The 576,716-nt window shown below is 40.7% G+C and overlaps 19 protein-coding genes and 3 long non-coding RNA genes across 44 annotated transcripts; 10 read left to right on the top strand and 12 right to left on the bottom strand.

The window, feature by feature from the left end:
• Window positions 1-10,117: 10,117 nt before the first annotated feature.
• Window positions 10,118-84,716, bottom strand: TRRAP (transformation/transcription domain associated protein). 7 transcript variants are annotated; one of them, XM_064673034.1, is made up of 73 exons: window positions 84,575-84,662; window positions 83,955-84,029; window positions 83,267-83,411; window positions 82,874-82,923; window positions 81,817-81,927; window positions 81,149-81,253; window positions 80,434-80,517; window positions 79,663-79,719; window positions 78,961-79,086; window positions 78,553-78,630; window positions 78,233-78,321; window positions 77,529-77,625; window positions 77,030-77,168; window positions 76,112-76,190; window positions 74,863-75,097; window positions 73,769-74,096; window positions 73,555-73,652; window positions 72,719-72,913; window positions 71,979-72,170; window positions 70,390-70,555; window positions 68,895-69,151; window positions 68,167-68,367; window positions 67,065-67,243; window positions 65,851-66,050; window positions 64,597-64,814; window positions 64,275-64,472; window positions 63,121-63,381; window positions 61,979-62,140; window positions 61,647-61,743; window positions 61,079-61,200; window positions 59,809-59,979; window positions 59,021-59,089; window positions 56,262-56,282; window positions 55,053-55,172; window positions 54,609-54,728; window positions 54,089-54,253; window positions 53,516-53,697; window positions 53,051-53,249; window positions 52,513-52,641; window positions 51,628-51,894; window positions 50,851-51,057; window positions 49,981-50,139; window positions 49,760-49,894; window positions 49,468-49,578; window positions 48,463-48,609; window positions 47,131-47,344; window positions 46,320-46,445; window positions 44,974-45,120; window positions 43,604-43,806; window positions 42,833-42,954; window positions 41,754-41,967; window positions 41,092-41,271; window positions 40,591-40,737; window positions 39,803-39,922; window positions 39,224-39,511; window positions 38,787-38,924; window positions 38,386-38,498; window positions 37,760-37,895; window positions 34,586-34,777; window positions 32,360-32,555; window positions 31,845-32,110; window positions 31,016-31,116; window positions 28,240-28,441; window positions 26,965-27,129; window positions 25,758-25,848; window positions 24,052-24,251; window positions 23,027-23,288; window positions 16,246-16,471; window positions 15,471-15,688; window positions 13,758-13,942; window positions 13,303-13,506; window positions 12,205-12,399; window positions 10,118-11,450 (listed from the first exon to the last, which is right to left on the bottom strand). In XM_064673034.1, exons 3-73 carry the CDS (start codon window positions 83,364-83,366, stop codon window positions 11,166-11,168), a joined length of 11,562 nt encoding a protein of 3,853 aa, XP_064529104.1. In that variant the 5' UTR covers window positions 83,367-83,411; window positions 83,955-84,029; window positions 84,575-84,662; the 3' UTR covers window positions 10,118-11,165. The 7 variants fall into 7 exon arrangements, with proteins under 7 accessions (XP_064529104.1, XP_064529103.1, XP_064529108.1 ...); XM_064673033.1 differs by lacking the exon at window positions 84,575-84,662 and adding an exon at window positions 84,267-84,352; XM_064673038.1 differs by lacking the exon at window positions 84,575-84,662 and adding an exon at window positions 84,267-84,352 and having other exon boundaries at window positions 67,092-67,243.
• Window positions 84,717-84,930: 214 nt separating this feature from the next.
• On the top strand, window positions 84,931-93,878 carry TMEM130 (transmembrane protein 130). Its single transcript, XM_064673041.1, has 8 exons — window positions 84,931-85,327; window positions 86,797-87,087; window positions 88,350-88,518; window positions 89,594-89,763; window positions 90,407-90,491; window positions 91,460-91,662; window positions 92,666-92,778; window positions 93,518-93,878. The coding sequence occupies exons 1-8, from the start codon at window positions 85,270-85,272 to the stop codon at window positions 93,692-93,694; spliced, it is 1,266 nt and encodes a 421-aa protein (XP_064529111.1). The 5' UTR covers window positions 84,931-85,269; the 3' UTR covers window positions 93,695-93,878.
• Window positions 87,750-91,486, bottom strand: LOC135423122 (uncharacterized). 2 transcript variants are annotated; one of them, XR_010434710.1, is made up of 3 exons: window positions 91,399-91,486; window positions 90,988-91,096; window positions 87,750-88,581 (listed from the first exon to the last, which is right to left on the bottom strand). It is a non-coding gene; the product is annotated as an uncharacterized LOC135423122 (long non-coding RNA). The 2 variants fall into 2 exon arrangements; XR_010434709.1 differs by having other exon boundaries at window positions 90,988-91,463.
• Window positions 93,879-188,669: 94,791 nt separating the features above from the next.
• Window positions 188,670-199,237, bottom strand: NPTX2 (neuronal pentraxin 2). The gene is made up of 5 exons (XM_064673032.1): window positions 198,697-199,237; window positions 197,142-197,358; window positions 193,537-193,781; window positions 191,658-191,837; window positions 188,670-190,305 (listed from the first exon to the last, which is right to left on the bottom strand). Exons 1-5 carry the CDS (start codon window positions 199,141-199,143, stop codon window positions 190,078-190,080), a joined length of 1,317 nt encoding a protein of 438 aa, XP_064529102.1. The 5' UTR covers window positions 199,144-199,237; the 3' UTR covers window positions 188,670-190,077.
• A 43,767-nt stretch (window positions 199,238-243,004) lies between these two features.
• Window positions 243,005-278,265, top strand: BAIAP2L1 (BAR/IMD domain containing adaptor protein 2 like 1). The gene is made up of 14 exons (XM_064673060.1): window positions 243,005-243,291; window positions 251,261-251,336; window positions 254,230-254,316; window positions 269,407-269,468; window positions 269,564-269,635; window positions 269,791-269,928; window positions 271,144-271,296; window positions 271,706-271,873; window positions 272,557-272,707; window positions 273,883-274,090; window positions 274,391-274,465; window positions 274,785-274,938; window positions 277,071-277,111; window positions 277,660-278,265. The coding sequence occupies exons 1-14, from the start codon at window positions 243,241-243,243 to the stop codon at window positions 277,733-277,735; spliced, it is 1,512 nt and encodes a 503-aa protein (XP_064529130.1). The 5' UTR covers window positions 243,005-243,240; the 3' UTR covers window positions 277,736-278,265.
• Window positions 278,266-279,591: 1,326 nt separating this feature from the next.
• Window positions 279,592-291,584, bottom strand: BRI3 (brain protein I3). The gene is made up of 3 exons (XM_064673063.1): window positions 290,802-291,584; window positions 289,207-289,321; window positions 279,592-279,980 (listed from the first exon to the last, which is right to left on the bottom strand). Exons 1-3 carry the CDS (start codon window positions 291,502-291,504, stop codon window positions 279,848-279,850), a joined length of 951 nt encoding a protein of 316 aa, XP_064529133.1. The 5' UTR covers window positions 291,505-291,584; the 3' UTR covers window positions 279,592-279,847.
• Window positions 291,585-294,009: 2,425 nt separating this feature from the next.
• On the top strand, window positions 294,010-317,532 carry TECPR1 (tectonin beta-propeller repeat containing 1). Its single transcript, XM_064673047.1, has 25 exons — window positions 294,010-294,116; window positions 297,120-297,352; window positions 299,063-299,245; window positions 299,742-299,864; window positions 300,504-300,629; window positions 302,142-302,316; window positions 302,413-302,513; window positions 303,965-304,066; window positions 304,463-304,608; window positions 305,449-305,972; window positions 306,682-306,827; window positions 307,723-307,878; window positions 308,404-308,553; window positions 309,172-309,329; window positions 310,009-310,136; window positions 310,397-310,499; window positions 311,181-311,277; window positions 311,661-311,740; window positions 312,043-312,099; window positions 312,763-312,937; window positions 313,409-313,544; window positions 313,857-313,949; window positions 314,626-314,732; window positions 315,161-315,280; window positions 315,949-317,532. The coding sequence occupies exons 2-25, from the start codon at window positions 297,122-297,124 to the stop codon at window positions 316,144-316,146; spliced, it is 3,615 nt and encodes a 1,204-aa protein (XP_064529117.1). The 5' UTR covers window positions 294,010-294,116; window positions 297,120-297,121; the 3' UTR covers window positions 316,147-317,532.
• Window positions 317,533-319,175: 1,643 nt separating this feature from the next.
• BHLHA15 (basic helix-loop-helix family member a15) lies at window positions 319,176-327,846 on the bottom strand. Of its 2 annotated transcripts, XM_064673067.1 has the most exons (4): window positions 327,739-327,846; window positions 322,351-323,840; window positions 320,317-320,390; window positions 319,176-320,211 (listed from the first exon to the last, which is right to left on the bottom strand). In XM_064673067.1, the coding sequence occupies exon 4, from the start codon at window positions 320,173-320,175 to the stop codon at window positions 319,675-319,677; it is 501 nt and encodes a 166-aa protein (XP_064529137.1). In that variant the 5' UTR covers window positions 320,176-320,211; window positions 320,317-320,390; window positions 322,351-323,840; window positions 327,739-327,846; the 3' UTR covers window positions 319,176-319,674. The 2 variants fall into 2 exon arrangements, with proteins under 2 accessions (XP_064529137.1, XP_064529136.1); XM_064673066.1 differs by having other exon boundaries at window positions 319,176-320,390.
• LMTK2 (lemur tyrosine kinase 2) lies at window positions 323,872-366,343 on the bottom strand. Its single transcript, XM_064673042.1, has 14 exons — window positions 366,038-366,343; window positions 351,822-351,946; window positions 350,858-351,002; window positions 349,021-349,094; window positions 348,396-348,514; window positions 347,627-347,714; window positions 339,910-340,043; window positions 336,753-336,837; window positions 335,992-336,113; window positions 334,404-334,553; window positions 331,238-334,151; window positions 329,588-329,723; window positions 328,970-329,218; window positions 323,872-327,864 (listed from the first exon to the last, which is right to left on the bottom strand). The coding sequence occupies exons 1-14, from the start codon at window positions 366,192-366,194 to the stop codon at window positions 327,836-327,838; spliced, it is 4,527 nt and encodes a 1,508-aa protein (XP_064529112.1). The 5' UTR covers window positions 366,195-366,343; the 3' UTR covers window positions 323,872-327,835.
• A 2,379-nt stretch (window positions 366,344-368,722) lies between these two features.
• Window positions 368,723-426,791, bottom strand: LOC135423139 (uncharacterized). Of its 4 annotated transcripts, XR_010434713.1 has the most exons (7): window positions 426,308-426,791; window positions 414,782-415,066; window positions 414,161-414,256; window positions 388,610-388,724; window positions 386,122-386,326; window positions 372,392-378,541; window positions 368,723-371,119 (listed from the first exon to the last, which is right to left on the bottom strand). It is a non-coding gene; the product is annotated as an uncharacterized LOC135423139 (long non-coding RNA). The 4 variants fall into 4 exon arrangements; XR_010434712.1 differs by lacking the exons at window positions 368,723-371,119; window positions 372,392-378,541 and adding an exon at window positions 380,673-381,340; XR_010434714.1 differs by lacking the exons at window positions 368,723-371,119; window positions 372,392-378,541; window positions 388,610-388,724 and adding exons at window positions 380,673-381,067; window positions 381,164-381,340.
• LOC135423135 (parvalbumin, thymic) lies at window positions 399,314-404,423 on the top strand. The gene is made up of 5 exons (XM_064673068.1): window positions 399,314-399,421; window positions 401,184-401,251; window positions 402,031-402,163; window positions 402,381-402,490; window positions 403,774-404,423. Exons 2-5 carry the CDS (start codon window positions 401,191-401,193, stop codon window positions 403,797-403,799), a joined length of 330 nt encoding a protein of 109 aa, XP_064529138.1. The 5' UTR covers window positions 399,314-399,421; window positions 401,184-401,190; the 3' UTR covers window positions 403,800-404,423.
• On the top strand, window positions 405,854-411,812 carry LOC135423136 (parvalbumin beta-like). Of its 2 annotated transcripts, none has more exons than XM_064673070.1 (5): window positions 405,854-409,050; window positions 409,398-409,465; window positions 410,058-410,190; window positions 410,929-411,038; window positions 411,399-411,812. In XM_064673070.1, the coding sequence occupies exons 2-5, from the start codon at window positions 409,405-409,407 to the stop codon at window positions 411,422-411,424; spliced, it is 330 nt and encodes a 109-aa protein (XP_064529140.1). In that variant the 5' UTR covers window positions 405,854-409,050; window positions 409,398-409,404; the 3' UTR covers window positions 411,425-411,812. The 2 variants fall into 2 exon arrangements, with proteins under 2 accessions (XP_064529140.1, XP_064529139.1); XM_064673069.1 differs by having other exon boundaries at window positions 409,395-409,465.
• Window positions 418,328-421,380, top strand: LOC135422844 (parvalbumin, thymic CPV3). Its single transcript, XM_064672343.1, has 4 exons — window positions 418,328-418,587; window positions 418,936-419,068; window positions 419,496-419,605; window positions 421,113-421,380. Exons 1-4 carry the CDS (start codon window positions 418,527-418,529, stop codon window positions 421,136-421,138), a joined length of 330 nt encoding a protein of 109 aa, XP_064528413.1. The 5' UTR covers window positions 418,328-418,526; the 3' UTR covers window positions 421,139-421,380.
• CCZ1 (CCZ1 homolog, vacuolar protein trafficking and biogenesis associated) lies at window positions 426,735-439,980 on the top strand. The gene is made up of 15 exons (XM_064673061.1): window positions 426,735-426,936; window positions 428,506-428,603; window positions 428,731-428,824; window positions 428,922-428,996; window positions 429,608-429,655; window positions 430,185-430,268; window positions 432,009-432,184; window positions 432,801-432,882; window positions 433,063-433,124; window positions 434,030-434,141; window positions 434,744-434,777; window positions 435,113-435,230; window positions 437,193-437,351; window positions 438,363-438,490; window positions 439,633-439,980. Exons 1-15 carry the CDS (start codon window positions 426,835-426,837, stop codon window positions 439,686-439,688), a joined length of 1,428 nt encoding a protein of 475 aa, XP_064529131.1. The 5' UTR covers window positions 426,735-426,834; the 3' UTR covers window positions 439,689-439,980.
• LOC135423126 (radial spoke head 10 homolog B-like) lies at window positions 438,479-454,806 on the bottom strand. 6 transcript variants are annotated; one of them, XM_064673049.1, is made up of 20 exons: window positions 454,530-454,806; window positions 452,632-452,954; window positions 451,868-451,943; window positions 451,527-451,595; window positions 451,151-451,321; window positions 450,528-450,613; window positions 449,799-449,919; window positions 448,836-449,012; window positions 448,038-448,170; window positions 447,432-447,553; window positions 446,782-446,971; window positions 445,974-446,082; window positions 445,810-445,889; window positions 445,562-445,710; window positions 444,651-444,758; window positions 443,444-443,608; window positions 442,884-442,935; window positions 442,267-442,377; window positions 440,939-441,134; window positions 438,479-440,548 (listed from the first exon to the last, which is right to left on the bottom strand). In XM_064673049.1, exons 2-20 carry the CDS (start codon window positions 452,919-452,921, stop codon window positions 440,212-440,214), a joined length of 2,742 nt encoding a protein of 913 aa, XP_064529119.1. In that variant the 5' UTR covers window positions 452,922-452,954; window positions 454,530-454,806; the 3' UTR covers window positions 438,479-440,211. The 6 variants fall into 6 exon arrangements, with proteins under 6 accessions (XP_064529119.1, XP_064529120.1, XP_064529118.1 ...); XM_064673050.1 differs by lacking the exon at window positions 454,530-454,806 and adding an exon at window positions 454,261-454,433; XM_064673048.1 differs by lacking the exon at window positions 454,530-454,806 and adding an exon at window positions 453,590-453,798.
• Window positions 454,807-454,925: 119 nt separating this feature from the next.
• PMS2 (PMS1 homolog 2, mismatch repair system component) lies at window positions 454,926-466,031 on the bottom strand. 3 transcript variants are annotated; one of them, XM_064673054.1, is made up of 15 exons: window positions 465,901-466,031; window positions 465,526-465,665; window positions 464,857-464,943; window positions 464,003-464,105; window positions 463,150-463,333; window positions 462,488-462,655; window positions 461,213-461,310; window positions 460,387-460,486; window positions 460,009-460,093; window positions 459,464-459,616; window positions 457,562-458,456; window positions 456,583-456,750; window positions 455,998-456,098; window positions 455,734-455,903; window positions 454,926-455,349 (listed from the first exon to the last, which is right to left on the bottom strand). In XM_064673054.1, the coding sequence occupies exons 1-15, from the start codon at window positions 465,918-465,920 to the stop codon at window positions 455,206-455,208; spliced, it is 2,616 nt and encodes an 871-aa protein (XP_064529124.1). In that variant the 5' UTR covers window positions 465,921-466,031; the 3' UTR covers window positions 454,926-455,205. The 3 variants fall into 3 exon arrangements, with proteins under 3 accessions (XP_064529124.1, XP_064529125.1, XP_064529127.1); XM_064673055.1 differs by having other exon boundaries at window positions 461,213-461,304; XM_064673057.1 differs by lacking the exon at window positions 456,583-456,750.
• A 143-nt stretch (window positions 466,032-466,174) lies between these two features.
• Window positions 466,175-469,731, top strand: AIMP2 (aminoacyl tRNA synthetase complex interacting multifunctional protein 2). Its single transcript, XM_064673065.1, has 4 exons — window positions 466,175-466,331; window positions 467,827-468,033; window positions 468,526-468,757; window positions 469,210-469,731. The coding sequence occupies exons 1-4, from the start codon at window positions 466,212-466,214 to the stop codon at window positions 469,593-469,595; spliced, it is 945 nt and encodes a 314-aa protein (XP_064529135.1). The 5' UTR covers window positions 466,175-466,211; the 3' UTR covers window positions 469,596-469,731.
• Window positions 469,732-469,945: 214 nt separating this feature from the next.
• Window positions 469,946-483,130, bottom strand: EIF2AK1 (eukaryotic translation initiation factor 2 alpha kinase 1). 2 transcript variants are annotated; one of them, XM_064673058.1, is made up of 15 exons: window positions 482,522-483,110; window positions 481,954-482,112; window positions 480,064-480,200; window positions 479,351-479,382; window positions 478,803-478,902; window positions 477,940-478,020; window positions 477,440-477,537; window positions 475,831-475,884; window positions 474,776-475,145; window positions 474,079-474,190; window positions 472,674-472,780; window positions 471,379-471,502; window positions 471,187-471,266; window positions 470,578-470,811; window positions 469,946-470,133 (listed from the first exon to the last, which is right to left on the bottom strand). In XM_064673058.1, the coding sequence occupies exons 1-15, from the start codon at window positions 483,075-483,077 to the stop codon at window positions 470,011-470,013; spliced, it is 2,367 nt and encodes a 788-aa protein (XP_064529128.1). In that variant the 5' UTR covers window positions 483,078-483,110; the 3' UTR covers window positions 469,946-470,010. The 2 variants fall into 2 exon arrangements, with proteins under 2 accessions (XP_064529128.1, XP_064529129.1); XM_064673059.1 differs by lacking the exon at window positions 469,946-470,133 and having other exon boundaries at window positions 470,641-470,807; window positions 482,522-483,130.
• On the top strand, window positions 482,871-501,941 carry USP42 (ubiquitin specific peptidase 42). 3 transcript variants are annotated; one of them, XM_064673043.1, is made up of 17 exons: window positions 482,871-483,179; window positions 486,626-486,863; window positions 487,603-487,803; window positions 488,864-488,974; window positions 489,137-489,239; window positions 489,402-489,469; window positions 489,620-489,690; window positions 490,230-490,312; window positions 492,311-492,422; window positions 492,799-492,939; window positions 493,142-493,242; window positions 493,692-493,830; window positions 494,483-495,214; window positions 495,589-495,674; window positions 496,302-497,789; window positions 498,277-498,569; window positions 500,842-501,941. In XM_064673043.1, exons 2-17 carry the CDS (start codon window positions 486,635-486,637, stop codon window positions 500,880-500,882), a joined length of 3,999 nt encoding a protein of 1,332 aa, XP_064529113.1. In that variant the 5' UTR covers window positions 482,871-483,179; window positions 486,626-486,634; the 3' UTR covers window positions 500,883-501,941. The 3 variants fall into 3 exon arrangements, with proteins under 3 accessions (XP_064529113.1, XP_064529115.1, XP_064529114.1); XM_064673045.1 differs by lacking the exon at window positions 482,871-483,179 and adding an exon at window positions 483,225-483,912; XM_064673044.1 differs by lacking the exon at window positions 482,871-483,179 and having other exon boundaries at window positions 483,957-486,863.
• A 992-nt stretch (window positions 501,942-502,933) lies between these two features.
• Window positions 502,934-553,448, bottom strand: CYTH3 (cytohesin 3). Its single transcript, XM_064673062.1, has 13 exons — window positions 553,200-553,448; window positions 528,158-528,240; window positions 527,567-527,631; window positions 527,061-527,127; window positions 522,905-523,023; window positions 519,133-519,213; window positions 517,005-517,117; window positions 515,451-515,599; window positions 514,558-514,669; window positions 507,416-507,492; window positions 507,262-507,333; window positions 506,975-507,129; window positions 502,934-506,365 (listed from the first exon to the last, which is right to left on the bottom strand). Exons 1-13 carry the CDS (start codon window positions 553,228-553,230, stop codon window positions 506,293-506,295), a joined length of 1,197 nt encoding a protein of 398 aa, XP_064529132.1. The 5' UTR covers window positions 553,231-553,448; the 3' UTR covers window positions 502,934-506,292.
• Window positions 553,449-553,884: 436 nt separating this feature from the next.
• Window positions 553,885-556,107, top strand: LOC135423138 (uncharacterized). The gene is made up of 2 exons (XR_010434711.1): window positions 553,885-554,261; window positions 554,452-556,107. It is a non-coding gene; the product is annotated as an uncharacterized LOC135423138 (long non-coding RNA).
• Window positions 556,108-567,332: 11,225 nt separating this feature from the next.
• On the bottom strand, window positions 567,333-575,382 carry SMIM10L3 (small integral membrane protein 10 like 3). The gene is made up of 2 exons (XM_064673071.1): window positions 575,140-575,382; window positions 567,333-573,675 (listed from the first exon to the last, which is right to left on the bottom strand). The coding sequence occupies exons 1-2, from the start codon at window positions 575,323-575,325 to the stop codon at window positions 573,655-573,657; spliced, it is 207 nt and encodes a 68-aa protein (XP_064529141.1). The 5' UTR covers window positions 575,326-575,382; the 3' UTR covers window positions 567,333-573,654.
• Between the last annotated feature and the right edge of the window lie 1,334 nt (window positions 575,383-576,716).

Below are 576,716 nucleotides of genomic sequence, written 5' to 3'. Positions count from 1 at the left end.
TGAACTGTACCACTGCAATTAATAAAGAGTAATAAACAAAAGTTCTCAAGGAGCCACACTGCAGACACAAAAGAGAGATGCCAAGAGGAAGTTCTGAAGGACAAACTAAACGCAGCCCTCCCTAACTCCTGCCAATATTTACTCAGGAGATGTTCAAAGGCCTGCCCCATTTAGATCTCAATTAATTTAACTAGATTATTATAATCCATCCTGCTTAAGTTCTCCTTCCCTTTTAAACCACCAGTCCCATCCCTGGACACAGCTCCAGCCCTGGATGGCACCCAGGGGGAGGCAGCTCTGGCACAGAACCCTGGACAGTGTCACCGTCAGTAATTAACAGCCAGCACGGAGAAGCTTAGAATGAAACAGCCCAACTTCCCTCATTTCTAGCATTTTACCCCACAAACACCTCCATAAAGCACAGGAATACAACTAACTCAGTCAATACTAGTTGGTTACTCAAAGCCTCCCTCAGTATGTGCAAGGCTTCATCATTTTATGGATAGATCTGTTCAAATTCTTTGTTAAACACGTCTCAGACCAAAATTGCCCTTTATTTTTTACCTCATGCAAATTCATTCTCTCAAAATAACTCTTTACCTTTAATCACAGTGATCTGCTCCCCCAGCACTGTAGCAGGGTCACAATTACATTAATTAACTGGGGAGCCCCAAGGCAAAGCAGCCCCAAAGCATAACGTAGGCCAGTGCCATGTGGTAAGAACTAGAGGTTCTTAAACTACCAGCTGCAGATCAGCAAATGTAAGTCAACAGTAGCCCAGTAAGAAACAACAACTTTTCTACTTTTTAACATTTAAAAAGGTAAATACAATGTCGGACATTAAATTGGCATGAAATAGAGTGTTTGTGAAGCTGAGAACATCCCAACTGCACCCCACCAAAAAAGCTGCAATTCACTATGTTTCTGGTTGAACTAATAGAAAAATAAATAAGTAAATGGATTCTGACTAATTTTAAACTTTGAAAATAAAATTTTCAATATAAAAAACCTGTTTGAAATAAAAATGTAATCACAATATTTTTTTAAACTGGTTAGAAAAGAACAACCATTCTATTGAAATAATTTCATGAAATTTGAATGAACCAATGAAATGCTTTGATGGTGCTGGCTCTGTATTTCTCATCACTTTCTGCTGACATTTTGACCTGTTTTTACCTTGTGTACCAGAAATACATGGAAGGGGTGAACTCTGGCTTCCCACAGGATGTGGTGGTGGTGTGTTACCACATCTGAAGCCTGACTGAGACAAGGCTGGAATGTGCAGGCCCATGACCTAAAGTGACCACATGGATGTTCACAGAGCGGTTTAGAGAGTGGAGCTTCAGTTAAACACCAAATTATCTCACAGCAATAACAAAACTCTTCTGAAATAACACTGATCATACTGAGAGATCAATGGCAAGAAACTGAGCCCTGGCATATTCCACTAATAACAGTGCCCTTATCCAAAGATTAGTTTGGCTAAAGGACAGGAAGACAGTATATTTATAAGGCTTAATCTGTCAAACCCCCATCAGTCTTTTTCCTATTTAGCCTCCACAACGCAGCAGACTAAAAAATATTCCCCTCTGCTGCTGTAATCAAAGTGATTGTGTTTCAGATCAAAAACATTTATTTACTGAATGGATTAAAGGATTAAATTGTATAGGAGCACTCTGTCCAACATTTTGTGCTTGTGCTGGAATTCAGCTGCCCTTAATCTCCATATCATTGACACAGGACGTTGATAAAATGGTTTTCCCATTATGGCCTGTTTGTTTGGGGTGTACACAGAATTAAACCAAACCAAACTAAGATTCCTGGGTCATTTTCTCCAGCGAGGTTCACTCCTCAGCCAGCTTTATTCACATCCCATGTCCTGCACCCAGCACCTGCATCCACACAGCACAGAGAAGCCTTGGCTGTGCAAAGCCACCTCCATCCTGAAAGCACCGTGGTCAAACTGCCCCGTTGTTTTGCCTCACCTGATGAGCTCTACCCTCCCCCAGGTTGGGCAGATCATCTGTTTGAGAACTTTATGCTGTTTGTGAGTCTGGAAGTGGCTCAGGGATCTCACAGTCGGGGCAAACCAGACGCGCTGTAGTTTACAGACACGGAGGTGGTTCAGCCCAGGGAAAAATGGAAAAACAGGCAAAATCACTGCTGAAAGGGCAAAAGGCCAATGGGATACAAAGTCTGCCATTACAAAAGCCAAAATGTGTCCTTGCCTAGACCAGTGTCTCTAGACTTATACTGCTTCTGATCTCCAAAAGATACACCTGTGGACATAATAAAGTGCTAAACATCTGTTCTCCTCTCTGTACCTGGCTTCAAGGAAGGCTAGTAATTGAAATGTACCTAAAAAGTAAAAATATTAGAGCTATCCTTTCACAGGCAAGAGGAATGAATTTAATTTTGATTATTAACTAACTACAAAAGACATTCTCTCTCTTTATGACAAGAATCCACTGCATGACTCTTGCACTCCTTTCATAAACAGGGACAGAGTTCACAATGCTGACACCCAAAAAAATCCATGACTGACTCTAGTGTCAGCAACCAGCCACTAAAGATGAAGCACTTTTCCCCTCAGCTCTACTGTTTCAGGCTCTCTGCAAATCCAGGTAGACATCACTGCATCAGGTGATATCTATCACACAGTGATAGCTGCTGCAAGAAAATATAGATAAATACTCCTCCTTTTCTTCTCCTCTAATAGGAGGAGGTACCATCCACGTATCTCCCTTTCCCAATAAGTTTCCAGTTCTCTGCAGCTTTTACTACAAGAATTGTTGACTTAGTAAGCAAACAAGGTACACCAATCTAGTGTTACTGCCTAATGATCACGAAAGAGGAAATAAATTAAAAAGTGTCCAGATCACTCTTTTACTCATGTTTTTTCTATTTTACAGGGCACACGTTGGTGTGTTGCTACTGTTGTTTAAGATTATGATGCCTTTAAGGTTTATTTTGTATCTTCAGGCCTCTGCTCTTTTGTGATTAAATGCATAAAAGCAAGCGGAATAATAATTATGTAATTTATGTTCATACACTTCCTCCCACTGGCACGCTGCTTCTTGACTGAAATTTTATTTGATTCATGAACAGCTACCTATTAAAGATGGTGGGAAGAGATACTGCAAATCCCTAAGAGCAATCATGAAAAAATATTTCAGCTACACCACCGATGTCAGGTCCATTTGCACATTTTTATCACTGATTCATGTTCTGTAATCTACCACCTCAACTGACAGCATTCATCCCTGCTGGTTCTGAAAAACATTAAAAGCATGTAGAGAGGTGAATCATAACTGAGGGTGCAGTTCCTACCATTGATTCGGGCAAAATATAATTGTTTACCAAATTTGCAAACACGGGGAGAAAAATGTTGCAACCAAGGCAATTAACTTGTGTGTTTGTGTTGTCTTTTGCTCCAAGAGAAGTGTAGTATCTCAGAAGTGCTAAACTAACACAGATTAATGAAATGGGAAGAATTCTGTTAAAGGTAGAAAAGAAAAGCTGCCTCTTCTATGTCTGCATCCAGTTCCTGGGTGGTGAAACCAACCCCAGCTGAAGAGCAACACATTATTTATACAGGAAGGACATTTACTGTAAGCAAGAGAAACACTGAGAAGTTGAAGGCAATGTATCTCGTTGCAAAGGAAATGCATCAGTCCTTTGTCTTACTGTAATCTGGAATGAGGGGTTATGCCACTAAGTTGTGAGTTGCTCCTTAACAAATTCCTTGAAATCTCTGGTTCTCTTATTTTACAAAAACGGGACTAAAACTTGGTGAAAATCCTCTTCTCAAGCATTGCTTATCATGCTGCAATAAACACACAAGCACAGCCTAACCGAGTATCCAGCCTTATTCAGCAACAGTCTAAAAAGTTGCAGAAAGTTTTCTAAAATAAGTCTTCTTTTTAAGAAGTGGGATTTTAGACACTAAATTAAGTTAGACATTAAATCAGCCCCACTAAAGAACTATTGCATCAAACTACAAACTTATTTCACAAAGAGGGCACGTCCAGGGTTAGAAACAATTACCAAAGCAGAGATCTCCTTCGGGGGAGGTTTTCAGAAGAGTGCTACAAACAAAGCTGAGCACCCTTGTGTGTAACTATTCCTACAGCAAAGCACCATTTTCAGAACTTCATTCAGGTCGCAGAAAAGAACTGATGAATCCCATAGTACACATAACTCCTAAGAAACACACCTGAATGAAAGCTAAACTTGTCTTACTAGATAACTCTCCTTGCCTGACTGACAGCCTGCTCTGAGAGCTGAGCACAGAATTTGTGTCTGTGCTGAACCATCCCACAGCTCTACAGCATCACATCTGTCACAAAAAGAAGGAAACAGCCATTTCTGCCTTTTCAATTGTTACCTCGTTCATAACACACCAGCTCAGTGAAACAGCCAAGGCAGAGACAAGCAAGTCATCATCTCACCCCAAATTAATGTTTATTTTCTTGAAAGGCTTTGAAAGGCTCAGGAGGTTTGAGTCCTTCCCAAATAACCAGATCAAAACCAGGCAGTAGAAGGTCAGAGAAAGGGTCTCCACTGTTCCAGTCTGTTTAATGTCTTCAGGTTTAGATCCATTTCCAGAATACAAATGACCACAATGCATATTTTGACAGGCCTATTAAGATGTTTTGCTGAAAGAGGGGAACTGTCAGAGCTGTAGAAGACTGGACTAGTCTGCATGACAATTTTTGTGCCAGACTGTACTCAATTCACAGGTTTAGGGTTAAATTATTGCCCCATCACAGTCATTTAAGGACCTCTCATGAGCAGGTTTTCTGTTTAGTATCTATAGCTACACTCAGCAATTAAGAACCACATCTTTTCAACAGGGCTGGTTTAAGTTGCTTATTGTCAGATTGCTCCACTGGGATTGGTCAAGTTCATCTGAATACCACATAATCCTGAAGCAGGACTGTGGAATTCTGTGAGTGAAGCTCTGTGCCAGCTGACACCCCAGAAATAGCCAACCTGAACTGCAAGTGCCACCACAAGAGGAGGGTGTGCTTCCTCAGAGGAGAACCTTGATTCTGGGCAACATTCAAATTCAAGTTAAGAGGGTACTAAAAATGAGCTATTTTCATAGAGATGCAGGTAAATCCTTTACCAAGGTATCATTCAGACACTTCTCCAAGCATTCTTGACTGCACAAAAAAACCACTGCAGTTACAAACCACATGAGCAAAATGCAGAAACTGCCCTTTAAAAAGCCAGAATCCCAACACTTCCACCAAGAGCTTATACACCACACTAAAAAAAAAAAAAAAAAAACAAAAAAAAAAAAAAACCCAAACTATTTTCTCTTCAGAAATTCCCAAAGGCTGAAGCAAGAGCAACACATCTCACACAGGGTGCATCTAGCTCCACATCTGGAAACCAGATACAGCCTGCAAGGCAAATTCTTCTGACACGCCTCACTTTTCTTATTGTCACTGTGCCACCTCCTGGGTATCTGTGCATGGCCATACATTTACTCTCTGCTAGTTGTTCCCAACAATATGCAGTGAAAGGGAGAAGAGGTTAAAGGGGCTATGGGAGATCACAGAATTTTGGACACTGCCTCAGAAAAGTTTCTCCAGACTCATTTAATGCCAGACTCATTTAATGCCAACAAAATTGAGTTTGGACCACCCAGACTGCAGCATCTAAACAAGAAAGGCAAGAGGATTATTTTAACTGAGAGCCACTTTTTTTTTACCCCCACCCCCCTAAGTATCAAAAATAACAAAACCTTTCCCCCCCCTTCCTTCATAGTGGGGAGTTTGCATCACTTAGAGTTAGACAAGGAACTCTGAAGCCCTGACCCCCAGCCCTCCACACAATCTCACAAAGACAGGGAGTAGTTCCTTCACATGCTCAAGGTAAAATATTAATGGATAGCATAGTTTACTGCATGAGATGTTAAAAAACAGCCTTTACAACAACACGTGCAGATAATTCACAAAATTTTAATATGAGTCTTTCTCTACTTGATAATTGCTATTTTTTTTTATTATTATTACAGAAAAGACTAGGGGCAGCTACTACACAGAGAAACATTTCAGTGACACCACCAGACCTCAATTAAAAGTTCTGTGCTGCTTAGTATTGCTTCAAGGGATGGTAAAGCAATACTGACCCACTCTAGAGTGGTTTATGAATTGCTACTGATGAGAACTCTTGCTGAATAAGCAGAATAGATTCTTTAATGCCAATTTCTTACAAACAGCAGCAAGGAGCGGAGAGACAGTAATTAATGTGCTAGTATCAAGAGAAACACCGAGCCTGCAAAGGTCTGCCCTTTCCAAGATATCAGACCGAGAAAGCTCCTTTAGTACAGCTGGTACTGTAACAGTTCAGGTGGGCTCACTGAGGGTGAGCAGTGACTGATTGATTAAGGTACAATCCCAACAGCATCTTAGAGCCTGGATAAGCATCCTTTCCCAAAAAAATAAAATCAGGCTGCAGGCAGCAAGTGAAGCCTGGTATCAGGGTGTGGAGCACATGAATTTTACAAACCAAAGCTAATATCACCTCCAAATACAGCACATCTATAACATGTTCAGAAGCACAAGAATCAGGTGGATTGGAAACAAGCTTCGTTATGGGATAGTCACATTTTTCTTCCAAGAAATCCAATCAGCACAGGTTAAATGTTAAGATAAGTGTTCATACAAAGCACTAACGAGGTTTGCATTGCTGAAAACGATGAGAAATAAACTGCTCCTGCCCTGGTCAGTCCAGCAGACCACACTGCCGAAAGAGGGGACAGGGGAGAGGCACCCACACTCCTTATTGTTTCTCCCTTGGAAGCACAGACACAGCAAACTTTGCCACTTCATTTCTTACAAGCATCATAATAGGATCCTCCAGGGCTAGACAAAGTCAGGACAAGTTTTATGGCTCACTCAAGAAAGATTTGCCCAGAGCACATTAACCACATGTAGTGCTCCAGCAGAGTAAGAGGGAAAAACATTACCAAAGGAAAAAAGAAAACCAACAAACAAGCAAACAAAGCATTTTCTAACATCAAAATGTCCCTTAACAAGCTTCCATATCCTCAGAGTCCTGGCCATGCAAGACCCAGCCATCAGAGTAAGTTACCACAGCTAAAAACATTTGCCAAGCTGCTCCCTGTGGTCAGCAGAACAGTCTGGGCTGCAGGCATTCCACTCAATATCTCGACAATTAACATAAACCTCAGTTTTTGAGGGGAAACATAAAAAACAAACAATGAAACAAACCTTAAGGGCAGCTTCTTTCTTCCTGTTTCACGAGGCTCAGCTTCACCTCTGCCACCTCTCCTGCTTCCTTGCCTGAAGTTCCCTTGTTTTTGCAGTGGATTCCACTTGGTTGCTCCCAGCCCCTTGGAGGGGGCAGCACATAATGGTGCCTGTCAGCCCCCCCTTGATCTTTTCTCTTCTCCTCCACAGGGATCACCCAGCAGGATCCCTCCTGGCTGCTGCATTCCCTGGGACACAGGTGGGATGAGTTAGCAAGAACTCCCTGATGAGTTAAGGGTCCCCACCTGTTTCCTTCCACAGCCCCTGTGGCCCAGGCCCAATTTATACCCCCTACACTCCAATGTCATGTGTTTTCTGAGGGGTAATTGAAAGAAAGAAAAGATTTTTCGGTGTAAAGCATGAGTTGATAACAGGGGAGGGAGAAGTTTGAAAGCAGAGAGGGAGTGCTACATGCCTGACACAAATGGTGCTTCCTCAGCGCTGCTCTCGAAGCTCCTGGGGAAAGGCAACGCTCGAGAGAAAGTTAGAGAAAAGGCCACAGTCGAGAGATAAAACTCTAAGTTAAAAATTTCACAGATTATTTTTTTTCCTGTGTTGCCACACCTTGAGCCCTCCTTTAAGAGAGATCCCAGGTAGCACTGCCATTTGACCCATAGTGAGCCTGGAGCAGCTGCACATGGGGCCACAGAGACCCCAACACATCCAAGCCATGACAAATCACATGCAAGACACCCATTGTTTCACATGTGCTCTCTTGAACCTCTTAAATGTGAAATGTACCCACACTGAGCTGATTAAAAGCTCCTGTGAGCGTGAATTCTTCTCTCTGAATAGGTTTCCACACCACAAAAGAACATTTCATACATCATATTTGAAACAGATTGGAGCCTTAAAAGCAACTTTATTCTACTGCCATTATGAAACAGAGCTTTCATTGTCTGCTGCTGAAATGCTTTGAGTCATCTTCTTCCAGTAATAACTAATCTCTCACTCGCTCTCTCTGTATCTGACAATTCATGGACAGCCCAATTACAGGAGAGGAAAGCAGCACACCAGTTTCAGAGAGTGGACTCAAACACTCAACTAATGTTAAATGATTTTGTTTTGGAGCATAGTTCATTTAAGCAAATAAATTCTGATAATCTAATTTGAGAGCAGACTGTAATAATAAAAAGTTAAATTGCAGCAGCATTGTCTAATAAAGACAGAGCCAAATATGATTACAGAAATCAACAGACAAATAATACAGCATAATTTGAGAAACCTGACAACTATTTATTCTCCATGTAATATCCACAGCTTACACTTTTGTCTATAGTTTTTTATGCCAAGTTTTTTTCTTAGTTACCAATATTTCTGTGCCTTGAGTGACTTCCCATAAAACCCACTGCACACCAACACATGTATGTGTGCCAAGGTCTACCAACATGTACATCTCTGCATTTTATACAGACTTAAAACAGGGCTGGCACAACTTTGGTGTCAAGGACTTGTCACTAGTTACCCTCATGAAGATCCAGCTAAATCTGTTCAGGGCTCTACAGCAGTTAAAAAACATAAACACAACAGGAGGGATTTTCAGAATGGCATAATGCCTGTGCACACAACTTCAGAGACAATTTTAAATTTGACCTCTCTTAATTCTCAAGCATTTGATTTTGTGGAGTAATAACATGGGCTTTTTTGGTGTAATATCTAATCTGAGCGAAGATATCTTAAAGGGAATACTTAGAATGAATTGACAATTAGTGTAGTTCACTTTCAAGTACCTGCTCAGCAAGATGCATTCTGAGTGCAGATCTGAACTAACGGGATAGAGGGAACCCTTATCTACAATCATAAAAAATTAAATGCAGCAAAGATAGATGTCACATGTTCGTGAAGGTAATCAGGAACTTCATCTCCTGTACTATGTCAAACCTGCTAATGGGCAGCTGCTGATGAGACAAGATGTGTCAGAGATTTCCTCCAGGCTCTGGAGAATGCTCATGGATAACTAAAAGCTTTCAGATTCAAAGCTTTCAGATGGAGCTGGTGGTAAAACTCTGGGTTAAGATTGTGTAACCCTTCTCCCAAAATGAGGTAAAGCCATAGCATATACTCATGAAAGAAGACAAACAGGTGTTAACATTTGCACATTAACACCATCAGGGACCTCATTAACTGTTTTTCTCTTATTGCCTCTGCTCCCTCCCACCCCATGTTTTCTTTTAGAAATATATTCGACTAAACAAGAGATGTCACAAATCTAAAACCAGCAAAGTTTGTCTCTTTTAACTTGTTCCCATTGTGATTTCTATCACAGAGAGAAAAGTGGCTGAATTATCTGCTCACTTCCTTTCGGGGAATGCTGCAATCTCTCAGAGTCACACATATCTAAGACGTGCAAATGATTAAGAAATGACACTGCAACTCCTCTGACACAGCCTGTGCTGTACTTCACAGCTGCAAACGTTACAATCCTCAATAAAGGGAAGCCAACAATTCCCTTCAAGTCATGAAGGCTCTGAGCTGTGAATGACTGCAGATAGAGCATGTTGTGACACATGCAGGAAGCGCTATGCTTTATAAGAAGAAAGTTCAGATTATTCTTGCCAACATGATTTTGAGCAGGAAGCAAATCTTTGCCCCCCCTTGAAAAGATATGTTTGTTTTCCAAATCCTGTTATAATCCTTAACACTCATTTATTTGAGCTTCCACTTGTACATACTGGCATTCAGCATGACTCTTTCTATCCTACTCACTTCCATACATAAGGAACAGAGGAATCAAGCATGGGAGTGAAGGGGTCATGCTTGATTCATTATACAAAGAAGAACCATACTCTTATTCTGGTATTAATAATGTTCTAAATGAAATGAATACCATACAGAGTTTTACAAAATATTTATTTTGAAAAAATCACTCTGTACAAATTTAACATTCTCAACATCGAAGTTTTATAAAAATGCTAACACAACAGAAAGACAAGTGAAACATTAACTGCTCTTTTCTTAAATTACAAAGGACCAGATTCATTCTAAAGAAGCTACTGTAATTCTAAACAGTAAAGAGAATTTCATAGGATTTCATTTTTTATCTATTACAGCCAAATACATGTATGAAAGGATGGCTTTTTCCATCCTTTTATAAACTTCCCCCCCAAACACTGCCCACAGCTAACCCAAATACTCTAAATGGTTTACACTTTTACTGTACATAGCTTGTGCTCCAGGAAAAGTCAGCACAATTTGATCATCATTTTCTCAGTGCCTAACAAAAACTCACCTCTATAACATTTGGTACAAAATTGTCTGTACAAACTAACATTGCTCATGTAAATTTGAAGCAAACTTAAAGGAAGAGAATTTATTTGTGCCTTCAATTTGGCATAATGAAGAGAGAGTGATTAAGTAAAATTTCACAGAGTAAAATTCAGAAACAGGGAATACTGTATCTTTCTTTTTTAAAATTACTTACTACTGTATAAAAAATTTATATATTGCAGGTTATTAGGAATGGCAGACCCTAAATCTAACAATGCTAGTTTCATAGTCTTCATCATAAAATAAGATTTTTCTGTATATTATTTTTCTCTCCTCACTTTAATCTATTTGTGAAAGCTGCTGTTGCATATTAAAACAAACTTCTTAAACAGAAGGAAACATCTCATGAAATTAAAAAACAGTAAAACCAGCGTACTACTGTAAACACAACAATAAAAACTGACAGAAGGCAGAGTGACAGGTAAGCCACGGGCTGGAAAGCGTTTTTTTTCACATTTTCTTAACACAATGTATGGCTCACACCACAAACAACAGCAAAAAAAAATCAAAACCCAAAACAAACAACAACAAAACAAAAGAAACAAAAACAAAAAAAAATACAAAAAAACCCCAAAACAAACAAACAAAAACTAAACTATTGAAACTTTCAAGTCACAGCCAGGGGTGCCAGGCGGGGTCCATCCGACACAGATTATCCAGGCTGTTTGCAGCTGCTACCAGAGTGTTGACTTTGCTTTCTCCTCCTTCAAACTGAGCCAGGTTGTGCAGTCGAGTCATGATGGCAGTGACAGCCTTTTGGACCAGTGACACCAGCTGCTGGCTGTCCATGTTCTCGGGCTGCCCGGCTGCTGAGAGTGGAGAGGATGTGTCCTCTTGGGTTTTTTTGTGCCATGCAATTATTTCGTCCCTCAGCACAGTTTTTAGGATTCCATCGACCTAAATGAAGAAGAAAAATCAGACTGTTACATTTAATCCAAAGAACCACCAGGTTCTCTCAGATTACAGAATTGTAACTAGATTTTAGTCAACAGCATTTTGACACTTTTGCAATTTCAGTCTTTGCAAGATGAGTGTGGCTTCCAACAGTCTTTTATTATTTCTTCTCAAGGTGTTTCTTTACATAAAAAAGTCGTGTACATTCTATTTTTAAGTGACTCCACTAAATTCAAGACTTTCCCCACACACACTCACAGAAGTCTTGGGCAAAGATCAGGAGTATTTTGCAAAGCTGGGGTTTTTTGCACAGTCATTACACTCTCAGGGAATACTGTTTTCTGCCAAACAGGGCAAGAGCATTGACTACAACATACATACATATGTATCTATTATATATGCATGTGTGTATATTGGCCAGTTCTAGACTTGGATGAAAAAGAAATGCCTGCAACAAATAGTTTCCTGTTTTTTCTCATCACTGAGTTGAGTTATTGATATTAATCCGTCAACTCCAACAGTCTCAAGCTTCTAAAACAAACTTTTAGGTGTCCAGTCTGACTCAAATGTTTTCCTGTAACAACTAAAACATTTCCAAAAAGGTACATTTCCAGCATTTCAGCTGGCCTTTGTGACAACCTCTGGGTAAGATTTCAAAACAAATACACGCCTTTCAGTTTCTACCCTAACCAAAAACGTTTAGTTTATAAATTGCCAAATACCAGCCGGCAAATAATCTTGCAAAAGGTACACAAACCTTGAAGTTTGGCTGTGCAAAGCAGCGAGCTACTGCAATCATGGATGCAGTCAGGGGCCCAGACACCCCGATGGTGGTGAGGAATTCCGAGATGTTCGGTGTGAGCCGGAACGGAACGGGACGATTGGCGTCCAAATCTCCAGTGGCATCGTTAATGTCGAAGCGAAAGTAAGCCACGTTCAGCTTGCCAGTGTCCTGGATTTAAAAGAAACATGCCCAAAAGTAATTAAAGGAACAATTTTCCATTCATAAAACCAAAAGAAGATGGATTTTTGTTTACTGTTAATACTCAGAGTATCAATAGTATTTCAATAGCTTTTCACTCGTTTAGCCAAACGGTTTTTGAGGAAAAAAGTTATAAAAGTATGCAAAAATCAAGTATGTATTTCTCTCAAAACATTGTGTCCAAACCCCTTACTAAATACAGGTTATTGTTATACCAAACTTGAGGAATAGTTTCTTCTGTAGCACAATCTGTAAGGAGTCACTGCCAACAGATCTCTGGGTCAGCGTTCAGTATCAGCAGCTGATTTTATCTGGAGGGATTAAAGAATCTTAATTGCTACACAGACTACAGCCCTCCATGCATTAAAATGACATTGAGACTTTCATAAATACCACCATAGGGTGGCAAGGCTCATTTTAAATGTTGGGTTAAAACAGAAAAAAATCTCTATTAATAGGAGTTGTAGCAATGCTGAAAAGAGAATAGTATTTGAAAAGGGATATGGCCCTTTAAGAAAATAAAGCCCCTAAATTTTATTTTTCTTAAATCTGTTTGACACAGAGGTATCTTCAAAGCAATATATTTGAAGGAGGACTAAAAAGAGAGACTTATCAGTCATTTACATGAAGAATTCCAATATCTAAGAAGGGTTTTACAGACAAAGTTCTAAATTCACAGAAGGCAGAGTTGATGCCCACAGGGACTGCAGTTTAAATTACCACCTACAAGATGTGCAATCACATATAAATGAAAACCTTACTGAAATGCACTGTTAATTATATATGTTGAATTTTTACTCATTTCAGAAGTATAGTCCAAATTTCCACCTGATAAAGGACAACAGCACACACCCAGAACAAAGCACAGCATACCTGGGCAATCTGCAGCATTTCAGGGTTGAGTCTATTTAAGTGAAAGATGAATTCTGCAAAGCCAATCAGGGCCAACTGGATAGTGAACATCTTCCTGAAAGTCCAGTAATCCGTGGCATTGGGGAACGTGTGCAGGGCCCATTCCTTCAACATGCTCCGTGGGACCATGTTACTCTGCACTTCCTTAAGGATGTCTCTGAGAACCTACACAGGAAAAGTATTAGTTGAAAGAGGTCATTTTTAATACACTTCTTAGCAACGGACAAATAGACCAAAAGCAACTACCAAGCTTCTCTTAATTGCTGTATCTCATTTCAGGAAAAGCACCCTGAACTTGAACTCTGAAATGTTTGGTGCTGTTTCTGTCTCACACCTAACGAGAGGTGAAGAGTCGGGCTGGGGCACAGGGACCAGCAGAGTGCTCAAGGAAAGCCCTGGAATCAAATTCGTTCTACCTGATGACTGGCTTGAGTGCCCCGTGCCTGCACCGTGGCCAGCCGGTCGTAGTAGCGGGAAATGGGGTTGTCGTGCTCGATGCCCTTCTTGGCGCAGCGCTGCTTGTAGATCTCCACCAGCGACAGCGACGACGGGTTGTCCTCGACCAGACGCATCTGCGGAGAAACCGCCACGACACGGGGCACTGGCAACGGGACAGAGAGAGCAGAACAACTTAACAGCTCAGCCAGAGCCCAAAGACTGAGACGTCAGCCCTTACAACACTCCTGAAGTGTGTCAAGAGAAAATTTTTATTACTGCACTCGTAACTCACAAGCTCAGTTAAAAAAGTATTACAGCAGTGTGGTGGGGTTTTTTTATCTTAACAGAAATATCAACAGTGTTTTCAAAAAAAACTGAGCACTCATCATTCTTCCTACTTTTCTTTAGCTTTAGGACAAGGGTAATGCTTGGTGCAAACAGGTTCATAATATCTGATTACATTATGTCAAAAAAAATTATTCTGAAGGACAAAACTACTTAGCTTAATAGGGTATTTAGAGTGATTCAGAAAAACTGGAGGAAAAAAATCTGGACACAGTTGAGGAATAGATGTTTAAATGACACTATCTGGAAGTAAAATACTGAAGACAGAGAAAAATATTCAATAATAAGAAAATTTAAGCCACTGAGCTTTTCTTTGATGGGCAGCAAACTTGCAAAAACCCTATTTGTGCTTTTATGGTGCTTAACTGATTTATTATTCTACCAAGTGTTCTGTGCATCCCCACCTACATAAAGACAGACAAGGCCTCTTCCATAGCTGGCTTTTCCAGTGACACTGTTGGCCCTGTTTGACAGCGACCTCCAGTTACCACCAAAACTGTTCTCTCACCATTAACCTCAGAAATATAAGGAAAAGTTGTTTAAATGCATTTAAATTGTTTGATGTAACTTCTTCAATCTCAAAGAAGAAAATGCTTGCTGCAGAAAGGGTGTTAATGAGCTGTTCCTCCTGCTCTGCTTCCATTAACCTCTGGCAGCAGAGAAATGAACGTTCTTTAGGTTCTTTCAAATAGTATCAAACCACAAAACACTATAGTTTAAAAACAGCTCTTTGAAGGAAAACATGCTATCTAATGAAGCTTGTTATATACAGGATTTATTTCTCTATCAGTGGCCACGTTTAGCATATTTTTCAAGGCTCTATCTATTGCATTTCTGTTATTCTTGCCTCAGACTGATGCAAAACCTTAACCCTCTGTTCTTCATTATCCATGTTCCTGATTCTTTTACACTTTAGCATTGTTTACAGGTAATATGCTACACCTGTATGTTTGCTGGTTTACCTCAGTAAAAAGAAATTGGGGGATGGAGGCTGTCAGCAAGATTTCCTTTATTTAATGTAAAGCTTGCCAGCAAGTGTTCTCATTCATGAAGATATCTGTTCAAAGGGAGTGACATTAGACAGTCAAGGCTGACGAAGCCAAAGCTGCCTGAGGATAGACATCCCCAAATTACAGGAAATTCCTCCCAACACACAAAACACCCCTCTTCAGAGAGGTGCTACAGTGCCAGCCAAGACTAATCACCTGGGCATATATGAATTTCCCTTCTGAATAACCAAAACCTTCACAATCAGCGATGAGCAGCGGTCAAAAAAACTTCAGCAAACATAACCTTCAGTATAACACACATTTAAAAAACAATGTAAGCCTCTCTCTTTTCAGTACCTGTAAAAAACAAGTGTCTCTTTGTGGTTTCCTTCCTCTTCTCCAGGCAGGGGTTGAGGAGGCGGAGGAGCTGCAGCACCCGCTCCTCCCTGCGCGACTCGGTCAGACACGCGTCGTTCATCACCAGGTACGGGTAGATCTTCCCGTTGTGGCCTCGGATGTACAACCTTCGGGCTGCAGTGTTGTGCTTCTGAACTATCTCCACCCTTGGCATAAACCTGGCAGGCAGAAAGGGACAATAAAGGCACCTGGGATAATCTCCTCTGATATTATATCGTGATGGAAAAAAAACAAGCAAACCCAAACCAAACAAAAATAGACAAAATAAATAAGGCAGTACAACTGTATTACAAAGTACAATTCTATTATCCAGCTGGCCTGTGGTTTCTATTTTGTAGTTTAAAAAGCTGTCCTGCTGCATTTTATTTGCTTTTAAGAAAACACAGTTCTTGAGCACAACTAATCATTAGATGAGACCTTTACCACTGTTTTGAAGAATAGTATCTCTATTGATTACAACAGAAGCACTAATCTCAACTTACATCACTATACAAGAAAACCAAATATACTCTTCTTCTAAATACACTCGTTTAGTGATGCAATGTAAAATTATTGAAGGATAAAACAAAAAGGGTGTTAAAGTATGACTCTCTATATGTAATTTATATATATAAAATGTACACAACATCTACTTTTGCAGAGTGAATGGATGGGAAGGCTTTAATTTCTCCTCTGTTTTCAGAATTACATCTACCAAAGGGTATTTTTAGGTTACCTTGCTATCTTGATGTAGTAATGTGTTGGCTTTGGCATAAGGAATTCTCCAGGTATCTCTACTTCTGCAGTCTGAGCTGAGAAGTTACTTAGAAAGCGGCACTTTTCCTCTATGAGGAAGAACTTTGGAAGCTGTTTGGTTTTTGCTTCCAGAATTTTGATCCATTTCTTTAGTTTAGAGATAAGGTTGTGAAGTTTCATTGACCCTGGCACACTGAAGTCAAAATCTGAAAAAAAACAAACAAAAACAAGTCACCCAATTCAATAGTGCAAATCAAACACACAATCCCCCCAGAGCTGCACTGCCTTTAAAAGACAGACTCTTGAACATTTCAGTTCTACAGAAAACCTTTCAGCAAAGTCCTAACATTATATATACCTTAAACCTGTCAGAATCTGCTACCTCTTTTCTGTATACAGCTCTAAAATATTCTGTTATTTGGTATATAATGAACCTCCCAACATTTTCCTGGTTTAGTCAAACATTAGAAAAATATATTGTAAAAAATTTAAATACTATTAATGTATTGAATTGTCTCCATACTGCAACCAGATGGCATAGAAAAAAAACCAGTAAAAAACCCAAATTATTAGATCAGACCATTTGTGAAAGAGGAAAAGTAGGCTTATTTTACAGTGTAGCACTATAATTTTCTGCCTGTATCATTACTCATCATTTATTTATTTATTTAAATCAATGGGGACTTTTTGCTTCTAAAAGGGATGAAAGAACCTCAATTGAGGACACAACATGGAATCTGTGAGGACAAGGAGTAAGACTCTTATTACTGTTATTCTCCTATTCTGAGCTGCAAGAAAATTCTTATTCTCTCCTGACTTAGATAACAACTGAAAGTCACTACAGGAAAAACAGATACAAGAGTCTAAGCAAAAATGACAATATTATGTGAACAGCCCAATGTTTCCATTGCAGTATTAACAGTATTACAGTGTGAATTATCTCCTTTAGACCACATGCACATGAGGAAAGAACTTTCTCAAGGTCAGTACATGGTCTTCAGTACATCATGCAAGTAACTCTGTAACAGAAATCACTGCAATACTGATCATTTTCTGGGCCACACCAATACCATCCTCCCAACGTTGCTCTCACTCCAGCTTCAGAACAAAGCAAACAAATAAATAAATAAATGTCTTTGTATTTCCCAAAAGAGGAGAAATGAATAAACATATAAATGAAAGGATGGTTGGGCACTTCAGTACCACTACAAAGAGATTAAACACACTTGGATAAGAAGACAAACTGCTCTCTGCAAACCTCATCAGTTATGGCATCCAAACTGTGCAAGTGAACTAACAGACTTGAATTTTTAAAACTCATTTCCACACCAGTCTGAAAGACGCCATTTTAAGTTCAACATCTCTCAAGTGAAAAGGCAACAGCAAGAAAAAGAGAATGTCAATTTGGTATTTTTGATATTTACAACTAAAGAAGAGCAGAATCTTCATTATGATGCAAATACAGCAGAAAACTAACACAGTCTCAAAAATGAGTTTAACTCTTATTGCAGAACCTTCATTTCAATGTTACATACACTCAATATTTTCCTAAGTTGACAAAAAACCCAAAACAAACATGAGTGCTGCTAAAAGAAGAAATTTTGACCACATAAACATGCTACAAACGTCTATCTGCAAGTGTGCCAAGAGTGAATTAAGCATGTGCACACAGCAATTACTGCATATAAAAGTTTCTTATGACCACAATTAAAACACTCAGAAGTCTGACAAGCTCAGAACATTCATTCTTTTAGCCAGAAGAGCTCATATCATTCCATACATACACTCTTAGTTCTTTTCTTTACATGTAAAGATGCCAATAGCAAAAAGAAACAATGCAGCCCAGGATTCTTTCATTTTGCTATTCTGATACCTAAACAAAATATCAGAGAATCATAACCCAACATATTTCATTGTGTATCCACAACATACCGATATGTTGAAAGCTTTCAGTGAAAGTCCCAAGTCTACTAGTCTAAAACTGAGCAAAAACCCACCACATACAAAATCCTTTCCATTTCTGTAAGAAAAAAAGTCTATAATGAAAAATACAGTTTCATATTTATGGATGAGGGAAATTAGCATAACTCTGTGATATTCCCTTTTCTTTCTCTGCCTGGGCAGTGCATCTATTGCAATACCACTGTAAAACACTCTTATTATAATCCCAAGCCTACCCTCTAGTGAGCAGTGGGAGTAAATCATTTCATCAAAGTGACAAAATTATTGCATCATTTATCTCCTGAATCTCTGAAGTGCAGGACAGTCTCCTCCAACTGCAACTAGTTTTTGTGCTAATGTGAATCCACCGAAGTGGTAAAAATACACATCAATATATATTCCTTACAAAAAAAAAGTCCTTCAGTTCAGCACAAGAGCAGCTCTAGTTTGCTGAATGCCTATTTTGGGATTTTTGTTGTTCTTTTGTTTCCCAGTGGCAGATGGGAAAAACAGAGTTCAATTAGTCTTTCTGCTCGTGTCACAGAGAGCCCATCTGAGAAGAAAAATCACTTCAGTTGGAAGAAGGGGAAATACAAGACCAAACATCATTTGTGTACAAAGTCTCTCTGCTTTGCAGGCATCTTAATCTATATAAACAGGTTTTTTGTTTCAAAAAAATCCATTTTTTCAGTACACAGTACTGAAGAAGAGCTTTCTCAAGCTAACACACTCTAGTCTAAAATACTTTACTACTTGCACCATCTTTTTCTAAACAGGATGGGAAGTTTCCCCCCACCCATCTTTAATGGAGATGTTCCCAGAAGCCCATGACACAGATTGCAGCAGAAGCAGTTTGCTCTCTCTTCTCAAAGCTTCTCAAGTTTCTAGCCACTCCCAGTGCAAAGACAAACAGGGCCCAATCTTCCTCCCAGTGAGACAGACCTAAAAAAATCCTGATGGCTCTTAACACAACTAGATAAAGCTTAACACATTTTGATTGAGAGCTGTACCGTCACTTGTCATGAAGCAACACCAAAAAATACACTTGAGGTAGCAAAATTAGAGTACCAAATCCTCTGTGTCACCCAAATCCTTGACCTACAGAACATTAACACAGCATCAGGAAAACAAAGAAAAGACCTCCAAACTAAGTCTCCAGAACTAAAAAATAAACCCCTCCTGCTATACTGTCAGAAAATAGTTCTGATCAACGAAAAGCAACAGTCTATTAATGCTTTTAGAGCAAGCACCAGTTGACTTGAAGATTTTAAAGATTATTCTGACCATAGGCAAAGCATGTTTACACTTTAAAGTTTCCAACCCAAGGATCTCCAACAAAAAAACCATGACATTCATCATGTAAGATATTACTCAGGACTGAAATACAAGCTTAGCTTTATAGAACAGGTCAAATTTTTTATGCACATGATACTGAAGAAGATCCAAGCATTCTCCAAGAGAGAAGCACTGTCTTGCTTTAGAAGTTACTATTCAAACATTTATATATTCTACAGTTTCCCAAAACTTCTTCCTAATCTCACAAGAACTTTTAGAAAGCACCAACAAAGATGAAAAATCTCAGTGACAGGAAAGCAGAATTATGAAGCAGAACTTCAGGTTTATCACTCCAGAAAACCAAGCCTGCATAGACCAGACACCAAGGTCAAATATGATGCTAACTCCAGTCTCTTGATCTGGATTTCCTGGATAACATCCTGTTATCTAAAAATTGGAAGGGAAGCAAAGAAAGAGCTACTAAAGGGATGCTATGCTCAAACTTGAGGGGGGGGGGGAAGAAGAAATCCTTAAAAAAGCTGAAAACTATTAACAGATCTTTCCCCTGCCCTCTCCCCACAGCTCAGAGCCACACTAGGAGCTTCCTTCTGCCTGCACTTTCCACTCACAGGGAAGAATTCATTGTGCTGGGTGACAAAACTCTCGAGGAAATTATCTTACTCTTTAAAGGTATATTTTGGAATTTTCCATTCGTATTCAGCCTGAGTGGAGAGATGGCTGCAGAAGGAAGCTGATCCAAACTCTAAACTATCATCTGCCCACAAAAGGACAATTGAGGCAGCTTTTCTTCTGCTTTCACTGCTGAGAGAGCTCTCAAAGGGAGCATTTTTCAGCATTTGCCTGTTCTTTGATGTCAAAGGTTTAGCAGAAAAGGAGAGAAGGAACAAAGAACAGATGGTCAAAGAACTATGCATTTGAAGTTACAAGAAAAAAAATTCAAAGTAAAATTTGTTTTTATAATACAACATTAGGATGGATAAAGTGACCTATCACAGCTCCAACAGTCCAGACTGCTGCAAAGTATTTAGAATATAAGAAATGGTGTGAGAGTCCCCAGTGGCTCCAAACAGGAATCAAGATGCAACTCTGATATTGATGGAAATGATTAGGCAACCAAACCCAGTTGAATGTACGTATAGAACACAGCTGTCAGCATTAATCTGGAAATAATTGGAGAAAAGAGTTTACTCCAAGACAGCTCCTCAGTGTAGATACTTGTGAAATGGAAGGCAAGCACTGTAATTATCTGTCCATCACCCAGATGCAACGGGTACTGAGATTCAGAAAAGCAAACGTGAAGGTTCTACTGTGCCAGAAGGACACATTAGGAATGGTCTACAAATGGTTTCTCATAGTGTTAAAACAGCCTTTCCTAACTTCAATACAATAATTACAATCCCCTTCATTTATTTATGTATATTTTACTGCTATTACAAAATCAATAAAAAACTTATTTTCATTTTCCGCATAATGAATTACATTACAAAAATTAGTATGTATGCTGATTGGTCTAATTTCTGCTGTTTTCCCACATTTAAATTGTGAATTAAAACACTGAATGTATTAGATTAGAATAAAATCAATTCCAGCACTAAGCAAAATAATTATTTGTATCCTGCAGACACTTGTATTTCATTATACTTAGAAAATAAAACATGAAACCTTCAACAAAAAACTAATTACCGTTATTAAACATAAGTTTACTGAGAAACACTTTGCATTTGATGACTTTACATGATTTTTATGTCCAGGCCTATGTTGTTGTTCTTCGAGTTTTATTGTTGTTCCATATTATTCTTTATAAATGCTGTGATTAAGAGAGAAAAATCTGAAAACCTTAACTGCCATTTATATATCCCAGATATGCAAAAAATTCACACCAGCATAAAAAAACTGGAAATCCTTCCCCTTTTCTATTTTAATTAAAACTTGTAACTGAATTGTAATTAAACTCTCTTAAATGTTTCTCTAGAAATGTTCTGAAATATTGCTTCAGATATTGCAGACTTGAGTCTGGTGTTGTATTTACATTTCCTTTACACCTTTGAAATCTCAGACCTCTCTGATGCTCACAGGAGAGAAACCAGGAGATACTACAACAGACCAACATTTTTCTTATATTTGAGTTATTTTTGTTGAGTATATATGAGTGGTTATACTACTATTGCAATGCAAAGACATATAAATGATTACTAAAACTGAAAAATAAGTCCAAACTTACATTTAATGTAGAGTATTTCAGCTGGAAGGGATCTACAGCACCCCCAGACCCCTGTCTGCAGGGCTGCTCTCCAGCCACTCCTCTCCCAACTTACACCTGTGCCTGGCATTATTACCCAGCTCTAGGTACAGAATCCAATATTTTGGATGGGTTAAATTTCATCCCATTAATCCTTGCCCAATAATTTTTTTCCTCCCTGTATGCTCCCACTGAAGACACGCAAAATGTTTCTAATTCCATTTCCCTCCCTAGTACACTTCATCCAGTAAAAATTTCATCATATGGTTCAGGACTTTCATTATCTGCTGTCATGCAACTGTTGTGCTCAGAAAGGACATCGTGCAATCCATAGTGTGCACAAGATATGTAGGTCATGCCTGCAACTGAGTTACTTTCACAAGATTCCCATCAGATCACTTATTTTCACAATATTATCAGTAAAATGCTTGAAAAAACATCACAAGTCTACTTGTCAAATGCTCTCAAACGCTTATGTTTGAGGAGGAATTGATGCAAACCTCAAAATCCTGGCAATCCAAAGCGCTGACGCCAATCAGGGTTACCCTCTGCTATGAATGAGCTGTGTGGCCTTCACACCTTTCACCAAACAAATCAAACCCACATGCTCCTGTACACAAGCTTTTCTCAGAATTTTAAATCAACAGCAGATACTCAAATATGTAACCACTGGTTAAGAGAAAACGAATGAAGCAAAGAAGCTACTTCCCTTAAGTATCTTTTTTTATTAGATCTGATTAAAGTTATTGATTCAATTTACCAAATGATGTAAATTTGGGTAATAGGATTTTTATAATCTAGTTATCCAAAACACTAATCTTACTCATCAGAAGTAGACTGTTTTGAAAGACCTCACATAATACTGTCAGTTTGGAGTTCTGCAGTGAAAATTGCATTAAATTCTGTCATGATTGTAAAGCAGAGATCATTATTGTCCCTCAGATCCAGCAGGCAGTTCTATGCAAATAGCAAAATATTATAGTGAAGTAATCTAACTTATCTTTAAACACATCTGTGATCAAACCACAGCTTTAGGTAATAAAAATACAACAATATACTCATTCTCTATGTTGATGTCTGTTTTTCACTTGAATTACCTTTATTACTCCACAGAAGATTGGAACAAACTATTTCAGGTTTGGTGCACGACAGAAAGGTGCTGTTTTCTAAATTTTCTCTCAGGAAAGATATTGGAATAAAAGAGCAGAATGCCTTCACAGCTGAACTGAGGGAGATTTCTCTGGAGATTAAAAGTAACATTTAAGAAAACATCTTAAACATTTACCTGTTGTAAATTGCCCTTTTAATTTCTGGAACACGGGATCTTGAGCTGTTGCCTGTGCTCTCCTAGCTAATGACTCTGAGGCTGCACTAGAAAACATGGTGGACACATTAGAGACGTTCTCAAGACCTACTCCAAAAGTGCTGACTAACTTCTTGACGAAATTTAGTGTATGAGGAGTGATTTTGGCATCCGAAACAGCTCCACTTTTCTCAAAGGCAACCGAATAGCACTTGGCCAGGCCCTGCTGCAGTTGTCTAAGAACCTAAGGATGAAAAATAAAAGAGGCAAAATAGTCAGGAAGATTTAAGCCTTCTGATTTGACACCAAATATTTATTCTTGCACTACGTTTTGTGCAGTAAAATTATCCTCTCAGAAACATCTACTTAAAACTCTGCTCTTAAATTGCATCAGAGGGTCAATCAGAATGACAGCACCGATTCTCACCAGCACTGCAAACAAGCTGAGCAGGGGACATGCTGCAACACAAAGGACACCTTGCTCTTTCAACAGCAGCTAACTTTCAGATTTCATATTTTGTGATATTTGAAAAGATTATGTGATATGAGGAAACCTTCTTCAAATAAACACTGTTCTAGCTAGGCAGAACAGAACAGCCCAACACTTTGAGAGGCAAATCAGAGTCAGAGTGGCAGGTCCATCTGCTCTCTGTTGTAATTCAAACTTCAGGTCATAATCACAACCTGTCACAGAGCACCAGATCCACAGGGAAACTGGTATCTGTGAAACCCAGTGTAAGAATATACAGTTTCAGTTAGTACGAGGAACAGCTTCAATCCTAGATGCATTCATCAAATTAATAGCTTTGGAAAATCTCTGTACTGCTTCCAGAAATAACCAAGACCCTTCAACCCCAATCAGAACAGTCAGTTCTACAGATACATCAGTTTACTAATCCAAACAAATAGTTATGTTTTAATGCTTAAAATTAACTATGGATAAATATTTTGCAGTTAACTTTTCCTGAGACGATACACAGATATGAAGGTGTATTAAAGCCAAATACCTCTTCATGCCAGTTCTCTCTGAACCAGACCATCTGATCCACAATGCCTTCCAGAGAAGACAAAAGTGTTGGATGCAATTCCCGCTGCATGTGCATAATTCTGCTGCACCTCCACATTGGTGCAGTGGCTCGGATTGGCCCAGGGTCTGAGGCAGAGTGGGACTGATTCCCAACTGAACTTGGCTGCTGTTGTCCAGAATCTGGGAAGTGAAAATTAAAAAGAAAATAAGAATTACCCTTCATGAACTTGATAGGTTCCTGTATGAAATAAAATAAATTGTTCCAAGAATTGGCTTTAGATTTACATTAGGTATTAATCACGTTAATTAATCTGAATTTTGAAAAACTTCTGTAAAAATGCTGTTTAATGGTACAGACCTTTCAATACTAAAGCAAAATAAACACTCCTCAAAGCCCCACAGGAGGTGTGTAGCCTTGGCTTTTAAATTACCAATCCATGCTCTTGAAGTAACAGACATTGTTTCATATAGGATCAAACTATTTGAATTATGGGCGTTTCCTTCCCCTCCCTTTTGGGAAGATCTTTCACACGTAACTGAAGAATAAATATGCTGATGCCAACAACAGACAAATTGTCATAGTGTGTATCTTTTAGTACAGAACATTCTTGCATGACAACTTCGTCAGACAGTGATTTAGGACAGAGCTCTGCTTTATCAGATGCCCCCCACTAGCTCACACAACCCACAGACAAAGCATTAGTTTGTGGCAGAGCCTACAGGAAAATATTTTACTGGTTATTATATATGTGCATGGGGCAATATCAAGAATTTTGCACAGAAACTTCTGTTGCTGGATGTGAATGAATTATTAGGGTATGTGGGCACCTCCTCCTTCTGCAAAGGAGTAGCCAAAGAAAAATAAAACATTATTTAATTAGTGTCCTGCAAAATCTCATGCAGAAATTTAGTGAACTAATTCTCAAGTGAAAAAGGCAATTAAATAAACAATGCACTTTGTAATAAAGAACACACAACTGAAGGCAGAGTTCTTCAAGCAGCTCTCCTGGGATTCCAAGGAAATTAGGAGACAAAAGAACAACTAAATTCTGTGGAATCATTTGACATAACTATTCTAAACTTGATTTGTTCTTGGGGAAAAAAGGTGTTGTGCAAGTTGCTGAATGTTCTCTCCACTTCCCAAACATTTCTCAAAGTCAACATTGATTTTATTTTGTCTAAACTTAAGATGCTTATTTTACTTGATAATTCACCATAAGAAGTTAATATGGAGACATTCATTTTACAAGCGTGGATCCTTTGAAAACAAATTGAATGTTGCAAGGTTCATGCTGCCAATGAAAATTAGACCAGAACGTCTTAGAAGGCTGTGATGCTCTCCTGTATTTATAAACCAAGAATTTTCTACTTCTCCACAAATTTATAAAGATAAATATCCATGAGAGAACATTTGATTCTCAATTAAGGTGACAGGAAAATGAAGGAGATGAAAGTCCTCTTGGTGAATATTTTTTACAAGAAAATTCAAGACAGCTTAAGCCATCTGTAGATTTAACTTCACAGAAACAAATCAATGCAAGCAAAGTTTATCAAGAATTTTCTTCCTTAACCTTGCTGATTTGGTACATTTTCTATACAATCTGTTTTCTCAGTAAAATCAGGTGAAACTCAAACTATTAACTGAGTTACAAAGAGGACAAATAATTTCATCAAGATCAAGCTCACCACTTTTGTAGCGCTCTCGCTGCTCTATCTTCAAGGTCAAATAGAGGGTCCTGATAGGAAAGTAAACAGCTTGGGGATAGACTCTTCCCACCTATTTGGAGACACACATATACTCAGTCAAGGAATACTGGCTACAGATCACACCAACATGTACAGATTGTGTGGTAAATAAGTACAATTTGGTAATAATCAGCTCTTTGTATTAAATAACAGTTTATGGAAATTAAAGATTTTTTCAGTAACAGAAACATGAAGAGAATGAAATGGTAACTCCCTACACACACTGTTCAGGCATTACCTAATTAGGGCTTCCAGATCATATTGCCTAATAAACCTGAAAACAGCATAATGTCAGAGCACCAGCTGGGCCAGCTCAAAGATCTTACTCATGTGCATAATGGAAGAAAAACAGACATAATGACAGTGGTTAGTCTTTAAATTAGGCCACAATTCCCAGCAAGCCCCACGATACTTGGTAAGAAAGCCCATTAGAGAGTAACCTTACTCCATCTAATTGTAGCACTTAATGCAAGGGGATACCAATGGCACCCAAAAATAAAAAGGATTTTATGGCTTCCATTAAAAAAAAAAAAAAAAAGCTAAAGAGATGTTGACATCCAGCATCCCCTTTAAAATCTGTAAATCTCAATATCTATTAAAGGAAAGAACCATAAGTCTACTATGATTCACACTACCCATGATAGAGCACTTCTTAAGACATTGTTTGAGGCTTCTCCAGCCACAATTCTATTAAATCATGGATCCCTTCTCCATCCAAATGGATAAGGTAAGAGGCAGAAATTTGGCAAAATGTTCAGTAATATGATATTCATGGCAGCTCACTAACCTGACACACAAATGCTTCACGCTGTAGTTCAAAAAGTTATTTGAAGAGTTTTAAAATAGTAACACAGAAAATTTGGTATGTTTTAGTTTTATATCCCTTCAATGGACCTGAAGTCTAAAGGCAAGATAAACAGGAGTATCTGTGACTTTTATGAGGCTAAGCTCCAACTACAGTACAACTTCCAAGCAAGCAGTCATATCTAAAGATTTTATACAGATCTCAACAAATAAAAAAGCAACTACAACTTTTTGAAATTTGTTTTTTCTGTCAGAAGACAGCTGAGCACACTGGGGTTGCAAGACATCTCATTCTAAAAACAAAGATTACAGCCAGTAGAGAATTAGAGATTATCTTCTGCACCTGACTGATGAGGTTCAGGAGGAGTTTGCCCTCGGAGCCAACCAGGCACGTCAACAGCTGTGGGATCCAGGCCAGCCACTGGATGGGTGGGACACCAATACAATATTTGTCCACTGCATCTGCCAAGGTGTTCTTATCATCATCAAAACTCAGCAGCCAAAGAACCTAGAAGAGAATTTCAGTGCTTAAATTTAAGACACATCAATCATTATGATGCAGAAAAACACAGAGCTATTTTACTGATATGACTGTGGAGTCTTTGTAAGTGTTAAAGTTGCCTCAGACACAAGAACTTACATTCATTATGCTTTGCCAATGTTATTTTTTTCCCTTAGAAATAATATTTAAAGGATGTAAAAATAAATATAAGTGCACTCCTTGCTATGAAACAAGACAGAAAGAAGCAAATGAACATGACTGCATTCCAGGAATTCTTTGGGTTTTGTTTGCAGGTGCAGATAGAAAATAAGGGCATGTTTCTAGAACCTAAAATATGCAATTCGGATAAATGAACCTTGATGCAAGAACTTGATTATTTCTTTGGGTGTTGTTAATTATTTTAACAGTTCACCCTTAATGATACTTTTTCTAGTTTAATTTAAATGTAAATATATTAAGCACTGACTAAAAATCATTAATTGTTATGCAGCCAAACAGGGAGACTAATAAACTTCAGGGTGCTATTGAGGTCACCTTTAATCTCAAAGAGTATTTTCTGTGTTTTTTCATGTTCAGAACAGATTGTCTTCCATGGCCTGCTATGATTTTTTTAATTTTCTTCATGAGAGAGATTAAATATCCCCAAACTGAGCAACATATACCACAAATAGCTTTTTTGGGCAAAATTTTGTTGCATTTCAGAGTAAAAATGCACAGAAAAGGCTTATCTGGAATAAAATGCAATACTGAGGTAAAAGTTAATACTATTTATCCATAGTAACGATTAAAAGAGCTCAAATTATGTTACTTTTTAAAGGACCAAGGGATGCTTTTCTGCAGGTATTTCACTGCATTATGTAGCAAAAAGGCTGGATGTGATTTGTCCTCTTCCTTCTACAAAGAAGTTCCACAACTACAGGAAACCCCAGACTTCTCAATGAAGTAAAAAAACCCCAGATGAGTTACATGCAACCAAGAGCAGCCCCATGAAGACTTTCTACCAAAATTAAAGCTTTCCCTCAGTAATTGTTTCTCTAATGGCACAAATTTGGGCACCGAACATTATCCCAGCCTTTCCTGAAGGCTCCAACTCTTTTTGAAACCTCTAGATCTCACCTTTGCTAAGTATTTCCTTGACTTGCTCTCGTTCTGGTGCCGGCAGGCGTGCAGGTAGCAAGTGATGGCAGAGACCCCCAGGTGGAGCTGCCTTTCCTTCACAAAGATGTTCTCCAGGTAATCCCCCCACATGGCCCAGGCTTTCACCAGCACGTCGTGCATTTGCACGGCTGCAGAAAAAGCTTTGTTTGCTTCTTCAGACCTGCACAGTGACGAGGAAAAATATGAGTTTTATGCTAAGAAACAGTTACTAAATTATAGAAATCAGATTTCTGACAGGGCAGGCAATTACTTTCTTAATACTCAGTGTAAGTTCTCTAGTAAGGTCTCTTATGACTGCTTTGTCATTGCAGTCCTTGATGTTCAGCACCTACAGAAGTAAATGCTTTATAATGGACACAATTATGTAAGTGTTTAAGATTTCCAGATACTCCCTTAAAAAAAAAAAAAAAGAAAAAAGCTTCCAGTGCACTGCAATGGGAACCCAAGCAGTGACACTGGGAGTAAGAAGAGCAAATGATAACACAAGAGGAGCAAGAAGCAAATGCATTTAAGAATGCTGCTCTGCTGAACATAAAAAGGGACTAAAGCAACATTAGAAAGATGTTATAGTAGTTATCTTTCAGAGAATTGCATCTTATTTAACTCCTCTCCCAGCAAAGTCGTGAAAAATTTTACAATCATTTTCTGGAAACAGTCAGGTCCTCATCCCCACAGCTGTAAAAGTTTATTTTTTCAGTGGGAAAAGTGAAGGAATTTAAAGGTTAATCACACAGTTCTGGGTAACCAAAAGGTTATTTGTTTGATACTTCTGAAGTTTTCTCTATGTTTCCTCAAGTGTTCCTTGTCCAAGATGAGGCATGATTCATCCCAATATATATAGCCCTTGAATCTATGTTACTTTTTAGGCACAAAAATAAAGGATGAGAAAACTCCCATAAGTATTACTGAAATTAAGACATTTTTAAAACATTTCAAGCCTCCTTATTAACAGAAAGCTTCATTTCTCCCTTATAGAATAAGCATTGAAATCAACCATACAAAAGTAATGCAATGCTTGTTCGACTCATTTTTGTAAAATTGCCTGTACTTTTATTACAAAAATATTAGCTTGGAGGATAGTACTTAATTAAAATGACCAGCTATTGAGGCAAAACTATGAAAAGGAAAACAGCTTTGTCTGTCATGTATTAGTTTCTAGGCTACATTAATGTTCCTTGCTTTCAGAGGCTTCCTGCACCCCGGATGGAGGTTTTGAAGCGAACTACCCCAGCAGCAGCTGATGGATGACTTTGTATCACTGCTTCCCCTCTATAGAAAGGGAACTTCTCTGTTTTCTTTTCTCCTTCTCTACAATCCATCATCCCTGACACTCAGATGACTTTCTTAAAATGGTTTCTATCACCTTGCCCAGCCACTGGGCAGCACAGGGTGATGCAAGAGCAGAGGTGACCTGTAACTTCAGTTTAGTTGACACACAAGTAATCACAGTCACATTTTCAGGTTCAACACTGCCCTTGGTCCCAGCTGAAACCTTCTTAAATTCCTCACCTCATGGTCATGCCTGCATATTTTTTGGTAAGGTTAAAAAACATCAGAACCATGTTTTAAACAGAAACCTTTATCCATTTTATCCTGAAGGAAGGAATGGAGACAATTTTATCTGGAGCTGCTTTTATCTGCAAGAATTTAAAAAAATTAAAAAGCATGGGGGAGGTACACTTCCTTCTCTTTACACCTCAACTAAAATTAAGCCTGTGACCATATAAAAGCCCACTGCACTCTCCATCAAAGTAATTGCATTCTGCCTATTTAAAATTCTCTCTTGTATCCACAGAAGATATTCATCATTTCCTGACTTAAATTGCTATGTGAGGTTGCAATGCACAGCTTAAAACCTGATGGATTTCATTCCTTAAGTGGCCACAATGTAGTGGTAAAGGAATTATTCCTTCCATATGTAACACATAGCAGTGTTGCCATTAAATCCCAGGGATATTAAAAGCTGTTGAAATTGGAAGGGGGTTTTTTGGCATCGCCAAACAAAATTTGACTGCTGAGATATTTGTTTACTGAATTAAAGAGAGATCTTTCTCAAAACAGTAAAATGCCTGTCAGTATAAAGCAAAACCATCACAAAAGTCGTGTGAAAGCAAGGCTTGAACTTAGGTGTTTAATTGCTGCAGTGCAAGATGTCTCCAACACACACCATATGAGGCTTTTCAATTCAATTATCTGAAATGAATGTTCCATTTCCACATTCCACATACCAGATTTACCTGAGAACTCTGAACTACATCACCACACATTTCCCCATGTCTTGACCAGCTGCAGCTATTAAAGGGACACAGTCAATGACAATGAAACAGAAATGAAACAAAGCAACCTCCATTTGCCAACTACACAAAGACATCAGTTAAACATCAGTTTTTCTGAGCACTCACAGAACAAGAGAAGAAAAAAAAGTATCAATTGGGCAAACCTATTCTCCCTGCCCCTTCCATCTGATCCCATGAAATATAAAACCTGGAAAAAATCCAACTGGCACAATGTTTGCTTTAACCAGATATTTCCTCCAATACTTTGAAATACGACCAAGTGTTACATCTTCAAGCTGCAAAGAAACTCTCACAGATACTTTTACTTTCTTATACAGTTGTGACAAATTTTAGGCTGGTAGAAACATATGGACCAGCTTTTCTGCTCCCTGTGTTGAAATACTTCAGCTGCATTTTTCTCAGCTGTGTGCTGGTGCCTCTTCCAGCCAGATACTCACTTGTTAATCTGTGCCAAGAACATTCCCTTCAGTGCATAAAACTCAGCAGTCATCTCCTTGGTGAAGTACTTCAGATTGGTTGATTCAATAACTTCAAGACCCTGTTAAATAAGTCTTAGTGAGAAAAGCCTTTTAAAATGGAAGAGTTTATTAAGATGAAAGTGCCAAAATATTCTCTTGAAATTTAAATAGCCTGAGTTTCTAGCATTTAATTTTCATTTAAAAAAAAATAGACTGAAAACAATTTTAAGTTTCCACTGGCCTATGCAAAACAAATACGCATAGACAACATTCATCAGGTTATCTTTTTCACTTTAAGTTATAATATTATTTATTTTATGTTATATTTATTACAAGGTCCATTTGCTGATCACGTGCCAGTGGGTTTTGCCTGAAATCACATTTTTCCCCTTTCAACACATACAATTTCACTTCAGTTTGACAGCATCCACCACTCATGAATCAGGCACTTAGCATTGATTTGGAGCTTCAGTTAATCTTGCAGTAGTGGGGCTTCCTCCTATATAAATAATTTAATTTTTCAAGTCACTTCCATTTATCAGTCCTGTAAGATTTCAAAAAATATCCTTCCCATTTACTTTTAGTTCAGCTGATTTTTAATATATTCACAGTTTTCAGTTCAAAGGGGACATTAAATGCTTTGGACTATAACAGCAGTACTTAAAACACCACTCCCTGCAGGGCGTAACATGGCCAAGGAAATTCAGCCCCTGTCCTGGACACAGGGAGCCTGTTTAAATCAATATATCTCATGGTCCCTGTAATCCCACGAGTTCCAAGGACACCTGCAGTGCTAAAGCTGCTGTACCTGCATACATTCATTTTTGCCCATGACTCCAGCCAGCTGCAGATAACATTTCACTTGCTGCCGAATCTTCTGGAAGCAATCCACGATGGGCACGGTCGGAATGGTGTGGATGCGGCTCAGGATGTCCAGCGCCACGTTGACCAGCCCTTGTTTCCGAGCTATCTTTCCATACTGGATAATTGCTGATGCAGAGGCATGAACTCCCAACATGGCATTGTTGGAACTGGGATCATGCTGAGAACTGTTTTCATAGGCAGTCACAATGGCTGGAAATACACCAGGAAATGTTTGTCGTTATAAATAAAATTATACATACAGTGGCACCTTACACAGCAACACATATGAAATGGATGACTTAAGGTAATGAAACACTTAAATGAAAACTGAGTAAAATCAAAAACTTGTCAAAATCAACTCTCCTGTACGTTGAAATAAAAAAAAAACAAACAAGAACTTATTTCAGACAATGTCTGGAACATTCTATGATGAATGCACACTGGACCAGGCAGATTTACCCTGGTAATGATGTTGTCTCCACATGAAAATGCTGCTCCAGTGGGATAAATCATCTGACACAATAGGTAACCTGTTTCTCCAAGTCTTTACAACAGTCTTCATATCATGTAAGCTGTTGTTCCTCCCCAGATTAGTTGGTTGCAATCCTGCATTTATTTGGGCTGCTTCTTGAAGTTCAATTATTTGCTGTGCTGCCTGGAAAACATTAAACAATATAAATATAAATTAAGTATCAATTCTCTGATACTTGATAGATACTGATAGATACTCTGACTTCTTGATAGAAGGCTGAATGTCCAGAGAAACAGTATCTACGTGCCCCTGATATGTTACTTAGATTCTGCACTTTGGGAAGTTACTGAAGTTTAGAACAGGTTTTCACTGACCTCTCCTATCCCCAAATTAAGGAGAGGAACAAACAGAAGATGGCAGTAGTCTCGAACCTACTAAAGGCAGCAGACAGTTTGTTAAAACTTCAATCACCTGAAGAAAAGGCCCACAAACTTTAATGGAATTTAATTACCTGTAGTACAATAAAGCCAATGTAGTATTCTCTAAGCTACCACTTGGCAGATAACAGTTGTATTCATTGTTAATCAACTAAATGAGATAACTATTTGAGAAAAAAAAAGGCAGTTCGAATTTACAGAGTGAAATCTCTTGAAACAAAATAAATTAAAGTAATATTTTCCTACAGTCATCTCAGTATCAGCTCTCACAATAGCTTAACCTTCATCCTACACCCATTCATCACATAAATTTAATTTTCTCATGGGTATTTAATCACATACTATCTGATATTAAAAAAAAGTAATTACTGCAGTGCAAATTCATGCCTGCATTTGTACCTCTGTCAGTCACTGACTAATTTATCATTTCTTCATGAGGGATATATACATACTGGATTGTTTTAAAAGCTTGTTTTAATTGATATCTGAAAGTAGTTTATTTAGCAATACTAATTCTTTCATGCTGCCATTCTTGGTGGGGGAAAAATACTTGAAGTACATGTGAAAACTTAGTAGGAAGGAATTAAATTCATCAAGAAGCCTCCTTCTGAGCTCACAAACTGAACCTATTTACTTGACAACTTTCTCTGAATATGGATAAAACTTCCATATTCATTCACTTTATCTGATGCATTCACTTATAAAAATTCCAAGGTATGAGCTGCTGTGGGAGGTAGTTTTAGTAGAGGTAATTTTAGCAGAGGTACCTTCTTAGATAGCGTAGATTAGTTACTTATGAATCACACCTAGCATGACACACAGGATGAAACTATTCATTTTAAACAGAATTATAGAAGCCACTATATCAAAGAGAACTCAGAAATCAAGGTCCTCTGCACTTCTACAGGTTCATTCATAGTTCTGAGCAATGGCCCTTCAAGAAATGCATCCCTGTTATGAAATTTCAGATAATGTTGCACTCAGATATTCTACAATTGCTCCCCTGGGGATGAAAGGTTTCCTCCACAGGAACAAGATCTAATCTTCATCAGGTATATGTTTATAGGACACTTAAACAGGGACAAAGTCAGCTTAAATGAGAAATGAACAGCATGTTTTGCCCAGATCCCACACAGCCAAGCACAATCCTGCCCCAGCCCCACTTCCACACTGGCTCCAGCTGTACCACACAAGTCAGAGGACACAAGGTTCATTCTCAAGAAGCTGCTGAAAGCAACTCAAGGCCAAATCCAATTTTTTAAAGATGGATTTAGGCACCTACTTCCATTAAGTTCAATTTGGCAATAATATCTACTCTCAAAAATTCTTCTCTTACAGTTGCAAGATGAATTATTTACATAATTAAATCCAAGACAAAACAACAACAACACATTTCAAAAGGAAAAACCAAAGTCCATTTTTGTTATGGCAACATATGAATGAAAGTTACAATGGACACATCCCATACATTTTTCACCATGCAATGCATGTTATTTCATTTCACATAATAATTAAACTGCATATTCCATATAACCAGAATCACGCCAGCAGCTTCCCAAAAGTATTTCTGGAGGTCTTAAAAAAAAAAATGGTCCCAATTTCTCACGAACTCTTAGAAACAAGTACACTGAAAAAAAAAATTAAAACATGCACTCTGCACCCTTTAATCAAAAAAATACCATTCTGAAAAAACTATCGACTAAAATATTTTACACTCATAGTTAATAAAAGTTCTCAAACCTGCTGCTGGAAAACAACTGGCCTTTTCACTCTTACCTGGAGAAGGGGAGTGTGAACGTGGGAGACCACGTGAGGAAGCCTCCGCCATTCCCGGATGGCCAAACTGCTCGCCATCTCCACCAGGCGTTCGATGAAGTTCAGCTGCTGCTCCTCGGGGTGGCAGATTGCCAGGTACCCTCTGTACATGTTCACTTTCCAGGCCATCTCTTTTGGGCAGCTCAACTCCACCTGGTAATAAGATGGTATCTGGTAAAGATCATTCGTACTCAAACAGTTAAATTACTTTTTTAGAAGCCTTCTTAAACAAACAGCTTTAATGTTTATCAATATTATCTTGTTTTCTAAAAATATCAGGTTAAAGCATCAATATTTATGTCACTAGAGGAGTTTCACCTCTCCTAATGTTACTGGCAAGGGCAGGCTAGCAAATAAATTGCCAGTTCGGCCCAAGAGTAGAAGTGCCTGGGTCCAACCTGCTGTTGGGGCGTTTTTACACTGACAACTGTAATGCAGCTCAAGGCAGCTGAGCAGTGAGAGCAGCCCTGCCACAGGAGCAGGAAGCTCACAGCAAACCAATTCACCTTGTAAAAAGCAAAAAAGATGCTTCTCAGCAGATAAAACAACACACACTACCTCTGCAATGCTTCAGGGGCTCCAGAACAAGTAACATCAGCTTCTCACTTAAAAAGATCCTGTCCCTTCCTGTCAGCACATTATGCAGCATTATACTCCCTGCTGTCTGCTCTAGGGCATTGTTTAGTTTATGAAAATAAACAGCTAGTATTTTTTCAAGTAATCTACAACTAACCTTCCCATTTATGTTAATTTCTGAGCACAGGTGCAAAGTCAAGTCATAGTGCTAAAATAATTTAAAAAATAATTTTAAACCACTTTCTTAAATCCTGGAACAGTAGAAATATGGCAGCTAAACTCAGCAAGGCACCTGAATTGTCCAGCACCTAAATTCTGTGAGCATTTTACAATAAACTTGCACTGAGCCAGTGCTCACCAACTGACACTGCAGGTTTTTAATCTACAACTTTTTCACTCCTTTTTCTTCTGCTTTACATCACGCCCTTTATGGTTTGATGTGCAACACAGAAATCCCTCTGCATTACCCTGTTGTTGATATACTGTATGGGAACCACTGCAATTGTTATTTCTGTAATCCTCAGCTGACTTTTACACCTGAGCCAGCAAAGAGAAACTGCCAGGTAGCAACCTTACACTTACACAGTGAAAACAATCTCTTTCTTTATTACATTATCTCCTGCATCATTAAACACAATGGCAATGTGAGCAAATGGAAATGAGTCTGGGGTCCTATCAAAGGCTACTTGCTGTTTTAATAGCTCAACATTAATGGGTAGATTATTAAAAATCTTTCACAAAGATTTATGAAAACTGATAGATATTTGCCATCCTTTCTGGCCTTTCTTGTGAATCAACCATGGAACTTGATAAAGAACAGCCATGTTAAGGAATATCAATAGAATTGGAGTAGTGAGTACAGCAGCATAGAATCAATTATTCTTCCAGATCCTAATATTTATGCAAACGTGTCCTGACACTTTCACAAGAACCTGAGTAGAGCCACAAAAGCTCCATTTATGGCTTCAGCAGCACCTTCTCCTTAGTCATTTAGTAAATGTGTCATTACTGAAAATACCTCATTTAATATAACTGCAGCTAGAGCACATCAGCACTTACTCAAGGTTGGCACTTCCACTCAACTTGCAATTCTCCAAACCCAGAACCTGTCAGACATGATCTATTTTATTCTGTTCGAGCTCAAGGTTTATAACACACTGCACAATACAATTCTTATTTTAGCCTTTAAAAGCTTCTCAAATAAACTTATTTTTATAATTAGCCTCTGAAGCTGCACACTTAAATAACACACAAAATACCAAAAGTTATAAGAACAAAAGAAGTTAATCAAAATGTAAATAGTACCCTAAAGAAAATTTTTGTTGCATATGCAGCTTGGTACTTACAGATTTGGCTTCACATGGGCTGATAAATGATAAAATCCATATTTAGAGACACCTATTTAATTTGAACCATCAGTACTACAAACATAGAAAAATACCATTTCAAATGCAGCAATGGTTGGAACCCCCTTAATTTAGGTTCCATCAAAAGACAACACTACCTTTAATCAATGTAATAACTTATGGTTTTCACAGTTTAGCCTTTAAAGCAAAACATACTGATTGCATCCACTTATTTTCCCCTCTGACAAAAGAAGGTGTCACAGCAGAATAAATATAACTACAATTTTAAAAAAAATGCATAATTCAGCCTGATTTTGAAGGAAGTAAGAGAGACACACAACTCTCATATTTCTCATGTCAGACTAAGCTGTCACAATGAAGCAACTGGCTGGAATATTTTACATATAGAAACTTAACTCTGCAAGATACTGGAATTAAAGGATGCTCAGCATTTTTCATAATCATGTTGTATCTTTTGCAAATTTTATGACACTATACAGCCAACTGTCAATTTGATGTGTAACACTATTAACTGGTAAGTATTGGTTCAAAACTTAAACAGTACTGATGAAATAATAAACTCTATTTAACTGAAGGACTAATTGTTCTGGTTCACTCCCTGCAATATAAGAAAACACAGCCTAAGGCTTTGCTCAGAGCTCTGCCAGTAAAATTGTATGTTAAATATGCAATTCACCCCCTTATTGCAAATTCTGGCATCTTTAGCAGAGTAACTCCAGTAATGTCACAGCAAGCTCCTTTCCACTTGTGATTTAATGCAGTATTCTCACCTTTCAGATTTCAGTTCTACATCTGGTTTATGTTTCTGTATTAACGAAGCACAAATGAACATCTCTACCTACCATGAAAAGAGGATGTATTTCCTTAAAATTAAATTAAAAAAAAAAAAAAAACAAAGCCAAGAAAAAACAAACCAAAACAAAAATCCCCCAACATTATCCATCTTTTATAGAACAGCAACACCACATACAATGTTAAAAAGAATCCCAGACAATCCAGTGGTGACTCCAACACAGAAATCTGTCGTTTGCCACAGGAAGCCCAAGATGGCTGTATGGCCTGGCTTTTTATAGCAGCTTCAAGAACAATAACCACCACTTTATTCACATGGAATGGCTCTTTTAAGAGTTGGGAAGATACCTAAGAGAGGATGAGGAGAAACTAAACACGAGCATTAAAAGCCCCCACTCACCTGCACCAGAGCCTCCTTCATAGCAATCCAGTTTGAGACCCTCCATGCACACTTCAGCACGAGGTAAGGATTTATATGACCTTTTGACTGGCCATACTCTGTCAAAGGCTCCCACTGGTTCAGTTCTTTTGAGCAACTAAGAAAATCAAAAGCAGTGTCAATTTGGTTACAAAAAAACCCCCCAAAATTTCAATAAAACTGACTACAGATGTTGCATATCAGAATGTTATCTGCATATTTGTTTGTCTACAAACAGCTTTGCAAGCACTGCAAAAGTTTTATCCAGATGGGAAGATTTTTTTTTTAATTTATTTATTACCAGTTATAATATAGAAATCTGTGAACAGGGAAAAGCTGCATTTTGTGTGTCTCAGAACAACCATTTTAAATAGGAAAAACAAATTTTAACTCCAGTCTTTTTCCACCAATAACAAATTACATTTTTATAGCAATTCAGGCATATCACTTCTGAGGCTCTGTTAAGGGAATAAAAACCAGCTTATTTAATTCCCTTAAGTTTTCCCTGTATCTGAGCTAAGTCCTGAGATAAGTTTATTCTTTAAATCAGCAGCAGGGTATTTCCCTTCTATTGCAGGGTAAAATACTTGTTCTACATTCAGTCTTACCGAATCCAGTGGTCTTCCCAGAGCTGATACTCAGGAAAGATGGAAGGGGAAGCGTTGTTCCGTTCGTGCTCCTTTTTAGCCTTTTCCATTGCTTTTTCATAAGTTTCTTGTGCCTAAAGAAAATTCAGTCATTCTACTTTTCCATCTGCTGTATACACAATAACTCTTTTCTTTTTAAAAACAAGTGATAAGAAAACCTTTACAAACATCACGAAAAACTGGTGGATGTGCTCAAAAATCTCACCTTACCGAGGTATTACAGGCCTTAAACTACTACCATAGACAGTAGAGAAGCTGTGGTACCTTTTATTTTAGAAGATTAAAGTTAATAATTATTGTTCAGAGTTTTTTCTTGCTGATCAGAATACTCATTCTCATAATTTCTAATATCAAGACTGTACCTGTTCAAAAAAGCCATGCTGTTCATAGGCAATGGCTGTTGCTGTCTCTGGGAATTTACAGCGTTTCTGCCACAGTCCAGCCCACATATCCTCTTCTTGTAACAAGGAGTAGAGCTCAGCAAGGGAGTCCAGTATTTCCTAGAATGTTAAGAATATGTATTTCTCCACAGTCAAGCTGTCCTTATAAAGCACAGCAGATAGCAAACCTTCACATTCTACACTGAGGCAAGCTGAGAAAGACATGATATAGAGATGTCTCTATAATAAAGTCTTTAAAACTCTAGAAGGCAAGCACTTATTAACAACCACGTACTGAGAACACTGCATAACAAAAAAATCCTAAGGCTTGTACACCGATTCTTAACACAGCAGATGAAATCATAGAGTTCAATGAGCCAGCAACTTGGTCTTTAATGTAAAAAACCATAAAACACTACCTGTTGAGGAGGAGTTATGCTTTCCTGCTCATAAAATTCTGTTGTCTGTTTAGGCTTTATCTGTAGACTCAGTCCTTTTTCAAAGGCTTGGTGTTCCAGCATCAGTGTAGAACGAAACCAGAGGTTGTGAGTTTTACCCAAGTATTTCAGGACACATGGTCTGATGGGAATGGGAGGAACACACTGTGACATTGCTTCCACAAAGCAGTTCAGGGCACTGGGCTGGCAGTCTCGCTGCACCTGATGGCTGCCACTGCACAAGAAAGGGCTTATTTCACCTGCTAGAGCCTAGAAGAAAAAACATAATAGTTATCTGATCATTCAGATTGTTCAATTAGAGAATCTAGATTTAAAATCTCTTTAGTTCAGGGAACAACCCTTTGACAAGTATATTTCTCTTTGAAAATTGAAAGGCCCTATTTCTTTCAAAAGATGTGTTGATAGAGGTTACAGCATTCACTAGTCAAAGAATGGCAAACTTCTCCAGGTAAGTGAACAAAGTCATCACAAAAATACATTTTCCTGAAACAGCAGTCATTTACAAAGAGGAATCTGTAAGTGGGAGAGAGAGATTCTCACATGTTGTTGTCTGTCAGACAGGATTTTCCAAAGTCGTGAAAAAAGCTGTATCCAAGTCTTCTCTGCCAAAGGTGTAGAAATGTGACATAACTGAACAAAGGCACTCAGCAAGGCTCCAGTCTGGGAACAAAGAGATTCACATAAATAGGAAAATACAATTAATACTGTGGAAAAACAGTTCAGTTATACTGTACTAATATAGAGTAAGCAGTAATGCAAATGCCTTTTCCACAAAAATAAGCTTCCTTTAGCAATATACACTTGTAAGAATAAATTCATCTTATTTTCATGTTGATAAAGACTCTGATTCATTATTGTAACCATTCTAAAAAAAAGAAGGAAAAAAGAAAGAAGATGACTTGGGTAATAGGAATGATCAGGTTAATTGGACAGAGATGTTACTACTGTGAGAGTTATTTCAACATAGCTTTCAGCTACAATTATTTTCTTAGAAATTATTTAATCATAAGATGCTGATACACATTTTTGATTCTATACCCTGTCTTTGCCATCATTATTTTCTGAACCAAACAGTCAAAACACACTTACAGGTGAAGGAAGATGAAATTCAATTTTGTAGGAAAGGGATACAGTAACAACTATTGACGAAGGCTTAAGAATTTTTTACCATATGCAGATAAGAAATTACATCAGATTATAAAACATGTCTACACAAGAAAATTTAGTTTAAAAAATCAGAAGTGTGAGATGAAAAAAGAAAAATACACCTCAGATCAGTTAGAAGATTTCAGTATTAAAGGGATTTGTCACCAACAAGCTGTACCAACCTTCACTTCTCGAAGAGAGTCAAGAAATTTGTCATGGCGGTTGGTCAACATGTGCAGCTGATTCCCAATGTCCTTCTCCGACAGTTCCTTGGTTTTTGGTGTACTGGTCTGATCTCCTGGAGCCAATTCAATGTCTATTTCAACATCCTGTACAGAGGTAAATAACTTAGTAAGTAAACACAGTTATCTTCTATAACTTTTGCTACAGGTACTTTTGCTTTTTTTTCCCCAATACAAAATACCCTCCTTATCAACTTATTTCAGGTCTCACTATTTCTGCTACTTCTTCAGGTTCAGATATGCAATTGCTGGAGTGCTCTAGTAAAAAAAGGCTCAATGAGCGAATGCAAGTTCTGAGAAACCCACGAAGGCTTAAAACACGAGACACACCAGCAATCTGTACACATCATCCTCAAGACACGTTCTCCAAACTTATGTGCTGAGAAACTAAGAAGATATTCCACCAAAGACATTTTTTCCACACTATTTTCTGTCAGTTACCTCTTCTTTGGATTCACTGTTTTCCCTTTCCCGAGGCTCTTGTTTGACGTGGGTCACCATAGCAAAGGCTGCCCTGTCGTGGCTGTCAGCAAGGTTGATGACATTGGTGATGGAGGGCAGCATGGCCCCCTGGCAGCTTGTGCCAATTGTGGTGTTCCTCTCACACACTGCCAACAGGAGCTGAGACATGGAAGAGCAAGAGGAGCTTTTAAATATACATTTTACTGTAGTATTTCAAAGAAAACATCACTACAGTTTAATTTTTAAAAACAACGGAAAAGTTGCAATAGCGTGTTTAAGGCCTATTTATCACCTTTATTCAATAGAATCTTCTGCACCTAAAGCCTGCATTTTGTACTTTTTAACACATATAATTAGTGCCCTCAATCCACTGATGTATTCAGACTCTCACTGCTACCCTAAAAAGGATGTTCACAGTCCTTAAACTCATGTTTTAATACATACATTGTTAAAATAAAAAGGTTTGGTCCCACCTTGTTTTAAATAAGCAAAGATGCAATTTCATTTCAATGCAAGCCCACCTAACACCTGTCATACCAGCAGACCTGGTATTTTCAGCTTTGATATGGATAATACACACTACAAGCATAGGGAACCAAACATATTTCTAACTGTATTTCTGATACAAATAACTTCCCTACCTCAATGCACTGCTTTATCCAGAAGTGATTTCCCATGGCTTCCCAGTTTTGGGAACAGGTCACATAAAGTAAACGCTCATAAACACGACGTTTCATGGAATTGTCAAAGACCTCAAAAAACTTGGCTCGGATGAGTGGCTGGGCACAGCGCAGACCCGACAGGAACGCTGGCTCCAGCTTAGCTGTAAGTTCACTACCAGAAAGATTCTCATCCCTAAAGTGAGTAAAGGTGAAATAACAGAGACATTAGAAAGAGAAGCCTCCTAAGTTTTGTATATAAAACACTAAAAATCCAGAGGTGATACTCTGTAAAAGCCCCTGTGGTGTGGAACACGTCCAGGTGCAGTGTTTTGAGAGAAACAGCAAAGAAAATATTGCTGTTCCTTAGAAAGCTGCCCTAGAACAAAATCTTATCATACTTGTAAACCACTGAGCCACATGTGTGTTCTGTTTGAAATGACAAATGCTATTCATTGATAAAAACTTCTGAGCACTGTGTCCACACAAAGGCTTTGCACAGGGAACCAGCAAACAGTCCAGCAGCAAACAGGGACTGCAAAATAATGGCAATGAGCAGCACAACATTAAATACCTGGCATTTGTTGATAAGGTGACTATTTAAATTATTTCATCATGATTCAAAACTTGTCAGTCTACCTAGCAGAGTAATTCTCCTGAAAGTCTAATTTATAATAAAGTTTCCAGGAAAAAAAAAAATCTTTATATCCTACAGATGTGAAAATACAGATTTCAGCTGTCACCACAGTGCTGAATATACAACCAGCTATGAGGATGCCCTGGGATCTTGTGAAAGGAAGCAATTGGGGTCATGGAGATATTTTATCAGTGCCAAAACAGAAAAATCCTTTCTAAGGAACTTCTATTTTCAAATTGCCTTCCATAAATATGTACTGTGGTCTCACTGAAATGACTGGATTTTGCATTTTAGAATAAAAAACATGCATTTAAAAAAACTCCTTAATTCAGACCTAAAAAGATTGATGACATGTTATAAAGGTCATATATGGTACAAATTATGAACCAATAAGCTGCAATAAATGATTAATTGCTATAATTACCTATAGACATAGTTAACAAGGTCTAAGAACTGGGCATTTAATTCAAGGTCTTCTGGAAAACGCTTTTCAATGTAAGTCATCATTTTCACCAGTAAAATGGACTTCTCCCGGAGAGTAGGTGTCTGTGTTAAAAGAAGACATGATTAATTTTGTCAATTCATCTTCAAACATGCAGAGGACTAGCACATTCAAAGTACAACTCAGCCATCCTTTATAGGACTCTTGCACTTTTGAAGTATTGAAAAATAGCTTATTAGGTCATAGTTCTTAAAAAGAAAAGTAACTCAAGCATTTATCCTTCTAATATATGTTGGAGAATTTTAAAATTGTGACTTTACCAGGGTTAAGCTGTTCAATGATTACAAAAATCTAACACAGCACTAGATTATTAAGTACTCAGCTCTAACAGAAAACATGGAAATTGAGGAGGTCACAAAATGTTACAGAGTAGCATGATATATACCAGTATTAGTCATCTTCCTCCTGAAGAATCTCTCTATCCAGGTTAACGTGAAACATATTTTAGAACTTCCATTTTAAAACTTTCTCAACAGCACTTGAGATCACACACCGAAAATAAGCCCACAAAATGCCAAGCATCTATAACTCCAGCCATTTTCACAGGGAATGCAAAGTAGTCCAAACCTCATTGAGAGCATCTAAACATTTTTAACAGATCATTACAAACCTCATTGTCAAAACTGATGAATAAGAGTGGCTTATAGTTATTTAGTATTTGAGAGCAATAATGATTATATCTACTCAATTTACCTGATTAGCTGCCATTGGGGAATTGTTTTTCACCCACTCTTCCACTATTTTTACCACTGCACGAAGAATTTTGGCATCAGTAGATTTTTCAATGAGAGATGTTAGAATGGCTTGTATAAAATTTTTCCTCATTTCCATGCTCATCACAGCCAGACGAGTTTTCACAAGATCCAGACTGAGTATTACCAGTTCACTTGTACCTGCTATGGATGCAAAGAAAGGATTAGAATTGTGTACACAAAACACCTTGGAAAAAAACCTTCAAGATAAGCTACTGTAATTTGAATAACAGCAACTTGGAAATACATCCCTAGAAATAATGTTTTCAGAATCACTACTTTTCATTCCTAAACAACTAAGACAGACCCCAAGGCCAGACTAGGTGGGGCTTGGAGCAGCTGCTCTAGTGGGAGGTGTCCCTGCCCATGGCAGGGGGGTTGGAATTAAATGATCTTTAACATTCCCTCAAATCCAAACCATTTTATGATTTTATGATTCTATGATTCCTTCTAAAACCAAATCCATTCAAAAATTCTAAAGGCAAACCCGTGCGATTTCCTTTCAGTAAATCTTTAGTAAAAGGTATTATAGACCCCCAATACTGAAAAAACTGCCATTACCCCTGTGAAAGAAATTCTCTATGATGCGGCACATCTAATTCTGTTCAGCTAATTTTCTGACCTGCTTATCTGTCAATTTTAATAATTTTCCAATTGTTTCTCAGTTTTAATAAAACTTGCAAGCTTCTCATTTATCTAATCAAAATATGGGCTGGAAACCTAACAGCAGCAATTCTTTCATAGTATTTTCTTCAGTAGCTTATTCATTAGTAAATTACAGAGCTCTTTACTAGCACTGAATTTTCTTCTACAACATCTGATTTTTTCAATGACTCATGACCTAATTCATTTGATGATAGAATTGGACAGACTGAAAAAGATGCTATTTTAAGAAAAAAACACCAGCTCCAACAAATTAATTCACACACAGTTGTTCCAATATTATAATACAGGAAGGAGTAAAAAAAAGTGAAAGCACAGAACAATCAAAAAAATTCAGCCCTTCTTCCCTCAACACCATAAAGTCTCAAAGAATTTCACTATCTCTATTTACGCTGCAGCTCAACAAATATTTCACTAACCATCCACTGGAAAGTTTGGGTTATACTGATATTCATATATTAAGCTGGAAAATGGAATTTGTAAGTGTATTTTTAGTCTTCAATACTTCAGTAATGCTTCTCACTAAGTATTTTCTAACATGTAATAATGCACACAAACTCTGAAAAATCATTTAAATCTCTTTGAGGTGAAGATATTTTAATATTTTACAACATTTCTAATCATTAACAGGTGACATAATATTAATACCTGTATTTGCTTCTGCAGTTCCTGCTGTTGCCTGTGGGTTCAAGTGTTCCCTGACCATCTTCTGCAGGGATCTCATGAAAACCGAAATCAGCCTGTCAATGTAGCTGGGATTGTTGCTGCAGGCAGACTTCAGGATCATTAAAGTCCCTAGAGATAAAAATGTGACTTTAGGAATTAAAACCTCTCTTGGATGTGACCTGAGTAAAATACAGATGCCATGAAAGAAGCACAGGACTGCCCAAGTTACAAACACTAGAAATCTAAAAAGATTTCAAGAAGCACACACATCCTGTGTGTGCCCATTAAAAAACATACTCATTAAAAAAACCATTTCTTTTTGTGCTCAGATGGGCACAACATTTAGCCCACAAAGTTCAGCCTCTGGGCCACAGAATTACTGCAATATGCACGACCTGACAGCTGGATTGTGGCGCTGCTTTTAAGGGAGCTCTGGACAAAATGTAACAAACATCTTTCTTGGTTAGTTTGTTGTAAAGCTTGTCCTGACATCTGACAAATAGGCAATTCCCAAGGCGAAATTACAACCATCTACAAAGCTCACAGAATAGAATAGTGAAGGACATTTGCCATTTAAATCAGCAACTTTTCCAACATTGTACAATTTCAAGTCTGTATTACCAACACAACCAGTCCTGGACCACATTCTATTATTCCAATACATCTTTGTCATTCTATTACGTATCTGAGTTCTCTACCAGTTAAGCAAGTACAAAAAAAAAATAAGAAAAAAGAAGAAACATTTCAGCTCTTCAGAATGGTATATGCTAAAAATTCAGATTTTCTCAGTCAAGAAAAAATAGCATTTTTGTACTTTCTTGCTTACTGAGAACTTAAGACCTATGAATACATAAATCTTTCTACACTGTCTAAATCTGATAAATGAGACTTTAAAAAAACTGGAAAAGAAACTATAAGGCAGTAACTGTGTACACAGATTCCTTGAACTATTCTACTGTATCTCAGAGTACTCCGCAGGATTTGGTTTTTTCCATGTAACAAGCTTCCAGTAACTTTCACTTTATTTTTTGGTTAATTTGAATGCTGAATCTTTTTTCCTATGCACTTTGCATACAGAAGGCTTCCATCTATTACAGTTGCAGCTCCAATAATTGCTCCCAAACCAGCTACTGGGAGAAGACAGAACACAATGAATCCCCCTCCAGTCCCTTTCCCCACAGATGAGACACCCCAAGCTCATCTCAAGGTAGCTTGAAATGCTTCCCACAGCTTCCTCTGCATGATATCAGATTGCAACTTCCTCATGGCAAAGACCTGACTCATTAAGAGCATTCCACACCCAGCTCCCAGAGAAGCGGGACACATACCGAAGAGCTGGGAAGGGTTGGCGTTGGTGGCTTTTTCGTAATTAGTCAATCCTTCATAAATAACCTTTCCAACTGCAGCATAAAGGCACTCCAGCTCTTCATACTTTGAAGCTACACTTGAGGTACCTGCGGAGTAGAGAGAGGTGTGTTTGCTTTTGGTAAGATTAGCCACAGAACAGGCAAGGAGCAGTTATACTCTGAACACTCAGTTGATAAAACATCACTGGAGTTTCATCTTGTCAACAAACCAAGGTAACACAAGCAGATCTGTCATTTATATAAATCTCTTTATTATAAAACCAGTATGTATTTTATAATAGTAAACCACTTCTTCTGAGTAACTCAATTTGAGGAGCAGTTTTACATTATAGATTTTTTTTTTCCAAGAGATTACCTAAATTAGTTTCTATTAAGACACAGCATATTACCTATTGCCTTTCTTTTTTACACTTTATCTCCCTTTTTCAGCAAAACAGCAAAGCTTAACAACTAAAAAATTGCACTTCTGAAGCTGAAAAATTCTAATTGCAAAAATACATTAAATTTATAGCATGCATTCCTTGAACTAAAGTTATGACAGCCACAGGTTATTAAGCTTTTATGTCAATGGATAATGATGTATTCCACACGATTACTTATTTCAGCTTTTCCTTTTTAAACAGAGGTTGAAAGTGCAAGCTAAAATGGACCATTAAATGTAGGAATCATAAAACAGAATATTAACACACTCCAAAAAGTGCCTTCACCCCACCCTTAACCACTTCAGTTATTCAGTAATAAAGGACAAAAGGAGGAAGAAAATCCCACTTACTTGGTTCTGTAGGGAAAATCCCCATGAGGCGAGAGAGCAAACTGTGCACTGCTCTCAGCACCTTGGTGTTCCCACAGGTCATACAGGCTGCCACCCCTCGCTGCAGGGGCTTGAAGCTGCTCAGGATAGCAGGGGGCTGCTGCACAGTCAACAGGAAACTTAGGACCTCCAAACCGGTGCAAATGTTGGCAAAGTTGGCCTGGTTGGGTTGTTCCTAAACAGAAACATGCAAAAAGGCAGTGAGTGGGGGATAAAACACCTAAGAATTACACAGATTACCAAGTTCAGCTCAAATCTGTTGAAAGTCTACAATAAAGTTGAGGTTTCTACAATATTGATGCTTCAGATCAATCTTTTGGATAAGTCATGCAGTATAAAACTGTAAAAAAACAAGCACTACAAAATCTTTAACCACAAAAATATCACTTGAGTATGTACGGGTATGTTCCTTCTGGTGTTTGATGTGATGCTCAGGTTTGAAATTTGCCTGCAACCTTGCTGGTTAGAAATGCTGTCAACAGAGAATGGTGTTCCTTGTCAACACCTTTCAGACACAGGCCTTCAGTGAAGAGCTAAACCAGCATACTTTACAATAAGTTATAGTTTAAAGGATAGAAAAGGGAATATTTGGACCCAATGAAAAAAAATTCCTGGATCTATCTTTGTAAATAAATTAAATTATCATTAAGATAGTAAATTATTCATAAATTATCCATTTTAATGGCAATTTTCACTCACTTTGCACACTACTTGGGAAAAGGTAAGCAAAGCAACAAATATGAGCTCCCTGGAGCACAATCAACACTTGTAAACCCAAAACAAATGGAGCCACAATAAAAGCTCTTCCAAGAGGAGAAGGAGAAAAGGATGGAAATAGTTATCTGCCCTTTCAAGGACCATCTAGTAAAGTTACTAGTTTATTAAATATTTGTATCTAGTATTATACAAACAAAATAGTTGTAGAAAAACTTATTATATGGCAGAAAGCACACAAACAGCATAAAAACTATAAATAAAATGTTGTACCATCCATTACAGAGAGCTAGCCTTTCAGTGAACTTCATAGTACCATAATGTAGTCAGAAAACCAGGAATCAATAAAATCAATCCGTAAAACTTCCTATTAAGAAAAAAAAAAATCACAAAAATAAAAAGCCCACCAACCATTAAGTACTGCAGCTCTACAAATTATAACCACTGATGCCATTCACATACTTCACAATTTATCTATTCCACTACAGTGAAGAAAAGATTAGTACTGTAAAAATCAGTATGCAGGTATCTCACGTGCCAGTGAAAGCTAAAGCCCTCCAGGACTAGAACATAACTTACCACAGTCATCAGCAGCTTGTCAAACCACTGCAGCTTCAGCTCTGACTTGGGCCACATGTCTGGCCGTAAGGCTGTTTTCAGCAGGTTGACACAGCGGCGAGACAGCAACTCCGCGGGAGATCCAGCAGTGTTGGAGTTGTCATTTACCTACCAATTCATCAGAATGACACCCTTCGGTAACCAACTCATTCATTTAGTATGGATTCTAAGCAAGCATATCATTTCTTACTTCTGCAACTGATAGGCTTAAGTAGTTTTATCAGTACAGTCACAGAGCCTTTAAATGCATAAAAAGCTGACAACTAATAGTAAACACCAGAATTGGTGTCTAAATTGCCAGCTAATTACCCCAAATCACCCATCAAAGGTGTATTTAAAAAAAAAGTTTCATCCCATACTTTATTGCTACAACTCTGAACATGCTCAAGATGGTTAATCTTTACTGTTTGCAAGGTACCCATAAACATATGCAGCTCTTTACTCAATTCATCTATATACTTAAGAGCCCATCTACTCTGTGCAATAGACTGTGGTGTATAAAATCCCATGCTAATTACCAGCTGAGTCTGCTGCAGGAGCAGAAGCCATAAAACTTCTCAGCTTTGAGCTACACCCAGCTAATTTTCCCCACTCTAGAAAAGTTTGTTCTCTGAAAATTTGGTGAAAAGCTTTAGTTCTACAAGCTGGATGAAAAACAAAAATAATCCCATGTATTGGATCTTGAAAATACAACTACAGTCATTATCCTTACATATGTAATTGATAGTCATTTCCTATTAAACCCCCCAAATATCTAGTTTTGGGGTGAAGTATTCTTGCTCTTTAACCCAGGCAATAGCACAACCATACTTGGCAGCACCACGCAAACACAGAAATGAATCAAGGAAACAAAGTATAGGAACACTAGAACAATCCAAGCATAAAAGGGCCTGTATGAAGAAAGGGGTTTATAGTTTTGGCTACTAATGCCACACTGGTATTTGCATATCAGAACAAACACGCTACCTGGCAAGCGATCCTAATCAAGAAATTCACGACTGTGTCTGTGTGCTGCTTCTCAATGGGCTTGGCAAGGAGGGCATCGGCTCCTGGCAGGGACTGGCTACGTCCAAACACCTGCATGGACACAAAACACAAAACCCATAAGCAAGATTGAAGAAGGAAAACAACAAGAACAGATTTAAAATGTTTTCTAAAGCTAACTTTGAGTTATGGGGGAAAAAAAATTATGCTGAATTGCTTAGTCAGTGCAGGTTGTAATTTCAGAGTCTCTGAACAAACCCTGATTTTTTCTTACAGCACTTATTGCTCCTGTAGCTGTCCTGAATCGTTTAACTTCTTGGCCAGAATCCACAGACAATCCTCTTTTAACACCAGATGAGGCAGAACTTGCTCCTTCTCCACTTGCACTTGAGTCCATATCTGAATCTGGCTGAAATATCAGCAGTGTGCATGTTAAAAAAACTACACTTAACTGCGTAACAGTTCATTCTTTAACCATTTATTTAGACTTCCTACCTGCTGGTCTTTAACTCTTTGCAATTCCCATTTAATAACCACTTCAGCAAGATCCACAGCTAATTTTCTTTGCTCTACTGTAACACTGGGAGTGAAGCCCAGTCTCTGCATGGCACTAACCACATGCTGAACCAAGTGATGTCTCACTGGATAATAAACCTGAAAAAATGGTTTCACAGAAATGTTAGTCATTAACCAATAAAATTCTACAAAAAAACCCAGAAAGTTGAAATAAAGCAAAATGGTAAAATAGTCATCAATCCCAGAGTTTTCTAAATCTGTACCACATTCAAATTTTGCCATCTTGAAAAGTAACTGGTGCTTTGAAATAAAATTTTGGCTACAATTTTCAGTAGGGACTCCTGATTTCATGTACCCAAATGAACGTGTTCTTTTTAAGAGTCACGATTTTTCTCCAGGACCAATCATGCCAATTTTTTGCCAACCCTTTAGAGAGCTTCAACTCACATTTGAACACACTCAGACATTCTTCAAAAAGAGCTGAGGCATCTTTCCTCAAAAGTGCCTTAAATGTGTATTAGCTGTCCCTTTGGATTGCATTTTAATATGCATTTTCAAGTGATCCCATGCTGACATTCTGCAGCATTCCCTCATTTGTTTCGTGTTTGTGCAATGAGTTCATCTCATCTGACACTGAGTTTTAACTTCAGTCATGATAGAGCTTAATAAACTACTTGCTACTAAATAGTTGTTTTCAGTTATAGATAAGTATCTTTAGAGACAGATTATATATTACATATTTTGCAGCTAAACCATATACATCAGAGTATGTTATTTTTCTAATCAAACTGCAGTTTACGTCCTTGATATGGGAGATACAGTGACTACCAGAATCACTGGTACAAGTACCTTGAAATGTAGTATTATCAAGTACAAAATATGCACTAGTTGGGGAACACTATGACCCTCTTCCACAATGATTTTTCGCGTCCAGTGAGTGAGCATCTGATGTCCATCCTCCATCCGAGCAGGCACAGCTGGAGTCAGAATAGCCATGGCCTGCCTGACAATAGCTCGGGCCTCCAAGGCATGAGCCTTCAGAAGACTGTGAAAAACCTAAACACCAAAGTTTCTGATCAACATTAATACTATATGTATTTACAAAAACAAAGCATTTATAAAGAAAGAGAAACTACAACACATGTTTTCTAAAAAAATACACTTTTTCCCTAAAGGCCCGTAATTTGTTAAATGTACAACGATATATCATCATCAGAAGTATACAGCATGTACTTCTGTTTCCTTTACACTCCGTTTTCTTCCTCCCTCTCCACTGTCCAATTCAAAGTTTTCCCTTGGTCCCCATATTCTGTCTCAAATGAAGTGTCTGTCTCTTAAATGAAGAAATATTTCCAATTTTTGTTAATTCAACCAAGGACTTTTCATTGTCTCACTTATCCTCCCTGTTTTCACTTACCTTCAAACTTTCTTCTACACTCTCCTATCCACAAGTAAATCATATTAAATATTTGGCCTGCTCCTTCTGTATTTGTGGTATTTGAATTTAACTGTTCCCTTTATACTAAGTATTCAAACCCACTGTGCAGCTTCTGTCCTGAATCTTAAAATAAAGCACACTGCAGACCTTACCCACATCCCCTAAACAAACGAACACAAGCCCAATACCTGCAGAACTATCTTCTTATGGATGGCAAATTTGGCAATGATGTGTGCCAGAAGCAAATGGCCACTGTATTTGCAGGCTGGGTCCACACAGGCCTTGGACAGGAGGCAGGGCCAGGCAAAGGTCATGAGGCGCCTGAGTTTGCTGTTGCGGTTTTTGTTGTTGTCGTGGATGTGATGCGGGGCGTGCTCGACCAGCAGCGTGGCAAACTGCAGCAGGTGTATCCTCAGGGAATCCAGCATGTCAGCCTGCTTTTCTGGATCAAGTACCTATCAATGAGGAGACAAGGAAAGTGAGGGAGGGAAAAAAAAGAAGAAAAAGAAGATAAAAAACCCAATAAGTTTTATTATTATAAAAGCAAAGTCTTAGCCTTTTGCCTTTTGAGTGGTTTTTAAGAAGACTAAAACCTGTAATTACTTTTTTGACTCAGTTTAGTACCCTCAAAACAAACTCCTAAAGTGTGAACTTTTAAATAATGAGCACATCTGGGAATTTCCAAAGTGCTAGCCCATAAGAATAAATAAATCAAAAACCCCAAGCTTTATCTTCAACATTTTTTTTATAATTGGTTTCATGAAACAGCAGTGAATTAGAAAGGTACTGTGTTCAGTCATGGAAAGCTTTCCTTATAAGACTGGGATTACAGCCATGTAAGGCCCATGTTTAAAGACAGATATTCAAGTTCTGAAGGTATCAAAGTGAAAATTGTAGTCTAGTCCTACTGATGACTGATGGATCTCATGTTCAGTGTTACGAAGCCATTTGATGTAACAGATCATAATATTCAGAATAGCACAACTAATTCAAATTAGGATTGAAAAGCCAAATGAGAGGAACAATTTTTTGTTTTAATTTTCAAACACTTTAGTGTAAACAAGGATTGTTACCTTTGTAATAAAAACACTAGTGATGCTTTCTGGATTATCTCCTTCTGGGTTTGAAGGTCCTAACAGCTGTTCACCTTCTCCCTTTTCAAAACTGTACAGGAAAGCAGGATTCAGGATATGTTGCAGCACCTACAGAATATAAACAAAAAAAGTTAGCCTGAACTACTGCATTCTTGTAATGGCAGCCAACATTCAAATACTTTCATATGCAAACCTGCATGTTGGACACACTCACCGTGTTACAAAAGGAAGCTATAAGTAAAACCCTAAGAAAAAGACACACAGATTTTTTTCCCCCCTCTTCCTCCCTTCCAAGGGCAAAGATTCTTAGAAAGTGTAACCTAGTCAGTAATAAAAGCAAGATGAATTGCTGTCTCTGTTTATTATCACTCTTTTTCAGGTATGATATTTGCACCTAAATGGCTCTGCCAATTATCGAACTTGTTGACATTTAAGTAAGCAAGTTTTGTTGCCCTAGTTCCCAAGAAGAAAATTAAACCTAAATACCAGGCTTCTTTGATTTAATTGCTTTAGTTACCTTGGCTTTGAGCTCATCTCCAAAGTTTGGGTCATTCAAGTCTACAAACCGGAAGAACAAAGCCCGTTTTTGGGGAATACTGTAGTTTTTAGGGATCTCTTCTTCCATATATTCCTTTAAGAAAGTCATATTGCAGAGAAATCGACCCGTAAAAGCTCGTAGCAACTGGAAAAGTAACTCTATATCTCCATAATTCCTTCTGTAAAAACACATAAAATACAAAGCTTCTGTGAAAAAATACACAACTTATTATGCTGATGAAACTAATCTTGGTTTTAAAGGAGCAGAGAGGCAACAGCAGGCAGTACCAAAGGCATGGTTTTAGAGGAGTGGTAGAATTATGAAATATATTACACTTTCCCTTCAATAACTGCAAACCATTTTTAGTAGCCCTACATACCTTTATAGCACTAAAATTTTTAAAACAATTCATGCAAAGTATAGGAAATCAACATTTTTACTTACTTGCAGTAATTCAATAAGCAATAGGCCAACAGCTTTGGTTCCTTCCAGTTTGTTGCAGCCATATTCTCCTTACGGTGTCTCTCCTGGAAAGCTTCACTCACCCACACACGTTTCAGCTGATTCACCAAGGAATGCTGATTTGCTAACCAACATTCATCATTCTTAACAATAATACTTATGATCTGCCCAAAGAAAAACAAGACAAATGCACAGTCAACACACAGCAGGTCTGTCAGTAGAAACGGTGACATAAAAACACTTCTTTAAGGGCAATTAAGAGTTCTAAAATATTCACCAGTAAAAAAAGTGAAATACAAACTAGTTGAGATTAAAAAAAAAATTTCTGTAACAATTGTTTCTGCTGCCGTGTTTTCCTCTTGTATCCTACTTGATAAAAAAGTGTAGTTAATTTGAGTCTCTCTTTCCTTCTCAGAGTGACTCCAACTACAAACACTTCGCATGTTTTTCTGTGAGCTATAATACAGACGCACACTGAAAGCCTGTAATGTAAGAGGTTTGCAGCTGAAGAGGTTTTAACTGTCTAGAGCAAAGATAAACAAGAATAAATGATACCTTGATAGCTTGGAACTGCAGATCCAGACGCATTGTGGTGGTGCTTGGAGACCCAGGTCTCACGGCTGCCTGGGTACCGACGGGTAAGAGCAGAGTGATAAATCGGTTGGGATTAGCTGCCAGGACATCTCGCAGGGGTTTGGCATCTTTATGCTTTAAGAAACTCTGCAAAGGGGGAAGAAATAATTTTAATAACCTTTAAAAGCCAAAATGCCAAAAGGTTATATTATCCTGAAGCTTTTATATCCCTCACTAAAGTTGCAGAGGTCGTATTTCACGTATATAAAAACATCGCCTACAACTTCAGTAACAGCCCTACATGATGTGGAAAGGTATAAAATCAACAGTTCAGGACAAACAAATACAAACCCAAGAATAGGCACCCTACAGTCAGAGTAAGGCCATGATCAAGGACTACAAGGTCATACGGCAAAAAAAGGTGCAAAAGATGAAAAGCTTTTTGTTCACCAGATCTGTGAAGTTGAGGGTTTTTTCCTGTTCCCCTTCCCACACAGCTTACCATAAACATTCTGCTCCACTGGGGATCATTTAAAGTGGCTTCCATCATGAACAGCTCCACAGTCTGGGACGGATGACGTGTCAAAAATTTTATCAGTGGTTCCCTGAATGGACTGCCAGCCTGAAAAATTCACAAAGCTTAAATTAAAAATGCAGAGTATAGAGTATTTTCAACTAATTTACTACCACTCAGAAAAATACATTTGACTTGGCATTCATGCAGATACAAAATGTTCAGAACTTTCATGATGACAATTTATTGACACTTTAAAAACTTAACTTCTAAGAGTGTAAGACAAATGTTAATACCTCCTAAAGGCTTGAAGAGCACATTTTATTACATCAAATATTCCCATGCCACATTTAAAATATTATAATTATTATACACTAATGTTTAAAAATACCATAAAGCAAAAATTTCAGCAATGTTAACTTCCACTTTTACCTCAATTAACATTGCTCGTTCTGTTTTCATAACAACTTCCAGGAGAGGTTTAACCAGAGTCTGTGGGGCAGCTGGGATCAGATGGAACAAATTTATAATTGCTGAACAAATCTTCATTTCCTACAGGTAAAAAGAAACAGGGTTGAATTAAACATTACCAGCTACAATGTATAAAAACAGTATCACACATCTCACTTATTTGTTCCTCTCTGTATTAGCATAGCCAGCAATCAAATGTAAAGGGTTAACATTTATACAGCATCTACTTACCCCAATGTATGAAACAATTGCTCTTGTGGAAGTCTGCCCTGCCCCCCCTGTAACATCATGGTTTAAATTTTATTTTCTTTGTCAGTATAGTGGTGTTTTACAGGTAAGAGCTAAACACTGTGCAACAATACTGTTAATGGGGGAGTTCCACAGTGCTCACTGCACCACACCAAGTGGCTTGTGCATCAGACAGCCAGACCTTCCCATCTAAACAATTTCTCATACACACCCCACACCCCCAGATTACATGTGAGGGAAGAGAGACAGTTTTCCCACAGCACTGCTCAGTCTGTCTTGCAAACAGCTTGTTACTTCAAAGAAAAGTCAGTTCTGTTCTCCCACTAGATATTAAATTCTCCAGAAGTCTAAGATAATTTTGCATCTCTTTTTCATTGTGTGATTTAAATGGAGACTGTATTTCAGTCAGCTAGAGTGTGGATTTCCTTCAGTAAGAAAAGGGAAAGGAAAAAAAACCAAAACATCCACCTTCACCTCTCTAAAACCAAGTTCTAATGTGCAAAATATTATCAAGGGCACTGCATTTTCTCAACTGAATTTAAACACAAAGTATTAGGCCCCACTCCTTTAACATGATCTGCACAGACAGAACCCTACAAAACTACTCTCCTGGATTGAAGTGCAGGACTGAGAACAAGAATAAAAACTTTTGAAACTACTTATGCCTTCAGAGAAACAAATTCCTGCTCTTCTCAGCATGAACATGCTTAACATCCTTAATAGCAATGGCATCAAAACAACTCTGCCACAAACAGGGGACAATTCACAGCACTGCACTCAAAGGCACAATGCACTCTGCCCAAAACACAACAATAAAACTAACAAACCACAGTTTAAAAGAAAAAATAAAAACAAACAACTACAACAAAAAAACCCATGACAACAAAAAAAAAATTCCTGTGCCTCCACTGATTTTCTCACCTCTAGCCCTTCTGCAGCAGGCTGAACCAAAACAGAAGTCACATCATGAAAAGAAAAAGCCCACAAAAATATCAAATAAATGTACAAATTAGTACATGCTATTCTTCAGGCTGCAGTCTAACTTCAGTACAGTTACTTTCTCATCTCAAATGGAAAGAATTGAGACAACGAGTATCTCACATGCTCCAAATTGCCCTCCAAAGAACTAGGATGAAAAGTATCCTTTTTCCTACTTGTACACTGATTAGGCACAGTTTCTCAAATATTTATACTGAATAAAGAGATATTAGAGATTATTAAGTTAGGGGAAACCATATTTTAGCATCTTCAAAGACAAATTTGGCCAGCATCAATTATGAAACCACCAATTATGAAACCATTTTCTGTACTCCAACTGTCAAGCTATAAAGCCCCCTAAAGCTACAAAGTCCTCTTAGGCTGTAATGCAGAATATCCACCATGGAAATTCCACCAAGGAAATTTCCACCCTCTCACAAGAGGGACAGCTGGAGGCAACCATCTAGTCAAAACTTAACTCTTTCAATTAGCAGACATGACCTGAAATCCCATGCCTTTCCTTAGGGAGGTAGGGAAGAGAGGAAGAAGGGTTTAGATCAAGCATTTCACTCACTGGGTCAATGAATTAGATTTTAATCACTAGTTAATATTTTATGTTTTAATTTGTTCATTTCTCTAAACAGCCGGGTCACAGTTCAGGATCACAGTAGGACTGTCATAAATTATTTAGGTGTCAAAAGGCTTAGTTATTCTGGCATCAATGTGGATCTTTATGATAGTCATCAATTATTATGCAGAATTTTTAACTGAAATGTCTGAAGTTTCTAGTTTGTCTACAGTTACCATTTACCTATGAAAACTCATTCCCCAGACTTTTAAACCATTCATGAAGAAGCCTTGCTGACCAGGCACTATCTGCACTCTGCTGGAGAACTGCATGACACCAGCATTGCCATCAAATGGCACCTTGACCCAGTGCTGCTGCAAAGAGATGAAATGATTGTAACAGCCCCCTGTACAGGTAGGGAACACCAGGCTTTCCCAGTCAGTTCTCTCCTCCAATGTGTTTTTACCATCATCGGTATTTAACCACGTGGTCTGAATGATCCAACCCTGATAACACTCCCCAGCACTGCTCCTAAGTGAGTAGCTCAGATTTTGGAATCTCATTATGATCAGGAAAAAACGAGAGTAAGTGAAATGCCAGCTACAACAACTGACCACCAGCCTCACCATTCCACTTTTTCTACTTTTAGAAGATACAATGACAGCAATGCCACCTGCTTGCCACAGCAACTGGCACATGGACCATGCTGTCTGTGTCCTCCTTGAGTTTTTATTTTTTAAGGAAACTTTAGAGCAACAACTAGGGAGCAGAAAAGTAACATTTAATCAGCTCTGCAGTCACGCAGTACTATCTGAAATGATTCCAGAGACTTCTCTCCTCCCTCAAGATGTGACAGTAGATTCTTTCTCAAGTGTCTGGTGTGCACTTCCCCCTCAACATACCACTGTTTTAAACCAACATTAATAAAAAAAAAAAAACACAGATTTAGGAGACTAAACACACAATTACATAGAAAACATTAATAAAAAACATTAAAAGCAGGAGAATTCCCAACTAAATATGATTTAGACACAACTAAAAACTGATCTAGAGGTGCCACATTGTGGTCTAAAAGACTGTTGCTATAAAAAGATATGCAAGATATCTGTAATCATCACTTTTGAAGAGCAAATCCCAAGAGAAGAATATGAAGGCCTTAGAACTACTCTGACCCAAATAAAATGTGTTTAACTGAAAAATGGACAGTGTTTTAGTTAAAAACATAAGAAAAATTCTATTCACCTTCATTAGAGAACATCCAGGACTAATACAAAGAAATTATCAAATTCACATTTAAAAGCTCTCTTTGCAATGACAGGAAAGACAAATGAAAAGTCATTAAGCCATTTCCACATTTTAAGGGAAATAAAAAGCCAATCTAATTTCATCCTAATTTGAAAAACAAAGATATTAATGAAATTCCCCCATTTTTTCCTAGTTCCAATAATAAATCTCAACACTTAATATAAGTGATAAGTAAAACATTAATAGAATTATGGGACTTCTGACAATCCACATAAAACTACACTGAAGCAGGAATTCCCATCAGTGCTGTATTGCTGAGAGCACACAGTATTGACATTACTGTACAATTTTCCATTTATAAGACAACTAATCAGCTTCCCATAGTTAACACTGAGACCATTAGTTTCAATGGGAGAGAGATTTTAATGTGATCTCAAGAAGTAAATACTGAACTAGGTTTTAATAAATGTAATTCACAATTAACTGGGATTATATTATCATTATGTATAATTTTCAAAAGACTATGTTGGGAACATCAAACATATTAGTGAAGAAAAGAGGGATTATGCTGCTGAGCTCATCAGCCATTCCAATGAAGAGCAGATTTCTAAGCAGAAAATCCTGAGGGGGGGAAAAAAAAAAACCTTGAGCTGTTCCCACACCAACCTGTAAGTAAAGTCTTTAAAGTAACCCTTTTAAGCAGATAAGAAGCTTCTCTTACTGAGATTTCTAACAAACATTCAATATAGATACAAGTTCATCAGCTTGTAACAAAGCATCAGTGTGTAATCAGTCATGGCAACATTTACAAGTGAATGAGGTCTGTAATTCTAAAACGTTAATACCACTTATTTCTTCTCTTCTCACATAAAAGCTTTCATGAACTCACATTTCCATCGCTCCGTTGTCCACCTTTGTGTGTAATAACTACAACTTCCATCCATTTACGCAGGTGTTGCTATAAAGAGAGGATAATTAGTATTATTCTTCTAATTAGACTGTTCCATTTTAGCATAAACTAAAAGAAAAGAAGTAGAGGCAGAAATAATTCTTTAAGAAAACAAGGGGAAAAATTATTAGCTATTTTCATTCCCTCAGATTGAAAAGTTTTCTGTTACTAAAAGCCCTCTCCATATTCACCTAAGCGGGGATTATAAGAGTACATACATTACACACCACAAAAACCCTAAGTCTGATAGGTTTACACTCGTTTAATCATTTGCTTGATATGGATGCATTTAAATATCCATGCCAAAAGGATAAAGAGTTCCCATATACAGTTTAAAAACTGCAAATAAACACTGCAATACCTTCCAAAATTTAATAAATCAAGAAAGCACCAACACAGACTTAGTCCATTAGGAAGTAAAACATATTTTCAAGGTACTGGTGGCACCTTGCTTAAAGCTAAATTTGTCCAAGCAGACCTTAGCATAAGTAGGTATGTCTTCACTAAAAAATAACATCTCTTAACTTTTTGGTTTAGCAGCTCTTTCGAAATTAACTCAAAGTGTTTAAAGAAATCACATTTTTATTAATTGTGAAACAAAAATCTTTCAATTCCAATACACACATTGAGTCACTACTGAACTGTTCTTTGACTTTTCACCAATACAAACAGTAGCTAGAAGAAAATTTCTTCGGGAAGAGCTAAAGAAAAAACTTGAATAGGCTTACCATCATCTGATCACAGAATTTATCATTGAAAGAGTTCGGGAAAAGTCTGGTAACTGATGTCAAACGATTCACAACGTTCAGGGTCAGGCTTCGATAGTCTCCCAACATCATCAGCAATGGCCTCATGTGGGTGTGGATTTGATCCACTTCTATGGTAGCTCCTTCTAAGAACTGCAAGAGAGTACATGACTAAGATACAGGTGGAGAGAGAAGCGACTTCTGTGCAAGCATCTCTCTTCAAGAAAGCTGACTTGATTTTTCTTCTTGTATTTTGCACTTTCAGAATGCAACAGCTCAAACAACACTTATTGCTGGAACAGTATCCAGTGACAAGATGGATTTGGGAAGCACTGAAGTATTTCTGACACACGGTAGGATATTCCATAAAATAATCAAGTAGGAGATCTTAATACAGACAGATTGAAAAACTGCTACAGCTATAAATTAAATACACAGCTATGGATGAACTACTTAGACACTGCTTTATTAAGAACTGCCTGTGAATGTGGCCAAAGGCAATAGAGCAAATTTCTGTGTCACAATCTGCATGCATCCTGAGCAACATAAAAGGTCAAAAGAACCTGTCTGCAAGCAGTCAGAGACAATATTTCCTGTCATAACCAAACATCCTGTGGGTGTGAATTTATCACAGGAAAAAAAACCTAGAAAAATCTGATGTATAGGTCAAACAATCCTTATTTGCTCCCTCTTACATCTCAACCCAACTGTATTGTCAACAAGCCACAAATAATAAGTACATTCCCTCTCCTGACCAGAGTGACAGGAAAAGACATCTGACTTTTGGTCAGCCAATGGCATAAACAAATGCAAACAGTTAAATTCCCTGTTACATGTCAGCCAATCTACACAGCATTACTTACAGCATCTTTGTAATTTCATTGCTTTGTTTTCATTTAGAAGAATGGTATTAAAATCTTGCTGAATTGGAACTAGGCACAGTTATTGGATAACAAATCATGATGAACAAATATCTTTTTCCCTGCCCTTCCAGCTGGACAGAAAGACTGAAAAGATTTACCATGGTCCTTATCCAAGAGCTTATAATGCTTAATTTCAAGTTGGATAATTTTTATGGCTAAGTTCAGGCCCCCAGAAGACCACATCTGACAGAAACTTTTATCAGAGTCAGTAACAAAAACTGAACAGAGCAGCCAGTATTCCCTGTAGAGAACTTTCCCAAGAAGTTTTGTACCAAGGAAGTAAAGCAGAGAGAACAATGGTCTCAAAAGGATGTTTTTAACACAGTCACCTTTCTCATGCATGCTTCTCCTGCCTCCTGCAGTTCATTATTTGTTGAATTCAGTGCCTTGAAGAGTGCAGCAATGATCTTCTCTCTTGACTGAGGCAAGTAATTGCAGGCAGCTAGAGCATCTGCAAATATCAAAGGAAATTTGTTCTCTTCATTAACACAGTTTCAAAAGAGAGGGGAAAATAAACCCTAATTCTACACCACTTCTAGTTTCTTTTTATGTCATCTTAAATTACAAACAGCTAAAGCATTACATGCATGCATTGCCAAAAATAAGATACATCATAAAACAGTAAAAGAATGGGAACTCCATTAGTGTTCTGAAGTTTTCCTAATGCTATATAACATAATTAATCTCGAAATGTTTAGGGTTCATTTCAGAAACTAAATTCTAGTCATTAAGAAAGCAGCAATACTTTCCCATTATTCTCTCCATTAAACTGTGACCTCTGGAAAGCAGTCATCAGTCTTCCAGGGCTCAGGTTTTCTGCTGATCCTGGGAAGCAAACTGCCCATTGCTCACAAGGACATTTAACTACACCAAACTTAGTTCAGGAATTTTACTTACTTAAGGCCGCAATTCGAAGAGGTACAAGAGATGGAAGACTTTTGTAACAAGGTAGTTTCATTAAGGCAGAATCTTCAGCCTCACATAAATTCAATAACTAGGAAAAAATAAACAATCCTTTTTAGGCATCGTGACTCACATTTGAAACGGTACCTTTTGAGTCTTGTTTCCTCAGAGCCAAGTTTATGGAAACACATTAATCAACCTTCACATTTCACCTTTGGAAAGTTTTAAAATGCACAAAGAAAAATGCGTATTTTTAACACTGAAAGTACTAACACCATCACTGATAAGTATCTACATTCAAATATAAGAACACAAAGAGAAAGTACCTCTGTGTAGAAAACCTTGTGCTCCACAACATTTAGATCCATTGTAAACAATCGGGGTTGCAGGGTTGTGCAAAAGGTATTTCCCTCCATCAGGCCAATCTGGGCATTTGCAGGTTGATGCCTAAGTAAATGCTTTTTAGGAGGAACCATGTCTTGGAGAACCTACACAACACAATTTAAATGACTGAATTAGTATCCTATTCAAATGACCCCACAGACCCAGGCACTGAGAAGACACCACTAGTCATGGCTGCACATTTCTATCCATTTGCTCCAGACGTATGGCTTGAGAAATCATTAAGTAAGAACAAAAGTATTTCTCTGAACTAATTTAATTCAGCCAATTCACAAAACAATGCAGTATTCTGTAATTAATACATATTTTCTGTTAAATATATCTATTATATTTAATAACTTCACATGGTGGTATAAACAACAAAGAAATTCATAGATTGAAGCATTTCAAACATTCAAGTAAAGAAACAAGAATATATTAAGCTCCCGAAATATCAGAAAAACGAAAAAGTCAGTGTAACTTCTTTCCATTACACCAGCTTCTCACTCTCCTCCATAAACATCCTTAGCAAAACAAGATATCAATTAGGAGGCTTGTCTGTATGTTCCCAAACTACAGTAATGACATCTCTAGTTTGGTATGTTGTCATGGTCCTTAGGGCTCATGTACACTCACTTGTCTTTCAAGAGAATGAATGCTATTAGCATTAGTATCTAGCTAAAAGTTATTTCAACACCAGTTTGGATCTTTATAGTCCCTTTCTGGATAGGGAAAGGCATAGTAATATGCCTCATATTTAGAGAATAACACAAAGTGGACATTCAAAATGCAGTATCTATACAGCCTAGCTTGGTGGTTGGATGAGCAGTCCATAATTTAAGGAAGTAAATGAATCTGAAGACACTATAAATACTGGCCAAGAGTCAGGCACAGCTATATGAATTTCTATAGTGCTCCAGCCACTGGGTACTTTAAAACAATGAAACCCAGCAAATGACAAACATATGCTATCAAAGCACGAAGAACTTCATTTACTAATGTGAAAAAATGTACCCAGGAAAGCATTTCTGCAAATCCAAACTGGAAAACAACTTTAAACTCAGGTTCAGTAGGTATTTCTGCTTACCTCTTTATGTGGCTCCATAATCACTGTGACACTTTTCCCAGTGACCTGTGCAAGCACCTGCAATGAATGCATGGCTTGTTTTCTCACAGTAGAGTTTGGAGAGGTTACTTCTCGAACAAGGTCATGTGTTACATGATGGAAAGACTTTTCCTGTGCTGCCAGGATTTCTTCTGTTTTTTCTTCATCTTTTAAAGGAGTTGCACACCTGATCAAGAGCTGTTCTAACGTGGTCTTTGCCATAGCAACTGCTCCATTGGAAACCTGGGGCATCACAGATTGTTTTTATTAACTAAGTACAGAATAAAGATCTCAAATCTACACACTACTCACCAACAAACTTAGAATTTCATTTTGATGAATCCTGTGCAAATGGTTAAAACCATATAAAAATAAAACTTTAACAGAACACATATTCAAACAGTCTTCCCATCAATCATTCCAAAATTTTGAGCTGCAGTGCAACATAATTTTATAAATGACCTCAAGCACTGGAATCCTTCACAATGTTGTCACCAGGTGATTCACAATGAGAAATGACCAGGCAGATGGTTCTCTAGGTACATATAACTACATACAGTTTTTTGGTAAAACACAAAATGAACAAAAAAATCAGTGGGTTTTGTGCATGTTTTTCAGGAAAAGAGGAAATGTTCTCAAGTTTCACCAAGGGAGGTTTAGATTGGATGCTGGAAAAGAAATTTCTTCAGTGAAAGGATGGTCAAACATTAGAATAGGGTGTTCAGGGAAGCAGTAAGTGTTCAAAAAATATATAGATGTGGCACTTGGGGATATAGTTCAGTGGTGAAGATGGTAGCATTTCATTAATGGCTGGACTTGATAATTATTTCCAACTAAACAGTGATTCTATGACAAGTGACAGTGAATCCATGTTCTTTTGGTGACCTGTACTTTTCTACTCTGAAAGAAACAAGTGTAATCCCAACAACTTCAGCAAAGTTACGTGCAAAATCTGATCTCATTCCTAACTTCAGGTCTTGGTTTAAGTTAAAATGACTAAAATTCACTCCCAACAATTGCAGATACGATGCATTCTGAAGTTCAATAAAATCAAGATTAGCAAGAGTTCAATCTGTGTGAATTTAGGAACAGAAGTTTTTCCCCACGCGATTTGATATAATTCATTCATTACATACCTCTCCAGTCAAATCCATCATAACAAAGAGAAGGGCCTTCAGGAAAGTTTGCTGGTTCTGGAGAACCCAAATTAGTGGCAGCCGTTCCATAAGAAATTTAATGGACACAACACCTCCCAGTTTAGCATACCAGGCTTGTTCATAACAGCAAGCACATAAACGCTCCACAATGTACGAAAACAAGGGAAGTTGACAAGCCTGGAAACAAAGAAATGGGTCAGTTTGCCATTTTCAGCTCATTGGTAGCCTCCAAAATTTTAGAAGCAAAATTGCATTGACTGAAACTACACCATTTAAATGCATTTTAAAAAAAAAACCTCACCCTTTCTTTTGAACCCAAGATGATGCTTGCAACATCAAATATCACTGCTAGAGCCACCTCCCCTATTTTGCAGAGCTCCTTCTCCTCATATGCCATGCAGATTGCTATGGCATCAATAAGCACCAAGGGATCCATGCCTTTTGACCCATTTTCTTCGCTGTGAAACATGGCTGTGCTAGGCTGGCTTCCAACCTGATAGCACTGCAGCAAGAAAGGACCTGCAATTTGTAAAGGGGCAGAAAAGAGAGAGGGGGGAAACAAAGATAAAACAATAGATATTTCAATATGAATAGTCTTTTAATTAAATTTTACTACTCCTCAGACTAGCTAGCGGTGGAACCAGTAAGCCCAGTGCCTATTTGCATATAAATGAATTGTAAAGCATTCTTCACTTTTAGAAGAAAAAAAAAAGATTACATCTACTTGAATATTTTCTTCTATGCACTAGACTGTGCACTGCAAGATTTAATTAAAATGAAGAATCATAAAAATTCAAGTTACATTAATGTGACAATGAAGAGTGATATGTCTACTGTATGTCTTTTCCCCCATTACTTGTCATGCAGCCCAAATCCAAGCAAAAACTTTTCTTCATAGATACAAGACACTGCAGCACTCTAATGTTCAGTTAGTTCCTCCAATGGTCCTTCAAAACCACAAGTGGAAACAACCCAATTAAAGATCAACCACAAAAATTACTGTGAGCATCAAGTTACACAAATGCTCTGGAACTAGCACAGAATCAACAAGGTTGGAAAAGACCTCTGAGATCGAGTCCAACCTTTGACCCAACATCACCTTGTCTACTAGACCATGGCACTGATGCCACATCCAGTCTCTTCTTAAACACCTCCAGGGACGGTGACTCCACCACCTCCCTGGGCAGCCCATTCCAGTGCCCAGTCACTCTCTCTGTAAGGAACTTCTTCCTAATGTTCAATCTAAACCTCCCCTGCTGCAGCTTAAGACTGTGATCTCTTATCCTAAAAACTATATACAGTTCCAAGCTGCAATTATTTCATTGGCTGCAGCATTTTGGAGAGTATTATTAGGTGATTGTTTTTTAAAACCTGCTTAATTTTCACCACTCAAAAGAATTAAGACATAATTCATCCATCAGCAAAAAAACCCAACACAGCTGCACAGAGGTAACTGTAATATCATGGGTTTCTCAAACAAATTACTGTAAGTAAAAGCACAAACCCCTCCACTCCCCTCAGGAGAGGCCACAGGACCTGTGTCCCCTTTACTCACCACACTGCTGAGCCACTGCCACCATGGTGTAGTGGCGGATCAAACTGGCTACAAAGGGCAGGGCACTGGGCCTCAGGTCCTTGATCACGGCGGACATGAACGCCCCTGTGAGCGCCTGCTCAAAGGTTTTCCGAGCCGGAGTGTCCTGTGCTTTGTACCGATGGGAGATGATCACACTGGGAATGGACTTCTCAGTAAAGCTGAAAGACAACAGAACTTCATTATAATCCTAAACTGCAGCACTGGCACCTCATTCAAAACCACTGGAAAGCACCTGATTTAAAGTTTGCTCTTGATATCTAACTCCTTCTCTACCTCCTGTTTTCCACTTATTTTGATAGAGCTAGACCAGTTCAGTTGGTCCATATTAATTTTGTCAACCACTGGTCTCAAACATGATGGATAGCTCAATTTCATCAGGAACATTTAAAGGCAGTGGTTTAGAAGAAGCCACGTATATACAAATAATAGCTATACAGGCATCACGCAGCAACTCAATTACAGAATGTCATTTGCAATATTTTGACATTTTCCCCTTTTTTAAAATGACATTTGATTTTAATCTCGAATGATTGAAACAGTATTTATCAAATCACTGCCCAACAAAACCTATTCATTGCAAAGCCATACTTATGTCAAATTTAAGAAGTCCAAACTGTGAAAGCTATTATGTTCTTCAGCAACATTTACTACACTTCAAGAGTAGAAGTCAGCACACACTTTTTGGGCAGAGATATTAAAGCTGTTTAAAAATAATACACTCATTAAGTATCAATGACTAAAATTGTAGAAGAGATAAAACAGAATTCAATAAAAAGCTCCCACACCAAGACAAATGGAGGTTATATGTGTGACTATGCTATAGCTTAGCAATTAAATGAAAGTGAAATTTGTTTCACTTTAGTAAAAGGTTAAATGTATATACAAAACATCCCAGCCTAAATTAATGTTTAAAATACAATTGAGTATCGGACTATTCCAACTATTTAAATATATGAAACGAAAATTCATTTTAAAAAGAAGTCTGATCATATGTAATAGATTATACATTAGACTGTGATTAGGGGAAGAAAAATAAACTATGAAACATTAACACAAGTCACCGGCATTAAATACTATGCTAACAAAATTCCTTTTTGCCAGCAGTTAAAAATCCCAGGAATTGCATTGCCTCTAAACCAGGTTGTTCTATAGACACTATAAATTTTACATACACATTTAGGTTTAAAGAATTGTCATACTTGGGATGTGCAAGGAGCTGGTATAATGCATGTTTATTGTCATCCAGGCTCATCATAGCCACCAGGAAACACTTGATGACCTCCCACGCCTGCCTGCGGTAATAGGGCTCCGTGTTGGCGCTCTTCAAACAGTCCAGGGCAGTCTCGATTGCCTGGGATGGGAAAGGAGAGAGTAACCAAACACTTCTGCTCTTTGCATTTACAATTAATCAAGGGAATGGTATCATTAATATATATTAAAAGTAACTTTTAAAGTATGTACAATTTGGAGTGCCTACGTTAAGAAACGCAGAGTGCCTGAAAGAGCGGGCTCGAAACCATTATGGTATTTGCTGTGCTTTTATACGTGTTAAGTTTCATGGCAGATACATTTATTTCCACAGTCAGAAAGCATTTCAAGTTATGAGTGAGGCAAACCTTCACTCTCTCTCTCTCCTCTCCCTCAAAAGACATTTTCTTCACCTTCCCTCCAGCAGTAACTGCTGTTCCTAATCCCTACATACTATATGTATACAGTGCATTTATATCCACATGTAAATGTACCAAAAATACTCTGTCTTACAACAGAGTAATTTGTATTTTCCACGCATGATGAAATGTCCCTGTAAGCAACTTCTAAACACAGCTTACTTAATGGAAATAATAGTATTCTTTTGCAAGATTTAATACATTTGAGAATAATTCAAAGAAATTTCTTAAGATATGAAGATGACTAAAAAGGGGGGAGTACATCTCTTTAGGAAATGTCTATGCTTTATATATATATATATTCCTGCTCCTCACCTAAGCAACACACTGAAAGTTGCAAACTTACCCAGTCTGTAATTGTGTGAAACCATTTACTTGTGCCAGTTTAGCTCTCTATTCTATCACTTTGTAAGAGCAGAACAGCATGTCTAAATCCATTACTTTGGGGGTGACATATGACAGTTTATATGGGAAATAAAGAAAGAACTGGCAGACACACCACATATTTTATGGAGGTTTTACAAGCAAACAAACTTAGTAAATTTTCCTTTATTACAGATACTTTTCAAGTTGGTTTCTCAGCACTGAAAGTAAGTGAAGCCCTTACCTTTTCCATTGGGAGCTGAATGGACGCTTTGCAGTCTGAAAATTCAATTGTAATACTGGGTCCTTGGATTTCTGTGACTACATATTGCAGTTTCTGTGATTCCTTCAGCATCTTCCTGTTACTTCCCCCAAACTTGCCCAGCACACGATAAGCCACATGAGAGATGCTGTCTGCGGGGTTGCGCAGAGTGCGCCACAGAGCCTGCGTTCCAAACGGGACATGGGCTGAGCACAATTACTGCAACACTTTTCAAGTTTAATGCAAAAAAATATTTCAAGGATAAAGCATGTGCAAGCACTGTATTAGGGGAAATAGCCACATTTAAAACATTGTTCTGAACTTCAGCCACATCATCCTCATTGCATACATAAGACTTAATGACGTGTTGAAGGTAATTGGCTTTCCTTGTTTTTTGTTTTGTTTTTTAAATGATCCAATTCCAATTATTCTCTCATTAATCACTGATCATTAAATTATTGCTACTGAGTCCCACATCTTAACTTTAACCCTGTAACCAAGTATATAGAAGGAACAATTCATTCACTTCTAATTTTCAGAGTTTTCAGCTTAACAGCACAACAACAACTGTCCTTTTACACACACATCTGGCTGGTATGGTTCTCACGACAGATTTTTCAAGTTTTTATAACCAAAGCTTCATACAAATTTCTAACAATATTTAGCAAATCAATGACCTCTTGTGGTCTAACAGGAAACAACACATTTACCTGCATTAGCTCAGCTCGAACTGGCTGAATATGATCATACAGGAAGTCTGGCTGCAAGTTATCCACACACAATTCCAGAGTTCTTAAGCCTTGGCTAACCAGGGTCTGGGATCCATTTAGAGCTGACACCAAGGGGTCCATCAGCATTGGCAGATAGGGCAGCAATGAGCTCAAACGAACAGGCACAGTGAGGCAGAGCTCTACAAACAAGTCCTTCATGTGTTGTTTATGAAGCCCACTTTGTAACATATTAAGTCCTGAAAATCATGGATAAGTTACACACTCAAAGGAAAAAGATAGTGCCCAGCTTATTGTTACAAATTGCTATTTCCTAAATGCTGAACAACCTGACACTTTTAAATTCTGCAGAGCTTATAGGTCTGTAAATAATGGATTTACAAAATATTACACAATCCATAATTCTAACTTACATCTAAGGATTTCATGCAGAGAATGCTTTTATAGGTACATGCATACAGAAGGGAAGAGTATCTATGCATATTGCAAAGTTTGATACTAGATTCAACAAAGCAGCATTTGAATACAGCAGATAAAAAAAGAAAAAAGATAACTGGACTCAAACTTCAGCCTTGTAACTATAAAAAAAATCCCACACAGAACAAATTGTTTTTAAAATATTGGGAGTCCTGAAAAGAAACATTTAATGAGTTCAAGTACATTCACTGTCCCATACAGCCTAAGCATATTCCCCAAGTTATTTTTCTCCCCATGAAGATTCCACATACTCCATAAACCAAGCAACCTCTTCTACACTGACACGTTCTACATAATGATTTATTGTTAATGGACATACTTCCTAACCACAATAAAAACTGTTCCTACAGCTGTAGATGAGAACCAGTTACAGTCCTGGAATAGTTCCAATTAGCTTGTCCTTAGGTTTAAGTAGTTCTCCACATTTCCTTGTTCACCCTCAATATCTCTGGAACACAGTCCTTGCAAGCACAAATGCTCAATTAATCAAACTGATTGTTATTTCCACTTCTTTCTGCAGACTGGCACTACTTGCATTTCTATTTATAATGCCCTTGCAGGTGCACACACATGCCCTCGACTGCAGAACCACCAGAGCTTTGCTGCAATGCTCTTCCCACAAAATCAGTGATGGCCTGGAAACGTTGCTTCTCCTACGCACTCATCCCTCAATGCTTTATGCCAACAAAGTTACCCACAGCCAAAAAACCAAAAGAAACAAACAAGAAAAGCCCACAAGCCCCACAATAAAAAGCAGAAAAACAAGCAGCAGAAATTGTGAAGCAGCCAAAACTATGGAGCCTGAAGCAGCTGATAGTAAATGAAAATAAGCCACATTCAAGATATTTAATCAACTGCTAAGCTAAAAATCAGAAGCTACTTATCAGGGTTAGGGCTTTAATTTTGGGGGGGGGGGGTTAATTACAGAACATAACTTTATTACTACTATTTACATTAAAAAAATCAGAAGGTGGGGTGGGGAAAGAAGGTATTGTTCTACCTTGCAGTAAGTTTGGTAACAGCGGCAAGAATTCTTGGTATAACAGATCATGACTGCCTCCTCCAATAGATCTGAACAGTGCTCTGAGCAGCAGGAAATAGTTATAGGGCTCTTTGGCAGTCTGTGCAAGTTCCATAGAGCTGTTCACAATCTTGTGCAAATGTGGCTATAAAGAAAATAAAGCTTGAAGATTAATAAAATACCCATTTTATCATCATCGTACTGTACAGGAGTTCAGCAGGAGATTCTGCGAATTTGACACAATGAAAATCTTTGCTCTAGAGAACCCGGGGATGTGGAGCTGAAATCAGGTGTCAGAATGACAAGAGAAGACACTTGACAATATTAATTTACTCCTGATTTAACTTCATCACTAGTTCTTAATTTCATTTTGAAAGCAAATTCTTTTAAATAAAAAAAAAACGTTACAGAAGTGGTGGCCTTTCTAGAGCAGAGGACAATAACAGTTTGAAGGAATCATTAAAGAGTTGATAAATACAAGTATTCTCACAGATCAGGGACAAACAGTAACACAATTCTGGATTTTATTAACATCTAAAAAGCTCTCCACATTGCTATGCAAATGTTGCAAATGGCCTCCATCATTCAATTAAATTGTCTACCCAAGGCCCCTATCATCAATCCTGCAGAAACAAAAAAAGTAACAGAAGCATGAAACTGTGAAGGTAGTAAATTACACTCTTTAAATTTCATCTCCAGCTTATAAAATCCAAATGACCTTGATTCTGATGACAAACTACAAGAACTTAAGCAAGATTACATAAATACTGCTTCATATTACTAATGAATACTGCTTCATATTATTGTTATCTTCCAAAGAACCTGGAAATATTGGTGGGCCCCACTCTGTTCTACACAGTTGCCTGTATCATAAATTTTGTTTGTCATAAGGTAGAAGGAAGAGAAATGAAATGATGAGAGAACAATCAGTGTTCCATTAAAATCTTAAATATCTTTTCTAAGTATAGGCAGCTGTTGCTTTTATGAGAAGTGCACGGTCTTGCTTCAAGCTCAGCATTTCTAAATTCACTGAATAATGAGATGATCTCATCAACATAAATAGATCCCTGGAATACACAGACAATATGTTGTAAATGGAAAAAAGCAGCATTCCCTAAACCCAGACTTTTCAAGTACATAGAAATATCTAACTCAAGAGGTAGATGTCATTGAATATGACAGGAGCAAACAACATTCACCACACACAAAAAAGCGATTTCAATCCAAGCAAAACTTCTATGTTAACATGGAAACAAAGGTGAAAAATATGTTAGATGTGCATCTTCTGACCATGAAGTTACATGGGTTTATGGCAATCACAGAACACAATCATGGGTTGGCTATTTATACTCAGAATTAGTTCACCACTTCAGAGTTCCAAACATGAAGCAAACGTTCACAGAAACCACCTCTTATAAATAAGACAACCTACTTGGCATTTGGAAAAAATGGAGATGTATCATTAGGAGTGCTTCAAACATTAAAAGACTCTCAAATGCTAGACAGCATAAAACTCTTAAGAGCCTTGTTTTTAAAACAGACTTGTTTTTAACACAAATGACCTTTACCTTCAGCATTTGTTCATTTTCAGCTGCAAACAGTGAAACAGAGCCAAAGACTAACTTGAACAGCTTGAGATACAGATTGGAGAGTTCCACATTAGAGCCCATTTCTGGCAGCCGATCCAGGAGATACTCCACCAAAATTGTTGCAAAGAGGGCAGAGGTAGTAGGGTTTGCCAAGAAGGAATTGGCAACAATCTATAAAAGGAAAGCAGAAAGAAGTTAATACTCCTGTAAGAAAAAGAACAAAAGGATAAAAGCACTATCCATTAAAAAAAACCCAAACAAACCCTAAGACTGATTTCCTTCCCCATCTCCACTGCTACCCAAATGATTCAGGTTGTCCTCAATGGAAAACAATCTTATATCTAAGTTAATGTTCAAGTTTAAAGTTTAATTTTAAATGGATATTATAGGATTTGCATTCTGTAAAACAGTAGAACATTAACACAACAACCTGAACAAAATAGCAACTCCACAGTTTTCAATACTGTTCAAGAATAAGTTTCATTCATATCTTCTAAAAGTGCTCATGTTTTTACTGCATCACTTTGTCTGGTAAGGTTTTTGAAAATCCACGTTCACATTATTTTCATAGACTACTTTTTCTATAGACTGCTTCCAGTCCTACATGCTAATTTCAACATTATTAGTTATAATTCCACTTCAGCCATACGTCCCTCAAGGCAGAAGCTATTTCCTACATGCTTTTTATTATCAACTTTAAAAAGTAAACAAAAACATACCTGAAGAGCATAGTTTTTTGAGATTCTCTCCACCATGTAAGGAACAGTAGTTTGAAAGATTTCTTTAAAAGTTAAAGGGTTCATCATTGTAAACACACCAGCAAAATGCTCCAGAACTTCCTTTTCCTCTTTCATCCTGACTGTCTGACAGTTTGCTACTCGAACATATGTCTGTCCATTTCCTGCTATTTGAACCTAAATACAGCAATTGAGAAAACACATATACTAGTTACAGAATTTGAGTAACTTTCCCCCCCCCGTTATTCTTAAAAGTCTTTTGGTAAAAAAACCTTAGATTTAACAGGTTTCACATGCAAGCCCCATACAATTAGAAGTTGGGCAAAAGAGCCAATCATGACAAAAATATTAAAATAGAGCTTTTTCAGCACAGATTTTAAAACTGTGACATTAGGAGTGGAAAAAGATGAGAGCAGGAGATATCAGTGCATTTGTAAAGCTACTTAATACCCAATCACACACATTTACATTTCATCAGTACTGTGTGTAACTGCAGAAGATTAACACAGACATGTGAATGCTTGGACTGATAGCTAAACTATCTGTTTCAAGAAAAGATTTAATCCACTATGTGAAAGAACTATTTTTAGTCTGACCTGCCTGCACAAACACAGACAATAATGGTTGTTAAGAAAACAATCTAGTCCTTGCAAGTGGTACTTTGAAATTCGGAGAATTTCTCAATATCCTTGGTGAAGACTTACTGAAAAAATACTACATGTGAAATTTGTCTTTCAGCTGACAAGTAAATCCTTATTAAAAGATCTAACACAAAATCAACTGTATAAATCAAAGTGTGATGTGGGCAGGTTACATACCTGATAAATATCCAAAGCTTGCATTGCATATTTTACCAGTTTTATATAGATTTGTGTCTCCTTAGGTTGCAACTGTTTATTGGGAATGAATTGTGCTTCTGAAAGAAGAATAAGATAGTAGTTAGCCATTAAAAATACTATTTGCTTTCATGCTAGAGAGTTTTAACTGTAGAATTATGAAAGATAAATATAATTAAATATTAGGCAGCTTTACCCCCAGGAGCTTTGCAGGACGTGATGCCCCACGTGATTGTCTTGACACCACAGACCAAAGTTTTCACCAGGCTCCGGCAATCCGTGACCTGGAATGTCTGTTTATCTTCTTTTTCCTTCTCCCCTGGTTTTTCTAATACAGGTACTGGTGTAGGGGCCACTGGAGTGGCTGGGGCAGGAGATGGAACAGGAACAGGGGCTGCATTTGCTGCTGTTGGTACCCCGGGTAACGCGGCTTCGGCAGCGCCGAGCTCAGACTGGGGCTTGCACTTCTTAAAAATCACAGACAGCTGGTACCGGGCTATAGTGTGGAACTTCAGAACAAAGACCTAAGGCACAAAGAGGAAAAGCAAATGAAAGAGTAAGGGAGAGGGAAGGAAAAAGAAAATGTTTACTCCTCAAAAATCAATCTAAATTTAAAAATACTAATACTGCAAGTCAGCATATCGAGATCAATAAAACAACTATTTCTGAAGTCATTCAAATGAAGCAAACATAAGTAGTTTGCTTAGTTTAAACAAATGGTGCATTCCCCATTTATAAGAAAAAAAAAAAAAAGATCAGTAGGTCTTCAAAGTGAAGATATTTCAAATTTTACACATTTTTTTGTGTAACACATTTGTGTTGTGCTATACCAAGGACCTGTGAGAAAATCCTCTTTCAGGTTTAAAAAAAAAAACAACACACCAAAAAGAACTCACACATAACCGGAAGGTATTAAAAAATACCAGTCTTATATGCTATTAAGCAGGGAAAAAAGGTTACAACTACAATTTAAAATAAAATAATAATAATAAAAAAAAAAACAGCAGTTAAGCTACCATAAAACAGACATTCAGATATTCAGTTTCCTGCTTTGAAACAAGTCACTGGATGAAGCTGATTTCACAAAGTATCTCCACTACACTTGAGATATTATCTGAGCTGCACAGCATTCTAAAAAACCCTTCTCTGAAGCACTTAAGTGAAATACAGTCCACAGGCTGTTTCTACACATCCTCATTTCTGAAGAAAGGAGAAATTAAAATGTGATTGACAAGGTACTATAAAATAGGATATTCAACTTATTATGAAAAGCTTCAAACAAATCAATACCTCCAGCATTCTCATAAGAATATCTCTACCATTTCCATTTTCCTGTTCACTTTTAGACCTGATACAGTCTACCAAATTTAGCAGAAGCTTGCAAGACATGGTCTGGATACTGCTGGGCAAGGACTCATCATCGATGTTCTTGGCAAACAACTGGACAGCAAGAGAGAGGTCATTGAGTGGCAAATGCTGCCGGACATGATGAACCAGGTCTGCCAGAGTGCTGTAAGCCAGGGGTCTGTCAGTAAAAACAGCAAAGGAAGAACACACGTTGAGTACAGTTAAAATTGTTGTTAACTGGACTTAACAGATAGTTCCTGCCTGGAGTTACTTCCAAATTTCTAAATGTAAATTTTCTATTTTCACATGCAAACCCGGAGTTCACAAGGCTTTTTCGGTTACACAAGAGAATTATGACCTGTGCAATCCACCCAAAGATGCAGCAATCTGTCCCACAACACTGCTGTTACCTCTCTGATCTTTCTTCCCCCCCCTGCAGAACATCCCAGTACATATTTTCATACAGTTCAGAGCAAATTAGCACATTTTAAGCCACGTTCTGAGCAGTATTGGTGAGCTGTTTCACAATTAATCACTGTTGATTCATTATTCCCAAAGCAGTTATGAAAACTGTTAAATTTTAAAAATCATTTGCTTTTAACCACCAGGTTAAGCATCTAGTACAGCAAATACTTCAAAATCTAATACATGTTGTCAATAAGGTACACTTGATACTTAAGCAAGAGGAAATAATTCTCCTAGTTCATGTACTTTATTATGGTCAGCAAGCTCACCTAAAATCTAGACTATTGAAGACACAGAAAGTAAGTATTGTGAACTTTTTCAATTGCAAATGAGTAAGTTTTAAGGTACTTATTGATAAAACAGTTTAAATCTCATTCAGATTTTACACTGGACATAAGATTAAAGGTGTTTCATGAAATACTGGCAGATATTGAGTTGATTCCACTGTGACCACTGTTTTGCCTCTGCTCTGCCACTTAAAAAAATGAAATCATTTTCATTCACCCATTTATCTCATTCTGCCCTACACTCACCCTACCATGCTAAAGTATTAAACAACAGCCTCTCTTTACAGCAGCACAAGTCCTGCCAATAAAACAATCTAATAAAATTAGTTCTTTGAAGCAAAGATTTAGGACCCTATACAGACATTCCTGTAAATATTAATAACTTCAAAAGTAACCACCCCTGCCAGGCACTTAAATAGCTTTTCTAAACTCTGTCCTACCTTAGTGTCTCTCTGGCAGTGTATCCAGAGCCAATAAGGAGAGATTCATCAAACAGCTTGTCCATAGATGGAATAAATTCTATCATTTAAAAAACAGAGAGAAAAATGAAAATGCTCTACGTAATGATTGGCAAAGAAAATAATCAAAATAAGATAGTTAAGCATTACACCACTCAACTTAGGTATTCAAACCTAAGTCAGGAAGTGGGTTTATTACAAAATTAATTCCTGAAGCTTATAAAAAGTCATGTTATTAAGGAGAGGCTGAAAAATGTAGAACAAATAAGCCAATTTCTTTAGAAAAATAGCAAAGGAACAGCTTTCCATGTGACCACAATAGTAAATTCCAGGACTAGGAAACAAGCTTAGCTTTTTCTTTTGGCAATCTAACAAGATTTGAGACATTGCACTACCCCAGAACTGCTGTTAGCAGAAGGAAAAGGAAGGGGACCACACAGTCAAGCAAGTACACTCATCTCCAGTTGTGCAATTCTGCCAGAACAGGACATGTCCACCAAACCTAGTTACTTCAGGCAGACCAAAAATGCTAGAGACAAATACTGTGAGCAAACATATGGTATGAGCTTTTGACAGAACTACTTCCATTCAGGTTAACAAATTAGTACTGTAAAATATCCATACAGTTGTAGGCACAGTTACAAACCACCACAAATTTGTATCATCACATGGTGATTATGTGGAAAGCTAGAGAAGCCAGTTGGTCAGTCTGCCACCTTATTCAGATGACTTCATTTTTTAAGGAAAAAGAAAAAAACGCAGAACAAAAATCACACCTACACCCAAAACAATCAGAAGTATGTCACAGCCCAAAACAAATAAGCAATCTGCCTCTTGAATACACAGAAATAGCTGAAATCTTCCCAGTTTACAGGTACATTTATAGGAAGTTCTACATACGGCTCCTCAGGTCTGTTGTCAGGATGTGTTTAGCAGCAATCAGAAGCTCCTTCCGGAGATGGGCTGTTTCAGCTGGACAATTGGAGAGCAACTGCAACATTCCTTTGACCATTTGCTGAGAATATTTAGTCACTAATTCCTACAACAAAAAAATAACACGAGTACAACAACTACTATGACATTCTGTTCTTGTTTTACATTTGCAAAATAACGTGCAAATAAAATTCATTTGTTGCTCTTTAAAAAGTCTACTTCTAAAACCAAAATACAATAGTCATTCCCTAAATGCCCAGGGAGGGGGAATGGAGCATTTTCACTTTGCATTCACATGAGGATGCTTCTGAGAGGATAACCAAGTACAGCCCTACCTTCAAATTTGTTACACAAATGCTCCTCTCTCCAGTCCCTGATGCACTGCAGTCATGCTGGTCACTTGCCTGCCATAAAGCAACTAGAAATCTGTTGCATTAAGTAACAAAGCAATAAAAATTCATCCTACCTGGTAAATTCGGATGATATAAGCCAGAAAAGACAATGTTTTAATCTGAGCAGCGATGAGATCAGCATACAATTCCTTGTTGTAAAGTTTGTGTTGCCTGAAAGTAAATTGAACAGTGGTTACGATTTTGTTCCTCCTCTTTTAATACCTTCACTCAACAAATTCCCCAAAGTTTCTAATTACATCATCTTCTAGTGAGGCTCTTGTTTCATAAGGGAATAAAATCACCACGGGAGAGCCTATTTTCAACAAGCCCTCTGTCATTCACATTCCCAGCAGCACCGTGTGCTCCGAGCAGAAATGCACAGCCCTGAGGTAGCCACACAATTTTCAACTTCCTACAGAAAGCCAAGCCAATACAAAGCATCAAATATTTGGCTCCTTTCCCCTAACTGGGGCAATTTTTTTTCTCCAAGCAATACTCCCTCCCACAGACTTGTCTGTCTCTCTCAAGTTTCAACCACTTATTCACCACGGATTTTATCAGAGGCATATAAGGGAAATATTCAGATTTGCTAATTACTTCTTCTAAAGGACTTGGACTATTTTTAGTCAGATAACTGTTGCTACTTTTGAGATTAAAAGCAGTAAGACTATAAGCAAAAATCACAAAATATAAAACAACAAAATTTCAGGGCCTACTGAATGGCAGGTTTAAGTTGTTTATCCCAAACATCATCAAAATACTTTCAAAATGTTCTTACCTTGCTTGAGCAGAAACTTGTATTATAATAGTGTTCATAATCAAGGGCACAAATTCAGCTACTACATTATGAATGTTCAGCTTGTAGAGCTTAAAAAAAAAATAAAGTATTATTAGAGAAATTTACAAGTCACACTTGCAGTCAACTTATTTGAGAACTAATCAGAAAAAATTAAAACATCTCAGCAGCTTATTTTTAGATGATACTTTAATCTCAAAAATACATTACATTCATTTTTACTAACATGTGAGCCAGCAGAAGTTAGATAAACCATTCAGAAATAGGAAGTATTTACATACAAAATACTGCAGTATACTAACCTGATACATGAGAACAACAATAATAGGTAGCTCAGCCAAGACCTTCAGCGATAAAGATCCTCTGGGAATTATTGAATGCTGGAAGAAAGAATAGATGCTTTATAAACAGCTTAACTATTAATTCAAAAAAGTATTTAAAATACACTTTTACAAAAACTGCTCATTTTAATAGCACTACACTTGGCAATACTAACATTTAAAAAGCACAAAATCATTTGGCATTATATTAAATAAAAATCTTGTCATTACAGCTGCAGAGAAAATACCTGAAAAGTGTCAATCAGCTTCTGAGGATAAATTTTTATAAGAAAAACAAGCAAAAAGAGTCTATTATTTTTACCTGGCCTTCTAATTTGTGGTATTGTGATACAGACAGTCTCCCAGGCAAGGAGCAGTTGGAATACTCACTGTTCTGGTCTCGCTGTCCTCTCGCTCAGGGTTTACTTTCACCACGATGGTTGTGATCATGCCAACCATCTCAGGGGTGGGAACAGTGTTCTCTGGAATCACCTGAGGATTCTCAAAATACCGATTCTACAAGCAAAGAGCAGAAGAAAAACATAATAATGCTACTACTAGTCAAAAGGCCTTTTATCCCCTTAGAACTGCCCCATAGAATTTTTCCCCAGAGCAGTTTTTTCCTCTCCGTGTGTGATGCTCCAGCTGCAGGGTCTGTCAGGGCCGGACACACAACCTGAGACCTCCCCCACCACAGAGAGCAGCGGAAAGGCAACCCCACCCACGGGGGTTCTTTGCTACACAAAAACACCCAAACAGTTACTCTGTATCAGGGAGGAAGCTCAGACATCCACCTCCCTCCCTTCCCCCAGAAAAAGACACATTTGGCTACATGGAAACAACTGTAGCCACAGCACTGGCGCTTTAGTGTCTTACTAAAGTTCGCCTCTATTTTCTCTGTGCTAGAACAGAAGGGTCTCCAAATCAAAAATCTAAATGCCTCCATTTTTAGACATATTTTTCATAAATATAGCCACTAAAACTGCATTTAATTTGGATCACTAGATACAAAAATAATTATGAGATAAAATAAAGAAATAAAAACTAGTTTTCTGACTGTAGCAAGGGCAATTTAAGAAATAAAAAGCTTACCACTACTTTTGGAAGTTCCTTGTAAATCTGTTTCACAAAGTCCAAGAAATGATGGATCTAGGAAGGAAGAAGTCAGTTTACCATAAATAAATTTTAAAAAACCCCCACCATATTAGAACCTCTGTATTTACAGTACAATTACATAAAATCTCTACTCAACAGTACAGCATATTTTTCATGATAATTGAAAATAATCTGAAAGTGTCCTCCTATTTCCTTCTGTTATGTCAATAGTAATTCGAATTTCACTTGGAAAGACTCCAATCCACCTACCATCTCAACATAGTTCCAAACACAGTGTTATTAGAAATAATTACTATGAAACAACTAAGTCTTCACAGGAAAAGACCATGGAAAAAAGGCAACTTTTAAATACTCCTTGACGAGTTACAGGAGAAAAGAAGGGGATAGGGAGAAGACAATCATAACATTCCTGTTCCAGGATTTTCCCTTCACAAACCAAAAAGGTATCAGTTCTCTTCCTTTGTATGGGAATTCTATTCCTTAGTCTGATCATATTGTCCATAAGCCCTTGAAGCAAGGACAACTAGACCTTAAGAGTTTGGTTTTAATCAGGGTTGGTAGCACTATGCAATCCTTTTACAAATTACTTAATGGTTAAAAAAAAAATTAAATACATGGTTTCCATAACAGGTCAGGCAACATAAAAGGACAGCAGGAAAACAAATCAACCAACCCACTAGAAGAAAACAGCAATTCTGAAGAGCATGGCAGTAAGTTCTATAGCACATAAAAAGATTTATGACCTACTTCTTGAGTGACTGGTGGTCGGAACTGTTTGTGCAATTCAATAATTATTCTTAAGCAAATCAGTACATTTTCTTCATTCTCCGTCTGAAAAAAAGAATCTTTAGTGAGTTCACTGCTAAATTCTTCAACTACTCTGTAAGTACTTCAAAACCCTACAAATTATATTCTTCTCAATAATCTAAAGTGCTCCATTAATATGAATTTGCATGAGCAAGATGCCTTTCCTTTGATACCTTGTAGTCCTAGAGTGGCTAAAATTAAATCCAACCCTATGGGAACAAAACCCAGAACTTTCAACCACTCTGTACCATCAGACCTGTTCCTAGTGCCCCTCAGACAGAGAGACCCATGTGGGGTTATTTAAACACCTCTGCCTAGAGTAGGCTCTTTTCTGGGAGCTTCAAATGCCAGTGTTTTCAATTCCAAGAAAGAAAACAAACTCTCTAGAATAAGCTCTCTGCCAAGAAATCTTGTCCAGCATGAGAACAGTTCCCTGCATTTGTAAAATCCACATTTTCAAAGGGCAGAACAGAACATGCAGAAAATCTGTTTGTGTTAAGAGATGACATGGGTGAAGCCTAAATAGAATGCCCTTCCACTCCTGATCCAGTAGCACAACTATTGAAAATTCTACTCCCAGCAAATTTTGGATATGAAGAAAGTAGAGGAAAATACTTCTGAAAATTTGAAACAGTTTTAAAAGGGAAAAAAGTACCTCTAGAAATCTAAACATCACAGACAGGATATTTTTGGTATGAAGACGAAGATGTTCATTTGTTGGTATTCTGTGAATTATTTCAAGCACAAGCTTTCGGAGTTGCTGTAAAAAAAAAAAAAAACAAAGATATGACAGAACTTTTTTAAAAGCCCTCAAAACCCAACAAGGGGTTACAACATCTTTTTCAGCTTAAGACTTCTGCATGTTTAAATAGAAAAAAAAAGCCATTTTATTTCATGTAGATACAGGCTTATATACAAGCACATAATGCTTCCTACACATATGTGAATTAAGGGAAATTTAACAAATTTACAGTTGAAAAATGAAAGTTTTCAAACTTTTTTTAAGGAATGCAATTTAAAGTATTTAATGACAAAGATTCAACTTTTGCCTTTCATTCCTAACCCTCAGTAAAGTCAGTAATTTGTAACATAACAGTGTAGAGTATTTCTGCAAGAAAGCCAATCCTGTCACACCTAATTTTTCCTTATTTTTCATAGAAGCCCAGATTTGCCAAGTTTATCTGTAACTTACTTAGAAACTGGACTTTTTCAATTTCACTCCAAATGACAGATCTATTTTTAACAAGCCTATACATAAATCAGTTCATTAGGTTAATCAAGGACTTCAGTGCAAAAAGACAAGAGATGCTCCAAACAGTCTACCTGTGCTGGCTTCTCCTGCAGAAACTGAACTTCTCCATCCTGTAGAAAGGTGAGAAACCGAGGGATGATGTGTTCCAGGAACGTAGAATATTGAGGGGATGATGTCACATTCTAATTAAGAACAAAAAATTGAGAGGTATATAACAGACATTACACAGATTAGATTTAGTTACATTCTGCTGAGGCACTACAGAGCACTACCAGTGAAGCAAGCAAAGGGGAATACAAATTAATTCCTTTACTCTCTATGAAGAAACCATGAAGAAAAAAAACTCATGCTCAAACAAAAAATTTTTAAGAAACAAGAATCAAATCTATCAAATGTTTTCATCCAGAAATTGGTTTAGAAGAGCCATATGCTCTGCTAGCCCAGAACAACATTCCAACAGCCAGCCCAACTGGCACTGCCACGTAGGTAGTACTGTGGGGAAGCACCTCAGTTTTAAACCTCACCTCAAGAAGTCCTCCAGAATCATCAATCCATGTTCAGTTCTACATCCAAATCAATAATGCACCCAACAGAATTTGAACATGAATTTCAGAATGGCCACATAATAACTAAGTATTCACCTAGAGTATAATTTCTGCTAACACAAGGTTAACTTGAGTCCCACATTTTCTCTGCTGCATCTCTCACTTCTATACTATGGAACTACTCAGAGGAATCACAAGGGCCTCTGTTTCACAAGGGCACAATACACATTTGAACCAAATAAAGGAAAGCATTAAATACAGAGATTTCCATTCAAAAAATGGAAGAAAAATCTCTGACTTCACTTTTATTTAAATGCTTACTGAATAAAGACTAGGGAATGAAAGCTCTGTAAGTTCAAATGTAATTCCTTCAACAACCTGCCTAATTCCTAAATACAAACCTAACATCAATGACCTGTAACTGTTTAAATTATAAGTCACAAGATACTAACATTAATCTTTCAACCACATAAAACCAGAAATCAAGCCAATATACACTAAGCACATGAAAGGCTGCCACTGCAGAAGACTGGGGTTTTTTTGTTGGGGTTTTGTTGTTTGGGCTTTTTTTGTTTTTATTTACCTCAAAATTCTCACTGACTTCTTGCATCATTTTCAATTTGGTTTCATCAGCTGAAAATGGAAATTGAAGCAAAAAAATGTAAATGTAAAACTAGATCATGAAGGAAAACACCAGGCTCATTGATCAAAGAAGCAATCAGATCTTATCAGTTTAGCTATCATCGCCCAATCATAAGGCACACCATTCTCTCAGCCACCACACAACTACACACGCACTCAACTCACTCACTTTGGCTCATGCAAGTATTGCTCATCACTTTGCTTCTTCAAAAATCAAAACTCAAACAAAATTCAAAGTGAATTTGACATTGATCTACTACCTGAACAGTACTGCAACATTTGTGAAACAAACTACTGAAAAACTGTAATTTTCAATAAGAAAAAACTCTCTTACGTGTATTGACATCTGTAAGAGCAGCCACAAACTGAAGGTATTTTTTCATCAAAGTGGTTTGGTCCACCACCGTAGGCCCTTGTGCTGAAACAAATGCCATCTTGAAGGAGGAAAGGTCAGCTTTCAGTACCTAAAATCAACACACCTACAAAAGAATAAAGAAGTATTTGTTAGTTTATATGGCTGGTTAACAGCCCGCTATCAGATCACTACATCCATTTTTCTGACCTATTGAGGGGGACCACCTTTTCCATAAACCACAGCTGTCACGTTTACTTAAGCTTACAAATACAATGCCAAGCATGAACAGCACTCACTGCAACAGGAACGCACTAACAGATGCAAGTGGTTATTGGGCTCTTCCCCAAAGATCCAAGCGTTTTGCTTGGTTCCGTCTCTCCCAGCAGCAGGCTCCAGGCTCGGGAATGCTCCCAACACCGCACACCTGTTATCCTGTCACCCAGGATCCCAAACTTACAGCTCCCCTCGGACACACCTCGGCGGGACTCACTCCCAGCGGTACCCAAAGTTGTCCACGAGCTGCCTTTCTCGCTTGTAAAGAAACCTAAAACCACGTTCATCTTGAGAGACCGGCGGCCTCCCCGCTGCCCTGGGCGGTTTCTGTCCGCGCTCCTCACGGCCTCCATGGCCGGGGGCGCCCCCAAACGCCCCCCGGGACGCCCCTCACCTTCCCCGCCGCAGCGCTGCTCGCACCGGCTCCTCCCCGCGGCCAGGGCGCCATCACGCCGGCCCCATCTCCGCCCTGCGAACAGGGGCACCCGTGAGCGGCCGCGCCGGCGCCTCCCCCGCCCCTCAGCGCTGCCGGTGCCGCGCTCGGCTCGAGGCCTCCGGCGGCGGTGCCGGCGGCGCTCCAGCCGCTTCCTCCTGCCCCCGCCGCGCCGGTCCCGCCCCGCCGGCAGCGCCGCACCGGCCTCGCCCCACACCGCTCCGCTCCACCCCGGCTCGGGCCCCACCGGGGCACTGCCCCCGCTCTCCTCACCCCGCGACTCCCGGGCCCGGCTCGGCCGCGGCGCCCCGGGTCCCTCCTTTGTTGCTGCCGGAGGCTGCCGGCAGCGCATGGGCGCGACGGAAGCGCCCGCGCTCAGTTCCGGCCGCCTCCTCCGGTGCCGCCTCCCGCTCCTCTCGCGGGGCGGAGGCCGGGGCGGAGGCGGGCGCGGAGCTCCGCGGTACCGCCCGGTCCCTTCACTGGCCTGGGTGCCACCCCTGCCTTGAGCCGCCCCAGCCCGGCGCTGCCTGAGGCGAGCCCCGCCCGCCCCCTCGGCCCCGGTAACAGCGGGCGAGAGTTACCGAGGCAGACGCGGCCGCTGCCGGTCCCTCCGGCCTGCACGGCTCGACCCGGCCCGCCGGGGCCCCAGGAGAGCGGCGGCAGGGCCGGAATCCAAGCAAAGGGGGCTGATCCGCCAGGAGAAACAAAACCGCAACCAGGAGTGACAAAGGGCTTCGAATGAGGAGTTTAAAGAAAAAATATTAAATAAATTAATTTTAAAATCCCACAGCCCACTGCGGGTCTCTGGCTCTGGCTCCCTGCGGCAGCGCGCCCGTCACGGGCCCTCCGGGGCGCTGCGGGACCGGTAACCGCAGCCCAGGTGCCGGTAACCGCAGCCGAGCCGTCCCCGCGCCACCGGGGCCTCCGAAACACCGAACCCGTGCGTGTCATCCCCAAAGCACAGCACAAACCCCGTCCGAACCCCGCTCTCCGCAGATGGGCGGCATCTGTGCGCTGTTTTATTGATTATTTGTTTAAACTCCCCGTCGGCTTCGCAGCCCCGTCACGCTGCCAACACGATCCCGCAGGAACTGCCCCCGGGAGAGGCGGGCTGGGCGCTGCCGCGGGGGAGCGGCCCGGGGGCGCGGACGGAGGTGCCGCAGAGCCTCGGGGGCAGCGCCGGCCCCAGCGCGGCCAGAGCCGGTGCTAGACCTGGCCCTAGACCTCGTAACAGACCCGGTCCCGGCACCGGCCCGTGGCCCCCGCGGCCCCCAGCATGGTGCGGCTGACCTGCGTGATGCTGCTGCTCGGCCTCGGTGCCCCCCCGGCGGCAGGTAAGGGGCCGCGGGGCCGCGCTGGCATCGCCGCCGGGGAGCGGGCGAGGGGCTGCGGGGAACGAGGGGTCACACATTAGCCGTGAGCTGCATTACTGCTGCGGGAGGTGGTTCGCTGCCCCAGCTTAATAGCTATGACTGGGGATGGAGGCAGCTCCGGGCACCTTTCCACCACCCCAGAGTTTATTCTCGGGCGCTGCGACCTTGGAGCCTGCAGTGGAGGTGGCGCATCCCGAGCAGCCGGGGTTCTGCTTTGCACATCTGACCTAAAAGTTGCGCTTCTGCTCCCTCCTCTGATCCCTTGCCGCGGGTCACAAGGCACCTGGGCAGCCGCTGTCCCTCGCTGTGGGACTCGCAGAGCTGCATTCTGCAGAGAGAGGTCGGGAAGGTAGAAGAAATCCCTGAACTGGATGGAATGTCTTGCTGTGCCAATCACTCTTTGAGTGACCTTGGGTTTGCCACTGGAACTCCAGCTGCTGCAGCTGTTGGGCCGATATGGCCCTGGTTTGTGCAGCACAACGATAACCTCCAAGGAGAAGTGCTAGATAAGCATGAGGTAACTGGCTATTTTTTTCCTAAGTTCTGCTGAAGTGGAGCATAGCCTGAATATTCTAGAGACATGAAACCTCTCTGTGCCAGATTTCATCAAATCACAAGCATTTCTCTGTTAACTCAAAAAACTGAACTCAGGGCGTTTCTTGTGCTGTGAAATGTGAACAGTGGAGTTCTTGCTCAGGCAGTAATGTTACAGTTCATTTCTCACAGTCCTTTTGCCTCCAGAATTGCTCAGCACCTGTGATGTGTAAAATAAAATGTGGGCACTAAGTAGATGCTTTGGAATCTCTTTCCACCCTATCCCAAGCTGATGGGTGCAGAAAAGCCAGCACAGGAGCTGGGTGACCCCAGTGCTCCCTCCACATTACAGGTCACGGATGAGTGAGAAATGCAAATTCTGAAGCTCAAGGGTTCCTGTCCCAGTTAGCAATCTGGTGGCTGCTGAAAGAGAGAAGGAAAGGCACCAGCATGAGAACCTCCTAGCTCTGCTGCTCTGCCCAGCCCTGCTGGTGAGAGGAGAGCCAGGGAGGGAACATGCTCCATATTGGAGGCAACCAGATCCTGCTCCCAGCTCTGTCCAAGTTCATAGCTATTGGTGGTTGTTGCCTTTCCTTTTGTTTTGAGGTTTTAGGCTTGTTTTTTTGTTAATTTTTAACACATGCAGATCCTTTAATGTTGCTGCACTGCTATTTTCTGGAAAAATTGAATCTATCCTTTCCATAAAACCCAACTTCACTCACACTCCATCCACTGCAGTAGTTGCAAGAGCTGAAGTAAGTAGAGAAGATAAAAGTGAGTCATTCAGAGCAGCAGAGGTGGTTCAACTGACTAGTTAAAATGTGCAAATAAATAAATAACATTAAAAATGCAATACAACAAGGTTTGTTTTGCTTTTTTTCTTCTCATTTCCGCAGAGGCATATGGTCTAGAAATAACCAACAATGGTCCCATCACAACAGGAGCTCAAGCTACTGTTCAGGCCACTCTAAGTGTGCAGAATGAAAGTGTCACATCAGACGTGTATCACTTTAACTGGATTTATGCTCCTCTGATTCTGATAGAGAAATCTGAGCAGGGGTTTAACTCTGTCATTAATGTGACCGGAGAATTTCCTGGGACTTTTCCTGTATCTGTCTGGGTGACTCACAGGAACTGTTGGCTGTGTCGGCCAGTTGCTAGAAATGTCACTGTGCTTCAGATCACAGGTAAGATTTGCCTTTACAACCTCTACACCTTCAGGAATTCAGTATTCAGGGTGCTGGCTGCCTTTCTTAGCACCAGGAAAATGAAAGTCAGTTGTAAATATGGCTCCTGACAACAGAGTTTGATTTGTGTAGCCCTTTGACTGAAGGTGAGTTTAGGTGACATTGTACAATTAGTACAGTTAGAGCCACACTGCAGTCTATCTACATCCAGGAAGTGTGATCCTGCCCATATTTTCCTGCCTCTGTCACTTGGAGAAACTGAACTAGAAACCAGATGCTTCAGCAGCTGCAGTTCACACATCAGCATTGTTCAGAGATATCCAGAGTCCTAAAACAATGCTTCCCAGCATTTCTACTTTTAAAGTTAGGATGACCAGCAGCAGTGACAGTCTGCTGATTTTCCCTGTTGCATGACACAGCAGATCTTAGGCCATCACCACAACAGAGCCTTTACATTTTCTTTTAAACCTCTAAATGAGTGTACTGAAATCAGATATGAAATCATGGCTGCATTTTCAAATGTTCATAAGTGCAATTTCAGCTTATTCGGAATATTCATAACCATATATATGCTTTTTTTTTTTTACAAATTAACCAGTGGGGTGGCATGATTAACCCAATTTTTGGTACAGGAGGTTGACATGAAATCATCAACTGACAGCTTTCCGCTGTGTCATCATAATACCTCTTTATTCACAGATTAGAGAGTTCCTTTTAGATCAGCCTCGTAAACAAATTCCAATATAAAACCTCTCATAGACATCAAACCTTAATCCTTTCTGTATTCACAATATATAGAGCTCTGTTCTTCGTCACAGTCAAATTTTAATTTATGTAGAAATAGCTAAAAACTAAAAAACAAAAACCCAGCAATATAGAAAACCTCCCTAAACAAACAAATAAACCCCAGCACCCCAAACATGAAGGGTGTGTATGGTGGTTTGGTTCTAAATCTAGATACTCATTGTTAATCCCACTTGTTTTTACATCAAGAGTAAAAGTTTATACTGACCTTAATCAGTCCAAGATTTCTTAGTTCTATTAGAAGTTTTATCATGACCCACTGTATAACCCTAAATGAGTATTTTAATTTCACTGCCTCATTAACATATGTAACAACACTGAATAATAGATATAAAATACACTTAACCACTTGGAGTAGGACACAGAAAAACTTAAGCAGTAATGTTTTGATACACACACAAAGTATGTTATGGAAGTGACATATACTGTCATTCTTTTCCCACCTTATTATTCTGCAGAATTTATCACAGGGAATCTCACCATTGCCCAGATAGAAGACAGTGAAGTTGTCACATGGGGTTCTAGTTCCTCCACAGGCACAGTGACCCGGATTTCCTTCTCTCTTCATGACCCAAGTCATTACTTCAAGTCAGCATCATTTGTCTACAACTGGGATTTTGGAGATGGGTAGGTGTGGTTACTTGGTTGGCTTTAAGGAGTATTCAAGATGGGTCTGATTCAGATGCTCATCTAGAGAAAAATCATAGTTAAATCACAAGACAAAGCATACGCCTTTGTGAGTTGGTACATCCTTGGCATGTCACCCTGGTGAATTTTGAAAATCTGAATTCACTGGGTGCTCACAAAATGATGATGTTTTAAAGACCTAGATTTCTTGTTCAGATATATGCTTACATGTATTACCCTGTGTGTGGGATGAGCCAAACTGAGTGAAATGAAATAAGCAGCTTATTGTAAATTATTTTAAAACATCATTGTGCCTGCAGATCTCCATTAGCAGGTGGTTGTTGTGTATGTGAATAATTTGTGCACTTAAAGAGAACGGAAGCAGTGGTTGGGCAACATGGAGCTGTTATCATGACCAGCTATCCATAAATATACAACAGTTTGGTGAGGAGCTTTTGAAAGTGGAGAGTGTCTCAAATAACATGCAGGTGCACTTTACCAGGGGTAGAACAGCACTCAGAACCATTAGAAATAAAACCATGGGTAAAGCCACACGGTAGTAGGGAGGAAAAAACCATTCAGTTATTTATCTTATTTGAAGATATATATGAATATATGTATATATGAATATATATATATATGAATATATGAATATATGAATACATGTATAGGCAAAGAGAGATGTGAGATGTAAGCTTTAGTCTTTGAATACTATTTTGTTTCTTTCTTTCTCCCCCCACCTTAGTTTTAGTTAACTTACAGTCTGCCTGCTATGAAAGTTGTTTTCTTAATATACTGACTATTCCTATTTCACTTTGTGAATTCTTTTAGCATTATCTTTAGTTTCTTTGATTAAAAATGCACAAGTTTACTCCAGATCTTATGGTGATTGTAGTTCTATAGGTAATGCCATAGACATAAATCCTCATTGATAGGGACATAAAGCAGAATTAGAATCACAGTGACTGGAGTCTGTAAAGAAAATATATTAGAGCTTGTCCAATTTTAAACCAGAAATCTGCAAGCACTTGGTAAAAGGCAATTTGGATTCTCAACCTTTTTCTGTTTCACACAGAGTTTACCAGATTACCAAGGAACCCTTTGTCTACTGTAACTGCTCTTCCATGGGGAATCGCACGGTGCACCTGAAAGTCGTAGCTGAATGGGAGCAAATTGGGAGCATCATCCATGAAAGAGAAATTATGCAGAAAACTGGTGATTTTACCACAGCTCTGGAGCTTTTGGGTAATCAAAAAACATTTTGCATATTCAATTCACAACTTGCTATATATGTACAGATAAAATCTAGCTTTAAAGTGGTAACACAACTTCAGCACAGTTTCACATGCAAGAACTGGCCAACATGATTCAATGAAGTGTTTCCATTGCAAAATGGACTTTGTGCTGTTCTAGTGCAGAAAAACAGGGGGAAACATATAAAATCTTTTGTTTCCTTTTAACCTACAACAAAAATTTACTGTCTTTTTGAAAATCTCACATACACTTAAAACAATAAAATGGTGACCATAACTTTTGCTGGATTTGTCAGTTTATACCAGCTAATCCTAAACAATACATAAGTTAAAACAGGCATTAGGAAAGTCTCATTAATTTGGTCAGCTTCAGGAGTAAATAAACATGGAAGGAAAAATGTAAAGAATTAATAAAGTAGTTGATTATATATTAAAAAGAAATCATCAAAAATTCAGAAAACTTACAACACCTCTACTGGTAGGTTTCCTTTTTGGGTATGAGACAAATATTATTATTTGTGTGACTGATGGAGTTCAAATCTGCTAAGACTCTGAAAACAAACCTTCACTGGAAAACCAGTGAGTTTCAAGTTTCCACGTGGAGTGTGACATGCTGCCTTTTTATTTCTTTTCAGATGCTGTTAAAAGCATTAACGTAGTGGGCTCCAGAGAAACTCACGTAATGGAAAACTTGAATTTATCTCTTCATATCAATGGCACGTAAGTAGCAAACAAGACTTCATTCCCCAAAAAGTGAAAACAGCAAAAACCATTACAGGCAAACCTGAGATCACTAAAAGCAGGCTTGGTAACCTCCTAGTCACAGGACTGGGGCTGATGCAATAGGAGTTTAAGAGAGAGAAGCAATGACAAAGGCTTGAGAGATGGGTTATCTAAAACAAAGCTAGAAAATGAGCTAAGCACATAAACATGCTGCTTTCTTTAGCAGAGAACGTCATAAAGAGATAAGAAACAAAAACTAATAAAATGGGGCAAAGAAAAGCTCTATCTGATGTCAGAATCAAAGTCCATAGTGCATAAGGTGAGTCTGGGCAGCATCAGTTGGAACAGAGGCCTGGAAATGTAAGTGAAAAGCATCAATTAGACATGGTGAGAAGCCACATGGACATAAAGTGGGTTGCACTAGATTGCTTGATAACAAACAAAAACCTTTTGTTATTGTAAGGGAATGCTGTGGTCCTTGCAATTAATTTACCTTTTCCAGCTGTTAGCTGATTGTCCAGAGCTCATCTTCCAGTTTCAGCTGCAGGGTTTTTTTAATTAGAAAAGTCTTGGGTGTGCTTCAGTAGCACAGACAATGATTTCTGTGTGAGAAGGACAAAGAACAAACAACATATACTCCCTTGGAAGTGCAGGGAAAAAAGCCTCCTTTTATCTTTTTTGGAGAATGACTGTGGAGTTTTCTACACACAGTGGCCTGCCGGTGACCCACACAGGTATTCAGCTCTCAGCTGAAAGACTTACCTTCACAGGAGCACCACAAAGAACCTTTTCACTTGGCAAATGCTGTAAACCAAACACTTGTGAGGTTAATTACTTTTCTATTTGTATTTAGATTACCTTCATTATTTTTAAAATTATTACATTAGTTTAACCAAGATCTTACCTGAAATTTTCGTGAATTTTTCACTTTTTTCTGCCGTGTCTTTTTGCTCTTTTCCTTTCAGCCCACCACTGGCACTATGCTGGCTTATAAAATCCGAGTGCATTCCACTTGAAGGTGACAAATGCCATCTGGTGGAGATCAGTGGCTCCTGCTACAATCTCAGCCACACCTTCAGAGACGCGGGGCAGTATTGCCTCAGCATCAGAGTGGAGAACGGCGTCACGATGCTGCAAACCTACCACGGGATAAAAGTGTGGCCAACAGGTGAGGAGCAGGGAGAGAGGTTCCCACCTGTCAGGAAACTGACCGTCTCAAACAGGTTAAGGACAATTAAGAATTAACCAGCCTGCTGATGAGGTTTCTGAAAAACTTTGTATAGATTCCTAAAAGGATAGGAATAAGAGAGAGTTTATAATGTGCCTGCTGTAATTGCTCTGAGCTTCTTGCAGTCTGCTAAACCCTTAGTCCCAAGGGTGTCCTGAAGCTAGTAAGTTTTCTGGGAAGGCTATATTACTTAAATTACATATTTTTCAGTTTAAATAGTCCAGTTTTGGTAGTTAGAAAGGATAATTAGGAAAATCTACATCTGTCACACTCACTTAATTAAACAATCTCAATTCTCCTTTTAGTTTAGTTATGGGGGTTTTGAGAGCAGATTTCTCCAGGTCTCCATTTCATTACAGATTTCTGTCCCTCCCGCAAGCGATCCCTGCTGGCTCCCCCATATGTGGTCACATGTGCCCCTTTTGGGTTCCCAAATCATCTGGGAAAGTGGTTAGGTGGCTAGATGAAGAGGACAGAGGGCAACCTTGTGATACAGAACAGTTACCCCATCTAACCATGGGCAGCACTTGTGTACAGACAGGGCAGATCACTCCAGAAGGCACTGATGTGCATTCAGGGCTAAATCCTCTGTCCTGGAGGCTGCTGTGAAAGTGAAATAATCCTATCCTTTCCTATCCTCTTGGAGTACCACAGAGGTACAAACACCCTGTCGAGTCAGGGCTAACACAAGTAACGGGGTGGGGTTTTTTAGGTTGTTCAAGAGAAAAGGCAGGTAAAATGGGAAAGACCTTTTCCCTCTTCTGAGATTTCAGAAAGGCATGGAGTAATCCAGGATGGAAAATTTATTCCCTCTTACACACATCTCCTTTGTTCTATAAATACAAGAGCTTCTCCTAAAACTTCTCCATCTTTTCCTTCTCACTGTTGCCCCTTCTCAGGGTATTGTATCACTCCAGGAATGTGTCCTTGTGCTCTTTCCTAGGGATCCACCCAGCTTTCTTAGTCCTGGTCTGCATCGCTCTGGTTTCAGTGATGTTGCTGCTGGTGCTGTACACGACCTTCCGAAGTAACACACAACAAAAAGATCTTGTGGAGGTATTCAGTTACTCCTACTTTCAGCTGGGACAGTAATTAAGTATCTTTCAGCCATGAAAAGTATTTAGTATGACAGGTTCTGTAATCCCCAGACAAGTGGAGCAGGAGGGAACATTTCCCTGGTATGTATGATCTGTTCCACTGAAAAATCTAAACAGTGTAAGCAAACACTTTTAGCAACAGGCATGTGTCTGGCTTATTGCAGAGAACTCTAAATCAAGTTTCCATGAGCAATTTGTAAATATTCTCAAGCAGATGCTTGCACTGAAATATCTCTCCCAGAGGATCTACCTCAGAGTAGTTACACAAAAGAAAGCAGAGAGATAGTGCAAGAGGATATAGGATAATAAAATAGGAGGGGTACATTGCCTAAAACAGCACTGAATTGTTACCTACCCCTAGTATGTGACCTTCGTCTCTCCAGTTCCCTTCCAGCTTTGATACACCTTTTATTTGCTACAAAATGTGTTTGTAATAAGCATGAGTTCCTAAATCAAAAGTAGCTTTCCTGGTACTTTGCAAAGTACCTAATACCCTTTACGTTGTGCCACAATGGGAATAACTTACCTGTGGAGACTGCCTATGAGCAGCAGGTATGAATCAGAAGTCTATTTGAAGTTGGTGACTGACTGAAAATGGTTAAGGACCAAGTGCCATTTCTGGCCCTATGTATTTTTGCTGGACTCACTTAAGCCAGAAGGAACAAAACTAAAAATGATCTCTTTGATGTTTTTTCCAGGTAGCTGACTTTGACTTTTCTCCACTGTCTGATGAACACCTGTCTAATCATTCAGAGTCAGGCTGTGGCCCACTATGTTGCAGATCATGTTTTCTTCAGTCATCAAAGGAAGCTGCCAGGGAGAGTCATGAACTTCGACATTCTTTTTACAAGCCAGTCAAAATGTACACACAGTGAAGAACTCAACTGCACTTTGGTTGCACCAACTGTCTACCTTTCTCACTTAGGATAAGTTAAAAGCCCAATGTTGCACAAATGGTTTCATTTTGCCAGTGCAATGAGGTTCACCATTTTAAATCCAGCACTTGATTTTTTCATTCTCTGAGCTAAAAAAGAAAAGTAGCTTTGTATTTTTAACTTATACGGGTGTGTACATTTACAGCTGTAAGTGCAGCATTTTATTCTTATGAAAGATTGTTTTATGTGCAAGTTTGCTAAACTCACTACCTCCTATAATTTTTCTGTTCCTTCTGCTGTCTGTTTAAAAGAAGAAAATGCTTAAGATGAACTTACCTCTGTTTCCTATGTTACAACAATATTACTGGAAATGGAAGTCACACAAAATGCTGTTGAATGAGTATTTCTTCTATAAGGGAACTGATGTGTCCAGGTTGAGAACAGATGAGGTGCTTCCAATGAACCAGACCACCTAATTATGTTGTCTTTTTTCCTCCTGTCTTAAAAGACCCTCTTTTTAAGCTAATAGACTTCTGTCAGACTGTAGTGGCTGATGACCTGCTCTTGGAGAGCTACCTGCTAGCAGTATTTTGGTGCTGTACAGGGGTCCACGTCTACCACTTTGTGAAGTGATACAACACTCTAATCTTTTTCAGAAAGTTTTTTTTTTTCCAAGCTGTTCATTCTTCTTTTCTTTCTCATATTACTCCCCAGCTAGTCATTAAAGCTCCTCTTCCAAAAAATGCAACAGCCAGTAACTCAAAGATGCTCAGAAAAACATATTCAATTTGAATTCATACTCAATGTTCAAGGCTGTATGAACTCCATGCCTGTTGCAGACTATCATCTACTATCAGCTTCCTGCTCTGCCCGGCTTTGCCCCTGCTATGAGGCATTTCAGAGTACCCTAGAGGCTTTTAAACAAAAGTGCCTTTGTGGCCATTTCTTTTTTTAAATGTGACACACCTTCCCCACCTCTAATTTAAAGCCTAGGGGTATTGTGGGCTTGGGGTTTTTCATAATTTCTCAAATGCACTGATTGGGAAATAATTGTCTGAATGGGAGGAGACTATTTACTGTGAGGTTTTTGGAGTGCTCATGTCACACATTCAACTTCTGTGTTTCCTCAGAGAAGCCCAGAGCTTCAGTTCCCCTGTGAACAAAATTACAGGACTTCAGAAGGGCTCTGTTAATAAGCATGATACATTTAAAGTAGAATGGGATCATCTAAGATAACAAATTCTATAAACCCCAGTTTTTGTCAAAAAGTACTTTCCAAGGCAGAACTTCTCTTGGCTTTTCTTCTAAAGAGAAACTACATTTCTATGCAAGCTTGTTGATTAGGAGTGGTGTCCTTTGTATTCCTCCTCAGTGCTCTGGTATCAGACTCTTATCTTCAGTCATATTCAGTTACTGTTAAAAATGTGCCTCTCTTTAGCAAACAAGCTACTGTGCCTGAGAGCTTCAGTTTTATTGTCTATTCCTGAGATCCCAGCCCTCTGAGCCACTGCCAAAGGTACAGAGACTCGTTATGGGATGTCAGTGTGGTTGGTAAATGGCTACATGGTCTTTGGGCACTGAAAAGATTTCTGATATGCAAAATGCAGCTGAGAGTGACAAAGCCCTAGACAGACTGCACAGGGGCTTTCTGCAGCCAGAAGTTTAGTTTGAGCTTCTTTTATTACATTTGTGACAGATATGTGGCCCTTACTGTTGTAATACACTTAAAGACAACCCCTTGACATGCTAATGAATGTGTAAAAAGCCCTTTCTTCTCCATAATGCACTCCTAGCAAAGACAGTATCTGTGACAGCGGACTCAGATACATGCAACAGGGGTCACTTGGGTTTGAGAAAGATCATATAAAAGGATTAAGACCTATGCTCTGCCCCTTTCTCCATTAATTTTTTTTCCAGGTGATTCAGAGGGTATCATGGGGTGTTAGGCCACAAACATTGCTGCTTTGGGTTATGTCTGAGCTGAGATACAACTGATCATGTCCCAGTCCAAAAGAGTGAGACACGGAGTTAGTGCTATAAAACATCACTAACAGGCCTAAAAAAATCCCCAATTTCCTATTAAGGAAAGCAGAGCAAATGTCCTTCAGAAGAATATTGCCTCTTACTCTCTTCCTAAAATGAACAAAGGATGACAAAGGAGTCAAATGATTCAGAAGGGTAGAAAAGATAAAGTGCTGCAAAGTGGAAAGTCAACACTATCAAATAGTGGAAGATACTACTCAAGAGCAGATGGAAAAGTATAGAGGTTAGAATGAAAGACTTCTCTGGCAAAAAATAAGCAGTGGAGAAAGTACACTTTAAAGGGCATGTCAAGAAGCAAATTAACCAAGGAAATTTAAACAGCCTTAGCAAATTGAGGTGTAAGTATGAGAAATATTCACACGAACATGTTCTTGAATCCAGTATGAAACTGCTTCCTGCACTAAAGACTGATCTGTGGGTTCGATAAATGCTTCTGAAATTGAAGACAAAAGGTAATTGAGTGGTTCAGGATATAGCAAAGAGATTAGTGGGACGGAACAAGGAGCAGTAGGAGGATTCATTTTGTTAACCTTAGAAATCAATGACCTGAAAAAAGGAATGTTCAGCAAAACGATCAAACTCACTGATTCAAAACAAGAGTCCAGTGAGTGCAAAGCCAAAGAGAGATTAAATTCAGGTGATAAGCAAGAGTGTGGGCAGATAAAAAGTTTAGGCAATGAGAATTAGTTACAAGAAAATGTATTTGAGCACGAAAATGTTCTGGAAATGCATAGTATAAAAACACAGTAAAGCAAAAGAACTTCTTTTATTCTGCAATTTGTCATATAAACAATGGTGTCAGTCTGTGCAGCAGTTATGAGGGCAAATTGGACCTTTATCTTAACAGCAGAGCATGAGGCTCCGTGGCTAAACAGGTCAAGGCTGAATTCTGTCTTTCATCTCTGGAAAGGAGATTACACAGCCCAAGCTGTGACAACAATTTGAAGTCACAAGACCTCTATCGCGTTTGCTGTGTGCTGGAGGAATGGAAATTCTTTCAGCAGAAGGAAGGTGAAGAACTTCATATTTAAATGCTCAGCTTTATTATTAGATAATCAGCCAACACTTCACCTTGATTTTGTAGAGCCAGTGCCAGTTTCCATGGAAACTGAAATGCCATCCTGCAACTGTCACAAAGTTGTTCAAATCCTGCAGATCTCAGCTTTGACAGCACACCGCACACTAGAAATGTGGATTTTTAAATTACAGCCACTAAAGTGGGGAATGCAGAAGTTCCAGAAACTTCTTTCAGCGTGGGAATACTTGTTGCCAGGGCATGTAATTCCTACAGCAGTGTGCACAAAGAGAGCAGTCACAGAAGATCATAGAACCCAAAATATAAAACGGTTTGGGTTGGAAGGGACCTTAAAGATCATCTTGTTCCAACACCCCTGCTATGGGCAGAGACATTTTTCACTATCCCAGGTTGCTCAGAGCCCCATCAGTGGCCTTGAACAATTCCAGGGATGGGGCAGCAGCTTCTCTGGGCAACCTGTGCCAATGCCTCACCACTCTCACAGGAAAGAATTTTTTCCTAGTATCCAATCTAAACCTACTCTCTTTTAGTTTGAAGCCATTCTCCCTTGTCCTGTCACTCCAGACCCTTGTAAATAGTCTCTCTCCATCCTTCTTGCAGGCTCCCTTCAGGTACTGGAAGGCTGTAATTCAGCCACTCCAAAGCCCTCTCCAGGCTGAATAATCCCAATTCTTTCAGCCTTCCCTCACAGCAGAGGTGCTCCATTCCTCTGATCATCTCGGTGGCCTCCTCTGGACTCGCTCCAACAGCTCCATGTCCTTCCCGTGCTGGGCCCCCGGAGCTGGAGGCAGCTCTGCAGGTGAGGTCTCACCTGAGCTGAACCCCCTCCCTTGATCTGCGTGTTTTACAAAACACCACAGTTGTGCAACAACTAACACAACTACAGGAGCCAATTTTACCAGAGCACTAGGAAAAGACTACCCCAGCCAAATAATTTTCTGAAGCGTTTACTCACAGCAGTCCTGGGAGGCAGGGAAGTGATACTATCGCCTCTCGCAGGAGGCAAAAGGGAGCCGTATGGAGATACGGCAGCTGTAAATACCTGCATTAAAAGTCGAGATTATAAAGGTGATGACCATTTGGCTAATGCCGGTCCTTCCCGCGGCCCGTGGTGCGAGGAAAGCCCCATATCCAGGTTTCCTTTCCCACATCCCGGCCCCCTCTCCCGGGCCCGGCCCGGCCATGAGGCGAAGGCGCGGGACGCGCAGCAGGGGGCGCGCGCCGCGCGGGGATGTCCCTCAGGCGCCGCCGCCATGGCCGCGCTCAGCCCCGGCCGGGCCTCGTGTGGGGCGGGGGAAAGCACAGCCGGAGTCGATAAAGCAAACACGTGTTATGCACAATAAAAGTACCGCAGCGCTGGTGCCGCCCCAAGCAGCCGTGAGACATGACTCTGAGTCAGGGCTGCACAGAAACGCCGCCCTGTGTGGGGCGAGCCCCATGTCCCTCACTGGAAAGCAATGGATGGATGGATGGAAGGACAGACTAAACATGTTGTCCAGGCAGTAACGCTCCTGGAAGAGAACTTTCTGCACTTTATTCAGTGCACTTTGCACAACGACACCCCGTCCCACAGTCCCTCACACCAGCGGGACGCACACGGCAGGGTCAGGAACGGGACGGATATGGCCCATTCCCGTGAACCAAAGCAGCATCACTGTCCATGAGGGAGAGTAACTGTGGATCATAGGATCATTTATGTTGGAAATTACTTTTAAGATCATCAAGTCCAACCGTTAACCCAGCACTGCCCAGGCCACCGCTAAACCATGTCCCCAAGTGCCACATCTACACACCTTTTAAACCCCTCCAGGAATGTGACTCCACCACTGCCCTGGGCAGCCTGTGCCAATGTTTAACAACCCTTTTGGTGAAGTTTTCCTAATATCCAATCTAAACCTCCCCTGGTGCAACTTGAGGTCATTTCCTCTTGTCCTATCGCTTGTTACTTGGTAGAAGTAGTGATCTTAGTGAAGTTTCAATCTGCAATGACTTAAATTAAGGAAAATTAAGAAAGCAGCACACAGTATAAAAGACAGCTGAGTGTAAACATTTCTTGAAATCACCTGGAGGTACCTGTCACTTCAGTGTAAGGTCTCAGAAATAGGGAAGCAAAAGAAGCAACAAACAGGCATGTTCTGGTTTAATAATTCTATAAATTCGGTCTTTCCTGATAATATAAATTAGGACTTTGTTATTTAAAGAATCTTTTCTAGCCATAATTTAGATACAAAATGAGAACAGACCTCAGCAATAGAAGTTCTCTTATCTGATCAAAAGCATGTACTTAATAGCAAAAAAATTCATATTATGCCATAGGTTTTTAATGTCTTTTCAGTCTCCTGTCCTTAATCTATTCTTCTTTCATTATATGCAAAGCACTTACAATATTTTGAATAAAATCAAAAAGGAAAAAATAATCTAAAAATCCAAATGCACTTGCTAATTAAATAGCAATGCCCTTACTTTCATTCAGGCAATCTAGATAAATTACAATCTTCCCATACTAATTAACTCCAAGTTTAATGGATTTCTCTCACCACCCCAAGCTATGTAACCAAACACAACATGCTCAACTTTACAAAAACAAGTCAATATTGAAACTGGATGCTTTGCTTCAGCAAAGCACTCAAACGCATGTGTAAGTGCAAACACAGGGTGAGACTTGGAGGAGCAGCTCCTTGGAGTGGTGGAAAGTGTCCAGTGGAAAGGTGAGTAGCCTTACTTCAGGAGAGCCCAGTTCTCAGGACCACATCGAACATCTGCAGCGAGCACCTGCACCTGCAGAGCTGATGTCTAGTGCAAAAAAGCACTTTTTAGCCCACTATTGGATTTTTTTCCACTTGCAAAGAATCCAGAGCATCTTCATGGGCCACAGGGGACAAAACGAGTGGATTATGACAGGCAGCATGGAGTGTTCTCTGCCACCCCAGGCAAATGCCCCATGCAGGAACACTGCAGCCACAAAAGCAGAGAGAGCTGCATTTCTGAACTGAACCCCAACAACACAGAACAGTTCCTGGGAGCCTCTCTATTTGCACGTTAAAGTGTTTTATTGTATTAATTACACCATTAAAGTAAGGTTACTATTCTGTTAGTAAATAATCTGCGTATTGGGCAGTCGATCAAGGTTACAAGAAAGGAAATTTGAGTTAAAATATTTTGAGAAAACATGAGAGCAGTCAACCAAGACAGTAACAGAAAATGAACAGCAGCCCCTGATCCTAGGAGAGAGAAAGGTGGGTCAGTATAGTTTCCCTGAACCACCAGGGAAACACTTGGATTTTTGTAACAGCTTGAGTTGTGAATCTGAAATTACTCCAGGTAGCTCTACATCTTGTATTTTGAGTTCTTTCAGTGATTTTTTTCGCCTTCTGACAGCAGCAAGATAGTAATGCTCTACCCTGTCAAACAACTGCAAGATTCCACTTACAGATAAAATTATTCATACTCAGTAAAACGAGTGTTTCATATCACAGGTCCACCCCTGCAGAAGGAGCAAGGCATCCATTTCCCATGGATACCTCTCCACAGACAGGAGCTGCATTCTGAAGTATCCCTAAGACCAATTCAGAACATACAGTTTGGATGGGGAGGGGGAAAACTTTCAGGGCAAGTGGATTTGCAAATAGCCATTATTTTATTCAGGTACTACTATATTTTCCCTGATTTGTTCTTTCCTTTTCTTTGGCTTGGTAATAAGTAGTGGGGAAAACCTGCTTGCAGACAGGAAGTCACCATATAATTAAAGGTAAAGTATTTTATTTAATTCTGTAGGAACAACATCGATTTTCCAAATACGGTGTGTGAAATGTGAAAAATCAGGTAAGCAGTACATACATTTTTTATGAACAGGAGGACCCTGAGCTGTTACTAATGAAGTACAGAAAGAAAAGACAGGACTCTGTAGGGAAATATCATCCATTAAATATCTCCCTGGGGATCAAATGACACTTACAATTGAGAGACACTAACTACCTCCTACATTTCAATTGGTTACCAGCAGGAAGCCTATTTGTAGAGATTTGTGCTGCCTGTACTCTGTTAGTGTAAGATGCCACATTAATATTTTCTGACCTTTGCAGTAGATATTACCCTTTTTTTTTTTTTTCCACAGACCAGCAGCCTGATTTTACCTTTTAAAACCATTGATCCTGGTGAAGACTGAGCACAAGAGTAACCCTGTGAGTGTGCACAGGCCTGCTGAAGCCAGTGGACCTGCTGAACACGTGTTCTGACTGTTTTCTGATCAGGGCTTTAGTTACCCTTTACAACAAGACTTCCATGGTTCTTTTTGTAAAAGCATACCTGCCTTTTACTAAACACCTATCACCAGAGATCAAAAGGCTTTTGAAATATGTCCCCAAAGAAAAGCAAAAAGTGAGAACTTAGAAATTCATTCATTTCAAAACTGATTAATCAAAGGCAGCTCTTTGATCAGGAAAGGAAGTTGTCGGTTCCAAAACAATGAGCGCTTTAATAGGGAACAATCACACCTCTCTGGGTTTATTGTCCTTGAGGCATGTGTGGGGCTCTCATGGGTGTCACCATCAGGGCTGACCAGAACACTGAGGCACATCTACTTGCAGTGATGCACCACCTGAAAACTAAACAGCTCCATCCCATATACTAACTGCTGTCTCCGTTTGGCTTCCACGGTGTGTTTGCAGCAGAGTTCCTTGTGGTCTTATTTACATATGTATGTGCATGTGTACATATACACACACATACAGGCATATGCATGGATTTCTGCAATATCTACTGCCATTGGAATGAGAAATGTGTGGTGATTCATTCCTGCAGTGGATTTTACATGACTCCTAAAAAAAAAAATAAAATAAAAGCAAAACACAAATAGCAGAGATTAAACAGCGATGTCAAGGTCTGAGAGGAGAGATTACAGATCCCACATCCGCAGATGTTTGCAGCCGCTGACAGAACTGTGATTTAAAGAGCTGTTCTCCCATGTCATTGCAGGACAGGCAAACGTCTGCCACAAATAATCAACAGCTCCTACCCTCAGAGCTTAGTTTGGATCAAAAGGAGCCTGTTCAATACTTGCCATGCCTGTTGCAGAGGTGGTCACAGTTCAGTGGCAGGTGAACTGAAACAGTCCTGCAGTGTCAAGAGCTCTTCAAGATGTAAGGTACAATGAGGACACTTAATAGCTACACTAAACCAGCAGGAATTCACCACTTGCACTTGCTCATTTTGAGTTACCACAAGATGATGAATTGCCAATGACTTCAGGAGCATCATAGGGGCAATTGGAAAGCAATGGATATATGGTTGTTATTAACAACCAGCATTCTGCTAGTTTTCACACCCCAGACTGAACACAGATGTGCAAATTATGTAAAAGCAAAATAGTTCCTGGGGACTGACTGTCATGGAAGGCAAAACAACTCCAAAGCAAGCTTTTAAATAATAAAAAAAAAAATCTGCACTATCAGGGCATTACAAAAGGACTTTCTGTCCAGAAAGAGACAGGAGGCATTGCATCCTTCAGGGAAATATCAAAATGAAGCAAAAAGCATTAAAACTGTGAGGCAATTCTATGACTTTGGAATTCTCTGGGTAACGTCTGTGCTTCTGTAAAACATACTCCTGAGAGTCAATGAGAAAGAAAACGGTAATCAAGGCTGTGTACAACATAACAGGGAGTTTTCAGAAAAGGTGGGTGTCATTCTCTGGCAGTGACACAGCAACCTAATCACCCTCTGAAAACAACAAAGCTAATGCACAGCGAGAGGGGTGTGAATTCACAGCTCCTTAGTTCCTCTGCACTCGTTTTTCAGGTAGATGCTCTTCCACGTGAGGTACCATTAGCCTCGGAGCGCTGCCCTCCTCCCGCTCCAGCTGCGCCTCCGAAGCACTCATTGGCACAGGATCTGCCACACTGAGGAAACCACAGGAGCATTCCCTCATCCACATCAGCCGGTCCCCTGGGGCCAGCTCACACCAAACACACGGCCAGTTTGCGCCAGCTCTGCTCAGGTTGCCTGACCAAAAGCACCCATGCTCGGGCAAACCTGCCAGTAAAGAGGAAGGCCTCTGGAAGAGGAGCACTGAGCAGCACCTGCAGCAGTAACACCTTCTGTCTGCTCAGCTGAACCTGCAAAGGGGCATCTGTCCAAGGCCTCACTGCACTTTCTCAGTGAAGTCAGCTGCTTCACACAGAGGAATTTGGGGGCTAGCTGATGTTCACACCCTGGTTTACTTGTTATTGATTATTTACAAGAGCTTTGAGGCAATTTACCTGTTTTCTTCCCTCTCTCCCTAGAACAGCAAATTTACTGTCAGTAACCCGGCAGTACAGTATCTCCTGGGTACATTGAACATCCAGATGTTCCCCTGCAAACTCTGGATGTGTGGCCACTGTTCTGCTGTTTACTACAGTAACACATTCCAACGTTTGAACCAGCAGAGAAACTTGAAAGAAAAGAGAGCTGAGCAGCCCTGTCAGACTCAGTCAATAAGTGTACAACAGGTTTGTCATTTTACAGAGCTGCATCTCCTGTTACATTCCAGACTCTTAGGGAGACTTTAAATACCCAATCCCTTGCTCATATATGTTGGACTGACTGCACTATGGTCAGCTCTGGTTTACAGCACCCACGAGCCTAAGAAATGTTCAACCTCAAAGTGTTAAACACTCACATGACCACAGAGTCACAGGATTATTCAGGCTGGAGGGCAGCCCAGAAGTCTCCATGTGCAACCGGCTGCTCAAAGCAGTGCCAGCCTTAGGTCAGACCAGGTGGCTCAGAGGTTTGTTCAGTCAGGTCCTAAAACCCTCCAAGGATGGAGACTTCTCAGCCCTTCTAACTGCCTGCTCCACTGCTTGAGGAGTGGGGAAAACATCCTGGGGAAAACAGTTTTCCTTATACTCAGTATGAACCTCTCCTGTACAATTTATGTCTGCCATCTCTGAGCCTCCCACCATGCACACCAGTGAGGAGTCTGGCTCTGTCTTTTGGAGCCTTTACTGTCACAGGGCTTTTTCTTCCCAGGCGAAGACTCTCTATTGGTGCTTATTGAATTTCATATGATTCCTGTTGGCCTTTCAGCCTATGAAGGTCCTTCTGAATGGCTGGTCTCCCCTCAAGCTACAGACAGATAGCACCTGGAAATTGGTGTTACCTGGAAATTGGTGTTACCTGAAAACTTGACAGAAGCATGCTCCATCACCTCCTCCAGGTCACTGGTAAAGGTCACAAACATGACAGGTCCTAGGACAAATGCTGGAGTATTGCACTTGTTACATACCTATGAATGTACCTAGGATCAACAACCTAAACCATGCATTTCTTTTATCCACTGAGTTGTCTGTCCATCCAGAATATGATGTCCCACACTAGCCAGAGGAGTGTCCAGGAGGCTCATAAAGTCTTTCTGAACTAGAGGTAAATGACAGGGAGGTTTCTCACCCACCCACAAGTCCTGTTGGTTGATCACGGAAGGCAAGCAGGTCTGGCAGGCATGTGTGCTCAACCTGTGCTACTGCTCATGAGGACCTTCTCCTCCTTGAGCCCACACGTGTCCCAAGAAGAACAGTTACTTGATGCACAGGCTGTGGAAAATCCAGATACCGTAGGAGATTGCCATTCAACACCAACCACAAACAAGTTTAGAAGTATCTACAGTCAAAGCATTTTTGTTACAAAGATGGCCATTATGCAGCAGATGGGCTGTGGGTTGGCTGGTGCCAGAGAGAGCCCTCTCCAAGCTGAGCAGGACCTACCAGCTAATATGGATCAGTCACAAGACGTGATGAGACACTTCCATCAGAAATTCAGGCTTGGAAATAGTTCATGATTAGCACTAAAAACGTAGCAGTTTTAAGCAGTGAGTGCATTTAATAAACTGCTTCAAGAAGAGACATACAAAATCAGTTTTTTGGAAATATTCTTTCCACCCTAGAAATTGCTGTTTCTTATGCCACATCCCAAATTTTGATGTATACTGTGGCTGGTTCGGAGTGCTGTATAATTTTTAAAACAGATGGGTCTTGTTTAGTTCCAAAGCACTTGAGTATGCCATTTTTAAATACAAATCTGGAAAATTTCCACCTAATTTATGCTGCAAAGATACCCTGATTTCATAGCAGCTGGATCTGTTTCCCTAACTCATATAGTCTCTGCACACAGCCTGTACCTGCATACACACATCAGTCTTCAAGACAGATACAGAGCCACGGAATGCAAATGTTTCCTCGGGGTACTTGTGGGACAGCATTACTACTTGCATGAGATTTTACTTGGGCTTTTAAGGCAAACCTGGCATTAAGGATTCACATTCACCCCTTTATCTATGCAGCACATGCCACACTTGTGAAACTGTTGCACAATTCTTTGAGTCTTTACTTTCTTACTTAAGCAAGACAATTTTTTACATTCCTTTAGCATTATAACCAAGTGCCTCAGTACCATCTGTCGAATTACTCACATGGAGCCATAAAAACATTCTAGAGTAATCTAATATGCCTTTTTTTTGCTGGTGAGTGCCACAATTTAAAATATTTCTAATTCAGTTTTGACATGGCTACTAATCAGTGCTCAATATCAGAGGACAAATCAGTATTTTTTCTTTCCAATGATGTACAGCACTGTAACATTTCAAAAAATACAACATATAAGTTACCAGCCCAGCACTGAATCTTACAAGTCATGAAGTTTTGGAGCATGACATTGCATTGTTCAGATGTGGGAGAGCCTGCAGAGCCACAGCCACAACATTTTAAATGTAATATATTTTGTAGCCCAGAAATGCTGGAGATATATGTGGCTATATATTTTTTAAAATTGCTTCCTTTCCCTTGAAAGGGAAGAAAGATTGTTAAGTGGTTTTATTGTGGCACAGAGGGAACCACATTGGCCCTGAGAGGAAATAACATTGCAATCAAAGAGCTTTCAGGAGAACATCAAGGATCCAGTCAGGTGCACTGAAACAACTCCTTAGTGTCCCTCCATGGATTTGAGGAGGATGAGCTCTGGTGCTCTAGAGAAGTCAAAGACACCACGGTGGAAGGAGGAAAACAAGGGACCTCACATTCCAACACTTTAAATTCAGTTTGCCTGCAAACCCACTAAACATTCTGAAAGCTAAAGCACCAATAGCTACAGCTGGCATTATCCTCCTCTCTCTAATTCCTGAATACAGCATTTAATGCCAGGTTCACTGTCACAGCCTGAAAGACAAATGTCACATAGACAATCTGACAAGAAAACAGAAAAAAAAAAAAGTGGCTTTATTGTAGAGGATTCAGAGGAATGTGCACATAAAATAAAGCATTTCTATCTTTTTTGCAAAATTATGCCAAAAGTGCCAGGACATTTTTAGAAGCCCAGAGAGCAAGTAAGGCCATGGGCACTACTGAAAGCCAACAAAACAGGAGGGGTCCTTCCAGGAACAGCCCTACCTTTGCTTTTCAAAGTTGTCCTTCTACATTCCCTCTTATCAAGATGGCTTTTATGAAGTGAGAAACCCAGGACTGCAGAATTTCACTTATTTTGAATGCATCTATGCAGTTTGTCCTTTTGAGGACTTTTACAACAACTCTGTTATTAAAAATGCTTGTCAGAGTACCATGCTTGCTGTATATTCTCAGGCATTTGGAAACACTGCAAATCTGCCAGTAACTCAGGGCAAACAGCACAGATGCTCTTAAAACACAATGCTCTACAGACACACAGCAAACATATATGTGCATTCAAACATATGATAAAGTCCATGTTCCACCTGTCTCTGAATACTCCACAAGCACCATAGATGAACTCCCCCAGTCTGTGTTCTAACATTCAAAAGAATGCAGAGATTTTTCAGCAACACTGTAAATAATATGGACCTCCACATAAGAATATGAATTTCCAGTTTCCTCTACACTCTGCAAGGTCTCCACTAACAGCAGTCCCCTCAGGTCCCTCTCCCTTGTCCCTGGCAAACTCAGTTATGCCTCTGCCTCAGAAACCTGTGGGAGGGATGGATCCAGACACTGCAGATGGAAATGGAAGCTCAGTAAAACACTTCACTTCAAAACCTACCTCACTGCACAGGAAACTCCTGCACAGACAATCCTTAGTCATCATTGTTTAAACTCCAGTCATGGATTTTCATACACTTCCTCCTCATTCCTTCATATGTACTTTCCTCCAAGGCCCCAAACAAACAACATTCACAGATTTAACACCTAGTCACACAACTGTAGTCATATTGTAGTCACACAATTTCTAAATAGTCTAAATAATGTTTCAGACAAAATTAGATTTTCAGAACTCACACTGATGTCGAAGGACTTCAAGGACAGGAGACTGGTGGTCAGTAAGGTAAACCAGGGGTGGTAAAGAGGATAAAGCTGATATTTTGAACAGCAAGCTGCTGGGCTGGCACAGGAACCACAGCACCCTGGGAGGCACATGTGTTAACAAAAAGTGGTCCCTATCCCCTGGTTCCTTTATCTGTCATTTCATGTGAGCCAGGAACTGCAACATGCTGCCTCTCCAAGGAGAAGATATTAAGACAAGCTGGATGAGCATGTTGAGTTTTGATTGGAACCATCTCCCTTCTATACAAGATTTTCACTAACATGCTTAATGCCCAATTTGCAAAAATATGTATGTGTTCTTAAAGATTGTCCTCAACAGGCTGCCAGCTCTTGTGCTGAGGAATGCAATCCAGAAATCCAGAGTTGCTAGGCTTTTTGTGGCTTGCTCTCTCTCCTTCTCTCTCTCACACAAAAAAGTATTTCACTGCAGAATAGAAGGTTCCTACTGAAACTGTGTTTGTTAATGGAAACCTTCCATCCCTCCTTAGGGTGCTGCCTTGTAGAAAGCCACAGCCTAGTCCTGTGTGTGACCAGGTCACATCCTGCAGGTGTACATGCTCCACATTCAAGGGATGTGGATGCTGCTGCCCTGGAAGAGGGATCTGCCTGTTTTTCAGTCCATGTAAAAGCACTGAGCCCTGGGGCTCTGTGTGTAAAAGGACCTGCCTGTGGTATTTGAGCTACAAGAGGAATCCCAGCAGTTCAAACATGAGAGTGTGTTTTGCCTTTGCTTAAGCAATGACAATGGGCTGGGCTATGGCAACTGGTCTCACACTAGACAGGTATTTCATAAGCCTGATGAAACTGAGTCAACAAGGACAAGTTGTAAAGCCCTCCCTCATTTGTTATCTACAGGCTTCCCACACTAAACAAAGATGAGGATCTCCATTGTTTGAAACCAGTCATAAAGATGTTCCTCCACCCTAAATCTCTGCCTATTTCCAGTACATCACCAACTTTTGAGTTTGGACTTGAAATGTCACGAGTTCTGTTCTCTGGTGAGAACCTAATAAGTGTGACTTTGCAGGGGTTTCAGCCCAGGTTTGAAGACCTGTGACATTCAAATGGATGAGAGAAGCTTCAGAGAAGTGCCTGAACTTCAGGCTACTCTTCTGAACTGCACTCAGATGTCAGCCCCTAAGGAGTCCACCCATCATTTTTAGGACCTTATTAACTGTGTTCAGCAGGGACATTCTGCCATGTGGAGCAATACTCTCTGCATTCATTTCCTTTCCTGCAGCATTTCGGTATTGCACATTATTTAGGCATCAGATCCGAACACAAATAATTGTACAATAAAAAACAGTGACTCAACAGGTTATTGCCACAATAACTCTACACTTCTGCTGTGTGCAGAGTTGGCTTGGTTGCTTACCCTGCTTAGGAAGCAGATGTAGGTAGTCCCATTCCTAGTCACTGAGAGCCACCTGTCATCCCAAAGGCAGAAGCGTATGTTGCTCGGTCAGTATTATTCAGACCACTGAAGGAGGAGAGGTGGAAACCTCTGCTTACAACATTAGCAAATCTTTCATACACCTCTTTCTAATGTTGCTTCTCCCATTCTTTAGTTTGCAATTAGAGCTTAGGCAGGGAGGGTAGAACAGGAGGAAGCATTTCCATCCCGCCATACTCTTCACTCTGGTGTTTTCTCTTTCAATACCCTCTTTTATTTGACATTGTATGCCACAGACAGAGGGATGGGGCATAATTTCCTAGTCTTTCTTACTAATTTCTAGCAGATTCATGAAACTAAACAGGAGAAAAGGAAGAAAGAAACCATGGATTCACTGATATAAACACTCACATTACATCTACAAGTTTGTCACAGCACAGGTAGGAGAACACAGACCCAGACCTCCACAAAGAGATTGTGCTTCTAAAAGTGTGCAGAATTACAGAGCCTCAACCCCCCCAACCCCACCCCAGTTCATGCAACATGATGAAAAATCCCATATCTCTGCATTACAGCTTCAGCCACAGCTACAGCAGACTGGAAAAGACTGCTGTAAGACTAGGAAATAACAAACAGCTTTTCAGTGGAGTACAGACACCTAACTCTCCTCTTTTGTTAGAGAATCAAAGTCTCTGCACTTTACATTTAAAGAAAATGAAAAAAAACCAGTGAGCAAGGGAGGCAGGCAGTATGCAGAGCAAACCTCTATGATGTAGCAATTCTCCCTCTCTCCCTCCCTTTCCAGGCACCTCAGAATTCTCCCTGAATCCCCATGGAATTACACATCTATGAAAAAGGAGCAAGACTGAACGCACCATGTGTACAGGCAGCCCAGAAACCACTGGAATCACCCTGCACAGAGCTGTTCCTGCTCATTTGACTTTTCAGTGCTTGTGACTCCCCTTACAGGAACTCATTCCAGCTCCTGCAGCAGCAGCCGCTCTCCCTGTCACATCTCATCGTGCACCAGAGGAGGCTGCCCTTTCATGTCTCTGTGTTTTTAAGCTAAGCTTTAGCACATCAGGGGGAACATCTTTGAAAGCCTCACTGATTCCCACTGGAAACAGTGCCAAGCGAAAGAATAATTTCCCACAGACATTTTCTTTCCCCAGGGCCACAGGCAGGCTCAGCTCAGCCTGTCCATAACGTCATCTAGAAACAAAACAAGCCCAAACCCCAGCTTTACCTCTCTTCCAAACAACATTTTCTACCTCCGTCCAGAGCCAGAAAACTCTTCCATCCCAGCCCCAGCTGAAAGCACAGTGGTAGCAGAGGGCATCAGCAGAACTCCCAAGGCAGCTCTGACAGCTTTTTGAAGCTCGTTTAGCCTCAGCTTGGACAGTTTAGCAGGAATTCTGTGCCAGAGCTGGTCAGGAGAGGTTTAAGGTTTGGTGTTTGGTGCTGGAGCACCACTGGGGCAGGGCAACAAACAGCACCCCCAGACACGAGTGCAGCTCTGTGCACTGCTCCTCCCTGGGACACACCAGCCCCGGTGCTGGGGCCAGGCTGCCCCACACCCATCACCTTGGTGCGTTTGGTTTTGAAGCAGCATTGGGAAGAAATATTCAGTTCTAGCGAGGAGCCTTGTCTCATTATCTGTGTGGCCTTTTTGATGAATTATAAAGAGCTCCTGCTGCTTGCTAAGCATGTTCCAGATGCCATGCCACAGGCAGATTTTTTTGGGGTTTTTTTTAAGTGAAAGAAATATTTTTCCAGGGGTTTGCTCTAAATTATAGAATGAGCTTTGTGCACTGTGGACTGGGTGCTTTTGCCAGCATGGAAACACTTGTACAACACTCATGCCAGGCATATATTCCAGGATTTATTTTAGGGAATGCATGGTCACTCTATCACATCCACATAGCCTCATAGTCAAACTATTTGGTTTTTTCATAGTCTTTAACTTCTCCACAAAGCACCCCTCTAAGACAAGATATTTTATTAGTCCCTTTTTTCCAAAGTGAAACTTTAAGATTTGTATGGATCACAGAGAGATTTAGGTACTTAAGTAGAAAGTGGAAGCCTAAATCCCACTGAAATGAACCAGAGCTAAGCACTCAACAGGACTGAAATGCTTTAATACTTCACTAAATTTCCACCTAAGTGATTTGCCCAAGGTCATGCAGGATTTCTGGAAAAACAGCTCCCAACTCCACAACTTGCTCAGTAGTTACTCTCCCTTGGAAAGGTGGAAATTTAGGAATTTTTCAAGGTCATTTGGAAAAACAAGACACACCTGTTGTGTCAGCTAAACCCAACAGGCAGCAGGTATCTTTCAACACAATGGATCAATGCAATCATTCTGCTTTCCAGCTTGTTTGGAAATAGCCTGGAAATCTCAGCACAGAAGTGCATTGTATCCAACCAACATCACCAAGAGCAGAGCAGAGACTTGAGGTAAAATCCCAGGAATTCCACCCAGTTCCTCAACCACAAGGGCAGTTCTCCTCACGTCATCCCTCTGCCCTCTGGGGGGTCAGGATGAATGAACGGTGCTTTTTCAAACACCACAGAGAGTGTTTGATGTGGTGGGGCCTGAATTGACTCTTTCAGAGTCCCCAAACCTCTTCCATCCTCATGGAAAAACAAAAATCTTCAGATTTTTTGTTTTAAATTCAGATCTAGTTACTGCTGAGTGCTAGAAGCAGCATGTACACACAGGAAGCTTTATGCCTCCCTGACTGGTGTCAGGCAGAAAGTAAATTATTTATGAAAGCACTCCATGCAATATTTTATTTTGGATTTAAAGGAGCAGGATCGATGGAAAGGATAGTTAAAAAAATTTGCATTCAAACCTAGGGCTTTAGTCTTGTTCAGAAACAACTCCCTGCTAAGACTGGTTGCACAGAAGCATAAATACGATCTCATCTCTATTTACATGACTAATCCCATTCACTTCAGTGGAGTTGCTCCTAATTGCCACAGATTTATAGAGGATAAGAATCAGTATTTTTCAAAAATCTTCTCTGGTGCCAGTGCTTTGGGGCTGAGTGGGTGTTTACAAACACAAACCCACTTTTTCTCCCACTGTCTAATCTAATTGTAGCTTTTAATTTTCCATGTACACAGTTCCTCAATCCATTGCTTAAATTAGCAGTGGCCAGACAACCACAACCAGCCATTGCTACACAAAGCAAAATTACCTGAAATACTGTGCTGCTGCAGAAGGACTGAGATAGCAAATAATGGAGTAAAGCTGACAGTAATATCCCAAAGTTTGCTAAGTGTCATTTAAAATCAAATATTTCTGAGTGATTGTGGCTTAGAACAAAGCTCATCACCTTAACCATCACCAAAAGTTTAACTTATAAAAGCAAACTCAAGGCAGGATTTTGAAAAGGACAGAACAGAAGTAATTCCTTGAGATGAAGACTAACTGTCTGGTACTTGCATATCTAGTAAGTCTGGCTGGATTTTCACAGAGGAGTTAAATGACTAAACATCTCAATAACTTTTTGACATGTCAGGGTCAGGCCACTGGAGCCAAGGCATGAGCTTCACAGGACACATTATATGCAGTCATGCATCAGTTGGCCCAAACACTCCAGGGAACACTCCAGGAGAACACTTCAGGGAGCAGACTCCAGTTTGCCTCTCTCCCCACTGACATGATAAATCTACATCTCAAACCTGGGGTTAGATCCTTAAACTACATGTTTTTGCAGGGGTTTCCCCAAGTCCATGGCTAAGCAGTAGGACTGAGCTCACACTGACTACAGCTACAGCTGCCCTCAGTTCTCATGAGATTGTCACGTCTTTAATAACATCTTCCTGCCATTGTCCTAATCCAAAAATACCAGCCAAATGTAAGGAAAGAAAAGAAGTTGAGCTGTCTTTCATTACACATCCTGCTACACGTGGCAGGCTTTACACTCAGACAGCAGCAGTGCAAGTGATACACAGCCTGGAGACACACTGAGAGGGTTTCATCTGATCCCAAACTCTGGACAAATCCAAGACTGGTAACACCTTGGCAAAGGCTCCTGAGCTGGTATCACCTGCAGTGTTTGGACTGGCCCCACCTTTGAGTTTTAAAACTCAGAGTCTGTGACATTCCACCTGGTTCAGATGCATGACTTTGCATCTTTGGATGGAGGGTTTGTTTGGAGGGTTTCCTGCAACAAAATTAGTATACAATTATTCAAGTGTCCTGGGGAAAACCTAAGAGACTGGCACCTTGTCTTGGTCATGAGCACCAGCATCAGCCACCTCTGCGCTAAAAAGAGCTCCTGCCCTTGACTTGGACTTTTTTCTTTGAGAATGAGCAGTGCAAACCACTGGGCAGAGTTTGCAATGTACCCAGCACAGCAGGGAAATTTTTTCATTACAAACCTTCTCCAATCTCATATGGAAAAACAGCTCTGTATTTCTCAAGCTACTTTGATAACTGAGCAGGTGTTAAATTTTTCCCGAGTCCAGAGGACATACACAAGTGCAGATTCTACCTCACAGCAGATAAATGGAGTAGTGGCTTGTCAAGGTTCATTTCAACCCTACAATAGGATGAGTTGCCAGGGCTGGGGTATCTATACATGATGGACAATCTGGCTGGATGATGAGGACACTGAAAAAAAAGCTGTATTTCCTCCCTATTGACTTCTTTGTGTCCACCTCCACTGTCAATCACTAGTGACTCTTCAATGTGGCCACTGTTTACACCCTAGAACTGAACAAGAAAACCCTTTCCTTCCCCTGAAGAAAGGCTGCAATAAACTTTTATTAACTTCAGTTTTGAGTTTCCACACTTCATGTCCTCTGGTGTCCACTGTGGTAACTCAACTGTGACTTCTACACTCGAAAGGCCCAGAGCTTACTTTCTTGTTGTGTCTTGTGCAGTCATGCAGACATTTACACTTCTGATAATTTAGGGCAATTTATTCCATCAAGAAGGATGTGAAACTTTGTGTCAAATCAATCCCGGGGCAGGCAGGCAGAGCATTCAGCTCTTCCCTCTCTACAGCTTACCCAGCAACCATAGAGCAGATTTGACCCTGTTGGGAGAAAGATGAAAATTCTGCTGTAAAGGCAATTTATTTTGTAACTCAATTGCAGCTAAACCTGTAGAATTGTGATATAAATCCTATATGAAATAATACTTTAATTTAAAAACTCAGTAGCATTTAAATAAGATTCTTCCAGCTGGTGTGTGTAGATTTTTCTTCCCCATTTCATAGTTTATTTCAGTGGGGTGATGTTTATTTCTGCTGCTGAGCTCAGATCCTGAATACAAAGATTTTGACATGTTTGCTCCTTTCCCTTGTTTTAAGCTGCATAAGGAATATGTCATCCTACTGGCAATAGGGCCACAAGATTTCATGTCAGCATAAAAACAAACAAAAGAAAAGTAGAGATAAACTTTTCTGTAACGTTGCAGCAGCTGTTACCATAGTAATAATTCGTTTCACAAAGCCACCAAACATCATTTCAAGGATTTCTCCGAATGCCCACGGAAGAAGTAGCAGCCATCAATAACCTCTTTCAATAGAGCTTCCTAAAATTGTCACAGACCTTTCTCTTATGTTATTTGCTGAAAGCAGAAGCAAAACAATGAAGGCTAGAAATAACATCACAGTTAAGATGGATAGATGAGGGGAGAGGTAGACATGAAAAAAAAAAAAGTGCTGCATCTTTGTGTACCCAAGGCCTAAGTTTCTCAAATAGTCGTTGACACTGACTGTCAGCTTGAGATATGTCAGCACTGAGGCACCCAGGATCCTAAACAGGAAGAGCTTTATAGACCAAAGCCATCTCTTTTAATTGTCTGGAGGGCATCACTCATGGAGAAGTATTTTGTAAAACCAAGCAATGCTATAATAGCATTTTTCACTGCTGGAAGTTTTTGGGTGGGTTTTGGGTCGTGTTGCAAAGCAGAGCACAGGGCAGAAATGGGCTGCTCACCTTGTTTTCTAGTGCTGTAGAGATGCAGATGTAATTGCAAATAGAATCATAGTCCTGGTGGCAGAAGGACTGAGTTCCAGTTAAGCCTTTCACCTACAGCCACAGAAAACTGAACACAGTGGGTTTTTTTCTTAAATTCACTGGGATTGCAGGGTTAGAGAAACAATGGGGTGGCAAGCCAGAGGATCTGCTGCACCTGACAGTGCTTGGGGAATATACAGGAAAAATTCCTTCCCTATTTGAAAGTCACGATTGCTTTATCTTTGCATGTCTGCAAGAATGACCATTTTTCCCAATCTCCTTTCCAGCACACCAAGAAGCATCATTTAAGTTCCAGCATCTCAGTCTGGGTTTCTCAAAACCCTCTAACTCAGTTTCTCTAAGTGCCTCTTGTGATAAAGAATTAAAAAGGGGAGTTCCACCTCCTCAGTTTAAAAAAATGCCATACATGCACACTCAAATACTGGGTTTGTGATGTTCAGAAAAGTTATTTTGCCACAAAAGTTTACTTCGCCTGAGTTCCAACGCAGAGATAATGTAGGGTTAAGTACACTCCTAATACATTCCTCAAATGCACTCTTTTTCTCTCATGTTCCAACACTACCAGCACAACAGGTCGTGGACTACAACTGCAATACATAGCAACTAACAAGATACAAATAACAAACAAAAATATTCAGCAAAGCTCTGACCTTACAAGAACTTAAGCATGCTTAAGGAAAAACACTACTGAATCCAAGCCACACTATGGAACCAATACCCTTCTGACCTCTTGTTAGAAAGTATTTTTTTTTAAGCACTCCTGATATCTCTGGAGTTTGTATTCTGGAACTTGCAGCATTAGTCATTTCTCTACATCATTAGAGGCACAGCTTACAGCAAGCAGTGATCGTCATCTGACTGTCCCAGTCTCCTTTTTCATCACCTCAGGCTCACCCTTCTGCAAGTGTGGGAGTGCAGGGACTCGCAGCCACCAGGATCATACACATGGAGAAGGTCAGCAGTGCAAGCAAATGGCTAATTCCACCATATGTGCCTGGAGTTACCTGCTGGGAATGAGCAATCCCGGAAACCGAGTGCACAATTAGACCTCCTGTTGCACGTCAGCCTCTGCTGAAGGTCTATAATTAAACTGATACAATAATAACGAATAGGAGATTTAAACAGCAGATTCAGGGACTGCAGAAGACATAGAGACATGCTTAATTATATGAGTTTTCCCACTGGGTTTTACAAAGCAGCTTTCACTGGCTCTGTCTAAAATAGTAGAGTTGAGGAGGCTTCCAAATGTGCACGGTGGGGGCTCGTCCTGGCCACAGCCCAGCAGCCTAGTGTGAGACCAGGCTCTGCTGCCTCCCTGCCCTCTGCCTTGCTCTGCACAGACAGGGAAAACAGGCTCCTGTGTGCAGTACAGGAGCTGGTGCAGACACAATAAACTCTGAGCGTTGCCATCATTTTTCTGTTGGATCAGGATTTTACTATTTTCTGTATCTTCACAGTGCTTGCATCATCAAAAACTGAGCATTAAATGGGGTCATGAAAACAGTCAATGAAACAAACTAGCAAAAAAAAATAGACAATTCTATTTTAGTTAGAATAAGTATTTTTGCACTTGATAGTAAAATATGGTTTTTTGCATCTGGGCAGGTTTTGTATTTTTGCAGAAGTGCATTGGCCTAACTTTCTAAAAGGAAGCCTGATTTCAAAGCAGGAAACAAAAAAGTTTCACATAAAACAAAATTACTCAGTTCTCATGTAGCAGGAGCAGGTAGAAGGGTGAATTTCCTTCGAACGAGTCTACAGTCAAACCAAACCTTCATTTTTCTGTCAAACAAATTTTAAGAAAAAATAATTATTGCCCATATAATTAAACTCTGGCAAGGGTCTCTAAAACTGCAAGCACAGAAAACAACAGCCAGGCTGTGATGCTGCAGGCTGGAACAGACTCATGATCTCTGCAGAAAGATGCAGACACAAAACCTAAAATCCATTTCAACCAGGGGGTCACGCAAACATCCAGCACTAAATCGACTGCAGATTAATGATTCACAAGCACTTTGGTGTCCACATAACATTAATACTGTGAGATACCACTGATTTTGTGTTACTTTAAAGATATCACATTAGACAGCAAGGAAAAATACTTGTAAACTTCAAGGCAGTTTGTATGCAATGATATTCTGTCAAAAGATCTTCTTCCATGTCAATCATACAGCTTCAGGATAAGGAATAAGAAAGTGGTTTAGATATTCATTAATTAGTGCTTAGCTTTATTTGAAAAATACATCCTTCAGAATGTGTCATGTTAATATGCCATAGCATTTTGAACATTATTAGTTTTATGCTTATTAGGCATATCCTGCTAGAAGAAAGCATTTTCAATTAGATTAGATCCTATACATGTTTAATGCGGTGTTCTCCCAATTTAAAATGCTACTCTATTAAAATAGCAGAGAGAAAAATTGACTCACAGAATGAGAATGTGAAAAGAATAGATCATGAGTGAAATGAATAATAGATTAACTGAATAATCGTATTACTACCTATATGAGGAGTATAAATCACAGCAATCTAATGCTGTCACAGCAGAAAAAGGGAGAGCAGCCCTTCCAGTGCTTAACTATGTTCATTATCTAATATGGAAAGTAGGAGACAAGTGCGATTGGAGTTAATGAGGGGCCATTTCATTGCAGCTGATGGTGGGTATCAATCCCAGAGCATATTGGACAAGAAGGTTGTTCTGGAGATTTTCTCCAATCTGTGGAAAGTCATTCCACCCTCATTCATCCTTAAACAGCCCAGACTGCCCCTCAGCAAGCCTGGAAGAACAATCACACATTTCACCGCATCACTGACGGACGCTCACTTTCAGGACCATCACTCCGACAGAGCACCCACCAACTTGACAGCCCTGAGATGTTCATGGAGGGACATCCTCTGTATAACTTTTAGTAAAGAAGACAAATCTTTAAGAAGCCAAACCAAAGCCAGTCCAGCTGCTGACAGTTGGACTTGAAGACCTCAAAGATCTTCTCCAACCATAATGATGCTATGACAGCAGCAGAAAGATTCCCAAATATTTAAAAGGGGTTGGTTAAAACTAAGTCTCCATATACATCTGCACATTACAATTTTAAACCACTCTATTAACTATCTTTTATACATACATTTAATTTATTCACTTATATAATTGCTATGAGTGCATATCTGAAGCCATGCCTGCAGCACTAGGTTAGAGATTACTGTGATCATTAGATGAGAAGAGACATCATTCAAGTGCAGGGCTCCTACTTCAGCCTATTATCCAAAATACATCAGGGAGTTCATTTTCCTTACTGTGCAGGATACACAGCTTGAAGGTACTCAGCTGAGTTAAGAGTCCCCAGCAAACTTCAGTGGCCCTTAGACAATGGTGGATTAGTGGAAGATGCTGAAGGTGCAATATAGGAAAACCAGAATTACAGTGTCTGAAATCAGGATTCCTTCACATGGAAAAGGTTTTGCTGTAACAACACAGCTCTGCAGACCAGTTGCAACCTGTTCATAATGCTCTCCATCCATCCATCCATCTATCCACCCATGCATCCTTTCTTTCCTCCCTCCCCCTCCCAATGTCCCCTGATCTGCCACCTCATCCTTTCTTCGTTAAAGAGTGGAGAACAGTCAGGGTCACGTGGAAAATGGGATCCAAATATTAATTGCTATAAAAACTACGAAGAGCTAAAGAATGTGCACAGAGACACACTGACTCTTACACCACTCCCCAATCTGGTATTACCAGCTATTCAAACACAAAGCTTACGGAACAGAGCTGATTAAAATGGCAACTGGCACATACAAAACAGAAGTTGTCACCCAACGGGCTGTCTGTTAATGAGGAAGTAACATTTGTTAGAAGTTTCTAAACTTGACCTTGTCAGCTCCAGACTGAAGGAAGAGGATACAAAACAGGAATAGCTGCTGGCATTAGGAGCTGATTGTCAGCTGAATTCAGCGTCAGAAGGGCTCGCGGTCAATCTGCTCTGTGCTCACTGAGCTCTTGGTAGGATGTGTTTAGATATCCAGGGACACGCATTTGGAGGGAGGGAAAAAAGCAGGGAGAGATATTGCACAAATGCCAAATAGAGGTCAGCATCAGCACAGACAGCTAGGGCCAGATTCTGCCTTTCCAGCTACAGATGCACAGTATGAAAGTGGGAGAAGAAAAGCTCAGTGGCAGCAGATCTTAATCAAGGACAGTCATCAACTCTGGGGCTTCAAGAAATTTTCTGGGAAAGTAAGAGCTCTCCCAGGCATTGAAATCCACATTGGGAGTGTTCTGTAAGCCAGAGCTGGCTGTTGTCAGCCTCTCAGATAAGACTGTTTGTGCTTCAGGATCTCCTCTGGGGAAGTTTATAGCTCATGCAACACAGCACGATGACTTCATTCACATCTTAGGAGCTACCAAGTGTCCTCTGTCACGTGAGAAATCATAATGCCCTCTCAAATCCCAGAGAAGCTGCTCGAGAAAGATACTTCTGGGAGGGGGGGGCTGCTGCACGAAATTATGATTATGGTGTTCAATGTGACCATGCTCAGTCACAGGTGCAGGATAGAGGAAATAAGATTGTCTCTGTGTAGATCAGTTTGACTTAAAAAACCTTCCCAATCAGTCCTGGAGTCCAGGATCACTCACCAGACCTCTGTGCAAGGCCTGATATCTGTTACGTAAAAAAAAGTTTCCATCAGTGAAGTGTCAGTGATTCAGCAATGACAAGGCAAAGTGACTCAGTAAGGCTCTGGCTAGGAATGAGAACTCAAACAGCCATGTTCCTGCAAAACAGTGAATTTTTAGCTTTGCAGCTTGCTGAATAGCTCACTGGACACCCCTGCAATAAGACCAAGATCATTCTGGCAGCTTGAGGTGCCAAATATTACCCAAAGTCACTGCCACAGCAGGAGCAAATTATTTCATAGCAGTTGGTGCAGCAGTGGCTTTGGATGCAGATCTGTGAGCAAATGCTGGATTTATGCAAGCTCTCAGCATCTCACAGCAACAGGTCTCATAACTCAGCACCTCAAACAAGAAGTTTTATCCCTGTGATAGTCCTTCCCCATATAAAAATACCATTGCAGAAGTATATTCCTACTGTCAGGAAACCTTGTTTCATGCAGTCTCATAAAAAGGATTATAACCAAATCCTATTTCCCAACAGTGTGCTGTAGGAATGTAAGGATGCAAGCAAGGTTTGTAGAAGTAGGAATATCCTTTGTTATGCCAATCAATGTGTGTAGAAAAACCCCACAGCTACAGCCTGAAGAACATGGGTACTTATTCAGGGTTGAAATGGAAGAACAAACTGGAAACAAATTGCTTGGAGTCCAACTTCATTGCATTGACTGAGGAAAGGATAGAACAGAAAACAGTCTATCCAAAGGCTCTGGACTATGGAAATATAGGACATGGTTTTCCAAGTGCTATTCGAACATATAGGTGAGACTGTTTTTGACCTGGATAATTGCAGTTTAATATCCTACCATGCAAAACATGACAAAAAAGGTATTAAAAATGAAGACAGAACAGAAAGGAGAAGAGTAAATGTGACATATGCAATTCTATAACTGAATTTCAAAAGAATTCTTGTCCAAAAACCCAAGAACAAAACAATGCCAAAAACTGACTGAAAAAGTAGACGGGATGAGAATGGGGATTCTTGGGGGAAAAAAATCACAAGATGGACAAGAGCCACAATACCACAATTGAAAAAAAAAACCACTTTGGCTAAAAGCACATTTTCATTTGGTGAGAAGTGAAGGAGGAAATTAGGAACAAAAAGCCAATATAAAATGACTGAGAAAGAGAAATCAATAGGAATTGCTGTAAACAAAATTAGAAAAGATAAAATATTTATTAGTAAAACTAACAAGAAGAGAAGAAAAAGTCATCTCAAGGCCTGGCTGAGGGCAGAGTTTACACAGAGCAAAAGAAGCTCAGCAGCTATACAGCTGGCAAAGTTTTCAATAACAATGTAGAAGAGGTAGAATTGTTCAATACATGTTTCTATTCCATATATCTAAAAGGCAGTAGGAAAATTAAATATTTTCTGATTCTTCAGTAACTAAGGAGGATGTTAAAGGTGTATAAATAAACAGTTTAAGCCAGTTAAGGAGAGCCTGCACAGAGGAGCTGGAGCAGAGTTAGATGAGATCTTCTTAATTTTTAATAAACCTTCATGTCTCAGGGAAATCCATTCATATTCACCAGGTTCATTTAAAGCTAGATTTGTGGTTCTGTATCTAGGAACAAAAAGTGTACTTGGGCACAGCTGCAGAATAAGGGACTGCAACCTAGAAAATGATCCTTAGATGCACAAATAACAAAAAGGGATGTAAATATACTTCCATTTGCAGCATTTGTGAGACTGATAATGAAATATTCTATAAACCTCTGGTACCCCAATTTTAAAATATAACATTGAAAACCAGGAAAGGTGCAAACCCACAGAATTTCTTAGAGGACCAGAGAGTGTGCCTGGTTTTGCAAGACTAAGAGCCCCAAACAGAGACCAAGAGCTGCCTGGTTTACACTGTATGGAGACCTCAGAGAAAGGCTGAAGAGGAATAGTTGTTAATAAAAGATTCCTTCATCTACATGAGATGAGGCAAATTCAAAACCATGCCCTGTGAGACATGTAATATAGAGAAGGATTAAATGTTTGAGCAAACACTGGGGAAGCAGTAGATTGTCTCAGGGTGGTAGAATCTCCCTCTCTCCCTCCCTCCCTCCCCTGAGGGAGTCCTGAGACCTGCTGAAGGCTCCAGGTGTCAGTCAGAGAGCAGCACAAATCCTGCAGCTGGGCACAACTGCCATGGCTGGGGGCAGGAGGAAGCAAGACCTGCACAGCTAAAACCAAATGGGCTCCTGGCTGGCTGCCATGAAGGTTGCCTGAGTATGGCAAAGCCTTTGATCGGCCCTTTTCTGATTCAACAGGGCCTCATTTTAACAGTTAAGAAGATTTTGTCAGGGGCAGTACCCAAGTATGATGAAGTCCCTCAATACCTTTATATTTGCAATCAGCAACACGTCTCTGAATAAAACAGAGCCTGGAAACTTCCTGAGCCCTTTGCCTTTTGGGTTTGTGTTTGCAGAACGAGGAATCCAGGCCCCTTATAGTGGCATTGCTACCAAAAATGCCCAAAACAAAAACTAAAGGGAGGAGAATTACAGATATTCTTTAGAAGATGACGAGCCATGTGTCTATCTGAGCATCTCTGTCAAACTCAACCCAAGAACACAGCTGGAGGCAGATGTTTTGAATACAGAAAAACAAATCAAAATGGATCAAAGCCAGAGAAATACCAATTTTCTATCTGCTGAACAATAACTTAGCAGAGCAGGACACAAACAACCCTTCCCTGAATGCTAGCACAGCAGTGTGCTGCTCATTTATTCATTTCCTGGCTCCAGGGCCTCAGCCCTCGTGTAGGTCTGTGCCTCCTGAAGCAGCTCTCTGCTTCTCACCGTCACTGGGCCATAACATTGCTCTTTCTTACAGCTGTGGCACATTGAAACGACTGCATTAAGTCTGGTGCTGCTTTCTGCAAGGCACAGGCAATAAAAAGCCACCTGGGTTACACGAGCTTAACAACGTGTGGAATTGGTTATAGGAAGGCAGAAGACCCAAATCATTTGCCCTGACAAATGGGAAAACAGGTAGGCTTCACTGCCCTCTCGAGTCAGTACGTAAGCCCCTGGTTCAGAGGAGCGGCTGCGCAGCCCAATGACGTGATGGTCGAGCCCAGGTAGCACCACTGAGTGTTGGGCTGCTGTGATGAAACAATAAAAAGCAAGGAGAAAGTATGTCCTTTGTGCATTGAAAATTATATTTCACGTTTCATTATGTATAACAAAACTTCCTGACGTCCTGACAAATCTGCAGGGCATTTCTTTGTGCAGTTTTTTTGGCGTGAGCCGGCAGGGTTGTGCTGTATTAACATTGATGCAATTACCCTTACACGGGCATCTCCCCAACACACTCAGTCCAAGGATGAAAGGCATGTCAGCTTTCAAATCTTCTACCTTGTAAAATTAAAGTTATTAGAAAATGTAATCACCCTCCATCTAGTCTGTGTCTACTGGATATATTTACGCTCCCAAGAGGGGTTAAAACAACATTTTTAGCAGCTGCCTCAAAACGCAAATCAGATCTTTGTGAGATGCTACGCTGATTTGCATAGTATTAAGCATGATCCTTCCCCTCCACTGCAGGTTTACTTCACAGCTTTGCTCCCGTGTGAAGGTTGCCACTGGCTGCACGTGTGACACTGTCCCCCGTGGCTGCCTACGCCGGCAGCGGCGACGGCGGTGCCATGTTAATGAGTCCCAGGGAGACGTGGTGGAGCTGGAGCTGCAGGCTCAGCTTTAGCAGAGAGGGAAAGCATAAAAACGCTCCTGGCAACTTTTGAATCTGCTAGAATTGAGTCAGTTGGAGAGTGTTTACACGATGTTAACGTTGAACCTGGCAACTCCTGGCCCCGACATGTTGGGTTTTTATTTAATCAGTCCTGCTGCATGCAGAGTCTGACAAGGCAATGCAGTGGGCCAGGCTTTGGGCATTCACTAAGTAGGGCATTGGGTGCTTTGTCTGCCTCCTTCTCCCCCTCCCTCCCACCCCTTTGCCATGAAATTCTGCAGTATTTACCCGTCAGGCTCAGATGGGTCTAAATAACACTGGGCACAGCCCTCGGATGTCAGGTTGCAGCTCCGAGGTGGCTGTTGGACAGAGCGCTCACCCTCAGGAGGAGAGGCTTTGGCAAGGACATGTGACAGCAAAGGGTTCCAGCTACAAGCCAGGAGCAGTTTTTCCTCCTGCTAGGAAACTAAGAGCACTGAAGGGAGAACACAAAGGGCTGACAGGCTGCACACAGACTGCTGACAATTCACCAGCATGTGGGTGAAATGAAGGCCAGAGCAGAGGGTGCCCTGACACTGCTTGTGGGGCTGCCACAGCCCAGGTACCAGGTCACACTCCTGGAACAAGCAAAAGCTTCATGTTAAGTGGGAACAAGAGGAGCTGTTGTGCATATCAAAAGCTGAATTCTAGTCTTATACAAATTTGGATTTGGAGGCAAAATCCAAAATAATTCCCTGGCAGACAGACCATGGTGCTACTCCAGTCTATGGAGCGTTTCTATTACCATAGTTAGCTTTCCTGCTGTAATCAGAGCAGAGGTCCCAGCTGTGATGTAGGTCCCAATTTGCTGGCACAAAAAGTCACCAGCAATTGAAGACTCGCTCTCCTGAGCACAAATCTGGCCCTGCACAATGGGCTACCCACCCATCAGGCCTCCTCTCACACCCTGATACCATTCTACAGGAGAGGGAGCCCTGTGCTTCAGCTGAAATGTCTGTCGATAGTATTTACCTGCCTTACAAAGCTGTTGGAAAGCTTAATTTACATTTATACTGCAAAATGCTTCAGGACTGTCAGATCCAGGCACCGCAGAAAGCACCATGTTCCTATCACAGACAGGATGGCTACACATTGGCAAGCAGTGCTGCTGCAGCTGAACATTGACTGGTACAGTTTTGTTGCAAGCACCAAAAATGATAAACATAGTTTATATGCACCTATTACAGGACTATACACTCAATTTTTCTTTGCTTCTTGCAGGCTGCTGCCCCATCCCTTGTACATCTGCAAGTACTTTTATGATAAGGCTTCATAAATGAAATGATGGCTTTCAGCCCCTGCACTCCCTGGCATGAAGCCTCAAGCCTGGTGAATGGTGTGTAGCTGAGCCTTCTGCTGCCTGTAACTCCTGAGACTGTAACAGCAACAAGAGGTAAAAGCTGCTTAACGGAGACTGGGCAGTCACAAAATTGATTCAGAGTTCAAAAATTGTCTAGTTCACCCCCTCCAATGCTGCAGAGGATGGTGTCTGATAGTGAAAAGCACCTCTGGATGCCATTTAAGTGTCCACTATAAACCTCCATGGTAATAATCCCTCAGAGCACAGAAATGGAGACTTCACATAGATTTCTCTTTACTTTTCCATGAAGTTTCCTCTAGCAAAGAGGAGCACTTTTTGGCAGGAGTCCCTTCTATGCCATCACATAACAATTTACCTGATAAAAGCAAGTACTAGCAGAGGCCCAAACCTGGAATCTCTGCAAAGTCTGACATGTTACCACTTCAAACAAAAAGCCAGCTTGAAAACACAGAGATGGATTCTGGTGAATCATCCATCTGTACACAGCACTGACGTGTAAAGTCGAACTTTTTTTCGTGCTGGAGCTTTTTATCATCTTTTTTCCTATCAGTTTTTTGAGGGGAAAGAAATGAGGAGCTGAGAGAGAGAAGTGTGATTCATTTTTACTAGAGTGAAGCAATAAAGCTCTTGTAAAGTGTGGTCACCCCTGTGCTGCGTTCAATAATAGCAATAACATCTAACCTGCTGCTACTGCTGCCGTGCTCTCACCCTTCACATGCTAAGCTGCTTATTTCTAATCACAGGCTCCTATCACATTTATAAGGCCATGGAAATTGTATTATTTCTTTTCTCTCCCTTTTTTTTTTTTTTTTATTTTTTTGATCATTTGCTATGATGAAGTGAAAAGCATCCAGTGAGTCACTGATATATCATCATCTCTTCCATATGCACTAGGAAGCTGCCACTGGGAGATGTACCCCTGCAGGAACAGCAGTCTGTCAGTTCTGCTCTGGAAAGCCTATTGCACGATTCTCTTTTTCCTCCCAGCTTCTCATTTGCAGTACAGAAAAAAGGAAGCATTATAACAGCACAATCCCTAGATAAGTCAGCAATAACGTTGCTTCAGTGCTGCAGGTTCCATACAGAGGTGATAAATAACTGCAGAAGGCCACTGCACCAGGCTCCATCCTGCCTTCCCTGCACCTGAGTCCTTGACCTGACCCAGTTGCCAAAGAAAAGTCAAATAAGTCAAGGGATCTGACCACGGGCTTGCTGCAGGGCAGCCCTTTTCAGCAGAGATCCCTGAGGGAGGGTTAAGTCTCTCTCCACCACAACCAGGCTCCCACAGATCACTTTCACCACAGGGTTTAGCCATGTCTCACCCTAAAAGAGCTGACAGGGACAAGATGTGGGCTCAGAGTCTTTTAAAACACCTTATCTGCTCCACTAACACATACCACAACTGGAAACTGGCCCTAGCAAACCCAAATCACTCCAGATCTCCACCAGTAACTGGCTATTCAACTCTGTTATTCTTGCAGGAAACCACTGACACAACCAAGTCCAATCTCAGCAGCATCACTGAAACTGGGAAAAAGAACACCGAGAATCCACTGCTTGAAACTGGTTTAACCCTTTCTCTTTGCAGTCCTCTACAGTATTCCAGGCAGAGACATCACTTCAGTTTCCAGAGCTGTTTATCAAAGGGTCTGAAGTATTTCTGTGACTCACACTGGTGTTCCAAGGTGCTGTATTTCTCCTCTGGAAAATCCTTCTCTCAGTGTTGCTCAGGCTCATACAGTTTGGTATCACACACTTTGTCAAAGTTGTTGTGCAGAAATATTAATCCTCCAGCTGATTCACTTTGAGCAAGTGCCCAGAGCACAGGCAGTGCTTATAAGAGGGAAAACGGAGTTTCATGTTTAGAAAGCAGTTGTTTTTCAAGCCATGGGGCATCAAACAACCGTTTTCTATTTGTGGTTTCTAGGCCACTGCACTTTTGTTCTGATTCCTCATATGACTTTACAAACTTCTCTATTTTGCTTTTAAGCTCTCTAGAGACAAATATTTATAGTATGAAAAAAATCTCAGGATGGTGAAAATTTTCAATTACATCTTGTTTTATGAGTATTAAACAACAACGATAACACCATGGGATTTCTGGTAATAAATATTAACTTTTGTAAGTCAATTACCATGGTTTTTTATCAGTATCTACTTTGTTTCTGTTGAATTGGCCTGTTGGTTTACAAGCCTGAGAACTCAGTAATTTACATCCTTCTTTGGTAAAACCAGTGGATCATCAAAGTAAAACCAACCCCATCTCTCCCGCAGCCATTCCACATAGGATTTACCCTCTAGACTCTTCACCAGCTTTGTTGCCCTTCTCTGGACTCCCTCCAACACCTCACTGAAGGCCAGGTTCCCCTTTCTTGAAGGAAGGGACTCAGAACTGGGCACATCACTCAAGGCGAGGCCCCACCAGTGCTGAGTACGGAGGGACAATCACTGCCCTGGTCCTGCTGGCCACATTATTTCTGTTACAGGCCAGGTGCCACTGGCCTTCTTGGCCACCTGGGCACACCCTGGCTCATGCTCAGTCACTGCTGACCAGCCCCTGCAGGTCCTTTTCCAGCTTTCCAGCCACTCTGCCCCCAGTCTGTAGCACTGCAGGAGGTTGTTGTGACCTAGTGCAGGACCCAGCACCTGGTCTTGTTGAACCTCATCCCCCTGGTCTCAGCCCATCAGCCCAGCCTGTCCAGATCCCTCTGCAGAGCCTCTTTACCCTCCAGCAGATGAACACTCTCACCCAACTTGGTGTCATCTGAGAATTTGCTGAGGGCACACTTAATCCCCTCATCCAAATCATCAGTAAAGATATTAAACGTGACTGGCCCCAGTTGGATTTATTTACATAATAAATGTAAATGGGCCTGGCCATCCAACCAGTTCTTAATCCAGCAACGAGTGAACCTGTCCAAGCCATGGGCCGCTGGCTTTTCCAGGAGAATGCCATGGGAGACTGTGCCAAAATCTCCTATGACTGAATTAAGAGTTTAGGGAGACCATTAGGAGTTTGGAGTTAACTTCATGGGGTCCTTTGTGAAGACAAAACTGAGAAAGTATCTTTCTTGTTCCTGTTAGTTTATGTTTATATTGCAGTTTCTTCTTCTCTTTTTTTAATCTTAACTAATCAATTTCTTGTATAACTGATATTTATGCATTTTTCAAACAGCTCTAGTTCTGAGTATCCTTTTATCAATTCTACACAATGCTGAGGACATTTCCTCCCCACTGCCACCACCACCTGTCCCCTCCAATTAGTGTCAAATGCAGTGAAAATCTCTGTGATACTGAAACTGTATTGAGACACGTTTACATCTGCTTAGAAAGGCAGATTTTCTTTCTGCAAGGAAAGCAGTCATTTCAAAATTTGGTTGTATTTGGAACTGGAATATAAAATCAAATTTTTTATTTACGTGCAGAATGAGAATTCTGATTAAATAATTTGTTACCGACTATAAATATTTCAAAAGCAACAAAAGTTTATAAAATAACAATACTATTATTAAAGGTTCAAAGTATATACTGTATAATTTAAAATACAGATTGGGATAGAAATGCGTGAAATCAAGAAAATGAAAAATTGATTCATATTTATTCTGGTTTTTCCTTATCAGATTTCTTGGCCAATGTCAACATGTTCTAATTAATATTTAATCCTAATCCCCACCCTTCATGCTATACTTTTTTAGATGAAAAATGGTTCCACTTAAACTACTCCAACTAGCTTTAGTTTGGGTATCCTGTTACAAGGCCTTTGCATTCCCCACTCTCCCTATTACAACCTATAAACCAGACAAGCTGTACTTCATATCTTGCAGAAATATCATGACAACAAAAGGTTAAAATAAAGAAAGGAAGAAAATCATTAGATTCTAGTTATGACCAGTGTGAGTTCGATCCTGTTTCTTTGGACAACCATGAACTAATAATTATCTGAATATCTCCAGAGTTTTTTCTTTTTGTGAAGAGGAGCTGACATGACTCAATTGCTTCTGAATCTGCTTGATGAGATTTTTCTCATCAGTGGGTAGTTTCTTCAGTTCTAAAAGGCTCACTAACCATTGGGATAAGAATGCTTGTTTTTAATTTCATCTCCTCTGAAATGTTCTGAAATGGGTTTCAAAACAGTAATTAAGCTGCTACATAGATCTGAAAGCCAAAGCAAATTAAATACTTCCTTTGTCAGAACTAGCATAGAAGAGGTAGTTAAAATTCTGCTGAAATACTGTATAAAACTCATGTTTCATAGATTTACGATAAAATAGTCACTACAGAGTCTAAGCAACTTCATTCCTCTAGAGTTTATATATAAACTAAAGCAGTTTATATAAAAGCAATTTCATTCACCAATAATTCTCTACAACATCTATAATGCTCCAAGCACTTGAATGCACGTGTGACACATAAGTGGTACCTGTGGCACCTCTTAGTAACTTATTAACCCCCACACAATTTGTGTGAAATGTTAACGAAAAACTGATGAGAGGGTCTTCAGGTAAACTTTTTGGCTGCCTCCATATTAGGTTCAATTCCATTGCTTAGGAATTAATCTTCAAGTTTTGAACTGGCAAATGATGGTGGTCTAAGGAATAGTCATCACAGTGTTTTCAGGTATAAGAAACGTCCCATATCTTAGTTTTCTAAAGAGGAAGAAATTCCACATATCCCACTCTGCATCACCCATTTTCCTAATCACAAATAACTTGCATAAGGAGCAGAGTGGCCATTAATATTTCATCCACTGCATATTGCTGCCTGGATTTTCGATCGACTTCTTAGCACCCAAAATGCAGGTGAATGAATTCTTGTCTGTTGAGATTCATTCCTTCACTCAGAAATTAAAGCCATGTAATTAGAGAAAGTGAGAAAGCTTTTAACAAATGGTTCATTGAAAAGCTACTCACCACCACAAGGAATTGTCTAATTAAATATTATCATGCACAAGACTAAGGAAATCAGTTCATGGTGGCCTACAAAGATACTTTCATCTTTGATAGCTATTCCTGCTGAGAAGGAAGGGACTGCCACCATCATGAATGTGACATGAGACACATAAATCTCTTTTTGAGAGCAGTGAGCATGGGGAAGTTCTGTTCTCACACACAAATTCCTACCCATATACCCCCAGCTGATCTTTGCATTGTGTCCATATCCTGTCAATAGTTTCCTTCATCTCTAAGCAATTAATTTAAGATCTTATTCTCAGTAATACATTTCTTAAGGGCCCTGCAAAGATCCAGTTACTCAGTAATGGGAAATCAAATCAACAGGCTACTTCAGAAATATTTGCAAACCATGCAAATTAATGTAATGTGAAATCTCTTGGTTTCCTTAGTGGTACCAGGGGACACACACATCCTACTGATGTTATTGAGGGCTTGGGTTTTTCTGCTTCTAAGAATCAGGACAAACACAGGAGTAACTTGGAGCCCAGAAACAGAACTGAAATTCTTTTCCTGCCTTTAAAATTTTCATGCATTGCTTAGATTTTTAAAACTCATGTTTCAGAAAGAAGTCTTTTAAGTACTTGCTACTCAATTTAAACTTCCTACTAAAGCTGGAAAAGCTTCTGTTTTGGAAAATGGAAGGATACAAAAACTACTTTATGGCTAATTTGTTTCTTTTTATTTCCTCCTCTTGTTTAAAGTAGATGCTACCTATATGCAGAGCAAGAAATGGCCCACAGCTGGTTTACTAGATGATACATCTATTCATAAGTGTATATCAGAGTGGAAAATTATTAAAATTTTCTGCCAGATACTATATATGTCACATAACTACCTGTTTTCCAGCCCACTTGTTCTTGCCTTCCAAACCTGAGCAAGACCTTTAGCTATGACCAAGGTGGATGTATTCAGCAAACTTCTTTTCCACCACCAAAAACTACTTAGAGTTCTTGATAAGCATTTCAAAGTAGAGTGGAAAACGGAAAAGTATCATCTGTATTAAAAGGAAAGTTAAATTTTTAAAAAAAATTTTAAAAACCTATTTAAACCCTATTAAAAACACGTGAGATGCTTAGATGCTGCCAATTAAGTCTCACTAAGCTCTCCCCACTCCTGCTGATGTCTGCTCAAGCAACACTTGCTTTGTTTTTGTTATTAATTGAGTTTTTCTGAGCTTGGTCCCATCAATAAGCTAAACTACTTATGAATTACAAAACATCTCAGTTCTGAACTCTTCCACTGATTTGTTCAAGATGGTAGAAAATCCAAGAAGACAAGAACTAGGCAAAAGCAGTGCAGGAAGGAGAACACACACAGACCACACAGCTACACTCACACAGCAAAGCACTTAGTTTGCAAAGGATAAATAGAAAAAGAAAGAGAATACCTTGCTGAAAGGAGAATACTTCTGCAGCTGAATAATACACCCCAAATCCCTAGGACTTCATCTCATTATGGATCTCAGGAAATAAGATCAGACCAAAAACAAAAAAAAAAATGAGCTTTTGGGCTGCAACACAGCAGAGACTTGAATCCATGGAGGGGTTTGTAAAGGAGTGACTGGATCCATCAGCTGTCTTGGCCTTCCAGTGCAAACAGAGGCGTTGCTACGTGCGAAGCTTCACTGTGCTGAACCTCAAACACAGGTTGCATCTTTCACATAAGGAATCACCAGTCCTTCATCACCCAGAGATTCCAATTATCACCTGGTGTGCTGCTGCTCGGCAGTGTGACAGGCAGAAATGACTGACCCCTCCACTCTGAAGTGATAGAAAATACTTTTTCTTGGTGCTGATGACTGCAAACCCGCTGTGCAAACTGCTGGAGTGCCCATATTATTCTTGCAGTAGCCAAGAAGTCAAATCTCAGCTGTTACATGAATCTCTGCCAAGTGCTTCCATTTTCTATAGTAATTCATGAATATGCAGTAGCCAAATCCTTTTCCTTTTGACATTATGAGGCAACAGCAAAGGAAGACAAGGTTTTGCTCTTATCATAAGACTCTTCACAGAAAAATAGAGCAAAACTAGAGATGTCCATAGATAGAGCTGGAAATTTTATGAAATTCCATTTCTATTACAATTCATTTACTACTAAAGGAAAAAGAAGGGAAAAATAAGATCCACTTCTGTTGAAATGGAAATCAAAAAAATATTCTACTGTGATGTGTGCAAAGACATCTACAAAAAGAATGATCTTATGTTGAAGGCACTTGAAAACAGAAAACAGAATTAATTCCCTGCCCTGCAGAATAGTACATATATCATGCTGGGTCTGATTCAGAAACTTCTGAGAAGAGAAGGAACCTATACATCTAGCAGGAAAGAAGGTAACTTTGGGCTTCACCATTCCTCTTCTCCATGCCCTGGTGCAAGTTCCTCTATTAGAGGAAATGAAAGCATTAAAATCTTGGAAAAATACACTACAAATAAAATCACAACTTTTTTTTCTGAGTAATTCTAAATAAATGATGAGATCATTCTCACTTGCTAATTGGTTTTAAAAAAATCTAATTACAATGGACTCTCACTAATTCACATGATGTTCAGGATAGCCATTACAAATTACTTGCTAATTTGCAAAATTCAGCAAGGAAACTCACAGAAAAAAAAGTATCAGAAAATGTGCTTCATTTAGACCATCAACTGTAATTTATGGGTTCTTCAATTATTTACAGTGTGATAATACCTCCTATGATACAAACCAATGTATCACATTGCATTTTGCAAGAATAATTAAATCTTAATTCTGAAAGAATTTTCTGCTAGAAAGACACTGTTAATAGGTAAAGTAAAAGGACTTTTGTATCTATCACAGAGTTTATGGGTGACTATCATGTAGCACATCTTCAAATGGGAGCTGGAAGAGCAAATTCAGACCCCAGCACTGCAGCCAAAATTCCAGGTGTCCTTATGCTGAAGAGAGGGCCTTGGCCTCCTTGCACAGCCTTGTCTTCCCTACTTGAACAAAGTAACTAAATGCCAGTGAAGGATATGAGAGTCAACAAAGAGGAATTTTAAGTCATAATACAAGGTTCAAAGATATCTCTTATGAAACATTGAGGATTTTTAATAAGTTTCTGTAAGTGGAATGCATTTGAAGATTCTCATTCTCCAAGACACAGCATGAAATCTGACTTGAACCTGGAAAATTTAATTATTGGGAAGTAAGAAAAGCCCAAGACTCCAGAGAGAGCTGTTAACTTATGAATCTACTCTGGCTGAGAGGCTGGTGGGAGTCTTTTTTCTCTTTTTTTAAACTGTACTCTTAGTACACACAAAAAAATCCCCAAGCACTTCTTGGAAAGACCCAGTGGAGACTAAGTTGTTCATACTCAAGTTGCTTAGAAACTTCATTCATCCTGAGAACTAATTATACAAGTATAGTTGAGACCATCAAGGCAAATTAAATCTCTGAAGGGTCATGGACATATTCCCTTTACAATACCCTCATAAAAACCTGCCAGAGCAAACTCAGTATAAAGAAGCAGTTGTTTCATCTTCAGTTACAGAAATTTATATTTATTTCAGCTGTTCCGCTGTTCTCACACACATTTCATTGGAGACATTTCCTTTACTGTTAACTCCTTGCACCTCTAATCACTTGTTTATCCAGACAGGACTGAACTCAGCATTTTGAAATACCAAAAGAAAACATTTCTATTTTTTCCCCTCTTTTTGTCTGGCAAAATCTACTTCCAAATAACCCAGATCTTGTATTTTGCAAGAAAACCAATATTGGTAGCTGACATTTTACCAAAAAGGCTTCTGAAGTTATTTTTTATTCACCTCCTCTACTAGCATCCTGAGGATGATGAAGATGGGAAAACCAGGCACTTCTTGGCCACCACAGCAGTACAGTGATGGTACAATGACACAGACAGAAAATGTGACTCCGGTCTGCTGTTTCACAAGGGTCAGGGTACAAAAATAAACATTGTGCAAAACAGCAGAACTATATTTCCTTCTTTTTTTCAAGCCTTGTTTTGCATTGAGCAATGAGAGCTTGAGAAATGCCCACAGCAAATGGCTCACTAAGTGCATCTCACCAGTGAGCAACAGTGTGATGGCTCAGTAGGAAAAGACTTAACTGAAAGTTATGGCATAGTAGAATTGTCATTTGCTTCCCTGGAGTAAGAACAGAGAATTTCAGATCTATAGTATTGGAATAAAAATAATAGACCAGACAGAAACACAGTTACAGCTGATTTACTGACAAAAGTGGTGCTATAACAAAGGGACTAGTTTTATCTTATTACTCCAATGCAGTCCAAGATACAGACAGTTATTCTGGAAGACGAGTGGTTAGCTTTTAATTTATATCAGTAAAATATTGCTTTGGTTCAATCTGAATATCAAACCTTTCATCTGAAAAGAAATACAAACAACAACAGAAAACCCTCTGCAACTGCTTTGGTGCAAACGTGTCCAGGCACTAGTGCTGGAGGACTGTGCTGAACCAGAAAGACTCAGCAGCCCCCAGGGAAAACATGGAAATACAGAAGTAGTGGAACATCAAGTCAAATGAATGAGTCTCCTGACCAGCAAGAGCAGATCTGTCAAGTTAAATGCAGCTTCAGCACAGGCAAGAGCAATTCCTAAAGGTCATCACTGTATCCCCTCTACAAGTTTTCTCCCTCACCAACAACCCTGCTCGGCTCATGGTGTTCACAGAGCCACGGGACAAGGAGTAAACCCACCCCTGATGACCACATCTGCTGGGGGGGGATTTTGGAGAGAGAAAACAAATCAAGATGGAGAGGAGTCAGCTGTGGTGCCTGGACCAGAGAACAAAACCCATGCAAAACTATGAGGAAAGTAGAGACTGTTCTCTTTCATTCACAGCCAGAGCATCTGATTTCGTAGCTTTGGCAACGGGGTTGGGGAGCAACACGACACGCCGGCAGCCTGGCGTTAATGAGGGATGGCGGCACCTCTCATGGAGGACTCGAGAGAGGGAGAGCAATGTTTATCTCCCTGCAGCTGGCTTTTCATTCTACTGCTCCTTCCTGATACGGCTTATTCATTTCTACAGACTCCAGACAGCAGCTGAGACAAAAGCTGATAGTGGGTAATTGCAACGACTGGCACACGGGGACGGCAGCCCCCTGGGTCACTCCAGAGGGCTGCACCCATACAGACACAGAGCAAAGGCACCTGCCCAGGAGTCCTCTACCTGCTTTCTCCTGGAAAAGTAGCCAGAGCTGAGAAATGGAATGGTAAAGGTCAGCAGAGGTTGATTAGATACCCATTTAAAGAAGAAAGGGCAAAGGGTTCCTCTCTAAGTACTTCTCACTCGATTTCCATCCCAATTTGTTTCAATATTGTCATTTTCTTTTGACGTAAATGCTTCATAAAAGATTAAATAACCTACATAAGGGCCAAATTAAGGGCAGACTGTGCACAGAAGCCTGGAACACTCATATAAAATAACTACACAGAATATTTCCTACAAGACATTTCTACATACAAGTCCTGCTGCACTTTTGTCCTCAACCCATCACAACAACCTTACCAAGGAAGCACCTACGTACCCATGTCTCCTTGTTATACCTGTAACAGACAAAGAAAACTATTCCTATCTTTATGAGCTAAAAGAGACAGACCAAACCTCAAATGCTAAAGGACTTGCACATCCACATTTCTTTGCAAACCCAAAAGCAGAAAAGGGTCAAAGGTGTACACGAGCAGGTGGGCAGGAACCTTGTGTCTGGAAGTACAACTCCCAGCTCAGCACTGCATGGACACTCCCAGAACAAGGACAGAACCAGGCACTGCATCCAGGTAACAGAGCAAGCACATCTATAGGGTTTCCACATGGAGACTGTGAAGGCTTTGCCCCCAGTTTTTCTTTGTGGCTTGGGGTCTTTTTCAGTTCCACATATCTACCCACCCCCATCCAAGGTTTTGTAAAGTTGAGTGAAAACAATGCTTCCTTTCATTAAAACTTTTTTGATTTTCAGGCACTTCACTGTTGCAAGTTTGAAGCACGTTTCTTACTCTTTTTTTCCTCCCATATAAATCTTTCAGAAACAGCAGAAGACTGTTGAGAGTGTGACAAATATTACTCTCTGGTCCTTTTGTTCTTTGTGGATTTCTTTTTTTTTTATCACTTATTTCATTTTGCTGCAAACAGCACCTTTGTACCTTGGACAAATTCAATAACCATGACTCAATCTAAACCCATACCGAGCTGTCTTCTGTTTCATCTTGCCCATTAAAATCAGCACATGGTGTTTGATGAGTGGAGAGGGGACTGATTCCAGCTGCAGGAGCTCTGCCCAGGCGGAGGGTGCGCGAGGGCCATGAAAGAGCCGCGGTGTCACCCCCAGCGCCTTTCAACACGGGCACTTTCTTTGTCACTCTTCCCACCTCTGGTCTCTGAGAAGCCTTTTTCAGTAATTATGCATCCCCTTTGAAGTTACCTTTCATCAGCTGAGAAGGATGACTCCTCCTGCCCGGTGCTCTCACAGCCCGCTGTCCCCCAGCGCCGCTCGTGTCACTGGCCCGGGTGACAGGAGTGATATTTCAGCTCGGCCCAGGCCCTGTTCCCTGCTTTAAATGTCAGCAGTGGGGTGGCAACAGGAGTGGGGAAAGAGCACTCTGGTTTTTATTACCCAAAGCCATCATCCTTTCAACAGCAGTCAAAGGGGTACCCGGGGGCTCTCATTTCCATGGAGGTGATTATTTCTGCTGGATTCAGTCCGAGATCCTTTTCTCTGGTTTTTGGTTGGAGGTTTTCTTTCTTGTTTGTCTTTCCTTTTCCCTTCTTTGGTGGGTTTTTTTTGTTCGTTTGTTTGTTTGGGATTTTTTTGCTTTTTGATTGTTTAATTATTATTTTTAGTTGGTGGAGAGGTTTTTGGGAGGCAGGGGTCAAATACCCCAGCTCAAACCATGCAGGAGCTGGAGAAGATCCCACCCCCAGACCTGTGAAGGCTCTTGCAAAAAGAGTTATAGGAATTAATGCCACATACCCACATTCCCAGCAAATATCACCAGCTCTTTCCCAAAGCAGTTCTTCCCAGACACTCCTATCTGCAGTTTAGCATTTTTAACTCCATGGATACTAGCTGGTCTCACAGCACTTTTCTAAGTCTTCAAAACTTGAATCAGAATCAGGTAAATATTATTTCATTATACCCCCATCAATATTTCTGCTTAGGATGAAGAGATTTTCATTACCACCAAGGAGCATCAGATGAGTTTCAGTAGGATTTGGGCATTAACTCCTAATACTATTTTCAGTGGCCACATAAATGGTGCATTCAGCTTTTTACCACAAGTAATCATTTAAAAAAAGACTTCTAACTTCTAACCCCTCATATCACAGGCAGCTAGACACAAAAGGAGTATTATCTTCAATTTTCCTCAGCCCATGGGGCACAGAGGCTGCTGTTCAGTTGTATAGTGTTTGGTCCTACAGTTGTCAATAACCTGATAATGGAGATGGTGTCAGCAGGGGGGAGGCCAGGACTGCTGGCAGCACACACTGCCAGCAGCACTGAAACTCTGACAGTTTACAACTTCCAACACCTTCAGTTTGGGCAGGAGAAAGGGAAAGCAGTGGCAGCCTGGCTGCTGAAATGGTGCACTGTGCCAAGCTGGTCCCTCTTAAATCACAGGTGACACAAGACACTCAACATCTCTCTGAGCCTCAGTTAAGCTCAAAATACATTTAGGGAAAAGTTTTTAATGTTTATAGATATGCAGTATCAATTATTTCTGTTGTATGAATATTGTAACTTTATGGTTTTACAATGTTTATAGTAAAAACCCAATAATGGTGATAGACAACATTTAAAGAAGCTTTTTCAAGCACAGCATTAATGAAAGGATAAAGGAAGGGTAAAAATTGGATAAAAATATCAATGTATTCAAAAAGTCTCCCAATCAGTGAAATCTGTCAATAAAAAAAGAACCAAGAAAGCCCCACAAAACACCCCTACTAGTGAGGATACTTTTAAGGGAAGCCTCATATATATTCAGATATAATAAGCATCTCTCTTGAATTATAAATAGTGCTTAGAAATCCAGAAAAGGATATGTCCTTTAGTGGCCTAGCAAGTTATTTTTCTGGTATCCTACCAATTACAGCAAACATTCCACAAAAGAGTAATCAAATGCTATTTCATCCTCTGATTATTATTCCTTCTAAATGTTAATGCATAAGATTTTACAGCAGACTATGGGTAAAGCTGGAGGGGTAAGATTTCTAGTTCTGCAAAGACTTTGAGTCCTTCAAGGAGGCATCAGAAAACATACAATTTACTCATCTAATTTCTAAGTCTGTGTCCAAGAACTGCTGCAGCGTGTAAAGAAGAGAGAAACAAAAACAAAGGCTGAGCTAACAAGACACAAAATGAAACAAGCCAACAGGATATATTGGTAGGAAAGGGAAGGTCAGAGAAAGGCAGTCTGCTACTCAACAGGAAAGAATGGCTTGATAAATGATGTGGAGCAGACCAAAGCATTTAGTTTCTCTTCTGCCTCAGTCCTCACAAAAAAGGTTAATTGTGATCAGATGGATAACAAAATTGATGCTGGCACAGAGAGATTAGTGTATGAACTATGACAAAAATCAGAAGAGACTGAAGAATACCTGGCCAAGTTAGAGGATTTTATATCCATTAGTCAGGGAAAAGAATAATCAAAGGGGTGCTGAGGGAACTAGTTCAGTTTTTGGAGCAGAAGTTGAGACAGGTGAGAACCCAGATTATCAGAAGATAAGCAAGAAAGGACCTCAGGGTTTATACATCATTCAATATGCAGAGAAATACTGACATATAAAACCTGTAGGAAACCAGAAGATGACGTGAAGATGAGTAATAGCCAACCTGGATTTGCGAAGAACAAATACATGAAGCGAATGTAATTTCATTTTTTCTGGCACTTCTTTATGTTCTCCTACTAGACAGTTCATAAGAAACCCTGGGAAATACAGCCTAGGTCGACTTCCTGTAGCCTGGTCAAGAAAACTGAGCAATATAGCACTGAACCAGGAGCGTACCCCCAGAAGCTGTTCAACAGATCCCGTTCAAGGCTTTTGTTGCAAATTGATGCCTTGGAGCACGACGTGCTTCCCAACACAGATTCCTTGGCAGTGTTCAGGAACTCAGGAACACTTCATTAAATGGGAAATGTGCTTTCAGATTAATTGGCTGCTTGACTTCGGTTGTTTGGCTTCTCTCAAGACCTGCACTTATGACTTCATTTGTGAGTTTACTGGACATGTTGGGGAGGGTGACAGGGAGATATCTCATTACGAGAGGCTCCAGTTCATGCAGGGAGATAGTGCTCATCTTCTTTTAAAAACACGCAGTATTTCACAAAGACATTTTCAAACATGTGGTGTCACATGTGATGTCACCTGTTTGGATGAAGGCTTCCTCCAAGCAGTTATTATGGAATGCAGAGCTGGCAATGCAAGACAGAACAATATCGCAGAAGTTTGCCATGCAGTCACTCCTCCAAAATAAATTCACCTGATACCATCCTGACATGATCCCAGGGGTTGTTGAGTACCCTCAATTCCTAAAAAATTCAGTATCAGCTCAGGACACTTGGGAGCCCCCAGACCTCAGGATATGTGGTCACAAGACACAGTGAATGAGTTTTCCAGCTCACAACTGCACTAATACTTGGGGCAGGGTTGGTGCCTGCAAAGTGTATCATCCTGCTTGAATCAGAGTCTGCAAAAATGGGACAAAGCATGCCATGATTTGATGTGATTGCCTAATTTCTAAAATGTGTTCTCTTGAAGACATATGCTCACAGCCAAGTTGCCATATGGAGTTGCCTCTCTGGAGGATGCAGACCTGCTCCAGCATCACAACACCTTCCTCATAAACATCCCATAAGGGAGGAGGAAGAGTTGCAAGTCGCCTCAAACCCCACTCTTAGAGATCTCTGCAGGCTGCCCTCAGACTTCCTCTGCAAACATTGGTCATAAGCCCTTTGGAATAATAATCTCCATTTATTTTTGTATTTAGGTATTTAGGATTACCAAAGATTTACAGACTTTCAAAAAAATCTCATCCTCTGGATACACTTTTCACAGTGGAAACTGCTCATCTCTGAGGGTAGGCTATTTCTGTTGTGGTTTTTTTTCTTTTTTAATCCAAATTCTTAGATGAAATAGCATTTTCTTCATTAAGAAAATAAATTGAACACAGTTTAAAATAAATATGGATTATTTATACTTCTGTTTCTCTACAGTATAATTTAGCCATCCTCTAGACCCATTTTAGAAAGTTTTTCTATCAACTATGTAATATTTTACAGACCTTAATGTATTTTCTATTGTTATACTGGTGTTTAGTTGGGGATTTTTTCACCTCAAAAGGAAAAGGATAACTCAGGATGCCATTTCATCACTTCACTGTGGTTTCTTTATGCTAAACACACTCAACTCCCTCAGGCTGTATTTATGAATTCTAGCCCTAACCATGTTCTTCCAGATTGATGCAGTTGCTCTTCTCGAACTTTTGAAGACCAATTTTATCTGTCCTTGATGTCTCAGACTCCTTTTCTTTTTCACAGGTTTTCACATAAAATGACTCAGAACACAGAACGAACAGAACTTCCAGGTTTCATTATAACACCTTTCAAAATACGACCAGGTTGCCTCCAAAACATTACTAGGGACAGAGAAACAACCACAGACTGTGAGGCAAATGAAGCTTTATGGCTGGTAGACTACAACAGTTACCAAGCAGTTTGAAAGCAAAAAGTATTTGCAATACATATTAAAGTAAATTCAAACCTGTCTCTAAATACTGATCTCTCTCATTTGTAGTAAGACATGCAGAAACCATTTCTATTTTATTACCCAGCAAGGGTTTTCACATAATTAGATTGGTTTTTTTCCTGTATTCGTACTTCCTGCTAATTGGTGGTGCTGGATATTCCTAAATGAATAGCATCAATTTTCTTTATATTTATCAGGACACGATCGTATGTTTTATGCTGAGAACATTCCTTCTGCAAAATAAATGAAGTCCCAGGCACAGGTTAATGGAAGCTTCACCACTAACTTCAAAGGAACCAGAATTTTACCCACAGATCTAATGCAAAATCCTCAGAGGTTAATGAGAGTCTTTCCACCGACATCAGTGTGATTTGAACAAGGGTAAGAGAGTTGCTTTAATTCACTACTTTGGGCCCTGATGAAAACACTAAAGCATTTCTCCAAGTGTATGCTTCAGTGCTTTCCTAATTCGGTCCATATTTATCAAAGATAGGAAAGGGAACCAGATATTTTCTTTCAACCATCTTTACTTTTCTCTGTGGGATGAATATGAGAGTAGATTCTGGTCACATTATATTTTTGGAAGGTTAGTTAGAAAGGCATCTGGGAACTTTCATTCACAACTGCTTTAATCTTATAAGAAGATTCTCTCAACTCAGTTTTCTAGTTGCTACCACGCTAATTCCTGGAATGCATCATTATATATGCTAAAATAATAACATATCCCTTGATTATTTCTTTTAGAAGGAATTCTTGCAGAAGTGTCAAGGCCATGTAAGAATTAGCATTAATTACCCTAAGGCATTTCAGTCCAACACTTGTTAAGCAGATCTATTAAAATCAATTATGAATTTTGAGTAAAACCTGTGAGATTTACCCACGACCAACTAAGTATAAAAGTTTTAAATTTCTCTTCCTCCCCTCCCACTCAGCACTAAATGAATATAGTGTTTTCAAGATTCAAGTAGGACAGCACTGGCTAGAAAACAGTATCATCCTTAATGACTAGTGTGCAACAAATAGATCTGAACCCCAAAATGTTTTCCTATGAAAATTACCTTTGCGATTTTGTTATAGCCATGCAAGAGAAATTGCCATCCCATTGCTTATTTGTAAGACAGTAACTGTAAGACAGTAACAAAAGTTCTATTCATGAGTGGGAAATCTGCACCATCGGGTATTTACAGGCATAAGTCCACGTTATCATACACATACAATACACAGTATAGATACGTATATAAAAGGTAAAGGGCCATTATCCAGTTTTCACAAAGGTGAATCAAAGCATAATGAGAGAGAACAAATGACTCGCTGTACTTTGCACAGGAAGACCTCAGCTGAAGGAGAATGCAAATCTTCAAACCCAGTCCTAAATCCTCTTAAATCATAGCATTGTCTGTTTTCAACAATTTTGTTCCCAAAAGCTTGCAAAAATAAGCCTGACTAGTAGCTGTAAAAAAACCCAAAATATTTGAAATACTGCTGAAGGAGCAGAGCCAAGCCATGGAACCTGCAGCTAGTGGTGCTGCTCACTCTCCAGGGCAGCAGCAGCAGCATTTGCTCCAAAGGTAGGCTCAGTCTCTTCCTACAATTTCTATGCATTCCTAAGTCCCCTGCATTCCAGCTGTCCTTCACAACCGGATCATCCATAGAGGTGGTTGAACACACAAGTTGGGAGCTTTGCAAGGGCACTGTGGCACGCAGTGGTTATGCTCCCCTCAATCTGAGGCAGTAAGGGCACAGAGAGGAACTCAGCAGCATCTGGAGATGCAGCTTCTGTGACTGAAAAGCTTCCCTGCAGCCAGGTGATGTTGTTCTGTCCCAGTGCAAGAAGAAAACTCCCAGCTCCAGCTGAGTTCAGAGACCAACAGAGACAGTGCCCTTCCCAAGGCAGCAAGGCCCTGTTTCTGCCCTGCCACTCAACCCCTTCCCACACACCGTCTGCCAGCAGTAACTGAATCCCGAGACAATATTTTTCTGCTGATGATGCAGCAGGGTTATTACTGCAATTGTACTTTTAATTTCCAGCAGCAAAAGGACTTACATGGCTGCAGTGACACTCTGTATAGAGCATTTCTGAAGCATATGTGACTACTGAAGGTAGGACTAGAGCAAAGTGTCTTTAAAGAGAAAAGCAATGCAAAAATTTTACTGTAAGCATCATCATCTCTCTGGTTCTGCCACCCAGGGGCACTGGCAGCCATTGGAGGAATGTCACTGCTAGAGAAGATAAGAGATTCCATCCCAGGCAACAGTAATGTTGTCTGAAAACTCAGCTCTGAATTTCAAGAAGAGTTGTGATGGCCAGTCTCCTTCTTACAGGGTCAGGTCTCATCGTGTGCACTGAGACACAGACCTTTGCTGGGAGTTCGAGACATGCCTGAACCACAGAGGCAGAAATGCAGGTCACAGCCAGCAACTGCACCACACAGCAAGGCCAAAGAATCAACTGCCCCCTGGTACATCTTGGAAGTCACTTGGGTTACATTGCATTAGTCACGCTCCCGAGTAGAAGTTGTTTTTGTTTTAATTTAGAAAAACTATCACACTTATTCCGTTGAGAAGGAGGGGGAAGCATTTCTGCCCTACTCCAACCTTATATAGTGATAGGCAAAAAACATCACCATATGTCTGGGGGAGGCAGTTGGTAGCACGTGGGCTGGGCTGAGTGAGTATTTTACTGGATTTGTGAAGTCCTTGGGACACCAGGCTCTCTGGGCCCCATCCAGTAAGAAATAATTGGGGAAGAACCCAAGTGGAACTCAAAACTAAATTTTTTTGGAGCTTTGGTGGCACAGAAGTGACATTTGGAAATTTTTACTCATTTTTCTAGATCCAGGTCTTTCCAGGGATCTGTGCAATGCTCCTAAGGACTTGAAGACAAACAGTTCAAAATGCTGGAACACGACAACCCAGTTTCTAAATATAATGCCCATTTTGATAAATGTAGCAACATTTGGAAGAGAGAGATGGTCACAGAATTATTTTCCAGAGGCTGGAGAAAATGCAAACTGTGGAATAGTGGTATTTATCTCTGTATAGTATTTTGTACTTATTGGCCTCCAGCTAGAAACTAGATACTTTTGAGTACCTGGGGCCTCAGCCCTGGCTAAATGAATCCTAGATAAGTCAGCCCAGGGCTCACTGTGGGTGGCCACTGCACCAGCCCCTTTGGTGGCACCTGAAGAGCCACAGGCACCAGGTGAGCTGCCACTGCATTCACTGCTGCTGGTGGTTCCCCAGCAAACCAAGCTGGGCAGTCCAGATGTAGGAAATCAGATGCTGGGAACTCCACACGTTGGCAGAGAAGACCTGCTAAGGATGCCAGCAAACATTTCCATTTTGAACCGCTGGGATTTTGTGCTTTGCAAGCACAGATTTCGCATATGGGGAATCATATTCTTCTGTTCAAAGTTATTTTTCAATAATTAATGAATAAAGCTGAATTCTCCATGTATAACGAAATGGAAGTGTCATTTAAGCAGATGGCTAATTGTTTTACAGTGTCGCCAGCCAGCTCTTCTTGGTGCCCATTGCATCCTGATTTTGGGTATATTTTCTGGTCAGTCCATTTATTTATTTTGCTGATAATAGAGCTCTGCAAAGATTTACATAATAGCATGAATGTTTGCTGGTAACATAAGCCCTGTGTTTCACTGCAATACCTCAAGCAATTTGCTGACAGTATTTTTCTGCAAAATTAGATATGGAATTTGGAGCAAAAAGCTGCTGCCTTGACAGACACAAATTCCCTTGTTACTGAACAAAGGGTTCCTCTTTTTCTCATGGCAATAATGAACCAAGAATCTTTAAGGGAGGGAAATAACATTGGAAGATTAATGATGATGAACCGATTTGGAAAAACTCCAGCAGAACTGAAGCTTCCTTCCCCTCCGCCCCCCCAGCCCCTTCCAGTGTTATTAATGCAAAACAAAATGAAAAAACATCTACAGAAAACGGCTGAGAACTCCCCCAGGAAGACCTGAAACAATGAGACAGAAACAAAGGATGTGAGGATGCAGAACTCCGAGTGGGAGGAAAATACCCAGGTGGATTTCAAGGCTGGGAATGATCTTCAGACAGCCGGGGAGAACGTTTCAAGCAGCCGAGGCAGAGACCTCGGCTGGGAGAGCTCAGCATGCCACAAAGTGCCTTTGCTTCCTTTTACAAGAGCCAGAGAATCCATGCAAAGGTGGTGAAGCAAGATGGAGATATGAGAGCCCACCCAGCTCAGCTCTCTGGAGTATCAGAGCTGCTACTTACAAAAAGGAAAATGGTAGCTTAAAAAAACACCAAATGAACTTGGGCAACACCTGCCTTTTGAAGCTGAAATGTGCCACCACAGTTCTTGATTTAAATTCACTGTAAAGACATGCAAAGGTGATTTTATTTTTTTTTTCATTGGGCACAAAATTACCTGTATGCACTTTAACCTTTACTTTTATAGAAATACATGCACATGTGGCAATTACATTTCTGTAAGAGTGATGCTACTGCACCAAAATCTGAAAAGGAGGGATGGCAGAACAGAGCCAGGGCTGTGGAGATGAATGACAGACCTATGCCTTGTCCCTGTGCACATTTGACAGGAAAAAAGTTACCATGACAAGAATCACTACAAGAGAAACCATAGCACAGCTTTCTTCTATCTCCCCCCCCCAGCATACTCTTTCCTGTGATTTGCAGTTTCCTTTTTGCTCTTTATCCCCCTCATCTTTCCCAAAGCCTCGTGATCCCTGTGTCTCCCTCTCAGCAAAGCCAACTCCTCTCGACAGATCCTCCAACTGCATCATGCAGTTTCCCCATGAATTGTTACTTATCATCTGTGGAAACTAATTTGGGGCCCATTTTCCTCCTCAGAGATGCTTTTTAACAGAAATCAGAGCTATCTCATATCTTCAGGATAGAACACAGGCTGAACTCTTCACGCCAGAATTTAATGTTATTTCAAAGCAAGTGTGTTCTGTTTGGATAATTTTCTCCCCTCAGGAAAATATGTCAAAATAGTTAAATTCGTGAAGAAATCCCCACAACTTGGGCTTCAACAAAACAGAGCTTTTCCAGTCACCTCTACTGCCAAGACTATACTTATTCCAATCACATGCTCCTAATAATAAAGCAATTGAGCCTGCTAGATACTTTTCTTATTCCACATGGAATCTCAGATCAGACCTTACTGTTGCTATCTGACCTCCAAAGATCCTCTCCTTACACCTGTAAAATCCTCAGGTAATGGGGAAACAGAAATCACAAGGTCAGACAGGTTTGGATACAGACTCTGGATACAGACACAAATTCACCCCAGGTGCTTGTCCACCAGTGCCCACTGATGGTGGTGTCTGAAGGAATTACATCCTGATACTGGGGGAGGCTACTGCATCACCTGATTACACTCTTGCTATTTTTGGTTTCACCATGGTCATTCATTTATGCTGTGACTTCAGTAAATGTACTCACAGGGAGATATTAAAAATATCTGAAGCACATGATAATGGAACAGTTTCTATTACCAGAGATTTTCTTCTGAACATATGTTATGAATTGCGAGTATTTATTGCACTGGCTGTAAAATGCATTAGCTAAAAAGAACAAATAGACCAATTATTAAACAAAATTTTCATTGCAGAATCCCCTGCTATGCTATTAATGCCAAAATGTTCTGCACAATTCCAAGAAGATCCTTCTACCCACAGAGGTAATACTCTAATACTCTTATTTACCTACTTATCACTGTTCCTCGAGGTCATGGATATTTAAACAAGATTACATAATTACAGGGGTATATTCCCTTTTATTAATTGTGGCCAGACAGGTATTACAGATACCAAGATACGTAGCCAATTTGCCAAAATTTAATTGAACACTTGCTATCTAATCATGCAACTATTGTGAAGTAAGACATTAAATAATAAAGAAAATTTTGTTGACCTCACAATTGAAAGCAAAAGCTACTGAAACATGAAAAACACAAGATAAAACAACAAATTAGTGCTACAGAGGGTTGCACAAATCTATTACGTAGATGTGTGTAGAATTCAGAAAAACACCCCAGCCAATTGCTTGCTAGAAAATCATGAGAAAACCAAGAGAGTGAGTTAAATGAGGACCTGTCCCAAGCATGCAGAAAATCTGAAAATCAGAAAGGAGAGGGCAATTTTCTGTGCCTGTCTTTCTTTGCCATTCCTCATTCAGAGCCCCACTTCCTTCTGCACTCTTCAGGGGATCAGGGAAATGAAAACAAAACATGCAGTAGCACAGATACCACAAGATACAGCAACTCATCTGGTCTGGTTATCAGAGAAGTCTCAAAACAGTAGCAGAGAAAGATTAAGATGGGGAAAAGCTTGGCATAAACCACAGCTAATTAGAAACATGGCAGGGAGAGCTAATCATACATAATTAACACATGGAAATTCATAGTGCTGGAGTGGGATGAGCCAGGAGTCACCATCCTCCTGCTCCTCAGTTTACACCAACCACAGCAGGGGGGCACAATCCTACTACAGTCACTTTCTCTGCAGGAGAGAACGGCAAAAAGCCAAGCTGAATCAGATCTTGCAAGAGACTTTAAAACAAGTAACTGGAAGCCTTCTGGCATGCAGGTTGAAAGGTTAAAATACAACAAAATAGTTTAAAAAATGAAACAAAAAAACCACGAAAACAACCAGCTGAACAAAACCCCCAAACAAACCAAGGACATTGGGCAGCAAAGACAGAGATGGGAGAGCCACTCAGTCCCTCCTCCTGCCTGGCCCAGAGGCCAAGGAGGAACATGGATCACTGCATTTCTTCACCCAACACACCACTGGGCTCCGGACGGGGCCACGTTCCCACTGACCTGCCCCACACTGGGCTGAATTGGAGTAAGTTCCACTGTTCTCTGGAAAGTGAGAAACACTTCGAATTCAAGGGCATTTATACTCAGACAAATACAAAATAAACAGTGTGGTTGCTTGCAAGAGCATTTTGCTCAGCTCATTTACCTGGGAGTCCTTCCCAGCCTTCAGCTCCCAGCTTTGACATCCTACAGGAAAGGCAAGAAACTTGAACCTCTGGACAGCTGAAGTTTTCTCTCTACACAAAATTATGGGGCTTCTTCCATTATTTATTTAATGCAGATATGAGCCTGCCAAGTGTCAGGAGACAAATTGAACATGACAGACCCTCCTCCAGACAGCAATTAAAAGCTTTTCATACCTCTACTGGTAAAAGAGGTGCTGGTACTGACCACTCACATCTCAGTGCAGTTCACACATGACTTGAACCTCACAGGCTACATAACGTAAGAATAAAAGTGTCTCGAGACTCTTACACAAAAAAGAGCTTCTAACCTGCCCCTGGCTAAAGGCAGGGCAACAGCCATTTCAAATTCTCTGTTATGAGCCACCTTTAATTCAAGTCCTTCAGCAAATTTTCTTTAGTCACATCCACTATGAAATGCATGGCGTGTTCCTGAGAGTCTTTCAGCTCAGCTGTGCCGGCTCCTACTGCAGCAAAAAATAGAACCTGAAGTAACAGAACCCAGAAAGATATAAACCTCCTTTATTGTGTCTACTTGACTGTATTAGCAGATGGCCATTCCTGAGACTATAAAATGCATAACAAATATTCTCTTTACAAGGGGGAGGAGTGCCTTTCAAGATCCACAGCATAATAACAAATAGCTTCAGTGTACCACCAACACCTTTGAGGGGAACATTGTGTCTGAGAGCCTTGAAGTGCCCCATTCCCTGTGCTCCCCTCTCCTACCTCAGCCCACAGCCCCGGGAGGCTCAGCTCTATCCTGGAGCATCACTGACGTGGTCACAGAAACCAGCTCTCCCACGCAGGAAGAGACACGTGGCCCTCTGCCTGTGCAGGCTGTGCATCCCCACCTTGTATGGGCGTGCACTGACCCTGCCACGGTGACCTGGCAGCTGGGCCACCAGTGGCAGGGAGGGGACAGCTCTGGGACACCAGCTGAGTGTTTGTTTTCAGCTGCTGTTCTGTTTGTCACCAGCTCTCGCTGCTGCTGTGCAGCACATGCCCCCTGAGGAAAAAGGGGCAGCTGCTTGTGCAGGGAAGCATGTTCCAAATCAGACACAAAATAAGTGTTTACCAAAATAGCACAGGCTTCACCCAACTCACATCAGGCAGAGGCAGGGGCCTCCCAGAACAGACTTTGGTTTTGATGTCCACAGCATCACATCTCTGGGCAGTGCTGGCAGCAGGTACAAGTTTGAAGACATTTTAAGGAATGAGAAGCTCTGTTTGCAAAGGCCAGGGCAGGGCTGGGCACCGTGGGCAGCTCCAGAGGGGACAGGGAGAGCGGGGAGAGCAGCACAGCTTGGAAATAACTCACATTCCTTAAAAAATGCTTAGTGTGAGATAAGAGTAAATTGGGTTCCTTTTCCCCAGCTTAGTACAAAACACCACTGAAACCCCTGTGTTTCATCTACAGTAGCTACACCATCATTCTGGCTATCAGAAATAAATTAATATAGAGATACCACTACTGCAAGTAGTAGCTGTAATTTGAAGTTAACTCATTAATTCTACCCTAAATATCATGTTCCTTCCTTTGGCTACAACTCCCACAGTCCATCCCATTTCCATCAGCTGCAGAAAGAGCATGCAAAGGGACTGTGAGGAGAGAGGAAGGGCAGGAAAAAAGAATTGGAAAAAAAAAATTTAAAAATGCCCAAGCTGAAAGTCTTTTGGGGAATTTCAGTTTTTTACTGAAGTGTTCTTGGAGTTAGAATCATAGAATATCTCAAGTTGGAAAGGAACCATAAGGATCATCATGTCCAGCTCCTTGCTTCTCACAAGACCACCTGGAACTAAACCACATGACTAAGGGCATCATCCAGATGCTCCTTGAACTCTGACAGGCTCCAACTGTCTATGAGCTTTGATTTTTTAAAATTTTATTTATGTATTTATTTAAATCAAAACAGCAGTGTTTTTTTCAGGGTGGGGGTGGAGAAGGAAGAAAAAAAACCTTTCTGGAAACTCATCAAACCCATTTCTGAGGAAGAGTTACAATAATCGTATATATATATGATCCTGCAGATACCAAAAGAGCCAAGGCCAGACCTCCTCCATCTCTCAAGGAAGACAATCCACCAGTAAGCTTTTCTCTACAAGGTTCTTCAGCACCAAGTACATTTTACTATCAAAACCATAAATACCAGCTTTGATGGATTATTTCAAATAGATATTAATGCCCACATATCTCTCTGTTTATTGGCACTTTGCAAGAGCAGAGCTTCTTCATCCAGATGAGTAAGCCCTCAGGGCTATTATATTGTGAACTGACCTTTGGGTGCCATGAGAAATGTTCCTGTCATTCTTTTCAGGGGTGTTTGTTTTATCCAGGGAGGGAGAAAAATCCATTCTGAAGCAATAAGCTCTTTTCACAATATAAATGTATTTTGATTAATGGAATTTTCATTACAAATGTGTCTGACCTTTAGTAAATAGACCTACTCCTTTAAAAGCCTGCTCTGATATCTATTAAAGACAAGGGAAGGGCTTGCAGAGATTTCAGCTGTAGTTTGATTTCATTAGACACACACAAAAAAATTAGATAACATTGGCTTTCAGCTTGCTATTTAAAACACTTTCATTAAATTTTAATATATTCTTTAACTTTAATATTTTACAATCAGTAGAATTCACTGTCTTTAAAAAATAAAGTGCCAATAAAACCTATGGTAGGCAGACAGTTTTCCAGATTAATTTTGTTCTTACTTTTTTCACAAGATTTTATTAAACTGTATTCCTCTCTTTTTGCTAGCTATTTCCAGGGTAAGGGGGGCAAAAGAGAGCAGACATACAAATCAGTTCTTGTAACTCTTGCCAAGCTACAGATCTAAAATTTCTGCAGAAGTAACTTTCTTTTTCGTCTGAGGTGTTTGCATGCAAAATGGATTTATGCATAATGCATTTATGCATGCAAATGCACTGGGCAGCTGTCAGTCAGCAGGAAGGGAATGAGAGCTTTTGCAAAGACACTTGTAATTGTCAGATTTGGCAAATGAGGAAAGTGGAGCATCATCAAGTCCCCAATTATATATGATAGTGAGGTACGTCGACGCCTGATTTTTATTCAGCTTGCATCCTCAGGTTCTGTCCCCTTAGCTGGAATTAAATGCATGCATTGATGAAACACTGAACCCCTAAGTGCTTAAGCTCAATAAGCAGATATCCTCAACTGATGTGCCAATTTTCTGGACAAATTCTTTGTCACTACTAAAGTACCATTAACTGACTCGTTTTGCTCCCTTCCAAAGCACAGATTTGGCGAATGAGTAATTCTAACACTTTATGGCATTCACAGATTTTGTTCAAAACATTGACAGCTTTCACATAGTCATTCCCACTGAATTGCAATGTATTGCTCTTTAAACAGCATTTCCTTACCACGAAGAAATATTCACAAAGATGTGCTACCTACATAAATATTTAAGTCGGTATTTTACATCTCCATCCCTGTATGAACCGGCAGAAGAATGTCGGTCATAAATTACAGCTGTAAGTAGAACTAAAGGTACCTGAAATCCTGGATCAAGCTACTATTGCTGACAATCAGCCTCTATTTATAAGGGTGCAAGGTGCTGGCATCATTTTTCCTTATAATCCCAAAACAGCAGAAGTAAACAAGTAGCTAATATGCATTTTATGTAGGGATAACAAACCACAGATGGCAGAAAGTTTCTGATGAGGTTTTTTACCTTCATTAGACGTGTCAACTTGCTACGTTTTTTCAGTAGGACTGATAGCAGTTTTTAAAAATCTCCATTAGGAAATATTTGTTTCATCCTGGGTGAGTCAGTAATTTCAAGTGGGATGGTGAAGTCTGAGCAACCAACTCCGCAATAACAGACAGGCTTGAACACCGAAGGGGGGCAAGGCACGGACTTGGACTGGGGTGTCTGAGCCTCACAGCTGCATTTTCCTGCTTGGTGATGTCTCACCCTTCTTCCACTGCTCTCTAGTGCTCTCCACTGCTCCCAGAAAAGTCCTCGAACAGTCTGATTGAACAATATTGGGAGAGGGAGTGGGGTGGAAATCACAAGGAGTTTTTGGGACAGGGAAACCCTTCCCTACTCAGCTTCATATTAAACTCTTAAAATTAAGCACTGCATCCAATAAACTGTACCATAGATGGTAATAACGATGCTATTTCAGACCAAATTATTCTGCCAACTATCCTGGAGCAGATTCAAATCAGTTCCACTCAACTAAACTGGAACTGTTGCAGACCCATGACAGTGCAGGGAGGGTTTCAGGGACCACATGGGTACCTGCAGACCACATGCCAAGCACACCAGACCCAAGGTTTGGGATTCAGCAGGTGGGGGATCATGGCAGAGCAGCCCTTGGATTAGCACGTGCTCTTCCAGCCCTACTGCCTCCCTGGGGCAATCAGGGTACAATATTTTTTAAAAAATAAACAATAAAAAAGCAGCAAAACAAAAAAAGCCCTCATTTACCTTGCCAACTGTCAAAACTGCCTCTTTAGCTCTACACAATCACTTTTATTTCACACTGTGGCTGCAAACTACCCTTAATTCAAGAGGAGGAGACCTTGCCAGACCTCCTCTACCTCTGATTTCACGAGTCTCCAGATGGGACTTACAGGGAACAGGACTGCAGGGGAGCTGGATTTCAAAATTAGCTCATCTGAGGAGCAACAGCCTATTTATTATTGACACCCAAGAGAAGCATTTCATCTTGGAGACTGTAAGACTCTCCTTGTACAAGCTGATCAACTCACCCCCCTCAGCACCCAAAGGGAGAGGAAAAATACCCCAACTCTCTTGCCAGAGCCTGAGCTGCACTGGTACAAAAGCCATTAGGAAATTCTCCTAACCTTTAAAACTTTATATCTGTCTTCAACAATATTTTTTCCTTTTGAGTATTTTCTCACTTGCCTGTTCCAGTCAGGCACCCACATGGAATGGTAATAAGGGAACACAGAGAGGAGAGTGCAGAGCAGGGGTAAGCCTGTCCCAGCCTGGAAGGAGAGAAATGAACCCTGTAAGATGGAGTCAAGCTGGATGTCACAGACACAACTTCCCTCATAACTTGTTTTTCCCAGACTATGATTTGTCACAAGGTGAGAAACTCTCACCCCAAACCTCCTCCTCAATCATGAAAAGCAAGAGAAGGTACCAGAGGCTCCCTGTGCTGGGGGATATAATGCAGATATTCCTTTGTCAAACAGAGACTTGTGTTCTGTGCAGACTGAAGTGCAGTGTATCATGGAAACAGCTTGGATATTTTTAGATGTGAAAATGCATCAATACAGCAAAGTGGGACACAGAAAAGAAAACTAAGCCAGTGTCCAGCAGCATTGCATTTTGAATGCACTAATTAAGAAACTGTATTAACTGAAGTGCCATTAGCTCTGCTCTAGCTGGCATTTTCAGATGTATTCCTGACAAGGCCCATCCTCTCTACAATGGCTTGGTGGTTTCACTGTGCATCAGGCAGCTGTCTCAGGAAAGGCAGCCTGGCTTAGCTCAAATAAAAGCAAAACTCTGAAACAATATTGCCTATAAAAGTTGATTTTACTCCAGAGTAAAATCTAAGCTGCTCGAGTGCCAAACCAGACCAGGGTCACCCTCAAAATGGCAAAGCAAAGGACAGGCATAAACCAGCAAAATATTTCTATTTTTAAAGTGTACTTTTGAAGTCTAGAGGAGAAAAGCAGTTAATGGTAAAGTCTGTACTTACTGCACTGATTTTAACTAAACTTTATACTGTATAGGGCAGCACTGTTGTTTATTAGGATGCAATTAAGTTTTGGCAAAGCACTGTTAAACACGTTACAAGCACAATCCAGCAGAGATTCCAAACTGCACATCAGAGTTTGTGACGTGCTCTGAGATTAATTTGTCTCCAGACACGAGGACTTCACTCAGCTCCTGCAGAACTTGATGTGATGGGAGTTGGAGCCCACCAGGACAAGACTGATTAAGTAATGAATAAAGCCTCAAGACAGACAGGAAAATACTTGAAACTCAGTTTTCTGAGACCCCCAGTTCTCATTGCTCTGGTGTCAGCTCTTACTGATGTGACTGAGGTCAGTGGAGTTGCCAGAATTAATAAGCAGAGGTTGCAAGATCCCAAAGGACTGGGGAATTCCAATTTCAAGGGTTTTCCACATCCCACAATTTTGAGATCAACAGTTGCCACCGTAGCTTTCTTCTGGTGAGATGAAATGCTGGGCCCCTGAACTCCAGAGGGACCCTGATTGAATTTAATGCTGAAAGATTTTACCTTAGAGCCACTGAATAAGCACATTTGGATATGGATAAATAGGCACACAGGAGAGTCCCAGTGTACAAGTAATACCAAAATATCTGCATAGCTCATTTTAATTATGCCAAGTACAGCATGAACAGAGTGTGAAGAGACAAGCACAATACTATGCTATTAAAATACACAAAAGGACAGACAAAAAGAAAAAAAATGGAAGAGGAGCACCCAAACACCAGCCTTTTTGAAAAAAACTATTTTTAGACCTCTATAAATTAAAAGGTGTGGAAGAAAACAAAGACCTTTTCTCCTCTCAGTGTCACTTGCACTACAGTAACAGTGAAATCTCACCTCTGATAAAACTGGTATTTCTACTAAAAATAAGAGAATATAGACTCTGATATGAACAACCAAGAACAAGACACTCCATATTTTTGCTGATGTTCCAAATGCACAGATTTTCCTCCCCAGTTCATCCTTTTCAACCATTAAGCCAAGCAGTCTTAGGATATAGTGTTTGAATGGCAGTTTGTTTTCTAACTGCTTTTAAAGCAACAAAACTTTTTAAAATACCAGAATCCCTTTGACAGTAAATCCCCTCTAAATATGCTCAACACCATTGGATCACTTGGGGATGGACTAATTTGACAATAAATTCTTTGAGTGTGGCAGTGACTTCTCCAAGGAATTGTAACAATTGAGATATTTCTAATAAAGGAGTGGGAAATACAGCTGAGGAAATGCCTCCTCCTCATCCTTGTCTGTTTGGATGTGGAGACCTCCATATCCTGGTCTCTTTGGATGGGGAAAAAAATCCACACTTTTCTGGGGGTGGTGGGAGTGGGACTGGCAGGAACTGTCTTGGCACAGCCCTCCCTGCCTGGGGCACCAGTTTGCTCTGGGAAGTGTCTCTAAATGCTACTCAAAGTAGGAGCTGTGCAATTTCCTCCACAAAAGGACATTCAAGTCTGTGGCTTTTGACCCCATTTCAGACACACATAAAAGTGAAATGTGAAATTTCACTGAAATAAAGCCTGGGGAGCTGGCCAAGCTTATTTGGAAGTTTTGTAGCCAACCAGGATGTCCTTGAAGCCCAGGAGCTCATTTTTTTCTGGAAGCTCAGGAATAAACACACCAGATGCTCCAAGCAGCATTTCTTTAGGGCCAATGCAAACTCAGATGCTACAGAGGTACCAACCAACCACTTTACCCAGTCTGCCAGCAGTGCAGGTCTCAGAGCCATCTTCCCCAGCACAATCCCTCTCCTGACTCCCTGAGGGAAATCACAGGCTGCACAATAGACATTTCAAATACAAACATCTCCAATATACACAGCCTCCTATCTGTATTCTCACAAAGCCCATGCCTAGAGTTTATTTCAAACTGAATTTCAGTTTAAACTCTGCAGCACCTACAAGTATCTCCTAGAGGCAGCAAAGAAAACTTTACATTCTTACAGGCCTTTTTTCTCTCATTTGATTCGTGAAGAACATAATTTTAGATGCTGCTGTTTCTCTTTTTCCCAGCTGTAAATATTTAGTTCCATTTTCATTGCTCCTTGTCCCTTATCTTTAATATCATATAAATAGAAACCTGCACAGTTTCTCCATCTACAAACACATGAAGATTAGTTTGCATGCTGAAAGCTTAAAGCAAATATTTTAAACCAGACATGGATAAAACAATAATCCACTGCTAGGCTGAGATCCAAACAAATAAATAAAATAGATCTCACATGAAAGTAATAAACAATAGCAACACCAATTACTTATTAGAATTCCTGCTCTGCAACCAGGACTGACAAATACTTTATAAAAGCAATGAAAATGACCACAGAAATCTCAAGTCCTCCTCCTCCTGTAGACTATGTTGAGGTCTGCTTCCCAAATACCTTGAGCAATTAGGGGTTAGAATTCATTTAAATACTGAAAACAGCCTATGTGATAGGATAGTTTCTAATTCACCTGTAAGACAGCACAATGCCGTGGCTCATTCTTTTTCTGAGCCAGAAACATTTGTTTCCTTACAAGTTGCATCTTGCATCTGTCTCTGCTGCCAATACCCAGCTTTCCGTGGGGACGGACCGTGAGATTTTAAGTGCTGCCCTAAGCAAGCAATTACCAACCGAGAGTCACTGTGACTCACACACATCCCCGCGTCTGAGTCACAGCTACTCCTCTGCTCTACAACTCCCTTCCAAGATCCGAGGGAGGCAATTCACTCTCTCGCAGTAATTACGCCCGCCCGGGAAACAGAGAGGCTCGGCATTGCCAATCCGTAGTATTCAAATATTATGAGTCAGCCCCCCTCCCCACCCCAGAGTCATGTGGCTGGCTTAAAAAGTCACATAGTCTGAAAGATATTAAGTTTCTGGTAAGTTTTCTGTGCACTTTCTGATTGTTATTTCGAGCTGGTTTAAAAGCGTGCTTTTCTCTCCCACCTCCTCTCTTCCCTGCTCTCCTGCAAAATGAAAGGCGAGATCCTCACGTATTGACTTGATTTTGTGCTTCAGGAAAGACACTTCATAATACATCAGGCAGGTTCAGAACATGTGAGGTAACACCATGGGGAGCAGAGAGCCACCTTCCATGGTCCTTGAACAGACACGGTTCAGGACAGGAAGCCAAGAAATTCACTCCATAATTGAAATTTTTTGTTCTTCGCCCCCTCAATGCACTGCTGAAGAATATTTATCTCTGAATATTTAGCTGCAAAAGCAGGCAGCATATCTATCTATATCAAGGTTTTGTGGAAGATGAGAGAATTTGTTCCAAGCCCCCAGAAGCAGAAATTGGTACTGAGCAATGGCTGTTACCTGTGAAACCTCACTCAAATTAAATTTTCAGCAGCAATTCCTTTCCCCCCGCTCTCTGCTTGGGATGCCACTGCACAGCCAAAACACATTAACACAGGTTGACCCCAGAAGCCCCACGGCCTCCCACAGTCACTTTACACCACTGAGTGATCCGGTCAAACTGTGGCTACACGAGCAGAGATCAGGATCTGCTCCACTTCCATGTAAAACCCACCCAGCCTGCAGATCCTCACAGATCAGCCTTGCCAGCTCCTCACTGCAGCCCAGTGAGGGCCAAGTGGCCAGATGGAATTCTTGGCCTACGGCCTCAACTTGGTCTCCAGAGTACTGAAGTCAGACCTAAATGTTATACACTGGGGGGTTATTCAGAATTTATATATACGAGGAGAAATGAGCATAAGGATTCCCATAGCCTGGCAATGAAAATCCCTCCCTTTGCTGCCCTGTTATTTCTCCCTCCCTGGCAGAGCTCAAAGCAAACCTGCCCTGCCCAGGGCTCTGAGAATACTGAAGCCTTGATCTCCTCAGAGCTCAATGCTGGTGTCTGAGAGGCTGCACGAGGATTCATCCCTGCTGCCTGTAGGACTGGGACACACATGGGCTCTTTTTCTGGTGTACTGTAGGGCTCTGTAGGGTTCAGGGAATGGAGCTGTGGTGTAACTTCATACAGAAAATACAGGCAACTGCAGGCAGAGAAAGGGAGGCAAGACATGCTGATGTTGATTCCATCAAAAAGGAAAAAATCCAGTATTGTCTTGAAGTAGTATTTGTTTGTTTTTTAAACAAATTAGCAACTACTGAATCACTGCTCCTTTTTCCTAGTTCCCACCCAGCATCTTGAAGCACTTTGTCCTGAAATCCCGTTGGAAAGTTGGATTGAAACCTTTGGCCAGGTTAACTTTCAGCCTTTAAACACACAGCACATACAAGGGCTATGTGGGCTGCTTTGCAGGGGTTTCTTTTCCCTTCCATTCCCAAGAAGGTTTTCCTACTCTGCAACCCCCTTCTCCTGAGAAAGGGGCAGTACCTTGGAGTATAACACCACTTTGCTTATTCTAAACTTAAATCTTTACCAGCTGTCAGATGAAAGCAGCTCTTTCTCCATTTCATTATTGGGATCCCAAGCCGACATATCCTTCCGGGAGTTTTACCCCCAGGTTCAGGCAGCTTTGGCTTGGCCACCTAAAGTTTTGGTGTCTTCCACTACTAGTGGAAGGGAAATCATACAGATATAAAATCATATAAAGAGAAATCATACAAATACAAAGAAAAAACTTGCTACAGTGCTCTGTATACCTTTATTGCTATCAAAACTGAAGCGAGCACACGTATGATACGAGCAATACCAGTCAAGACAGACCATTCTACAGAAAAAGCAGATTATACACTTCTAAACAACAATTTTCCCCACCAATGATATTTTTGAAGGAATAAACGAGAACAGCCTCTCACAAGTGCTTAACACTTCAGAACAATGACTCCTGTAAAAAATAAAAATCCTGTTGCAACATGAATTTCAATAGATACAGCTCTCAGCTCTTCCAACTGGACTTTTGTAGTCATTGTACCGGGACACATCTGTGACTAAGTTATAAAGAACAAGATGTTCTCAAATCCACGAGTGGAGAGAAAAATTTCACAATAGGATAAACATTAAATCTATTTGTTGGGCAGTGATGTGTTGCTGTCTGAGAATGAATACAGTTCTCCTGTATTTCTTTCCCTGTGACTCACACAGTCCAGTATTCTTTAATAAAGACTGTGTTGGCAGTTTTTAGCCCACCTCCCCAAGGCATTATCTTGCTGTCAGGAGGTTACCATAAATCCCAAGTGTCCAACTTGCTCTCATCAATGTCAGAAAAAAATCCTTTGATACTTTTTTCCCCTGCAGGGAACCCTTTGCATTCTCATTCTAGAAATCCTTGAATCTATTTTTTCAGCAGTATCAGTAAAATAATAACATTGAAATGGTATAGTACATCATTTTTAATGTGCCTGCTGAGCCCCACACAAGTCTACACCAGCTGCACTCAGGCTCCACTCACAGTTAATCACTGTTGCTTGTAACTGCTTTAAATAAACTAATCAAGTAATTTTGTTTCTAAGACTTTAAATCCAACCATAAACACCTTAACCTTAATGTCCCTCCTGATTCCCACAATGACTATCACAGAAGTCTGGTTTACATTGTGACATGTGGAATACAAAGGAAAACCAAAACATTTCACATCTCAGTGTGCTGCTCCCTTTTCTCCCTAGGGGGTTGAACCCAAGGTGGAGACAAGTCTCACTAGCCTACATGTTTCCCAATGGGAAGAAAACAAGCTGAGAAAAATCAAGTGTTTCTTTGTTCTGCTTATTTACCACCAAAAAAAAAAAAGTATACACAACTCTGCTTCCTGAACACACAAGGAAAAAAAACCCAAACAGTAATGTCTTCTGCTCAGAAATCCAAGACTGCCTTCCCAGTGAGCACTATTCCCACCAGGAGCTCTTGCTCATGGCTTTCTCCCAGGCTGAGCAATGCCTCTTTCCCTTTTTGCAGTGTTTTTCCTTAATTTTTTTACTTCTCAAAAGTATGGAAGGATATATCATTAACCAGTCAAACCAGAGTTTGCAATTAATCTGCAGGAAAACCCTCGTCCATTTGGCTCAGTTGCTCATTAGTTTTGCACAGCTCATTGCCCTGGGTCCCAACTGGCTCTGGTTTCATCCATCACCACACAAAGGAGCACTTAATTGGTCTTTCTATTTACCCTAAATGAAAGAGGTGAGTATATCCATCACCACTAACCAGCCCTGCAAATAAACAAAACATACACCCCACATAACAGTGGCCATTAATACCCTCAAGCAAAGCAATATTAAGCCCTTTTTCATTTTGAAAGCATTAACAACACAATCACCAACTAATTTTAGTTATTAATGTTTCAGTCTCACAAGATTTACACAGGGGCATAAGGTCTTAACAGCAGTTTTATGTACATGTAAGATTTTCAAGGGACCTGGATACAGTACACCAGAAAAAATACCACATTTTTTTATGCTGTACAGCACCACATAATCATAATCCAAATGTCAATTTACTGCTTGACTTTGTATATGACACTATTAAAAGATTAAATATTCAAGAATGTTCATTTTTAAAAAAATATGTTGCAAAATCCGCACTTGATAATTTCAGGGGGTTTGTGGGAGTTTTTTAATTAAATAAAATTTTGTTACTTTTTCAAGAAACACGTACAAAACAAATCATTGTAGCTGTGTGGTTTATACAGGCAATAAGATATACTGCTTAGCACTCAGGGCAATAATAAATGACACAAAATGAATGAAAGTACCACAGAAACTTGTGCTCACAGCATATAAATCATAAAGAATTCTTACTATCTGAAACTTGCAAACAGCTCCAAAGTCAGAAAATTTCCTCCAAATACTGTGGTTGCAAACATGGCACAGTGAAGATTTTTTGCCAGTATTGTGAATTTTGCTTGTCCTTTCAAGGATTTAAGAATTCTTGGATTCTCCAGGCCTACACCCCTGCGTGTCTGTGATCTCCTTTACTAAGAAGGGAGGTTTGCTCTGAAGGAAAGCATACCTGAATTTACACATTCTGGACTCTTCTGGCAAACTCCCAGCTGAAAATAAACTCCCAACTTCTCTGTTCACAAACCCTGGTGCTTGGCCAGCCCCTTTGCTCCCAACCAGCCAGCAGAAGGAAAGCTTGGTTTTCCAGGAATGAACTTTCCCCAGCCATAGCCTTACCCAAAGCAAATGCTCCACCTGGTCCCTAAGAAGATACTCCAAGCAGTAAATCAATCCTTCCCTGAGTTCTCAGGACACAATGACAGCAATGAATGATTTCATCATCTGTCCAAACTACACACAGCAAGTCAGGGTTGAGGTGCCTTGAAAGGCTGGCAGTAAAACTTAGATCCATTCAAATTTTGGTCCCAGTCAGACTTGGAACACATGTGGGACAACAGGAGGGAAGATATGGAGTAACAGAGACCAGAGCACAGACTGATCCAACCTCTAGGCTTGTTTCTCCATTACATTGTGAATGTCCTCACTTATCTCAGTGAAATATGGATGCAAAACATCACCACGCTGGAATTTTACACTCTCAGCATAAAATTACCAAGCAAAGAAAAAAATCCAGCATTTTAAATCTCTCGCTTTCACAAATACAGCCACTTCTATTTTCTCTTTTCTCTTTTTAAGAAAGAAAATGAAAATACATTTAAAAATGCAACCAAAAAAAAAAAATCTGTAATATAATTGAAAAACAAAGCTGGAGCAGTGTTAGGATCTCCTTGGAAGAAAGTAGGCAAGATCTGGAAATCCTCATGGACAGGGTCAATATTTAAAATCCTTGGCAGAACTAAGCTTAACCTGCCATCCCTCTGTCTCTGAACTCAGTCCCCCGTTACTCTCAGTGACAGCCAAGGCAAGGAAGTGTCATGAAGATTCAAAACATGAATCTATATTGATTTTTCCTCTCAATACTGAGAGTATTCTCTCTGGGATAAGGTATAGAAAGACACACGTAGCACCAATATTAGATCATCCAGAATTTAACTAAGAGGCACCAAAACTGAAGGCCAGATCTTCAGCTGTCAAAACTGAAAGCCAATATATCCATGCTGATTTGCAGCAGCCATCAGCCTAGCCCTATGTAATTATTTCCAGCGGGATCATTATAAATATTGATTTTTAATTGAATAGACCTATAATTTGTATTCCAGCTTCATATATAGACATATATGTATACCTTGGAATATTTTTTGTTTAACTATTTCCATTTTTCCAAAATGGAGTTCTTAGAATTATTACATATAAAATATTATTTTATGGAAGAGAAATCTGAAAGTCAAAACTCCACTTTGTCCACATTTGTCAATGCAAAATAACAAAAATAAATCAAAGTTCAGCTATCACAGCAGTATTCATTTCAAAAATGCCTCCTTTTAGGTTCAGGTTATATTCTTTTTTATGCTTGATGCCACAGGAAAGTCATCAGTTAAATAACTGGTCCCCACATTGCCTTTTCTAAAGGTTTTATGACTTTATGGCTGATTTCCTGAGCAGCCAAGCTACTCTCCCGGCACAAGAAGAGAACTCTGGTGTTTTGCTTTATTGTGCATGTAATTCAAAGTTTATTTTTCTTCATTCAGCAGATTACTTTAGGAAAAAAACTTAGGGGATGCCTTTTCAGGGAAGACAATTTCTACCAACGCCTCCTCAGTTTTTCTTTTACGAGAGAGACATTAGTACTGTGTCATATTTAACAAAGCACTTTGTAAGCATTCATTAATCATGCAGTGCCCCTGAGAGGCACATTATGTAATGTTTAATCTGCTCAGCTGAGGCTGTAAGTACAAGAAACCTCTCAAAATGTTATCAGCTTTACAATAAGAAGAGCTGTATTTTAAGTGCGATCGGCACAAGCGAGCGGTCGCTCTCTGTCCTCCAGGTCCCTCCACCAACAGTCAGTTTGCCCCACTGCAGCAGAGCTGTGCTTATATTCACAGGACAGATGTGCTTTTGGCTTCTAAAACCCGTTGCAGATTTTTGTAAGGGCAGCTTCTGGATCCCCAGGGGCTGATTCCCGAAGGCCCTGACAGCTTTCCTCACAAGCCACAACCCTCCTGACGCCACAGCACAGGGGTGGGTTGCAGAGGAGCTCCCGAGCAGCACAGCCCTCCCAGTGCAAGCCCAGTTTGCAGCCAGCTCCAAGATCACCAGCTCAGGATCACTGTTGCTCCATATCCCCTCCTGTGGGTATTTCATGGGAAACAAGACCTCTGTGTAGGAAAAGGACACACAAACACACCCCACAGGTACCCACAAGTGGGTCATCCATGGGCTGCCTCTTTCCACACTTGCCAGTAAAAATTTCTCTTGTAACTAAACCCCCCTAAACTCGGCAGCAATCTTCTTATTCCCTCCTTATATTTATGCAGGATCAGCCAATCCTGACTCTACACCAATATCAGTGCAAGCTTTGAAGAAAAATTCATCCTTGGGAAACATTAAATGGGAAAGGAAAGCAGCTGTGAGCCCCAGACATAGGCTTTGCATTGCCTGTGTCAAACAGGGTCCAAAAAAGGTGTTGCATTAATTAATATTCTGTTTTAAAGAATTATTACTTAGTATTCATGTTTAGTGACTGGGACAGTAAAGGCAGAGGTACAGAATTCACCAAAAAACTAATAGGAAAGAGCTCCTTTGCATATTTTGTTTTATATCTTTCTTTTAAATCTGCATTATGAGCACAACAAACATTTTATACAATGGTATAAAAGCCTCCATAACTCTTTGTTTTTCCTCCTTACAACCAGCAGAAAAATTCTAAATTCACAAAATCTTTACTTCCATCACAGTCCACAGATACTTTGAAATCACCTTGACAGAGGAATATAAATTATGTTTGTGTATGAACTTGAAGGAAGTCAGTCTTTGACAGCACCTCTGGAGATGAGTCATTTGTACCGTCATGGCCACCTGCATCCACTGCTCCAAGACACACAGAGCTGTTATTTGTCTCGTTCAAACGTGGCCCTTCTTTTCCCAAGATGAATGCAGTAAATAAATAAATAAAGACAGATCATCTTGCAACTCAGAGAAATACTGAAGCTCAAAAATACTCACATTTTCTAGTACATAGGCCAGCTCTAATCCAATTCATCAGCACATACTAATGAATTAGGGTTCAACTCTTAAGACCACAATAAATCCAGTGGAACTACTTCATATCAAGCTGGTATCCAACTGGATTTTTCCTTTCTGGCAAGAATTTTGCTCAGTGGTGTCCTGCAATGTCTCTCCATGCACCAGCAGCCCCTGAGGAATGAACACAAGGAGCAGTGGAGGGAGGGAGGAAGACGAGATTGAAGCACAGGGGTGGGCTGTTTGAGGATCAGTTATTATATTTTTCTGATAATTAATGGAGAGATACTGATCTGCCTTTGGATACAAACAGATCAAACTTAAATCCTTCCTCATTTAGAAGTTGACAGCTGCCCTCATTCCATAGTGCACAGAGGTTTCTGGGAAAGCAATTGCCATTTCTGGGCTCTCTCCATCTCTTGTATTCCCCTCCAATCTCCCTGTTATCAATATTTCAGTTCCTCTGCATGAGAAGTTTCCTTGTCACTTGTGTTCCCTCTATTGCCATGAATCCCTATGCAGTCTTTAAAACTTCCATTTTACCCTGTTCTCTATTTCAAAATGCCTTGCTTTGTAGAGTACAAAGCTCTTTTAAACATTCATTTTGTAGTTATGGACCTGCTTCCTGTATTGCTTTTATTATTACCTGGTACATTCAGGCAAAAGCTGGACAATAGAATTAAGATATCAAGACAACAGAGCTGTATATTTAAAGCTTACAATTTTTCCTACCACTATTTAAAAAAACCCAGCAGGTTCAAATTCGTGAGCTAGTTATAAGGGTTTCTACAGCTCTCCTTCTTGAAAGGATCTATTTAAATGTTGTATGACATCTATTTTCTCCCTGGGAATATCTTTGTAGTGTTTCATCTTTCTTTGCCATCCAAAAAAAAAAAAGAGCTGGCTATGCTGCAACCCACTGGAGATTGCATATTCTCAGGCTCCCTGGCAGCTGCTAGCTGGTTTCACGTTTTCTGACATCACTGAATCTAGTACCCTTTTTTACCATTATTCAACAGAAAGTTCAGGGAAATAGCTTAGGTTTTGCTAAGTTTCTTGAATTCTTATTCATTCATCACTGCAGAAATGTGTGCTAGCATGCACACAACATCAGGGAGCTGCTGGCAATTAGTAAGAGCTGGAAAGGAGGACACCTGAGCTCTAATCTCAGCCCTGCCACTGGCACACAGCAGGGGCACGTTCTTCAGGGCAAGTCTGGGAAGTGATTTCTACAGTGCCAAGGAACTAGCTGATAATTTGTTTGGCAGGGGTGTGCTTTAAAAAACTCCCAGAAACACTGGCAAAATATGAATCCAGAATGTCCTCTTTGCAGAGCACATCATGTGAGGTCCTTGGGATCAGTCACATCACGCTGCTGACTCACAATTATGCCACCTTTTTGGAGAAAAAACTCCATAATGTAGCAATGTACATAAATACCTCTGTAAATTCTACAGGCTGTGTGACTGGCATCTATGCCTTTAGCATAAAGAGCATTTGCCCACATTACAGTCAAGCTGCCTTTTTGTTTAAATAATTTATAATAAGCCTGAAACACAAGACTTGGGAATGGAGGTTAACCCGAGTTTAAAGCAAGGTATGATTCTTCAGTGCTGGATAGGGGAGAAGGGGAGAACTTATGCCCAAAGCAATGGTATCGGATCACAGGGGCACAGCTACAAACACCCAGCTCAGTGTCAGTGAGCAAGTTCTGCACTGGGCAGAAGCACATGTCTGAGGGGCTGCAGGATTTTACCACAGAGGGCAGCCATTGCCCTTCTTCCTCCTGGTGTTGTTCTGTTCAGATGGACACAGCTGCAGAGAGGAAGATACATTCCAGGGAAGCATCCCTGGAGCCTGCACCCACCAGGTCAGGAAGACTGGCACTGCCCCTGCTCTGAGTTCAGCCCATTCCTCACGTGTTCATACTGCCATGGATCACAAATGCCCCCCACTTGCAGCTGCACTGCCCACAGGGCTGGCCCGGGGCTCCCACACAGGCAAGGCTGGACCCCACTTCAGAGAGCAGTGTCAGAGATACCCCACAGTGGCATCAGCCATTCACTTCCACAGTCACTGTTTTTTTCATTTCAGAAACACTTTTTCTTCAAAGCACTATACAGCAAGGTTTTCTAAATTGGAGCTCTGGGACTAGGAGATCTCTTTGGTCATGGTAGCAGTGACAGAATACAAATGTGTCCTCTTCCCTGAGAGCAATTCAGGTACCAGCAAAGGAAAATCTCTGCTGGTGTGTCTGCTTATTTATTCCCCTTCCCCCTCCTTTTTTTTGGTGCTGTTTGCACAACAGAAGAGTGTTGTTGAACAGAACGATTTTATAGGACATAATGTGCTACAATAAGCAGTCTGCAAAGAAAAACATCTTTGCTTTAAGAGATCACTTCCAAGTTGTAGAAGAGGTAGCAGTGGATGCGCAGAAGCAGAGTAACCACTGGGAGAGAAAAGCAACCCACTTCACTCATAAACTCAAATTACAAATCTACTTTTCAGCATTTCATCTGATGTTTGTATATATACACACGAAAGCCTCACAGTAAACTGGCATGCAAAACCTGTTATTAAATGTACAAGCCCTCAGAAAATAATATTTCAGGCCACGGAACAAAAAAAAAAAATCAAGAACTAGAATGTGGAGAAATAAACGCAATTTCCTAAAAGCTGCATTTCAACCTTCCCTGAAAGTAGCAGGAACAGATTCCATCTCCTGCTCTGGAAACCTGCTGAGCTCAGCAAGGCTGTTTGGAGAACACCACTGCCCTGACCGGGGTAGTGTCAGTCACAGAGAAAAGAGTTAAGTGCTGTCATGGTCATGCTACAATCAGGCTGGTTTCCAACAGCCAAGGGAAGATGTCCCATTACCAGCTGTCCCAGTTAAAGCAGGACTCACCAGAAGGGAGCAGCCAGGTCCCAGTTGTACAAGACACCCAAAAAGAAGGGGGTGAGATTCAGTGCAGCTAAGCTGTAAGCACAGAGGAGACCCTGCGGAATTTGTGGGGCTGCTCCCAGACCAGGGGTTTGTTGTTCATTTTCACCTGAATTTCCCACCCCACCCCAAGAGAGTTTGCTCTCACATTATGAATTAGGGATACGTCAGAACTCTCTGTGCATGCTAAAGGCAACCAGGCTTCCAGATAATTGACTGAGCAGTGGCCTGGCACTCCTTGGAACTAATGCAGCTGAACAAGGGCTTTGTTGAAATGGGAAAGCCTAAAACAGATTTGCTCAGATCAAGATTTAAGCTTTGTCGGACATGCTCACCGTGGCTCGGAGAGCTGCCCAGACAAATTGCAGGCAGCAGGTAGCTCTGGTGATTAGAGAGAGGGAAGAGGGGGTCAAAAAACAAAGAACAAGAAAACAAAAATCCAAACAGGAGTTGGGAGAGCAACAGCCTAACGCTGATGGTGTGCTCATAACGAGCGGTGTCACACAGTGCATGACGCCTGTCCCCAGCCAGACCCACTAAGGGTCCCTTTTGCCAGGTCTCAGTGACAGAGCCACCAAGACACTGCCAAAGCAAAAGGACCATATATGGATTTCACCCACAGCCATCTCTGGTTGCAGGTCTCACCTTTCTACCAGCCAGAAAAACAGCTCAGTGATCCAGCTTTGCAACATTATCTGCATTTCCAGGACATATCTTCTGTCTCAGGCAAGGGTGGGTTGCAGGACACGGCCTTCAGTTCAGCCTCATTTAAAAAATAACACCACTGACAACTTCCCGGAGGTAAGTTGAGCTCTAGAGCAAGAACACCCTTCAACACAGGAGAAGCTCAACAGTGATCCCATGACTGTGCCCAAGCAATTTTCAGGAAATTGCTTTCCTTTAGCCTACTCCCAACAGCACTTCATTAATAACACTGATGGGTCTCATAGTGAGGTCCACAGCCCAGCTCCTGCTGAAGCCACTGCAGAGGATCTAACCTAAAGTTTCCACCAGACTTCTCCATCCCAAGATTCGTTTCAGCTGCTTCCCCATCTGCTAATCCCCATTCTCCTGGTCTGAAATTCCCAAGAGGGCAGGGAAGTGACACACAGAGACCGGCAGCACTCACTCCACTACCCACAAGGGAGTTGAGGCCTCCCTTGCAGGGTAACAAGCTGAACAGGAGGGGATGCTTCGTTTGCCTCTGCAATATTTCAACTCTCCCATTGTGACAAACCAGTCTCCCATCAGCATTCCAAACCCCACGTTTGGGATGCCGGTCACTGCCCCACATAACAAGACATCCAGCCTGGCAGCCCGAAGAGGATCCCCTCTAATTAGCCCTGCTGGTCATGGAACACAGGGTACCTGTAATGGTTTAAACCTCACAGGACTACATTTTAATTATGACTGTGTTAGAACAGAATCAGTCACCTAATCAAGCTTAAATTAAATGCATATTTAGCAATTTTCATGCTAGCATTCCCAGAAATGTGATGCTTGCACAATGAATTATTTATACTGCCTAGATCTCCAGTGTTTTTTAAGAACAAAACAATCGAACCAAAACTCCAGGAAGGCAGGTAAATAAATTAACAACACTCTTCTGAATGACCATGTTTCCCACTGCCTTGGCTGCCACACACTCGGAGCTCCCGTAGTAAAATGAATGAGAAGCATTCAAACCCTGTCAACCAAATTACTGAGAGCGTTTCCACTGTAAACACGGATGGAAGGGTTCTTTTATTAACAACAGCCTCCAGGTAAATATTTACTTTGTTTGCAAGGTGGGAGCTCCAGACGCCAACTTGCTGCAGCAGCTGCACTAGGTAGTCCAAAAATAGCTATTTCCCTGTTAATAGGTGAGTTTAAAGCTCATGAAAGCCGGTGTCTGAAAGGACAGAATGAGAATGGCAGTAGCCAGGTATTCTGCACCATAAGCTGCTTTCAAGGACATGCCCTCAAACTGTGCACTGACCAGTGCCCCCAGCCAACCTGGAGCTGAACAACAGGCAGGGATGTAAATCCCGCTGATTTCTTGGGAGTTTTAGGAGGGATCATATGAAAGTTAATCAAGTTGACCAGGAATTTCAGTTACATAGATCCAGATTTGGTAAAAGATCTGGGTCATTGAACAGGGGTAGAATTAAGCATGTGCTTCAACCTGTATAGATAGGGCCTTGCAAGGTTGAGTGTTACATCCCTGGACAAATCTCTGCTTGTCTTTGTTCCAGCTTACCTGTCTAATAACCCAGGATGATAGCACTTACTGGGCTGTTATGAAGCGTGAATAAAACTGTTTAACACTTCAGATCCCATAATAAAAAGTGATATAAGCACAAAGTGTTGCTATATCAACATAGCATTATACTGTAGAAATAATAAGTGTTATGAGAGTTACACTCAGGAGTTTTAGTTTAATGCTGTGCAGTTTTCCACTGACTCCATTAATGATCAGCCATTATAGTAAAAATAAATTACCTTTCACAGCAGTTAAGTTTTTCATGGTATAAGCAGTAGTCAAAATTTAACAGAAGTGACAGGTTGAATTCCCAGCGACACCTGAATTTTGTACATCAGCTGCTTTTGACAAACAGAATTTTGTATGTCACCTGCTTTTGACAAACAGAAGCTCAGGAAAAAAGAAATCAATGTAGTAAAGCTTTCACTGGAAATAGAATGATCTTATTTCAGTTATCCATCATATTTCCCACTGAAATCATTAAGAATGAGGGGAGCAGAGAAATCTGTAATAGGATGTTGGCAAAAGCACAAGGGAATCTTTTCCCTAAGCTCTTAAAGCTATATAGCCCCTCCTGAAGCTTGACAAGGTGTGTTTTAATGCTTCATGTTGATGCCAATCAAATTCCATCGTCTGTGATTGAAAGTCTGTGTGTAAAGTTAAATTTTCCCCTAAAGCACTGAATCATTAGTCAAAGTCCACTTCTGAAATTATTTTAACATTTTGAGTTGGTTTCAGATAAGAATGATTCAGATTTTAAAGATCTTCCCTTAAACAAAACCCACACATGTACGTGACAGATGGTGTTAGACACATAACACAGAGCCTATAGTAGTATAGCTATATATAGAGATATGGATATCTTATCTGCATGATTTTAGAGATAAGAATAGTTTGCATCACTCTTGTGGTTAGTCACAAGTCTGGCAGGGGACCTGAAAGCTGCAGAAAACTTGGACAAAGAGCTCTGGTGCCAGGAGATTTCCAGGCACCAGAGGCTTGCATCTGGCTTTCTCCTGTTCTATTCCAAGCCTTTGGAAGCCAGTTTCGGCCAAGTTACAGTGACATATCATAGTCATAGTGCAACTGCCAGCTGGCAGTCTCCAAGCAAAATCTGGGTTACTACTAGAGAGGAGCTGGGAGAGTGGCCTGGTTTTAGTGCCTCACTTAGACCACCCCAAAGCCCTGAATGTGTAACCTCCTGATCTACAGCTATCCTTAGTTTTAACTTGAGAGACTCCAGGTTATAACTAAGCCCAGTAGTCGAGACTACAGTCCAAAGGGAGGTGTGAGACAGAGCAAATGGGATATGAATTTGGTTAACAGAGCAAAGATTCCACCCTCTCTGTGAGTGAAAGCACATGAAATTACATCTTGACTCACTGATGTTTGAAAAAACAGAGTATGCTAGTCCTGGGTAAGTGCAACACCAGGGACAGGAGTGTTGGCTCCATTATTTTCAAACTAAGAGAGGCAGAAGACAACTCATTAAAAGGGACATTCACTAATTTAGTGCACCTATTCTTCTGGAGAGCTGGTAAACACTGGTTTTTTGGTAAACAAGTTTCCAAAGGAAAATTGGAATTTAATATTAAATAAGACTGCTTTTCCCAGAGTAAATAGTAGATTAATCTCTTAATGCATTGGAAAACCCATTCAAATCTTTTGCAGCTGTGTCCTTGGATATGGACAAACAAAAAACACATTGAGGCAAATCTCTCCTAGTGCACCTCTACCGGCATCAGAAATCAGTGACCTATAGTATTGAAGTGGGGGTTGCCCTAACACAAACTCACTCATAAGCCTGATTCCAATCCATTTTTAAGGAACACAGAGGCTGAAGCAGATGTCACTGACATCAGGCTCAGTAACTGAGTCATTACATTTGGTACAAGATCTACTTATAGCCCAACTAAGATTAACTGGAGCATGCAATTACCTGTCAGATGGATTTCCTTACACAAATAACAACCACGCCTTCCAAACCACCTCCTTCTCCTGCAGATGTCAGACATCTGCAGCATTAGAACCAGCATTACATGAAAGCAAAGTTTAAAATGATCTCCTCTACTTGTTCTCTAACCAAAGTCTGTGCACAGCAGTATTTGAGAGATATCTGCCATTTGCCTGTCCAAAGGGGGTTCGTTTTTGTGCTAGTGGTAACTGCTATATTGCCCTACACTAGAGGTGATTCAAAGATTTATCTTTATTTATTGGTTAAAACTGGAGTTACTCCCCTGATCAGCATGTTTTCCCTTGCAAATGTTTAGTGCCCTCTATTACTTTGTTTCCTGTGATTTTCCTTTTTTTTTTTTTTCTGAATCATCTTAACTCCTGGAGCTTGTACAGGCTGATTTAACAAGAAAGTTCCCAAATCATTGACAAGCACAGCTGCACCAGCCCAAGCCGGTGCAACAAAAGTCATCTGTGCATTGTCTTCAAGTGAATTCACTGTGCAGTTTTGCAGGTACAGAGCTATTCCTGGCAACACGGTTGAAATAGTAGCAAAGCATTCCCAATTTGGTAAAGTGCTCCTACCTGCCCATGGCCTTGCAATATAAAAATACGTAGAAGGAAAAGCACTGCTAGATATAACAAAGCTTCAGGGGATTGAATTTAAATATGGGGAAAAAAAGAAGTCTGAATATCAGATTAAATATGCAGTAGGAAGCAGGGTGGGTTCGCTATCGAGACTTTCTTTAGCAAACCTGCATGTGTCAGACACATATCATCAAGTAACCAGGCTTAGGAATTGCCATGAATATTTACCAATTTTTGGCTGAACTAAAGGATCAGATCTTGTCTGTACAATACAACCATATTCTTCAAATGTTTGAAAAGCAGAAAAGTTTCTAGAGGTGTTAAAAGAGGCTGGAAAGGATGTTGGTAAATACATGGAGCTATTCTACAACGAACTCAGCCTAGACTGCAGCCTCCATTCCTTTGCAGTAATTTGGTGGTCAGATCAGCCTCAGTGGCCTGAGCTAGAGATTTGTTCTACCCTGCATGTCCAAAGACTTTGGCAAGATCCTTCTGAAAGGCTCTTTCACCTCTACCTACGCAAGGTTGCTCTTTGTGCATTTGTATCCCCATGAAACCGCACTGTGGTGGTGAATCATTCCATGGACTGCTAAAGCCCAGGCAACCACATCCCATGATAGAGGGTGATGCAAGTCACTTGGCACTGACCCTAATCTCCTTATGCTGAGGGGATGGAGGGAGCAAAGCACTGAAGCTTTTGAAATGTAATTAAAAATATGTTGTCTTCCAAATAACTTCATGATCTTAAAATGGTTCTGGGAGCATTTAACATAAGCTGTGCCCCATAAAAACAAGACCACAAACTACAACAAATACAAAAAATATTAATGAGGTACCACCTAATTAAAGTTAATTTGTCTGGATTAATTAGTAGACTGCTAGCTATTCGTTTGTTAAACTTTGTAAATATGAGACATCTTCAGTACTGAGTATGGTTCATTCAGCTACTACCAAGGCTAATCCCAAAATATTTAGCCAGCACTCGAGCTCAACAAGCACACGTGGTTATATAAAAATCTCTTTTTAAATTTCCTTTGAAGAAAAATAAGTTTCTAGCTGGGAAGAGACTTCAGATAATGGCCAAATACTGAAAAATCTGAAGGCAGAAACCCTGTAAAATTACCAAATACACGATGTGCATATTTGCATTTTAAACCAAACTTGTGATTTCCTTATAGCACCTAATGTTGAGAAAACAAAAATCTTATATAATCCAAAAGCATCCAGCAATTTTGAACTACTTTCTCAACACATATTAGAGAGGTTGCTGAAGGATGTGTGCCAGGGCCACAGACTGCTGGACATAGATTTTTCTGTTGTGCATATGGCTTCTCTGATATAGCCCTTTGGATGAGATATTAGCATAGGGAGCACAGAAAGGGACTGTCATATGTTAGATCCTGCACAAAAAGCAATATCCTATCTCTCCCTGAACCTAACTATCTCACTGGGCTTCCCAAAGAGAATTCCAATTTTTAGAGCATTAAAGAAAAGGCACAACAGCCACACTGCCACTACTGCAATGCTATTTTTGAGCAGCCAGGCTGACACGGAGATCACCCCCTCACTACTGGAGTCCAGGCTGTTTTAATAACACCAGAAAATGTTTTAGTCATATTCATAATGAAGCTTTTGAGGAATGCACATTTCACTTGTGTTACCAAGTGATTGCATTAAGGACCCTACTTTTCAATGGCAGCCCAATTGGTAGAGCCTGAATTTGGAAACAACTTTGGAAGGGTTTCCAATCAGAGAACTGTTCTACAGGGAGATGACCTCCATCAATATACCCTGAACTTAAGCTCTTTTATCTCTAAGACAACAGAGGGGCTGAATTTGACCACAATGAAACAAGAGGCAAAAAAAGCAACTCTGATTCTCTGCCTCGAAACACCCAAAGCACAGGACTACTGCCACAGCACAGAGGAACAGAAAAATGCTTTAGGTGCTACTGTGTTTTGGAAGTCCCAGAGCTGCTACAATACCCTGGGATTCTTTCCACAGGAAAAAGATCAACACTTCATTATTCTTCTGGATTATATTGACAGTTGGCAGGTTAAACTCTTTGCCCCAAATATTCATCTCTTGCTTGCTCAAGTGTTCTTTATCAGTGCCAAGTGAAGTTTACAAACTTCAAAAATGCTGCTCCATTAGCCCAGGATCATTTCTCAGGCTCCTTCCTTTAGGAGATACTTCTTTAAAAAAAGCATCTTAGGCACAAACACACCATCTAGCTACACCACCCAGCTCCTAAGAAATGCCTGTACACCATCCCCTGCCTGCTAGCCATTTCAACAAGCCCTTTTATTTGATTTTTCAGGGGGAAGTTGGGATGTGAACAGATCAATGTTATGCTCAAGGTAAAAGCTGCAGAGATCTAATCTATATAACCTACTGAAAACAGCACAGACACTTCCCAGTGCTGATGGCAGTGAGCTGTTTGGATGTCACCTGAGAGTAGGTGAGGGAAAAAAACCAACACAGATATGAACAAACACTGTCCCATGACAAGGCTCATGTCTGAACCTGCAGCCTGCTCATCAGCCCAAGGAAAAGAAAGGGTTTGTATCACCAGGGTTGCAGAGGGTGCTATAGGCTGTCCTGCAAGGGACAGATTTTCCAGGAATGTTCACCCTTGAGGTAGAAAACATTTTCTCCACACATTTCTTCCATTAGTCTTAAACCAAGAAGAGCCTCCGATGGGATAGGGCTGACAACCTACCGTAACCTCAGCCTTGCCCTTAAAGTAGTGCTCACCACTTCCTAAAATAGAGCATGTGAGCAGATGTTTGGGAGCAAAGAAAGCAAACATCTGTCCTGCTAGAAATGTAAATCCTCCAAACCCACCCCCTGCCACTCTGCAGCTTGGCACCAATCCACCCCCAACTCCACAGCACGTGGGCAGGCACAGGGAACAGCCCGATCCCACGTCACAGCAATCAGCTCCTCACTGCATCGTGGGGGATGCTCAGCATCAGGCACAGTCCGAGGTTGCTGATGCACACCCAGGTGGCATCCCTGTTACAGAACCAAGCAAACAGAGTGGGGTGAGCGGGGTGTCCCAGCTGTGCTCACCAAAAGGACATTTGCAAGCAAAAGGACATAAACTGGTTGATCACAGCCACGTGAACCAAGCGTGTCCATGTGATTCTGCTCAGCTGCTTGTGACATGCAGTAAAGCTGAACAAGTGCAAGAAGTCACAGGAGTGCCAGAAGGAAAATCCTGGCTGTTACTTTAATTGTAAGTGGGCTTGTTTGCTATGTTCTCTGCTGGCAGCACGAGCATTTTAAATAAAACATGACCAGTAATTTATTTAGCAAGCAAGTCTTTGAAAAGTTCTTTTGCACGGCTCTTACTAATTTATGCCACATAAGATTAACTCTCCTTTCTCTCCACATGTCCGTGTGCTTGAAGGAGCTGGGGGCAAGATCCACATTAAATATTTCTCTAAAATACATTTGTACACATTCCTAGCTCTGTTTCACCACCTGATACAACACCTGGGCACAATCCTAGCTCTGTTCTACCACCTGACTGCCTCAAAGAGCTTCAGAAAAAATACGATCCAGCCAAGGATTCACTCCCTTGCTCCCAAGATTCAGTTTGCTGCTTCTGCCAGTCAGTGCTCCTTCTTCAGGAACATACATTATTCATTCTACATATTATGGTGCTGATCAAGCAGTGCACAGACACCTCTACACAACCAATACAGCTGCAGCTGTACCTCTGGAATAAGCTGAAAAATCCTGTGATGTACACATGAAGTATTTACATGTGCACAGACCCAAAGCACGTGCCAGGACAGGATAACCCACTGCACTAAAGGACAGAGCTCCTGTGGTTACTTGGAAACATTCCTGTAAAGTTTAGGTGCAGCTCAGTGGGTGGGTTTTCACTGCCAGGGTGGTTTAAAGCAGGTATTGAATCTCAGTTTCAGTCACTCCCTCTGGCCACACATGTGGGGAAGCATGTGCATATTTGTGTGTATAGAAAGCATTTGATATATGTACCAAATATGCTCATACAAGATAAACACACACACACAACGTTTGCATACACATAAAAGTTATTTTCCCTGGGAAAAATAAATAATTGTGAGGAATCAGAAAGAGAAAAAAGAGTAAACAAACCCATACAAGTCGTGAGGCCAAAGCAATCAGTTTATCCTTCCTCAAAATGGCACTAACTTCTCAGATAATGACCACTGTGATCAGTGGCATTTACAGCCTGGCTCATTTTATGCAGTAATAGGGTTAAGCCATTACAACTTAACCTTACTGAACCTTAGAAGATACAAACTTTATTCATGTACCTGTTCATTTTAAACACAGCGGTTTTTTAACTATTTAGGAGTTAGTCCAGAAAGACCAGCTGGCAAGAACAGCATGTGAATGTCTTAATGATTATTTAAACTTTGATAAAGTTCAAGAAGAAATTAGTTATATTAAAAGAAACAGTGTGACAGCCCAAGACAAAATGGGCTTTCAGAATCATGTCAATGAAGATCTCACCAAAGTCAAGACTTGATGAAACTAAGAGGCATTTTTAGGACCTAAACCAACCAAAAGGAGTTGTGCAGGGATGTCTTTGTGTTTCCCACAGCACAAATGAAGGCTGTGCAGCTGAGAATGCAGAACATAGGTCAGCTCTTCCAGCTGCTGACAACTCACCTTGGACAGGTGTTTAGGTACCCAAAGCACGACAGCAGCTCCATCTGAATTAATGCTGCTCTTGGAAAGCTTTGCTCATCTCCTTCCATATGCATGAAGCCCCTCCACTCTGCTGCACCCACTGGGCAGTCTCTACATGTGCTCAACAGCTCTTTGGCTCTGACCACACTCCCAGCTCTCCCAATTTGAGTCTCTGCTACAGCCACATCATTTCCAAATAGGACAGACCACCCTGAGCCAGAGTGAAATGCGTTTTCAGCCAGCTGCACTTGGGTATTAGCCTGAGTGCCAAGGTGAAACATTATTTCCCCTACAAAGTCTTTATTAGCAAACACCAGCATACTAAATATTTAAGGCACAGCTACATGATCTATTGCTTAATGCACAGTGTGAGGAGAAAGCAGTACACTGATCTGCTGAACATACAGCTCGGTTCAGTTTAAAGGATCATTGAGTAACAATCAAGATACAGCAGTGCTGAGCACTGGTTACCCCACAGCACAGCAGGGATCACATTTAACAATAATGAAACAACAAGGAGGCCCATCATTTTTGTGGTTTCAATTTTATCATCTTCAATAGCTATTTAAAGGGTAATGGTTGTGGAGAAGACGGTTCAGCTCTACTCAGAAGAAGTTTTGCAGAGCCTGGTTTAGGAAAGATTAAATCTCACTGTAATCTCCCCAGACCAGCCAGGTGTGGCTCCTCTGAAGCCTTTACAGCTGTATAGCATAAAACTAGAAGAGATCAGCGATAAGGACCAGATTTAGAAATTAAGATGGAAAGAGGAGGTAAGAAAAACATCATCCATCTCTTCCAAAGAATGTTTGTAAAATCAGGTGGGTTTTACACTGTAAAATAAGTAGCTACCAACTCAAAATGTTATACTTAAAATGCAGTGTTATTTTAGACATATTTTGTTTGTGAAATTGGTGGGCATGGACTAAGAAGGGAAAAATTCCTGAATCTGTACCTCCCCCAGACATTTCCCAGACATCTGAGTGCCCAAAATATACACTATTTTCTGTTATTTGAGTCCATGGCAGCAACAGTTTCTTTTCCACACCTACTGTGTTCACAGGCAGCAAAATCCCTTGGTTCCCTCCAGGCATCCAGCCCCCACCCTTGTACCACTGATACCCAGAAAATAAATCTACTTATTGTGCCCTTATTGATTTTGTAGAGCTACAACATCTTTGGCAAACAGAGTCTACAACTCGAATAGAGATGATCTGATTAACTCTGCAATTGTACTTATTGCTACTAGACCCCCTTTTTCTCCTTAATGGAATTATTGATTTAGAGTTTGTAGCAACTTATATGTAACAATGAGACATGGTGCTGTGCACAGAGATAAAGTAAAGGAAGAAATATTCACTTTTAACAAGGAGGACAAAATAATACTTTTCTGAGCATATCAATGAAGATAGAACAGCTTTGAAATAATTGGTTTGTTAAGTATCTTCTTGTAAAACCCAGGGGTGCATATAATTGGTGGTGGTCCAAGGGACAGACAGGAGCTCTCTGCAGCAGCACCTCCCTCCCTGAACACACTTCTGTCTTCCCCCCAGGGTGGGTTGTTATTCCTGATTAGTTGCAGCCCTGGAGAGAGACCTGGCAGGGCGGAAGGATGCAAGAACTACCTGTGGATTACAGGTGAGAGCCTTATTTTGGGCAGCAGAGCCCCCTGATTTAGACCAGCACAGGGAATACAGGCACATCACCTTCGCTGTCCCACAAATGAGATTTGTAGAAAATCCAAGACCTCACAAATAAAGGCACAGGTAAGAAAAGCAAACCCAGATTTAGCAGCCAACATTATTATTGACCCTTGGACTTCCATTTTTTAAATAATTACATACAACAGCACATTAACAGAACTGCCTCTGGAGAAGGGACAACCAGATGATACACATTGTGGGGGTAGGAAATGCAGCAGAAAAGCACAGGTTGTCCTCAGTGCAGATACTCTGTGGAATAGTTACTCTATATAGAACTTGCATTGTTTTGCAGAGCAAAAATTCAGACTGGTTCTTCCAGGAAAAAAGTACTCTTCTCCCCCTCATACAGCTGCAACTCTTGGAGAAAGAAAAAATCAAATGCAAATAGACGAAAAATGAGGACACAAAAAAACCCCACCAAAAACGTTGAAAATTACCCATTTATCATAACAAAATACCAGCCTCCAGTCCAGGTCTACGACTCAGGACATGCTGAAGTGTTTCCCTGAGTTAAGCTGTGGCCATTCACTAGAGATGCAAAGCAGTCCCCCTGTTTCAGCTCCCAAGAAAGACAAAGTTAACATGTACATCACAAAAATTTTAAAAAATGGGTAGAAAAGTTCAGAGTCATATTAAAGAGGAATTCAGTGCTAAAACCTGAGCTTGCTGCAGAAGTCTCAATGGAATGTTAATGTCAAGAACTACCCATTTGTAGGGAAACCGTATCCGCTCTATTGAACAGAGATCCAACTCCTAAATAAAAGGGGACGAAAAGAAAGAGAGAGAGTAAAAGTGAACAGGAATTGATCAGTTCTGGGGGAGTTGCTGGGAGGAAAGACCTCACACACACGTTAGGCAGCTGAAGGCTACTGAGATTTCAATTTTAAGATATTTATTGTACCACTTTGTAGTTTCAATTAAAGCCCATGTTAAATGAATTAGGAGTGGGGTGACAGATCTTCAGAAGTAGATTCTACAGGGAGGTGTCAGCAAACGACTGGATGTTCCACATGGATTCATACCAGGCCTGGCATACTCACCACTGTCAATTATGATACTGAAATAAATATATATTCTACTAGCAGAGAACGTACAGCCTACACAAAGAACAACACAGCAGTAAATTAGGATGGAAGGAGGCCAATAGAGTGGCCTGGATGGCCCAATAGTTTGGTCTCTTTCCAACAAAATAGGCTTTCACAGAGCCAAGACACAAAGCTCTATGTCTAGGAACAACAAGCATTCAACATGAGAAACCGCATCCTAGAGAGCAGTTGAATAAAGGATTTGGACAACAGAAAGAAAATGCAATTTGTTAGGCATTCCCAGTGGCATAGCTATCTAATATCATCCCTGAATACATGAATGCAAGAACAGTGTCTGGGAGTGGAGATGGTGTTTGACTTCTCTATAGGGAATTCGCAATAACCAATTCCTGCTTCAGACCTGATGTTGATGAAAGACCCACAAAAGGGTTAAGTGCAGGAAATACCCAAACTTGTTCCCAGTTTCTACCACAGGCAGAAAATGGTCACAGTTGACTTGCAGGGAAGGAAGGTGCCTAAGAGGTAAGGACAACAAGGACCAGCAGTGAAACCTGAAGCCAGACAAAATCAAATTAGAAAAAAAAAAAGGCCCATCATCTGAAGCCTGGAAGAACTGACGGGAACACACTGCAAAGGAAAACGTGGATTCAGCACCTGCTGACACCTTCAGACCACTTTCTAGGGAATCCACTTAATAGAGCAGATTATAGGCTCAGCAGAGAAATAAGTGGGACCTTTGAGGGTCTACTGAGCTTGTTACTTGGAAGAGGTTTCAAGCTGAGAATTGCAATTTACTTTTCTTTGGTAACTGCTGGGAATAGAGTCCTTAAATTCTTGTGCTACAGTTTTCAGGAATACAGTGTGCAATGAGGAACTTCAAACTCTTTCCTCTGCCTTTAAAGGCCTCTGTATCAGCAAAGTTAAGAACGTACTCAAAACTGCCAGTCTCAGGAAAAGAAAGCTGCTTCCATGTAACAGCTCAAATCTTAAAGGCATCTTCAGCACATCTCTCTTTTCTACTGCTGGAGGAGAGTTTCTACAATTCTCCATTATGAACTTAGATCCCTTAAGCAGAACTGGTTCTAATGTTAACCATCTGCAGGGGACTGCAAGGGTGCTTCCCCCTGCCCTAGGCCACTGGGCCACGCTTGGACCAGGCTGATGACCTCAATGAAATTTTTGTAGCTGCAAGTTTCTCCCAAAGATTTTTTAAACTGAAGTCCAATACTGCCATTTCATTTCTAACTCCTGTGTAATGATGTTTTTTTTCTTCCACAGTGCACCCTTCTGCATTATTAATTTTGTCACAAGACAGTTTCTGCTATTAAAAATTCCATAATAAATATTATTGCCAAGTGCTGATGAGCAGATGTTAAGCAGCATTTAAAGATTACAGGACCAAGGTAGGTCAAGTTATTTTAGTTCTCTCTGGAATCTAGAAAGCTCTTTTAAGCTGATTTTATGACGAACCCGATTGCCTGCTTTCATTACTAGAAATTCACCATATCTAATCCCCTTGTTCCATGTAGCAGAGCGTGCTGAGTGACACATGAGTGTTTCTCTTTGTCCAGCTTAATCAACCAGCTGCAGCTGCATTCAATCACCTTTCCTGGAGAATGAGCCTTCACTCACTACAGCTTCATCTTGAGAATAAATGGGTACCCACAAGGAGACCAGGACTGCTGACAGTTGTACCACAGCACTGATTCAGCCCCATAATAACTCTGTGTGCATCAGTGACCCAGAATACACATAAACACTTTATCTAAGTCCAAAAATAATGGGTGATAATGCAAACCAATTCAGCTTGAAGCTGAAGGATGTAGTGCACTATCTGAATGCATTAACAAGGTTTTTTGGTGGAGCATCTGATTAAAGGGAGTAAGAACTTCCTTTAGCTGCAGGAGCCTGTTTATCCCGTGAATAGTGAGAGGGCAGAGGGGGAGCACCCTCCAAAGGACACCTGAGCAAGGCAGCCAGCAGACTCATCAGGAGCAGAGGATGCCCAAAGCACATATCCTTCCTGTTTGGAAGTTAGATTTTGTGACCTGCACCAAAAATCTCAGTTTCAGGTTGGACTGCATGCCCAGGTCTTGAGCATGTCCTGCTCAAGGACTCCTGCTGACTTTCTCCTTCTGCTCATAGTCTGGGTGTAGCTTCCTCCTAATTTAAGTTCTTACCACCAGCAGTGATTAAAGACTATAATGACACAACCAGCTTAAATAGGGGGGAAGGGAAAAAGCTGTAACAGGTACAACTATCCTGATTTTGGTACCAGTAGGAAGAGTTGGGGTAACAAAGTCTTTCAGGAGGCACAAAACCTTTGGACAGACAAATCCAAAGGAGCTGTTAGACTAAGATTTGGAAACTTCACCCACTTGCTCTCAATAGAAATCAATAGTCACAATGAAATTTCCATTTTCTCAGCAACTCTCAGTGTGTTTAGAGCAGGACTGGCATCAAACCCAAACTGTGTGCATTAAAGTATGACCTCTATAACAATTACAGCAGCAAAATATAGAGCAAACTGGAGTTCAGTGGTTCTATTCAAGTACTTTCATCTCTTAAGGGACCGTTTCAGAAGTACAGCTGAACTCAGTGACATGGGCTTTGATTTCTTTCCCCCACCCTTCCAATTCAGAAAATAATTTAAATTCCACAAGTGCCAAATTGACCTTGCATTCTCCTCTGCTTGCCTGCTAATTAGAGTTTAACAAGTGGTGCTTCCAGCCCTTCATAGCTCATCCAGAACAGAAAGTGATGCAAATGTGAACTGATGGGATCAGAGAGCTTTACCCTACCATCAATTTCTACATAAATCCAGATGGGGCATCAACAGGAATTCTGCAGACAGGGGATGGCCCAAAGCCAAGATGAAAGCAGCACTAATAAATCTTACTGTGGTCATGTTGCTCTGTTACACTTCTATTCTTTTTGAGGTTTAAAACATTACAGCAATTCCCATCTGGGGCAAGGCCCAGAATGTAATTTCATTCTCTTCTAATACTTTCAGCTGACAGGGCTGTCAACAGTCAGTGAAACCAGCATAGATTCAGTGAGCCAGGAACAGTCACATCTTCAGACAAACCATGCATTAGCAAATACAATATACTTAGCATAGCTCTTAATTAAATAAACTTGCAGTTGTCACTTAAGCATTGATAATTCAACACAGTACAGTGATTTTTCTAGGAAGCAAGCAAGGCTCTCTAAAAATCTCCCACCAGCCTTGATTTTCTGCTCCAGCCTGATTTTCAAAGTCCTATTTGGAATCCACTCTCTTTGTTATACAATATCCTTGTAGACTATTGTTAGAGGTATACTTTGATTAAACAAAGATTTATGAGCTTTTGTTTTGAATTTGTATTTTTCAAAGCCAAAGAGCATAAAGAAATGTTTTAGTAATGTCTGAAATGCTGCTCAGAATACATTCAAATAACAAGGAGCTCGTGTAACTAGATTTGTGCCGTGCACTATTACAACAGCATTGCTAATCCAAGAAGATGCAGAGGTATCAAAGGGATGCCAAGGAAATGCCACAGCAATGTTTCAGAATCAAGTAGTCTCTGTCAGCTCTTCAGGACACAGAATTTACAAACAATCATCATCAACTGCCTTTTATGCTTAGCAGGGAAAGCAGAAGGCAGTGGAACAGTTTTCTGTGAGTTCTTCCCACATAAACAAGTCCTTACTGGAAGTTAAAAAAAACTGGGATGCAATATGTTTTGTGTTGCATAGACTCCAGTGAACAGGGGCACTGTATCCAAAGCCCTTTAAAGCCAGTGGATGTCTCCCAAAGCTTTAGCAGATTCCTGATCCTCCCATCATACAGTCAGTTCCCTGCCTTTCTGAACTGTACCACACGTCCATTAAAAAGCAGCAGGAACCAGCAGAGAAGAATCATTTCTCAAGACCACTAAAAACCCAGAAACAGCTTTATTGGTAAAGACTCAGAAAGAGTCTTTATTGGTATCATATCCCCAGAAGTGCACAAGAACCATTTGCAAGTCTGACATGGGTTTCTACAGTAACATACTTTCACCTTGGCATTTAATTCTGACTGCTCTTGAGCCCTCCTGTCTGCATCTGGAAAAACTGATGATTGTCTTTCTGGCAACAGAAAGGGGTTTGATACACACACCCCTGAGGGGACAGGAGAACAAAAACAAGCCTGCCTGAAGCCAGTTGGTGCAGTCCAGCCTCCCAAAATACAAACCTGACTTTTAGCCAAAGTCCAAGGGGAAGATGGTTTTTCCATCTCTGCAATGATCACAATACAGAGACATTATTTCCAGTGTCCACTGCTGAATTCAGAGACAACTTTCCCCTTACCACACTTTTTGCAATGGTCACGGTTTCCTTCCCCTTCTCCCCTCAAGTGGTTTATGCTGTTTCACCCTCCTCCCTGTCTTTCTTCAAGTGCAAGAAAGTTGCTACAATGAGCAGGGAAAAATGACTACGTAAAGAGAACTGCTGCTTCTTAGCTCAATGAATGCCATTGAAATTTGAATCCTTCAATGGAAAAATAAATATATGAATGATCACCCTTTGAATTTAAGCACTGTATGGAAAACCAGGACATAATCCAAAAGATATTAGTAAGATTCTGCTATTACCTATTACAATGAAAGTAGCTTATTTTTATTTTTAGTCCCCACCCTCAGCTGCCAGAAACCTGCCCCAAGGGCTGGTGAGGAGGGAAGAGAATGAGGAGACAAAGCCCCAACACAAGCCACTTACCAAAGATTCACTCAGCAAATGTCAAACAACACCTAGTTTCCTACAGAAACCATGAAGATATTTCAATTAAAACAATAAACCCTCTGCCTTCTTTCGTTCTCTGAAATGGGTTGATATAAATTCTCATCTACAACATTTTTGCAGTATCAGAAAAGGGACCTGCTCACTTGGCAGTGATATTTATTGTGCTCAGCAAATGCTACACATTCCCCTCTTTAACACATATAACCCATCTCTAAAAACTTGTCTTCTCGCTGGGTCCTCAAAATTACTGAAGGAAAATACAGAAAAAGAGAAAATTAAATAAAGACATAACAGACTCCAGTGATTCACAGTAACCCGCTCCAGCTTGTGTTTTTAAAAATAGCTTTAAAGTCACACTAGATTTTTTTGTTTCATTTTTACCAGCCTGCTCAGACTTGTCTCAGTTTCCTGTTCTTCTCCCATTCAAGTCTATGGGAATTTTGCCTTCAGTGTAATCAGAGGAGGACATTCAGTCATATTCGTTTCTCCAGTGTGAAGTAACCACAAAGGCATTAAAAGGCACAGCCTAGTGCAGGCATCACTACACATCTCTAAAGTTATCCTTTTTCAGACTCTGCCTGTGGTGCAGTACAGAACAGATCTCATTGAATTTCTGGGACCTAAACAACCCCACTTGCCAATTCAGCTCAGATTTGAACAGGATTGGAAGATTAAAATCACAGCTACAGCCCTCAACAGGTCATCCTTGCAGCACCCTGTACCTCCACCCCCCTGTAAATGCCAGCCCATCTCCAGCAGTGAGCAGCTGACACCTTATCCCTGAACCATCAGATGGCAACCTGAGGTCTAAGAATCACGTGTCAGCCCCTTCCCCTTCCCAAGGGTTGCCAAACGTGGCCCTTGGCTGTTTGCAGAGGTGTCCTGCTGAGGCAGTGACCTGCAGCCAGCCCTCGCCGGGGCTGTGCTCGCTGCTGGTGACGTAGCTGAGGAAGCCTGTGCTCCTCAACAGGCTGCTCTGCTCTGTGCATCCTCCCTCCACAAAGCCCTGCCAGCCTCCAGGCAATTCCCAGAACAAATAGGCTGGTTTCTATTTTCAGCAGGAGCCCCTGTCATTGCTTGGACTCACGTCAAGACAATGTTTTTCTTATGTTTTTTCCAAATCCCGAGCGTAGGGAAAAAAGAAAGACATTATCCTCTGTGCAATTTGTTCAAACTGATGTGCCGGGTCTTAAATTAACAAGCAAGAGCTGCATTCTGTCCCAAATACTTTGTGTAAAGCTCTTCCAAGCTGACCTGTGCAGTCAGTGGTGCCTGAGTAACCATAGCAGCATATTTGAACAATGCCAAATACTTTTGAACAGACACTGGAGCTGCTGATGGACGTGAGAAGGGAGGTGGATCTGCTGCTCACCGAGATCAAAACGAGAGTAACAATGGGCAAGCGAGAGTGCTGGTGCAGCCTCGGAATTAATATGACAGCACAGTTATATACAAGGAAAACTGGGACCAAACCAGCTCTGGAACCTGTGCCCACCATAGTTACCCAACCAGCCAGGTCTGATCACTCCTTTGGAAAGCCTTGGAGGTGCCAGTTTTCCACTTGACAAGAGCCCCCATCAGGCCAGAAGTCCAAAGCACATACTGACAGCTGTTTTCCAGTTACATCAAATTATACTTGATGCAGAGAGGTGTTTACCTCCTGCAATTATCTGTGGAGCTGGAAGTATTTCCAAGACCTTAGAAGCCTTGAAAAAGCTAATTAGTGCACTGCCATAAATAATTTGATCTCTTAGGAGGATACATACTCTCTACACAGCAAATAACAGCTTTCTTTAATGGAAAAAAAAAAAAAAGGATGATTTGCCAATGCATATCTGTATTTTACTATAGGTGTTTATCAACCATTTATAATTTGCCATAAAGAAAGCAGAAAAGTGGAAAAAAAAAAAAAGGAAACCTTGGCCTAAAACATAGCACATTCCTGTGAGCTACACCTTCCCTGGAAAGCAAATCTAGGTCTGCCCTGTTTTGTCAGACATAAATATCTCCTGCAGGGAAATCTCATATGAAATTAAAAGTCATGGCAGATCACTTCTGCCAGACCCTTTTGTCATTGCAGAGATAGAATAAAGCTGCACGGGGCAATCTCCTCCCAGCTCTGCATCAGGGAGGAGGCAACTGCCTGCTCTGTGCCCTCTGAAATGAGAGGAAAACCAATTGCTGCTTCATGGAGAAAAAACAGCTTTGTCTGGTACCACAGCAGGATGGCATGTCAGGTGTTCCACTGTAAATAAACAGTGAACACCCAGTAAAATATAAAATTTTTAAAAAAGGAAAGTTATAAATCACCTGCTTAGCTAGTGTTGTTACCTAGAAGTTTTAACATACTGTTTAATACATGAAGTTGCCCTTTAAAGAGGTTTCCTTTTGTCCAGTGAGGTCAGGAGAGCAATTTCTTGTGGCAGAGATAAGGCTGGGTGATGAACTCTGTTACAGTAGCATAAGGATTTTAAGTTACACACAAGCTGGTTTAAGTGTTTTGAAAGATATAAAGTCAAAGAGCATCTAGTACCTTAAAAACCACCTAAATCCTCCTAAGAAATAGTCCTTCAGTTACTTCTCTGAATACTTATTCTTAAAAAGCACTCCAGGACTGCTGCTGGGAACAGCTTGGTGATCTGAAAACCAGGGCAAACTTCTTGCAAACATCTTCCAGCACAGAAGAGCAGCACACACGGTGCCACAGAGGCTCCAGACTGCCCTGGGCAAGGTGAGCTCTGCCCCTGGGAGTCAGTACGAGCTGACTGGGAGTGAGGAAACAAGTGGGCACCACAGACACAAGTGCTCAGCATCCTTCAGCGTGGTGGGAGCCCCTGGGAACAGCTTTGCCAGGAGCTGAACGGCTCTGACACACACATGTGCTGGGAGCCAGCCCAGGTGAAACCCCAGAGCATCTCTAATAAATAAAACAATTTGTCTCAGCGGCACCAAGACATCAGAAAACTTCTGTATTCCAAGCTTTGCCAAAACATGAGCCCTGCCCTCCTGTGGAGAAAGAAATGCACCTTTGAACTCCTTGTGCAAATTTATACTTTCCTAAGCACAGCCTTTTAGAAACAGCTATAGCCAGGGGTGCAATTAATTCAGTTCTTTCCAGAAGATTTTTAGCTCTGTAAAACTCATGTATTATTAAAACATCCCAGCTAAACCCTGAACATTATCAAGGTCCCATTTCTTCTCTGTGAAGGGAAGAAAAAAAAGACATTTAGGTGAAAGATCTATGGAAAAATCCCACAACACCTTTAAACCCCCCAGATTCCCTGGCTACCAACAGAGACCTTTCCTTTCTGGAGTGAGTTTGGCAGTACCTGATCTCTCCATCAGCAGGGCCCTTGCTATGCCCAGCTTTGCATTCCTACAGCAGCATCGAGGGATCATCATCTGTGGCAGAAGCCTCAACCTGGATATTTTCTCCTGTACCTGCAGGATTCAGGACCCCTCAAGGATGATGCAATAGAAGCCTGATCTTCCCTCCCAGTCTGGATAACTAAAATCAGCTGGATGAAGAATCCTTACACATAGAGTCAGGTGCCAGCAGCAAACAAGAAATAAATCTAATCTGTAGTTACATAAACACTTTTTTAGAGCAAATATTACTCTGATTTAGAAAGTGCCAGCTTTAAACACCTAATATAACACAGCAGCTTCACAACTGGCCTGCATTTCACCTTTAGGGAAGGCCTGAGGGAAATCTGGTCTCTGAAGCAAAACAGAATCAGCTTCTCCCTAGCAGCCTCATGTACTCAAACATCAGAAAAGCATGTGTAAAAATGAGGATAGAGCTTTGCTGGTAAGAATTTCTGTAGCCTTCTTTGTATTTCTGAGAGCTAAATTCACAGTTTAATGAGCAAGCACTGCCCAGCCAAAAGCCACCTGGATCAGGGAGTCAGTCTCCCATTCCCAGGGGATCCCAGAGGCAGAGATGGTCCTTCCCCTCACCAACACTTGGCTCAGCAAGTGTGGAGCTGGAGCCTTCAAACAAATACCAAACATATGAGATTATCTACATTTTCTAATGACCAGCCAGTTAGTCAAAAAAACCCTTGTCTTTGAGGAAATATAACCTGGATTTACACACACTGAATGCTCCATTTGTGGCTGCCAATGCATCGAGTACATACAAAGAGAATATTGCAATACAGAAACTGCCTGAACAGCACCCACAGCCAAGCCAAGTCCCCTGCACACCTGCTCAGCCACAGCTCCCAAGGGTTGGCTTGTTGGGATCACTGATGCTGCTTTTAGGAGTCCCAGCTCTGCCTGGTTTTAAACAGAAGCACACTTTCCAGAAATCTACATTACCGCATGTTCCAAGTGCTGTAGCTGTCACTCAGCTTTCCAGAAGTTATTACTTCTGTGTATTCAGAGCAGTTTGGGAACTGAAGGTTGTGTTGTCACTTCCACACTTCATAAACAGTATAGATGCTGGAATGTGGTAATATTTACTCCTGTTTTGCCATCTGCTTATATATGCACATAAAACATGTGACTCCCAGAGCGTGGAGCAGCAGAGTAACAGCGTTTTCATTGCAAGATAAAGGCACAAATATCAATACACATCTTTTCTTATTAATGGAAAAGGTGTTACTGCACAAAAGAAAGAAAATATATATGTAGTAAGAATTAATGAAAGAAATCCTTTTCAATGGAATACATACTCCTTAGCTTTGACTTTTCCTAAAGAGTCAGTGTTAAAAAAAAACCATACCCCAAACCCCCCCCAAAGTCTCTACCATCTGGATTATTTACTGAATAAAAACCAAACCAGAGGGTTAAACTGTTAATCTTTAGAAGAACCATACCATCTCTAGATCAGGTTGCAACAGGACAAATGCCCCCAAAGACCCTTTCACCCGAGCACCGTGCCATACCTTTTAGTATTATTTCCACATTGAAGAGTTCTGTTGTTCCTCCTTCGTGCAGCCCGATGAGAACTCAAGGAAGAAAGCAGCCAGCCCTCAACAGTCCCAGCCAAACAACAGCCCCAGCCCAGGTGTTCCCACTGCACAACACAAAGCAAGTACAGCCCCCACCCTTTAAACCTTCCCATGCAGGTGGGGCTCCTCACTCAGGTGCTCATTGCTAAAGTGAGTGCTAAAGACAGACCTAAAACTAGGGGGGAGGGGGGTTCCTAACTCTCTAAATAAAGATTAACATGGCTAATAGAAGTGTGAAGACCCTCTGCTTCCCTCAACCAACCAATGGATCTGAACACCGAGTGTTTAAAATGACTGACCCTGTCCACACACAGGCTCTCAGAGGTACAGCCCTTATGACACAGAGTATTTTTTGATATCAAGTGGGTTTTGTGCTTGTTTTGGGTTTTGTTTTTCCTTAAGGTAGGGAAAGCATGTTGTAGGTTGGGGGTGCAGTGTGTCTGTCTATTTTAAAGCCAGTCAGAATGGGAACATTTGAAACCAAGTTGTGTAATGTTTCATAAAAATCTCAAAAACTCTCCCTGGCCAGAGAAAGAAGTCAGAGCTGGATAAACAATCCTGTCCTACCTGATTTTTCTCTTACAGAGAACACCTCACTTGTTAGTTCACCAGGCAGATAACTGGGTTTGCTGTCAGACTCCATGGACACAACCCTCTACAGCCAGCACAGGTACAGGGCCTCTGCTCTCACCCTGCAACAAGTAATCTGTGGTGAACAGATCTTTTCTCACTGGTTTGGGACACTTGTGTTGCCTACAACCACTACTTTCACCCAAGAGGGATCAATTCCAGTTTCTCACAACTGTCAAAATAAATATGAACCTGCATTCTCTATCCCATCCCACTCCAGTGGAGCTGCTGGATCCCAGGGTGGAGGCCAGGGCCTGGGAGAGGGCAGCAGGAGGAGGCAGAGCTCAGCTGGAGCCTCAGGCACCCACCACATCCAAATGGAGAGACCTTCTCCCCAGCTAAGGTTCCACACAGCTGAGTCCCCCCTCCTTTGATTGAAGATTGAGATTTAAGGAATTTAGGGAATAATGAAAACTTCTTACAAGTCTGTACTTCTACCAGTCTAGGGAGACAGTAGCCAAACTCAGAGCAGCTATGAAAGAGAATATTCAGTGTCTTACATGACTATAAAGGAATTAAGAGACTCATTTTACAGTGCATTTTAATTAAAAGTTCATTATAAGAATTTTCTTTTAAGAACAGCATACTACATATTCATGGAAATATGTAACTTTACCCTACAAATGGGACTGTCACCATATTATTCTTACAATTCAAACATATGAAAAATAAAATATGATATTTAGCTTTATAAATTCCCCCTCCCCCCCCTTTAAATCCTTTTTCTTTTAAATAACAAAAGTATTAACTCTTTCCCAGTACAGTGCATTTGCTATCTGCGAGCCACAAACCAAGTAGTCACATCAATGCCAAGGAAACAGCAACATTGTTTGCAAAATATTGAGAGAAAATGATAAAAAAATATAGTAGTCAGCCCAGTGCTTACAGAAGAGACAGTCAACAAGAATTGAAAGAGCAGCACATTTTCATATTACATAGGACCATCATAATAACATATAAACCAGTGCAGAAGACTTATGCTGGAAAAATATGTAGCAATTCTCAGCAAGCAGAAACTGAACTTTGGCACTTGCTCATAAAAAGGCCTTTCAAAGCAAAACAAAACAGAAATTCACTTAATCACAGCTTGTATATTTAAAAAAATAAAGACATTGACTAAAGCAAGAGAAACAATAGAGAAAAGTTTACAAGCCAGGTCACTAGGAAGTCAGTACATTCAGCCTACAGAAAATACAAGTACAATCTTTCATCCATCCATCTACACTGGGATCCTGGCTAGCAAAGGACAGGCTTTGGGACAGAACCTCACCTGAAGCATCTCTACTTCAATGGAGCTGTGCTGATTAAACAGCCCTTTCTTCACATTGAACTGGTACAACGTGTCTCAAATACATCCCCTCTTTGTCATAAAATAAGGATTTTTAATCTGCAAATTAAAAAGCAAGAGCCTTGCACTCGGACAGTGGCTGTTCTGCTCTACCCACAGTTGCACCATAACCACTGCAGTGTAAGGATTAAGTGATTTCTTTTAAAAAGGGCTAAAAAAGAATGGCTTTGCTTCAAAGGGGAGACAATAGACTGGAAGGAAGGATTCACACTTAGCCTGTTAGTCCTGGTGCCCTGACAGCACCTCCTGTTCTCAGGAGTACTACAGTGAACATGTGCAGGGCTCTTCTCCCTCCCCGCAGAACTCACCGACTAAGCCTGGGCCCAGACAAAAGGCTGTGCAGGCCAAAGCATATTTTTGGGTCAGGCCATAGGAAAGCCAGGGCTGCTCTAGTCAAGAAGTGCTCCTTTCATAGTCAGGCTCAACCCTGAACTAGCAGCTCTCTTTGCACTGAGGCAGTTTACTCAATGTTTTATTCTTTTGAGGAGTTAAGGTCAGGGAAGGGCAGAGAGAAAAACAAGTGCTTGAGATTGCACAGAAGATTGTCCTACTAAAGGGGGCACTTGAATGGGAAATAATCACAGCTATAAATCTAGCAGACGCTCTTCACAAGTCTCCACAGGCCATTTAGTAGCACCTCCAAACACATCTACGTTGTTATCGACCCAGGGGATGATGTTGCCAGGCATGTTGATGGAGCAGTTAGCAATATTCATGATGTCTTCAGCTTTTAAGACCCTGTCCCATATATTGAACTGGCTCATCTCCCCAACGAAGGCTTGAGTTGCATCAAATCTTCCTCCCACTGTGTCCTTTAGGCACACAAGAGTTACGATTAGATGAGAAGGTTATTTTGGCATTTTCTTCTTCAAGTTTGAAGTCCCTCCCCACCCAGACACACTGCTAGAAGGAGGTGCAGAGTTAGGTCACAGAGATGAACAAATTCAAGCTTCCAGAAGAGCTACATTGAACAAGACATTCTATGGAACAGTTACAAGCTCCAATCTGAATTATGTCAAAACAACTGAAGGCAATCAGTGGTGACTGCACAACATCCCAAAAGGGCTACACATAACCAACCCTGCCCTTGGGCAGTAGAGCTGGAAGGCAGCTTTAAATATTGAGGCTAATTTAGGAGATATTATGCAAGCAAGGACAACTTCAGCAAGAACTGCATAGATGTGTCAGATTACACCAAAACTTTATGGCTACAAGTGTAACCACAGCCCTTGACCAATTGGCTACAGGGACTGTGCGATGGGATCTTTGGATCTAAATACACAGGCTTAGGCTGGTTGTACCAAATGAGTAACTCCAACTACCACTGGACAAGCCTGGGAGTGTTTGCTTGCTCCATCCACTACTCAAGGACAGAAATCACACATTTTTGTGATCACACTAGCACGGAACCGATAGCACAGGACAGAACCAGGCACAGTGCAGGCAAATGGCAGGAGAGTTAGAGAAAACCTGCCAGACACTTTGTATGAGCTGGAGCATCTGCTGTGCAGAGTGGGTTAGGATACTGAACTTACCATCATTTATGCCATAGGTAAGTATCTACTGAAATCAATATCAAGACAAAACTCATTTCTCTTTGCCCCATTGCAAACCCAGGAATCCTGAAGAAAGGCTATTTCTTGCTATTCATTATAATATTTTTTTTGGTCTATGTATAATATAGGTAGAGAAAAACCATGAAGCCAAGAGCCACACAATTCATAGAAAATTGTTTACCAAGTGTTAACGAGAAAAGCAAGATTCAAAATCCTTTGGGCTTTTTCCATATTCAAAAGGAGTTGACCTCATAATATTTTCTGTTGGCAGTACTAATATTCAAACTTTATTAGCATTTGCATTAGGAGAGTTATTTACCTACACCTTTAATGAGAAACCAAATGTCTGATTTTGAGTTTGTCTCTGACTTCAGGCTCATTTTTAAAGAAAACATCAAATTCTGAATGGCTGACAGTCTCCACTTCTCTAAAAATTTGTTACATACTTGAAAGCCTGCAGAGTTCACCCTCACAGACACTTCCCTTGGTTTCAGTCTTTTTGATACTGTATCTACAACAGGGCCAAGTGTTTAACAGAGAAATTCTGTTTGTTTAGGGAGTTTTGATTTTATTTTTCTTTAAACCCTGGAACACTGTCACTCACTCACCTGTTCCTGACCCAGGATCAAGACACCTCCAGGTTTAATTGGATGCCAAGGAGCAAGATTCTCCCCGGTGCCAAGCTTCTCTCCATCCTGGAAAGCCTCCCACATTCCATCTCTGGTTGTCCAAGTTATGCAGATATGATGCCATTTTCCATCACTAATGAAGAGAGGGAGTTGGGCAACCTACAAAAAACAGAGTAAACATGTGGCAAACCAAGTCTACCAGTTCAAGCCCAGCATCTAAAAAGGGACAGTATTTACTCTGTCCTCAGATGCAAAAACTTCAGGGCCAAAAGTTACTCCACGTCTTTCTACTTTGTCCCAGATCTCCTGTGTTCAGGAACACAGCCATGCTTTTTATTGTAGATGTGAGCCTGTGATTCATCTAAAATTAAATGACACAAGACCAGAGTCTAAGCTGCTACCACATAATCATAAAATGCTTTAGGTTAGAAAATCCCTCTAAGATCCCCAAGTCCAACTGTTAACCCAGCACTGCCAAGGCCACCACTAAACCCCATCCCCAAGTGCCACATCTACATGTCTCTTAAATACCTCCTGGGATAGTGGCTCCATCACTGTCCTGGGTAGCCTGTGCCAATGCCTGACAACCCTTTTGGTGAAGAAATTTCTCTGAATATTCAATCTAAACCTGCAGCCATTTCCTCTCGTCCTGTTGCTTGTTACTTGGGAAAACAGACCAACCCCCATCCTACACATTAATCTGTGGCATTTGTTGTTTAAATCTCAGTGCTCAGTCATTACTTTCCATCCAGTGCTCATGTCAATTTTTCTCTCAAATTCTGGAGGCTGCCAACACCATTTGTAATAACTCTGACAAAGGGATCTGCCTGCTCTCGTTAAACTTGTGGGAACTGTTACATAGGGCTCACAACAAGGAGGAATTATGCTCCTTTAGGAATTTGATCTGAAAACTTACTCATCAACATAAAGACACAAATGCAATGGGCTATGGAGCAGTTGTGATGTGTGAGGAAAAAAAGCCTCACAGAATATTAATAGTACCAGCATAATATTGAAGAGAAAAAGTTATTGCTAAAGACAAGCAGACTCAAGTTTCCTTCTATTCCACAAACCATTAAAATTAATTGGCTTATTGATTTGTGAGGATGATGGGATTGTTAAAAGCCCTTAACTGGCCATATGACAAACCACCTGAGTTGTGCTGTACACCTGTAAACACCTGATCCCTCAGAGAGCAGTGAGTTACTAGGAAACCTAACTGAAGGTGTGGAGAAAGTAAGGATCTATAATCTGCTTTAATGCCAAGTTTCTATGGGTCTTGTTTTCTTCAAGTCTCCTTCTGCAGCTTGTCAAAAACCATCAGTGGTATGAAGTAGAGACAATTGCTGTTTTTTGTACAAAAAGTCTGAAAACATTGTATTTAAACTGGTATTCGGTCACCAGGCATCACAACAGCAGACACAAAAGCAGCCTTTTGCTCTCTGTCTTCCGCAAAATTCATTTTAACATATCTAACTTCTGCAATTAGAAATTCTACAATTACTATTAGAAATACTGCAACTGGCTTAGATCTCACAGCTCTTGCAATAGTGTGGCTTCAAATATGGTTTCTGCTTCATAAAACCAAAAACGAAGACAAGATCTGCTAGTAAATTCAGACAACACACCTGAGCGTGTGCACACCTAGATGTGATGCTGCTTTGTCACACCACACAAATATTTGTACCATTTGACCTCTTTTTTTATGAACTTACAATGAGTAAATGAACAAAGAGACAGACAGACATTGCAATCTCAAAGGCTTCTCTCAGAGAGAAGGAAAGAGTTAGTAGAGAGGAACCGAGGAGTCAGGCCTTATTCTGGTTATGTGGACAGTAAAGATTTAGTTAATTCTCACCTTATCATTAATTAGCAATTCAATGGGATTATTCCCCCATTCTATGAGGACAATTTCATTAGCTTGCCCAGGAACAGCATATGAGAATGGAGTGCCAATTCCAGGAGAAGCACTTGATCTCAGCCACAAGCACACGGTGAAAGCGTAGAGCTCTGGCAGCGTCTTCTTGATCTTCCCATACAGGTAGTTGGTGCGGAGAGGAAGGGAGACCTTGAATTCATCAGGTGACTTAAATGCACTGTTACCTGGAATCACATTGAGGAAGAAAAACCTTTAACATTAAGCTAAACAATGTATCTGTAATTCAGGTCAAGACACGATTTAATTTATGTTGAGAATCCTTGGAACTTCAAGCACCTTAGAGAGGTACAGAAAAAATGTACTGGAGTAGTATTGCTGAATGTTGATTTTGCAGCACATAAAAACACAGATTTTATCCACACCATGCTAATTATTTGGTTTATTTATCCTGCTCACTTAGAGCAAGAGAATATATGGCAGTCAATCTTCATCACCTGGTTCATGGCTGGAGGCCTGCCTATTTCAAGCAATTCAAACTGGTTTAAAAGATATTTACTCTTACTAAAATGGATCATCTATGCTCATTATTAAAGCATCACAGTACTTCAAAACCAGGATTTCTTTCCCTACTACTGCTACACAAGCAGCAAGGAGCAGCATCCCCATTTTAAGATCTCAGACTGACACTCCTTTTGAGTGGCCAATCTGAAAAAGCAACATAGTCCAGAGAGCAGCTGAATTCAGTAGAACTGATTTCTGTCCCATCAATTAATCAGGACAAGATCTGAACAGTTCAAAGTGACCTGAATTAAAGATGCAATATCAAGTTATGAACTATTAAAATATTAAACATCGGATTTAATATAAAAGCAGAAATTAGTATTTAGCTTTTTCTAAAAGACGTGATAAAAACCAGTGAGATATTCCAGACCTCCTTATGAAATTGAGAACCCTTGAGACCAAAACTTTCTGAAGTTGCAATACTCTGTATCATGCAGTTTGTGTATACTTCTGATGTAGTCACCTACAAGTAATTTTCTAGAATGAAGTATTAAGAAATAAAACCCACCAGTCCTGCAGTAATGTCACCCTTCTTAGCAACCTGTTCTTCTGAGCCCCACTCGTTTCCTTCACTCACATTCCTGAAACAAGTTCAGTCCCCTTGCCAAACTTCACACACTAATCCAAATGAAGAGCTGTTATTACAAAAGCTTTCCACAATTCTCATATGGATTTTTTAAACCATTGGCATTCTCTCAGTTCCCATTCTCAGAAGCAACTGAAGTGTTTTGGCTGCATTTTTCCCAGAATGAGGGGGTGGGAGAAGAATGAGTTTTCTCTTTTGCTTGCATCTGTCTTGAAGACTTGCAGAGCAAACCCTGAAATATTCTAAATTCTAAGCAAAAAAAAGACCAGTGTCTTAGGGCTAATGTTGAGCAACCTCCACTAGGCTGGTACACCAATCTCTCATAGAAAAATAGAAACATACTCCATTAAGAGCATTAGTTGCTCTATGAAAAAACCTTCAGAAAGCAATAATGGGTTGAAAAAGAACAAACAAAAGTCAGCTTTTTTTGTGTGTGTATTTCAGTTTGTTCTCATGACTCGAAAGCATCCATAACTCGAAATGATAACAAGGTCCTCATGGTCTGGGCAATGGACACATGCACAGAAGAAGACAATCCTTTTCCTAAGAAATCTCTATTTTTGGACTAGATGGGCAAGAAATACTGTTATTCCCTTTTAGAGATGGAGAAAATAGGTTTAGACATAGTGACCTGTTCATGTGTCCAGCAAAGCCAGGAATCACTTTGAACTCCAGGCACTACTAGGTGCAAGATTATTTCTCCTACATCATCTACTGCTCTCAATGGAGAAAACTGGTGAAGGAATGACCAGGAGACTTTAGGAATCACAGCAGTTGTACAGGCTTCAAACTCTTCTGCCCCACTGGTAACTAAAACAGCTGTCACAATTAGAGATAAAGAAATCCAAAGTTCATAGTTTCACCTCATAAGGTTAGGTTTTTTCTCAATTTATTTAGTCTGGGGACAATGAGGAACTTATGACACTCTAGTTAGTTGTCAGGAAGAGATGCTGAACAATACTGCATTTTAAAGAAATGCACAATAGAAATACTATTTTCCAAAGAGGTCATATGACATCTTGCCTGTATTTAATCCATAATAAAAGTAAATTCTTGGATCATTATTACCTTCACTTTGATTTGACAAAGGAACCAGAACAGTTAAGCTGCACAGTAATAGAAAGCAAATTACACAACTAAAAGAAAGACTGTCTTGGTCCTGTCCCAAATTCTTCACTTCCCTGGAGACTTAAGACAGCCCTCACCCCCCACACAAAAAATAAAGGTGGGAACGGGCTATTTTTAGCTTGACTAAATTACACATTCTTGTTCTCCCACCACTCCCTTTCTCTTTCTGATGACTTGCTGTTATGAGTCACATCTTTCAGAAACAGGGAATATACTTGACACATGAGACATTAACAGGCCACTGATTCTCCATAACCTTAGTTGCAGGTTATGCTTTATCTTGGCTCTCAGGAAATACTAAAAGACAGAGCCAGTAGAAGATCTCTTCTTGTTTCTTCCCTTTTCCCCTCCTTCACACTTTTTAAATGAAACAAGAATAGATACAATATTACACAAATGGCTCCATTAGGCTGCATTTTTAAATTCATGACATAGGTATGTTTATATCATTTTGAAAGCATGTCCATTAGGCTGCTTTTAAGCAGAGAGCTATTCACCTTGGAAAATCATTTAAGGATGGGGCAGGGATATTTACTGGCACTCTAATCGTGCACAGGCCACTCTATTCGTGTAGACAGCCAGTACAGACAGTTCTGTGCTTTAGCTCCCTTCCACAGGCATTTGTGATTCAAATAAACAAACTCTACTCAAGCACAGAGATCTCTGTAATAATTAACCCAAATACCAGAGTGAATGAGTAGGATTACGAGAGTGTCCCCCAGTGGACCGTGTGTAATCTACTGCAAACTCCAAAGGCTGCAAGCTTAGGATAGGGCACAATTCAAGTATCTGCAGTTACCCCAAGTCATAACCAGCAACTAAAGGAGAGACCACCAACAATACTTCCAAAAGCAGCAGGAAACCATTCTGGTATAAAATGTCATTCATTACATCAAAGGCAGTTGTGCTAATTAAATTGAGCCTATAGGATTTTCAGTCCAAATAAAGAAAGGCAGCTCTATTTAGATGCTTGACATTACATAGCTATTTACACTCATGTCATGTCATACTTCTTATTTCCACTTGCCTCCCTATAGATCTTTCCATCCCACAAACACTAAGAGTTTCATCTTAACCACCCACACATGCCAAATTAAGAGACAGGAAGCCAAAGCCATGCAACAGCCTGTCAAGCAAGAAGCCTGCGACAAAAGAAGAAGAGAATGCAAGTATTTGCACTGTCACCCACTATTCAGTCCAGCACCTTAATGTCTTTCCCTCAAGGCCCACATTCAGTCTACTGCACTGGAAGGAGGGAGTAAACAAGATTAATCAGCATGAGGGAGTGTTTAAATTCTGGGCAGATTACCTTTTTCTAATTCAGACACTCTTTCTAGCAGCGCATTCAGGGCTGACTCTGTCTTCTGCCGATGGGCTGATGTCTCGTTATGGAGCAGAGACTTCTCATCCTCCAGCTCGGCCACTTTGCTCAGCAGTTGGCGTTCCAGGTCTCCAAGCCTCCGCTGGAGCATCTCCCGGAGGTCACTGGGCAGTGCAGCGTAGGACACGTTGGCTCGGAGTTGGTGCTTTAGGGGAAAGGAGAAGAAAAAAAATAATTGTCATTTCTGACAGAGAAACTGTGAAATGCAGATATGCTCTCGACTCAAAGGGAAGAAAGCAAGATCGTGGAGCTCTCCAGCAAGTACAAAAGAGGCATTGCTTTTTAGCACTTGTCATGTTCAGTGCTTTTATCAGCACTGTAGCTAAACAGGTCCTGAAACAAAAGGGCACTTTTGTTAGAGGCTTCCAGCACTTCATATGAAGGAGACTTCATACATTTAAGTTCAATAAAATCAATGTAGGGAGCAGGTCTGATGCACTTCCATTTGTATGTGTACATGTGGCATATCAGTCAATTTTTGCTTTACTTACTGTAAGTGACATGGCCAACACAAGTAAAGAGAAAAACTATCACTTCTTTTTAAATAAAAAATTAATCTACTTTGAAAGTAAATTCCCCAAATGAAAGTCTCCTCAGTTTGGTTTGTACAGCAAAGAAGTCAGATGCTCTTTAGATCAACTGTAAGTATTAACCAGTGAAAGTATTTTTATTAAAACTGAAAAAAAAGGCACCTCACGCTCTCTCAAATAACACTGGTATCTTTAAGGACAAGAAGAAACCAATGGTTCCACCTACCATGTTATTCTAGCAGAGCTTTTCTTCTACAACCCTAAAAAGAATGCTTAGGAAAGCAATAGTAACAAAAGAATGGTATACTACCAGATCATTCAAAACTACTTGCGAAGCAGCCCAGTCCTCACAGAACAGGCTTTACCACCTGCACATCACCACTGACTATTTGGAGGGCAGCAGGAGGACACGAGTGTAGCTTTTGGGGTGTGAAAAGCAAAACAACATCCGGCACAAATCCTGTGGGAATCATCTGTATAAAACATTTCCATGAATGCCACTCAAAATGTGGTTGCTGTCCAAAGGCTCATGGAAGTCACTTATCAGTGGGCTTGGACCACATCCCCTTTCTGTCCAGGGGTGTACAAAATCAGGTTCTTTTTATTCTATGTCAGCTCCAAATACATCATCTTATCTGCACAATCTGCCCCACACAATCTCCTCATCTCCACTGCTCTGTTCAGCACCATATGCCGAGGTCTTACTGCCCAAGGCGTCAGCTTTGTACCTCAAACCCCAATGAAGTCACATCCCCAGAAAGAGAGATTTAGACATATTAATACAGAAACTAAGCTGTGATAAGCAGGGAAACCATAATCTCCCCCCACGCAGTGGGAGAGCACGTTCAAGAGGAGCCCTTTAGGTTCTTTACCACTACAGAGAGCAGATAAATAACCAGAAGAACATGACAAGCAGCCACCGCCAGACGTGAAGAGGCTTTGCCGGGCCCTACCTCCAGGCTCTCCAGCCGGTCCTTCAGGGTCTGCATGGTGCGGCTCAGCTGGTCGATGACCTGCGCCGGGTCCCGCGGCAGGTCGCCCATCGTGTCCTTGCCCTTGCCCACCTCGTTCTTCCACGCGGACTTGCCGTCGGCGCCCTCGCAGCGGCTGAGCTTGCCGGTGAGCTCCCGGATGGCGTCCCGCTGGCTCCCGATGGTCTCCTTCTGCTGCAGGACGGTCTCCCGCAGCTGCAGTACCGTGGCTTTGAGCTCCTCCTCGGGGGGCAGCGCGCCGCCCTGCATGGGCACGGGGGGCAGCGGGCAGCCCGCGCCCGCCGCGTCCAGCGGCAGCGACGTGCACACGAAGCGGCTGCCGGGGGGACTCTCCTGCTCGCCGGCCGGCGACCCCCGCCCGCCCGCCGCCGCTACGGCGAGCAGGAGCCCGGCGGCCACGAGCAGCATCGCGGCTGGCGAGCGGGGCGGCGGCCGAGCGGCGGTGGCAGGAGCGGGTCCCGCCGCCCCGTCCGGTCCGTCCCGTCCCGCTCCCTCACACGCCGCTCCCGCGCCCGCCGCCGAGCCGCCGTTTTTATCGGTAGCGCGCGCGGAGGGGGCGGGGCCCGGCTCGCGCCGCCAGCGCTGGTTGGCTGCGGGCGGCGATGACGCGCGCGGGGGCGGGGTCGGGGGCGCTGGCCCGGACCGGGGGCGACCCGGGATCGGCGGGACCTGAGAGCGCCGGGATGGGCCGTGTCCGGCCGGCTGGGCCAGGGCCGTCCGGCTGGGCCAGGGCCGTCCGGCTGGGCCAGTGCCGTCCGGAGCGTCTGCCCGTGCCCAGCCTGAACCTCTCTGGCTCCTGCTGACACCGGTGCTCCCTTGTTCTCGCACCACGCAGCGCCCGGTGGTCTCTGCTGGGTCCACTCCAGCTCGTCTTGTATTGAAGAGGTCAAAACTGGACACGGAATCTCCATGTGGTCCGGACAGTGCCGAGCAGAGGGATCGTCGCTTCCCCTGCACCGACTGGCTGCACTCGCCTGGGATACGGCCCGGAGCATCTCTTTGCCGTCACAAAAACGGGATCAGTTCAAGCTACACATCGGCGTTATGATGGAGGGGAAAGGGACGGGGATGTCTTAAGAAGCATCATCAGAAAATTCTGCAGAGTACCATAAAACTACTGTTGGATCATAAGACGTTTTAGCTATATTGTTTGTGGCATCTGATATTTTCAATGCTGATCAATTTATCTACTTGAATTACTTTCGCTTTATTTACTTGAGTTACTTTCACTTTAAATTTATAATCCGTGAAGGCTCATATATTTTTCCAAGCACCATAAAAACGTCAACGGAACAGTTCCTGCAAACTTCTTATATATGAATTTCTTCTTAGATGTGCAATGAAAACTCTTACCTCCACTGGAAAAAGCAGAGAAACAATTTTCTCATGCATCAGCAGAGGCTGCTCTTAGGACTCCCAAACCTTTGAGTAGAAGTTCAGATTTTTAGAAAGTTTATATATGGAAATGACATTTTACCATACGATAGTAGCTCTTACAGTGAAACACATAACTTTAAAAATATTTATGAATAAAAATAAAGAATAGAGAATATGTAATTGAAGATAATCTTAGCTTTTTTTCAGTTAGCATGAGAATTGTTTCGTTACAGAAGGAGTTAGCAAGCTTCCAGGAGTGTGCACTGCAGGAATAGTTAAATCTGATTGCTTCATGAAGTCCAGTTTGTTTGTTCAAGTCCTCCAGCGATGTCCTGTTTGAAAGGACTGCTCAAAGCCAACTGCAGCTGCTGTTAAGCCGCACAAGTGAGATGCAGCTCCCATTGCTTATTCAGGGGGAGAGAACCCTGAGGGCGGGCAGAGTTCAAAAGGCGACTCAAAAGGCGACTCGAAGCTCCGATTTCTGTCTGAACTCCCTTTGTCTGGAAACCAGATCTCAGGAGACTCTGCTGCTTCCCGGCTGAATGAAAACGTACCCACTCAGGTACGGAGGCTGTGACTAATGCCTGCTTAGACATTTCACTCCCATGGAAATCAGGATCATATCCGGCTTAACCACTTTGCTGATTAAGATCCTGGATGCTGCAATGAGGAGGACCGTGCCAGCACATGAGCCACGTCTCACCTATCAACAGAGGTCCACAGAAGTCTGAGAAATATTAAAGCTTATACAGAATAATGTACCAGAATTTTTGCTGTACATGTAAGATTAATCAGTCACATCTCTATCACATTACAGCTCATTTCTCCCAAATTTCATGTGAAGTGGTTTGAAAAAAATAATAAAATAGTTGTAAAATGCTGGATTTACCTGTCATTAAGGCCCTCCACACTACTGTAGGACAATAGAAGTCCACTGCTTTTGTACAGCTTGATTCCACCCTCTATAATATGGATTGTGATGGTACCCTGTGAAAATAACCTCACATTACTTCAAAATAAACTTCAAAATTCCAATCTGGATTTTAAAACCCACTTAACAAGTCAGAGCTGTTCCCAAATAGATTTTGATTCAATGCATGACAGTGATAAAGGCATTGCTTCCTTTTAAATTCAAGCAATGTATAGCTTCAAGGTTTTCCTTAATTATAGATAGATTTTTGTCATGATCTGTTATTCAGGCAAGCTGAGAAGTAATACAAGCAGCAGCAAGCAATAAACATCTGACTTCCAGAGTTCTGTAACATATATGGTGGTAAATTGCTCATGACAACAAAAGTATTGTCCTTTATTACTATACTGTTTCTTCTTGACAGGGGCAGTCAGTAAAACAGGAAAGAATCCCCACAAAGACACTTAGAAACATCAGTTATCACACAAAAAAAATGGGGTATAAACGTGGAGGACATGGAGAAAGGCTTCCTGACACCCTCAATATTTTGCTAGGGTACTTCAGTGATTTCACAATTAAAAGGAGGTGATTGTCCTGCTCTGCTCTGCACGGGTGGGGCCTCTCCTCCAGTGCTGTGTGCTGTTTTGGGCACCACAAGGTAGGAAAGACATTGAGGTGTTAGAGAGGGTCCAAAGGAGGGCCATGAAGATGGGGAAGGACCTTAAGGGGAAACCATGTGAGGAGTGGCTGAGGGCACTCGGTGTGTTCATCTGGAGGAGACTGAGGGGAGGCCTCACTGCAGGTACAACTTCCTCGGGAGGGGCAGAGGAGGGGCAGGGACTGAGCTCTGCTCTGTGGGGACCAGGGACAGGACTCAAGGGAATGGCCTGCAGTTGCATCTGGGCAGGTTTAGGTCGGATATTAGAAAAAGGATCTTCCCCCAGAGGGTGGTTGGGCACTGACCAGGCTCCCCAGGGAAGGGGAGCACCAAGGCTGACAGAGCTCAAGTGTTTGGGCAACAATCTCAAGCCCATGGTGGGATTCTTGGGGCTGTCCTGTGCAGGGCCAGGAGTTGGACTTTGATGATCCCTCTGGGTCTCCTCCAGATCAGGACATTCTATGATTCTGTGAACCCAAACAACATGAATTACCCTGCTTTACCCCACTTACAGGCTCTGAGACCTAAATTTAATGCATGTAATAATTTATTGAAACACTTTTGGTGACTGTAGGCAGTGTTTTTTCATGTTGAAGGCCATATAACTCTTCATTTGAGTGACTGGCATGCAACAGTACATTATCATAAATAATAAATCATTAAAATTTTGAGAAAGTCTATCATTTTTACATCAATATGTCACATGTTAAGGCATAAGCAAGCTGAATACTTGATCACTCAAGATGTTGTAAAAAGGAGGGTTTTTTTTCCTTATGACCAAGATGAACAGCTCATAGGCACTGAGATATTTCACTGTAGCATAAAAGTGAGTTGGGGTAGAGGGGGAAGCACGGAGAGTACAGACAACTCACCGTTGCATTTGAGAGGTCTTCAAAACTTCCTGGCTCTGTGGCTGTCAGGCAGCCTAGTGTGTCAGCAGCCCACAGAATGGATTTTTAATTTTTAATTTGGCTTTGACAGTTTCTAGTGCCTTCAAAAAGGCTTTCTTCTCTTTGGAAAAAGCATTTGCATGCTCACTGCTGCCTGCATTTGATGTGTAACTGTGGTATCTAACACCGAACTTCAATGCCTGTCTAAAATGTATTTGGGTTCTCGATGAGACAAAGGTTTTGTGTTTAGGATGAAGGTCTGGAATTCAGGAGATCTGCCATAAAGCTTTGCTAACACACATCTGTCTGGCCACTGTCACTAACACATCTTGCAAACTCTTCTAATTAAACTAGGAAGCTGTGCCTCATTTTTGAGCACATGAAAGGCAGTGTAGAAGTGACTTGAGATGAAAGATTGGCGCCTTATTTTCTTGATACTTCAGGTTTGCTCCACTCATTATTGTCCACATATTCAGTGAAATATTGGTCTAATTATCTGAAAGGCCCAACTTAACTCAGACCTAGAGAAACAGGTGTAGATACTTTTTATAGGTGACTTAGAACTTCAGGTCTTATTGTAATGGAAGTTAAGCGTTTAACTGCCTAGAGAAATTTCCAAAGGTGCCAGCTGTCCAACTCTGTCAGAAAGCAGGGACATTTGAAAAAAAATCTCTAATTTCTCTACACCTCTCTAGCATTTCTCATATTATAAACTCACACCAGGCAGAAGTTGTATGTCTGTGTATCACAATGGCACTTGATGCTTACTATTTGTGTTTATATACACTAGGTATATAATCTAGGTTATACGAGATTATTTAATCCATTTGCTTCCAAAAAAATGCTACTTGGGCTGCCATTTACAACATCCAGAAGTCAACAAAATAAATATATAGTTTGAGTAATTCCTTAAGTATCACTGTCAAAAGCCCACCAATTTCACTTCCATCATAACAATTTTAGCTATTTACTATATAACTATTTAGCCATTTACTCTATTAACTATAAAACTATCCACCAACAATGAAGCCTGAGATGATGAATTTTGTTTAGTATCCTTCTTAATATGTTTCCTGAAGTAATCAGATATGATCTGACTCTTTATTTATTGATGTCTACTACTTCTGACTGCATAAAAGTCTCCCGGCTATTGATTAGAGATGTGCCACATAACTGAACTCCAAAATTTTTAAGCCTGTTCCAAGAAACTCAGTATCTGGCAAGTATTAATACCAGGAAATTTAGGGGGGAAGAGAGGTAATTAACCAGTTACAGGAAAAGAAATATGAAACTTGGGCTTGCCTTCAGAAGTTAAAAGTCACAGCATCCAGGGATATTGTGGCATGAGGATTTTGTTCAACATACTTTAGGTGTGCTTAATATTCCCGTCTTACATAGTTTTTATGGATAAAATACAGATAGAATATTAGAAGAAGCCAATCATTAAGAGATATACTCCCTTTTCCTAGGCAGGTCTATGAAAATCATAAATGAAAAATGTATTCCCTTTTAAGTCAATAGGAATTTTGCCATTGATCTGAATAAATTCAGGATTTCACTAGATCATTTAAATGATACATCACTTTTCTGAGAATCATTAATTTGGATGATCTTCCTTCCAGCAGAAGGAAGACAGAACTTGCTGTAGAGGTACTCAGTGTAAAAACTAACTTTGTCAGAGAGAGTCACTGCAGGAACTTTCAAAGAACATCAGACACTTAAAAGAGAGCTCACTGCCTCCAGCGTTCCCATATGCTGCTGGTGAATACAGGACATGAACAGGAGATTTTTTCGGAATACACACAAGCTGTCTGTCACCCTGACACTAATCACCAACCAGAGACACAGCAGGGCAGCCACTGCAGGACCTGTTCCCTTCCTGGCATTCTACAGACATTTAGCCCAAAATGCCAGGCTTAGAAATGCATCTTAGAAGTGCAATAGGTTAGTTGTATGGAGAACAAACCCTGAGAGCTTCACATTTATTACTCAATTATTATTAACACATAGCTCCCTGAAACTGTGTGAATTTTGGCCAATTCCAAGAGCAAGACAAATCACAGAATTTGGCCAGGGATATGCAAAATACATGTCAACGTATTATGAAGTCAGCATATATGTAAAATATATTGCAGTGTATCAAATGCTTTTACCTTTTCAGATCTGGATATTTATTGCTCAAGTTGCTTTTCAGACTTCTAAGCCCACTTAGATTTGGTGTTTTTCGAAAAGTAAGATGCTACTGTGAAAAGACCTAATATCACACTTCTTTCTGTGGCACATGAGATGCATTTCCTCTCTGCAGACTCCATTAGCAGCACTTCCCACATGGACCACAATTCTCAGTGCAGGACCTGAAATGCATTAAACTCCATTGCAGGTGTCTCAGTGTTTTGCACAGAAGCAGGATAAAGTACCTCCTGCTATATCTCCAAATACTGAAGTATGCATAATTATTACAGTCCACACTTGGCCTTTTCATGGTTTTCTGGAGTCAATAAGCTTTTTGGGGTCCCTTGAAATCCTTCCAGTCCTACAAACTTTAAAGTCCAATAGCAGGTGAATAATTTCCCTGTTGCTGGCCAGGAAATTGTGTCCCTTGACCAGATAGTTCACTGTCGTGATAGTATTGGCAAGTTCCTTTTTCTTTCCATGACAGTTGCATGAACCACAAATACATGTTTGTCTCAGTCATTCATATCTCTGCACATGTGTACAAAATGCACACTCACACTCACAGACATACATCAAATTAACTATATTTTTGAAGATACCCCACCAGAAATACACACTTGGATCTAGTGGTAGAATTTACAGAATAGAATGTTATGTACCCACTCTGTGACAAAGAAAGAGAGAAAAGAATACATGAGAGATTAGAAATCCAGGACAAAAGGCAGAACATCTTTCAGTGCCTTTCCATTACAGAGCATTACTATAGAAGCAGCTCTGTCTTTCATGTCAGTGAGGTGGTTTCTCAATTCTGTCTGGAGCAGAGCAATGACCTTGAGTTCTCCCACCAGGGATTTCCCTTCTCCTTTCACTATTTTTGTATCTCACCCTGTGACTGACAATTAGAAATGCTATTATGTCCTGACCCATATGACATGTGAAATGCCAAAGCCCCAGGTGTTCTGGGATGATGTAAAGTCACCTCAATGGGTTTCATCTCAAGTTCTAATGAGTGTGACAACATAACAATCCGTGGAGAGGCTCCGTAGAGTTCTGGGAGGCCAAGGGGAAAAAAATAAGTCATTGTCTGGGGAGGTAGTTTTTGCAAGAAACTAGAATGCACACAGATGGAAGAAGACTGACACGGAAATGACAAAATAAAGAATTTAGAGATTAATTTATTTACCCCAGCAGTTAGACTGGGAGGTGTTTGGGCTTTCCTGTAATCAATAGCAGCTCCACTATTGACCCCTGGAGGGCATTTCATCCCCTGGCTCTGGTGAAGGTTATTTGCACTAAGAGGTACTTGTGGGTGAGGAGAGTAAATCAGCCCAAATCTTTTTAGATTTTAACTGTCAAAAATGCACTTACTTGTCATTGTACTAATTCCATCTGGCCAGGCTGCAAACATACTTTAAACAGCATAGAACTAAATCATCTTATTTGATTTTAATGCTCATAACAGATTTACCTTACCCTTCCTGCTGCTTGCCCAGTTCCATTGTTATCTTTTCACCCTTTAAGATGACAAGATCTTGGGGGAAGTGATTGGCTATTTTCTATGTGTTTTGTAGTACTCACCTAACTCCCCATTGACATAATATTCAAATGTATTGTAGCGATATTACTCCATCTATATTTTCATTGTCTAATATCTGAATTCACTGGTAATTTTACATTTAATTGCTGTGTTCAGTATCTTTTATATGGTATGCCATCATGAAATGATCTCACAGACTAAATTTCTTTCTTTGCAGACTGATGGATATTCATCAGAAAGCATACACCAAAATAGCAGTAATGCAGTCTTAAAATTTTCAGTCCTTTGCATTTAAATGCTTAGTAATATTTTAGGTATTATTAAATGAATGGCATTAAATTAACTCATTTGTGAAATGAATCTCACTTCAATGTTTTTGTTCTTGTCAAAAATGTGCAGTTGCAAATTAGATTTCATTTTCAAATAAAATGGAAAATGCTTTGCCTATAAATCCTTAAAGTTCAGCCTGTGAAAAATATGGTGGACTATGAAAGAGCATGTTCTACATCCGTGCTGTGCCTCAGCCAGTCTGAACAAAGGTCTAATGAGTCTCTGAACAGTGTGAAAAATATCACTGATTGTCTGAGTAGCTGACTGTAGGGCAGGCAAAAATCCTATTTGTCTAGATTTGATTGAAACTTGAGTTAACTGTCAGTGCCCACACAAACTGGAAAGATAGGATTAAAGGCCGGAGAGACATTAACAGGAGAAACGTTGTACATCTGCTTTGGCAGATGATTTTCACACTTCACAGGTTTAACTAAAGATCACTTTTGCAGCAGTTCTTAGGGAGCGAAACCCCTTCCAAATGAAATGATTAAAAAACAACTGAGGATTAAAGGAGCAAAATCTGAGCTCTCGTAAAACTATCCCAGATGTCAATAGTAATATAAGCAAAGATAAAGGAGAGCACTTACATTCAAATTTTCAAGATGATTAGGTGTCCATACATTAAAATCCAATCAGATTGTACAATGCTAAGGGCCTTAGTCATCTTTTTTTTCCCCTGAATCATTAAGCAGATACCAAACCAATTTTTATTTGTGATTATGAGAGTACAATAATACTTTATAGTCTGTGAAAATTGTAAAGGTGGGACTGAATCACCTTAGTTCTTTCTGCTTGTAACATGACTTCAGCCACATACCTGCCAAAAATTAGGACTTGAAGTTACCCAGCAATAATATTTACTAGTCTGCATCAACATTTAATTTTTAGTGTTGTCCTGTCATACTTACATAAAATATTGCTTATGAATGAAAGCCCCTAAAGGGAATATTCTAAAAATAAAGGGGAAAATAAAGGGAACATTCTTAAAATCTTGTCTGACTCAGTTGCCATTGTACAAGTAGCACATGGTCTCAACCAGATGGAATTCTTTGGGCTAAAAGACAAAAGATAAAGAAGTCCACAATATATTCCAAGTATTAATTCTCAGCTCTATTGCTGCAGGGTTTGAGTGGGTCCAGGAAATCATTTTCTGAACCAGAAGTAAAGGGTCACAAATAAGATTTATTAAGGAGTCCTTGTTTTAATGCAAAAGTAAATTTTGCCCTTCAGTTTCAATTAAAATTACTCACTTGAGAACTCTAGCCTTAGAGGGAGGTTCAGGATGTCAGACACTTGTTGCTTCCAAAAATCGTATTTACGAGTGAACAAAATCACACGTTTGAAAAGTAAGCTACAACAAGAAGGGATGTATGTCATTGAGGGGGGACCAGGTCATTTTATCACCTATACTTCTATCAGGGTGAGAAATTCTACTTTGTCACCAGCTTCATATCAATTCTGAAGAACCTCAAAATTAAACTAAACATAACATACTGAATTTCAGTACAAAAATATGACCACCTTTGCCTAAAACACTACTGTGATTCCACATCATTTGCAAGATTTTATTGGATGAATTTAACTGCACATAATAACTCTTGACAAAAGAAAGCATTTTGACTTGCTGCTTTGGACTTCAGTAAGCACAGCTCACTGACTTTTTTCAGCAATCAGTTCACTGGTTTTGCTGTCTAAAATGAATGGATGGTTTTATTTGGGTTGGTTTGGTCTGCAGAGTTAAATAATCAGTTTCTTGTACCCTCCTGAATAAAACCAAAGTTCCCTCTTGTCAACAAGAAGGTGATTAGGGCATACACATAAGCTTAATACATCAGACAGGGTATCTGTTCCCAGCAGTGGCTGTGGAGTCTGCCCCTGCATGTATGACACTTGAGAGGTGCTCAGCTAATCCACTGCCAGGGACTGAAGCCAAATGTAGATCAGACATTTTCCTATTATTAAAACTTTAAGTACATCTCAGTAATCTAATTACTGTCTACTTAATGACACTGGGCAGACCATTAGTCTATGCAAAAGGTGTCTGTATAGAAAAAAAATCTACCGGTTCTCCTTTAAAAATATTTAATGGAGTTAAATTGTTCAATTGCCAAACATGGCTCATCTCCAAAGGTTGGTGAGGATCCTGGCACTGCCTCTGGCTCTGTCCTACATTATTAGTGTGTGCTTCCAGCTCTGTCCTGGGTCCTCAGCAGTTATATTTCGGCAGACATGCTTTGATACCTTTCAAGTCTATCAAATACATATTTAATAAAAGTATTTCTCAAAATATCCGAGTGGAACCAGACAAAAGAAAATGTGCATGAACACTCCCCTTGATGGCACCTTTGTTTCAAAGCCTGAGCAACGTGTACAATTATAATTCCACATGGAGCTACAGAAAAGTAACCACTGAGACTCATCAGACTGTATTTTAAAAGCACTCAGAGGATGAAGAAAATCCAAAAAAGGGGAAAGGACAAAAAATTTGGGAATGAACTCTATCTTACAAGCACATCTCAGAAAGCAGTGGAGTAACATCTGCTTTTAAACAGTTAAATGGTAGAAATTTAGAGAGAGACAGCAAGTAATGCAGTTGCCTAGAGGAGTATCACAGCATCAGCCAGGTTGGAAAAGACCTCTGAGCTCATCAAGTCCAACCTATAAGCTTAGACCACCCTGTCAGCTAGACCATGGCACTCAGTGCCACATCCAGTCTTCTCTCAAACACCTCCAGGGATGGTGACTCCACCACCTCCCTGGGCAGCCCATTCCAGTGCCCAATCACCCTTTTTATCTTAATGTATAGAGGTACATCCACCCTGGAGGAGAGCTGGGAGGTGACTCAACTAGACTTCTCTGTTGTTAGTTTTTCCTTCTCTAACTGAAATGATGCCCTGTACAGTCACTGCATGACTAAACAATTCCTGCCTTTACATGCCCATTTTTCAGCTAAATTCCCACAACTATAAGCCCTCAGTCACTTGTATATTGTCCTGACATAAATCAAGATATCCAGGTCTTACTTTCCAATTCCAAAGACGCCTCTGAGATATCCTTATAGCATTTAAAAGGTGTTCTTTCACTGTACACATATTAGCATAATATGAAAGAAATAATTAGCATATCAAATGCTAGAGATCAATTAGCTGCCAAAGCACCAGTCTAGGCACAAGCGCCTGACACTTGTAATGAAATCAAAGCCAAGCTGGCCAAATGCTGCTGCTGCCTCAGCAGGCTCCTCAGAACAGCAGCAGTCAGTGTTCATTCATTACCCTCTGCACCAACAGTGCAGAAGCTGATTATCATCTGCTCCCACTTACTGCTGTTGTCGAGCCAAACCCTAAATGAGTTCCCAGATTGGGTGACTATTCGTTTATTGTCCCTGTCTATTGACTGCGTGGTTTTATCCCGCAGTTACCACTTGGTTCCAGTAATTCCTGCACGTGCTCCTGAGCCCTCTTCAGATACAGCTCAGGAGCTGCCTCCTTCTTTAGACCTCCCCATGCTGGAAAAGAGAAAAGTGCTGCAGAGAGCCAGGGACACACTCCTGGTGCACAATGCAGTTCAGCTGCAAAAGTTCTGCTGTGTGAAGCCTCTTTGAGGTTTTGAAGGAGTCTGAAGAGGATTTAACTCATGATGATGAAACAGGTCCAGAACACTGCACTGCACAAAGTAGAGATCAAATACATTTGCCCTCAGAAGAAGCATAAGAAATTGTGAGCTTCAGTGCCTTGGTGAGCTGAGAATGAACAGCCTGAGGCAGTACATGTCCAGAGAGCAGGAAATACAGCAAAACAGCAGCTAAGTACCTCATTCTGCAGTCTAAGTATGACCAATTCCTCATGAGATTTTCCTCACCTAAAAAAGAGAGAAGGAAGAATTTTCTTTTAAAGGAGATGTGATCAAGTCTCTGCTCTGAATTCACTGTACAGCTGCATATCAAATGCAGCTAAGATTCTTCTTTGGCACTGAAGCTTTGCCTTCTTTGAAAAACTTCTCGCACTTTCACCCTAATCACACTTCCTGTGACACAGATGGCTCAAATACCCATTTACTTCCATGGGACAGTAAGATTTAATGTGCCATTATCAAATTTCTATCTGCAGATACTATTTAATACAGAGCCATATTATATGACCATGTATTCAGGAAATGAAGGCGACTTCTCTGGAATTTCATCCATGTGTTAAAGCAGAGACAATTCAGGAAAGAAATTGTAGACAGTGGTTTAGTAATAGATTTAGTCACATTAAAAAAGGAAAACAATGCCAACCTAAAGACTGGTGTGACTTGGTTGCTTTATGACTCCTACAAAATATTCTCCAACACACAGCATTTTTCTCTTACACTTTTTCCTTTCATCTAAAGAATGAACAGAAGTTCAGCACAGAAAAACTATCATTGGGTTTATATGCTTTGTTTTGAACTCTATTTCAACAGGCTGCTGACAGACAATAAAAACTATTTTTTTGCCCTCACCTGCAACTTACTTCTGAAAAGAGGAGTTATACAAATTGACTACTTTGGAAAAACAGTTCTGTTTTCATCCATTATTAAAATGTGCAGTGCCCACGGTTTTATTTTCATACACTGCAGACCCACCAAACCTTCCTATGTGAATGCCCTGTGTGTATGTGCAATATCATGTACTGATACCACTTCTGTGAGATGTAAAGAGGAGTTTGACCAACTCTCAGATCTACAAAAAGTAAGAATACTACAGCAGCTGCCAAGGGTAACTCAGCCTTTGCTCCTAAGGTTTCACTTTGTGGTTTTCTGACAGGCATTACCTTTTTCACTGTTAGAAAAGTCCATGTCCCATAAGTGATCACCGGAACCTCATGTTCATACTGTGATTTTTAAAGGAATTATAGCTAATTTATCCTTTTGTCTTGTGCCTAAGATATACTTATATGAACCTTACACATTCCAGAAGCCAAACTGGAGGGGATAAAGGACTCCTAAAGGAATGTAAGTCAGTGCTGCAGCACACCTTCAATTATTCTATGGTTAGAAATGCTGGGGGGCAGGGGCTGGAGGGAAGGGGTGCATTTTGTCTTCACTTGCTATTATAATTAGTGTGGATTTAATGTAATAATTATAAATCGGGTAAGATAAATTCACAGTATGATCATAGTAAGAAAACACATAAATATATTCATAATTTAGACATTTTAAACAAAATCATCTATTACTTGTCAGGAACTAAGAAACTCCTAAACATCTGCATGGAGCTCACACAAAATACTACAAATTGCCAAGAATTCCCTGAATATTCATTTCATTTGTTTGTGTTTAATTTGCAGCATATGATGTTTTATGCTAGTAATTATATAAAAGCAACACTTCTGAACACAGATAAAGACCTTCACAGAGTCTAGTAGAGAGCATAGTACAGTGTAACAATGTAATCCATTTAAAAGCAAAATAAAAATACTGGCATCATTTCAAAAACGTAAAGCACTCAGTACAGCAGGAAGAAGCATTTATTATTTATACTCTGGAGGCTTTTCATTCACATTTACCAACTTGTTTACCATTTGGAACGAAGATGATGTAGCAAGGCAACAGCCAATTTTTTTACTGTATTAAACTTTAAATCCAGTAACATTTGGGGCAAACCATTCACATCCTTCCTCTCGAGTGGGCAACGGAGATGTGAGAGGCTTAGTGAGATGTGCTTGGATCAAAGTGGTAGATGCTGTGTCACATATAATTTCTGGATTTGGATACATAGCTGAGGTTAAATGCTAGAAATACATTTAGGCTTGCCAAGGCAGGCAGGTGTCATGAATAATGTATTGCATCCTGCAACAGAGAACCCACCTTAGAGGCTTTTATATCCATCCATTCAAGTGCTGGTCCAACATACAGAGCATGAATTTTTCACACAAAAACCTGTCTGAGGTTTTTGGCTATGGACACGTGACAGGTGATTGTTCAGGGCACTATCCTATCTAAGTCAACAATATAAAAAGTTAACAAACTTGCTGAAAACCACAGAGATGTTCTGCAATCTGCCTGCATAATTTGTATTATGTTATGCTTTTATCAGATATAGCAATAAAATACCGGTATGCAACTATGAATGGACTGAGATGCACAGGAAAAAACACTTCAGTAAACTGTTGAGAGCCATTCCACTGTCTCTCAGTGGAGATGGTGGCTGCTGAAAGCACTGGTCATCTCTACTACCTGGTCTTCACCTGTTTTCACACCATAAAAATGCAGATTCTACTGTGACCCTTAAGACGATACTGCAATACCCCAACTTCTATAAAAGAAGGTTATACTATTTGGAACAGCCTCTGTATATACATCTCAAACTACCACCAAAACAGCCTTGTCACAGTTGCCTCACAACCTGTGAGAAGCCTCTGCTTCCCAGGCACTTCACTTTGACCTTAAAGCTCCCTGAACACTGAGAGCTTCTCCTGTGCATGGCTGGAATTACCCCCCTCTGAGCACATCTAAAATCTGGTTTGCTGAGGGGTTTATTTTCAGGGTATGTTCAGAACATCCTATGGCCAGGCTAATCTGGAGCTGGTAAGTTTTTTTCCTGAGATAGGGGTGCTTATGTTGATATGTGTGTTTAAATAACTGCCCAGAGATCAGAAAACTCTTCCCAGTAGTGGGAGACCTGGATTCCATTTCCTCATTAGCCTGAAAGGCTTCAAAGTGCATCTCCCATCATCCTAGGAAAAGCTTCCAGCCTGTACCTGTTCTGGAGGGCAGGCAGCCTCCTCCTTTCCTGTACAGCAATTGCTCTGTGGCACAGAAAGGACACAGGATTCACAGCTGAAAGGGAAAAAGCAAATATAATGCTATTATTCATATAAATTATGGAATAGAAATCTGAAACTATTTTGCCATTGGCTATTTATCATGCACAGCCAAACTATGTGCCAGTTAGTATCAGCTGAGGGGAAAAAAGCAACTATCTCACAACTAATAACATTGCCAGAGCCAAAACTCAGTCCCAGATTCAGCCAATACTATATGATCAAATTCCTGTCAATAGACTGTCATGGTGTTGAAGCTTCTAACTTGACAGCAATCTGCCTCCACAAAACCAACCTGCATATACAAAACATGCTGAATGGGTATGAGACAGTATCTGTTTACTGATTACTATTGAATAAATTAAAAAAAAGGTAATTGCCCTGTCATATTCTAGCCTTGATGTACTTCAGAAAAAAAAATTTCAACCTTCAGGCAGGGGAAAAAAAGAACATTTGATAAGATATGGTTTTCCCTAAATCTGATAAACACAATCCCAAAGCATCTCTTAAAAAAGTCAGAGCTGGTACTTTACAGATAACTATGCTCCTGGCAAAATACCAAATTATACTTAGCTGGAAAGCAAAATCTACACTGGGCATCAGGGACTAGCTGAAAGATGTAACTGCAACATCTCCTTAGGAAAAATAAAAAATTATAAAAAAAGGGAAAGATGTGTTATAGAGAGAGAACACTCTGTGTTGGGCTTCATTAGTGCTCAGAAACAATTACCCCTTTTACCCCTCCATCACGTGAACAATGAATGAAAAAATCAGCCTCCAAATAAAATATGATATCAAAAAGGGCCTGGAGCTCGCAGTGACTAAAAGGGCTCGAGATGCAGGAAAAAGGAGTTTTTTCCACAGTCATCACCCCCTCACTGATGCAGGCAAGCAGGAAATCACCCACAGGGAGAGTGCTGGTGGATCTCGATCCCAGGGGCAGCACACCATGAGCAGCAGAGAAAATTCCATGAAGGAGGAATCTGTAACGCTGACCGGGCCCAGGGCACATGGGTTTGCTCTGCAGAAAACAGTGACCTGGCAAAGAACTGCAGCTGTGAGAGACAAGCCTGCACCTTCAGCTGCCTCTGGCATAGCGAGTGTGTGGGTAACACCACACAACAGAGCTGAGCAGGCCAGCTGGAACTTGGAATGCTCACAGTGGGGGCAGGGATCACTCCCCTCCCCTTGGATTTCCTTCCTCGCACGCTGTGCCAGTGCACACACAACCACGGATTTTCAGTCTCTGAAGTTCACTGAATTGGGTTCCCTGGTCTCTGAATGTGTATAAAGACAAAGCACTGATTATTCTGAACACCCCTGAGTATAAAAGAAAGGTGTATACTGCCAGTAGGAAGATGGAAGCCTTTTAGCAGATGCTGACTGAGTAACATACATCAATATATAGCTGGGTCCCGAGGGTGGGGGTAAGGAGACAGCACCTGCTTGGGTAATGGAGGGGTTGTTAGGGTTTAACTGAACCTGGGGGATAAGTTATGAGCCAAAATTTCCTAAAATATAGACAATGGAGGGAAGTACCGTGGTTAGAAGACTAAAGACAAATTAAAGTAAGAATGCTCAAAACAGGCCAACAAGAAGTCAGAACATGGACAGTACCTTCTGTAAATAATGTTATAAAAGAGATTGGAGTTTAATAAAGCTGAAACAGTAAACAACAAATAAGAATCAATTTAAACTCCCCTGTCTGATTTAAGTAATACTACTGCAAGTGGTTTATACTGCATTATGCAAACTTCTTTCCATTGATCTGACAAATCTGATTAAATGTTTCTAAGCACTCCCCAAGCTGAAATTGAGGTCATGTACAAGATTATTTTCTACAACTCAAACGACTATTGCATTCAAATAATTCAAAGCAATGCACTGTGGATATGAACAAGGGTATGTGTTCACTAATGTTCAATCAAAATATTAATGCTAAGATAGATTTTGATTACACGTTTTCAAGAATCCAATTTCATTATATCTTTGTGAAAAACACTGTGCCTCAAAACTTAGTAAAACCTGCCATGGCACAAAACCAAAAGCTGTCCCAAGGAGGACTTTGCAGAGGAAGATTTCTCCAATATTAAATGTGTCCTGCATGTTGCTGTGCAGGAAGTGAACACGGAGCAGAGAGCTGGGAAAAGCATTCCCAAAATCTACAACCCCTCTGTGGTCCTTCTGACACTAATACAAGTTACAACAATCTTCTTGTCAGGGCACAGAAGGTTCAGGACTAGAACTGCTGCAGGATCAGGGGCTGTGGCTCTCATTTAAAGCCTTCTGCCCCTCTCCAGTGTGGAGCAGAGGTCACAGATCAGCCATCGAGGGTCCCACCACAGCTCTGCTCAAGTCTGCCACAGTAATAGATACCAAGGTTTTAGAAGACCTGTGTAGAAAAGTGGTTGATTTTCCAGCTCCAGGATTTTTTAGTCACCCATAGGAAAGAACAGGTGTCTGACATGTGCTGGGAGGTCTCTGTCTCTCCCTGTTTTACACTTCAGCTTCAACCACTGTTGACAATCCAGAAGCACAAGTATATAATGTCAGGTTTCTTCCCCTTCTCCAGATTTTCATTGTCCATAAAAAGGCACCCAGACAATTAAGATTATGGCAACATAAACCTCCAACATTAGTATTAAAAGTCTGTAAATGCATTAATATTCTATAATCTGTAAATATCTGTAAACCTATTCACAAGGGAAAGCAGCAGCTGCCATGGCTCTGGGAGCCCAGCTGAATGGGGTGCTTTGCTGCATGTCAAAGAAGCCACAAGATTGTTATGGCACCTCCAAAGGAGCAACAGGTTCTAAGTCCTAGAGCATTCTCAGCAAACCCCCACCAATAACCCTTTCTGAGTCAAACTTAACTAATGTCAAACCCAGCTCAATTCTCTCTACTCCTGCAGAATGCCATCAGGAGACAAATAGCATCTTAGACGGGTCTCAAGATATTGTTTTATTGTGTTTATTTAATTTCAGAAAACAGATATACTTCCCTTAGAATAAACTGTTCTGCCAATATTTCAAAAGATTAAATAGTGTGACTCACACTGCTGTGACTCACCCACCTGAATATTGATTTCAAGGAAAATCGTGTGATATCTGATTAAAGATTATTAGTTACTCTTAGAGGATTAATTCTATAGTACCCAACAAGATCAGTCTTGTCAGATCAAACACTCCCACTAACAGAATGGTAGAAACTGTTAACAACATATTTCTGAACATGTTTTAAGCTTTGAACTCGATACCACAGAAGTTTCTGATTCTAAGAGACAGGAATACCCAGAAGCTTTATGGCAATAGCAAATGGGAAAATACTGTCTTCCTACTACATTTCTTAATAAGTCATTATCAATTAGTTAGGGTGAAAAGCTACCTAGAGATTGATTATCAGCCCATGACATAATGTATTCTTTTGATACAAATATGCAATTAAAGCTGGTGATATTTCCAAATGGATAAGAATGGATAGAATGGAAAAAAATGAACAATAACAGTACAGTTTGCTTGGTAAACTGAACTCAAAGGGTTCTTCAAAAACAGCCAAATACAAGCCTTGTAATATCAAAGTTAAACATTGTAATCCCTGACTAAAGGATCTAAAGAATTGTCAACAGTAACTACCTCAATACAAGCTACCAACTCACAAGTAGAACCAATAATTGAAATTTATTATCTGTGGTTTGTAGAGAAGTATATTAGATGATCGTTATTCTAAATGTTCCTGCTTGTAAAATCTATAAGTAACAACTGCTGCAGAAATCATTCGTGTTGAGCTTCCCCCATGTAATCTTATAATAAATTACATCAATCATAATGATGCTGCTGCCTTTATTGGCAGATTTGTAAATTGGAGTTCGTTCTTTGATGGTTTTGCAATTCTGACTTTGATACCTGGAGCATATCAGGAAAAAAAATCTATGGTAGACAACCATGGGCTTGTCAAATTTCTCATATTTGATTTAAAAAAAAGCCACAAGGGGTTTGATCACTGGTGCACTGTGCTGATCCTGGACACAATTATTAACAACATCACTAGCATTTATATAAATAAACTTTCACCATTTTCCAAGTAAAAATTATTACAAACCTGTAATAACAGAAACTTAGAGAAGCCAAGTCAATGTCAGCTTACTGCACTTTATTTTATGGCTGTGCAGAGCTCATTTATCACTCCTTTGTAAACACTGTGCTGGCCTTGATGCAGTGTGTCTTCTCACAGTACAAAAACAAAACCCTTTTTAATTATCACAATGAGAGGCACAACTAATGAAAAACAATGATATTCATTAAGTCTTTCCTAATTAATTTCTTTACACAGTCTTTTTTAACCCAATACACTACAACTAAAAGCTAAGTAAAACTATTACTATTATTCAATTTTAAGACTACCAAAGAAGAAAATGCTGCAGAATTTGCATAAAATTGAAGAAAGTATGTACAGCTGTTTTCTGACACATTTAAGGCACAAATAGAAAGAAACATGGATTAAAAGACCAAGGTCTGCTATTTGCACTCTTAAAACAGAGATGGGTTGAAGAATTAGGAAAAAAAAGCACTTTCAAACCTTGAAGACTGGGGTTTGGAAGCATCTTTGTGGTAATGTTTCATATTACAGTAGATATTTGGAACAAAACTAGTCTAATCTTTATCCTGGAAACAGGATACAATAAGCAGTGAAAATATTTAAAAAGCAGATCAGAGTATTCTCATCTTCCATTTTAAAGGAATTTGTTTGCCTCTGACAGCATCTCCACTTTATCTAAACCTGTTAACCAGGCTCTGCCAGAAATCCTATACACACAAGCCTACTTATGAGGGGTAAAAGTTGTCTTTGCAATAATTCAACATCCACAAGGTGCCAGGTGCTTTCAAAGCATTTCTTGTCTCTGTAACTGGATTATAAGGGTTAAGAACGGAGTCCTAAAACAGTGGCATTATCATAGTCACATGATGAACACAGACTGTGCAAGCTGGAGTGGAGAAGTCTACGCTAAAATTATTGGGGAACAATTTTATTCCTAAAAACAACGACTCTGAGAATTTATTTATTTTTTAAATGCAAAATCTTGTAATTATATTACAGTCAGCTGATTATTTTAATTGATAAGGAAACTGTAACCCATGAAAATATGAATCCCATGAACTCAAAAAAAAAATAAAGAAAGAAAGAAAGAAGAAAAAACTGTGTGGCATTCATCTTATGCAGAGACTCTAAATTATACATTTTATTATCCTAGTGAGATTTATACTCCCATTATCTCTTACACCCACATAAGACAAAGGAAGTGTAAATCTGTCTTTCTCCGTGTAGAGAATTTCTTAATGCTGTATTAGAGAGACAATTATTCTACCCTCACAATTCATAACACTGTTTTCTTAACAACCAGAAACACTCTCATTTAGTATTAAGACAGATGTTTTGACTGAGAGCAACTATTATATGTGCTGAAACTAAAAATTAAAACCCCACATGAATAAATATTCAAATGTACATTAATCCTTATTCTAAGGGTGATCTTCCACCACCAAAATGCTTGGCCAAGATTGTCTCTAGATATTTGCAGCAGCTAAAGGTATTACACCTTTACTGAACTTTCATAAATTACTTTTACTCCAATTACAAACCACCCAAGTCCTTTCTTCTGCTGTTAATTGTATGTAGGGTGGGGGTATCACATCTGTGCCAATTCCCACTTCTACAAACACCAGAAGCACAGGCTGATTGCATCTAAATTGAGACACAATTTTTAACAATACAAATGGTATGAGAAAAAAATCTTGTAAATGTGTCAAATTTGTATTTGATATATTTTCCTCTATCATCCCACAATATGACATACATCATCAGTTGTGCTGGGATGGGCTCCTGACTGGAAAGTTTGCTGCCAGCTCTTTGCACATGGTAACTACTCACTCAAACTGTTTAAACAGTTCAGCTGCCACAACGTTCCCTGGAGATCAAGCTGCTGTCTGGGGCAGACACAGTCAAGACTTTTGGGTCATCATAGGTTAAACTGACACTGTGACATCGAGATTTAATGGGTGAGTTTTACCATTAAAAAATACTATGAGTGTTATTCTTTATTGGTATTTATAGAATATTTGGATCACAGAATGGTTTGGGTTGAAGGGGCATTAAAGATCATGCAGTCCTAAGCCCCCTGCCACAAACAGGTTGCTCCCACTCCCATCCAGGCTGACCCTGAACACTTCCAGGGATAGGGCATCCACAACTTCCTTGGGCAACCTGTGTCAGAGCCTCACCACCCCCACAGTGAAGAATCTCTTCCTTCTATCTCATCTAAATCTACCCTCTTTCAGTTTAAAGCTATTACCTCTTGTCATACCAACTCATTCACATCTTTCTTATGCTGGGGGCCCCAGAGCTGGATGCAGCACTGCAGGTGGGATGGTGGGGTCTCACAGGAACAGAGTAGAGGGGCAGAATCACTTCCCCCACCTGCTGGTCCCACTTCTCTTGATGCAGCCCAGGACAACTCTGGCTTTCTGAGCAGCCAGTGCACACTGACAGGTCATGTTGAGCTCCTTGGCCACCAATATCCCCAAGTCTTTCTCCCCAGGGCTGCTCTCAAGTGATATTATAAATAGTTGTAGGAATATTATAAAATAGAAAATATTCATCATTTGAAACATCCTATTTCAACAACATTCAGAGGACATTCTTTGTTCCATAGCACTTGTTAAATTTGCAAATTGCATAGTAACTGAGATGTATTTCAAGGAGCTGTACTCTAACATGGCTATAACATGCCATTAGTAGATGTATGTTACTGGGTTTTATATGAACCAATGTTGTCATCCCAGAGAGCAGAGTTTAATGAATTGCAAACCCATGCACTTGAAGCAGCAATAACACACCTTGGGGAATACTCCCATCCTGTTGCTTGAGAAGGTTTGCATACAAAACAGCACTTCCTCAAATGCAGACATAAAACTCTGGATTCTCAAGTAAAGACTACAATTCACAGACTGAATTTTTCACTGAAGCTGAGATGCACCCCAGATAGCTGGGAAAAGAGGGGACTCATTCTCTCCTCTGTCCACTATTCCCACAGCCATCTCAGACCTGGTGCAGTGAAGGACAGCTTTAGGGATGCTGTACATTATACCAAGCCCCCAGGTCATCCTTCCAGTGTGCAATCACCTCTGTGCCCAACCACACTGGCCAACTGCTTCTCAGTAACTCTCCAACCAAGTCATCTCTTGTTCTAGTTCTGTCTCCCCAGGATAGTCTTCCTCAGGGAAATCCTCAACCATCTGGTTAGTTCAGCTTTCAACTAGCTTTGATCCAAGAAAGTGGCTCAAAGCAGTAAGAAAACCAAAAATATAGATATTCCTCTTGGTATTTTGCATATATTGAACCAGACACTGATCTTAGTTTCATTAATGTAAATCCAGAAGAACTTCACTGAGGACAAGGATATAGGGCGGGGAACATGACTGTGCTGTTCTGCCCAATATCAAACACAGCTGATTTTTAAGTAAACAAAGAAAACACCACCACTGTGCAAAAGAACAAACCTTCAGCTCCTATAAATCAGCATCGCTTCGCTGAAGTCAAGTGAGTTATGAAAATTCACATCAACTGCACATTTCCTCCCGTGTGTGATGAAGAGTGTTCTGTTTGCTCCCCTGGGCCTCAGCTCAGGCACTGGATGAATACAACTGGGTTTTTTTCCAAAATGAGTATTAACATATTTTCTCCTGAGTCACATACTTTTAGCTTTTACACACTGCACGCTGCCAAGATGACTAAAAAAGCTTTAAAACATATTTAAATGTTTTTTCAATTAAAAGGAAAAATCAATGACATTATTTTCTTATACAATTAGAAAACTCACCTCATTTTATTGCCATTTATTGTACCAAAATGCTAAAAAAGCAATTTTCTGTGGAGAACAGATCTCAGGATAATACACAATGCTGAACAAAATGAAAAAGAAGACTTTGAGACAGAGCAATCAGTAGCCCTGAAAAGGCCACACAGAATGATGTGGAATGACAGATTTTAGCCAGGAATCATAAGGAACAAGACACCAATAAAATTATAATGACAAAAATTATGAGTCTGCACATAGGTAACTAACTGTAACCTTGTAATCAAAGTTATTCTTACATCAATTTTATGGATTGAAATTTATATACAAGTACTCGGATTTCTGAAGATAAAACAGGCTAAGATCTCCTCCATTAACAAACAGAACACAAAACATCAGAGACCTGAAGTTGGAAGTCTGTTTTTCGAAGAAAGTAAAGGTCACAACTGGATGTCAATAAACATCATGTTATTATGTTTTCATAGAACAATGTTGCATTAATATTTTCAAAGCATACCCAAGACATTATTTGTAATTTTCAGGGAAAAGGATACATTTTAACCAATCCAGACACTCCATGTGTATTATTGCATTGTCTCATGAAAAAAACCACTCCTAAACAGACAAAGGCACCTCTTCAATTCCAGATAATGTACACATAGTGCGCCCTGAAAAGTATTATTGACTTGTAAAGTCAGGTATGCCCAAGTTAGAAAGCATCAGAATTAGATCTCTTTGTGTTTATTGAATTTAGCAAATCCTTGTGTACATGCTGAAACCCTGGGCTGTCACCTTGCCTGTCACATGCTCTCTAATTTTAGTGCACAGCAGAGTCATTCCTCGTGTTGGGTTTGCTGCAGGAACGTGAAGGGTATCCTTTTAATACAGAAAAGGTTTTATTCTTAAAGGCTTATTTCTACTGCACTGAAGCCATTACCAAAATGTCAGTCAAATCCAGTGGGATGATGATTAGTCATATTAAATCCTACTTGAAATTCTACAGATTTTTGTGGCTTTCTAACAGTGCTTACAACAGTGTGGGGGCTGGTGTGGAGGGACAATCCCCCCTATTCCTGGGAAAGTCACCTGCCCACTGATGTGTCCTGCTCATGAGCCTCAGAGTGACACACCTGAGTAGTGTCAGCAGACCTGGAGACTGAAACTGCCTAAAATACCCTAAATATTAAAATAATTCTGCAAGGAGTCTTACACTGCACTGAAAACAAACTGAAATAAGGGACATTACCTCCCCCCCCAAAAAAAAACCCCACACATGAAGAAGACAAAAAAGTAATTTTAAGCCGTTCAAGTTTTGTAAGCATGCAGTAGGCTGTAGCAACAGAATTGTTTATGCACTTATACATCTGCTGAGATGGATAAAAACAGAAAATAAAATTATTATCCCTTTTATCAGCACAGGTAGGTAAAAATATTCCACTCTTTACTGACTTGGCAGCAGCTTTGCAAGTAATTATCAATTTGTGAGATTAGGAGATAGAGCAAAAAAGCAGATTACTGCCCAATACTCAATCTTCAGAGCTTTGTTTCAAGAAATAAAAGGTAGCAGCATTTTCTATTTTAAAACTAAAAATGTACTCTTCCTACACCCGAAGTAAATGAAACCTTAGCAATACACCCATTCTGAACTTTGGGGAAGTCTTGATTCTGCCTTGAGCTGCAGTTACTTCATTTGTTCTACATTTATTCAGAACAACAGTCTAGATCACTAATTTTACTCCCATGCCTATGAATTTGCATCCTGCACACAGTATCTTCATGGCAAGGCAGACCTAAAACACTTCACACTTGCTGCAGTTGCTTAACACCCAGGAAATCAAGTTTGTAACTCAGAACCAAAAAGAATACTAGTTTCTGTAGAAATAGGGAGGAGATAAGGTCAGAAACACTCTGTTAGGATTTACAAGAGATTATGGGATCATTTGATTAGGTGAACTGACATATTAAGCATCTTATATCAGGACTATTTATTCTGTGCTCTTTTTTGCTTCAGAGTTCAAATACAGACGCTGCTTTCAAGTTGTAAAGTCTAGGTAGAAAATTGCAGACTGTTTTTGACACAAAACCACCAAACTGGAACTCTCTCTGACCCATATTTCTCAATCTTCTGTTCCGTGCATGAAGCCCATTTCCTCCCCAGAATTTTGCATGAAATGGATTGGTACTGGAGGCCAAAATCGTGAGAGCTGATGGCAGTTAAGTCATCTTGTTGCACTTGCTAAAAATAAGGCTGAAGGATATGTGTTCTCACAACTGACAGTTGTCATTCTGACATAACACTTATCACAATGTGAAAGTGCTCCCAGAATCGGGCAATGCATTTTTTATATGTACAGAACCGAGAGACATTTTAATTTCTTCTTTAAAAGGATGAAAAATCTAAAAAGCATTAAAAAGTAATTTTATTCTCTTTTAAAAGTGCTTTCAAAGAGAGTGTTAACAGCTGATTTATTTTATTCCTCCTACATTCGTCTGTTTGTCTTCACCATTTCACTCTGAGGAAAAGCTGTTCCACTGTTCTAACTTGTAGGCTGTTATTTTTTTTTAGGCTGACTAGCGTTGTCACATCCAGTTCCTCTGTAAATCACTCCATAAGGCTCTGCACCTTTCCTCAAGTTTTAATTCTGCTCTGCTATCTGTAAAGTCTGCATCAGAACAATGACTCTGCTCATCCCATTAAACTGTTGTACCATATGTCAGCGATACGGTTCCAAAACGCTTTTTAAGCTTTGCATTCCAGATAAATACTCTCACACACGTTTATTCACAGCAGCAGCTGCTTCAAGAACTCCTGTTGTGTTGAGCACCTTCAAGCATCCAGCCTTAGACAGAAGTGCCAGAGATACATATGTATTTCCTACTTATTAGATGTCGAATTTGCTGTCACTTTTACCACCCACAGGTAGGCTGAGCAGTTTTAAAACATCCATTTCCAAATGCCCTCCTACCTCCTGCTATCCGGGACTGCCTCCATGAGGGAGCATTATTGGCCTTCCATTAGACAAAAGAAAGCAAAGCAGAATTCAGGAGAGCTGCTTTGCCTGACATGAAAGCAATTAAGTTAAATGGCAAAGCTCTCAGCAGTCACTCAGGTATGAGAGGGTTTTTTCAGTGATACATTGAAATCAAGTTACAGGAAAAAAATCTGATGTTAGTATGTTTTACAAGTACACTGGCATGGCTGTGAAGATCACCCTACTTAAAATGCAGCTTTTATTGTATTACTTCATTTGACTCAGTTCTACTTTTGAAATAAGAAAATGTAGACTACGTGGACTTTATCAAAAATACATCAATGGTTTTACCACCTCCAAGCATTAAAAATACTGTTTTCTCTGTGGGATGGAAGATATTGTTAAGTATTAACAGTTTGGATTCGCTTTCTTGCTCTAACACAAAAATGATGCTACATTCAAGTTGTAGGAGTTCTCTTTGCCTTAGTTTTCAAACTCTGAAAGAAACAAGAAGTTTCTGCACTTACTACAAAGTACTGTTGTAAGGCTTTGTTAATTCACACCTTGTTTTTTCATTCCTCACAGCATCATCTCTACAACTAGTCCCATTAATTCTAGTGAAAATTCTCAGGAGAACTTCTATTGCTCTTTGTGCAGAACAGAGAAAAATTTTTCATTAAGAAACTAGAGTTTATTCCCACTCCCTCTCTCACCCACCCCCTGCCTTTAGTGCTTTTCCTAATTAAATCACATTAAGTCCTTGAGAGCAACAGAAAGAGGAAAAATACTTTCTCTTTAAGTTGTATTTCTTACCTGCCCTTCTTAAACAGGAAAAGACCCACCTTACAGCTGAACTAGTTGAAGCCCTGGCAGCATAAACAGAAGTCTTCCCTTCTCACTATACTTACAAACATATACAAGTTCCCTTTCCTGTTTACTTTAGCCTCAGGCTCCCAGTATGTAGAAACCTGCTGCCTAAAATGAAACTTATATATTTAATAAGAATTCAGGGCTGTCTGAAGAGAATTGGCTCTTTTATTAACTACATAAGTCTGAAACTCAGTTAGACACTGTTCAGAGTTCTGTAAATGTAAGTCTATATTTCACCATGGACATGTTCAGTGACTTAAAAGCAATATAAACAGGGTAATCCCTAAAGGGACATGGCATCCTTTTCTCACTGCAGTCATATCCATCCCAGTTACTGGGTACTTTACTATACTTCATTTCTCACAATGTTTTAGTGGAGGTTTTGTGTTGGGGTTTTTTTCTGTACAAGAAAAAGTACTGGTAAAGAAAAAGCAGAATGTGAATAGCAAAGATGTTGCTTATGTTTTATACAACATTCAAAATTCAGCAACTGTATAGAGCATGTTGGTACAACACATTGTTTTGGTCAGGAATAGAGCTACATTTCTGTGCTACCTAAAAATGAAACTGGAGGAGACTGCAGAGGGAAAGAAATTCCTTCCCTGCCTACACTGTAGTGTTATAAAGGCTCCATATAGCAGGATATCATGCACATGCCATATCTTATACAGCAGCCCTATCTTAATTTGAAAAAAAAACAAAAAAAAAAAACAAAAAAAAAAAACACAAACAAACAAACAGAAACTTCTTAAGCCTCATGTTTCAGGCAACTGTTGCCATTTTGCAAATCCTTTTATGGTACAAAAGTTGAACAACTCTTAAATCTAAAAAACCTCTCACAAGGTTCTCCTTGAAAAAATAACCAAACACCTACTTTTTCTAGACACATTGAACTGGCAATACTTCCCCACAGAAGAGCTCTCAATCTGCAAAAGATGCACCACCAGATGCCAGAGCCTGTGGATGTGGGGGACTGGCAGTGTGGAAGCAGCACACTGGAAAGATGAAGGTGCAACCACTGGCACCAGCACTTCACCAGTCTCTGGGTACTTCTGCTGCCTCCTTGGAGAACATCTCCCTGGCCAGCCTTACTGATCCACTGCTGGCATTGCACAGCCAGGACAGCAGCCAGGCCAGGGCTTTAGTCTTCAGGAGTAGTGCTGGTTTAATTTGCACAGAGCCAGAACTGCACACGAGAGTTGGCAAGGAGAGGGACTGAACTGATTCGAACAGGCACAGTAATCATTTCCACAGAGTCTAAAGACAAAAAGGATCCAATATGATGCAGCAAATAGAAAGGATCACTCAGGATGGATTTGTGGGCCGTGAGATTCACAGTGTTGAAGGACAAAGACTAGAGACTAGACACGTTTCCTACGGAACATGTGCAGATAACTGCCAAGTGCAGACTGCCCTAAAGAGTGATGTCGAAGGATTTCAATTAAAGATAGAAAGGATTTATGGCTTCCATGGTTTCACAACAGAGCTATCGAAGACAATGTATAAGGACTGAAATTGTGAAACATTTTAATGCTTCTGGAAACAGATAGTGGGGAAACTGTTTTTCCCCCCAGATAGCACTAAAGCCTGGAAGAGTGAGCAGTCTGGATTAATCCTCTGTGTTGCAAGGCAAGCTGGGCACATATCATTTGGGACTGAATGACAGATTTAGCTGTACTGGTGAGACAAAGTACAAAAGCAAAGGATGTCACCAAAATTATGTGAAAAGGCAACCAATGTCACTTAAGATGACATCAACACCTAACTTTGAAAACTGCTCCAAATTTTTTCAGATCTCCAGAGACAACCAAAAATAGAGACTGAAATTACTCACTATGAGGCTCCGGAACCAGAACCAAAATTAACTGCAGTGACTAAGCATACTTCTCTTGCCAGCAATGAAAAAAAAAAAGAGACATCCTTTATCCATGATAATTTGACAGTAGTTGTTATTATTAACACAGAAATAAAGTGATCAATGTCCTCTCTTTAAAATACAGAATTTTTCAAATTAACAGGTGGCAAGGTGAGCAATCTCACTGGAGCCCAAGTATAAAGATACTGAAAGGGAGTATTTCACACTGAATAAGAACTACAAGGATGATGCAAAGACTGCTGAAGAGTTGCAGAGAGCAGAAGTCCCCTTCAAGACTTCTACACAGTGGGCAGAGATTGATAAAACAATGGAGAAAACACCAGTGTCAGAGAAAATCCAACATGCAGTCAACTACACCACAGACTAGTAGAGAATTCAGAAAAGACTTATGGTCTTTAGTTGGTCATAAATGGCCTTACTGCAGACACTTGAGAGCAACCACAATGAACAGTTTTCATTAGAATTTTCATTGTAACACCCAGGTCTCTGAATCTTGCAGGTGATATCCTGCTCTCACTCTCTGCACCAAAGTTTCCAGTGCTTTCAGGAAAGCAGCAGAATTAAACAAGGCTGAAAAATACTGATTTCCATCATGTGGGCTGAGATTTCCCAGTCTTGGTTTTAGTTTAGAGCTGCTATTTTTATGTATTCAGGAATATGAATGCAGCCATCATTTCATTATGGAAAGTGAAAAGTGATGCTTACAGTGTTACTCTTTACTTGTAAGGGAACACCCTGCTCATGTAGCTTGACATTTTGGAACTTGCACATCTTTACAGAAATAGGCTCCCAAGCTTGGTTAGATCCAACACAACTCGGAAATCTGTTCCCCAGCAGCACTCGGAAAATACAAGCACCTAAATTCAAACACCCATGTTTTGAACAGCAAAGCTCAGAGAGGTTCAGAAGCACTTCAGTGCCTATTCCCAGCTAATTACAATTCAGCAAGGATATGTAAAGATGCCACCACTCTGCCCACAGCCCTGCAGAATCCAACTGCAGCAGGAGTCCCCTTCATACTGATACTCAGCTAGGGAAGGAAAGATGCTGGTTGCACTCCCAGATCCCTGGACTGTTTGTGCTTCCTGACCAGTGAATTCCCTGTTGACATAACTCCCAGATAAATAGACTGCAGAATTAGTGTTTCTGTTCATTCTTTCCCTCGGGGCCCACTCTGTGCTGTGGCCGAGCCTCAGCAGGCTGAGGAGGACCCTCTGTCTGCTCACACCCTGCCCACAGCCTGGGACTGCAACATCCCCCAGCTGGGTCTAAACTTTCCTGACCTGGGGAGCTGTGAACAGCCTGTTATTGTATCTAGTTTGCCTAATAGGGAACTATAAATACCATTTTCAGAACAGACCTGTTTTTCTGGTTCAAAGATTACAATTATCTTCAACTTAAGCTTTTACAGCAAGATGATACATTTTCTGTCTAGCCGTGGAAGTCTAGTGACTGAAAGGTCAAATGGCCCTCTGCCCACTCAGGAGCCAAGAACTGACAGAACAGGAGCCAAGTTCTGAAAGGAGAGACCTCCCCAAATTTCACAGCTCTGGTGTCAGAACGATGAGGTTTGGAAAAACCAAATTACCTCAATATAGTTTTATTAGGGTTTTAATTTTTTTTTCTCTTGGGGAAAAAAGAACAAACATTTACATTAACATTTGAACCTTGACTTTTAAATCTACAGGTCAGGTACCAGCTTGCCAAGCCATCCATTGTGAATGGGACTTGTGTGTTTGTACCAAGCCACTGGAATCTGGCACAACCTCATGTGTCTGGAACACTCTACAGACTCACTATAATCAATGATCAATAATGCAGAAGTGCAAGAATACAGCCCATACAGATTTAAAGTGTCTATGCCTATATTGCACTCTTTACTATAGTCTTTACTTACACCATCAAAATACTGCTTTTCAAATACTCCAATATAATATCAAGCACTTTTCTTAAGGACTAATTTAGAACTGCACACGCTGAAGTGATTTATACTTTAATTCCCATGCACTTATTTAAATTGAATTTAATCTGACATCTTATTACTAAGTTCTATTACATTCTCCTGGAGCTCTTAGTAATCTTTTCTAGTATTGCCTAATTTATATAAATATATGGCATTGCCATGTATTGACACCCTGCTTTTCACCATTACTCTAGGCAGATAACATAGTAATACATCACCTGGTGCCTTAAATAACCCCAATACTTGACTTCTTTCTAGTCCTTCCCAGTCAGAAGACTTGCTCTTTATGTCTCCTACCTCTTCCTGCCTGGCTTAACTTTCCCCCTGCCTTAGTTGCTCCAATTTTCCTTAATAATTTTGAACGAGTTACTACAGCAAAAACCTTTCAAATGTCTAAATACATTATAGCTCTCAGTTCTCTTTTATTCTATGTTTTATCAAATCCTTCGAGAATTTTTGGCAGTTGAAAAGATATCATTTACCTTTACAGAAGCTATGTGGATTTGTTCTTTGAATTACTTTATACAATATCACTCATAAATACATATATAATAGATTTTTTAGTACTTTTTATCATCTCCTCAATTGCTTTTCTGGATTCTTCCTATTCTTCTAAGACAAATTTCTATCATTTAGGAGGATGAATAGAACCTGAGTACCCATCAATCTCTAGCAAGTTGTGGTCTTGTTATCACTGTTACTCTGAAAAATTCTGTAAGATTTCCACAAAAACTTCCACTAGAAATTTTCCACGATGCAGATTTGAAGCCTAATTTCTTCCCTGACATTACAGGGGATTCATGAAAATTGGGTAGAGATAATGGATACTGAAGTACTTCTCTCACCCTTTCAAAGAACTGCCATCTCCTAAGACCTGCTGGTTTCAACAAAAATCAGAAAAAAAGGCTACATACGTTCTTCCAAAACAAAAAAAGTTGGAAACACTGTGCTCATTCCACTTACAGTTTTACAGCTCTCACCCAAAACACTCAGGTTCAAGTCCTGCCTCAAGGTGAAGTAACTCAGAGCTATAGTTGATATTTCACAAGAGAAAATTATTGTGCTCAGACTATCAATTGTTTCTCTATTTATGTAAAAGAGTTACTGGATAAGCACTAAGGAACTGGACAAAACACAGAAGCATCTCCAGTGATAAGGTGTAGATCCAAAGGTTCTCCACTCACAGCTGACTTCATGGATCACTAGAATGTTATGATCGAGTTCATCCCATCCTTGTGTTTGGTAATGATAAATCTCAAATATTTTTCATGGATAGCAACACATTTCTGAACAAAAGAACTGTAACTTCAGGTGTCCCAAAGCTGAGGCCTTGGAAAGCTCTGGGCTCACGATTCTAGACAGGAGAGCCTGCACTACAGCTAAATTTACTCAGAGTATTTTTTGACTCTGACATTATATTCCTGAATAACTGAAATGCATTCAGTGTCATTTTGTAACAAAAATCAAAATAAATGTTATATCCGGAGTTCATACATTTGAAGACTAGGGCCCAGTGGCAGCTGTGGCATTTGGCACAGTGAAAGATGACTGGTAAACGGGGGCTGAAGTTGTACTTATTTGCCTCCCCTGCTCTCCTCTTTTGAAAATACTCAAGGTCAATGGCAATGCTTGGGTTTATTGTAAAGAAGACAGCTATCTGCAGAGAAATGTTCCCCTTGGAGTTCTTAAAAATTCATATTACAGAAAATAACAATGAACATTATTTGAGTATAAATTGAAAAATATATTTCAGTTCTGTTAAGTTAATCAGACTTAAATCTCCACGGGAAACTAGCAACACTGCTCTCGGTTTAAATGCTCCCAAAAATTTACAGCTTCATTTTGCCAACTTTTCCCCAGAACAAACTCCCCTGAATTTACACAGCCTAGAAGGCTATTCAACAACAGCTGAACAAAGTGTGTGAAGAAGAGGTTTAATATGCTGATGAGAAATAGTGCAGGAAAAAGCAGCAGCAGCTCCTGAAGAAAGTCCTCCTTTTTATTCAGATGAAAGATACCTCGGTAATGCATCACTGCTTTCTACACTTTAGATCAACAGTGGCACATCAATTTTCTTCTCACATTTGCACATCGCTCGATGACCAGAAATGTTAATTAGCATCAGGTTTCTCTGGCCCCATCACTAGCATCAAAGTGAGAAAACTATCAGGGAGGGGGACAGACAGAATGATGCAAAAGCTACTTAAAAGACGAACAAAACCTCCTAGTTTGTCATACTCTGTGCAGAACTGCTGACCTGAGTCAGGCTGTAAAGCTGCCCTAGCACGGGATCTGTCCAAAATCTCAGTTGCAGGAGACCAGGTAAGTGTGGATCAACAATACTGTGGCTTCATCTATTTTTCACTTTTCTCTCTGAGCCAAGGCATAAAAATGTGTGATGTTGGAGTAAATGCCAATGCTGTTGGCTTTGATACATTTTCCTTAAAAAGTACACAGGGCTTCCTGACCCAGAGGAAGGCAGTGCTGCCAACAGATCAGCCAGCTGGGATGAGCTGTGCTCCTTCCCAACAAACAGTACAGACAAACAGAACCAGTTCATGTCAAATTTTCTTACCAAGTCCCAAAGAATGACATTAGAATTCAGATACCATTTCAGGTCCTGCAATGAGCCAACACTGAGCTGGACTCTTGGTGCTGAATGAATGCAGGGAAAGAAGGGGGCACCTGCCCCATCAAAATACATCACTGCTGGAACAATTCCCTCTCCTCCTCTTCATGTCTCTCTCTCTCATACACTGCCAGTGTTCAACTTCCAGTACAATACAATTGTTATATAAATGTCTGTGTGTAGAGGGAAAGGGATATAATAGGAATCATGAAGGTGGATGAACATTGGGATGTAGACTTTGAAGTGGATTTTGTGTTTAGAAACGACTGGTTTTAATACAATCGGAATACAAAAACACACACTTGTGTGTTTTGCAATAAAAAGGTGAATTTCAGTTGTATTCTCGCTACAGATTCAGGGGGTTAAAATGCTTGTTTCCATAGTGAAACAAGACAAAAAGGCAAAAATTTAGAAAAAATAAAAAAATTAAAAAATCAGGAACTGCTAGTTCTGTTCCCAGGCAAAGAGAACTGTATCCAGGAAAAACATTTGATGTAGGTAAGACAAAATGTTGCAAAGTATTCCTTATTTTTATCTTCTTTTAAACAATACGGAGAAACTCAAACATAAAAAGATTTTGTTTCACTGTAATACATGACATCTAATTAATTTCAGGCCTAAAAAAAACCATTTTTTTCAAAAATTAGACAATCACATAAAAGCTCGATTTCAATGATTTAGCCTTTCTAACACACACACAAAAAAGCAATCAGAAAAAGAATCAACTGTTCCAGCTCTCAGTAACTTACACACATTTGCAGTTATTTGACAGCTTTCTTGGTCAAGATTCTGGGAACTTCCTGTCATCCACTGGTTGCTGTGTTATGTGAAGCTCCTCTGGAATCACATTTTCACACTAGTTCCTTCGATGAAAGACTGAATTCTATCACCTGCTCCATCACTGGCTGCATTTGGTTATTATTCTCACTTTCTTTGCAATAACTGCACTTAAGATGAACCAACTTGACGTTCCCAGGAGCAACTTCTGCTACAAGTCAGGCAACAGCTTAAGTTTCTGTCTCATTTTAGACACTGTGTGATAGCACAGCACTTGTAACTGCAATCCCAAAGTAATAACATGATTGCACCGACCTCTGATGATTACTTTTAATTTATATACAGTTTAGTCCTTTTTCACCTTCTGGTCTTGTTTAAGAATATAACAACACAGCAACCTTGACAAAATTGGAATCAACTGTGAATTAGTATTCCCTGTAATGGAGATGAAAGCCAAGGCATTCTGACTAAGAGGATGCCACACAAGGCATTCTGACTAAGAGGATACTGCACTTATTACATTAAGCTATATATAACTGCATCAAATGGAATTTTTAAGCATTTTAACTTGAGCATTTTATGCGTTAGTAATTCACTTAATTATTTTCTCTGGAGAACAAGTGGTATAATATCGTGCTGATGCACAGGGAGTTATATGAATAAATCTTCAGGCATCAGGATGGGATCAGATACCCCAGAGCCTCACTTAAATCAATAAAAGCAGGAGGAAGTAGGGGGAAAGATGCTGCTTCTGGCTTGTTTCACAGCACTCTGCAGCAGGTACACCGATCATGCTGGAGACCTACTTGCCTCAACTTAATGAAAATGTAACTCAAATTTTCACACTTCCATAAAAGTAAAAAGCTACCTATGTTACAGTCTCATTTAAAATGCCTCTGCTAGACCTCTTGCTTCATGATAATCATGTTCTAATGAATCTGAGCTTTTAGGTCACATTATATTTCTGCAAGGTCACTACAATCTCAGAAAACAGGTGAGAATGAATCAGTGGAAAGAGTGAGAGGGTACAAAAAAGAAACTTCACCAACAATTCCCTACAGAAAAATTAATGAATGTGTCACTATTCTCTAACACATAACCTCACTAACTCAACTAAAATAGCCTCCCTTTAAAATACTTTCTGCACTGGGGCCTGTTTTTATAGCCCTAAATTTGATATGGGAAATATTACATCTGTAATCAATGACTGCAGAGAGAAATTGAGATGGGAAAGAGTCATAAAACGAGCAGGAAAGGCAAGGAGTAAGGGAACATAATGTTAGAGAGCTGGAAATGGGAAACAGGACTTCTGTTAGTTTGTGTGTATGTGCTTTATTTTATACAATATTTTCATTCTATGATGTTGGTAAATAGAATTTGTAGCTGGGGCAGGAGAAATTGAAAGTTAAAGAAATAGAATGAGACTGGCACAAAATTTGCCATGAAAAAGCTGCTCAGAATTTGAAGTGCACCTGACCCAGCTGTGCCTGCTGCTACAGGTGGGTGGCACCCAGGGAGTTCCATCTTCAGACCTGGAACTCCACCACAGCTCTGCTAAAATCTGGATCACACTGTGAGTCAGAGCAGCATTAACATCAAACAGAATTCGAGCTCCAGCACTGCCCTAATTCATGTGCTGCTACCCACTTTCTTGGTGGACTGTGTTGGCAGCTGAGACTAACTCAGAAGCAAAACCAAATTTCCAACTCTTGTTTTGCTCAGAAATTTCAACTGATTAGAGAAAAGTTTACATTAAGGTGCTCTGGTGGATGTCTGTTATCAAGTGATTCCTCCTGTGTGAGTGGGCTTCCTACTTAGCCACTGTCTGCCTTTTCAACTACTCTGTGCTGCTGCTGAAGAAGGGATGTGAAGAGCTAATAAAATATTATACATTTTTACATTAGCTCATTAATATTACCCAAACAGCACAGACTGCTGGCTGCGCTTAGTGAGCTGAATATTTCTGAATATTTTAGGAAAAATATCCAGCTGCTAGCTGGTGAATCACAACCAAAAAAATGCTCATGTCTCTAAAAAGTTATCCATCAATGTAAGTAATGCGTGGTTTTAAACTCCCAGTTACACAGCCCATTTGTCCTGGTCATTCTGATGTCATTCCTGACGTGTTGCTACGTAATTGCCACAGTTCTCTTGAGGTCGTGGAAAGTTCCCCACAACAAAAGAATATCAAGAGAAAGTAACTGTGGTTTTTTCCCTCCCTGCCTGCAGTTATTGCAGTGACCAGTTTCATTGTTGCTACTAATGAAGGTGTTCATGATCTCCTTGTCCATTTGCCACAACACTGCCTGTCTTTCACCTTTCTGTTTTCTGTGAGTATAGATTTTGGTCCTTGAATGTCAAGGATGCTTTTATTCTTTTTATAGTCATTATTCCACTATGAATACATATCATCCATCATAAACCAGGATCTCAACCCTCTCCTTAGTAATGGGAATGTTGTCATCATGGCACTGCTACAGCTCTCATCTTACCTGTGTAATCTGCAACATCCTTTTTTGCCTGAAGTGCCATCCATGGGTATAGACAGACCTAAAGTGGTTACAGTGCCCACAGCTCTCACAGTAAAGCAGTTCTGCTGCTGAAAGGCTACAGGCTTGGATAAAAAAGTTTGGGGAAAAGAGATTATGGATATTCTCCTGCAGTGCTGAAGAAGAACTACTTGTATTGATATTTTCATCAGTAGTATTCATTCTGCACCCCATCTCATCCCTTAGTAATTTCCAGAAAAATCAACACAACAGGTTAATACTTGCAGTGTTACTTGAAGAGTTAGTCGTGAAGCTGAGAATTAACATGGACTAGAGGTGCAGGACTTCTTGAAAGAAAGACCCAGCTGCTCACAGTGAGGATTTTGAAGGATTCAGAAATTGTAGGAGAGAGATGAACCATCTGTTCTGTCATCTGGGGGAGGAAGGGGACTTAGGATACTGATCTAGAATAAACTCATAGTACAATATTACATCTTTTCTGGGTATTCCAAAAAAGGAGACAATCTTAATTGTCCTTTTTTTTAATTCATTACTATGTATGGTAATACTCTTGGTTCAACCTTTTGTCTTGGTCTGTAAATACTATACACAGAACACCCAAAAGCAGAACTAGATGACCAGAACTCTGATGACTTTTCACACTTAAAAGCATAAAACCAATGTTAGATCCCTGATCTTCTAAAAATTTCAGATCTAAACTGATACCTGAATTTTGCAGCTTAGGCCCTTGCCTCCATTGTAAAGAGGGAGTTTGAGTGGGTTTTCACTATTGTTCTTTTGATTTACTTTCAGTTGCTAAGCAGTGTTACAATAGTAACAAATGTGGGCAGAGATATAAAACTTTATATAACACTTTAGCTGCAAGTACGTGTGTTCCATGATACTGATGAAAAACAGGTTGACAAAGAAGTTCCATCTACACAGCACAACCAAGAGATGGATGAAGAGCACCTAATACAAATGAGTCATGCACAACAGCAAACTCCCAATATTTTAGGAGTCAAAGGAGAAGGAAATATTATCAAATTGTTTCACAAATCCTGTCAGTGCAAGAGTTTCCTGAGTAATGGTTTTCTCTTTTAAAAGTTCACATTATTCAAAGTTTACCAAAACTCAAGGGAATAAAAACGAAAGCTGGGCTTCACTAAATTAAATCAAAAACTCTCATTCAACCAAATTCTATCCTAAATTTAGGAGAAAAACATCAATCTTGTGGTCAAAAGAAGATCCACTCCATCCCTTCTTTCCTAGTTTGGACAAGCAGTATTGTACAGGCTTTGTATATGAACAAGAGCCTTAAAATTTAACATATCATTTAACATTTCTAAATTTAACATTTAGAAGCCCCTGAAGTTATCTTGATATTCAATTCAATGAATTCTAGAATGGAGCAGCAGTAATATGCAGCATAGACCAATTTGATATATCACCTGCATCCAGAAACTAGGTTCTCTGCTTCCAGGACAGTTAGTTCTAAAATATCCCCACAAACATCTGAAACTGAAATTATAGTCCTTTATGTGAAGAAGACAAAAGAGCAGTAAAATGCTTCCTCCTCAGAAGCCATACAGCTGACCAGCTGCACTGTCTGTGTTGAATCACAACCTAAACAATTCTTACCTAGTAAGTTCCCTATAACTCTGGCTGAATAACATGGAAGAATTATGCCTTAGAACCCCACTGAAAGTCAGTGCCCACTGCATCATTGTCAGAAGCCAAGTGCTTTCTTCTCTTCACATGTCAGGTCAGGATGACAAATAAACTCCTTAGTTCACTCCTAGATCCCAGTCCTCTTGGTCACCTACAAAACACACTTTACATTCAGGATCTCCTTTGCTGCTACCTTACCTTTCAAATGAAATTCGAGCTGCACCCTGAGAAAAGCTCACTCCAAGGAGCTGCTTAAAGGCCAAACATGTCCAGCCACACCAGATCCAGCTGCCCCCAGTCACCCTCTGCTGGAACACCTCAATGTGCCCTCTGGCTCTCACATCCTCTGCAGAGTCCCAGGGCACACACCAAGTACCTGCATTGTCATTCCATGCAAATGCCACAGGAAGGCTACAACACAGCCCTGGGATTAGTTCAGGCACTTTGAACAGAAAAACCAAACCAAAGTGCTGGTTAAGGGTTCCCAGCCCAGGGTGGAGCCCAGCAGTGACCCAAACCAAGTGCTGGCCAGCAGGGATGCAGCCAGCATGTCCTGGAGCAAACCCACCAGGAGCCAGGTGGATTTGAGCCACCTCACACCACTTTGCCTCCAGGCTGAGAATGTCTCCTTGTGATACAGCCCACATGTTTTATTTTTGAATGGAAAGCTGAGCAGATGTGACGAATGTCAAGCCAAGCTCTTTCAGGAAATTCATAGGAACTGAACTGACTTCAATGAAGCCAATTAATCAGGAGCCAAAAGCCACCTGGGATCACTCTAACTTCCCTAACCATGCTACCCTCCCAATCTCAGTGTAACTGGAAGTCTAGTTTGACCCTAAAGCTATCACCTTTCAGACAGCCAGTGATTAATCAATCATCCTCTTCCTGCAAATCTCCAAGACTGCCTTTTGCCAGTCTGATCTAATCATCGTCTTCCCATCTTTGCAGAACAGTCACAGCCTCCAACCACCTCCTTGCTCAAACATTTTGCAAGGTGCAGGACCTCAAGTGGAGACAGAAACTGTCAGCACCACTTTGGGCCTTCCAGGAGACACACTCAGAGCACACCAGGCTGCACAGGCCCCTGGGACAGGCAGGATTAGAAACATCCATCCCAGGCTGCACGGCTGCTCCCAGGATTTGTGTCGCTCTGCATCAACCATCACTGCCCATGCATTTTCTGGAAAACACTGCATTGTCACCAGCCAGTGGGTGTCTAGAAACAAGGAGTGGGCAGCACAGCAGTGTTAGATTCTACTTCAGCAGCTTCCTAGAACAGCAACTGAACATAAGAGGAGAAGGCAGGCTCATAACAAGTCCATACAAAGAAACTTAAGTGTGGTTCCATCCAAAAATATCCATGTATGGTTTTGGAATCATATTTTTATCACCAAAAAATAGAAATGGATTACTTTTTGGGTGTCAGTACAGCTTCTAAAAAATGTCCACAACTAAATGGTAAAACAGGAAGAATATAATGTAATCTTTTTAATAGTTTATTATTAATACAATCTACCCTGAACACTTTACTAGTAATTCTCCATGACAGCAAGGCTGCATAAAATAGAGGGGTTAATGAGCTGCAAGTTTCTTTGCAATGTGGAAATGACATTCTAGGAGTTTTGCCATTTTTAAAGTACAATCAAACTACCAGTATTATCTACTTGGTCTATCTTTTCCTAGCTGGGAAAAGGAAGAGGTAAAAATACAGCACCAAAATTTACATTTGAGTTCTCTGAAAATACTCACAGGAGTGCTGCTTTACACCTGGTGCATGTTGAGTTCCCAGCCCAGCAACACCATCACATTCCACTTGAGGTCTTCATGTTCTACCCCATAACAACCACTGGTAATTCCTACTCTGGTTCTAATACCCACTCTATTGACATTGCTAAGAGCAGCAATGTGCAGATCTCTGTTTAGCTGCACACTCGACACAGCCCCAGGCAAAACCAGTTTATCCATTTGGAGCAGTGCACACCTGCTCTTAGTTAATCCCCAGCTGACAAATTACAAAAGGGAGAATAACAAACACGTAGGTATTTAAAATACTGTGTTTTCAGCATGAGTCATAAAACCCTGGAACCTAAATGGATTAGAAGTTTATAACAGGAGTTTCACCAGGATGTTGGCTTGCTGCTAGGGCTGACTTCCAAAATAAAGTTACAGATCCCAAGGTATATTTAGGTTTCAATAATATGAACATACTAACAGCACTTACACTCTCGAGAAAAAATTCTAAGGCTGTGTCTGAGCAATATAAATGCTGTTTCATTTGCTTACCGCTAATATCTATCTTGTTACATTATAAAGCACTTCGAGAAAGCCTCGTGCATGCAGATGATGTGCTTCTTCTCCTCCATCGTGCATAGCTCGCTTGCCATCTAGTGGGCACAGCACGCGAATTAAAGCATCGCTACTTTCAGCAAGAAATGAGCAGTCACAAAATGTGTGGGTATAGGAGTTTTGAATTAAATATTTCAATTAACAGCAGAAAACTATTAGCACAGCTAGCAGTACTGCTTATTAGGTTCCCTCGAATGCGAAATTTTGTCTATATTCTAGGCAATCTCAAAAAAGACCTTTTAAAAAACACATTCTTCCATACCACACATTCTTTTTGAGCCTCAAAAAAAAAACCACCACAATTATGAAATCGATTATATAATTCATCTTATAAATCTGCCAAAATAATTTGCAACATGAGACAATTGGGACGCAAAACACAGGCATCCAAAGCACTCATCTCCATGATAAAACCATCATCCTATTTTTAGTCTGGAGAAACAGGAGTTCATCAAAAGCATCTCGCACTCTTTAATTCAACCCTCAAAAATACAGTGAATTAATTACACGTTTCAATTGGGCATTTGATTAAGTGTCTTCCTTGACCAGAGATTGCAGTATCTTACTGACCTGTAAGTCTGAGTGGCAGCTCATTTGCTTTGAAACCAGCTCAGGACAATGAACAGCAGGGAACAAAATGATTTTGTGCTTGCTTGCATCAATTAAAAAATGGTGTAAATCCTTTAAATGATCCAGAGCTGACTCAGATCAAAAGGGTCAGTAAACTTTCAGAAGTTTTATATAATTCTATCAAATGACACTTTGTGTGAGTTTTAGTGTGCATTTGTATTGTCAGTTTGAAGGGGATTAAAATACTTGAATAATTCCTTATAAGTGCCAACTGAGGAGAAAAAATATCAATCAGCAAAGCAAGCTGGTAGAGTCACTTTAATTTCCTCTTCAGAAAATTTTGTTCTGACTCTGTTGTTTGACATCACTCAATAACACACCGTGGACACTTTTTTTTCCCTTAATCAAGTTAAACATCTGCTAATGACCACAGGGAACGAAATAGGCCACAGCTGGCTGTATCATGCATATGTGATCACTGCTTAGCCACAATTTATGTAATTAGTTACAGTCATATTAAGCTACTCAAAACACATGTTAAAGATCTAATGATGAGCTGACATTAATGGGCCTTTCCAGCACGCTTAAACCTTTCCAAAGAAGGTTTGAATACGTCACTGGCATGCAAACAGGACATACAGAAAACAATCACACATCAAATCATTACTGCTTTTAAAGAAGTACTCAAAGGAATATTTCTGAGTACATCCGTTTTCAAAAGCTATATCAACAATACAATCTCACTACAGTCTCAGTTCTATGAGGCTGACAAGACATGGGGAAATTTTTACTGCTGCTACTCATTTTCCAAAACTTAAATGCTGCAAGGGAGAGCTGGCCTTCTGTAGGGAATATATATAAGGACTTATTTTGAGTGAGTCCCTCCCTCGACAGCAGTTTTGCTAAATATATGTGGTTCTGCCTTTGGCCAACGTGGAATGAACTGCTGGATCTGGGCCCAGAGCAGGCACTGCCCAGGAATACAAGCAGGAAGCCAAGTTCAGGTGCCAACAGCCTCAGTCCCAGCCCAGCCCCTGTGCCTGTGCCTGGCTGCTCTTGTTCATACCCACCTGCCAAGGGCCAGGAGCACCTTTTAACCATGGCAAGAGTGAGACCAGGAGACACTGAAGTCCAAGCCATCACTTTGAAACAGGGGGTCTGTTGGAATTATGCATAATTACAAGTCTACAAACATTTCAGTTTGACATCAGGAAAGTGTAATGTGAGGCAGAAGGGCAGGTAATGAGGAAGGAGTTTTGTTTTCTCAATAGGCAACATGTCACAGTCTAATATCAAAGCTCTTGTTACAACACAGAGGATGATAGTTAAGCTAGAGGAGCTCAGCTGGATGGGTGACTTACCTCAGGGGTAGACCCACATGAAATGTTAATAATTATTGTCTCCTATAACACTGTAGATGATTTTCTTTACTTGCCATGTTACAGGTTGTTTCAAATAGAACTTTCCATTCTGTTCCTCAACTGTTCCTTCCTGAAGATTTTCAAAATTCGCCTGGATGAAGCCCTGAGCAAGCTAATGCTGAAATTAGCCCTACTCTGATGGGAGACTGGTAAGCTACTAACCTGCCAGGTTCCCTCTAACCTGAACTCAAGCAGTTATTGCTTGAGACAAAGTGAAAAGAGCAGACATAATTACACGGCAGCATGGGTTCACCACCAAAGTAAGAATATTTCCTTCTTCCTCTTTCTGGACAATGAAACTCTATATGTATTAAAAGTAAGCGTCAAAAGAAGTAATCAGACCATTCTAACTTCCTGTTGTTTGCACACGTCAGGATTGACTCCATCTAACATACCACTAATCTTAACACAATGTAGGATCAAAAATCCCTTATTAAGAGACCAAAATATTTGTGTTTGTATTACAAGTACAAGCAGACTTTTGTTTTCTAGTGAATTTCAAAATTTATGTTTTATAGCAATGGTCTGGATACTTAAAGAGCTAGACTTGCCTGTCCACATACTTTCTTTCTGATATGCATATTTCATTAACACTTACATTGTTATTTACTGTGACTGAACCTAGTGTGCCAACTGGAAACAAACACCCTGAATGCCAGGTGAGCTCCCAGAGCTCCATAGTGTTCAGAGGAAAGAGAAATGCTTTGTCCCTAACAGGAATAACACTGTCTGCTATACAGCACATTCCCAGCTCCTTTAGCAAGAATCAGGAAAGGAAAACCTATTCTACATCTTCCTTTGGGTACTTGCTCCTTCAAATTTGAATGCCAGCCTGTTAGGGAGGGAGATCCTTTCCAAGCATTGGCATACGGTAACACAAAAGCAGTAGTGCCCAGGCATGATCTGTTTCCAAAGCTGTAAAACACTCTTCAGACAAAAGACTTGTGACTCTTCTCCTCATGTTCAGGCAAACAGCCACATCACATTCTAGAAAACTGATTGTATGAGCAAACACTGCTTAATGGGAACATAAATTGTAGAGTTGGGCTCAAAATAATTCATTATACCTATAGGATAACATTATAAATTGAATTGAAAGGCAATTAATACCATACCTACCAGAAGTTTGCAAAGACCTTACCTGGGGGTATGAAGTGCCATAAAACCCCCTCTCTGCCCTGAGATTTAGCTGCATTCAAGATAACACTCTAAGTGCCCACTTTTTTTCCAGATGGTAAATTGTAATTGTAATTCTAAAGGCACCTCCAATGCTCAAATGAAAACACTTTTACAGCTCTTGAAACCTGGTAATAACCTCCTCCCACACCAGAGTCCAACATCTAGGGTTCTGTTCCAAGTCCAGTTTTCTCTGCCTGTCATGATTTTATTGCTGCAATAAAATGAGGGAATCAGAGGGAGAGACAGAAACCAAGAGAGGGATGGCCATTGTATCAGTACAGTGATTGCATCACACACACTCAACACCCAGCACCAAATCTAGTTTTCAGTACCTAAGGTTATGAACTTCCCACAGGGTCCTTCAAGGTAGTGCTGGTATTACTTTATCAGAAAGATATCCCAACTAGCACACTTTAAATTAATCTCACAATCTCTGGCCAATTTATGGTCCACAAAAATTTACAACTTCCCAAAGCCTTCCTCACCAGCCCTGTTTCATGAAGGCCTCGTGAGTCAGTTCACAGAGGAAAGATGACTGGGGGCACTGTTTTATGGGTGTGTATTTGAAAGAAACAGAAAACTGTAGCATGTAGCATGAAGCTCGGGCAGTGCACTGGGCCAGGAGCCGGGAGAAAGACATTGTTGCCCGTGAAACCCCCCTCATGAGAAGCTGCTGTGGAAGAGAGCAAGGGGATCATCCCTCGCCTCACCAGCATCACTAGGGCTACACTAATTAATTCTGACAAGACTAATTAATTCCTACAGAACCCTCACTTAATTGCTGGGAGAAAAAGTTTACCTCCGACTTCCATGGGGCACCAGCAGAGCTGAAATGACCTCCACACGGCCCAGGCTGGGCTTTGGCAGCGGGGCAGGGGCTCCCGGAGAGGGAAGCTGGGAGGAGGAAGAGTAGGAGGATGGAGGAGGTGGCAGCTCAGGTAGCGGCGGGCGGGCCGTCCGGGCGATCCGCCCATCCCATCCCAGCCCTGCCCTGCCCTGCCGTGCCCGGCGAGGCGCGGTGCGGTGATGCGATCCCGTGGCTCCCCGCCCAGCCCAGCCAGTCCTGCCGCGTCGGGAGCCGCGGCCCCGCAGGTCCCGCCCCGGCGGCGCTGCCCCGGCTGGTTCCGCAAGTTTTTGACAGTTTGTTCGCGGCCGAGGGGGAGCCGAGGCTGCCGCGGCGCTGCGCTGGGGCCGGGGCGCTCCGCAGGACCGAGCTCTGCCCGCCGGCACCATGTCCCGGGACCCCGAGGAGGTGAACAAGCTGACGGAGAACACGTACAAAGTGAGTGCGGGCCGGGGAGGGGCTCCCGCGCCCACCTTTGCCCCGGGGGCCGCGCCGGGCTCGGGGCGGCCGCGGCTCCTGCGCGGAATCGCAGCGACCTTCTCTTTTCGTTGTTTCTCCCCCTCTCCCTGTTTCCCTCCCCGTGAGTGATCCGGCCCGCCCCGGTGTTGTCGGGCCGCTCGCCTTCCCCAGCCAGGGCGGGCACGGCCGCGACAGCCCCGGGACAAGGCGGGCGTTCAGACCTGTTCCTCGGTTCTCCCGAGCTCCCTCGGTGTGTTTGGGTGATAAGGCGGTTTGGTGGTTGTGGTCCCTCTGCTTGAACCGTTTCTTCACAGGGGCCACAGCCTAAAAATGGCTTAACGCTGAGTTAAGTTGCTTGCCGGCGTCCCGAGCTGATAATCAGATTTATGGTGGTGCACCCAAGCACTGCCTCAAAGCACCGGCTGCTGCGGGCAGCCCCATTCGCGTCGGTAGCTTTCGAACTTTCCAAAATGCCTCGTTATTTGTAGAATTTAAAATATTTTGCTTGTGGCCACCAGATGCTTGTTTTGAACTTCTTTTCCCTATAAACGCAGTCCTTCCAAAACACATCAATTCTAACTGGGCAAAATTCCCTTTAGAATCATACTTTTGGCTGGGCAGCACTGGATCCGTAATCCTCATTCTGTACAGTGTGTTGAACCAGAGAAAGCACTCAAATTTGCATGAGTGAATGCATTTGCAAATTTAACTTACAGCTGCAGTGCACTTGCAGCTTTGAGCCCAAAGGAAAGCTTTCTGAGGGATTGTTCTATTTTACTGTTTACTAAACCTTACTGGTTTACTACCGTTTTCATATTTCTAAAGATGATGTTGTCATCACTGAAAGGTCTCTGAAAATATTTACTGGGAGTAAATTTTGATGTTTGTTACTTTTGTTGTTCTTCAACACACTGAAGTCAACTTTACCCCTTTGATTACACCAGTTAATTAGGGACGTTGTATTTGCTGTTTACTTTCTTTGGATTTAGTTATCAGTTTCATGCAAAATTACTTTAAAAAAAAAAAGGAGATTACCTGGCTATAAATTTTGTCCTCTGAACCAGAGCAGGTCATCTTAAACAGTCTGGTGCTTTTTGATATCAGTTACATTCGTGGCAAGGCCATAAGCAAACAGAAAATCCTCTCTCAGAAGAGCACCCTGTAAATATAGGCTCGCAGAAGAGAAACCTGGGAAGTTGACTGTTCAGGGCTGTGCCAACAAAGGAATGTTCTACCTTGTCTATTGACTTCTAGAATGTAGCTAAAACAGTTTTACAGAGGAGGGGGAAGAAAATATCCTGTGTGTTTTAGTGGGTATGATTTAAAATAGGCTTTAAAGGAATAACAGACCTCTAAATAAGCAAAACCTTCCCTGCTATTCAGTACTTATTTCCTGGGAAAGTTTACCCTTTTGTTTTGTGTTTTAAACTAATTCAAAGGAATACTTAAGATTGAAATAACCAGCAAAACCACAGTAATACAAAGTTAGTGTTGACAGTGTGATGAAATGCCTTCTATGTAGGTATTTTGAGAGGTCTGGTATGTTGTATCACATAGCTTGAACTCACAGGCCTGGAAACCCTCCTGCCCTGCCCTCATTAAAAATTGAAACTTTATCCAGATAAGGTATAAAGGCTGCTTCAGACAGAAAATGGATTCAGCGTCTACTTTAAAGCAGTTATTTCTAGATCAAAGTTGAAATCTTGAAAATAGTTTGTCACCTCTTAGGGGCAGAGAGGAGTAGCCTGTGTATTCAGCACTGGCTGTGACTGTAATCACAGCTCCCCCATCTAAAACAAATGAACACCTCTTTGTGCTGTGCTTCAGCCTGCTCTGCTTTGTTCAGTGGTGCTCGTGGAACTTCTGCCCTTGCTGTGCCACCCTGGCAATGCCCTGCTTGAAACACCCTGCTGGGATGGATGAAATTCATACCTTCTGTTTGTGCCTCTCTTACCAGAAAGTCTTGGTCTGGGAAAACCAATTCCATGTAATGCAGTGATGGCATCTGTGCTGCAGGGCTGAACACAGGCTTTGGACTTCTCAAAAAAAATCAACTTTTGGATGACCTGGAAAAGTAATAGAAAATTAAATTTAATACCTTGTTGGTCTGCTATTTTTGGAGGTTTTGTTGTGTGTTTGCTTTTTTTTTCTTCTCACAATGCTAATCCACTGGATTTATTAAATACATAGTAACCTGTGTTATACAAAGCTTCAAAATACACTCACAGAATTCATCAGGTGACCCTTTTATTTTTATCTTGTTCTTCCTTTCTGTTGGCAACAACACCAGAAAGTGAATACCTCAATGTTTTTTAGCTACCCTGACTAAGTAAACAACATAATTCACAAATATGTGTGCACACACAAAACCCAGGACTGACATTTACACCTTATGTAATACCTGAAGAATCGCCCTAACGCATGATAGGAATGGCACGTGCAAAATGAAGCCCAAGGGTGTGGGAGTCAATGACTAAACAGGGCACAGCCTCCCTTTTGCCAAGGAACTGCTCAGAGGTTCCCTGGTATGACACAGCCCTGCCCTTGTCGCTCCCCGAGGTGATGTGACGTGATGTGAGGGGACATTGTGTGACCCCCTGGCACACAGACTCCATTTGTAACCCCAGGGAAGTTGTTATGTCTTGGTGTGTCCCCACAGCCCGCACAGGGTTGTTTTATCTGCTGTATGTGGGGGAAAACTACTTGGCATCCAGCTGGGATACACAGAGTGCAGGGGAAAGGGGACAAAACAGGAAAGTGCTGAGTTCCAGACCTGTCCCGTCTGTGTGGGCTGAGGGCTGGGCAGGCGGTCACCGAGTGCTCCCGTGGTTTGAGGTTTCCGGAGCTCTTCAGAACGGCAGGATAGCTGTGATTCACTGGCATTGCTAATCTTGGGGTTTAAAGATCTATTGCTCTGTATTCAAGTGACTCTTACCCAGAAATTTCGATTATCAACCAAAGCATAATCTAAAAAACCAAACCGAAAGAGCCCCTCCAAAAAAACCCTTTGCTCAATGGAGTGTTCTCCTCAGGGGCATTGTAGAATTACTTTGGCAGGCTATATTGTTTTATCGTGGAAATAGATCTGATAAATTCTGTTTAAAGTCCCAAATTCCGTGTTTCCGTGTTTTAAAAAGACTGACAATTAGAATAAACTACCAGACTTATTTACCAAAACTAAAATTCATCTATGGTCCTAGCACATTCTGCAGTCAGGCTGTCGTTTAGCATCCCTGAAATACAAATCTAACTTGTGGGAGGAGGAGCCTTTGAAAGTTTGTGTGTGTGTGTTTAAAATCCAGTTCCACCTTGGTACAAATTCTCTCTCTTGACCTTACTTACAGTTATGCCTACTTAGAGTCTATCCTTGGGCAGATGTTCATAACCTGGAAAAGTCTGTATTTGAAACACAGCGATGGATGACATATTAATGTTTCTCTTAAACAAGAAATGTTCCATCAAGATGACTGGTAATTAGTCATAAGAATTAGTCTTTTTGAATAAACACTGGCACCTTAATTTATTCTTTTCCATTCCGTCAAAATTCTTTTAAAACAATATTAAGCTAACTTAAAACTGAGATAGCTTAACATGAGATGTGCTGAGGGCTCAACTGTGCCCTTCTGAAAACTGTATTATGGATTTCAAAAGTTAAAGGAGATGAAATGCAGTAATGTACAAAATGCTTCAAGTACAGTAGAACACAGTATGATTTACTTTTTTTATGGCTTTTGAATCTCCTCAAGTGGGTTCTCAGACATAGTGTGGCAACACTAAAGACTTTAAAAAAAATTTACTCATTTTCAAATTAAGAAATAACAATTTAAATTCAATCATTAGTTGCTATACAAAGGTTAGCTATGAACAGCTGTAGTGATGGTAATATCAGTGATGATGCACATCAAGATCTACTTTGCTAGTTTTATAATTTCAGATTTCTACCCAAATACATTGCTATTCGCTCTTGCAAAAGTGCCTGCAGGATGTAAACTTGAATCTACAGGGAGTCTATGCATTGTTTAGTTGTGTTCATACCTGCTGAGCTATTGTTCAGTGAGGTGTGTCTTTAAGTAAAAAGCAATGCTGAGCATTTACAGGAAGGCACTTTTACAATGGCTGTCATTTGTTTTGAAGATTAGTGTTGTTTATACGACTATCAGGAACTGTGGGAGATATAATACCTACACACAAGAAGTGGAAATACAAGGCTTCTTCCTCCTCAGTCAGCTCTGTGCTGCCAGGCTGAATAACTCACATTGGCTTCATGATGTGAAAGGCACACAGCAACTTTATAACAGATTATATGAGGACTCAATGGCTCAAATGACCAGAATAGGTTTCACTTCTGCTTTTTTTCTTGGGAGGTCACTTTTGCCAACTCTAAAGGTCTCTGCATAAAACATGTTTCTAGTTGCCTGTTTTGAAAATGTTTCCCTTTATTTCCATTCATCCTAAATAATAGAAAGCTGTAGGATCTGATCATGTGCCTCCTCTTCTCGTTAATTATTCTGTCCATGAGAGGTAGAGTGTCACTGGAATATAGGACACACGATTGACAATTAGGAGGCCGTGGTTTTATGCTCACTGTACAGTCAAACAATGTATTCTGAACCACTTTGTCTCTCCCAGGCTCTTTCTTACCTTGTGATCTTTATTTGGATTAAGGCAGAGGTTTCATTTCCACATCTGTGTACACCATGACAAATAACAAGACTGTGTTATTTTCAGAGACTTCTGACAACTTTAAATTAGTGGTTCTCTGGATCAGAAATTCTTCTTTGGTCCTCTGTCCTGCTTTTTTAGAAGTTTTGAGATCTAGCTTTAATGTATGATTTGAAATGTTGCACTGATATTCAGTCCCACTCATTTTCATGACCTTTTCCTTAGACTACAAGTAAGAGAAGCTTTAAAACTGTAAGAAAAAGCAACTGTACAAATTGATTTGAGTTGCTCTTGTCCCCTGTAACTTCTGAAGCTGAATAAAATATTACAATAATTTTAATTGATCTGAAATGTCTTGGCCATATCAAATTCATACCTGATCCTGAAGAGGGAGTTGCCTGTGACAGTTCCCCTTTTTGAAAAAGTGCTCTAGATACTTCTCCCTGGGCAGTACTTCAAAGACAGCCAGTGGTTAAGTGTGGTTAACTGTATGAAAAGACCACTAGAAGCATGGCCAGGTTTTTTGTTTGCTTTGAGAATCTAGTCTTCAGCAGAAATTAAAAAAAAAAAAAAACACATATTATGCTTCTTTCTAATGTATGAAAGGGAAATAATCTCAGAATTATTCCACTGGGTCACCTTGGAGACCTGGCGGGGGGTCAGGGAGAGCTAAGTCTGTCAAACAGAGCTAAGACTATCAAACACCAACCCTTAGCAGGAAAGTAGACAAGCCCTGCCCAGTGCTGTGAGGATCAGCAAACCATACCCTGTGTTAAACCAAGCAGATTCCAAAGGGGAATTTCCATTGCAAAGGTTTTTGCCGTTTCTCGGGCGTTCACGTCTGGAGACTGGTTCTGCTAACAATCAACCACTGTGGCAGAGCAAAGCCTGAAACACTTCCAGAGACTGCTTGGTCTGATGGAGAAAAGATCCATTAGTTGTATTCCTTCCAGCCACTGCAGGCACTGAGCTGTAAATTGTTTCTTCATCTGTCCCAGCAGTTTTACAGGCACAGTGAGCAGAGGTGATGTACTGGAGCTCTTCCTCTGAGTCCCTTGAGTTTCAGTGGAGCTGTTGTGTTCCCACAGGGTAGTCTGTGTCTGCTGTACTTGAAAAACTGCTATGGATCAAGTGGGTCTAGTGAAAATCAAGAGCTGTGGGGCCTGGCTTCAGAGAGGGGAGCGGTTGAGGGTAATTTTATTGGGTTTTGTTCACTTCCTCCCAAATGAAAACTAATGACACAGGTGCAATCACTGTTTCTGCTTGAAATCTGAATTAGAAGATGTCAAGAAAACTGGAATATTAATCTCTGAATGTTTAAGAGAGTAATTTAAAAAATCAGTACTTCAAGACAAAGAGTCATGTTACCATTAGAATTTTTGGGTAGGTGGCAAAAAGGGGTTTACTCTGTAATTTTTTGTTTCAAGGAGCAGGGTTAACAGGGGCAGAATCTGTCCTTCAGGAAAATTATTTTCAGGACAGACTGATAATTCAAGGTGACATTGAAATTCTTACCTGCCATAAATACACAGCACCATGGTACACCTTCCTTTCCCCATATCCTTGAAATACAGAACTCTCTATCCTAAAACAATCCCCTAATTCAACTTTTTTTTTTTTTTTCCTTGTGATTCACTGACTCCATGTATGGCAACAGACATCTTTAATACACAGCTGGGAAGAAATAGGAAAAAGTTGGAATAGGAAGAAACAACTTGCTCCTTGGAACAAGTGTGTCCCAGTCCCACTGCCTCAGCAACGAGGAGGGCAACAGGCACAGCAGCAACACTGACAGGAGCAAATTACAGAGCTGGGGCAGGAGGAGGGATGTTCCCAGACACCAGAGCCTGAATATCCATCCTGTTAAGTTGTTAAAATAGCCCTTGGCATTGTTGGCCCAACCTGAAACACACTTTCCCAAATGATTTCTGGATGTGGTTTGTGAGTTAACACAAATCAAGGGCCTGGGGACAATAGCTGGTTTGTTTGCAGTGATTGCATTTTGGTGGGTGAGAGTTTAATGGGACAGACCAGAAAACAATCCCAGTTGCATTTAATTTGTACACAAAGGCAGAGGGACCAGGTATTGTCATTCTGTGTCTGCTATTGATTTATACTCTACTAGTATTGGAATCTAATAGTTTTATTTTTTTTAAAATCTATATTTTAACTCAATATGACTGTTAAAGTGTTATTGGAGCTAATTCTTTTCTTCACTTTTTAAATGGAATAGAGTTGGGTATAGTGCTATCTTTGAAAAATTAAATAAAATTCTGTCTGCCTGAAAATAAGACACATGTGATGGTATTGCTGTTCTTTTTGGGTCCATCCATGTACTAAACATAAATATTTGCATTCTGTTAGTAGTATAACAGACAAAAGCTTGATACTATTTCACTTATCTTGAGTCTTGTACTTCTTGTAAACAGAAAGCATCTGTTTTGAATTCCTTGAACTTGAAAGTTCTGCTGTGTGAACAACAGTGAGTTGTGTCATAAAAGTATTGCCATAAAAACAGTAAGAATAACAAAATAGTGTCTTCTGGTATCTCATCATCTTCCTTTTGGAATACCACTATTTATGCTACATGTGTTCAAGATATAAAGAACAGGATTCTGAGGAGTGAATAATTGCTACATTTATAGCAGCTGCTTTTCCTTTTTCAGTGCTCATAGCAAGTAAGTTTGCAATACTGATTTGGGGGGAAGGGGAGAGTTGTTATCTTTGACCAGAAAGAGGAGAAACTGAAGCTTTTGAGTAGGGACAACTCAAATTTTGTGGGGGATTTTCCTTCTGGGAGTGAGCAAAAGCTTCTTCTCCCTCCTTAACCCCCCAACTTCAGGCAAACACAAATTTGGATTCATACTTCGTAGCTTAACTTATTTTCTACTTTTTGCAAAGACTATGGCTAAAAAATCTTTATGGATAAAGATTTTTCTCTCATCTTTATTCCACCATCACCTACCATAGAAGACAGTTTTGTGCAAACTTTGATCACATGCTTGACATCCTTTTGTATTATAAACAGCCAGATTCCTTTCTACCCCTGTGAAATAGTTTACTTTTTTTTCCTGTTTGTTGATCTTAAATCCTCAGGTTTTTTCCCTTCCATCCTTTGCTTTCCTCTGTATCCCAAATCTTCCAATTTTCATCCATCCACAGACTTTTCAGATGGATGCCGTACATATGAAACTGAAAACTAGACCTAAGTGACACTGAGATAAACACTTCCATCCACTGTTAAATTGTCTTTGTTATAACACAAAGTTTGTTTTCTCTTCACTAGAATGTTATGGAACAGTTCAATCCAGGACTGAGGAATTTAATAAATCTGGGGAAGAATTATGAAAAAGCTGTTAATGGTAAGTTTTCTGAGTGCTAACTTTAGAAAGATTGTTTAATTTTCATTTAAATATACATATTAGACAGGAGGGTTGTGTACAAGTTTAATTTCCAAGTTGAACTTTGGATGTGTATATTAAGAGAAAAAAAACCCAACTAACAACCACAAACACACAAATGTATGTACCTTCTCCCCAACCTTTTGGGTTTTTTTCCACTGTCCTGAGGAAGTTGCCTCACAAACACTTAGGCACAGAACTACTGCAAAATAAACTGATAGTAGGTTTAAATAACCCATATTAGAATAATAACATAAATGGAAAAAAACCCACCAAAGTGATGTAAATTTGGTATTCTTGTTTTTTCTCTGAAAATATCTTACAAAGATGTTTCACATCCTTGGATCTGTTCCTGCTCACCTACACACGTCACTGCCTAAGGAACCCTGAGAACAGAACAATGGGAATGAATACGAGTTGCAGTAGTGGATTGCTTTTGTTGTTGTTGCCCATGCTAATCCTGATGGCATTTTTTTAATGGATTCAAAATCAGAATGAATATATTTGAATTTAAGGACGTTTTAGAATCCAGTTGTTTACTTCCATCACTGACTTCACAGAAACTGTCTAGGAAGGGGCTTCCAGGACTGGGCTCTTGTTTCCCAAAGCCTATACAGTAGGACCTGTTAGAGCTTGCTCCATTTCACCCATGCAGACCTGTTGAACTGCTTGATATCATATTAAAGCAATGTAAAATGTCTCTAATTTTGCCTTGCTCAAGCCCATGGCATGTCTTTGCCCTACATGTAATCTAGTACTCTGAGAAATGTGATCCTGCAGAAGTAGTGCATAGCCAAACAGACATTAAAATCTCTCTTCATGCAAATTTTAGGCCAGGCTTGAGAAAAAGATAAAACCAGAGCCTACTGGAGATGAAAATAAGGAAATGTTGATTTATCTGTAGTGGTGCCTAACTTGATGGATGAACATGTGGTTACCTAATACCTGACCTTAGGAATTACGGGTAGTGCCAGAAGTAGCAACAAGTGTTTTCACATTCACTTGAAATATTTCTACACCAGTTTCTGAGGGTTCTGCTTTTCACACACTTTGCTGTTGAGATGTTACACTGTGCCTCTTGATTGAGTTTGTCACCAGGAGTTCACAGTATAACTGTGCAGAGCACAGAGGAGAGGCCGGGGGGTGTTGTGTCCTGACACCTTTGCCTTCAGGACTGGCTGATAAAGCAGAGCTGCCACGAGTGCTTCATTTCCAAGGGACGTGTACAATGTTGCAACAACTGTTGCAAAGTCATCTTTGGACTCTCATAAATTGTTAATCTTTCCACCACCAGTCCTGAGCAGCGTAAATAGATCTGGAGCACGGAGTAAATACTCTGTTGCTAAACAAACACTTTGTAGCTTTCCAAAAAAAAAAAAAGCCAGAGTAGGCCGACAGTGAACATAAAACTTGGGAGAACTCCCGATAGGTTTATAATGTATTTTTAAATATTTTAGGGACAAAAGGTCAAAGCTCCTTTTCTGCAGTAGATTAAAAGCCATAGTACTGGTGAAGGGACTGTACAAGTGGAGTTCTTGATTTTAGTTTGGTTAGCACAGGGGAAATCACACATTTTTTTCGTCTTTTTAGTACCTGCATTAGGAGAAAAGAGTGAGTTGGGGCTGTCTTGAGGAAACACAGATAGGAGGAGTTGGACTGGCATCAAATCTCCTCGTGCAGGTGGCACACTGTGCTCCACCACAGCACCACCATAATTCTTCAGCTCAGAAAGACTGAACACAGAGCACCTATGAGATGGAGCTGAGGCAGAAATTACCCTTTTCTAGTGCAACAGAGCCTCAAAAAGAATCTTTGTTTCATTTGGAAAATTCTCAGACTTCTCAGTGAATATACTGTTCTGTAATCAAAGATGTCACCTTACTAGTAAAAGCTATAAAATACAGACCTATAACTGGCAATTATATTCCTCTCAGAAAAAAAAAAAAAATCTAAAGTCAACAGTGAGTCTGCTTGGCTTTACCTTTTGGTGAAGAATGTTTTACTACAAAAAAATTATGAAGACTAACTTCAGTAAGTATTTTTCACTGCCCTTTTGCATTAAAATCTTGCCAGTTTGTCCTTGTTATTTCTTTTCTTCGTGGGTGCAGATCAGTTCTAGACACTGTGAAGATGCAAGGCAGCCATTGCAGATCTACTCCCTGAGTAAAGTGCTTTTCCCCACTGCCCTCCCTGCAGTTTGAGTCCTGACGTTTCCGTGTTCGTTCTGGCAAAACTGGCTTTGCTGTTTAAATCAGCCATAACCAGGAAATGATTAACTGGGAATAACTGGAACCTTCATGATATATATTAAGAACTTATTGGTTCCTGTAACAGCCAACTTAAGCAGGAAATGATCATTTGTTTTTGAAGGGCTCCAGGTTTCCTTGTGGCAACGACAGGTCTCTTGTCTCGTGGCCAGTTGCCATTTCTCACATCACTGCTCTGCCTGGTCAATACAAGAGATCCTGGCATTTCTGGTAAATTTAGGGCTGCATTTTGGTTTTTTTCCTCCAGTTTTATTGGTACCAAGGAATTTCGTTATGTCCTGACCAATGGCTTATGGCTAAACCTCCCCACTGGATGCTGATTGCCCCTGGGTCTGCATGAAAGTTGGAACTAAATAAGAGGCTGAAACTTCATTAATGTCTTCTGGTGTCCTGTCTTTGTCTCCTGGTTCCACAAATTAGCAGGAGCACAGGGGCTTGTGTAACTCTCTCTGATAGATTTCCTTGTTGCCATATACTCCTCTCATACTCTCTGTGCCCTGGATTAAAAGACTTCAGAGGATCACAGATTAATAAAAAATGGAAGATATTTTGATTTTTTTTAACACTTTCTTTTCCCTCACCCCCAGTTATGATAGTGGCTGGAAGAGCATATTATGACAGCCTTGCAAAGATTGGGGATATATCAGCTGGTTCTCCAGTTTCTAAAGAATTGGGTAAGTGAAATCCTTCAAAAATAAACTTTATTTTTGTTTTCCTGCTGGCACTTCATAGAACTAATGTGAAGTAGATAAGGATCAGTAGAAGTATGTTTTACTCTTAAATGACACATAGATGGAAAGGATGAGATGCCTGTAAGGTATATTGTTTCATATTGTTTCTCAAGACACTTAAAATGTTCTGACAAAGTGACCTTTTCTTTTTCTCCTTTTGTGAATATATATCTGCCTGTGCATTCAAAAGCATGTATTTTTAAGCTCATATAATTCTAAAATAAATACCAAAAAAATACACAGCTTGATTTTTAATGCAGAGATGAATGTTGAAAAACTTTTGTAGTAGAATACTGGTGTGAAGAGTCCTAGTGTATGACAGCAGTTCTAAACTAAAATCATTTTCTGGATGAGTTTCATTGTGAAGGGTTCAGGTTTACCTCACTACTTTTGATCAAGTGTATCACTAAAAAGTTCTCATATGCATTATATTTATTTTCTAGTTGAGCTTTTGAAAGAGAAACTAGACTCAAAGATGGATTAATTTTACATTATATAAATCTACTACAAGTTCTGTACTTCCCTGAAAATAGTTTCTGAATTTTTGAAAGATTGTCATCTGCACTTGACCTTGACAACTTCACTTTTGTAGGCTGAGCAGTATAATTCTAATGTTGGGCAAAGAAGTACAAAGTATTTGTACTATTTCTTACATCACTACAAAACAAAGAACCGGGAACTACACTGCAAAGAGGAAACATTTGTGTGATGCCTTTATTTGCTTTCTGACAAAAATAACTTGATGAAGACTCTTGTCTCAGAACTTTTGATTTTGGGCAGTGTAGGGCTCTTCCAGTGATGTAACATGGATCTGCTCCTGTAACCCACAATAGTCTGTTAATTCAGCTGATTAAAAAGGGTGGGTTGAGCAATTTTTTTTTAATAGCTCTGGTGAAGTGGAACTGAGGGGACAGAACTTCCTTGAACAGTGGCCACTGGTTTCTATGTGCTGCACACATTTTTATGATTTGTTCTGAAACCACTTCTGGGTGAGTGTGAACTCCTGTGTTCAAAGCTGGGAGCGGCGGAACAGCAAACAGGGCAAAGCAAACAGTCCTGATGGAGGTGCTTTCTGTGTTTGCTCTGCAGGGTGTTTACAGAAAGCAGAGCTGCTGGTGTCAAACCAGAGCACAAAAGTTAGAAGAGATGACTATGCAGAGTCTTATAAAATATCAGAAAATGCACAATGACGATATTTGCAATCCAGCAGTTGGGCAGATGCAGGGAAGCAGCTGTTTCATTGGATGTGACGTGACTGTGGGACATTGCTTGTTGGAAAATACTATCACTGGGCAATCTTGTGCTGAATGCTGAAAAGAACTGGTTTTCCCTATTATTGGGGACAATACAGGATTGTGATTGAAAATATATTTATTATATATTTAATTATGAGTTCTTCCCCGCAGTTACAAACCTTTTTCTAGATATACTGTATTGAGAAAACCTGGCCTTCTTCAGGGTCAGACCGCTAACCCTGCTTTCTGTTCACCTTCTGCTTTAACTGTTCCTGCAGAAAAATCTATTCTTCTTAAGGAAAACAGTAACTCTGGAGTTTTTTCACCATACTCTCTGATGGAATACTTAATTTAAAGACAAGGAAAGCCAGTGAACACTGGAAAAGGCAGGATAATGTGGTTAGGAATCTGTGAGAGATTACTTGCATTTTCAAGAAAAGAAGGCATTGAAGCTGGGCTACAACACTGAAATATTTGCCAAATAGACAATAGACACTCAGATGTCTTTAAAAGTATCTGCTTAGAAAGAAAAAAAAAAAAAAGAATTTACTGTACACTTTTGTATTTTTATAATATTACAGTGAATGCTGAGCAATGTGGGATGTGTGAAGACCAGATCAAACTTTGCTCATCTGTGGGCCCTATAACCCCAGGGGAGTTACTGTAGGTTCAACCCCCTGTGGAATTGTCTCTTCCATGAGTTCCTTTAGACTTGTCAAAAGACACATTATTGACCACTAGCAGGTCTATCATGCAAAATACTTCTGTTATCTTTGCCAAAAAAGAGGTCATTTTACAGTTCAAACTCAAACCTGCTGGGTGACCTGGAGTATATTTACTGCCAAGTGTGATGTAAAGATTTGTATCAAAACCACAGTTAATCCTTCTCTTCTTCTCATAAGGAAACACAGAACATGGTCTTCTAAAATGAGCCAGTAAAATGGATACCAGCCCCACAGCAGGGCAGAAACAGAAATGGAACAGCAGTACAGAAGGAATTTTTTGAAGTAGAGGGTAGAACACATAGAGGCCAGAGAAACAGTGGGGCAAAAAGTAAAAATGCCAGAAAAATGCTTTCTTCTGTCAGAGGAGATTGGAGCAGAACAGGGAAACAAAGAGACTGAAATGGAAATCTGGATATTCCAGCTGATTCAGAGCTTTTGTACTAAGTATCTTTATCTTTCAAGTCTGGTTGAAGCACTCTGGATTATTTTAATACAGAATATTTTAGGCAAATTGAGGCAGTAGAAGAATGTACTGCAGTCATAACACAGTCCTTATGAATAAGGGATAAGTTGATTTAATCAACATTCTTTCTAATTTCTTATTTCCCTAATTTCTGAGCTTGTAGTCCCTCAGACTTGATGTGAGCATTTAGGAACAGAACCTGAATTTATGTGGTTCAAGTTATTCTGCAATATGGAATTTGCATACCTTTTTTTCCTAGGCCCCTTTTGGAAATCCCTCTAGGAAGGAAAGATAGGAAACAAGAAACTGCATGTTTAAAAATGTAAAGATTTCATACCATTCAAATTTCAGGAAACCACAATAAAATAGTGCACTAAAACCAATTTCATGGAGACACTGCACCACAGTGTTAAAATAGTAACTTTTGTGACATTAAACACAGGTGTCTGAGGCTTTGTCATATTGATTTTTGGTGCTTATAGTTTTAATAAACTCTCTCCTCTAGTAACACAGTCTGTCTTGGTAGCCTGCACAAGGAATCAGGAAGTTATTTCCTACTCACTAGTGGAATACTGCTTTTCTTATCTTCCCAACTATCCTCTCTGGCACCTGCCAGTTGTAGCTACATCTCATTTCATATTGTGGGTGTAAAGTCCCACTTTGTTTGTTGTGTAGCAATTGTATCTACAGCAGTCACCCACAATTACATTATGAGTCTGTACCTAGAGTTTATTGCTTAAGAACTAGGAAGTGTAAACTGTTAATTGCTTGTCTAAACAGAAAAAGAAACAAAAATATTACATTGCATGTTCTTGATTGATGGAAGTAAAATGCAGAAGATCAGTATGTTAAAACAACAATCAGAGGAGACAAAAATCCCTTCCTAAATCTAACCAAGACTGATAATTTTTTTGAAGATTACTCTGAGTTATAGGCTTGTATTTTCATAGTTGCATTCTGTTAAAACTTACCTGGAAGCAGGTATACAAAAGCTTATGCTCATCTGCAGTCTGAAATGTAAGAATTTGGAGAAATTCGGGTTCTCTTCAAGAGAAATTTTTCAGTTAAAAACCACTACAAATAATCTAGAGAAGCAAGTATTAGACTAAAAAGATTGCTCTATGCTGTGGTAGTCACAAAACATAGAGAGGTGGGGAGAAAAATCCCAAAACTTCTAATGGTGTGCATATAGTAAGTGGAATTCTTGCCTGACAGAGGATGAGCCCTGAACTTGATGTTCCTCTCGTGCACGAAAGAATGGACTGTTCTTCAGGTCTAAAAGACAGGATTTGAACACATTCACAGAACACATTTGCCCATCAAGTGGTGTAATTTGAAATGGCTCCACACCCTCCTCATGCAGTAATGCAGTAATACAGTGGTTGCAGTAACAGCTGGGATGTGGATCGTGGGGCAGGTGTTCCTGCATAGGGAAGGAACATATGCATGTTTCCTTTTTTTGAGAGCCTTTTATACTTCTCTGCAGGAAGCCAAATGTCTGCAATTATTGGGGTAACTGCATATTAGCTGAGAGTCAAGGCTGATAAACCATCAATCAGTAAGAGAACAAACCAGTGATGAATAGACCTACAGTTTATCCAACAGCTGGCATTTCTTATAAATCTCTGTGAGTAAGCTACTAAGTCAGAGCTCTTGAGTAACATCTAACAGGCTCATAAACGTCCTTTGATAACTGGTTTTTAGCTTTTAGTAAAGAAAACTAACAACATTTTGATAATCATATATATCTAATACTAGTAGAATCAGTAGGGTGAGGTCCAATCTATGGAGAGGTCTATCTGATTTTTCTTTCCAGTGATAGCCACTTTATTTTACATTTGCAACTAAGAGAAGCCCTGTGGGCTTTTCTCTCTCCCTCATTTCTCTTTGCAGAAATGAGAGATTTTCTGTATCAGAAGCTGTGAGCTTTAAGTGGTCAACTTACAGAAAAATTTTGGAACTGAATTGGAAAATTCTTGTTTTGCTAAGAAGAACATATCTACTTGCTGAAAAAATTCTATCAGACTGTAATGTAAGGCAGCACCACATTTTTAAAACACTATCTTGCAAGTATTTGTCATTCTAAACTGTCTATTTTCCTCCTGATTACAAAGCAAAATTGCCACTTGAGCAGGTACTTTTCTGAGCTATAGCTCTCTGTTGTTAATCCTGGGATACAGCACTTTTGTCACTCTCACTAGAGAGAAAGCCAAGCAGAAAAAGAGAAAATTCCATAGTTTAGGATGCATATAGCTAGCTGCCCTTCCATTAAAATAAGGGGGGGGGGGAGTTGTTTGCTTACTTTAACATACACATTGGCCCTGTCAGCTGGAATCCTGTTTCACTTCCCTTAGAAAGGTGACACCTCACACTCTTCCCTTCTCTGGCTCATTGCAGCTGAAGAGGAGGGATCTGTTGTCTTGTCCCACCTCACTGCATCCCTGTCAGCCCTTCTGGAGCAACAATGTGCTACCTTTGGAATAGACTGGGTTGGATAGAAAGGCAAGGGAGGTGTGCCAGCAACTACAGAACCTTTAGCACCTCATCTGGTGGAAACTTCTGGGAAAGCAGCTTAGAGGCTGTGGTTTAAGCAGTTACAACCAGGCCAGCTTTTCCTATGGAGCATAAAACATTCCACTATACTTATTATGGAATTGCATTGGAAGAAGCCACTCCACTCCTGTGTTATGAAAGGAAACTACACAGAGAGTGTCTTGAAATGGAAATACAAGTCGTGGGCTTTTCCAGGAATGAAGTTTTATATCTTCCAGTTTTATAAGTAGCATTCTGAGCTTGTGCTGTACAGACCTCCAAGCTGCTATAAGAAAGGTGGAAAGAGATGAGCCAGCCTTGGGTCTGTTTTTCCCTGCTAAAATACAAAACAGAAATGATACTATCAAGAAATGCAGAGAATAAAAGATGGGTATATTATTGAACATAAAGAATGTAAATGTTTAAAAATTGATACTGCAGCTTGTTCTTACAGGACTACCCAAAATAACAAGTTTATTCTGTATACAATTATGTTGTTGTAACTTCTGTTACGAAGACCTCCAGACAAGGTGCAAATTCTCTGGTTCTAGAAATGCCTGATAGGAGAAACAGAATATGACAATACACAAGGCCTTTGGGATGATTGCAGTAGCACCAGGGGAAGGAAAGAAGTCAGATATTCATAGGACTGCAGTGATATTTTTCCAGTTATTTTTTCAGATTAAGTTAGATAATTGGTCATATTTCTCAGTCAATTTTAGTATTTTATTCCCCACCCCCTCCTGAACTTTACAGCATCCTGTAAACTGAAGCTGATTCTCCTGCTTTTAGTCAGTGATAAGATGTGGTATCACACTCTTTCAGTCTATAGCCCTGAACTGCCCAGGTGGTTGAGCAGCTCACAGGGAGCACTGGCAGTGCTGTTCCTGCTGATGCCTCATTACAAGGTGATGCCTGTGGCACCAGGGCAGATGTGTTGGTACCTGCAGCTGTAGGAGCACCTGCCTCTGTGCCACAGCTCTGGACTTTAGCACAGAAATCCATAATGATACACGTGAGCACACACCCTCAAGGGGAAAATTAGATATTCAAAACACCTACAGTGAGTGTGTACTTGATATGTTCATGCTGTGCCTCAGAGGCCTGAGAAAATAGTGAAAGTGCCATGAAGGGAATCCTTAAAGAATTTCTGACTACACTGGAACACTTAAATTTTATATGAGTCTTACACGTGGTGAAGACATCCTTCACCTTGCAGTAGAAACCCTGGGAAGGGTGTCCTGAACCTCACCTGTGTGTCCATGCAATGTTTCCTTTATTGTGGCTGGATCCATCCAAAAAAGTGACTTCACTTTTGGAGGTGTGAGAACTGGCACTCTGTGTGCACACAGGTGTGTGCTCCCCAGAGCTGTTGAACTTACCCAAACACAGGAAGATCAGCTGGTGCCGGGGCTCCTGCAGTGGCCAGGGGGCTGTTCTCCCTCACATCTCCCAGCTAAGGATGCTCAGCAATCAGTCTTTCCTCACTGCCAGCACCAGGTACATCTGTTGGCAAAGAATTAAGAGAAAATACACTTGGTTGTCCTCCCAGTGAGAGAAATAGATGGAAAATAGAAAGTAAATGACAACCTAGTGAAAAAAGCGACATCACATTTGTAACTAGCTTGTAAATCCTTTATTGACAGCCTGACTATATTTAGTCTCTACAGTCAGCTGGTCCTGATGAATTATTTCTCAACCAAAAAAAATGAAAAATCCAGTATCCATTGTAGATGTCACAGTCCCAGGGGGAGGGCAGGGAACCAAAACCGATTGTCTTGGACTTCTGAGAAAAAGACATTCATCAAAACTTTCAGCTCAATTTGGGTGTGGGTTTTTTGGTGGCTTTTTTTGGACACTGCTGAGACTGTGAGACTCAGTGGCAGTTCCAAAGTGCTGTAATGGAAGTTGCAGTGATTCCTTGCATTTTATTGCATTTCATGTAACATTTATAGTGATGATAATGATAAATATTTATCCTCTCTTGTACTGAAACCCATAAAGAATTGTAGTTTTTGCTGGTTAGCATGATTTGTATGTTCCAGACCTGCTGGAAAACAGAGATTAACTCTCTTACATGAGCTTCCTTAACTAATCTGCCTAAAACCAGCTGGACTTCACCCAGGCAAGTCGAGGCTTGTGGCTGTATTGTAACTTATTTTCTCTGCACCCGACTTGTGTGAGGATTACAAGTCACTTGTTTAACAGCACTGCAGCTCAAGTATGAAAAGCTGCTGACATACAAACCTTGATATATTGTGCATTTCTACATTTGGGGAAAAAAAACAAAACAAAAAACCCAAAAAACAACTGCCTGCAGCAGTCTTCATATATATTAGTAATGGAGTAACAGGTGGAAAAACAAGTTTGTCCTTTTTCATGCATTATTTATATGGCATATGCTTTTCCTTTCCTTTTTTTAGCATTAAAATTTAGTCTCTGTGCTTAGCAATCATCTGAAAAAAGATGAATATTTCATGTTAATTAACATCTGTTCAGTGATATAGTAGGTTTAAAAAAATTCTAATCTCTGAATATTTTTGACTAAGACATCAAAAGGGCTTGGGAGAGAAAGGCAAAGTAGACTGCAGACTAAAGTTTGCTAAATCTGCAATAAAGTCACATTCCTCTTTAAAATACAATGTAAGCTAACGTGTTTGTTCCATTTAAAATCCAAGAATAGGAGCATCACACCAAGAATAAATTTGGAGTAACTGGCAATTGTAATGATCTTGATAATCTCATAAGTATTCACTCTTGTCAAGGCTTATGTGGGAATAGCTAATGGATGAGAAGTTCATTGCCCAATTTATAGCAGGTAGTGCATGGTATAAATTGTGCAGTACTTCTTAAAATCACTTCTGTCAAGCTGAAAGAATTTGGCATTAATTTTAGTCTTAGTAAGGTATGTTTAAAATGCAAGTTTATCCCTGGGTTTGACTGATTATGGCTTATAAGCAGTCCTGGACTTTTTAAGGTATAAAGGAGCTGAGGAGTATTTTGTCTCTTTTAATATCTAAACATTCTGAAGTTTTAAAGAAAAATCATACTTTTAATTCAGGGAATTTAAATTCTGTCTCATGTACTGGGAAAGTACTTCATTATGTGGTCCTATGATATTTTTTTCCACATGGTCAACAAAGTTTTAGGACAACAAAAAGATGACTATATAGTCTTGATCCTGGATTGCAGAAGGAAATGCTGTTTTAAGAGGTGCTTGGCTAGTGAAGTAGGAATGAGCTGTGCTCTATCCCTTCACTGTTTGTCGAATTATGAAATGGGAAAAGGGTTTTTGAATAACAGGATTCTTTGATTCTATATCTCATGCTGAGGGCAATGTGCAGCCTAATGATGGGGAGGTGATCAAGAAGTATTGCCCATGACTGGATAAAAACAGAGGCCACAGTTTGGGGGTTTTTTGGTTGAGGTTTTTTTATTCATTCAAGCAGATGAAGTTTGGACTGTGGTCAAAGGCATAAAAACTGTGCATGGGCTAGAATCCATTTTTCCCTATGAAGCCAAAGGAGGAACACAGCAGTGATGTCCTGTGAGAAGGGGCAAGTAGAGCCCTGGGTTCATCAGACCCAACACCATCAGTGCCCAACTCACAAAATTAGCAACAGTGTCCTGTACAATCCTATTTATTGCTTACTGGGTTTGTCTGGACATGAGGCAAGATACTTAGACTACTTAGACTTGGGCATCAACCAGGACTGTTTATCTCTTCTGTATCAATGAGACTAAAAAGATTTTAATATTTAGAAGTAATTAAACTTGTGAAAAAACAAAACTGAGCTATGAAGAAACTGAAACTCCTTAACTCTGAGCATTCAGTGAGTTTCAGATAATTACTTGAAATATTGTGTGTTAATTTTATATGAGAAATTACGCTTTTTTTACATGTCCAGTAATATCATAACGTTCAGTTTCATTCCTCATGGTTCAGAGTCATATCACTTTGGGGATTTTATTTTACTGGACTGGTATACGAATACACAGATTTCAGCCATTGTGTCATGGAGGGTTTTTTCATTTCTCTTAACCTGTGTTTAATCTGCTTTAAATTCATTAACTTATTTGCTTCTTATATTGCCAAAATGTTTCTGTTGTTCACATTGAGAATTCTGCATATTTTAAAATTAAAATTGATCTCAGAATGCTGTTTAGAACGTGAAGTTCTCCTTGCTTCTATTTTTATTTACAGATTTTATTTATTTATTTATTTGTTTATGTACAGTTCTAGCTGCTACAGTTCTAGCTACCATGTAGACTGGCCTTAAAATACTTTGCTATAGTCTGAAATCTCTTCTCCTTTTCTCAATTTTAGGCTTTATTCTTTTTTTTTCTCTTCCCCTTCACCTCTGCAGTCACCTTCACCAAATGGCACTGAATGGTCATGTGTCAGTGCCATTTTGTAAAATGAACTACAGGGAGATTTACTCCTTGCTTCCTATTCCATGGTCGCTCATGCAGTAAGGAAAGGCAGACTTGACCTAGTCCTATTGATTTATGTGCATATTACTGTTAATTCTACAGAAGGAGGGGAGTGTGTTAAAGCATTCTGGACAAATTGTATTAGAAGCAAAGTGCAGTTAGAGCTGGGGAAGTTTTACATGACTTTGTCCTTCATTGTGATTTTATTCTTTCACGTTAAATTCCATTAAAAATTTTAGCCTTCTTTAAAGCATCTGTTGCACAGTTCAATCCTTCCTATGACAGAAGGATAAATTTAACACATTTGAAGCTGAACAGATGTTTTGTTCAATCATATTTATTTGTTATACTGTATTTCTTTGAAGCTTCCTATTTTACTACCTTCCAGGGGCTGCTGGCTTCAAAGGACTGTGTTTCTGACTTTCCTGTGTCATAAATGCCTTTCTTCTGGGCAAAGGATTAGTTGGAGAAAAGAGCATCTTGCCAGCAATGGCATCTAATATTGCACTTGGACTATATTGTCTCCATGTGTAGGTTTGACTCAGCCTTTCATTCTCTTGTTTAATGTAAATAATTATGTGGCTTCATCTCTAAGACACAAAGTTACTCGACCTGCCCTGAATACAAAATAGGACAACAGGAGGTAAATGAGTGATATAATTAAGTACTTTGTCTGTTCCCAGGCATCTAAGAAAGTCTCTCTATTAAGAGGCTTGAAATTTTTCAAGAGCAACCTTCTCTAAATAAAACAAATTTGAAGTATATTTTAAGTAAGATGATGCAATTACTACTTTTATTGATTTTTTTTATACAGCTATTTAGTATTTTAAAAGGTTAAGTGATTTTGTTGGTAGCTGTTGATACTTGTTTCTATGACAGAACTCTATTGATTGAGTTCCATTTTTGTTTCTAACTTGAACAAATTCTTCTAGTCTTCTATTCACAAGAACAGTCAACATAAGGTGAAAAGGTAAATAACCTGAACAATCAGCCAGTGCAAACAGTGAGGTTGAAATGTAACTGCTGCACAAGTTCTGGCCTTACAATGAGTTTTTCTGTTAGGAATTGCTTTCCTTGATTTTCATCTCCTGTGAAGACAGACTTTCAAGGCTGTCTTCTTGTTCAAGGGCTGCTGAGAGAGAGTAACAGTTGTGGAGAAATAACTGTTACACCCTTTGGGCTAGTGATTTTTTTATTTCTTTTTGTAACAAACCCAGCACCATTAATGAAATTCCAGTCTGTCTTATTTTCTCAAGAGAAAATACAGATACAACTGACAACCTTGATTAAGCCTAAAAATATTCCACAAATTCCTGAAGTTTCAGCTTAAAAGATCTTTCTACCTGTGCACTGAACCTATTGGAAAGCAATAAATTAACCATGGAACTTGGCATTCCTGTTCATGGTCATATATCAGGTTATAGCTGTATTTCACAGCATAGTTTCAAGAACTATATATGAGAAATGTCTGGTTTATTTTTAAGTCATTTAAGGTGTTTGAGATGTACCCCCAAAATCCCTTTCTGAAAGAGGTTGTTGCTTCTCTTCCCTACCTCTAAGATAATGGCAAAAGATCAGAACAAGTATCTGTGAACATGTACAGCTACTTTTTTGTTTTCTGAAACAAAGTGGGAATATTTAACGTCGGCTGTGTTTTTTAGTCACAAAGATTTCATGTTCAGAGTGTGGGAAGATGGAAAGCAGAAAAAAACTATCTTTGAAAGGCAAGTATTTTAATAGTTATGTTTATCATCAAGACCAGTGGTTTGGGTTCAGTGACTCATTGCATAATATGATGCCTAAAACTGGTTCAAGTTTACAGTAGGGCTGCCACAAATTGGACTTGAGTGGCCTGTTATGGTGTGCTCTGGTCGTGTCATTGTGTTTGATAGGTTTGGGGTTTGCCAATAACTGATGACAAGGTTAACACTTGGTTATTGTGTATTATGAGCTCTCATATATAAACCTGCTCACGAGCAGCTTTAATATATAGCAAAATAGTTTTAATTGATGTAAGAAATACATGTTTGTCTTCACCTTAAGTATTTTTCTGTACCTTTCTGCAAGAGGAATAAAGACTGAACATTAGGGCCTGGCCTTAGGTTATGCTGCTATTAATCCAGAGTAACCTGTCATCTTTCTTAAAGCTATTCTATAATTCACCATTGTAATTAAAATTCAAATATTATACTGAAGTTGTTCAATTTCCATTCTACTTGGACACTGTTACATGTAGAATAGGGGCTGTTTTGTCTTTCCTGACTTAGTCTTCTACAAAAACTTGCCTCCTTCTATAAATTTCATTTGGAAGGGCCATCAAAATGTGGCTAACCTATTACCTTAAACTGGCAATAAAGAACCATGGTATATGTTCACTGTAAAAATGCTCTGTATTTATTCAAAGTGCAGAATCTGATGTATAATTTAAATTTTAATAGGTCAGAGCATGCTCACTGCGGGTTCTTTTCACATTTTGAATCAACATTTTGAAAGAGGAAATTAATTAAATGGGGGAGCCAGTACATGGAGTGCCTGTGGGTTCCCAGTAGCAGGGAGGAGATCTCAGCATAAAGTGGGTTTTCTGACACACAGTACAGGGAGTCTTTGGTTGAGAGAAAAAGAAAATGCAATTAGAGAGAGAGACAGTCACTGTCATCCAAACACACTGTTTAAAAGTGTTCTAGAACACTCTAAAATAAACCCCTAAAATAATCCAGCACAAACCATTCAGAAGGAAGTGTAGTTTCTAAAGTTCTCCTCAGGACATGTTTTGGCAGTATTTTTTGTAACTGAGACGAAAAAAAAAACAAACCTGTTTCTACCCAAGCAGTCAAAGCCGAAAGACTTGAAGGCTGCAGTCAGTTCAGGAGACAAAAATAACCCCTGTGCGCGTCAGGTTTTCCAGCGCGGCTGCCCCAGGTGAATGGGGGTTTTATGGAGCAGGGGCAGGGCAGGAGAGAGGGGAGAGGGAGGGGAGAGGGAGGGAGGGAGAGGGAGGGAGCCACGCAGAGCTGAGTCAATACCCGACTGTTGGATGTCTGTCCCCGCCCGGAACGCCCGCGGTGGCTGCGCTGGCGTTGCCAAGGATTAGCTCAGTGCTCTGCTTTGGCTCAGGACTTACTTCTCACAAAGAGGCAGAATAAGTTCATTTTAGAAGTACAAAAATCTATAAGGGTAATTATTTTGAGGGCCATTTCTACTCTCACCCGGAATTTCTGTAGTTTCCCAAATAGCTTTCTAGTCTGCATATGTAAAACCACACGAACTTTGTAATTTTATTTGTATTTCTTGATTATATTTCCTGCTTTCTTGTAACAACATTTTCCTTTTTAAGTTGTAGATAAGCATTTACAGAACTCTTCTAACTTTAAAAGCTCTTTAGATTCTAAAATGTGTCATTTCATTTGAGTTGGTGAAACAAACACTATGGACTAAAGTGTATTCACTTCTATAGCCTTAAAATAACACAGCTCAGGTCCGTTACTTCAGGTGTTTGTGTAACCACATTGTATTTACTTTTCTATTGCATATGAGCAACTAATTACTATAGCATCTCTCTCTTCTTATAGTATTTATATTTCTGTAGTCACCAAACTTTAAATAGGAACAAAAAAAGCATAGCACTCTGTTGGCTGGACGAAAGGACCCAGAGAAACTATACGTATTTTTAAAAAGATACAGCACCCCTCTGTCTCTGCCATCTCCCATCCTGTGTGCAAATTCCTTTTTCTTGCTAGTCAAGGGGTTGTCTGATATCATTGTGTTCTGATTCTAAGTCTTCTGTAGTCTGCTGTGCAAAGAGAGATTCCTGAAAATTCAGGAGATCTGTGTGTCTTCCTGAACCACTTCATGCTTCCCCATAAACAATAATGCAGATCCACATTTTGCATTATTCAGTTAAATATCTGCTGTGTCATACACAGGAGATAGGGTTCTCGTTTCAAAGAAACTAAAATCTTGAGGTGGTGTAACTTGAGAATGGGAGAAAGGTGGTAACATACTCAGGCACTATAGGAATGATTCTGCCTTATGTGGGGAGGTTACCAAATCACCAACCTGCACTGTGGGGAGACAAGTTTGGATGTTTGTGGAGATGAGAAAGGAGAAGATGAGAAGGTTCTCATGAAGAGGTCTGTCATTCATTTTATCAAGCCAAATTTTTTAATCTTTTGGGAGCTTTTCTGAGCATTATGGGATGATAAGTCTTTGCTAACTCACTCAGGGCTTCTCAAAGACTATGGATGGTAGAAAACAAGATTTGTGCAGCAGCATGCAGTTAATGCAGCCTCTCTTTTTTAACTCAAGAAACTAAACTGGAATTGTGTAAAATAACAAATAGGAGGGACACAGAGTCCCGTGCAGTGACTGCCAGCCATGTGCAGGAGTTTCAGAGCTGTGGATTGCTCTGTAGCCCTGCCTGTGCACTAGGACAGCACGACTGCAGCTTAAATACTGCAGGCACCTGCGTGGCAAATACAGGTGGGACACCTGCGAGGCTGATTGAGGGATAGAGGGATTACTGGAGGAGGTGTGCCAGGGAACCAGCTGTGGAACTGAACCTGCCGGTCTTGCTGTGGAAATGGAATGCCAGGGAAACACATCTCCAGTTGAGACTTTCAGATGCAGCCCAGTTTGGGATTCTCATTGTGGCCCTGGCACTTCCAGTTTTTGTAACGGCTCCTGGCTGGGAGCTGGTAACAGTTGTCTGATTTGGGTGAAGACAAACTTCACTTCAGGGCCCTTCCAACTCCTCAGCAGTGTGTTGCAATCTCCTAGACCAGGCTGGCACACACTCCGTGTGTCAGTGCCCCAACAAGGAAGGGAGTGGGGATGATGTGGCCCTGTGCCCCCGGCAGGGTGATGTGGCTGCACGCAGGGCTGCACCGCAGTTTACGATGGTCTGTGCACAGAACCACACCCAAAGACTGAGGGATTTTTCCTCTATATCCTCCTGAAGTAAAATGAACCAGTTCAGCTTTTAACTCCTCACAGTTAAGAGTAAGCTGGTTAAGTTTTTGCTAGAAGACAGCAGAGCAGAGCTGGCATACTCAGGATCTGTTGAGAGGATGCTGAGAAATCTGCTCTGTCCTGGCCCTTCGTTAATGCTGTACAGTTGGGCCACAACCGCTGATAAAATGGGGGAATTCATCACTTTGTGCACCACCTCTGTTTTAGCAGGTGTGCTGTGAGGGAAGGGAAAGGTTACTTTGTTGATTCTGAAGGTGCTGTTACTTAATAAACATCAACGTTTAATTTTCAGCCTAAGAAAGGGAGAGCAGTTACTTGTACAGTAACAACTCCCGTTGTTACTCTGACTTGGCAAGAAAAGAAGCTGTTACTAAACCAACAGGAGCTATTCTGGAGAGAAGGAAGTATTTATTTTGTCTGGCACTCCATGCCGTTTTTGCATAACAATGCATGATTAGTTATTCATCTATCACTTAGGAGCTGCTTGGTTTGTCTGTGGCCAGAGTGAGTTATTTATTTAAACTGCTGTGGTGAGCAACAGCAAGAAATTTCCTATCCCTCTTAAATAGAGTCTAGTTAATGAGTATATTAGGTAAATGTATTTTATTACTGCTCTTTGTTAACTAACTTCAGAACTCTATGAAAGAAACCAATATGGTTGTATGTTTATCAACAGGCCAAGTTCTGGTAGAAATCTCAAGAACACACAAGAAACTTAATGACAGTCTAGAGGAGAGTGTAAGTTAAATGACTTTTTTAAATTCATTTTCCTTGTGAAATTATAAATTGCTTTTGCCAATTTTTAATAACTCTTCATTCATTTGTTTTTAAAGTTCAAAAAATTTCATAAAGAAATTATATCTGAACTGGAGAAGAAAACAGACCTGGATGTGAAATACATGACTGTAAGTATACATTCAATTCTAAAACTCCTATTTTATTTGTCTACTGAACTCATTTGGTGGGTGTGAGAGATCTCAGGGATGGCAGAAGTGCCTCAGTCACTTACCCAGCTCCAGGGCTGAGGGCATTACAGCTGTTGTAAATGCTTTGGTTGCAGGCAACTCTAAAGAGGTACCAAACCGAACACAGGAGCAAACTGGATTCTTTAGAGAAGTCTCAGGCTGAGCTGAAAAAAATCAGAAGGAAAAGCCAAGGAGCACGAAATGTAACGAAATATGAGCATAAAGAAATGGAGGTCAGTGCACTGTCTCTTATTTGTTTCTTCCTTTGTTTGAGAACTGGTCAACAGAAAATGTTAATGATTCCTGAAAGTTGGTTTGTATTAAAGGCACTCCTAGAGGATGTATTCCAGCTGAAATTGAGCTCTCACTGCTCCACAGTGCATGTTCAGAGACTTCTGTTCTAATTTCTAGATTTCATCCCTTGACAACTGGGTCAATTGATTTTTTTTTTTTGTTTTTAAGTACCTTTGCAGCTACACCTTCATGCAGAGTTTTACACGGGGAGTCAGCTAAGATATGCAAATTCAGTAATAATTTGCTATAAATTTATTTCCCAAAGTAGGCAATGTCAACCTGTGTTATCAGTTACTGCCTTTCCTACTGCCTTTAATCCAGCATTGCCATCTTGAGGAGAAATCTGAAATGGCAGGGCACTGAAGACAAACTATTTTAAAATTAGGGACTCATATTCTGGTTGAGAGAATTCTGAAAATACTTGCCATTGATACTTTTATTTGCACAATACTTGTACTTCGTGCTAGCTTATAATTTTTTCCATATTTTTCTATTTTAAAATTCAATTAAAGCTTTGTTTATAACTCAGTACAGTAAATGTAGATGGTAGGAGCTCCTATTTCTTAGTGCCTATCTTTTAACCTGCATTCATAACAGGTTTGTTTTTTTAAAGTTCTGGCTCTGGGTCTGAGAGTTCAAGGAATAGCATTTAATCACAGTTTAGCCATGAATCCTCGTAACCTCAGATAAATATAGTTGAGCCTTTTTAGTTCATTCACTTCCCCCCCTTAAATGAAGTAGAGATTCCTCAGAGCTTTGTGTGAGTAAAGGAACTACTGTGGAGCAGACAAGGTAATTAGTCTAATTAGACACCTGTGGCTGTACAATTGCTCAGCACAGACACTGCTTTGATGCCAGGTTCTTATCTACTGCAGAGTTTTATTTAGAGGCTAAAAGACTTTCTTGTTTTGCTTCACTTCCCCCCCCCAGCCCCTAAATAAGCTTTTGATGCCTGTAGGGACAATACACCTTTACCTGATGGGCTCAGGGAAGTCAGGTGTGTGCAGGAGAAGAGAAGGGCTTGGAAGCAGAGCCACAGACTTCACCTTTCCAAAAGCTATTTCTAAGGCTTTTGGAATTTACTTCAGTAATTAGATATAGTGTCAAATAAAACTCAGAGGCTCTATGTGAATTTTTTTTCCTTTTTCCCTCAGTACTTGGAAACGGTGAGCTCTCGCCAGAGCGATATCCAGCGGTTCATTGCAGAAGGCTGCAGAGAAGCTCTCCTTGAAGAGAAAAGAAGGTTCTGTTTCCTGGTTGACAAGCACTGTAGCTTCACCCAGCACATGCACTTCTACCATGTCCAGGTCAGTGAACAGAAATGAAACTCCTGAAATCCAGTCCTATAGGAGATCTTCAGTATCTCCTGCAGCACACAGATCACACTGCCAGAAATATCCAGGGAACACTGAACTGCCAGACAAGTGTCCTGGTCAGTTCACAGAAAATGTTTACAATACACTATTCTATGAAATGTATTATAGCAAAAATCAAGGGTTGTTGTGACTTTTTAAATCCGGTATCTGACCCTGCAAAGGAGAGTCCCTTTTTATAACATATTATTTGTTTCAAAGAGGTATGGCTTAGAAAAATCCTATAAAATACTTCCATGTTGCTGGTGTTACCAGTTTGGTGTAATGAAAGTTAGCCAGTAGGTCTGTGCAATTTTATGAAAAAGCATATCTCTGACAAGTACCTTTTTTAACTTGGATGCAGTGTGCAGACTTCCTAAAATCCAAGCTGCCTGGGTGGCAGGAAACCTGCAGTGATGCCACCAAAGTGCCTGAAAAAGTCAGAATGATGATAGATGAAATAAGGACACCTGGCTCCACTCCAGTCTCAGGAACACCGCAGCCTTCACCAATGGTAGAGAGAAATACCATGGTATGTTGTTCTCTGATGGCAGTGGAGGGGCTTCACTAGGTTTTGTTTCTCCAACTAAACATTTGGGATGGAGTCTATAATGTATCTCAGTGGGAATATACTTGAGTTGGGTATGGAACCAAAATCCTTAAGCTGAAGCTCTGCTACAGGAAAAATGCACAGTACAGCAGGGAGAAGCCCAGCCTCAGGTCTGCTTTTGTTCTAACCATTCCATTTCCAACATTCTTGTCTGTAAGTAATAGTAATTACATATTCAGTAGCTCAAAATAGACTTAAACAAAATGTTATTTTCTATTTTCTTTCCTTCTTGCCTTCCTGATTCTTATTAGCTTATTAGATACAGGTTGAATTTCTCATTTCTGTTTGTATGTTCTGTCACCATTAGTTGCTGAATTTCTAAATGATTACAGTGAACTTCTAGAAAAGAAAAATCTGGAGATCATCATCCTATTTGTGGGGGGAAAAAAAGGTTATCATAGCCTTCCCACTAACAAGTGTTTGTCAAGGGACAGAAGCCTCTTACAAACCTATCAGCAATTCCATAGGAACATGTGGGCTTTATGTCATGTCTCAGTATATATCATTTGGGAGTATTTAAGCATTGCTCTCTAGAATTCAATCTTGCAAATAAGTGATGGCTGTGTCTCCTCAGTGTTTTGTTGTTGTTGTTTTTGTGACTTTAGATTGGAAATGATTTTTATCCTCATCACGAAAATGCACCCAACGTGCCCCCCGCTCCCACAGGCAGGGCCTACACGAGCCCACTCGTTGATATGTTCAACAATCCTGCCACAGCTCCCAAAGCACCTTCTGAGAAACTAAATCATTCAGCAGGTGAGTGTCCCTTTGTTGCAAACTGGGTAAGTGTGAATGACATCCAGTAGCATTAAAAATTACCTCAGGGCTTCTCCACTGCTACAGTGAGGTGAATTCCAGGATGTATAGAGGAGTAGGAAACGGTCTTTACAAAGCATTTACGATCCTCTTATAACAGTGGAGAGATGTGTTATAAGAGAATTGTTTGCAGTAAAATGCAGGTCAAGGTAGGTAGATTCTATTTTAATCACTTTCTGTGTGTCACTCATTAACTCAGCTTAACTGCTCTTATGAATTCCAGTGTTATCAGCAGAAGGCACTCGGCAGTTTTGAACAGGATACATCCCAGGGATTGTTTCACTGCACAAAACAACATAAACACTCTGCCAGTCCCACTGTGGGTTCCTTTAAGGGCACTTAGCAGTAAGGGAGGACTGCACAAGGGACCAAATGAGCACAGTCTTCTGTTCCTTTCCTGAAATGTAAAATCCTATTAAGATTTATTTTCCAAGTTTCTAATATATTTATTTTTTTACTATCTCTGACATAGGGAAGGGAAAGAACTAAGCCTAGCTCACAGCATAAGAAATGAAGAACTCCTAAATATGATAATAGCAATTCCAGCATTTCTTCCTTGAAAATGCATTTACAATATACTGTACTAACCAAATAGCACAGTTTTGAGCTCTCCTTTATTTTGTCTTCAGTAAACATCTAGTTTAAATATTTGCTAAGTGCCAAGTATCTGCAACTCTCCTTGATGCTGAAGCTCAGTGTGAGGCACATTTGAAAGTGAAATCTTGAATTTTATAGACAGTTACTTTTTATAATGGAAAATTTTCAAAGGCCTTTCTTTTACAGCTGTGATTGTTTAGCACTTTTCATGCCAAAAGGGGAAAAATGTAGCCAGTTAAAACTTACAGAACTTTTTATGCCTGATGGTTCAACTTTATTATGCTGAGTGTGTGTATATAAATGCACTTGCTGTTAAGAACTTCATGGTGATAAGAAACATTGGCAGGTAACTGAGAAGTGTCTAAGTAGAAAGTACAAAGTCTCAGAACTTGATTTGCACTTGATTATTCCTTTGGGTTTTTTCCTGTCAGACTACTAATTGCATTTAATTTTGTTAGTGTGGCTAATTTTTTCCTTTAATTTCTTTTTTTTTCTTCTTGTTCCTTTTTTTTTGACAGAGAATTCAGATGATGCCAGTTTATCACGTTCAACTTCTGTTGCCACGGGACTAAATATAATGAAAAGGCAAAAAGTGAAGACAATCTTCCCACATACTGCTGGAAGCAACAAGACACTGCTCAGCTTTGCCCAGGGGGATATCATCACACTGCTGGTAGCTGAGGAAAAGGATGGCTGGCTCTATGGGGAGCATGACACAAACAGAGCGTAAGATAATCAATATATTATCCACCTGGAACATGAAGGAAAAGCGAGTTTCATCAGATTTTGTTAGCAGATGGGAAGTGGTTTTCTACCTTTTTTGTTGGCTGTCTGGGGGATTTGGAGGCTTTCTGTAAGGAAAATCAATGCACTTATTTTAGGGAAGTTTTGCACACTAATTTGGCATCATCCGAAATCGAGTCTTCAAAAATTAAATCTCAGTTTGTTCAGTCTATGGTTTAGTCCAAGTTGTCCTTTGAAAGATCTTTCCAATGTATATAATATAAAAAACCTTTCTCATTACAGAAAAGGATGGTTTCCGTCGTCATACACGAGACCACTAGAAGAATTAGAAGACAAATCCTTTGCCCCTGTGCCAAGGTAACATTTTGGGTGGCACTTGCAGAAATGCCTAAACATTTATTAGAAATGTTATTTCTGTGCTTATGTTCTTTGAGGTTCAGTAACACCTCTAACAATCTGCAGTAGGAGGGCTTGATTACATGAATGTCTTTTAATGGTTACACAAAGACTCAAGAACAGAGCTTTGGAACAGCTGTAATTCAGAGTCCCACTGACTTCAGGGGCATTTTACACCATTACTCACTTCCAGCTCATGCCCTTTTGTGCTCTCCTGGTGCTAGGGATAAGCGAGAGATGTATTGTAGGAACTGAGCATTTGTTGGGTTCTGTCTTGCAGCCCTGCACCAATCCGAAGTGTTAGTTCTGTAAATCTTGTGGAGAAAGGTGAAGTTGTCCTCCCACCACCAGACTACCTGGGGGCTTCACAGGTGGAGTCTGCCAAAGGTCCTGCTCCTAAAACACCGACGGACAGAGCGGAGCCGGCAGGGCCGGTGAGTGATCCGTGCTGGGAACCCAAATGTTCCACCCTGCTTACCCCCCTTCACTTGCTCTTAAATGAGGCCCTGAAATCCTCTACCTTGTGCTCCACTTCAGCCCTGTGACACAGCTGTGCTCAGGAGTATCAGGAGTTTGGGCATTTCAGCCCATCCATCCTGACAGGAAGGGAGAATTGTTCAGGGACAGTGACTGACAGTAGTAAGAGACATTGTGCATAGCAAAGCTTCTCAGCAACGGAATCTGTTAAACATGAAAAGAAATTCTCACAGAAAGTAGTACAAATCCATCATCTTCAGTGATTTTGGAGCTATGGGGCACAGGGAACTCTGTATTCAGGAACCCCACAGAAGTTGGTGGTGGGTTTGCAGCTGTCACTGAGGGAGAGCTGTACTAACTCCTGTCTATTCAGTAGAGATGCAGCTGAGTGGAAATACATTTTTTATGAACAAATACTGCTACACAATGCTATTATTTCTGCTATTAAGTCAGCATTCAAACTGACTCAAAATTAATCTAATCAAATTACACAATTACTAGGTTTTTTCTTGCTGCTCATTTAAGTATTTTGATGATCTGTATCTAAGGGCAATGTTTTTGAGACTTTCTTCAAAAAGCCTCTTGAAGCAGAGATCACATTCTTAAGGGAAAAAAAACCCCTAATATATATAAAATAATGGAAGCTGCTAACTCCTAAGAGTGGAAAACAAACACATCTTTTTTGATAATCTAAATTTCCACATGGAAAGCAACATTAAAATAAATCAAGGATTCTGGAGTATAAAATAATGACCACTTTTGTTGAGGCACCCCCTAACTTTTTACTGTGACCCTACCTTACTTGTTACCTTACAAAACAGGAGAGCTGTAGAGGGGAGTTGCTGCACTTGCACCCAAGTCTTTTGCTCCTAAGTCACTATTTATTTTCATTCTTTTGGGAAGTTGCAGAGCTTCCTTGTCTTTCCTGCTTCCGTGCAAGTCTCAAACCCCCACTCCCTCACAAGGCTTTGGAAATAAGCCCAACATTGTACCAGGCTGGCTTGGAGACTCACACAGGATTTACATACTGTGTAAAACAGTCTGCTCACTGTGCCTTCCGTGCAGAAGCAGGAAATGATTCAAGGCATCTTATTTTTGTTTCAGACTGCACAGAAAAAATAGCTCAGGATTTCAAGAAGATGAGGAATGGTTCTAGCCAGTTACATTGTTCGTGCTGTGCTGCAGAGGACAGTACCATGCAGAACTAGATCAACTAACAAAAAAAGACTTAGTAGTTGACAAAGTTTTGATGAGGGTTGGTGTTCAGTAAGATGTAATTCAGGCATTTGTTCATTTTAATTAATTTTAAGGGCTAATTAGACCTAAATCACGGTCTAAGTCTATTTACAACTGATGTACATGACCAGTTTTATTGAAATTACAAGTCAAGTGTGAGTTAAGAACCCTGCTGAATGAGGTCCTGAATAAATAGAGGTTTCTTCACCTGCATTGTGGTATCACGAATATGGTAACTGGGAACTGCTGGTACAACCCAGTGTGCCTGGAAAGGAAAGGCTGATAGGCCTTGGTTGGGCACTGAAATTTAAAATATTAAAACCAAAATGGCCATACAGGCTAAATTATTGGTACATGTCAAGTTGCTCCATAAAAGGTGACTGCATATTCCTGCTTCTACATGCAAAAATGTATATTCCAATTTTCACTTTGAGCTTTATCCGACACTGATTAGAAGTAATTAGTTTCCAGTTTAAAATACATCATTAAGCAAGAGGGGGGGGAGGGAAGTAGGAATTAGCTGTTTGCCAAAACTCCTCCATAGCACAACTGGTTTGCCAAAGGCAACAGTTTTCCATTTTGTCCCACCCGAAATGCTGCATCCAGGAGCAGCCTGGGACAGAGCCACACTGCCACCTCTTGGGTTACCTTTACTTCACAGCACCATTGTAACCTTCTAACTTTGATGTTCTGAGAGAAACCTGTTCAGTTCAGCTGAACCACATAATAATTGTTCTAAATGGCTAAATATTTTAGCCTACTTGAATGACAGGGTCTCTTTTCCTTAGCAGGATAGTGAGGGCACCTGTAGCATATCTTTATAAACTTATGTAAATATCTTTTTCTTTTACAGAAACCCAACATGAATGGCATTACAAAACCACCTTTTCTAAGGTATATTTTTCACACTTTTAAACTGATTTATTTGTGTTGATTTTTATATTAGCTTATATTATTTTATCTCTTGTAAGGGAAAGTAATGATGTTTATCATTAATTTCTCTGGGACCTTTCCCAGGCACTGGTAAAACATTATGGATAAAATTGGTTGCACTTTCCCCAAGAGTTGGCCTCAAGTGAAGTATGATGAACAGGACCTTCTCAGAAAAATGTGGGTCTCCAGTAGATTGACAGGGAGCAGGACTCAACCTTCCTTAACTGTCTCTTAAGGTTTAAAAGCAAAAATCTTTGAAGAGTGGGAGTTGTTTAAAAAAGTCCAGATCTAACTGGGCATTAACTTCCCAAATTTTGAATCACTGCAAAGTGAATCCACACATGTAACCTTGTTTTACTCATTCAAGTTAAACTAAGAGTTGTACAGAATCCTTTAATCTTAAACCATAACTTACTGTTTGAAGACAACTTCTATGAAGAAGGTGAATTATTTAAATTTGGGGTTGGATTGCAGCAAGCCTATGAGTAACTCTATGCATTTCTTTTCAGTGGAGAAAATCCCTTTGCAACGGTGAAGCTCAGACCGACAGTAACAAACGACAGATCAGCACCGATCATCCGATGAACACACGGCCCAGACACACCACCTTCCTCCTTACCAACACACCAGTCCAGTAATGACACTTACTATCTCAACTTCTGAAACAATTATTTAAATGTAATTACTGTACAATATTGGCATACTGGAATGGAGCTCTGATGTTTTGTTAAAACCTTTGCTTTCTAATGAGGTAATTGCTTTGGGCTAGTGTTTGAGCACCTGGGCTGATTTTACAGTATGCCTTTTTTTGTAGTAGGATTTGTGAAAATGCTGGAGATAGTTTGGATGCTCTAGTGAATCAGTGTAAGTAATAGTTCACAGATCTGAATCTTTGGCATTCATGATTTGGAAGCTGCAATGGTAAGTTCTAGAATATAAGCCTGCATATGCCACCTACTAAAGAAGATAACAGTGATTTTATTTTTTTTTTCAAACAGAACAATGTAACAACTGCCTTATTTCAGAATAGAGAATCACCTGTATAAATGATTATACATTATTTTGTGTAAGAAAGATACCTTAGGTTATAAATAAATATTTATCCTTTAAGAATAGATGACTTGTAAAGCTTTGCTTGATGTTCACATACAAATTTTCAAGTGTTAACAGAACCCTATTTTCAGTCTAGTGTTGTACTGTTAACACATTCTTCAATGATAGTTTTGTCTTTAAAACATGTTGTCAAACTTTAGTCTGATAAAAAGTCATAATAAAGCAGTGCCACAATTTTTTCTCAAGTGCCAATATAAAAAGCTGCCTTTGAAGTTCCTCCATTACTGCAGCCTTCCCAAAAGAGAAACAGCTTAAGTTGGAAAAGTTTTGGTTAGGGAGCTGAGCAAAGAAAGGCCTGAATGCTGGCACAGTGCAGTAGCTAAGAGGAATTGAGCTTTTAACTTCAGCCACAAGCAGAGCTGAGCAGTTTGTTACCTCAGACTCAGGTGTGGTAACTCCAGCAGAGCCAGCTTGTCCAAAAGCCTTTTCCTACAGTAACAATCACCTCAGAAATTAGCCTAGAATTCTAGAAACTAACTCTGCACCAGCAGCAGGTGCTTCATCCCTGCACAACTCAGGGGATACTTCCCACTGCTATGAAGTCTGTATTGTGACTGCTGCCAGTGATTAATCCTTACTCCAAATCACTCTATTTTACATATGTACGTGCTTCCTGCAGCATCCCCTGGATCATTCGTTTTGTGGTGCCTACTTCTACTACTATAAACAGTCAATTCAAGTCATGTGAAATGCCTTTCAGTTACTTAATATCAAAAAATAGTATATGAGCTTGTGCTGGCTCCTCTCACGCTGCCTTTCAAGTTCAAGGCCGAGGACACCGCTAGAGCCCTGCATAAATATCCACCACCCCAGTTTGAAACACCAGCTTTTCAGAAGGGTAACTTACACCTGAGCCCATTTTCTAAAGCATATTAGAGGCAAGTCAATCTAGACTGTATGAGCTTTCAATAATTCAGAATCAGAATTAAATATCTAACATGTAAAAACTTTTACTGAGGGCAGCTCATGGTTGGCAGTGCCCCGGCCTCTTTCTAGAGAGGAGGGCCCTGCTGCAGACAGAAGGTTCTGCTGTCTGTGAACCAACACATCTGCATGAAGCAAAACCTTCACTAATTGAAGCAGGGCTCTGACTGTGTGTTATTACCTGTGCCTTCAGAGAGGGGCTGTTAGTCTAGTGGTAGTACAGCTACAAAACTTCCTTCAAATATCTGATGTCCTAAACAAGTACAGCCTTAAACCATGGTTTATCATCAGCATAAAGATTCTGGCAAATATTTGTCCTTCATTGTAGCTAGGATTACTAACTCTGCTTGCAGACTATGTGTTATCAGACACATCAGTCACATACTTAATAATCCAGCCACAAGTTGAGGATTGCAAAAGGAAAAGCAGTTTTATTTAGTTTTCAACAGGTGCCACTAAACATGGAAAACAAGTCAGGTTTTCATGTTTTGCAATGCACATGCTCATAAAAGATTAAGTTTAAATTACATGCAAGAGACTAAATTTCTTCACACTTTACAAAACAGGTCTGAAGCAAATAACATGATTGTACATGACATTTACATTAGAAAGAGTACGCTAACAGTTGTAGCTTCCATAAGCCCGGCCACGTTCATCCCCTCAGCCAAAAGCTGCCCCACAATTAGGGCATCTTCTCTGCCTCAGTGCAAGGCAGAACAGAATCCCAATTGGAAAGAATACAATGGCACACAAAACACCAAGACAGGTGAAGGTGTCCTCCAACACGCCAACCCTGCAAAAAGGGAAAACAGACTCAGTCAAGGACAAACACCAAGTTTGGCCCCCAGTCACCACTTTGTGATTTGGCAGTCACTGAGAACCACACCATTTTACAGAGCAAGATAAAGTATAAGGTTTGGGGTTTGTTCCTAGTTTCTACTTCCAAAAACTGATGTCCCTTTAGAACTGTAGGAAAACCAACTACTGATGTCACCTGCCTTCAGCTGAGTCCCAGCTCCATGACCACCCTACATGAGAAATTCTGTTGCATCAACAGCAGAAATTTAGAAAGGAGTCAGGGACTGAAACTGAAGTGCTGTATCTGAGCATCCCCCAAAATGAAGACAAACAGTAAAACCAGAGTATTCAGACTTCAGAAATTTGTGCAGTTTTGCTAAACAGAAAAAATTTGCAGTCTAGCAAAACACTCCAACAAGATGTATCCTCTTAGATTCCCTGGTACAGTGAAAAGTCAACACAAACAGACCTGAGAGACCCTGAAGTACAGGCCACGAGCAAAGTGCCAAGGCCAACAAGCTGCTGTTTCCCTCCGAGAAGTCACAGACAACTCATTGTAAGTGTAAATAGAGCGAAGGAAGGAAGACACGGGCTCAGAGACCATTTCCTTACAGCAACTGGCTGAAACACAGCAACTTGATTAAACTTCAGAAACATTCACCTTCTCCTCAACCATCAGCAGAAGCCAAAGGCTTCTCAAAGTGCTCTTGATGTTCTGCTGCTTACGCAACTTCACGTTCAGCTTAAGCTTTCCCTCATTTTAATGCACTTTATTTCTGTTTGCAGAATTCTTGTGATAAGAGTCAACTCTGCATCTGGTATAAAGGAACTGTCAGGTACCGTTGATCCCAGCAGTAGCTTTATCTTTTCATGCCCTCAGACAACACTCCTTTAAGACAACAAGTTAGAAAATGTAGATTAATGCTCAAATCACCACATGGACTCCAGTCTTGGTGCACAGGTGTCCCACAGCTCAGTGGTGCAGTCTGTGCTGGTCATTGTGGCTATTCCCACAAACTCAGCATAACATCACTTCTGTTCCCTGCAAGTCAGGCAGTCCCAGAGCTCCAGCTATGGGGCAGGCCCTGTGTCACCAACCAGCCCTTACACCTCTGCTGGCTCCGTGAGCTGTGGGCCTGTGAGGGTCAGAGAGAAAGGCACCACGTCCCCCCAGCACACAAGACATCTCTGCCTCTGCACAAAGTGCTGCCCAGAGGACATGGAGGAGCCCAGGCCAGTTTGCTGGGAAGCCAAAACTCCCCCTTGCCTCAGCATGTGAGTCAGTGACTCACAGCACTTGCCCTGCATCACCTCAGCAAACAGCACTCACAAAACACAGGCACTGGATTTGCACAGCTTGGTCCATATTTCTTTTTTAGGCTGGGCCTGGTGTTCTGCTACAAAGAACTTCAGCCCAGGATTCCCATCAGCCCATCAGAGCAGTGCCTGCTTCCCTACCTCTCTCACCACAGAGCATTCCCCAAAGTGAAATACCAGTGGGGAAAACAGTCAGAAGGGACAGAACTGCTGGGGAAAGAAACATGGAAGGAGTTACTGAAAAATTAGGAACAGAATAGCAGGCACTGTCACTACTAGAAAACAGGCAAACATCATAGTAAACTTTTCCCACATAATATGGAATATTAATGCTTCATCCAGATCACTGTATACAGCTTTGGTCCTAATTAAAAAAAAAAAAAAAAAAGAATGTGGATTAATAAGAGTCAAAAGAAAAGAAAAACATGAAAAAAAATGTAGCTCCCATCAACTTAACCTTGCTACCCAACTCTCAACTCCTAATCCCAAATCAGTCGTTATATCATTAGCCAGTGCCAGGACACATCAAAATCTGCTTGCTAGGTCAAGTTCAGAGCACACTAACCCAAGAGGAGATGCTTTTATTAGACTGACTTTTAAAGCAGAGCTGAAGAGCCTCACATTAAACCTTCCAGAGATTTCCCACTAGCTGCCTACCTGAGCACATCACTAGGTATGATGGGGATTATGTAGCATGGCTTAAGGCTCACAGGAAAGCTTTAGCAAAACTCCTTTGCTGTACAACCTCTTTACCTAGGCTGTATCTGCACAGTTAAATTGTAAAATTACATTGCAAGTGACCCTCAAAATTAGACTGCAATTAAAGAATGGAGTCAGCAAACAAGGCTCTCATACCATCGCCTTCATTCGCTGGGGAAAAGACGTGCTACTGGAAGTGCCATCTCCTGGGAAGGCTCTGGTGCTAGGGCTGGAATGCAAAGGGATTCAGGACTGTTGAGAGAGCCAGGGCAAAAAAGATCCTGTAGCGTTCAGCCAGAACTGTCCAGCCTGGATGCAGCAGCTGAATTCGGCCATTTGTCCTTGTGGAAACGCACGAAATGCTGAGCACCCTCAGACCAAACAAAAACCAGCAGCAGAAGCTTAGGAGGTGAGGCCTCTCCTTTTCCAATGCCCACAGGTTAACCCAGTAGCACAACATATGTACAGAGGCTCAGACACACTCTGGATGCTTCTGAGTAATTCAAGATTCAGCAGCTTTCCCTACTACACAGCTCTATCCAAGAAAGGCAAAGCCCCTTTTCCAGGCATTTCAGTGCCATCACAAATAACACTCCTTTGGATGCTCACTAAGTGCAGGACACAGCACGTTACAGCTGTTGTATTTCCTGCCTTGCTTTGCTGTCACACCAATGCCATTTTTTCCTCTCACACACATTGAGCATTCCCCTCCTGCAGGCATTGTTTGCTACTGTTTTGAAATCTTTTCCTTGTCTCTTAATTCCATATTCAGTTCCTGCCCTGAAGCCTACATTTGTTACAAGTAAGCCAGTGTGTCTAGTTAAGGGTATAAGCAGCCAACTGATGTGACCCTACAGAATAAACACACTAATTAAACACTAGAGGGGGATCAATCAGGGTACTTCTGGTCAGCCCTGAGCAGCCATGACCATGGCCTAACCCATTCCAGTGAACCTTCTTAATCAGCTTGCAAGGCCCAAGTCCATTGGTCAGCACATGCCCCTGACACTTAAAATAGAATTTATTTTAAACTCCCTTCCCCCTAAACAGTTATTCAGAAGCGTTTTGTGGTCAAGCAAAATGCCAAGTAAAAATAAAAAAAATTGCCACCCATATTCAACACCAGATCCAGGGAAAAGGCCCAGGGAGGGACAAAGCAAAGCATAGGCAGCACTGCTGGGTCAGCATTGGAGCCAGAGCAGGGCTAGCCCAGCCCAGGATCAGACCAAGGCAGCTCCAAGGGACACTCACTGGGAGCTGATCAGAGCTGTACTTGCATGACCCCCACAACATACTTGTTGTTTCAGAGCCAGTTCCTGTCACATCTACAACAGAGACATTACTACTGCAGCATTAGCTACACAAACTCTTCTTGGCTTCTGTTGATTTGTGTCACCACCTAATTTTAGATGAACACTTACCCAATCACTGCTTAGCCAGTTACTAAATTTAAAAGGAGAAAAAAATACTTTTTATCAGGGAAACTATGAATATTTTAGTTTTTACCTGAGCTACAGAGTGATTAGAGACTCCATATTCAAACTGTAGATTCACTAATGTAACCAAATATAAATTTTCTTCTACAGCATAAACCACATAAAAGCTGATTATAACTGCACCACTCCCTCTCTAAAAATAAAGTGGAAAGGTTTATTTATACTGCAAGCAGTATCTTGCATTTAAGCTATAACTGCAGCAGCCAACTCCATATAGTAAGGTCAATTATTCCCACTGACAAGTATTTAAAACCAAATTGGTTTTCAGACAACTCTCTTTTTCAAATTAAGTCTTAAAACATTAAAATCTTAAGTCAAATGCTCAGGATCAGAGGGTCAATAATGAAATCTGTGAACACAGCACTGGTATGATTTAACATAAGCATTTTTAGACTTATCACTACATCACAGTGGATTACACTTGGAATTTTCAAATCAGTATCCCATCTCCTCCCACTAAGGTTGGTTGAGTTTCAAACTTTAGATTTCAATAGGAACATCAGACCAGAGACTTTGGAAGCTACACACTAAACCTTTAATTGTGAACATGCAAACAAAACCAGACAGCTTTTCTTTATCATCTCCTGGCCAATGCAACAGCAGCAACTAGGTTAAATATGTTTAAATCTCACCTCCAAGCAGCAGAAGAAAAAGAATTGACAATTATATGTGCAACTACTGAGTAAGCAATACTTCACAGTTTTAATTTCCATTAAAAGAAGAGAGGTGTCAGCTCCTCCAGCCTCAGCCTGATGGCATCTTGAATGGTTGTTGATCCATATTCACAGAAAGGACCCCAAATCTCTACACAGACATGGTTTGCCCTCCTCAACACAAGCTGTACATACATGTAAATGCAATTATCCTTAAAAGTCACCTTCAAGTAAGAGACACAACAGCATTTGCAGATTTATCTGAATTTCCTTAAGTTTTAGGCCCATTTCCCATACAGAGGGCTGGCTGCAGAGCCAGAGCAGTTCTGGCACTGGGAACAGCCTGTGTCTAGCTGTTGTCTTTCTTGAAATGCCTCCAAATCACCAGCCTTCTCTAATGCAGGAGCACCACTGCTTTAATTCCAGTTCTGAGAACACACTAATTAGGAGAAAAGCCTCATGGCTTCACACCAATGTCCAGCCTCACAAACAAGGCTCAGCACAGCACTTAGAATTCCCTCACGGTGGAGGTCTCTCAGGATGAGCTCGACTGAGCCCTGGTGTGGCTTTTCCTCCCTGGTCTGCATGCACAGCCACATCACTACCACCTCTGGTCACCAACAAACAGGGCCAGTTTCCTACTCTCTCCCAGAACAACTCATTGCTACAAAGAAATCCTAATTATCACAATACAGGCAAGTATTCTCCAACACAAATGGTGACATTAATAAAAAAAATACGTGCTGTAACTCAGGCCCACTGACAGGCTGGGCAATAGGGACCACACTGTCATTTTTATACAGTCCCATTAGGGAATATATTCCTGCTGTGTCTTATTAATCACAAAGTCTCACCAAAAAAAAGTGTTTTGATTATTGTCCACAAATTGGGTCACATCAGTAGAACAAAATTCCTCAGAAGCAGCCAGAGCTATGGTGTCCTCATCTGGGACCCTGGTACAGGCTCACCCCTCCTCTCCACAAGGCTTAGGGAGAAACCTCCTGCTAAGCAGCTGCTGTCAGGCTGGGGGGGAAGTGAGAGCTCTCCTAGGCAGAAATTCCAAACAGCTCTGCGGGATCAAGGCTCTGTCCTTCCCAATCACGTGTGTGAGCCAGGGCTGGATTTCCCACCCCAACTGCTCCAGCCTCCAAACCACAGCAGAGCAGGGGTGGACACCCTGGCACAGCACACACCTACCTGTGGTACCTTTTCTTTTTTTAATTCTTTTCATATTTAACCAGTACAGGTTATGAAATTATATTAAGAATATTTACATAAAGTTTAAATATTGTAGTTGTGAATAACTACAGAAAACCTGTATCCTGAGCAGCCTCTTATCAAACCCCATACAGCATTTGTGACTGAAATAATGGAAGTAAAACCAAAAAATTAAATTTTGAAGAACCTGATCAGCTAAGTGCAATTTTTCCCAGAGTCTATTCCCTCAGGAGACATGCATTTAATTGAAGAAAACAAAATTTCAACCAAAACCTGACAACTTACTGCTTTGTCAAGTCAAGCAAAAAAAGCCCAAATTAAAAAAAAAAAAAAAACAAAAATAAAACACTGTAGCAGGGAGAATGCTTTAAGAGATGTGAGAATAAATACAGTTTTAATCAAACTTGTCTCATCTTCCAGACCTAGAGGAAGTTTCAGTGTTAGAACTTGGGACCCACTACAGTGCTTCTCCAGCAGATGTTCTGTGTTTGTCAGAAGTGAAAGCTGCCACAATGCAGCAGCGTGATGTCCTTTCCCTCACCCTTTCTCCCAAGCAACAGAATATTATTAAATAGGAAAATAAAAATCCAGTGGAGCCCATCATAAGATCTCTCCTAGATTTTGAAGAAACTGGCTTTTGCAACCATCAGATCAAGAGAATGTTTTCACAATTTTTAAAGGGATCTTTCTTCTGTTAAGTAACAGGAAAGCAAACATTCCTGTGCAGTTAGTTCTACCCAACAACGGAAGATGGTGAAAGAGAAAATGAAAGTGAGCCCAAGAGAAGCAGCCAGGCTGCATTCTCCAAGCTAAAAAGACAATTACACAGCTGGACCTCTAAAGTCAGTGTGTCTGTAGTGACTCAATCTGTACTTGGGAACATGAAATAGTTTAAAAGCAGGACCTGGCTGATACTTAGACATCAACTAGAAGAACAAAGCTGACAAGATTCTGCAACTCAGTTTAATTCTCTGTACATCAGGGTTGGGAGTAGAACGCTGAGACAACAGGACTACAACCACCCAAAACATTCTAATAATGTAAGGAAGGATGGAACACACATTAATACTGAGGTCTGTAATTAGGAAGCAACACTGACCAATTAGGAATGAGCATGATCTGACTAAAAAATAGCTCTAAGCAAGAGGTACAGCTTGCAAGACAAGAGTCACCCCTTAGATGGCAAGAAAGCTTGAGAGAGACGGGAAAGAATGCAATTACCACAGGCATAGTACTGACTTGGGAGTTACTTCTGGAGATACTTTGTCCTTTTTATGTACCTTTTATTACTAAATACCATAAATAAAGCCTAAAGATCAACAGTGCTCTAGCCAGCTTACTAATCCCAAGATCACTTATGGTTGCAATAAAGCAGACACCAACCCAAATAACTGTATTTCTCCTCAACATCATATATTTTAAGTGGGAAATGGTTCTTATTTCAACTAGCAACATTAATACATGCTGTAGTGCAAAAGACTGCTTTATATTTCTGATGGCAGAAATCCTCTTGACGGTCTTAAAAGTAACATGACAACTGAACTGGCAGTTTATTAATTATGTTTTCTATGCACCATTAACAGCTTTTTATCTTTTTCAATGCAATGTGCAGCTACACTCTTTCTTCATAAAATAGGTTTCCAGGGCAAGGAAATGAACTAGAACTGTGTTTAAGGTCTTGAGAAGTCAAAGAGGATTAAGAGTGCTTTTTCTAAGAGAAGCAGCCAGGATAACCTTTCAGAACGTGAATCCTGGCCCTTTGGGTTCCCATGAATATTTCCAATATTACGTTTCCCACCCAACCTCCCTGTCCTTTCTGTTGAAGTACCAGACTACCAGTTCCATAATGACTCAAAAGATAAGCGATTTGAGATTTTTCCCTCCTACCTTGACACTTGAATCTTGTTCTAAAGGCAAGTAGGAACAAACACTGTAACACTGCAAAGGAGACTATGACACCACTACGAGATACAGCTACTTGTCCTCAGGATTCCCTGAGCCAGAGTATTTCCCAGGTACTACGGTTTAAGCAGTGCAGTATTGTGCCTCACAGTAATCACTATGTCAGAGTTCTCCTCACAACTTTTTTTTTTCACAGCCTAAAACAAAAACTGAGGATCCAAGAGTAAACTAGGTTTTGTAGAGCATATTTTGCTGTAGGACAGAGTGCACAGTGGGTACTTCCAGCAGAGCAGGTCTAATGACTTAAGAAAACAATTCAGATAGCTCATTTTCCCAAATTCGTCTGAAGTTATATATTATATTTGCAAATGATTGTTTCAAAAGTCTCTCCTAGACTATCCCAGGATAACTTCCAGGGGTAAAAAAAAAAAAAAAAAAGAATAGCAGCAAGAGCCTACCAATCTGAAGTTACTGCAAAGACCCATTCCACAGTAAAATGTTTTGAGCTGTACTGGGTTCAGGGCCACAAGACCTGTATAACACACTGCCTGCCTCTTACCAAGCAGCACATGACATCTGTCCTGTCTTCTGGCTGAGCTACAGCATCAGCATGTTAATGTTATCACTCAGGTGGCAGGATCTACCACATCCTCTGAACAGCTCAGCACTTACTTTCCCTCACTGTTTAAAACACACACCTTCTAGATCAATAGCTCTGGCTGGTACAGGTTTTTCAGCCTGAACTAGTGGCATTTCAGTGTTCTTACACAGCACCACAAGATCCTTCCGATTCAAATCCACCTTTGAAGGGAAGGACTGACTCTCAAACACCAACTCCAACAGCACCAAAAGACACCCGGGGGCCAGCCTGTGCCATAGAACCACACTCATCACACGGCAGTCTGGGATCACTTCAGCTATTCAGGCAGCTCTGTCTCCTACACGTTTGGAAAGGAAAGCAAAGGCTCAGACCTGCAGGACACCAAATGCCTCTTTGCCAGATGCCCCAAGGGTAACTCCCATACACTTTAACAGAGGGAGTGAGGCTGCATTTGAGTCAGAGCTGGCACAGCAGTGCCTGAGCTGCACCAGCAGAAATCCCTCTGCCCTCACCCATGACCTAATATCCTGGGAAGAGAACTGAGAAGTGAAAAGGACTACAGCTGACTTACAGCACTAGCGTGGAAACTGGGTGTCTTCTTCCTTTTTCTATGGCTATGATCTCCCAGAGGGAAGTTGTTCTCTTGCTGCAACTCTAAACAACAGCTGACCACTACTTCTGGTTTTTAGCACTGCATCAGACTAACACTTTTAGTCAGGTCTACAAAGCTCCCTGTTCTTTTGCAATCAAAGGACTCTTAGAGATCTTTCAAAGCCTTAAGACACTGATGTTCTCAGCATATACTGACAATTACCCTGCCTGGTTTTGCACAGTCTGGAGGTTGGGAATGGGGCTGCACACCACAAGTTCTTCCACAAGACTGCCAGAAAACCAGAATTGACTATGGTCAAAGATTACAGAAAGTTGCACAATAAAGTCATGTTACTCACCATCACCAGGCATAAACACATCAGAAGGGACTTCCTGTCATCCTCTCCCCCATGAACTGACCCTTTACATCTGCTCCTGAAGTGCCTTTTCATTAAAAGTACTGCTTACAGATCTTCTTCCATCATAAAGAACAGACTCATGGTTTTATATGAAGTGTCTTGTATTATTTATAGCAGTTGTCACAAGCCCATCAGGACAAGCTCATACTACATAAACCAAAGCACTCCACTGCTAAATCTTGGTGGCTTTTCAATTAACTCTATTGTAGTACACACACACACAGAAAGAAAAACTATTGAAAACCAAGGAACCATGTGGATACCTCTAACTCAAAAAATAAAAACCCAAGACTGAGTTTATGTCTCAACTCAAGAGCCATTTTACCTGCAGGCAGGACAGCCACCAACTACTACCACAGAAGTGGTGGTAGCAGGCTGTTGAATAATGGTGTACGTGCTCGAATAGTTGGGCTGTGATGTCGGTGGAGGAACAGCATACCCTAAAATAAGAAAAAAAAACTCAATCACCACAGGTAAGGCACAAAGAACAACGATAATTAAAAAGTATGACAACAAAATGCAGAAAACAATAAACAGAAATGTAGTTTTGCTTGAGCACTTTAAGCTCTATCAAAATTAGAGCTGGAACACCTGGCACATTTAATAGTAAAGCCACTTCATAAACCCAAGTATCCAGCACAATTTAACCATCTCAAAGGGACACCCAGCTAATCATTAACTTCAAGAATTTGTTTCAATGCTGTTGAGTGCCAGGAAAAAGCAGTTTAAACAATGACCACAGCTTTCACTTCTGAATATTATGTATCAAGTATGGCCCACTCCAGCGGACAAGGAGTCGAAACAATGTATCTTCCTCTAGTTTCGAGCTTAAATTCCAATGCTCAGTTTATAACTGGAGAGGTAGGAGTGATAGGATGCAAGTAGAGAGGAAGCAGGATGCATAGCACAATAAAATCCCCCCCAACTTTCAGAAAGCTCATGTTGTTAGGTACAGAATGAGTCACGTTAACAGCTGTAGTTAGAAGACACGGGCCTTCAACTACTGCATTAACATTAAAAACTTTAAATTAAAAAAAAAGAAAGCTTTTTAAAGGGATGGTTAGATGTATGCGCTGTAATCAACACAGCCAAAGTACACTTTGCCCAAGTATGAACCATTTTGAGCTTCTTTCACAGGGCACAGTTCTGATTTTCTTGAATCAAGTTACACGTCTGTAAAGTCCTGCAACCTCACTACTAAAACTGAAAATAATCAGTAAGACCCATATTGTAGGAAAATAAGCTGCAACTTATTAGGAGGAAAATCAATCTACGGCCTCAAGCTTCAGCCCATGCTTGATGACTGGGGTCTGTGTCTGCTATGTAATTTTTATAACTTTTGAAGCATTCCTCTTTGAGAGGCTACTTCTTTCTTTGAGAGGTGTTAGTTCAGCTAACAGAAGTACTGCGTCTATTCACCTGCTGAAGTCCCTCCAAGACTATTGAAATGTATCAGGAAAAAAACAAACATTAACCAGAGTACAGCGAAGTGCACGCAAAGAAAACTCCAAGTTTGGGGTCTGTTTTAGTCTTAGGGCCATTGTTCCGAGGCAGAAAACCCGCGCAATGTGAGCGATGCTCCCAAACCCCACCGGTATTTTGGGGAGAGAACACAAACACAAACCTCGGGGGCACCGAGGGAAGGAGGGAAGAGGGAGATGGCGCTGGGAAACACCTGGATCGCTGCGCGCCCGCCTCCCTGTGCGCCGGCTTCAAGCGGGAGAGCCGAGACACCCCCCGCGCCCCGCTGTGCCGGGGGAGCCGCTCGGGAGTTCCCCGGCGTTGCTCCAGAGCCCGCGGGGCACCCCCGGGGGCATGGAGGGCTCTGCAGAGCCGGCCCCCGGCCCAGCGAAGGGCGAGCACCCCGGGACCCCCCAAGCCCTCCGAGTCCGCCCTCCCCCGCCTCCTCCTCTGACCCACCTGCGGCGGGCGCGGTGCCCGGGTAGGGGTACGGCGGGGGCGGCTGGAAGCCGGGCTGCGGGGCGGGGATGGCGCCGTAGTTGCCGTGCCCGTAGTCGTATCCCGGCGCGCCCGGCGGCGCGGCGGGGCTGTAGGCGGGCGGCCGCTCCTGCAGCAGCGGCTTGCTGTCCATGCTGGGCCGGCGGCGCTGCCTCGTTCCCCGCGGACGGGAGGGGGGGGTGCCCGGCAGAGGAAGCGGCGCCGCCCGCCCCGCCCCGCCCGGGGGCGCCGGAGCTCGGGGGTGGGGGGGGCGGCGGCGGCGGCGTGAGGGGCCCGCGCGGAGGGGGGGGCGGGAGCGCGCGGGGAGCGCGGGGCGGGAGCGGCGGCCCCGGTGCTGCGCTCGCGCCCGGTCACGAGGCCGCCGCGGCCCCACGTGACGCCGCCGCTCCCCGGGCGGTGACTCCGCCGGGCGGGCGGCGCAGGGAACCCGCCGCCTTAAAGGGGCCGCGCCCCGCAGCGCCCCGCACCGACGGCCCCAGCTCCGCACCGACAGCCCCCAACCCTGCACCGACAGCCCCGCACCGACGGCCCCAGCTCCGCACCGACAGCCCCCAACCCTGCACCGACAGCCCCGCACTGACGGCCCCCGGCCCCGCACCGACGCGGCCGTAAAATCTCTAAGGGAACGCGCGCTTTTGAAGAAATATTCTCGTACGTCCGACATCGTAATAAGAGGAATGCTGCCTTCTGAAACTCACAAATTGAGTCTTAGGGGGTTTCTTTTTAAGAGCCGATTTTAAGCATCACCGGCAATCCCCGGCCCCCCACCGACAGCCCCGCACGCTCTGCTCCGCTCAGCAGGGCCGTGAACGAGCTGCCCTCGCTGCGAGGCTCCCGCAGGCTGTGGACAGGTTGGTGCCCGGCCCGGGGCCGGCCCGCTGTTCTTTCATGAAGATGACGGGCTTCTAACACACTCACTCAGCCCCTGCGTTCTTTCACGTGCCCTCTCCCCGAATTGCAATCCTGCACCATGTGTTCGGGGATGACCCTGCTGAAGCAGGGTGGTTGGACCAGACTGTGGCCCTTCCAACCCGACCCGTTCCGTGGTTCTGTGAAATGCAATCTCTGCTGGAAGCCGCAGCCTGAAGAGGGTGAGGATGAGGCTCATTAGCTGCTCAGTCCCCACGAACAGTTCAGTCGGCTGCAGCTGGAGGGGCGGCACGGCCTGGGGAGACCCTGAGACCGTCACCAAAAAAAGGCATCAATTCTGCACCTGTGACAACCCCAAGAGCCACTTTGAGTCCAACAGCAGCCAAGGGACTGAGCTCTAGGAAGGGTTGAGGGAAAGCTGCAAAGGTTGAGGGAGTGTCAGTGTGTCCATGTGTGTGCATATATACTCACAATATAGATAGATCCTCTGTGTGTTTACATCTACATGGAACACACAATTTGAGGAAAAAAGCAAAATTCTGCAGGAATAGTGCTGTGATCTGTGGTGACTTCTGTAAGCTCTTCCATCTGCATCAGGAAGAGCTACACTTGGGTGTTAATGGAGAGCCCTGGGGGTGGTGGCACAGAGTAGGAATGTCGTACAAAGAGGGAAAAGAGATTGAGGAAGAAGCAGGAGAAAAGTCACATGGTTCAAAGAAACACCAAAGGAAAAAACACTACAGGGAGGAAGAGGAAAGCAAGGGGGATGTTGCTTTCTCCCGTACAGCGAACTAGAGGAATGAGTTCAATGGCACTTTCACCACACTCAGCTGCTTCTGAAACCCAGGATCTCCATGGTTGGACAGCCCAGGCCAGATGCTGTAAAGATCTTAAGTGTCTTTTCCTCCAGTTAAAACTTTGGGTTCTTCCCTCCACACTTTCATCCCTTGGGCTCTCTGACTCATCAAATCTTTTGGTTTGGAAATCACGGGTTTGTCCTTCACTAGAGGTACAAGCAGCCCTTATCACCACAGCAAACACTGGTGACTCCCTTCCCCAGATAGTGTCCTGTCCGGTAGGGAAGGCTTAGCCCCATTTCACAGGAAGGGGATAAAAAAACCATAAAAACCAGAAGTGATTAAACAATTTGCCTCAAAATGAAACAAATGCTTGAAACAGATGGGAACACAGATCACATCACCCCAAATCCAAGCCAGTACCAGCATCACAGGATGATGAGGGGGTCCCTGCCCTCTTGCTTTCCGTCTCCTCCTTCCAGTTCGCAGGTGACCCATCTGGAAAGGGGGCCTAATCTGAGGGCTCTCTTGCTTACTGTAACTGCAGTGGTATAACTATTACATGAGGTTGTTCAAAGAAAAATCTTAAATACAAATGCAATGCAGTACTTCCTCATCAGGGGAAAGATACTTCCCTAAAATAAATGTCAAGTGACAAGGAAAAATCCCCCTTTCAAAGAAGTGAGGTTTGGAAGAGCGTGGAAGAGCCGACAGTAAGGAAGCTGTCTGTACAAACCCCCTCCAACTGTGCTGGGATAAGGGCTGCAAAGCAGTGAAATAGGATTGAAAATATCCTGACTATGCTTTGAACAGAGCAAAGCCTTTCCTAATAACAAGAGATTTAAGTTAATTTTTGAGTGCTCTAGCCTTGCCTAGATCAAGGATATGTCCCAGTCACAGGGTAAACCTCCCCGAACTGCATTTTCAGGGCAAACCCTGCCTTTGCCATGGGAAACTGCAGGTTGTGTTTAGACAGCAACAATTATGGGCAAAACTGAGGGAAATCTCCCCAGCCAACAAGGGCGAATGAGTGAGGCCTGTTTCACTGGAAGTAACTTCCAGTTATTCTTGTCTTGCTGATGGTTGCCTGGGAGAAGAGACTGACCCCCACCTGGCTACAACCTCCTGTCAGGGAGACTTCATAAGGTCTCCCCCGAGCCTCCTCCAGGCTGAACAACCCCAGCTCCCTCAGCCGTTCCTCACAGGATTGTGCCCCAGACCCTTCAGCAGCCTCGCTGCCCTTCCCTGGACACATTTATACACACGGACAAGGTCCCCCCTCAGTCGCCTCCTCTATAGGCTGCCCAGGCCCAGCTCCCTCAGCCTTTCCTCGTCAGAGACGCTCCGCTCCCTTGCCCATCCGCGTTCCCGTCCCCGCAGTTCTCAGCCGGAGCCGCCGCGGTTGGTTCCCCAGGGCCCGGCGGACCCGGAGCCACCTCCCGGGGCCGCCCCCGCCGCTCCCGCCGTGACGCGCGGGGCCCGCGCCAATGGCGGCGGCGCTCGGGGCCGCTGTGGGCGCGGCGCTGCCCGGCCGCGGCTCCGCGGGGCCGCCCTGACGGGGCCGGGGCACGGCGGCTCCTTCCGCCGGGAGCGGCGGCGGGAGAGGCAGGTGAGGGGCGAGCCCGGGGGGCGGGCGGTGCTGCGGTGGGGCGGGCAGGGCAGGGCAGGGCAGGACGGGCGGAGGTCGGGCCGTCGCCGCCGCGCCCTGCGCAGCTCCCGCCGCCCTTCCCGGCGGCTCCAGCGCTGGCGGAGCCCTGGGGAGGTGTCGGTACCTCCGCGCAGCCCCCCGGGGGAGGCGTGCGGGGCGTTCTCGGGTCGCCACCGGAGCCCCGCGCCCGCCTCCTGCCGCAGCGAGCGGGGAGCGGGGGCTGTGCCCGGCCCGGGGCCGCTCCGAGGCCGGTCCCGCCCGCCCCGGCCCCGCGGAGGCGGCGCCGCAGCCCCGCACGGCTCCTAAGCCGATCCGGCCTTAATGCCCGGCCGGGAGGGCCCGTGCGGGGCTGCCGGGCGGTGTCTGCGCCTTGTCGGGTTTGAGGGGCGCGGTGGGAGCCCCGCGGGTGCGGAGCGGCGGCCGTGGCTGTGCGAGGGTACCGGGGCAGAGCCCGCGGGGTTCGAGCGGTACCGGGGAGAAATCTGAGCCCGCTGTGCCCTGGAACAGGGTGGAGCCTGTGCTGATGGTGGATCACATCCTGGCACGGCCCCTCTCGCCTGCTTTCTCCTCTCATTGCTTTTATAATATGGAAGGAGTTGGGATGTTTTCCTTGAATTCTGTAGCAATCAGTGTTACGCCAGGCAACCGGAAATTTTAATTAACAATGTATCATGTTCACTTAAGTAGTTTTGGTTCTCTCAGAAATACCTGGCTGAGCTGTGGGATGAGGAATAATTTAGCAGATCTGATTTTTTTTTCCCAGTCCCCTGAGAGTACTTGCCAACTTCTGCCTTCATTGAAATGCACATGAGCCACAAGCACTGAGCTTCCTTCAAAATTGAGCATCTGTCTTCATCTTCTGCAGCACAGCCAGTGCAAAGGGGCCTAGAGTGAAGTCTTAGAAGTTTACAATCCCAAATGCATTTGGGATTTTCCCATAATTCTCCAAACACTCTGTTTCAAAAGTTCACATGTAAGAATATGCAGAAACTCTCACTTGTCTTGGCTGCCTTGATTATTTTAATCCAGTTGCATCTGCCTGCATTATTTTAATTCTATCCCATCTGTAGTTTCCCAACTCCATAACCTTTGGAACTTTCTGAACCTTTTTCTGAACTATTCCAGGTACTTTTCTGCCTGCCTGGACTGTCATTCCAGGTACAGACCTTCATTTATATATTTGCCCACCTTTAAGAGACTATTCCTTGTTACCTGGCTCTATAGTTATGATTGTTGCATAATCCTTTGCTCCAGACTTGCTGGCATTCTGGTTGCCTAAGATTAAAAGCATAATATTTTCTTCTGTTATAAACACTGTTTTGCAGAATTTTAAGTGCTAATACTGAAAGACTTATTTTCATGGCCTTTATTTTTCCAATGGTGCATACACTATCATTTTCACCTTATCTTCACTTTGTTCCATTCCATTTTTCCATATTATGTCCTGTACTATCCTACAGGAGGATATGAAGAAGGTAAATGGCTAGTCCAAGAGCAGACAAAGATGCATGCCTTCACAGTCCCAGCAACAATGAGGGGGGAAAAGGTCAAAACTAGAGGATTTCTCTTAGTTATGCTACAAATAATAGGAGAATTTTGCTCATGACCTTCCCCTGGCATCACTGGTTCTCTCCCACTATACATTTTCTTCTCACTGTTACCTGTTATTCACCTGTTGGATCCAGGTTTTTAGGTACTTAGCAGGAGCAGTCCTAGGAATCAAAGAATTCTGGAACATTCCCCCTGGGATGCCAAGGCAATTTACTGTGCTGTTGTTTGACACTGACCCAGCTGGTTCAGATTCTCTGCAGTTTCACCTCTGCCATTCACATCCACAGAACAAGTCAGTCCCTCTGTACCAGCACTTCTATCAGTCAGAAAGCAGGCAGGCAACCCTCCTTAGGCTCTTGTGTTGAAAGCACAATTGCCATTTGACAACAAAGCAGTAGTGTTCCACTCTGACTCCAAGCAAGAATTCCTCTTTACTTTCATTGTGTTGGATTTGAGTTGTTTTTTCTACCTTTCCCCTCCTGGTCCTCCTCTGTATAGTTAAAGGAACTGAAGGCAAAGTTCAAAATACTCATTGGTAGTTCTGACTGTCAGACACACAGAACAACCAGAATTTGTGTGTTTTGGTGGCACTCAGAAGGCCAAGTGACAGAAATACCCTGGTCTGTCTTGACTTCTGAAAGGACTGGCCTCACATAAAAGGCTGACCCCTCCCTGAAGGGCAGGGCTGCAGTGCCCAGAAAATGGCAGGTTATTATGTGATAGAACTGGAATGGAACTCAGCCAGGTGTCTGCTGTGGAGCCATAAGTATTCATAAATATCACATCTATGAGTATTAAAGATCAGATCCCAAAGTGGTTGGATCTGGTACAAAATGCCTTGGAAAGAGGTTTCCTGGCAGCAGTAGGCAAGATGTCCATGGATTAAAAGTAGATGTGTGCTTACAGAGAAGCTCCCTTTCACATCTCTGCCTTTGGACCTGTGTGGGTGTGTTGCTTACACCGAAGGAGGCTGAGAAGGAGGTACTGTGGGATACCAGGGCTTTGTGATGCTGAGGTGAACAGGGTGTGTAGCACCATCAGCATCACCAGATCTTGGGAGTGGAGCTTCCTGCTATGAAATGGTCTGTGCTACTTACCTCCGTTTAGAGCTGAGTTCTGTCCCCAGCCTGCCAAAGCTGTCCCAGTCATGTTGTGACCTCCTGTAGGATGGACAGTAGTGGGCTGGTAGCAAGGTCTTTCCTGTGGCTTTGCAGAGCCATCTAAGAGATGTGACTGCACAGCTCTGCCAAAGAGATCTGGCTGCCAGCTTTGCACAGGCTCTTCTGAAAAATCATCCCCTACATCTTTATTTAATTTGACTGATGATGGCTCAAAGCAGGACTGATCTGCAGTAGGTTCAAGATCCATTTTTAAACACATCATTTCCATTAATACCTTCTTTTTGCCTTTCAGATATGGCCATGCCCAGTTCCCTTTTGTGGGCTGTTGACATTTTTGGGAGGGTTTACACCCTGTCTACTGTTGGCCAGTACTGGGAGCTCTGTAAGGACACACAGTTGGAATTCAAACGGGTGTCTGCTGTCAAACAGTGCTGCTGGGGAATAGCCTGTGATCACCAGGTGTACACCTACGTGTTCTCAGGGGATGTTCCTATTAGGTACCAGGAGGAAACCTATGAGAACCAGGTATGACAAGTTATGGTACCACCACACACTTGGCAGAAAGGGCAAACCCCTACCTCAGCTGTCTTGGTATGCTTTTCTCACAGGAAGATTGATCAGTTTTATTTGTTTTCACTTTTTACCTGAAGTTTCCAAAGAGTGCCAAATAGCAGGTTATTCTTTTCATATTTAAATTCCCAAAGGAGTTTTACCTCCCTGCTCTTAGCAAAAGCAATGCCAGTGTGAGCCATGGCTTGTTCTGTGTGAGCCATTTCAGACTGGAACATTCAGCCTTTTCACTGAGTGGTTTCCTTTCCTTAGTGACAAATACTCAATTCCCTGAAGAAAATGCCCAGTGGAACTGGAACTTCCAGGCAGCAAAGATACATTGTCTTTTTATTTATCAAAGATACAATATCTTATATCAGTCTTAAGAAAATGCTGGGTTTTAGTGTTTCAAACACTTCTCTAATAAAGGCATGACTTTCCACTGAAGTACATTTCCAGCTTCTTTGCATAGAAGTGGTAAGATGATCCTCCCTGTATGGTGTACTTAAAGTAATGTCTTTAAAACAGTATTTAAAGGAAATATATCAATTTCTTTTAAGTTAACTAAAGGTTGAGAGAGAAACCAAGCACATTTTCTTGAGCACATTTTCTCTCTTGAGCACATTTCTCTGATTTCTAATGGACAATGGGATAAATAGAAATTGAGAAAAGACACTAACTTATCTGCATGGGTGAAAATACAGCAAATTAATTTTATACATTATTTAATATTGATACAACTTTTCAGCCATTTAAGAAGGTTCCTTTTGTTGTGTAAACATGTTCTTTAAAAAAGCAAAACTTAAAATTTGATTTGTTATTTTAAAACTTTTGTTTTGTTTGTTCTAGGCTATGAAAAATGGAAAACACAATACTAGAAAGCACAAAAGGAAACATTCTACAAGAGCTAACAAGGACAAAATTAAACTCAAGTAGTTTACAGATAACGTGCAAAGCAACTTAGCCATATTCCTAGTAAAAGTAAATAATATTTTGTGTAAAAATTATAGAAGGATTTTGAGCCACTCATTTTCCATGTGCTCTAAAATGTAAGACAATATTACATGACAGATTCTGCCAGTATTTCTATAGTATGTAGGAGTGTGGGGAGAAAAATAAAAATGACATCTGTATTGGTGAAAATCCTTGTGTTGTTTGTACTGCTATTGATTCAAGTCAGATTAGGGGGAAAGAACCCTCTAGTTTAACATAAGATACAGGGGAGATTTGCTCATATAGTTATTTTGACACAGTTTCTGGCACAGAGGCAGTGCTACTTTTCTAGTGCAGACAAGATATTAATCATCTTTGTCCAGAGCGTAGATTAGAAATCCCAAGGCCATCTAATGCAGGAGTGTCATGGTGCCATACATCACCAAAGAAAAAAGCACTGTTAGGAGTAATATGTTTCATGAGATGCTCCTATTTGTGTAGCCAAAGAGGACTTGGTTGGGACCAGCTCTGTAGTCAGCCCTGCTTTGAGACTTAAACAAAGTCTCAAAGCCTCTTCCTAAAAACACTGTGTTAGGGAGGGGCTCACAGAGGGAACACTTTCTCATTGACCCCAGGAATTTATTCTTCTTCTACTGCAGAAAATAAGAAATGTGTCTTTTATGACTCCCTGTAGATGTCCAATATGAGATGATGTGATCTCCAATAAAATCCTTTATTTATTATTTCTGGCAGCGCTGGAATCCGGTTGGTGGCTTTTGTGAGAAATTACTGCCCAGTGACCGCTGGCAGTGGAGTGATGTGAGCGGGCTAAAACATCAGCAGCTCGATAGTTTCACACTGCCTTCTCCACACTGGGAGTGGGAGTCTGACTGGTATGTGGATGAAAATATTGGAGGGGAACCAACAGAGAAAGGGGTAGGTGAACAATACCAAAAAGAGATCTATTCTGGGAATCCTTAGTCTGTAAAATAAAAGGCACTTTTATAGAAGTGTAAAAGGTCTGTAAAAATAAAACTTCCCAGAGATACATCTTCCTGGGAAATAGCTCAACTCTAATACAACACAAGGAAGGGTCTTGTTTGAAGGCTTTTGAAGTCCATAGGAACTTCCCTAGAAGCTTTTCTCTTTTGATCAGGCCACAAAATGCTGGCAACTGAATGCCATTGTTATTTAAGATCTTTACTACAAAACAAGCAAAATGTTTTACTGTGTCTTGTTTGTTCTGTGTGTATCATGCAGAGGAATTTGGGATGATTCATAAATCATCCATGGAATTAGCTGATCTGTTAATCAGGGCTCTTGAGACACACACAGTAACTTGTACTGTGACCCTCGTGCAGAATTGCTCTGAGTTATGATTTCAAGCTTTCCCTTGATCCCATATTTCATACAAGAAAACCTCTGTTTGCAGGGCTGGACGTACGCCATAGACTTCCCCAGCACCTACACCAAGGATAAGAAATGGAATTCCTGTGTCCGGCGCAGGCGGTGGATCAGATACAGGAGATACAAAGCACGGGACGTTTGGGCAAAGGTTCTGGAGACCTTTTAAATACTAAATAAACTGTTTTTCTGAAATAATCAATTATAAGAGCAGGGAAATTGATTTTTTTATTACTTGTCTGTAGGCTGGACCTGGATTCCTTGACTTCCAGCTTGCTATTCTTGTAAGCATTAATGGAAGGCTGGGATTATTACCTGTGGTAATAAGGTGCCAAATCTCATGGTGATGCAATTGGAGATGGATGCTCAGCTCCACTGCAAATTTCAGACCAGCTTTTTAACTTCCTTTGGTTGCTTGACAAAGCACTTTCATTTGAGGTGCCATCTGCCTGGCATCTTTCACCAGCTCTGTCCTTTGTCTGTATGAATAACTGTTCATTAATAATTTTTTTCCATTCTAAGAATATACAAAAATTGTAATTTGTGATGTTTCAGCTTTCCAATTCTGTATACACTGGAAAAATGTCCTTTAGGTAGGGTACAAAACACAGCCTTCTTCATGCTGCTCCAGCAGCGTTTCCCCTCTCTCTGCTTGTAACAGCCTTGACCGAGAGGGAGAATCTCCATGCTCAGCCACTTTAGGAAGTGATACATTAACCAATCTGCAAGACAAAAGTTAGGCCACCAGTGCAGTGTCTCCTCTTCTCAATCTTCCTTCCCTTTGCTTCAGATCGTGTCACATGATGATCCAGAGCAGCTGCCAGACCCTTTCAATGACATCTCCATCGGAGGGTGGGAAATCACCGACGAGCCTCTCGGCCGCTTGTCAGTGTGGGCAGTTTCTTTACAAGGAAGGGTATGTGTCTGTTCCCTGTGTTTTCTGACACAAATTACTAATGGAAAGGAGTTAAATACTTTTAAAGGAAGGTAGGTTTGTTATTGTCTTAAGTTGGTAATGAAATACGCCGTTCGTGCATCTGGCAGAGGATGAAAAGCTGCTTTGGGGCTACATTATGTAACAACTGGTGTTGTAAATGGAAAGGCTTAAGTATCTCATAGAGTTGCTGTTTTATGGAAGCCTTAAACCTCTATGAACAGGTGAATCTTAAAACTTGGAGTGAGTAATGTCTTATATCCTGAAAAACTGCCCAGAGTGCTGACTGTGACACCGGTAACCAAGAAAAGGAGCCTCAAACCTGACAGAGATTCTTGCAAAGCACTGTGCTGTGCCTCTGTGGTGGAGAGACAGAAATGATTCAGGAGTTTACAACATTGTTTTCTGAGACTTATTAATCAGAAAGTGGTCACCTCTTGGCTTGGCAATGTGGTACCCAACTCTGAAATGTTTTCAGTTTGTTTTCTATTGAAAACTATAGATATTTGTTGTTGTTGTTGTTTTTAGGCCTACCATAAGATGTCTCTCCTCTTTAGCTCAGTGCTGTAAAGATTTGACTCTTGCTTTCCTTCCTTCATCCTTAGAGCATGTATCCAACATTGCTTTGTCTCTAGACATTTTCTAACTTGTGGTTTCACAGGGCAGTTTGTAATATTTTTAACAGATTGCCTGAGCTTTCAGTCACACTTGGCACTGCCTGGAGAGGCAAGCAATCTTGGTTAAATTGTTTAAAATAAAATTCCCTATGCCTCATACTTTCCAGCAGTACGTGACAAGCATCCCAGTCTACAGGCTCACTTGACTGCCATTGTAAAATGCTTTCATTGTCCAAGTAAGAGTCATCAGAGAAATAAAATATTTCTAAAAATGAGGATTTAATACTCAGCAGTCATGTTGTGGAGCGCTCATGTCACTACCACAGGATGTTTTCTATGCTTGACCTTCCTATTTTGACTGTGATCTATAGAGAAGTGCACAGTCCAAGACTAGCAAAAGGCTGGATGTCACTGAAGGCTGCACAGAGAATGAAAATTTTTCCCCATATTGTGGCAAGTTCTGTTGAGTGAAAGTGAGGTCATGCTGTCAGCCAACAGAAACATTTTTGTGTTATGTATTTGTTCATCCTTGGTTTATATAACATGCCCTGCAATACACTGAAGTGGTTTAAATGTTAAAATATACACAGGACTTGTAGCAATAGGTTTCTGTACCCAATCCAGATTCGATTCTGTGATAAAAGCAGCTCTGTAGAACAGCCTCCTCCCTTAGTACATAAGGAAATTGCTTCAACTGCATAATCAACATAAGAAAGTACCTTTAAAGGTCAGAGTGCCATGCACTACGTAAAAACATCCCGTTGTTAAAGGAGGACTGTTCTTTCCAGTTTGTCTTTATGCTTCTTTCAATGGTTTCATTGTTATAGTGATGTTTTTCCTGGGTTTATTCATCTCTGTTTTTTTAAAACTTGTCTAGGTATGGTACAGAGAAAATGTCTGCCACCACAATCCAGAAGGTTCCACGTGGTCCTTAATCACCACTCCTGGTGAAGTTGTACAGATCAGCTGTGGACCCTATGACCTCCTTTGGGCAACTCTTTGGGAAGGGCAAGCTATTGTGAGAGAAGGAATTGATAGGAATAACCCTCAAGGTAAAGTTTGTTAAATTTAGCTGGAAACCCCTTTGATTTTTATAGTGGTGAATAAGAAACTAACCTACAATGCCCTCTGGGTTTTGTTTCATGCAGGAATGTCCTGGAGTATTGTGGAGTCTCCAAGCTCTGACAATGGGATTATGCACGTCTCTGTGGGTGTTGATGTGGTGTGGTGTGTTACAAAGGATAGAAAAGTAAGAGGGATCATGATCTGCTTCTGCTTTTTTCTTCCCTTTTCCTGTCTGCTTTTCTCAAACAGGAGTCCTTGCACAGGAAGTGTTGGGGATTTGAACTCTCTATCCTCGTGGTTTGGGAAATTCTAGTTCCCCTTGCTATGTTATGGGAATGCTCTGTGGTTTATGATGGATGTAGTTCAGTGTAATTTAAGGAAGAATTTCTGTTTTCTCCTAGAAGGAATTTTCTAGACCCAGGTCAGACAGATGTGGCAGGTGGGCAGGGATGTTGGTGGGGATGTAATAAGGAGTCGACTTTTAGGGGATTTTAAGCATTGAAATGGAAGGGACTCCTGCTGCTAAATCTTGTTTCCACATGGGTTGAAGATTACATCAAAAGCAGCATGGGGAATATTGTTATTTACTCTTTCCTGCATGATGCTATTTTTTTATCTTCCTACTGCAACTGTTCTCTCTTGATCAGCCTTTTAACATAGGGGGTTTTTGTATTTGTTAGGTGAGGTGTCTTTTATGTGGATGTGTGACTACTTTCCTCTTGGGCTTTTAACTTAGAATCGTAGAAAGTCTCAGCTTGGAAAGGACCTGTAGGTATCATCAAATCCAAGTCCCTGCCCCTTGCAGGGAATCCCGAAAGTTGTGAAGAATACTGGAACACTCTAGTATTAGAGTGCTCTTGTGCTGGTTGCAATCAAATCCTTTCTCCCTGAATTCAAACCCATGCATGAACTCTGTGCATGTGTCGCAGTTGTGTTGAGTTTCTCTGGTTTAATGAGTCACTACTTGTCAGCTGAGCCATGGCAACAGACTGTGCCCAGCCTGCTCCATCTGCCACAGAAATCCACTGTCATAAATGGAGATAAGCTGCTGTGTTTTCCTCCAGATCTGCCAAAGGACAATCAAGTATACTGATGTTATTGTATTCAACCAACAACTTCTAAAGGAATTGATTGTCACTATATGACTCTGTCATATAGAGGGAAATTTTTTCAGGTACCCAACCCACAGATACTCTCAGATTGGTAAAACCTGATCTAAGGGAAGATAATTTAAAGAGCTGTACCACTAAGAAGATCCCTCTGACAGTTCCCTCTGTCAGCTCTGCTTCTAGAGTTTGAACACAAGAGCACTGAAGGCCATTCAGAATGATCAAAAATAGCCTACAGTTGATATGTAATGGAAAGCAGAGAAACCAACTCTGTCACAGAAAGTCATACCAAAAAATCTTCCAGTGGGCTCTTCTGGCTGTAGCTGGACACACAGTGTGGGTACTATTAAGAGAATTGCTTTATCTTTATCTGATAAAGAAAAAGAATTAAGGAAGTAATTGAATTTTAAAGACAATGCAGCAAGTCAGTATTAGAGATTAATCCACTAAAGAAACTAAATTCCAGCTATCTGCCTGCTAATGCAGAAGGAACAAAATTTAGGCTTTTCTGCTGTTTTTGTTGTAGGTGTGGTTTAGAAGAGGAGTGAACTCACATAATCCTTGTGGGACAAGCTGGATTGAAATGGTTGGAGAAATGATGATGGTAACTGTAGGCTTAAATAACCAGGTAAGAGAGCTGCATACCAGCTGTGGGGATATTTACTTTCCCCTTTGTACAAGCACTGTTCACAAGTGGCAAGGACTGTCAGCAGTGCCAGTGGGGCTGGCTGAACAAGAGGTCCACGGGCTTGAACTGCTAGAGAGGAAAGTGTGGCTGAATTCTGCACCAGGAGATAACAGTCAGCGTGTGTCTTGAATGGCACAGGGAGGTGCACACGGTTCTCTCTTGATGGTACAGAATTTTGTACTGCATCTACAGTATCAGTATTAAGGAAGAACACAAAAGGAAAATGCTGCGTCCAGCAGCTTTTTTGGGCTGAATTCTGCACCACTGCACCTTTTTTGTAACTGGTATCTACTGCATTCCAAGCCATTTCCCTCACCAAGCCCTTTCCTTCCCTAGGTGTGGGGAATTGGCTGTGATGACAGAGCCATTTATTTTCGCCAAGGTGTCACACCAAGTGAGCTCAGTGGGAAGACATGGAAGGCAATTGTGTCTGGCCGAGAGAGCGACAGATCTCAGACCGGGAGCTCGACAAGTCTGCTCAGGTACCACGTGAAATGCCTGCCCAAGACTTTGTACACCCAGAGTTTCAATGCTAGGAGATATTTCTTTACATTTTTTACATCAAGAGATATTTCTTTACATTTCTTTACATACATACAGACAGGGAGGAGTGGGGAAGGCATCTCCAATCATTATGTATGCCAAAAGGCATTTGCATTTTTTCCCATTAAAATTACCAATAAGCAGCAGTTGTTGGATTCAGAGTAGAAACTGAAGCTCCCACACTGGAATTCAGTGCATGTTTGCAGTAAAGCATGTTCCTCTGGGCTTTACTACCACTACCTGGAACCAGTCTCTAATAAGAGGAAATGTCTGTGAAATATCATGAAGGAGTGTCAACTTTACTCAGGAATTACCCTTCCTGAGTGTCACTGTACATTCCTTTTCCTTGAGAGATTAAATCAGCTACTCCATGCTGGCCTATGGGCTGTGCCAGACATGCCAATGGATCTGGGAGTGCTGCAGAAGCTACTTGTTTGAGTCAGAGTGTGTGCTGAGAAGACCCCTCTAGCTAAGACAAATCATAAAGTTAATAGTGAGCTTTGAAAAATCCTATTTGTTATTTCATATTCGGAAAACGTGATGTTGCTTCAATGTTTTCCTCAGAGTTGTGGGCAGCCAACACCACCGACTGTTTGAAAAGATCAATGAGATTCCTTCCTGTGGTTCAGATTTACTAGACTGCTCTGCCAGATTTGTGGTGGACTCTTTCCCCTGATAGAAAAAAAGAAGTCTGCTGTTTCTCTGTGTGTCTATGGTCTAAGGCCTGTGGTAATTAATGCTTTGGATGATAGTTAATTAATTGTCTATTTGTCCTTCAGTGCTGGCTGTTTCTTTACTGATGACATTCAGACCCAAACAAATGCCATCATTCAGGGTGATGCAGACACTTCCTCTGACACAGAGCTTCCCAGCGTGCCCATGAACCCCACCAGCACTGTCCCCATGGAAGCTGCATCCAGCAGCAGTGGGAACGGCCCAGGCAGCCAGGCAGAAATACCTGCAAACCTCCCTGCAGATCCTCTGGACTCTGATCAAGGAGAAGCCACTGCTGCTTCAACAAGTCATGAGAAAGCTGATCTTGAAATGCATAAACCTGCTGCGAGCCCAAATCCTTCTGCAGAGCTGCAGTGGACAAACATTGACTTGAAGGAGGCCCAGAAGCACCCAGTGATCTCTGTCAGCAGCTTTGGGGACACATCCAGCCTGTCCTCCCTGGGCGTGTTCCCGGCGGGAGCTGAGGAGCAGTACGGAGCTGATGAGCACCCACTGTGGGCCTGGGTGTCTGGGGGAGGCTGCCTGGTGGATCTGCACAGCCCACTGAAGTGGTTCACTGCTCCATCAGGTACTACCCAGTCACCACAGCAGAGCCTAGTTCCCAATCACAGCTCAATAAGCTCTTTAAGACAAATACTGTTTTGGTGTTTTGGAATGAAGCCATGGTGAAAGACTTCTGATAACCCACTTACTCTTATTGCAGTTTGGTAATAGCCTCTATGTTTGAGCACAGTGCTGCAGCTATTAGCTGTAAAGCACTCTGGGCTTGAGATATATAAATTAAAAGTGATATTTGCTCTGAGTTTCCTAAGAATTTTGTAAAATAATCTGTGCTGGATCTACATCTCATTTTTAATTGTACTGAAACTGCAACTTGTGGAAAAACTCATATCACTGAATAGTAACAGGAAGCAGTGAAAAGGGCTCTCTTGAGAGATGCAGATGCCAATAAGTCATTCCTGCCATTCCTACTGAGACAGGACTATGAGACAAAAGTTATACAGAGGCATTGTGCATGTCAGCCCAGCTGATAATTGGGTGGCATTAGAATTTAGATTCTTGACAGACAGTGAAATATAACCACATTTTCAAAATAAACTGTGAACTGTGGCATCCCAGTATGTAACAAGGTAACTCTAAATGCATTGTATCACCTCATTATCTTGCAGTTCAGCAACAAAATTCCCATTTTGACAGGTTATGGCTTGGAAAAATTTTACCTTTCACAAACTGTGTTCAAAGCTCCCTGGAGTTTACTGGGTTTGCTTCTGCTCTAGGTCTGTCATGCTCTGTGCAGTCCCTGTCCCTGTCCATCACCCCAGCTCAGACAGCAGCCTGGAGGAAGCAGATTTTCCAGCAGCTCAGTGAAAGGACAAAGCGGGAACTGGAGAATTTCAGGCACTACGAGCAGGCTATTGAGCAGGTGAGCGGTGGGGACACATCTCTTGTCTTCTGACACATGATTTGAACTTACTGTCAGCTTCATATTCTTGCCCTTATTCCTGTCTATGACAGCTTTCTTGGATTATTACTGTCTGAGCTCCTTGTGGGAAATTAACAGCTTGTCAAACAAGGAACAGCAATCTTCCTCCAAAAACATTATCAGATAGTTTTGTACAGGAACAAACAAATTGGTCGGCATTATCTGAGTACTCTGAAACCTCAAATTCTCAGAGAAATGTTAGCAACAGCACACACTGTATGGATTATTTTACCACAAGATGAGGCTTCTTAATTGAAACAGTGACTCAAGTAGGTGAACTTTCCTCTCTGTGGCCTTTCAAAGATTAATTTAACTTGCATAAATAAAACAATGATGCAAACGTCAATGGCAGCTGTTAAATAGCAGCACTTCTGTTTGATGTTCCCTTTGTTATGGCTCCTTGGCTTTTTTCAGATTCATTCACATTTTTGGTCCCTTGGTTGCTAATTGCCAAATGACATCTGGAATTCATTTGATTAAAAACACTTGGAGCCCAGGGGTTTAATCAAGTTTAAAAAGATTATGTCAAAAGCCTTTAAACTCCAAACAGAGGTTGTGCTATAACAGGAGCACAGTAGAGTCATTAGTACCTGTGTGCTTGCAGAGGTTAAATGTAAAATACTGTTGCACACGTGCTATTACAGTGCCCTTCAGTCCATTTTTGTGAGTTTTCATTTTGCCTTCAGCTTTGGAATACTCTGTGTCAGAGTTAACTGATATGATGCAGACTAACCTTCAGCAAAGAGAACTTGGGGCAACAAAAAACAGTATTTGGGAGACAGAAAAAGAATTTACACAGTTTCCTTAATCCTGTAAATATGTGTTTGCCTTGTAGTCAGTTTGGGTTAAAACTGGAGCCTTGCAATGGTGGAGGAATTGGAAGCCTCATAAATGGATGGATGTTCGAGTGGCCCTTGAGCAGTTCACGGGGAGCGATGGAATGCGCGACAGCATCCTGTTCATCTACTACATGTACCACGAGGAGAAAAAGGTGTGTCCAGCCTGACACCCTGGAGAGAGAGCATTTGGCAAAGGGAAACCTCTGCAGGGAAATCAGCTTTCATAAGGGAGGCAAATTATGACACTCTAATGTTCTGAGTTTTGGGAGGGAATTCAAAGGCAGCCCCGGGTACCAGCAAACCACAGACTTGTCTGAGTTGCAGCTCTGTCAATGCTACATCAGAAATACCCAGTCAGCAACCACCCACACTGCTTAAAGCATCAATTCTGCACTAATTAGGAGTTCTGTTGGAAGTTCAAAATGTTCTTGATTGTGAAGAAAGAGCCAGGTTTGGCTGGCCAGAGTCTTCACAAATAGGGTTAATGCCTACAGGCAATAGGAATCAGAGGAAGTGCAGGGCTGGAAACTGAGCCCCATTCCTTCTGCGCCAAGAATTGATTCTTTGCTATCCTTGGCAGGAGTGCCTTGTTTGGAGTCCCAAAGTGCAAAAATGCTGGCTCTGAGGAAGGTTTATCTGAGTTTGCCTTAGTCACAATTTTTTTTCTCTTGTCTTAGTACATCCACGTGTTCCTGAATGAAGTGACTATTATAGTTGAAGTGCTGAATGAAGCCAAACACTCCTTTGCACTGTACACACCTGAGAGGACAAAGCAGCGATGGCCAATCCGCCTGGCAGCCACAACAGAGCAAGAAATGCATGACTGGGTAATTCTGGGAATCTTCCATTTCAAGCTGCTGCAATAAAACATAAAAGCTACTCTCTGAAATCTCAGCATTACATTTGCACTATCCAGGCTACTCATCTATTTTCAGAGTTTAGGTATTTGAAACATCTGATCAAATTTATTTACAGGCACCTGAGGCTTCTTGTCTCCTCTGGAGTTTGCACATGTGTTGGTGCTGCAGTTATCCACAGCAAAACCAATATTGTTCTTCATTTCCTTCCAATTTCTGGATATAGATTAGGGTACAAATGAGTTTAGGAGTTGAATTCAATCTGTTCTTCTACGTTGGCAGAAGAACCATTCTCTGTTGTCACTGTTGTAGAAAGCCTTACGTGCAGGCAGGGAGATACACACTGGAGCAAGGGAAACCTGAAACATGCTTCATACTGATCAGTCCCTGCAAACCACAGTGCCTCCAGTGATTGTGTGATAAGTTCTAAACCCCTGAATTCTAATGCCTTAGAGAAAAGGCTGCAGATTCACTTTGCTGATTTGGAAGAACATGCAAAGGTAAAGCTTTGCTTTACAGTACTGAACATCTATATTTTTGTTCTCACTGTAAATGGAAGCTGTTGGTTCTTTGCTTCTTGTTTTGTAGCTGTCTTTGCTGACCATGTCCTGCTGTGAAAGCAGACGGATTCAGGGCCCTCCTTCTCACCATGCCATTTGGTCTGTTACCTGTAAAGGAGACATCTTTGTTAGTGAGCCAAGTCCTGAGCTGGAGGCCGGACCACAGCTGATGCCCTGTGATCAAATGTAAGAGCTTTCAGAAGCTGTTCTTTCTGTAGGGGATGCCATCCAGCAGAGAATGTCCTTCCTGTCAATTCAATGGCTTTGATGGGCTGTTGGAGTGTACAGTGCACTGCAGGTGTCTGTCAATGGCAGGGTTAATGGCAGCCTTCATATTCACCACTGCATGTGAAGAAATCATATTTTAATTCTTAGATGCTGGAACTGTTCTTGTGATTTCAAAAGCCTTTCTCAAATTCTTGTGATTTCAAAAGCTTTTCTCATTGAGATCTCATTTTTTGTGATTGCATCTTTAATGTCATAATTACTTAAGAGATAGCCTAGACTAAAAGTAAACCTAATCACTGTAATTGGAGCGTTCAGTTTTAACTGAGTCAGAAAATCTGAACTTTTCAGTCCTCTGTAGACCCTGCAGTCCAGGAGCAGCTTCTTTACAGTTTCTATTACAACTGTGACAATATGGTACTTGCAAACTCCTCAAGACAAACAACACCATCTGCTTTTTAGTAGTTGTTCAGAGTGAAATGCTTTCAGCTGGCAACTGCCTTCACTTACAGGTTGCCCAGGGGTTGAACAAGTGAGCATATTAAGTTGCCTGTCCTGAAGATTGTTGAGTTGCAGGCGGGGGAAGCAGACATTCCTGCTGGATGTGGTGTAGGGCAAAACATTGTCCTTTCTCTGGCAGGTTCTGGCGCCAGGTCGGGGGTCACCTGCGGCTGATCGAGTGCAACAACCGCGGCGTCGTGTGGGGCATCGGCCACGACCACACGGCCTGGGTGCACACGGGGGGCTACGGAGGGGGTTTCATCCAAGGTATGCACAGGGGGGCTCTGGGGGCACAGTCCTGGCTGACCTTCCTGACTGGGTCAGCTGGTCAAGCTGTTTGTGCTGCCCTTCCTGTAGCCTGACATGTTGGGTTGTACAGGAACAGGCCACACCTTAGAAATGAATTGGTATTGCAGTTTCATATTTTCAGCTTAAGAGTGAGATATTGAATTTGAAAGGTAGCATCTTGGAGTTTAAAATGTAGTGGTTTTAGCTTTACTCTAATCCAAATTATTTATTTCTCACAGGACTGGCCAGTAGTGCTGATAACATTTATACACAGTCAGATGTGAAATGTGTTTACATCTATGAGAACCAACGGTGGAACCCAGTCACTGGATACAGCAGCAGGTTATTTAGTCAATTTACTGTATTTATTTACTGTAATATTATTACTGTCAAATGAAACAAAGGGTTTGTTCTAGCTTTTTGGCATAGTTATTACAGTTATTCTATTTTCAGTCTCCTTCAGCACTTATAATTAACCTGAGATAGAAGAAGCAGTGTTTCTCAATTTTCTAATTTGTAATTATCCATTCAAAAAGCATTTGTGGCAAAACACTGCAGATCTGTGCTTTGTGATTGCACAAAGTGTGCCTACTTGCAATATCTTTCATTATTAAGGCCACGCAGTAAAGTTATTAGCATCTGTATATTCATACATACTCTGGTAAATACACTGGGTCCTTGAATAGTATATTTGAACAGAAGTATTGAAAATATATAATCACATATATGAGGGTCTATACCAGAGAAACTCAGGATTCACCTTCCAATTTTAAATAGTGGTGAGGAATATCACTCTACAGAGAGTTCACACAGTCCTCAAGTTTGGTGTGACTGGAAGCAATTGTACAGATTCTTTCCCACTATCCTCATCAATCACATGATATTTCTAAAAACAGAGATTAATGTCAGCTGACTGTTTTGTGTATGAAAGTAGGAAGTGCTACAAAAAGGCTTTTATTCCCTCGCTTTTTAAATTCTCTGTTGTAAATGACCTTGCATTCCTTGTCTGCTGTTCCACCACAGAGGGCTGCCCACAGACAGATACATGTGGAGTGATGCATCTGGCCTGCAGGAGTGTACAAAGATCAACACCAAGCCTCCTTCTCCACAGTGGTCTTGGGTAAATTTTGTCTTGGAAGTTTTTTTTTATGAGGAAGGCAAGGCTTTAGCAAGTGGGATACAAGACTTGAGTTCAAGCGACCCAGATTTTCTTCCTGGATTTGTTGCAACATTTAACCTTGTTTTTCCCATTTCACTGGTAATAATCCATAGGCAAAAGAATGTTAAGCATCAAGTGGGGTTTTTTGTTTAGCAGGACTTAGACTGATCCCTTCCAGCTGAATTAAAGGGACCTGGGAACCTGTGTATAAATTTCAGTTTCTAGTATTGGAAGATTTCTAGCAAGTCATTGCACTCAGAAGGTGTAGGGAAACAGCAGAAGAGATTATTTTTATTATCCATCAGGTGTTGATTGTGCTTGTTATTGTCTCCTTCTGACAACAGGTATCAGATTGGTACATTGACTTCAACGTGTCGGGCGGGACGGACCGGGAGGGCTGGCAGTATGCAGCAGACTTCCCAGCGTAAGGAAACACCTCCTTCTACCCAATCCACACTTAAGTCCTCATTTCATGTTGTTTCATGGCTTGTACATTAACTGTGCTTTGACAGGGACACAACACTGCCTTGATTTCTCCCTTTTTCTGGGGACACTGATATGTGCCGGGGAGGTTGGGCAGCAAGGTGAACTTAGCAAACTATTGTTTCAAGGGTTTTAAAGGAAGGAGGTGTGTCTGGTGGGCAGATATAGATGCTCTCAGGCTGGCACTGACATTGGAGATGCTCTGACATCCTCATGAACACCTATTTAAATCTGTTTTGGTAGGTCCTACCATGGTCACAAGACAATGAAAGACTTTGTCCGACGGAGGCGCTGGGCAAGGTGAGGAACTAAGATATAAATAAAAGGTATGAGCTTGAATGTTAACTGCTTACTACAAGTCTCCTTTAGTTATGAGGGGAAGAGTCTGTGATAATAGTCTAACAAGATTTCCCTAATAGACAGCACTAGTTTGTTGCAGTTTCCACAGAAAAAATACACAAATTCTCAGCATGACCAACCAAGTCTTTAGAGCTGCCTTACCTCTGCTTACCCCAAGATGCTACATAACTTTTTAACAGGCCCCACCAAAGAAGGAATTGTAAAGTTATTCCCTTAACCAAGGGAGAGGAAGACTAGAACTGGGTGTGGATTTCTCTCTGCAATTGGATTCATTATCTTGCTGTTGCCCAGTGAGTCTGAGAGAACTGGGGAGGAGAGGAGCACAAATTGCAGACTTTTTAGGTGGTCTTGGTTTTATAAAGTAATTAAAAAAAAAAACAAAACATAGAAATCTTGCAAAATCAGTAATAGTTCAAAATGCAAAACCTGATGCAAAGCATGATTGGTTGTTAAAAACCTCTTTCAAATTAAAAATACTGATACTTAATGAAAAGTACTGCTTAATGAAAAGACTTCAGGACTGGAAGTCAACAATGGTCTGGGAGACAAAGTCAGTTATAGAAAGTACATACTTCTGACAGGTTTGGGTTTTCTCTGCTTCAGAAAATGTAAGATAGTCACCAACGGGCCATGGCTGGAAGTGCCTCCTGTTACCCTGTGGGACATCTCGGTAATTCCCAGTTCAGATGCAGATGATGAAGAAGCAGTAGCACTGTGGGCAATCAGTGACAAAGGAGACGTGCTCTGCAGGCTTGGAGTGACACAGCAAAATCCAGCTGTAAGGCTCCCTGTTTGTTTTCCCTGCCCTATTGATGTATTTAATGTCCTTATGCAAGTCCATACACACAGTCACACAGTGCCCTCTCTCAGAGCACCTTGGTATTTTTTACCCTTTTATGTCCCAGATTTGAAAGTCCCTGTCCATCAACTATAGCAGTTTGGGATTATTAAAAAAAAAAAAAAGAAGGCTTTAGTCCATCTGTTCAGACACGTGTAGGTGCTTAAAATCCAGTAATTTAAACATAAAAGGCCCTGCTGTAGACCAATTTAGTTATTTTCAAAGAGTTGTATATCCAAATATCTTTGGGGATCAGCAACCTTGTTTCAGTTCAGTTGTAAAGTTACTAAGAATTATTCCCCATAATATTCTTCACTGTGTGGGGTATTTTCCCATTTGGTAATAGTCTATGATATTCTGTCATGGAATTTTTAACCTTTCCTTGACAATTCATTTTCCACTATTTTTCAGGGAATGTCCTGGCTGCACGTGGGAACAGACCAGCCCTTCATTTCCATCTCAATTGGGGCATTTTACCAGGTGTGGGCAATTGCTAGAGATGGTTCTGCCTTCTACAGGGGTTCAGTGTCTCCCAATAAACCTGCAGGTGAGTCCCTGTACTTTCTCTTTTACTCTTCCACACTGCCATGGCTGCAAAAGACCAACCTGTTTCACAGAGGCCTTTCCCACAGCTGTGCAAAACACTGCATACAAATAATATGATAACTGTAACAGCTGATTTGCTCTTCACTTGCATTTAAAGTGCTTATTTGTAAAAACAAGCTCGCAAAAATATATGAAGTGTAATGTCACTCACAGCTTTCTTGCACAGCAATGTATTTTAACTGCAGCATTTTCGAGGCTTCTCATGCATAATTCTGTTTTCTCAATGTTTAACTCAAGTATTTCTGACCTTTAGGTGACTGTTGGTACCATATTCCTTCACCTCAAAAACAAAAGTTAAAGCAAGTCTCAGTAGGACGAACATCTGTGTTTGTCTTGGATACAAATGGTAAGGATTTAAAAAAACTATTAGTTAAAAAAAATACATCACTATACACTGGACTGATTTAAAAAGGAGAGGCTAAGTTAGAGCTGGACAGATGATGACTGGTGCTCCAAGAGGAGGAATATTTTGTGCTGAAAGATTTGGAGTAGCAGTGCATTGAAGTACTCGGTGTTTGTTATAACAGAGAGTGCCCTGGGTAACAACAGTCCAGCATCTGTGCTCTTTGGGGGAGGGAGGACAGATGAAAATTGCATGGCAGGATTTTGCCTGGAACCCCAAATGTACAAAACTGAAGAGGAATATTTACCTGCTGCAAGACCTGGAAATAACCCCATCATTGCAAGATAAAATGTGAAGTACCTTTTGTAAAAGAAACAAGCCTTTAACACCAGATTTAGAGACCTTCATCTCATTTGCTTTTGTTTTCCAGTGGTCCTTATATGAACATTTTTCCCCAAGAAATTTTACAAAACAGTATTTGTTTTTCAGAAAGGTTATAAAGAACAACTATAGAAATACGAATTCCAAAGTAGGAACCTCATTGTCCATCACTGTCACACATTAGCCAAAACCATGATGCATTTCCCCAGGACACAGGAAGAATTACAGCTGATGAGTTGTTTGCAGCACTTCAGACAAACAGCCCCCTGAGCTGTAACCAGCACTGTGTGTTTTCCAGGCAATCTTTGGTACCGGCAGGGAATCACACCGAGCTACCCCCAGGGATCCGCTTGGGATCACGTGTCAAATAACATCCGGAAAATGTCTGTAGGGCCCCTGGACCAGGTGTGTATGGAGCTTCCTTGGATCTCATTAGTTTATTTAAAATTATGCATAACATACTTTAGTAATTAAGTGTTCTTCAGAATTATTTTTGTTTAGCTTTGTTCCACAAAGTGTTGGTCTAAATGCTGGAATCCTGACAGCAAGACAAAAAGTTGTACAATGGAATGGTGCTCCAGCCCTTTGTTGTAAAAAGCCTCATCAATTTTTTTTTTTTAACAAGGCTTTTTATATATTTAATCTCTTTTCTGCCAAGTCTCATCTGGCAATGTTTTAATTAGAACACTGCTCTATAGCTCGGGTGTCTCTCTGCCTAAATTAGAGCAGTTTGGGCCTATTGAAGATCAAGACTGATTTCTGAAAGTGGTCAAACAGAGCTTTCACATCTGGGAAGAGCAGCACATTTTATTGCCTCTCTTTGCTTTCTTGAGGTCTGGGTGATTGCTGACAAAGTGCAGGGAAGTCACAGTCTGAGCTGTGGGACAGTCTGCCATCGGATTGGTGTCCAGCCCCTGGAACCTAAAGGCCTCTCCTGGGATTATGGCATTGGGGTAAGTGCTGGGGGCAGGATCCTGCCTAAAAATTGTACATCCAGATGTCCTCAGGCACCCAGAGGAAGGAAAGTGCCATCCTGCCCAGCTGGGGAGTGTTGGAAAGCTCACATGTATCTACAGGAGACTGACCTTTGTTCTTCAGTCTTAGGCTCCTTTTTTAAGTCAATATAATGGGCTGTGCAGTTACAGCTGGGAAGTTGTTTATTTGCATTTGATAAGTATTCATTTTAAACAGGGAATTTAAAAGTTATAATGGAAAAACTAGTAGAGTAAGGGCCATTTAAAAAGAAAAAATGGGTTCCTTCCTGGTCTGCACACGATTATTCCTCATTGTTGTATCCTGAATTATTCTCAAGGTTTTGAGAAAGGCTATTTCAAGGTTTTGCCCCCTTTTAAGTTGGTGGAAAACCTGCAGTGGTTCTGCTATAAACACCTGACCCTAGTAATCTCAGCTCCCTGTAATAAAAATAATCCTCAGGTTTAGTACCTCTATAGCTCCTGCCAGAGAGGTCTGGTGTGTTTTGTTTCATTTTACAAGGAGCCTTTTTACTGATTCCTCATGAATAAATAGAACAAACTGAATAGTGTCCAGAAAGCATCACATCAGATATTGCACTTACAGGGTGATGTTTCTCGTTTTGAATTTCTGTATCAATCTTTTCCAGGGTGGGTGGGAGCACATCACAGTCAGAGGAAATGCAACAGAAGCATCTCGGGCCACTGGTCACGACACCTCCGAGGAGAACCTTGCAGTGTCAAAGGATTTAGAAGATGAGGAGAGTAAAGGGAAAACAGAACACTCTAAAACCCCTCTGATGGTCAGTGAAAGTCAAGAATTGGACAGAAATGCTGTTAATTGTTAAGTTGTCGCCATCTACATGTTGCAAACAGGCACAGTCAGTATAAGCTGAAAAGAAACTAAATGTCTGTTGCTTGGAGAGAAACATATGACCTTTCCATGCTACTAATGTGTTTGACTGAACTGGACTTTGCAAAGGGGTATTTTAAGTACTGAATTCTTCTACTACATCATGTGTAAAACATGACTTGATAGAGCTCATAGTTTTGTCAAAGCAGGCAAGGTTTTTTTAACCATAATGTATTTCTGACCCTTTACCATAGCTGCTACACCCCATACAAATGTGAATATCTGCAGATTATCCCCACATTAACTTCTTTTTTTTTTAAATATTACAGTTCCCTACATTTCTCTCATATTCACACACTGTTCTTCAGATTCATGTTTGAGCCTAGATGAAGATGTTGTATTGATTTAAATGAAGGCAAACATACCTGGTCCTGTTTTGTACCTGCACAGAGCTCTGCTCCTCTGGGTGCTCCCTGGGTAAGAACTGAGCTTGGGTTCCTGCTCCCATCAGTAAAATCAAATCCTGAACAACTCAGTTACCAGGAAGGGCCAATTTGGGCTGTCTTTGCTCACAGTGAGCAATATCTCACTCGAGAAGTGGAACCACTGCTTTCAGCCAGACTGGGTAGGGAGCAGAGTCCAGCAGTGACATCTGTTCTGAACTGTCACTCCAAATGGGGGTAAATTATGTTTTGGCTTCATCTTAACTGGAACTGTGATAACTGGGGTGTACAGATGCCTCCCTAAAGGGGCTGGAAGGCACCACACACTTGAGGAGTTAGGCTGTGTTCCAGATCATTGCAAGTTATGCTTTCATAGTGTAAAACTCAAGAGAAGAGCTTAAATTCTGACTTTACACTGCTATCAGTGGAGTTTGCCAGTGTAATACTGATGGGGGTTCAGAATGAAGCTCTGCTCTTTGTTTTTAGTAAGTGATTTACTCATCCCTTTTTCCAACAAGAAACCACCTTCTATTCTCAAAAAAAAGCTTTTCTTCCCCAGTTATTATAATTGGACAGTTTACGTTCATTTTTCCTCTGTGTGTGTGACCATATGGAGTTATTTTTATATGATGAGCAGTTTGGTGTGGTCTCAGTACTGTATTTGTAGAAGTAAAACTTATGTTTGCACGTATTTAAGGAATATATTTGGTATTTAATGCCAAGGAAAGCACTGTTTCCAAGTCCAAATGTGAATGAAGACTGAAGATGCTTAACTGTTTCAAAAGAACCTGTTGATCTTTCCAGTATGTGAGTAGAGATTTTGGATTTATACCTACCTTGTGGGAGAATCATAAATAACATGTTTGCATTAATTACCATTATAGGTTTTGCATAACTTGCACAGTATCTTGTCCAAATAAATAACGTTATTATATGTATTTTTAGAGAATTATTAGGATTGTATTTTCTCTGCATTGTATCCAAAAGATTTTTCCTTTTAATAGTCAGTGTTTACATATCCAACAATCAACCTGATTGCACACAATAAGCTTGATAATGTACCTTTGCATTTTTCCCTACATTGCCAAGTTTTACTTACTTTACTGTAAATAGCTGGGTTTAAGTGGAAAAAAAAAAAGATAAATTATAAGTTGGTTGTGTTTGAGTACTAAGTATTTGCCTTCTAAAATGATTATTTAGAAAAATTATTTAATTTAAAATATAATGTCATTGTTGTGGCTAGTTAAAATAAGGAAAAGTGACTTTAAATTAAAGCAATTTTGAAAAATAAAAGTAATTTATCAGAAAAAAAACCCGCTTCTTAAAAAAATCCCTTTTGGCATCTCCAAGAGCACAGCACTTCAGAAATGACCAAAGAGCATCCCACATCTCTAACTTGGAGAGATGCTGAGTGGAACAACAGAAAGAAAAGGCCTTGGAATTACTTATTTCTCCCATTACAATCAGACAACTTATAAATACAATAAGGGCTAATTTATCAACACAGGGCAGCTGTTGAATGGAAGAAGATCCAGCACTGTAATGGCAACTGAAATCTGTAACTCAGCAATACTTCAATTAACACTGGAGTTTGAGAAGGCCTTCATCACATCTATTTTAGTGTGAAAACAGTTCAAAAGCTAAGAAAATGTCAGGTTGGGGCAGGATCCAAATAATCTCTCCAGTAAGGCAACCACACACACAAACCATTGTGTTGTTCTGCATCACAGCTGTGGATTGTTATGGGGGGGAAAACAATTCACATCCCTGACCAGCCAGTCCAGGGGACCTCACCTTCTAGTCCAAATGAAATCATCGTGCTGTGCTGGAGCAAAACAAATAACACACCAACTGCACAGAGCAGCACGACCTTCATGGATCCAATAAATCCTTCCTCAGCCACTGTTTCTCCTTGGACAGCCCTACTCTGTGGGAAGAAGAGACACACCACAAAGTCTGTCAATCCCAGTGGTGCATGGGATGCCAAATGTCCCCTCTGCTGTCCCAGCACAGGCCTGGGGGGGGTGGGGAGGACGAGCTGTACCAAGGGGACCCCACGGGCCCCAACTGAGGCCCCTCCAGCTTCAGGTGTGAGAATACAAGAGAAAATGAGGGCTCCTCAGGGACATAAAACATTTTAGTGTAGGAGGGGAAATGGGGGGAGGAGAGGTGAAAAAAACCCTCATTTTCCTTTTTGAAGAGTTTCTGCATTTATTGTTTTGTAGTACCAGAATCTAATACTAACCCATAAAGAACATAATCACATCACAGGCTTCATTAGCAAATAATTTAAATTGGCTAAATCATGTCTAACTTAAGACTATACTAAAGCATTTTTATCATTGTTTTGGCAAAAATAAGTCATTTGTCCCTTATTTATTATTTGTATTGCAATGATACCCAGACACCCACTAAAGGATGGTCTGGAAACACAGACCAGAACTGCCCTTACTCTAGAGAGCTTACAGCCTAAGAAAGCTTTGCAGATGTTCGCATCAACAAGTATTTTAGAAGTTCTTATGCTCTGCAAGGTTCAAAATTATCAGAGCAGATCCATAAAAGATAAATAGTAAGATAAATATTCAGATTTAGTGACTGATTTCCTATCCTGTCACTTCAGTCATCAATTTTATTTTCCTCTGTGGCCTGGGAGATCACAACAGGCACTGCAAGGCTGGGGAACAGCCACAATTCCCCAAGCTCCAAAGAACTAAGGTGACAGAGACCTTAAAAGCTCAACTCACAACCTTCCCAAGGAGGGTGACTTTCAAAAGTTACTAAATCCTTATATTCAAATCAACTCCAGTGTTACAGGATAGGTTTCCAAGCTCTGGCAAACCCACAAATACATTCATTATGCTCTGAAAAATTCTTATAGTTTAAGGTAGCTTTTTAATGTGCCATATAAACTATAGCCATGAGTGTTGCCTGTTTGTCTTTAAAAAAAAAAAAAAAGAGGGGAGAGCTGGAGGCAAAACCAGTCTCTTAAAAGCTCCAATTACTGACATGTATTATGATGTAAGAAGGAAAAATAATGATGGCAGCAGCTAACTGTGGGTGTTCTGGCTGAAGCTAGGAATCTACATGGCACGTTTCTGTAGATGTTCCTCATGGTCATCCTCCCCATGCTGCTGTTGATAATGTTGGTACAATTTGGACCCCCAGGTTCCCCCCATCCCTTCTGCTGCTGGAAAGTGTCCATTGGACATATTGAGTATAATGGAGGTCAAGGACTTAATGTAGTTTTTGGCCAGTGTGAGAGTCTCTATTTTGGACAGTTTGTTCTCAGCCCTCACGTGAGGGATCACCTCCCGCAGGGCCTGGAACGCGTTGTTGAGCTTGTGCATTCTCTGTCTCTCCCTCTCATTGCTTTCCAGCCTCCTCAGGTGCCTGTCCTTGGTGCTCCAAGGGCGCTTGGCTCTGGCTGCAGTGATCTTACTGCTCTCCTTGTTTCCCCCATTCCTCCTTTCTCTGCGTCGCAAACATTTCGCCAGTTCTTTTTTTCTCATGGCTGACTCCTCAGAAAATGCTTCTTTGTCAACAGTTTGCCTTTGCTTCTTTCCTTTGGTTTTAGCCTTCATGATTTGCTGGATGTGCTGGTATTAAGCACCACTGTGCTGTAAAAACATGACCCCGATCTCGTTGGCTGTTGTACAGTTCCCTGCTGAACCGATGATCCGGTGCAGGTTGGTTTGATGTGTTTGTTTACTTGGTTCACTTACTGGAAAACCGTCACTGGCTCTCAATTTAAGTGACGTTCGTTTTCGAAGCTGTGAATGTTGTTACTCAAGATGACCTGTGCAGATGAACAGAGGAGAAAATCCTTTTGTAGAGAACAGATCCTCCTTCAGCTGGCAGGAAGAAGTTACAGAGGGAGCAGAGGACAAGTGAATGGAACCACAGAAACAAAGATGCAGTGAATCACCTACTGGTGAAAAACAGATGCTTCTGCTTTCTTTAGAAGTAGGTCTCAAACTAGAGAGATTTCTCTGTACATAAGAGAAAATGGTCCCCAAGCTAATCCAGTTTTCCTGTAGAAAAGTGAACTACAACTCAAAACTCATGTAGAGTACAATGGTCGATTAGATTTGATAACATGTTGCTTCAATTTTTTGATCTCATACGCTCCTGTTGTGTCACAGCTCATTACCCCACACTATAATAAAACCATACACGGCTTCACTCTACCTGTGGGGGGGGGTATTAGACAGAACCCTCAGGTTCTTACTCAGAGTAATTCTCCTTGAACTCCTGGCAATTGCTTTGTATAGGAACAGGTTCCCACTATGTTTTCGAGCAGTCCACTAGAGGGACACATGGCGCACTCACTTCCTGGAGAAGCTCAGAGTCAGCCACGTGTTTTCAGCTGCAGTATTTCTGCATTCTGGGCTAGTCCCCGTCCTGCCCCCCCCCCCCCAAAAAAAAAAAAACAACCCACAAGCACTTCCCTCTTCCAACAATAATCCATTAACTGCAGGGCTTAATTGCAGTTGCTGCCCCAGATCGACAGCAGCAGGGCAGGTTATTTCCCAGGTTATCCAAAAAGACACAGCAACACTCCTTCCCCCATATTAGCAGGGCAGATGACAGCATTGATATTTTACTCTATCTCAGCCCAGATTCTGTGCCCACACTACATCTGAAGACAATAGCCTTACAGCAACCCTGCCTCTAACACCAACCATCAGAGTTACTGAGAGACATTCTCAGAATGTTCCTTCTGTGCTCTTACACTTGATGTAGTCAGAGAAAGGTTTGGTCTAAACAAAATATATTTTTATACCAATTCTATTACATAGGAGCAGCTTGAGAGTTGGTGAGCCAATAAAAAATAAATAAAAGAAGAAACAAAACCTTGCCCCAAGTGTGTGACTGCCCCAGCACAGGACATCACCCTCAGCTGGAGCAGGTGGTGGCAGTTCCCGGGTGTGCTGTGGTAAACACCACTTCCCCTCTTGTTTCTCATTTCTCTAGAGCCAAGTTCAGCTGCTGGGCAGGCAGGGACTCAGTTCTCTGCCTGGGAGGGCACCCTGGCCATCCCCAGGTTCTGTACTACCAGGGAGGCAGTTTTAGCAAACATGACAGGAACTCACAAAGCAGCTGGGTGAGGGTGGCACCCAGGTGATGAATGCTGAGAGAAAGACAGCACCAAGCAGCTCGGCTGTGGGAGCCTAAAAGAAATGCTGGAGACACAGGGGTATCTTCAGCAGGAAAACAGCAGGAAAAGGGAAGCACTGGGTTTGTTCTGGACTGTTTGTGTAATCAGCAGAAAAGGCCCAACTGCAGGACAGCACAAAGCACCACTGGGGAGAGCTGCTGCTTGGAAGGAAAACAGCCCATAGGACTTGGTGAAGAAGAGATTCATGGAGGCAGCCAGCAGAGAAAGCTGGAAGAAAATCCAAGAGAAAGGAACCTTCAGCAAACTGTGGGAGCAAAGTAATCTTTAAAACTGCAGACTGGGCAAAAGCAGTTGGGATATGATGGGATAAGAAGGTGCCTAGCTGGCTGAGGTCTGCTTTCAGACTGCTGCATGGTGCTGTAACCCTGAGAAGAGACCCTACGGAGCCACAGGAGCTGCTGGGACCCCCCAGGGAGGTGGTACGAGTGTGCAAGGAGGAAACAGATTGAGGAGGAGTTCAGAAGCAACACATTGGGGTGGTCAAGAGAAACCAAAGAGAGAAAGCAGCCAAATACCAACACATTTTCCACCCTCTGCAGCCGTCTATCAGGGCTGGTGTCCCTCCACTGTGACTTACCACTGCACCAGCTGCAGAGAACGTGCTTAAGGCCCACGGGGCAACATAGCAGAGACCCACGGGGAGCCAGGAGCAGCAGGAGGCTCTGCGGGGGCAACAGGGACAGAAGGCTGCAGGTCCTCTAGCCAAGCCAGGGTCTGTCAGCAGGAGCCTGCGAGGGAAGCAGGACGTGCCTGTCGCTGAGGGGGCCGCAGGGGCGGCGGGGCAGCGCTGGCACAGCCCCGGAGGCCCGAGCCCCGCAGGCTGAGGCCGCCGCAGGTGCCTGCCGGGCCGCCCGACACGTCGCTTTAGCAGCGGGGGCGGGCCCGGCGCGGGCGGGCGGGAGCTGCGGTCCCACCGCGGGGAGGCACCGGGCAGGGACACCCGGCACCGCCGACACCCCCTCACCACAGCCGGGGCCGTGCATGGACACAGCACGAGGCTCCCTGCCGGTTTCGGGATGGTCACAAGGCTCCCGGGGGCACATGGCGGGGGGAGCAGCACTGCAGCAGCGCGGGTGTCACTGACGGGCACTGAGCCGGGCACTGCCACCACAGGACGGGGCAGTCCAGTGCCTCCTTCAGCGGGTGGAGGAAGCCAAAGGCTGTGTCAGCTCTGTTCTGCCAAGGGCTGAGCAAGTTCTCAGCCCCCGTGTGACACCAGCCCACAGACACAGCACTGCCATCCCCTGCAGGGAGCTGCTGCTGCTAAAGATTGCAAGTTCTCAAATTCTTCGGTAATAGGTTCTATATAGGATGACCAATTTAGTGTCATGGGATCTTTTACATCTGCTCTCATTAATGATGGCTGCCTTGGTCAAGTTTCAGCACAGCAGTTATATTTTACCTAACAAAGTTGTTATCCTGCTATCAGTTTCTCATTCCCAGCTCTCAGCAGCTGCCAGGACTCAAGGGCTGCGATATGATGTGGGGGCTTCCCCCACAGCCTCCACTAACCCCTGACTGCTGCCAGTCCCATCCCAAACTGAAGGAATAACAGGGAAAACCAGCACTCTCCTCCTGCCTCACCACGTGCTCAGGCTGAAACAGTCTCATGTCATGTGAAAGAAGCTCCCAATGTACACAAGGACTACATTTACCTCTTTGGTCCATTCAGCACATGCACTTGGATTGAAAGAAACCAAGAAAACCTTCTAGAAAGAAATTAAATGAATACTGAGAAAACATCATTAACCTGTTTTCTGAAGAGTACTTATAAATTTTGAAGTCTGCATTCTTCTTACTGATACTTAATTCTACGATTAAAACCAATATTCAGTGTTCAGAACTACAGTTTCTATTTCAATTATTGCTGCTCTACTGACTGTACACACATTACCTGAAGTTCTCACAAGGATGATATTGGAAGAAATTAATGGTAACTACATTATTTAGTGTAGACTCATCTGCTGGGACTGTGGCTTTGAACTTTTGGTACTTTCTCAACCTCCGGACTCTAATAAATATATCTGACACTGGAACTACACTGTGGACCTGATCCTTTGCTGCCATCTGTTTAAAAATGAACAAACAGACAAAGAGATTATAAATATATAACTGTATTTTATTTTTAATATTAAATATTTTTAAATTACAAGCAGTTTCTTGAATCACACTATGCATGATAATCAATATACAGTAGAAATTACAATTTAAAAATGTACACAATTTAAAGACATTTTGACCTGAAATTTCATTAACTATGATATATTGCCATAAACCTCATACCTGTATTAAATTACAATAGGAAAACCTCATACCTATGATTTTGTTACATAGTTTCTCATTTACAAATAGAATTAAACATTATATATACACACACATCAGTACCATTTATCATTTAAGTTACACCTACATCTGTGCAAGTTCAAACAATTTCATAAACAAAATTAACTGTAAGTCATATTCAAGTTTCTGAAAAACAGGCTGCTGGTATTACAAATACTTATTTTCAATAAGTTTATATGATGCTTGACTCTCCTCTAGATTTCTTCCTGTTTTGTACCAAAACTTTTAACATACAAGGATATTTCTGTATGACTTAAAGCTGAAGTAATTTTGTACACTCCATTCTTATTTAAGGCTATTTCTTATAAGGCTAAAATACTTGGATTCCACCTTTCAGCAACTCCAACACAAATAGCCATGTCACTGACACCTGACAATGCTGACATTTTAGGATAGTGCTTAATTGTAAAAAAAAAGGTCTCTCTACTAACCAGCCTCCTTATGAAAGAGATTGAGTACTACATAAAAATCTGCTAAAAATACTGACAAAAAGAATGAGGCTTAAATGGCTTTCATTAGTGCATCAACAAGGATATGAAAAAAAAAGTTAAATCCGCTCATTTCATGAAAATGGCAATTTCCATAAATGCAGTTATACACAGTGTATCTGCAGCTGGGGGATTTGGGAGAGTACAGGTGTTCCCATTGAAACTGGACACTCTTCTCGCTCTCTTGGCTTCTTACTACAGATCCCAAGTTTTAAACAAACTTCTTTAGGTGGGAAAAATCAGATCTTTTAAATACCTTTAGTAGCCAAATTGAGACAATGCCTTCATTATTCAAACAATCCAGGTATTCTACTAGAGAAGGAATTAAACTGTAACCAGTCCTCATAATAAACCATTGAAAATAGATACATGTACTTCTCAAAGAGAGACCAGGCTTAAGTAGCTAGTGCAAGAAATTACCTGTAGTGAATGGTTTGTAACTAATCCCCTCATTATAATGTAACACATTGGAATTACTGATTCATCTTCATTGTGCCACTTGACTGCCAGGCAGATATTGAAGTATTGCTAGTAGTTGATCAGATCTTTAAGTATATTTTTCCCCCAAAAGACCATCTATATTATTGCAATCCAGCCTACTGGATTACTGAAATTAAAATCCTTGTTTAAGTGAGGTGAGTCAACTTTAAATATTTCTTTCTCTTCATTGTACAGCTAAAAAGGACATTACCTTGCTTAATATAATACACATCTAATTTTGGAAAAAATGCTCCTTTGGCAATTCATTAGCAATGAGTCCATGTGGACAAAGGAGTAAACTTTCACTTCCTGTGTAAGATTTTCTTTAAACTCAGGTAGAGAACAAAAATCTTGGATTCCCATCAAGCAAAGAAAATTCTCAATGTGCAAGATAAACATCTGATTTTCCAGACTTATAAGAAACAAAATGAACCACCAAATTACAACATTCTGCAGTATATACTTTTACTTAACTCTGGATTAATTTTGTAAAGCAAATGATTCAAAATTAAGGCTGAGCTCCAGGTCTGACAGGCTTCTCACCACACAAAGCAGACAAGCCCACACATTCTTTGCAGACCATTGTTGAGTTTCATTCTTACTATGGTGAGAATTGCAGAAGACAGATGAAATGCCCTAAATCTAGCTGTATCAAGGAGTTTAATGTTGAAATCACAGAATTTCTAAGCAATAATTTGTGCACAAAGTCTATTACCAATATTTTTAAATATTTGGAGTAGTGCACAGCTTCCTTAAACCCTCTACAGTATATACTGTAAGCCTGTATTAAGAACTACTTGACTTTGCCTTTTGAATCATGTTCTGGGAAAAGACCATGGGAAAATTCAGTTCCTCACTTCATACTGAAGAACAGTTCTGACTAACTCCAAACCTGAGTGCCTCATCAGAAAAAGATATCTCAACAATTCATTGGCAACATCAAATAACATAATAACTACGTCGTTCCCTTTTGATCAGTATGGAAGCCATTCTGGTTAAGGGCTAAACAATGCTGGAAAAAAAACCACAATTGACATATTCCTGTCATTTTAAAACATACCTAAAAATCAAAATTAACAGAGGTATACAAAAAAAATTACACATCTGAAAATATCTAGTTTTCCCATCTTCATCTGATGAAAATTCTCTGGTGACAGGATCTGGACACAGAGCACTTGGACCACCATTAGCTCAAGCCCTGCCAAAACCACCACTAAAATACAAAGTACTTCATATTTCAGCACATTTGTATTGTAGTGTCCTAAAACACAAACCCAGGTAAACTGTTCCTATCAGTGTTTCCTACAGATCCACAGCTGCATAAGGCATTCCAAGAGGTCAGGGATTTGTTTCTCAACTGAACTCACTCAGGAGTAATAATTAAGGATAACTTTTTTCCGAGCAGTTGGAAGGGCTGAAGCAGCCAGATGCATGGGAGAGCAGAAGGTTAAACCCCCCCAGTGTCTTCCCTTCCTACAGACTTCAGAGCAAACTTACAGGATGGCACCCTTTGCTCAGGATGCATTTCGAGGTGTACCATGCAGCCTTGCAGACATTTTAAAGTGGGTCTGGCCTTACCAAGGGTGCAAAACTGGGCATTAACTGTTAATCCAAACCTTCACTGTCATCACATCACCGAGAGGTAGATTTACCACAGGCCTCTGAGCAGAGCCCCGTCTGCCGTCGGCAGAAGAGCTTCAAAATTCACAGAATGTACAACTGAAGGGCCAAGTGTACCCAAAGCCAGGCTACTGGAATCAGTCTTTTTATAAGATTCATAAATTCCACAGTTTTGTACAGCCAATTTTTGCTCTTCTTTCTCCAAGGCAGAAATTGCAGTAAAAACTGGAAGGCCCTTAATTGTGATATAGTCAGATGCTATTACAGTTTGAGCAGTCAGTAGGATCATATGTAGGAATTAAGAGACATTCTCTCTTTCATCTAAAAATTCCAGAGTATATCATATATTCTTTTCCAGTTTCCTATAAAACATGAACACTAACAACCATTCTATAATCATTATCATTTAGAAATGGTACTGAATATAAGATTTCAGCAAGTCTAACATAATACTCAGAAGTTATGTACGTTTTACAAGTACCGTGCATAGCAAAGGCTACAAAAAGGACAAATTAAACTGGATAACTGGGCCAATTCAACTTGTCTTATTTTCCTTGAAAGATTTAAGATTTTGATTCTGTACATCGTCAGGAAATAAAGGAAGAATAATCCATAGTGCAATTGTAATAAGCAAAGTAATATGTAGTGATATCTTTTTGAATAAATATGGCTCACTACTGATCAACTATCATTCATACAGTTCCATCAACACAGCCACCTGTTGCACAGGACAGTTATACACAATTCTACAACAGGTGTAGGTTCAAATAGATAATGAACTACATGGAAAAATATAAAAAGAATATTATACAATCTCATACATAAACCAGACTGTAGTGTAATTGCTTTACTTGTTTGAGTTATCTGAAAAATACTTCAAGTACTTGAAAACAGCGGCAGAATCGTCTGTCAATGAAAAGCAAAATTGCACTGATTTAAAAATACATTACAAAGTTAAATACACATTCAAATTAATGTCCTGATTTAACATTGCTTTCAGTGTTTACTTTCGTTTCTCAGTACTTCTTGATTACCTGTGTTACTCCAGGAGGATCCAGAGTTTACATAAAGAAGTCTCAGACACAAAGTCTGTGTGTTTTATGTATGTAGTCCGAGGAAGTTTAAATTAATTTAATCTTTTTCTCCATCTTCACTGCTTCCTATTAACAGAGGAAAGGTCATAAGGTACAGTGAGATTCTTCTGCACAACCCTCAGTTCTTTGTAAGACTCTTCCTAGAACTTGGCATTGGTTTGGTTAATCTTTCCCTACAGCTTTCAACTACTGTAAACATTTGGTACATTTATTCATAGACATCTGCTTCAATCACACAGTTCAATGTCACTTCCCAGGACACATAAGGCAATGCAGGATGTCCAAAACAATCTCTCTTATCCGTAAGTTACTAAGCAGCAAACATTATCTAATCAATAAGCACAATACAGGAACAATACAACTCTCTTTAACACTGATTACACATTTATAGACATTGCCCATTAGCAAGGCTCTGCAATCAGTAACATTTATTTTTAATAATGCAACGTGTTACCGAGATTAATAATATGCCAAACTGATTCAAGTCTCCTTATTTTTGCTTCTCTTAGTCCTCAAAAACGTATCAAAGCTTAAATAAGCTTTTTGTTACAGACAAGGCTTGTTAATAAATATACTGCTGGTACTCAATATTGCTCTGAACAGATTGTTTGGCTCTCCTAACAGAAACTATCCTACTCACAGCTCCTGAAAAAATGCTGCAATTCTTGAGAGAATGTCAAGAATGCACTGTCTAAAAAGCAATATGAAAAGAAACTAAACTGTAAAATAAGCTCACACAATAATGGCAGAAACATTATGTTCCTGGCATCCTCACCTGTGCAATGGAAACACAATTGTGACTTAGGACTGTGCAATAATGAGAATTATTAAGTGCTACAGTGTGGCAGGTGTAACAGCAGTGCTTAGGGACTGCAGAGGTTTCATTTATATAAATACTAGGGTTTTTACCAGAAAAATTCAGAGCTTGTCCTGTGGTTGAACAGTCTATGGAACACTTACAAGTTTATAGCAACTTGGATGCAAATAATCTCTATGGAAAGCTATGTCTTAACTGAAACACAAGACCAGACATTACCTTTATAGTGCTAAAAATGCATTTATACATTAAGCATTTAAAATAGAACAAGATTTGTTGTACCTATGACTTGTATCTTTGCATAACATTTTTACCTTGTATCTTTAAAATAATTATTACAACTAAATCACTTACCTCCTTGCTCTATATCTGAATCTGTAAGATGGGTAAGAGAAAAGCTTGCCATGTTTGCAGGAGAGATAGAGAATCTGGAATAAGGGGATGAATGTGACCAGTTCTGATCAAGAGTCCTGGAAGGTGGAGGTGGAGAGAAGTACTTTGATGGCTGAAGGGGTGATTTAGAACCAATAAGACTATTAGCTGCCTTGGATATAAAGGATGGCTCTGGAGAGGAGAAGTCATCATCCCACTCAAAACCCCCACCTTGAGGGGAAAAAAAAGCAAAAAGCATCATTACACTTCTGTAATGGAAGGTCACACACAGCTTTACAAGTATGCCCCTGGAACACTGCATTAACCCCAAACAAAACCTGTACCCTGGGCTAGAGATTTGTCACCCACAGTTTAGTTTCCTCTCAGGATACCCTGGACACATCAATATATAAACAACCAGTATCACATTTTGCTCCTCAGGAACACGGGAATCTGATCCCAACTGCAGTGTGTGCTTAGGATGTAAAACTGAAGCCAACGTGGTACAGTGAATTTACAAATCACATTTAAATGACATTTCATAAAAGACTGTGCACAAAACAGTCTCAGTCCCTGCTGTGTATAAATATATTCAAGTACCTTCTTCATCTGTTGAGCTTTCTGAATTTGCAAATCTGTTTAAGTAGCCAAGACTGGAGGATGGGACAGGAGAGCTGCCAGCGCCTTCCCCGTTCACGTCCACCCCACGGCTTCCCAGCTCCTTGGTGGGGGTTTCCTGAGGCAAACAAAGGCACTGCTGTAACTGTTTTTCCACACAACGTGTCCCTGCACCACAAATACACTGCCCCACATTGCCATCAGGTCAAATGTGGAATTAAAAGGTCTGTGAACTGTTCATACTGCACAACAAAACTCTGAGCTATAGATTAAGCACATGTAAGTACTTGTAGTTCCAGTGAAAGCTGTATCACGTCTGTGCTGAAATACACGCAGGAAATCACTGTTTAAATATTATTTATTATATAAAAAGGTTTCATATTTCTAGGAACAAAGCTAAAATATCTTCCAATTGAAAACAGTTCCCTTATCAGCCTAACATAGGTAGGGGATTTTTTCCTCTTTAATAAAGCCTTATCCCACCTCCCAACATTTTATTTTTCTTTTTAATCCCTTAATCAAGCTTTAGGATAAAGAGACAGACTTTGTACAGCTGGTGTTGGAAGCAGCCAACATTTTATCAGTTACTGGAATAACAAGTAAAGAGTTCAACAACTAAGAGCAGTTTCAATACAGTTAATTTTTTTCCTTCCCCTCTGACAAAAGGATTACTATTCTACAGGCTACCTAAACACAAATATATCAGCTATGTTTTCTATTCCAAAACATAGTTAACTCCAATATTTATGTACGTCATCATAAGCAACATTTCCAAAGCTTGACAATGTGACTGTTCTTTTAAACTCACTGGACTAGTTTAGCTGCCATAATGTTAAAATACAATCCCCTCTGTATCCAGTTACAGAAGTTAAAAATTGATAAAGCAGATAGGGAAACAAAGGTAACCTTGAATTTTATAAGCAGATCAGTATTTCACTGAACATGAATCCCACTGGATTAATAAAAATTAGCATTACCATCTACATGCTGTTCTCATCTTTGCTCATGATTTTAGGTAAATTTGCCTTAATGCTCAGTAACACAACAGTCAGAGTCAGGTTTCAGTTTGGGGTTTTTTTGTTTCGTTAGTTGTTGGCTTTTTTCCCTTTCTTCCTTTCTTTTATAAAGGCATCTGAACTTAAAGTCCTCAAACACATTAAACAGATAAGCTGCTTCTATAAAGTTACAACAATATTCTGTCAAAATAAATTGATCAGATCTGGTCCATAGTGATGCTGTCTCGCATATTCAAATTAAATACAGCTTAAAAACATCACTAAAAACCATGTTTCATCAGCACATGCAGTCAATGGTCCAACAGCGATGGAGATTCAGGACCTGGCAATCAACCCTGCCCAAAGCAAAACCCTCCTTCACTTTAAATTAGTGCTGCTATTCTACCAGCAACATAAAACTGCACCTAGCCAAGCAAAAAAGTTCTTTTTTCTTTCTTATATATTCTTTATGTATAAAAATAACCCACATCTCAAACAAGCTCTAACCCTGCCAAAACAAGAAAGGTAATGTTGTAAAAAGGTTTTCCCCAATACTAAGCTATGTATTCTACTACTACTTGTTTAACACACAAAAAAGCAAACCAACAAAAACTTCAGTCAGTAATTAAAAAATTACCTGATCAAACAAATAGACTGTCACATCATCAAAGAATGTTACAGCCTTTTTCTCATCTTTCCAAAGCTCATGTTGCCTTTCATTCAGAGGTTTTGGAAGTTTCAACAAGCTTCTCAAATGCTTTCCATCATCCTTGTCCGTAACTATCTCAGGTACTTGATGAACAGTTTCATCTTCACTGTCAGAACTCAGACTGTGCATATGGAAAGTCCTCATGTCATCCTCAGAATCACTGTTTTCATCTTCCTCATCTGCATCATCACCGTCTTCTAAATCAAGCATCCCAGAAACACTGAGTTTCCCAAGGTATTTTCCTTCAATATCTGGCTCTTTCAGTTTTTGTCCTTCCATGTGATAGAAGGACTTCTCACTGTTACTCAGATCTAAAGGACCGTGCATGTTGTGCACAGACTTTAAGTCTCTGTGTGAAAGAAGTTCTGAAGTGTTAGTGCCAACGCAAGAGACGCTCTTATGGGAAGTCTCCGATAGTTTTATTTCATCCCTTAGGTTGCCTTCCATCTCTATTCCCAGGGAAGTCAGAGTTGCCTCAGCCCACTCATCAGGACACCCCTGCATCCCTATATCCATCTCCTGGATCTCTAAATCGTGGTTTAGCTCTAGTGTTGTGTTTTGATTATCATCCTCCTGGTAATTCCTCACATCACAGATTTGCTGGCTCTCCTCAAACCCATAAGTCTCTTCTGTATGATTCTCCCCTCTGTTGGAAGAAACAACACACACAGGCTCTCTTGACAGATTTACAGACTCCTCTTGTTTTTTATCTGGCTCAGAATCATTATCAGAGAAATAGGCAGAGTCTCTATAGGAATTTTGATTTCCACCCAGAAAAACCACTGGGGTTATTTCAAAATTGCTGTTCACTGCATCTAAACAAGCTGCTGCTTCTGAAACAATGATGACTGGGTTAGAGGGTAAAGCACTGACACTGTTCTCGCTGACGCCACACAGAGCTGTATCCACACTGGAAGCATCCTCAACAGGGATATGGGAAGTCCATTCTGGAGATTCCAGGTTTTCTGTTTCATAGCCACTGTCAGCAGGTTTATCAGGTGGCAAAAGTTTCTGAGGACTTTGAGTCTGTAAAGATTCTAAAACCTCATTTACATCTAAAGAATCCAAAGAATCAGGTGTCTCTAAGGCTTGTTCTACAGTTTGTATAGGAGAAGGGCTGTCTTCCAAAAGACTATCCTGACTTGTACAGTCTGAAGCAGCAACAGAAATTAAGGTCACCTCTTCTGGAACATCCTTACAGTTCTCAAAGTGATTTGATGTTTCTTGTATTTCCTCCAATAAACATTCATTTTTTTTTAACATGGGAGAACTATCTTGCAAGTTTCTTTTCCTATCTTCCTGATCACTACATTTTTCTCCATTAAAAGTTATTTCATCAGACTTGAAAAGCAGTGCCTGCTTAATCTGTGCATCACACTCATCTGTTTCAACAGCAACACCATAATAAGGACCATTTCCAACATTATTATTTTTGGCATTATAGGATAGCTCTTCTTGATAGAGAGTATCAGTGTTACAGGACACAACTTCATTCACTTCTACATTTGAAAGTTTTCCCTCATCCTTCAAAACAGGAAGATTTCCATGTTTATCACATGATTTATGTGCTGCAGGTGGACTAGAAGATGCCTGCACCTCTACAGGAGTCTGAGAATTCAGATCTTTATTCAGTGTCACTGGGTTAAAATTTTCATCTTTCACTGCTTTAAGACTCTCATGTATTAAAGAAAAGACCTGTGCATTTTCAGCCAGCACAGGCTCAGGCTCTACAGAGTTTTTATTTGAAGTTTCTAATATACTTTTTAGAACATCATCTGATTTTTGCCCCAGATCACTGCTGGTTTTCTTAGAGAATAACCCTGTTAATAAGTTCTTCTCTTGAAGAAATAAGAAGTTATCAGAAAGTTCTTCTAAAGATATCACATCAGACTGGTTAGAGATATTTTCACATAAGGAAACTGTTTCTTTTTCAGAAGCATGACTAGAATGCTCCTCCTCAGAGCATCCTACTGCCTTTCTATCATCTGTGTTTGAGTTCAAAACAGCCGGTTTAAAGTCTTTAGGAATATCATTTGTTTCAGCAAACCCAAGTATTTTTCTGTTTGTCAGTTCTTCTGATCTGTCAATGTCATTAAATATACTCTGGAAAGGACTTTCTGGGCTACCAGTAGCAGGCAAAAATTCCTCTTTAGGATCTGTATTGTAGTGGAAGAAGTCCCCATCAGTACTAGATTCTTCAACATCAAGATCCCTGAGAACCGTGAAATGAGAACTTTTTTCTTGTACAGCTTCTTGATGATCAACTTCTGTTGTTAACACAACTGACTGGTTATCAAAATTCATGCTGCAGCCACTTCCTTTTTCCTCTAATTGGATATAGTAGTCATTTCCCACAGAAAGCTTGTGTGCATCAAACACAGGTAACACCCCAGGGACAGCAAGTGATGCCTCTTGGCCACTTCCATCCTGTGCTCCCGATCCTTGCTCTGACAGTGACCTCTCAAACACCTCCACTGGATAGAAAATACTTGTGTAGGTCATTGCTTCCTCAGGATTCACGGGACCACATTCATCAAAGTGATCGTGTTTAGCTGCCTCCCAGATATACTCAAAGCTGAGCCCATGGCTTGTTTCAGTTACAGTCAGAACCTCCTCCAGCTCATGGCCAAGTCTATCTCCTGTGAAGTGATCCAAGATTGGAAATGCAGAATTACTTGTTTCTCTGTTTGAGGTGTTTGGTTTCAGAGCATTCCACTGCTGTTCGAAATCGATCTCCGAGTCCCTTTGGCTCTGCATGCGGAGGTAAGTCAGGAGTCTGTGCACTTCTTCTGCCGTCGGTCTCTTCTCTGGAGGCAGCCAACAGAACTGCAGAACTTCATACCTACACAAATGGAAACATGTTTCAATAGGTTTCACACTGAAAAGGAATTCATAGAAATCAGATATCTAACAAGCCTCAGAGTACCAATACCACTGGCAAGAACTTCCACCTATAGCAAGTCCTTTTACCCCTTTATCCAGGGTTTGCCAGGAGAATGATTCTGTGTAGCAATTTCAATATATTTAAGAGAGCTGAGTAATTTAGACACTTCTTCAGCAGCTTTAAGAATAAATAAAAACAGTTGAAGTTTACCATCTATCAGAGTAGGGCTGCTCCAGACGTGGCTTGAAGGGTTTGACCTGCTTCTCCTTGATGACATGGGTCAGGACTTCCCTGTCGGAGAAGTCCGAGTAAGGCCGAGCAGCGTTCTCGAACAGCTCCCACAGCGTCACCCCCAGGGACCTGGGACAGAGCAGCAAGTCACTGTGCATTCTGTCTGAGAACTAATTCAGAGTTGCTTTTCTAAGAAAGTAAGGACATGCAAAGCATAACTGGCAAGAGAAATAAATACTACTGCCCGTTGTCTCTAGAATTCTGTTACCTTGTTTTATTTGACAGAATGTCAGAAGCCTGAAGAATAAAGTTGCTTGAAGGCAATGACAATGAAGGCAACAAAAGCTAAGAGCCCTTAAATGACTCAACCATGGGAAAAAATCCACATATAATAAAAAAAACCATATTTTTTTATTATGTATTGAAGCCAGTTGTTATGTGTAGAAGCAAGATGAAAAAGCCTTATGGTAAGTTGAACAGAAGAAAAAGCTTTCATCAGAAACTGTAGTTATAGGTTAAACTGCTAAAAAACTCATCTCTGTTTCAGCTTTCAAAAAATTCCTTATTTTTAAGCTGCAGTGGTCAAAAGCTGCCTCTCTGCTCAGTGCTGTACATGCACTGTACACAACACTAACCACATCTTCAGTGATTACAGTGAATACACGAGCAATCTTTCTGTGCTCAAAATGCAAAGTAACTCGCTCTGCATGTGTTACAGTACAATAATTTAGATTGGAAGTGGTGTCTGGAATTATCTAGTCCAAACCTATTCTGTATGAAAGGCACTACAATTCCATTTGGAAACCTTAAGACCCCAGCTGCTCATAGTCCAGATGAACTAATCCAAGATGAACAGAAGAACTGTTTGCTTGCTTGGAGGATGGAAGCAAATCAGTATTTACATAATTTCTATCTATCCCACTTGCATTCTGCAACCCTACCTTTAAATCAGCAAATAAAGCCTAGTTTTTAATTAGTGTTTTCAGAAATGTTAGCCTAATCCACAATTTCCATCATCCAAATTTCTTGGGGCTTGAGAACTGAAGTAGAACTTGGCAATTTCAAAAACATTCCTCTTCAGGAGCTTCCCCAGCCATTGTCTATCAGCTCTTTGGAGCAGAGACAAACAGTTAATTGTTGCCCTCAAATGCTGCAGCAAGAACAAGCATTTTAATTAAGATGCCACTGTTCTACCAATGGAACTTCAATCAGGTCTAGTGGGATCAACTTTTCATGTCATCCCCAGCTACTCATTATTGGAAACACCACTTACCATCTCTTTCCTTTAAAAACATTTGAAGGCACTTGGCAAACACACAGTAATGGTTTTTATTAGCAGAAACACCTATTTTTCTGCTAAACATTTTTGCTTACTCCAACTATTCTCTCAACAGATTTCTAAGCATCTTTCCAAAGCAAGACACAGTTTCAGGCTTACAGAGATTACCCTACTGTACATCTGATGAAATAAGACAGGACAATTTAATTATTATTTACTCCTTCATTTGATATTTGAAAATCTGTTCACAAATCTCTCATTGAAGTAATTTTAAGGCCTTCTACATACCATATGTTACTGTATTTATTTTGCTCTGCTGATAACAGTCTGTCTTGAAAACTTGTTACTAACTCAGGTGCAGTCCATCGGAGAGGAACAAGTTTCTTCTCATCTGTCTCAATATAATCTTCCTAAATTATTGATTAAAAAAAGAAAACAAAACTAAAAAAAGAGACTGAACAAACATTGGATTGAATTCCAAACATTGACAGTTCTTTCCTTAATATGGTCTTATGTGATGCCTATGTAAAATAATCATAATTAAAAAACAATTCTATTTTCCCCAACTAGCAGAGAATAAAGCAATGGAGGAAAGGCATTTACTGGCCATTGCATAGCAGAAAATGTGACTGCCAATTTCTTATTTAAGGATTAGTACTCACAGAACGTTTTAATTAAAGTCTTGGATTTTTCACTTTCTTGATACATTTAAATATTGTTAAAAATTTCATTAGGAAATTTGAATTTTCTTTCAATTTTTTCCTTAAAATTCGTTAGAATTAATTTGTTCATATTTTAGGACTACTATAAATAGGACCTAAAAAGGTAGATTTACCAGAAGCTTCTTCCTACAAGCACAAATTCTACTCATCCCTGGAAAGTTCATTTATTCTGGTACATCGACTTGCTACAGTTATTTGTCAGTTGTACTTTGAAAGTTCATTCAAATAAAGGACAATCTAGTATCATTTTATAACTTTAAAGGATGCTTGTTTTGACTTTAGGCCCCAGTTCCTTAAAAACAGTGGTGCACAACTGCATTAACTTACCTTATACCTACTGAATCCTATCCCATAATCTCCTACTTTGACATTTAAATCGGAGGTCAGGAAGCAATTCCGTAAGGCCAAGTCACTGAAAATGCAAACAAATTACAGTGAGACAAACCTAGAAGTGTTCCATGCAAATTGAGACAATGGCTTTAACTGAAGTGACACCTCCTGGAAGAGTCAGGCCAGAGCTTAAACCATCAAATGAAAAGCCAACAAAGTTATTTAAAAAAAATAATTAAGAAATCAAGGACTTATTCACAGTTACAGGTCACAGTCATTGGTAGCAGGAACTAATCGGTAACACAAACAGTGCCAAGGATTCAGCATCCCCTCTGGATACACTTCAACAATCCCATGTGCCTGAGCTGCAGGGCAATCCCCCAAACCTAAATCCTCCTGAAGGCTGAAGCAAGGTGGGTGCAGAAGGGTGTGCTCCTGGAACTGCCCTCCTCATCATCTTTGGAGGACACTAAACCAGCCCATGCTCTCCCAAAGACCAGCTCATACACAATGCAAACACAGGCACAGGAACTGGGGAGAGCAATTTCAAAAGTACCATTTTGATCCAAACTAAACCTCAAGACAGCCTTCTTGTTGCTTAGTTTTATCAATTTTGTACAAGCTAAAAACTGATCCCATATCTCCCTGGAATACTGCAGACACTGCAGTGTGTACAAACACTGATCACTTCCAGAAAAAACAAACACTGCTGGGGTTTCTCCTGACATTGGACTTATTGGACATTTGTTTGTGGCCAAAAGGATATGATTTCCCTTGGGGACTCCCACTGTTTCAAAAGAAAATCAGTTTATAGACACACAGTCAAGCGGAATCTGTGTTCTGGAACCCAAAGAAAATTAAACACAGTGACAAGGTAATCACATTTAAAGATTTTATACAAAAAGCTCAGACTATTATGCTGTCCTGTATAAAAAAGTTCAAACTGTAGTCATTTCCTTAGAGCAGTGGCATTTATTTTTAAGCATTCAAACCACACACAGAATTTATGTGCAGTTATTTCATTCTACTAATAATCCTATCCTGGAGATTACTGAGGCTGTTCACACACCACAGAGGTGTTGTCCCTCTTCACACCTATCCTTGCATGTCTTGAATTCAATTACCTTAAGGAAAGGCTATCAACAATTCAGACTGGGTTTAAATACTTTATAATATGATACCAAGTAACTAGTAATATCTTACACCCACAGTTAAGTTCCTCTAAGTAACAAACCCATACCTTACACATGAGCCAGAACTACAGTCTTTGAAAAAGATCAACTGAAAAAGTAACATATTTCATACAAGTCCTTTAATAAACAAATCAAAAAGCTCTTGAACAGACACAGAAGTTGCTTCCAGTTTCCACCATAAACCAGACCACAAGTATTCATGAGCCAGCAGTGCTGCTGCAATAATACCAAGAAGCTGTTTTAGGAAACCCATCGTGCAAACTCAGAAATTTATGCAAGTTTAATGAAGCTGGAACTGTGGCTGTGACAGCAAAGAGCTCAGCAGACTAATTGCTCAAATATTTCACTTCTCAGTTTCACAGAAGGGGACCAGGCAATTAAGTGCCCTGGAACAGCTCTACCTTTGCTTCTGTGTGGATTAAAAAAGTCTCTGAAGTACAAACAGCCTTAAAACCACACAGTTTTCCTGTTTCAAAGAAAGATGATGTTTTCCTTTCTAGAATCATTGAACTACACAGGTTAGAAACACATTTGCAACCTTCAATTATTCCCCAGAGCTTGCCAACTTGTTTTATACTATTTAAATAAATATCCTGGAAGAGAAAAATTTTTGGCTGCTTGAATTTACCACTAACAACAAAATCACTGATGCTGGAGATTTACCACTTACTCTGACAGCATCAGGATAGTGTTGCTAGAAGTAAACATTTACAGTGAGAATCTTGCAGATCCACAAAATAATTATTTACCCAGTTTATCTGTATTTCACTGAAAATGTGCTGTTAAATTTAATACCTACAGAGCCATGCTGCTGAAGACAACAAACTGCCCCCTCAGTTAGACAGGTACAATTGGTATTACCTTCAAGTCATTTGAGATTGTTAAATGGGTAAAAGGAGGAGCTCTGCTCATCAGCCACCAGCTGAGTCCAGGCTTTAGGGTTTTTTCAGGGTTTTGCTGTTGTTTTACAGCTGCCCCTTTTGACACTTCAGCTCATTTCTCTCTGAACACAAGGTCTCTGCTTTCTCTAAGCAGCAAGATGTGCATTGATAAGCTCCAGGACAAGCTCCTGACTTGCTCGTCAGGATGATGCAAGTCCTGTTTCTACAGCAAAGGAGAGACCAGCAAAGTAAACTCTTGTGATACCCAAGGCTTCACCAAGTCAGTCATGTCTGGGGAACAAGTACACTTTCATATTTTAATCATCCTAAAGGTTGATGTCTTCCAGTTCCTTAGAACCTCTTCACTTAAAGCCAAAAGATTAATTTTTTGCATTTTTCTGAGCAACTAGTTTCATGAATACGTTTTCCCAGCCTTTTGCAACTACTGCCATTCTTTCAATATCAATTACATTAAATTTAAAATAATTATATTAATTAAAAAGAAATCTAGCATTCCCCCTAGTTCGAACAAAATTGTTCTCCCAGTATGATTACTTCAAAATCTGACTACCTCAATTACTGACTATGAAAAGGTTACAGGAACAATAATTCAGGGAGAGAACACCCATTTTAGTCAGATTTTCTGTCTGAAGTCAGCTTCCCCCTTACTGCATTAGAAAGGCATTTTTTTCCAATTTTAGTAACAAAGGTAACAGACCACCAAACAGAAGTCCTAAATTTTTATGATTCACAGCAGGTAAGGTTCATTGTAACAAAGTTCTAACATCCCTCCCCCCACAATAAACAAATTTAACTTGGCCAAGAATTAACCAAACTACATCTTGTGGGCTGGCTTGGCAGCAGGTTGTGTTCTCTGGGCTGCAGGTGCTCAGCTTTCAGGCAGGTGGAGCTGCAACACCACAGCGCTGCAGCTCAGTGAGCTCCTTCATCAGCATCACACCTGCCTGGCTCAGGGTATGGCACAGACAGAACAATTTTTGATGCATGGATTTTAATGAACACACCCCCAGGAATTTCAGAGTGCATCCCAGCTGGATGAGATGTCTCTGGGAGTCATACCTGTGCACAAAGTTGTGTTTGTGCATCACAGCCAGGCCAGCAGCGATCTCACACGCCATCCTCTGCAGCAGCATTATCTGGGAGTCTCCTTTCATGTGCTCCTGCTCATTGCACAGGTAAGTTTTCAGGTCACCCTGTAAAAGAAGTTGAAAATATTCATCAGCCTTGTATGCTGGTTGAATCTGAAAAATCTTTTAATGAAGATCCAACTGATCACAGTACTTATTAACCATACTTGTGCTTAATAAAATAATCTCAAGATTCCATTCTCCATAAGGATTCTTACAGAAGCCATCTAAGGCATATGCTATTGTCATTTCAAGGGGTTTTAATCAAATCATTAGTAATTAACAACCTAGATCAGACTGCCACATAAAACCTCTCATACTTTAATACTTTCCATTAAAAAAACCAAAGTTTGATGAGCCTCTGTTTTTAAATGAGTTCTCAAGTGCTCCAAATCAGCAAGGCTGACTGTCTGGAATTTGTAAGGGAAGGAAGGGAGAGACCAGAGGAGAGGGTTTCAGACATTGCCAGCTCACAGAACTTTCAATATAAAAAGCATGGTAATACACCCACTCTAGTCAAGAATTCCAATGATGGCAGCAGTTTTCCTGAACCCAGGCAACACTGAGCAACAGACACATAATTAATGAGCCCAGAGAAGCACTTCATAAACTACTAAAAAAAGAACAGCTTTGAAATAGAGGGAAAATACCTGAATGCTGTCCAAACATTCAGGAAAAGGAAGACTTACAGTAAATGAGTCCAAGCGGGGGAAAAGAACACGGTTCCCATGGCATTGTTGTTCCTTTTCTCACAGTTGGGTCTTTAAACCCAGCACTCCCATGCTTTTGTTATTTAAAATATAGGCTTTCTGCATGTTTAGCAAATTATTTCAGAGGGCATTTCTGTATTGAGACTGAACAACATATTATATCACAACTTATTTCACTGGGTCTAACTGTCCATGTCCATTGTCTGCCTAAATCTCGGGCCAGGAAGGAGACTGAAGGGAGATTCTGAGGTTGAGCAGACAAGACAGTCTTTGCACTGGCTAAAAGTCACCCTGATGTCCAGAAAAGACTGAAGATCTCTGGTGCTCACATAATTATGGAGCTATAACTGAAGCATCTCATTCGTCCTTAATGTGTTAACTGAAGCAGACAATTTACAATTCCAATAGTTCAGGCAGAGAATGTCTGTGGTGCACTACAGTGTAACAGTGCAGTGACAGCTGAGCTGGACAGTCACAAACCTGGGATATGTTTAATAAAACAAGAACTACTTAGAAGTAGACACTAATCCTTTGCAAAACAGCATTTTAATTTTTAAAAACATGAATAGATTCTACAGTACACAGAAGCAGCTATTCTACCTTCATTTGCTTTGGATATTTTACCTATGCTGCAAGTGGCTACACCACCTTAGCAGAAAGCATGTAGAACTTCTAATACTGTTTGACATTGTAGAAGCCTTCATTACGTTCTCTTTATCCTGTTTCTAGCTAGTAATTAGGTTAACATTGATGTATTTGCATCCTACAGAATTACATTTTTTAAAATGTTTCCCAAAAGATCTTTGTGACTTCCAATTACCACTTCATACGGGCTCAGGTTTATATGGGTAAACATTTATATATAAAACAAAGACACTTTCCATCTTGCCAGAGCAGAGCTCCAAACAACTACAGAAAGAACAGCATTTGTAACACACACGGGTTCCCAGCAGGAGTCCAAACCCAAGGAATACAAGCACTGAACACTCAGCTGAGCTGACTGTAGGTGGCAGCAGGAGCCTGGAGAAACACAAACTCTCCCAAATTGTCATTCATTAAAACAGCAACTGCTTGCTTAGGGCTTGTCCCAGGTGGATTAAGTTCCTAGGATGCCTGAAGTGCACCGAAGAATTACTTTTTAAATTTTAAATGCATTAGTAACAGCAGTGCTGTGCGACATCCCTTATTTAGTAAATTATTCATGCAGGCACTTATTTTTGTAGGAAAACCAACTTTTACTAAATCCAGCACCTTGAAACATACTGGATCTGCGTTCCCATTCTATTCTAATTAAAGTTACGATCAAGTTTAAAAATATAAACCAGGTATTTTTAGTGTTGCTTTAAAAGGACATTGCTTGTACCAAACTGGGGGGAACCAATGGCCATACTCAAGTGTCGAATTGCCCTTCAGAGGGACTGGACAGGCTGAAAAAGGATCCAACAGGAACCTTATGAAACTCCAGAAAGACAAATGCAAACTCCTGCACCTGGGAAGGAAAAAGCCCTTGCAACAACACTGCTTGAGGAGCAGCCACTGGGCAGCAGCTGTGCAGGAAGGGACCTGGGGATCCTGGTGGGCAGCAAGCTCCACATCAACCCTGTGTGTGCCCTGGGAGCAGACTGGGAACAGCCTCCAGAGTTGCACACACAGGACTGGGGCCAGGAGAGCCAGGGAAGGTGTTCTCTCCTGCCCAGCACTTGTCAGACCTCATCAGATCCTGTGTTCAGTACTGGCTGCCCCAAAACAACACAAACTGAGTTCAGTAGAGGAATGAGTTCAGTAGAGGGCCACCAAGACAGTCAGGGCTCAGAGCCAGGAGGAGAGGCCCAGGGAACTGGGCTCACTCAGCCCGGGGAAAGGAAGACCTTGGGAGCACCCAGTAGCAGCTGCCTGGTCCATATGAAGTTATAAAAGACTAAGCCAGGTTCTCCCTGTGGACCATGTATGGAGGATGAGAGACAACAGGCATGAGCTGAAACATGGAAAGTTCACACTCGGTATAAGGAAAGCTCTTTTACACACAAGGACATGAGCAGAAGTGCAGGTTGCCCAGAGAGAAGGTGCAGTTTCCATCCTTGGATGTTTTCAGGATCCAAATGGACAAAACTCTGAGAAATCTAGTCTGACCTCAGGCTGACACTGCTTTGAGCAGGAGGTTGGAGTGGAGAATTATCCTGAATTATCCAAGGATGCCTCCCTGTCTAAAAGCAGGCAGCAGCAACACAGCAATACTATCCCCACACTGAGAGCCACAAAATGGCCCTTTATCGACAGACTTTTTAATGCAGTAAATATCAAAGGTTATATAAATCTGAATAAATGCAGTTCTGCAAAATTCACTGCAGAGACATCTAAATATAAAAAGCTCAATAATCATGCTTGAGGAAGGCTCCACTTTCTCTCCAACTTCCTCTGCCACTCTGCCTTTTCCTTCCTCTCCTGGGACCCCACAAAGAGCTGGAGTTCACCTTTCCTCCCACCCTTCTCAGTTCAGTCAGGATCAGTTCAGCCACTTACTTATTAGGTAAGTCTTAATATGCTTTTTCTCGGTGACAGCCAGAAGCTGGGGCACATTTACATGTGGTACCCTTTGGCAGATTTTTGTTCATGCAAATTCCATATTGGGTTCACAGGAACAGCCAACACGACTGAACATGGCTCTGACATGACTTTTTAACCCAGAAGGCACTGATGATAATGGTTTTAAAAATCTAAAGAGGTTACCAGATTATATCTACTAAACACTTGCTACCATGCTGGAAAACTACCTGCCAAGTCACACAATAGCACCTTATTGTCCCTTTGGAAGTTCTTGGACAACTGAAATCACTGCCCCTGCCTCCCCCTCCACTGCTTTGCAGTGTAAGTAACCCTGCAGTCACCCCATTAAAATGGCTGAAACTGCAGTATGGGATAGAGCACCTTCCTCATCAGAACCTTGCTTAGGCAGATATATGTTTAAGAAATATTAAACAGTGCTGAGAGCAGAGTCTTTGAACTCAGACATAATTTTTGAAGTTGTCATGAATTGACGAGTTCCCCTTTCTTTTTAAACCACACCACCGAAAAATCTATTTGCCTCATATCCATATTGACCATGATTATTAAACAGAGTCATTGAACTCTTTGATGATGAAGTTTTCATTGCAAAGGTTCTGTTTTGATTTGAAGATGTTTTCAAGTGGCAGCAATAAAAAAAAAAAAAGCCCAAATTAAAAAAAGAACCAACTACTGCAAGCTGGCACCTTCCCCTAACAGCAACATCCCTAAAGCAAGCTACAGAGCATTCCAGGCAAATACTGCATCCTGCTGATCTCATCTGCTCAGGGAATTGCAAGACCTGAAGAATTTCTGTAAGAATTTGATAGGCAAATCAGCCTCACAATATACATGCAACTTCCACATTTGAATAACTTTCCTTTTCTCATAAATTATGTCAATCCATTAGAGGATTTGCTGTGCAGACAAAATGCTGGCCTGAGTAATATATTAAAGTTAATAAGGCAGCTACCACTATTTTTAACCTGGCATCATTCTACAATGTTTAACAGTGAACAGTTAACTATTCATAGCAGACTGCACCAACATACTATGCAAACCAATATGGGTAGAGGGGGTGTGAGACCTTTTCAAGCATTTCTTTTTATATTTACTATTTTCTTAACCATTTTAACATAGGCAAAGGAAAATTAGAATTTAAATGCTTAAATCACTTATGTGCAACTGAGCTCTCTTGCTTCTTTCCCAGCTCTGCAAAGCAAGGGACATAGAGCAACTTGGATTACATTAGAAAATAGGTTAAATGGGAGCCAAAGCAGTCATGGCACACACAACCAGCAATCTTGTGTAACAGAAATGTATCAGTAGTTTCTGTGGCCAAGAAAACAAGTCAGCCAGCCTGCCTGACATCCAGCACTGCCACCCTGACAGCTCTGGTTTCTCTGCACTAGTTTCCAGTGCCTCTGACCAAGACCTTTCAATGCCAAGGAGCCTGGGAACTGATAATCCAACAGGACTGCCTGAGCAGCCAAGGCAAGGTCAACTGACCCTAAAAAGGCTACAAGTCCAAGTGAGAGAAGTAGCAAGAGGGGTACATGCTGGGATAGGCTCTGAGTTTGAAGGAGTGAGAATAAAACAACCACTGCACCCTCCAGACCCTGCTGGTCAGCAGAACAGCCACATTTTTCATTACTTTACATGCCAGATTTGCAAAACGAGGTCAACATTGCCCAAAAGGCCTCAAAAGAACTGGTCACCTGAAGATATTTAATTTCCTATCCAACACACTTGAAATACTTGACACTTTTTTTCAGAACCATTGAATTCTTAATCACGTAAGTACAAGGGATGAAACCAAGTTTACTCTTTGTTGTATGTGCAAAGACACCACCAGTAACACAAGGCAAAGGGCTTTGGCACAGCCCTGGACCAGTGGTAGCCAAAGAGGACCAGGTTTGATGTTCCCACTTGAATACACAGTCACCACAGACACTGGAACCTTTAGGTGACCCCTTCAGCTGCCCCTGTGGTCCTTCTGCTGCAGAATCACTCTTGCATGTTTTGGAAGCATCTCCATACACCAGAATTCATCCAATTTAAGGGGGAAAAAAGTACAAAAGGAGCTACCAGCTTTTGAGAACACTTATTACTAAAAGTCTGAAAAATCCAAATAACTGCCATTCCAGCCACAGTGATAAAAAGCCTCCTGACACTCCCCTAAAAAACCTGTACTAGAAAAAGCTGTTTAGTCAACACCTTCTATTCCAAATGGTGCTGTCCTGCTTCCTTCTTCCTGTCTCTTCTCTCCCCTTACTCCAAAATTACCAGCCCCTGTGTATTTCTGTGCACAGTGAAAAAATACTAAGTCTAGGAGATACTCAACTGTACCAACCAAGAACTCCTTAAGTGAATGTTATGTTTAACTCACTATAATATATAATTTTCTAGAAACAAGGTTTAGTTCACTTGGAATAGAAATGAGCACAGACATTTATTTTCCATTCCAAAGAAATTACCTAACTACACTCAAATTTGTAAAACTACCACTTTAACTGTCAAGATTACTGCCCCCAGTTAAAGTGAAAATCTATTTTATCCCCTTAAGTAAAATCCTTTCCAGATTACTCTGCAGGATCATGACAACTTCTGGCATAAATAATCAGGCATCAAACAAGGATATTATTTTCTCCTGTATACCTAAAGTAGGGCAATCTTTAAAAGTTACTCCATCTTTAAAGTTGGTTTAAATTGTGTAACTATTTGAAAACATGGCAGCAATTAAATTTTATTTGGATGTATAGCTGATGGACTCCATAAAATGCAATTCTTTTTCAAGAGTCCTTTTAAAGAAACTCCAATTTGAATAGCAGATTTAAAAACCAGTAAGAAGTATTCTATTTCTACATATTGAAAGACTATAAAAAACTCTTATCTGTTAACCTTAGGCACCAAGTTTTTAATTGTTAGCAGAATTGGAACATTTCACTTTGATCAGTTACTTGAAAAGTTCAGGCATTTCTGCCATTTGAAAAAGAATGATTTTATCAGCACTTCTGTCTCATTAATTTACCACAGATAATATGTTTGAGCAAAAGAGCAGCAATGAAAAAATACAGTTATTTAAGGTCACAGATTAATTGATGTTTCTCAAGAAAACTCAAGTTCATGTTAGCTCATTTAAATTGCTTGAGGCAACAGACACAACTAGAAGCAGATCTGTGCACCTGAACTGAAAGGAAAATTCTGCAGTTGTAAAGCTGATAAAAAGGATTTTGCTAGATTTTATAAATGCAAACTATCTTCTTTCTGAAAAACTTGTTTCTTAATAACATCTGTGCACTTTGGAGTTCAATTCCGCCTCAACATTTCCCAAGGAGCTCTGCTTTAGATGGTATCTACACACCAAACTTTAAAGCAGCTCCTGAGCCAATGTTTAGTCAGACACCTGGACTTTGGGGGTTGTTTTCAGTGATGTGTTATGCTACAATAAAACAATTCAAGTCTTTCCAGACCATGGATCCAAATTTGTCTCTGATGACTCTGAGCACAGTTCAAAGCTTCTGTACATGCACAGCACCCCCCTCCTCCCAGCATTCCTGTCCATTCCAAGGGAATGTAGTGGCTGAGCAAGGCTTTGTGCTCTCCTTCCCATTTCAGTGACCACTGTGGCACTGACAACAGAGCAGAAAGCAGTGAGGACACCCTTCAGTGCGTCCCCAGCTTTTCTTATGGTGCCCAGGAAGCAGAAGGCAGTTGCATGGGGGGTGGGAAGTGAAATAAAAAAATAAGACCATAGGGAAAAAAAGAATACAGTAAGAAAAAGGATCAGGAAGAGAATGAACACAAACTGAAAATTCTAGGTATTGGAATACACATGGCTAATTCCAGAAGTGAGCCCACCATTGCATTTTAGCCCAAAGCTGCACAGCATGGGTAAATTTTGGGCACTCTGGAGGTGGGGGAGAAGGCAGAAGGAGGAAAATTCTTTCTTCAATTTTCCCCAATTAACATCTTCACATAAATAGTAATAAAAGTACATTAAGGTTGCCCAGACAGCAAATATAATTTAGGATGTGATGTTGGCATGTGCATGTGATAGCAGACATTCTCTGCCCTCCCAGCTCCCTCTTGAAGGCAGATTGAAGGAGACCAGTAATTCCTTTATCAAAGAAAAAACAACTATTTTCCTCTTTGGAACATTCCAAAAGCACCTAGAAAGTACATGATTGAAAAGGGTACAAACTAAAAATTATGACTGTGGTGTCTCTAAACAAAAACATCTTCTGAAATTCTGGTTAACCAAAATTCTAGTTAATCAAAATTCTGGTTAATCTGGTTAAGAAACACAAGCATTTCATGAGCAAGGGCAGTAAATGCACCACACACCATTTACATCAGTGGAAAAACAACTGCAGCCTTTTGTATAAGTGCACTTACCAAATCACAGAACTCGAAAACTAGGAGATAAGGAATGGCTTCCACACATTGCCCAATACACTGGAGAACATTTGGATGCTGAAGAATGCTGGAGTGAAAAAATATAGTTAAAGCCAGAAAGATCACAGTATAACCCAACACACTGAAATCCCCACCACAAGTTTCAACACAGAACATGTGAACATTGGAGGGGTGGCATGAACAGAGGGTGCAAGTACCCAAAGCCACGGGTTCCACCTGCACCTTTGCATCTCCTTGTGCTGCAGCATCACTGAGAGCAGCCCAAACTCAGAGCATCTCAGAAGCACAGAAGCCAGCACTGCCACATGAAAGTCACTCATCCTTGTACCAAAAATAAAAGCATGCAACTGGTTCAGGAACTACACCAAGGTGCAGATCTGGCTAAAGGCCAACCCTTTTCTTAGCCAGGTTAGTTCCCAGCCAGATCAGTTACTTTTTCTAAATTGCTTCCAAACCACTTGTGGCACGAAATTTCTTCTGACAACTGCCAACAACCCAAGCCTAAATGCAAATATACCAGGATATAAGAAAGCATTAAGAATAGAAGCCCTCCATGACCACTCACTTGCAGCACATTCAGGCAAGGGAATCTAGTGACCACAACTTCTGCTCACTGTGCATTGACTGTATCACTTTCTAAAGACAAGGATTTCGGTTCTATGGGAGGGCAAGTGGGGACACCAACACTGAACAAAGGCAATGTCCATGATCCATCTGCAGCAGTAGGAAGCTGTGAAACATTACTTACTAATATGGTTCTCCATTTCTTAAAAACTGTTCTTGCTCCTTGAGACCTGCGCTTGCCTTCAACTCCTTCACTATTACCCTTGCTACACTGGTGCCTGTGTAGATCTCTCCAAGGAGAACCTGAAAAAGAGATACCATTGTGTCTTTAATCAGAGGGGAAAAAGCACTCAGAGTCTTCCTACAAGAACTAAAAATATGATGTAAAAAAGATTTGCTGGCTTTTTTCTTTTTGCAAAGGCAAGCAAAGCTCTGATAATTAAACACCTATAATTAATAAATCTTGACAACTGAGCTATATGTCAACTTTCAGAAAACATGTTTTCTAGGGAAGACCACTTATTTACTTAAAATATTTTCCTAGAAAGACTTGGAATAATAAGAATGTATTAATTCAAATCCATGGAAGTGAAATGTCTGCCTAGTAGCTCTAGTGAGAATCAACATGTAAATTTAAGAAGCACTGATTAGTGTTGTGATTACAGCTAAAAAGTGAATGCAAGGAAATATCTCATTTCAACTTCAGGGGTTTTTATGCTATTACTTTTTTTTCTTGAATACCATTTTGAAGTGAATAGTCAGCTAAGAGTAAGACTCAGTCTGTGCAATATTAAAAGATAACTCCTCACCTTTCCAAACCAGCCATTTCCAATTTCCTGGATGTAGTTTAGACTCTGACGTGCAACTTGAGACTTTGATCCATCTGTCACACAACGAAACAAACGTAACACGTATCAAAGCACCCACATGGCCAAAGTGATCCCCTGCTGAGGGAAGAATGCAACCCCCACAGGATCTATTCCCAATTAGCTGTACACATTCAGCCCAAGCACCAAGCCCATGTCAGACATATATAAAGTAGTGGTAATGCTGTGAAAACAGCACTCAAGTGAAACTGTTCTCAAGCCCAGGTTCTAAACTGTACTAGAAAAAAACAATCCTAGAAAACAACAGTGATTGTCCTCATGAAATGTGAACTTTGAATTTTTTAACACGTTCAGTAAGAAAGCAAAAAGGCTAAAGTTCTACCTCCAGTATAAATGTGTATCATAGCCTGGAGCTGGGCAGAGCAAAAAACCTGCTTACACAAGTTTCCCATGTAAATAAAACAGAAAACCCAAGATAAAACTCATTGTACATCTTAACATTTATAGCTAAATAGAGTTACCATTTTAAGAGAAAAGGTGCAACTGCTTTATTCTTCAGCCCAACTGCCCTACCTGTAGCTGCCATCTGGAAGGAGGACATTTTTCAGCTAAAAATACTTCACGTAAAGAGCCCAGAGGGGGAAAAGACAGAAAAGAAGCCCCAGATTTTGGCAGAGGATGGGCAGCAACAATGGCAGACCCCACACTACAGGAGAGTTTCAGCAGTGTTCACCCCTCTGCTGCCCAACTGGTTAGGAACACTCCTCAGATGCTAACAAAAACTCACCACTACTTGTCTGAGAATTCTAGCCCTCAATTTCATTTCCATTAACCACCTTTACAGCAGTATTATTTTACTGGAATATTTTATACCCCATCAATGTGCTTCTAAGCACAGAGAAGGCCACAGCAGTACAAGCACATTTTTACCCATGAACCTTATTCAGGCACACTGCCTTACTTTCTGGCAAAACACTTGTAGTGACAGCATCATTTTAACAATTATGGCAACATAGAAGAGCTGACATGAAATTCTTCACAGATAATTTTTCCCAGCTCTTTAAAACACTGAGAAGTACCATGTCATTTGTATTAAGGCACACTGACAGCTCCTTGAAACTGGTACAGAAATTTTACTAGAAGCTTCCCTGAACATCTAGTGATCAAGCAACAAAAGCAAGATGTAAAATTATGTGTCATAGCATAATATGAGAACAACCATTTTGGGCTAAACTGTGCCTATAATACTCTAAGATCCTTAAGTTTCCTTCCACAGAAATTGTATTGTAAAGAACACATTTCAAAAACCCTTCCACACAGGAAAATGAAACCTAATGCTCTATCTTACCAAGATCACATTTACAGCACAAATAGTCTACAGTGACATTCAGAAAGTGATGCAGCTGAACAGCAGCACTGCTGGCAACTGAGGGATTCACTTTTGTTTCCATTTAAGGGTAGTGACTAAAACCCAACCACAACTTAGCCCCAAAGAAAACCACTAAAGAGCAGAAGTCACTGATGTCCCAGGGTACTTTAAACCCTTCAGGTACATAGAAATATAATGACAGTGATCTGCAGAGGGTTTTGAAAGGGAGTTTCATTCTCTTACACCAGCTTACATGGCACCCTGCCCCAGGTTAATATCTTAGAAGCAGTATTTAACATTTAACTATACCCTACAAAATGTATTGGCTCAGTTTATGTAAGTTTGTAACAAACTATTTGTTACAGTAAAGTCAAACATAATCAGCCACGCTCCAGTTTTTGACACCAAAAATGCCTACTTTTGTTTTTGCATCAAAACCCAGTATTTTACCTGTACGAGACGGAAACTGGGAGGGAGTCGGTAAAGCAATATTGGGCACTGAAAGAGTAAACACTTCAGCTGGAGACTGAACAGATGGAGTATCTTCTGCTGGAGGTGTAAAATCTATTTCATCATCAAAGTTATCTTCAAATTCCTAAACAAAAAAGTCTTAGTAAACAAGCTGATCTTTGTCTTAAAATTAGCACAAATACATTGCTTTCAGTTCCAATGAGCAATGCTAAGGAGGCTTCGCTGTTTTCCAAGGACAGGGACAGACTTAGTTTTCTATTCCTTATCTTCCAATTATTGCTGATTTAAAGAGATCAAAGTATCACATACTGTTTTTAACACAAAGGAGTTTTAAGGGGTTCTTCCTTGGTTGGGTTTTTGTGGGTTTGGTGGTTTGTTTTTTGCTTTGTTTTGTTGTTACTTTAAATGCTAACCCTGGCTCTGAATGAATTACCATGAACTGCTGAAGCCAAATATTCTCCATTTAAACATGAGAGCAAAACTCAATTTTATGAACACTGATAACTGATGTTCCAGAAGTAACTATTCTCAAATGATAACAATTTCTCAAGATGCACTGGGTCTGCATCTTCAGTACTCTTATTCAACAGGAGTGTCTTAAACCCTGACAGCAGACTAAGAAAAACAAAAGAAAGCACAGAAAAACAACAAAAAGGTTCTTCACAGCAAAATTGTCTCAAGGGTATAATCTTTCCTTCTGATCCTGATGTTTAGTTATGATTTTGAAAAGGTATTAAAGACCCTTATGCAGCAGGGACCAATTAGTTACAATAAATGGTTGCATCAAGACTTCACAGCCCATAGGAACAGTCACTGGCTATTTCAGAACAGACACTCAAGTATCAATAACTGCAGGGTATTAGCACAAATATCCAAGTATCCTGGATATGAGGATATAGCTAAGAATGCCCCTTGTACACACATTGGTTTCTTCAGTGCTTACCTTGAAATCTATCTCAGGGTCTTTGCAGCAGGAGACACAGTTTGCCAGCAGGATGACCAGGACGACCAGGGTACACAGAGACACGATCACAAAGGTGGAGGGAACTTCAGCTGCAGCTCCTTCTCCTAGAAATAACCAGGGATGCAGGATTATAGAAACATGTTTAGCATTTTAAGAAGTTCCTTCAAAATCTATTATCCACCTGCATTTATTTAAGAGATGGGAGTGTGAACATTTCACTCTGTGGATGTGATCAAACGTAAGGAGACTGAACAGAAAGGACAAATATATCTGTGCCCTCCCACCTGCCTGCACTGGACTTACCTGGTCCCACCTAAGAGGCCCCAGCCAACATGATTTACTGAAGCTGGTGAGGAACAGCAACAGTCACAAGCCTTGGGATGTTGTTAAAAATCAATAAATTAATATGGAAACCCAATCACAGATATTAGAGATCTGGTCTTTTTGAAGACACCTCCCATGAGCTAAAACCCTTGACCTAAGAGAACAGGCAGCCAGAGGAAATCCTCATTTCAACTGTGCACAAATTCCAAATATATAAGGCAGTCCTCTCTCTTTCAATAAGTGCATTTGTGACAGTCTCCCAGACACACAAGCTGCTGTCACAAGTGCAATGGAGTTGCATATTTCCTGTGAGTCACCAGGTGATTTGTCTCCATTTCAAGCATTTTAGACTCCTAACCAGTTTGCAAACACACTTCCAAATAATTTTCCAAAATTTATACATAAACATTCTACAACACATTTTCCATGACAAGTCAGGTTATTACTCACACAGGATCAAAAGCCTCAAATGGCATTTTATAAAAATCTTAAATTAAACCCATTTTCATCCCTGTTTTCATCCTCAGTAGAGAACAAAGACATGTGCTCTGGTCTCCTAGGGAACTACATCTTGAGAGGTTGTTGTTTTCTTTTCAACCTATGGGGACTGGAAGAGCAGTTGGACCAAACCTGATATTTAGATATTACATCAGTGGTAAACTTTAACAATGTCAGGTGAATTGGACTAACTGGATTTTATGAGAACATCTGAGTATCAATAGGGATGTCTGCCAATAGAATACAGTGTGAATGAAGCCTTGAAAATAAGAAAACCAGAAGCTGATCATTAGTTAAAGGACACACAAACTTGTTCAGCTACCTCTTAAACCTTCAAAAAACTACAGAAATTAAGAGATTTCCAGAAAAAGCTACAGCTTTTCATCTGTTCCACAGAACACTTCCAGAATATTTACTTATTTTAATTATATGTAAAGAGCAAATTGACATAACCAAAACCCTGCTTTAAAGCATGTTAGTCTACTTTCAGATCACACATTTCCTGAAGAATTAGGAATATTATCTATACAACAAATAAAAGTTAACCGAAAAGGAAGGTTTTCAAACAAGTGATTCTGTTTCCAGTTTCCACAACAGCTCTGGCATTCACACCTCGTTAGAGAACATGAACGCTCCATTTGCAGATATTGAGCATTGTTCAAGCTCGGATCAACCACAATGTGAAGCCACTTTAGTCATAATTCTGAAGAGAACAAAAAAATCCCTCTCAATAGAACAATTTATATTAATTTTAATTAAGTCTTCTACATAACACTCTGGTATTTTTCCATTCCTAAGCATCAACAAGAAAAAAGGGGAAGGCAACAGCTGATTTATGTTTACTCCCTCCAGATGTTTGTTGACCTGCCTAAGGAGACTGAAAATTACCTGAACCACAAATACAAGCATTTTGTGCAGTCATTAGCTAATTACTGTAACGAACACACACACAGCTGTAGATAAATTTAAGAGATTCCTTTGAACTTCTAATTGAAACCAAGTAATAAAAGGCAGCTTTACTACTAAAAAAAGGTAAATATTTGTGTTACCAGGTATTACAAATTAAAATGATTATTTTAAAGTCATTTTTTCCAAGCCCATCCCACTCAATTTCCAAACAACTTCCTCACCTTCACCACCAACTTCACTGAAATGAGAAGTGAACTCACCACAGACCATCCACTGAACAGATGCAGATTCTCCCTAACAAACACCCAGATCACATCACCACAATCACAACAGACATTCCCTTTCCAGTAGAAGGCCAAGACTCCTGAAGCCCCTCGAATGTTTTTGGGAAAGTTTGCCAAGCAAACCCCTACACAATGAGCACGTTCCATCGTTCCCAGAAAGCATTAGGGCTGCTTGAAGACTTCACTTCACACCAGGTCCTTCAGAGGGGGTATAAAGCACCACAAGTCATGTGGATAAAACACTATTAAACTTTATTTTGGGTTTCTGGTGCACTACAAGGTCTCCTTTTTGATGCCCACATGGCTAACACGAACTACAGTGTCTTCCTGTGCCCCACAGCAGCTGAGCATTGTCACCTCTCACCAGCACCTTCTGCTCCAAACATCACGAGCTCCTGGGGCCTTTTGGACCAGCCTCTCTCCAGAGCTTGGAGCAGCTCTCCCAAATTTGCTTTACTGCCTTCAATCTTCCTGTTTCTTTTCAAGCCCTGACAGGGGTTTGTGCACCCACCAGTCCCTCTCTGTAAGCACATCTGCTCTGGTAACACGCTGTTGTTTCTCCCACACAGCCCCCACCCTGCCCTTGCACCCTCACAGCTACAGCAGCACAACCACAAGAAATATTTCTAGTTCCACAAACCTTGTCCTGCTCATTCCAACTTGGGATCCCACTTTGAACCCCCCCAGCAGTTCCAAGTTATCACAGCAAATCCAACCAGGAGGATTCAAGCTCCTGGTGGCCTTATGCCAGTTTTGTGGTTTATTTAACTCAAAGTGAGATACAACGAGCACTAACAACCATTTATTGTAAATGTTAGATACACTACACGTGTTTTCAGCTACTTTATGTTAAAAAGACAACATTTTTGCTGGAATTCCTTCTGTAAAGAAAACTGCACATTTATCAAGCCTACAATCTAAGTGTTTATGCAAGTTACACCATTCCCCATAAGGTAACCACCTCTTTTTCAGTGTCTTGGAAGGAATACAGAAAAGAAAAATATTGCTGCTATTCATTATGTTACTTCCTAACCTTAAAAACCTTTTATAATTCCCAAGAAAAGAAACTGTGAATTAGCAGTAAGTAATTGGAGAAAGTAATGCATTTTATTAACAAAACCAAAGATCACCTTTGAAAAGGCAGCTAACCATAAATGGTCTGTTAAGAAGATGGAAGTCATCTCAACTTTCAAAAGCACAAGGCAATTTTCACATACAAAGTTATAAAAAGATGCTTTAATACAAGAAAAATGCCAATTATCATGGGCAAGTTTCTGCAACAGCGACAGAACAACATTTCAGATGACTCACACAAGTAAGAGCTACTGACTAAGAATTACAGAATCCATCTCTGTTTGGATAAACTTTGAAGTTTCTTACATAGTAATTAATAAGGCATATTTTTGATTTGCAGGGGTTTTTTAAAATGAATGTAGAATTAAGTATAAAATTATGGCAACCTGTAACTGGGCTAAAATTTATTATCAGTGAAGCTATTTTAATAGCTTACATGAATACATATTCAGTGATGGGAGCCACTGATTAAGTATTGGAGCTGGTGCTTGACAAAGTGCTGAAAAATCTGCTGCAGTAGAACCTCTTTTGCATTTTTCAACTATTTCCATCCAATGATTAATTCACTGGAGGTTAATAAAATGACTCAGAATTGAAAAGGTAAGAGATGTTTAACACAACATTTTATTTGTAAATTGTGGAAGTATGAAGGAATAACAGCTATTTATTATAAGATCCTGACTGAAAAAAGCAACCAGCAAGAAATTCAATCTAATAAATGCAGAGGACCATTTTATACAGTCATCACAGAAGAGTTTGCTTTAATTAAAAAACTCTTAAAAAACACTGTAAATTTAATTAATTTTAATACAAAGGTAGATAATATCCAATAAACATCAATCACATTTTCATAATTAATGCAGAACTTGACACAATATAATAAATTCTAAAAGCAGAGAAGATAATAGGTTTACTCTGCATATCAGTTTAAAACCCAGCCATATTTACTATAACCTTATTCAGTAACAACCTACAGCATCTTAATGTCTATCCACAAGTCAGAATCTCTTCTTTAGGAAAGGAACTGCCAAACAGATTTAAAAAAATACTCTCTGTAAAATGCCAACAGTAAAAGGCTTCCTGTCAGCTAATACAAACTCCTTTGCTTTGGGATATCCAAAGCACTTAAGGCGAGGAAGAGGCCTGGATTATATCAGCACTCCATGAAAACAAGCAGGAGCTGGAGTGCACCTGCGTCACTCGGTGTTACTGCAAGGTTAACACAACATGATGCTTTACACAGCTCTGGGCTAGCAAATGTCCCAGCCCAAAATGGCACCTACATGGTCCTAAATTATCAACACAGAAAACAAGGTATTCTTTCAAAGCTTCACAGTATTAAAGAGTGATTCTATGCTGTTATTTATCCACTTCTAAAAGTACACGGGATCATAACCGACCCAAAGCCCTGGCTGAGGCAGGTATTCAATGACCAGGATTGAAGCAGATTGTCATTTCATAACCAGTTCTACACTCAGGTCTAAATTTGAGCCCAGCACATGTGAAGGCAAACCCTGTACACAGGCAGTGAGCACCCTCACTGACAAAACAATGGTGAGCTGTGCTGGCATTCCCAGGACCGAGTACAGACCTGAAACACACTCCTCAGGATGGATCTCAACCTTTCAAGGGGTGGTAAATGTTATTTTCATACAAAGCATATTTCACAGCAACTTCTATAGGCCAGGATTCCCTACACCTTTCTAAGTTTCTCTCAAGCCTCCTTTCTTTGTAAGACAATTCGCCGACTACCAAGTGCAACAACTAAGCCAACAAATTCTTTTCTTGCTACAACTGGTTTCCTTCTCTATCCAGTTTCCCAGTCTGCCCACAATACTCTCACATGTCCTGCACCTGTGGCATCCTTTGCTATCACTAATGAGGAGCAAGGAGCAGGCCAACCAGCCAAGTGTCCCACCCATGTTCACCTGCCAACCAACAGCCCCCACGCAGGACGACACCGGATGAGGTGGAAGTGCCTGTCCGGGAGGGACCCCGGGCTCGCCTTCCTTCTACCACCACGTTATAAAAGGCCATGATGCTTCAACTCTTCACTCTCTCAAATTTGGTTCAATCTGACTAATCATATTATTAAGGTCTCAACCTTCAGGAAACTCTGCTAAAAAATGCATGACACCACCCAGCTCTAAGCTTGGGGAAAAAGTAAATGTACATGACAGACAATCCAGAGTACATAACAAAAGCCATTACTGAGTGCACTAATAAAAGATTTTCACTACTGTGATAAAGGCAGTGCAAGGCCCAGATAAATTAAACGTTATTAGGGCAGAGTGAACTTCAAGGGAGCATCTGATTTGAAGCTTTCAGCACAGTAGTTGCTAGGCAACAACAGTCCCATCGCATAAGCAAGAGCAGCTTTCCTTTTCAGAGTAGCTCCATAACTGGCACTAATAGCTACAACTATTTCCAGCACAAATCCAGCATGACAGCACTCACTTAAACTGTCTCTTGGACACACTCAAATTATATGATCATGAACTAAGATGCTACTTCATGACACCAAGTCATAACAGAGCAGTCTTTAAAATACTAATGAATGACAAAATCTAATTTTGCTCCACAGCTACATCCACGGTAACTTTCATGAACATGGTCAGTTTATTTATTCTATATTAAAATAACCAGATTTAAAAGTGCAATATCACCCTAATTTATAGTGGGTTTGATAAACATGATTTTAAAAGCTACCCCAACTTTCCTAAATAATGTTGTCATTCTCTTCTATGCCAGCAATTAAGTGGGAAAGTGTTATCAACTCCTACCCAGTTCTTCACAAGTCAGATTCAGATCATTATCTTTCCCTCATAAAGAGTTTCTCCTGCATTTATTTACTCCCTGAAATCTTCAGATGTTTGCTACTAATAAGCACAAAACCAGTACAGACACAAGCAGGCCTATAAATTCCAATGGCCTGCAGGTAACAGGTAGAACACTAAACCAACAGCCTGTTCACAACAATTTTAGACACATCACTTGTGTAATGCCCGATTTGCATGACAAGGTAAAGCACAACAGACATTGCAACTCCTCCATTTCACAACAAAAAAAACCCCCAAACTCAAAAGCACATTCCATTCATTGCTGCATTCCTGCAATCTCATTTTTTCCCTGCTATGCTCCATTTAACAACTGAGCCAAAAAACAGCATCATTTTTGAAATTAAGTTTCAGCAGAAATGTGTGCAGTACCATCATTTAGTTGTGAAATGCTGTACTACAACAGGCTTTAAAATACTACATTAGAAGGGCATTCAAATCATCAACCTTCGACTAAGATACAACACAAGCAAACAAGAATTTAACACGAGTTTTGAAGGAGTTATTTGCACTTCAGACATTCTTTTGAAAATAAAATGAAGGGAACTTTAGTATGAGAGAGACACTCCAAATTCCAATCAGCCCTTTGCTTTGAATGACCATTACCAGTCCTAAAAGAAGAAACATTCCCAAGATCTCCAATGACTTTCATTGACTTGATGTCCTCAACACAATGGCAGCACCTTAAGGAAATCTAAAGCCTTTTCCAAATGCCCAAAGTATTTCAAGCAGAGACTGGAAATGTTCCTTCATCGAGCAAATCCCTAACAACAGACACATGACACTCCTTAAGGAACTTTTAGGTTTCGCAGTTTACACCTGAATTTTTCAGCTTTCAGATTTTTAGTACTTGTGCCATTCAAATAAAGCACAAATGTTCACTATTTTAAAGCAATAACCTGGAACAAACAATTGAAAGTGTTATTAATTGAAAAGTTATTTCAAAAGTCTATCCTTATGTGACATTATTCCTACCCTTATATTGGATAATGCAAAGTCTGCACAACTAACAGAAGTAACCTTCAGTATTACATATCTTTATGCAAAAGCACTTTATCACCTGATTTTATTTTCCCTTCTATGGAATACCCTAATTCCTAGATATAGTCTCAAGAAAAAAACCTCTTAAGGACTTAAAACTACAGTTGTCCAAGTTACTTGTGCACAATTGTACTTACCCTTGCTGAAAACAAGCAGCAATAAAACTCTTTCCTGCCTAAATCTGAATTGTGTCACATGGCCCAAATCAAAGTCCCACACTTCAAAAGATGTAAGTAAGATGACTTTCCAGCAGCAGTGTGGGGAAAAAAATAATCAAAAGTCACATCCAAGTTAGTGTGTTCCCATGTTCTTCTAGACAGAAATTAAACCGTTTCATGCCTCTACTCAACTTTTCCATTACAATCCCTGCCTTACTCCAGAACTCCACCGAGTCCCCAGCGGGGCAGGTGGGTGGGATGAAAGGCCAATGCATGTGCACAGACAATTCTTCTGAAAAACCAACAGCTCTTCTTTACAACAGTTATTTCATCATCACAAGTGAAGCTAATGAAGACAGCAAAGGGGCCATTTCATAGTCTTTCCCCATGAAATGATAAAAAAAAAATCCTCTGACACATCCCTCCAACGCACCTTGAGTTCTGGATATAGCTCTGCAGTGACAAAAGCCAGCTTCACAGTTAAATTTGTTTTGTGGATATGTGACCCTGAAATAACTACTGTCCTGTGCAATAAATTACAGTATTTTAAAGAAGAAATCTTAGCTACTTCATATCACAATTGGACATGTAACTCTGTCAACAATTCTTGGCTAATTATCTCAGTCCTCCCTTTGTCCTTAGAAAGAACAGAAGTCTATCCTGCAATCTAAGCCAACACTTTTTCAAACTGTTTTATCCCATGCTCCCCCTAAAAGCTTTTACAGTGAGCTTTCAAGGAGTTTCTACAGCTGCTTAAATCCACTCTGTTCACAGGGGTGACAACAGCAGCCAGGGCAGTGCTGGCCCCTCCTGCAGCACAGCAGCTCAGAACAACATCACTCTGATCCTCGGGTTTGCTGAACACTTGTCCTGGCCTCAGGGTTGGCTGAACAGTCAGGAACCAGTAAAACTGTGAGCTGGGGTAAGTTTTACATTACTGACCTTATTCTATTATCCTCCAAGTCTTCCCAGTAATGTCAGAGAATTACTCACACAACAGCACTGTTCAATTTTAATAAGGACTAAATATAGGCTGGTACTTCAAGTGTTTACAGAGCGAGATCTGTTTGAAGTTTCAGTGTTAGAATCTCATGTTTGCACAAAGGCATCTTAAGACAAGGTAAAAAATACCCATGTTAAATAATTATGTGCCTTATGCCTTCATGGCAGTGTTTCTGGACAATCTGGGTAGCATTATTATCTTGCAAACCCATCACTGATTTGTGTGTGTATATATATATATATATATGCACACACAAAATTCTGCTGAGCATACTTTATTCTACACTGCTAGATGTTGGTTTTGCAATTATTTTCTGCTCAAGTACAGTATTTTTTCATCTGCTGTACCATTTCTCCAACAGTAAAGCACAGGAGTTGTAGATTTTTTTTATTTCCACACAGGGTAGACCACAATAATTTGAGGCAGCATGAGAAGATCACACATCGTGGTATCTCAAACCACCAGAAAGAGATACTGGTGTTTGGGTTTCCATGCTGCAGCTAATTCTTTCTCCTACCATCTGACATCAATACAACCTATTAAGATAGACTGCTTTTGAAGAGATTAATTTCAGTTCACATGAAAGGAATACGTACATGCAACTTTCATGTGATGGGATTTTCTGGAATCTTTATTTTGCAGCAGATCACTTTCCAACTCTAATGTACAGCTGGGTTAAGAAATGCAGGAAAGAAATAAAGGAGCACCATTTTGCTGAAAGAGCTTATTTGAATCCATTTCTTATCCCTATTCATAGCTAAAGGATCCCTTGGAAGAACAGACCATAGAGTGAATGAGTGATTTTGGAGAACTGGATCTGGTCTATAGGCTGGAAGCTTAAAAGTCACTCAAAAATCTACTGCTAACATTTTCTACACCTCTTTCATACCAAAGAAGTCTTGATGCAACCATAGTCCCAAAAGAGTCGTCATTGTTTAGTCACTACAGTGATGTTTTCTTACCACCAAGGAGGCTTTTGTGACTGTAGCCCTGTTGGACAAGGTGTTACTTTGTACCAGCATTTCAGACTGAAAATCCCTCAAAGACAATTCACTTACACAACGAGCTTCACACCATCCCCTTGCCTGAGCTATATGTGGTCCAACACCCTGCTGTGGGCTGTGCCTAAAGCACACGGGCAGGCTGATGGGCCATCCTGACACACTTGGTACAGCTCTGATTAGACAAGTCCGCAAAATGTTTCCAATATCTAAATGTTGCTCAAGACCTTTCATAACTGCATTACAAAGAAAACAAAGAGCTCAGAGAGAGCAAGAAAAGCATTGAAGACATTGCAAATTGTATCCAGATCTGTATCAAACTCCAGTACGAGATGCACAGACCAAACAGAATGGCAGACCCAAAATAAATTCTAAGGAAGACTCCAGTACTCCCTGTGCTGCCCTTCTGCTGCAGAACTGCTGCCTTGGGACTGAAACAGGACTGTGATTTTCACAGCTCTGGTATTACACTGACTGAGGGTCCCTTTATCCTGCATGGGGATGGGGACTGAAACCAGACCACAGCAAATGTCCAGAAAATCACTCCCAATCAAATCTGCCTGTCCAGAATGCTGGATCTCACTATGTAACACAAACTTTTTTTTTTTATACAGGGCCCAACCAGCACCTGCTAATGGGCCTTTTCAAACCAATGCCCAGCACCTGATGCTGTGACAACAAACCTTTAGACCGGACCTGATCAGCACTATCTTAACGTGCTGCAATGGTATCTGAGGAATTATTAAATACACCCAAGCATTCAAGACAGGAGAAATAACTTCAGAAAGTGACCTCCTCCTTTGAGCACTGCTTTAGCTGGAGTTGTAGCAAAGTCCAGACACTTTACAGCCACAGGCAGAGAGAGCAAACCAAGCCTGTGAACAAAGCCTTGTGTGAACATCCCTACAGGGCTAAGTCAGGGTTGGCTTCTTACCTCAAACTCACAGATAGAAACAAAAGATAAAAGACAACTTCCCAGCTCTGGCTCTACAATTAGGAGGTGCCTGGGACACAAGCTAGGAAAAGAAATATAGGGAGAAGCAAACGAGTCCAGTGCTTGAAAGGGGGAGGAAGGACAGACCATTTCCAGGAAAGACACAGACCACAATTAAAACCCCCATTTTCCTTGCAAAGATATTTCTTAACTTCAAGTGATCAAGTCACTGACTTGCATACACTCAGAAAATTGCTTTTCTTGTTATGTGCAAGCGTCACAGACATTCTACACTGTCCCAAACCACAGGCCACAACTGCAATTTGGCCCCAGTCTGACAGAATGCCAAGTGAAGCATCAAGCCAAAGCAAATCAAAAGCAACAATTTTCCCAGGAGTATTGATGTGCCACAGAACTCATCTTAACAAATAATAATAAAAAAATAAGTGGCTTAATCTCAAAGTGTGAACAGTGACCAGCTGACTACACTAGATACAGCTGCATGAACATCTAGATACTTCAGTTTGAAGTCTCTGCATGCTACACACCACTTACCAAGCATCTTTTCCTGGACTGGACACAACCAAGTCTATCAGCAGGGACTCCCTGCTATGACATCCAGCTGGGCCCTTGAGTCCCAAACCTGAGGTTCTCCAGAAGAAATCATGTCAGCACCAAGTCCAGCTGAACAGAAACTGTAATTCATCACTACTTTGAAGCTGAACACACCTGTCAGAAATGCTGCCACCTATTCAAGTTTTACAGGATAATAAAAGTATTTCTGAGTCCTTGCTACTTTGTATTTGCAAAGAGCTTCACAGAGCACAGAGATGATGAAAACACTTTGGCTGATATTACACACACTCCGTTGATGCTCAGCTTTCTTGGAGAGGCAGCTGAATTAAGGTCAAGTATGGAAATCCAAGTCAGAAGAACTGAGAGCCTGAATGTAAATGTAAAGCTTTAGCACAGCAAAGCAGCCCTGGCAGTTAGTGATGCACTATATGCTTCTAAATCCTGCTGCAGAAGAGCAGTGCCCCAATGCCCTCACCTCAGCCACACAGCAGGAGCAGTGGAAGTCACCTGAGCCTGATGCATTCGGGTCAAGTCACCAACACTCCTCAGGCTCAGGACAACTCTGGCACTTCAGTCTACAAACACCTTCCCAGCACACCTGCCCCAGCTCTCACCCCCAGTATAAAGTGAAACCTTAAATTCAGAACTATCACAGTACGCATCAGTATCCTTTTCCACTCACAGAATAAATTAAATCTAAGTTGGTCAAAGTATTTTCAGCCAGATGCATCTTCGACATCTTGGGTTCGTATTTCCTGCAATAACTGCTAGGAACCCTACAAAGTTAAAGCCTGATTTCCTTTAACTCCTCTCCTTGTTGTTAGATAAAAAAACATGCTAATTAGTTTAGAACTGTAATATCAAAAAAGGAAGAGGAATATAGAACACATCATCAGTGCATGCCTTCATCTGCAAGCACCACAAAGCCACACTTGAACAGAGCAGCATCATTCATCCTGATCAAGGCCCTGGGAACCCGACAGTTCCCCAGCCTGGCAAACTTCCACAGCACTTCCACAAATTGGAGCATTTTTGCACAAGGAATCCAATCACTTCTGGCATTCCAGCTTCCTCCCCAGAAGAGGAGTTATATTCCACAAAATATTCTGCAAAGTTCAGTACAACTTCAGGCACCTCCCTCCTTTTTCTGCAGATTCCATCTTTCCTAAAACAAGCTCAGGGCAACACACATAAAAAATGTTTCTCCATTGTCAAAGAAGCAACCATTCTTGTTAGGTGAAGAGCTGTGGGATCCTGAAATAATTCTGAAACTAGTCATTTTATGAAAAGGCCATTAAATTCTTCCCAAGTTTACAACTCCTATGGATCAGAGCAAGTGTTCCAGCCAACTGCAGGAACGGCCAAGGCCCAGAATGGAGCCCAGCACAGCCAGTCCCAACACAGGGAATCAAAGCAACCTGGCATGGGACAGGAGAGGGACATTCACAACGTGGCTGGATTGGTTTTAAACACAACTCATGACTCAACCCTGCAGAACAAAGTCACAGGTTTGCCTTCAGACAGGCTGTAAAATTTGCCTGGAATGACAGAGAAGGTTCAAGACAAAAGTCTCGTTGTCATCCACTGGGAAGCTACTCCAAGGCAGGAGGGAAAACCAAAGTCCTTGTAGCTTTCCAGCTGGTTCCTGCTGCTGATACAGGGAATGATGCAGGACACATTGCAGACTAAGAATCTGCTGCATGCAAACCACCTGCAACATTATTTCATTCAGGAGCAAGTCTTCCCAGCAAAAATGATGCCAGTGAAACCAGAAAAGGTTCCCACTGAGGCCTTAAACTCTCAATACTCAAGATCCATCAATAAAGGAATCCAAATACATTGTTTCTGACTATATAGGCAAAGATACAATGTATGGCTAAAGCAACAGTTTCATTTCCTAGAGTTCCCCAAGTTTTCCATGACAGGATTTGGACAGTTTGCTAAACTTCAGATAACATCCCATATGTACCTATTTGGGCCTAAATATAACCAAAACCAGCTTATAAAATTCATTCCTGTTCTATGAGTCCAACATTATAACATCATAAACATTACTCTTGGCAGTGCTGCAGTTAGCACACCTGATTCAGCCTTTTAAAAAATACAGATTTAAAAAAAAAAAAAACAAACACAAACCACTCAAATACTATGTCCTGCATTTTGTTCAATCAGCTTTTCATTCTGAGAATAAAGTGTTTTATCAGTGTCATGGAAGTTATGCTGTGATCTCCCACCTTTGTAAGGTGCATACACAGTCCTCATAGCAAAGAGGAAATTGTATTAAAAAAAAATAAAATAAAGAGAACACTTTGACATCTACCTTTAAACAGAAAAATTAATTGCATTTCAGGAAAAGTAAGACCCAGAAAAGGCAGAAAAGTCCTCCACACAGAACTGATTCTGCTGTCTTACCTCCCAGCTCGATGACAAGTTGATATTATTTGGACAAACCTCAAGCATTTCATAAATGAAACAGCCTATAATTCAGTCTCAAAGGAAATACAGATTTCAGGGACAGTTTTCTCTTTTTCAGAAGTTTCCTTTCATAGAAAGTAAAATAGACCTCAAAGAAGGCTGAGTGACCTATGAACAATTCAGAAATGTTCTGAGAATTAAAAATATAAGAAAGAGGCAGAGGTCCAAAAATAAAGGAAGTATGGGTTCCACTCCCAGTTTTGATACTTTCTATGGAATAGCAGCCAAATTACCTAATCACTGTGCTTCATATCTCTCTCCCCACTGCTGCTCCTCCTCCCTGAACATCTTGTGTATTCCAGCTGCACAACTCCTCATGGTTGCAAGGAAATCTCAGCACACATTCAAACCAAACCAACCCTAACAAAATTCAGCCTCAACACAATGTTATCTTGGCAAGTCCCAATGAAATACCAACAAAAAAATATGAATCAAATGCTTAGTTGGTACCTGTGAGTCCTAATAAACCTCTGAGCACTCACTCCTGCGACTGAGAGGACATATTGTTTAGTTTGTGCTTTTAAGGCAAACAGGAAAATAAGCAAGGCAACCGAAGGAAGTTCGCGTTACCTAACATAATAGAGAAATAAATATGAACTCATGACTATTTAGAGAGCCCGGGCCGGGGGGGCCGGGGGGGAATCCGACTAATCTGACCGGAAAACAGGGAAGCGCCGTCTGCCCAGGAGAGCCTCCACCCAGGAACGGGAGTCCCGGTGATTCACAGGCAAAAACCAGGAAAAGAAAAGCCCCGCCGAGGTCCGTACGGGCAAGAACGGCAGCGCTACAGAGAGCACGGCTGGGGCGAGCACCCAGAGAACCAGCCCGCGGCTCAGTCCCAGGGGTGTGAGCGACCCACAGCCCGAGGATACCGCTCCGTGCCATCACCTACAGCACGGGGAGCCCCCTCCGCCCGCCGTGCCCTTCCCGACGCTTCGGCGGGGCCGTGCCCGCAGCCCGGGGAGCGAGGGAGGGAGGGAAGGAAGGAAGGAGGGAGGGCCGGGGGCCGCACACCCGCAGTGCCGCCGCTCCCGGGCCCCGCCGCGGAGCCGCCCCGAGCGCCGCTCCCCCCGCGCCTCACCTGCACCTGCCGGCGGCAGCGGAGCCGCCCCGGCGCTCCCCGCCAGCAGCCACAGCAGCAGCAGGACGGGCCCGAGCGGGTGTCGCGGTCCCAGGGCCCGCGGGCCGCCGCCCCCCCGCCGCCCGGCGGCCCCGCCGAGCCCCCCGCGCTGCCGCATAGCCCTCTGCTCCCGGCCCGAGGTCCGGCGCCGAACGAGGGGGCTCGAGGTTCTCAGCGCCTCCGGGGAGCCCCCGCGGCAGCAGCGGCCGCCCCTCGGCCCCGCGGCATCGGCTCCGCCGCCGCTCCCCTCACAGAGCCCAAGCCCCGCCGGCCGCCGCCGCCGCCATCTTCCGGGCTACCTGAGCGCCAAGGGGCGGGGCGCGTCCTAGATTGACAGCCCGACGCACCAATCATTGCGCGTCTCACTCTCGGGAGGCGGGATCATTGGCTGGGACGGAGATAATCCGTGATTGACAGTTACACCAGCCAATCGCCCTGCAGGGGGCGAGCTAGGGCGTAGGGAGGCTGCGGCGCGAGCGCAGCGGCGCGCGGCTGCCAATCAAGCGCCTGGAGGGCGGGGCGTCGCTCAGATTGACGGCAAACTTCACCAATCGGCGAGAGGGGCGGGGGAAGGGGGCGGGGCTTGTCCAGTTTCGCGCGCGGTGCCCGCTAGATCAGCGGGGGCTGCGCCCCCTGGCGGCCGAGCGTCCGCGGGGCAGGTCCGGGATTCTCGGGACACAGCCCCGCCTGGATCCATCGGGAATGAACCCCCCCGGGACACAGCCCCGCCTGGATCCATCGGGAATGAACCCCCCCGGGACACAGCCCCGCCTGGATCCATCGGGAATGAACCCCCCCGGGACACAGCCCCGCCTGCATCCCTCGGGATGAGCCCCCAGGGCACAGCTCCTCCCACCATTCCCGGGGTGTTCCTGCTTCCCTGCAGGAGGATGGTGGGTCCCAAGTTGGACAGTGAAACGGGCACACCACCCTCACCGTGCAGCCCGAGCGCTTCCAAGGCTGGAGGTGACCTTGTTCAATTATTGATACCAGCAGGATTCAGAAATAAAGATTATTCTGGTTTAGGTTTGTGATTCTGCTGAACTTTGAGTACATGAAAATGAGGGGTCAGCTCTAAGTAGCGTAAATGGAAGTGTTAATCCCGAGGAATCAGGGGCTCTATGCGGTGAGGGAACAGGGAAATACCACACGTCTAGCAAACTAGATTTCCTTTTTCCAAATAATTTAGCAAAAAGACTAATTATGTCAAGATTATATAATGACTTTGGGAGCACAGATTGTCCAAAGAAATGTACAATGAGTGGGCCTCTGGGAACTCATGAAAGGAAAGTTTTGTGCTCGAGGTAGTATTTGGAACATGATGTCCAGGAAGACAAAACATAAACCCAAATCCCCTCTGTTCCAAAGTATTTTTTCTAGGGTAATTTTTCTTCTACTACAGGGATATTACCTAAAATCAAGCTACCTGCTTCTTACCAAGTCTGTGTCTACCTCCAGATATCCTCTCTCTGCCTTGAAGACACTAATTGTGTTACCAAATGACCCATTTTTTTTAATGTTCTAATTAATTTTCCTTCCAAAGGAAATATTTTACTTGAATAATAACATGGAATACAATCTCCTCTTTTGTTGTTTTAGTAAATTATTACTAATGCATTATGTTGCTTATCATGAGTTACTTTTAAGAAGTAATACAAACCAATAAATAGTCCCAGAGTATTCTTTGTAAGCTATCTGGAGATTCCATGGATGAGAAGCAAAATGTGATCTTTTCCCTTTAAAATCAGCAATATCTAATATACAATATGTACCACATGGGGTTTTTTTCACGTATAAACAGGCACTGACTCAATTTAAATAGCTCTTTGTTATTGTAAAACTGACTCTGGTCACCCACATGCAGCCAGGTCTCTCTGTATGGACTGGGAATATCCAGTGGGATTATTCTTCTCTCTATTCCATGTTCCCCCACCAAGCATGGACATCCAGGCTGGGGCCTCTGGATGTGAGTGTGGATGCTCAAACCACCCCGTGCCTCTGTGGTGTGACCACACAGGCACATCCCATGTTCCAGCCGTGGGGCTGAGGCACTTCTGGGCTCTGTCTCTGACCTCAGGCAAATTCCACCCGTCGATAGTTTTGGGATTGACAGCAGCTACAGACATGAAGTTTAAACCTTCCCTTGTAGCTTTCCAGCAGGTTTACAATGCAAGGGTGTTCTCATTTCAATACTGAAAACAATGCACTGCATTTAAACACAGCAGGTTGCTGGATTTCCCAACCCACCCTGTCTTAATTGAATGTTAAGCTTTGATGTAATTTGCTGATAAAACATGGTGTTGTAACATCACCTGGGATGTTATGGCAGCATATCATTACAAGGGCTTGTTAGAGCACTCCTTTATAATGATGGGACACTTAAGGTTTGCTGCAAATTAGTCACTGGTAGGAGCTAAATAACCAAACCTTCCAATCCTTTGTTCTAGATGTTAGTCACAGTTACTCCCTGTCTTCAAATACACCACAAACATAAAAAAAAAACCCAGAGATGCAAAGCCTCATCTCCTATCTCCATCCTCAGGAATGTTAGATTCACCCGTTTACAATTTCTGCAGTTAAACACCTGTGGTAGCTCCATGAGCTTAATGGGATGAGCAACCTAATAGTGAGTAATCCAAAAGGTGCTTAAGAAGAAAATATATTTACTTAAACAAAGCTCTTCCTGTACACAAAATGGGATGTGTTACCACATATCACAGCCTCGTGTTTCCTGATTATGCACTGTTATCGTTGCCAAATTACTGGAGCTGCTGTTCCGTGTGGGAGGTGTTAGAACCCTTTTTTAGAGACAGATAATTGGATCAACTAAAGGATGTCGATAGTTTTATTTTCAGTTGGTTTTCTTCAATATTTTTGATAACATTATTGGTGTGGAAGGAATATTGTCTGGCAGGCTGAGCAAGTTGCCAGAGGGGTGTTAAAGGTCCTCAGTGTAACTGTGAATAAAGGCCCAAAAGATTCACAATTCACTTACTATAAAACATTATCACCAAGCTGAGCACAGGACCAAGGTCTTTATTCCACATCACTGTTTTAAGCATAAAGATTGGCTTCTCTATGTGGGAATGCTGAGACACTCACTCTGCTCCCCCAGAAGAATCATGTCTCATCCTTTCAAATATAACCTTACTTTCCCTGTCAGTGTTGTCTTTTTCTATTTAACAAAGTGATTTGTTTCTCCACCTGACAGAGGCAAAATAAATATCACTGGTTTTAACCTCTGCTTTCAGGCATCAATGACCTAATGGTGTTTTTATACAACTGGAGGCTTCTTTCTCCATTCCATTACCCCAGCATCCAAAATGATTTCACGTAGCTCCCAAGGAGAACTGGCTGAAGAAAGCTGCATTTAAAACAATCAGTGAAAGAAATTTGCCCATTTGTGTTAATTATTTTCCTCTTAGTATCTATCTGTCATTCTAAAATGGGGTTAGGTCAGAACTCTCTGGTTTCTTCCCACGAATGCTGAAGCTTGCAAAACAAACCTCTGGCAAATATAGCAGTGCATATTTTGAATCAGTGGTAGAAAATTCAGTTTGCCATGATTTTAAAATGTGTTAAATAAAGACCAAACAGCTCTTTTTTTAATCCATTCCCTGTAAATCATTAAGGAGTTACATTCTTCTTGGGAAACATTTAATATTTAGATTTGCACCTGCCACTAACATCCTGGAAAATTTAGCACAACTTTCATTTCTTTTGAGTCAGGAATACCTACTGGATTTTGATGAGCCTGATTGGGAAGGGTGCTACTTACTTTGGCTTCAAACAGGTAGAATTGGAATAAGTTTTAGCGTTACGATATGAAGATGGATCATAATTGTAAATGTATCTTATTCAATTCATTTAAATTTACTCTATTTGCTTTATTAAATCCAATTCATTTCACTTTAGTCCACTGAACCTTTCTATGGAATCAATGGAGTTAATCAAAAGAATGAATTTTTTTGAAAGAGCAATTAATTACTCCCTCAAAGGGGCATAAAAAGAGCCAACATCGGTACAAATTTCTTCTCAACAGGATTCTATCTTGTTTTACAAAAAAATACAGTAATGAGTGGGCAAATTTCTTTCCCCACTTATTACTCTGATGGTGTTGCCAGCCCAAATGCCAATTCATGCCAATTTTGAAACTGGTTTTTATGCCACTGACAACTGTCTAATGCTGAAATAAAAGATACATCTGTGGTGATAAATCTGTATCTTAAAGCTTCCTATAGAACCTTTCACCAAAATTTTGAGAGAGAAATGATGTCTCTTCTCTCCAAAGGTGAAGGAGATTTGATTAATTTCCATTGACACAAAAGGAAATGCAAAGTTATGACTTCTGTGTAAAGAAGCTGTTGTAAAACCTTCATAGCTACATTAGAAATTCCTTCCACCCTCCCCTCTTTATTTTTAGCAAATGTTAAACCATGTGGACTATTAAATTTTGCTCCAGATGCAGCAAAGCTGTACTGAATATAGTGAGAAACCATTTAACCAAATGAATGTCTAATGCAGTCCTGATCTAAATATACACTGTATGTGTGTCAAGGTAAAAAAGAAAAAAGCAAAGCAGAAGGAATATTCTCACAAACAGAGTAAGTAAGACACAACAGATCAAACAAGGAGGTTGCAGCTCAGCTTCTGCTCATGCAATACTTTCACTAACCCAAGAGCTGTGGAAGCTGCTCAGCAACTCTCAAAAACTTGTCCCGTCTGAGACTCAAAAAATCAAATCTCACTGCTCAGGGCTTGGGGTGTTTTTGCACTGTAGGTGTGAGGCAGCAAGAACAGCACTCCTGCAAAGGAATAATTCAGCACCATTCCAGTCCAAGGGCAAGGGTTTAGTAAAACTACCTACAGGTTACAGAACCTACCAGTGCCTCTGGGAACAAACCATCTCAGGCTGCAGGATGCTCCTGTAATTAGCCACGTTTAAGTGTCTTGCTGATGTAAACTCTGCTCACACAAGCTTTGCAAAAAAGCATTATCTCTTTCTGGACCTCTTGAACAGCAGGAATCTCTTCATCACAAATCCTTTCAATAAAGGAAGGCAAATTTTTGAGCAGAAGATAAAATATAATTTGCATGTCTCTCTAATACTAAATTTTGGTAAGTATTGTATGTCATCATTTGAATGTGTCACCTGTTGAAAGGGAAAAATTGTTTGGAGTCCTATCAAACAGGGAATTCTTGATCAACCTGCCTATTAAGGTAATATTTTCAATTTACATACCACTTTATAACTAACTTTATAGAAAATAATTAAGAAAAAGTCTCATACCAGTTCTAGTTCTCATTAACATTGAACAAGTCCAGGGAAGATTAAAGGACAATGTTTTGAACATATGTAGACAATCACCTTTCATTTTAAATATCTTTAATAACCAAATCCTACGTAACTGCTCTAAAATTAAACCAGAAATTATCTTTGACCACTCACATTCCCCTTCAACAGTCTCTCATTGGCTTCCACGCTTAGTTTTAGTGAAAGCAGAAGCAAAGACTTCAGCCTAAGGACCACTCTGTGTATGGGGGGGAAGCTCATCCTGATTTGGAAATGATTTGCAAAAGGAGTTTTTAAAAAGAAGCACTTGGATCTAGAGGGCAGATCCAGAAAAGGATAAATGAACAGAGTAACTCTGCTGCTGACAGACAGACAACTGGTGTCTTGATGCTTTCAGACACTTGGAAGAAAAACACAAGGATTCAAGATTTAGAGGAAGGTGCAGTTCATTGCAGCACTGCAAGGGAAGGAAGGATCTACCTCCTACTGAAATGTTATCCTTTCCAATCTTATGTATCTTTCTTATATTAATGAATGTTGCCTTCCAGAGCACTGGCATTTTAACATGACCAATTACATGGAGAAGAACTGAGGTGAATCAAGACAAATTAAGCAGGATCAGGAAGAATCATGTCAGTTGGGCAAGGAGCACAAACCAATATATCCAGCACGTGGAAGCTAGAAAACAAATTTTTTGATACTTTCCTTTATTTTTAATAATTATAGGTTCAAAAGACCATATTCAGAACAAGAGCTATTTATCAAAGGTAGCAATTGGATATAACTTTCTGTACTATTTGGTAATCAGAAGGTAAAGAGGTATAAAATACCACAGTGAAAATTTGTTACAGAGAAAGCAATGAAAACCAATGAATAAAGTTTATGCCACAGACAAGGAACAACTGCCTAAAAACAAATTGCAGATGCATTTTAAAAACCCTTGGCAATCTTAAGGACAGTATCTTATTTTAAAAGCTTACTTATTAACTGGTTACTTACAAAACCAGACCTGAAATATGTACCTTATTTTCCTTATCCTTGCAGTCTGAGAGTCCAAAGATCATCCAGGAATCAAAGACCTCCAATCTTCCACAATCCCTTTATCTTTTTAATAAAAACAATCCAACAGAAGCAGGTCTATGAAATTATTTAAATTGTGGAGTCTCACAGGTGAAGTCGCTTTGCGTGTAGGGTTATAAAATACAGACAGATAAAAAGATAGTGAAAATTTAGGCAAGGATCAGAATTACTGCAACTGTCTTTCCATCTCCAGTACTAACAATTTACTGAGCTCAACTCACCATGCAGGACATTCTTTTCCCCACCTTGGTACAACCTCACAGGAGCGTTGTCTGTCCTTAATTCTGCACTACATTGTTTTGGCCATATCCCACAAGAGAGTAGAGTTGCTTTTGTGATTGATGTTACTCATGTGTGCCAGGATATGGAGAAATACATCTCTTATTTTTGCCTACAAACTTTAGGAAAATCCGGGGAACGAGCTCATCTAATATGAACAGGATCTACCTGAGCACAAAAGACATTTTTCAAAATTCTTCCCTCTTTGCTGCTTCTCAAAGCTGTGACTAAGCTGAAAAGGTCTAATTTCATTTACTAAATGTCAGTAGTTACAGTTTTGGTCTCCAATCCCAGAAAGGAAAAATTGGTCCAAATAAAAAATGCATTTATCTTTATGGGGAAGTGGTGGGGTTTTTTGATATCAAAGCAATGTCAAAACCAACAAATATACCTTAGTGGGATGTTTATGGTATATCAGACAACACAGAATCTAAATTACTTCTGAAGAGTAGAAAGGGGTTTGATGATAAATTGCTGGCTATACATGAATCTCCTGAATCAACCTCTATAGAGACTGAGTAATCAGGAAGAGGTGGTGGCAGAAGAGATGCATTCTCTTCTTCACATTCTCAAATGTAAATTATTTGAACATGAAGGAAATTCAGTCTAAAGATCCAAAGCTAGCCAAAATCCAAGGGCTGTAGGATGTTCAGCAGGAGGATCTCTTACTCAGATCTGGACCCAACACCAGAAGGATGTGCTGTTTCAGTGCTGTGAACTCCATGGGGTACAATGACCACCCCTGTAAATTGAGAGAAAACCTCAGAAGAGATTAAACTAGATGAGAAAACAGTTACCAGAATCTTTGCCAAAATTTTCATTCCTCTGCAGGTGCATGTTACCAGTGTTAAGTAATTTTGCCCATCCACATGTTTTTAGAACATGGCAGGTGACACACCCGCTCCAAGACACTAGAAAATGCCCCAATCACATCTTCTGAAAACTTCCTTTTAATGAAGAAGCAGACCAGGAATTTTAAAGATAACAAATCCCCCCACAACTTCATGTCATAATGTACTATACACACATGAAGAATTATTTCCTCCTGTGTTTTGAGCATGTGCCATCAGCACACGGCTGGAAAACTGCCTAACAAGCTGACAACTTCTGAATTACCCTTGTGTGAGCACAGCTCAAGTTATCTATTTATAAAGTCATACCACAGGTGTTGCCTGCAGTAGGACATTACAATGAGCAGCAGCTAAAGAGCTTTTCTCATTTCGATGCGACCCAGGTGCTCAGTTGTGCCTTATCAGTCTTCGGAGCCAGTGCTCTCAATTAGGAATTCAGGGAGCCTGGCATCTGGCACAGGAAGACAACAGAAATGAGCATTACCATTTCCCAGGGGTCATGGATTAAACATGGCTTGCACCTGCTCTGTTCACTGCTGAGCTGGTAAAAACAAGATTACCACTTTTATCCTTTCATTGGTTAAATTTGACAGCTTAACCATCCACCACGGTGTGGAGTACTTTTTAATTTGAACCAAATAAAATCTTCATCCCACACAAACCTCTAGACATATTTAGTTTTGTCAAAGACTTGTCTCAAAATGCTGAATCACTGAACGTAGGTAACAGAAAATGTTATTTTTATCAAGCAAACTAACAACTCACATTCCTACACATGCTAAGTACTCCTGTCTTACAAGAAAATCTTCCACTGCTCTCTGTGCACAAGCAGTAACATCAGTGTATCATGTCTGACTTCTCCTCTGTCTACATTTGATTCCAGTTGCTGGAGATCAGGACAGTTCCAAGAGCTTTCCCCTTCACTGGCTGGTCCCACCACTGGCAAAGGGCTGGTACACACATTCCTGCTGCAATGTGCTTTGCTCCAGCTGGCAAACACAAGCCTGGCAACAATCTGTTAGCATTCCCTGCCTGGGCAGATGCACTGCAGAGGAAATATCCACACTGAGGGTTCCTGGTCTAATCCACTGCAAGCCTCATCTTGTAGAGGAGGTGCTGAGAGGAGAGAAAGTGGAGAAGTGAGCTGGTTTGGCTGGGATGGAGTTAATTTCCTTCCTAGTAGCTGGTGTGGGGCTGTGTTTTCTATTTGTGCTGGAAACAGTGTAGATAACACCGAGATGTTTTTGTTATTGCTGAGCAGAGCTCACACGGAGCCAAGGTCTTTTCTGCTCCTCACCCCATCCCACAGTGAGGAAGCTGGGAGTGCACAAGGAGCTGGCAGGGGACACAGTTGGGGCAGCTGACCCCAGCTGACCAGAGGGATATTCCACACCATGGGGCTTCATCCTCCATGTTTGCAGCTGGGGGAAGAAGAAGAATGCTTGACCCATTAAACTGTCTTTATCTCAACCCAAGCGTTTTCTTGCTTTTACCCTTCCAATCTCCCCCATTCCCCCCAGGGGAGTGAGCAGCTGTGTGGTGCTTAGTTGTGAGCTGGGGTTAAACCACAACAAGGGAGAAGGTCTCTAGAACATCAAGCTGATCACTGAAAGGCAGGAGAACCTGTCTGTGCCTCACCATCACTTGCCAGTGACTCCCACAGAGATCTGAACAGCACCAGTTAAAGCTTGAGCTGGGGCTGACCTTCCCTGTACCCTCTGGTGCTGCAGCACTTCTGCAGGTGGCTCAGTTAGTGCACACAGTTCTCCCTACAGTTAAATTCTGAGGGAGAAACACACAGGAGCTCTGCCATGAGTGGTTTAGTGTCCAAAGAGCTCACCAATGGATATTGCTTCCCGTATGTGCTCCAGCTGCTTTTCTGCTCTGTCATTCCTGTCCTTGCCTGAAATACAGTTTGTCCACCACTGAGAAATTCAGCACCTCTCCAGATGGCTCTGGGTGTTTGCTTTCTTTAGGCAGAGTTTTGTGCTGCTGTACAGAATTACATGACATTACAGAATATCAGAGAAAGTGTGTTTAGTGCTGTACAATGAAAACACAATGCTCAGCCCACAGTTAGAGGCTAAAATCTAAATAAGACATAGATATGAAGGTGACCATTTGGAACACAGGCACTCAATAACTTATGGATTTGCTGATCCCGTGTTAAAGGAATCTTGCATTTAATGGTTTATAGATACATATGGATCACTCACATAGAGAAAGAATAAGGTCCAATAAATTAGCTGTTGTACACTGAAAATGCATGGACAACAAACACTAAACCAGTTATGTTTTATTTTACTGCCACTGCACAACAAGCAATTAACATAAGCACTTGTGATAATTATAAATTAAAATATGCACTTGGTCATGCACTTTGTGTATGTAATTTTGAGTTCAATTCATCATCCGAGAACAGCTATCGTATATAGTCATGTTTATTTACAGAAAGAGACTCTCAAACTGGGTCTGATTGTTTTCTGTGCAGCAATTTCAGCGTAAATGAGACAGTCGAATGGATTTGAAATAGAACAGGCATTCCTGTGTTCTCTGCCTACTGCATTATTATTGATATGCTTTTGCTTTTTGCCTCATGTTACTATATTTGGCAGAAGAACTCAGGCTCCTGACTGATCTTAAAAAAAAAAAAAAAAAAGAGAATTACTGAGGAGGGATGGAACAGAATTCCACAGACAGGTTAGCACGTGGCAGACATACATGTGTAAGAATGCATATAAAATCCCAATGAAACAATGCCTACACTAGTGCTACAAATTCTGTAAGCCTTTAAGCTGCTGGCAGAATCCCTCAGCCATTGTGCCCTTTGTTTAACTGCTGCAGACTTCAGGGGCAGTTCAGGCCATTCAGAGAATGAAGGGGCAGCCCCAGAGAGGCTGAGCAGATACTGTAGAGATTACTAGAAAGGAAGAAATACACCCACCCAAAAGGAACGTGCTGGGAAGCAAACAGTGCCTTTCAAATGGAACCACAAGAAGCAGAAGTCAGGGATCTGCCCTGTGCTGTGCTATCTTTAGAAGCACAATACGACCCTATTTACACGAGGGCCTCAACTCAAATCAGTTGAGAAAACTCACATTACCAAAACTAAGAAAAGAAGATGTAGCTTGCATTCACTTAAGAATCCTTTCAGACTTGGTCATCATTCATTATAGAGTTTTGTAGTTGCTGAAAAATGAGTTCCTAACTGAGAAATTACAGATGAAGCACCCTAAGAGTGAAAGAAACACAGTATGGGAAGGAGATGAGAACCTAAGGAAAATTTCATATCACATTTCCTGAAAGTGAGCTTCTGTCAGAAAGATGATCATGACTGAATTAACAAGCCCCCTAGTTATTCCCAGCAACATGACTTTCAACAGCCTTTGATACACATAATGACAGCTTTGCAGTATTGAAGCTTAATTTGGGGTGAGTAGAATTCTTCCTTGATTTTTCTCTCCACTGACTCTGATGCAATTCATTCCCCTGAAAATGCTGCTTACAAAACCAGGAAGGTCAAGTTAAAGCAGTTAATAACAAGTATGTATGAACCACATGGTTTTTTCCCCCTGCCTCCAATATCCTGTGTATACTTCTGCATAGAAACTATTGGCTCTTGTTGAAAATACTATATAGTTCATGTAATAAGAGGCTGGAATTCTTGATGTTACATGCATAAACATAAATGGTCTTAAGAAGAAAATTGCTGCAAGTCAGAACTTTATGCTGCTTTCAGAAATGAGAACTGGATCCAGGTCAAAACTGAAGCTTTAAATAAATACCATAAATAAATTGAGGTCTAGACTGTGCAGCTTTGGTTCTGTAAATAAGAAAGATTACTCTATATTTTCACTGACATGTAGTTCATGTTGCAATTCTGTTTTGAACAAACAAATGTGGGATCGCTTATGAAATATTTTTCCTAAAAGCTAATGAATGTATGGTGGAACAAAATAACAGGCTAGGATGTTGGGATCTTCCCTTCTGCTCAGCCCTCAAGCAAACATTCCCTGGGAACTCACACTGTGTATCTTCAGGTTATAGAAAGAGAGTGAGATATTGAATTAGGCTTCTGTATCCCATGAGCCAAGTGAGTCTTTGCACTTTGATTCTGCAGTCAGAAGAACTTCAACCCAATGCTGACTCATGTGTGTCTTACAGGGTCACAATCCTGTTTAGGTAGTACTGCCTGGCAGAGCTAAAATCAGAATGAGAATTCCCATTGCAAAGCTTTTTTGTCAAAAACATAATGTGAATATAATGCTTTGAAAGACCTGGATTGATGCTGTAGACTATAAGGAGCTGAACTTGTAATTGCCTTGACTGTAAAGGCACCAAAACTACACATTTTTCTAAACCAATCTGTCATTCTGGATTGGACCTAGGACGTATGTTGGCAGTTAGGTACTATTGAAACACAACTAGTATTAATTATACTATCATTAATACTATCATATACTTGCCATCTCTATTAAGCTGTCACAGATTTTGCTGCACATGCAAAACCCCACCTGAGCTGGAGCTGAAAGATGATGTTCAGAAGCAGAGTGCCCATTTGCCCAATTTTCTTTGTCAGCATTTCATTGTGGTACTGTTTGCAGTGGCACACTGTCTAAGAGCTGAAATCACAGACAAAATCACATCCACCCAATGGAGCTTACAACCCCAGCAGCACTGGACAGATTGCATGGAATTACTCCTGAGTCACACGAGCTGGATCATCTCACCAAGGCATAGGTAAGACACACGTTCACTCTCCATCCTAAAACTGTAGACACAAGATCAAGTGCTTATTTCAACTGTCATTTCCCACCTGGAATTCTTCCCCCAGGTGAAACAACCTCCTATCTCACCCACCTTTCAGCAGAGGCAAGCACAAAGATCTCTTAGAGACTCCTGCAGATTGTCTGGTGCCTTGCCAAGAAGACAAGAAACTTCAGATAGTTTCCTGCCATTCAGCTGGTGGGAAGAAGGCACATACAGTTAGTTACCATTGAGCCAAAAGTTCTTTGCCAACCATTCCATCATTTTGGAAACACTATTGCACTGCTGGTATGACTTCAAACCATATTGTCCTTTTGCAGTAATCAATCTCCAAACTCCTCAAAAGATGTGACTCTGACCAAACATCTGTTCAAAAAGTATTCTGAGCATCAAACAGAGCTCACAGAAATACCAGTAGGACATTTCAATACTAAGCTTGCTGTTCCTGTTCTTTCTATTGAGAAATGACCTCCTGGTATGCTCTGAAAACTACCAAGACCCTTTTGCAGATACAACATGCCAGGAAAATGCCAATCCTTTCTGTAAGTAACATACTACAATGGGAAGGCATGAGAACAGCAATAGTGAAACATAGTCAGAAAGTGTTACAGGCAGGAGAGTTATTGTATCTGAATTAATAACACTGCAGTTAATGAACTGCTCTTGCTACATGGAGAAATGCAGAAGTTCTGGCCAGAGCTGCTAAACTGTAAATCCTGTGAGACTGCTGGGATGCTGCTGCTGGTGCTTATCTCTGAAGAGGAGTGAGGCTATTTTTGATCTGATGGAATGGTCTGAAGATGACTCAGATACAAAATTATTACTCTTTCTCCAATTCACTGAACCTCTTGCTGCTGTCCTCCTTTCTAATTTAATTTTACATCTCTGAAAAATGAAGCATGATGCATCACAGCCAGTGGTAATGGGTGAAAAAGAAAGCATTCCTTGAGCTGCACAGCCCAAGTCTCATCCTGATTTAGGAGACAAGAGCCTCTCTTCAGACCTGCTGCCATGCTTTCCCTTCAGGCTCCAGCCACAATGCCTGCTGCCCTTAGCTGTTATTTACCCTAGAAATACACAATATTTACTTTCTGAAAACAGTTGCTTCTGAGCCTATGATGGCAATTCTTCATTGTGCAAACATTTGGCAAATGCTTTGCATCACCCAGCTCTGCCTGGAGACACTCCCAGCCACAGCAGCTGGGTGTGTGCACACACGAGTGACTGGGGAGAAAAGAACTCCAGCAATGTCGTTTCTCAACAAGTCCCTTGGTTTTTGTTTGATGTTGCACTCACTGCTGAGAAGCAAATCTCTGGTGGATTCAGGGGATCAGGTGTGTGGGAGCACATTTCTCCTCTGGCCCTGCTGAAATTTATAACCTCAGTGAATGCCTTCATGATGTGGCTAAAATAATTTCTCTGAAGTAAAGAGCAAGTAAGACATAGAGACGAGTCGTTAGGTCAAGTAGATCTCTCCACAGGAACTGCCCTCACCATTGGCTGTGGATGCCAGAAAAATACTGGATAAATGACATCCACAGGGGAACAAACTAATAAGTACAAAAATCAGTGCTTCTGTACTCAAACTTCATATTGATACTTCTCGATGATAATCCTGAGAGGATGGTCAGGGCCTGAGGGACCTGTGGAGTCAGGGTGTTCAGATCTTGTCAAAGGCAAGGTTAGATATCAGAAGCTCCAAGGTCTATTTGCAACTCTGCTGGAGCATGGAGAGGTCTCCTGCATTTCAGCTGGGGACAGAATATTCCCACTGATGCACTATGTAGGGAGTTTCCTAGGAAAGACAGAAATGAGAGGAGAGGGAGGGTGTCACTGAAGGAAATGGCTGAGTGCAAAGAAATCTGATCACACCAACCAAATACATTCTGTTTGGGTGGAAGTTACTCAGACACAAACTGCTCCAGAAGGATAGTGCTGAGGATCTTTTACATCTCTAGTCAAGCTTGGATATAAATTAAAAGGGATGTAAAATTACAGGAAAATAATAAATGCAATTCCTTGTTTATGGAAGACTTTAATGTCCCAGATCTAAAGAAGAAAATAAATACCACCAGTGATGGCAGAGCTTCATCAAAGACACTGGGATGGCGTAAAGTGGTTTTCTTTAGCAATCAATTAACTAACAAGAGATGATGTTGCTCAAGAATGAACAAAGAGGTCCTTTACTGTGACTTACGTAAGGCTAATGACAGATGGGAGTGATATATAAAGGAAATAGTAATGTAACAGAAATTACAATATCTTGTGAGGAACAAACAACATTTCTTAATGTAAAAAAACATTGAGGAATACATATAATCTCTTCCCTAGCATATTGAAATAAGTGGTATATGAATTTACAAGCAAAAGCAACCAGTGTTTAATGAATTTCAATAAAAGCTTGCCTAGGACTTCAGCATAGCAAATATAATATTTATATTCTAAAAAGTATTTTTAGAAAGTATACATATTATAAAACAATTTTTAAAATTCAGTGTAATGCCAAGTCTTAGAACAAACTTTGAAAGAAAGAACAATTAGTTGTAGGGAGGCAAACAGAATGTGAGAAAACGTACATGGTTTACCAGAGCAGAGGATGTCAGGCTGAGCTGGTGTATTTTGAGTAAGATAATTGTCTCTCTAGAAGGAAATAATGCAGTGAACTCAGCATGTTGGAGTTGAAACAGATTGTTTGATACAGTGCTCTGCAGGAAATCATTCCTGAAAGTGGAGGTGATAGGGATTAATACAAAAGCAACGTGAACAAGGAGCAACAGGTCATAGTAAAAAAGGAGTTATAAGAATGGAGCAAATTACCTGACAGTGTTGCTCAGGATTCAGTCTTTGGAGCAATACCATTTAATCTACACTTCCATGAACTTGAAATAATTATCAGGCCCAGCCTCAAAAACTGTGCACATGAGGCAAAGCTGGAAGATATTGCCCATACTGAGGAGGACCAGATCCCCAACTGGAATAAGATGACCTTCTTGCCTGCAGTGATAGAAATTTAATAATGTGAACTGCAAAGTCATGTTCTTGAGATTCATCAGCTGGAAGCAACAGAGAAGGAAAAAGATCCGAGTGTTCTGATGGACTGACAGTGTGCCAGATCTGCCAGTACAACACAGCTGTGGAAACAGATAATGTAATGTTCACCCGGGTTAGGTGGGATTTTTAGTAGAGAAGGAAATATTGGCACTTTTAGACAAGGCACTGGTAAGATTTTATGTGAAATATTTATACAATTCCTGTCAGGAGTGTTGAAAAAGATTAGCTTAAACTGGCATCAGTGCAGACTGGCTATTAGAGCAATTACATAATTAGCATTTTTAGGGAGAGATAAAAAGAACATGACTTGTTCTGTGTGACAGTGGAGGAACAATATGCAAGTTCTTCATAAATGGATTTTAAGATAAGTACATGAAAAAGGAAATAAGCTAAAGATTAACCTGGTGTGAGATCAAATTTTTGTAATCTGATCAACGGTGTGTTTAGACAGAAAACTAAAGAAAGCATTTCTGACTACTGAAGGAGATCACACATAGCAAGGTCTTGCAAAGTCAACAGTAAGGCAAGGAACCTAAATAATCTTAATATAGAACTTGATATACCCATGGAAGACTTGTAAACTAAGAAAATGAGCCTGTGATCAATAAATGTTTTGGATATACCAAAAGGGGCATGAAACAAGACTAGATCACTGTTTTTCTTGTGTAAGGATCCCAAGCTTCACAGAGCTTTCAAACTGCCAAAATGTTCCACCAGCAGGGAACCAGTGGGCTCCTCCCAGCACATCCTCATTGCTGCACAACTAAGTTTGTGAGGTTTTTTCACACCTCTCTGAGACACTGGACCTTTGGCAATTGTTCAGTGTCACCTCCGAAAAAAGAAATGTGGGACTGGGAAGTGCAGGGTGCGTGGGATGAGACCCAGCTGAATGAGGGAGTTCTCATCCCACACAGCTGTGATTTGTGCCTGGGTGCAGTGATGTGTGGAAGGACGTGTGTAGATGTGTGGATTGGAGATGGGACCTCTCTGGACCAGCTCCTCCTCTCCAGCCCCCTTCTCCTGCACTGGCTCCAGTGCAGTAGCACATCACCAGTAGTGCAGTCTGGCTCTCCCTTTCCAAACAAAATGCACTCTCTTCCATTGCCTAAACCAATTGCTGGTTTACATTTTATTCTCTACAATCTTATGGTGGAATTTTCATTCCCTAAGTGCCTGATTATTTTATTCTTACTCATCCTGTAGGCCCACCCTTGGTAACTGAAAGTGGACATGGGTTACTAGAGATACTTGGATTGCTTATTATATTCCTCCCAAATACCCTTTGCCTCCTAAGACTTCTATTCAGCATCAGCTGTTCAGTCACATTCCCTGTGTTATTGATTCTACTCTCTTTTATCACAGTATGGCACGTGATAAAGAACTTCTGCTGTGATGCCATGTGAGTTCAAGGACTCCACTCCTGTACCTGCCAAAGGTGATTCTCTGAACCACTGCAGGGTGGCTGAATGTTTGTATTATTCTTTTCTCCACAGTTATCATCCTCCCCACCCTATTTTATGAGGAGAGAAAGCCAGAATAGTTACATAACATGTTCTCAACAGGAAGCAAAGTAATTGCCAATGTTGTGTTTATTTTATTTGTTTCCATGTCAAACTGAAAAAAAAGCTCATATCCCACTGTGAACTACCTGGCCAAATGTAATCCTTTCTTGTATTTCTGTATTTGTGGAAACAGTATTAGTAACATAATAACAACACATCTGCCATGGTTTGAACTCACTCTGTTATGTTCCTTTTAAGCTCTTTCCCAATGATAACATGATCTGTCTCTAGAGCTCTCACACAGCCCACTCAGGTTGTCTACCACATGAAATCCTCTCTTATTTTTCTGGAGTTTTGAACATGTGAAATTGGTTTGAATTATTCTGATTTAATCACAAAATCCTCTGTAACTTGTAGCCTGTCAGGATAAGTTGGTTTATTCTCTTAGAATAAGCATAATTCCAATAGGCCCTGACTGTGCACTTAGACACTCCTGTATCCCAGTGGATATAGCACTGCAGGACATTTCAAATCCCAAAGGACTGCTTTGTTTGAAATTGGGTACTTTATTCATATGAAGATCCAGTGTCTGAGGTTTCTACATAATAGAAGGTATCTACAAAAGGTTTAGCATGGCTGGATATGATTCAGGTAGTGATGCCAATGGAAGCTTTTCACAGCTTGATGAGAGAACCAAGACTACAGGGAAAAATCTTTCTGGAGAACTGAACCTCCACTGTGGACAAATGCACTAGGAAAGATGACAGCACGATGAAGGATCATGTACAAGACACCCTGGCAGGATGAAAAGGGTTTGGGTTGTGTCAGAGCAGCTATGTGCTCACCTGAGGGAACCAGAGGAGTCACAGCCAGAGGGGACAAAAACAGCAGAGCAGCTGGAAGGAACAGCACTGGAAACTTCTCCAATACTGCTACTGGCATTTCATCTCTCGATTTTTGCACTGCAGAGCAGGATTTAGTGACCTATTGACAAATCCTCATATCCATCCTCCCAGCTAACTCAGCAGTGTCAGAGGAGCAGCTTTCCACATAAAAGATGTTTTTACAGGCTTGATTTTTTACCTCCTCGTGGCCTCAGCTTGCCTGTGCAGCTCGCACTGCCAGTGCAGAGCCCGCAGCTGCCGGGGGACGCGATGTCCTGCGGGAAGGGAGCGAGCTCAGCACCTCAACCCGCTGCCTGATCCTGCTGCCTCCCGGCACCGAGGAACGACCCATCACCAGCCCTTCCCAAAAACCCCGGGGCCGTGTCCGCAGCCCGGTAGACACAAGGTGGCGCTCACCAGCCTCCCTGCAGCGGGATGCGGGCATTCCCGGCGGGATGCGGCGCTGGGCACTCCGAAGGGATGCAGAGCTGGGCTAGGAACAGGCCAGGGGCCAGGAGCCAAGCTGGGCGAGGACTGCACACACTTGGTCCTTGAGCAAGTGTTTCCTACATCAATGTCTGCAAATCCTCCACCTCTAACAGCTTTACATTTTAATGGGTCTTATGAAGTGTAACAAACATACTAAGGAAACATATTAAGGGTAAGAAAATTCGGAGAGCCCAGAAACATCTTAACACACTGATGTTAATCCTACCAGAGCTTGGAACAGTGTTTGCAGGCTTAACAAGATTTGTCCTGTTCTTCCTGCCAGATTCAGACAATGGCAGCCAAAAGGAAAAAGGCAGGATCACCTCAGATCTGCAGTACACAACAAGATTTGTTCATATTTTCACTCTTGCTATTTTTCTTTCTCTTGCTCATTCCCTGCCTATGTATTTCTCTTCAGTCTCCATGCTCTGCTTTGGCTGTTTCATCTCTCAGAAAACACAAAGGAAGAGGACTCAGCAAGCCAAGCCCTGAATGACATGTCCAAGGCTTTGATATCCTCATCTTTGCCTCTGTGGCTGCAGCAGAGCCCCACTGCAGAGTGCGGTTCAGAGATGGATCACCTGTCCTTCCCTGCTGCCTGAAAATCAGCTCCTGTTTGAAGAACTTACATTTACCTCAACATCACAGGGAAGGAAAGGCAACTAGACCTCACTGATCACAGTGGAACACTTTCCCTAAACAGTTGACTACTACAGCCTGTTACTTATCTTTCTGCTATACAAGCATGTCAGGCCATGGATACTTTAATCACATAATCATGTCCACATGGTCACATGCCACACGAGCTACCTGTGCTGATCCCAGCTGGGCAAGATGAGGTATCTGTATTTATTTATATTGTATTTCATCTTAGAACAGGTGATCTCTCTGATTTCTTGGCATCACCAGCATGTGTGAGGCCCATTCTTGCCTGCACTGACGTTTATGGCTGCTGTAGTTGTATGACTTATCCCGGGGTAATGCCAACTAAATCAAAGTTATGTTTATGCATAAGAACTGCTTTATTTTTCAGGCATCCAGCTTTAGTGCAAGCAGTTTAAAAATGCTTTCCCATCTTTTCTCCTTAATACCTTGTCAGAATTTGATTAGTGCATTATCCCTCCTGTTCTTCCAGAACCAGCCTTTAAGCAACAGAATGCACTCATCTTTTCCATCCTATTCTTATGACATCTATTCCTAGGCAAATCTTGCCTGCTCCAAGATTACAGAGAACTCAAAAAATAGCCTAATCTGCAAGGATTGACTGCCAAGTGGGTGTAGAATTCAATGAGTCTGCACATGGTGGCCACATCCTTTGAAAAGACTGGTTCCATGGCTGTTGAGTGTTACATACCTAGAACTTGTCATGGAGTGCAAGATGCACGTTTGGGATAAATAAAAATCCACTGCCATTGCTCCACATCACCCTCCAGGAGCACCACAGCAACAGCAGACCCACTGCAAAGCCTCTGGTGGCACTGTGTCCCTCAGCCCTGGGGACAGCCCTGAGCCACCGCTGGATGCCTCAAGGAGACAATATCTACCCTTCTGCTTCAGTTTGAGTTAGAGCAATCAGTTTGCCCAGCTTCATCCCTCTGCTGTTCCATCGATTATCCAACATACAGCATTCCTTTGCCCACTCTAAGAGCAGAATACTCCCCAGCTGACTGCTCCAACAGCACAGTTTAGGTTATATCTCATCCAAAAGTGAAGTACTGAGCATTTGCTACAAAAAGCTGGAAGACTTCGGTTCCCACCCCACTGCTTCAGTCACCTGGGAACAAATCAGGAACCTTTAAATGCTCTTCAGAGATCACAGAGATGCACTCCCATATCCATCACGACTTACCATTTTTTCAGTTGCCCTTTTGTCAATTAGAACAATCCAAGTGATCAATAAATCCCAGCAGTTTCACGAAGGTTTGCTGCACACTCAAAGCTCAGCGGTGTTTCTCGTGGTAGGGAAAGATGTGCTCACTTTGCCACTGCCTGTTCAGTCTCTAAGCCGGCCAGAAACTGCTACTTCTACTTGCAATCAGGCTCCAGGTCTTCACCTACCAAAATAAGAGAAATCTGCAATGTCTTTATATGTTTGTGCCTTGTTTAAAGGGGGCATATGGTGAAAAACCCAAGTATAGAGTTGCTGACTGACTGATTGTGCAAGAGGCCAAGTCTGCATGATCTTTATCCACATTTTTACACTGGCTTAGTCTGTAACATTACTTAAGACATTCCCCACCCCTGAGACTAATCTGTCTTATTTAAATACTTGTCCTTGCACTGCTCCAAATCTTGGTACAACACCTACCTCCCAGAGACTAGATGTGGATCTGGAAAAGGCAACACAAAACCAGAACCAAATATGAGCTTCATTCTAGAATTGAACCTTCCCCTCTTTCTTTCACATGAATATGATTATTCTATGACATATAAAAGTAAATGTTGGGCAGTTGCCTAAAGCCAGAAAACTTTACATTTTTTATTTTTCTAAAAGTAAAGGCAAAACAGAGAAATTATTCTCTGATTACTCTCTATCTGATGCTGGAGGGCTGTTTTAAAAATAAGTTATTTATTAAAAAATGCAAAATCCTTTAAACACCAAAGGCCTTTTTTCATGAGTGTTTCTTGTTACAAAGTTACCAGAAAGTCACATACCGGGTTTTCAGGGTAAAAGATGCTTAAAGAATAAAATCATTACCATAAGAGTTTATTTTTATGGTAATTGTTGAGCCTTCAGCAATTAATCTGTCTGATTCTCAGTAGAAAAGCTCTGACTGGCCTTTTCCTTAAAAAGGCAGCACCTTGCCCATGTCTGGGCAGAAAGGGGCTGCCCAGGTCGGGGGGTTCTGCAGCCAGACCGCCCAGGGCATCACACACCAAAGGACCAGCGACGAGGAGCTTCGTGCACTGGGTTTGTGGCAAGAAGGCAGCAGAGCTCAGCCCTAACCCTGGCTCTAACCCTGGCTCCAAAATGGATTTGTGAAGTAGAGTATTGGGCTCTAATCCCACACAATAACCACCTTCCCCCAGCCTTGCCCGCGGGGGGCCACGGTAGTGCCCGGCGGGAGGGAGGATGGAGGGTTAATGTGGTGTCAGCAAGTCACTGCTGAGCTCCAGCAAGCTGAGATCTTGTGTCTGCACTGAAGAATGATTCATTTTAAAAGAATGTAGGTATCAAAATGCAGGCAGTTCTCCAGCTACATACAAGTTAGACTATCTGTTTCTTGCTGATACAAATTTTCACACACTAGGGGGGAAAAGTGCTGGTTTCATGCATCACTTTGCACTGGATTGTGTCCAGTTGCTTTGCTTATCATTATGCAACTGAACCCAGGGCAATTCAACACCCAAGACAAAATTAGAAATACATAAATATATTTGCACTGTTTCTTTGCTCTCCATAACAATATTTGTTTCACTCCCCAACCCAAGATGAACCGTACAGCACAAAATGAAGTACAGAAAAAATACCCATAATTTCTTTCTTCTGAATTGAATATTTTGCCATTTATTATTGGCTTGCACTGCAGATCAGATGGGACTATTTCAGTTTAAAATTAAATAACCATCTTGATTACTGGGAAAAATTCGTACATGGACCAAATCTACCACAAAGCAGCCCTTAATGTGGCAAAATTTCAGTTGATTTTCAGTGCAAACTTTGTCAATATAGGGATAAGCAAGAACTCAGGACTAATATAACCCAAATTCTGTTTTTACCAAACTGAAGAAACTATAGAAAAACTAAAAGCTAAACAAAGCAAAACAAAAGAAAAACACCAAAACAACACAAAACTACTGACCTATGTTTAATTTTTTGTCTCCAGAAATAATTAATGGTAACTATCGAGTTATTTTAGTCTCTTTAATCAGTAAAGAGTTTAACAAAGTTTTACTTATAGGCAAACAGCATTTTAAGCAACATGTAGGAACAACTTTGTGATACACTTTCCCTGAGTAGGATCTGATTCCTAGAATCATCTGTCTTGTAATGAAGCAGTTTGTAGCACAAGAATCTCAACATACACTGAGACAATATCACAGTTTTCCCTTTCAGCTTTGACCTCTTTCTTTGACCCTTTTTTAAGGACAAAGCCCAGCACTTAAATACCTGGGGCAGACTGCACAGGGAGGTAGTGGCACACAGCAAACAGTAAATAACAACTGTCCAGGGCCACAGGGAGGCTCAACATCAACATCAGAATTAGATAGTCCCTCCTGGATTCCCTGGAGGCAGAACTTCAGACTGTACAGTAGTGGGGTCCAGTGATGATCCCTACTAGGGTAAGTCCTTACTCCTAAATTCAGCCATGTGAACTATCCAACTAAATACCAACCTGCTGCTATTCCTGGGGATCCTGCAGCCACTGCTGCCTCAGGAGTGCCTGCTTCCTCCTCATACTGACAATTACCAGCTTGCTTTGACCAGACGTTGAAATGTTCCTCCTTTGACTGGGAAGTAAATTGAAGAATATGGGTAATATTCTGAGGAATATGACTGAGAATAACCACGTCACCTTAACAGAAACTTCCATGTGTTTTGACCAAGCCCACAAAGTAGGCTTCACTAATAATGCTCTGATGGCTTTAACCATGATGAGGTACAGCATGGAAAATTTACAGATTTTGGTGAAAACAAAGACATTACTTGATTTTAAATGAAAGCAGTAGAGAAAAAAGATTCAATTCATACTAATGATCCACAGCTTCTGTAGCTATCAGATCCACCTTGTTAAGCAGTTTCCAAATGCTAATTATAACACAGTTTTAATGGGAAACCTTTGTCTTATTGCAGTTCGGGTCCTGTTGGCACTTAAGTCAATGGGAATTTTGCCATTGATTTCAATGGAAACAGGAAGTCTCATTTAGTGGGCATTTATAAATATCATGTGTTTGTCCCTACAAATTATAAATTACGGCCCTGCTTGCAAGATTAAATCTTACTCCATTCCCAGCAGAAAGCCATGGAATTGCCTTGTCTTGGACCCAGGAACACTGTGTGGTCTGTGTGTTGTATTTATTCAACTCGATTCATTTGCCCAGAAAATCTCTTTCTGGTCAGAGAGATTCCTTAACACAGGATAAAACCACCAGTGCAATTCTCTGAGCAATTCTTCTTCTTATAAAGCTGTAAACACAAAAATCATAAAGAAAAGTCTGACATAGCTACAACACACCTACAGAGCCTGACTTTCCATGCACAGAGAAAAGTCCTTTCCAAGGATTTTTCAAATGCAAAAGATCATTTCTTTGTAAGTTCCTAAGCTGGGAGGATTTAAATACAAATAAAAAGTTGAGAGGCCACAATCTCAATCCTGAGAAACTCAAAAATTTAATGGGAATGAAAAGCACAGAAAAATAATATAAATAGGAGCACGTAATAAATTTCAATGTTGTCATACTTACTGATGCAATAAGGAAAACTATTATATAGGCACTTTACCCTAATCAAAACACATGAAGAGATTGATTCCACAGCCTGTATTCTTTAAATTCCCCCTCAGTCCTTACCAGAGCTTTATTTAGAAATTTGCCAGGACTCCTGTTTCCTGTAACTCCACAGCTGCAGAGTTTACAATGCCATTCACCACCAAGCAGACACTGCCTGCAGAAATGTCAGGGGATGCAAAACTATCTCAGAAAGATCTGGAAAGTGCTCAGCATTCCCCAGAACAGAAACAGGTGTTACCAGCAGGGAAAGGCTCCTGTCACAATATGGTTCAAAGAAATGGACTTTAGAACACTAATTGCAAATGTTTCCAAGTCGATACAATACAGGCAGTGCAATACCTTTGTTTGGGGAGGGGGCCTAAATTTCAGTGTTAAGAAGAGTCATTTTGTCCACGTTTTCCACCAGCAGTTCTACTACAATATCTACAGATAGATTTTTAAAACTCAGAACTCAATCAGCTCCCTCAAAAACCTAACTCTACAAATCTGATGTTATCAACTGTGAGATAAAGGCAAAAACAGGTGTTTTGTCCACACTAACTCTCTTGCACAGATGTGCTCTAGGTAACATCAGAAAATATGTCCCTTCTCGCGAGCTCGTCAAGACTGCACATTTTCCACTGCATGAGAGGAAATCCGATGCTGCATTTTTACCAGCACCATGGAGAAAAGAGACTAAGTCCTTGAGAATTACAACTGAATGCATTTAAAGAAACTATCTTTTACCTCAAAGCCATACCTCTTTCCCCAAGTAGGCACAATCTGATACAATTTGAAACCAGTATGTGGGATGTAATCAACAGGAGAAGCTGAAGAGAATTTGGATGCCAGTGACTCTTTTGGGTATGGAGGCAGAGTGTATATCCCAAACACAGAACTCAGTGTTTTTGTTAAATATAGCCCTAAACTCTCGCTATGCTTGGAAGCATGTGTCAGCTTTATCTGCATTGACCAGGCTGTAATTTTACACCCTGTCAGGGATCCATAAAAACAGTCTTGACACAAACTAGGTCTGTTTAGCTCACTGAGAGCCTCTGCTTTTAGAAAACCCCGGGGCTGGAGTGAAATTCATGGTCTTTTTAAATTTTGTACCGCTGCTTTCACACCAGGATCACACCACGAGTGTTGTGAGCAGCAGCACAAGCACAAGTCCTTGCTGCATTATTATTCAGCTTTGCTCAGTATAAGCAAAGTGGGAGGAACACACATGATCCCCTGAGAGTAGAGTTTTGGAAAAAAAGATTTTTTACTTCACAGTTTTGGTGGAACAGAATTTCCCACCAACAAGTGGGATCTATTAAGCCTTTTTTATTTTCTGCTGAATTCATTGTTATTAAGGAACTACACTAATAACAGCAGAAATAAAGAATATTTGAGACATCATCCTTTAAATCTGAGCTTTCCAGTACTGATGCTATTTTCTTTTAAATTAAATGTTCTGCCATCATCAGACAAACAAGTCTGCCTGGTTCTCTTAAGAATGTTGCTAAAACCATCATGGGGATTTTGGGTTAGCTGAGACACAGGATATCTGATCTAGCAATTCCTAACTGGAATTTCCTTACTAGCTGAAACAGTAGAGGACAAGCTGAATTATCGAATTCATCAGACAACTTAAAAAGGTCCTAAATTAAGTGGTGGAGTTAAACATACTGATTTGCCTTTGCTAGGCTGGAGTGCAGGGAAACAAAGATCATTTTGAAAAGTATTCTTTGAGTCAAATTAATTTGATTCTAAATGAAGTCCACAATAATTTTTCCATGTTAAGCCTTTTTCACCCCTCACACTCTTCAAAACGCTCAGAAAGGAAACTTCATAGAAATCTTGTTTGTTGCTTTAATTGTGAACATTTCTCATCTATAATTCCATGTTTTTTTAATCTCTCCCATCTGCTCTGCATGTGTTCAGCATTCCCTGGACACAAAGCGAGAGTTTAGTAGCACTATTAGCTCAGTTCTGAATTTCTTCCATCAAGCCCATGTCATGCCAAGCAAGCAGGTTGGGATACTCAATCTCACTCCTGCTGTTCGTGGCAGGGCTGGAAATCTGTTGCAGGAACTGGGCTGCGGGCACTGCTCGCACTCGGAGGGATGGAAGGTCCTTCAGGAAAACAAACAGCTGCTCTATTTCAATGGGGCTCACCCAGAATACTTCAAATAAGCAGGAAAAATCTCAGACTCTCCCCAGTCATGAGACAGTATCTCCAAACAGATTTTGCTCTGTTGAGGAAGCTGAATTTCGGGCTGTTTTTCCCCCTGAGAGGCTGAAAAATGGCTCTGCACTGCCCAGAGACATCTGAGAGCATCCCCAGCACCACAGGCTCCAACTGGGCTTGCTGGGGAAGCTGAGATGACAAGGGCCAGAGCACCATGGCTTCAATCCCGAGTCAGCACTCCCACATCCCACCTCCCTGGTGATATCCCTACGCAGGGGATACTCCACAGAGTGCAGCCTCCAGGAGGTTTATGGATGTTCCTGTCGTGGAAAGGGAGTCACAGTATTTTAACCTCTAAAGATTGTACCTTCATTTTCCTTTTTACTGGCTGGGTCTGTTTCTCTAACAGCAGCCTTGCTATTTTTGCCGTTGTTGTTGTTTATGCAGCTTTCCTTGGAAAACTCCAGGGGATTGCTGAAGAAGTGGCAGAATTAGGACACCAAGATACAGTGAAAGCGATGCCTGATTATCAGGTCGTGTTTTTCATACTCCCAGTTTTAAAACTGGGTGAAATCCAATTCCACTCACTCAAGGGAAATCCTCCTTTAGGAAAGATGACCTGCTGACCACATCAGCAAAGAGAAGTTTCCATGTTTTTGGTTTATTAATAACGCTGAGCTGTCCATATAATCAGGGTCTAAACAGAAACATTCTGCAAACAAAGGTGGTTACAGAAGATGTTCAGGCAAATGCCCCGGAGCAGCAGGTCACCCCAGTGCAGGGAGTCTCTCCCTCAGATCCATCAGAGTCATTACCCTCAGATCCATCCAGAGTCAACCTCTCTGGACTGGCTCTGTCAAGGATTAGGCTGATCATTTCAGGTGCTGGCACTGCCATAGCTGCTCACAGACACTGCAATTTAAAAGTGGTGTCCTTCGATTTCAACAAGGCTTAGAACAACTTTCAAGCATTACTCAACGGGTGCTTCTCTCTCTGTTTTGTACTATCTACATGTTTAATAGAAAAATATGCTTATTACCCAAATATTCATGAATGTTAAACCTTGTCACTTTGTACTTTTCTCCAAAGCATGACTGGAACTCTTCTACTCGTTCTAATAATGCACACATTTTAATGCCTATGCCAAAAAAATTTCCATCATTCATAACCAGAAGCATTCATAATTTAAATGACTGTCTCTGCTGTTGATGGCACCATCAATTACAAGGTTAGGTGATGGGCAAGATCTGCACTGATTAACATGCATTTTTCAACGTGGCTGTTCAGGGAGGATTTATATAACTGCAACTCTCAGGGAATAGCTGGGATTTGGTATTCTGAAAATACCTTGCCATGGTATTCTGAGATAACAGCCTTGGACCACTTCTTAGTAAAGGTTTCACATTTCATTTGATAATCAAGTTTCAGTAACATCACATTGCCCACAGAAGTCATTAACTTTCCAGAAAAAATTCTACATGCCCAGTTTTGCCCAGAACTCCAGCTTGTACAGCCCAGCTCAGCATTTTGTAGGACACACAGTGCACTTGCAAAATGGTCTTACTTTTCAAATTCAGCAAAGCACTTAAGCATTTATTCTTCTTAACACCTGTTTTCATCCACCTCTACTCAGAAAGGGACAAGCCAATGGGGAGAATTCAGGAATCAGCAAGACACCTTCTACTCTCGGTGTCTGGATTTTCAAATCTAGAGGATGCTATACAGTATAGCCAAATGCAAAAGCCAAAAAATAATAAGTCAAATCCTTCAAAAATTGTGAGACTGATCCACGAATCTCAAGAGTTTTGTTCACCTACTTCTTGCCTCTGTACTCTAAAGCTACTCTGTGAGTTGTCTCAGAGAACCAGAGGTGCAGTCGAGCATCTCCCCGTGTACCTGGTCCTGTGTGAGCAGAGCTCAGGTTCAACTTCTTACCAGATCCAGGACATTCTCTGCTCTCCCAGCTAACCAGGCTCAGCCAGACCAGAATTCTTGTTCAGAAGGAGACAGGCCTTCTGCCTAGAAATTCACCTACCCTTTTCCTCTTAAAGTTTCCAGTGTAGTAAAATTCCTTTTTAAATGTATCCTTTTTAGCAAAGTGCAATCACTGCTATAATTGAGTTTAGACTGAGGCCATCACAATTCAAGGAAAGACTGTTAAGTGAATTTATGACTAGAATGCAAGACATTTAATTTTTCATTCAGAGCAACAGATTTGAAGTTATTTACTTTACATCTGACTGCAGCAAGCTGGTAATAAAATCCATAGTGAATATAATGTGGTTTGCCCATAAATTAAAAACAAGAACTCCCATTTTCTGTCTGGCTTGTTCTTGCTATACAATAAAGCTTGAAACCACTGGACTATCTGGACACTGATATCACTCAGGAGCTGCAGCACAAATGCAGCTCTGTACAGGAAGAACAATGCTCGCTTCTGTCTTTTCATCCCACTGATCCTTCAGATATTTGAACAGTGGAATCACTTCATTGATGCACCAATTGATTAAACCAGGCTTAGCTCTCCAATACTCAACGGATTCCTCTTTATAAAGACTTAATTCTTTCCTATCCGATGCTGTTATGTCTCTAGGAGCAATTTCCATATTCATTCAGCTCACTTTTCCATAGTCCTCATTCTAATTATTGTCAGTGTTGTTGGCAACGCCTAATGAGGGCCGAAGGAATGTTCCTGAGTTCCTGAGTCCGGCTGCGTGCCCTGGAGACATGAACTCCACATTTGGACAACCCCCAAACACACATCAGCCCCTCATCACGCTCCAGTTTCCATAGAAAAGAAGCCCAAGCACACAGGCTGGACTGGAGCAGGGACAAGTTTTGACCATTTCCTGATCTCAGCAAATGGAGGAGCAGGGAATTAAGTCCCACCTCACTGGGCACCTGTAAATCAGTTTGGTTACAGGCTCTGTGCTCAGGAAAACCATCTCTCACAGTCAATTTATTGTCAGTAAGCGTTTGAAAGCCATATATCCTTGGAATATATATTATCCCCCAGAAAAGCAGCTCTGCCAGAAGAATTGAAGGCCCTGCTTTATTCAGCAATATCAGCACTGGATCAGCCCGTGGATGGTGACCCAATTCTTGCTTCATGCTCGTGCAACTGTCCAAGTGAAGGAGTTGTCTGTGTTTCTGGTGTTTACTCCGTGTGAGAGGGGCTGTGCAAGAACACACAGACACGGCTGAAAAACATCTGAGTTCATTTCAAACACATCTATATTTGAGAGCCTGCTGCAAGTGAGGATTATTTATAGTGCTTATAACCCACAGTCATGGAGCAGGACTGCACTGGGCTACACAGTGTAAACACACAGACTAAAGTTACAATTCCTGTAACAAGGATCCCCTTTAGGGATTTTACCACTCGGGAGTTGAAGACCATAGTTCAAGAACAGAATATAGTAGATCAAATATTGAATAGAAGTTCTGTTTTCAGCATATATTTTTGCTTCCAGTTTAGCTAGAGGAGGTTGCCTTGACAGAAGTAGCTTTATTTTCTACTCAAAAACCATTATTCTCCTACACATACCTTGTTATTGGTACTTTTATTAGGATACTTTCAAAAATAGTGAGCTTTTTGCTTCAGAATTAAAGCAGGAATATTATTGATTCTATAGGCTTTCTGACACTTGCTGCAAGTAATTTTAAAACTATGGAGAGAGTTATTTGGAAGTTGAAGTATCTTGTCTGTTTATGAATGATTGTATCATATTTAACAGACCCAGGTATCTATCATTTCAGAAATCAGTCTATGAGAATTTCTTTCTTCAAAAAATAAAAGTTGTGGGGTTTTTTTGCATCAATGAATGGACATTTTTAGAAATGGAACTAAGCTGGAAATGTTGAATTCAGGACCAAAAGTTTCAAGCTACAGCTTGAGAATTCACATAGAATTTATATCTGGACCACACTCCTTTCAAATTTAAGAATCATGATTAAAACTTCCTTTTGCAAATTTCATATATGCAGAACCAGAAATTGTAATCGATCCAGTTGGTTTAAAAGTTATGCTTTACACATGTAAGAAAAATATAACTGAAGGTGTTTTGTGGATTTACACTTTAATGGGCATTTAAAGCTGAAAAGTTTCAGAATTCCTGAAAATCTACCTCAGAGGTTGGACCCACATCACACTAGAATGAGAGCTGGTGAAAACTAAATTACTTGAATGACTTGAATGATTCATTCAGGTTTGCAAAAATAAACCAGATGTTTTTTGGTGTATTTCCCATGTACAGCCTCCTCCCTCCACAGCAACTGTTTTGGCATTTTTTCTTTTTTCAGCATTTTACTGGAGGCTACATACGAGGTATCTACAGACAGGAGATGAAGTAATTGAATTCTAGAACTACTGACAGATATTTCCAGATCACTCCAACAGCTACATTCCTCAAATGACTGGAGCATGATGCATTCATACAATTACATTAAATTACATTCATACTATTTCTTTCATCTCATATATTCCCAAAGCAAATTACAAGCTGAATGAATATCCCACCTTCTCTATTCACATGTCATTTGACAATAGGTTAAACACATTATGTAAGGTGATTCCTGTTCCTTGACTCGTGACTATGGATACCCCTAACAGGAGCATTCATCTCATTCATCTGAAAATTATCTCAGGCATATACAAGGTCACACTTATTTAAATTAAAGCAGGCACTCACTACTGTTAGCTGCACTTCTGTTATTCCATTGCACACATGATTTACATCAACACTCAAAGAAGAATGACAAGAATAGATTATAGAACAACCCCAGAACTTATGATGACCTAAAATACAGCTTTTCAACCTGGAGAGGAAACTTCAAGTGTCCGAAGAATTAAGATTGAAAATGGGAAGAATAAAACAAGACCATGGCTGCAGAAGGCAATGAGCCTTGAGCAAAGGGAAATGCCAAATCCCAGGGTTTAAAACTGCTTTTAGTGGTAGCCTGATGGTCCAAAAGGGAAATTTTCCTTTTACTTTTTCATACTTCCCTTCCAATAACTTGGAAAGTTATTAACAGTATTTGATTTAAGAAAGTAAAAGTGAGCAGACAGATGTTTTTGCAATCTCTAATATAGGGCTTGTAAAGAAAATGATTGTTGGAGGCTGGTTGTAAATAGTTACATGATCCCTGTGCATTTCATCAGTGCACATGTTCTGGATCTCTAGTGCCTCCAATCTCACTGCAAAAGTGACTCCAAAATCTGCTGGAGTCTGAATACAGCTCAACAGACCAGAGCCATAAATCATTTGACATACATGCTTTATCCTTAAAACCTCAGGGCACAAAAGGAATCACCTCTCTGAAGCCTCTTAGAAAACAAAGCACACTTTTACAGACTGCATCCTTATGTGCTTCACATACTAAAGTTCAAACTAATGGCAACAGTCCACAGGCATTAAGGGAAATAACAGCAATCAATGCTATTTTTAAAGGGAAGAGTGGGGGCGAGGGGTTAACATATGTGGAATTAGCTCTGGGCAAAATGAGAAGCCATTGCATCTAAAATCAAATGCATTCTCTGAAACAGACACCAGAGACCAAATTCCCGTGCAGACTCCTGCAGTCCAAGAGTTTCAGCAGAATTTGGCCTTCCTCTTAACTTAGCTTCATTAGGTCATATCATGCCATTGGTTTTTGTGTTGGATGCTCCACGTACTGCACATCAGTTGTTGGCACTATGTGGACAATTTCCCGAACTGGAGGGGGAGAGAAGGGTGGTGTGTGTAAAAGGGAGAGGAATTTTTTTCCCATTTGGAATAATTTCTTAGAAGAGTTTGAGGGGGGAAAGTGATATTTGTATCCCTTCTACCAGATGTCGCCAGTGACAACAAGAGCCAGTATTAAATATCTATCCATCAAATTCTTCCTGGAATTTTTTTCAGCGTCAGCTGGTCAAGAACCCATTCAGAAAATGGGGAAAGCTGAAATCTTCCACAGCCATTCTCAAACAGTGATTCTTCCCTGAATAAGAGTCATCGGTGTCTGAAACTTTTTCATGGAGGACATACATGCACAATTTGTAAAAAGATAAAAAACTTGTAGCAATAACTTTTCTTATCTTTATAAATGAAATAACAGCTCCTCCACACACAGAATCATTTTCACTGGTCTTTTGTCACTTTTTGATCACCTGCCTCAGTGTTGGATGCACTAAGGTCTCGTAGGTACCCCCCATTTGCCACTTTGCTGTCTGACCCTATGATTTATTAGTGACTGGCTTCAGTGACTGGCTGAGTTTGCCTTCCATCTTAGGGGGAAGTGCTTTGGGAAAAAGATGCCTTGTCTCTGACATTGAGACAGTCTCTGCACCGTCACCTCTTCCTGTGCCACCACCTCAAGCTGTGATGCCACTTGCACTGTCATCCCTGGCCACCCCTCAGTCCTGACCATAATGATCCCTTGTGCTGACATCCATATGACTTGTCTTTCACCGTTCTGCTGCCTGGAGACACAAGTGAGATCCAAGCTGACAGGCTCCTCACCCAGTGAGGCTACAGCATTCATGGAAGGAAATTGAGATGACCAAAATATTTCTATGAAAAAGGCAACTGCACGAAGGGACTTTTGGAAACAGCAACTGTCCAAACAATTTTAAAAAAAAATAGAGATTGAAGGCAGGCTGACAAACTGCAAAGACACTCTTCACGTATTGTGCAGTTATGTTGCTATCAAAATTTTTCTCTGTATTCTGAAAGCAAAGATCTTTCATGTAGAGCTCAGGGACTTTTGTCTCTGAGACAGCTGGGTAGATGACAACCCCTTTGCTTCACACATACCCAACTAAACAGGTTGTCAGAACCTTGCAGAATTGTAAGAGTTTCTCTGGAAACAGATGAAATACCCTCCCCCAACCAACTGTTCCGATGGATTGACATAATATTATTTTACCTCCTGTAGCAACAAAGTGACTGTGTGGCATTTTTTTCAAAACAGCAGATCAGACATTCTGGGATATCAAGAAGGCTATCAACAAGGCTATCATTTCCCTAAATGGTTTGCTACACAAACAATACTCGAACAGGATACTTTTAATTTTTTTTGTTTAGTGCTCTAACAATGAAACTCTATCACGCGTAGTGTCTGCAGATAAGATAACAGGTTATCATATTTAAACATTCATTAAAGTCATCTCTTCAGAAGTTGCTCTGCTTCATTTCATCTGACTCCTCAGATCAAGTGTATCAGATAGTGGGAGGGTTTCTTGCCCTACATCATACAGAGAAGTTGGTGTTTTCTGCTTAAATCAGAAGAAATTTAACATGACTGTTCTTTTTGTCTATCTGGCCACTTATCTTGTTTCGTTTGCAAATATCATATGTATTCTCTTGAGATAAAAATAGTGCAAGATGATTAGTTAGGCAAGTTCATCTGACACCATTCCCCCTTCGTGACGCTGAAATCTAAAATCTGTATATGGTATACAACTTAAAGTATATATATGCAAGTCCAGCTCTGCTGGAGACACACAGCAAGTACCTTCCTCTCAACCTGACTGCTTCCTTGTCCAGCCAAGAAGACCACAAAGGTAAGCTGATTAGATCCTCTGCTTTCAGAAAAAGAAATACAAAAGCAAATGCTCCCTAAATGGGAAGTGCCTGTGCAATTAAAATATCTGTTCTTACCTCAGCTGCCAGTCTGTTGTATCTTCATAAGCTAACATAGAATAGAATCAGTATTTGGATCATAGGATGGAACAAGACTGGAACAATGCTCATTGTAAAAAATGCTGCCATTTTTAGACTTTCCTTCAACTCTTCTCCGTTTTTAATCCGGTCAGCAGGGAGAATTAGATGAATGGCTGAGCTCCAAATTATCTTGCCTAGTGCTGAGAGGAGGAATTTTGCACAAGAAGCAATTGGGACAAAATAATTGCTAGTGAAACAAAAGTAACTTAGCTGCCTGAGGTGGAGAAGTAGCCACTGCCATCAGTGGGAATTTGTCCCATTGCTTTCTCACACTTTCTGAGATACTCAGGAAGGGACTGAAACGATTGACATTTCCCTCTGCTGCAAACCAACAGGTACAGATGCAGCCATTTCATATTTTAGGCTAAGTTTAAACCTGTGTGTAGATCTCAAACCAGTGCACAGACTATAAATGGGTTCCAGGAGTGGATTCCTTCTCATGAAAATGCTGCTTTCCATGCTTGGACAGGAAGAACGATGTTGTTGAAGACCAGTTGGGGATTAATGAAACGATATTTGTGTTCTCTTGTGGCTTTCAAGGATAACTTTTCTATGCCTTAGTTCCCCTTCTTTCATTAACATGAATTATCAGTAATGTTGCAAGTTTTACATTGTAACCAGTCTGCACTGGTAGGAGCAGTTTACCAAACTGTACATTCATCAATGTTATGTTCACACTAAAAAACTTATTAGAAATTCAGGCATTATAGCATTTTGTTAAGTGATCTATATTACACTGGCAAACTACTGCAGCTGTTGGTGGCTGAAGGGGACAAAGGGTATCTCTTCTCAAATGAAATGCTGCTGTATCAGGAGAAAACACTTTCTCCACTCTACTAAGAATGAATATTAAGCCTCAGTACTTCTGTTCTAAACGCAGCAGTATATACTGAAATGCCAAAATCTAGTTTTTTGTCGTCACATAGAATGCAAAAAAAAAAACCATCTCACGATACACTTAGAAACTTTTTTATGAAGCTCTCATGAGATGTAGCCTTTCAATGGCACAGCAGCCCAGCAACACAGTCATTATTGCAACTAAACAGAGGAGGAACTTATTCTCCAGATTTACACTTCTTTGAAATGAGTAAAATTACTGTTACTAATTCTACCGTAATATTTTCATTCTCTGTAAAGATCTCTAATTATCTATTGATAATAATACTAGGGGTTTTTTAAATTCCAATTACACTTATTCCAGATAGAGTTCTCGGGGACATTCCCAGCCTTATCTTTAATGTGTACTGTAAATATATGCTGGTTTGATTTGAGTAATAATCCACCTCCAGGAAAACCCACACAGAAGTCGGGAAGTTTTGTGGTGCTAGACACCTTTTGATTCTCTCTCCCAGCACAGCACAGGCAGCAGATCCTCCTGAAGCCCCACGCTCCACAGGCAGAATTCCTCCCTCATTACCCAGCTTTCAGTGGAAGCACCTGCTCAGACATCTGTTCATCTGCCACACTGTGCTCCACTTACCAGGGGATGAATAATGTCTCCCCTATCACATACTGTCACAGCAGCAACTTCAAATAGAGTCATGAAAGAGGTGCAGAAGTCATTTTAATGACTAAGTAGCTCACATTTAATTTATTTTACAGTTCAAGAATGGCCATCACTGACATCCTTTCTGCTAAAGATATTGAATCTGCTCTCTCCAGCTGCCAGGGTAAGGAATGGTCGCTCTGCAGACAGAAGATGCATACCATTTTTATGTCTTAAGATGACATGCCTATCATTTTCCCCTTAGATTCCTTCCCTGTGAGATCTCTTTCTAAGCTACATTACAGTATAGCCCCTTAAATTCAGAAAGTCTCACAAGTGGTGAGCACCAATTAAAAGAGCCACAGTTTCGGCTAGAGCTGACTTAACTCTGTCAATGTTTAAACCTGTTAAAGACTTATATTTAAATAGTCAGCTTTTTCCTTAACAATTAAAAAAAAAAAGCCTTAGCTCACAGAATCAAAGTGTCATTTGTGAAACAATGACCAGCCTCAGTCCTCTTGAGAGCTGCTCAGCAAGATCAAGCCCATTTTCCAAATATTCAAAGATCTGATTTGTCTGTGAATTACTTACTTTTCTACCAAATTCTTCACCTAAGTAAGAACTCAGTGAAAATGAGGGAAGAATTATGGGAGTTGCTTCATAGGGCACAGTAGCACCCTCTAAGTATTTATTATTAATTGCATGTGACACTTTGCATAAATCCTGATTTAGCAGAATGTGCACTGTGGCAGAAAACTTCAAACTGGCTGAAAGGATATACGACCACAGGCACAGGGTGATTAGAAAGGGAAATGATCCACTGTATCTGCTCTTCTGCTACAGCAAGGAATAAGAGAAAGAGAAGCAGGCTGATGCTTAAGAAAAGACATACATATTCACAAGGAATACATACAACAGTAGAAACTTCAAGGGAAAATACTTAATGACTTCTGTTTCTTCCAGCTGATGATTCCTTCAACTACAAGTCTTTCTTCTCCATGGTTGGTTTATCCAGCAAAACTCCTGATCAGATAAAGAAAGTTTTTGGAATCCTTGATCAGGACAAGAGTGGTTTCATTGAAGAAGAGGAGCTGCAGTAAGTACTGTTCAGCTGCTCTATTCCTTTAAGCAATGTAAACCTTTGAATGTGCCTGGTGTCCTAGAAGAAACTTGTTCTTTCAAAAATAAAACGCAGTTCCTCGTCTTTCCTTGAATCTGTGTGGGTTTCCTCAGATAATAAGAGCAGGCATTACCTTATGGGACATTTCAGAGAATAAAACTCCAGCCCAGCACTCTCTCCTGTCCTGTTTCAGGCTGTTCCTGAAGAATTTCTCTTCGAGTGCCAGAGTCCTCACCTCGGCAGAGACCAAGGCTTTCCTGGCTGCAGGAGACACCGATGGGGATGGCAAAATTGGAGTGGAAGGTAAGACTTCTGGAAACTTGATAAAGTCTGTGGTTTAAAATCCACACATTTCAGGCTGCATTTGAACTGTGGCATGAAGAACACATCTGAATACTTCAGCCTCATAATTCTGCCACAGGTTTTATATGAGCGAATACTCCTTTATTTTCATCACTTTATTCCCATTTGGTCTCTGTTGCACCAACAGAATATTTAGGCCCTATGTAGAGTCTGGTCTTTCCAGCCCATAATAAGAGCTTTGGGGTTAATCCTGCTGTGTATCTGATCCACAGACTCAATGTGCCAGATCATTAAAACTTCCTGAACACCTAAACATCTCCAAATTTCCATTTCTGCACTTCTGGCAATCTGACACTTTCATTTTTAAACGCACTTCCACCTACATAAACATATTCCTTCATCTACCACTATCAAAAAGTGCCAGTATTACTGAGTGGTTAATTCACTAATGTGAATAAGACTGGTGTTGTTTCTCAAGGCTGCAACTGCTGCAATGCAGCACAGGATTTTGTGCTGGAGAGTCATCTGCTAAGTGCACATTTCACCAGGCAGTCCTCCTAGGAAAAACTAAACCAAATTCCTGGAGAAAACCTCACAGGGATGATGTGAACTAGCCAGGATATTTCTTTTAGAAATTGCAGCACAGAAAAATAGGACATTATGCATCATATATTAGAGATGAAGTCACTGAAAACAGGGCTGTCTCAGCTGAACTAGGACAGGTGGCAATAACTCCAACAGACACACGTGCTAATCTTAGCCAGAGTTTGGGAGGAGAGAGAGATACACTGTTGGAGGAATTTGCTTTAGCAGCAGCTTTTGCAGCTTCTGTTTATAAGCCCCAAATAGGGCATTGTATTATGCAGATCTTAGCCCTTAACCATTGAATCTCCCATCTGAAATTACATCGCTACTGATGTTTTGTCTTTGGAAATAACAAAACAAAACAAAAAAATCCCTCTCACTGAGAGCTACAGGCTCTGCTTCCTTGGCTATTACCAGAGTTTGTAATGGGGTAAAGATAGTTTACCTATAACTCAGGATTTCCCACAAATATGAATTTACAGACACACTCCTCCTCTCCACACTTACTCTTTTTAAGGAGTGAAAAATCTGTTACGCCCCCAGAATCTCAGTTTAGCAGTAGCTTGTGCAGTGTTATAATAACTTTGGGGGCCCTCCATGCTTAGGAGTTTAAGTCATTTTTATCTATCTTTTTAAAGATGTCAAAAAACGCTGTCATCTAGTTTTATTCCCTGCCTTCTCATTTTCTTCCTTGACAGAATTCCAGTCTCTGGTGAAGGCATAAACAGCATTAGACCAAAGACAGCCTTGGACTGACTCTTCCAATTACCTCGTCCAACAAGCACTTCGCACTCAGCATGTGTTTGTACATTTTTATATTGTTTCAGGCATTAACAGTTCCCCACACACGAAATTCCCACCCCGGATCGCTGAGAAATCTTGCAGTGTTTTGGTCATGTGGTATTGCTACATTTCCATTGTAAAGAAGGCACTTTGTGATTTTCAAGCACTGATAATGTTGAAATTGTGGCCGGAAGAGGGGAGAAAAAAATTAAAAAGCCAACCAACCAAAAAGAACTTTGGGGGAGGGGGGGAAAGCTGCTTTTTTAAATTTTGTTTAGGTTCTCCATCCTCATACTTGAGCATGCTGACTTGCCAGATGCAGTTTGGATCATCTTAAACAATATGATATCTTCTAAGGCTTAATTGTACTGATTTCATTGAGGTTTATTTCTGCTTAATTCTCTGGTCCTTGAGGAAAAGCACTGCTAACAAGATGGCTAAAAATAATTCAGTCCCAACCCTGAAAATATGAGAAAAAAATTTAAGAGGAGTTGACACATAGCTCAAAGCACAGAATAAGGTTGTGGGTAATTTCACAAAATAAAGTACTAGGTTACAGCACGTATCCTCACAAAGTGTTTATGGCCTAAAATGTAACTCTCCCTTAAGAAGATTTATCTCTCATGAAATCTAAGGCAGCTGTGAGATAGAGGAGAAGGGTCTAATCCCAGTCTGACACTGTCACAAGTCACAGTCCCCTGACAACCTGGGCCACGGGCCTGGAGGGTTTTCCATGAATCATGACCATGTTGCTTATTGTCTCTCAATATGCACAAAACAATAATCCTTTGCCACATCCGTGAATTTCTGTGTTTCCTACAGATGAAACAACAGCCAGTCTTGCTGCTTGATTCCCTTGAAGCACTGTTACATTGTTAAATAATTGCTATCACTCAATTCTTTCATTTATTATATGAATAATCATCTATATATTCCATAATTTAGCAACTTTCTTCAGTCTGAAAACTACTAAGAACCAGTCTTGCCTTTGACAAGTGTCTTAGAGGATTTAGAGCTGGTTACAGCACTGTCTTCATTAACGGGCCAAGTAAATAATGTTTGTGGTTAAATGCAGAGCTCAGTAGAGTGAGGGGATGTTGGGCATTTCTGGCTGAGTGTGTTGGAAATTTTCCCCCCAGCACTCTCTCTTTCCCCTTGTCCCACGCTGTGGTTCCAGCTCACAGACTGACTGTCCTTTTAACACTCCCCACTGAAGCTGAACGATAATTATAATTTGGCAGCTGTTTTGAAGAAGAGAAGAAACAAAGCCTTCTGGAACTTTTATGTAACATCCAGTGTTGGCATTTCCATGAGTTGCAAGATGATTATGTGAGGCAAGTACAGCTCCCTCATACCCAGGCCTGTAGGAGAGCTGGTCAACAGATTTAAGATGGCTAATGCAAAAGAGGAATTCCAGCAATCAGACTCACTGAAGCCTTGGCAGAATTATAATGAACATAAATCCTAATTCTATCCCAACTGCCTTTGATGTTAAATCTGGGCTTAAATTATAGCTGCTGTTAATTGCAGCACAGAAATATTTTGCATAATGATGAGACTCTGTTGGTTCCTTTCACCTTATTCATTTCCCCCCTGAAGAAAAAACCCCCGAGCAATCCAGCCCTGCAGCAATATCCAGATGTAAGACACACATTGGCTCCTCACACAGCTGATCTCCCAGCTCTCCTGTCACTGGCTCACAAGCAGGCAGCACCCCCAGTACAATAAGTGACAGACCTGGTGCTGCATTCCTTCCGCCTCTGAGAGTCTCATGTGGAATGCAAGAAATGTAGCACTGCACAGTGGCCCATCCTGTATTTCAGAGGTGCTGAACAACTGCACATCCCTGCCTTCTGCTGCCCCAGGGGGATGAGGTGTTCCTGAGAATCAGGCACTCCTGTGTGTGCTGTAACTTCACTACGCTTACGAGAAAATCCGCTCTTCTGAAACACTAACCTGTTAGCTCTTCTGAAACATTAACCTGTGTTAGCTCTTCTGAAACACTAACCTGTGGCAAGAAGATGTGTTTTAAATCTCACTAAAACCATCCAGCCATTTCATTAGAAGAAATTACGATAAAACTCCAAAAAGTCCCCAATTTCTAAAAAATCCCATAGACTGTTCAGCAAAAACACTACCTGCTCTCTATTAAGGATTCTGTTGGCACTGGGATCCACATTTTAACCAAGCTAGAAAAGAGTATTTTTCAACTAAAGGAAACAAATTCAAAAAATATAAAGTTTTCTGGGAAGGTTCATTTCAATTAGTTTAATTTCAGCCAGTGACAGCCTTCAGTTTTCCTAGGGAAGAGCATGGAGCGTTCTCTGAACTTGACAATGTCATTGTGCTCGAGAAACACTTCTATTGCAGGATGTCTCTGAGAATGTCAGCTGAAGGAGCAAAGAGACATGTGGTGGTATCACAATGTTACCACAACTGATGTACAGAATCAGAGAGTAATTCCTGCTGGAAAGGTTCTCTGGAGGTCTCTGGTCCCAGGCCACCATAGGGCAGATTGCTCAAGTTGAGTTTGAGTATCTTCAAGGATGGAGGTTCCATAGCCCTTTTGGGGAATTTGATAAGTAAGGATTAAATTCTCTGCATCAAGCTTTTTTGAATGACTTACACAAATAAAACACTGCTGAGTATAGAGTTAAATACCAAAATTCTGTTAGAAATTGTTTATTCTACATCAAATCAGAAAGGATCCAACAACAACCCCCTGTATTTTCACACTGATTTTCACACCTGTTCTCAGGTTTAGAGTAAGACCATCCTACTCAGTGTAATACTCTGTATAATACTGCTTCCTAATTCCCAAGATAAAGGAAATGTTGTTCATGTGTTTTACCTTTACTTAAGACAACTAAAGAGCAATCCAAAATGTGAGTGGCAGATCTGAGTTCCACTGAGCCCAAAGACTGTGAGTTCTCAAACACCTCAATCCCTGATCACCCTGTAGGGTTGTATTTCTAATCCTCCCTATATTTCTCGTTAAATAAAGATGTACTATGATCTCTTTAAAGGGAACAAAACACAAACTTCTTAAAAAAAAGGATATAAAGGGCCAGGGTCAATATCCCTAACCCAGCCTAGTGCCTTAGTCACTGAATCCATCATCTCTCATAAACCAAAAGCTTGGGTTGTCTTGAAAAAGGAGCAGAACCTTGCATAAGTTAAAATCTCCTGGTATTTAGTGGAAGCTGGCTGCCTTCTAACTTCATATTCCTTTGGAAATCCCAACCTAGAGCCACTTGTAAACTTCAGATTCGATTTCAGCTCTCCAACTGTTCAAAATCTCATGGTCATCTTCTAACAAGTACGAGAGCACAGAAAGGGCAAGGGGATGCCAGAACATTCATTGCACACATAGACTGGTAAAGTTTCTTCTCTGAGTTAGCAGCCAGCCCATGTGGAAAATCTTTGATGCAGCATCATCAGAGGCGCCTGGAGCTCTTCACACAAACAGTGTGGGCAGAGGGGGCCAAGGCTGGATTAATTTCCTGGAATTGGTTACCAAAATAGATACATCTTGATTAAATCCCTGAACAGACACGTACCTAACATTTTCATGTTTAATTTTTCATGCATTTTAAAACATTTTAATAAGTGGAACTGTGAAATATGAACTGAAGTGTTCACATTTTATGAAGCTTAATTTCCATGTTACTTTTGCTTGCAAGCACAGAAAAATACCATTCCATTGGTATGGACTGTCTGGTACATCTCCTGTGCTGAAGGCACAGAACACACCAGCAGCTGGGATATGGCTGCTCCATAACTTTGGATTTGTTTGTCAGCATGTCCTACACTCATGAAAACAAGAAAATCAGAGGGTTTGTATATCAAACTGCAGAAAAGAAAATCAGATCAGCACAGCAGTTACAATATCAAAGAAGGTACCCTGAAACAATGCCTTACCCTGCAGTCACAAAGGTGTTTACTGACCCTCAATTCAAGGGGGAACTTATGTCCAAGTAGAACACGTGAATACTTGATTCAGGGAATCACATCAGTTCCATCACAATTAGATATCAGTCAGCTGTATTTCCTGGATACCAACTCTCTGCTCTAACTCCCAGGCCTACAGAACAAACTGATTTTATATTTGCAGTGATCTCCATAACAGACACTAATATTTGGCCAGCATAAAAATAAACACAGTAAAACCTGTTTTTGTTACAGAGGCGAACTAACCTGTTCTTCGTAATCATCATGGAAAGAGAGTCCTCTGGAGTTGTTTCAGAGTTTTCAGCTTAGTCTTTTATATTCCTGTCTTTCAAGTGATTTGGTAGATTAGACTTTTCTGTTTTAAATACCTGCTCCTTCCCCTTCTCCTCCTCCCCGCTGAACACCCCGTTACACTTGTTACCCTGTTCTCATTCTGTTCCTCCGTTTTCCCTCACCCCAAGTAGCCCCGGAGAGATGTCACGGCTGGACTCGTCTGTCTTTGGTGCCACCTACGGGCAAGCGCTGGTTTGCCACAGAGATATCCAAAACTTCTATCCATGAAGGCTTTGCAATCTCTGTGTGGGCTTCTCACAAGGATTACTTCCAAAACGTTCATTAATTCCGACACAATTATCAGATCCTCTCTAAGCCCAGGCCACACTCTCAATTATTCCCTAGTAATCTGAAATAAAGGGAAAGCTAGATTCCCAGATATGTCAGATATATCTATTACAAATGTACCAGGACTAGTATTATTTGAAGACAATTAGGGCAATTGCAGAAGTAATGCTTCATGGGAAATTCCCATCAGGATCAGGTCCTTAAAGGTCAAAGTGTACCATGAAGATGCCCATTTGTTGCTATCATTAAGCTATTAAAAAAATTATATTTTTTTTATTTCACACATCAAAAGTAATTTACTTCAATAAAATAGGTGCAAGCTGAAAGGATTTACTTTGTATGGCACTAAAACTTCCATATTGTCTAAAGCAGCATGTGCATTCCTTTGGGATATAAATATCAATCTGATTAGCTAGTACATCTTGTCAGTCACAGTAACTTATCCCCTGGGGTATCTGAGCCATCACGTGGCTCTGGGACTTCTGTAAAAGGTCAAGAGGACTTAATTAAAATCTATATAAGTCGTTATCTCTGTCATTGAACAAGAATTAAGTCAAGAGGACTCTGCAGATTTTTTGCCTTACAAAATTTTCTTGGCTTGGGGGAAACTAAGAGGCAAGGTGAGTTCAATCTTTCCTTTGGAGCTTTAGAAGACACCACAATAATTCACAGAAAGAATGCATGGAAATAACCTGAGATCCCCAAATGCTGGGCAGTTCTACAAATGCCTTTGAGTTTCTCCTCAGCTTGGGCACCTGAAGCCTTCACTAGAAATAACAGTGAGTCAGATGCAGGACATGGATCTGGACTAAAGGATGGAGCAGTTGGCTCCTGCAGGGCAGATCCCCTGCTCTGCCCTGGACCTGGGCTGCAAATGCCCCCCTGGGGAGACCTGTCTGTCCTCCTGGGGCTGGGAGAGCAAGAGCAGTGGGAACTCTACCCAACAGTGCTTTTCATTTTGCAGCAGCTTTGCCATGGCTCTTTCTGGTATCCTGACAGAAGCTGAAATTGCTGCTGGCCTACAGAGCTGTCAAGGTAATATTTATGGGTTAAATTTGGCTTCTCAGTTTATCTATCAAATTCTTTTGTCCCCGCTACCTCAAGGTCCCAATTCCAATAGAAACAGAAAAGGCTGTTTGAGAAAGAGATAAAGGAGGCAAGGTAATGGAAGAGAGGCAAGTTTTAATCTTTGCCAGCCAAGGTACAGGAACCCATTATCACTTGTGCATTGTAGTAATATTAAGTACGAAAAAAACCAATGCCTGAAGTCCTGAGGCAGAAATCCTGGTTTTTTTCAGAGAATAATAATAAAAATACTGCTGATTTCAATAAAATATTTATCGTCAGGTTCTGTTTATTTATGTTTGAGCGAAGTATCTATTTATAAATGTATGTTCTTGCATGATAAAGACCAGAGCCATTATTTATATTCCTAGGTTTGAGACATCATTGATGGAAAAATCCCATTAATCTGATGTAAAGTCAGGAAAATCAAAGGTTGTTACTTGGGGTTTTAATGACCCTCACTGTACTGCAGAATAGTTTGCTGGTTTTTGACCAAAAAGCTAATTTTTTTTTGGTTCCAGATCTTTAACTACTTTTCTCTCCCCCTTCCTGCTTATTTCAGCTGCTGACTCATTTGATTACAAAACCTTTTTTGTCAAAGTGGGTCTCAGCTCCAAGTCCAAAGACGAACTCACCAAAGTCTTTGGCATTCTTGACCAGGACAGGAGTGGATTTATTGAGGAAGAGGAACTGAAGTAAGTAAATTAAAAAAATGAGTTACCAACAAGATTGTGTTCTGTCATCTAAAAACAAGATCAGAAATACTCCCTTTCCTTCTCTCTCTCTGGATGAGACAATGGGGGGTGTGTGCACATGTGTGAGTGCCTGTGCTGGAGGAGCTGCAACTCAAATAACAAAGGCAAGGCTGGATCACAACGAGAAAACTCTCTGACAGCACCAAAAAAATTTCTTTCATGTAGTGATAACTGACAGACTGTGAAGACAAAAATAGCAGTTCTGCTACAGCTGCTTCTTATTATTGCAAGAATCTTTACTAGACTGAATTCAAAGGGCTATTTTTCTCTCATCTTTCTTTCTGTCGCATGAATTCTACCTTCCAGATCACATTCATCTGGCTTTGAAGCTAAAAGTAAGGTTAGAGAAATTCTTGTCACTCTCGAGGATCTGCATCTTAGGATAAAGAAGGAAGATAACGAGGAAGGGAAGACGACTCCTGCCACTACAGAGCCAGTGTTAATTTTGCCTTTTTAATCCAGTGAAACCAAGATGCCATCAAGCATTTTTACATGTTGTGATGCAGCATACTCTTACTTTCTTACCCTTACTCTCACTGAAGTTAGAGGAAGTTTTGCCCCTGAAACAGTCTGCAGAACTGAATGAGGCTTGACATTTTACAGCTATTGCCAGTATCAACCCCCAAACTCTTCCAATACTGAGCATGTCTCAGTCATTTGTCCTCTCTCCTTTAACAGACTTTTCCTGAAGCATTTCTCTGCCAGTGCCAGAGCTCTGACTGATGCTGAGACCAAGGCCTTCCTGGCAGCAGGGGATAGTGATGGAGATGGCAAAATTGGAGTGGAGGGTAAGACTGCCTTTAGTAAAAGGAATAATACCTGCCTTGGAGACTTCCTAATGGCAGCTCCAGGCAGCTGCCCCGCTCCAGGCACGGGATGTTATGGGTTGGAGTCTGAGGTGCTCAGATCCACTCTGTTGGAGAGAGGATCTAACACAGGAACTGGTCTGTATAACACTACATGCAACACTGTCTTTGCCTGAAGTACCTAGTACTGTGACTACAAAATGTGTAGTTCCTTTAAGGAAAGATTATCAGAAAAAGCATCATTAGTTTCCCATTTTAACTTTAAAAATTAAGAAAGTAATTTTTAAACTGTGCGACTACAAAATGTGGTCCCATTTTATTGCTCTTTTATTTATTTTTCAGAGTTTCAAGCTCTGGTCAAATCTTAATGAGCAGTCAAGATAAAGACCAAGATATCTGTGCCATAAACAATCTTTTCTATTGCAAGTCTACTAGTTATTTACATATGTTGTACCCTGGAAGGTCATGAAAGACTGTTGGCAAGTGATTTCATACTGCTGGAAAACATCTAAAGCAGTACAAGCACTACTTAAACCACGTTTTAAGCAGAAGGTCTATACCACTGGGAGACTGAACTGGAATCCACTCTGCTCATCTGGATTTTGGGCATTAAAGGTACAAATAAAAGTAGTAAGAGGAGAAATTTAAAGCATCTATGTGGGCCATCGAATTTTCAATATTTGCATAAATAGCTAGCACATGTTGGAAGAAAATAGAATTAATAAAATGTCCAGGTGTAAAACCTGGTTATGGTAACTGTTATCAGTGGTATTTAATCAAGAGGTGTATTTAATGTTCCATATGCTTTTATGTCACTCTTTACACAACTGATTATGTTTCAGAGACTAATTATATGGCAGGACCTAGCATCAATTAAACCACCAATTTAAGATCAACTGGATCCAGGATGAATCTAGATTACTGAAACAGCAATACACTCAAAATCCTCCAAGGAATCCCTCACCTTCGTGCCCACCCGATGGCACTATTGTTCCACTGCCGAGGAGTTAAACCGCAATTCCAGCTGCTTGAATTAGTCCGAGGCAGAGCAATTCTTGATGGCTTTAACCATCCCAAACATTGTACATCTAACATGATAGTTGCTCCTACATACTCTTTAAAAATTTGGAACTCTTGACAATTCTGGTTTTGGACACTAATTTTGCAAAAACTGGTAGACAACTGTCACACACTTTGTTTGTTGGAGCTATTTAAGAAGATGTTTCAGTATTCGCAGATGAAAAATCTTAATTTCAAAATTATCTGCTGATGCATAACACGTTTGTGATGGGACGTTATGGAGAAGGAAGGAAATATCAATACAATATTGGGAAAATCATCATATTACACAAAATTAAAGCCATCTGCAAGACTTCAATGTATGCTCAATAAAATGTTCATGACTTATAAATTAGCCAGAAATATATTTCCATTAACTCTAATGAATGAATCAGGTCCTAATATTGTAGAATTTCCTTTAAGAGTGAAAAAAAATTTATCCATCTGACAAATTGACATTCATTCTTTCAGTGTCACCTGGGTGAGCAATTAAAAAGAGAAATTTTGCAGAATTAGTAAGTGCAGCCTGATTGCAGGGCTAAAAGCTCTCATCATTGTCAGAAGATGCTCTGTATCTCAGCTGATATTATGGTTTACATTTTCACTATGCAATATGGGTCAGCAGGAGATTTTCAAGCATTGTACCAACATTAATGGCTAAATAAGAGAAGCCCAGGCAGCTCAGATAACTTCTGAGATAGTAGGCAGCTCCTTTATTTAACCACACTTACTTCCACCCTGATTAGCCTGCTAGGCCTACAAATCTAAGACAATTTCACCACTTACCATTCCATTAAGAACAGTAAAAAATTAATGACAAGGTAAGTCTGGTATCAGCTTCACTGATCACTCCAGAAAGTTAAGAAGAGCTTGTGACTAGAGATGTTTTTAGGCCTTTCCTTCTTTCAGTATTGCCACTTAGCAGGTTGGTGGAGAAAATGCTGCTTTCTGTGTACAAGAACACACTTACTTTCTTTTCCTCTGTGTCTCTCACTCACACAGGCTGTCAGGTACTGTGAAATTTCTGCAACTACTTATTGGGTGCTTTAAGAAAGCTCTTCAAATTGTGCCTCTAAGGCCCCAGCTGGAAAGACTCCTGCCTGGTCATAAACATATATTGCCAAAGAGCTCCCTTAAAACACAGACCATGCCACTGGAATCACAAATTTGGAGGTCTGAGCCCCTAAATATGTGGCTGCCTTTTGTCAGTGGAATTTTGTCACCTGCCTGGTGCATGTGTTTTAAGAGCCTGTCTGAATCTAGACACTTGCTTCCCGTTATTTAGAAGGCCATTTCTGTTAAAGAAATGATTTTTTATGATTATTTATGATAAGGTTAACTCTAATTATAGGGTAATTGTACTTTATGTCTCACTAAGGGTTATACATCCTCCTACTGCTGAAATTAATGGCAGGAATCCCACTAACATCAATGAGGGCAGGCAGTGAATACAGAAATAGTTGGAGGCACCTCAGTGCTATTTGCTTTGTTCTACCATGACTTCACCCACTGTGGGGCACAGTGAAATGCAGCCACGTGCAAAGGGCCTTTGGTAACAGCAGAGTAGCACTGCACTTATCTGTTACATGTCACAACAGGGAGCATCCAAATTATTTCGCAGCCTCGAACCTTAGGGCATGTTTATTCTCAAAATACACAGAAAACCTGAACAATTTAGATTGTTAAAGACCACTCCACCTGATGCTGTCTGTAATGTTGACAGCAGAGAGAAACATCTCAGACAATTACACTTAGGATCTGAGACAGAAAATTGTGCTACTGAGTCACAGAAGCACTTCCAAGTGCATTTAAAGACAAACACATATCATATCAAATGCTAGCAGAGATCTTCCAGGATAGCTTTTTAAGTGAAAAAATATGCTGATCAGACCAGTCTCTGTGAATTAGTGCCACTGTCACTCCCTTATGTCAGTCTATTCTGCTGTTGTGTTCAAACAGAAATCATTCCATTCACACAGAACCATGAGGACACCGTCTGAGCTGGGAAAGCACAAGTGACATTTCCCCTAACGTGAGAGAAGTACCTGCTTTGCTTTAGCTCCAGACCAGAGTGCTTCAGGATCTATCTTGTGTCTCAGATTCTACAGTCCAGACCTCTGCTCTGTGCTCAGGGTAATATCCTGCAGGGAAAAGGAGCTTTGTCACTGAGGCTTCTGGGGCCTGGCTTCCATCCTGCACCCCAATAATGTACAGTACCAACAAACCACATACTACTCCAGGTGCTCAAACTTTTCAGTTTAATATGGTAAAATACTACTGTCCAAGCAACAATTCAAATCAGTATTTGCAATTATTTCTATATGATTAAAGCATGTGCCTTAAGAGAAAACTGGAAGGGGCAGGATATATCCCATTTTGTTTTAAGGTCCTTTGCAATGATTAGGGCTCTAAGCACACCAGGATTCTCTGCCATCACCACTGAGGCATCAACACTACTGAGCAACCACACAGGTTACTGGGTGCTTATTTCAGTTACTTCCAAACTCATTACAAAGGCAGAATCTGTTATCCAGGATCATGATACAATTGGCCCTGACACAGCCAGGGCTGAAAGATGGAGTTGTGTGGGTTTTAGAACAGCTGCTACAGCATCTCTTTACACTATTGTAGCTGGTCTCAGGTTAACACCTCTCCTCTGATCTCACCTGAGACAACTGCTGATGGTTCTTTTGCAGCTGCTTGAAGTCATGGCTCTGGTTGATTGCCACTGCTAATTAACTGTGTCCTTGATGCCAAACAGAACACAAAGGGGACTAGTCCACAGTCTGTCAATGCTTCACCAAAACACAACTTTCCTCTGATTCTTAGAGAAGTAAATAGTACTTGCTTTGAAGACAATTGTTTCATATGTTTAGATTCCTGGCAAGAACTTATCAATATGAATGCTGTGTATTTCTCAGAATCACACCTTCAAGTTTAATTCTGGAAGTCTGAAAACAAAAAAAAAATTTCTTTAATACTATTTAATAAAGACACCTCAGGTGAAAACAATACATACATATAAGTACATAAATATTCAGATGAACAACTCAATAGAGCTTTCAGATGTCTCTTGTAGAGCAAAAAACTCCAAAACAAAAAAACAAACTCAAAGAAAAATGAATATTTTTTCTTGACTTTCATAGGAACAGGTGCTAAACATTCCTGGAAATCATGCAATGCTTGAATTCTGTGCCAGATTTTGCACTTCTGTTAACTGCCCGTTACCTAGCAGCATTAGGGAATTTATTACTAGGGATTTTCTTTGTAGCATTACATTTGCATAACATCTTTTAAAAAATCGCTTTTATAGATCTCACTGTTTGAATGCATAAAATAATTACAGTCACCCAGGTTAACACATACTCCAGAAATAAGAAAAGCAGACAATTTAGCTGTAAAATAAATTATCTCATTAAAACATCCCTTAATATACTAATCCCTGATTATTGCATTCTAATTGTAGTGGAGGGAACCCTGTACTTCAGATGAAGTGTCATTAATAAATAAATAAAACCCAGTAACCCTAGATTCCCACCTGTATCAATATACAGTGACATCAACTTGATTCTGAAATTCAGCTCTTTTAGGCTTTTGTAAACCATCTTTCAGCCAGGATTAGCATCACTTTTGTTGTCAGTGTTGAATTTCAAACATTCAAAGATCCCTTCGTAAGCAATAACAGCAATTAACTCACTTTTAGTTGAGAATATATTTTAACATAACATTAATTCTGGCCATTTTACTCCTGTGGAATGCAAGAACAGCTCAGCCCCCCGTGTGCCATGGCAGTGTATGAGGGAACCACGTGCCATTCCTTGAACATATGTGCTTATATTTTAGTGCAGTGCCTGAATTAGTTGCAGGCATATTTTGAGGTTGAATATTACATGCTCACCTTGATCTTGTCATTTTTCTCCACTTCAATTTCCTCATTCTCTCCATGACTAATTAGTGTTGGATGGCAAGTCAAACATTCAAACAAAGCAAGCAGTTCAATGAGCACTGTGTAGGAGCCAGCAGAAATAAAGGAAGTCTCCTATAAAGCACTATCACAGAGGTATAAAAAAGCACCTTTTCTCTAGAAACATGTTGGCAGTAAAAATGACAAGAGGAATCAGTAAAACAGCCATTCTGTTCAAACTCGTGTCAGCTTGAGATGATTATAAAGGAGAAAACTCACACGGGGTGCAAAAAGGTACCTACGAGGATGAACGTTATTTCAGGGTCATTTGGAGAAAGATCTGGCACTGCCACTGCCTGATAGACCATAATACCATGGAAATCTCAGCCAGAAAGCAACAGGAGTATATAGTACTCATGAATGAAGAAGATAAATGGAAAGAACACCCAAAGGTCTGAGATCAGATCTTCAGCTTTTACAAATCAGCATTGTTTAATTTGTTTTAGTCAGACAATGTACAATAGCCCAGGGTCCTTAGGTGTAACAGGAAAGGCTTCTTCCAGTTTTCCTACTGGGAGAGATAGAAGGGAGCATCATTTCCTTACCAGATGCTGGGATTTGGGACCAAAGGTGAGCCTGATTATTTGTGGTTTAAGCCACTTTCTCTTGCTTACAAAAGATGTAGCAAAAAGAGTAAAAGTATCTTTACATTATGTCTGCTTTTTGTGCCCCTGATACCTTTTTTTCTCTATCCAAACCCAAGCAGTGCTGTGGAACAACTGCTGTGACTGCCACTTCTGTCACTGCCATTAAACCAAGCAGGAGCAAACTCACTGCAGTCTACTCACTTACACCAGGGTTTAAATATATTACTGCTCTACTCCACAGTATAATTTGTAACTGTAGCTACTATAAACTTGCTTAAAGCTGGAAATAGACTTTTGTCTGAGAAGAAAAACCTCATATCTGCTGTTTTGAGTTTTCTTACTGCTTTTTGTTCCAAAATTAATGCTCTTGAAATATATAATAAACCACCACTTATTTATACCTCCAATTCAAATGTCCTATTAAGGAAATAGATTGTGAGAGTGTGTGTTATAAGATGAATATAAGTTCATCTCCACACTTACAAAGTCTGATTCCTACAACTATTATTTATAGAAATAGTCTATTATTGATTTAATGTGATTTAAAATATTCAAAATCGATTATTACATAGGCCACCTGATCATAATAATCATCTTCCAAGGAATACTCACAGCAAGGTCAACTTATTCAGCTTTACCTAGTTCAAAGTTTTGTGTCACTGAAGGCTTTGGTTTCTGTTTCTGTAATTTAGAACATGGTCAGGAAGTATGAAATGAATCTTACTGTAGAAAGATCACCCAAATTAGGGCTTGCTTTCCTCTATCTTGGTGACAAGTCATCTTTGTCAGAATGACACATTGTCACCTCTGATCTTTCATCTCCAACCTCCTCTACACATTCCAAAGGATCAACAGACTTAGGGAAACAAAGTCATTTCTTTTCATAAGGATTTGACTGCTGGAGTCTCTTCTGAGGAGAGACTTTCAGGTGCAGAGGTTACCTGTTAACATACTTGGAGAATGAAAGGCTGTTTTGATGGCAGAGTTGTACTTAATTAAACAATAGTGGATTTATTAAAATAAAATGTTCTTCTTGTCCATATTATCTTAGGATATAAATAGAAAGAAAAGTTTAATTAGTTAAGGAAGAAATTTGAGCCAGGTCTCAATTCAAACATTTGATCCATGAAAGTGTAACCTAAGCAGTGGTTATTGTCACCTTTTGAATCCTTTATAAGACAGAGTAGCAAGTAGAGCCAACATTACTATTTTGCCTGGTGTCTCCTCAGCTATTTTTCCTTTACTTAGCTGAGAAAACTCTAAAGGTGAGCTGCTGACTTGAGAATAATTAAATGAAATTACTGTGCAGAGCTGCACCAGTAGTAAGTACAATAACCATTGTTCTAAGATTTTTCTTTTAATTGCTGAAATTACATATGGATGGACCTTATATAGATAAGTATCAGTTTTCTTTTTATTCTTCAGAGCTGTTGGGGGAGACAATAGAAGCAAACTTTCTTGCCTTTCCTTTTCCCACTGCATCTACTGTTATTTCTGTTGCCAGATGTCATGTGTTCCAGTTAAATTAATAGTTACACAGAGTTTAAAAACGTGCTGTACTTTAATAGGTTGAAGGTAAATGATAAAAAATTGGTAATCAACTCACAACATGATTTATGTAAAGCATCTCATTAAAGAGCATTATTTCAGCACTGAATTTTTTTAAGGAGGTAGTGTACTAAATCTTGTCCTTTGTTTAGGAATAGCAGAGATGCTGGTTTGATCAGTTAGGTTAATCTACCCCTAGAAGCCTTGTTATCCTTATAGTGTTCTTCGAAACACAAGAAAACCAATTTTTTTGTAAGATGCATTTGCATTTCACAACTCTGTTTGCAATATGCTCTTTTGCACAGGTTTAAAATGAGCCTCACAGACATCCTAAGCCCTTCGGATATTGCTGCTGCTCTGCGGGACTGCCAAGGTGAGGAAACAATTCAAACCCTGACCCGATTATTGTGGGTAACACAGGGCAGGTTTGACTCAGGCCTGAAGGAATACTGAACAAGTGCATACTTTAAACTGATTTCCATGATCTCTTTACTCAGCTGTCACAGAATGTTTGTTCATAACTGGTTTATCTTGGCAGTTTGATTTTGTTTGATGTTTAGGAGGGTACGGGCCAGTAGGGCAAATTCATCCTCTCCTTGACAGGCTTCACCTACTGTTCATGCTTAGAACAACTCTAATGTAACAAAGCAGAGCCCTCAGACCATTTAGGAACAATGAACAAAGTGGTCTGGGGTTAATTTTTTTATTAATTTATTTTCAGCTCCAGATTCCTTTAGTCCCAAAAAATTCTTTCAGATCAGTGGGATGTCTAAAAAGAGTAGCAGCCAGCTCAAGGAGATCTTCCGGATCCTCGACAATGACCAAAGTGGCTATATTGAGGAAGATGAGCTCAAGTAAGGATTTTATTAACTATTTAGATGTTATCAAGCTATCAGCACTTTTTACTTTCCAGAACTGTTCTGCAAATGTGAACACAAGTTATGCTAAATGTTGATAAATCCTTCAGCAGATTGTGAAATTTGTATTTAAATAGATAATCCCTACAGAGAAAAACAAATTAGTAATACCTGCCTTTGATGCTTAGTATAGAAAACAATAACTCCCTGGGGCTGGATTTTGATAGCAGAATCAATTGTATCAGGGTTGGACTTACAAAGCAGGAATATATACAACTAAGATTTAGCTTATCAAACAAAGCAGTGTTTGAAGGACTTGGCTATTGTGGTGAATGATTTAGAGATAGCTATCAGTTTGGTTATACAACAAGCATAGAAAAATAATATTGTGTGAAAATCTAAACCTAAGTTTTTTTCTTCCGAGGTATTTCCTTCAGAGGTTTGAGTGTGGAGCCAGAGTGTTAACCACCTCAGAAACCAAGACCTTCCTGGCAGCTGCAGATCACGACGGGGACGGGAAAATCGGGGCTGAAGGTATTGACTTGTTCAAATGCAGAACAAGGCTCCCTGGGGTGTGTTGTAATGATGTGTGATTCTCTTTTATGTTGATGGTACATCAATGTACCTCCAGTGATTTTACTGAAACCCTTGCAGAAGCAACCTTTTAAAGGTGGAAAGGGTCCCTGATCTTACAGGTTCATCTCTGCAGCTGCTTTGGCACAAGCAAGTCAAAAAAACCTGAGGAACTTTCCTGTTGCTTCTCACTCACAAATTTCCAGTTGCTCTGAAGGGAACTGCCCCTTATTTCTCCTCCCACTGACTGATGTAAGGCAGCGCTGGTACCACTTGTAATACGCAAATGCAACGTCAAGAACAAAGAACCAGCTGTGCCCAGAGGAACCAACAGCACACACAGCAGCTCGTTTACAGCAGCAATTTCCCAACAGAAATTCCACTAGTCACTGACTGACACTTCCAATATGCAGGAGCCAGCAGCACTGGCATAATAAGGAGAACAGAATGATCAGGTGTCACTACTCCAACACAAGATCCCCCAGCAGGATCTGTTGGATGCTATTTGTCTGCAGTGGCAGGGTAAGGACCCGACAGGAAGGAGCAGCTGTTCTAGGAAGCAGCAGGTTGCACTCACCGCTGCAAATGCTGGTGGGATTTAATGGCTGCTCAGTGCAGAAACCTCCTGATCTCCTCATTCCCTATTTCTGAGCCCTGTTTTGAACACGAAGCACACTCACACAAAAGGCTGGCAGCTAATGGGAGAGCAGCAAGTGCCCAGGGAGAGCAGCAAGTGCCCAGGCCAGCATGAAAGAGGCTTAGGGAATAGCACGCAGGGAATGTGCTGGCAGGCAGATTCCCCAGCTCACTGCACCAGCAGGACAGAGCTCTTCTGTTTCTTTCTTTGGAAGGAATTAAATCCAGTTCCTTAGGAACTATGCCAGAATAAACACACATGATTTATGAAGCAATCCATATACTAATATAGTCATTCAGGACAGGACTGATCAGACACTAATTCACTGAAGCCAAACATTTAAAAGACCTTTCAATAACAGTATCTTGTTGCACAACACAATACTCCAGGATCATACCACGTGGAACTGCACAATTTTTGGGCTTTAGACAGTGCTCTAAATCAACACTTCTCAACTATGGAAGTGTTACAAACAGCTAATAAAACACACGGACTCACTTTTCATTTTTTTTTAGTTCAGCTCTTAACTACTTCTTACTCAAATTCTACATAAGCCATTCCAGTATTTTTGCCTAGGATTAGTATTATGCAGAGAGAAGGCTAAAGCTACCCTGAATATTTTATTACTCCCTGTAAGTGTCAGCAAAACACTGCCTTTCCATCTGCTGTTTAGAAGAGGATGTTTAGGCAATGCCCCTTTTCTCTGGTCATATATCAGGGAACTGTTTTCTGTTCATTCCTGTTCTAAATCTCTTGATATGTTACTAATCTTTTCCTGCTAATCCTTTCATATTAGTATTTCTACTGTAAATAATCTCTTATCTTTCACAGAATTCCAGGAAATGGTGCAGGCTTAGAGATTCAAAAGGACCAAACAAGATAGAATTGGGATGAATCTGCACAAGACATTCCAAACCCTTGAAAATCAGAAGTCCCTTGTTTATCTTGACGGTGTCTGTTATTTGTTCATCGCCTTAGTAACAAAATGAAACACTGATTACTGATTTTTTTCATTGTGTGGACCACTCACATTGTTCTAAACTCTATTTAGGAGACACTTCCCTTAAAAATACCCAATAAAAATTAATCATATACTGTAGCTTGTGTCTGTTTTTCTGTCTCCTAAACTGAAATGTGAATTCTTAAACTTAAAGTGTTCATCCCTTCAAGATCTGGGTCTTATCAGACCTTTGTATATGGGATATCTTTTGAAATTAGTGAGAGTTCCTCCTGGATTAAGCCTAAATTCTCACAACACTCAGGTGTCCATCAAAGACTAGGAGCTCAGATGCAGTTGTGAGGTAGGTGAGGATAAAATCTCTCACTGACTTCCAAGTGAAGAGCAGTCACACATTTTTGCTTAAAAAGTGGCTTCTGAGTGAGATTGTTGCAGTTTCAAACCACTTTTTTGCATTAGCCAATTAATAGATGAGGAAAGTAAAACCCACATGCTTTCCTGCAGAAAGAATTAAAAGGAAAGCCACGTGGACTTGAGGTTTCAGACAACTGTGAGGTTCTAAGAAGCAGAGGGGAAGCAAAAGATATCTTCTTGGTGGTATTTTCTAGTTTTCTCAATAGAGAGGACTAAAAGCGTGGAGGAAGAAATTGTAACAAATGCATGTTGAAAAGCTCCAGTGTCCTCTGCCTGGTATTTCTGGGCTATGACTGACATATTAAAAATGTCCCTCACAAACACAATCATCTCTGGGGATGCTGATGCTTTGATATGCTGGGCCCTTTGCTCTCTCCCAGCCTGTGTTTTGCAAACCTAACAAAAGAGTAATTAAAAATTTTCTGTTGGCTTCCAAACGTGTTCATCATCAAAGCAAAAGCAGTCAAATACATTAAAATTCTCCTTCACTCAGTGTGAAGAAAAGTTCATGCAATGCCATTCTCCAAGGCACCCTACACAACTACCAACACAAATTCCATAAGGATTCCTCCCTCAGGACTCCTCTATGTGCTCTCTGCAGCTATTGACTCTTTTGGGAGCCAAGCATTGGCAAGCCAGCCAAAAAATACCTACTGCCTTTTGAAAAAACATGTATCTATTAATCCACAATTCTTAGCAGCTGACAAATGAAAACAGATTTTTTGTCCCATTTCAAAATGTTTTTGAGCAGCTTAATTTGCCACAGAAGTTGTAGAATTTCATATGGCACTCACATCTTTTCTCTTACTGTGCAAAATTCACACAAACTGATAAAAAATTACCATTGAATTTTAAGACTGTTTTTAATGTTATGAAATACACTCAGATGGCATAAATTTCTAGAGTATCAGGGACTTAAATAGAGCTACTCAGATTTACAAGCCAAGGGTCTGACCATGAGGAACTGACCCACAGCAATTCTCATAGCATGGGGTGGATGTCACAGGATAGTCACAAGAAATAAAGTGTGTTCTTGGCAATGAAATCAGTCTGATGACAGAAGGGTCTTGGAGCAGTTTACATGTAAGTAACAAACAAAGTGCTCTCCATTTCGCTGACAATTAGGTGTCCTGACCTTGACTAATCACCTTGCATCAGGCAGGCAAATGCATGTGAAATAAAGAATTTTCCAGGTGCTGTTACACTCTGAACTCTAGTTCCCCTCAATGCCTCGGCCTTTGCACCATGAACCTCGACAAAGAAACCCAGAGGCAAAGCACAAATTCTGTTACTCTCCACTAAGATGTAACATGCTGGAGCAGGTCACTGGCACAGGTAGACAGAGCATTCCTGCAGTGCCCTGGCCCTCAACAAATTTGTGAGCAAAATTAGAATCTCCTTCATTCCCCAGAAAGAAGAATATGCCTCAACTGTCTGCATCTGAAGTTCCTGTAAAACAACAAAATGTACTCAGGTTCAACCAAGAGGCAACAAACAAAAAGGAACCACTTCTTGGCCTGACATGAAATTTTAACTACGCATTTCCATCAGGAAAAAGAGTGACTTAAAAAACCTCAATAGTTCAGCACCTACCTCAGTAGATTACTGCTCTTCATGGGAGAACATTTTAAGTAAAGAAACACTTGCTGACTTGTAGGATTTCTGAAGTGGAAGAAACTTGTAAAGTTAAAACAACTTATTCCTTCCCTGGGATCCTTGAAACACTAGATGATATTTTGGAATGCTTTTATAACACATGTGATAGTGATAACAAACTGGATTTACTCACTGACAAAGATACTTGTCTGCTCTCTGGCCTAAACCAAAATACTCTTTCTGGAGACATGGCGTGTAGAATTCCAGCTGCTTCAAGTAGGCACTTGTAATGGAGAAAGCTCCTGGGCAGGGTTTTATTGACTGACAAGGAAGGAAAAACTAAAGATGTTGGCCATATATAACCCCCATTTAACATACAGATATGGGTATAAGCATATTTTTAATGAACAGGATGGAAATAAGGACTGCATCAGACTGCTGCACTCACCACAACGATCTGACATGAAAGGCAGCAGTCAGAAATCAGCCACCACTGACAATCACACTTAGAGATGGCAACAGAAGCTGCAACTAGTTATCAGAATTATCACTTGTACACTGTACACTGAAATGACTCACTAGACACGACTACTATAAAAATACAGTTTTGGAAAACACCAGAATACTTGTGATTACATTAAAATACAGGTCTCGAGAGTTCCATTCCACATTATGTACTCTATAATACCCTGTGCCACACTATCCTGTCCATGAATAGTTACAATTAAAATATGAAAGAATAAACAGTAGCTTTATTCAACCTCTAAGCACAAAAAATGCCATCCCTTAAATATGTCAAACTATGACATCATTCTTCATGCAATTCTCATTTCTTGCAGTGACCATCAGGGAAATAATTAACTTAATAGTATAATTAATCTTCAGAGCTGAAATCCTTTTAGCAGTCTAGCCCCTTCATCATCCTCTCTTCCCAGCTTTTCTTTCACGAGTATAATGTTATGTGTTGTGGTAACAACACATTAAACAAACCAAAACATTTAAATATCTCGAGTTTTGCACGAAAGCGGTTTTTTATTGCTACTCAGTAACTTTGTGTCCTTAATCATAACCCAAGCTAGTGTAAGGTTACCATCTCCCTTTATGAAATCCCTGACCCTGCAAAGCAAATACATCCATTATTAAACCATCTTTACTCACCACGACACTCACACTGTTGCTCACACTCCTGACACCACACTGAGAAGGAATCTGGGGGAGGTGAGTGCTGTCTTAGCAGGAGCCCTGCTCCAGCTGCAGGGCTGTGTTTTCACAGAGAGCTTCAAAGGCCTGGGACAGTGTTAACAAAGCCTGCAGACCAGGGATACACAGGCATTGTGCTTTTTGCTGGATCACAGCATTATTTTGTAATTTATTTGCTAAACTAATCCCAAACTGCTGAGTCTACGCATTTGTTAACACATTTAGACCACATACTGTCAATGGAGCAGCTATTTGAGCTGTCAGCTGTATTTATTTAAAGCTGTCAGCTCTAACACCCAGAGTGATTTATAGTATACCTTTTTGTTAAGTCTGCTACTATGCAGCTGACGGAAATGCCAAAAATAGTATCCAGAAATAGGTTCAACAAACCAAAACATATGCCTACACAATACTATTTCTTACTCCTATGTTATTTTAAAAATAAATTAGAAAGCAGTCATAAAGCTGTTAATTGCTTGCCTCTTGATGCAGGGGTTGTCCTGCAAATTCCCCATGTACTTATGCAGCAGTTTAATTTTACATAATCATGGGCGAGGAATCACATTTCAAACTCGGGGTGATCTGATGCCACCTTGCAAATGTCAAGGTGTGGTGTTACTGCACATACAATTAAGAAGATGGGATGAAATTGGAACCACAATCGAAGTTTCTTCCTGCCCTGTTAATGTGTACATTAGAAATGTAATAATTTAATTGAATCTCTTATCACTTACACTTTGTAGATTCTCACAAATACTTCCACCAAAAGCAATGTCAAGTTACAGATGAGGTTGCACCAAGCAGAATTATATTTTATCAATCACTACACATATATTAATTCCTTTCCTAGGGAATGTTTGGCAAGGAAACACCTTCCTTAGCAATCACCAATTACAGTGAGTCCCCACTGTCCAATTGCACATGCCTCCACAAGGTAACCCCTGCACCAGTATTTGTATTACAGCAGTAAACAGGCACCTTAGTCATAGCCCAGAATCTCCATCTTGTTAAGTCCTGACCAAATACAGATCTAAATATTTATAAACAATTTTATAAATATTGAAACCAACACAACCCAAAATCTACAGTCACTGCAGTTTCATAATTTCTTTGGTGAGAAATTAATTAACTTGACTATAAATAGCACCAATTTTAAGAATTTCCACATTTTGCTTTAAGTGAGTAGCATGAAGAAATTAACTTCCCCTCTGACAGTCTTGATCACCACCTCACCCCTGCCTGCAGCAGAGCACAAACAAGGGGGGAACTGCTCTTTTTGTTCGATATATTCAATCCTGACTGGATGTTCCCAGAAATTGTCTCAACTATGCTGCAGCCTTCAAATGGACAGACTATTAAAGAAAGGGCTCATCTGCACACGCTGCTGAATTTAAACTCAGAGCTGTAGGGTAGAAAATTAGAATTACTGTGTGTGGATGTCTTATCCTGACATGTTTGGCCTGATGTTTCCTCAGAGAAACCCTGGGGAGCCCAGTACAGCAGGGCCTTTCCTCATCCTGCTCTGCTGGCAAGGGGCAGGAGTCACCCTCTGCTGTGGCCTCTCTGAAAACACCTACATGAAATGATAAAGCAGATTCTGTCTGCAGTTTTGGAAACATTTCCTACAACTGTCTGGGAGTGCTGTGGCTCGGCCTGTTGTGTCCCTCCTACCCGTCCGGACCACACATGTAGCTGTGTTTACTCCTAATTTAGTTCACACTGAATTTTATTAAAATGGGAATTGAACACTAATAGAAAAGCTTATTTTATTAGTTAAATGCCACTATCTTAAAATGCCAGACAAAAAACCTGAAAAAAATAATCAGAACAGACATAATATTTATGGTGAAAGGATTACCTGCACTATGTCATGCTGGATTACATTTCCTTCAACGTACTCAAACTTGTTGATCTCATCTTTCAAACACCGAATTCTAACTTTAAAAATAAATCGTTACTACTTTTTCCGGCAGCCCTGAACGAGTTAGAGGGGAGCGAACCGCGCCTGTGTTTCCTCTGCGAACAGGGGTGCGCTGGGGCAGAGCGGCACCCCCGGGCCCACCGGGACGGGCTGTGCCCCTCAGGGATCTGTGATTCCCGCTGGAGGTCCCCGCACAGCCCCTCGCTGAGGGAACACCGGGACCCCCCGGCCTCCCCTGCCTGGGCTCCCGCCGCTCCGTGCCCGCCGTGTCTGGCGGGGGCGCTGCGGGTCCATCCCCGCCTGCCGGGAGCGCTTCCCGGCCGATCCTGCTCTTCCGGGGCGGAGGCGGGAGGGCGGCCGGGCCGGGCCGCTGCAGGCGCGGCGGGGCCGGGGCTGGTGCCGGTGCCGGGGCGGCCTCGGGCCGCTCCCGATGGTGTCTGGCGGCTGCCGGCCCCAGGCTCAGGATGGCGGCGGCGGCGGGGGGGGCCAGCCAGGAGAAGCAGCTCGCTCCGACCCTCCTCAGTTTCTTCATCTACAACCCCAAGCTGGGGCCCAAAGAGGGAGAGGTACCGGGGGCTGTCGCCGCCGGGGCTGCGGGGACAGGCGGGCACCTCCCGGCGGGGCTGGCCCTGCCCCAGGCCCGGGACCGGCCCCCGACAAAGGCGGCCGGAGCTGCGGCTTTCCCGGCCCGCAGCAGCCCCGGGGATTTGGGTGGCAGCGGGGCCGGGATCGGTCTCTGCTTCAGACCGAACAGGAGCAGTAACCGGGGGGGTTGTCACCGGCAGGGCCTGTATTGGAGATGGGGAGCTGGACAGGCAGTAACTATGTTTCACTGATGCTGTAACTTTCTCTAAAAATAACTTTCTGGATGTAGATACAATGTGGTTACTATTACTGTTACAGGTTACTGTTTAACTTCGTTAAATTCAAGTTACTGCTGATGTTCTCTTGGTGCTGTGACCCTTAACAAGTACACTCAAGTTCTAGTCTCTAGCTTTAGAAAACAGCATGTTGTGTGGCTCATGTGATAATCTTCAGCTGTAACAGTTTTTGAACAGAGCAGTGTACTTACATACTTAGTAGTGATGGGACAGGGAGGCTGAATGTGCCCTCAGCAAGCTCCTGGGTGACTCCAACCCGGGGCAAGCTGTTGGTGCTCTGCAGGGACCTTCGGCGAGCTGGGGAATGGGCCGGCAGGATCCTGGTGGAGCTCAGGAAAGGCAAAGTCCCGTGTGTGGGGTGAAATAATCTCACACACCATGGCAGGTCAGGGGCTGACTGGTTGGAAGCAGCTTTGCAGAACAGGACCAGGGAGTCTGGTGACCAACAGGTCGTACGTGAATCAGCAGCACTTGTGGCAGTGGAGCCGGGCTGTGGCTCAGCAGGGCCAGTGGAGTGATTGCTTCCCCCTCTCCAGCACGTGTGGGACTGCTGGTGGGTGCTGTGTTCCTCCAGGGCTTCCCAGGGTAGCAAAAATACCGACAAGATGAAGCAAGCCCAGTGAAAAGCTCTCGAGCCAGTCTGTGGCGTACCAGGAGAGCCTTCGACTGTATTTGTGCAGCCTGAAGAACAGACGATGTGGAAGAGGGTCTGAGGGCAGTTCCACCAGCCTAAAAAATGGCTGGAGATGGTGGAGTCGGGTTCTTGAAGTGAAAGAATGAGACCTAATGGATTAAGTTCCAGCAAGGGAAATTCCGATGAGCTAGAAGAAAAACATTCTTCACAGTGAAGTGGTCTAATAGGAGAGCAGGGCCTGGAAAGGTTGTGGAATTTCCATCTTTGGATGTATCGAAAACATGACTGGACAAGGCCTGGAGCAATCTGAGCTGGCTTTGAAACTAGCCTTGCTTTGATCTGGCTTTGAAGCTCGCCTTGCTTTGAACTAGCTGAGAAGTGATTTCAATAGCCTTCAATTTATAAAGTATTTTGAGATATCATGGGATGACTGACTGCTTAAATGTGCTTAACTATGCTTTTATCCATTATTACAGAAGCCCATTTTGGTACAAGATAAAATTCTGCCTAGGAAATACAGGGATTAAAGTTAAAAAACAAGCAAACCATGTACTCAGTATTCTTTAACTCTGATTCTGTGAAAATTCATTTGCTTGGATTCTTCTTTTTTCACATTTTAGGAAGAAAAGAAGATTCTCTTCTATCACCCAAATGAAGTAGAAAAGAATGAAAAAATTAGAAATGTGGGGCTATGTGAAGCTATAGTGCAATTCACGAGGTAAGAAGTCTGATTGCATGGCTTGTTGTGTTGGCACAAGCACTGTATTTTAAATCTCTCAAGTCATATGTCTTCTTGCTGTGACTGTGTATAAATACCTGTGTCCACATATATGTCTTCTTTCCAGGACCTTTAGTCCAACAAAACCAGCAAAATCCCTACATACACAGAAGAACAGACAATTTTTCCACGAACCTGAAGAAAACTTCTGGATGGTCATGGTACTTATGCATGTGATCTGCATGTTCCTAAAGCACCATCCTGCAATGTTCTCCATGCATTCTGCATTGTCTAATACCAGCCTGTTCCACTTCCTAGGTTGTACGGAATCCCATAATAGAAAAACACAAAGATGGAAAGCCAGTCTATGAATATCAGGAAGAAGAATTGCTGGTAAGACTGAATTTTCTTTCTTTTTTTTTTTTTTTTTTTAAATGGGTTATATTGTATTTTGTGGGTACTTCCAGAAATATCTTAGTTTGATTCTTCTTGAACTGCTGTCAAAGTAGTGTGCACTACTTCCATTCCTTATTGTGTCCTAACAAAAGGATGGGTGTCATAGGGACTCTATTTTGCCACTTAATAGTCTTTTTGCATCTGGGTTAAGATCTTAGCCCCAAAAAACCTGCTATGGTGTCCCACCTCCTTCAGCCTTTGACCTGGATGAAGAGAGAGCTGCCAGAAGTAGGTTCATGTTCACTGGCTGCTGGCCTCAGGGAGGGGACTATTTGTGACTGGAATCTTGGGCATGAGTTTGTAAGGTGCTTTGGGTACTAAATGTGAGGGGGGAAGGGACTCCCTTTATTGAAATTGTACTTAATGAGTACAAAGACAGTACAAAGCATTTCTAAATGCTGACTGAAAATGCTATTTAACTTTTCAGAGATTGATTTCTCTAAATTGTGTCTTTGCTGGCTCTTTGAAAACATACATTACGTTTAGCTCAGCCAAAATACTTGTAATTCTGCCTCTGCTTCACTGATGTGCTGCTCTCTTTCCTGCAGGACAAGGTCTATAGCTCGGTCCTGCAGCAGTGCTACAGCATGTACAAGGTACAGTTAATACCAGAGGCTCCTCTTGGGAAGGGAAGAAGATCTTCATGGTACCCTTTGGGTGTGCAAGCTCATCATTGCTTTGGCATTCTCATCTCATCACTGTTATCTGCTCTCTTCCTGCAGCTGAAATGGAATTCATGGAAGAGAAAAATACAGCTCTGTGCTGGTTCAATAGCTTATTGTAATAATAAAAGCCTTCATGGGCAGTTACACTAATAAGTATTTGATTTTGATGGTGTTAGCTATTATCTGCTTGAGAAACAGCCCTGGTTAAAGGCCTTTTACAAAACAAGAGCATGACACTTAAATGACACATAAATATTCTGCCTCTGCTGCCATATCTACCTGGACTCTGCAAATCTGAGATGTTTTTTCAATAAAGAAGGGGTACATTTGGATTGATGTGGAGTACAAATACTGAGGAATGGGAGGTGTATTGTAATCTAGCTATATTTATAGCCAAGTTACAAGAAATTATTGTAAATGATTGCCCAACTAACTGATTTTTTTTTCTTTTAACTGTTAGCTTTTCAATGGCACGTTCCTGAAGGCCATGGAAGATGGAGGTGTGAAAGGTCTAAAGGAGAGACTAGAGAAATTCTTCCATCGGGTAAGACCTTATTTTTCAGGCACATAAAGTGTGATTCTGCATTAGAAATAAGATGCAAAAATCTCCTCTAAGTGGCAGCAGTGTGACTATAAAATATAGGCAGTGGAAAACGTGTGGTGACAACACAAAGTATCTGGGTACTCATTTTGTCAAATACTTCCTGCTTCTACTAGCTCAGTAGGTTCTTCAAGTGGAGTTGAACCACAAAGCATGGATATGGCTTGATGGAACAGCTTAGCTGTTGGATATTTTACCTAACAGAATCGTGTTCATTCTTCGGAAATTCTGTTTTGCTGTTTGAATTGGTTACTATGATAGCAGTTTTGAGTTTTATTTGAGTTACTGTTGCAGAATCATTGCCTTTGGAAGGAACCTGGGAAGGTCATCCAGTTCAGCCTCCTACTCAAAGCAGGGAAACACTGTATTTAAACTCTCCTGCCCAGGGCTTTGGATGGTTGAGTCTTGAAAAGATCCAGGGGTGGAGATTCCACACCCTGCGAGCACAGGGTGAAGTAGTAAATAGTTGAAATTTTTAACTTCTTCCCCCTACCACACCCCCAGGTGGAATTAGTAGTCATGCCTGAGAAGGTTAGAGGAAATATTGTCTTCATTATAACTAGTCTTCAGAATGTAATTTCAAAGCTGATGCTTCAGTGAAAGAATGAAAAGCAAAATCTATTTCTGAGCAAGAAATCAAATATTATTCATGTATTTTTCACAGCAAGTAACTGACTGAATAGTCTGGCAGAATTTTGAGTTCCTACATGAAAAGTTTCATCAAGCTTTAAAAGGTGGCAGCCAAGTGCCCCCATTTTCCTTGTTTGCACAGAAGGAAACAGGACTGCTGGCAGCAGTTAGTGCTCTTGTGGTAGAGATGTGAATCTTGAGATCCCTGATAAGGATGGAGTGTAGACACTGCATAATGGTGTTTAAAATTTTGTTCTCCTAACAGATTTTTAAAATAACACAACGTTGTGACAGTGTAAACAGAAGTACAGGCTTTGCTTGTGGATTGGGGAGGGTCTTGTTTTGTTTGTTTGTAAGACTTGTAGGCTTTAGAATAAACACCACTGGCACAAGGAGTACTTTGATGAGTTGATGTGTGCTTCTGTCTATTAAAAATAGACCATGGCAAAAGAGAAAGTAATGTATTTTTATCTTTAAAACATTGTTTTTCTTTGATGTTCCTACTGAGGATAAAACAGTAATTTCTATAGATTTGTATAATAGAAAGAAACCTAATGAAAATTTCTCTTTTTCATCAGGAAATCAGAAGAGCTTAAAAAATGTAGTCGTGCAAATTGTCTGTTATAACCCTATTGAACAAGTTAGCAACATGTTGCTGGCAGGCTTGCACTGCACTGAAACTCTGAAAAGAAATAAGACTTAGGTTACAAACTGAGAGAAATCTGTCATGCTGTAATTATTACTTGTGTGTTTTTGGTGATGTGAAATGACTGTAGAGGGAGCCACTGGATAACACATCTTTCACAGAGCACTGGATAGTGCATTAGAAATCTCTTGGTAAAGGTTACACTCTTATCAAGAAAGAGAACAACAGAAAATATCTCTTCCTTTGCACATTGAAAGCTAATTATCTGCTCCCAAGACAAGCAGGACAGGAAGGATTTTCTTTCTTTGCTATTCCAGATTATTGGTGATTAGACTCAAATTTGTAATTTAAATCTACACATTGGCAGTTTTCTGAATTCTAAAAGCCACCTATCATTGTTCTCCCAGTACTTGCAGACACTGCACTTACAGTCTTGTGATCTGCTGGATGTGTTTTGTGGAATCAGTTTCTTCCCACTGGATAAAATGACTTACTTGAAAATTCAGTCATTTATTAATAGGATGGAAGAAAGCCTGAACATAGTCAAGTATACTGCATTCCTCTACAATGACCAGCTTATCTGGTAGGTACTTCAGTAATTCTTTTGTGTGTCTTCAACTTCTCATCCTATAAATAAGTGTCAAAATAGAAAAGCTTTTGAATCAGTGAAAGAGTTGGACGAAAATGAGAAAACATGAGTCATGCTACCATTCAGTAGAAAAGGCATTGGTCTGAGCTTTAAAATCTCTAGCCTGTATCAAATTATTACCTCCTGGGGAGCAGCTGGAGAAGTGTCCTTGTCATCTCCATCACAAGAGCCTCTGTGAATATACAAAGGTTCCTTCATAGGAATTTTTAGTAGTGAAGGTAATTAAATTAAGGATTGGTCTTCATGTAATTCTGTACTAGAAGTTGCAATGCTTGTGAAGAGTTCTACTTAAAAATGGATTTAAGAATAGCAAACTGGATCTTTGTATAAGTATAATTTTATTTCTTTTCTGGTTTATGGCTAATTTATATGTGTTTTGCATTTAGCAAATAAACTAACATTGTAATAGAAATTAATGTTCTGGGATTGACTCTACTGAGACACTGAAATGTTGTTGCCCTGGTTTATTATGTGCTCTGCCCGAGTTTTGGTTGGAGGAAAATGTGTGATCTGAACTGCAGCACAAACATCATTTATGGTTTTTTTCTAGGAGTGGACTGGAGCAAGATGACATGAGAATTTTGTACAAATATCTCACAACATCTCTGTTTCCAAGGCACATGGAACCTGAGGTATTATAGTTGGGTTGGGATTTTTTGGGCGTGAAAGTGGTTGGTTTGGGTATTGTGTTTGTTATTTTTTCTTTTCTCCCCATATCTCTGATCCTACTAAGGGCTAAAATACCAAGGAGAAATCTCTCTCTTCTCTCTGCCTCTAAGCTGGTTTTTCTGGTGTGTCCTTTTTTGCTTCAGTTAGCAGGAAGAGATTCTCCAATACGTGCTGAAATGCCGGGAAATCTGCAGCACTATGGAAGGTGGGTCCTGTTTTACTGTCCCCATCTGCTGCTCCTTCCCTCAAGGGCAAAACCCCTGGCAGAAGTATGTGTATTTTGAGTACATACCCACACACAGTTCATTCCAGAGGGTTGCACAGTAGGTGCTGCAATGTGAAACCTAACCTCTGGAAAAAAGAGAAAATGCTTCATTAACGTAACTTCACATTTATTTTTCTTCCCATTGCTCTTAATGCACTGCCTGACAAATTTGGGAATTGCTCCAGTCATTGCTTTTCAATCAGGCACTCCAGACAAAGGTGTAGATTTAATCTAGGATTTACCAATTGCTTTTCCTCTGTACTCAGCATCAGGGTGGGGAATTCTGCACTTAAGCAGCTGGGCAACAGAATTTTGAGTAATTGTGGGTTTGGACATCCTTCATCACGAGAATTCCTCTTCCTTGATTTATTGTATTCCTTTGGGATCAAGACATTGGCACACACTCCCTGTCTACGCCCCTCTCCCAAGTTTAGGTGCTTCTAGTACACCACTTCCTACACCAAACTAGTCTGGATGTACTGTTGGACAGGAAAGGAAGGGGCTTCCCCATAGCAACAAAAAAGGGGTTTTAAAGATACTCACAAATTGAAGATGGAAAGAATTTTGTTGCTGTTTCTTTGATAATCTGCACAGCTTTTCCTTAGCATTATTCTGCATTTCTGATGCTGTTTCTGTAAGTCTTTGAGGCATAATTGCAAATAATCCTTAAAAAATGTAAGAGTGTTGAGTACAAAGGGCTCTATGCCTGTGTGGATAGCTGAAAACTCACTGTATTCAAATCTATTCATACATGCAAGTAATTGTTAGTTTGGAGAACACCTGTTAAACTGGAGAAACTGAAATACAGGAACTCATCTCACCTGACCTGTTGAATTATTTTCTAGGTTTCTTACTGGACCTTTAAATCTTAATGATCCAGAAACAAAATGCCGTTTCCCCAAAATATTTGTTAACACTGATGACACTTATGAGGAGCTTCATTTAATTGTTTATAAGGTATTATCCTTTTCTCTGCAATCCCTCCACAGAATTAGGAATCTCTGCACAATTAAGACAGTGATGTGAAGTACTTAAGAATGTATAGAAAGGTGCACAGATATGACCAGGTTACAGCAAAGAGACAGAAAAATAACATTTCTAGCAAACAACTTTAAAGCCTGAATCCTCTTTCCCCCTCTCTTGTACCCTCTCCAGAACAAGCAGCTGTTTTATTAAAACAAAGTACCAGCCTTCAGTTGCTTTAAGTGATTTCATACCTGGCTTGAGTAGGATTAATCAATAAAATAAATTTTTTTTATATTAAATCCAAATTTCTTGAAGACATCTTTGCATAAATGCATTTTTACCAAATTTTACCTTTCCCCTACAACTTAAACTGTTAACTGGGCTGATTTGAAAATCATAGCTTGACTCTGTTGTGTAGGATTGCAAAGAGATTATCCTGTTGAAATGCTACCTTTCAAGTAGATTTTTTTAATTTCTTCTTTAATTTAACTGCTTCACCTGCGTGTGACCTCACTGAAGTATTGTCATTTATTTGAGGTAGTTGAGGTAACCTGTTGTAAATGGTTTTTTTGCTTTAACTTTTTTTGTTCCAGGCCATGAGTGCAGCTGTCTGCTTTATGATTGATGGTAAGTACCTGTCAGCATCACTTCTTTGGCAAGATGTAGTTAGTACAAAATACTTTCACATGCAGCTTGTTTTACTCTTGAAAAATACATTAATTTGTTATTTGAGTCTCTTTTTCATGAGTGCTTTTATCAGTCTGCTCCAATACTTAAAGTAACTCAATTTACACACTAAATACTGCTTCAGTGAGCCACTTTCAAAATCACCCATAAGGTTGTAATTATGAGAAAAAATTGTCCTTGGACTCATACTGATGTTTAAAGAGAACAACTACAGAAACTGTACCTTCAGCTGTGGGAAGGGAATCCCATCTCTGCCCTTCCTTTCCCTGGCACAGCTTCGATCCCGCCCACGCTGGAGTTCTGCCGGAAGCTGGACAGCATTGTTGGGCCTCAGCTCACCGTGCTGGCATCAGACATTTGTGAACAATACAACATCAACAAGAGGATATCGGGGTTTGTACCACACTTCCTGCTGCATTCCCTCATTACATGCTGAAAAGTTAGGTTGAATGAACTGCTTAAATAACAATATGAGCCCAGCTTTTGAAAGCATTGAGTTAACTGTGTACTTTGAACAATGTTTGTCTACCTTTCTGCACCCTAAGTGTTTATGAAGTGCATGTCCTTGCATGCTTAGGTCTCCCTGAAGAAAGAACATAGATGTTACTAATTTAGGAACGAGTGTTAATTGTGTGGCTGAAATCTTTTTCCTCTGTGTGTATAATTGTTGCAGAAAAAATAATGTAAATACTAAGGCAAATACGACCATTACCAATTGACATTCTGCATCCTCCTGCCCCAGCTGTCAGCAAATCATTCAGGTGCAAGAGGTGGAACTTCTTTCATGTGTGCACTGAAACAAACTGACAAATCTTCTGACACCTCTCCCCCATATTGAGGTAGAGAAGTAGCAGTTCCCTCAAAATTTTAACCTCAGTTTATACTGTCTAGCTTTTCTTGAGGAAAACAGAATCTCATAATGTTCACAAATAGCCCTCTGGCCAGTAGAACATTTAAGTTTAAAAAATAAATTAAAAATATCATTGTCTTTTCCCACATTCTCCTTCATGCAGATTTCCTTTGAATTCTGCTTTCCCAGGCTGCTGTTCTGTGTAATGTTCAAAAAACAGCATTTTTCACATCAAGTGGTCACTGACTGACTATTGCCTTAGGAACAAGGCTTGGACAGTGTAACTCTTCACTCAGTTACAAATCCAAAAGCAAAATGAAGGTTTAGGTACCAGAACAACTCCTGTTTAACAATTTCAAACGGGGATTTTAGTGAGTGGATTATTTGGTTACAACAGAAGCTTTACAGCTGAGGACTTGACCTGCCATAAAATTGTATCTATTTTTCAAGAGATGTGTTAGTTGGGGAAGCAAGAACAGTATCACATATGGCAACAAAGGAGGAATTCAACCAAAGATAGGTGGGGGAGTGAACTCATTCAGTGGTAGCTTCCCAAATCAGCAAAATCGCACGGGATAGAATAGGATGTGCCTGAAATTGTGCCAATCTACTAAATCATTAAACTTGGGCTTTTTAAATGTCATCTGGGACTGGCTTTGGCAGCTTTAACTCTTTAAAAGTTTAATGCCATGGTGTCCTGAAAACATGATCCAGTTTCTTGACACTGATGCATGTGGGTGACGGAGAGCAGGGGTATCTGGTTGTTTGCTGAGGTGAGTGGTGTCATCACAGTATCTCCCTGCTCCTAAATAATGCATTGCCTCAAGTACCAATTGCTGTAGCCAGTTTTTGCATATCTTGAATTTGTTGTGGCTTCTAACAAAACTACAGCTCTAAGTGACAGTTTTTATATTAAGTACATAAAAGTGGAAATGGAGGAACACTGCCAAGGCTTTGAAAATAGTCTCTTGCTTGGCCCCCACAAATGCTGGGGGCAAATCTAAGTGCCTGGATCAGGGAAGAGTTTGTTCTCTGGGTTGTAACCAATAACAAAGACATGAATGGAAGATGACTTATTGATCAAAGTAAAGACTGAGCATCCATTCAAATCAGAGGGGACTGGCCTAGGGGAGAGCAGCAAGGGAACAAAATGGGGACAGAGCAAAACCAGCTCATTAGAAAAATGCAAATGAATTACTACTGTGAAGGGGGACAATGCCTTTAGACTCCCCTGTGTCTGTTCACTGGCAGCCTAAGCAGCAGAAGGGGAAACACTGGCTGGTTCTGCAGGCTCGTTTGTGTTTTGTTTTGTTTTGTTTTTTTAAAGTGTGTTAAAATGAAGTGCAATCCCACAAGTCTTAAAACACTTGGGTCTCTTCAATGTGAAGATGACTTCAGGCTGTCTAAGCTTTGCACTGCTCACTACCCATTGTCTGTGAAGCCTGTGGTTATAGAACATGTCAGTATTCACAAATCACTTTTTTTTTCTTTTTAAATCTTCCTAGGGCTGAGAAGGAACCTCAGTTTAAGTTTATCTATTTCAATCACATGAACCTGGCAGAGAAAAGTACCATTCACATGAGGAAAACACCCAGTGTATCACTTGCATCTGTTCACCCCGACCTCATGAAGATTCTCGGTGACATCAACAGTGACTTCTCCAGGTAATGCTTAACTATTAAATAGTCTGTAACTCCTACTGTCAATTAGATTTTTTTTTTCCAAATGACTGAAGCTTTCCAGTCTTTTTTGTTGATGGCTGGCTGTTCATGTTTGGTCTTTTGTGTTGGTTTAGAAGCAGACCATCTTAAACAGAATTTCTAGTGTCCTTTTAAAAAAATAACTTAGAAGAAGGCCAGGGCCTCTATCCAAGAAAATATCTAATCTGTTGGAGGCCTCAGAGTAGTCATAACAAATGGGATGGGAAGCACTAAAGTCTGACTAATCTGAGGAAGAAGTAGAAAGGACAGGCAAACCTGCTTGTGCCTGTGTCATCCTTGCCCCTGCCACAGCTGGGGGCTGCTGGGGTGAGACAATGGATGGACTGTGGACCTTGCAGTTACTGCAGTCCTGAGGGAGAAGACAAGTGGCTTCTTGTCAATGGGTATCAAGCCTGAAAGTGGGAGAGACCTTCTGTCATAATAAAGAACATGAAAATGTTGAGTGACTGTGATTAATTATGTAATTAACAACTAGCAATTTTCCCACTCTGCTTAAGGAAGGACAAGGTTTTCATTTTTCTATGAATGAAAAAAGAATGGTTCATCATATTATGGAAGACTGGGTTAGTGACAGCTTTAGAGAATGTATCTAACTGTTGAGCATGGTTTAGGTCTAGGTTTAGAATTTAGTTCTGTGAAAGCTCAGAATCACCAAACCATAGCAAATCATCATTCTGTCAAGTGTGTCCTTACCAGAACAGAGGAGAGGTGTTTTCTTCAGAGCACCAGAGTGTTTAGAATATGGACAAATTAATGATTTACACATTTGGGGATGTCTTAAGCAGCCATTTATGAAGCCTTTGACTGCTGAATGATGGCTGAGTTAGAATTGGTATTCTCTTTGATACTGCACAACCACAACAACTTATGACAGGGAACTGTCCTAATGATTACAGACAAATTGTTGAAGATGAACTTGCTGCCACCTTCTTTACTTCCCAAAATTTCTTTCAGAGTTGATGAAGATGAAGAAATTATCGTGAAGGCAATGAGTGATTACTGGGTAGTTGGGAAGAAGTCTGACCAGAGAGAACTGTATGTTATTTTGAATCAAAAAAATGTAAATCTGATTGAAGTTAATGGTAAGGATTGTTTTTTATTACATCTAAATACAGTTACTACTAGAATGTATGTCCCTAGGGAAGTAATAAAATCCATCTCATGAGAAATGTAGAGAGTGATTGATCTTTGATAGACCAGGTGAGTTTGCCCAAGGTTTTAGTCTGCCTTCTATCAGCTGTGAAAGAACAGCATAAATATTCAGCAGACATTCTTAATTATTAATCACTCATTATTCCTCCTTCAAATAATAGAGGAGAGATCTATGAGCTTAGTTTAGGAGTAATTAATACAGTATATGACAGGTGAGAGATGAACATATTTACATCTGAGTTGGGTTTTACTTGTCAGTGATCCAGGGGTAGGTTACTTACACATGATATCTGTCTGTCTGTCCTGCCAGGGATCCTCATCCCATTGCTGTCTTGTTTCTAACGTGGTTTTCAGAATGACTTACTGTGACTAAGAGTGCAAATGAACATTAGGATGCAATAAGCTTTTAAATTGCTATTTCTCCTAAAGTCTGTTTGAATCTTGCTTGCAGCAATTTTGGGGCTCTCTGTCATAACAGGAGGAATGTGCTCACTTAGACAATGGGAAAGAATTAATACTTTCCAGGACCAAAGCCTAGCAACCTACACTTTAAAAAGAGAAATGAGTTGCATGACGTAGAAATCTTTGTGTAATTGTCTCTCAGCATCAAACCTGCCACCCAGAAACAGTAAATGAGTGTTTCTGTGCCTGATAAACTTAGAAAGTGTTCTCTACCAAATAGCACAAAGCAAAAGTTTTGCTGACTTGATTTATTGTACAGACTACCCTAATTCCTCCTCTCTCTGAAAAAGGGGTTATAATGTACTTCCTTAGGATGGAGCCAAGTCTGCTGCTGTTGCAGTGTAAGTTTGCCAAGATGAGTGGCCCATCATTTACACTTCAGCCACTTAAAATACAACTCACCTTTCAGACAGGGTGAGATGCCAGACTTGACTTGACTTTCTCCTACTGAAGACAGAGTAACATTAAGTGTATTTCTACGTTAGAAACTCATAGGGTTTTTTCTGTTTGAATTTAAGTATATTCTCTGTGATGATCCCCAGGGTTTCTCTTGAGGAGGTTTCTGTAAAAATATCATACTGAAGTATCTTTTTTTTTTTTTTATTAACAGAAGAAGTGAAGAAACTTTGTGCAACACAGTTTAACAATATTTTCTTCTTGGATTGATCTGCAAAGGGCTGATTTATTGAAGATGTCAATGTCAGGCACTTGTTCAACATGAGAAGTTATTAGTCATATTATTGACTGGAATAATGACAATAGTAAAGCAATACTTGCTTTGTAAGAATCAAAATTTCTACTAAAATCTGTAAACTCTGACCATAAAATTTTTAAATTTTAAACATGTTTATGTGCAAGCTAATTAGAAACCAGTCTGAATTCATCTGTACCATTCCATTCTGATATGTTATGTGAATATTTTGCTGGAAAATAAAGCTAATAATTGTTACACTTTTAAGGGCATCCTTTTGTTTTCCTGTGTTCATTTGCATCATTGTGTGACTATCTGATAGTTTAGTGCAATGTAACTTGCCCAAGACCCCGGTGCAAACAGACAGTTTCCCTCTGAAATCAATTCTTGTGCATACAGTCTTATAATTTTTACAGCTCCCTACAAGTGTTGTTGTTCTAGTGTTGTTTGGGTTTGTTTGGTTTTTTTTTTCTATTTGAAGAGAACTTGCTTGAAGTTTCAGTGGTTTTTACCAGAGGGTTTGTTTTTCTTGTTAGCAGGCCCCGTGTTACCTGCAGGTGCTGCCTTCTGTGCCTCTTTCTTCACTGAGGGGGCTTTCTTTTGGGCCTCTTTCTTCTGTGAGGAGTCTTTCCTGTGGGCATCTTTCTTTGGAGAGGGCCCTCCCTTCTGTGCCTCCCCCTTTGACAGGCGCGCTCTGCTTCCCTTCCGCGGGGACACTTCCTGTGGGACAGGATCCTCCGACCCCTCAGCATCTGCACTCTGGGAGGCACGGGCTTTTTCTGCTGCAGCTGCTTCTTGTCTCCTTACCTCTTCTGCTTCTCTTTCAGCAATGAGTCTGAGTGGACAAAGTTTGAATTTAATGTACTGCAAGAGGGGGGAGACAGATTTATACTGGCTATGGAACTCCAGCCCTACTCAGAGTCTGAGCAGGACGAACCGTCCTAGTGGAGAGAGGCAGAGTCTGTCTGGTCACCACTTCAAGTCCAAACATATCTTAACTGTCTTTGCCAGGAAATATCAGAGTTAAGAGTCCTGTAACCTGAAAGCAGCCTGTATTTGTTACTCCAGGCAGTTACATTCTCTATGTTACTAATTACACCTGGATGAGTTTGTTTTCCAGTTCCAGTAAGCTAAACTACTTTCTTAAGCACATTTCTCATTTTCAATAATTTTGTTAGAGGAAGATAGGAGATAACAGTAGTGCAAGACAAGATTCAACACTTACTTTGCCAGCTCCACATCCTTGATCTTTCTCAGCTCAGCTAATTCGACATCCTCCTTTCGCTTTTCTTCTACTTTTTGCCTCAGCACTTTCTCCTGCTGGTAAGCAGGGAAGAGCTTTGTTGTGAAAAAGATTTCCATCTGATACATCCACAGACAAAATTTCTCATCTTGTTCAGTTTTGTCTTCTTTTGCTTCATCTGCAACATGGAAATTAAACATGCTTATTTAGCAGGGCACTTCTGTTTCCAATGTGTTTTGGACTGCAGTACTTCAGCTCTGTGTCAGTGCAATGGCAAACTGGCTTCTGCATGTACAGAACATGGCAGCTCAGAGACACTTGGAATGATGCATGGGAAAGGGATGGCCCTTTCGTGGGGCCTCACAGTGACTTGGCCCTGGGAACGGCCCCAAAAGACTGTGGACTCTCCCCTTTAATCCCAGACCTGTCTTCTGCAGTGACCTGATGCCAGTTCAGGACCTGTGACCCCTGGGCACCGGGGAATGGAGGAGCAAACGACCACCTGAGAGGACGGAATGCAAATGTCCAGTTGTCAGAGGTGTCAGAAAACAGGACAGGGCCCAGTTCAGGGTCCTGAAGAAACACTATTTTTTCCAGATGTGTAACTTTTCAGTGATCAGATTTCAGTGGAAGAGCTGATGACCACACAAAGATCCTTGTCTACCTATGTTCCTGGATTTGAGTTCTTTATCAGCAGGAAACATTTAACAAGCACAAAACCCCAATCCAGATGAGATCTGCTAATCAGCAGATGAGATCTGCTAATCAGCCAGAAGATGGTACAAAAAAATTACAAGCATCAACATCAAAAAGTGCTCTTACTGATGTCTCTTCTGCATGACTGTTGGCCTGTCCTGACATAAGGCTAATGGTGGCACACCACTAGGAATAATTCTTATATTAAGTAAAAGAAGCAGAACATAGTAGTAATATATTTTATTTTTATTTAATTTATTTTATTTTTATTTATTTTATTTTTCCAAGACATTAAATGAGCAGGCTCGCAGATTGAGCTTCTCATGGAGTAAATACAAATTACAGTTTCTAGATGCCCTACAAATAAAATGTGGCATTTTAAAATCAGGGAAACTGTTTAAGTAAATATGTAAATGTCTGATTTAATTATGAAGTTTCATTCTCTTCAAAAAATATTTTAAGATTTTAAAAAATCTTCCCCAAGAATAAATGTTCATTTACTGCCCTCTTGTGACAAGCTGAAATCTGCATATACAATTAAAATTTCACAATTCAAGAGCTACAAGGGATTTTTTTGTGGGGGTGTTAGTAAAAAATCAGTAAGACTTCTTTACCTCCCAATTCCTTTGCTGGAAAGGAATCTGGTTCTTTTCCTGAATCCCAGCTGGACAATGACAGATCATCTTTGCTGTCTGCACAAGCTGAGGCAAATGAGAGGACAGTCTCTGATAATGCAAAGAAAGAAAATTAGAAGAACTCACTCTTTAATTCTATGCATTAAATATCAAGTTTGATCTTCAGCACAAACAAATATAGATTGTCCCCTGACCTGACAGCTAGACTTGTGGTTAAAATGCTTCTGAAATTATGAAAAGTTTGTCTATAATGAAGGCAACAGTGCAGAGTTCAATCTCTTGCTTCCATGCCCAAATGAGTGGGATAGAACAGGAAGAATTAAGGTTTAAAAACCCTTTTAAGTTACCTTCTAATTAAAAAGCACAGAAAATTCAGAGATTCAAACCTGCCCAGTTCTCTGTGTGCAGCAGGTATGGAAAGCTACACATAAAGCTTGTCATAATTGCCAGATTGAATGGAGTGCCCTGTGTAACTGCAATACATCAGCTGTTTCAGTGATCACCTTCGGTTTTAATTGTCTTGAAAGTTTCAGAAAGAGTGAATCTCCTCTAGCACCTCTATTTTTATAGATGTTCATGGTAACTGCAGTACTCACCCAGAAGAGATACTTGCTGACACTGCTCTTTGTCTTCACAAGATCTCAGTGGCTGGCAAGAAGTTTTAAATTCAGTTACTAAACATCTGAGCTTGTGTTCAAATTAAAAAGTGAGATCCCATGTCCCTTTGAGTCATACAAATTCCCACCTCCAAAGCATTGTGCCAACCAAACGCATTGTGCAATCATGCCTATCTCAAAACATTAAAATTGCAATAGTGTTTCACATTTGCAATGCCATTTTAGACATTCAGCTTAAAGCAGGAGAGATGTCTTCCACCAGCCAAGCAACCTGTCAGTTCCCCTTCAGAAGGTTTGCAAGTACTTTATGTGTATTTATAGTTATCTAGGAAAATGTGCAAATGTGTTAAAACTGTCCACACTGATGATACAATTTAAGGTAGTAATGAACAGGAAAAGCAGAAGGACTCAATCAAACAATTGTTTATGCAAAAAGGGGAAACTGGTTTCTACGTTCAGAAAACGGAATATTTGCAGGGCCTGACTTGGCCCTCTAAGTGGACACATAATAATATTTAACAGGGCTGCATCCATTTTACCTGAGAATCTCCTGAGTACAAAGCTGAGATTTCTCTGGAGAAGTTCTTGAATCTAAAGCTAGCTCTGTTCTGATTCTCAAGAGCTATTTGCTCCTTAACCATATCATGGGTAACGTACACCACTGCACATTCAAGAAGAGCTTCAAAAAACTCCAGAAAAACCAACTAGAGTAAAAGAAACAGAATGGTTAAATTCATTCATTTTTCCAAAATTCCTTCATTAACAGGCACGTGTAACTGAGCAAGCCAAGAACTCAGAAGTGATTGTGAAGTCTCACTGGCCTCACTTAACTAGTCAAACATCTCTTCTTCTGAAGAAAAATTGAAAACAGCCAAAGCTCAAAAAATTTAGGAGGTGATACACTGTGTTACATCTTATACAAGCAATATTGAACTAAAATGCTGCACAGATTTTTGTTTTATCTGCAGCTGTAAGAAATTTCTCTAAAAAGCAACTCACAACTACAGCTATTACCTAAAATATTTTACTTGCACATGATGCTTCAAGAAACCCCAAGAATGGGTGTAAAACGGATCCCTTGGTAAGACTTACCATGTGCGTTCAGTTTATCTGTTTAAAACAAATTCAGTCAAGTAATTTACAACAGACTGTTGCTAATTCTTGAAGGGTGAGAACCCTCCAAACTGGGCCAACTCTTGGGGAGCACAAGAGTCTTCTACAGTCACTGAGGTGGCAGCACTTCACATGGCACTAATCAGGTTTCTTGAATCACCAGATTTTCAGGATCACTCGGTTCAGATCTTAATTATTGATCCATTTTAACAGCCTTGGCAGCTGGAAGTGCAGAGATTGATCTCTGTGTAATCACTGACATACATCTTGTCAGGCAGCTGCCTCACAGACAGAACCACCACCAGCAGCAGCCTCCTGGAAATGGTATAATTCCCCCTGAGGGCTATGGCACTCCTAAGGAGTTATCTGGATGCTCCAGTATGCTGAGACTGTACTAAAAAAAATGGGATATTAAGAAAACTATAGATGTACATGAACTAAACTAAAAGGTACAGGCAGAACAAAGGAAGACAAAAATAGAGGCCTGAGTTTGTACTCTTCTTTTTTTTTTTTTTCCCAATAAATTAATTCATTTTCTTCCTGCTCCAGCAGGTAGGATAGTATTTGCAGCAGGTTTTAAAAGCAACTTTAATTGTTCCTGTAGCTATGAACTATGGTTTTTTCCATACACACCTCCAGTTCCATGTTGATACCAGTCCTACCACGTGGACAGGCACCAACTTTGACAAATATTTTCACAAGTCTTGAAACAGTTAATTGTTTGTTGAGAAGTTTCAATTCCTGGGAAAGAGTAAATGTTACATGTTAACAGCACTTAAGGCATTCCCACATGGACTTAATCTACCCTTGAAAGCCAGTACCAACATTTCTAGTGGTTTCAAATGATATTTCCACATGTGTAATTAACAACACAGTGAAATTCTGGCCTTACTGAAGCCAATGGGAATATTCCTTAGACTGCAAAAACAGTTAAAAAGAGAGCTTATGGAAAGCTCATAAACAAAAACATAAAAAATTACAATTTTGCCATCTGATTTTTTTTTCATGAAAAAATGGCTTGGATTTATAAAGTGACAGTCACCCAAACCCCAGGCACATTAATGGGAATTGTTCCCTACCTTCAGAGGAATCTTGATCTGTCCCTAAATTACTGAATTTTAGTAAAGAATCTCACGTTCATCTTGCAGTAAATACATTATTGAAGTGCCTTCCTGTGTTATTTCAATAACTGCCAGTCTTTGAGTTCTAACAATAAGACATGTTCATATATTCATTTTATAGGATGGAGTGGAGGGGGACACAGGAGGGACAATAAAAAATATTTATATTCCCTTAAAACACTTTTGTCTAAGATTTGATCATCTGAAATGATCGAGTACCAAATTAGAATTCAATCCTGAAAAAATGCATAAAAATAATTTCTGTAGAACAACCATCCCTTTAATGTCTGTTGGACAGTTTGCACAAATAATATCAGCCCTACCTTTTCAACTGTGCAGAAGCCACAGTTCTAAAAAGCCCATATAAAGTGAACAAATAAAGTACATCTAATCACACAAAACAGAAAAAAATTAGATTATTACATCCAACATCCAAACAAATTGCCTTATCTTCATTGTGGGTTCAAAGGGAGGGTTGAGATTCGGGCTGCAAAAAGCTCTGTATATCTCCCAGCATTTGTAAATGTAGTTCATGGCAAAAACAGCGTGTCTTTCTTCAGAAAATAAGATACCTTTTAAAAGGAATTGGTAAAAAATAATGGTTATAATAAAACAGTGATGTATGTGGCACTGATTGATGAATTCTGCACAGAAGAAATGCCATGGCTTACCTTGGACACAACAGGCAGTGGGAATAACATTCCTGGACATCATTGCTGAGAAACACCCATCCAGAGAACGACCTTTCACTCTACCGGGGAAACAAAAATACTCTTGTCTGGGAAGATTCCAGCTGATAACACTGAAATAAATTGCACTAAGAGATGGAACTTACTTGTGCTTTTTATGATAGATATGAAATGCCAGATGAATAAGGTAAGATAAAAATGTTCTGAACAGTAATAGCTGGTGTGGACAATGGATCTCCAGAAGTTCTTTACTACCTGAAAATTTTGAAAAAACAACCCTTTATTACGCTCACATCTCACATTCCTTATAGGAATATTGATCTGTCAGCCTTTCTTATCCTCTCCATCTCTGCCTATCACAGGCAATAACACTCCTGAAAGACTCAAAGCAGACACTGCACCATTTTCAAACAAGCAGATCAAGGGAGAACTGTCCACCTACAGCTGGATCTTAGATAATTCTCTCTTTCTAGAAATGCATCCACTCAGCATATACAGAAATAAAATGGGATGCAAAGCTGGAGTTAAACCCCACACATACTAGGGACACTGCAAGTCTAAAAGGAATTGATGGATTAACTGGCTCTATGGAAGAAAAAAAAACATACTACAGGCAAACCAAAGTTAACAACACGAAAAATAAAAAGATTTGTCTCTCCTAAGTCTCTTTCTCTGAAAACTACAGGTAATAGTAATGGCAAGACTAGGGGTGAATATATTTTTTGAACAGATGTCTCTTCAGTGCAATTTTTAAGGCTGTATTTTAATTTTGTGTTTTCTCACCTAAGGATCAGAAGTGCCTGGAGAAGTGTTAATGCATCCACTGAGAACTCACAGGCACAGAGGTCCTGACTTGGGGCCACTTAAGCTACCACTAGAACTTGCCACTCCAACTTTCTACAGCTTACTACTAAAATTCCTGGATTCCAGCCCCCAAGCACTGGAAGTACAAACCTCCCACCACCCGATCCATTTCAGCCAGGCTTATTTTGGAGTGATGAAACCGGCAGTCCTTCAGGAACCTCCAAAACTGGAGCTTAGTCATGAGGAAAGTGTTGTCGGGAGAATGCCCGAAGCCTAAGGCACTGTAGAAGCTGTAGTCTCTCCTCAGTGTTATCATGTGCCTCAACACTGCACGTTCTACCTAAATAAAGGATATGGTTTCAGCATCATCTCAGAGCAAGCAGAGATCAGCTTGTATTGATCCTGTAACTGGGCAGGTAATTTTCTGACCTTGCAACTTTGAAGAGCATATCCCCGGCTAAGTGTTCACAAAAGCATTACTCAAAAGTAGTTAAAATACATGGGGTTTGGTGACTGATAAAAATAAATTATCCTCTGTCAGCAGACAAACCTCAGAGTGGCTATAGGCAGTTGCTGAATGCCCTTCCAGATATGTTAATCTATTTTTATTGCTTTTTAGTGGAAGCTCAGAAGAGGCAATACTGTTTACTCATTGTTTTTGCTTTTCTGTTTTCATGGCCTTCAGATTTTCAAATAATTCTTAAATGGAAAGAGTTACTTTAATACAAATAAACCAAAAATAAAATAGTATGAAAGACACCACAGGGGAAAACTGAAAATATCAAAGAGTAAACTCTTACTTGGTGCAGTTCTTCCTGTCTCTCTTCCCTTGGGAACAAGTCAAGCAGTGAAGATATATCCAACTCAATATCTGACCCCAGGATAGAAGTACTTTCCGAGTCATTAATGGTTGTGATACTTTCTACCATGCAAATAAAATAAATTAGAACAAACTAAACCAAAGTTTAACATATAAATATGCACACAGAGAAAAATAAAACACGTATTATTCCTTTTTATCTTACTGACTTCGATCAATGGATTCCTTTATAATGAGGAGTAGGGATTTCATAATCAACAGCATAACAACTGAAGGGTATTTTTGTCAAACCAACTCCTAGCCAAAAGGAAATGCAGATATTACATATGTTATGAAACTTTCAGACAACAGTGTTCCAAAAACATCACAAGATGGAATGTGGTTGTGTCACTCAACTCAAAGTGTCACATGCAGGAAATAAAGAATGGAAGTAAAAGTCATTAATTATTAAGATAACTCCCATTTTTATCCAAGTTCTTTGAAGAAATTTGTCTGCTTCTCGAGTAAGTACAAACAGCTTCACATTATAGTAAAATGGAACAACAAAATGTGAACTGAGTGAAATATTTTTTGGGAAGCTGCTTACCAATGACAGAAGGAGTGGCAATGCCACTCAGCTCTTTTGCATTCACTGTATTCTCTTGAAGATGAAGACCTACCAGACGATCATCTACAAACTCTCCTTCATAAGCATGACCGTTCTTGAAGATAAACTTGCCCTACAGACAGAATTAATCTTAATATAAACACAAAACAAAGATCATAAAAATAACACTAATGTTCTCAGTCAAATTTCCTTTTCAGAATCTTGGCTAAAATGCAACATAGGAGACAAAATACATGAAAATAATTTTTCCTACCCTCTTTCATAATGCACTCTGTCACCTGTTAACTAAGTACACTGTTGGGATGAGACCTATGTATCTGTTTGATTTTGAAAAGTATTTTGAAGAAAAACATATAGAAAGGTTTGTTTGCAATCCTTAGTTTGCATATGTGGCACTCACAGTTTTTTCAAAAAGCTGTTTTATGTAAGAACTCTCTGTGCAAGGACAGCTTGAAATCCATTAATTCACAGTGTGAAATACTGACCAACCACTGCAAAACTCAAGATTGCAAAACTCAACTACCTGTTGCACTGACAGTCTCCTCAGGGAAATGTATTTCTTTATACACACAACACACACCTGACCACAGAGTCAATTTGTGGCCCAGCAAGTTCCCTGGAGGGACTCCTACTGCTCTCAGTGGACTCTGTGCCCTTTGTGGTGGATTCCATCCACACTGCAAACTGAATGGGGTTTTCTGTCCAGGAATCTGGAGATCCACAGTGCAGGGCAGAACAGTGTGCTCTGCTGTTGTCCATAGTTTTGCCAGGACTCACCTTGCCGTGCTTCCTATTATGAACCCACTGGCCTTTGTACAGAGCTCCACCGGCGTAGATGAACTTGCCGTGCCCGTGTCGTTCCCCTCGGACAAAATGCCCCACGTATTCGTTCCTCAGAGGGTACTGAGACAGAGGCCCTCTCTCGAAAAACCACACGTGGGTGCCATACCCATGCTGAAAAAAAATCCCTGTGTTTAGAAAAAAACATCCCCAGCAGAGCTGCTGTTGCTCTAGGGCCAGGTGAGTCCCTGAAATAAAGGCCCCCAGGTGATCGCTGCAGTGCCTCAAACCAGCCACACAACCCTGTTCTGCAAAGGGGCCTGGGAGAAGACCCAGGGGATACACTGAATCAAGCTCTATCACAGGACTCCCAAAACCACCCTTCCTGCCTGAATCCTTCTGCCTGTAATCCTGAACACCGTGCCAGAGAGCCAGGATGTTCCAGAAAGCTGGACTCCTTGGTAATTTTAAGCAGAGTGAAAAGACAGAGCGGGTAGCTCACATTCTTTTTCCAGCAGAATAATAAACAGAAGAAACAGAAAATGCCACAAAATCATCTTCCATCATAATGCTTTTCCAAGAGGGAACAGTGTGGTCTAATATTTTAAAGGTGACAGTGAAGTAAATTATCACATGTACTTACTGCTGAAGTAATATCTCAAGCTAAATATAGCCACAAACACTTAAATTATTTTAATTATTTTTTTTAATTGAAAAATGTTTCTATTTTCCATTAGGGAGTTAAATTATGATTTTATAAGACTAAGTCAAAAGCCTTTTAACAATTTCAATATTGCTAACATGAGAATCAACTTACAATAAAGAGCATGTTTCCACTATCTCAACTGGCAAAAACCATAAAAAGCTCCTTTGATATTGCACAAAACTCCCTATCCAGCTTTCCTAGAGCAGTGGACAGATGCTGAACTAAAGAGAGGTTTCCAGGGAAGCAATTAATACCTGGATGCCATTCACCCACTGTCCTACATACTCTTGTTTAGCTGCCAACCATATCATTCTTCCGTGTCCGTGTCGTACATTGTTCTTCCACTGACCTTCATAGGTGTTTCCAGACTTGTAGCTGCAAGAAAACAATAACAGCTAATGACTATTCATCCTAAATTCTCAGGTGATCTTGTGAAAGGCTTATGCAAAATCTCATTGCTAATACATTTAGAATTTATTATTGCTAAATATAACTGTTAATTTGGAAGTTGACTCACTGTGGCACAGATACAGAGGTTTGATTGTAGCCACCATTTGTCTACTATTTTTAACTTACAAACCACTAAACATTAACCAGCTCTTTTTTTTTTTTTCAAAGAGTCTTTGCCATAGCTAGTAAAAATCTTTGTTTACATGTAATTCTACACATAAGTCATTTAGTCATAAAGCAGCTCCATCTGGTCAAATCAATCCAGCATGTTTGGTTCTAAATACTGAATTGTGGTTTACCAAAGCTGAGCTGGGATTTTGTCTTTAGATGTTCTTTTATGTGAATGATCAATAGAAATACAGCACATAAAAATATAAGTTATAAAGAAGGTCTGTTTTATTATTATAAAGCACTTTTATTCCACTGCAGTAGTATGAAATGACAGCATTTGTATCCATTTTAAACAAAGGGAGAAACTGTATGATAATATACATGAAATATAAAAACATGAAGTATGTTTTCATCACATTTACCGTCTCATTCCCCATCCTTCTCTGACATTATTGACCCATTCACCTGAATACCAAGAGGCATGTTCCTCATCAAAATAAATGATACCCTGAAACAAACAGCATAGGCCATTGAAAAACCTAAATATTCATCTACATGAATAAAACATCACATACAAATTACATGACACGTGCAATCACGCTCGAATACTTAGTCACTTTGAGATGATGCACTGAAAGCAACTGAAGTGATAGAATTAAATAAAAAAAGCAACCTCCTTTGATGAATATTAGTTAAGACCTTAAAAAACACCAAGTAACCAAAAGAAAAATTGTATTACATCACATCAAAGTCTACCATGTGTTTCAAACCACTTGGAAATACTTGAAGAGAACTAACTCTGGCAACTTAATTACAGTACTGACTCTGAGGCAGATCAGTTTTCTGACCCATTCCCTTCCACCAGCAGCTCTACAGAGTTAACTATGTTTGCAACTTCAGAAAAAAATCCTTAGGGAAAACAAATCCCTACACAGCATAAAACCATGGAACAGAACAAAACACTTTTGTAAAACCTTTGCTCAGTAACACTTGCTGTTCTTGAAGGTACCATCCAAGCCCCTGCTCTCCTTTGGTTCTTACTCACCTTTCCATGTCTTTTGCCGTTACACCACTCGCCAAGGTAAGAAACAGGACGAGTTCTGCTCCTGAAAAATCCAAATCCATGCCTAATTCCATCTTTGATTGATCCTTCATAGACACCGTCATTCCATGTATAACGGCCATTAAACATCTGCACATTCTTAGCAAATGTTCCCTGAAAGATTCAATGACAACATTAAAGAAAACTAAGAGTGCCCTCCAACTATCTGGGAGAAGTCAGGTTTGTGATTGAAGCCACTGCCACAGTTCTGCAGTTGCCAGCTGTACTGTACCAATTCCTGCAACTGAGGTACTTTCCTTCAGTTTGCACATCTCATTGGCTGTAATTGTGTTCAGTTATAACTTAAATTATACTTTACCTCATACTTCACTCCATCAGCCCACGTGTAAGTCCCTTGTCCATGCATAAACCCTTCAGAAAACATGCCCTTCAAAATGAAGAGAATGGCATCATTTGCAAATATATTCTTACCCCAGCTGAAGCCCACAGTGACCATAAGACTTCAAAAGAACAACATATCAATTCCCCTGTAACTAGTTTCAAATCAAGAATTTTAATGCCAGAAACCAACAAGTTTAATGCTAAGTTTCAATGTTTCTGAAAGCTCAACCTCCACCCGCCTTAAAAGAAACAGCCTGCCTATTCTACAGATAGAACTTGGTCCACTACTACTTTATTTTTTTTAAATTATATACTCACCTTATAAGTACCCCCTCCCTCAAAACATGCAAATCCTTCACCCTCATACAATCCATTGACTTGTTCACCTTCATAGCTACAAAGAAAGCAAACTAAAGATGAAGATTTCAAGTCACTGCCAGTAGATCTAAACCACTAGAATGAATAAAAATAAATGACCTTTGATTTACCACAGTCTACACAAAGGTCAGCTGTTGTGTCTTGCGTAGAAAAATGAACCAGAAAAGTTTTCACTTTTTTGAACCTTCCTTGCAATATTTCACATAACTGTTGTGTTGCCTCAGACCCATATTTCTTTCAGTTAAGAAAAAATATCACCTTAGTAGCCTTTACTAGCTTACAACCAGGAATGTTGGTATGTGAAACATTACATACAGTCCTCTTGAAATACTAAAGGATTTTGTCAACATTGCCATTCACCTGCTTCTCCAGTTTGAGATATTCCTAAGGGATATGAGCAGCCCTAAACAGTAAAAGGCAGCAACATCTAAACATGACACGATATAACTACAGTTTCTTCACCAATTGTCTGCATATTTAAACAAAACTTTGCCAAAAATGGACAAGCTAAAAGAGCATCCTTCTGAAGGCAGCAGAATTCTACAGGTATGTCTCATAAGGTGTCACTGCTACTAGGTGTGAATAACCCAATTCTCTGCCTCAAATCAAGAGTCAAACCTGTGTTTGTATGACCCTGGGTACAGCAGAGATACTTAAATGAGAATTCTTGACTTCACTGCTGTATTTGTAACAAGCATATATACCTTTTTACAATAATTTGAGCAAGAATAGGCTCCTCACGGTACTGAGGAACAGGTTGGACTGGAGGTTCCTCTTCCTCCTCTGGGATCTCTGGAGTTGCCTGAGTTTCTCCCACAGCATTCACTGAATCACTCTGCAAATCTGGCAGCCCTGTTAAACCACTCTCAGCTGTAGTATCTTGTGCAGGATCAGGAGTATGTACAGATTCTTCTGCCTTCTCACTGTCTGCTGTCTTACTGTCCTTCTTCTTGACATCTTTTTTCTTGACATCTTTCTTCTTGCCCTTTGGCATAGCTGCTGAATTGTCTCAACGTGTATTTTCCTTCTGAAAAATGAAAATTTACTTCTGTCTGATGTAAATTTTTTTACCCTAAAAGCGAGCTGACAAAAACCCCCACAAAACACAGCTAACTACACAAAAAATTATCAATCTTTCTGTAATTATTATTATACGTGCATACATTTAATTTATTTCTGTCACAGCAGTTCCTCAAGGCAGTGGTGTCACCTTGTGGCAGGCAGGCACAGGGTTAACAGGGAGCACTGCCTGGGAATTACCTCCAAGTCATCCATCAAAACCATCCTGATGGAAGTGGTGTCAGTAGACTTAATTTTGCTACATGGAGATCTCCATCTTTACTCCATTTTTAGGTGTCGAGATTTAATTATGCAGAAAAATTGAAAGATATGAGTTTGGCAAGTTTGAAAGTCACAGCTGCACTGATACTATTGATTTAACTTGCCTCCCAGGTTACGAGTTGCAGACTGAACCACCATACAGCGCAACCACTGTATGCTGTAGTTATTTCGCCGGTTAAGAGCTAATTGAAGGTTACAGCACTGCTTGAGCAGCTGCAATAATAACTCGCACTCCTTTCACCGAGTGAAAGCAGCGCAAGAACCCAACCCCCGTGTGGCGAGGGCCGGCAGGGGCAGCCTCGGCCATCGCCGCGTCCTCACCCCTGAGGCAGCGCCGGGACCTGCGCGGGGGGCACGAGTGGGAGCGCGGGAGTCCGCGGGGGCGGCCGGGGCTGAGCCCTTCCGAGGGGCGGCCCGCTGACGAGCTTTTTCCGAGGGATGCCCCGGTGCCGAGCCCTTCCCGAGGGCCGCGGGTGCAGCCGGTGCCGCAGCCCTGTCCCCCCCTCGGCCCCCGTCGCCCCGCAGCGCCCCGTCCCCTCACGGTCCCCGCCGGCCCTCAGGCCCCGCGCAGGCGCAGTGCGGCGGCGCCGCCGTGGCCATAACGACGGCGGGTTCAACACGCTGCGGGCAGGGCTGGGAACTGTGGGTTTAACACACTGCGGGCAGGGCTGGGAGCTGCGGGCAGGGCTGGGAACTGCGGGTTTAACACACTGCGGGCAGGGCTGGGAGCTGCGGGTTTAACACACTGCGGGCAGGGCTGGGAACTGCGAGTTTAACACACTGCGGGCAGGGCTGGGAACTGCGGGTTTAACACACTGCGGGCAGGGCTGGGAGCTGCGGGTTTAACACGCTGCGGGCAGGGCTGGGAGCTGCGGGTTTAACACACTGCGGGCAGGGCTGGGAACTGCGGGCAGGGCTGGGAGCTGCGGGCAGGGCTGGGAGCTGCGGGCAGGGCTGGGAACTGCGGCTCCACACCAACATCCACGATTTACAGAAGGCACTCGGCCCATCCGCCCGGCCTGGACAGGCACACACAGGGTGTATGAGCGGCCACGGGCGGCTCCGAGCACGGGAGGAACATCAGCAGCATCACGGCCACGGCAAAGGGAGGGGCGAAGGGAACATAACCCATAAACACGTGGATTTCTTAGGTCAAATCTTGGTCCTGCAGACGTGGAAGAGCTTAGCCATCCGTTTAAATGGTTTCAGATTCAAAGTAACTATTTTGATTCTGCTCGAAATTTCCAGAATTTGGACTGACCTTATTGGCAATTTTGCATTCACTGTCAGAAAAGGGATCCCCTCTTCTTGATAAACAAGTTTGGAATATGGAAGAGAACAAGTCTAATTAAAAGTAAATATGCGAGATGAATTATTCTATTCAAGCCTGAAACACAGACACCAGTAAATTTATCATTAAGTGCAATATTTATGCTTGAGGTAATTATCTAATGAAACCCAGCTTTAGTATAAGTTAAAAAAAAGTACTTTATCTTCTGTATCACTTCCATTTGCTTTAAAATTATCATATGCAGGATGTATAAACACAGAGGAGTTAGTATTTGTTCTATGGCATTACTAGAGACTTAAATTCACATTCCACTTCATTTTAAGAATCAGTGTATTTGCTGTAAATGAGGTTCACCTACTCATGATCTTTATATATAAACATCTATATTTATTTTATGAAAGTTTTGATTGCTGCACAAATAAGTAATACACATAAGTAAACTTCAGTAAAAGTTATTTACACATGAGTTCCAGTATTGCTGACTGGAGAGGAATAACAATGAAACCCTGCTGAATGCCTTCAAGTGCTATTGTTTCCAACTTTGAAAACTGGCTAAAATCCTTTTACTTAAAATAAAAGAGTCACGGTAAAAGCTCAAAATACCACCAAGAATTAAAATTAACAATGTTAATAAGCAGGAACTGACTTATTCTGGTGAAATCATGTCTAAACTGACTATGTGTCTCATAGTAGGCCTTCCATGGGGGCAGTTCCAGGGATGCTCAATCTCACCCATATGGGTGACCAGTTTTCTCATTTCCTGCACATTCAGTGCAGTTCCAATCATCACCTGCAAGGAAAGGAGAAAAAATAAATTATTATTTCCTTCCTCCATACTGACAGCTGACACACACCAGAGCAGTACTTCAGCTACCACAGTGAGTAAGTTCCGTGCAAGGCATTTAAAGCAAACAAACCTACCAGAGGATCAGGAGACAAAACACACCTAACACAGTGTTCATAAGTGCACTAGTTTGGAACACAATAAAAAACTACCAGAGATGTTTCCCGAGTTCCACTAGATAAAAACATGAGGAACAGAACAAAGGATATCAGCTGATGACACTCAACAGTAAATAAACTTCCCCTGCAATGCATATGCAGAGATAGCCACCTACAATACATCAGAAAATCTGGCATTTATTTGAAACCAAGCATCAATTGCAGCACTTACAGACTTTCTGCAAGCTCGAGAAGCAAACATCTGTCTGACCCTGGAGGGCCTGCACATGACTCCAGGGCAGTCACTCAACATGAAGATCAGCTCATCGATGTCTTGGGGACCAAAAATCCAGTTTTTGCTTGTTGGCAACGATACCAATTTAACTCTTTGAGTTACAGGAGCTGAAAGATTTGCAATGATAATAAAGATACAGAGCAATACAGGAAATTACTTTTTCTTGAGAGAAAAACTACTTTAAAACTGGTCCAAACTCACCATTTTCATCTATGACAAAATCAAACCCATTTTTTTTGAATATTTCCAGGTTTTCAATCAATACAGTTTCATTTACTGCTGTTAAATTGAGATTTTGAGGCCTGAAAGAGAGAGAAAAAGATGGTATTGCATAGGTACACAGTGCAGAGCACTTAAGACAGGCTTCAGAAGCAATCTAGAGATACTAATACAGAGCTCTCTATTGAAACATTTCCCTCTGCTTTGTTAAAAAAGAAATCTCACCACTGAACAGTTACTTCCAAGTGTTACTCAACAGAATTCAGTCCGTTGCCAGCATTCCTTGTGCAGGAACAGTCTCCAATATCCTCACTGGATGCTTAACAAACTGTGGGTTGCCATGTAAGGCCACGGGGAGATCTCTCTGACCCTTCCTTGCTGCACAGCTACAGCTGCATCCAGGGAATTTATTTTTCATGTGAGGATTGACTCTTTGAAACACTGAATACAAACCCAACTTGAGTCTCAAGTGTTCTGAATGTGTGAAATGCTGCATAATCAGTTATCCTTCTGAAACACTGAATTAAGCTTAGAAAATGTTATTGTTATAACACTGGAAATACTTACACTATCAGCTTCTGACCTTGGAGGACAGTGTGTTGTTGCAACATCTCAAAGTTGTATTTCTCATCAGTAGCATGTTGGTCAATTATGAAAAGATCAGAATTCAACTTTGTTATTATAAACCCTAAATTGAACTGGCCAATGATTTCCATTTTTGCAAACATTTCTTTACTGTATACAAAAAACATAGAGATTATAAATTACACCTCTTCAGTTTTCATGTTAAACTGTAAAACTTGTGCAGAACACACTTCACATTAAAAAAAAAAAATCACATTTAAGTGGGATATAAATGTGGAAAAGTAGAGTTATCTGGGATCTGCCACTGACTGATGAGGCCATATCTGGCAGAACACAATCCATCATTAAGACAGGACTCGTTCAGGATTCTCCCATTTGTGATAACAAAATTAGAAGCAGGCAGTACAGCAATAGTCCAAGTGAACAATACTGAAGATGGCATCATGGTTTTCAAGGCAGTTGCCTTAATCTGCCTCCTTTTCACAGTTACAAGACTTTCCTATGACATTCTTTAAATCCAAATATTAACAAATCACAGACTTTTACTGTCCAGTGACCATCTGAACGTAACTTATTTTTCCAGCCATATCTCCCCACATTTCACATTCACACGAGGAGGACTATGAGCTGTACAGTCTTTTCAGATTGTTCTTATCTGTCATGAAATTTGGTATTCCTCTGACTGCACTGCAGTTTACAAGGCTGAACTAAGCCAAATCTATAATGTTTGTGGCCTTTTTATAGTGCCTTTTCCACATTCTGTTTGCACTTAGTTCAAATAGCTGCTCTGTCAGTAAAATAACTCATCAAATAGACATTTTAATGACATTTAATAAAACACAGACCCAAAGCTAACAGGTACCTGCAAGCCCCCTGCCCACTCCCAAAGACAGAATTTACATTTTTTTCTTAACTCATTTTATTAATTGATGAACAAAATGTGTTAAGAAAGTGGAAATACCTGATTTCTTTTCTTAATTCATCTTCTGCTACTTTATTGTCCCCAGGACTAATTTTTGCTTTAAATCTTCTGTAATTTTCTGTTTCTGTCCTTTTCTGTTGTTGCTGTATTACCTTTTTGACCTTTTCTGCCAAAACCTTCATGGAGAATTCAAGAGGCACAATTCTCCTTTTAACTTCCACCAGTACATCAGCAGAAGTGTTCTTCACTTCAGGGTATTTACCTGCCTCCAAATCCTCTGCTTTGCTTTTAAAGTTTCTGCTTTTCAAACGTTTTACTCTTGGAGAGGAACTATTGGCTTCTTGAGAGAACTTACTTTGGTCAGTCCTGTCGTTCTCTTGATCTGACTTAGGTTCAGTGCCCCAGACCTGACCATCACAGTCCAATGATTTCTTACTGCATCCAGCAGTTTGAAGACATTCACTTTGAAGTTGTTCTTCTGTGCTACAGAATTCTTCTTCAGAATTAATTGCACTTTCACTATTGATGCAGCTCCCAGCCTCTGGTGTACTACATCCAGCATCTGACTCAGAAATGCTACAGAATCCAGAATCTGAGTTATCTTCTAATTTTCTCAAGTATTTGCTCAGAATTGACCCCTTTGAGTCCATCTTATGACAACCCCCAGGCTCCTTAGTGAACACAGCTTTTTGAGTCTTTCCAGTACTCACAGTGGCATCAAGTAACTTTTGTCTGGGAGAACTGTGCTGCTGTTTTACCTTTTTAGGGCTTCGAAAATTACCCTCTGGTGTTTGATGGAGGGAGAAGGACTCCCTTAATCCAGCAAGAGTCATTGTTCTTTTGCCTTCACTGCTTGGACTTTCAGTCTCAGAGTCAGACAGCATTTCTACCTGAGGTTTTTCTGTCTCTTCAGGAAGAGTCTTCTTCAAATTGCCTGATAAAATCAGAATAAAGAATATTTCAAGATTTTAAGTTAGCTGGAAACACGAATTAAATGATGTGCTTTAGTAAAGGGAATGAAAAGAGGTAGAAAAATAGCAAACTGCTCAAAGGAGCCCTTATGCTTCAGACAATGAGTATGGGGCTGAAATGCATTAATATCAAACAGAAAAGCAGCTACATCTTGGAGACACTTAATGGCACTAGTGAGAATGAATTTATAGTCTCCTTTTAAACTGGAACAGCAATCAGTCCCATCAGCACATTTATTTATATTATCAAAGGAGTTCAATGACTGAGTGACAATGAAAAGTGAATTGCTCTTGCACTTTAATGGTCATTATAAAATTCCATTGGCAAAGTGTTAGGGAGCTGACACAATAGGCACTTGTAATATGGGATCTGCAGGTTATTGCAGGACTTCAACCTCGCAAACTGTCACTCCAACATGTATTTTACTAAAGATTAATTTAAAATAACAGTAAGAATCAGGCTAAAGCTGATTCTATACATCAGTAAAAAAGAAAATTAGAAGGGGTTCTGTTGAATGAAAGGAGGAGGATGAGGTGGTGTTAACACAGAAAAGCAATCTTGAAAGACTGTACAGTCACAAGAGAATCATCACTTTCTTAGATATCATAAAAGAATCTAAGTTAAAATCCAATAAACTCATACTCAATTTTCAGATTTTATTTATGAGCCCTTAACTATTCTTTCTCAAGGACATTTAAGTAAAGGAAACACAGATCTCTTCCAATATCCTGGGAGAAATCTTTCAAGCATTACCAATTAATTTTGTGTTAATTTTTTTCTCACAAAGTTGACTGTAAATCATGCTGTGCTTTCATGTGCCATTTCCCTAACAATCACTTAATAACTTAGGGTTCTCCTTTATTTTTATTTATTAACTTTTTTCATGTATTCTTTGAGTTTTTAAAACCACATATTTCCATCTTCAGTTCTCTACCATATATAACACACAAAACTCCCACACTGTCCTACCTGCAATGTCCAGAAGCTTCTGATTGACATTCAGTTTGTTAACATCACTACCAAACATTTGCATCAGAGAAGTTTTTAGAATTGCTAATAAAAACTTCTCCTCCTGAAGTAAAATTTGCCTTTTGTCGGGAGTTACATTAATGTCAACACACTCTGGAAAAAAAAAAAAAGAAGGAAAAATAACCACTTAACAAATAAAATGAAATATTACTGGAAAGAATTATCTTCTGTTTTGTTTGCTGTTTTGTCTGCAACTGTCTCAACATTCCAGCAAACAAAAACATGATACAAGTTTTCTTGTACTTAGGCTAACTTTAAGATTGCCTTTTTTTCATTTTTTAAGATAAGTTACTTTTGAGTATAGAAAAAGAAGAGGGGGGAAAATAGTGGAACCACTGCTACACCCTATCACTCCCTCACCAACTGTGAATAAAAAATCCCCAAAGTGCAGGAAGTCATGCAGATGAAAGCTACAAAATTCTCTAAATAAAAACTTCATTGAATAATAAAGTTACTGAAATTACTGAAAACTATTCATAACTTACCAGAATCTACCCCAATGTTAAGGACAACAAATGGGTACTGGTGTTTATTGTGTAAGTGATAAACTTCATTCACAATCTTGACAACCTGCAGAAAAGATGAAAAAACAAAAACTTCAATACTATTATCATCTATTTCCCACCACTATATGTTATTTAAGTCTCTTCAAAACAATTAATGCTCTAAATCTTATATTGTGTGATTGAGCTTTGGTTCGGACAAACGGACACAATGACAACAAAAACCTGAGACACAGGAACTTGCACCATCAAGCCACAAACACATATATGAGCTACTCATATAGCATACTGAAATCCTGAGGTTTTCAGAGAAAATTGAACCAGTTAGTGATGGTAATGCTGGAAAAATGAAACCCTCACCTTTGCTGGGTCACAGGGGCGTTGGTTGATAAAGAAGAACTGTCTGTCTGTTGTACTCCTTCCAACACCGTGATCACAGCGAGAAATGAAGCCTGTGATCCTGTTGGATAACAATCATATAAGGGTCAGGGAAAATGGAGGAGAAAAGCAAAACAAAAGTATTTTAGAAGGGCCTTAGAGAAACACTATTACACAGCATCAGTAAATATGTGTAAAGTATTTCCTCTCCCAATTCCTTATCTGACAAAGGCTAATTGTTCAGCTCCAAAAAGGCAACAGACAATTGAAAAGTAGCTTGCTCTGGTTTCATAGAAAGTAGCATTTGTAATTTTCCTGCTCTGAGAGCAGAAGAGAGGTCAGCTGTGAACTGTCTTTGGCAAACAGATGCATCGGTATCTGCCCAATCTCAGGTATAGTGAGAGATAAAGAAAGTACACTTCAAGAAAGTAAAGGGTAATTTGCTTCCACAAACTGATCCACATTCATCTCATACCATTTCTCAGTAATGCCACTGAAGAAACACAAGCATAAACACAGATACAATTCATCCACATCCAATTACTCAGAGCACTGACAAAGCTGGCATTCAGGAGACTAAGTAATACAGAACTAATTAGGACATAAGGAATAGTTTTGTTCTTCCCAACACCTTGGTCATGAATTACCTTCTTAAATCAAGTGATGGTCTTTCCAAACTGTACACCAGTATTTACTATGCTCTTCCTAGTTACTTTAATACTGTTGACCACCACACTTTTTTTTTTTTTTAAATATTAGTTTATGGTAAAATGTCACCAGCAACAGTGGGTTGTACTTTCCTAATTACCTGTACAGATTTGGTGGCATGTCAGCAGTGTTGAGTCCATATTCTTCACAAACAGCTTCACTAGGAGGGAGCTGAACAAAAGGAATAAGGCTCTGCAACTTAAAAAAAAAAAAAAAGAGCTGAAACATCTAATCTGCACAGATTTTCCCTTCTATTTTATTGTTACTTATTAGCCTTAAAATTTATTTGATAAAATGGTGGGGTTTTGCTGACCAAATCAAACACTTAAAACACCCAAAGCTACTAGAGGACAGTTGCACTGCTCACTGAGAACCAGAACAATGCCTGAATGAACAGCTGTTCTCATCCTCTGATATCACAACCTTGGCCTCAGTTCCTTCCCAGACCCTGGCTTTAAAATGTACATAGACAGAACAACACAATGATTGACAGTTTGGACTCTCCAGCTCCACACATATGACCTAATCATGTTTTATGAAAAAAGACAAAGCAAAAACAGTAACAGAAGGTTATTTTGAAAGAACAATTAAACTATTAGAAAATATGTATTATTTGAACCACAAGCTCCCTAAGAATAGCTTTGTTTACCACAAACATTTTCCCAGTCATGCCACTATGATTTTTCTGTCATTAGAGCACCTTCTACTGATTTTAAATTAAATATTTGGTACTATAAAAGCAGGCTATAAGCTAAACATTCCATTCACATAACACTCAATTTTCAGCTGCGCTTGTTGCCATGTGGAAAGACAAAGTTACAGCCCCAGCATGAACAGGCTTTAAAAGCTCTGCATGGGCACTTGTGGAAGGAAAAAGTGCTTATCAACAACCAGCAGCTGTCAACCACTCAGTATTTCTGATGGTTGTAATATACAGTTGTGGGAAGGATGTTTTTAAGCTCTTTTTCATCTTTGCTTTCATCTAGAGGATAACAATTATTTTTATAGCTATTACCTAGAAGGCATCAAAGTCTACACCATTTTTAGGATTTTTTAAATTGCTTGTTCTTGTGACCTACAGACCATTTTCTGGCACAACAGCTCTTAAAACTGGCTTCAGAGAGATATTAAGCAGTAACTCCATCTCCTAAATCATTCTCTTCCCTCAAAACATCTCTGAGCAGACTCTGGAATCCAGGAGAATCTGTGGAGGCTGCGATGTTTCTCCTTTTTCAGCCTGTAGGGTTCGCTACAAATCAACACTTGCTCCAACCTCTCCCGGTTTTAAAGGGTTCCCACAACCCTCGGCTTATTAGATAATACAAATCTCTCTATACAGCTACATTGTCTCTCTTTTCAACAACAAAACTGATACCTGTTTTTGTCCAAATACTGCTCCAATGTTTTCCTTCAAACTAGGACTTCCAGCAGTGGATATCACACAGCTTTTTCTCCCTTGGCCAACTTGATTAGTGCAGTTAATCCGCACTCCTTTGGAACCAATACAGTATGCCTGCAACAGCTGCACCATTTTTGCATATTCCTATCAGAGAAAAACAGAAAAGTCATGTTTATATGAAATGTCTCTTCTTAAAGCACAGATGCATGAACAAAGCATTCAGTATTTGCAAGTAGCACAAAAAGGGGGGGTGAGTTTGATAATTTTTAAAATCTTTACAAAGTAAATTTAAAAATATATATATATGTGAAAAATAGTGCTTTAAAAACCAAACAGCATGTTTACAAGACTGATATTTAGCCACGACATAGCGGTCTCTGATTTTGAAATACACAGAAGTGATGATGATATGGATCATTTTCAAAATCTGAAAATTCTGAATGCACCTCTAAGCCCAGTTACTGCCAAACAGGAAAGAAAAGCAGACAAGGAGACTCTTTTCTTATTTGATTCAGATTTAAGACAGGCATGAAATACTCAGACATAATCAATGTATTCTGCAGAGAACCGAATTTCATTCAGCAGGAAATAAATTCTGGGGTGTGACACTCCTTTGGGTTCAGAATTTCTGAGCATACCTTTTTAATGTTTCTCTGGAACTCTTTATGCCGCACAGGTAAGGTGTAGAACAGCTGCTGCACACTCACAGTTGTGCCCTGCTGGCGGGGCACAGGAGTTCTCTGAGTCATTTTACCATTGTGATCAAACACCAAACGAGTCCCAACCTTTGCTGACTTGTGACGGGTGAAAATGGTAACATCACTAATGGAAGGGAAGAGGCAACAGAATCATTCCCTGAGCACTGTGTCATCTATTCCTCATGACAATCAGGCATAGAAACTACAGCAATGAAAACTAACACATGCAACTAAAAACATGCTCTTCAGAGAGTGGAATGTTTTCCTTGCTACCACACAAACATTTTTATTTGTATCCCTTTCATATAAAATGTATCCTCTCTTATAAAATGCAAAGTTAAAGTCTGGGTTTGATAGATACCAGCAGGATATTCTCCATGCACAGCACTGTGGACAAAAACTGATTTAAAAGGTATAGTTGGTCTGAGAGGAATTTAAGTACAGTTTTAATGAGTCACAGAGAGCAAACAGCACTTAGATATGACAGAGCTTTACATCAGAGGATCAAACACTCATGCAAGTACACAGATCCATCCTGTAAAGACCTGCACACTTACATTTTGCACATAAAATGACCAGTTAGGTGCTTAGAATCATAGAGTAATTTCAGATGCTGAGAACCACAGAATAATTTTGGTTGGAAAGAACTCAGGATGTCATGCAACTTACTGCTCAAAATTGACCTGGAAGTTTCCAAAGCCTTGTTTTATCAACACCGGTAAACTTAAAAGGTGGGGTTTGTTGGTTTTGTGTATATAGTAACTTTCTACTAACAGTAAATAATAATAATTACCTTAATGCACACAGTGAACTCAAAGCTTCACCTCGAAACCCAAATGTTTCAACATGTATCAGATCAGAAAAATCTTGTATCTTTGAGGTATGATGTTTCAGAGCTGGAAAAGGATATTTCAAATAGATATCTCATTTCAAAGTGACACTGGTCTAGGCAAGTAACTTTTGCATCCATGTCAAGAAGCAAAAAACCTTCTGTATTATTCATTGTATTTTACATAATGATTAAAGACAAAATACTGCTTCCTTTCCCTTTTTGCTATAAACAAGATCTCTTTAAAATCCTCAGCTATACCTGTTATGCCATCCTCACAGCCCAGCTGTTACATGAAGAAAGAAATATGATTTCTGTTGTGGTGGCTAGTTAGATTCATCACACAGTATTGCTTCTGCTTCCACTCTGTGCAATTTAAAACCAGCAAATGCAAAATCTGACAATCAACACAATGTCAGTTCACCTCCAGAAAAACTCCAGTTCATAATTCACCGCTCCAAGGCAGTCACTTCCATCAAGCTCAACTCCTTCAACAATGACTGAGGATTCAACATGAATGAATCTAAATGAACATTTATAGGATTTTCTCCTCTGTGATTATTTCTGTTATTTGTGCCATTTAAAAAAGCAATCAAACCAGAGACTATTTCTGAGCTACAAGAACTATAACCACAAGAGGACTATAGAGGTCCAGTCTAGTTTTGCTCAAGCCTTGCAGGTCACACACACATTATGTAAAAGCCAAGTATCCATTAAATAAGATTAAACTTTGGAAATTTGTTTTGAAAAAGTTGCTTTCTTACTGAAATTTGCTTTCAAAATGTCCAAATATAAATTATAAAAAAAATTTAACTTACTCAAGCCTTCAAAGTTTTCCTCTTCCACTCCATCTCCATTATCCGAGACCTCTATCAGTTCTGCTCCATGATCTTTAAGTTTTATATCTACAAAATTGAGTCATAGAGTATTTTAATTCGGTATGTTTACACATGGTATTCAGTATAAATTCTGTACCTGAAGTAAATTTATCAAATAACAGTTTTTCATGTCAAACTTGAACAATAATAATAATAAAAAAAATAATCCTGACAGCTGGCAAAAGCTAGGGCAATGTAGCGCAAACCAGCCTGTACTTGCAGGTATTCAGCTTCACTGAACTTCTGCCAGAGCAGAAGTTTTCCCAGTTATCCCAGCCACCATCCTGGGAGCTCTGGAAACTGCAGCCCTGCCTTAACCCTGTGCGAGCCCAAGGCTGGCAGAGCCTGATCACCGCTGCTGCACAGGCCACACACCTTACCGAGTGGCCAAGGGGGCTACAAGTTAAATAACACAAACTCACGTGATTCTAGGAATGCAGATGAATCTTGGGAATCAAAATGTTTTATTAATCTGACCTGTAAAATCACTGCAAACACGCTTGGCCCGCACAGTATTTGCCCAGATTTGCTAACACACACACTCTGCTTTGAGGAAAAAGACGTACTTTAGAAGCCTATGAAAAATTTTGAAATTCGATGAAGAGTTACCGATGTTGGTCGCTCCGGCATCCAGGCTGTTCTCCACCAGCTCTTTGACGGCAGTGCCGAGGTTCAGCACCACCTGTCCCGAGCAGATCCGATGGACAGACTGGCGGTCGATGGGCCGGATGGCTCCGGCGGGCGGCGGGCTGGGAGAGGGACGGGAACACACGGCAGTGAAGTGCTGGTGCCTCGGGCGAGGGGAGCAGGGAGGGCAAACACCGCTACCCGGGGGGACCGCACTCAAACCCCCTCAGGCTTCCCCGAGCGAGGGGAGGCGGGAACCGAGAGGTGCCGGAACCGTGCGGGGAGCGCGGCTGCCGTGAGGGGACAGAAGCGGCCCGGGCGGGGGGTTCCGAGGCAGGGCCCGGGATAGGCACTCACCAGAGCTCAGCCGCCTCCATCGGGATCCCGACGGGACGAGACGCGCCCCGCTCCCCTCAGGCTCCGTCCCTGCCGGGTCACAGCCCACCTGCCCCACAGGGCCCCACTCCGCGGGCTCAGCCCCGCCCGCCGCCCTTTGGGGACCCGCTGAGCCGCGCTACGCTGGCCAATGGCGAGAAGGCGTGGGGGAGAACCGGCGTTCTATTGGTCGCCGCGCGTGTCAGTAAGGCGGTGCCGTCCCTTACGGCCCAATGGGCGCGGGGGTGGGCGGGCCGGCGGCGGGCGCGGGCGCGGGGCTGGCGGGGGCCGCCATGCGCACGATGTACAAGGTGCGGCCGCTGCACAGCGCGGAGCTGCCGCCGGGGCACCTGCCCACCTGCATGTACCGCCTGCCCAACCTGCACCGCGCCCCCGGCACCGCCGCCCCGCAGGTAACGAGCGGGGGAGCGCCGGGGGGGACGCGTGGAAGGACGTGCTCGGGCCGCGGCCCACGCTGCTCGGCCCTGCGGCGCCGGCTCCGCGCCGCCAGCGACTCGTCCCGGGGTTAAATAAGCTCAGCGATATCAGGAGCTTCTCTGTAATGTTTTTAAAGCTTTCGGTGGTTGTCAGCTTGGCTTTTCTGGGCTCTCGTGTCCCCGTCTGGGTTTCTGTGCCCGATGGCCGTGCCCTGCTCCCTGCCCGCCCGGCGGTCCGGCCTCCTTCCTCTGCTGCATCATCGCTCCGCTGGCTCTGCCCCGTTTCTTCACCCAGCTCCACACCCTCCATTTCGAGTTTCAGCTGCTTCTTTCTTAAATAAGGAAAACATGCGAGATCCTGCCATACATCGGTCTAGCTGATCACAGCCTCTCTCCAGTGCCAGCAATGCTCTGAATTCTCCCAGGCCGCTCGTGCCCGGTTTTAGCTCGATGGCATCACAGGTTTTCAGTGAGGACTTGCTGTGCCCTCCCCCGGGTGGAGATACTTGGGCAGAACTTCACAGGAACGATTACTAAGATGCCTTCCCATTCCAACAGCAAGCTATTACCTACCTGTCTCTTCTCAGAGTGGTTTTTACTTCGGGAAATTGTGTACTAGTTAAATAATGGTCACTTAAGAGGTCTTTCCTTGTCTTTGAGACTGTTGTGTTAAGTGGGTATAAAGATTCTACTTGGATACCATATTTGCTATCTATCTGTTAGGCTGCAAGTAGTAGCTTGCATTATAGGTTGGGTTTCATAATCCTTATTCAGGACGCTTAGAAATGGATTATATAAAGATTTTTCTTGAACGTTACTCTAAGTTTGTAGACTTAAAACCTCCCACAGGAATACATTTTTCATCTTTTAAAGGAGGTTGTAAGGTAAGAGGCTTCTAATGTAATTGAGATAACAATAAGCTGTATTGGTATTGATTTGTAACAAAGCCTGTGGTCTTTTTTTCTCTATATTCTCTGAAACAAAGAATGACTACATAAAGTGATTTCATACAATACACCATTCAGAGTTTTTTACTTTTATTAACTGCCTGAATTGTAAAAAGTTTCTTTGTTTGGCAGCCTGAGCACAAACTTACCCATCTGCTCTTCTGGGCTGAAGAGAACCTGACAAGCTAACTTAAACTTCCTTTTTTCAGTTTTCATTCAGCACTTCACTGCCAGCTTTTAAGTTCTGTGTTTGTGGTCTGATTTTTACTATGTTATGGAGTTTGCTGTAGTTAATGCTTTAAAAATATGTTAAGCAGGAGGATTTCAGAGATGGATTAAGTAACCCATCATACCACAGTCATACTGACAAAAGAAAAGAGATGCAAGCCCGTGACATTGGCGATGTTCTGGCTATTTGAATGTGCTTGAAGTCTTTTCAAAACTTCTTGTCAAGTGAGCCATGGATGATTTTGACACTGAGCTGAGTGAACATTTATGTGGCCTTGTTTTTCTCTCTCCTCTAGGAAGAGGTTGACCCATCACTTCAAGCACTCGAGTCCCGCCAGGAGGAGATTCTCAAGCGGTTGTATGAACTGAAGAGTGCTGTGGATGGGCTCTCAAAGATGATACAAACCCCAGATGCTGACTTTGATGTAACAAATATCATTCAAACTGATGAATTCTCTCCTTTGACAACAAATGGAGCAGATTTAGATTTGATGCTTGGAAAGGTAAGTTTGGTTGGGCAGGTACATTGGTAGGTGCTTTCTCAACACTCAGTTTTCAGGGCTGGAAGGCTGGCATTGAAACCTGGGACACTCAGATAACCTACAACTACCATTTCATTTTGGGCATCCAGATTATAGATACAAACATTTAGAAGTACTAATCCTATACATGCTCATTTGGATATAATTGCAAGCTAGAACTGTTAATTTTGACATTACAACGGCTGGTTTCTTGTTTGTTACTAAACTGGGAGTTTTAACTTTGGCTTCAGATTGGACTAGAATTTACCTCAGCCACGTCCTTGAATTTGAGGAAGAAACATGTTTAAAGGTTTAAACAAGTTTTAAATGTCCAAACTTGAATTGATTTACTTGAATATCATTACAATTTGATATACACATGCATGGCTATGTACATTTTGGTGTCAAATGAAAGCACTACTTACAAGTATGATCTGGAATGTGGCTTTGCTGAATGTTTTACTTTCCATTCAGGATTATGGTGCCCTGAAAGATGTTGTCATCAATGCAAATCCTTCCCAACCTCCACTGTCCCTGTTAGTGCTACATAGTCTGCTTTGTGAACGATACAAAATATTATCAGCTGTCCACACACATTCATCAGTGAAAAGTGTGCCAGAAAACCTCCTGAAATGCTTTGGAGATCAAACTAAGAAGCAGCCACGTCACGAGTATCAGTTGGGTTTTACTCTGATTTGGAAGGATGGTAAGAATGAAATTTGTATTTTACAGTAGGTGAGAAAATTAAACTTGTGCTGTAAAACCTCGCCACCAGATGCCTTGGTGTCTTTGTGCTGACACGAGGTGGATATGTAGTGCATACATATGTAGTGCTCTCTTTTCCTGGCTGTGAACAGTGATGGCACAGAGGAAGATTTGGTTTGTAGTTACAGCTGTTCATAGGCACATGGCATTGACAGGGTTGTTTGTACCCACAGGATATTTTTGGGGTTTTCACTTCCTACAAATAAAGTAGCTAGAACAGAAATTAAGTGGGAGATTTGGCTCAAGTTTTCAAGAAGTGATCTCTTTATCCTAGAAGGCTGAAAATTGTTCATCAGGCTCATGATGTTAACAGTGTTATTGGCATCACAAGTAAAATACCTCATGGAATTGCCATTCTATTTAACTTTTTTTTTTCCCTTGTGTTAATTTCAGTTCCAAAGCCCCAGATGAAGTTCAGCATCCAAACAATGTGCCCGATAGAAGGAGAGGGGAACATCGCTCGCTTCCTCTTTTCCCTGTTTGGCCCCAAGTACAACGCAGTTACCTCAACGCTGATCGACAGCTGGGTGGACACAGCCATCTTCCAGCTGCAGGAAGGCAGCAGCAAGGAGAGGGGAGCAGTGCTGCGCTCCATGAACGCTGCCCTGGGCAGGAGCTCGTGGCTGGTGGGCAGCGAGCTGTCGGTGGCAGACGTGGTGGCCTGGTGTGCCCTGCAGCACACGGGCACTGCCAACACCGCCCCCGCCAACGTGCAGAAGTGGATGAAGTCCTGTGAGAACCTGGCACCTTTCAGCTCTGTGATGAAGCTGCTCAAGTGAGCCTGTGCTCCTCATACGGGTGTCATTTTAATCTTGTTCCACCTCAGGCCTGCTGTAGTGTGAGTCCTTTCTGGGCTCTGTATTTATGTTCTGCACTTGGACGGAATTCTGAAGTCAATAAAAACACTACAGCTGCCTTTTGAGTGTGACCTTCCTCTTTTGTACCTGATGCATAACATGTGTGTTTGTTAAATGATTTTAAGATATGTAAATTAGTCCTGTGTAAGTACAAGCTGTGCTCTTAATTTCTCCTGTGCAACATGAACCCTTTCTCTTGACCACAGCCTCCTGAACAAAGGCAGAAGGATGAAGACCTTTAAAGGACAGCAAAATGAAAATGCATTGAAATATTTTATGTAAAAAAGAAACATTTTATTTAACTTAGCAATATACAATAGATTAGTTCTTCCTGTACTTAAACAGGAGAGCCTAGTCTCATGTGTTCATCTTGCTCTTCAGAAAGGAGTCTTATTCTCTCCCTCAGCTTCTCTATTTCTTCCTCTTGCTGTCGCACCTTCTGTTGTAGGTTAGAAATAACCTGAAAATGAGAGCCAGTTTACTTCAGCTGTAGCCAGGCAAGGACAAAGCCTTCCTCATCTGTTTGGATTGCATTTACAATCCACTACAGCCACGTGCTGCAGCACCACAGCTACTCTGCACACTTGATACCACACCTTAGTCCACAAAGTAGTAGGACAAGGAAATGGAAAAATGATAAAACGATTCTGCAGATGTAATGAAAAGCTTTTGAAGCTTTTCTGACCTATAATAATACATCTCAACTGTCTAGTCTTCATAAAGTTACTGACAGTTAATAACCATTTATCTCACTGCAAGGACACCAGAAACATTAATACAGTGGCCTAAATAATCATGAAAAGTCTCAATCACACACACTGAAGTTCAAACAAGTGTATCCAGGCAGGGATACAAAGGGCATTTCCTTTCCCCTGTGAGGGCTGAGGTTACTGGCATCACTTACGTGATCTGTGGTGTGGAACAGTTCACTGTCCCGAAGCTGAGCAGCAGTTGGTCTGTCTGTGGAGCTCTGACTGGTGAGGAGTTCCACGTACTTGGCTTGAGTGGGCCACTGCTTGGAGAAAGTCTGAGGAATTTGGCCAGTCCTTAAATGTGTAAGAACAACTGTTCTTTCCATTTCTGTTCCAAATGGCTGGAAGAGTTCTAGCAGGATAACACCCATGCTGTACATGTCTGACTGGTAACAGAGTGAAGAGAAAGTTCTCTGGTAACTGCTATTTTCCTCATAAAAAAGTCATGATGTGAAAAAGTTTCACAACAATGAAGTTTGATGATGATAGGAAAAGTATTGTGATACTACTAAAGGAACACAAATTCAAACCTAAAAAATATTCTCAAGATGATATTAAAAACAATTTTTGCATTAATAGTAAACTAAAAGGCAATGTAGAAATCCATGTTTCAACAAAGACATTAGTAACAGTAGAAGGAATATTTATGTATTTACCAAATACTATGTATTTACCTACAGAAAGGTTTGATTTATTCCAATTATCTATCATGTGTTAATAGGAAAAAACCCAAACAAACCCACAAAAACAAAGCTCCCTACCTTGAAATCATAGTGAGATCCCTGCAGTTGTTCTGGTGAGGCATAGAGGCAAGTCCCCACTCCTGAAGTGTGTGTCAGTCCTTTAAAAAAGTCAATTTAGACTTAGCTAGTGCTGTTACCCTTTCACTTAACAGTTTAATACTTAATGATTTTAATATAAACACTGAAGCTCATTAACCTTTTTTCTCTTACCATTTACCCTTTCTGTCTGATGAAACCACTGGTCTGCATCATCCCAAAGGAGGTCTTTGCAGGCTAATCCAAAGTCACCTATTTTTACCTGATGATCTGATCCATGTAGAAAGATATTTCTGGGCTACAAAACAAGACAGAGAACAATTTAAAAATATATCTATATAAAGAATTATGAAATTTTCAGCTGTTTTAAAGTCTATAAAATCCAGTGTTTCACAAGTACAAGATAACTATTTAACACTTTGAGCAGTGAGAAAAAATAGTCACTGCTTATACCAAATTATGTGTTAGCAACACCATTTGGGCTGAAAGACCATGTATCTAGAATGATCTAGAAAAAAAAAGGAAAAAAAGCAAAACAGGAAAATCCCAAAGATTTACTGGAGAGATAAAGTACTTTTTTTTCTCCAGCAAAAAATGGGAAATTTGCAGAACAGTAGTCAAACAGAAACAGGCAGGAAATTAGACAGTGATGTAGCAGAAGGATGACTAAACACCACTGGGCTAGACGTGATGTAAAACAAAATACACTTTCCTGTGTGATAAGCACAGCTGCAATGTGCTGCTTGGTTCTGGAAAGCTGCCATGAAAAAACACCAAATTATGAGAGACTTGAGAGCTCTGAGAGGGAAAACTGAAATAGTTCTATTCATGTATTTTGGCTTTAGGACCACTAGGGATGAGAGGTATCTAGAAAGAAAGACACTTGCTCAGGGGGCAGAAAGGAAATAGCTGATCTTCTGTTGGAGTATAAAGTAGATGTGAATCCCCACTCTTCACTTTTTCAATGCAATTTCTTCTATTTAAAAGATGCAGTACTTTTGAACAAGTTCCTGGGCTTCTCATATTCACTGAAGTAAAGACATGATCCAGGACACCCATCCACTGGACCTCTGTCCTCAGCAACTCACATGCTGAAAGACTTTCCTGGAGTATTATCACAGAAATTACTGTCTCTGCAAGGTATCTGCAAAATCACCATTAGGGAAATGTGTGGTGAAAACAATGAGCACTGGCTCAAAACCAGGCTCACAGAAACTCTATGGAATTCTGGAATTCTTTATACAACTACCAGGACTTCAGACATTTCCACACTTTAATCATAATCCTCTTGTAAGTCAATTTAATCGAGTATGGTACTGCTTTAGAGGAGACTGTATTTTTCCATATGTAACAACTAAATTCTTAAGAGCCCAGGTCATGTCCAATGCAATACGAAGTTGCTTTCACTCTCCCATAATGTGAGTTACCTTTGTTTTCTTCAGCCTCAAGTAATAATTTGATGAACTTACTTTAATGTCTCGATGCATCACCCCCATGCTGTGGATGTAGCAAACTCCTTCTACTAACTGTTGAAAAATTTTCATTGTCCAGGGGACATCCACGAGCTGGTATGGACCTTAAAACAATTGACATTATTTCAGCTAATTGTACCCTGTTATCTAAGTTTATGGTGGTATGTCTTGTTGAATTCTGTTTATTTATGCTGTGGAATAAATTTTTAACAGAATGAGCATATTTTAAATATGGATTTTCCTTTTTGCATCCTAATCCTTCTGCTGTTGTGCTGCCCTCTGAAATTCCCAATCTCCTCTGGCTGTAGCTGTCCTTAATGAACTTGGCATCTCATTGTTTTTATCATTTCCCACATTACTGTTTTATTAAACTACGTTGTCTTCCTGCTCTGATGACCCACATCTAATGTTGCCCCTTTGAGCACTCACCATTTACTCACACTTGGATTTCTGTCTCTTCATGTCTAACCTGGGGTAACATTCACTTTTCCTCTCCTGTCACCCATGAAAGTGTGTGAAAACAGTGTTTTGCAAGGGCAAATGCCCTAAATAATTCTGTCATTTCCTGATCAGGAACATCATCTTTTAGCTCATAAAGGCTAAAAGCCTATGACTACAGGAGAGATTAGTGGAAATCAGCCCATAGTTCACTGGTAAACCTGACTCCATGACTGAAGAGAAGAACAGATTTATCTCAATAGTGATTAAAACTAAGATGAAACATTAATCATGCACTTCATGTTTTACAATCTGTTACACACGTGCTTTTTTTACACAGCCACCCCAGGGAATGGAACATGTCTCTAATGCTTTAAGAGCATTAGACTTGTTCTTCCAAATGTCAACAGTTATTGGTGCCTGCTTGGTATCAGGACCTGAGAACTCCCCTGGGACTCAGGCAAAGTACATGTGAGAGCCTTTAGACCTACTACAAATTAGCCTGCATAGCATTTTTGATTCTTGGGAACAAACTTTTAAGTTTATTGTAACCTGTCAGGATCAAATAATGTATTTGTATTTTCCACAGCAGACAAATTAGCCTTAAAACAGCTGAGAAAAAAGTAGATTCTGTCAATAAAAAAAAAACTATTCCAAAAAAGGAGTATTGCCCAGACACTGATCTCCCCAGATAACAACTATGCCTCAGGCACAGAGTCATGCTTTTTTGAAGAGTTGTCTAAAACTCGGGAATTTAAATCCTTTTACCAACATCTATCACACAGAAATTCAATACAAGCTGCTATTTGATTAAGTGACTAAAGCACCTCATGATGAAGATCTGTATTATGAGCTGCTGAAGTAAAATAAAATCAGGCAACTGGACTTCAATGACCAAAAAAAACCAAGTAATTATGTGCTTTACAATGAATAAGTAAATTTTCAGGACAGTGATGAATCTTACTGGAATTTTCCTCTGTTCTCTTGTTGCATCTTTTATTACGGTCAACAATCCAATCCCACAAGGACAGTTCACACAACTGCATTTGTATATAAAGCATCAAACCATACTCCACCTAAGAGAAAAATAATGGGCCGTGATTTTGCCACTGTAATATGAACAGTATTTCCTTAGTTATTGTCTTTAAAGCTAATAAACCCAGCAGTTATTAAAAATCCCCTCAAGAACCAGACACTGAAATGACATCAAGTACAGTATTACTGAACTACTGCATTCAAGAAGCAGATGCAACAATGCTGTCTGGTTTGGGTTTTTTTCTTTGTTCCTCAAATTTTAACAATTTTGTATGATAAAAGCTAACAAAACTGCCAGATACATACTTTAATATTCAAATTGGAGTTTAAATACTTCTAGATATACTGAACAGCATTTCATTCCAACCTGATAGTATAAAATACTATAAAATAAAAAACCCAAACAATTAACTTCTTGATATGAAATCATAGAATTGTTTAGGTTGGTCCAACCATCTTTACCATGAATATGCAGCTTAGTTTCTGATAATGTGTTACCCACTGAACTTTTGGCTCTCACTCTTTCACATTTATCATTATAAATCATTCCACTGTCTACCAAACTGCTTTACAAACATCACTTAATTAGACAGCAGGTAAGTATATTTAAAGAGAACTGTATTTACCTCAAATTCTCCACAGAGAGCTACATCATTCTTGGAGCATTCCTCAGTGCAGGACTGATTTTCCGTGCCAGCATCTTGATCCACACTGGAATGAGGTCCCCGTGTGGAATGATTTTTCACATCACTTGAGATACTGCTAACATTATTTACAGAGTCCTCTGGTAATTCTATGGAAAATTCACATTTCTTTGGTTTCACAGACTCTTTACTGTTGCTGTTTGTAAAATCATTCCTTTCATCTATATTTTGCACCGATTCCCTCCCCAGATTTCTGAGACTGGTACTGTCACAGGACTTCTCTTCTTGTGAAGTAAGGTCAGCAAAGATTATTGAACTGTCACTTTCCACACTCTGAATGTGACAGTGATCACTGAAAATAAAAAAGGGAGAAAAATCCAAATAAGTACAGAGTTTCATACCATCTATTGTCATACACCATACTGAAAACTTTTCTTTTTTGTAATTGCAAACTGCACTCCCAAGTAAAGAGTTCAGCTGCTTCCCCACATAAAACTCCAGGTTTACATAATTGGCAGTGCAGGTTCCAGCCACTGTAATACCTTCCCCCAGCAGGGATTTGTGACAGCTGACCCAGACAGCTCTGTGTCACAGAGACAGTCCTGGCACGCAGCATTCACTGGACATGCACGAGGCAGCTCCAGCCCTTTGAATTTAGGAAGTTACACTCCATTCCTCACACAATTCCATCTCCTCACTGAAGGGCTCACCACACTTCTGGGAAGCAGAAGGCCCCATCACTCTCATACAACCCCACAGCACTGATCACTGTTTCTGACTGGCACAGGACCTTTGAAGTGAACTGGAAGCCCAGTGCCACATCCTGGCACTCAGAAGCTGAGAGAGCCAAAGGAGGTAGAAGTATCTTCAGCTTATGCAACAAGAAGACAAACACTGACAAAGATAATTCCAACTTTTTTAGTTATAATTTGGAAGCAAAAAGCACTGTATGCTGTATTCTGTAGACTTTTAACGTTACTTAAAAAAAGCCTTTTGTTAAAGTCAAATACATTACCACTGAGATTTGTAATACTCACTTGCCACTCTCTTGCTCCAAGGATAACGGCACCAACTCCATTATTGTTTTAGCTGTTGGATGAAAACATAAATATGGTATTTTATAAAATAAAAAATTTATGCATATATTTACTAAAAATTAGCATTTAAGCTAAAGCGTTTTACTGAATTTAACTTTGTTACCTGTAGATACCTCTAGATTACCTCTATTTCTGCTGCTGCAAAAGGTGCTTGATAAGTCAACTAAGAAGAAACCCTAATATGTATTTAATTTCTCTTTAAATGAAAATATATGTTGAACAAAGTCACTAAAAGGGTTGTACTGGGCTCTCAGATATTTACTTAGATTGCACCTTTAAAAAGTCATCCTGTTCAAAATAAGGCTTATATGACACAGCTAAAGAAGCAGCTCCACAAGGCCCCAGCCTTCACATCATGCTGCTGCTGTTTTGAAGACACTTGATATTTGGGAAATAATTTTCATTAAAATGGTATTTTTATGTGAACAAGATGGTTTTTTTAGCACACTGAAGCAAATATAAAAACACCAATCTTGTAAGACAAAAAAAACCACTAAGTACCACAGAGCCCACCTACAGATCTCATTATGTACTTACATTATCACCACTAAATACTTGTGAAGGATCCCTAGCACTAAACAGTTGCATCTTTTGAGATTCTCCAGATCATTGGTTAAAAATTTTGCCTGTTTTACTCTAAACTTCCTATGCATTTTCTTTTGTGGTTATAGCTGGCTGGGCAACAAGTCACTGACTTGGAAAGCAATAAAGCCATACAGAGCACAACCAAACCTCCCACTAAGAGAGGATCAAAGATTTAACTGCTCAAGGCATTCAGGGAAAGGACAAGAAAGGGACCAATGGATTAGGGCTGCAAAGGGACTAAAGGATGGAATGTGGAGAGCTGAGAACAAAGAAACTGAAGAGAAGAAAAAGGAGACCGAGAAGGTGCAAAATGAACACAAAAGTAGGTAAATTCTCAACAGTTACAGACAGGAGCTGATACACAAAAAGATCTGGTTGCTCTGTCAGTGAAACACAATTCATCAAATTTAAAAACTCTTATGTGGAAAGCGAAGTAGGAGTTTGGGTTTTTTTTTTCCAGATAGCAAGAGAAGCATAGAGGGAGACTTATTCCAGTTTTGTTACAATTCTGCAGCTTCAAAACATGGTAGCTTCAAAATATTTGTGATTTTTTTTTTTCTCATATTCATCACTTTCCCCCCAATATCTGAAGTGGCTCATTGCCCAGTATCCATTCACTTGTCAACTCACTACTTCTTGCCTTAAAAGGTTTAATGGAAATTAATGCAATGGCATTGCACTGAACTTCACACAACTTTAAAATCCTCCTCATATATTACCAGAAGTCAAGCTAATACTTCCACAGTTCCAAGTTCACCATTAAGCAACAGATAAGTTATTTGGTAAAGAGGGACTGAAGTACACAGATGGACCTGGTGATCAATCACCTCTAATTTTCCTTTCTTACGGTTGTTTTAAAGAGGGGGAAAAATTTATTTTATCAGACAAGGCATACTCTCCTGCAAATAACAGCACAGAGGTTGTAAGATGCAAGCAAGAATAACACAGTATGCTGTACTTTCCTTTTGGATGTACTGTTTGGACTTGTTCCATCCAAGCAGTGTGGTAGCCTACAATATTGGGATGCTGCAGCCCAGCCAGCACTTTAACTTCTCGTAGCACCTAAAAAGACCAGAAAAACCCCCAGTGTGACAGTTCTGAGTGCTTAGTAAACACAAAAGATAACAAAAAAAATAACAGTTTCTCACAGAGAAAGAACAGATAAAATTATTACAGTAACAGAGAATATCTGGAAGCTTTAAAATGAACTGTGATTTTCGTGGTCGCAAAGATGATCAAATTAAAGTAATTAATATGCTTCCTTTAATGGACTTAAATACGTCTCATTTAATTTTTTAAGTAGGCATTGAACAGGGTCAAACCTTTAGAAACCCAGAATGCATTAAAAATTGTATTAACATTTTTAATGTTTTGGGAAATACTAACTGCATTAATAAATTACCTCAGAACAAGCTGCAACCAACAAGGAGTTACAACAGGGACAAAACACAGAAAGAAGAATACCTTCATGCAATCTCTTCTTGTAGCCTTCTTAATTTTAATTTTTTTAATAGCATAGAACTGACCATCTAACTTGTTTCTGACCTGAAATACAATTGCAATAGAACAAAATTAGATGTTAACGTGTTTAGATTAATTAATTAAATCCTTTAGAACCTACTACTGTCTAAAAATTAATTTCTGCACTCTGTTGATAGGGAGCCTCACCTCTATCAGAGAATGAAACTGGGTTTAGGTCCCAGCTGGGTAAGATAAGGATACTGTACTGTTGTCTTCTTTGAGGACTGCAAACATCTAATCCAACCTTTGTGAAATACATACCCTTGCAGCTATCTTTCCATTAATTAAAAAATACTGACAGGTCCTGATAGCTGCTTAAACAGCTGTTTAAGCTATCAGGACACAACTGTCCTTTACATATGGCATGTACCACATGGGGAACCTCAGGCTGGCCATATACTACAAATATTTAATACACTTCAACACTGGGTTGGACAGTTTACGCTCATTTTAAGCTGATTTTTTTCAAGCAGCCACAACTGAAGCATTGGGGTGTGCAGACTAATCAGTTCCTGAGGCTGTTTAAAGTTAATATATCACAATATTTCACATGTGAAATAAGGAGCTTTCATTCACTTTAAAAGAGTCAGAATACACACAGTAAAACATCTAATATATCCTGCTTCTGACAAACTGAAAACTAACCACAACTGAGCATCTTTTGAAAGGAAACACCAACTTCCTTCCAAGGTGCAGATTTGCAACTCTTCTATTCAAAAAAACCACTACAGCCAAAACAGTAACTCTAAATTCCAAATTAAAACTAGATATAAACAGATCAGTTATAAATGGGAGGTAAAGAATACCTTGTATACTTTGCCATATCCTCCTTTTCCCAGCCTTGCAACCTCATCAAATTCATTCAAGTATCGTGAAGTCTGTGCTTCAAAGTGAACTTCTTTTTCCCTAATCAGAAAAAGTTAGGCTGCATTAAACTAAATTACAGCTTGTAAGTAAGGTAAAGGTGTACACATTCTAGAAATACTATACAATTATGAAAACTGACATTATCATTCTGTACCAGTCACTGTTTCAGTGAATACTGAAAACCAGCAGACTGCAAGAGTGTTGCACATGTGCTACAAACTCACCTTCTGTGTTAACAGAAGTATTCAGAATGTTTGTTTTACATTTAGGTCTGATAAATCTTGTTTTCCTGAATGGTGGCACCGAATGTAAGAGTTGTACTGAAGGAGGAATTTTTGTCAGATAATTTTGAAAATCTGGAGAGATTTTTACTTTTTTTTCCTATGTTTCAGAGCCAAAACATGAAATGCAGTATTAATTCAATTCAGAGTGGAACACAGAACTTTAGGGAGGGAGTTTAGTATTTCTACATGCTTTGAATACATACCCAATTGCATGAAGCTCTCTGTTATCCAGTTCCTACAAAACAACAAAATCCAACATGAAGATGTGCCATACAGAAAGAATAACAGATCTATTGTGCCACCAGCACAGACAGCTTAATCAAAACAGAAACTACAACCATGTTCTTAAAAGAAAATGAGGTTACTGACAGCCATTCACATGCTGCAGAGAAAGCTTCACCAAATTAAAGTATTATTATCCCACTGGTAATCTGTTAACATCTCTCTGCTAGAGAGATTACTGCCCTCTCAGAGTTCTGCTGGCAAACAGGATAAAATGAGGGCTCTAAAATGTGCTTAAGACAAAATTAACTAGCTTAGGTCGAGCAGCGAGAGCAGCAAACTGGTCTGATTCAGCCTGGAGGACAGTACACAAATTATGCCCTCCACTAATGTAAATACAAGGGTGTTAACAAAACTAACAGTTTTAAGTTGAAAATGGATGTCTGTCCGTTGTCAAAAAGAAGCTGTAGCAATATTTAAAACACCTTGCCTGTGCTTATAAACATTTTAACTACTTTTTTAAGGGTACAAAATATTGCTGGCTTCAAAAACTTTGGTTTGCACCAATAGAACCAGAACATGCCATCCCAAAAAACTCCGTGTAATTACTAAAACGACCCAATCCATATTAAAAGAACCCCCAAACAAAAGCTCCTTAATGCAGAGGTTGCCAAAGACGTGTAACAAAGCTTACCCCGTTAAGTATTTGTTGATTAGCTGCTTTCATCAGCTCAGTAATGGCTCTATTGTGCTGCAGTCTTACAGTACTAAATTCATCACAGAAGGCAAAAGGAGAGAGCAGCCCTGTTCTTGTGAAAGCCTGCCGAAGTACTGCACAAAGGAACAGAGAAAGGTCAGAGACACATTAAATAAAGCCTGCCAATAAGACCATGTAAATGAGAAACTTTATTGGAAAGGTAACACATCTGAAAAACTGAACGGTCCCTCCTACTCTAATGCTGGTTCCGTACTCTCTGCAATAAAAACTAATTAAATCCAAAGTCGAGCTGCTCTCTGGGAATTCCTTTGCATTTGCCAAGCCCTTCAGGGTCATAACTGCATCTCGTTTTCTTCCTCATTTCAGCTGATGAATTATACAAACATCCACCCCTTCACTTACATTTTACTTTTGGGCTAATTTTTATCAGTGAAAAGAAAAAATTCAAAGCAGGTTCATCAATTAAAATGACTCATTTATAATCAAAAGTGGTAACGTCAAGATTTTCTGATTCCCATCCAAACCCACAGACGTGTGCACATCCTCATAATAAAGAATGAAGTCACTCCCTTCTACCACCACCCCAAGCACCTCATCTTTCTAAGCTGGGGTAAAACAACTGTGACAGACAAAAAACCCTAACAAATGCTGGAGATGGGAGCAACTGCAAAGATGCTACAAAAAGGCAGTTAAAGTTTTAGGACTTCCAAGGTCTTAAAACAAGCCTGCTCATAAGAGTTTTTTCAGGTGTTTCTTTGGTACCAGTATTTCACAAATCAGCCTATTATTTGATCTTTTAAAGGAGATAAAGTGTATGGGAAGTGAACCTGCAAGAAATCAGGAATTTTGCTACACAAGCCTTACGGAGACAGTCACACACACTAGAGAAGTGGGAAAATCCCACCCACAAGAACATGAATACACCAGGCAAAACCACAAACCAGATACAACTACTGGAGTATGGGTTTCTCTTATTCATAGAATTTAAACTACCTTGGAAATAGGTTTAAATTATACCAATAGAGGAATGTAATTTTCCATATATAAGCACACACAGGCAGCTACACACTTTAGAAGATGCCCAGGTTGTTTTTTATTGTTCCTCTCACAAAAGGAGGAATTTTGGTAGGGTTTCTTTCCCAGATATTTTTTTGTTTGGTAAATACTAAGACCCAGGGCCAAACATCTACATCAGACTTCAAGAACAAAAAAACCCTACAGTTGTCTGCACTGTTGTTACTGGATGTTATAAATGGCTTCCATTTCAACTATGAGATTTATTTTTTCTTCAGTCATGTACAGTAATGAGAAAAACCTTAGATATTGTTTCTCAAAAGCATCAAGTCTATGCCTAAATGAACAAAACACTCAAGGTAAGTCACACACCAAGAAGGCAGGTTTTAAAAGTAACACTTCACACTTAAAGATGCAACCTCCCTGAATGAAAAAGACTTTACGGCAAAATAAAGGACTTTCCCAGAACACAATTCTGAAAAACTTAATGAAGACTATGCTACAGCTAATTATTTATAAATATTTTTATTAAATTCCTCTTCTACCTCTGTTTTTAGATCACATTTAACAGTTACATAATTTACACTGCTGCCCTTCTCATGATGCAACTCACATGATCCTTACAACTGCCTGATCCTTACATCTGCAGCAATATTCTGTTACTGTTTTCAAAATAAGACAAGTTGTCATTCCCAATTAAATTGATTCAGGCTACTCATCCTCTTCACAGAATTATTCTTGTCCCAACGGGATGAAACCTACAGCTTTGTATTGATATAACACTGCAATTCTGCACAGAAGGATATTGCTGTAAGGCAGTTTAAGAAACAGGAAGGAACTACTCTTACTAACTTCGGAACAAACACCTCGAATGTACGGGGTTGTGCGTGTACATGTGGCAGAGGTGCTCCAGCAGCGACACAAGCAGCAGCTGGTTTTGGATGGTCGAAGTGAACTTCATGAACTTTTGCGACCCGTTTGCAACTCGCAGCTCCGCCGGCACATCGGACTCTGGAAGGCGACAGTCAGACGAATGAACTTAGGTCTCGGTACACGCCTATTGACCTAAACATCAAAACAACCTGCAACCCACAACAGCTTCAACACAACCCTGGCTCACAAAAGAGGCACCACGTGAGCTGCCACTGAGCGAGTCGGTTAAGACGCTAATTAGGAAGCCAATTAATTTTTCTAAGCACGCACGGAAAGCAGCTGCCCGGGGAGGACGAGGAGCTCCGTGCCCGGAGAGGGGGAGCTCGCCCCGCGACCGCAGGGCAGGGCCTGCCCGCTCTTGCATCACCCTCAGAGCGCAGGGGAAGGCGGCGGCTCCGCGCTCCTGCCCGCCCCGCCAGCCGGGGGCAGCCAGGGCAAAAGGCCGCCCTCCCCGCTACCCCCCAGGGCCGCCCCCGGCCCCGCTTACCATCAAAACGCGGCTCCGGGCTCTCCTCAGGGAACTCGATGGCGGGCGGCGCCCGCAGAGCCGGGGCCCTCCCGCCCCGCCACATGCCGGGCACCGCGGGGCCCTCCGCTCTGCGCGGCGGGGCCCGCCCGCCTTCCCCGGGGGCGGCCCAGGGGGCCGGGCCAGCCCTTATGGCCGCTCTTTGAGCTCGGAGCGATAAAACATGAACCGGAGGGACAAGCCGGAGAAGGGGGAACTGCGGCGCGGGGAGGCGGGGACGGGCGGGCAGCCGCTCGCACGGCAGGTCCGCGGCGGGGAGCGGAGTGTCCCCTCCCCTCCGCCCGGGCACCGGCACCGCCCGCGCCCCGCGGGAACCCCGCGCCCGGGCCGGGGGTCGCCGAGCCCCCTCTAGCGGCTCCCGGCCGCGGCACAGGGGCGGTGCCGGTCCCCGTGTGACCCGGAGGCGCTCGCTGCTCCCCCCGCCGCCGCCGCCGCCTCCTCCTCTCCTCCCCCCGCCCGCCCGCCTGCCCGGCCGGCGCCGGGCCCCGGATGCAAGAGGCCGGCGGAGGGACGTCATTGTTCCCCGACGGGCTGTAACAGGAGGCGGAGCGGGCCGGGCTGAGGCGGGGGCTGCGGCGAGGGGGACCCGGCAGCGCCGAGTCAAGCGGGGCCGAGCCAGGTAATGGGGCTGGGGGGGAAGCGCCGGGCCCGCCGGCGGCCCCCGGCACAGCCCGGCGGCGCCGCGTGCGGCTCCCGCCTGGAAATCAATGGGCCGGGGGGAGGGGCCGGCCCGGGAAAGGGAAGGGAAAGCGACCGGCGGGAGCAGCCGGCACAGCCCAGCCCAGCCCACCGCGCTGGGGCGCGGGCCGGGAGCTCGGCCGCTGCCCTCCCGCCTGGCGGGCAGCCGGAGGGGGTGGGACCCCCGGGCGGGGCGGGGCGCCGTCCCCAGCACGCGGCGGAGGGACCCAGCCCCGCCGCCGCCACCCCCTGGGCCGGCGGGACCGGCCCCCTCCCGGCGCGGCGGTGCCTCCGCGCCCGCCCTTCTCCGTTCCGCGCCGGGGTCCCGCCGGCGCCCGCCCGCCTCTCCTTCCTCCTCCTCCTTCCTCCTCTTGCTGCCGCCGGCGTGGGGGACTCGGCGTGGCTTCCCCGCGTCCCGGCGCGGCCGGGAGGGCGGCCGGGGCGGCCCGGCCCCGCGTCCCGCGGCGGGAGAGGCGCCGAGCCCCGCCTGGCCCCGCGTTGTTCCCGCTCGGCGCGGCGGCTCCCGCGGCCCCTCCGCCCCGCGCCTGGGGGGCTCCGCGCCCGGTTCGTCTCCCCTCGCCGCCCCCCCCGCGTTGCCATGGGCACAGAGCCGCCGTTGGGCGCCGCCGCCGCGGTCCGGCCCCCGGGCCGGGATGGGACGCGGGCCCGGACAGGTCAGCGCGGGGCCGGCGGGCGGGCGCGGGGAGCGGCGGGGCGGGGGCAGCCCGGCGGGGTGCGGGCTGGGGGCAGAAGGGCGAGGCGGGGGCTCCCTCAGGGCCGGTCCCCGGCCCCCCTCGCCTGCGTGGGTTTTGTTTTGTGTGTGTTCGGGCTCTTGCCGCGCTCAGCGCGGACATGTTGCGTGCGGTGCCTGCCCCTGCCCCTTCTCCTTGCCCCTTCTCCCCGCCCCGGCCAGCGGCCTTTCGCTGTCGGTGTCAGAACGTTTTCGGGAAGCCAAACCCCTCGGACCCCCTCAGCTGGTTTCGGGTAGCTCTGACCGCGGGCTGGTGTCTGAGGCTGGGCAGGCTGCTGGGTCTGGGGGCGCTCGGGGCTCCGGGCTCGGTCCCGCCACGACCGGCGGGACGCGGCGCTCGGAGCTGTCCCGCGGCTCGTAATTGCGGGCGAAGAGGTTAATTACTCTCGCCTCTCTTGTCTTTCGTTTTGTAACGAAAGTAAAAGCGGCGCGGGGCGTATGTTTGTGTTCCCGCACTGCCCCGTTTGTTTTGGCTCGGAGCGGCGTGTGCGGTGCCGGGATTTACCGGGATAGCCCCGCCCGGGCTGGTGCTGCAGGAGTTCCCTCTCGTTCCCGTGTGCCGCTGGTGTTTTCTTACAATCACTGCTGAAAACGCTCGGGTTGTACTGAGATAAAGGCGCAGTCGCACGCCCTGGTTAGACGCGGTTCTGTGAACGGGATCTCGTGTCAAACCCTCCCGAGCAGTGATTTATTGTATGCAGAGCCGAGACCGACCATAAATATTTAGCTCCAGCTCGTAACTGATGTGCGTTGTGGCGAGACTGCAAAACAAATCTAAACAACGCCGATGCAGCGCTCGAAATGGGAGGAAAGTAACTGTTTTATCTCGTTTACTCTTCAGTATCATACTGGGAGAAGTCTGTTATGGGAATAGCACAGGGAAAAAACTCTCAATACACATGGCAATGGAAATTTATGTTCAGCAGTGGTGCAGGAACACAACCTGTTTGTACGTTGAGCGAGGAAAAATATCAGTATTGATAGTTTTGTACAACTTTGTCAAAGAGATGTGTCCAAATTAAGAATTATATTGACATATTTTGAAAAAGTGGGGAGTCTGAGTTATTCTTACCAGCATTGATACCTGCTGGTGTGTAGTGCATGATATGTGGTAATGTGTTACTCGGTTGTCAAAATAAATTTAAAAATACATAAGGCTTCCCTCACTGGTCAGTATGAGGCCCAGGCTTTTTTTGTGATAACATTCTTCTGTTTGCTTTTCACTGCAGTGTCTTGATTCTGGTTTTTGTCTTGCAAATACGTTTTAAATATGTTGTTGAAACCCCTTCCCTGGAGATGTCACTGGTATCTACGATTTGAAGTCTGGATCTTACCTGAAAATCACTGAGCCCAAGAACTATCATCTTAGTCTTTCAAATGGACAAAGATGTCTTAATTTTTCTGTGGAATGAGAATGAATTTTTCATTTTTGTGTACTATAATCTCACAAATGGAAAATGTGTATAGATTGGATTTTAAATTGAGAATTTACAGGGGGAAAAATCTAATTAAAGGCTTTGTGCATAATTTGTCTTTTGTGGGACTAGAAGTTCTCCAATTTACTGTGCTTTGTTTGATCTACCTGAATTTTTATCATCAGCAATCAAGTTGTGCCATGAATCTGAAACTGCTTTATGCTTTGTTCTCTCAGATATTTTGGTATAACAAAGCAGCTTATGCTTTAAACCCTCAGTTAAGTTTATAGTTTCCCTAAACTTAAAAGGGCCCTACATGCTGTAGTAAGACAGTAGTAAAAATTTACATATAGAAATTGATAATATATTATGTAATTATTCAGCAGCTTACTATGCACACACAATTACACATAGTTAAAGAGTTATCATCTCAAAACCTAATCAGCATTTTATAAAGTACTTAGTGCCTGTTATTGCCTTTGCACTTGAGGGCTGAGGATTCGTTTTGCCTTCTTTTGCATTCAGCATTTTCTTTTTATAGCTTACATTCCTCTGTTGTTTTTCCCTGGCCAAACCTCCAACTCTCCAGAAGTAGAACTGAAAAGGATGGTTTTTAATTCAACTTTTTGGTTGATAGTAAACATTGTAAATGTGATAGGTGCAAAATACCACAAGGAATGCCGCCAAAATTCTATCCAAACAAATACTTCTTGGAAGGGCAGAAGAAACCCGGTTGGAAATAAATTTGCAAATGTTTTCTGGATCTCCTGTCCCAAGATTTTTCAGAGCTCTATCCCACCCTCTGTGTCTCAGAGGTGTATGGTTCCTAGGAGCAAAAAGATGTTGGCCAAACAACTCCTCCTGGATCTCAACAGGCCGACACTTGAATGTGCCACAGCTCATTTTAAGAAGAAGGTCTTCATAACTATAATGGTTTAAAATCCCATGGAAGTGTAACAAATGCCATCAGTCACCAGCTCTGCTGAAGTTAAAAGTAATATCAATGCAGTTTTGATGGACAGTTCTACTTAGTGTGTTTAGTTTCGTGTTGGGTGCGATTATTTTTGAGTTTTGGAGGTTTGTTTCTTGGTTTTTAATCATACTTAGCAGCTGCTTAGTTCTGCAAGTTCGAGACTCAGCGGCAGGATTTCCAGTAGTCTTTTCTTTCTGGAATGCTTCTTGATGTTCCTTATGTCAAACAGAACTTTTACCTTGTTACAGATATGAACAATGACCATAGTTAACAAGCCAAAATCCTCAAAGTCTAAAAAATCTTCATCAAGAAGGTCTGACAAATCTATGAAACCCCGTACTAAAAAAATGACGTCACGCACCGCGAGTTTGGGCCGGGTACCACCTACAGAAGATCCAAACAAAGTCTCTGTGGACAAAGGCCCTGGAGGGCATATTTATTGTAGATCATCTCAAAAATCAAAGCCTTTTGCCCAAAGAGATCTAGGTAAGTGTGTCTTTTGTCCTCCCCCTGTTTGTTTTTCAAAACAAAACAAAAGTAGAAGCAGTTCTTAGTTGTTGCACTGCTGTAAAATGGGACCACGATGAACCAAGACTTTAGTGGCAGACTTCAATTTTGTGCATCCCCTGAGGCAACCAAAGGGACAAGTGTTGCAGAACTTAGTTTTATCTCTTTGTAAATTAGTTTTGATCTCTTTACAATCAAATTAAGGGCAGCTTTTCATAATACATAGATTTACCCAGGTCTTTCCTGTTGTGCAGAGGAAAGTACATTTTTCCATGGCTACTCATGGCTTCCATTAATCAGAAGTCTTTGAATGATGATGCTGCTCAGGGAGAGATCTGGTATCTGTAGGGTTACTTTCTGTGCTACTTACTTGCTTATTTTTCTGTCTCAGTTCTTACTGTATAATTACAAGTGTAAGTTTGTGGTTTAAGTTACAGTAAGGAAAAACCCAATAATTTAATTGATAAACAGATGAAAGAGTATAGATGTAAAGAAGCCTGGTACTAAAATTAGAGTGGTAGTTTCCCTTGCATTAGAAGAATTAAAACAGGTGAATAAACTGTTGTCCAAACCAGTGTGTTGACCAGCAGATTGAAATGGCATCATGTGTTGCTGTGTTTTGGAGCTGGTTCTTCAGGGTACTCCTGCAGGATGCTACTCTTTAAATACCCTCTTTAAAACAAAACCAGTACATGTCTCTCCAAATCCAATTTTGCAGTTGTTAATGATGGGATTGCTCCACCACAAAGAATTCTTTTTCCACCTGAGAAAATCTGTATGGATTGGCAACAAACCCAGAGTGTTGGGGTTGGGCTGCAGAACCTCGGCAACACGTGTTTCCTTAATTCCACCCTCCAGTGTCTGACCTACACGCCTCCTCTTGCCAATTACATGCTTTCCCTTGAGCACACCAAGTCATGTGAGTACCTTCTAACGTTATAAATCTGTTGGACAGCTCTGAAGGTGAAAGAAAATCAGTGATTGCGTGAAGGAAATTCTTAGTTGTCCTATTTTATCAGGAGAAGCAGGTTTTGAACATGATCTTAAAGGTCTTTTCCAACCTAAACGATTCAGTGATTCTCTTAACAGGAGGCTCAGAATAGCAAATAAAGTGAATTTGTTAGTTTAATGTGCTGTGGTAAAACTTAAAGAAAAGATCATTTCTTGCTTCATGTGAATAATGAAGTACATTGTAAAGGAAGGCATTTGATGAACATTTGGCATTTAGGTTTCCTGCTGGCAGAAAGGTGATAAAATTTGGGATGTCTGCTTTGGAGATTCTTAGTCTTCACAGCCTGGATACTGTAATGCAGTAATACTGTGGTAGATTATATGTTCAGTGTTGACCCATTAAAAAAAAAAAAACAAACCCTAGAAAGCATTACAGGCTAATCTCTTATGAACTGAAATAGAAATTTTTAGGGGACTATGTTAAAATTTAGACTGATTTTATTCTAAATAAAAATTTCTATTTTTTAAACCCTTGAACTTGTGTTCTTGGAATTCCGTTTTTCTGTTTGAATTTATTTAAGCCTAGAGGAGCCTCTTTTCATATCCATATGTATACTTTCTTGTCTGATATCTTAGTATTTATTCCTAGAAATTTAATTATGTATTGTTCCCATATATAAAAATTATTTCAGTTAAGAATCATGGAATGCTTTGAGTTGGAAGGAACCTTAAATTCATTTGGTTGCAACCCCCTGCTGTGGGCAGGGATACCTTGCACTGGGAATATTCAAGGTCAGGTTGGGTGGGACTTTGAGCAACCTGGTCTGTGATTTTATGCTTTTTATTCTGTACACTTCTGCATAATAAAATGCCACAAAAAATGTTGGGGTATTGGCACCTTAGGACAAGAGACTGTAGCTTGGAGAGTGGATATTGCACCTCTAACTTAAAGACTTATTTTGGAGGGAGGTTTTTTGTAGCAATGCATATTTGACTAGACTGCAACACTTTCTTCTCTCCCTGCTCAGGTCATGTAGAAGGATTCTGTATGATGTGCACAATGGAAAGTCACATCAACCAGGTCCTGTGTTGCTCTAATAATGCCATCAAACCTACATCTGTTATCAATGGCCTTAAAAGTAAGTAATTTAGTATAGTCTTATTTTTTCTAATTTTTCCAATTTTCTGAAGAGGTATTTGATGCATATAAATAATTTTGATACTTTAAAGAAGAGGTATTTTAGAAATACTTGTTTTCTTTTATTCTATAAGAGATAAATAATAATCTTCTTGTTTATTAGGAATAGGAAAACATTTCCATTTTGGCAGTCAAGAGGATGCACATGAATTCTTATGCTTCACTGTTGATGCTTTACAGAAAGCTTGCTTGAATGGAAGCACCAAGTAAGCACAAACAAATTAATTTTTAAATGTTCCCTAACCTCTCTTACTCCTTTATTTACTATCACAAATTAAAAATCTATGTCCTTGGTTTGCATAAAAAATGTTTGAGGGGTTAACTCTGTGCCTTCAGTCTTCTGAGGTCTGACTCTACTTTATTTCCAGATTGGACAGATCTTCTCAAGCCACCACACTTATTTATCAAATATTTGGAGGATATCTACGATCCCGAGGTACTTTTAAAAAAATTTACTGTCTTTTGAACTGATCTGTGTCTGTTTGTCATAAAGGAGTTTGTAGTTTGACTAAACCAGTGTGTATTAATAATTTAAATTAGCAGAGTGTCCTTCACCTGTTGTTAAGCCTTTGTATTTTGGTTGCAGTAAAGTGCTTGAACTGCAAAGCAGTGTCGGACACGTACGAGCCGTTCCTCGACGTCACCTTGGATATAAAGGTGAGACGTTCTGTGAGGGTGGGTCAAGAAGTGTAAAGACTCGTAGAGCTTTGTAAAATAAGGTCATTTTGCATAAAAACATATATTGCTGGGACAAAAGAGCTTGGGAGTGGATGGGAGTGGGTTGGACTCTGTTGTTCTGTGGAAGCCATGTGAATGGTCTCCATGTTTGTATTGGATTTAAGCTGGAAAAATAATTATTATATCTACACAAACAATGATACTATCATAGTTCTCAATTATTCTACTTCAATATACATCTATTGTTAGACTGATGGGTTGATTGTTCTCGTTACTGATGCCAAAGCATACCACAGATGCTGTCTGTGGCATTGCAGAATTTATTTCTTTTGAAGTAGAATCATTTTCAAATGAGGTAAATGCTCAGTGTACTGTTTCTGCCTCCTTCTTCACAGTGTTTGCTGGTTCACAATAGGTCACTCAAGTATGAACTAGCAAGGTTCTCTTGTAAAGTGCTAGTAAGTGTTTGAAATTTTGCATTTCTTGTGACTTAGTGCTCTAATCTCTTACTCATCCAGGCAGTTACATCTGTCACCAGAGCTCTAGAACAATTTGTGAAACCGGAACAACTGGATGGTGAAAACAGCTATAAATGTAGCAAGTAAGACTATTATTAATTACACCTTAATACAAGATATGTGTTTAATGCAGTGCAGGACTTGGAGCAGAAGTTCTCTTTTGACTTTGTTTGCAACATGATAGTGAGACTTGGTTCTGTTTCATTTTATTTTGTTGTACAACAAATACCCTGAAATTGTTCAAAGCTTGGGAAATAAGGCATTTGTTTCTAAGTGAGTAATTTGTGTGTTTCTGTTTGAATATTTGGAAATATATTGTAAGAATTGTGGCCATTAGCTCACATTAGACTTTTATTCCTAGTCTTGTCTACACTGGGGCTTGTCAGCCTTCCTGAGTGTGGAGTTGTACTTTGAAATATGGCCAGAAGATAAAGGGAATGTCTGATCAGTAGTGGTGAGCTGGAGCACGGAGCTGTGGGCAAGGATTTGGGGTGGGAGGTAACACCAGCTTCCTGAAGGTCCTGGTGTTCCCTGTGAGACAAATTGAGGTTGGGTCTTGGTGATTGTGAACAGACTTGGTGACAATCAACCTCTGTGGGCTCATGGAACAGTGTCTTGCACAGTTCTGGAATTGTGACACCTGTGGATGACTTCTGTCTGAAATGAGCCACCCTAAACCTGACCTGTGCTTAGTGAAAGCTGTGGAGTTCAGATGTTCTGTGTGCTCATCAATATGGAAAATGTTCCAACATATGTAAGAGCACTGAACACTTGTGTAAGGTATTTTGGCAAAACAAGCTAGTTATTCAAATGTAAAATCAGAAAAGCAAAGACCACCAGGCTTGGTTCTGTAACGTTCCTGTCTGATCCTTCAAAATGAAAAATGTAATCCTGCTTTTTGTTGTTGGAAAACTTTAGTTAATTAGCACATCTGAATGCAGATGTTGAATAAAGAGCATCCAACAGGCTATTGCACCACTTTAATCCCAGGTTCATTTTACTCTGTGGATCCCAGCAAGCAACATGTAATATTTGAGTAATTCCCAGAGTTTCCAGATTATGGCTGAGGATGAGTAAGATAACTGTAATAAGCACCTCACATCTGAATTTCATGATCCTTCATTGATGTGGGGGGTGAGGAGTTTAGTCATGCATAAACCCAGATGTTTCAGTCTTTTTGTGAGTTCAAAAAAAAGTTTAAAAAGGTTTGGTGTATGTACAGTATCATTTCCATTCCTGGTAAACTATTATATTACTTTACAGTTTTTTCTAATTGATGTTTTCCTTTTATTTCCTACCATGATTTCATGATTTTTTTCTAATAAAGATTACTGCCTGAAAACTTTGTCTCTAATTACAGGTTTCATAGAATTGTATAAACCACTTTCTTTTTTTTTAGTTATTTTGGGTGGGTCTCTTGGTTTTGTTCATAGGCTTTCTCCATCAGTTTGGAATTCTCAGCCTTGTGTTTTGACATCAGAGTTTGAAAAGAGGCTATTTAATTCTTTCTGATTGTTAACTCTCAACAGGATTTTTCTTGACAATGCCAAGTGACACGTTTCAGTCTTTGTCTGTGCTAGTGGTTGCATTTCAGAATTTACTCTGTACCTCCTGCCTTTGAATGCAACCAATAAGATGAGTAATTTTGTTTTGAAGGACTGCAGATGGATTCAGTGTCTTTCCAGACAACCTCAGTATATGAAATCTTAACACTGCCCAATTGTCTCCTGCAGAATGTTTCCTTCCAGTGATTTTTTTTTTTTTGTTAAATTTTGATTTGTTTTTACATTTTTTACAGCCTTACCTTTTTGGCATAAGAAAGGTTCAGGCATTTCTTGGACTATCAAAAGATAATGTTCTAAATCCTTTATTCTTTGTTCTGTAGAGCTGTCCTCTTATATCCTGCTTTTTTTTCTCTGTTAAAGCTGAAATACAATGTATGGATTTATGAAAAGATCTAACATATTATGCAAGTAAATGTCATTCAAATAGTATAAGCATGTGTGAGGGATGAAAACTTATTCGACTTCTGGGTGGGAAAAGAATATACTGTTAAAAACTTGTCTGTGCTTGTTTTTAAGGTGTAAAAAGATGGTTCCAGCATCCAAGAGATACACGATACATCGCTCTTCCAATGTCCTCACAATATCACTGAAAAGATTTGCAAATTTTACAGGTGGAAAGATCAACAAGGTATGTTTACAGCTGTAATGCTGCTTTACCTTCTTGGAATGGAACATTTCCCAAAGATGAACACTCATTTTAAAGTTGTTCATGTTTTCAGGCAGTAACTATAGTGGAAGAAAAGTCAATATAACAACTATGACTCCTTCATTTTTTAATAGTGATAAAGTTCCTGTGTGACCATAGGAACATACCTTGAAGAGTTAATTCTGTAGAAAACAGGTCCCTGCAACTTAAATTATTAAATATTATGAGAATAGGTATTTTTAAGTGAATCAAAAAATATATTCATATAATCCTAGTCTGTGTTTTTAGAAGTGGTTTTTTCAGGCTATTCCATGAATTATTTCAGGATAATTTTTGAATCTTCTTTGTCTGTGTTTAGGATGTAAAATACCCTGAATATTTGGATCTTCGAGCATATATGTCCCAATCCATTGGAGAACCTCTCATCTATGCTTTATATGCAGTTCTTGTACATAGTGGCTTCAACTGTAATGCTGGGCACTATCTCTGCTTCATAAAGGTAGATACAGCTCCATTTCTGGCAGGGGAAAATCTCTGCTGGCAAAGAAATTAAAATGTTACTGGTAACATTTTGAGGGGAAAAGATTGCATTATGTGTTCTGTTTGCTTTGTTGGGGTATGTTTTGTTCTGTAGTGTTCTATCTGTGATGTCCTTTGGAACACATGCAGTTCATCTGAAGATACATTATCTCTATTTGCAGGCTGGTAATGGACTTTGGTATCGAATGAATGATGCCTCAGTAGAACTTTCTGATATCAAAACAGTTCTCAATCAGCAAGCTTATGTACTTTTTTATATCAGGTAATAACAACCACTAACACAAACCACATTTTTACTGTCAAATTACTTCTTCTTTTTAAGTCTTTTCGCCCCTAGGAAAATATTCCTATTTGTACAATTCACTTCTGTCTAACTGGGAATTCCCCATGTCATTTATTTAAATATCTTTCATTTCTTGGCCTTAAACTTCTGCACTTGTGTGTCCTGCTCTATATCTGCTCTTTGTAGCTGGCTGATTTAAAACAGAGGAGAAATGATGGCCACAGGTGATGTAAGGCCGAGTCAATGCTCTGAAAAGGGTGTTGTTGTAGGAAGACCATTACCTAATTTTCAGTTTGCAGTCTTGGCTAAATCTTTTGTATATGTCTTCCACGTCATATACACTGCTCCTGTGAAATTATAGGATGGGGTTTAATCCAAGAATGGGCTGAAGGAAAAGCTCTGAGCTGAGCTCTCTGCTTTTGCTGCAGGCGCTATGACTTGACGCTGGGGGAACGCGCCTTTTACCTGCCGGCGCCGTCGTACCCCCGCCCGTTCCTGGGCCAGCGGGGAGCCAACAGCAAACAGCCTGGATTCATGGGACCACGGCTTCCTCCTCACATGATCAAGGTAATTAGAGGAGGGGGCAGATAATGGCACCGAATTATGGTGGGGTTTGGTGTGGAGTGGTTTTTTTGTTATTTTCCTTTCCACGCTGCAGCTTCTTCACAGCCCTCCGTGCTGCAACCAGAGTTGCTCCAACAGTGGCTAATCCTGAATTGTGCAGCCATGCTGCTTCACTACTTTATCCTCCCAACTCAGCTTTCTAAAGCACTGAGAGCCATGCTCCTGAGACGATTTAAGTGGTCTATTAATGCTTAAATAATTTAAATTTAAAAAGTAAATATCCCCCAGCCCGCCCCCATCAGTGTCACTTTAGTTGAAACAGTGAAAAGAGATTGTCTTGTTCCTGATTACCAGAAGAAATATTCCAGTGTTGTCAGGGAATGTTTAAAGAGGAAAATAAGTATTTTTTGAAATAGCTTTAGTCAATGTTTAGTTGTTTGAGTGGGTTTCAACAATGATGCTCATTTGATACCAATATGCAGTTAACCAGAGGCAGGAATTAAACACACTTGTTGGACTCGCACTTGTATTGGAAAGGGGGGTTTTTTAGGTGTTGAAGCAATTTGTAGAAGTGTATAGTAGGAGAATTTGATGTTTTAAAACTTTCATTGCTGTGTGTTTGAACATACCCATTTTGCAATGTCTTTAAATGCAGAGTTCAAGTCGTTTAAATGGAAATGGACCCTTAAAAGAGGATCCCAGTGCAGTTGGTGTGGCTGTAAAAAGGCCTTCATCAGCTCCACCAACGGCCTGTGTTCAAAACTGGGCCATTTCCAGGCCTTCAATGACTGACCCGTCAAAAAACCAGAAGATCACTATCAGTATTCACAACAAACTGCCTGCACGTCAGACTGTGCCCCCGCTGGAGTGTCCGAGCAGTGCTGGGGAGGATGAGGAGCTGAGCAAGCCTGTTCCTTCATCCACAGTTACAAACTCCTCCGCAGCAGAGCCTACCTCAAATCTCTCCACAATGGCAGTCCCTGCTAATGTCTCCAAACAGGAAGTTCCTGATGAAATCTTTGTTGAGCCAGCAGTGAATGGAAACCCCAAGCTGGGTTCTGAGAACATAGTCCCTTACGGTGCAGAACCTTCAGGAAAACCGGAGGAGTCGAAGGGCTTGTTTAAAAGGAATTGCAACGTGATATCTTCCAATGGCATTCTGATTGGGAAGGTGGTCCGTACGCTGCATAATTCCCATTCGTCCTGTCCGAACGCTGAAGAAAGATCCCAGCACGAGCTGCCAAAAATTGATTCCCTAAATGGTGCTATTAGTTTAGATAACGAATATAAAGAAAATGGACTGAAACTTGACGATTCCACTTGCCAAGTCCAACCTGTTAAACCCTCTGAGATGTTCTTTTCTAAAGCAAATGGAGTGCTGGAAACGGTGAGTTACATTTGTCCCACCTGGACTTTCTCACCTGTGATATGTTCTGTGTTCATCAGCATTACAGTGTTCCTGATTCATGGGGAATACCAGGAAAATGCACGGCACGAATTTCATCCTAACCCTCTGTGCTGTGATCCCATTGGATTTGCAGAGCTGAGCTGTCAACATAAGAGAAGTTCAGCTGAGATAATGCTTCATAAGTTTCATAAAATATAATTGGGGGGAGTGGGATGATGTGTAAAATGAGGACAGCACAGGTAACTCAGGGTGCTCTTGTTTAACATCTAGTGTTGAAATTTTGCAAAAAACCAGTTTTCTACTAAAGAGAGCTTTTCTTTTTCTGTTTGTTAACTTCTGTGTTTTAATTGTAGATGCCTAAAGCTTTGTCGCCCGATCCTCAAGGTATCTTAGACTCTCTCACATACAGCCAGTTGAACAGCTTGTCAGAGGAAAAAAGGTAAAATGAGTACACTCTGTTTAAAAGAAGGTTTCATATAAGTTTATCATTATTTTACCTGTCTACTAATACTACTTAATAGAAAGATTTCATCAGTACAGAGAATTCCATGCTGCACATGTAGTATTGCAAACATCAGCACTGGGCACACATTATTCTGATACTAAACACTGGCAAATGCCTTTTGAAAAACTTTTATAGAATGTTTTTACATTTTCCTTCCATTGTCTGAAATACTTTTTCTATTCCTCTTTTCTACCCTAGGATGAGTGAATGTACATTCCCACCATCTGTTCTCCCATTTGGGGGAGAGTGGGAAATCCGTGTGTTTATTTATTTTTTTCTCGAGGGGGGGAAGAGCAAATATGGTTGTTGTGGCTGTTGATGTGATTCAGAGCTGCAAGTGGAAGGAGATGGATGTGCTGGGTGTGGGTTTTTAAGGTAATACTTGCAGAATTGAGAGAAGAAAAACACTTTCCCTGGGAGCTGAGGAAGGTGTAAGAAAGGTTTCTAAAGGGAATGTGTTGCAGAGTTTGGCATTAGCCACCAATTTTTTTACTTAAATCATAACATTTCTGTTTTAGATGGACTTTTTCAAGTTAAAAATATGTTCCTTCTTTTGTGCAGTGTATCTGGACCTCAGAAATCTTCTGAGAATGATGGTCTTATGGAAACTGTAGTCATGGAAGCACTGTTTGCTTATGAAGAATCCAGGAAGGTTCCTTCCAATTTTAGCTGTGAGGTTGAGAAACTTTTTACTCAACCAGATTCTGAAACCATTTTTACCAAAGAAAAAGTTGCTGAAAGTATTATAACAAAAGCTGATAATGCACATCTCAATATCAATGGTCAGCACAAGGTCAGGAAAAAATCCTTGGACACTGAAGATGAATTCCTTGGGCAGCGTGAGTGTGAAGACATCAGAGACGAAGACAAACCAAGAAGATCAAAAGAACCTGAACTCATTTCAAAAGAAAATCCTTTGTACATCAAAGGGTCTCCTGAGAGCAAAGAGAAATTAGGGCAAACTTCCTCTGTGAAGCCTGACATTGAATGTAGTTCTAAAAAACTTGCATCTCTAGATATTACAGATAAATGCCAAGATACAAAGGACATTTCTAATAATTATGTAGAGGTACCACCTGTTAATGACTCTTCCATTACAAAGCTGGATAAAGTATTGGAAAGCCAATTTTCTAGAGCAGATGAGGGACTGAGTAGTAAAATATGTGAGGAAGAGAAACATATGAAAAAAAATAAGAAAAAAATCCATGACTCTAAAAGAACTGACAAAGAGCACTACCGGAGGAAGAGAGAGAACTCAGACACTGAGGAGAGGGAGAGGCAAAGCAGGAGCAAAACAGATGAACATTCCCACAGGAGGAGGAGCTCTCGTAGCGTGGACACAAACAAGCAGAGTCGTCACAAGCAGGAATATTGCAGTGAGAGCAAGTACAGATCTTCCCATAACGAAAGGAACAGTCCAAGCAATGGCAGAAGCTCAGGGAAATACTCTCGTTACAGATCCCGAAGCAGAGAAAGGACAGAACAAGACAGGAACAGGTATTACTATTCCAAAGGGGAGAGAGCTTGGAATAGAGAAAGGTACTACCAGGATGAGCCACGGAGATGGGACAAATGCAGATACTACAATGATTATTATTCCTCCCATGGAACAAGGGATGGTAGAGAGAGGAAGTCCTCTCATTGTGATAAAGACTATGACAAATTGAGCCAAGCTTACAGCAGGTCACACAAGGATTATCATTGCAAAAGCAGGTGGGCTCACAACCCACTCTCTCGAGAGGAGGATTTACATCACTTCAGCAGCCACAGAGCAAACCTACATCACTGTTCAGTACCTCAGCAGCATCCTGACAGATACTCCCGTGACAGGCACGCGCTCCCACCCCTGCCAGCACATTCACACCTTGAGGACTCTTCCCGGGAAAATGAGAAACTAAGGAACGGCAAAAGAAGATACTCCCACCAAGAAGAAAGTGGAAGTGACATAGAAAAGAAATGCAGAAAGATAGATGACCAAAGAATCAAAAAGTATAAGAAGGTCAAGAAGAAAAAGAAGTCCAAAGATAAACATCGAGAGAAGGATTACAAGTAAGCAAGGATTCCAGCATAATCAGCAATTTTTTTCCTAATTATTTTCCGGGTATTTCTCATGTCTGCCTTTTTTTCCATTGTTTCTGAGTTATTTTTCTATCATAATGTGACGGGATCATGTCATTAGGTTGGTCAAGTGAAGATAGGAAAGATATTGCTGAATTGTGATAGGACACTAGAGCTGGACATTGTAGTCAGAGTAACATCTGCACACGGTTTTTGATTAGGCTACAAATTGAATATTTTTTTTTTTTTAATTCTCCATATTCCACAACTAGCCCCTGTTAATGATTTGTGTACGAACCAGGAGCTGTTGTCCTTCGTTCTGAGGGCTTAAGTTTGCTGCATCTAAAGTAAGTTAGATGTGCAAAAATGACCACAAAATACGCTGCAAGTCGTCACCTGTGGTAAAATAAATAACATTTCATATATACATCAAGTGCCACACCTGTCTCTCTATTTTTAACTTGCATGTTTCCTTCAGACTTTATGATTTGGATTGCTCTGTGCTCCACTTTGACAATGACAATCGCAAACATAAGAAAAAGAAGAAAAAGAAGAAGCACGACAGGAAACTGAAAGACTTATTGGAATATTTAGATCCTCACTTCCAGAAGAAAACATGGGAGAAGAAGGAAGAATCCCGTCCTCCAGATGACCATTTATGTGAGCAATACAGAAGCCAGGGCAGTAAACAACCCTACAAGGAAGAGAAGCCTTCTGGTGCAGGTGACAGCAAGAAATACAGCTCCATGGCATCCCACGAGTATGTCAGAGGTAAGGAAGCCCAGGGTGTTGGCAGGACTCCTTTTAATTCAGAACAATCTTTAAATGCTTCTGTGACAAAATCTCTGCTTTATATATCGTGGCTTCCAAACAATATCGTGGCAGGGGGGTTGGAAATAGATGATCTTTAAGGTCCCTTCCTACCCAAACCATTCTGTGATTTAAATAAAATACTGTGTCCAGCTATTCCATAGCACAGAAACTGCTGGTTGCTTATCAGAGCAACAGAAATTGGTGATAATACTGTGGTTCAGGGGTAGCTCTGCCTTCTCCTAAGCACAGCTGTCAACCCTCCAGAGGACACCTCACAATTTAACAGCTGGGGAGTATGTTAAATTCCTATTTTATGTAGTTGTGGGGTTTTTCTGTTAGTATTGGCTTAAAAATACATAGAAGTAGGCTGATGAAGCAGCTCTTTCCCAATTTTTAATATTTTAAAAGAAGTCTGTTTGGTGCTTCTTATAAAAAAACTAAATACAAACTTGAACGCCTGACTGAATTCACACTGAACTCCCAGCTGTTGCTTGTCATAATCTTGACTTGGGCTCTCAGTAGATAAATGAATTAAATTAATTAGCTCTAGAATTATGCAATGAAGAAGATTGCACACTGCAATAAATGCAACATCTAAAATCAAATTTGACAGCATTTCCCATGAAATTTTTTCTGAAGTGTTTGTTGTAGAAATAAAACCTTTTAAAATGCTTGTTATCTGACATAAACCAGTTCCAGTTACTGATATATAAAAACCAGAACAGTCCCCCAGCTATCTATTTTGCACATGGATATCTGAAGTAATCCCTGAAGAAGACAACTCACTATCCAAAAGCAAGTTTTATTGTTACATTTTCTACATTTTACACCTGACCACAGTTTAAGAATTGGGTTAATGGTCAGTGACAATCCTGTTCATTACTAGTCCAGTGTTAAAAACGTCATTGTGGCTGAATGCATTTTGCTGTTCAGAGAAGTTTAATCCTGAAAGAGATTTTAATTTTCCAAAATTTCATGTGGTTTCCACATTGAGGTAAATTGCCACAGTCAGTAGATTCCTGCACTGAAAAGTTTGCTCAAGGCAAAGAGGAAATGCATTTGTGGAAAACTGACTGTCTTTTAGAACATAAGCAACCAAAAGTGTCATTCTGAAAATACAGCGTGGAGGGGAAGCTGATTGTTCACCCGTTATTCCTTAACAAGGAAAATTTAAGAAGGACTGAACTGAGGTCTTTCAAATACTAATGTTGTAAAAATAGACCTTTTTTATTATACTGATATCAAAATAACCCTTATTGCACTAAAAGTGTCTCAGTTGTAGCTGATAAATCAGGAACTAAACAGAGTAAAATGCATGTGCTCAATACTGGTTTGGCTCTAGGGAGTTCTCTGGCCAGCAGATGGCAAACTTGGGTTTTTCTAAAGCAGTCTAAAGTACAGATTGTGCAATAATCTCATTGCACAAGTCCTGGGGCAGTGAGATTGCTGGGCTGTGGGGGTGAAGGAGGTGTTTGTTCATTGCTCACAACACAAGGGGGAGAGGAGGGCTGGGAGAAGCAATTTTTGTAAGTCTTGAGAATTTTAGCATTTCATCAAATCCATGGATCTTAATTAGCTGCTTCTTGCATGAAGTCAATATTCTTTTTAAAAAATGGGTCTCAAGTAGGATTCTCTGCATGATGGAATCCAGTTTGAAAAGAGGCCACTGTGGCAGTGTGTTTTTGGAGAGTGTTGAACCTCAGACAAGGTAGGGACAGGCAAGGAGCCACTGAGAAGGAATTGTGAGGCTGTGCCCTTTCACCAGGACTCGAGTTACTTCGAATCCATTAATAAGGATGGAAACAGTGCTAAGTTGTGGTGAAAGACAAAATCATACAGGATGGGGAAGGAGCAGCTCTAAAGCAGTTATTTCCTACATCCTTACCTGTTCTCTCCAGCAGGTTTCTGCAGGCTCTGTTTGTGTGGATAAGGTTGGGTCAGCCTGACCACAATGATGCTGTCTGTGTAAAGCTTCAGCTAAACTCCATTTACCTGAGGTCCAGCACTTGCTATCAAAGCAGGTGGCTCTGTCCTAATGCTCTGAAACAGGTCACCCTTCTTAGCCTAGAACTGAAACAGGGTCAGTCTGTGAGAGAGTTGGATCCTGTAGGCACGGAGCAGATGGAGCTGGGGGCAGCTCTGAACCTTCTGTTAGAAATCAAGCCACTGAGCCACAGTTTTATGTTCAAGGCCATGACAGGGACTGACCTTGCTTCCTTTTGCCTTTCAGATGTGGAGCTGACTGATGAAAGCCTTCAATACTCAGACTAAACCCACCACCAAACCCAATGACTTCTTCCCATCAAACCCAGCAACCCTTTACCTTCAAAAATCGACTTTTTATCATCAAAACCGACGACTTCTTACCTTCAAACCTGACATTACCAATATTGACCATCAAAACTTAAAATTTATTATCAAAACAATTACCATCAAGACAAAAATCCAGTCATAAGTGGTGCTTAACATTTCTGTACAGATTTTACCATATAAGAACTTTTTTTTAGTTTTTAACTTGAGACTTTCTTTTTTAAAATATACTTCTAATCCAAAAGGGTGAAAACTTTTTACAACTGCTGAACATTGTAAATTACCACATAAATATCTCACTGAGGTGAGATAATGCCCTGGAATAGACCATCTCAAATGCTGCTTAATTACAGACTCAGGTTGACTTTATGTTATTCATGTAATGTTACTCCAAGTTAAGACATCTGGTGCAAGAGCGACCAGGAAGTATAAAAATTGCAACTGACAGTCTGTATATTTAATTTAAAGACTTATTTAAAACTTCACAAGTTTTGCAAGAGCTTCATTTTTATTTTTTCTGTGGTCTGACACTAGAAACTAATTTACTTCACATTTGAGTTATATTCAAGATCTGAAGAAAATCTTCTGGTTTTCAACATTGTGAAACAACAAATATGCAGTTCTGAATGTATCTCTCAAGACTATTTGTATATTGTTCCATATGTTTTTATTACATTTTCTTAATATACTGTCATTTGTCTTAAGTCTCAGTTGTCTGTTTTGTCTCTCTAAAGTGTCTAGTTACAGACAAATTCATACTGTGATTTTTATTTTTATTATTAAATGCTATCAAACTGTGATGCACTTATTATTCACTGGTCCTGCATCAGGAGATGAGTGGGGAACCTGTATTAAATACAGTTCATCTGAATAATCTGTCTGGTTTATACAAGCTGTGTTGTTCAGAGATGTCTAAAAGTTTGATCTTTGTTTTTTTAAAGATAAAAAGCACTTGCCCCACTGTAAATATATAGCATGTAAAATTTATATAGTATATAAATACAGCAAAGTTAAAATGGATTTTTACTTGAGTTTTACTTGAGTTATTTAACATGCACTGTGTCCTGGGAGCTGGCAGAGCGTGGTCGATTCTCGAGGAGTCCCATCTTCCTCTCAGTGTAGGGGAGAAGATGCTGCCGGTGTGACCCAGAGAAGATCAGTAACCTGGGACTGCAGCTGCCTAGACAAGGATGCAGAAGCCTTTCTCCTCTGAACTTAAAAGCTTCCCAAGCCAGGCACAGGCTGGGAGCTCAGCAGTAGCTTTTTATTGTGTGCGACACTAAAAAACAGAAAAAGAAGGAGCGAGGTTAATGTTTTACTAAATACTTCATCTTTTGGTACATGGAGAGCACCGTAAAGCCAACAAACCATAAGTGTACCTGCATAATGTTCCTATGGCAACAGTTATGTGACGTTACATAAAGTAACATGGCAAAGTAACCAACATACCTGTCCTGTATCTGGCTTTTTTTTCCTCTTTTGTCCTCTGGCTCCAAGGTCTGGTGTCTTGTCCTTTGTCCGATGAGTAACTCCGGCACAACTGTGTCAGAGCAGTTGAAGTGGTGACTGTTGTACCTGGTTCAGAGCCCCAGAGGCAACAACTGCCCCACCTGGCTCTGGAGCAGCACAGGGAGGGCCCTCGGTGACACTTCCCTGAGAGCTGAGGAGCAGCAGCAGCTCTTTCTAATTGAGGAAATTAATTAATCTACCTGAGGAGAAGAGAGCTGATTTTCCCCCCCTTACATTTGACTGAAATTCACGGAAGGGAACTGACAAAACACCTTAATTCAGGGTGGCTCTCAAGGGAAACCAGCTCTTAATGGAGTCACACTCAGTGGCAGCAGTTGAAGGGTTTTCTCTCTGAAAAATTAAACCTGATAATTTGAATTACTGTGCCTCAAAGCAGGGAAAAGAGGCCTTTTACTTAAAAGTAAAATTAAACCTCACTCTCTAAAGAAGAAGTCAGCAATTGCCTCCCAAGCATTCCTGGTAAATGAGCAGATACACAACTGTACAGTTTCACACTTTATTTTTGAGAAAACTGACAGATTTAAGCAACAGATCTTAATGATAAATGAAAACATTAATATTGCAGTGGCTTTACATAAGAACATCACATTTTTAACAGTGATACAGAGTATTTGTCATGCAAATCACTTGTGTACACCAAGTAATACTTATATCAATACATAACTGTACAGTATTTACATTTTATATTTAAACTCTAGCTAGAAACATTTTCCAAAAAAATATAGAAATGAAACTGGTAAGCCACAAGTCTTAATTTGTAGCATTTGGTCTACAACAGACCTAGCTTTTCCAGCAAGCATATCTACATAGATATGTAATAAATCTTAAAAATATGCATTGTTTTTTTATATATGAAGCATTATAAATGCTGCTCAGTTTACAAAGGTTCAGTTTTGTACCAGTTTAAAACAGTTCAAAATGTTAAGTGATGCTGAGCTTATTTTGTCAGAATATTGTAAAATTTAAGTCAGTCCAGCTGAGCTTAAGTTTTCTGTACAGTTCTCTCCCAGTTGCCCTGGCAGTGCCCAGTGGGTCACACACCGAGCACGTGGCAGGAGCAGCCCTGGCTCTTGCTGCCCCTGCAACATCAAAACCCAATTATCCAAGTTTCAGTGCAACAGGAAGGGAGAACCTGTTGTCCCCAAAGGACTGTTCCTCAGCATGGCCAAACTGTAACAGATCCTGCTTTAGGCCACCGAGCAGCCACTCTTAGTAGCCACCCCTGGACTTGAGGCCCAATAAAAAAAGGGAAAGGTTGAGAGATTTTTCTTCACCCTCGTGGATAGTACCTGATATGGCCAAAATTTTCACAAGCCACTTTGTTTTACTGGCCTCGTGGCCTGTGGAAATTTTGGGCCAGTTTCACTCCCTGTTAATACTGTTACAAGGAACATTTGAAATCAAATATTAACACACACGAGAAGGCTGTTCCATTAGCTTTGGTAAATTAAATAGATACATTGAGCACCACAAGTAGCTGTTTAAGATGTTGCATTTCAGTGCTAAGAAATAATGTATTTCCTGCTATAATATCCTCAGTTACATGTTACTCTAAATAATTACTTCTGCAGGATATAAGAACTTCAAAACTAAATACAACAAATGAACTCTCAAGGCATTTCCTTCATGCTCAAAGGCAGACATCCTCACCTGGTTAAATACATAGATTTGCTCAAAGGTGACATTTCAGAAGACAAGAATTGATACAAAAGTGCTTCAATGGCTTATTCATGCTTTCGGAATCTCACGTTTCTCCAGAAATACTTTATTTGCTGCCTCTCACCTTTATGCTCACTAAGTACCACTGATTGGCTTGTCACTATTTGCATTACAAATCTACTTGTCCAAAGCTAAGACTGATGGAAGCAGTGCTTGAAAACAAATCGTGTCATTGCAGAGTGGAAGACTCAAAACAAGTGTTGGCAGCAGCTCCTGTCATTGTGCTGCTCCGCAAACACAAGACACATAATTTCTATAAAGAGTTTAAAATGTGTTCCATTAAGCAAATATATCCCCACACTGACACTTATTCAAGGATTCTACCTCCTTTGGTTGAGTTTTACTCCCTTGGAAGCACTCGGATTTGAACATTCACCCAAGCAATTCCACACACTCTGGGGAAAAATCGAAGGTGTAGGAAAGTTTACTTTGTTCTTTTCCTCTCAGCCTCTTTTGCAAACATGCAATAAAGCAAAACACTCACAGGCTGGCAACCCATGCAAAACAAGGCAAATTAGTAAGACAGAACAATGAAACAATTCTCCCTTGCAGTTCAAAGGAGATTTGACACGGATCAACTCAGTGAGTCTGTGGGTTTGCCACAGCCAAATGTGCAGCACATTTCCCTACAACAGATCCAGGGATGCTCCTGTAACTCCAACAAGCAAAACTGCTTCGACATTTTGGGTCTCCAAAGCATTCACTGGCATGGCAGGCACGGCTCAGGTTCAATAAGTTTGGGAAAAATGGAGTACCAAGAGAAGCAGTAGGGTCAAAAAAGCCACTTTTTGCCTCTGTTGTGGAATCAGGGGCTTTACCCCTAAGAACAGTGTGTGTGCCATCAATAGAAAACACTGGAGTAAAATCTGCTGTAGCAGTTGACATGTTCCTGAAAGACCCATCAGCAGGACCACAAGGATCTGCCACAAATTACAAAAACAACAGTCATGTGCTTGTGGGGGAGTCTACCTGCACTAGGTAATCCACTTATTTTTTAAGTAAAAATAAGGATGTCTCTTCATTTCTTAAAATATCAACTGCCGAAGCACAGATCTGAAAAACTGCCTCAAAGAATGCAAGGAAAGTACTGAACTCCTCTGTATGTCCAAAGTTTGTTATCAAGCAAAGGAATAACTCCTGCTTGCTTAACTCTCCAGGGCTGCATCCTACAGAAAGATTTCACCTTTTTGGTTTTTCCCTTGAAAAACAGGAAATGCATGTGAAATTATTTGGGGGTGTTTTCACATGCAAAGCCTTAGCTCACTCAAGCCCTGTCATTCCTTTAATACTAACTTAGTGTTAATTAAACTACAACGTATCTAAAACATAAGAAGGATGTTACTATATAAACAGCAGATTAAACCAGTCATTAAACCTTAAGTGCTTACTGTGAGTATGAGCAGACAGGAATGAGTTTTAGCCAACTGGCAAATATCAGAGCACGTCTGTACTTCGTGTCATGTCTACAGGCTCAAAGCTTTGCTGCTGGGACCTGCCTGTATTTCAGTGCACATCCACCAAACCCTCTGGCACCACGAGGTACCCACACAGCTGCCAGTCTGCTTAGTTGCACTTCTGAAGAAAAGCTGTTTCCACAAAGGCAGGAGAGAAATCCTGACTGAAAGCTGCACTCAGCTGTCCCTGGGAAACACAGACGACTTGGGAACTCACATGGAGATGGGGGGGTTCTGCTCACAGCAAAAGGAAGTGCCAGATCATGCCGTGCTCCACTGCTGGTGCTGCACTTCAGTGAGAGATGAAAGTCTTAAAGTCACTCTTCCTTTTATGGGAAATGTGCTCAAATGACAAGTGAAGGACATTTAACTGTCAGCCCTGAACTCCACCCCTCCCAACCCAAGTAAAATGAACTTGTAACTAATACAAATGAAAACAAGGCTTCCATGTTTTCAGTTGAATTCTCTGGGATTTGAAGCTTCCTTCAAATTATATGCCAGTAACTATTTACCCTGAAAGGTCTTGCCAAGTTTTTATGCCATAGTAAAGTGTATATATATAAAATTTACAGTAATTGTCTTCATTTAGTTTGTCCAATTTTTACATTATGACTCCACTGTACGCTCATTTATAGGTTGATGCAGGTCTACAAGTCACTGATTGTGTTCTATTTCTTGTTTGCAATCCTTCGTTTCCTTGTTGCCAGCATATCATAAAAGGGATCCCTGCTGATACTTGCTCTGGAAGGAAAAAAAGGAATCATCAGTTTGGTTAACAAGTACCTGGTTTTGAAAACTGAAACTATTTTGTTGTCTCTTCTCTATGGATGAGTCCACATTCTTAATAAGATAACGGATGGTTGACTTCTAAGCACCACAAATACTTCTTTAGCAAAAGATGCTATTCAGCTATGATTTGTTAAGAGTTCATACCTTCATCTTGACTATTATTTATTTCTTTAAGTGTGGGTCTGTTTATAAACCTTCCAAGAGAAAGTCAAGCTGTGACAGTTTAAAGCTGCCTGTGAAGACACTTAAGATCATGTCACCAAAGATAATTATTAGGTAAAGTAAGAATCCAACAAAATTAGGTTTAAAGGCAATTCACACAAGGTTTTACATCTGCTTAAAAAAATAAATCTGTATTTTCCTCATTTGAGTTAATAGCACTATTTCCTTAGGACCAGACAGTAACAGGAGAGCTGCATCTTGATCCATCAACCCCACAGAGCTCGTCATTAATCCCAGAGGACACTGCAACATCAGAGTTCTTCAAACGAGGTAGAACAAATTCTGTTAGTACCAAACTCTGAAAAGAGCTCTGAAAGACATTTAAGACTTTAAACTCACTTGATAGATTTAATCCACTCTTCCTTTTCTTCTGGGGTGGGAGCAGATATTCTGTACACTACGTGGTTGCCTTCCACCACTCTGCCATCAGCTTCAGTTTTACAGGCTTTAATTACTTGACCTTTATGACTGGGGTTATAGAGCTCAAAGCAGTTCTGGAGAGTAGAAATCAAGAAATAAATTTTAAAACACCACAAAAACCCTGACAAATATATTCATTTAACAGTACAATTAAGCTCTATATGGTTTACTTTTCTTCATTAAAAAAAAAAATGAAACTATCTTACTGGTTTTCTAGGGTCTTCAACTTCTCTTATGCTAAGATTTTCTAACGGAATAATTCCTCTAGGTTCTTTGTCCTAAAAAAGTTAGGAAAATATCACATTATTAGCCACTTAAATATCCTGATTACAAATGAAATGCACCATGCTTTATACTCACTGTTGTGTATTCAAAGTAATACAGGCAATTATCAGTCAGAATAAACCATCTCCGTTTCCATGTTTTTACTCTTCCCCCTACAATCAAAAGGTAGGCTGGAATTAAACGTGTGCTGCTGTCAAGGCTTCAACAACAGGTAAGGAAATAATTTAGTTTTGCTTGTTTTTTCAAAATATGGTTTAATTCCTTAATGGTAAATGGATCAGGCACAGATGGGTGAGGTCACAGAACACGTTACTGCAGCTCTTGTCCTGAGGCAGCACTAACTATGGTGGTGCTGAGCAGCCACGGGAGCCGAGCACAACAGCACAGGGCCAGCCCTGCTCCCTCTGTCCAGGCCTCCACGGGGGTTTATTGCCCCAAGAACATTAACACACACAGCCCTGGGCACAGCCAGTGCTGCCAGGGCCAGGGGAGGCTGAGTGAGGCCGACCCCGGGGCTGCTTTAACGCCCACAGCCACTCGCTCACACTGGCAGTGGAACTGCATGGATAAACACGGATAACCAGCAACTGGGGCCCAGCAACAGGACAGACCCCTCCACAGCTTGTCCTGGACAAGGAAATGGTCCCATCAATAAATTAGGAGCATTTTATCACCTTCCTGTCAATCCACTCGTGAGCAAGCACATGATTAAGAACTTATCTCTACTTTCAGATTTAACATCGAGTGCGTAAGATGATTATAAATATCACAGAACAAAGATGATGAGTCATCAATAAGGAGCAAATCCTAAGCCAAGACATACCATTTTTAGTCATTTGTCATTTTTCAGAATTTTAAAAACTTATTCTCTTTATGGGTTAATACATCATTGAGTACACCCGACAGGAGAAATTGTTACTGCTCCAAAAATGCCAATTTTTCCTGCATTAACAGTTTAGACAACAGCAACCACAGAGTTCTTCCTTACACCTGTTAATGACATGCTGTAGGGAACAGTTCCTTTTTAGAAACACATTATTGTTTTGGCCCTTTCAGTTTTTCTGCCATTGGCTGCTTCAGAAGATGTTTAGTTTCTCACTACTACGTTATTTTAAAACTCATTTCCAGGAAAGAACTGTAGATAAAGCAATCACATGTTATTAGTATACAGGCTTAGATCCACCATAGTTATCTGACTTCAGGATTATGTCACCACCTGTGCATCATCCATTCAGCAAGGATTTCATCTCATTAACTCAACATTTCAAAATAGTTGATCTTGCTACTGAACACCCGTGCATAAAAGAGCACCATCACTACACACAAGACACCCAGTTTAATCCAAGTCATATCACCAAATTTAAGACATGAGCATAATTTTTTAATCATTTTGTTCTACTTGAGATAGCTGGGGTTTTGTTTAATACGGAAATCCAAATCATATTAAATTAAAGAACAATTCTAGCAATGCCATGACATTTCTGGACACCAATCTAGTGCATATTTGCATTGCAGACCAAGTGTGTTGCACGTTGTATCTTCCTTTTGCTTGGTTTCACAACGTACAGAAAAACCAGTGCTAACACACTGCAACATTCAATGTACTCAATAAACTTCATGTTTCCACTAGATGCACACGTATCTTAAGAAAAATTTAATCTGCAAGCAGGTGTGGTGAAATAAGAGAAGGCAAAATAGTGCAAGATGCAGAAGCCGTGACACAATGAATGGTTGAGTGAACTGGAGACAGTGAGGGAAGAACTGGTGGCATTTTAGTACAACCACTGTGACAGATCCTTAAATAAAGCACTGCAGAGACATTCAAACTGGCACGTAAGTCACTAGAAAAATTCCCATCACCTTGACCGAGAGCTGGGTCAAGTATCAGGAAGTGTTCGGGTTTGGAATGACGAACTTGAGCTTGACTCACTTCCAGATCAATGAATAAGCAGCTGCCAAGTCAAGGCGACTGCCAGGGCACTCCTTGTGATCACCACAACATGACATGTTTTCATATAACCCAATATTAACTGCCATGACTTTAAGTCACGTTCTGCTCTCTAAGGTTAACAGGTTAACACCACTTAACATTTGTATGGCCCTAAAACATCCCCACGTTTTTCAGGCTAACAGGTAACATCAGCTATCAGAGGTCCTGGCTTGCCCAGGTCTAACAGAGAAACAATTCAGGACAAGAGAGGATGAAACAAAGAGGGAAACACATTACTGTCATAGAGCAGCTTAAACTGAGCAAAGGTGTTTCTCATAAACCACGATATCATGTCAGAACGCAATAAAAAAAAAATCAGGTAATAACCATGTACTTAAAAGAAGGCCTGCTTATAATTTAAGGCAGAAGTAATGGACCTAAAACACCTCCCAGAACAAACAGCAAACCACAGTTTTACTACTGTGGTTCAGTGAGCTCACTGAAATTTTTCCTGACAACATCCCCTCTCTCTGGAAAAGCCAGATTTCTCAAACCTGAAACCTTCTGTAATCATCAAAACTGCAGCGTGAAGCTTTTGTCAGGAAACATTTCCCGGCTCCAGGATAGTATTGATGTCGAAGCCAGAAAGAAGATTAAATATTTCCAACAACATCCCTCTTACTGCTGCCTTCTCCCTAAACCAGCCAGTAGCTCACAGGGTTACAGCACTCAAGTGAGTCATGGAAACAGACCCCAAGTCCCTGCTCCACCAAGCTATGAGTTACTCTTCCAGAAAAAAAAAAAGCAAGCAGTAAGGCAGGATTTTTTTGCAGGATAAGGAACTACTCTCACATGTCAGTCTCTGTCTCCCCACCCCATTACTTAGTTGCAGCTGTCAACAGCACAGAAACTCTAATAAAGCTCAAAATCTAATCTGTACTAATCAAATTTGCAGAGGTCACCATATAACACACATTTAATGTGCCTTTACAATGGGCTGCATCCCAAGCAGCTGGTTGATGAGGCGCTGTGGCCCGTAAACACTGCACACAAGATTAATGGGAAAGAACTCGTGATAACAAAACATTCTTTTCCTTGGCCAGGATTGCTGTAGGCTCACAAAACAACAACAAAGGGGTTAGTAACATACTTCATCTCTGACTCCAGCTGCCAGCCTTTCAGAGATTAAAACTGGAAGGAATTAAGTTAGCAGAAGAGGATCAAGAAAACCAGAGGATGAATCCATAAACATTTACAGAAACAGAGAGATAAGTGACATATTTCTGAAAGATCCAGCTGATTAACAAAAATGCACAGACAGCTCAAATAAGAAACTATAGAAGCATGGTGTCTTAAAGGTGGAAATCTAAGGAAACAAGAAAAGGCCACACAGCAAAATGTACAGAAAGAGGAACAGAAACCCTTTTCACCTTTGTAACTCAACACAGGATTATGGGCAAAGTACAAACTAGACAAACAAGGGAAAAACAACTGGCAATGACTTAGGAAACACAAATCCCCAAAGTAAAAAACACCTTAAGGCTTAAGGCAGCAATGTATCTAAAGTTAGAAAATCCTACCCAGATCTTCAGCTCATTTATACGAAAGCTGTAGAGGGGAAGGAGAGAGATGCACACACAAGAACGTGGTTTTTTTCTTCTCAGTTCACTTAGATACCACCAGGCAGAAGAGACTCAGCAACTGCACAGTTATGCAGATGACTGGATTGAAGCTGGGGTTTCTTTTAAAGTTTCCCTTGCCAACACTGTCTGTCTCAGCCTGGGAGGGCACCAGGCTCCACGAGGGCCAGGCAGGTACCGGAAGGCACCAGTTTCCTGATCAGCCACCACTGTTCTCCCTCCCCAGATTAGGGAAGAGAAACAACATCCTCCCAAGGACAGATGTGCTGGAATAAGCACCACTGGCAGGACAGGCCCGGATGTGCAGCTTTTGGACAACCTCCAAGCACTCTGTAAGCTCCTGACTGGCAGAAAAAATTAACACACTCGTGCGTCTGGCTCGAAGAATTTCCTCTCCAGTTTGGGGGAATAATGTCACAGTTTCCCTTCAACTAGAAGAAAATATTACCCAAGTCGAGCAATTTGCCCACAGAAGCTGCTTTAGGCAAGGGAGAATTTCAAAATACCCTAGAGTGGATGGCAGAAAATTTCATGGTACTAACACCACTCATAATTACGATGTAGAAAAATCTGAAATCTCATGATGTCTCACACTGCTCCAAGTGAGGACTCACTAGCACTCAGCAGCTTTCAGTTTTTGACTTGCAGCGTTCATTTTCATTACACCAGGCTGCAAACCATGCAGAACTGGATGATAATTTAGGTCTACCAAGATAAAGACATCTATATAAAGGCACCAGCTAAGTCCAGATAGATAAAACCAGAATTGCTGTCTGGCTGCCAGGTTTGGCACTCAGACTTACAGGGTCACCTCTGAACAATCCAGAGCAGCAAACTCTCCAAAAGCATTCCACACCTTCCCAGCTTCCTAAAGCCCAGTGCCAGGCTTGAGGGCCAGGGTGGTCTCTTGGACACGTGAATTTTACAACATATGAAAGTTTCGCAATATCCACCTTCTGCCCAGAGGAAAATCAATACAGTGAGAGATGGAATACTAAAAAAAGGGGCACAAGTAGATAAATGGGAAGAGCTGACTGTAAGAAATACCAGATACAAAATACTGTCTTGATATACTCAGGGTCTGCAAGTAGTCTTAGTCATGTTTATAGTTTTACATAAAACTTTCTATTTCAACTTTTATGTATTATCACAACTGAGCACTTAAGCTCTCACACAGGAGTAGTCTCCCTAGCATTTCAACAATACTGACACTTTTACTATCAGAATCTTCCAGAACTGAAGGAAACTCTACCCATTTCACAAGAAATGTTTCCCAACAGAAAGGATTGTAAAAATGCAAACACTGTGGACTGAGACAGCACGCTCAACATACAGTTTAAGACTCCTGGCAAATAGGAAACTCAAGGGAGAAGAAAGAAAGAAAGGAGGAAAAAAAAAAATACAACCTGCCAGGTTTATTTCTGGTCACTGCATCTAAACTAGCAGTGTATTTGTCTGTACCAGTCTGTGTCTGCTGAAAAAAATGCAGTCTTTCACGGAAGCACAGCTCCAGGCATTTCCAGGCTGATTCACCAGAGGCTTCTGGACACATTTCATTTCTTTATTCAAATAACCCTCACCCTGTGGGAGTGCTATGTGTAACACCCTCCTGTTTCACACACCCTTTTACTACTGGGTTTTCTGTGCACTGGCTCTCATCTACCTTGCATATACTGAAAACTCAGGCAGACTGTTCAGTACTGACCTCTGGTTTATTGACCTTGCATCAGAGCCAGAATGTGCAGGAGCACCTGGCAGCTCCCACTTGTCTTCAGTCATTATTTCCTCAATTTCTTTGTTCCTCTATTTTTTATTAGATCTCTTTTATGTCTTTTATTGACAGTTTCTTCCATGAGGAATGTTGTCACTCCTCTGCACACGCTCACATTTGATGGCACTCTCAGTAGGTGTGTAGGTATGTGAGAGAGCACTGGGAACAGAAATAGGCACACCATGGGCTTACGCCCAAACTCTTCTCCAGGAAGCACATTCTATCTCCATCAGCTTGAAAAGCTATCAACTCATACTATAAAATGAAGAAAAGCTGCAAAGTCATGTTTGAAACTGTGCCAGCAGAGCCAATGCACATCAAAAAGCCAGAGCTTTGCTCTTCTGTAGTTAGGAAGACAAAGAGCTCCACAGCATCTGTAGCACAGAGGTCAAAATACGACATTGGAGAGCATGTGAATGAATTCCAAATGCTTCCTCTTCACATCCATTTCCTTCCAGCATAACCATGACCACTGATTTCCAGGTGCAATCAGCAGAGCAGGCCCAAGGCTCTATCCAGGCTTTACCTTCCCCATCCTCCCCATGTGCACACTATCCTCTTGCACACTTCAGTCACCTTCTCCAAGTGCAAAGTTTCCTCCACTTTAACAAGCACTTAATACATTGAAGTGGCCAACAACTGGCTCTGTTGAGTGTGTACTGGTGTTTAAATGTCAGCCTCCTTTATATAGGAAAAAAATTCCCCATGGCCAAGCAAAAAACTGAATTGCAACAACTTTAGGAGTCTGTAAACAAGGGCATCTTGCAGTGCCAGGGGACTGAACTATCAGAGGTTTCCACAACTCTAAATCTGAAGCTCATTTAAGACTCTGCTCAGTAAGCTAGTGTTATTTAGAGAGGAAAATAAACAGGAAAAAGAACAGTTTTTATAAATACATAGTTCAAATGTAATCCATCTTTCAATAGTATCATCGATAAACAAGCAACAAAATCACTCTGAAACTTCATGACAGAGTAAGACTTGTTTACTCTCAGTAGAGATTATTCTGTCCTTGTTGTGTTCTTCCATGAGTAAGGAAAGTATGCTGAAGTCATCCTTATTTTTCTGCTTTACATGTAAACACTTTCTTCCTTTGCAGAACACACTTGCATGTGAGTTAAACACTGACATGCCAGTCTCCCAGAGCACCACTGATGACACTGTTAGTGACACTGAGTGAAAAAGCAAAATGCTACAACAAACCTGATTAAAAAAAGAAAAAAAAAAAGAAACGAAAAAAACCCAGGAGGCAGGAGGAAGAAAATAAAAGAATGAGCAACTGAAGAAGAGGGGACTGGAAAGCATCAGATACGTACCTCCTAATGCAGAATAAGCAGAGACAGCCAGTCACAGAACAGAAAGGTGATAGGTCATAGGCCATAAGGAAAACAAGAAGGCACATTTAAACCACTCATTAAAAAATCATAGCCAAAACCAAACCAAGAGAAACTCACAAATAATATGGAAAAATAAAGACACACAAAAATAACCATTTGAGGAGAAATCCTTTTTTTGTACACAGAAAACTGAGTTGAAGTATCACTCAGTTTTCTGAAATGACCTTATGGAGACTTAGTTGTTATTTATCAGTCACAGCATGTGGTAAATACCATGTGGCATTTCCTTTTTGTAGCTGAGTTTTTATTTCTTGTATCTCAGAAATAAAACTCCAAAGTCTGAAACAAGATTGCTAATTTGGGTACACAAAACACGAAGTAACAGCCTTCAGATGTAAAGGAGCTACTTATTTTGGTTCATCCATTTTTAAATGCAAAGTTAATCCTGTTACCTTCCCAAGAAAGCAGATAGACACGGAAGCAGCAAACATGCTAACAATGAACAAACACCCAGCAGCACAACTGCCCTTGTGACTAACCTAATTTCAGCAGCCAACCTTCTCTATCTGGATTAAAAAAAGTATGTGTTAGGTCATTTCCATCATCCTCTGGAATTTTAAACGGCTCATTCTTAATACTTTCGTATAAATTCTAGAAGAATAAAAAAAAAAGAAAGGAAAAAGACCTCATTAATAAATGTCTTAACAGAAAATGCAACCAGGATATCCTACTGCTTCTCACACTGTTTGTATTAAAAGCATAGGAAATACTGTCCATCAAATACTGGACCCTCCCTCCCCAATCTTTACGACTTCCATCAAGTTTAATTTTAAACCATTTCATCTGTAAACAAGCCTCTCTTTTTAGTACCAATTTCATAAGCACTCCCAGCAAAGACATTTTAATTTAATTTCAGCATTCAGCATTTCAAAGGTTTCAGCATCAGGTCTCATTTAGAACAAGTTTTGCCAAATGAATCTGGGTTTTCAGGAAATGGTGTGGGCCATCACACTGTCTTACAATACATCTTTTCACTCATATCCCAAGGGACAGGAGGGAGCTCCACAAGACACATGGAAAGAAATGAGAGGCAATAACCAATTATTTTTACTATTTTTTCCAGTTTTCTCTGACTTATCCAGAAATACCACTTTTTTTCATAAGAAGCCAATTCCATGGGAATTTTGCCATCAGCAAACTAGAGAGTGTTTTCTCTGAAATCTCCTCTCCTCAACAAAAGGTTGAATATAGGGAGAACGAGCTCAAAGCAGCTCGTTCAAAGCAGTGAATATCACAAAAAGCTTCTTTCAGCTACTCAAGTGGTTATGCAAGCCAGAAAATGTTCCTCTCCCTTCCCTTGACAAATCTGCCTGAGAACTGTTGCACATATTTTAAGTCTGCTACTGAAAACAGCAGCCATGCCTTGTCTTACCCGTAGCAATTCCTCTGGGAGGTCTCCACCTTCATTAATTCCCCGATTCATGGAGATGAACCTCTCCACGGTTGGTTTATCCCGCACATTGTGGTTGTGCAGGCTGGTGTTTAACATGATGATGGCAAATGAGAGCACATAGCACGTATCTGAAATCAGAGGGGCAAAAACGGTTTGTCTGTGTGTTGTGGCACCAACCTGTAACATTAATATACAGCTCATCCTCACTGATAAAGAAAAAGAAACAGGTAGTCAAAAAAATCCTGAGCACTGTACATAAAAGTCTCAAATCTTTCTTTAAACTGTTGAAGTAAGCCTAAGAAGAAAAATGTTACATTTTAAATTAAAAGCCAGTATGAGAAAAACAGTATGAGAAACAAAACAAAAAAATAACTCTATGAAATTATTGCTATCACCCTAAGTTAGCATTTCACTTAAAGCACTGAAGTGTTGTTGGGCAGAATGTTCTCTGCACACAGACTGCCTAGATCATGTGGTAGATCCTATAATTAACTTGGTCAATCAGCCTCCTCCTACTCAAAGTATTTCCAAAGCTTTCTCCAAAGAGAAAGAACTGTCTCTTCAAAATAATATTTTGAATTGCATTTAGAAAGACTGAAAATGACACTGACTCAATTCCTTGGCATAGAGGAGGCAGCCAGTACTACTGGATAATATCAGAAGATGACAAAGGAAATCTTATTGTGCCTCTTGACATGGTTATGATTATAGTAAGTTCTCCCAGAGTTCAAGTACAAGATTCTGTGTAAGAAAAAGAAGAATGGAAACCTCTCTGCTACATAGAGGAAAAATATTCATGCATCTTCAGCATTTTGTTTTCAGTATCTTCCTCTCTAGCTGTTGCAGACCTGCTCTACAGCAACCTTTTCCTAGCCTATCTGTTCCTCAAATTAAGTGATAAACAGCAAACTATGTGTGCCTATAACCAAACAGACCAACAATCCCCAGCATTCTGGGCAATAACACAGAGTCATAGTAGCTTTTATGATCTGAGTAATCCCAAACCAAATAACTCAGTGGGAAACTGAGGTGCATTTCTAACTGAGATCAGTTATTGCTGAGCAGACTGCTAAAGAGAATGGATGACTTTCCAGATAATATACTATAGCCACATATAGGTGGACTTGATACAGAGATAGTGAGGTATAAAGTCCTCATAACTGACACATGAGATCACCCAACCTATTGGTCTCTTCTGCCCTTAAACCCCTGACTGAGAATCTTTCTTTTCCAATCCTTTGACAAAATCTTTGGCGACATTTCTGAAGTGTGCTTTATACTTTAATTGACTTAGATTTATATTAATGCTGAAGTTTTATAAATGGAAATGCATTCTAACCATAAGCTTGCATTGCATGGATTGGACAGTCACGTTTTCTCAGTTCTCAGAAATTTCTCATTTCACACACTATTTTAACCTGAATTTCCAAACTGGCCATTGTCTCCTTGCATCAGCTGTACAAGAACATATATATTAATTTATATTTGGATCATATAAGTACTTAAGAACCCCTGCTGTCTCCTGTGACTAACCTGTAGACTGGAAGACTCCTGGGTTACAAAGGCAATAACGTGAAGCAAAAGCTTCCATCATACGATCAATTTTTTGAGCCTCTCCTGGGAGTCTGAAGCTCCACAGAAACTGCCTACAGAAGGGAAGAATAGTTGTTACACATTCCAGTATTTATATATTAAGCATATATTACTAACAATCCGAAACAAACAACAACAACAACAAAAAATCAGCACTGTCTATATCGAATGTCCTAGAAATATGTTCTCAATCTCTCAACACACAAGTCAGGAACTATTATAAAGCAACATGCACAGATGGCTAGCCCAGAAATTCAGCCAGCAACACTGCATGCTATCAGGCAAGATAATATGGCAGTTCATATTCTGAGGTTCTCTCTTTTTTCCAGACTGGTAAACAATTTTCTGTATGCATCCCATTTTTGCCATGAGAATGCTATGGGGGAAAAAAAAAAATGAGTTCAATCCTCCCTGGGTTTCCTGGCTACAAAAAGCAATGAACAGTCAGCTAGACTTTACTTACAATGTAAAAAGACATATCACACAAAATATTTCTGGTAGGGGAGAGAAACAAGGAATACAAAAAGACTTAACATCTTTACTGAAACTCATCAAAACCATTTTAAAAACAGTAACAACAGCAAGAAAACCCCAGTGCTTAGAGAGATGCTGCCTGTCTACATTAAGTTCACCCTACAAGACTCAGACCTAGGTCTTAAAAAGAATGACTTATGTTAAGATTTCAGTACTTTTGTAATATATGCAGCAGATCTGTGCTGCTGTTTTAGCATCATGAACTGGAATACAGAGTTTACTTTTGTGCTTTACTGTTTCTACATGTAGGTACACTGGAATGCATACAGGACAGAAGTCTTCACAAATTTACTTTTGGCACATTGTGGTACTGAAAAGTTCCAATGAATTTCATCATTTATTCTTTTATTTCTTAGCAAAAGAATTATCTGAATTAAACCAGGATCTAAACCAGCAAAGTTACATGCTCTGCCATGCAAAACAAGTCCTTGCTATTCCCTGTACACTGGATGCCAATATAATAACAATTTATTCCTGTCTTCATCAGTTTTCATTTTAGGACATTGTATTAAAGTGTCACAGGCCATCTTTAGTTTGTCAGCTCTAGATACTCTTTTACTCACCTCGAGCAACGTTCCAGACCACGAATTTTGTAAGCTACCAAAATACAAACATTTAATAGTAGCAGCTGCTAAGGAAGAATAAAGTCAAACCTAACGTTAAATTGGGTAAAAGGCACGGGAATACGAAGCCTCCCAGACAAGCTTCAGCAGCCACAGAAAAGATTTCCTTGGCTCAAATCTCAGGCACCTCAAGTTACCATCACCACATCACTCAACCATAGCAAAGCTGTTCTGACTCCACATCACAAGGCACTGCCCCAGAAACAAGGATCACACGGACATTCCCATTTATCTGGTGTCAGGAGGGAGTCACTTGTGGCAACAAAACAGGCAGAACTGTGCGAGTCAACTTAATTTGCTGGATCTGTTACGGATTTTCACCGAGAGCAGAAGGGACCTCACAAGGTCACTGTGTTCAAGCAGCCCAGAGAAATCAAGTGAACCGTTCATTCAGCAAGGGGAAAAAACATACTGAGATATCACACTCTCTTTCACATGACAAGTGGGAAACTCTGAGGGAAGTACAAGGAAAGCACTTGTTTCAAAGTTTCTCTCTCATCACTGATTATGGCCAGGGGGTTTCTCCCCCTCCCTGCCCAGAGTGACAAGCTGAGGTGGAAGGAAAGGAGGAAGAAAATTATTTAAGTAAAGAGATTGTTTCTTTTTTAACCTATCTCTGTGCTAAGATTTAAAACAGATCATCAAATGTCCCCACGGCAGGAACACCAAGGAGTTACAGCTACGTTTTAGTTGCTTGTATTTGTCTGAAATAATCAGGTTGTCACCCACCACAAACAAGCCATGGGAAGGGTTAAACAGAGCTATCTCTGCTCAGTTGCACAGTAATGCTCAGTACAGTTGTGCTGAGCTGTAGAGCAGCTTTCTGACCAATAAATCAACACAGTGACTCATATGAACATGCAATTTGATGAAAGGAAGCTCAGGTCAAAAACCAGAGAGAATTTACTCACCTTAAGGCTTGTACAAGATTGAGATCAGCGAACTCATGGAGTTCAACAAAAGCCTGAAGAACTTTAATATTAAATTCATCTCTATGAAAAACAAAAAAGGAAAAAGACAATTACAATTCTGAACTTAAAAGACTTGTTAGTTATCTCTATTTGCTTCCAAGAGTAAGCAAGGAAATAGACAATCATATTGATCAAATAAGGTCCTCGGAAATAGTCTACACATTTATTTGAGAGGTATTTTAATATTTAACACTACTATTTTGCCCATTTTTGCTGGTAGATCAATAAGAGGCAGCGCACTGAAACTGATTTTAGAACTGCTTATTTGAATTACCCCAAAATGGCCTGGCTCTCTTTGCTTCACATTTATTATTACTGCACCTGCCCTGATATAGGATGATACCTGACAAATGTATTTGGTAAATGCTTTTGCAGAAAGAATTCATTCATTGTGTCATGAACTCTTAAACAATGGTCAATGGAAAATTAATTTCTTTCTCCATAAAGCACATGAAAAACAAACCAGCCTTTTTCCCTCTAAGAACAGAAAATACTAAAGCAGTATCTTAATTTATGTACAAAGATAAGAAACAAAAATGCTTCAACTGATTGTGTCCAAGAAAAATAACAGCTTTTGAAAAGACCTACTTAGTATGTATTCTTATTCCATTCTCAAAAACTGTTACAATGAAAGCTTACTAAAATCAAAATAGGTTTTGAATGAGCTTCCTCTCAACCCATCTTTTACATTTCTATGTAAATCATGAGCCAAATGATGCTTTGCTTGATACAAAGGTGTTTAAATGCAAAAGTAACATTTAAACAATAATGAACATAAAACTATTTGGATGCAGACAGAATTTAGCCTGCACCATCACTGAGTTCATATGCCAGAAGCATAAAGGTTTCCAATCCTCAGGGTGTGCTTTAAATACATCACCAAGACAGAATGTTGCATATCAGCCTCCACCCGAAAATAGAAAGGTGTGTACCCCCAAGAATTATCTGTTGCATTACTGACTAACTGCATAGTCAGACTAACCTGTAACACTCACCACTAAATACCTTAAAGCCAACTGTTCATTCATTGGGATGTTCCCACATTGTTTACAGAAAAGCACACCAGCTCTGCCAAGCAAATCAAAGCAATTCTCATCAAATTTGGCAATGCACAATCCAACTGTGCAGCTGCTTTCCAGTGAAGTGGCATCACAGTGTAACAAAAGAGAGCATCCACAGGGGTGCTACTAAGCAAAATATATTGATTTTGTTTATATGGTTTTGATACTTGTGCTGGGTACACCTCCAAGGACACGAGCCAAATAACACAAAAGGTCTAGGAAGCCACTTAAAAATATAAGTGAAGACTTAGCCACACAGAAATAAATCTTAAATCTTTTATAGGATGTAATTCATCCCTTATTTATTGTAATTTTTTAGGTGTTATCTCATTCCATTTTACCATTCACTTTTTTTTTTTTGCTGAGTGCTATAAGACTATAAAAGTCAGTAATTTAAAATATATCTCTTTATGGCAGAATGTTATACAAATATTTCATTCTGTTGACTATCCTGGTCTTGTCTTCAGCTATATTTAGCTAGAATGCAGAAGTAATTCATGATGGGCCCCCCAAGAGGGAGTGGCAAAGTAAAAGAGAACGTCCTCAGACTCCAAATGCCTTGACAAAAGTTTAGTGTGCAACTCAGCAAAAGCTCATCTCTAATATGCTCTGCCACTCACACAGCACAAATCACTTGATAGCCTGTTTCTGAGGGAGTCACAAAGGCAAAACTAGCAGCTTAAGACACCTCAATTGTCACATTTTATTTTATCTCAGGGTATTTATTTTATCCCAGGACCTAAAGGCTTAATACATTCTTTTCAGAGAAACATGAATAAAAATTATTAGGATTCTAGGAAATTAATACTGCAGTTCAACGGAGTATGATGAACCAATTCCCCACTCCAGACACAGCTACCTTGAAATTTCCATACACATTCATGATAATCAGATTGTCATCTCTTCACTGCCACCCCCTTACTAATTCATATATGTGAAGAGAAAAAAATAGAAAGAAATACCATTTGCTTTCCCATTACCATGCTAATATTCCACCCTTCACAGAAATGAAGAAACACACAAAAAAACAATTTATGTAGACCGACTGGATACATTGAACAAAAGCTCCTTTCAAAGCAGAAGATATTTTAAAATTTCTTTTTGATTTCAATTGCTCCTTAAGATGGACAGACTGCTTCTGCCTTGTGGCAAAATAGGAGCAGTGTGTCATTTTTTTTTATTTCTCCCAAGATCTTATTCTCCAGTTCATAGACATATCAAAATATCCTGGCTGAATTTGCTATTCAGTGTGACCACTAAATTTGCCAGTATGTAAGTCCTGAAAAACTCAGAAGATAAGACTGAACTGCATATTTCTCTCTCTACCTACTCAGTATTAAGACAGGTTGCCCTGTGTTGTCACATTAGACCACAGTGCTGTCCACCATCCCTGCCAGGGAAGCAGCAGAACAAGCAATAACTTTTTAAATTTTAAATGTGCACCCATTTAAAAGAAAAATAAATCACATGAATATTATTAATGATTCCAGGGAGCTTGGACATACTGGCAAGACCTTTCTGCATGAGAACAGGGTTCTGGGAATAGGGCTAGAAAAACTGGAAGTGTTTCAGAAGATGATACCAAGGTGCAGCTCTCAGAAGAGAACAGACTGCTTTACACATGTTATAGTTTTGCAATTATGGACATTAACATCTCAGTGATTTTATAATACTGATTGCCCAAATATTCAAGAGAAGCAACACAACTCTGTTGTATAAAAATTGCTGACATGTCTACGTATTCTGTATAGAGACTCCATAGTGAAGATCTCTTTTCAAAAGGTATTTATTACAGTAAAAACTTCCATTAAACCTAAATGTCAAGAGGAAATTGCTGAGCACAAACCAAGCTGTTGATGCTGTAAAGGAGACTGGGGTGTCTCAAAAGGGATCTGCCACAACACATCCCCACAGGAGTTTATCCTAAATGAGTCAACTGCTAAACCTCCACAACTGGCACCTGAACATGTGCCAGCATGTCACACACACACTCCAAGCCACCCTGCACTGCTTGTCTCTCAGCTGCCTTTTCCAAAATCAATTCCTGGGTTGCACAGCAATGGAAGTAATTTGCATCCTGGCTGTGTTTTGCAATAGTTGCATTAATACACATGTTGCATGTTTATTGTACCAGAATTGATAAAGATCTGGTGCAGATGCCCTTTGAGACACCTACTGACTCATGGGAAGTCTCTGTGCAGGAAGATGACAGCACTAAAACCTGATAACAACTATTGTCTCAGGGACTACCCATTTTAATAAGTAATTTCTTTACTGTCTGATTATTACTGACTGTCAATCACTCTACTCTGGACACAGCACCAAGAGGTACCAGAACCGTTGCAATACAACTCTCAGACATTCCAAAAGCTTACAGTGTTAGTTCTGCACTACAGCCAAATTTCAGGGTTTTCTCAAAATAACAAATTACAGCTAATTAAGCATCATCCCACAACGTACCCATTTAAAAACAACAACCTAACAGGAAAAAAACTCTATCACAATGCTGCAGCAGTTTCACATCCCGCTGTAGCTTTTATAGAGTAGTTGAGTAGCTCTCTCATGCAGCCTGTGAAGGGGAAGGTAGCTACCCAAAGCCTGTAAACATGCTTTGTAAACTCAAGAACAAAGTTTCAATATTTCTCTTTTACCTTTCACCGAGGTAATCTCCAATTACCGTTTTATTTAATCCTTCTCCTTTATAAAGGAACTGTGCAATGTCTTCTGCAGTGTTCTGCAGGAGGTCATTTTCTATCAGGAACTGTATTCCCTAGGAAGAACAATTCCAGAGGAAAAGCAATGTTATGTTTTCTTCCACAAGCATTTATGTAAATATCACTCATAACATTTGGCAATAATGTACTTACACAGACACATTAAGAATTACATTAACCTACAGATTTTTATGTTTTTAAATGAAATGCCAAACAAATGCTTTTCAGTTACATAAGCAGTATATAGTACTGGTTTAAAGATGAAAATGAGAAACATTTTTAAGGCTAGAAGTACTAGGTGGCAGTTTGAATCCCTCAACAACAGAAAGATCAAATATTAATTGAATAACGATTCCATGTTGCTCTTTGGAGTTAATGTGTGAGCTGGCCCTTGCAGAAATGTCTGCAGAGACATAATCTGCAAAATCATATAATGAAGAGGTACGTGGAAACAACTTAATTACCACCATGACACGAAATAAAGCATCTGTTATAATCTACAAACTGCAACCCAATACATCAAGCCACTACTTGCCATAGAAGTGGCAGCTGAAGATACCAAAACCGGTTTAAAGGAGTTTCTGCTGACACTGGGACTATCAGAGGGTTCTGCCTGTGCTAGGACTAAACTATTCCCAAGGGATTGAGCTTCACTATCACACACTGCTGGGGAACCAGCCAAGCTTCTACCACGGAGCTGCTACGGAAGGCAGGGGGAGAATCTTACCCTGGCCCTCAGAGGGAACTTGATAAAGCCCCTGGGCTCGCTCCTGGGCCTCCATAAATTACTGCCCTACAACTGGCACGCCCTGGGGAAGCCCAGGGAACTTTCTGCAAAGCAGCAAAGAAAGGAGACTAAGAGTTATATAAAGATTTTGTAAAGGATGGAAGGGATGATGTTCCAACACTCAACAGGTCACGAAGAGAGAACCAACTTCTTTTCCGCCCCAAAGATGTTGCTATTCCGGCTGATTTCTTAAAACTCTTAACAGCATGCTAGTGAAAAGTAGAAATGGGAACTGCAAGGAACCTTACTTAATGTCTTGGATTCCAAGTGTGTACAAAAGAGGTTAATAAATTATTACTAATAAGTTCTACCACAATATTTCAGAATTATCAACAGTTTTTCAATTTCTCCAAGTGGAATATATTTCTTTTTTATTTCATTACAACTGAAAAAAGTCCATTATTTTTTGACATAGCATAGGTGGCCTCCTAGTAACATTCAAAAAAGTAATTATCTTTCTGTTTGGCTAATTCTAGCTTTTGATAATGAAATGATTACCTGCCTGACAGAAAAAAATAAAAAAGTCAATTTTCTGACCTAATTTAACAAAGAAAATGAACCGTGATGTTATAAAGCTTGAAGCTTTCTTTAGAAAGTCTGGAATGCAATTCTCTCTAAACAATTTTATCATCATCTGAAAATTTCAATGCCAGGCTGCTACTCTGACAACTGAATATTTTGATAAGTCATTTCACAACAGACGTGATTTCTTTGCAAAGAATGTCTCTATTTTACCTTGAAGCAGAAATAGCTGAGCTTCCCTTGAAATTGATCCTTACAAAGCTTATTTGATAACTAAATATTTATACAGTATTTGACTACAAAACAGAGTGGTTTCTCCCGTACCAAGTTATCCAAAAAGCTCTGTCAACCAACAGAAAACCCTTCCTGTAACAACATCAGGAACAGCAGATTCCCTTGTCCAACACCTGGACCATATTATTCACGCTCAGTATAAATAGACTGACCTGAATAGTTTTCTTAAAGCTGTACAAGTTACTGATAATGGACATGACCAGAAGCATGGAAAACAAATTTCTGTGCACAGAAGCAGATACTTTAGCTTACTGCAAAAATCAATTTATTTATTTTTTTTTTAATTATTCTTAAGATGTTAAAGAACCAGAAGTCAAACAGACAGGAAAAGGAATCTGTCTGGGACAACAACTCCAGCGTCTGGAATAAATGGCAAAATAGGCCAGCCAAGCCCCCATCACCTCCTACGCTATCTTTTGTCCTGATGCAAATTTTATTCTCTAGACTGACAGGAGACAAGAGACAGCTGCACTAGTTTAACTTCCCCACACAAAACTCCTGGCTACAGAAATATTCAATATTCACTACAAATATTGCATAGATTTAAGTCAATGCAACGAAATCTGCTTTGAATTTCATCGCTTTCACGGTAACTTAATTACAGGTTTTGCAGCTCTTTAAACCCAGCCTTTGCACAGAGAATTCACTTCCTGGCTCAGCACAGGCAGTACTGACTTGAGTGCTGCACATTTCTCTGCACAGGGATTCTTGAAGTGTTTTAGACTTTACCATTACAGCCCATCCCACACGTGCTGAGCAAACCCAAAGTATGTGATACTACATCAGGGAACTGCATTAAACACTATTTTCATAGCTATTTTCAGAGGGGGGAGAGGGAGAACTACTCTACACATGCACCAGAACATGGAAAGATCTTCAAATAGAAAGTGGTAAAAGAAAATTACCTCACTGTGTTCCTGCTAATACGAAAACATGAAAACTCTGTTACTTGATTTTAAAGGAGAAGACTCGGTGGATTCAGCACAAGTATCATTACCCCAGTTCTTTGGCATTCCTAACTCCAGAGACCATCTTCCCTCCCATTTATGAATGAAAAACATCCTCTTCACAATGAACCTGAGTGAGTTTTCCCAACATTAGGACTTATATTTTGTCTCTAACTTAAAGTAGCAGCTGCAAACAACACGATGACCCAGCTCCTGCAGGCCACCACTGATCCACAGACATTATTAAGAAATTACTACTCTGAGTCTGTTTACTACATTTAAATTATGTTACAGTAGCAATGTGGCCACAGCATCTATTTATAGAAATAATTTCAGCCAGCGAGAGCAGTAACAGAAAATAGTTAACGCTGGAATGGAAGCATCTGACATCATCCTGTGACTTTGCCATAAACTTCTAGGACATGAAAGAGCTGGAGGACAACAAACTAGCAGGATATTTGGGGGTGTTCTGCCCTCAACAGAAGTTAGGCAGTCAACAAAATGGAAAACAAAAATAAAAGACATGGCCAGCACTTTAAAAAGGGCTCTTTATAAAATACTTGAGAGTTTCTGGCAAACTGAAAACATCCTGAAGAACAGAAGCCATCGCTGTACTTGGAACATTTCAGAAAAGCCACCAAAATGTAACTGAATTCAATACCATTGAGAAGAAAACATGTCAAGAACACAGAGAAACAAATGTTAAATGATTTCCAAAAAGACAAATTCAAAATGGACTCTCAAACAATAGAAGACAATAAAACAAAGCAAGGAAGATGAAAAGTGAAAAGTAAAGAGTAAAGGCTAGAAGTCAGATACAGTAGCTGTTTTAAATATATCAGGAGGGTCTGTAAGAAAATGTGCAGGTCCCCAAATTTACCAGAAAATTAACAATTATTTATGAAACACAGAGGCACTCCAGAGAAATGAACTGTTTTATTTCTTGTCTAAATGCACAACAGACTTCTTGAAACTGGTAACCAAGTTCCTGCCTGCAGGGGTTTGTACAAGTCAGATGGGTACACAACCATATGTATATACACAGACAAACATACAGGTGTTAATATACGCCTTTTTCACAAACAGAGTTTAGATATGCAAATATAGTCTGAAGAAGAAATTAAAAAAACATGGTAAAGGTGTTTTGGAGGAAAAAATAGGAGAGCATTAAAAAAAATTATGTATGGCCTCACTAATAACCAAACACCAAAATTTTTTAAAAATTCCATTTGACATATCAAGGGAGAACACCTCTATCAGGTACAAAGCAAGCCAGCTCAATCACTACCTGGTATATTTGATTGTTGTTAAGTAAACCTCCATTATCAAAAAAGGTTTGCTTAAGTGTAAAAAGCACACGACCAGCAAAGGACTCGATGACTGCTCCCAATTTAACCCTCTGCTCAGTGTGTTACAGGATGTGCAAATAAGGCCTGAGAACTCACATTATCAGAAATGTCTCTTAAGAAAACCATGAATGAATTTGTCACAGATCATATTACAAGCAAAAACTGATTCCTGACAAGTGGGAAAAATGCTCTACCTTCTTAGGGTCCATGTTGAATTTCTTCCTTCCCATGGCTATTTGCTTATTTCTTTGAGTAGTTTTGCTACATATGGAGGAAAAGAAGAAACAACAAGCTGTTATTAGTTGCTCTTTTACTAAAACAACAACTTCTGGATACAATTTTATTTGTATTTTGGCTACGACAAAATTTGTAATTTGTCTTCTACGACAAAAACAAGACATTCACTTGTTATAGAGGGAGGAAATTATGTTACTATTTTCAACTCCTTCAAACGATTGCAGCTTCAGAGAACCAGGTCCTGACCAACTGGACAGTCTAAAATATTACACTCTATCCAACATGTTATCTATCCAAATGAATGGCACATTTGCATAGGACAAAGTCAGGCTTTAGAGACTTTATAACGGACTAAATAGAGGTGATCCAATGTTTGTTTAGCATGAAAAAGCTAATTTTATTTGCTATTCCTGGAAGACCTGCTCCAAGGTCTTAATCATGTCCAGCTGTTGGCATTACTTACCTTTCTTCTACACTGGTCAGATTATCGATTTCGGTCATAACCTCAGCAATTTCAAATTTTAATCTCTGTCAAAAGAAGGAAGGACAATACATTAACTCATGTTAAAACTCCTTTTGAAATCATCAATCATATAATAATATGATCAGTTAGGGTTTGTTTTCTAACATTTGCTAGTTACCTGAAGAAAAGTGATGAATCTTAGGGCCTCCTTAGATATTTAAATATTTTACCACAACCATGTTAAACACATGGATCTGAACTCCCAGTGTGTGCTTATGTCAGAGCACCAAGCCCAAACTGCCATTACCAATTAGAGTATAAGACTGCTTTACCCAGATCTCTCACTCCTATTCTGGATGCAAATCTGCTGTTTAAGCTGTTTGTTACACAAATCAAATCTGTACATAAGTCAATTCAGGAGTTACTGTTTGTAAAAGCACACATATGACACAGAAATCCGAGTCACTATTAGTAATATTTAGGTTAAGCCATTTATATGCTTTTAAAACCATTACCTGTAATTCATATCTAGTACTGTAACTTAATGTACTGAAGCAGTCTTCCAAGGTTCTCTACAAAAAAATCAATTACCTCAATATCATCAATCAGTTCTTTTTTCCTGCGACGAATATTTAAAAGCTCTTCTCTTTCTTCTATGGAGAGGTCATCAGGCACTGAACAGAGCAAAATGAACAGGTTTTGAGCATTTGCAAACATACCTCATCACAGAAAATTTAATAAACTGATTGAGAAAAGTAAGTTTACATGAATCATCAGAACTTTTTTTTTTTTTTTAGCTGGGATCATTATCAGGAAAAAAACAAACCAAACCAAACAAACAAACCCACAAATGAAAGCCAAACCTAATTTATTGGTAATCTACTTTACAAAAGTCTTAAGTAAGGTAATTGAATGAATGACTATGGACAGAATCTATCTTTCAAAAGTCAGATAATGAAAGGAATCTTGTTATCATACAATGTGGCAAGATTTGGCTCTACAGCTTAATTGTCAAATTCAAGTCTGATATAATTCCTATTATACCAGTAACACCCCAAAATTCTTCATGTAAATGAACTATGACTCAAAAGGCATGACTGTCTTTCAGAGAAAAAAGTCAAACAATATCCAGTGCTATACACAAGATGTGCACCCTGCTGCTGAGTTCAAACACCAAAAGTTATTTGCACAAAACCTTTGCTTTTCTTGAGCCATCAGATGTTCTCCAGCAAGAAAGTTCTTTGGCTAGAATTTTCCCCTGCTTCTCTCTACAGCACTAGACACCAACCACAAATATTCCCCTCCTGTGCAATGATCCTACAATAACAGTTTTAATGCTTTCTTGGAAATAGCTCGTTAATTATAGAACAGCTTTTCCATCCAGCTCAGTAAAATGGAACAACAAAAATAATTAATAAGGTATTTAAATGGTTCTGTCCCAACAGCAACACACAACAAGTGTAGTCATCTGGGATGGCCAAAGCCACTGCTGTGTGTCCTATACATATTTAACAGGTTGTGTAGCACCAGGACTACAAAGAAAGGTTCAGCTTGAGAGGAGAGTTTTAAACCCACATTTGAAACACAGCCTCTGTTCAAATCTTAATAATGAAATATATTGATTATTTCAACATCCAGTGATGAAGCTCCTTTCCTTTCAGGATCCAAATCATAACATAAAATCCAAATGGCGACAGACCTTGTTAGACATGAAGTAATTATGGCAAATGATCTCATTTAACTACTCCAGATACAAACATGATTAAATTATTTCCAGTTTAGGAAATGACAGCTTTCTGTTGAACGAATACCAGACTTCAGTATGTTTACCTGCTTTTTCTTTTCATCTCATCAGAAATCTACCCACTCCCAAAAATTCCTTGAATGCAAATAGTGCTAAGATTCTTTTCACATCAAACCTTATAAATACACATTCCTACATCACATCTTTGTACTACATGTATATTCTAAGATCTTAAAAGATCAAAGCTCAAGGGATTTTGTGACTATACACACACTCTGTACATACACACACACCACAAATATTCCAACTAGTTAACTGAGGACTGACAACAAAAAACAATTGAGACTGTTACCCAATGTTAATTATAAGAAAGGTAAACTGTATATAATCAATCACTCTCTCAGCTAGGAAGCACATTCTGATATCCTTAATGCATTTTTGCAGTATTGTAGGTGAAACTACATTAATGTTTTGCAGTACCAGTATCAGTAAGGGTTCTTCATTTTTTAACTTTTTGCCACAGCATGACATTTTGGTAACTCTCACCTTAACTGGCAACTGGGAATACTCATCAGAGTCCAAACAGAAAATAATTTTAACCATTAAATATTTAGATTTCATAGATGGTGCTTGCTTTTTCTTCCAGCTGAGTTACAAAATCTCTGGATTAGTCACTACCACAAACCCTTCCCAAAGCTGCACATCAGCGAGTGGCACTGCTGTTTCTTCTCCATTACCATGCAGTTAAGGCTCCTTGGGACAGGTCTGGAATTTCTGGAACAAGTAAAATTGCTTTTTGGAATGAACATGAAATTGTGACAGTTTTCTATGCTCAAGCAACCCACCAAAATAAAGAAATCAAACTCCTCAGTCCTTTTCCTACAACACCCAGAGACTGTCTGCTGTGTTTTCCTCTCCTCTGATCTCAGCTGCAGCCCAGACAACCCTCCCAGTGTAATTAATGCTGCTGTTAGACAAAAAGGGAATAAACTAAATGGAGTCAGACTGCCTCCTGCATTAGGAAATAACATCAAGTACCAACTGCCAGATGCAAGACAAGAAGTCTGCTGAAGATTCTGCACTTGCAGGGCATTTAGATAAAACTGCACATTAATGCAACATCTTTAAATAATGGTATTAATATCAGAGCCAAAAGATTCCAGTGTCTTTTGATAAGAATAGAAGAATCAAGATATAACTGAGTGGGAGTTACAGTACTGCTCAGCTTCCAGAAACTATTGGTGCAGACAATATTTTCCTTCCCCTCATACTACCAGCACAGAGAAGGGATGATTTGTCAGGATGATTCCCCAGTGCCCTGTCCTGCAGTCACCATAAACGGGCCTGTGTGAAGATGTTTGCCTTATTCTCATCCTTGTGCATCATCACTGCCTCCCTTCTCCAGTGCTGTGCTCATGCTGCGAGAAAACATATCGGGGGAAAATGAATGCACCAAAAAAAAAAGGTTCTTTAAAGCCTACTCGTGGCATTCCAGCCTGGAACTGCCAAGGCTGAAGGTGTTTGCTCGGGAGGCTATGTGACTTTACATCCATTGCCCCTGTTGTTTGGACTCTGTGTCTTTAAAAGAAAAAAAAATTATCAGTATTTCTGTATTTCAATGAAGGCTTTTGAAATATTAACACTGAAGGACAATGTGCCTTAAAACATCTTTACAGTCCTATGCAAATATTGCAGGTACATGGCAAGGATTGGGGAGACCCCTCCCATAAGCCACACCCTTTGGCCTCCAGCAGCAAGAACACTTCTGCTGTTTCAACCTTGTGTTCACATAATCCTCCACACAGAAAAGCTCACAAAGCACATATTTGTTCTGTAAAACAAATTTTGGAGCTGTCCTGTCTGAGTCATTTCTATTTTTTTGGTGTTTCACCAATCTAAACACAAAGTAGAGAGGATGGGAGGAGGTAGCAAGAACATTAAATACTAAAAAAGAACAAAAGCACTTCAGTACAGTGAATGAACTGCAGCTGCAGCATCCTTCCATTATATCTTCCAATCTTTAAATAAAGACAATGTGCTTAAGTAAGTAATTTCTGTGAAAACCTTTTCACTTACAAGGAGAGTATTTCCTTTTTCTAAAACTTCAACTACCACCAAATAGAAAGTCAACATACCTACTAAAATTTTATTTATAGGGAACAAAGTTGTTGAAAGTACAAATCATATTCTTGGCCAAGTAGAAACAAAAACACACCACCATATACCAACAGAAAAAAAACATAAAAATGTTTAATATATTCTAATGTGGCCTATAGAGTTCAATTACTGTAACTGATCTAAATGTACTTATATGAATATCCTGTAAACAAACACTTATTGGAATACACACTTTTGATACAGGTCTGTTTACCATAATGTGTATGGGGAAGACAACAACACAGAAATCAGTGTATTGTCCACCAGCTGTGATACCACTTTGTTAAATAATTTTCCACTATGGACAGTCCAAGTACTATCCAAAGAAGAGCATTACCCTACAACTCTCAATATGAAGCATTTTTGAGCAAGCCACCGAAAAAAAAAAAAAAAGAAGGCTTTTACAGATTGAGAAAAAACTGCAACAGATCAGCTGGCAAAGAAAATTCCCACGGGTTAGTGAAAAGTAGGAGCAAACCCCATAATAGAAGACAAACCTAGTACTTTCCAAGTCCTGATATCTTCACCTTTTTCAGTAGTAAAATTTAAATAATTTTCCAGGTCTCCAATGGTATTATATGAACCAAAACTCCCGAGTTTAACTTCACTTCAGCCTTTTGATTGTCAGTCACCAGCCAAAGTAACCTCACCCGACCCCTTCAACTGACTCCAGAGTTCAGTCCCTCAAGAGGACACAGTAAAACATCCACAGGCAGCAAAAAGCAAACATCTAACAATATCTAAGGACAGACAAAACACTCATTCTGTAACCCTACTTATGAAGCAACACAACTGCCTGACTCTCATTGCCCAACTAACTTTCTGGTTTCATAAAGATAAATATTTTCCTTCTTCTGTGTCAGTCCCAATTTGGTGGTCCTCAGTATTTGCATTCCATGCAAAGAACAATTAGATGGAATTTAATTTTGCTGCAGTTGAAACATCTTGCAAGTGTAAAGATATTTACACAATGCAAGGCTTAAAACTAAACAAACTCGTCCTCGCCCATACACAGAATGGGGAGACATGTTTCTTCTGGCCTTTAAAATAATATACATCCATCTCTGAGAACAAATCTGATTGTCTCAGGACATTTGCCTCAACGGATATTCTCAGGCTATCTCTCTTCCTTTCCCCCTACATGCTCCCTTTTTTTAAACTTAATTATAGGAACATTTTCCAGCTTTCAGACAAGATGTATAAACAATGCTGTGACCACTTGTGGCTATTAAAAATTCCATACAAGTTTTCGTAGGAGGACATCCTTCTGAACAGATTTGCTTCACAGTGCAGAAACAAACTACATCTGCACTAAATTCTATCAGTAAAACCAGCTGGATTTGGTTGCTTCCTTCTCTTAACTCCCTCATTCGTGAATCTTTGCTATTAAGTCACTGCTGAGCATGTTCCAGCATAGGAGCACAATCACACTTTCATTAAGAGGGGAAATAATCCTCTACACAATATCCTTTCACACACAAGAAAATTACCACTTGGTGGTATGAGGAATTTAGGACAGAATTCATGGCTTGCAGAGTTATTTGGAGTTTTCAATCACGAGGGACTCTGTGGCCAGAAAGCACATTAGTGGCCAAACCCCGAGGAGAACCTCCAACGCACACCCATCCTCCTCATTGTTCAGCTGCTGGAAACCACACCATCACAAGATGTTCCTGAAAACAATGTTCACTCCAGGATAAGGAGATACTTTGCAGGCAAGTTGTAGTTAAGATATTATCCTTTTGGGCTTCTAATAATATGGGGCGGGCAACCCTAACAACATTAATCCTATTACCACGTTAAAATACATTTTCAGGAATTTAGAGGAAATAGTTTCCTTGTGACCTCCTAAACCTTTGAGATTTTTTTCTTTTACTTCCAGTGCAAAGTAGATTTATTATGTCAGTGATGCACATTGTGTGGGGTCTTTTTAAGAACAAACAGAAGCATAAAAAATTGGAAATATGAAATACATTTTTATTCTAGACAGAAAAGGTCCAGCAGCGTTAACTGCACCACCAAGTGTGAAATCATCTCTTGTAAAAAAAACAAACAGTATTTATTATAATCCATAAGAATGACTTCAAACAAGGCAAGATTATGTTTTTGTCCTGTCAGAAATAGCCATACATAATTTAATTAGTGTTAACATCTCTAGTCAAGCAGAAAGTAGGCAGTTGCAAAATGGTGCAAAATCAGGGTCGAGATAACACCGATCTGGAGGGCAGGAAAAAAAATCCAGTGCACACATTTAACCTGCCTCCCAAAAACCCTCAGATTTCAGATGTCACACAGGGCAGGCCCTGCCATGGTACCTGCAAATTTGCTGCTGTCTGTGGAGCACAAAGGGCAGAGCAGTTTGCAGCAGCAGGAGCAGCAGCAGCATATGTGCCTTTACAAACTGTGTGTGCACAGAACATGAGCAACAACAGCTGTGCAGGGAAGGAGGGAGGATAAAGGCTTCCCAAAGCTCTCGCATGAGCTGCTAATCCTCGCTGCTGGCGATGAGCTGCCCTTCTTAACGGCACCAACGCACAAAGAGGTGCTTCACAGCGACTTCCACATTTCACCTTGCACACACATATACCCACAGAAACTCCAGAGGCACCTCCCTGGCTTTTTAGCTCCTAATTAGGCCACTGCCACAGATACTGGCCATTAGAAAGCAGGGTGTGTTTCAGTTAATGAGTATTTCTTCTTTACTGTCGATGCTCTGTTGTTTTCATGAACAGGAAGGATTGAGGGTCCTTCCTTATATTTGCCTCCTTTACTTCAATAATGTATTTTATTTCACCATTTCATGTATTTCCATTAGAAAACCAAGTGTTTTGCAACAACTACATAAAAGAATCACTTTCAAGCAAATAAAGGAGCATCACTTGGGGAGAAAGAAGAAAAACCACACAGGGTCAAGCTCTGAGCAAGATTGCCCAGGTAATGGGTTGGTACCAGCTCCTGCATGTTCATGTTCCTGCATTGCTTTGCTACTTTATGCCCGGATCGTGTTTTTTCTGGGTTAGTTTTTGCCCCAGTTTAGCAGGACAAATGGTTTCACCAAGAGACCCCAGAATTGCCCAAGACAACACAACAGGCACAGCAGAAACCCCATGGCAGCAGGGAGGTACAGGGGACAGCAACCCCCCGACATCAGCCAGCCCTAAAAACAGCTCAGCCCCAAAACCCCACCCGTACAGGCTGTATTCTCTACATCCTAAAAGTAGTTCAACCTGATATTAAAAATAGATAAGCATGGATTTCCTTTCAGAAGCATTTTTCCTTTGAAGTTGCTCTACTCTTGCTTCAAGATTCAGAAGATGCTTCTAGGCCAACTTTCCTTTCTAAAATATGTAAATAGAAATTACTGAATATGAAAAGAAAGCTCAGTTTAACTTAACATTCTAACTCTCTTACCCAAATACATTAATACTTGCATTAATAATATAAAGTGTTAAAATATGCATGGCCATGCATATTTAAGAAGTGCAGAAAAATTTTATGCTAGCTAATGTGGAAATTAAAAAGGGAGCTGTTGGCCACACTGTAGTGTTTTAGGAAGGGCTACGAACAGATTAGCACAGATAGAGGAAATACTACCCAACATAACATGTGCCTTCATCAGCATCAGTTACCAGTTACTATTCAGGAATTCTGGTGAATCACCATTCTGATTTCAGTGTTACAGCTACACACTGTCACACTATCACACCCCAACATCACAGTCCTCTTTCAACACGGAAAACAGTAATATCCAAGTAATGTGGGACAAATGCAATGCAGTGCAGTGCCAAGCACTGTAAGTAAAAATGCACAGTCTTGCCTTGTCCTGCTCATTTAGGCACAGTGGGGCATTTATACTGCATTAAAATTTTCTTACTCTGCTTTCAGCTTTTTAACAAAATGACTGCATTTGATTTTTTTTTCTGCACAGCAAATAACAGGGAGGGGTGATCAGAATCAGCTTTGTGTGGTAATACCATCAGTATAAATACAGGTATCATCCTTCCAAAAATAAGAGGCCTCAAGCTTTTCCTTTACACTGTATCAGATCAACAAAACACTGTCAAACAGAAACAAATTATTTTTTCCCCTCCTCAGTATGTATGCTGCAAGGCAGAGTCTCACAGATAAATGATTTTGGGAGAGCTCAGTAATAATCTCTCTGTGGAGCATCCATATGTGCAAAACTGGAGAAACAAACAGGGAGCTTATGTAGTGCTAGAGCTGAAATCAAATACATTTTCTCTGATGTTTGCATTTGAAAGCCTTTGCTTATAGTATACTACATTACAGTATGCATTGACCCAAATTTAGTCTTTATAGAGTGAAAGTCTATAGATTCTGAATTTCTTTTGTACAATTCCATGGCAAGATCCAGGTCACAAAAAAATGTTAGCACCCTCGAGGAAGAGAATGATCCCACAATAACACCAGGAGAGGCCATGGATAACAGCTGAGAGCACTCAACAGATGCCCTTGCAATGCAGAACAACAGCCACATTTTAAGTGGGAGTTTTGGGAAGAAAATCAGGGTGCCCCCTCAACACTGCCTAGGAGGTGAAAGGAACAGATCCCCATGCCAGCTGAGTGGCACATTAGAGATATCATGTCTCTAATTGAAACTCTTCATTCACTGCAGCACAATGAAATGGCAGCAAAAGAGCAGTGGATTTTGCTTGCCTGCAGCAAGAAGAGAAAATTCTGAAATTTAAACATGTAGGTGCAACAGCTTTCCAAGAGTAAGATCTTTTAAGCCACACAATAAGAGCAGGATGCATCTTTTAACTTGGGGCATTTATGATTTTGCCCAATAAAAGCACAGTGCATTACTACACAGAATTATCCAAAGAACTGGATAGAAAGGGGCTGGATGGTCCCAAGACCAATTTTTGTGACAGTGCAGTTCACTTCTGATTGAGCCAAACATACAGGCAATGCTGACAGGAATTAAAAACCACTTCAGCTTTAAACAACTTCTCAGCTGACCAGCATGGGAGAGTGACCTGCACTGACTGCTGATGGAAAACAGGTCAAACAGATTGGGAAGCTGGGTGGTTGAACTACTGGTGCCACTGACCAAGATTTGGCTCTGTGTTCACTTCAGAGGGTTTGGGATGATTCCTGACAACTCTGCCGAGCATGAGGCAAAGCTTAAACTACTGACAGGACACAGGACTCTTTCTCCTCACAATCCCAAGGAGTATGTGAGGATGAAAAGGAAAGCAAGGACACTCCATCTCCCACTGGCACACAACTCCCAGAAGTCCCTGTGAACAACTGGACTAACCACAGATGTCCTGCTGCCAATCTAAACTTCTTTCAGCTGCAGCATCCAAGCATCTCGGACCATCTTGTCACAAGGATGTGACAACTCCTTCTGAAAGCAGAGACCAATTCATCAAACCCTGGGTGAGGAAGAGGCAAAAAAGAACACTGATTCCTTCAGCTTTTGAAATGGTATGAGAAGGAAAAAAGAATAAGTTGCAACACTGTGTTTCAGCTTTCCCCTTACAAAACGGCTGTTTCCCACATCACCCCCAACTACTGGGAAGAGGAAATGGTTGGCTGGCATGCACCTACATTTTTTCCTAGGATAGACCTTGGAAAATAGACTTGAAAAGCAAACACACCAGAGTAGTAGCAGACATTCCTGTCAGATCCATTTCGAGTAGCAGCATGGAAAATTGACAGGAATGTCACTGAGCAGCTGCAGGGGGGTCCTGGAGCCCAGACCCTGCTGTCGGCTGCCAGATACCCCCGAATCCTGCTCACTACACAGGCACAGCTCATCAGACCTACTGTGTTTCCAGCAAAACAGTTGGGGCTCAGACAGTCTTTCTGTCACAAATTTCCAGCAACATCTACTCTTGGCAGCAAGGGCTCTGCTCTGTTAGTGGGGAGCACGAGCCGTTACTTAGGATTGCCGGCTGTTTCTAAAGCACACAATCCAATTTTCAGAAAAAGCAAGGCAAAGTTCATTTTTTCCCCTTCCCCCATCCCTGCCTGACACAGCTCTGGAGTTAGATTTCAGAACAGCATTTATTGCAGAAGCTTTCTATTTATTCATTTTCCAAGATCAGTTGCACACAGAAGGAGGTAGAGCAACTGCCGGATTTGAAAGCAATTTTCCTTCCCTGAAGAATGTCTCCAAAGGCAGCTCAGAGTGCCACACAGGACTGCTCATCTATCAAGTAACTGCTCAGGCAGCAACTCTCCCCAAACAAGACTGATTCCAGGATGCACAATTCTGTGCACAGTGTGATCCCTGATGTTGTGTAAGTCTTTGACATTCCTGCAGTCTCCTCCAAAAAAGTAACCCTGGTACCTGCAATGGACACCACTGAGCTGCAGCACTTGGAAGAAACATACTATAAGTAATACAGTATTTTGCTTCTTGGCTATCTTAGGCTTGAACTGCTCTAGTTTCTTCCTATTACATCAACAGGCCCATTGGCCACGTGCCCTGTAGTCTGAAAGGGCACTAAGAGAGTCAGGAATTTACTCAGAGATTTGTTAGTGAAGGAATAGTAAGGCTTAGTTTAAGACTGCAAACCATTTTCAGATTGTCAGAAAAGAGTATACTTAGCTTTTGTCAATTGTTGGTTGCCACTACACCATGAAACAATTAGCCTGACAGGTTCCTAATCCAGATATAAAAGAGCTTTTTACCTGGTCCACTGATAAGAAGTCTGCTGGACAGATCCACTTACCGTAGGGTCAAACCCCTGGTCTCTCATTCTTTGCTTGGCACAAGACCATCAACAGTCCATACCAAATCTGGCTCTCCATACTGCCAAAATAGAGCACATTCAGCATCTGCTGGAATCTTGTCAGTACAGACATAAGTTATATAGTTTAAAAAGAAAGATTTTTCATGCTCCAAGCAGACCTTCTCGCATTCTGATCAAAAACTCATTTGAATAAAGACATTCTTTCATTTAAACTTGCCCTCAATGTTTCAACCAAATCTGCTAAAATATTACATTGGCCTTTCTAAGCTGTTTTCTCTGCCCCTTACTGGCAAAATCACTGCATTCCTTCCAGAGATCAGTGAAAAATAATCTGAACACATAATCTTTTGTACTTTATTTTCAAATAATTTAATCATTTTTCTCAGCTAAGTACTTAACAAAAAAAAATCATATCCATACGACTTCAAAGATCTAAGTAATTTATTACTCTCAGTGTTTCTGACTTACAGCATATAAAATTCAGCATTTTTCCTGAAAATGTAAGCAACTGGCATTCAACCCTCAATCTCTTTTTAAATCCACCAGCTCCCACTGCTCCTATTAATAAACATTCTTTCTCTGATTTCCACTTCATCCTGCCATGTTCGAATAGGGAACATTTCTGTTGACTGGGAAACAGTCAAGTAGGACCCAATGTTTTAGCTCTGCTGCCCCTCAAAATGACAAAAAAGGTAACAGTAAAAGCTATCACTTCCTAAATGAGTAAAACCTACAGGAAATTGTGATTTCTTCACCTGCAGACACCAGCTTCATCGACAACGTCTTAGATGGAACCTCTGCCAAACACCTTTCCAAAGAGGCAGCGTCTCCTCAGAGCAGTGTCCCACCTGGCACAGGCCTTCACTATACAAGGACAAACTTTGTACAAGACTGAAGAAAATCCGACTCATATTAACATACTTGCAATCATCCTAAAATTGCCTTAGGCAACCAGAAATACCAAGCTGTAACTCCTGTTAAGAGTCTGTAGCAAGTTTGTCTGCAGCTCTGCTGACACAGCTCACGTGACAAAGAGTGGAAAAACCTATTAATGCAGTTCAGAAATTCTTCTGTGTGTCACAAACATGGACAACACAGCAGTGAGTAGAGAACACCTGGAGAAGGCCATTCACAGGTAAATTCCTTATTGCTTTAAGTATTTCCTGACCACTGAGAAAAGCTGTTGGTAATAAAAGTGGTGGCCCTATTAAGCACAGATTTTTGTCACCAATAATCATCTAAGCCTGACAGCCTACATCTAGTACATCTAGACAGGCTGCAGTCTGGAGTCCACTTCAAAATTATACAAGAGTTCTAAAAAACTCTTCAATCACAGTATCCGTGCTACAGTCTTTCCAACATCTTAATAAAGTGGACCTTGAAATTTTATTGGAAGCATTTGAAGCTCAACCAGAACACAGGAGTGCCAAACCCAACTGACCCTGCAGATGTTTAACCAGTATCTCCAAATGTCCAGCAGCTGGTTCTGAAAATTACATTGTGATCCTATACAGAAAAAAAGGTCAACAAAAATCACTGCTACAGAAGTTTTTAATCAGGCTGTTAGATTCCATTAGATCTGACTGCAAGTATTCTATCATGAAGTTTCCAAATGGAAGCATCTCATTTTTCTTTTTCCTGAATTCTTCCACAGTTGTACCTCAAAAAAAGTCTTGTCATGTGCCAAAGAATCTCAAAGCATAATTAATTACAAACTATCAATGGAAGTCTAGACATCCTGCATTATCCTAGCTAAGAACTTATGAAAATAAAACCTTATCATAAATTTTCCATTCTAAATGCCAAATTGGTCACTAATGAAATCTAAAAATACCTCATACTGATTTAATGGTGATGTACATGCTTTCAGCAAATCCTGCAGCATGCAACTTTGCACGGCAGGCATTCTGTGCTCACACTACATTGATGACATATTTTCCATAAGAAATAGCAGCAATGGAAAATGACAACTTATACAGACCCACAGAACATAATCAGGACATTGTTCATTAATGCCTGCCACCACTGTTAACTCTGCCCCAGAAAGTCTCAAGAGGAAGCCAGATATAGTAGCAGAAGCTGATGAACTTCCAGCTGCAAGGGGGTGGGAGTGAAAGGAAGCAGACTGATTAGCTGAATAGATTTATTGTATGCACATATTCTATGCTAAAACCCTGTATCTGCTTTAACATAAATTTTTTTGAGTCATTTGACTGTTCACAATTCAAATACAGGAAAATGCTATCAGGCTAACATGTGTTTGTTCAGCAGGAAACCCTTTCTTCAAAAATGTAAAATGAGGTAGTGAAAAGCCAAAACTTTGGTAGAATTGTTGTACTATTATTTCTCAAATGTGAGAAGGACCTTTTGATGTTCTCCTGTCACATTAGAAAATCATCTCCTAAGTCCATGTGAGCTCCACAGAAAAACACAACACAGTAACAGTGGCAATGCAGTGTTCTCTCTCTCTCCAACATGCAAGACATCATTACACTTTCTTCAATGTCACTGGCAGATTTTTATTCTCAAGCCACAAATATTTTCTTAATTTTCCTCCCAATATATCCTGAATACAGCCAAATCATCTTAAAGCAAACCTGTAAGCAAAGCTGCTCGTTGGAGTTGCTGTGTTTTAATGGTCTTCAACGTTGACAGACTACACACAACCAACTCTGCAAAAGGCACTGGAAGTTGACCTGCACTTCCAGAAAACAATTAACTGAAAGAGATTCCTTTAGGCTCTTCCCAATTCCAATAAATACCACAGCCTTTAAAAACTGGGAGAAAAGAACTTTGACTACCATTCTTACAGAACAAGGGTAAATAAAATGTAGTTCTGGTTATTTAATCACTGCAATAACAAAAAAATAGGGAAAACCAACTATTTGTCTGGTATTCATTTAAAATATTATATTTAGAAGAAGATAAAATACAAAGGTGCTTGGGAGAGGAAACAATCTGACTAAAGCTCAAGCAGAGGCACACAGTATACATCACCCAATACAGTAATAGAGCAATATAAATGTCATCATTTGTTTAATTAAACAGAAAAAGAAACATATGCCAATTAGAAAAAAAAAAACAGTATCAACTGTTATTGTCACTCATCCATAGGCAGCATCAGTCTTGCCACCAAAACAAAATCCTCATCCTTACTTACTACTGGTACTGGTGCCCATGCTCAAGAACTTCAAAAATGATTTTTTACATCACTATATGGATATCATAGATGTTTTTGCATTGAAATTGTTTGTGTTAGAAGTGTTTTGCCCTCAAAGCACAGTGTTTGTCCACATTTCACTTCCACTTTGAAATCACAGATCAGCTCCTTCTAGCTTAGGAAGGAAAATAAGTTGTTGTTGCTGTTCTGTTCTAGCACTGGGGGCAAAGTGCCAGGCTGTGCCACGGCCAACAGACTGACCACAAATCTTTATCCTTTCTTTTTCACTTTTCCTCCAATAAAAATTAATATAACAACCAATTAAGGCACATGGAAGAGAATGCACTGTCCAGGATTGTGTCTGAGACAGTAGTTATGTTTTAAAATTCATGTCACTGTCAGTAGTAAAGGAAATAACTTACAGTATTTTAAGCCAGCTCTTCCAGTCAATCAGGACTTATAATTTGTATACTATTGTTATTAAACTTATTAAATTAGACTGGTGTAATTACAAACTGATTCTGTAACGACATTCAAAACTAAAGACTTGGAATAACAGTAAGAGAACTCAAATTCAGAGAGCTATTTGATGGACTCCATCAGCCAAGTAAAGTTTGGAATGAAGACTTGGAAAGGAAGATACCTAAAGGACAGAACATCCCAACACTGGCATCTCTAGTCTCAAGTAACTAAAAAACAGGATGATTTGCTACAGTTATAAAGAAACTTGAGAAATATGACCTTTTATCAAGGGGAAAAAACCAAACAGTTTTGAAAGAAAAAAGAATTTATTATTTTGATCACCATCAAGTATTCTTGCTATTCCATACACCTGCTGTACTGCTCACTTATTTCGTTTAGTCTCAGTCTAAGGCATCGTCTACGGAGTTGGAAGCACTGGATATATCAAAGGTAAACCAAATTCTACAGAAAAATATTAGGCTTCTCCCCTCCTTACAGCCTTAGGCTCTGCAAAACAAAGACTAGTGAAACACAGCATAAGTGAAATTAGTAAAATCCAACCTGTTTTATGTACTCCACATTGTAGCATTACATATCGTACCCAGGCTTTAAAGAGTAAAGAATTTTGTTTTAACTAAAACCTTGTATGAATGAGAAAACAGTATTTTCTTCCATTAAATCATTTCAAAGAACAGCCACCTTCCCACTCCAACCAGCCAACCTCATTGCTGTTTAAAAAATAAACCAACAACTCTTAGATGACTTAAAGTCTACAGCAAAATCTGAAGGCGTTTAAGTGTTTCAGGATGGGATTTATGGCAGAGTTCTGAAATGGATACTCCTAGTTCCTGTTGCTTTTACTGGAATATTTTTATGGAGAGTCACTTTTTTCCCACCCTACCCTTTTCCTTTACTGAATTTCCACACAATAACTTAGATCTGACCATCACCGGACATCTGAACAACAATAAAAAAAGTTACAGCTGGATCCTGTATTAGTCCCAGCTGCACAGGATCTTTGGCTGCCTTCAGAAAACAAGAGAGCCAATAGCAAAACAGTAGGAGAATTTCTTTTAGCAGCTTACACCTTTGAATAAATTGTTTTTCCATATGCTACTACAACAAACTATTTTACTGCTCAATGCAAACTGATGTTATTCTTCCTATTTTTCACCTCTTTTCAAAAAAAAAAAAAAAATTTAAAAACTTCCTTCTTCGAAAACCTTTACTACAAAATGCCAGAAAATAATCATCTCCATATGCTCTTTCAAGTCTAACATACCACAATGGATAGATCTGCCAAGTCCACCCACCCACAGGCTCCATAAACTTGAGAGTATTATTTGTATTTAATTTGGATTACCAATTTCACCCAACCTTTCCCCTTCATAACACATGGGGTTTTAATCAGGCTTACTACACAGGTAGAAGACACAAAAACAAAATAAATAAGTTTCCAGTAAAATAAGAACAATAACAACACACACTCTCTATAATTTGAATATCAGTGAATTCACAGCGGAAGGACTTCTACTAGTCTTCTTTTTATGTTTGCTCTTATAAAATATCACCTAATCTTTTAGAACATTCATGTGATACTATGTCATTTATTGGTACAAGACCAAGACTAAACATTGCAGTCTTTCCAGCTTACATTGCACAAAATGAGAGTGAAGAAAGTTACATGTGTTCTGATTTTTTTTTTTTAAATCACTGGGTGGGGGGAAGCTTCCTCTCAGATACTTGAAATAAGAAAGTTACTATATTTAATGCACAAAAATCCACTTCCTATAGCCAAAAAAATAATCAACTCCATATGCTCTATTTATCTGTCCTTGCTAAAACATGTACAGCAAACTGAAATGTCACCAGCTGCCCACAAAGGTTGACCTCACATAATACACACAAGACAGGCTTAGGACCCAGCCTGAGATTCCCAGCTCACAGAATTAACCAGCAACACCTACACAAATAAACCAGTCCCATACCTGAAACCTTTTAATCTCTCCCTTCTGTGACTGTAAATGTTTTCATAGACACAACAGCCACTTCCCTAAACTCTGACTAACCTTGGCTACCAGTTTCAACTTCCACTGAGGAAATACGCTTCTACACAAACTGCAATTCAGGAATAGCAGCACAAATGATAAGAGATGGTGGGAAAATAAGCACACATATTCTCCTTGTCCCCAGATGAATGTTGGATGATGTTTTAAAATGCTGGAACTACATGATACGATAATTTTAATAACTAAAAGTGTACAGCAGGTCAAGACTGACTTGCAGAAGAGCAAGTTAAATCGTAATAAAGTTCTATAAAATAAAACAGTTACTTCTGAGTCTATAAACACATACTGCCATAATATGGACTACCCACTTAGGCATTTACATGACATATACTACATGGAAAATGAGTTTTCCCCTGTTAGTATATACTGGGGTTACAAAATACAAGACTAAACCAAGGATTACTTCAGCCTGATAGAGGCTCTTGAAGGTGTACTCCTGAAATACTAAGGGCTTGTTTTGGGTGGGTCCAAGCAGAACCCTTTCAGTTAAAAGAAAATAAAAAAAAAAATTAAAAAGTAGATCCAAAAATAAGAAAAACAAAGAGAGAACCACAAAACAATACAGAGATGCACATTCACCTACCCCATGCAATGAATTCCAGTGATCAATTCACAGATCTGTTAAAATGGACCATCACTGCACACAGTTTGCACACAGCAGCTCCTGAGTGGGCAACTGGAACCAGTGGAGCACTGGACATGTACAAGAGAGGGGTCAGGTCCTTCTGGTCTTCTCAAGAAAGACTGAGAATGGTCCTCCACAGGACCAAGCCCCTGCCCTGTATACATTAGGAGTTCAATGGTCAGAAAATGCATTTAACTTGCAAAGTTCCTCCCAAGGAATGGAATTCCTCCTTGACAGAGCCACAATCTCTTCGCACAACCACTTTGGTTTAACCTCAGCTTCCTGTGAAAACTTTCCTCCATATCCCCTGGCTGACCAGTTGCAAGACACTGAGACAAAAACATGCAGCAGCTTTACAAATTCAGAAATTGCATTTGCAAGTGGTCAGAGCTGTAGCCGGAGTACACAGCCTGGTGGGAAAATTCCTCCTTGGTGCAACAGAATGACGGGGCAGGAAGTTCATTAGTCCAAACTTCCATGAGTAAGAAACAAAAAAAAAAGAGTATTTGGAATCTGACTCCTGAATATACTGAAATACTGCTTCAAGCAACCATAATTCCTTATTTTATAATAGCCAATGCAACTACAAATGTCCCTTTTGACAATTCCCCCTCTCTTGTAGTAAGGCAATGGGATCTGTTTATGTCAGAATTTGACCCTCCAGACAACACTGTTTGTGAGCTAAACAAGGACCTTATTAAGGAACATAATATCTACAGTACATGAAAGCAAAAATGTAACAGCAAATAAGACTCCTGAATACTTGGAATTCAACAAGAAAACAGCATGAATGGTATTCTCCAGTATAAATCAGATATTAAAAACAAAAATTTTAAAAAGTCTCCATTCTAGAAGTTAATTAATTAATACCCGGCGTATTAATGAGGTGGTTGTATAAAAATGTAGAGGTGACTCATTAAACGATTACATCTCACAGTTCCCTTAGAGAAAACAGTACGAGGCAGTTCCCTTACTTGAATATGCTAATTTTTCAGTCTTTTTTTGTGCACATGTGTGTGTGAGAACGAGAGTGAGCACAAGAGAGACTGGACACATTTCTTTTCCTACCCATCAACTCCTTCTGCCAACACGCGCCTTGTGCAGCGCTCGATTTCAATCTCATTTGACTGAGGAGTAAATATTCCTACAAGCTCTGTGAGAACTGGGAGCTGGATAGAAGAGCCACTAAAATGAATTCCCACGTTTATCATTAGCCTCTTCCATACCCCCAGAGTCAGCAGACTTGTGTTCCATCCTTTTCACACAGTTTTTTTGTTTTGGTAAGAAATTCAATGTATTTTGTCTAAAAATCAGCACTGGTTTCTCCTTTTGTGTTAAGGACCTGGATCTGCAAAGAACAGCAGCAGCTCTTCAAAATTCAGCTGAGCCCTTGGACAAGACAGCAAAAGCCAGACCTGAATTCAGAATCAACTCTCGCAAATGGACTGATCTTCGATTCTCATTGAAGAATTTTCTTGTGGAATTCAGAAGAGTTATTAGCAGAATCAGCAAACTGTCCTCATTGGGATAATTTCCTTTGGATTGCTAAATACCAGCATCAGCTTCAGTTCTTCCATACACTTGGCATAAGGTAACTACTTCATTTTAGAATAAACAGCTGAAAATGAGGCTAATTAGTAAAACCACGCTAAGAAGCCCAACCTGTTGAAAAATTAGATCAAAGATCTTCAGTACTCCAAATCCTAGATGAGATCCTGATTTAGATTTCACAAGTTTCCAGCATGCAACACTTCCTGTTAACTCCATGAGATCCTACAGAATTTTCAAACACTTTCTTCCCAGGAAATACTACATAATGTTTGCCTTTCAACATGTCAACTTTCATGGGAAACCCACTTATACCTGTGTGTAAGCAAATATCAGAACTTGAATGAAATTGTGGAAGCAGCTACACACCACTTTATTTTCCTTAAATAAAACTTTATATTACCAAATAATGTGCTTAAAGAACCTCAGAAAGTAATGAAATAAATGTGACACAGATGTTCACCAAAAAAAAAAAAGGAGAGAGAGAACAAGAATGTTTTTACTTCATAGCAACCAAATAGGTCAAGCCATTTCCTTCTTCAGGCAAATCTCAAAGGACCACAAAACACATGGTTTTCTAGTGGATTTTGTGTGTCTATCCCACTAAAAGGAAATAGTGCTGTCCAAAAGATTTGCAATACTAAGTTTTCCCATGAAATTGTTGAAATTAAAAGAAGGAAGTCATATGCAATTTAAAACAACCTGATAGATGTTAAAAGTTATACAAATGGCATAAATAAATAGACTTTTACTACCTAATTCATATACCTTTCCTGTACAACATATTGCTTTAAAAGAATGCCCAGTGAAGAAGTCACAAATGCCAACATTACGTCTGTTCCCACCATTTCTCTTTCACTTCTGTAGAACTGGAGTAAAACATGACGTGTTCTTCACTTCCCTGGCATCCCCATCTCACAGTTCTGTATGTTGACAGGTTTTCCTAATAAACCAGCTGCTAAGGACTTATTTTTATCCTCTGTGAATGAAGCACATGGTCATTCTATCCAAACTCTTCACTGAAATTGGTGCAATCCTTTCATACGTGCTTAGGTACTACAGAGAGACAAAGTGAAGAAGACACCATTAACTATCACTTGACTTTAAAAAGGAAGAAAAAAAATCTATACAGGTCCATTCAATCATCACAAAACACTAACCCACAGGCTGGGTAGTCCCATGCAGAAGTCTACAGAAAATGTCACACATCCTCACACAGAAAATCCCACAACCAGATTAAACCTATTTGTGCATTTAAACAGGAAAATTGATATTGCATAGTAGAACATAATGTATTTCACACCTTTGAGACAATAAAGCATTTCGATACTTTTGCATGGCCCTTTCGCTGCCATATTTATTACAACTTCTCTACAGACTATTTTTTAAGAAACAATAAATTACAAAGTCTCGCTGTTTACTTGTCAATAACCACTCGGGATGTCAGCGTGTGTCCACAGACATCAAAGAGAGCAAGCGGGTGGAAACAACATTAAGAGCTCTGTTTTAGACTCATTAGGCTTAAGATGACAATTATGCAATCTTAAGATGTCAAACAAGCCAACATTTTAGCTGGGACAGATGGCACTGGATCCAGAGCACAGAGTATTTGCTGTGAGTCATCCTTTTAAATACGATAGTTCCATTTTTATTTGCAAAATTTGATTTTCCAGAAACAAGATGCAGAACGGAAGAGAGTGTCAAATCAAGCACAGAGTCCTGCAAATCTTCACAAAACAAAGTTGGAAGTAGAAACGTCGTCTTCCGAGTGAAAAAGCGAATAACAAGACGTGAGGGGGAGGAGAGAACATACAAAGAAGCCAAAAAAAAAAGCAAGATTTCCAAAAGAAAAGTATAGTAAACAGTACTAGTGGCAGCTGGCAGGACAAAGAGGAGGAAGGGAATGTACCGAGTACAAGGGGTCAGGACAAGTGTGGAGAGGACCTAGGGTGAACCTGGAGGAGATGCTCTTCAGACACTGCCTGCCAACAGCTCAGTCAATGCCTTTAACAGGAAAAGAGATGCAGAGGTAGTTTAAATTTTGATCTTGGGGCCAAAGACGGTATATAAGAAGAATCAGACTAAAGCATGTTTGTATTGGGAAGGGAAAAGAAGGGAGCAAAAGATAGCAGCAGGTGAGACAGAGCTACAGTTTAAGTAAAACACTTGAAAGCTTTTAAAACCTTTTTGTTACGAGAGGAAAGCAGAGACTTATCAGAAAAAAGATGGCAAGCACAATCATAGAATCAGAGAAAGGTATGAGTTGGAAGGGACCTAAGAGCTCATCTCGTTCCAACCCCCTGCCATGGGCAGGGACACCTTCCACTAGCCCAGGTTGCTCCAAGCCCCGTCCAACCTGGCCTCGAACGCTCCCAGCAATGGCACATCCACAGCTTCTCTGGGAAATCTGGGCCAGTGTCTCACCACAGTGAAGAATTCCTTCCTAAAAGCTAATCTAAAACTACCCTCTTTCAGTTTAACACCATTACCCCTTGTCCTAACATTACACACCCTTATAAAAAGAAGAAACTGGAGGAAAGCCAAGGGGTTTTTTTCATTTTTCCTTGAAAAATTGTTCAAAATCCCATAAAAAAAAGAAGGGGAAGCAATAAATATGATGAGAAATTTCATGTGAGCTGTAGATTATATCTTGAAAAACAGTATGTTGCCTCACCTTCTGCAGCCCTTCCACTGGTGAAAGCTCTTACAGCTCCAGCGATATTAAAAGATTGCAATATCCATTTGGTAACAGTGGCCCATGGGGAACCCACTTTCACGAGGCTATTACTACAACTCCCAGACGTTGTTCTGCAAAATACACTCTGTTCCTGTGAGTAAATCCTACAGCTTTCTTTCCCAGCTGTACCAGTCCAGACAGATGCTGTTACGGGCACACTGCTCCCCTAAATCCACGGCGTGCTTCCATTGCTGAGCACGTTACCAAATACATTATATAACAATCCATCCAGTTTGGCAACCAAAGACTTCTGGAAATTCTATCTGCAAAAATTTCATGTTTTCTTCCAACTCAGAGCTAAAAATATCGAACATTAGGCTGAGAAAAACTTAATGTGTTACTGCAATTAACAAGCCCATTTTCTGATACCACCAAAAATAACTAATATTTACGGTGTAATTATTAATATTTTATTATGACACTTTTTACTGCAGTGGTAACAGATTAAATGGTTTGGGGCTAAAAATGAGGAGCCTACTGACCTGACAGGGAAGCCATACAAATATGAGACTAGTTTAGCATGAAGAAATATTTATTTAGCAAAAAGAGACTTAGCATGAAGCTCTGCTAGCTGGTAAAAGTCTACTTATGTCATTTAGTTTTTTGTGTTCCATCTCTGTATCTGCTCTTTTTCTTTCCCTAGAATGAGGTCAAGTGGTTACTTTAACACTCAGGTGCATTTTTATATTCTTGGCATTTCCCTACAGTGCTATTTAAAACAACAAGCCCTCCTCTAAAGGACTTTTGGGACAACTTTTATTTAAAACTACTGGTACAAGTTATCCACTTTGATGGGTAGGGATTGAAACATATTTAACGTTCTTCTGTGTTAAAACACATTTGTTTATAATAAAAGAAACTCATAAAAGAAGAAAACATGGAGAATTAGTCTTAAATGCAAAGCAAATGTCTATAACCATGAGGAGGCCACGTGGCCTCTGCTATCTTTAATGTCTACCTTTGGAAGATATTACAATGTGAAAAGATGAGGCTGTTCATGTCTAAAGTATAAATATATATATGTATTCAATTTAAAGACATTTTTCCTAAGAAAAATCCGGGGGGGTTGTTACATTTAACAACTTTTACCTATAAATAGGTAATCTTTGCCCTGCAGCAGAACAGAAGTGACCCTGCTAAATCTGGTTTGGCAGCAAACCCGCTCTCCTGAGTCCTCTGTGAGACGATCTGGTCTCTCTGTCTCGTGAATGGGTGTCTACATTCTGTCCACACAACAGACCCAACGTGTTACCTGGCACCAGCACTGGCAAGAACAGCCAGCAACCAACAGAGCTTGGCAACTGAACTGCTCTGTCCCAGAAAAGCTTCACATTCAGAAACAAAGCACAGAGTTTGGGGAACATAGGGAAACCTCAATGCCCTAATTAGTGCTGTAATTTGGTCTATTTGTCAAGTAGAAGCAGGATTTTAACCTTCTGGCATGTCTGTTTAGAGCCCTTTGTAGAGGCAGCTTAAAACAAACATACAGAAGTTGGTAAGTACCCAATCCCGCAGTCTTTTCCAAGAGGAACGGCACGGGATTGAATTTGGGGGACAAGAAAGCTGCTGCATGACTAGAATCAAATTCAGAAAACAAACAGAAGTACTATCCTGGGCCTCCAGCACTGTTCATACATTTTGACCTTCCACAGGCTGCCAACAGCACTATTGAAGGCGAGGATGGCGGGTCACTGGTACCACCACCACCTCACTGTGAGCCCGCAAGAAAAGCCTCGGTCAAATCACACAAGATGTGGTTTTAAAGCAAGTGAGGAGGGGGAGGAGGAGAAATTTCCTGGATTAAGTGAACCACAGAGATATTTTAATCAGAACACAAAAGAAAGTTGAGCCAAACACCAACTGACTCGGATCATATCACATCAATAATCCATGCACAGAGCCTCTGCTGGAATCAATGGGAGGCTTGTGCGTAAGTGGATTGTATAATATAAATACACGGCCCTGTTTAGGGCTCCACATACAAAAGAGAAAGAGGAGTTGTGAACAATTCCCTTAATTAACATTTCTGTTCCATCAAGTGCTTCTAAAATAATAAATTCTAACGTTACACAGCTCTGTTTTCATTCACAGCTTTTATCAGAGGTGGTAAAACAACTGACCCCATTTGACAAATAAGGGAACTGAAGCATCAGATGCAAATTAAACTGAAGAGCAGGGCAACAGGCAGAGCTGAACTGGGAATAGCAGCTTACCTCCTGAATCACAGTTTAATGTCCTAGATATTTACATGCTTATCTAGTTCGAGTCTCTAATTAGGGTGACTCTGTGCAGTCCTCAAATAATTTTACATACCTCCTAAAGTACCTGTACACAGCAATATGCTTATCTCTAAGCGTTTCCCACTCAACAATGTTAATTTTGTGAGGATTTAGAATGTTCTGCTGAGGTTCAAAACACTGGATTGCCCTGGTCAGACTCCCAAGGGAGTCTCATTGCTGAGGTATCACAAGCCTCACTACCCAGCAGTAATAAAGGGTTATAAAACTGGCTGTCAAATCCACACTTTCCGACGCTATTATTACAGAAAGGAAAAAAAAAAGGAAAAAAAAACCCCAAACAAAACAACTTGCAATTCAAAATATTAATGCATTAGCTGGAAATGACCTAACTGATCCTGATGTTCCAAACTGACAGCAATCCACGAGGAAAAGCGAGACTGGATCTCTATTCAAAAAAAAGCGCAATACTCACACGAAGTCAGTGTAAAACGTCAAATACCCCAATTGCAAAAAAAATTTCCAGTCTTACTAATCTGCAACTGTTTTACAGCAAAGCCAAGTAAGCGTGAACATAAACTATACTGTAATTTGACCCAAAAAAGCAACATGTTTATTAAAGTGGTATGAAGTTATAAATAATAGTTTCACTTGCATGCTAGGTACAAATCTGACTTCACCTCTAGAACCAGCCTTCAGCTAAATACAGACCGACTCCTCTCAAGGTCCTGAGTATTTTTCCTCCTCTGAAAATCCAACCCTAAAAAGCTTAACGCCTTATGAAAGATTGATTCAGCAATGTGTCCACTTTCTAATTTACATCTTGCACGTGATTAAGTACTGTATCATGTAGGGTTAGTGCCAGTAACAAGCATTTTCATTTTCCTTAACTACAGATGCAAGTCCATAATCCTGAGAAAATAACATATTTTGAGTTAAACGAGCTTTCTGTTCTTTAGAATTACAGTGTTCAAGTGCTTTGAACAATAACTTTTCAGGATTGGCTTGTTCTGTCTTCTGCTCTCCTTTTTCAGATTTTTTTTCGAGATTTAAATCTACCACTGACAAAACAAGCAGAAATGCCTGCTGAGAAATGGCCACACTTCCAAACGACGGCTTGAAGAATTATTTTTCTGATTCACCATAGCATTATTTCTTCAAGTTGTCAAAACAAACACCACACCCACTTGATTTCCGAGTTCTGGGTAATTATATTTGGAATTAGCAAGTACCGTGCAACTAATAATCACACGAGGTTTAGCCCTTACTTTAGCTATTTAGAGATCAGCCAGTGCATTCAAAGGCAGCCTGTTTAGCATTTTATTTAAGATATACCCTCATCACTTCATGCTGTACCACCACTGCACAGACAGCCACAGACACAGTGAATATAGGGCAGGCCATGCAGTCGATCCCTCTGCCCCAGGGCAGGATCAGCCTCTGCTCAGCCACCATTATCGCTGATGATACACAAGAACTGGTTATTTCAGGCAGCAGCTTTACACACGCACTCACAGAACCCATTATAAATTAAAGGAGGGAAGCGTGTGGCACGTCTGCAGCGCCTTAAACTGGGACAGTGCGCAAGCCGGTCTCCAATAAGATAAAAATTACAAATAAAAGCTTCCCCAGCATGAGAGTCCGGATTTTCTAAAAGTAGTATCTTGGCAAGGTTAACGCCGCTGCCGCTGGAAACAGTTCACCTCGTTTAAACTGGCTGAACCACCCCGTGATTATCACCGAGCCTCCATTAAGATGACACACACAAACAGAGCCCTCGCAGGGCTTAATTACTCTTTTCGCTGCTCGTACACTGCCAGACACGTACTTTTGGTTTTTTGTATTTCCCCCCTTGCCCTCTCCCAGCGGAGGGGCAGCTGCAGGCAAAGGGCGCGGGGCTGTCAGGGCACTGCCGGGGGCGGCGGGGCAGGGCAGGGCAGGGCAGCGGGTCCCGGACCCGCCGCGCCCCCGCCGGGTGCGGGGCACAGAGCCCCCATTGTGGCCCGGCCGATGTAGCGGCTCCGCTCGGGGGGCGCCGGGCAGGACGGGGCAGCCCCGGCGGGAGGGGCCGCGGCCACAGCCGCTGTCAGGGGCTCCGGGAGCGGGGCACCTTCCCGTGCCGCCCGGCGAGGGGCCGCGAACCGCCCGCGAGAGCCCCGCACTCACCGCCGCCGCCTCCGCCGCCCTCTTCGTCCATGTTGGGACCGCGGGCAGGGCGCTCCGCCGCCGATCAGCGAGGCCCGGGGCTCGTTCCGCTCGCTCGGCGCCTCGCGGCCACTCCCGCTCGTCTTCCTCCTCCTCTTTCTCTTCCTCTTTCTCCTTCGCTTTCTTTTTCTCCTCCTTCTCCTTCTCCTCCTCCGCCGCGCTCCGCCGCCGCGCTGCTCTGCCCCGTCCCTCCCCGCCCAGCCCTGCCTCAGTCCCGGCAGCCGCCGCCGCCTCGGCCCAGCCGCCCGCCCCTCTCATGTGACGGCGGAGGGCGGAGGGGGAGCCGGCCCGGCCCAGCCCCGCCGCCGCCTCCTCCGCGCCACCGCAGGGTCGCGGCCACCGCCGAGCTGTGTTACCCCCCCAGCGCCCCGGCCCAGCCTCCCGCCCGCCTCCCTGTGCGGTGTTCCCTCCCCGGCGAGCCCCGCAGCGCGGCCTGGCAGCGCCCAGGCCCCTGAAGCGGCTTCCCCGCGGGCTCTTGGGGGTCGCCCGGGGCGGTCGGGAGCGGGGGGACCCGGGGGCTGCCGTTGAGGACCTGTTGGGGTCGTGCCCGTTGGGGTCATGTTTTGGGGTCTGCGGGAGCCAGAAAATGCGTGCAGACACCCACCTGGCTTTTTGGGGGAGAGAGGGAGGTGAGTGGAAGGTGAGGGCTGAGTTGGCCTAAAGCAGCATAGTGAGGGGAGACAAGGTGGTTTGAAGTCCCTGAAAAAGAGCCTCACACGTCTCATGGTTCTGGGCTTTTTTTGCTGACTGTTGCTTGTTCCCTGTTCTTGGGTCTGGTGCTGGAGGGACCTTGGGTGCTTCCCCTGCCACAGGGGCCGTGGAGAGCCTTGCATGTCAGCGGGACTGTGCCCCACATGCGGTGCAGGGGTTTGCCTTGGTGAGCATTGTAGATAACAGAAAGGACTCTCCTTACTGCCCTAGGAGCCAAAGTGTCTGTGGGATATTTAAAGTCTTCAGTAAAGATCTTCAGTGAGTTACCTACCATGGGAGTCAGGATATCAGCAGCCTCCAAAGTCTGTAAAGGTAAGCAAAAGTGTACTGGCACAGACACTCTTCCTTCCTTCCTTCCTTCCTTCCTTCCTTCCTTCCTTAGCACCGCCTCTTATTATTTTTTTTTAAACCGTTTGTGTCAAAATTTTATTCAGAAAGGAAGCTGTGGGAGGAAAGGGTCAGCCAACAGGAAAATATCGGGTTTTTCATTTTCCTTTTGGAGGCTGGCATGGGACAGAGCACCGTCGAGGAAGCCGTGTCAGGAACACTCACCTCTTGACACCACTGCTAATAGGTGGTTATTACAGCCCATTGTGCTGAGAGCGGAGGTCTGGCTCTGACAGCTGCTCCAGTGACAAAGTGTTTTTACCTCACCTAAAAATCGTAAGCATCACGAACCTTTAAAATACTCCTCTGACTTTCCTATTTTAAATTAAATATCGTTATAAGTTTAGTAAGTTATAAATAGGATATGATTACATAAAACCAGCATCACCTTGGTAAGAGATTTATTAATAAATGTGTGTCCATAAAGTGCAACTACAGGATGATGTAAAATAAGTGTGAATGCAGATGAACTGACTGGCTTTGAATATTTTTGTACGCTGAGCAAATTGTTAATTTACATTAGTGGGGAATCTGGTTCATGAAAAAAATTCTAATTTTATAATTGATCACAGATTGCTCGCATTTAATTTGTGTTGGTTTACACCTTTATATAGAATATATTCCTTTATTTTCTTGTTTCTGTTTGTCAGTGTCATTTTTTCCTTCCTTCTTTCCTCCTTCCCTTCTTCCCTCCCTCCCTCCCTCCTTATACTTTTGCTACAAGGAAAATTCTAATGCAAAATAAAAAATAGCTTCATCACTAATTCTAGTAGCAGAGGAGAGGGAGGTGTGGAGAACAGTCATCCTCCCACCCCATTCAGTGCAAAATTCCTGTTGACTTCATGGAAGCAATACTAGTTTTAAAGTTCTCCAAATTCATAGCAAAGATTAAAATTATTTTGTGATGGAAGCAAGATAGGAAAAATGTCTGTCCTGGTTATGAGTGATCAGTTGTGATGTTTTATAGAAACTTCATGGTGAAATCCAATTCCAGATCATGTCTGCCAATTCCAAACCCATGAGATAAGGAAAATGTTCTTTATTATAACTTCCTTGTTAACTTGAACAAACAGTTAAATTTTCAGTATTTTGCCTTACTGAATATGTACTTACTCTGTTGTAACTCTGAAATATATGTCATTCAATACCCTCTCAAGGAGAATCTGTTCTTTCCAGCCCTGTTTTAGTGGGATGACATATTAATGATACATAGTACAAAAGAGTGTTGAAATTATAATGTTCTCTTCAAGGCTGTATGTCTCTGAAATGATGGCAGATATTCCTTAAAACATTTTCATTCATATTGTGTATCTTATAAATAGACTTACTTTTGCATGGGCCTGATCCTACAAGTGTTCTAAGTGTAAAACTCTTACTCTGTGTACAAGGTGCTTCCTGGACAAAGCTGTTCAATCTTCAGGTGAGATGTCATAGAAACTTTTAAGATCAAACCTCTTACCTTGTAGTCTCATTTTCCTGTGTTTAAAGTAAAACTCATGTCTGGCTATAAACCTAACTAGGTCAGGAATAGATTTTTTGAAACTGTGCACAATCAAGTAATTACAGCCCCAGTTCTACGTCGTAGCTGTAGCAGTTCTACCATAGCAGAACTCCTCCTCCCTAGTGCTTGGTAATTCAACAGTAACAACACCACTATCCTTAAATAAGAGGTGGTTTCTTACCAGCAAAGATGCCAGGAAGCAATACAGGCTACAATCTCAGCAAATCTTAAGGCAAACTCCAATAAACTATTTCCTTATCATGTGAGTAATTCTCTCGCATCTGCTGTGTTTTCTGGAACTTTGATCATTCTTCTGTTTTGGAATACATATGAATTTTAATTTTTTCCCCATAATTAATAAGAGTTTCAATCAACAGTTTTCTAAAGATTGCTTGATCTTTTTTTCTTCTTTCTTGCAGTCCCTTCTGTAGTCATAGCTCTATTTTTACCACCAGTATGTTTTGCCAGTTTTATATCCACAAGTCTAACCTTCTGTGTTGGAAGAACTTCACAGTCTGTCATTCATGTAAATAATAGTCTAATAGCTGGTCTGTTGAAATTATTTTTAGGGGGAAATTGGGCTTTCTCCAAAAACTGCTGTTGGCAGGGTTGAGTCCTTAATGATAAATGTGGTTACTTGCTGAATTTGCAGGTGATACACTTTGTCTTTTTATATTTTTTGGTCCCTCTCTGGATAGTTTAGTAACTGTTTTGATTTAGTTTCCACTAAGTGGTAATTTATCTTGTCATTTTTCATTTTAAGGGTTCAGGAGCACATCTGTTGTGACATTTGTCCCTACACAGAGAGTCAGTGAAGACAACTGAAGCCCTTACATCACATTTTTGTGGTCTATAAGGCTCATTAAATATTAAGCCGTTTGTATGGATTTCAATTTGAACCAGACTCCAAGAGTAGTGAATGAAAATATAAATCTTTATCCATTCTTTTTTTTTTCTTTTTTCCCCCCCATAATCAATTCAAGAGTAGGAAAGCTCTGTTGCTTATTATGTTCTCTCCTCAGCAACAGTGGATTCCCTTTTTTCTCCATTGCTTTTTATTGGTTAATGTAAATTCTGAAAAAAAATCTTCATACAATTCTGAATTTTCTTAATGCAGAAAGAAATAAAGTAACTGCTGTTGTGTCATCAGGCTGGACATCAGTATCAGACACAGGGAGATGGAATCATGTCCTTACTGTTGGAAGGAAGAATCTTGGAAGTCGTTTTTAGGGAGGTGGTCATCCTGCCTGCAGGTATTCCCATTCCATGTGTTCAGGCAAGACAGCACTAATTTGCAAGTCTGGCTTATTGTGACTTGTCTTAGACTTGGTGAGAAGGATTTTATAGCTGCCCTTAACAAGAACAGTTAATAAAAATATGAACATCTGTGCAGTCTTAGTAATACATTCTTGAAGAATATAGATCTATCTTAAAGGATATAGATATATCTCAAAGAATATAGATACATCTTAAAGAACACAGCTGTTGTGCGATGTTTTGTAATCTAGAATTATTTGGTTTGTTTTACAACTTGCTCACTGAGATGCTCTCACAGTTTTAGAAAAATGGTGCAAGCATTACATTCCTGAGATAATACCTTGTTGATAGAATCACTGTCATCAATACCCAGCCATTGTATTAAAGAATACTTTTGTTTCAAATCTAGACAACCAAAGAGTTTTTATTTTTTAAGAAGCATTGCCTAATAGTTTCCATGCAGGAAAGTCTCAGCCCATCATCATGTCTTTTTTTCCCCCTATTTTTTTTTTTATTCATCAGTACTTGAATAATCTGGTATTCTTAAACCCCTAAGGCAAACTCTTTGACTTCCTCTGTCTGGCAGACGGGTTTTAGCCATGGATTGTTTCTTAAAATGTTTATGCTGTCACACATCTCATATTTGTCTCAGCTGGAAAAACATTTTTATAGAAAATCCTGTTTGCTGGTTGTCTCAAGGGTTTCAAAAGTGCTTGTACCTTTCATTTAGTCCAAAAAAAATTTACATGTAGGTATTTTATATGGCTTTGGGGAACATCAAAGCTGAAGCTTAGCAAGTCAAGCCTCTTTTATGAGTGGTGCTTTCTTGTATGGATAGGAAGCTTGTTCCATTAGAATAGTCCAGAACCCTAAACATAAAGACACCTCACTTCCAAGAATTTTGCATGGGTTTCTCTCCAAATGAACTTTTTAATCATATTCTGAATTTTATTTGCAGCTTATCCTAAATTCCTGTTCTTGACACATTTGAGGGTTTGTGAGTTTTTGGTGGTTTTTTTTAAGATTTCTAAATGAGCTTTATCTACTCTCAGCATCGAATATTACTGGGTTTGGAAGTCAGTGTTTGTTTCTATTGTGTAACACTGATAGGGCCACTAGTGAGTCATTGAGGAAAAACCACCAAAATGTCCCAGTGGGGAAAATGTATTAAAAATTGTGAAGGTCCATCAACTCTATAATGCTTATGATCTGAAATATACTTTGCATTAGAACTTGTTCTGCCTGTATTAATTATGCACAGTACTAGACACAAACAGGATGCTTTCTAGCATGAAAGCTGTGTCTAAAATAACAGAAAAAGAGGACTAGGATTCAAGGAGCGTGGGCTGAAACAGATCATGAGTGGAATTTTGCATGAAGCTTGAGAGCGTTTTTCTATCTCAGGAAAATGAAAGAACTTGATGTAAAGCAACTCTCAAAGGAGAGTTTGCTGATTAAGGCCAGACTGTTCCCACCCTGAGAAGTAGCCACAGTCTGAATTCCCCTCTGCTGGCTCACTCCATCTTGGACTCTCTAGTCTCACCAAGGCCTGGGAATTTGAAATTCCTAACTCATCCTACAGTGGGAGCTGCAGCTGGGCTGCAAACCATACAGGAGCTGCATGCACGTGGCAGCAGTTGATGGATGGGGGCCCCCACAGTCCCTTCCTCCTCCCTGCCCGAAGCAGCCCTAAATAACTCCCAGTGTTGCAGGGCTGGCACCCCCTGGCACACAGGGGCAGCCAAGTGACAACTGTGCTTGCTCACAACATGCAGTGTTGGAAGGGTTACAGCAGAAGCTCCCGTGGAGTCACCAGTGAGTGTCTGCAATGCAATTGCATATCTCCACATGAGCTGGCTCAGATCTTCCTGCTGGCTAGTCAGCAGAGCACAAAGCTGGGCTTAATAAATATGGATCCATCAATTTAGGCAGGAGCAGGAACTGGCAACTAATGATTTGGACTTTCAGTGGCCTCTGAGCTGTTTGTGCAGCTGTTTGTGAAGCCACGTTGTAAATCAGATCACTCAATCCAGATTTTTAAAGTTCTGTCTAGTCTAATATTTTTTAACCGGAATTACTCCGTTGATTAAATTCACACTCTGGTCCCACAAACAGTTGCATTGGCACAATTGCAGCACTGGTAGACTGTGACACACAGATGGTATGGAAAGAAGGAAGGGAGGCTGCTGGATAGTTGTTTTGTCCATGGGGACAATATTCCTGCATAATTCTGACGCTATTCTGAACCACAGACTCTGCATCAATTTCCCTTTCTGATCCCTTCTCCAGCTGTGCCTGCAGTCAGACTGAAATGCCTGTTAATGTCTCATCTGTGCAATACCAGATCATCTAATGGTAATAAATTGATCACGATCAAATACGAGCATGTCATTGCATTCCTGTCAGGATTAGCCAGCCATGAGTCACAGTGTTTAGGCCAGGCTTTATCCTGGCTTTGTACTGGCAGCAGGAAGACCAACTCTGACATAAAACCATCATGAGTAAAAACACTCTATACTCCCTGTTTCATGAAGGTTTTGGTTTTTAAATCATTTTTTACTGGTGGGTTGAACTTGCACACAGGATTTCATGCCATGTCACCATCCAAAACCTAAATTTATTGCATCATGAAATTGCAGCTGAGAGTATTCAGCTTCCCTCATAGGTTAGTTTTGAATACACCCTTTGAGTCCAGGGGAAAGGGGAAGTCCTTCTTTGTTAAAAAGTGATGTGTGATATTTTACATTCTTACCTTTTTTAACCAAGAAAGATCCCTATTTATCCGAACTGCTGCAGTTAGAAAATAAACACATGGGTCTTAGGCAGAAAAAGTCACTTAAATCCTTCTTCCTCTCATAGTTACACGTACACTGTTTTATCCCTTTCATATCCTCATGGATGTAAGAGTAATCCCATACACTTCTATACTAAAACAAAAAGGTTTTGGTAGTTTTTTACTGTAATTGAAGTGTACTTCCAATTTAAAAAGCAGACCTTCACCTCAATTGTCTTTCCCTTGCTGTATTTCTCTTTATAGTCTTAAAAACTGTCTCGAGGTACAAGAAGATGTTAAGCAAGGGAGAGTCAAAGTTAAAACTTGGCAAGCGCTAAAACAAAGAATTTTTCCAAGGAAATGGAGGAGACAGGACAAATTAATTCCTTATGTAACTCCATTTACCTCAGTGCAGTTACATGAAGTATGAATTTGTACCTTACACCTCCGTGGTCAGAAAAAAATTTCTGTGATCTCAATCAGCACAGTGTAAAATAATAATTTTTAAGAAACAAAATTGTAATTTAAGTCTGGTAGAACTGCCCTTGTTATTTTTAGTCTATTAATATAATTGTAAAAGAACAATAGGTCTGCAGAACAACAACAAAAATGGCTTCATAAAAAGCTTAGTACACGATGATTTGTAGCTCACATCCTTAGTAACGTTTTTTGTGGGAAAGAGGAATTCATGACAGACTGCTCAAAGGGGCAGGGACAGCAGGGACAGAAGGTCCAAAAGCTTCTCTCCAGTTGGCTGCATTGCAGCTTGAACTTTTTCCCTCCAGTCTCATTCTTCTGCCCTGACCACCCCTAGTTCAGTGCTCCTTTCCCTCAAGATTCTCCGGGTTCCACTGGGTGTGCAGGGCTCTCTGTGGCTTCTCTTTACTGCTGAGTTTTCTAGATTTTTCTCGTCAGGCAGAAATTTTCAACCTCTTGGGACAGATAAAGGAGAGCTGTTTGGCCTCCACCATCGTTTCTTTTTATATTTTAGATTTGAATACATTTAAATTTGAGATGCTTTAAAATAAGGCATGTTCCCTGTGAGAACCCAGCCTTCATGTGTCAGTCTCTAGTACTCAAGGAGACCTGTACCCAGAGATTATTTCCATTTTAAAGCCTTGTTAGGAAACATCAACCCCTTCCTCTCCACCCCACTGCCAAATTCAGGAAATACTTTCAATATCAATGTTAAGATCTTTCAATACTGCAACATAAAAGTGTTCATATAATATATTAGTGCAATGAAATTTAAGTCAATGGTCTGTCTCTTTTATCCTTACCAACTTGCAACTATCAGTTTTAATACAGAGGAAAGTGTCTGTGTATACAAGCATATAAAAGATGTGAAAATACAAAAGCATTTATTGAAAACAGACAAAACCAGGAAGATGATAAAATAGCAGAAGGAAGTGGCCTCACATATAAAAACTTTTGCTTTGTATAGCAGAATTTATCACTAAAAGCTCAGATTGGCAAATTGCCATGCTTCAGACTAAACAAGGAATGCAGTTTAAAAAAAATTTGACTTAGTGTACAAAAGCAAGAGACACATTTGAAAAAATGTCTTACAAAGTAATTCAATTAAATGCTTTTTGTTTTCTCTTTTAATATGTATCTTTAAAAGTTTCATTATATTTTGAAGTAGCAGAAATCTCAGTTGCACAGATGCAAGCTCTCCTCTAAGGATGTCTGCATCAATCAGGTGGATGTAGGAAATTCCCAAATATCCAAAATTAAATAAAAATAGTGGAGCTATATTATATATAATAGTGGAACTATTAAATCATGTCTTATAAAAAAATATTCACATATTTAAAATATCTACTGCACAATTTTAATCCACAAAGCTGCTCAAGTAAATGTGGACTGCTCAGTATTTTCATACTGGATAAACAATGTGGGTTTTTTTTAAACAGAGTATCCATTTCTTTTTATGTTTGTGAGGAAAAATGGAAAGCATTAGGAAATCACAGTACATTTATGCCTGGAAGACTGTGATATAAAAGAGTTTGAAATCTGCTGTTGATTGAGAACACTTCAAAAGCAGGAGAATGTGGGCTCCTCAGTTCAGTTCCTGTACCTGCAGGGATGTTCTCCCCCCCAGCCTGCTCAGGCCTTGTTCCGGAATTCCTGCTGGAAGGGGAGTCAGGAGCACTGAATTCTGCTGCTGTTCTGCTGGTGCTCAGGGGAACATGGATAATGAGCACAGCTAAATTCTCACAACTAACAAAATCATGCCCTTCCTCTTAACTCTGGAAGGCTTTTCCAGAGCTCAGCGTGGAGGAAAGACTCCAAACATGAAAAACAAGATGGCAGATAACTACAGTTAAAACAAACACATAATTTTTGCAAATCCTCATCACATTTCCAAGATAAATACACTGCTTGAGTACTAATTATAGTCTTAAATATTGTCTCATTCACAGTGAAAACCTTTTCATCTTGTTGACAAGAATGTTTATATCTTTCATACGTTAAATCATTCCATGAAGTATTTTTAGGAGTTTGTTATATTTAAGTCTGCAGTGTCCTAATTGCTTCGATGGAAGTTCCAGATTTATTCTCTACAAAGTACAGTTGCCTGGCAGTTCTTTTTCTAGCTGCTGCTTTTTCCTATAATGGTCTGGACTTCCTGCATAATTTGTACAAAGCTCTCCCTTCTATAAATGTCGTGTTTCATTCTGCTTTAGTGAAGCTGATACACTGATATGAATTAAAAAGAGAGAAATTCTTCTTCATATGTTTCAGCTCAAATAATAGAATGCTGTCTTGAAACTATTAGAAAGGAGATAATATTGGGTTTATTAGATTATGAAACTGCAAGTCATGACAGATAAATGCAGATAAATCAGTCTTCTCAGAAATCTGAACTGCTAATCAATTAAAGATGTTACTCCAGAATGCTGACCATAGGCAACAGCAATGAGTAAAGTAGTACCTTTAGCACACTGGGGATTTTGGAAGGTCCATATTAAATAAAGAATAATGCAAGAGAAAGGAAGGGTGTGCTTTTACCATGCTTAATGCAGCACTTAGGGCTACACACTTAGGGTGTGTTCCCATTCTTTCTATGAGACTTTTAGTCATTTATGGAAAGCCCTTAAGCAGAAATTTATTCATGATCTAAACAAGCAGATATTAATGCATGTGTATGTTTATATATAAGTATATATGGTTATTTACATGCAGGCAGGAAAACTACAATTTTGTATTTTATGGTAATGAAATGGTCTTTTATCTCTAGATCACAATATTAGAGGTGTGCTGAGAGCATGATGAGCAAGAGACTGAATGCTGCTCCAAAGCTGGAGTAGACATAATACCTTGATTTCAGTCCAGTTTTGAACTGAGGCAAAGTCCACTCAGAGTCAACAGTTGGTCAAGTAACGGGACCTCTTTGATTTCCTCACAAAGCCCCTTAGTCAAAAGTTCAGACACAAACTCCACCTTTGAGTTTAGAGTCTGTCTGCTCAAGACAATGTCTGCTCCCCTTCTGCTGACAGTCAACAATTGCTTAACACTTCTGCCACACTTTAATGAAACCATGGTGATAACAGCAACTGTTTAAAACACCCTGTAACCTTCTCCCTGAATTATTGAATTCACTGTTAATTGGGCTGTCTCCCGTTGTAAGTGGAATTTGCAAGGAGATGCTATTACTGCTCTGCCAGTGTATGTGTCAGTCACAACACCTTTTAGAATAACTGGGAAAAACTGACTGTGGATTCTTCCTTACAAGGACAAGAAATTATTACAACATCACAATGTTTGTCAGGTTAATTTGAAAGCAGAATTTATTGTTATTTAAACTGTGATAAGAAAAGGTGCTCTGAAAATATTTTTTATACCATTTCTTCTAACAGCCTGACTTCTTGTAAAGACTTTCTGATTAATTTGGTGTGACTTCATTAACTCACCATTTCAAGAAGATAGTACAATATATTCTCTTGATCATTAGTAGTAGATAAAAATATTAAATTTCTGTTTCTTTAACTGCACACCAACATCAAGCAAAGTAATACAGGAGCCAGCATATCACAAGTGAACAATGTGTAGCTGAGAAAGAAAACAATTAAAATTTAATAATCCAGGAAATAAAAAAGTCACACTTCCTTTGCATAGAAAGCTGTAATAACCTTGTTAACAATTACTTAGTGCAGTTCACGTGAGAATACCTAAGATTAAAAACCAGTCATGAGTAAAGCTATGTAAAAATTCATACCAAAAGTTGCTATCAATTTAATAATTCAAATAAAGTAGCGAATGTTACTGTTTTATAAACTGGAATTCTAGGAGTTTTCTCTTAGAAGACCATCCATATGCTTTAACTCTAGACATGTATTTTATTTTTATACTTCTCAGTTGCTAAATGCTGACTCTTTTTCTTCAAAATAATACACTTAAAAATCATTTTTCTACCAAGAGTACAGAATTTGGAAAGTATGCAATGAATTTCAAAGCACTTCAGGACCATGATATTGTCTCAGTCTGAATGGCTGGGAAGGCTCACATTGACTCTACTGTGAGTGGGCCTGCACTTCTAATGTGGCCTAAATTTAATGCTATTCCTGTAAATCCCCCAGGTCCAGCCCTTGTAGTTTGGCTCCCACAGGCAGATCCTCAGCTGCAGAGCCCAGATTAAGTCTACAAGGCCAGACATCAGGACTGATCTTGTCTGACTGGATTACAGGATTGAAGCTGGGATTTGTCCTACTTGAAGTTACTTGAACAGATAGATCCTATTGTCAGATTTCTTTTCTTATTGATTACACTTTCTGAAATGCAAAAAATACCCCAAAAGCCCCAACCTTGCTTGCCTTTTCCACGTAGTTCTGCATTATCATAAGGTGCATGTAGGACTGGAAGGACAACAGAAATACCTGGGGGAGTAATAGTAAAGTGTGATTTTCCTTTTCCATAAAAAGGGTGTCAAATACTTGTGTTTTTTTATTTCCTCTGAGGCCATTTCCAGTCCTTATTTAACTCCACCCTCTCTGTGTGATTTGAACTATTTGACAGAGTTCCTGTTATAAAGGAAAGTCAGATCATATCTAGGTTGCCTCCTGTCTCAAGTTTAATTCATATCTCATCATGCTTCTGGCAAAATGACCTATCAAATTAAACCAAGAATATGTTCAAAGCACCTTTTTTTCTTGGTTGGTCTTATTTATTATTCTCCCTGAGTTTATTCCTTACCTCTCAGGTTTGTGTGTTAGGTTGGGAGGAGTCATCTTGTGTATCACATTATCTATTATAGCTGGAATATCTGCCAGGAGGCAGAAGTGCCCTCCCAGGCAGATCAGCTGCTGAGTGTAACAAGCACATGTGAGTAAAAAAGATTTACCAGACGTATTTTCACTTATAAAAGCATTCTTTTATAGTAACTGCAGTAACAATAGCCACATACAAAATGGAATCAAACCTTTGGATAATGCTGTATCAATAGGGGCCTTCAGAAAAAACACTTTCTATGTGACAGAAGAGAAACTGCTCAGAAATCCATTCAGGAACAGCTACAATTTCTTATGGGTACTTTATGAAAATATATTAGAATTGACTGTAAATTGAGCAAGTAGCAAAGAAGCTTGATGAACTGACTGTAACAAAACATCCAGTGATGGCAATCTCTACAGACTTCTGCTTGCTAGCATTGGCAAGAGGTTTAGCTAAATAGAAAGAAATCAAAAGATACAGTTATCAACTGCAAACAAAGTATTATAAACCAGAAAGAAAATGTGAGGAAGAGCTCTGAAAATTATGATTGACAGTGACAACACAGACCAGACAGCTTTTATTTTAAGCAACAGATTGTTGGGAACACACACCGTATATCAAAGTGAAGGGCTTGAAACTGCTACAGTCTGTACAGATGTTCTCACTCAGAAAGCAGCTAGAGGGAACAGAACATAAAAAAGGCTGCCCAACTTCAAAAAAGGTTTGAATTTTCATTCTGTTTTGACAAGTTTTTGTGGTAGTCTGTGATTTTCAGCGTCATAGAAAATCCAGCATTACAAACCTGAGCTAAAGTGACAGAGACCTGAAGGTGTACAAGCAAGCCCTTAAGAAGGTGCTAATACAGTATCATAAAATATTTTTTGTTGTTTTAATCTTAAATGCTTTTAGATTGAAGGAGGGGAGCAAAGACCAGAAATTGGAAATGCTGTAACTGTTCTGACTCTGGAGCAGGTCAGACGTGCTTGCAGGCACCATGAAATACTTGGAATGCAAGGCTGAGATCTGAGAGGAGATTTAGGAATCTCTGCTGTAGAAAAGATTTTTTTTATGATACAAAGCAAGACAGGATTACTGAGCTCAGGAAAGTTATTTGTGAATAACTTCCAGCTAAAGTGATTAAGGGCTTCAGCCACTAGCCCCAGAAAAAAGAAACAGAGCATCAAAAACATCCTGCTTGTCATTGCTGCTGGCTTTTTGTTCAGTGAGCAAGAGGTCTGTGTTGGTTTTGGTCCTTTGCCCTTGGGGACACTTTTAACAAAGCATAACACTTGAAAGAATTCCAAAATGTGTTTGTTTTTTTTTCTTTTCTTTGAACTACAAGGTTAAAGATAAATAAAAGAGTATTTTGATATGTGTAAAAAATACTTGTGATAACAAATAGACAAAGCACTTCCTAACGCTCAAGACATACAACTTGCTTTTTACAAACACACCACAGTTCCTGATACCAATAATTTCTTTTTTAATGGAAAGTAAAGCACTCCATTCACTTTTAAACTATCATTTCCTTTAAGACACGTGAATTTCTTCAGTTAAGTCTTCTAAGTGTAGAATCTAAAGGTCACTTGATAGCAATTTTCAGAAAAGAGACCTCTGAAGGGTGAGGGGTTTCTGTTTTGTTTTTTAATGCTCAACATTTAAGCAGAGGATACATGTTTATTCCACTCCTTTAATGTGAATATTTTATTCAGCAGAAACAAGAGCTCTGACATATCTGTTAATACTGAGGTGGTTCTAACCATGCAGAGAAGCATCCAGTAACAACATCCTGGATGATGCAGGAGAGTTTCTATGGCTGTTTTACATATTTAGCATGGTTTGCTTTCCCCCTCTAAAATGAAACTGCTGCAAGATTGGATCTAGTTAGTTAGGAAATTATATTGAAATTGGAATTATATTGAAAGTAACTGTGTTAAGGTGTGTCACTAAAAAAAAAAGTGTGTAAAAAGAATGACTATAAATGAATACTGGTGGCTAACATCATTAAGCTCACCTAGGGCTCAAATACCAAATTTCCAAGGCCAAACATAAGGCATTGAGCCCTTTTATTCTCACAGAGGTTTTTTTGTTTTCTGTAAACACACATCTCCCAAACTGTATCTCTGAAAAAGCCCCTCACTGACTTTATATTGTCAGAAACAGTCTCCCTAAGCACATCTGTACAATTTATACAGTGAAAAATTGGAACAAGAAGCACCAAAACTCTCTCTTGTTGAGCACAGACAAAAAATCATTTTAAAAAAAGATCTTTATTTCTGTTTTTAAATAGCTTGACAAAACCCATCCATTGGTACAGAGAGTTCAGCTGTAAACAGTTACAATACATGACCACTGGGTATTGATTTTGTACATGAACCTATTTGCAGTGACAATCCATAAGACAAGTCAAACTGAAATGTGCTGTGCTAAGAAAAACCAACGCTGTAACTGAAAAGACTGAAAAGATTGATGTGTAACTCCCTCCTGTGGCGCGAGTGAGCAGCAGCGCAGGCAGCAGCTCCTGGAGCTCACACAGCACTCACTCCCTGGTACTCACAGGTCTGTAGTCACCCCTCCAGGACAACAGGTTTCAAGTTTGCTATGGAAAGTCCTCTCACAAGTTAAAAGTGTCACGATAAGCTTCTAAAAGACATACAAAGTTGTAAACATCTTTCTCTGGAACAAACAAGAATGGTCTGTGCCAGCCTTCTCCACCTCCCACACTGCGATAAAATAAAAGGGCCAAAGTGCAAGGCCAGAGACTAAAATTGTTCTGCAGGGATAACATCACAGTTTACAGAAACTAGCAAGTGTCAGCATTTAAAATAAGTGTTAGAGTCACCAGCAGGTAGCAGAACCCATTTTCAAGAAAGTTCATGGAACACTCCAAGTTATGAATCAGGCACTAAGCATTAGATGTCCCTACTTTTAAGAACAAAAGCTTACATTACATCTTGCTATTCTGCTTGATAGTAGCTAAAACTGACTACAAAGAGAAAATTATACACTGATACCTTTGCAAGTTTGAGTTTTGACCATTTTTGCTATCAGGTTTATACACATCTTCCATGAAGAGGGAAGAAAAGAAATGTGCAAAACACACTACAAATATATTAAAAAATAAAGGGGATCTTTTCAAGGCAGGCTTTCTTTCTGGAAATCCCTCTGGTCATTTTTAGAATGTTTTAGCTTTTAAATTTATTTCATCATTAACAATGAAATAACCATCTTGGTCTGAATCTTGTATCACCAATTCCAAAAAGATTAAGATAATTGAGATTAATTCCAAAGTACACACCAATAGGATTTGCTTAGTGCAGGCTGGTAAAGGATAGCATTATTCCAGCACTTCTGTATTATTCTAGTTTTCACACTGTCAGCAGCTTGATATCTATGACCTTGTATTTAAGTATGTGAATTGATCATAAATATCAGTATTTTCCTAGGCAACATTTCATTTATTTTAAAGTTCTGTTGAATGCAGCTCTTCCTTGGGGATTAGAGGCTCTGTAGTCTAGAGAGGTTTTTTCCCCCATTTATTGACAATGCATCACAGAAACAAGTGTCAGAAGACATTCTGTGCACTCAGAAAAAAAATGGTTTTAAAATATTCACAGGAATGTAACCTTAATTTTTTGAAAAGTTACAGTTTAAGTTCTGACCTTAATATATTTCAAAAGCCCCAAATTCTAGCTGCAATTCTCAGCTGACAGAGGTACCACAAATTCAAATTAAATATTGGATTTTAATTAAATCAGCTGTTTTGAAGGGGAAAAAAGCAGAAATATGTCATATTGGCTACCTATTGCTCTGCCAGATATATCTCTTGTCATGCACCTTAATGACAGACTATGTGCTCTTACATCTCTGCATGGTTTCTGTCAATTTGTTATGCATAATTAATTACAGGGCAGTGTTTCTGAAGTGGAATAAAATATCAGCATGTGCTTAGGCTGAGAAATTATAGGGAGGGAAATATACATAAGACTAGACCATAAAAACAAAAGGAACAACTTGACAGAAAGATTATACATTAGGAGAGTGTGTACAGGCTTGCTTCTTCCAAAAATTACATGTGTATACCTGTAAGAAAGGGCACAGGAGGAGAAAAGGAGAAAGGAAGCAAACTTTGGCGAAGTTTCAGAAAGTGCAGTCTTTACAGTCCTAAAAATAATAAAAAAACCCAAACAACCAAAAAATAAAAACCCCAAACAACAAAAGCAAACCCAACACCGAAAGAGCAAACGGCTAAAAAATGTCTACAGATAAAACTGTCTCCTGGTGCAGGGTGATGCACACACGGGATTGCCAGGATTGCACCAGCTCATATCACACTGAGAACACACCACCATCCCTACTGCAGTTTGCACTGAAATGTCAGAAAGGAAACAAGCATTTGCAGAAGCATTCCAGCATCTCACTGTGGTAAAACACTTTTTATCTACATGCAGAGCTCCGTGCACACACATTTAAAAGTATATTTTCTTTTCAAAGCAGTACACCATATAGTAAATTTTCACTCAAGTGTGACTACTAGGCAGTTCTCTAAATATTGAGTATTTTCTTACTTAATTTGTTTTCTAATGGCAGAAATAGAACTCTTTGCTATGTAATGCAGGAAGGACCTGGAGCACAAGTTGTTTAGTAGAACCCTGATATTTTGCTTAGAAATAACTCTTTCCAGAGCAAGATGAGAGGGAAATACGAAATACAAAGGCAACTCCCGGTTCAGTATAAAGGTCCTTTACCCCCACTAAGAATGTTATGTTTCTGTACTGTAACAATCATCCAGGACAGTCTCAGCCCTGACAGCACATTAGCTCAGAAAAGCTTTCCACATCTTACTGAAGCCATGAAGCTCCACACAAACTGGTTCTTAGCCCAGACACCTTCCATCTCTTGAGATGAGTTAATATCAGAACATCTGTAGGAAGAGAACAGTGGCCTCAACCACATAGTGTTGGATGTATCTCTAGTTTCAAAGGATGGATGCCATCCCTCAGGTTCCCTGTTCTCCCTCCAGACAGGAAAAGCCATTTAAACATTGTCACCATCAGGCAGACAGTTCTGTTAGTGCAAGAACAGCGCTTTCACTCCATAGCCTCCCCAGGCTTAAAGTGCAGTATATCACATGAGATTTCAACATACCAAACTATCCTTTATTTGAATTTCAGAAGGAATGTTCAAGTTAAAGTTACCTTTTAGGTTTTAAGCAATAAAATCCAAGGCAAGGTACATAAACTATCTTAAAATGGATTCAATCCACTCACTTAAGATGTATTCTTTATATCTTATGTTCAATATACATATAATACACAACAAAAATCCATCATTTCACTTAGCTGTATTGGAGTTAAAGTGATCCTGTAATAACTGATTAAAGGCCACACACTCAAAGAGGACTTTGCTTAAAATAGGACTGTATTAGCTGGACTGTGATGTGTAACCCAGTTCAACATTCTGAATTCCCCTCCTGCATAGGTTTGTCATCAATAAAGAGAAAACCCTTGGCAGCTGCTGTACACACATTTAAATTCTAATTTACTGGCCGTGTCTCTCATATTTCATTTTTGCCCCCTTTAAAATCACCATGAAGAACAGGTGCATTAAAAACTGGATTAATGCTTTTATGCCTTTAGCTACTCCTCTTGCCTGTTAGCCTACAGTATCACCTACCATTTCTTGCATATAACTGTGATTCCCCAAAAAAGTAGTTCCCAGTTGACACAGAGCAGAGAAGCTTCCAGGCCAAACCATTCAGCTGAACAAACAAAGTCTCAAGTAACAACTGCAGGTACAACTGTGCCAACTGATCCTTTGCACAGGAGGCTCAAGCACTCGAGGTTTGGGTGCAGGGCTGTGTTTATGCTCAGCTTAATAAGAAAAGGCTCACCATACAGGCAAAGGGTATGTACCTATGGAGCTGGTTAGAGAGATGGATCTGGAGTTGCACAACATTGTCTTTAGCAATCAAGGCAGCTTAAACAGGGCCCAGCCCCTCCCCACCTTCATTCCTCTGCCCTCAGCTCTGCCAAGGGAGGTTTTCTGGTCAAAATGTAGGTAGACAGCAACTTAACACCATAACTCAAAGAAGCCACAGACTTCTGGAGAAGTGTCTTTGTTTCTGGTGGTTTGGGGTTTCAGATCCACATCACTTTGGGAATCATGTTAATCCCACCACAAAACCACGTGTTAACATGTTAATACCACTGCAAGGCTGATAAATTGCAGCAGTGGAGATGAGAGTGAATGGCTTGATGAAGTGGGAACTGTTGCTGTCAAAATAGTTACTTATGATATATAATCCAACATTATTTTAAGGTTTTCAGTCACTTCCTGACAGGTCAAAAGTCTAGAAGTTAAACAATCATTAAAATACACACCAGGGAAAAAGTGATTTTCTAAGTTAAAGTAAAATGGCTTTTCATATCTTCTAGCATCCAGAAGAAACAATCAGCCAATGGGGATAATAAAAACACAGCATATTATTTAACATAAAAAGTAATATATCTTACTTTCAGCACTCAAATGAGATTAAAAAATTCCAGTGTTTCTCCCTGTAACACTGATAAGCATCATCTCATCTCCACACAAGTGTGCTAACACCCCAGTAATCACCACATGGGAAATTCTACTGGCTTTCCAGGTAAATTCAGTTCAGATTAAATGCAGCATCACTTACTCCCTTTCCAAATGAAGCAAGACAGCTGGCAAAAAGGATTCCTGGTGTGGGAATCACTGGCGTGGCTTTACTCCACATTAAGTCCTCACTTTTAACTCAGTGAAGGGGAAGCTGAAAATGCATCCTAACTCCCACCCTATCAGTACCTCCCTCTGTAGGTGAGCCTCCAGAGCACACTAAGCCCGCCTGCAGCAATCCCTTCTTGAGAATTTTGGACACTGAGTTCAAACTTTGACCTGCTGCACAATGAGTTCCTCCATCGGGGTGTCAACAGGAGCCTATTCCTCAAAATTCTTATTCACAAGCAGTTCTATGGATTCCAACATTCCTGCCCCACACTTTGCCAAACCCCATTATCAGAAGCCTATACCAAAGCCAAAGTCAACAGGCCCAGAAATTATTACTGTGCAATCACTTTCTCAAGGAAATAAAACATTCTTTTAGAAAATTGTTTATAGTGTCTATTGTAGCACAATACAGCTCATGAGATATTGTTAAATTAGAGCAGTACCACCCTTGGAAAGGAACACTGCTGAGAATTATGCTGTATTGAAGACCACCCTCCCAACAGCTTTCCAGTTCAAAGTGTTTTAAGGACTGATGTATTAGTCACTGTTGGATTCAGAGCAAGAATTCAATTCTACAAGAAACAGTTTCTCTGGAAATGGCTGTAAATAGTAGTAGCTAAAACACTGCACTAATACAAACCCTAAAGAAAACAAAGGATCTGTGCTAATCAAACTGGGTTCTAGTTTAGTGTTAACAACAGGCCTGCAAAGTCCCAAAGAGTCTGGAAATTATGAAGTTCTTTCCACACAGATGCAGATATTTCTTACAAAAAAGAAGTCCCTATTCTTCCAACAGCCAGTTTTACTAGCAATTACACAAGTATAATTTTTACTTTAGCTATCTACTTCTCACTAAAACCTGAACTGTGACCTTTTCTCTGTTATTTAGTTAAATTTCTGTTAATATTAAAAATAGTAGTTACTAAAATCCCAGTAGTTTACCCTGACTACTGCACACCAGAGACCTGCTAGTGCAAAAGCTAGCACAGAAATGACCAGCTGTATGATGGGAAAATCATTAGCCACATATTGTACATTCAAAAGCATTTGCTCGTATCCAAGTGTTTGCTCTGAAGACACAAGGTTTAAGTAACAAAGAAAGAACCATGGTTTTTGGTTGTTTAGGAGTCCCATAGCATACGAGTCGTTCAGGGAGGCAGCTGGACTACAGCAGGGATCAGGAAGTCCACCAAGCTCCAACGCTTTCAAAAACGCAAACTGCACTTCATCCTCTTTGCTGCTGCTCGTTTCTAATCCCAGAAACCGCAGGGTTTTATTACACTGCAAATGTCCCAGCCAGAATTGTGCAAAGCATACAGAGTTGTCTCCTGGACAGCAGGAGCTGAAGTCTCCAGAAAGGCTCCAAGCTTTCTCCAGCCAGCCCGTTACTGAAATACCATCAATGCAGTGAGAAACCAGATCAGGAGTGTCTTTGCCAGAAGAAAAATGCAGATGAAATGAATCCTTCCAAGGAGCAGCTGCACTGGAGTTCATCCCTGCTGATTCACTGAAACTCAGAGGCATTTCCTTGCCAACAGAAGGCAGAGGTATAGTATTGAAGAGAGAACAATTCCTCGTGTTAAATAATTCTTGTAAACTGCTGCTCAGATATTGAGAACTGTCCAACATGGAATGCACGTGTGTCAGGTGAGCTGCTGCCTTGGGATGAGCTGGGTCATCGTCACATACTGGGTTCTGGGTTAAATCTTCTTTCTTCATAGTCCTGGAGCACATGAGCACAGCTCTGCTGCTTCACTACAGGCTGGATTGGAAGAGGAGTGTGACAGACAGCATACAGTGCAAGCAGCACACCAAGTCACCAGTCAGTGGATCTCAATATGGACCTAAAGAGAAAGAATGCAGGAAGTTATTACACTGATATCACAGTTTCTTGGTGCCCCATACACAGACCAAAAAAAAAAAATTTTTCAAAAATCTTTAACATAAAAAAAAGAATAACCCAGCTACAAAAAGTAACAGTTGTCCAAACAGACAAGTCTCCCTATAGGCTGCTTGAACACATCCAGAGGGGTAGGAAGCATACCCAAAAACCAGCTTTCTTCTGTAGTTTCAGTTTAATCTGCTGCAAACTCTCTTTTGGTGACAGACGTGAAAGTGAGTCAGCAAACGAGCAGCAAGAGATTCACTGTGTAACAGCACCATTTCCCTTATCCAACAGAAACACGGGCTGGGACAGATTAGAAACTTAACATTGAAGGTAAACAGTAAAGTAATCCTCCTGTAAACACAAGTGCAAGCTGAAATCAGACCCACAACACTGGAAGTAACACTGGACCATGCACAGCTTCCCAAAGGAACTGGTCAGACTGGCTGCACCAGCGGGATCAGCTGTAGTGCAGTCAAAGGACAGGCTGATGTTGTTCCAAGAGAACTATTATGTGCCAACACTGATAACAAGAAAAGGCACGTTTTTTCAGCTACCAAGGTTACTAAGCTGCAGGTACAACTGCTGGCCACGTGGCTCATTTTCAAGGTTCGGAGCTGTAGGACGAATCCCAAAATAAAAATAAGAGATGTCACATTTTGGCCTCTTCCCATTTTAGCTTAACTTTTACAAGTCGCAAACTGCAACCAGACTTGTCTCTGAGCACTCAGCCACTGGCCAGATGTCAAAACTTTCATTACAGCTGTTTACAAGGAGAAAGTGCCCAAGCCTTGGCTAGAACAGATGTTTGTTGTGACAGTCCACCAGCTGCTTCTGCTGCCAGCTAAGCCTAAAGTAAAGCTTTCATTTCATCATAAAAACAACGAAACTTAAACCCTACAACAGGTCAAAGCTGGTTTAGGGAGTTCAACGTTTTGCAGAAACAGGGGAGATGCAAATTAAATATTAACTGGTTTTTTTATATAAAGACATTGGTATTTAAAACTCTCTGCATTTTCCGTGCTGCAACTGTCCTGATTTAAAAAAAAAACAAACCATCACCAAACCAAACAACAACCCCACAAACCGATGAAGGAAATTGTTGTCTTTGCTCCTTAAAATGTGCACATATTCACAATTTATTGCCTGTCTTTGAGTTAACTATGGCTCAGGAACACGAATAAACTTGAGAACGGGGAGAGCGAGCAGCACAGCGGGGCACTCGCACCTGGCCACGGGCAAGGGCGAGTCTCCTCCAGGGGCTGCATCCAAGCGACATTCCCGGGGGACACCGGGCAGGGCAACAGCCCCAGGGCGGGCACGGCGGGACCCGCCCCCCCCCCCCGCCGTCACCGTGGGAGCCGCAGCGGCCCCGGCCCGGCCGTGACCCCCGGACACCCCCCGGCCCGGCCCCGCCGCCCACCTGCAGCCGCACGTTGAGCATCATGGACGCGACGATGTAGAGGTAGGGGAAGTTGATGCGGAGCTTCCAGGCCAGGTCGAAGAAGATGAGGAGGGTCCTGGTGAGCCCCTTGCAGAAGACGCCGTAGGAGCGGGCGGCAGCCGACTGGGAGAGCCTGGCAGCGAGGGCGGACAGAGCCGCCGCCATAAAACCGCCCCGCCCGCCGGGCCCGCGCCCGGGCCCCGCCGCCGCCTCCCGCCGCGCGTGCGCACGGCCGGCCGGCCACGGGCTGCGCCAGCGCCCGCCTCTGCCCGCCGCGCGTGCGCGGGGAGCGCGCGGGGCGGGGCCGCGCTGAGGGCGGGCGCGGCGACCGTTGGAGCGGAGTGGGACGGGCGGGGGCGGCAGCGCTTGTGTTCCGGCACCCGCCCTCGGGGGAAACCGCCCTCGTGTTCCATCGCCCGCCCTCGGGGGAAACCGCCCTCGTGTTCCATCGCCCGCCCTCGCGTTAAACCGCCCTCCTGTTCCACCGCCCTCCCTCACATCCTGCCGCCCGTATGTTCCACCGCCCACGTGTTCCAATGCCCTCACGTCTCGCCTTCGTGTTCCACCGCCCCGCTGCTCGCCAAGGTTCTCCCTTCCGGTGTTGGAGCCGTGCTGGGAGCACATGGAAAATTGGCAGAATTACTACAAGGATCATCGATTGCAACAGGGCACCCCAAGAATTCCACCGTGTGTCTGGGAGCGCTGTCCACACGCTCCTTGAGCTCTGTCAGGTTTGGTGCTGTGACCACTGCCCTGGGGAGGCTGTACCAGTGCCCAGCCACCCTCTGGGGAAAGAACCTTTTCCTAATATCCAACCTAATGTCCCTCCCCTGGATTACCTTTATTAAAACCATTTCCCATTGAGCCAGTCCCTGAGGGCATGATCCATCCAGGTGCTGCTCCAGCCTGCTCAGTGACACCTGCACGGGCTATCGATGTCATAGAATGGTTTGGGTGGGAAGGGACCTTAAAGATCGCCCGGTTCCACCCCCTGCCATGGGCAGGGACACCTTCCACTAGCCCAGGTTGCTCCAAGCCCCATCCAACCTGGCCTTGGACACTGCCAGGGATGGGGCAGCCACAGCTTCTATGGGCAACCTGTGCCAGGGCCTCCCCACCCACACAGGGAAGAATTTTTTCTTAATATCTAATCTAAACTTACCCTTTTTCAGTGTGAAATGTTGATAATGGTTTCTGCTTTTTGGTCCGGTTTTTTTTTGTAATTTTTGTTGTTTCCACAGCTAGGTGATCAATTCTGTGAGCCAGCTACTGTCGCAAGGAAATACTTCCTATGCTTTTCAAGCCAATACTTGTGTTACTTAATGAATTTAAAATACACTGTTCAAGTCCGGGTTACACACAAGATTTACAAAACATTTTGCAAATGTTTCCTAGGAAGGTCTTTGAGATAAATAACCATCATGACATTTTGTTAGTAGGCAAAAATGCCCCAAAAGATGAACAGATGACCAATACAATTTATTAACATAGCTCTTTTTTCCCCCTATAACTGCTTTTTACAGTTTTCATTCAATCAACTTCCAATAACTAAAATG

Source organism: Pseudopipra pipra, chromosome 16 (genome assembly GCF_036250125.1).
Source record: "Pseudopipra pipra isolate bDixPip1 chromosome 16, bDixPip1.hap1, whole genome shotgun sequence".
NCBI lineage: Eukaryota > Metazoa > Chordata > Aves > Passeriformes > Pipridae > Pseudopipra > Pseudopipra pipra.
Note: the sequence above shows the minus strand (reverse complement) of the source record. Positions and strands in the feature narration are given on the sequence as shown.

Excerpts from the sequence above, each read along its gene's own strand:
- CYTH3 (XM_064673062.1), bottom strand. The coding sequence starts at position 553,230 with ATGGACGAAGAGGGCGGCGGAGGCGGCGGCG. Across the intron at positions 527,128-527,566 it reads CTGACCAGTGTAGAAGAAAG|CAAAACTACTCAAAGAAATA; the intron begins GTAAGTAATGCC and ends CTCCATATGTAG. Across the intron at positions 507,493-514,557 it reads AGGTTGGCTGCTGAAATTAG|GGGGAAGAGTAAAAACATGG; the intron begins GTTAGTCACAAG and ends TTTTGATTGTAG.
- AIMP2 (XM_064673065.1), top strand. The coding sequence starts at position 466,212 with ATGCGCACGATGTACAAGGTGCGGCCGCTGCACAGCGCGGAGCTGCCG. Across the intron at positions 466,332-467,826 it reads CCGGCACCGCCGCCCCGCAG|GAAGAGGTTGACCCATCACT; the intron begins GTAACGAGCGGG and ends TCTCTCCTCTAG. Across the intron at positions 468,034-468,525 it reads TAGATTTGATGCTTGGAAAG|GATTATGGTGCCCTGAAAGA; the intron begins GTAAGTTTGGTT and ends CTTTCCATTCAG.
- USP42 (XM_064673043.1), top strand. The coding sequence starts at position 486,635 with ATGACCATAGTTAACAAGCCAAAATCCTCAAAGTCTAAAAAATCTTCA. Across the intron at positions 486,864-487,602 it reads TTTTGCCCAAAGAGATCTAG|TTGTTAATGATGGGATTGCT; the intron begins GTAAGTGTGTCT and ends CCAATTTTGCAG. Across the intron at positions 490,313-492,310 it reads AACAGCTATAAATGTAGCAA|GTGTAAAAAGATGGTTCCAG; the intron begins GTAAGACTATTA and ends CTTGTTTTTAAG.
- EIF2AK1 (XM_064673058.1), bottom strand. The coding sequence starts at position 483,077 with ATGACGTCCCTCCGCCGGCCTCTTGCATCCGGGGCCCGGCGCCGGCCG. Across the intron at positions 478,903-479,350 it reads AGAGAGCTTCATGCAATTGG|GGAAAAAGAAGTTCACTTTG; the intron begins GTATGTATTCAA and ends TTTTCTGATTAG. Across the intron at positions 474,191-474,775 it reads CTCTCTGTGGAGAATTTGAG|GTGGAGTATGGTTTGATGCT; the intron begins GTAAATACAGTT and ends TTTTTCTCTTAG.
- SMIM10L3 (XM_064673071.1), bottom strand. The coding sequence starts at position 575,325 with ATGGCGGCGGCTCTGTCCGCCCTCGCTGCCAGGCTCTCCCAGTCGGCT. Across the intron at positions 573,676-575,139 it reads TGCTCAACGTGCGGCTGCAG|GTCCATATTGAGATCCACTG; the intron begins GTGGGCGGCGGG and ends CTTTCTCTTTAG.
- TMEM130 (XM_064673041.1), top strand. The coding sequence starts at position 85,270 with ATGGTGCGGCTGACCTGCGTGATGCTGCTGCTCGGCCTCGGTGCCCCC. Across the intron at positions 89,764-90,406 it reads CACAGCTCTGGAGCTTTTGG|ATGCTGTTAAAAGCATTAAC; the intron begins GTAATCAAAAAA and ends ATTTCTTTTCAG. Across the intron at positions 92,779-93,517 it reads AACAAAAAGATCTTGTGGAG|GTAGCTGACTTTGACTTTTC; the intron begins GTATTCAGTTAC and ends TGTTTTTTCCAG.
- LOC135423135 (XM_064673068.1), top strand. The coding sequence starts at position 401,191 with ATGGCCATCACTGACATCCTTTCTGCTAAAGATATTGAATCTGCTCTC. Across the intron at positions 401,252-402,030 it reads TGCTCTCTCCAGCTGCCAGG|CTGATGATTCCTTCAACTAC; the intron begins GTAAGGAATGGT and ends TGTTTCTTCCAG. Across the intron at positions 402,491-403,773 it reads TGGCAAAATTGGAGTGGAAG|AATTCCAGTCTCTGGTGAAG; the intron begins GTAAGACTTCTG and ends CTTCCTTGACAG.
- TECPR1 (XM_064673047.1), top strand. The coding sequence starts at position 297,122 with ATGGCCATGCCCAGTTCCCTTTTGTGGGCTGTTGACATTTTTGGGAGG. Across the intron at positions 302,317-302,412 it reads TGATAGGAATAACCCTCAAG|GAATGTCCTGGAGTATTGTG; the intron begins GTAAAGTTTGTT and ends TGTTTCATGCAG. Across the intron at positions 311,278-311,660 it reads CTTCTCCACAGTGGTCTTGG|GTATCAGATTGGTACATTGA; the intron begins GTAAATTTTGTC and ends TTCTGACAACAG.
- PMS2 (XM_064673054.1), bottom strand. The coding sequence starts at position 465,920 with ATGGAGGCGGCTGAGCTCTG. Across the intron at positions 462,656-463,149 it reads TCCAGAGAAACATTAAAAAG|GAATATGCAAAAATGGTGCA; the intron begins GTATGCTCAGAA and ends TTTCTCTGATAG. Across the intron at positions 460,487-461,212 it reads ATGCCACCAAATCTGTACAG|GATCACAGGCTTCATTTCTC; the intron begins GTAATTAGGAAA and ends GTTATCCAACAG.
- LOC135422844 (XM_064672343.1), top strand. The coding sequence starts at position 418,527 with ATGAGCCTCACAGACATCCTAAGCCCTTCGGATATTGCTGCTGCTCTG. Across the intron at positions 418,588-418,935 it reads TGCTCTGCGGGACTGCCAAG|CTCCAGATTCCTTTAGTCCC; the intron begins GTGAGGAAACAA and ends ATTTATTTTCAG. Across the intron at positions 419,606-421,112 it reads CGGGAAAATCGGGGCTGAAG|AATTCCAGGAAATGGTGCAG; the intron begins GTATTGACTTGT and ends TATCTTTCACAG.
- LMTK2 (XM_064673042.1), bottom strand. The coding sequence starts at position 366,194 with ATGCGGCAGCGCGGGGGGCTCGGCGGGGCCGCCGGGCGGCGGGGGGGC. Across the intron at positions 351,947-366,037 it reads GCTGCCGCCGGCAGGTGCAG|GAGAAGGAGCTGCAGCTGAA; the intron begins GTGAGGCGCGGG and ends GGTTATTTCTAG. Across the intron at positions 336,838-339,909 it reads AAACACAACTTTGTGCACAG|TGACTTGGCCTTACGGAATT; the intron begins GTATGACTCCCA and ends TTGCATTTTCAG.
- LOC135423126 (XM_064673049.1), bottom strand. The coding sequence starts at position 452,921 with ATGCCAAAGGGCAAGAAGAAAGATGTCAAGAAAAAAGATGTCAAGAAG. Across the intron at positions 449,920-450,527 it reads GAAGGATGGGGAATGAGACG|CTACAAGTCTGGAAACACCT; the intron begins GTAAATGTGATG and ends GTTTTCTTGCAG. Across the intron at positions 445,890-445,973 it reads ATCTATCATAAAAAGCACAA|AGTGAAAGGTCGTTCTCTGG; the intron begins GTAAGTTCCATC and ends TTTCCCCGGTAG.
- BHLHA15 (XM_064673066.1), bottom strand. The coding sequence starts at position 320,175 with ATGAAGGCTAAAACCAAAGGAAAGAAGCAAAGGCAAACTGTTGACAAA.
- BAIAP2L1 (XM_064673060.1), top strand. The coding sequence starts at position 243,241 with ATGTCCCGGGACCCCGAGGAGGTGAACAAGCTGACGGAGAACACGTAC. Across the intron at positions 243,292-251,260 it reads TGACGGAGAACACGTACAAA|AATGTTATGGAACAGTTCAA; the intron begins GTGAGTGCGGGC and ends TCTCTTCACTAG. Across the intron at positions 271,874-272,556 it reads TGGTAGAGAGAAATACCATG|ATTGGAAATGATTTTTATCC; the intron begins GTATGTTGTTCT and ends TTGTGACTTTAG.
- CCZ1 (XM_064673061.1), top strand. The coding sequence starts at position 426,835 with ATGGCGGCGGCGGCGGGGGGGGCCAGCCAGGAGAAGCAGCTCGCTCCG. Across the intron at positions 426,937-428,505 it reads TGGGGCCCAAAGAGGGAGAG|GAAGAAAAGAAGATTCTCTT; the intron begins GTACCGGGGGCT and ends TTCACATTTTAG. Across the intron at positions 432,185-432,800 it reads TACAATGACCAGCTTATCTG|GAGTGGACTGGAGCAAGATG; the intron begins GTAGGTACTTCA and ends GTTTTTTTCTAG.
- TRRAP (XM_064673036.1), bottom strand. The coding sequence starts at position 83,366 with ATGGCATTTGTTTCAGCACAAGGGCCTACGGTGGTGGACCAAACCACT. Across the intron at positions 64,815-65,850 it reads GGCAGTGGCTCAGCAGTGTG|GTCCTTTCTTGCTGCAGTGC; the intron begins GTGAGTAAAGGG and ends TACAAATTGCAG. Across the intron at positions 41,968-42,832 it reads CTTGTTAACTATGTCTATAG|GGATGAGAATCTTTCTGGTA; the intron begins GTAATTATAGCA and ends TACTCACTTTAG.
- NPTX2 (XM_064673032.1), bottom strand. The coding sequence starts at position 199,143 with ATGCTGCTCGTGGCCGCCGGGCTCCTGCTCGCCGTAGCGGCGGCGGGC. Across the intron at positions 197,359-198,696 it reads ACCGGCTGGAGAGCCTGGAG|CACCAACTCCGAGCCAACGT; the intron begins GTAGGGCCCGGC and ends TTTCCCCTAAAG. Across the intron at positions 191,838-193,536 it reads AATTGCTAATTAATGATAAG|GTTGCCCAACTCCCTCTCTT; the intron begins GTGAGAATTAAC and ends TGTTTTTTGTAG.
- BRI3 (XM_064673063.1), bottom strand. The coding sequence starts at position 291,504 with ATGTCGGACGTACGAGAATATTTCTTCAAAAGCGCGCGTTCCCTTAGA. Across the intron at positions 289,322-290,801 it reads GGGCACCGCGCCCGCCGCAG|GGTATGCTGTTCCTCCACCG; the intron begins GTGGGTCAGAGG and ends TTCTTATTTTAG. Across the intron at positions 279,981-289,206 it reads GGTGGCTGTCCTGCCTGCAG|GGTTGGCGTGTTGGAGGACA; the intron begins GTAAAATGGCTC and ends CCCTTTTTGCAG.
- LOC135423136 (XM_064673070.1), top strand. The coding sequence starts at position 409,405 with ATGGCTCTTTCTGGTATCCTGACAGAAGCTGAAATTGCTGCTGGCCTA. Across the intron at positions 409,466-410,057 it reads TGGCCTACAGAGCTGTCAAG|CTGCTGACTCATTTGATTAC; the intron begins GTAATATTTATG and ends TGCTTATTTCAG. Across the intron at positions 411,039-411,398 it reads TGGCAAAATTGGAGTGGAGG|AGTTTCAAGCTCTGGTCAAA; the intron begins GTAAGACTGCCT and ends TTTATTTTTCAG.